This window comes from Chelonia mydas, chromosome 3 (assembly GCF_015237465.2).
Source record: "Chelonia mydas isolate rCheMyd1 chromosome 3, rCheMyd1.pri.v2, whole genome shotgun sequence".
In the NCBI taxonomy this organism is placed as follows: domain Eukaryota; kingdom Metazoa; phylum Chordata; order Testudines; family Cheloniidae; genus Chelonia; species Chelonia mydas.
In genome coordinates this window covers 47,877,698-48,454,413 of record NC_057851.1, presented here as the reverse complement: position 1 = coordinate 48,454,413, position 576,716 = coordinate 47,877,698, and the positions used below count along the sequence as shown (strand labels likewise).

The 576,716-nt window shown below is 41.3% G+C and overlaps 2 protein-coding genes and 1 long non-coding RNA gene across 6 annotated transcripts; 2 read left to right on the top strand and 1 right to left on the bottom strand.

Moving 5' to 3' along the window:
- The first annotated feature begins 106,205 nt into the window (after positions 1-106,205).
- Positions 106,206-132,612, top strand: LGSN (lengsin, lens protein with glutamine synthetase domain). The gene is made up of 5 exons (XM_043541921.1): positions 106,206-106,382; positions 106,979-107,053; positions 114,948-115,953; positions 128,275-128,519; positions 131,413-132,612. The coding sequence occupies exons 1-5, from the start codon at positions 106,206-106,208 to the stop codon at positions 132,610-132,612; spliced, it is 2,703 nt and encodes a 900-aa protein (XP_043397856.1).
- A 173,082-nt stretch (positions 132,613-305,694) lies between these two features.
- On the top strand, positions 305,695-323,870 carry LOC122464964. Its single transcript, XR_006289435.1, has 3 exons — positions 305,695-305,868; positions 310,234-310,236; positions 323,860-323,870. It is a non-coding gene; the product is annotated as an uncharacterized LOC122464964 (long non-coding RNA).
- Positions 323,871-325,394: 1,524 nt separating this feature from the next.
- On the bottom strand, positions 325,395-558,346 carry LOC102941036 (isoaspartyl peptidase/L-asparaginase). 4 transcript variants are annotated; one of them, XM_043542439.1, is made up of 9 exons: positions 558,178-558,346; positions 545,327-545,547; positions 494,350-494,492; positions 451,917-452,080; positions 367,680-367,798; positions 352,518-352,628; positions 349,607-349,666; positions 347,017-347,144; positions 328,125-328,328 (listed from the first exon to the last, which is right to left on the bottom strand). In XM_043542439.1, the coding sequence occupies exons 2-9, from the start codon at positions 545,517-545,519 to the stop codon at positions 328,251-328,253; spliced, it is 996 nt and encodes a 331-aa protein (XP_043398374.1). In that variant the 5' UTR covers positions 545,520-545,547; positions 558,178-558,346; the 3' UTR covers positions 328,125-328,250. The 4 variants fall into 4 exon arrangements, with proteins under 4 accessions (XP_043398372.1, XP_037750194.1, XP_043398374.1 ...); XM_043542437.1 differs by lacking the exons at positions 347,017-347,144; positions 349,607-349,666 and adding an exon at positions 557,413-557,511 and having other exon boundaries at positions 325,395-328,328; positions 558,178-558,342; XM_037894266.2 differs by lacking the exons at positions 347,017-347,144; positions 349,607-349,666 and having other exon boundaries at positions 325,894-328,328; positions 558,178-558,342.
- Positions 558,347-576,716: the final 18,370 nt, after the last annotated feature.

Here is a 576,716-nt window from a genome sequence, read left to right as displayed (position 1 = left end):
ACAAAAACAAATTTTGAAGGCTCAACAGTTGTCATTAAAGTACCTCTGGATAGCTCTAATAAATATGTTTGCTTTCAATGAAGTTACCTTGTATTGTAGCTACTACAAGCAAATTAGATTAATTTGTGCAGTGCAGAAGGGAACAAAGACAGAGAAAGCTGAAGTGAATGTCTGTGGAGAAGAAGAGCAGAGATATGGCTGCTCTGGGCCCGCATGTAGTTCCATTTCCCACCACTGCAAAACTATCTGCATGGCTGTTGGGGTTCAGGAAGAAAGTGGGCTGGGCCAGATGGGACAGGGAGGAGCTACTGTAAGTGGTCTTCTCCTTCAACTCCACAGAAATATGGAAAGCCTGCAGTTAAAACCTTGGAAATGTGCATAACACATTAATGACCCCTCCTCTGGCCTACTATTATGCTTAGAGCCCTACCAAATTCACGGTCCATTTTGGTCATTTCACAGTCATAGGATTTTAAAAATCACAAATTTCATGATTTCAGCTATTTAAATCTGAAATTTCACGGTGTTGTAATTGTAGGGGTCCTGTCCCAAAAAGGAGTTGTGGGGGGTCGCAAGGTTATTGTGGGGGATGGGGGTTGTTGTACTGCTATCCTTCTGTTCTGCTGCTGCTGGTGGTGTTGCCTTCAGAGCTGGGACGCTGGAGAGTGGTGGCTGCTGGCCAGGAGCCCAGCTCTGAAGGCAGAGCCACCGCTAACTGCAGCACAGGAGTAAGGATGGCCTGGTATTGTATTGCCACCCTTCTGCGCTGCTGCCTGGAGAGCTGGGCCCTCAGTCAGCAGCTGCCATTCTCTGGCCACCCAGCTCTCCAGGCAGCAGCGCAGAAGTAAGGATGACATGATATGGTATTGCCACCCTTACTTCTGCACTGCTGCTGGAGGGCACTGCCTTCAGAGCTGGCGCCTGGCCAACAGCTGTTGCTCTCAAGGCATGCAGCTCAGAAGGCAGCGCAGAAGTAAGGGTGGCAATACTGCAACCTCCCTAAAATAACCTTGTGGCCCCCTTGCAACTCTCTTTTGGGTCAGGATCCCCAATTTGAGAAACGCTGATCTCCCCTGTGAAATCAGTATAGTATAGGGTTAAAGCACACAAAACACCAGATTTCACAGGGGGAGATCCGATTTCATGGTCCGTGACACGTTTTTCATGGCCGCGAATTTGATCGCGCCCTACCTATGCTATTATTCACATTGGTCTCCGTGGGGCTAAAATAGAGACTCCTTCTGCCACATATCAGAGTTGCAGAGGCTCCTTTTTATGACTTCTCTGCTCACACTCCCTTCCATCCCACCCAACAGCCCCCCTCACAGGCATTAGACCTCTATTTATCCATAGAAGAGATATAACACAAGAAGTGACAGTGCAAGCTTCACCACACCTCCCAGTCAAAAAGCAACAACCCTGACCTGGAAGGATCATCACTTCTAGAGCATGAAGATGGGTTAGTTTATAAACCAATTCAATCCTTGGAATTTCTGCTGAGATGGCCAATGAGTCCTAATTCTGTGATGTGGACATTTGCCCACTTAGGACTGGACTGTGCCCACCATAAAAAAGCCAGGCACAGTAGGATTGCTCTGTCATAAGCTGTTTACTTTGTATTTGCAGATATAGATTTACAAATATGTATTTGTACATTTACCTGTGCTGGTTCGTGCTTATATCAAAGAGGAATATTGTGCCAGATCCTCAACTGTTGTAAATGACATATTCATAACCTCACTGGTTTCAGTGACCCTATGCCAATTTACACCAGCTGAGGATATGGCCCATAACATTCTATGCACATGCAGTACCCTACTTCCAGATGATTGTGTCTCTTCATTCTCAGCCAATTTTCCCCCAAATGTTCCTAAGCATACACCCCTCACTGAGGATTATGTATATGTCAGGTCTGAAATTTTAAAATGAAGCAATATTGACTTATTCAGGCCAAAAACTGTAGAAATTCTTTAAAGTGTGAAAAAGAGTTCACCCTCTGGTAAGTGAAACAGGCCATGGCAAATGTTCACTTCTCAGCTGAGAATGAACAGGCATACCAACAGCACAAAGGGTAATCTTTCTGTAAAATTACTAAGTGCCTAAAACTGGGGGCCTAGCTTGGCTAATGGAACTGTAGCACTGGCTTGAATTAACATGTAATTGCAATTAAATATATGTTAAAGGGGGCAGATATATTCTTTATCTAATCCACAGCAATTTAGTCCTCCCACCAACTACTTGGGTGATGTTTCTTGAATATTTTACTGCGCCATCATCTACACTTGAAACCGGGGGGCAGAGAGTAGTAATTGGAGGATAACGAATGCACAGAAGTTTCTCCAGCTGTGGCCAGTTTGCTCATCTTTGTACGTTAATAGCCAAATCCAATGCCCATTGAAATCAACAAGAGTCTTTCCATTGACTCCACTGGATGCTGAATTGGACCCTAAAAGTGTGGAAAGGATGAGTGACCCATTATTCCCTGTCTGCTGCTGCATCTTCCTTATTAGTGGTGGGGCTGGGTCACAGAACAAATCAGTTTCTTGCAGATAGGCCTTTTTTTTTCCTTCCAAATCTCAGGACTATGTTATCCTTCCAGCAAGAGCAGCATGTCCTTGTCTGTACCAACCTGCCATTTGTCTGAAGCTCTCCCTGGAGCTCAGACCCAGAAGAACCACAAAAGGGAAATTACTACTGCTCAGAATAGCTGTAAATGAACAGTGCTGTAGGCATCATAGCTTACACTGCCCTGAAAGGAGAACATGCCATGTAAAGTACCTGTTCCTCCAATTCGTTCCTCACCACCCTGCATCATGACTCACAAAGACATGCAGAACATGACTCTTCCACTGCAACCAGGAAGGAGATGAAGGGCTTGTCTACACTTACCAGGGGATAGACGAGTGGTGATCGATGCATCGGCGGTCGATTTAGCGGATCTAGTGAAGACCCACTAAATCGATCACAGCTCACTCTCCCATCGAGTCCTGTACGCCACCGGATCGAGCAGAGTAGGGGGAGTTGACAGGAGAGTGCCTCCCATTGACATCGCGTAGTGTGGACCCCACGGTAAGTAGATCTAGCTACGTCTAGCCATGTTGCATGTCTTGTATTGCAGTGTAGACGTACCCAAAAGCAGATAGGTGGGGAGGAGGGAATAACTCATATAGACTTGCCTTTCCCCTCCAGGCAATTCCTCCATGCCCTATGTGTGTGCCCTGGCTCGCCTCTGCCCTACACAGTGGAGGGGATCATATGCCTGAAGTAACTTTCTCATTGTAATTACAGCAAAGTACTGGCTAGGGCTTTAAAAGGGATGATTTAATGTTTAGAAAATGTAGTTATTACCACGCATTTATCTAATCCTCTGTTTCATGACAAGCTCTGGAATTTTATTTCAAGAGCTGCATCTTAATGAACCTTTTGCATTACAAAACAAAAGCTCTCTAAATATGCTGTGGCTAAAGGTGTGTCAAGGATTTAAATTGCAAGTTTGTAATTATGACTGGAGCATAGCCTGTATAACACAGTGTGACATAGGTAACATAGGGATTGCATCTGCAGTCCCTGTTCAGTCATAATTCCCATTCCTGTTAACAGGAGCGTTGCCTGAGTAAGATGGCCAGGTTTGGGCCCAAATTCAGTAAAAAAGTCCATAGTCTCAATTAGTGTTTTTTGAAATTCACTTTTTCTACCTCCTGTTTAAAAAAAAAATGAAGTGACTGGAACTCTGAGTTATGGACTGCACAGCAGTAAATAGCTTTAAACAGTCTCTTCTAGGGAGTACATACTGGTAAATCAAGCTTTTTATTTCTTTTTCAAATGCAGGTATTGATAATGATCAACTGCTTTTCCAAAGAGTAAACGATTAGTCATTTGGGCTAATTAAGATGCCCTGTAGATTGATTTTTACTCTGAATTTCACTGCTTGTTCCTGAAATGGTAATTAAAATACAAACATTTATACTGTATGTGTTTTTGAGTGTATGAGAGTGCTTTGTGAACTATCTCAGGAATTCCTAAGATTATGAAGTATTGTGTCATGCCATGCTACTAGATTTGAATTGTGCACTACTGTGTATTCAACTAAATAAAAACAAGGCTTGCTCTATAATAGTTTTATTCCTGATGTGTAAACAAAAAAGTGAAGACATAATAAAAGTTAAATAGATCTTTTGTTTACTTTGTGGTTTTTTGCTAATTTAGAATAAGGAGCAGCAAGTCTGTAGCTAAGAGACAACAGAGCCAGCATGGGAAGGAAATGTGACAGGAATAGAGATATGCCATGGGGCATGTAATTATTGCTCGGGCATGTAGGAATGAAATCAGGAGGGCCAAATTGCACCTGGAGCTGCAGCTAGCAAGAGATGTCAAGAGTAACAAGAAGGGTTTCTTCAGGTATGTTGGCAACAAGAAGAAAGCCAAGGAAAGTGTGGGCCCCTTACTGAATGAGGGAGGCAACCTAGTGACAGAGGATGTGGAAAAAGCTAATGTGCTCAATGCTTTTTTTGCCTCTGTCTTCACTAACAAGGACAGCTCCCAGACTGCTGCGCTGGGCATCACAACATGGGGAGTAGATGGCCAGCCCTCTGTGGAGAAAGAGGTGGTTAGGGACTATTTAGAAAAGCTAGACGTGCACAAGTCCATGGGGCCGGACGAGTTGCATCCGAGAGTGCTAAAGGAATTGGCGGATGTGATTGCAGAGCCATTGGCCATTATCTTTGAAAACTCGTGGCGAACGGGGGAAGTCCCAGATGACTGGAAAAAGGCTAATGTAGTGCCAATCTTTAAAAAAGGGAAGAAGGAGGATCCTGGGAACTACAGGCCAGTCAGCCTCACCTCAGTCCCCGGAAAAATCATGGAGCAGGTCCTCAAGGAATCAATCCTGAAGCACTTACACGAGAGGAAAGTGATCAGGAACAGTCAGCATGGATTCACCAAGGGTAGGTCATGCCTGACTAATCTAATAGCCTTCTATGATGAGATTACTGATTCTGTGGAGGAAGGGAAAGCAGTGGATGTATTGTTTCTTGACTTTAGCAAAGCTTTTGACACGGTCTCCCACAGTATTCTTGTCAGCAAGTTAAAGAAGTATGGGCTGGATGAATGCACTATAAGGTGGGTAGAAAGTTGGCTACATTGTCGGGCTCAACGAGTAGTGATCAATGGCTCCATGTCTAGTTGGCAGCCGGTGTCAAGTGGAGTGCCCCAGGGGTCGGTCCTGGGGACAGTTTTGTTTAATATCTTCATAAATGATCTGGAGGATGGTGTGGATTGCACTCTCAGCAAATTTGCGGATGATACTAAACTGGGAGGAGTGGTAGATATGCTGGAAGGCAGGGATAGGATACAGAGGGACCTAGAAAAATTGGAGGATTGGGCCAAAAGAAACCTGATGCGGTTCAATAAGGATAAGTGCAGAGTCCTGCACTTAGGACGGAAGAACCCAATGCACAGCTACAGACTAGGGACCGAATGGCTAGGCAGCAGTTCTGCGGAAAAGGACCTAGGGGTTACAGTGGACGAGAAGCTGGATATGAGTCAGCAGTGTGCCCTTGTTGCCAAGAAGGCCAATGGCATTTTGGGATGTATAAGTAGGGGCATAGCGAGCAGATCGAGGGACGTGATCGTTCCCCTCTATTCGACATTGGTGAGGCCTCATCTGGAGTACTATGTCCAGTTTTGGGCCCCACACTACAAGAAGGACGTGGATAAATTGGAGAGAGTCCAGCGAAGGGCAACAAAAATGATTAGGGGTCTGGAACACATGACTTATGAGGAGAGGCTGAGGGAACTAGGATTGTTTAGTCTGCGGAAGAGAAGGATGAGGGGGGATTTGATAGCTGCTTTCAACTACCTGAGAGGTGGTTCCAAAGAGGATGGTTCTAGACTATTCTCAGTGGTAGAAGATGACAGGACAAGGAGTAATGGTCTCAAGTTGCAGTGGGGGAGGTTTATGTTGGATATTAGGAAAAACTTTTTCACTAAGAGGGTGGTGAAACACTGGAATGCGTTACCTAGGGAGGTGGTAGAATCTCCTTCCTTGGAAGTTTTTAAGGTCAGGCTTGACAAAGCCTTGGCTGGGATGATTTGATTGGGGATTGGTCCTGCTTTGAGCAGGGGGTTGGACTAGATGACCTCCTGAGGTCCCTTCCAACCCTGATATTCTATGATTCTATGATTCTATGGGAAAAAAGATGGGAAATGTATCACATTGGGAGGGGAGAAAAAGAAACATTAGTTAAGTAGAAGGGAAACAGTATGGGTAGGAAGAAAAACAGAGGATACAGAGAAAGAGAAACTGAAATCCATCTTCCTCAAATCAGCACATCCTGTCAGTACAGACCGGAAATGCCCCTTCCAGAAAGCCAAGGGAGTTACACCAGCAATATTGTTAGCACAATGACTCTTGTCAATCAGTGGGAGAAATCACTCCACTGTCTCCGGATGCAGTGTACTACTTCCTCCACTGGAGGAGTTACTGCATAATAGTATGAATGAGATAGCGGAGTGTCAGTCGGAGTACAAGGAGCCATGCATAGAGGAGGGCTCTCTGGATAGTCACTTTTGTAAAATTAAATAAATATGAATACTTATAAGTACCTACGATGAAGGTGGAATAAGTAATAATCATGAAAAGCAACAATATTAGGAGTGTGGAGCAAATGAGTGAGTGAAAAGAAATGAGATAGGGAACAGAAAGATAAAATTGAATAGAGAGAAACTTAAAAAACATAAGAATGACTATACTGGGCCAGACCAAAGGTCCATCTAGCCCAATGTCCTGTTTTCCGACAATGGCCACTGCCAGGTGCTTCAGAGGGAATGAACTCCCACAGTATTCTTGTCAGCAAGTTAAGGAAGTATGGGCTGGATGAATGCACTATAAGGTGGGTAGAAAGCTGGCTAGATTGTCGGGCTCAACGGGTAGTGATCAATGGCTCCATGTCTAGTTGGCAGCCGGTGTCAAGTGGAGTGCCCCAGGGGTCGGTCCTGGGGCCGGTTTTGTTCAATATCTTCATAAATGATCTGGAGGATGGTGTGGATTGCACTCTCAGCAAATTTGCGGATGATACTAAACTGGGAGGAGTGGTAGATACGCTGGAGGGCAGGGATAGGATACAGAGGGACCTAGACAAATTGGAGGATTGGGCCAAAAGAAACCTGATGAGGTTCAATAAGGATAAGTGCAGGGTCCTGCACTTAGGACGGAAGAACCCAATGCACAGCTACAGACTAGGGACCGAATGGCTAGGCAGCAGTTCTGCAGAAAAGGACCTAGGGGTTACAGTGGACGAGAAGCTGGATATGAGTCAGCAGTGTGCCCTTGTTGCCAAGAAGGCCAATGGCATTTTGGGATGTATAAGTAGGGGCATAGCGAGCAGATCGAGGGACGTGATCGTTCCCCTCTATTCGACATTGGTGAGGCCTCATCTGGAGTACTGTGTCCAGTTTTGGGCCCCACACTACAAGAAGGATGTGGAAAAATTGGAGAGAGTCCAGCGAAGGGCAACAAAAATGATTAGGGGTCTGGAACACATGACTTATGATGAGAGGCTGAGGGAACTGGGGTTGTTTAGTCTGCAGAAGAGAAGAATGAGGGGGGATTTGATAGGTGCTTTCAACTACCTGAGAGGTCGTTCCAGAGAGGATGGTTCTAGACTATTCTCAGTGGTAGAAGAGGACAGGACAAGGAGTAATGGTCTCAAGTTGCAGTGGGGGAGGTTTAGGTTGGATATTAGGAAAAACTTTTTCACTAGGAGGGTGGTGAAACACTGGAATGCGTTACCTAGGGAGGTGGTAGAATCTCCTTCCTTGGAAGTTTTTAAGGTCAGGCTTGACAAAGCCCTGGCTGGGATGATTTGATTGGGGATTGGTCCTGCTTTGAGCAGGGGGTTGGACTAGATGACCTCCTGAGGTCCCTTCCAACCCTGATATTCTATGATTCTATGAACCAAACAGGTAATCATTAAGTGATCCACTCCTGTCGCTCATTCCCAGGTTCTGGCAAACAGAGGATAGGGACACCATCCCTGCTCATCCTGGCTAATAGCCATTGATGGACCTATCCTGCATGAACTTAGCTAGTTCTTTTTTGAACCCTGTTATAGTCTTGGCCTTCACAACATCCTCTGGCAAAGAGTTCCACAGGTCGACTGTGCGTTGTGTTAAGAAATACTTCCTTTTCTTTGTTTTAAACCTGCTGCCTATTAATTTCATTTAGTGACCCCTAGTTCTTGTGTTATGAGAAGGAGCAAATAACACTTAGTTGAATAACTCTTTCTTGAGTGGTAACAGCTAATTTAGACCCATTGTTTTATACGTATTTGTGGGATTATGTTTTCCATTGTGAATTACTTTGCATTTATCAATGTTGAATTTCATCTGCCATTTTGTCACCCAGTCACCCAGTTTTGTGAGATCCCTTTGTAACCTTTTGTAGTCTGCTCTGGACTTAACTATCTTGAATAGTTTTGTATCATCTGAAAATTTTGCCACCTCAATGTTTACCCCTTTTTCCAGATATATATGAATATGTTGAACAGCTCAGGTCCTAGTACAGACCCCTGTGGGACACCACTATTTACTTCTTTCCATTCTGAAAACTAACCATTTCTTCTTACCCTTTGTTTCCTATCTTTAACCAGTTACCAATCCATGAGAGGGCCTTCACGCTTATCCCACGACAGCTTAATTTGTTTAAGAGTCTTTGGTGAGGGACTTTGTCAAAGACTTTCTGAAAATCTAAGTAGACTATATTCACTGGATCACCCTTGTCCGTATGCTTGTTAACCATCTCTAGTAGATTGGTGAAGCATCATTTCCCTTTACAAAAAACATGTTGAGTCTTCCCGAACAAATCATGTTCATCTGTGTGTGTGTGTGTGTGTGTGTGTGTGCGTGTATTCCCTCCTTTTCTCCCTATTCACTGCATTGACAGCACTTGAAGAACAAAGGAAGCAGCACTGGACTGGGGGATGGATTTTGACTGAAGGAATTTTGCCAGTAGGCCTGCTAGAACATGTGGTGAGAGAGGCCTTTGCTTTGAATTCACTAGGTTTGTTAAGTTAGGTGTTTGTTATAGATTCATAGATTCATAGATATTTAGGTCAGAAGGGACCATTATGATCATCTAGTCTGACCTCCTGCACAACGCAGGCCACAGAATTTCACCCACCACTCCTACAAAAAAAACCTCACACCTATATCTGTGCTATTGAAGTCCTCAAATCGTAGTTTAAAGACTTCAAGGAGCAGAGAATCCTCCAGCAAGTGACCCGTGCCCCATGCTACAGAGGAAGGCGAAAAACCTCCAGGGCCTCTTCCAATCTGCCCTGGAGGAAAATTCCTTCCCGACCCCAAATATGGCGATCAGCTAAACCCTGAGCATATGGGCAAGATTCATCAGCCAGATACTACAGAAAATTCTTTCCTGGGTAACTCGGATCTTACCCCATCTAAAAGCCCATCACAGGCCATTGGGCCTATTTATGAATATTTAATTACCAAAACCATGTTATCCCATCATACCATCTCCTCCATAAACTTATCGAGTTTAATCTTAAAGCCAGATAGATCTTTTGCCCCCACTGCTTCCCTTGGAAGGTTATTCCAAAACTTCACTCCTCTGATGGTTAAAAACCTTCGTCTAATTTCTAGTCTAAATTTCCTAGTGGCCAGTTTATATCCATTTGTTCTTGTGTCCACATTGGTACTGAGCTTAAATAATTCCTCTCCCTCTCTGGTATTTATCCCTCTGATACATTTATACAGAGCAATCATATCTCCCCTCAACCTTCTTTTAGTTAGGCTAAACAAGCCAAGCTCCCTGAGTCTCCTTTCATAAGACAAGTTTTCCATTCCTCGGATCATCCTAGTAGCCCTTCTCTGTACCTGTTCCACTTTGAATTCATCCTTCTTAAACATGGGAGACCAGAACTGCACACAGTATTCCAGGTGAGGTCTCACCAGTGCCTTGTATAACGGTACTAAAACCTCCTTATCCCTACTGGAAACACCTCTCCTGATGCATCCCAAGACCGCATTAGCTTTTTTCACAGCCGTATCACATTGGCGGCTCATAGTCATCCTATGATCAACCAATACTCCAAGGTCCTTTTCCTCCTCCGTTACTTCTAATTGATGCGTCCCTAGCTTATAACTAAAATTCTTGTAATTAATCCCTAAATGCATGACCTTACACTTCTCACTATTAAATTTCATCCTATTACTATTACTCCAGTTTACAAGGTCATCCAGATCCTCCTGTAGGGTATCCCTGTCCTTCTCTAAATTGGCAATACCTCCCAGCTTTGTATCATCTGCAAACTTTATTAGCACACTCCCACTTTTTGTGCCAAGGTCAGTAATAAAAAGATTAAATAAGATTGGTCCCAAAACTGATCCCTGAGGAACTACACTGGTAACCTCCCTCCAGCCTGACAGTTCACCTTTCAGTAGGACCCGTTGTAGTCTCCCTGTTAACCAATTCCTTATCCACCTTTCAATTTTCATATTGATCCCACCTTTTCCAATTTAACTAATAATTCTCCATGTGGAACCATATCAAATGCCTTACTGAAATTGAGGTAAATTAGATCCACTGCGTTTCCTTTGTCTAAAAAATCTGTTACTTTCTCAAAGAAGGAGATCAGGTTGGTTTGGCACGATCTACCTTTTGTAAAACCATGTTGTATTTTGTCCCGTTTACCATTGATCTCAATGTCCTTAACTACCTTCTCCTTCAAAATTTTTTCCAAGACCTTGCATACTACAGATGTCAAACTAACAGGCCTATCATTACCCGGATCACTTTTTTTCCCTTTCTTAGAAATAGGAACTATGTTAGCAATTCTCCAATCATACGGTACAACCCCTCAGTTTACAGATTCATTAAAAATTCTTGCTAATGGGCTTGCAATTTCTTGTGCCAATTCCTTTAATACTCTTGGATGAAGATTATCTGGGCCTCCCGATTTAGTCCCATTAAGCTGTTTGAGTTTCGCTTCTACCTCAAATATGGTGATGTCTACCTCCATATCCTCATTCCCATTTGTCATGCTACCATTATCCCTAAGATCCTCTTTAGTCTTATTAAAGACTGAGGCAAAGTATTTGTTTAGATATTGGGCCATGCCTAGATTATCCTTGACCTCCACTCCATCCTCAGTCTTTAGCGGTCCCACTTCTTCTTTCTTTGTTTTCTTCTTATTTATATGACTATAGAACCTTTTACTATTGGTTTTAATTCCCTTTGCAAGGTCCAACTCTACTTGACTTTTAGCCTTTCTCACTTTATCCCTACATGTTCTGACCTCAATAAGGTAGCTTTCCTTGCTGATCCCTCCCTTCTTCCACTCCCTATATGCTTTCTGCTTTTTCTTAATCACCCTCTGAGATGCTTGCTCATCCAGCTTGGTCTACATCTCCTGCCTATGATTTTTTCCCCCTTACTTGGGATGCAGGCTTCCGATAGCTTCTGCAGCTTTGATTTAAAATAATCCCAGGCCTCCTCTATCTTTAGATCCATAAATTCTTCAGTCCAATCCACTTCCCTAACTAATTTCCTTAATTTTTGAAAGTCAGCCCTTTTGAAATCAAAAACCCTAGCTGCAGATTTATTTTTATTAATCCTTCCGTTCAGCTTGAACTGAATTAGCTCATGATCACTTGAGCCAAGATTATCCCCTACAACCATTTCTTCTATGAGGTCCTCACTACTCACCAAAACCAAATCTAAAATGGCATCCCCTCTAGTCGGTTCAGCAACTACTTGCTGAAGGAATCCATCAGCTATCGCATCTAGGAAAATCTGAGCCCTATTATTATTACTAGAACTCATCCTCCAGTCTATATCTGGGAAGTTAAAGTCTCCCATGATCACACAGTTTCCATTAGTATTTACTTTATTAAAAACATTAAACAGGGCTCTATCCATATCCAAATTTTACTGTTAGTTCCTTTTAACCAATTCTGATTTGTATGCCTCATTACTTGTAGTCACTTAAAATCTATCCTTTGTAGTTAATAAACTTGTTTTATGTTTTATCTAAACCAGTGTATTTGTATTGAAGTGTTTGGGAAATTTCATTTGGGATAACAGGATTTGGGCATATCATTTTCTATTAATAAAATGATGGACTTTATATGATCTTGTATTGTCCAGGAGAGAGCTGAGCAGTACACGACATACATTTCTGGGGGAAAGTCTGGGATTAGGAATTTGCTGGTGTTGCTCTGCAGTGTAATTCAAAAGTGGCTGGCAATAGCACTCAAACACAATAACTGGGAGTAACTTACATGCTGGAGCTTTGTGTGATAAGACCAGGAGTGGTAACTCTCACAGTGAAGCAGTATAAAAGGCATCCCAGGTTAGAGAACTGAGGGGACCCAGCTGTTCATTGGTCCAGATTGTACTCTGTGGGTAATGTCATAGAGGGAGATATATCTTTTCTTTTTCAGCCAAAACTGTTCCCAGTTTTGACCTGAATTTGTGAACAATTCCAGTGCCCTGAAAAATATATTTGGAAATTTACTATTTGTAGAAAAAAATCAACCAGCTCTTATTTGCCTTTGGTGTGGTGGGTTTTTTGTATTTCCTAGTTACTGCAAACACTGGTCACTTGAAGGAGTTGCCAGCTAGCCGAGCCCGTGAAACTCATAGCAGACATCTTGAGCATATGTGTGCTTGAAGGACCAAGTTATATGTGCCCTAGCATAAGTTGCCACCCTGCCCACCTCCTGTTAGGCCTATCAGTTATCTGTCCTGTTCCTCATAAGCCCACAAGACAACTTTCCTCTGAATGCACAGTCAGAACTACCTGGAGTGCTTGGGAAAGTTATATGGCTGGAGTTATACAGGAGGTCAAACTGGATGATCACAGTAGTCTCTTCTGGCCTTGGAATTTTTAAACTGAATGGTGAGCCTAAAGCAGCTGACCAGTAGCACCATCCCATAACGACAGCTACTGACCTAGTCTGGGCCTGTATTCCCGGTTGTTCTAACCCCCTTTGAAACAGAGATGAGCATCTGGTTGTCACAGTAATTCCCAGTCTCTATAATCAGTACCTGTAATGAAATGGAATGAAAGACACTATATATATAAATGCTAAGTATTGTATTATGTAGTTATTATTTTATTTATTTTTCTTTGGATCCAGAGTTCTATTTACTGGGTGTGAACAGGCTAAAAGAACTCAGAAAAGGGCATGTAACATTGTTTAAACAATATGTTCAATATCCAGAAACAGCTCTTTAACCTTTGGATATTCTCTCTCTGTAAGTAGACTTAGAAAATTCACTTTACTTTGTTCATTAAGAGGGCTTGGTTGTACTCATGAACTGAGATACTGTCAAGATTCCTTTCACTCTGCCTGGTTGTTCTGCCTGGGAAAAAACAAGTATTAGTTTTGAATTTGTTGTAAGTGGCTCTGCTATAGTCCAGAGGACAGTCTTCAACATCAATCATATTTCATGGATTTTAGCCTTGTAGAAAGTATTAGTCACAGCAATAATCAATTTAAATATATGCCTCTTTTGTTTCTCTTTTTAGATTAGCAACATTTATTTCTGTTGTTTTAAAGAAAGAATTTGTCAATTATGGAGCTTCATCTGAAGCATCTGGGACTGACCACTGACAGTGACAGGATATTGGACTAGTTAGACCACTCGTCTGATCTGTTGTCGCAATTACTAAGTTCCAGAAAAAGGAAATATTTTTCTTGCAAGTACGTGCATTTGCTTGAAATAATATGGCAAATTCTTTCTCAGTCTCACTCATGTGATGTGTTAAGAAAATTGTAAAACAACAAAACCTTCTAAATATTTTAATGAGCATACTGTGCTTTCCATTATCTATATTTCTCTGTAGATATTTCTAGTGCACACATACAAGTGTTAAATGAAAAAGGTCAAAACGCACACCTGTGCATGGTAATATATTTACTAAAACTCTGATTGTTATGACCTGGGACATTTTAACCTTGACATATCTGTAATTTCCCTCACTCCACCTCAAATTAACCATGACAAAAACTTTATGATTGCAGTGAAACTACTCACACACCTAAATTAGGCATGTGTGACAGTCTGTTTCCCAGTATTCACCCTTGCACATTATTATGATAATCCTTGTACAAGTATGCCTTGTGAGGTATCATTTAAAAACTCATAACTCTCTGGTCAATATTGTCCTGATAAAATGTGTGGCAACACTGGAAAGTTATAAGATTCCACTGTATGGTGCTACTAAGTCATATTCCAAGTCCGGGGAGCAGCCAAACCAGTTCCTCAGAGACAAAAGACAAGCTGATGCCTCAGCCAGGTGTGAACAGGCCAAAATGGGTCATCACCCACTTAAGTGGCTTTTCATTGGCAGGAAAAGGGACATAGGCAAAAAAATCTACACCTTAAAAAGAAACAGCTTGGGGTTCCCATCTTCAGGACTTTTTGTCTCCTGAATCTCAGCTGCGAATGCTTCTCGAAGAAGGGAAAGAACTATAAGAAGGGAGAGCAGATGCCACAGATAATTCCTCCCTGTCTCTCTGCCCACAGCATCCATGACACCTGAAGAACAAAGGAAGCAACATTGGGAAAGATCCTGACGGATAGAAGTTCACCCTGTAAGACTACTGAAACGTGGTGAGAGAGATTTTGCTTTGAATTCACTCCAGTTTGGAACTTCATTTGGAATAACAAGATTTGTGCATATCATTTCCAATTAATAAAACGATGGACTTTATATGAGCTTGTATCATCCAGGAGAGAGCGGGAGTATAAGACGTATATTTCTGGGGGAAGTCTGGGACTGGGAGTTTCCTGGTGTTGCTCTGCGGTGTAATTCAAGAGTGGCTGGCTGCTGCAGCACTCATACAATATAACTGGGAGGCTGTGTGTGGGCAGACCAGGAGTGGTAGTTCTCACAGCAAAGCAGTGTAAAAGGCACCCCATGTGAGAGAGCTGAGGGGACAAAGCTGTTCATCAGTCCAAATTGTACCCTGGGTATGTCACAGCTTCTGCTTAAATACTTTGCTGAATTGTGGCCTATTTGCCAAGCAAAATGTGACACTGTACTCTGGCTATATATTTTCTGAAGTTTTCAAAATACATCGCTATGTGACATAGAATTCAATACATTGAAAGCAAATATTTACTCTTCCTAGCTCACACAAACTTTCCATTATTTATAGATAACAACTAATGGAAAAAATTTCAGATACTTATATTGCAAGAGATTAGATTGCATATTTTTTTTTAGATGGGGACATATTTTTGTTCTTGAAAGTCCTGACAACAATGATATCTGAAATCTCCTGTTTAGTCACACTGAAGCATTTGTTTTGGAAGATATTAAGTAAATTTCCCCAGTCTGGGCTGCCAGTAGCCTCAACTCTGAACAGCAAAAATCACATTCTTCAGAAGCTGTGAGTAAATCTGCCCTTGTGATCACTTTTTTCTCATTGGTAAGCTAAAGGGAATGTTTAGTTGTTAGAGAAGGGAGGTAAGAATCTGGACTCCTTGGTTCCATGCCCAATCCCATTGTACACTTCTCTATACAACTGGGCAAGTCACTTAACCTATGTGCTTCTATTTATGCAAGTCAATGCAGAATTTGGCCCAGAATCTCATTTAATTCAGTACCTAAACAATTCTTAACCAAGGTTTTATAATCCATGATTTTGCTGTTTTAATCATCTTTTTCTGAATTCTTGATTATTCTTCCCACCATTACCGGTACCTTACGCTCTGTTCATTCTCCCTGTAGGTGTAGCTGCCTCCAGAGTTCGTCAGCACAACTCCATGATTACACTGCTTGGGGGAAACACAAAACAGTCCACCTTTACTGGGGGCTAAGGCCCAGATTCAGTGAGCTCTTAAACCTGAGTTCTATTGACTTCAGTGGGACTTAGGCATATGTTGAGGGATTTGCTGAATTGGGGCCTCAGTGTACTCTCTCTGCTGTGATTCTAGCCCTGCCCAGTGCAGAATTCAATTTAAATTGTTAGCTGAATTTCCAGTAATCTTCAGCTCGCTCTTTTAATCAATGGACAAATAGTGATAAAAGCTACACATTTTAGGAGCCACTGTGTCATGACCCACAGGCTTCTACAGGAGCAGCCATGCTCCAACTCTACACTTAGCAGCCTGCTGACAACAGCTTATCCAGGACCCATGAAGCCCAACTCCAGTTCGAGGCTCTGCCCCAAGGTCCTACTGGCAGAGTCCCAGAGCAGCCACTTGGCTTGCTGGCCCTACTTAAGCCAGCAACAGGAACAGGAAGCTCTCAGAACAACTGGGATCCCCCCTGCTATGGACTTTGTGCATGTGGCTCCTACTCCTGCTCCCCTGGCTTAACTTCCTGGCATCCCAACCCAGTTTGTCTCCTGGCATCTGACTTGTGGTTCTGATTTCCAGTTTGTCTCCTGACTCTGGTTCCTGACTCATGGTTCTAATCTCAAGTTTATCTCCTGCTTCTGATCTCCTGACCCAGCTGACTCTTGAGTCCTGTCTCATGACTGTGGACTCTGGCTCTGATCACTAGATCTAGCTGCCCATGACCTGGCTGTGACAGTCTGTTTCTTAGAGCAAAATAAAAAAAACATGGTCATTGCAAGAAATGACATCTCTGTTCACAAGTTCATTAGGAGCCAGTGTCTCTGAAGGTAAGTCAAGATGGGAAAGACTTTAAATAAACATATATAAACCTTATTAGTTGTTTCCCTCTCCCTAACCACTTCTCAGTCTTTAGACTGTGAACTTCTCAGGGCATAGACCATTCCTTCTTAAATGACTAGTAAGCACCTAGTAGATAACAGGCACTACAATAATAATACTACAATGGAGCAGTAGTCCATATTCTGTTTCTCAAAAAGTTTCAAGATACAAGTCACTTTTCCTTCTGAGGAGTAGCAGGTAATTTGTTCTAGAGTTAAGCAATCCTTGATTAAGTCAAGGGTAGTATTCAGGGTCATATCGTCTGGAATATAAACATTTTGGGTGTTTGTACCAATTTCCCCTGTGTGGGTTACTCCTGTATAGGCATTCTTCCACTGAGAGCAGAATTCCACCACCAAGGAAAGAGCCAAGGATTCCATCCCCTAAAACCCATGGACTGTGGATCAGCTGGAGGCTAGGGGATTCTGTAAGTAGGCCCCTTGTCTCTGTGCTGGTATGTGTCCCTGCCAACCTCCCTGTGTCCCTTGAAGTCTGACTGCCTCCACATCCTCCTTCCCATATTCACATACTTCTCCCTTCCAGTGATTAAAGTAAACTGAAACAGAAGAGAGAACTTTCACTGCACCAGCCTAATATATGGGGGAGGAGTGTATCTCAGCCAAACCAGGGAGCAGAGGGAAAGCTGTCCCCCCTATCACTCTCCTTTCAACCCCTGCTCTCTTCCATCACAACATAGAGCTGGATCTATGGAGCTCCCACAGAAAGAATTTTATATGGTTGGGAAAAGAGGAGCAATATGGGATGGAGGCAGCTTCCCCCTCCTTCCAAAGACCTTAGCTAGGATCCAGAGAAAGAAACAGATCTTAAGATGTTTAAAGAAAACTTTATTTGATAGCATTTGTCTGGCAAGAAATCAACTTATCAACAGTTGTGATTGTGAAATCTGTACTTCTATTGTTTTACCTTTATGGTCCCTATTTCTCTCGTTTACCTGTATGACCTCTGTCTGATTCTTTAATTGCTTCTGTCCATTGCATAACTAATTTTGCAATATTTAAATCAAGTAAGATGGTGGGATATGATTAAGGCTACAATTTTGTTACACAGGTCACGGAAGTCATGGAATCTGACACAAAATCGTAGCGGGCCAGGGAGACCCCAGCAGCCTTCCCAGCTTCCCCTGCAGGGCAGGGGAACCCCAGCAGCCTTCCCGACCATCGCCGCAGGGCAGGGGGACCCTGGAACTCTGAGTCCCCACGAGTGGTGGTGGCCCCAGAGCTCCCAGGCACCCTGAAGCTGCCCATTCCTTTCCCATTTTATCAAGGATAATTTTAGTTAAAGTCAGAGACAGGTCATGGGCTTCTGTGAATTTTTCCTTATTGCTCGTGACCTGTCCGTGACTTTTACTAAAAATATCCACAACAAAATCTTAGCCTTAGATATGATTGGGTAAAGAATTGTTTTGTAATGGGCTAGGATTGGTGAAAAATACTGTTTTGTAGTACTTTAGTTTAAAATGATTGGTTAAGGTATAGCCAAGTTTTAATTACAAATTGGGGTCCAAAGGGAAGTTCTTTAGAACCTAACTCCACAACACAGCCCAAGATCAGAGCTGCCAGATCTCAACACCCTGCTGACCATACCGTGCAGAAGCTGGAGCCCCAAACAATCTAATCTTGACTGGCCATCAAGAAAAGTTTGTCTGCCTTATTGGGAGTGGTGAGCATTGTATGCTTAGCATGTGCATTCTATTTTAGTAACTGTTAAGAAATAGATGTTAATGATATTACTGTACAGGGCTCTTTCACTGATAAAAAGCCCCACAGACCCATAAATCCCCGAGCCCACCAGGAATGGGTGTTAGCCCTGAGCCCATGGAGGGATAGAGCCCAGAGCCCACAGAAGGGTAAAGTTGGGTCTCTTATTTCCTGAATACCCAAAAGAGCCCTAAATTGTGCAGGTAACATCCCCTCTCTCAGACATTTCTTCCCTTCTTTTTAGAACAATGTCTTAGGCTGCTGTATTGTTGCTATCCAGCCCAGTAAGAAAAATGTTAGTACCCAAAGCATTCTTTGGGTTGAGGTGGTGCTACTTACAATGAATCTATTCATTTTTTAAATTAATTCATTAATTGTTGTTGTCGTTGTTGTTATATTAAACATAAACAGTGTGCTCAGTCCCTGCACCAAAGAATTGCCAGGCTAATTAGATGGACAATACAAAATACAATGGGGAAGACCAAAGTTAGCTTTTGTGGGCTTCACAGAAGAAGTGTTTTAAGGAGAAAGGCCAAAATTTTCAAACACAGATCCCTAAAGTCCCCTAAATAAAAGTGAGATGATAGTCAGAAGTGCTGAGCATGACTCAAGAACTCCTCCATGCCAAGTGGCAAGGGGGGTTACAAGATTATCCGGATTCTGGTATATACATTCTGGTCCACCAAAGAATGTCACGTGAGGTCTTAAGTGAAAGCAAGGGTCACAATGCTTATTGTTATTGTTGTGAAATGTATGTACAGATACTACGTAAGGAGTCACATATATACAGTATACTCACAATTTTCTGAAACCCTATTATCCAAACCTCTGCTGAGGAATTGTCATAAATATAAAGGGAAGGGTAACCACCTTTCTGTCTACAGTGCTATAAAATCCCTCCAGGCCAGAGGCAAAATCCTTTTACCTATAAAGGGTTAAGAAGCTAAGGTAACCTCGCTGGCACCTGACCCAAAATGACCAATGAGGGGACAAGATATTTTCAAATCTGGAGGCGGGGGAACAAAGGATTCTCTCTGTCTGTGTGAGGCTTTTGCCGTTAACAGATCAGGAATGCAGCCTTCCAACTCCTGTTAAGTTACTAAGTAATCTAGCTAGAACATGTGTTAGATTTCCTTTTGTTTAGTGGCTGGTAAAATAAGCTGTGGTGGATGGAATGTACATTCCTGTTGTTGTGTCTTTTTGTAACTTAAGGTTTTGCCGAGAGGGATTCTCTGTGTTTTGAATCTGATTACCCTCTAAGGTATTTACCATCCTGATTTTACAGAGGTGATTCTTTTACCTTTTCTTTAATTAAAATTCTTCTTTTAAGAACCTGATTGATTTTTCATTGTTCTTAAGATCCAAGGGTTTGGGTCTGTGTTCACCTGTACCAATTGGTGAGGATTCTTATCAAGCCTTCTCCAGGAAAGGAGGTGTAGGGCTTGGGGGGATATTTTGGGGGAAGACGTTTCCAAGTGGTCTCTTTCCCTGTTCTTTGTTTAAAATGCTTGGTGGTGGCAGCATACAGTTCAAGGACAAGGCAAAGTTTGTACCTTGGGGAAGCTTTTAACCTAAGCTAGTAAGAATAAGCTTAGGGGGGCTTTCATGCAGGTCCTCATATCTGTACCCTAGAGTTCAGAGTGGGGAAGCAACCTTGACAGGGATAAAGAAGGGATTTGGATCATGCAGAGGTTTGAATAATAGAGCAGAAACCCCTGGCTGCAGGGGAGGCCACAGTGCTGCTGATAATCGAGAGGACAGGAGCAGCAGTGCAGGGATCCCTCTGCAGCCCTGCTGTCATGGAGGTGGGTGACTGGAGCCATGACAGAGGAGCTGCAGAGGGATCCCTACACTGCTGCTCCTGCCCTTTCGATTATCTCAACTCCCGATTATTCAGATAATATCTGTGTCCCCCAAGCTATTTGGATAATTGGGAGTATACTGTGTATTGAAAATATGTTCTTAGATTCTGTATCACAGCTAAGGTGGACAAACAGGTTTCCTGTCAGACAAAAGATGTCTATTCACCTGTCTCTTTGAAATGTAAGTTAAGTATTATCACATTCACAATGGGTCTCCCATCACTTGTCTAAGCTGAATAAAGATGGAGGATTATAAGAAATTCAGAAAGGAACTAAGAGCTTGTCTACACTGGCAATTCACAGTGCTGCAACTTTCTTGGTCAGGGGGATGAAAAAACACCCAGCTGAGCGCAGCAAGTTTCAGTGCTGTAAAGCACCAGTATAGACAGTGCCTCAGCGCTGGGAACTACGCCCCTCGTGGAGGTGGTTTTTTTAGAGCCGTGGCAGTGCTTTAGCATTGCCAGTGTAGATTAGCCCTAATAGGTATAAAAATACAGCGGGGGTAGGGGGGGAAGATAACCTTATTTTGAGTTACACTTCAAAGGTTTGCTGGACTATATTTGGGGAACAAAGATGACATCCCGCCATCTTGTATCTAGGAAGTAAATAGGCAGTATATTTACATTAATGAAAACAAGATTACAACCGGCCTTGGTTGAGGATGATGCAAAAGGCTTTGGGTGAGATAAACTTCATTAGACAGGAGGTTAGCGTGTTAAACTGAGTCTCTAGAAATTGTGTTATGATTTTGTTTTATACGTAACCTTTTTTTTATTATCCTTACTCAATATCTCTTGAGTCTTGAATCGTTGAAATAAACGTTTTGTTGTTTTTACTATAAATTTTTCTCACTGCTGTGGTATTAAGCAAGAAGCTGATCCTGAGTTGACGCATACAAGCTGATGTATACTCTGTTACTTTTGGGACAGCATTCCTGGTATTTCTGTGACTGTTCAGTGGTTAAGGATCTGGACACTACGGGGGAATGCTTCAAAAGGACTTGGGGACAGGGTGCACCTATTGTTAATCTGCAAGGCCTAGCTATGGACTTAGGCACTCAACTTTGAGCATGCAAGTTTGACAATATTGACCTTAGTTCATTCAGATGATTCACAATGGTAAGGAGGTAGAGTGAGTAAGTCAGGTTATGAAATATTCACAGGCAGCTGTTGCACATACAGCCAGACTTCTAGCTACCACAAATAATTCTTCAATTTTTATTATCTAACAGGACATTACATCATCAACTGTTTGTAACAGAGCTACTGTGAGTCATGACTAAGCACTTTGCAGGCTAATGGCTTAAAGAATCAGTACTTTGTGCACATATTCATCTCAAGAAAAGGTGAGTATAAGTATCTGCATTTAAAAAAAAAAGGAAGATCATGTGTTCATTTTTTCTTAAAACTTATCTACCCTTTCCTAATGATTTTGTTGGGAATAAATCTATAGTATGCCCACATCTTTAATACTGCATGCAGATCTGGTCACCCCATCTCAAAAAAGATATTTTGGAATTGGAAAAGGTACAGAAAAGGGCAACAAAAATTATTAGGGTTATGGAACAGCTTCCATATGAGGAGAGATTAATAAGACTGACACTTTTCAGCTTGGAAAAGAGATGAGTAAGGGAGGATATTATATAGGTCTATACAATCATGACTGGTATAGAGAAAGTAAATAAGGAAGCTTACAATCTAATATTTATATTTTCAGTTATTAGCGTGCACATCTCACAAATTCTTGGCTATCAAGGATTCAATAAACTTTTGGAAGTTACTGTATAAATTAATACCTATATAGTAAAACTTCATTTAACGGTTGGGAACCATGTTCCAACTGGGGCCAGGTGAGAAAATGTTGGGATACCGTGAGAAGCTGTTCTCCTTTGCTATGGCCTTACCAGAAGCATGTAAAATACTAAAAGTTGTAAGGAAACATATTTTGATGAGAGTTTCAGATTACTGAGGTTAAGGTAATTTAGATAAATTTTGGGAAAAGCAGCCAAATGTCGGACACTTCTCTGAATTGAATTGCTGCGTTTTTTTAACACTGTTAGGCCATCACTACTTATATCTTTACTTTACAGACATTACAAATAGTGACTAATTATGCGTTTCCAGTTAGGTTGTATAACCCTTCCATAACCTTTATTCCCAGTTATAACAATGATTTCAATAGAAGCTTTCTTCCCTTGCCCAAAAACATGTCTGCAGGCTGTATCAATTTCTTTTTCATCTCAGTACTAATTACTAAGTAAAATTTGAGACAGAAATAAAATGTGCAAGGGGCTTGATTCTCTATTATAAATCAGGAACCATACCATTAAAATCAGAGGAGATATGCCACTGTAGAACTGGCGTAAATAGGAAGAGACTGTAGCTCTCTGAGAAGATTAATCTTGGTCAGAGAAAAACTATGGTCAAAGAAAATGGGAAAGTCTTGTTTAATCTTTATTTGGAGTAGCTTAGAGAGATTTTGGGAGATGCTGACCCCAAATATTGGATTTTATTTGAATCTGGATGGCAGAACATTTCTATAAGCCTCACACATGCATATTTTGATAAACCTCTCACTTGGTACAACCGTAGACTCAAAGATAGTGACTTTAAATCCTAACGGTTTACCAAAGCCACCTAGCACTCCTTTAGGGCCTGATCTCCTGTAGACAAATTGAAAAGGTTCCATTAACTTTCAAATGGGACAGGCTTGGGGCTTTATTGTGATGTAGGAACTGACTTGGATTTGTGATATAACAATTGGTCATCTCTCTGGAAACATCTGTCTTGTAGACACTTTTTGGAATCTCTGTGAAGAGAGGTTCTGTAGTTAAGGTGATAGGATGGGACTCAGGAAATCTGGGTTCAATTCTTGACTACCTGTGTGACCATTGGAAGGCTACCTAATCTCTCTGTGCTTTACTTTTTTTGTAAAATGGGATACTACTACTATTCTCCCACTCTTTGTCTTCTTTGTTTACTTTTTTTGTAAGCTCTTCAGGGCAGGGACTGTCTCTTTGTATTTGTACAGTGCCTAATACAATAAGGTCCCTGGTTTCAGATGGGCCCCTAAGATCTTGAAAGACAAATAAATAATAATGTCAGAGTGATCAACTATCATAACTGTCCATTGTTCAACAGTTACAGGAAGAAAAGGTGAAAGTGTCAAGTATGAGAAAAGTATTCTCAACACTGGCAAGCCAGCCAAAGAGAGAAATAATTTCCCACAGAGTTATGCAAATGAAAATTATTTTCCTTTTTAGCCTCAAGTTTTTTAAGAAAACGAAAGATCAATATTTTTGGCTGGTGAAAATTTATGTTATGTTAGGTGAAGGAATTCTTTTGTGATAGACTCAATATGGTTTGTCACTAAATTAGTTTTTAATAACCAAGGCCTGGTCTACTCTGCAAAGTTCAGTCAATGTAAGTCACCTTGCATCAACTAATTTGGGCACATCTCTGTGCTCTAGTTTGTCTCCCACTAATATAAGTGTTCCATTACAGTGATGAAGTAATATCAACTCCCCAAACAGTATTGAGCCATTGTCGATGTACTGTGGTCGATGCAGTGTGAGCATCAACAGAGCATGACCTATGCTGTTCTTAACAGTCCTCCAGCAGCTGTTCCACAATGCCCAACAGTGACTGCTCTGTTCACAATTGTGAACTCCACTGCCCAGGAATCAGAGAGAACAGAAGCCCCCACCTTTAAGACTCCTATGTGTTTTTGAAGTGCCTTTTCCTGACTGACCAGCTTGATGAGCACTCCTACCAGCTCTCCCTTGTTGTGTGTAACTGCTCTACTCACCATTCCAGCCAGCTACCCCCTGTAGATACGCTCTGGCCTGGGGCATACAGGAGGTATTGGATCTCCTGGGCCTGTGTGGAGAAGAGACTGTGCAGGGACAGCTATTGGCAAACTGTAGAAATGTGGACATCTAAGGAAAGATTGCACAGGGGATACAGAGGAAAGAGTCTGACAGGGATCAGCAGCAGTGCCATGTGAAAATCAAGGAACTGCTTCAGACATACCACAAGGCCATGGAGGCCAACAATCATTCTGGTGCTGAGCTGCAGACCTGATCCTTTTACTACCAGTTGCATGCCAGACTTGGTAGCGACCCCTCCAGTTCCCTGCAAACCACTGTGCATACCTCTGTGGACCCCAATATGGAGACCCTTGTAATGAACATGAGGAAGAGTAGAGAGGAGGAGGGTCGTGCAGCACAGGACTTCAGCTATGCCATGAGCCAGGGTCTGTTTGTGACTCCACTGCAGTCTAGCCAGTCCCACCAACCAAGCATGGATGAGCCTGAATCAGGGGAAGGAGACTCAGGGGTATGCATGCATTCTCCCTTAAAATGCTTAAATGTGAAGATGGTGCCTGGCCCATCCCCAGAGTAGCATGACACAGGCATCTAATTTTCATTGTTTTACTCTCTGAGAAGAGGTAGCGGTACAACAAGCAATGGTAGAGATGTTATCTGCTTTTCACTCCCCTGTAGAGTTAGGTGTGTGGGAGCACGCAGAGCAGTTTGTTTACGTACACAGGGAATTCCCTTGTATCCTCCGGAGAGATCTCAATGAAACTTTCATGGAGGTGCTCTGCAATCCTCTCACAAAGGTTTCTAGGGAGGGCTGCTTTATTTCTTCCTCTGTGGTAGGGCATTTTCCCACATGACTCTGCTATGACTTCAGAAGACACAGGCTAGCAGCTTACAGGAACAGATGAGTTCAGGAAGCCAACAGCAGCTGTGCTCTCTGTGCCTTTGTGACCTTCAGGAGTAAGATATCAGCTAAAATCATCACCGCCTTTGAAAAATAGTACTGGTGTTCATGGAAATAGGGGCTGAAATATTATCGTTTTTCACAACTGAACAATTATTTCATCATCTCCCCCCCCCCCCAACTCCTGGAGGACCAAACTCACCATGGCTTCAGCTGAAGAATTGTGCTGTGCAGAGGCACTCCAAAGCTGAAGGGTCAATAAGCATGTCCTATTTAAAACTTTTATGGGAATAAGGGAAGAGAGTTCTGAAACTTACCTTTTGCTTTCTGGTGAGACTGTAAATACAATGACACATCTGTCTGTTTTATCTGTAGCTGCTGCCATTGCAGCCTTGAGGCGTGCTCCCTCCACACCCATGGAGCATCTTACCCTGAGGAGGACGACGACTAGGAGGAGGAGGAGAAAGAATTGGAGTAGGGAGACATATTCACCAAGATTCAGCAAGCCACTGCTGCATGGGACCATGAACAGAGGGCCCAGAGGGTGAATGTAGAAGACAGTGTGGAGAAATAAAGAGTGGACAGGAGAAAGGCCCAGGAGTCCCAGCAGGAAAAGGAGAGGGAGAGGCACCAGGGCATAATGGGGCTTCGCAGGCAGCAAACATAAATGCTTCATACTCTTGTTGACGTACAGCTCCAACAGTCATGGGCTCATGTCCCTTTGGAGGACTCCATTTCAGCCCCCAACATTCCACCTGGCATCATGGGACACATCCTACCCGTACCACTCCATGCCAGGGAACAGTAAGGAAAACCACAGTTTCACATATACCAGCTGTGGCTCTCACAGGTCAGTGTATGGGAGAAACGCACTGAAATCAACACAAATGTTTTCTACTATTCTAATTTTAAAGTTCTGTTTGGGTAATTTATTTGATAAGTTTGCACTGTACTGGTTTTTAATTGCACACTAAGAGATTTCACTGCTTTTGATACACAATAAATTTTTATTTTTGGTAAATAAATTCATCTTTATTACTTGATAGCATATACTGCACAATGCCTAGTGCTACTCAAAGCACACATTACTTGTTATAGAACAGGGGCACAGAACTCATATGTTCAGTTAAAAACACAGTGTAATAATTATAAATATACAGTAAGCACCACATAATTCACAGGTTCATTAAAAAAGTGTGATATTTATAAATGTACACCATGCACTATGCCATTCCTAGTGATCCCCAAAACTTTAGGATGAAGACCAAGTAATGCACTTGTCCAGCACAGCACATTACTGTAACTGACTGTTAAAGTGCCCTTTCAAAGCCTCCCTCAGCCACATAGCTCTGCGCTGAGCTCTTCTAATGGCCCTTGTGTTTGTCTGTTCAAAGTCAGCAGACAGCTGCTCCATTTCCACTCTCCACTCCAGAAGCAACTTTTCCTCCTTTGGCTCATGGATATTATGCAGGACACAACAGGCAGCTATAGCCATTGGGATATTTTTCTCACTGAGTGAGAGATCTAGTGGATAAACATTGACAAGCATCCCTTCAATCTGCCGAAAGCACATTCAACTGTCATTCTGCACCTCCTGAGCTGGTAGTTGAATCTTTCTTTGAAGCTGTGAAGGTGGCCAGTGTATGGTTTCATGAACCAGGGGACAAGGGGTAGGATCACAATTGGCATTTCAGTATTGTCAATTGTAATCCATTGATTGGGAAAAAATGTCCTGTGTTCTTAAAGATGCAAGCATCATGCACCTTTCCTGACCAGCCCACACTGATCTCAGTGAAGCATCCATGCTGATCCATTAACACTTGCCCAACCATAGAAAAGTAGCCCTTTCTGTTGATGTACTCTGTGGGAAGGTGGGATGCGGCCAAAATAGGTATCTGAGTGCTGTCTATCACCCCACCACAGTTCAGAAATGCCACAGCTACAAATTCAGCCACACTGTCCTACACATTGCCTAAAGTCACAGTCCTGCATAGTAGGATATAATTAATGAGCCTACACACCTGCATGACAGCATACCCAACTCCATCATTTTCCAACTCCAAAATGATTTCCCATTGACCAGTAGCAATCTAGTGTTGCAAACTTCTACAGTCTGATCATGACACACTTCTCAACTGTCAATACGGCTCCCAGTCTGGTGACCACATACTAGAGGGCGGGCATGAGCTCAGCACAGATATTCAGGAATGTGGCCTTTCTTAGCTGAAAGTTCTGCAATTATTGCTTCTTATCCCAAACCTGCATTATGATGTGATCCCCACTAGATAATGCTCATTTCTCACTCCACTATCTGAAACTTCTCCATGAACACCACAAACAACCCTGAATTATTTTTTGCTGTATCCCTTAGAAATCAGTTCTAAAAGTATAATCATGTCCCCCATTGTTGCAGTACTTCATGTGGCTCTGAAAATATCAGAGGATCATTTTGTCCTGGGTTTGCAATGTTCATGACAATAGTGCAGAACCACGCAGGCTCCATGCTTCTGTCAGAGATGGCAGACAGCAACAAACGCCGTGTGTGTTTGTGGGATTTTAAAGAAAGGCACAAAAATTACAGATTGGGATGGCATTATAGAATGGAGAAAAGTTGCCTGATGGGTGTGACACTACACACTCTATTCTTCATAGAGATATTGTTATGGTATGAATGTGGCATAAGTAAGGCTATGTTTTAGTCATGGCAATTTTTAGTAAAAGTCACAGACAGGTCACAGGCAGTAAACAAAAATTCATGGCCTGTGTCCTGTCCGTGACTTTTACTAAAAATACCAGTGAATAAAACTTGAGGGGGGCGCTGCCCAGGGGCACCGCGGGAGCTGGGGGAGGGCGGCATGGCTGGTTAGGAGGGGAGTGGGTGGCGGTGCGTGGCCTGGGACCCTGGCTGGTGCTGGGTGGGGGTGTGGGCAGAGGCAAGTGGCCCGGGACCCACATTGGTGCTGGGGGTGGTGGTGTGGGGGGGTTGGCCGGCCCGCTGCAGAAATCACAGAGGTCATGGAAAGTCACAGAATCTGTGATTTCTGTAAAAAGAAAAGGAGTACTTGTGGCACCTTAGAGACTAACCAATTTATTTGAGCATAAGCTTTCGTGAGCTACAGCTCACTTCATCGGATGCATCCGATGAAGTGAGCTGTAGCTCATGAAAGCTTATGCTCAAATAAATTGGTTAGTCTCTAAGGTGCCATAAGTACTCCTTTTCTTTTTGCGAATACAGACTAACACGGCTGTTACTCTGAAACCTGTGATTTCTGTGACAAACTCGCAGCCTTAGACATAACTAAGATGTGTTTTATGCAAGATGGGTCTTGTGAGATATCAATTGAAACATTATGATTTGCTGAATATGATTATCCTATTTGTATGCATGTATCATTTCTGTATCTGAAGTTAGGAATATTGACCATGTAACAATTACAAGTGGGTTTACACCCGTGGAATGCCCACCAGACAGAATGCAATCAGTCAGGATGGGCCATTAAGGAGAATAATAGGACTTTGAAGATGCTAATCTCCCACCTTCCTGAGAAGCTTCCTGGGATGCTACAAACAACCTTTGACTCATGGCTGCTTTGACACTATAGGGTCATGAGATGAAGTCATCTGGTACTGGATTCCATGATAGAATGCCAGTATTTTTCCACTGGGGGATGGGGTGGGGAACCACACTGGAAAACAAAGGGTTCCCACCATATTTATTATACATTTTGGGATGTATAAGTAGGGGCATAGCCAGCAGATCAAGGGACGTGATTGTTCCCCTCTATTCAACATTGGTGAGGCTCATCTGGAGTACTGTGTCCAGTTTTGGGCCCCACACTACAAGAAGGATGTGGAAAAATTGGAGAGAGTCCACCGAAGGCCAACAAAAATGATTAGGGGTCTGGAACACATGACTTATGAGGAGAGGCTGAGGGAACTGGGATTGTTTAGTCTGCAGAGGAGAAGAATGAGGGGGGATTTGATAGCTGCTTTCAACTACCTGAGAGGTGGTTCCAAAGAGGATGATTCTAGACTATTCTCAGGGGTAGAAGATGACAGGACAAGGAGTAATGGTCTCAGTTTGCAGTGGGGGAGGTTTAGGTTGGATATTAGGAAAAACTTTTTCACTAGGAGGGTGGTGAAACACTGGAATGCGTTACCTAGGGAGGTGGTAGAATCTCCTTCCTTAGAAGTTTTTAAGGTCAGGCTTGACAAAGCCCTGGCTGGGATGATTTAATTGGGGATTGGTCCTGCTTTGAGCAGGGGGTTGGACTAGATGACCTCCTGAGGTCCCTTCCAACCCTGATATTCTATGATTCTATGATTCTATGATATGTAAAACCTATTTAAGGCAGGGGAGTGACTTAATCAGGGGTCATTCTTCACTGAATCCCCACCCAGGATGACTGCTGGAAACATCTAAGAAACAAAGACCAAAGTGGGGGTGAGGAAGAGAGAAGAGCTGAGCCCAGGCTGGAAAAGGTATCTGGTCTGTGAAAGAAATGCCTAAAACAACATTTAGGTTGAGAAATTACTACTTGTAACCAGTTTCTTTGATATATTAAGCTTAGTTTGTGTGTTTGTTTTATTTGCTCAGTAATCTGCTTTGATCTGTTTGCTATCCCTTATAATCACTTAAAATCTATCTTTTGTTTTTGTTTTCTCTAAATCAGTTTGTGCAGGGGAAAAAAGCTATGCATATCTTCCTCCACATTGAGGGAGGGGGTGGATTTCATGAGTTCACACTGTGCAGTTTTTTGTGCAGTGCAAGACAGTACAATTTTAGGTTTACACTCCAGAGGGGGTGTGCACTTGAGTGCTTGGCAATTCCCTAGCTGAGTCTTCCCCTGCAGTGCTGATTTCAGTGTCTGTGTCTTTCTGCAGCTGGATGTGTCCCTACCTGTGTGTGTGCTGTAGGAGGTTTGAGGGCCTGGCTCAGCAGCACAGTGTAAGGGAGCCCAAGCTGGTGGAACAGGGGTTGGGCTCAGTGGTACCCCAGTACATCAAGTGGCACCCTGGAAAGTGGGGGCAACCCGTCACAGTTGGGAACTTGACCTCTTGCTCCCAACTCCCCTCCCCCTGTGTGACTTGTGCCCCACAACACATTGGGAAAATTCCCCAAAAGGCATTGCATCAGTGGGTGGCGCGTGGCACACTAGAATACCTATCACTGGTGCACTGCACTTTGTGTCCACATGAATTCCTAGTGAGTATGTATGGCACGGACATGTGTATGAGCGATATACTAACTGCGGCAGCTTTATGCTGATGTAACTTGCATCGATCAAAATTTGTAGTGTAGACATAGCCTCAGAAATAGAGAAACTCCAATTAGTGTGGTGTGCTGATGATCCAGCTTGAGGAGTTAGATCTGGTTTTGGGGAGAAAGAGTTCATTACCATTTCAGGTGGGGATCTAACAGCAGTAGACTCGAAAGGACAGGTTGCATATTGGAGGGGCTCTTGGTCTCTCTTGCTACAGTGTGGGGCTGGATCTCAGCCAGGTTTACACTTGTATACTTTGATGGTATACTATATCAGCCAAATGCTCCTAGTGCATATCCAGCTATACCGGGAAAATGGTGCTTTTGAGTGTATAGCTTATTCCAGACCTCCCCTCCCTCCAAGTAAAGTAAGCTATACCAGCAAAAACACAGTTTGCCAGTGTAACTGCTTCTATATTAGGGGCCTTTGGCAGCACAGCTAAGTCACAGATCACAACCTCTTCACACTCCTGACTGATATAGCTATGCTGGCAACAATTTGCTGTGTAGACCCGGCCTCAGACAGAAGAGGTCAGAGCCAGGGCTTGCTCTTTGGACATGTAAAACTTGCATTCTCACCTTAGTCACAGAAAAGAAACTCCTCATCTAGTTTAGGAGATATGTAATTTAGAAGAGTTGTGCAAGCCCTTTCTTTTGTTTCATATCTATTTTTTCCTTTTAATAAGTCTTCTTTTAAGGAATTGTTGTGTGTGGGGGGGTATTTTAAGCAATCTGGCTCCAAGGAGAAAAGAACCCTGCGACTTTAAAGGAGAGAGATACTACATGATAAAGAACTCATGGGACTTAAACTACCGAGCCAACCTCAGACCAGGTGTACTACAAGCTTTCCCAGCACTGCTATGTGAGTCAAGCGTGTGAAGAGGTGTGCCAAGTTATACCAGCCCCCAGTTAAAGAATCATAGGACTGGAAGGGACCTTGAGAGGTCATTTAGTCCATCCCCTCCACTCATGGCTGAACTAAGTATTATCTAGCACAGTTTTGCTGGTGTATCTGCATCCACATGAGGAATATTATATATTGTACATGAGAAGTATATTGGTATAGCTATACCAGCAATGCCTTTTAAGCACAGACCTGGCCTCAGTCGAAGGACACAGGTAGAATTATTCTCTCCCATTGAGGTGTTTTGCCCTCAGTCTGTGGCAGGCAAACACCTGGACATGAACAAGACCAAAGAAGAGATGTGATTTGAAGGGTGGTTGGATCACACTTTTGCTTAGAGGTCAGGCACCAAACAGCCATTGCTGAGAAGGAGGATGAGCAAATTCATATTGTATGTAGGGAAAAATTTAAGCATAATAGAGAAACAAAGGGAAACATGTATTGTGTTAACACTGATATGTTATTTAAAAGCATTAAATAGTAAGCATGACATGTAAAGGTGTATGTCTCTGAAGCTGTGGAAGGCAAAATAGAAATACTGCAAGGGCAAAATGTGACAAAACGGACTCCTTTGCAGAGCAAAGGAAAATGTGCAGTGCCTGAGCATGGTAAAGTCAATATGCTGGTACTCATGGACCAGGAAATAGAAACAGGATGCAAACAAATGACACCCAATTTCACAGCTGTTAGCAAACAAACAAGTAGCACAGAGGGAGAGAGATCACCTCCGTTTACAAATAGATTTCAGTTGTGAGTTTCTAAGTTGCTGTTAGTAACCAAGAAAAATAAAAAGTATATTTGAATTAAACAACAGTGATTGGAAACTTCACAGCCAGATTAATTCTCAGATCACCAAGAGCATCAAGTCCCAGGCCCAGAGCTCCAACAGCAGACAGTCTACTTTGAGGGGTGGCTGCTTATGGTGTAAAAAGGCTGCAACTTTCCCTCCACTACGAGGCCAGCACAGCCTGAAGAGTCAGTGGTGCGGGCCACAGGGTGTTGTGGCCAGGACATAACTGATTCAGCGCTTTCCCACTGCAGCCTCCATAGGCAGGGCTTATATGGAGCCCAGCACTGGCTGAACCTGCAAGGAAGGTGGCAATGGAAACAGCCTCTCTCCTGCCTCAGGGGCGATTCCTCTCCTGGTATAGTGTCCAGCTCTGATGTTTCTCTAAAGGCTGGAATGCTTGAGTTAACATGACCTAGTGCAGAAGCAGCCAATTAAAACATCAGAGGAACTCTATTGTTTCTCAGTTATTTATGAGTTTGCTGTTGTAACGGGAAAGCTATAATTTAACAGATTTAATTTCAATTCTGTCTGATTGCTTAAATGGCATATTTAATTTAAATACCTTTGAATTTAAATAGGTTTGAATTTGTCCTTGTAAACTGGTAAATATAGTAATTTACTGATAATTAGTGGTATGCTGATAACTTGAGTATGCTGATCGCAGTAAAATGTGTCCCCAGCATCACAGCTGCAGGCAAGCAGTTTTCTGAACCCTAGACTTACTATGTAAGACCCTTCTCTGTAGTAAATGAATATTTAGTGGTATTGGTATATTTATAACCATGAGGTACCTGAATCCTACTGAAACTTTTTTGTAATCTGGCTACAGAATGACTGTGTCAGTAAATGCATGTGATCATGTTTCAACCAGATTTGGATTTTATCTGCAGCCACCATGAGGTAATTATCTATTCCTAATAAATTAGAAACTCAACTATGCTGAACTACTAGAAAACAGGTTTGGTTTTCATTGTTTTAGGGTTGGGTGGTAACTTATTTGTGACAGGTATAATCATTTAAATTTGATCTGCTTCTTTCCCTGGCTGACATTTAAAACCTGAAACAGAACAGGTGAAAAACATGGATAAAATAATGCTTCTGGTAGTTAAATTACCATAAGAAGACAAAGGGGAAAACACGGACAGAGAACAAAAAAACAAAACAAAACCAAAGCATGGCTGCAAAGTTTAAAAAAAAAAAATGGTAATACTTCATTGTTAATAAAATGCCCAAACAATTTAGAAATAATATTGCATCTTTCCCCTTTAGTTATTATAATTATTACACACATTTCTAAGTTCCCCACCACATCTAGCTGTCATCGTATCCCTTATTAAAGAGAAGAGATCTCTGGCCCTCTTCCCCTTCCCCATTACTTAATAGTAAAAATGTTTACTTAACTGTTATGAGAATGCTTTTCAGAATAAATTAATATCTCATATTGCCCCGCAAAGGCAAGGCCCCAATAAATTCCACCGCAGCTGGCTCCCAAAGTTCAAACCTGAACTCTGTCAGCTGAAGCATCCCTGGTGAATGGAGTTGCTGTGGTAGAGTGTGGTGGGAGATGTGGCCTCTGAGATTTTCATGGCCTAACTCAGTGTTTCCCAAACTTGGGACGCCGCTTGTTCAGGGAAAGCCCCTGGCAGGCCCGGCTGGTTCGTTTACCTGCTGCGTCCCCAGGTTCGGCCGATCGCGGCTTCCATTGGCCGCAGTTTGCTGTGCCTGGCCAATGGGGGCTGCGGGAAGTGGCGCGGGCCGAGGGACGTACTGGCCGCCGCTTCCCACAGCCCCCATTGGCTGGGCACAGCAAACCGCGGCCAGTGGGAGCAGCAATCAGCCGAACCTGTGGATGCGGCAGGTAAACAAACCAACCGAGCCTGCCCAGGGCTTTCCCTGCACAAGCGCCGTCCTAAGTTTGGGAAACACTGGCCTAACTCATGTAGAGTTTAAAAGCTGAGGACCAAGACCCCAATCCGAGGTCCCAAACTCTCTCTCCTAGGAGTAGTTCTTATTCAAATAAGTAGCCCCATTGATTTCAGTGGAATTACTCCATCAAGAAGGATGACTCACAAGAGTAAGGATTTGCAGAATTGGATCCCAGGACAATGAAGTGGTCCCAGGATTTAATGGGCAGTCAGTGCAGAGCACTGTTATGATGTGTCCTGCTTGGCCAGCCCTGTCTATGAGGCAAGCTGCTGTATGCTGAACCAGGATACTTTTTACCAGGCATGCAACTCTTGTGATGATGGTTTTATGATGTGGTTACCTCAGCTCCATGAGTGGAATGAGCCCACCAATTCCTATGATGTAATAGTTGTCAAATGGCAATGACTTTTGGTCATTGCCTGACTTGGACTGGAGTTGAACCAGTGACTTAAAGGTAATAGGCTCCATATCTCATTGCTTGGGAGGGTTGCTCCATAAAGGATGGTATATTATAGGAATCAACATATTACTTTTAAGCATCTGTTACTGGTATGTTCTTAACACTATTCCCAATTAAAATAAAAAATATGAAGAGTTATAGACAGGTAGGAACTCATTGTTACATATATCACAAAGTACATACCAATGTAAATATGCTGTAAAGCTATAGTCCATTTTAATCAACAATCTAGCATAAAACAAGCATAAAGAAGTCCTGGTATTTTAGTCTTCAATTTCATGAACTCTGTTGAACCCCTGGAGCCTCATTATAGTAATATTTTAAAATATATTTGCCTCTTGGGCTTTATTAGCTGAATTAGTTTTTCATCTAATTTTATGTGTACTTGAACATATGATTTAAAGTGTTGTTAAGTAAGATAGAAACTTACTATAAGAATAGTGAATAATCTATTCACTAAGAATAGTCAAAACCAAATACTGAGATCTAATAAAGTTCAAATTCATGAGCAATTCTCATGAGGCATATAAGTTTGATTTATCCAGTAAATTAAGAATTTTGAATAGCAGGATGCTAACTAGTGAAGTTATCTGACAAAATTAGTGTTTTTTCTGTTACCAAATTGATCCTAATTTCTACCAATGTATTTAGTTTTCACAAATATTTCCCAAATAGTGTAAGAAAACAGTTTGCCAGCAACCCAAAAGCTGAAATACTTCCTCTAACTATGTCTCTGGCATTTTTCTATTTGCGTGTTTGATTGGTTACCTAAGTTATATGATATTGTTTCTGCTCCCTCACTGGAAGTCAGGAGGCACCTTAGAGACTAACACATTTATCTGGGAATAAGCTTTCATGGGCTAAAACCCACTTCATCAGATGCATGGAGTGGAAAACACAGTAGGAAGATATATATATACACACACACAGAGAACATGAAAAGATGGGGGTTGCCTTACCAACTCTAACGAGACGAATCAATTAAACTGGGCTATTATCAGCAAGAGGAAAAAATCACTTTTGTAGTGGTAATCAGGGTGGCCCATTTCAAGCAGTTGACAAGAAGGTCTGAGTAACAGTAGGGGGAAATTAGCATGGGGAAATAGTTTTTAGTTTGTGTAATGACCCATCCACTCCCAGTCTTTATTCAAGCCTAATTTGATGGTGTCCAGTTTGCAAATTAATTCCAGTTCTGCAGTTTCTCGTTGGAGTCTGTTTTTGAAGTTTTTTTGTTGAAGAATTGCCACTTTTAGGTCTGTAATTGAGTGTCTAGAGGGGCTGAAGTGTTCTCCGACTGGCTTTTGAATGTTATAATTCTTGATGTCTGATTTGTGTCCATTTATTCTTTTGCATAGAGACTGTCCGGTTTGGCCAATGTACATGGTAGAGGGACATTGCTGGCACATGATGGCATATACTGTATCACATTGGTAGATGTGCAGGTGAACGAGCCCCTGATGGTGTGGCTGATGTGATTAGGTCCTATGATGGTGTCCCTTGAATAGATATGTGGACAGAGTTGGCAACGGGGTTTGTTGCAAAGATAGGTTCCTGGATTAGTGTTTTTGTTGTGTGGTGTGTAGTTGCTGGTGAGTATTTGCTTCAGGTCGGAGGGCCTGTCTCCCAAGGTCTGTGAGAGTGAGGGATCGTCCTTCAGGATAGGTTGTAGATCCTTGATGATGTGCTGGAGAGGTTTTAGTTGGGGGCTGAAGGTGACAGCTAGTGGAATTCAGAATGTTCAGACTCCACTCCAGGCATCTGATGAAGTGGGTTTTAGCCCACGAAAGCTTATGTCCAAATAAATTTGTTAGTCTCTAAGGTGCCACTGGACTCCTCATTCTCTTTGCTGATGCAGACTAACATGGCTACCACTCTGAAACCTGGCTGGAAGTCAAACTTTTTAAATAGGAGTATAATGAATGAGAAATAGCCAGTAACAAATAGCAAATCACACACTTCCAGTATGAGTTTAACATGAATTAATGAAAAAATTACTGAAACTTTCATGATTCACAAATGTTCCTATGATTCAATGAGCCATCATTTAAATATGCATACAGAACAATATGACCCCATGTAAAATGGAAGAAGGAACTCATGTTTATTAACAAAAAAATAATGAATCACTTATTGTATTATTTAATCAGTTCTAAATTTAGCTATTTATTTATAATCTGCACTATGAAACCATCAAAGGCCATGAGGTCAGGGCTACATTGTGCTAAGCACTGTACATACACATAGCAAAAGAAGTCTCTTCCCGAAAGAGTTTATAGTCTAATTTAACATGACAGACAGAGGGTGGGAGAAGAAACTAGAGCAGTGGTTCTCAGTCAGGGGCACATGTACCACTGGGGGTGCATAGCGGTCTTCTAGAGGTACATCAACTCATCTAGATATTTGCCTAGGTTCACAACAGGCTACATAAAAAGCACTAGCAAAGTCAGTACAAACTAAAATTTCATACAGAGAATGATTTGTTTATACTGCTTTATATACTATACATTGAAATGTAAGTACAATATTTATATTCAAATTGATTTATTGTATAATTATATGGTAAAAATTAGAAAGTAAGCAATTTGTCAGTAATAGTGTGGTATGACACTTTTGTATTTTCATTTCTGATTTTGTGAGTAAGTAGTTTTTAAGTGAGGTGAAACTTAGGGGCACACAAGACAAATCAGCCTCCTGAAAGGGGTACAGTAGTCTGGAAAGGTTGAGAACCACTGAATTAGAGGCACAGAGAGGTCAAATGACTTGCCCAAGTCACATAGTAGGCTTGTGGTACAACCAGGAATATAATCTAGGCCTCCTGATGTCTCCTCCAGTTCTCCATCAACCTGACCATATTGCTACTTCTGTAAGGAGCCATTTTAGCAGAACAGACCTAGGATTATAGACAGGGGAAACATCTTTACAAAATATGTTCCTCATTGTAGATAAAGCCACTTCAACTGTTGTCTCACAGGGATTTCTGAAAGCACTGACTGAATTAAAAGAGCTCAGCCCATCCTACATTCTACCCTATTGTGGTGAGGACACCCAGGTTTGCTAGGTGGATGACTGAGAGCCCTACTTGCCTCCCACTAGGTCCAACCCTTCTAGATCCCTTCCACGATTTTTGGGGAGGCAGTATTAATCCCAGAAAACAAATGTTACACTCAGCTAGAAAACAACACTTCTCTGGGCAGAACAAACCCATAATTAATCCAAGAGACCATACGGGAGCCCCAATGGGGAGTCATACATACCCCTCCCCACAAGAATAGCATAAGCGTAATGTACTGAATGTCCAATGCTAGATACACAGAAGAATGCTTTCTAACCCATTAGGAGTCCAAACAGATCCCCAGACCCAGTCTCTTAGCCCCAAACATGGTACCTTCTGAAACTATGATATTTGCCTTTTTCCCTCCCCTCCGCTTGCTGTATTCCAGGCCCCTATCAGGCTGGAAGGTGGCTCCTGGCCTTCACAAGTAGTAGGCAGGGAAGGCAGCCCCACAACGATGGTCACAACAAGGACACGGGCAATCTGACATAGTGGTCAGATGCAAGAAGGTCAGAGTCTGACAGGCCAGAGGGCAGACCAAGAGTCAGGCATCAGACAAGGTCAGGTTACCAGGAGATGAGAGTCAGGCACCCGGTGACAGACAGCAATCAACGAGTGAGGTCAAGGACAAATCAGGGTGAGAAGCCAGAGTCTAGGGTCTATGATTAGCAGCTCTGGAGCAGAAGTAGGCAGGCAGTCTGTGTTGCTCATCAGTAAGGCTACTGGGTATTTTTAGTAAAAGTCATGGACAGGTCATGGACAGTAAACAAAAATTCACAGCCCGTGACCTATCCATGACTTTTACTATATACCCCTAACTAAAACTTGGGCCGGGGGGCCACGGATGCTCTGAGCGGGGGGGTGGTTCACGGGCTCTGCGGGTGCTGAGGGGGGAGACCAGGCCTCAGCGCATGGCCCAGGACCGCTGCTGGTGCTGGCAGGGTGGGGGGGAGAAGGTTGGTGGGGCGCGCAGGCTCCCTACCTGGCTCCTAGGGGGAAGGGCAGGCAGGGGGGCTCTGTGCGCTGCTCCCCCCACAAGCACTGGCTCTGCAGCTCCGATTGGCCAGAAACCACAGCCAATGGGCACTTTGGGGATGGTGCCTTCAGGAGCGGGGAACGCATGGAGCCCCCTGGTCCCTCCGCCTAGCAGCTGCAGGGATATGGAAGTGGGAGTTGGGGAGCCCCACTGCAGGTAAGTGCTGCCTCTCATGCCAACCCCCTACCCCAGCTCTGAGCCCCCTCCCACACACCCAAAGTGCTGCTGCTGGCCCACGGGCTGCTCAGCCAGGAAGCCCCTGAGCCAGCACCGGCCACTGCAGAAGTCACGGAGGTCACAGGTGCCAACTTTTGTTGGTGCCAGTAGGTGCTTGCGCCCCCAGCCCCTGGTCCCCCCTGGCCCCTCCCCGACTCCACCTCCTCTCTGCCCCTATTGGACCCCTCCCCAAATCCACGCCCCGGCCCCACCTCTTTCCCCAGTGCGCCGCGTTCCTCCTTCTCCCCCGTCCATCCCAGTGCTTGTGCCGTGAAACAGCTGTTTTGAGGTGCAAGCGCTGCGAGGGATGGGGGAGAAGCAGGATGCGGTGGTGCACTCAGGGGAGGAGGCAGAGGTGAGCTGGGGGGGGAAGGGGCAGGGAGCTGCCGGTGGGTGCAGAGCATGCACCAATTTTTCCCCGTGGGTGCTCCAGCCCTGGAACACCCATGGAGTCGGCGCCTATGACGGAGGTCACAGAAAGTCATGGAATCCGTGACTTCTTACTCATCGGTCTTACTTACTTACTTCTTACTCATCAGTCAGCCCCTTACTATGGCTTCCTGATTCATATATTGGTATCAGCCAATCAGTGGGCTGTGAGGGACTGCCACTCAAGCCCTGTGGGGTGGTACTTTCTGTCGAGCTTAGCTTTGCCAGGTCCTCCCAGTCTAAGCCTCTAGTGGCACTGGGGATGCATCTGTAGCCCTGAACTTCCAAGGTTCTAGTTCTGCAATTTCTTACAACAAGCCCTTGTCCCAAGATAGTAGCTACAGAATCTGGCCCACTCCAGATCATGCCAGGAAGGAGGTGAATGCTGCTGAGTCCTCCCAGGGAGGAATGGCCTTTAAAGGGACAGGCCTTTAGGAAGTTGGGGCACGGGTCACTTGCTGGAGGATTCTCTGCTCCTTGAAGTCTTTAAACTACGATTTGAGGACTTCAATAGCACAGATATAGATGTGAGGTTTTTTTTGTAGGAGTGGTGGGTGAAATTCTGTGGCCTGCGTTGTGCAGGAGGTCAGACTAGATGATCATAATGGTCCCTTCTGACCTAAATATCTATGAAAGTTTCCTCCACAGTCAAGGTGAAGGAGAGGGCAAACAACCCTACCACATCAAATCATTTAACTGGGAAAGCAGTATAAAAAGTGTCCAGGCTGGTTAATAACCTACCAGGTGGCAAGTCATCTGTTATTTTTAATTTAGAATTTTAAACAAGTCACACACAAAATCATCTAGTTCTGGATATTGCCAGGCCATGTTAGTAAATGTTCTAACTGCATGTTTCCCTTGTCTTTCCTCCCCCATTTTCTCCTACTGTATGTTGTATTCAATGTTGTGGTTTTTGTTAAAACACACTGTGAGTTCTTTGGGGCAGAGACTCTCTACTTTGTCTTTGTACATCACTTGGCACAATGGGTTCTGATCCTGGCTTGTGCCCTAGATGCTACTGCAATATAAATACTACTACTGCTAATAATTTAATAAGTGGGAAGATAAGAGAGCATGTCCTATGGTGACCATATCCAATGTCTAGCCTGTAAGTTGAAAAGGTTTTTGGATGATACTCAGAGGATGTGTAAGGTTTTAGGGAACTTTATGCCAAATAGAGCTGGCCAAAATGACTTGCAGATGAGTATTTGAGCAGGGGACTGGACTAGATGACCTCCTGAGGCAGAGGTGAAAGTAAGCCGGTGTGTAAGCTGGAGCCCCCGGCCCTTTAAATTGCTGCCAGAGCCCTGCTGCCGGAGCCCTGGGGTAGCGGCGGTGGGGCTGGGGTGGCGATTTAAAGGGCCTGGTGCGGTAGCAACGGACGAGCCCTGGGCCCTTTAAATCATCCCTAGAGCCCTGCTGCCGCTTCCCCAGGGGTCTGGCGGGCTCCGGGGATGATTTAAAGGGCTGAAGGCAGTAGTGGCAGCCAGAGCCCTGGGGTAGAGGCGGCGGGGCTGGGGTGGTGATTTAAAGGGCCCGGAGCAGTAGTGGCGGCCGGAGCCCTGGGGAAGCGGCGGCGGGGCTCCGGGGATGATTTAAAGGGCCCAGGGCTCCGGCTGCCGCTACCACTCAGGGCCTTTTAAACCGCTGCCAGAGCCCCCAGCTGCTGCTGTTACCCCAGGAGGGGGAAGGAGGCACTTGTCGGTACAGGGTGGGCTGGGGCTGGCTCTGATCCCCAGCCCCACCCCTTCCTCCCAAATCCCAGCCCTGCCTCTTCTGGGGGCCAGAGCCGGCCCCAGCCCAGCCCCGTACCGGTAAGTTCCTAGACTTACTTTCAGCTCTGTCCTGAGGTCTCTTCCAACCCTAATATTCTATGATTCTATGATTTGTATACAAAACCACATATTTTGGTGCAGTCTTTGGGCCCCAAAACCATGACTGCAGGGATTACTTTCATGAGTAAGGCCCATTCATGTGGATAAGGGCTGTTGAACCCTTTGTCAATTTGATCTAGGGTGAAATGTTTCCATTTCTGCTATGATATGAGATTTTCTAAGTGAAAATGGTGAATTTTGTCCAAGAGGGAAATCTGCCATTTTTGCAATGGAAAGAGCACATTTCAAATGAAATGACAGCCTTCTGTCTGCAGAAATTGATTTTTGTTTCCATGAAAATTCGAGGAGAGAATGAAAAATGCACTGATTTTTGCATGCCTGCGAGTCCATAAGCTTTTGCTGGCTTTTCTGGCAGTGTACATTGGGTTTTTTGCCCAGTTTTAACTCTCATGTATAAAAAGTCATGTCTCCATTGCAAGGAGTTGTAATTTTTGCAGGATGAGCAGGAGGAGGGTAGAATTTGACCTAAAGCATTCAATATATTCCAAGTAAGTTAATGACTGAGAATGTGGTCAAAAGGAAGACCAGGAGCCTTCCAATCCCTAGTTCTGGCTGAACTGCGCTGGCTGCCTAAGCCAGTGTGTGTGTGATGGGAGGAAGGGAGGTGAAAGTGGCTTTAAGTCAACTTTCTGCTTCTCTGATCATGGACTTGACTGGGGTGGGGCAGAGCAAACCAGTCCCTGTTGTAAATTATGCTGGCTATAGTATTCCTTTAGGAACCACTCTGCTAGCCTGGGCTCACTGGAGTACACTCTGCTGTAGCGCCACCTAGTCTGCCACCATCTCCTCCCTCCATGTCCTACACCTGGGTTGGAGGCAGGGATGGGGTTGTTGAGCAGAGGGCCTGGAAAAGGCTATGGTGGCTTTATACTACCCATGGATTCATAGAATCATAGAATATCAGGGTTGGAAGGGACCTCAGGAGGTCATCTAGTCCAACCCCCTGCTCAAAGCAGGACCAATCCCCAATTAAATCACCCCAGCCAGGGCTTTGTCAAGCCTGACCTTAAAAACTTCTAAGGAAGGAGATTCTACCACCTCCCTAGGTAACGCATTCCAGTGTTTCACCACCCTCCTGGTGACAAAGTTTTTCCTAATATCCAACCTAAACCTCCCCCACTGCAACTTGAGACCATTACTCCTTGTCCTGTCCTCTTCTACCACTGAGAATAGTCTAGAACCATCCTCTCTGGAACCACCTCTCAGGTAGTTGAAAGCAGCTATCAAATCCCCCCTCATTCTTCTCTTCTGCAGACTAAACAATCCCAGTTCCCTCAGCCTCTCCTCATAAGTCATGTGTTCCAGACCCCTAATCATTTTTGTTGCCCTTCGCTGGACTCTCTCCAATTTATCCACATCCTTCTTGTAGTGTGGGGCCCAAAACTGGACATAGTACTCCAGATGAGGCCTCACCAGTGTCGAATAGAGGGGAATGATCACGTCCCTCGATCTGCTCGCTATGCCCCTACTTATACATCCCAAAATGCCATTGGCCTTCTTGGCAACAAGGGCACACTGCTGACTCATATCCAGCTTCTTGTCCACTGTCACCCCTAGGTCTTTTTCCGCAGAACTGCTGCCTAGCCATTCGGTCCCTAGTCTGTAGCTGTGCATTGGGTTCTTCCGTCCTAAGTGCAGGACTCTGCACTTATCCTTATTGAACCTCATCAGATTTCTTTTGGCCCAATCCTCCAATTTGTCTAGGTCCCTCTGTATCCTATCCCTGCCCTCCAGCGTATCTACCACTCCTCCCAGTTTAGTATCATCCGCAAATTTGCTGAGAGTGCAATCCACACCATCCTCCAGATCATTTATGAAGATATTGAACAAAACTGGCCCCAGGACCGACCCCTGGGGCACTCCACTTGACACCGTCTGCCAACTAGACATGGAGCCATTGATCACTACTCGTTGAGCCCGACAATGTAGCCAACTTTCTACCCACCTTATAGTGCATTCATCCAGCCCATACTTCTTTAACTTGCTGACAAGAATACTGTGGGAGACCGTGTCAAAAGCTTTGCTAAAGTCAAGAAACAATACATCCACTGCTTTCCCTTCATCCACAGAATCAGTAATCTCATCATAGAAGGCTATTAGATTAGTCAGGCATGACCTTCCCTTGGTGAATCCATGCTGACTGTTTCTGATCACTTTCCTCTCATGTAAGTGCTTCAGGATTGATTCTTTGAGGACCTGCTCCATGATTTTTCCGGGAACTGAGGTGAGGCTGACTGGCCTGTAGTTCCCAGGATCCTCCTTCTTCCCTTTTTTAAAGATTGGCACTACATTAGCCTTTTTCCAGTCATCTGGGACTTCCCCCGTTCGCCATGAGTTTTCAAAGATAATGGCCAATGGCTCTGCAATCACATCCGCCAATTCCTTTAGCACTCTCGGATGCAACTCGTCCGGCCCCATGGACTTGTGCACGTCCAGCTTTTCTAAATAGTCCCTAACCACCTCTTTCTCCACAGAGGGCTGGCCATCTACTCCCCATGTTGTGATGCCCAGCGCAGCCGTCTGGGAGCTGTCCTTGTTAGTGAAGACAGAGGCAAAAAAAGCGTTGAGCACATTAGCTTTTTCCACATCCTCTGTCACTAGGTTGCCTCTCTCATTCAGTAAGGGGCCCACACTTTCCTTGGCTTTCTTCTTGTTGCCAAGATACCTGAAGAAACCCTTCTTGTTACTCTTGACATCTCTTGCTAGCTGCAGCTCCAGGTGCGATTTGGCCCTCCTGATTTCATTCCTACATGCCCGAGCAATATTTTTATACTCTTCCCTGGTCATATGTCCAACCTTCCACTTCTTGTAAGCTTCTTTTTTATGTTTAAGATCCGCTAGGATTTCACCGTTAAGCCAAGTTGGTCGCCTGCCATATTTACTATTCTTTCGACTCATCGGGATGGTTTGTCCCTGTAACCTCAACAGGGATTCCTTGAAATACAGCCAGCTCTCCTGGACTCCTTTCCCCTTCATGTTAGTCCCCCAGGGGATCCTACCCATCCATTCCCTGAGGGAGTCGAAGTCTGCTTTCCTGAAGTCCAGGGTCCGTATCCTGCTGCTTACCTTTCTTCCCTGTGTCAGGATCCTGAACTCAACCAACTCATGGTCACTGCCTCCCAGATTCCCGTCCACTTTTGCTTCCCCCACTAATTCTTCCCTGTTTGTGAGCAGCAGGTCAAGAAAAGCTCCCCCCCCACAGTTGGCTCGTCTAGCACTTGCACCAGGAAATTGTCCCCTATGCTTTCCAAAAACTTCCTGGATTGTCTATGCACCACTGTATTGCTCTCCCAGCAGATATCAGGAAAATTAAAGTCACCCATGAGAACCAGGGCGTGCGATCTAGTAGCTTCTGTGAGTTGCTGGAAGAAAGCCTCATCCACCTCATCCCCCTGGTCTGGTGGTCTATAGCAGACTCCCACCACTACATCACTCTTGTTGCTCACACTTCTAAACTTAATCCAGAGACACTCAGGTTTTTCTGCAGTTTCGTACCGGAGCTCTGAGCAGTCATACTGCTCCCTTACATACAGTGCTACTCTCCCACCTTTTCTGCCCTGCCTGTCCTTCCTGAACAGTTTATAACCATCCATGACAGTACTCCAGTCATGTGAGTTATCCCACCAAGTCTCTGTTATTCCAATCACGTCATAATTCCTTGACATCACCAGGACCTCCAGTTCTCCCTGCTTGTTTCCAAGGCTTTGTGCATTCGTATATAAGCACTTGAGATAACCTGCTGATCGCCCCAGGAGCCCTCCCCTCACAGACGTTCCTGCCTGTGCTTCCTCCCGGTATCCCGCTTCCCACTTACCTCAGGGCTTTGGTCTCCTTCCCCCGGTGAACCTAGTTTAAAGCCCTCCTCACTAGGTTAGCCAGCCTGCTCGCAAAGATGCTCTTCCCTCTCTTCGTAAGATGGAGCCCGTCTCTGCCCAGCACTCCTCCTTCATGGAACACCATCCCATGGTCAAAGAATCCAAAGATTCCTCTGTGTCACGTGAATTCCTGGGTGCCCTGTTAGAGTAGCTCTTTCCCCTTTGTCCTACCATAGCAGTACAAAGGGACAGAGCTTAAGCCCAGGATCTGGTCCAAGGATGTGAAGATTTTCTTCACTCAGATTTCTGAGTCCTCTACAAGTGTTTTCTGGCTCTCCGCTCAAGAGAGCTAATCAAACTACACCAAAGTTAACTGAAAAGGGAGGTGATCATACTCATATGTTGTGTTTTAAAATATCTTCTTCATTAGCTCCTGAAAGCAACTCTAAATCCATTCTACTGCAAGGCATCTACTTATACCGAAAGCTCAGACTCATTTTAAATTTGGGCAAAGTATACCTTGAATGGCACCACTTGGAGAACTGTATTGGTCCTATAATGCAACATTTTCATTCCTCGTGCACATCTAAAAATGATCTGGGTGAAAGTAAGGTCAGGCTTGGTAAAAATGTAGAGAAACAAATGTGTACAGTTGTGGTCGTTAGAAAAAATTGGTGGAGGTGAGTAAGGCATGTCTCTGGAATTGTCACTGAGAACACACACAGTTATAAAAAGCTGCATTTTTCTAGGTGAATTAAACACAAAAATAAGCAACCATGTCACAGACTTCTAAACTGTGCAAATTGAGGACTGTTTAATATTTAAATCTGATGAGAATAAATTCCAATTACCAGTAGCTCCTCCTTCAAATTTCTCATCAAGATCCATCACTGAAATTACATCTATAGGATATCAGCCAATTTATGATAAGTAAAATGAATGTCTGATGAGGATAGACAGCATTTTATTACTCTTTCTTCTTATGTGTGTGCACATTAATATACACCCACATACTATGGCAAATTGCCAGTAAGATTATGATGGGTCCCACACTTCCTCTTCTTGGGGAGGGTTCAGGATGCAGTTTCCTGCCTCTGAACTAGGGTATCTACTGTCCCACTAGTAACCCAGAGAATGGTGGTGGAGAGGGAGGGACCCAGACCCACCCTCTACTCCAGGTCCCAGCCCAGGGTTCCCTAGGGATAGTGGTAAACCACTTAAACTAGTGCTTCCTGCCCCTGGGCTACTTCCCTCTCCTGATCTTCAGCTTGTGGGGCTTCATGCCCTCTCTCTCTACACAAGCCAGGTGTCTCTTTACCTAGGGTCTTGGTCTTCTAGCCAGCCACAGCACTTCTCCAAACTGCTCTCTGCTCCAACTCCTTCCCCTGGCTGACTGACAGGGGGGTTTTATCAGGGTGACTAGCTTCAGGTGCTCTAATTGGCTTCAGGTGCTTTTAATTAATCTATAGAAACCTTTCTTCCCGCTACAGGGAATAAGGCTTCTCTTCATCCTGGGACTTACATATCTCTCCTATATCACTCTCCTGCTGCCTTCTGGCCACGCTGTATCACAATACACACACACACACACACTCACACTCACACACACACACACACATACACAATTTGCATGTACAGGTGTACATTTGTTTTGCATCTGTGTATTCAAATTGTATACATTTGATTGTATCCCTCTCCTGTTTGTGCATCACTCCTCTGCTTAGATAATAAACTCTTAGGCACTGAGATCCTGGCTTCATACATGTTTGCATAGTACCTCACACAATGGAATCCCAGTCAGCACAAAAATATGAGTTAAACAACCGTTGTAAAAGATTCTTTTCTCCCCTTATTATATTCCTTTTATATTTTCTGTTTGTTGAAGATATCACTCAGCGATGCATTATGGGATACCACAGATTACAAGGATTGAATGGGTTGCAATGACATGTCTGGTATTTGTGATGCTACATTCTATGTTATTGTCATTGAATCTGGAAGCACCAAGAAGATTTCACAGAGAAAAAAGCCCAGTTAGTGAAAGCATTAAAAACAGAAATCTGTACTGAACCCATTTTTTTTTTTGCTTTGCACTTTACTTAGAAAGGAAAGATCAGTTCAGACTTGAGAAAGCTTCAAATTCCATAAAAATTCCTGCAAAGGAGAACAACTTAGACAAATTAAACCCTGGACACAGTCTACCAATTCAAGTCAAAGCCAAACATACAGAACAGAGTAGACAAGTCTTTCGCAAGATGTTTTTCAGTGATCTATTTCAGAGCTGACTTGTGTCATGGAATATTTTTCCTTTGAATAGGAAAAACACTAATGTCTGTTACCACATCATTCTGTCTTGAAATACCTTATGCAACTGACTGTCACTTTAAAAGTACAGGTTTCAGAGTAGTAGCTGTGTTAGTCTGTATCAGCAAAAAGAATGAGGAGTACTTGTGACACCTTAGAGACTAACAAATTTGTTTGAGCATAAGCTTTCGTGAGCTACAGCTCACTTCATCGGATGCATTCAGTGGAAAATACAGTGGGGAGATTTATATACACAGAGAACATGAAACAATGGGTGTTACACTGCACACTGTAAGGAGAGTGATCAATTAAGGTGACCTATTATCAGCAGGAGAGAAAAACCTTTTGTAGTGATAATCAGGATGGCCCATTTCCAACAGTTGACAAGAAGGTGTGAGTGAGGTGCCACAAGTACTCCTCTTCTTTTTTTAAAAAAAGTATAGTATCTGACACTGAGAAGTCAGCTGGTTTGAATTTTCCATTGTTTTAATGTGAGGCAAAGTTGTTTTTGAGCCATGAAGACAGGTTATGGGTTTCCAAAGATTCAGAAAGGTGTTCTCAGGAAAAGAGATATTTTTCTTAATATTTTAGACTGTAGCAAATATTTTCCCATCATCAAATCTTTACTCAAACAAGTTGATGGCAAAACCAAAACTCAGATTTGATCACTCCTAGATTTAACATGCCATTTCTTGTAGAACTGCTCATGTAAGATAAAATTTTCAAAAAAGCTCCTAGCTGATTTAAGAGCCTCAATCTCATTTCAAAAGTGGCTTTGGGCATTTAGGAGAGATTTAGGCTCCTAAATACCAATCTCTTTTGAAAATAGGACTTAGGCACTTTTGAAAACATTATCCTTATTGTAAAAAACATTATGTGAAATTAGTCTTTTTAATATTTCCAGCATCTGGATTACAGGAGTGCATCCTGCCTGACACTTAACCTTTACAATTGACCTAAAACCAATCAGCGTAACCATTTGCTTGCTCAGAAACAACTGTAAAGGTTTGAAATACCACCATCACATAAAATTTATAGGAGTCCATTCACTCCACATGGTAGATGTTGACATCAGTGGGAGTAGGACTGGGCCCTAAGTTTTGATTTGAAGTCTATTTAGCTTAAAAAACAGAAGGTTGAGAAGGGACCTGATTACAGTCTATTAGTCAGTGGTGGGCAACCTGCGGCCTGTCAGGATAAGCCGCTGGCCGGCCACCAGACAGTTTGTTTACATTTGCAAGGCCACCTGCAGCACCTTTGTTTACATTTGCACGGCCACCTGCAGCACCCAGGTATACATTTTTAATAGTGAGAGTAATTAACCATTGGAACAATTTATCAAGAGTCATGGTGGATTGTCCATCACTGGCAATTTTCAATCAAAATAGGCTATTTTTCTAAAAGTTCTGCTCTAGGAACTATTTTGGAGAAATTCTATCGCCAGTGTTCTTGGAATCTGTGAATCAGCACTGCATACCCGTGTTTTCTCTTTCATGGAAATCTCTAGCTAAGGACACAAATACCAAGCTGTGATCTTAGGCACCCCTGTATTCACACCCTACACACTGTTGCAATAATATTTGTACAAAATATGCTTTGTGAGGTATATGAAATATAATAATACAGTGGTTATTAATATCATTGTAAAATGTATTTGCTAACATATGTGAAGTTATGAATACTCTTGGTATGCTGTTTAAGACCAGATAGCCTAGCCTAGGTAAAGGTAATAAACAGGTCTGTCCTAGGCAAAGGAAAGTGGGTTTATCTCAATTTACATATTAGAAGTAAACAAAGCCATCAAGCTAAATCAGTGAGTGTTATCCTGATCCTGAACTCAAAAGACAGAGAATTAACATGGCACACAAGACAGAATCCCCAGCAGGTCTTCTTGACCTGTAAGACACAGACATCCCTTTGGGGATAGAAGGAACACAGAGAGACTCCATCTTCAGCCTTCACCTTAGGAGACAAAGGAACAAACAATTTGATTTCAGTGATGGGTCCTGGCCAGGGTGGCCAGTAAAAGCTGGACAAGAGATCATCTTAAACAAATATTGTATATTGCTAAAACTTATAAGTTTTAAACCTTTGGATGAGTATTTTTGCTTTTATTTGCTTGTAACTATTTCTTCCTTTAGTTCTTTTATTTAGTATCACTTAATTCATGTTCTTTTGTTAATAAAATTTATTTTACCTTCATTATAAATTATCAGTGCTGTGTAAGTTCAGTAAAGTGAGTGCTTCTAGACAGCTAACAGAATATAGTTTTACTGCCCACGTAAGGGAAGCAAACCTAACACTTTCTCTGTGAGGGTCAGCAAGAGGGACAGGTTCCTGCAGTAGGACTATTATGGGTTGAATTCAGGGCTGGAAGCTTACTAAGGTCAGCCTGCAAAGAGGAACCAGGTTGGGTATAGCCAGGGTAAGGCTTGTAGGCTGCTGGCAGGCTATGGTGGGTCAGAGCTCTGGACCAAAGCTACACAGTCACAAGGCACCCTGGGTAACACAGCATATGGTGACTGAACCCCTTACTGGTCACACTGGTATAGCTGAACCAGGATTTACACACCATTTCTTGGTTAACTGAGGTTCACATTTCCAGCACTTATAAACTGGTTTTAAGTGAGTCATAAGTGAGAAGGCTGGGAACAGGATAAAGGCTGGTTACAGGTTTATTATTTTCTGTTGGTTAGTTTTAGATAAGGGGATTAGAACAAAAGTAAAGCATAAACATGAGCATCAGAGAAGTAACCACAAAGTTAGAGCTCGCTAGGTTGACACAATAGAAAAAAAGTATGAACACCAAAAGTGTGAAGCTGACCTGACAGCCAAGGGGAGGGAAGGCAGAAAAGCAGCAGCAAGAAGACCACCACCAGCAGGTGCTAGAAACTGAGAGGGAGAAAGAGGAGAAGGAAGCAGCTGCACACGAACAAGCCATGGACAGGGATGCTGGAACAATTTTTATAGTGGGGATGCTGAGAGCCATTGGACCAAACTGTAAACCCTGAATATAATAGAAACCACTTCAAGCCAGGGGGTGCAGCAGCACCCCCTGCACCCCTAGTTCCAGCACCTATGGCCATGGAGATGAAAGAGAAGGAAACTCAAGAAAAAAGAGAGGAAAAGGATGCATACCCATACCATAATGAACAGGCAGGGGCTGATCCCACAGGCAAAGGCAGATTAGGGGTTTGTGGGGCTCTGGGCCACAGCAAGTGGGGGCCCCTCCCCACCCCTTCCACCTGCAGTCCCCCGGCCCCTCCCAGCGCTCCTGCCAGGGAAATGGGATCAGGGCAAGGAGCTTCCCCTTCCCCACCCACCCGCCACTCCGGGTCCCAAACGATGGACCCTATAGCTGACAGCCACATACTGCCCCTCCTCTAACCCTGCCGTCTCCTTCCCTGGGCTGCTTCCCCGCAGCCCTAGCACCTTCTCCACCCTTGTTTCAGGACCTCAGTCTGACAGCTGTCAGCCTGGAGCTTTCTCCTACTCTGCTGACCCTGCCCTGCCCTGCTCTGTCCATAGTGCTTCAGCCTTCTAAGCAGCCAGTCCTCCTCCCTTACCCTTCACAGAGTGACTGCCTGCTCCTCTGCTCAGCAGCCCCTTCTTTAACCCCTTACCTACCAATGAGGGGCAGCTGCCCCATCACAGGCACAATTGAAGGTTTAGTGAGTATCTTAAAAGTTGGGCTGCCAGGTTGTATTCCAACAGCAGTTCTGTTGTTGATGATACTGATATTGTGTAAAGTGGAAAATATATAGTAACTTGCAGCAAAAATGAATATTGTGCTGTAATCTAAGGGGAGATTTGTGCAGACAAAAAGACAACTGTGGGGGGAGGGGACAGCCTCAGCCCTGGCTAAACAAGAGAAAGCAATTTGCTTTCAGATGTTGAAAGGGCCATGGCCAGCTCCTGCATAGCAGAGGAGAGTAGTGAGCATACAGATCTGAAGGAGGAGGAGTTATCCTCTGTGACTGGAGAGGCTGTTCAGACTGTCTGCAGCCAGGGGTTTGCAAATGAACAGAGAGCAGAACCTATGCTAGAAAGCATCCGTGGTACATCTGGGAGGGAAAATGGGGAAAGATTTTTTGAAGAGAAAGAGAGATTGTACAAGGAACTCGCAAGGGAGAAAGATAAAAGCCCTGGAAAACCTTACAAGCAATTGATTGTGCCCAGGGCTGGCACTAGAGCAAATGGTGCCCCAGGCGAGGAGCATCTTTGGTGCTCCCTCTCCATTTGTTAAACTTTTGAATACCTTACAGCACCCTGAGCCTAGCGCCCCCAAGCCTGGCACCCAGGGCAGTCCCCTTGGTCCCCTGCCCCTAAATCCAGACCTGGTCGTGTCCGACCAGCATCATGGACACTTAAGGTTGCTAGCACATGATTATCATTTTGCTGGTCATTTGGGGGCATAGAGAACCTATGATAGGTTAAAGAAGAATTTTCACTGGCTAGGGATACAGAATAATGTAAAAGACTATTGCAGATCTTGAGACTTATGTCAAAAGAGAAAGAAACTTTCAGAACCCCCCAAAAGTTCCTCTAAACCCCTTATCTGTGACATGAGACATATTTCTTAGGTTAGCAATGGACATTGTAGGCCCTATGTTACATCCTACCTAAATATGAAATAGATAGATCATTGTAATGGATTTTGGCACTAGATATCCAGAGTTAATAACTCTAACGTAAAAAGAAAAGGAGTACTTGTGGCACCTTAGAGACTAACCAATTTATTTGAGCATGAGCTTTCGTGAGCTACAGCTCACTTCATCGGATGCATCCGATGAAGTGAGCTGTAGCTCACGAAAGCTCATGCTCAAATAAACTGGTTAGTCTCTAAGGTGCCACAAGTACTCCTTTTCTTTTTGCGAATACAGACTAACACGGCTGTTACTCTGAAACTCTAACGTAGAAGCTGACCCTGTAGCAAAAGCCTGTGACACTCTGTACCTCAGGAGAATACCTGCACACCCATGTTCACCCTTATAATATGATTGTGTGGTATCCAATGCAAAGTTTGTCATGTCGTGTGTCCTTGGAAGGCTCATGATGCACTGAGCATTGTTGTTATAGTAATATTATAGGTTGTAATTTCATGTATATAATTATGAGGCTGAAAATATGTTCTCATGGCTTAAAACAAGCCCAGGCAAAACTCTCCAGGAGCAGAGGGGCCGTTCACACCTCATTAGGGCATGTATGGGACAAACCCAGCCCAGCCTCACAGGAATAAAGGACCCTGGCCTAGGCAGCAACAAAGGATCTGTTGGACTCTAGAGTGAGTCACCCCCCTTCTCTTGGTCAGTTTGGGACTACGATGAGGTAATGCTCACCTGACTCTGAAGTAGGGGGAAGCAAAACCAAGAGGGAAGAAAGAACTTGATAAAAGGGAGAGACGCTTGCCATGGTCTCTCTCTTCCACCTCCATCTACAGACACCACCACCAACTGGCTGAAGTGCTGATGACTGGGAAGAGCCTGGCTGAAGGGCAACCAGCCAGCCTGTGGTGAGAAGCATCTAAGTTTGTAAGGGCACTGAAAGTGTTAAGATCAGCTTAGAATGCATTTTGCTTTTATTTCATTTGACCAACTCTGACTTCTTGTGCTTTGACTTATAATCACTTAAAATCTATCTTTTGTAGTTAATAAATTTGTTTATTCTACCTGAAGCAGTACGTTTGGTTTGAAGCATGGCAGAGACTCCCCTAGGGATAACAATCCTGGTACATATCAATTTCTTTGTTAAATTGAAGAACTCATATAAGCTTGCAGCATCCAGTGGGCAAAACTGGACACTGCAAAACGGAGGTTCCTAGGATTGTGCCGGGGACCAGAGATATTGGCTAGTGTCATTCAGTTGCACAATTAAAGCAGTGGCTGTCCAAAAGTGCTCACTCACATAGCTGGAAGCAGCTTACATGCTAGAGGTTGTGCATGAACAGCCCGGGAGTGGGGGTTCTCACAGCAGAGCAGGGTAAGACTGGCTCCCAGAGTCGAGGATTGGAGTGACCTAGCAGATCACCGGTCCAGATAACACCAGGAGAACGTCACAGTAAGCCCTTTTCAATATTTTCAGCAGAGTGGTTTTTTCCCTAAACAGATTTGATTAAATCTTGGGTCAAATTTCATGTCCCAGCTATTCAGTGAATGGTGTAAGTTGTGTGAAGTGAAATAACTAAAATAACCCATATCACCCAGAGACAAATATTCTGGTGGAGAGGTTCAATGGGCCATTTGATCTTCTGTATGGAAGGAAAGTGTGGGCACTCTTAAATCTCATCAGAGACTCCTGGGAAAGGGACACGGAGGGGGAGTCAGTGAGTGAGTATGTACAAGCGTTCATAAAAGAGTTAAGGCAGGAGTTCTCACAACAATTTTTTTGATGGCCTCAGAGACTCATAGACTTTAAGGTCAGAAGGGACCATTATGATCATCTAGTCTGACCTCCTGCAAAATGCAGGCCACAGAATCTCACCCACCCACTCCTGTAACAAACCCATAACCTATGTCTGAGCTATTAAAGTCCTCAAATCGTGGTTTAAAGTCTTCAAAGTGCAGAGAATCCTCCAGCAAGTGACCCATGTCCCACACTGCAAAGGAAGGCGAAAAACCCCCAGGGCCTCTGCCAATCTGCCCTGGAGGAAAATGCCTTCCCAACCCCAAATATGGCGATCAGCTAAACCCTGAGCATGTGGGCAAGACTCACCAGCCAGACACCCAGGAAAGAATTCTCTGTAGTAACTAGGATCCCACTCCATCTAACATCCCATCATAGGCCATTGGGCATAGCTACTGCTAATAGTCGAAGATCAATTAATTCCCAAAATTAGGCTATCCCATCATATCATCCCTTCCATAAACTAAGCCATATATGTCTTTTGCCCCACTGCTTCCCTTGTAAGGCTGTTCCAGAACTTCACTCCTCTGATGGTTAGAAACCTTCGTCTAATTTCAAGTCTAAACTTCCTGATGGCCAGTTAATATCCATTTGTTCTTGTGTCCACATAGGTACTGAGCTTAAATAATTCTTCTCCCTCCGTGGTATTTATCCCTCTGACATATTTATACAGAGCAATCATATCTCCTCTCAGCCTTCTTTTGGTTAGGCTAAACAAGCCAAGCTCTTTGAGTATCCTTTCATAAGACAGGTTTTCCATTCCTCGGATCATCCTAGTAGCCCTTCTCTGTACCTGTTCCATTTTGAATTAATCTTTCTTAAACATGGGAGACCAGAACTGCACACAGTATTACAGATGAGGTCTCACCAGTGACTTGTATAATGGTACTAACACCTCCTTATCTCTACTGGAAATACCTTGCCTGATGCATCCCAAGACTGCATTAGCTTTTTTCATGGCCATATCACATTGGCGGCTCATAGTCGTCCTGTGATCAACCAATACTCCGAGGTCCTTCTCTTCCTCTGTTACTTCCAAGTGATGCGTCCCCAGTTTATAACAAAAATTCTTGTTATTAATCCCTAAATGCATGTCCTTGCACTTTTCACTATTAAATTTCATCCTACTGCTATTACTCCAGTTTACAAGGTCATCCAGATCTTCCTGTATGATATTTCAGTCCTTCTCTGTATTGGCAATACCTCCCACCTTTGTGTCATCCTCAAACTTTATTAGCACATTTCTGCTTTTTGTGCCAATGTCAGCAATAAAAATGATTAAATAAGATTAGTCCCAAAACTGATCCCTGAGGAACTCCACTAGTAACCTCCTTCCAGCCTGACAGTTCATCTTTCACTGTGGCCTATTGTAGTCTCCCCTTTAACCAGTTCCTTATCCAACTTTCAGTTATCATATTGATCCCTATCTTTTCAATTTAGCTAATAATTCCCCATGTGGAACCATATCAAATGCCTTACTGAAATCAAGGTAAATTAGATCCACTGCTTTTCTTTTGTCTAAAAAATCTTTTACCTTCTCAAAGAAGGAGATCAGGTTGGTTTGACACAATCTACCTTTTGTAAAACCATGTTGTATTCTGTCCCAATTACTATTGACCTCAATGTCCTTAACTACTTTCTCCTTCAAAATTTTTTCCAAGACCTTGTGTACTACAGATGTCAAACTAACAGGCCTGTAGTTACCCGGATCGCTTTTTTCCGCTTTCTTAAAAATAGGAACTATGTTAGCAATTCTCCAATCATACGGTACAACCCCTGAGTTTACAGATTCATTAAAAATTTTTGCTAATGGGCTTGCAATTTCATGTGCCAGTTCCTTTAATAGTTTTGGTTGAAGATTATCTGGGCCCCCCGATTTAGTCCCATTAAGCTGTTCAAGTTTGACTTCTACCTCAGATGGGGTAATATCTACCTCCATATCCTCATTCCCATTGGTCATCCTACCATTCTCCCTAAGCTCCTCATTAGCCTAATTAACAACTGAGGCAAAGTATTTGTTTAGATATTAGGCCATGCCTAGATTATCCATAACCTCCACTCCATCCTCAGTGTTAAGCAGTCCCACTTCTTCTTTTTTTGTTTTCTTCTTATTTATATGGGTATAGAACCTTTTACTATTGGTTTTAATTCCCTTTGCAAGGTCCAACTCTACATGGCTTTTGGCCTTTCTCACTTTATCCCTACATATTCTGACCTCAACAAGGTAGCTTTCCTTGCTAATCCCTCCCATCTTCCACTCCTTGTATACTTTCTGCTTTTTCTTAATCTCCTCTCTGAGATGCTTGCTCATCCAGCTTAGTCAATAACTCCTACCTATGAATTTTTTCCCCTTTCTTGGGATGCAGGCTTCTGATAGTTTCTGGAACTTTGTCTTGAAGTAATTCCAGGCCTCCTCTGCCTTTAGATCCACAAGTTCTTTAGTCCAATCCACTTCCCTAACTAATTTCCTTAATTTTTTAAAGTTAGCCCTTTTGAAATCAAAAACCTTACTCACAGATCTATTTTTGTTCATCCTTCCATTTAGTTTAAACTGAATTAGCTCATGATCGCTCGAACAAAGGTTGTCCCCTACAACCATTTCCTCCATGAGGTCCTCACTACTCACCAAAACCAATCTTGTCGGTTCAGCAACTACAATCCATCAGCTATGGTATCCAGGAAAATCTAAGCCCTATTATTATTACTAGCACTTGTCCTCCAGTCTAAATCTGGGAAGTTAAAGTCTCCCCTGATCACACAATTCCCACATTAGTATTTACTTAATTAAAAACATTAAAGAGGTCTCTATCCATATCCAAATTGGATCCTGGCAGTCTATAGCACACCCCAAGCACACCCCTCCCTCCACCCAGGGGAGGATCTAGTAGCTTTCTTCCACAATGTGATTTTTGCCCAGACAGACTCTGTCTTATCCATTCCATCACTTCTTATTTCTTTACAGTCTACCTCATCATTGATATACAATGCTACTCCACCACCTTTGCCTTTATTTCTGTCCTTCCTCAACAGCACATACCCTTCAATACCTGTAGTCCAGTCATGACTACTATTCCACCATGTTTCTGTTATCACTATAATATCTGGTTTCAATTCCTGCACCAGTAGCTTTAATTCCTCCATTTTGTTACCTAGGCTCCTTGCATTAGTGTACATCTTAATTTTTGCTGTTTGGCCTCACTCACATTCTTTACCCAATTAGGCACAGACATTCTACAGCCAGTATCACTTATTAGACTGGTATGTACACTACCCTTCGTCCTTATGTCCATTCTCCTACCCATGGCTGTATCCTTTCTTACTTCATTTTCTTCCCTCTGAATGTTAAAATCCACATGGAGATTACCTGAACATCTCCCAACCATCTCCCCCAGATTCCTACTTTAAAGTTCTCATGATCAGTTGTGCCATCCTCCATCCTAGAAGTCTATTTCCCTCCTTATTCAGGTGAAGTCCATCCCGAGAGAACAGTCCTCTGTCCATGAATGCTTCCCAGAGGCCATACATCCCAAAGCCCTCCTTATAGCACCAGTGTCTGAGCCATCTGTTGAGCATCATAATCTTGTCACACCTTTGTTGCCCTTCTCTAGGCAGAATACCACTGAAGATCACCTAAACCTCAATTTCCTTAAGCACCTTCCCCAGCCTGGCATAGTCTCTCTTGATACATTCCAGTGAGAATCTAGCTGTATCATTTGTTCCCACATGAAGGACGATCAGTGGATTCTTTCCCGCCCCCACTAGGATCCTCTTCAGCCTCAGGTCCACATCCCATATCTTAGCACCCGGCAGACAGCACACCCTTCTGTTCTCTGGATCAGCTCTGGTTACAGGCCTGTCTATTCTTCCCAGTAAGGAGTCCCCAGTCATGTAGACCTGCCTTTTCCTGGTGATGGTGCAATTCTCCAGTCTATCCCCTGTTCCCTCTGGCTGCAAGTCCTCTCGATTCCTATTGTCCTTTGCAATCCTCTGCAACCCATCCCGTATCCTCTTGAGGCTCCTATTTGGTATTGTTATCTCCATTGACTCTTGCCCTCTTTCTGTAGGACTAACTGCTCTTCTCTTCTTCCTTGCCCCCTCACCTTCAGTGACCACCTGCTGTGCCCCTTCTTCATTTTCCAACTCCGCAAACCTGTTCCTGAGATCTGTTTCTCCTTCACTAGCCCATCTTTTCCTCTGCCTGCTTCTCTTAGTCAGATGCTTCCACTGCCCACTTTTGTCACCCAGCAGTATCCCCTCAGAGTTCTTTGGTCCTGCTTCCATCTGCAAGTCTGAGCTTTTCCCTTCAGCCTCCTCATGTCTTTGCTCCATCATCCACTTGAACCCCCTTCTAAACTCAACCAGATTTCCTGCATCTCCAATCATCAGATCTTCTCTTTCATCAGCTCTATCAGGCGGCACTTCATGCAGACGAAACTCTTTTCAGGTACCCCCTCCAGGATCATGTATATGCTGCAGCTTCTACATCCAGTCATCTTCACTGTGTCTTCCACTGCTTGGGTCACTACCACTGCTGCCTCTGTGTCTGTCATCGCCTTCTCACCTAAGTCCTGTTAGTCTGGGAAACACAAACCAAACCAAACCACCACCACCCACAACAAAATAAACCCCCAACGAGCATGAAAACACTATCAGAACACCACACACTCCCTTCACGAGCCTGTCTGTTCCTTTGCCTGGCTCTCTTAGTCTTCCCCCCAAACTCCCCTTACAAACTCCCACTCAAACTCCCCTGTTTACAGCTCTGTTTTCTGGCTCCTGGGCCGCTGCAGCTGTCTGATAAACTCTTGGTAGTGGCTGCTCTGATAAACCCATCTCTCTGTCCTTCAGTGAGAGCCTACCCTGAGGAAGGTGGGTCTGGAACTCACCAGCCACCTGTGGGGTCCCAGGCTCCCCATGCCTCAGCTGGGTGGGAGTGGGGGAGCTGCCCAAGGGAAAGCCCCAGTGACTGAACGCTGCAGCCACCTCCATTGACAAAAGCCACCTCTGGTGCTATGCACACTGGCCCCACATGTCTCCAGAGGCACTGCCCAGAACCCCCAGGAGGCTGCACAGTGCAGGGCGCTGATCCCTGGTGTTGGCACCAGTGAAAACACCAAGGTGGTGCATATTGCTGCCCTTGGGAACAGCTGTTCAGGACCAACAGCTGGGCGCTGCAGGGAGTGGCCACTGCTTTGTCCCCCTCTAGTCTCTGCCCAAGCTTTGGAGGCTGTCATGGCCACACAAAAAATCCACTGGTGGCCTCATTTGAGAAACACTGAGTTAAGGGAAATGATGAAGGTGATTCAAACTAACCTCCCTCATAGCCAAACTAACCAAAAGGTGTGGCATGATACACATGCTTGTAAATGCTCTTTTGAAGTAAGGGACTTGGAGTTGGTGGTTATCCTCAGTGGCCTGTGTGAACCCCAAAATATCACACAAGTATTAGAGCATTGGTGTGGGCCTAATGATTGGTGTCAAATTTAGGTATTATTCAGCAAATAATCGAATGTAATAGGTAGCAAGTGAGACTGATGCAGTACTTTGTTACCTGTCTTTTTGAGAATGAAATAGTCTCAAAGGGAGATTTCATGTTTGTCTTTGAAGGAACAATGCTGCCTTGGTGTAGCTTTCAAAGCTTCCTGCGAATATTTTTCTAATGAAAGCTTTATAAATGCGTGTCCCCTGAACTGTAGGGCTGTTTTTACTAACCATGTTGGTGCACAAAATGGTTGAAAGTGAATAAGCTACAGCTTGCTGGGTCTGAGGCTAAGCAAGCAGAACCTAGTGAGGTGAAATCCATTTAATTATAATGTGTTAATATCACAACAATCTTTGTGAAGTGGCAGTTTTGTACTGTGATATATTCATTTTAAATGTGTTTTCCAAATGAATAAATAATCACACAAGTCTGTAGCTCAGTTCTAAGATACAGGTAACCATAGTTACTTTTGTTGCTTAGCAACACCTTTTATAAAGCTGTGAGTGTTTGTACTAGTGTCACTTTCTACATGAGGGGCCAAATTCAGCTTTAAGTTACACCACTGTAAAGCCAGAATAACTCCATTGTCTTCAACAGGGGTCTTTTGAGGTATGCCTGGTTTCTCAGCAGAGAGGTAGAAGAGCTATTAACAAACCCTGGGCCAGATCTTCCTCAGCTTCATTGAAATCAAAATGAGTGATGCTAATTTACACTGTAGTAGGCTATAGCCATATATATATTTTAAACACATACTTACATAAAGGCTGAGATTGAGATCCATATCAATGTAAGTCTGGAGTAAGGTTATTGCACTAGGGTAATTGAGAATAGAACTTGGCCCTTAAGGTACTTTTTGAAGCACAAATATCATTCAAGTCAACACAAAAGGAAAAAAAATTCTACATCTCCATTGACTTCAAAGATCTACTCCTGATTTATTCTGCTGTACAATGAGATATAGTATAGGATCTATTGTTTAAAATTAGGGTGGGGGAAGGTCAGTTTTCAGGTTGGCATAATGAATATGTTGACTACAAAAGGACAATTCATGTGAATATGGGCTTTAGGATCAGGCCCATCCTTTAGTATCTACTGAGGAGTGGAAAATTGTGGAGTTGCATTAAATCAGAAGTTAAAGCAGAATAGGGTGTAAATCAGTAACTGGTTGCTGACAGAGGTCACAGAAAGAAGCCCAAAATGTAAAGGGAGAAAGCAAGTAAATTTACAGGGGGAAGGAGACAGGGAAAAGGGCATGTTGGAATTCTGCTATTTTATCTTTGCTTTGAATATTAACTAAAACATGTTACTTCTGTTTTCTTGATACATTGTATTTAGAGATGTCTTTTAAGATACCCAGAATCTTAACTTGGGTGCAAACTAATTTTAAAAAAATTTTTTTTGGACCAGTCCTGAAAGGGCTTCTGCTTCAGGCCCAAATACAGCGGCTTCACAACCAGCACAAATTCACCAAGACCAAGTCTTGCTTTGTAGGGAGTAGCAGGCCAAATAACACCAGGCAATAGGAACAAACAACAGGAGTCAGTTTCATTGCTCACAGTTCTAAGCCTGCCTTTCCAGGCAGCACTCTGCCAAAAAGAAGCTCTATTTTTTGGTTTCCTCTCAGGGTCACACTATCCACTGCTTTTCTGGCTTTCTCCTGGCTATTTCAACTGCTTTCTGCTTCTGACATGTAGAGACATACACAGCTGCAATCCAATCAGTGCCTGGCTCTGTGGTTGTAATCTGTTTTCCCTTATTTCTCCCTCTGTTAGAGCTTACTTGGGCTTTTCATAAGGCTAGTGCTTTGGGTCATGGCTTCTATTATTTCAACTAACTTAGTCCATAAAGGACCTTAATTGCTTTTTCCATTTAGCCAGAAGAATGGCAGCTAGCAGTCCCCTCAGCTTCAATAAGGTCTGCGATTGCCCATAGATCAAATCCTTGGCTACCAAGGATAACCTCCATAACAGTCCTTTTACTAGGGCTTTCTTTCTTTTTTCTGGAGTTTGGCTCTTATTGTTCAGTATTAACAATACAGGCCAGGATTCTGCCATGGGCGCGTTCAGTCACACATGGGAAAGAAGGTGTGGGCTGGGGGCATGTTGTGGGCAGAAATTCCAGGAGGAATTCTGGCACCAGCCAGAACTCCTTCTGGTGGCTTCTACAGAGCATGCGGTGGGGGTGGGGTTTGAAAGGTGCAGCATGCAATCAATTCTGCATGCAGGTGATGGTGATGTTGGTGAGGATATGGCCCTCATTCTTCTACCTTTTCCCAACTCCTTTTGGACAGGTATCAACCACAGAGGAATTAAACAAGTGCAGGGACCATTCTCCCCTATGAGATTCTGATGCTCCTATGCAGTGAAAGGCAGAAATATCAACTTGTGCCCTTCTACTTTGTGCTCCCATAGAGGGTCTTCCCAGAAGTTGCCCCAATAGTAAATGATCTTCTTCATTACTTCTCACTCATTTCTAGACACTATTTAGAGATCTATCGTCTTCTTTCCATACCTTCTCTCTTTCAGCCCTCTTTCCTCTCCTGTTTTTTTATTTTCCATATTCAATAATTGCACCTTACAACTACTTCCTAATATCCACCCCTATGCTGCTTGTCTGTCCTGTGTTTGTCTGTCTGTCCTCATCACTGACCAGCTGTATTTTTTGCCTCCCAGATTCTTCCTGGTAAAAGGCTTCATGGTTGAATATCATTTAATTTTTGTGTGTATATTTCAGATAAGACTTCCCCCTGCCCCATTTGCTGCCCACATAATGATGCAACTCCTCTCTGTTTAGTTCCCAGATAGGTATTGCTGCAATACCTTAATAAAATGATATTGGACTCTGCTTACAAAAGAGTGCTTCTACAGTATCTTAATGCTTTCACAGGAAACTTAACAGCTTGCAGAGCAATAAGTGGTAAATGTTTAGTACAACATTATGCCAGCTTGAGGACAAACTGTTCCTTTTAGGAATGTTTTCAGCGTTAAATTAGAGGAAAATCGCTTTGCAGAATGTGAATTCTTGGAGGCGGTGGGAGTGATTGCCACTTAGTTGCATTGCCAGCATCTCTAATTCTGAAGCATCTCCCAAGGTTTTTTTAGATCAAATGTTACATACATTCAGTGGCAGAAAATGATAATTTATGTAATTAACTGGCTCACGGAAGTGAGGATTCCATTTGTGTATATGAGGCAGTAAATCTCCTTCCATACCTGAAACTGCAGACATTATTCCACCTCCTCATCTAGATGCCAAGATGATACTGGGGAGGGAGACAGAGGGGTAAAGGCAGTTGACATGCATGAGCAAAGACTAACTGCAAAGCTGAAAACACCATAAAGCAGTGAGAGAGGAAGGGTAACTTAAACAGTGGCTATTCAGCTGTGAAATACATGCTATGACATACCATAGTGCATATCACCTGAGGATTGTGGACATTAGTGAATTAACAATCAATTTAACAAAACAAAAACAAAGGAATTGGATTTAGTGCACTTCTGTTCATTCCCTCAGGTTGCAAAAATGTGATTATTAGCAATTGAAAATGTCTTGATCAGTGATTTTCTAGATCATTGTTTCTTAATCCAAGAATCAAAAATTGGGCTGGTTTCCTGTCATGGCAAGAGACCATGGTTAGTTTTGGGTTCTGGGATAGTGGATGCTGGATGAATGCTGGTGGGGTTTACTTGGTAGAAGATCCTGGAACACTTGGTGAATGGTGCTGAATGATTATTTGAACTATAAGGTTTGCTGGGGTCAGGGGATTTTAGGGGATTTTCATCATTGTGATGGGTCATATCACAGAAACCCCTTTGGGACTGCTACCTGATGTTCTGAGACTACCTCTGAGCCTGTTTTCCCTGCCAGCGTGGGACTTCAGTGCCCTGCCTGGTTGTGCCAGACATGCTAGCCTGCTACAAACACAGACCTAGGTCTGAATCACATCCCCCAAAAGCTGCAGGCTTAACTGAAAACAGCTTAAGAAGTGCTCCTATCTCCAACACCCAGATGTCCAGTTCCCAATGGGGTCCAAACCCCAAATAAATCTGTTTTACCCTGTATAAAGCTTATACAGGGTAAACTCATAAATTGTTCATCCTCTATAACATTGATAGAGAGATATGCACAGCTGTTTGCCCCCCCCCCCCAGGTATTAATACATACTCTGGGTCAATTACTAAGTAAAAAGTGATTTTATTAAATACAAAAAGTAGGTTTTAAGTGGTTCCAAGTAATAACAGACAGAACAAAGTGAATTACCAAGCAAAATAAAATAAAACACGCAAGTCTAAGCCTAATACAGTAAAAACTAGATGCAGGTAAATCTCACCCTTCAGAGATGTTCCAATAAGCTTCTTTGACAGCCTAGCCTCATTCTAGTCTGGGCCCAATCCTTTCCCCTGGTACAGTCCTTGTTCCAGCTCAGGTGGTAGCTTGGGGATTTCTCATTACTGCAGCCCCCTTTGTTCTGTTCCACCCCTCCACCCCCTTATATAGCTTTTGTACAAGGAGGGAATCCTTTGTCCCTTTCTGGGTTCCCACCCCTCCTTCTAAATGGAAAAGCACCAGGTTAAAGATGGATTCCAGTTCAGATGTCATGATCACATGTCACTGTAAGACTTCATTAACCACTTGCCAGCACACAGGTAAACAGGAAGACTTACAAGTAGACAGATCCATCTACAACCAATTGTCCTGCTTAATGGCAGCCATCAAGATTCCAAGCCACCATTAATGGCCCATACTTTGCATAATTACAATAGGACCTCAGAGTTATATTTAATATTTCTAGTTTCAGATTCAAGAATGATACATTTATACAAATAAGATGAACATGATTATAAGCTTTGTAATGATACCTTAAAAGAGACTTTTTGCATGAATACTTTTTGTATTCCAGTTACATTATAGGCATGCTCATTAGCATATTTTCATAAAATCATATAGAGTGCAACGTCACAATCATCCAATAGGTGTGTTTTTAGTGTGGTCCTGCAAGGATTGGTTCTTGGCACTATACTATTTAACATTTTTATCAATGACCCGGAACAAAACATAAAATCATCACTGATGAAGTTTGCAGATGGTACAACAATTGGGGGAATGCTGAATAATGAAGAGGACAGGTTTCTGATACAGAGTGGTCTTGGTTGCTTGGTAAGCAGAGCACAAGCAAACAATATGAGTTTTACTATGACTAAATGTAAAGGTATACATCTAGGAAAAAAAGAATATAAGCCATCCTTACTGGGAAGCAGTGACTCTTGAAAAAAAATTGGGGATCATGATGGATAATCAGAAGATCATGAGATCCCAGTACAATGCTGTAGCCAAAAGGACAAATGTGGTTCTTGGGTGCATAAGCAGGGGACTCTCAAGCAGCAGTAGCCAGGTCATTTTACCTCTGCATTTGGCACTGATGCAACCACAGCTAGAATATTGTGTCCTATTCTGGTGTGTGATGTTCAAGAAGATGTTAATAAATTGGGCCTGGTCTACAGTACACAGTTAGATCAATGCAAGGCAGCTTACAGCGACCTAGTTATGCATGTGTCTACCCTTAAATTGGTCTCCTGCTGCTGTAAGCACCCGGTTATGCCGACATAGTAACACCACCCCACTGAGCGTCATAGAGCCATGATCAATGTAGTTTGGATGAAGCAGTGCAAGGGTAGACATTGAGTTACTTATGTTGATCTTAACTGACCTCCAGCAGCTGTCCCACAATGCTCCACACTGACCACTCTAGTCACCATTGTGAATTCCACTGCCCAGGGGTCACAGAGACCTTCCTCCCATTTAAAGTCCTACAATTTTTTGAAATATATTTTCCTGTTTTCCTGACTTGGTGAGCACCCCTAGCAGCTCTCCACTGTTGAATGCAACTGGCCAGCTGACAATGCCAGTTACATCCTCCAGACGTGCTCCTGCCTGGAATAGATAGGCGATATTGGATCTCCTCGGCCTGTGGGGAGAAGAGGGTGTGTAGACACAGCTCTGAACCAGCCGTAGAAACATTGAACTCTCTGAGCAGATTGCTCAGGGTTGCAGGAGAAGGGCTACAAGAGGGACAAGCTGCAGTGACATGTGAAAATGAAGGAAATGCAGCAGGCATACCAGAAGGCCAGGGAGGCCAACAATTCATCCGGTGCAGAGGTGCAGACCTGCTGCTTTTACAAGAAGCGGCATGCTATACTTGGTGGAGATCCCCAGCACTGTAGATATCTCCAAGGAGTCCAAGTCACAGGCCACTGCTGTGAACAGTGAGGAGGAGGAGGAGATGATGGAGGAGGAAGAGAGGAAGGAGGAGGATTATGGAGGACAGGTGACAGGGGATCTAGCTGCACAGTGAGCCAGGGCCTGTTTTTGTCTCTACTTCAGTCCAGCCAGTTGACCATCAGCGAGTCCAATGCAGAGGAAGGAACCTCAGATAAATTTGTAGATAAATTTTCAATTACAGGGATGACACCCCCCAAAGTAGCAGGACACATCTTTTGTTTTCAGCAATTTCCCTGTGCTAAAAGAGGTAGGTGTACAACCAAGAGAGGCAGAATTGCTATCTGCTTTTCATTCCTCTCTAGAGATAGGTGCCAGCAGAGGGGCATGAGGAGCAGTGTGTTTATATACACAGGGATGTCCTTTGAATCCTCCTGAGAGATGTCGATGAAACTTTCATGGAGGTTCTCTGCAATTCTCTGCCAAAGTTTCTAGGGAGGGCTTCTTTATTTCTTACTCCATGGTAGGACACTTTCCCAAGCCATTCAATTATAACTTCAGCAGGTACCATTGCAGTACACAGGTTAGCAGCGTACGAGCCTGGCTGGCTTCAACAACCAGCAACAGCTGAGTGCTCTCTCTCTCTGCCTTCGTTATGCTCAGGAGTGAGATATCAGCTAAAATCACCACCGCCTGTGAAAGATGCTGCCAGTATTTAGTGACATTGCCCTATACTATCAAAATTGAGCAATTCCCTCCTCATTTTCCCAACCCCCTCCCGCCCCCGCCGGGTCAGACTCACCATGGCTGGTGCTGTGGTTGGTGTTGTGCACAAGCAAGCCCACACAGAAATGAGAATGTAGTGCTTAAGGCCAGGTTTACACTAGAACTTATGTTGGCAAACCTTTTGGTGCTCAGGGGTGTGAAACGAACACCCTTCCCAAAGCGACGTAAGTTTTGCCAGAATAAGCGTTCCTGTGCACAGCGCTATGTCAGTGCTAGACGCTCGCCTGAAGACATAGCTACTGCCTTGTTGAGCTGGTTTTATTATGTCGACAGGAGAGCTCTCTATGTTGGCATAATGTGGCTACATGAGCGCTCTTACAGCGGCACAGTCTTATCGGTACAGCTGTGCCACTGCAAGCTTGTAAGGGTAGACATGGCCTAATACTTTAGGCGACCCAGGGAAGTGAGTTCTTAAGTTTTACTTTCTGTAGTGAACACACTCACAATGATGCCTTTGTGTGTTTTATCCTCAGCTGCTGCCATTACGGCCTTCAGGATCTCCCCCTCCACACCTGCAGAATGCATGAGGACTATAAAGAAGAGGATGACATATCAGTGAAATCCTGCAAGTCTGTGCTGCATCAGACCATAAACACTTGGCCTGGAGGATGAACATGGCGGACAGTCTGGAGAAGGAAAGAGTACAGAGGAGAAAGACTCAGGAGTCCCAGCAGGAAAAGGAGAGTGAGATGCACCAGGACATAATGGGGCTTCTCAGGGTGTGTCTATACAGCAATGTAAGCCTACGGTTAGTGGGACTTGAGTCAACAGACCCGTGTCAGGGAACCCTGGGTCTTGAGCATCTCCACATTGCATTTTAACCCTAGGTTAAAAATTTTTTAATTCATGCTCGAACCTAGGGCTCTGGCATCCACACTGCAGTGCACAAACCCGAGCCAAGTCCTCCCCCTCACAATGTTAACACTCTAACCCTATGAACATGGTGCATTGTGGTAAAACTCTACTGCCCTCCTGGTTCCTAACTGTGATGACTCTATTGATGGAACTCAGGTGCCCATAAGGACCATATGAGTACATAAACTGCATAATTGGCTCCTTTGGTGGCTGTCTCAGTAAAATGACTGTAGTTTGAGAAGGCTTTATACTGAACTATTATCTAATCTGAGAACTGGGCTCTCTACCTCTAGACTGAGTCTCGTTCATATTGTTACCCAGGGTCCTTTCAACCCAATGCTCTTGGTAACTTCACTCTATCGGAGGTGGTGTCAGGAAATAAATCAGTGGAGACACAGCTGTCCAACCGATAGATGTTTGGCACAAACAGTACAATACAAGAGTGCTCTCACTTAAAGCTATATTTTATTTAGTCTCAAGCACTTATACACGTTCACAACAGGTTAGTAAAACATCCCCAATCCCCAGTAATTACCAAAGTTTGGTGTGACTTTCGAGTAGTACAGAGGGATTGGCCCATCTTTCAGCAGCTGTTGGGGGCCCTAAACTGAGTCCGAAGACTCCACACCTCTCCCCTTTTATTTATGTTAGTAGACAATGACACATCAATCAAAAAACTTGTTAGGCAAGCAGTTTCAAAAGCTAAGCAAGAGGTTTCCTCAGATTACTAATTAGCTAGATTTGTTCCTGCAGGGTCTGCGTGTCTTGAGGCTCTCACAGATCCCAGAAGGCAAATATAGATAAGCTTCTTGCTTTCCTCTTAACACACAGACCCCAGCACGTCCAACAGAGATTTTATCAGGGAGCGGTACAGAGTCAGGCAAAGGCTGAGCAAAAGGTTTAGTCTTCCCGGGTTAGAGATACTAAGGCTGCACAGGCCTGCAAAAAGGCCTACTAGTTTTGGCTTGCTGTTAGCAACAAGTATGATAATCAATATTACCTATCGGTTGTGGTCCCTGGTCTTTTACTGGTCCATCAAAATCTCCCTGTACAACATCGGCAGGAAAATCCCCATGGGCACCTGTTATGAGGATAATCAGGACATCAGTCTCCAGGGCTGTCAAACTATTAAAATAAAACTTTGCAATTCTTCATTTTTAAAATGGGACGTTCAATGAAATTTTTAAAATGGGACGTTCAATTTTTGTTTGGTTGGTTTTTCATTTGTTTTTGTTTGTTTTGAAGTTTGACATAAAATGTAGATTTCAGAGGAAAAACACACACTCCCCAACCTGGCTGCTGCTGGCTGCACAGCGATGAAGTGCACCCCCAGGGTATGGGGTGCAGTGTGCTTCAGCACACCAATGGGGATCCCATATCCCTGCCCCCACTGCACCCTGGGAGGCTGTGGGGAAGTTTTGGGGCTGGGTTCCGCTCGCCACCTTGACAGTGCAGGGCCAGATTAACCTTTTGTGTGCCCAGTGCCAAACATATTTCCGGGCCCCCTGGGGGCAATGGAGCATGGTGCAGGGAGGTCGGTCCCTGGAATGAGGGGCCCGCCAGGGGCATTGGGGCATGGCATGGCGGGGGCGGCCTGCTCTGCCCAGCCCAGTGCAAGGGCACTGTACACAAACTGGCAGTTGCCAGACGCACACTGGCCCACCCAGCCCTGTGCTGCCAGCATGCCTCTTCCCTTCGGGGCTGGGCCCATGCTGTGCCACACAGCCCCTGACTTCTTATGCCCAGCACCCCCCGGAACTGCTATATCCAGCAGCCCCCCCCCCCACAGACCCTCCACCACAAATGCACAGTGCCCTGCACCCCCCTTCCCAGCATCCCCCCTCATAGCCTGACCACTACTGCCCAATGCACTTCCCCACAGCCCCACCACAACTACACAGCACCCCACTCAGACCCTCCCACTGCCCAGCATCCCAACACACAGCCCTCCCTCACCTTCCCCTAACAGACCCCCCACGGTTTAGCACCCAAAACTCACAAACCTCCCCCACTGCCCAGCAGCCCCCACCGCCTCACAGGCCAGCACTCCACAAACCCCCCAGAGACCCACTCCCTCACAACCTGCCCTGCAGCCACACTCACTGGCCCTGCTGGGAAGTGACTGCATTTGCCAAGCTGAACTGGCAGTGCGGCTGGTGCCGGTACAGTGCCAGGGTGGGGAATCACTCTGGCGTCTCGGGAGTGGCACGATCAGCCAGGCCAGGGTCTGCCTCGCCTCGGCCGGGCTCCCTCAAGACTCACTTGCCTGGAGGTATGGTGACCATACGTCCCATTTTGGCTGGGGCAGTTCCATTTTTAAGCTCTGTCCCAGCTGTCACGACTTTTTTTGACAAAAACGGGCATTTGTCCCGTTTGCTAATCAGTTGGCAAGAGCAAATGAACAAATGCTCAGTTTACCAAAAAGACCGGGTGCAGCCCCCATAATGGGACATGGAGGAATGTGTGTGTGGGGGGTGGCAACGTGAGGAGTCAGGCAGCGGGCTTGGGGCATCAGCCCCAGCCCCAGGAGGAATGGAGCTCAGTGGGGGGAGGTTGTGCCCAGCCCCAGCCCCTGGCATCAGTGCAGGGAGCTCAGGGGTGGTGGGGTGGGGATGTCAACCTATATAAGAAAAAGACCCCCAAATTGGAACTGTCCCTATAAAATCAGGACATCTGGTCACCCTAGCTTTGCTCCTTGTTGTGGGCAAGCTCTGCACAGTAATGAAGAGGAGCCAGAACCAGAGCTTCCATCAGAGGAGCAGGAACAGGGAGTGTGCTCAGCCAGGTAGTAATAGCTCTTCTGGTTGCTGTGGTGTGTAGCCAATGATTTTAGTTTATTTATCCATTTATTGTGTGATGTTATGATTAAACAATATGTTATATTACATCTATTCATTGTATGTTAATTAGAGTTAATGTGTAGGATTATAAAAGTATAAGATTGAGCAGTATTTAAAGGAACCAAGTGTTAGACATGAGTAAGACAATTTGAAAGGCAAGAACCTGTAGGTTGAGGCCTGAAGAGGGTAGGCTGGGTCCCTCAGGATCAGTACCAGCATTTCAACTTTCCAAATGGTAATCTGCCGGTCAGGAAAGAAAGTCCCTGCTTGTAGTTTTCTAAACATCCCTATATTTTTAAAGATGCGAGTGTCATGAACCTTCCCTGACCAGCCCACACTGATGACAGTGAACCATCCCCAGTGATCACCAGTGCTTGCATAACTATAGAAAAGTAACCCTTTCTGTTGATGTACTCTGTGGCAAGGTGTTCTGGGGCCAAAATAGGGATATGCATGCAGTCTATCGCTCCACTACAGTTTGGGAACGTCATTCCTGCAAACCCAACCACTCACTATTTCCTGCACATTGCTCAGAGTCACAGTCCTGTGTGGCAGGCAATGATTACTGGTCCAGCACAGTAGCCTCCATGGTGGATTTCCCAATTCCAGATTGATTTCTGACTGACTGGCAGCAATCTGGTGTTGCAGATTTCCACACTGCCACTTGCTTTTCCATTGTCAGTGTAGCTCTCATTTTGGTGTCCCCACGCTCGAGGACCGGGGCAAGCTCAGTGCACAAATCCAGGGATGTGGCCTTGTGCATCTGAAAGTTCTGCAGCTACTGCTACACTCAGTGCTTGTTTCTCAGACCCAGAACTGAGAAACTCCGCCGTCTGCAGCTGCTCTGTAAATGCCACCAGCAACTTTGAATTGGTTCTCGCTATGTCCCACAGCAATCTGTCCTCCAAGGAATCATGTTCCCCACTCATTTGGTTCTTCTTGCAGCTCTGCAAATACTCCAGGATCATGCGTCCTGTGCTTGCAATGCTCATGAGAATAACGAATAGCTGTGCAGGCTCCATGATTCTGTTAGAGATGGCAGACAGTGAGGAGGGCTGCATGGGTTTGTGGGATTTTGCCAAAAGGGTGCAAAAATTATGGGATACAGATAACATTATGGGATGGAGATAGTTGCAAACTGGGAAGTTGACCCCCATGCTTCCAGTCACCCTTGCATGACTCATTTTTGCCCCCTCATGCGAGCCAAGGTGCATATGCATAAGAACAGTTTATGGACTGCAAAGTCCACATACAGCATCTTGAGACCCAAGCTGGAAGAGCAGAGAAACATGGAATTATCTATAGGATTGCATATGAGATAATTGTAGAGTGGGACCACCTCAGAATCAGCTAGTCTTGTGATGAGAGGGTACTAAGAAGAAATAGAGTGAAATATTCCCTTGAATGAGACCCACCATTTAATAGAGATAAAGACGGTGATCATCACTCTTGTAACAAGAAGGTACAGATGGGAGGCTGTGTTGCATCCTGTGGAAAATTTTGATTTTGCAGAAACTGCATTTTTCATGAAAAAGTCATTTTGATGGAAAATTCCCAACCAGATTTTCTGACTACGTGGTGACTGACAGAACCATTCAGTGGCCAACCTAAAGTGGTGGATGAGTCATGGACTGATTTCTAGGAAGCAATAGGAGAGAGGTCTGGAAGTTTACTTTAGATTACTACGAAGAAGACGCTATGGTCATTTTCTAGTTCCATGTGCAGTCCTGCTAGTCAGGAGCAACTTCAGATTCTCAAAATACATGGAGGAGGATAGAGAAGGGTTTTTAATTTATTAATTGCTGGGGAACATTTTAGGAAAAGGAGAGCCCATACAGAAGAGCCACTTTCATGAAAATGGAATTAGACTACTGGCACAGAAATAAACATGGTTTTGAGGGATTATTTCAAACATGGCCCAACAGGTTATTCGAGTCAAATAGGAATCCTTCATAAAATAAAATCCAGCCCTGGTGAAGGAATAGGAAGGAGCATAAACAAGGGCTAGTAAAATGTACACATTGTATGTAAAATGATATATTTTTAGGGCACTGTGAAACACTGTATGGAAAAGGCAATAAGAGTAAAATTATAATGCTGAATTTATTGTGCCTGTCAGCACCAATAGATATCTGAAGTTAATTTCAGGTGAGGTCCAAATGACAGTAACAAGTATGACTGGGTTCTGTGATATGAAACATCATGACTATATCATGTGATATTGCCCACGAGCCTTCCTTACATCTTATGAGGTCTGTATTCAGAAAGAGAACAGATTTGAATTTGAAATTAAAAGGTAGTGTTCTATACCTTTAATATGAAGAAAAGCTCAGAATAAAATGACAATAGCTGTTGATTAGTGAACTTGTATCATATCTATGTAAATGAATATTAAGTCTCTGAAGCTTCATTTGGCACAAAATGTCAAAGACAGAGGCATTTTTGTAATGTTATTTTGCCAGTTGGGGCACCAACCCACTCAGTGAAATAAGAAAAAAGTCAAATAAAAAAAAATCTATTTTCATCTCAATATCTACCACAAGCAATACCTACTTGGGGCTCCCGCACACCAGGCTGCACTGTGCACATGGCAGTAGGGAGCGCTAAAGCAAGACTTCAGGAAGAACACCTGCAATTCAATCAACAGTCTGTCAGAGACATCAGAGGACTGAGAGCAGTTAGGGGAGTTACAGTGTCCCAGATGAACCTAGCGGCATTAGTCCCAATCTGCTATTGTGGAATAATAGTAGAATTGGTTAACTTCAGGTGGAAAGACAAAAACAAACTGCAGCATCAACTGTATGGCAATAAAGATGTACTTTTCTGGAGATGCGACCATAATCCAACTTTGTAAAACATTTTGGCTTGAATTCTGTGCTGCTCTACCCCACTGAAGTCAGTGGAATTGCACGGGTTGCACAAATTGTGAATTAGCATTAAATTATAGAACAAGGTTAAAAATACCTCACCTAGTTTGTAGCGGTGTTCTGAGGATTGGCAAAGTTCTTCATTTTACAGTGTTATTGGAAGATTAATTCATTGATGTTTTCACAGCTCTTTTGAAGATGAAAAGCACTAGAAGGGTATTATTTTTACTAATTTTAATTTAATAATTTTTACTAATACTTAAGGACTAAAGATACTAGTTTTATGCAAATATCCATTGTAATAAAGAAAAACCTCACAAAAAACCCCTTGGAATTATTTCACACAAGGAGAATGGTTTCTACATGGAATGTTTTTCAAAGTTTTCCATGAGACAGCAGTAGTTCTCTAAAAGGAAAGGAGCCATTTCCAACAGCAGTTCCAATGAAGTCTAGTAATAGATAATGCATTCAGAATCATTAATCTGAATACATGAAACCAACTATTTTTATTTATTTTCAATTATAAAACAAAGTATTTATAGGTGCCCATGCTATGCACTGGGCAGTCTAGCCCACAAATTAACACACAGCTACGAAGGGACTTCCCATGAATATAACCACCTCAACTAAAACTCACTCACATATTGGGGGCAATGCAGTTTGTTTTATGTTCCCACTTTAGGCTTAGTTATTAGACTAAGAGGGCTGCCTCTGCCAAAAGACTAACACACCCCCTTGGAAATGAAAAATGGGGGAAAATAGATTGAATCACATGAAGGGAATACAGAATGAGTATTGCTGACAAATGAGTCACTATCTACCCAGTCTAGTGAAGAAACAAGTCCATGCTTCAACTATATTAGGGACCTAAGCTCTGTTCCTAGGTTACGGAAACCTCATTAATGTCTAGGGTCTTGCATTCATATATAAAAAGAATAGACCCTCATGAGGATAATAAAACAAGCTTTAATATTTGGCTAGCTGCATGCTTTTAAACAAAGATATTTTTCAAAGTTAACTAAATAACTAAGAAAGAAAAGATAGCATTACAAATTGTGAATCCTAGGAGCAATTTGACTGATAGGGGAAAATACGCCGTGGACTTGCAGGGATACATTGTGTCACCACAACCGCATGGAATATAAACCCAGAGCCTTAACCCAGGTGAGGAAAGCAAAAATGTGAACAGTCTCTTCCTCAAAAATCCATGTTTCAAGTTCAAGCACATTGAGGAAAGTATCTTCTTGGATCCCAGTCTCTGCTGTCCTGCTGGTGTCCAGTAACATTCCAAAACCAATGGAATATCAGAAAGCAGCTACTATGTTCAATTGCAATGCTGGCTACTATTAGGAAGTAATCTACTGGAAATTAGAGCTGGTAGGAAAGTGGGCTTTTTTCCTCCCACAAACACATATGACTTTTTGGTGAAAAATTTAAAGCTGAAAATGTTCAACGAGAAACTTTCAGTTTAAAACCAAAAAAGTGGATTTGGAAACACTGCTGTGGTGCCTCGTGGGAGTTCAAGTTCAGTGCTTCATGCCTCTATTCTCCAATTTTTGTTCTTGGATGGTTGGTTTTTCAATGAAAAGTTGAAGTCTTCAGCAGAAAGCTAACACTTTTTGAAAGAAAATTGTTTGGTCAACCCCCCAATTCTCAACAGAAAACCAGTTCTGATGGGACATTTTCACCCAGCACTACTTGCAAAATTCATCAGCATCCAAGCTGTGATGCACAGAAAGCAGAAGGCATAGCTATGTTTTCCATTTGCAAAACTGTGCTAAGAGCACATTCAAAGTTCAGATTGTTATGGTGTTACCATTCTATGCAGAAATTATATACAGAAAACTAGGTGAAAAGAACATTGTTTAAATTGCAAGGTCAAACTCTTGAATGTAAGGAAATGCCAGATTTATGGTTGTCTGTGCAACCATATTTCTGTCTCTTGGTGCATCCATCCTCTGCATTGAATGAGGCAGGAGTCCTGAGGGGAAAATAGTTTGTAATCATGTAGTTAAACACTGTATCAGAATGCAAACACACAAGGGAGCAGAATTAAGGTTGCATGGAGAATCATAAATCTGGTGTTTCCTAACTTCCACATACTTTATTTTGCAAACCTAAATAATATTTTTAAGACGGGATTTTTTTAAAAGGAAAAAAAGGTCAAAATAAATTCTCTTATGTGCATCTGTAACAACCTCCAAATTATGCACCGTCATCATCAGTGGTTGAACCCAGAACCTCCAGCACCACCACATAGCTTGCTGCCACTTGAGGACTAACTATATTCTTCAGCAGTTGGGGAAGGCTGTTATTCAAGAGTGAGGGGAAGGCCTGCGGGGTCCACATTCTGCTTCCTGGGTTGGTTCTTGGAGGAAGAAGCCCACCCTTGCCCACCTGTTTCTCTCTCTTTCCCCATCCCCTGCAATCTCTCCACCTCAGGAACTGGGGAATTTCTGCCCCATGTGGTGCCTCCAGATGGTGCATGGACTGTGGAGGTCACATCCTGTATCAAAGGAGTGTCTGGGAAGTTCTTGGCCTGACCCTTTCTCTCTCTGTCTCACACATGGGAGCTGGGGGACCACCCCCCCATGTGGTGGCCCCAAGGAGGGTAGGGTCTGGGGGTGGCTATTTATTAGGATGGGAGAGCCTTGCCTGGTTCCTGCCCCATGTGGTGCCCCCCAGGTAGCATTGGTCATGTGCCAAACCTAAAGGAAGGGAGAGGCCCAGCCCAGCTCTCTACTCCCATAACGCTGCAGCACAATCCTGGTCTCAGAATATTTGTGCATTTAGTTATTTTAACAGGCTGCTAAAATTTTCCAGTGAGGGCCGCAGAATTGGTCAGCCTCAAGCAACCAAACCTTTACCCCCATCATGGGCCTGCATACCAGGAACAAGGGCCCCAAAACCCCAGACTTTCAAGGGACCACCACTTCCTTCGTGTGAAGGGCCAGTGGTATGTAATCGCTGTGGGCAACCCAGACACATCCAACAGGAATGCCCTATGATGGAATACAACTATTTAGGATGCCTCTTTGGCCAAGTGGGGGAGAATACAAACCGACCAAGAGAACTGACTCAGAGGCCCTTTGTGGTCCTGATATAAATAGGTCTAAATTCAGGGGAGGGACTGATAGATTTGGGTTATGGGCAAACTCTCTTCAGTGGGACTTAGTCTCTCCCAAAGCCCTGGATCCAGAGTGATCCATTCAGATTTCCTGCCTCCTTAGAGAAATCTGTATGTACCAATGACCTCTGCTGTTTTGCAGGTAACAGATCAGATAGGGTAGGAGTGGCAGATTGCCTACTCTGGCCAGTGGTCCTTGGATGTGGCTGGAAACATCTTTGGACCTTCCTGGGAGGGGAATTAATTCCCTTCAGCCCAGACCCCCCTTCAGATGCAAGAAACAAAGTCCCTTGAGGATGCCTGGGACCTTTTCCCCATCACTTAGTCTGATCTTTCTGAAGTCTCACAAATGCCCAGAGCTCACAGAAACTGCGAAAGACATCTCAGAAATGAAGATGAGCCTGGGCCTCTGCCAGAGGCAACTCCATGGATCCTGGAGAAGAATCTTCCCAAAGGATAGATCTTGGGGAGGGAACATCCCAATAGTCTGTTGGTTATCTCCCACTCACTGACACAGCTGTGCCCCCTTTCCATCCTACAGCATCCTGAGTAACACCTTTGACATTGCTGCAACTCAACATGATGATCAAACTCTGGGAATTTTCCAACCAGCTTGCCACAGTCAATGGGGTTGTTTCCTCTGAAGATGCATCTCACCAGTTTCCCTGCTTTAAATTACAGGATGAGATTTTGTACATCCCCAGACTGAAGAACCCAGTTATCAACTCCTAATCCCCCAGCCCACCTAGAGGGAGCTCTAACGATTAGTCCATACTCTTCCCATGGCTAGACAACTAGGTAAGGTGAAGACCAATGGAAGATTGTTGGCCCAATTCTTTTGACCAGGAATATATAAAGTAGCCACCAATTTTTGCTTATTGTGCCCTGATTGCCAAAAAGGCCTGGGTCCCTCTCATCCCGCCACCCTTCATTGCAATCCCCTTTGAGTGGGTAGGGATTGATATAACAGGCCCTCCGGAGAAGAGTACCCAAGGTCACAAATTGATTTTGGTACTTATGGACAATGCCATCCAATCACTGAAGGCAATTACCTTAGGAAGCACCTTTACCTACACCCTAGTGTGAAAGCTACTCCAAGAGTTTTCCCAGGTTGAACTTTCATCGGAAGTAGTTACTGATCAAGGGATGAATTTCATGTCCCAGGTGCTCCAGTAAGTGTGAAAGAATGACTGCTTTAGGCCTCAGTCTACCATCCCCAGATGGATGGTCTGATGGAGCAGCTAAATGAGACCCTCCAGAGAATGTTAAAAATGTTTGTGGGAACACTGGGACCAGCTCTTCCCCTATCTTTTGTTTGTAGTGCAGGTGGTACTGCAGGCTTCCATGGGCTTCTCCCCTTTTGAGCCTCTTTATGGCAGACAGCCTCAAGGAATGTTAGACTTGATTAGGATGTCTTGGGAAGCTCACCCTACCTGTGTCTGAAACTATCTCATTCAAATAAGGGAAAGGTTAGAACACTTGGGCCACTTTGCCCAAACTAACCTACCTCAGTTCCAAGAGACTCAGAAACAACAATATAATAAAGAGGCTAGAGCCTAGGAATTTCAGCCAAATGCTCCTATTCCTTCCCAGCTGAGATAGCAGGCTCCTGGCTAAATGGCAGGGACCACATGAAGTGCTCTGTCAAGTGGGGCTGGTATATTACAAAATGTATTGCCTGGACTGGAAAAAAACAAAAGCAGATTTATCATATAAAGCTGTTAAAATCATGGAAGGTACAGGAGCACCTCTTCATCCACATAAAGGAGGGAGAAGAGGACCTGAAGCTTCAGTTCTCTAAGCCGTCTGAAATTGCAATAGAGCAGGTGCCACTTGGGGAAGGGCTGTCTAATGGGCAAAGAAGACAAATAAACAACCTCCTGAGAGCCTATAAAATGTTCTCTCCACTACTGGGATGCACCTCCTTGGTGACTCTCCACATCTGTATTGGGCTGGAGGCCAAGCCCATTCAGTAATCAAATCAAATCCCAGAAGGTGTAAACTCTCTGTTAGTTCAAGAAGTACAGGAAATGTTAAGATTGGGAATAATCCAGGAGTCCCATAGCCCCTGGCGTAGTCCGTGGTTTTGGAACCAAAGCTGGATGGGGCCATCCGATTTTGTGTAGATTCCAGATAAATGCCATTTCTGATTTTGATGAATATCTGATACCCTGAGCCAATGATCTGCTGGATCACCTTGGTAAAGCCCACTTTATCACATTAGATCTAACTAAGGGCTATTGGCAAATTCCCCTTACTCCTGACTGCTGAGGGAAAAAATGCCTGACCATGCAGCACTAAGCTGGCTCCAAACCATGAAGGACTCTAATGCCCATGTGACACATTGGTATTTAGCCTTACAGCCTTTTTGATTTCGAATAGAGCATCAGCCCAGGAAGGACTACTGGAATGCAGATTTCTTTTCAAGAACCAAAGAAAACTAGGGACTCTGTGGTGAGTGTCCTAGCAGGCCCACTCAAGGATGGGGCAGGGGTGCGGGGGGGTGGAAGGGGTAGGTGAAGGTGAAAAAGGATACTATTTCTCTGGGGATGCACCTGGCTCACTGGCTGGTTAGCTGGCTGATTAGTCCCGCCCACTGCACCTGGGAGAGAGAGATGGCTGATCCTCACAAAAAAAGGCAGCAGGAAATGGAGGTGGAGTCAGCAATACCCTCCAGAAAGTTGAGGGACCAGTGTCTGTGCACCCAATGGATTGCTGCTGGAGCAACTGTATTACTAAGGCTCTGAGTTAAGAGCCAGGAAATCTGGGCTGATGAACTTACTGGTGAGGGGAAGACTTGGGAGCAGGACTATTCAGCCTGCACAGACTTGAGAGAAGAGTCTGAGGTTTTGATTGGTTTGTTAAGAAGGAGAGAAATAAAAACAACAATAATAAAAACACCCCTAACCCCACTGAAAACTGCGTCCTCAGATTCTGCCAGCAGAGCTTCAGACAGATTTACCCTAGCGAGTGAGGGGGGGCGCTATAGGATAGGCCCCAATCCCTCACACTCAATACCATTATTGTTGTTATTATTATTTGCATTACCATAGTGCCTATGAATCCTAGTCATAGTCCAGAATCCCACTGTGCTAGCTGATGTACAAACATAGAACAAAAAGATGGTCTCTGAAACACACTTCCACCCTGAGAACCAGTGAGCACAAAGTGCAAGACTCTGTATTCTGCTCTTCTGTGTTGTACTTGGGCCTTGATCCTGTAAGGACTTGCATCGTGTGCAGCAGGGGGGGCTAAGTTGTTGCACTCCACTGCAAATGGGAGTGGAGACATTTAGTTGGGACAATTATGGTTACACATTGGGTGGTGTCCTCTGTGCTGAGCAGAATCACTGTGTGCTTCTTTTCCCTTTCCCATGTCTGCAAGGTAAAGAGTGGACAGTATGCTAATATTCATTGTGCTAATGAGGTGTTTACATACCTGTTCCTCTCTTAGGCTTTAATTCTGTTACTAGGCAGGAGCAGCTTGGCAGCTGTGTAGCAACTTTCTTGTTATTACAGGGTAAAGGTTCCTTTGCACTCACTGTCCTTCTAATCACATTTTACCTTGTACTAATACACATAACACTCTGTACTTGAGCTATACAGGATCAATGTACTATACAGGGCATTGAAAATGGTAAGTGCCAGGCATCGTTACTGAAATAAATATATTTTAATGAGACTGAAGTACTTGAAGTGGACTGAAAAAACCTAGGGGGTCTATCATCACCCCACATCTGCCCATCCCCTTGCCCAGAAGTTAATTCTGACCCCAACTCTCCAATTAGTCATCTTCCCCACTTGCATCAATTCTGCTTTTTGCCCCCATCAGTTCTGCCACCTCCAGCACCTCCACCAATTCTGCTCTCCCAGCTTCACCTCTGCTTCTCCTGCAGCTCCCAGGGTTCTTTCTTCACCCCACTCCCGGGACTAGGGGAGGTGAAGCAGGGTTCCCCTCCGCTTCCCAGGCTGGGGGCTACAGGGAGGGAGAGGGGAAGAGGAAGGAGAAGAGGATACACGTTGTTGCTCACAGGAGGGGGAAGAGTAGGGAGTCCAACCTACAACAATGGACATAGGACCTACTTACTCAACATGATGCTTATCTGCAATACTAGACTCATATGGATGAATGTTGTGGCCAAGTTCACAGGATCGTGCCATGGGTGCCTACATCTGGCTGATGTCTTACACCTCCAGGTGCTTCATCAATGGGCAGTTCCAGGTGGGTGGGCTGCTAGGTAAAAAATCCTTTATCTCCCTTTTTCAATGTAAATCTGCATCAATCCCACCATCCCATTTTACTACCATTTTACTGTTCAGACCATTCCACTACACTTTCCCTCCAAGTGGCTGTAAGAAACCAAATAAATAATTACATGTGTTCTGACTGGACACTTCCCAATCGCAGGAGACAGAGAGTGCCCGTCTCCAAATGGTTATTGATGCCAATTTTCTGTCCTCACAATGTGTCATGCTCATAAACCCACTGGAATGGTGAGAGGGATCACCTTTGTCATCCTAAAGATGTGATGGAGGTGGCTCCATCTGTTAGGTGGCACACTTCAATATAACCTTAAAAGTGTTAATAGGATATTCCTGGCATATAGCATACCTCCTAATATAGCAGTGCCACATGGAATACCTCTCTCTGAGGGGATAGACATTAAAAAGGTGGTAGCTGATGAACTACCAAAGTGTCCACAAAGAGGATATAGTCCAAGGAACACTTGGAGCTTCCCAGGGCCACGCAGAGCTATGAGCCCCACTTGGAGCTGCCTAAGATTCAGGCTCCTGCAGGAAGCACTCTATGTGAGGGTACCTCTTGGGGGAAAATGTAAGTGAAACATATAAGTTAGAATTGCCTAAAGAAGTGAGATTTATGGATGATAGTGCAGGGTTTTAAAAAAAGTGTCCTTGCGTTTTAGTGGGGAAGTGCATTTTGCAGGGGGAGGGGAAAACATAGCTTTTTTCCTTTTGTGTTGTACAAGTGGGTAGGTCTGAGTCTACCTGGAGTGTAGGCACATGACTTGGATGTAATGAGAGGGGCACTATTCAGGCTGGGGTACCAGGGTGTTCATCTTCTAATTTGTATGCACGAGATGGAGGAAGTTCAGGTTGTGGGGCTAGGTTATTAGGAGGACATGAGAAGGGAGAGGATGCATAGGAAGAAGGAAAGGATTAGGGTAATGGAAATAGTACTGGCATCTCTATGTCTCTCAAACTCTATCTCTTCATAATGCTATGGACATTGCTATGGCAAGGAGTGTACTGTCTGGATTCTTCATAACAAAAGCTCTAGGAAGAATAGCAGAGGTAACTGTCCCGAGCATGATCATGCCCTCGGTACAGAGACCATGCACATATATGTGCATGTCTGGGGAAAATTGTGCATTGACTGGTGCAGGATGATCAGTAGTGTCAATGAATCTGCTACTTTATTCAGAGCTACAGGCTGACTGTCCTGTTTCTTGTGCAAAATAGAAGTGTCCTCTTTCATCCACACAGCTTGGCGCAGCTCACATATATGAATTATCAGTGTGCCCCAGCAAATTTGTGAGGTCTTGTGCATATTGCCTTCTCAGTTGTGCTATTTCCTGCACCAGGGACTTTTTTGGTTGACCAGAGCCTTACCGATTTGTCTGGGTCATGGTTGTATGAGGTTCTGATCACCCTCCGTGGTCCAAGTAAAGGAGGCAAAAGCTCATCCGGTTGTCTCGCTAGATGAGGTGCGACAGGTCTGGATTGTGTGGAGGCCTGTAGGGGTTGTGTGAAAAAAATGGGAATTCGGCACCTAGGCACTTTTGAAAATCCCACTAGGCATCTCTTTGCCTCTTTAGGCACACAAATAGGTTTAAAAATATGGCCCCAAGTCTCTGGTTCATCAAAGGGATGCTACCTGCTCTGGTCTTGTGAACTGGCAGGACATTAAATTGGGGATGGGCAAACCACATAAGAACCTATCTGCTGTAAGAACCTTCACCTTTTAGTTAGATCTAAATTCTCACCACATCTGTTTTGAGGTTCTGAAGTATTTAGAGAACCTTCCCTCCCCTATTTTACTTGCATTTGTACTTTTGAATTCTGGCCAACACTGAATGTGGACGTTCCAAAACACTGTTCTTCTGGCATTTCCAGCTGAGACCAAAAGCAGTGGTATCAGAAATCTGGCAAGAAAGTCTGTCTCGGGATAGTTTCCTCCTAGTTTTGCAGGCTGAAGAAATAAGAATAGTCAGGACTAGAGCGGATCAGACCATTTTCATTACAATATGCTGTTTCAAAGCTGAAACGTTGCTTGGAGACATGGTGGTTTCAATAAAGTTTTTGTTGGGAAGGTTACGAGAGAGAAGGGGTAGGGCACTGACTTGGGACGTGGGAGTGATCTGATCCACTGTGGAACAAAACCAAATATCAAAAACTCGAAAGTTGCCGCACTACAGAATTGTCATCATCTGGTCAGTTCTAATCTCGGGACAGTACAAGTCTGAAGTGCTCCCATTGTTAACTTAAATCTGCAAGAAGCTTGATAGGTTGTTATCAGAGTGTGCAACAAAATAATTTGAATTTTAACGGAGTTTTGGCTTTTAGTTTCAGGGAACAGAAAGATGTTCAGGGACCGGGGTATAATGCAGGTTTAACTAGACTGTAGGCCTCTGTTAGTTATTCCCAGCAGTATTCCTATATTAATGTAGATTTCTGTTAAACTGAAAGCAAATCCTTTTGTTTGTCTACAAAGTTTCTACTTGTGACTATTCATTACAAATAAGTAGGTTTGGGAGTGCTTATATTTCACACTGCATTTCAGGATGATCCCCTATATACTTCTTCTTGATCTGAAGCATTAGTCTGTGCGGATGGTGCCATCTACTGTAAGTAAGGAACATGACAGCATCTTCCATACAGTTGCTGTCATTTTGTTGCCAACTATCGAGTTTTGAAGTGGAAGCTGTCTGTGTTTGGGAGTCCTTTCAGACCTCCCATCTGCCTGATTATCTGAAAGGCCATCTTCCACAAGGGAATGCAGCAGGCTGATTGAAAGGGCCTCTTCCTTTCCGAATGCACCTATTCTATACAAGTCTCTTTTCATATTCAAATTCTGTGCTACTCTAGTAGAAAAAGGGATTTAAAATATAATGAACACTTTGAGCCAAAATTTCTGCTGGATTAATTATATGCAATCCCAGTGACGTCAATGGGATTCACCTGTGAACTTCAGTTAATACAGCTGTAGGAGAGGCAGAAGAATTTTGTAGGCACAGTGTCAACTCAGGCTTACAATGAACAAACTTGGGGAAAAACAACTCAGACAAAGACCTAAACAAGAGATGCTCTCTGACATGCTACTCACCTATTGTCTCAGGCTTTATCTACTTTGGGGATTTGCCCCTATCTCAGACATCATCCATGACTTCTGTGACCTCTGTGACATACTTGTAGCCTTAGTGATAAGTAAGAGTCAGCATGGAATTGTCAAGAACAAATTGTTTCAAACCAATGGAATAGCTTTCTTTGACAGGGTAACAAACCTTGTGGATAGGAGGGAAGCAGTAGATGTGGTCTATCTTGACTTTAATAAGACTTTTGACACTGTCGTGCATGAACTTCTCATTAACAAACTAGGGAAACAGAACCTAGATGGAGCTACTACAAGGTGGATGAATAACTGGTTGGAAAACCATTCCCAGAGAGTAGTTATCAGTGGTTCATGGTCAAGCTGGAAGGGCATATCGAGTGGGGTCCCACAGGTATCAGTCCTGGGTCTGGTTCTTTTCAATATCTTCATCAGTGATTTAGATAATGGAATAGAGAGTACACTTATAACATTTGTGGACAATACCAAGCTGGGAGTGGTTGCAAGTGCTTGGGAGGATAGGATTAAAATTCAAAATGATCTAGACAAACTGGAGAAATGTTCTGAAGTAAATAAGATGAAATTCATTCAGGACAAATGCAAAGTACTCCACTTAGGAAGGAACAATCAGTTGCACACATACATATGGGAAATGATTGCCTAGGAAGGAGTACTGTGGAAAGGGATCTGGGGGTCATATTTGATCACAAGCTAAATATGAGTCAACAGCATAACACTATTACAACCCCCACCCCCCCGCAAAACAATCCCATCATTCTGGGATGTATTAGCAGGAGTACTGTAAGCAAGGTACAAGAAATATTTCTTCTGCTCTACTCTGAGCTGAGCAGGGCTCAAATGGAGTATTGTGTTCAGTTCTGGGTGCCACATTTCAGGAAAGATGTGGACACATTGGAGAAAGTCCAGAGAAGAGCAACAAAAATGATTAAAGGTCTAGAAAACGTGACCTAGGAAGAAAGACTGAAAAAAATGGAGTACTTGTGGCACCTTAGAGACTAACCAATTTATTTGGTTAGTCTCTAAGGTGCCACAAGTACTCCTTTTCTTTTTGCGAATACAGACTAACATGGCTGTTACTCTGAAACCTGAAAAAAAATGGGTTTGTTTAGTCTGGAGAGGAGAAGACTGATGGGGAACATGATAACAGTTTTCAAGTACATAAAAGGTTGTTACAAGGAGGAAGGAGAAAAACTGTTCTCATTAACTTCTGATCCCAGATCCCATTTCAGAACCCAGATGGGTGGAGGGGGGAAATATGAAGGATGAAGGGATACAACTAATGACCACAGTTTAATATTTAAAGTGGACAGTGAACTGCATCATCCTTTCACAGAATCTATCTCACTCTTGCTTCCCCAAGACTCAGGAATGATGTTTCATAGAGTTGCTTGTGATTTTAGTCACACAACTTCCAATAAAGCCACTGGAAAGACTGAAGCTAATTTCTTGAACTCAGCCTTGAAAACTTAAAGGCTAAAGTTTATCCCCATATCTAAGAACAAGAGCTGTCATAAATATAAAGGGAAGGGTAAACCCCTTTAAAATCTCTCCTGGCCAGAGGAAAAATCCTCTCACCTGTAAAGGGTTAAGAAGCTAAAGGTAACCTCGCTGGCACCTGACCAAAATGACCAAGGAGGAGACAAGATACTTTCAAAAGCTGGGAGGAGGGAGAAAAACAAAGAGTCTCTGTCTGTCTGTGTGATGCTTTTGCCGGGGACAGAACAGGAATGGAGTCTTAGAACTTAGTAAGTAATCTAGCTAGGTATGTGTTAGATTATGATTTCTTTAAATGGCTGAGAAAATAGCTGTGCTGAATAGAATGAATATTCCTGTCTGTGTGTCTTTTTTGTAGCTTAAGGTTTTGCCTAGAGGGATTCTCTGTTTTGAATCTAATTACCCTGTAAGGTATTTACCATCCTGATTTTACAGAGGTGATTCTTTTTTACTTCTATTAAAAGTCTTCTTGTAAGGAAACTGAATGCTTTTTCATTGTTCTAAGATCCAAGGGTTTGGGTCTGTGGTCACCTATGCAAATTGGTGAGGATTTTTACCAAACCTTCCCCAGGAAGTGGGGTCAAGCGTTGGGAGGATTTTGGGGGGAAAGACATTTCCAAACTACGTTTTTTCAGGAACCCAGATAAAGTTTGGTGGTGGCAGTGGAAGTCCAAGGGCAAAGGGTAAAATAGTTTGTATCTTGGGGAAGTTTTACCTAAGCTGGTAAAAGTAAGCTTAGGAGGTTTTCATGCAGGTCCCCACATCTGTACCCTAAAGTTCAGAGTGGGGAAGGAACCTTGACAAGAGCGCTTTTAACAGTCCCAGGAATAAACACTGTCTCATATGATCAAAACGTACATTATATGAATGAAATTATATTAATTAATGTGCTGCATTAGTATAAGACTAAAAGATTTATATTCCTTGGGTCAAGAACCCCTTTATAGACATGTGAAGAGGGATATATAGGAATATTATTCAGACCACTTATTACAGAAGCCAAAAAATCCAGTCATTGTGCAGCTGGCAGATAAAAGGGGTGCAGTAGCAGCTATAGCTATAAGACATTAGATAAAAGAGGTTTTGAGACAGCCATGACCCTTTATATTTTATTATTCACTGAACCTGCTAATATTCATGGCAAGTAGACAGAAGCTATACTTTTAGATCACATAAAGGTATTAGCATTTTTATTGAAAGAAAAACAGCCAGCTTGACTAGAGGTTTATATATTGCTTAAAATACACAAATCACTCCCTAATTCAGCAGTCTTTGGTGGAAAAGAGACAGTTATGGGATCAGCCTATAGAACTGTGGAGAAGAATTTTACCACACACTTTGTTATGAGATATGCCCTATTACTGTTGACCTTCTAACCGATTCCTCAATTAGGGGGAGGTTGGGACAGAACACTGTACTGGCTGAGACCTTTCTGTTCATACAGCCTAACACCCAAGAGGTCCCCAATCCAGCAAGGTGCTGAGTGCCCTCATCTCTGTCTTATTAAAGCCAACAATTTGATGTCATAGAGAGTGAATGTGCGGAAAATACTCTTAAGAATGGCTACTCCACCTTCCATTTTAACCCACCACAAAGCCAATCCTGCTTTTATCAGAGTCAAGAACATAACATCATTAATAACAATAGGAGCAAAGCTCACTCTAAACAGTAAAAATAAATGGCAAAATAATTTCACATACAGTTTATCTTTGTTGTAGTTGTATACAATTTTTACTCACTAATGAACAGTGTGGAATACTGGCGTCTCTCACGACAGCTTTAAGAAACTACTTTAGATAGAAGAATCTGCAGTGTAAGCAGATTCTTTGTTGCACACTTAAGTAGTGCCAAACAAATGCATTTAAAAATCATGTGTCAGGTCCCAAAACACCATGAGGCTGAATTAAAAATCACATTTAAAAAATATAATCAATTTTGGGTTCTTTATATTTAACTTTTGGGTTATGAAGCCTTTAGGGTGTACTTGCTTCATGTTTTCAAACTTTTCTCACAACTATGTGGGCTAAAAACACAGTTTATTATTATTTTTACAATGGAAGTGGAGATTCTCGCTAGGGCTGTCAGAGGATTAAAAATGTTAATTGTGATTAATCGTGAGATTAAAAAAATTTCTGTTAAAACAACGCACGGCTAAACAATATTATATCATTTATTTAAATATTTTTGGAGGTTTTCTATATTTTCAAATATAAGGTCAGGGCTGGGGGCTCTGTGCGCCAGCTGCTCTCGGGGCTTCAGCCATCTTGGGGATCAGGGAATGGGGCTCCAGCACCCCCCACCACCCGGGAAGCTGCAGGCTGAGGCTTCTCCAGCACCCCCACCACATGAGAAGCTGTGGGCTGGGGCTGCTTCAGCCCCTCCACTACCTCTGGAGTTGTGGGCTGGGGCTTCAGCCTTCCCCCCCCGCACCTCCCAGTCATGTCTCAAGCCCCACCCACAGGTATGCAATTAATGCATTAAAAAATTAATGTGTTAATTTTGCTTTCAGCTAAGCATAGGCGTTAACTGTGATTAACTGACAGCCCCAATTCTCATATAATCACTTGCTTCGAGGAGACAGGCTTTTAAGAAAAAAATAGCTACCTAGAGACTCATAAGAATTTTGTGAGAATTGTCTACAATGTGTTACACTATATTGTTCCCCACAGGCAACTATGGCAAACCGCTCATTTACTTATTACTGAGTTTTTTGTAATATTCAAGATTTGGAGCATTTTACATTTTCAGATATGGAAAATACATTTCCACTATGTTAAGTGCCATATTCTGGTCTCAGTTACCTCAGTGAAAAGCTGAGAACAGACTTTGGCCCTAAGTCTTTAAGGTCAAGTTGCCTCTCTTGCTTCAAATTAGGAAAGTATTCCCAGTTCAAATGGCCAAGTTAAACAAAACACAGTTAGGATGACATTCTTCCTCCCCGTACTCTTTTCAGATGTAGGTTTATAGACACTAGAAGAGACGTCAGCTCGACCCTATTTTTGTCATTTTACTTGACTATTAAAACGTCCAGCCTGTTGGATTTGGGATATGGTTATGTACATGCTCCCAGTTACACAGGTGCAAGCCTACTGGTTTCATTGAGTTCCATGAGCATGACTGAGATCAGCATATGTTCCATAGGCACTTAAATAATAGTGTTAGTTATTAAATAGTTAAATAATAGTTAGCTCTTCACCTACTTATGTTAGTGGAAATCGAAACCTACTTGTGACTATTTGCAAAGTAGTTCAATTCAATAAGAAGTTGAAATACCAACTCCTCCTCCCTTCCAAACCACATTAAAATTACGCATGAACGATAGATAGTGTTAGACTATAGATATGCTGGCCTGCCTGTAAAGGCCTATATTTTAAGAACTTAGGTGTATTTTTATCACTTAGCTAGTTATAGAGGTATAAAACAAAGAATTAAAATCCCAGTCCTCCTGTGTACGGGCCTTTTCTCACTAGGATAGTCTGAGGCCTTGTTCTTAGGCTAAGGCCTTTGGCTAAGCAGCAGGGGCAGCCATAAGCTGGAAAGTGAACTGTCACATCCTCACATTCCAAACCAGTCACATTGAAAGAAGGTGCTATTGGGCTGTTAGGAAGACAATCCTGTCCTGATAGTGCCTATCACCACCAGAGAAAGATGGTTAAAGAAAACTTTGTTTGATAGCACCCTGTCTGGCAAGAAATCACTTATCATTGGTTGTGGCTGTGAAACCCTCATTTCTGAGTGTTTTATCTTTATGGCCCCCACTTTTCTATTGTTAATCTCTCTGGTTCTCTAATTGTTTCTGTCTGCTGTATAATTAATTTTGCTAGGTGTAAGTTAATTAGGGTAGTGGGATATGTTACAATATGTTAGGATCGGTTAGTTAAATTTCAGTAAAATGATTGGTTAAGGTATAGCTGAGAATATTACTATATAAACTGGGGTCAAACAGGAAGTTGGGGGACTGGAATCATGCTTGCTAAGCGGGGGCAGGGCGGGTGGGAATGGGAACAGGGAATAGGGAACAGGGACACCAGCAAGGCTCTGCGGCGTCAGAGCTGGGAAGGGGGACACGGGGTAAGTGCTGTGCGGCGTCAGAGCTGGGAATGGAACACTGGGGAACAGGCTCTATTGGAATATAGAGATAAGCCCGACTGGTGTTAAGGGCTTCCGAATATGCTTGCTTGGAAACTAACCCCAATAAACATTGCATTGTCTGCACTTTGGACTTCTGGTCTTCTGCTGCTTGCTGTCTGCGTGACAAGAACTAGGGAAGTGGAAGGGTTGAGGGAAAGCCCTCTAATAGATAGCTCATACACACATACAAACCACCCCCTTGGAGAAAAAAATTGGACCCAACAATAATATCCTGCAACAGTTCTAGAATCATTTCAGTTGGAACTTGGGACTTCTGCTGCTCTAATAATTTGGTCATTACAAACACCATCTTAATCTAGCATCCTAGGGTTTTATATACACAGAGATCACCTGATGGTGTTGTGACATTCCCCTCTGGTGTTATCTGGGCCAGTGATCTGCTAGGTCACCCCAGTCCTTGACTCTCGGAGCCAGCCTTACCCTCCTCTGCTGTGAGAACCCACACTCCTGGGCTGTTCACGCATAGTCTCTGGCAGTAAGCTGCTCCCAGATACTTGCAACTGAATGACACTAGCCAATATCTCCAGTCCCAGACACAACCCCAGGAACCTCCAGTTATACCCGCTGGACGCTGCAAGTTTATATGAGTTCGTCAATTTAACAAAGAAATTAATATGTACCAGGCTTGTTATCCCAATGGGAGCCTCTGACAAACTGCAAACCAAATGCACTGCTTCTGGTAGAATAAACAAACAAATTTATTAACTATAAAGATAGATTTTAAGTGATTATAAGTCAAAGCATAACAAGTCAGAGTGGTTACCAAAAGAAAATAAAACATAAGCACGCAGTCTAAACTCTCAAACCTATTAGACTGGGCAGCAACTAGATTAAGCACTTTTTCTCACCCCACTGGATACTGTAGTCCTTAATATACAGGATTCATTCCTTAAACCTGGGCCAATTGTCTGTGCTGGAGTCTTGTCTTCTTCTCAGTATCTTGGTTGCTTGCAGCAGAGATGGGGGCAGGAGAAGCGCATGTGTCCACTCTATCTGTTTTATACTCTCAGTCCACGTGCTTGAGGAGCACAAGTCCAGGCATGTCTGTGGGGCATTGCTGAGTCTCTACAAGCAAGGTTGAGCAATTCCCCTGGTGTGGCCTCATGCAGGTGAGTCATTGCATTGTAGCTCCCTTGCTGGACAATGGCTGTTGATGGGCTATTTCACACCCTGCCCGGGTGTTGGTTACTTTCCTTGCTGTTGCCTCTGAGGAGCTAATATCTGGCTGATTCCCCAACTTACAGCATGCTTTAGTGATCACCATACAATACAATTCTCATAACTTCATATGCATTAATGATACACATATATGGATAGAGAAATGACTTTCAGCAGATCATAACCATTCCCCTGATAACTTACAAAGCGTGCTTTATATGTGAGATCACAATTATATGAAAATGAAGAATATGGGGATTACAATACGCTCCCCCAAGGGATAGAATGTCACAGGTATGACAAAGAACCAAATCAATGATATGCTGGAGATTCTTTGTCCACTGGATGTTCACTTTCCAAAGCACAGGCTTTGGATCAGACCTGCTAGCCTCTAACATAAAATTAAAACTTAAATAGATAAGCCATTCGACAGGTCCACTGCATCTGGACTTGTCCATAATCAATGAGAATTACATAACTTCTGTCTAGAATAGGTTTGTGGCACTGTCAGAGGTGACAGAAGAGAACAACCTGAACTAATTTTGGAATAAGATGAAAACTATCATACTTGAAGTCACCAAAGCACACACTGTGAAAAGTCAGTAACAGACCACACCATGGTTAATGGAAAAGGTGCTTGAGCTGGCCAAAAATAAAATAAAATAAAAAGGCAGAGTGAAAGAATGTGGCTTGGACACTGAAGAACATAGGAGAAAATACAGGGAATTGAGCAGACATTTTCAAAGAAAGAATATATAAGACAAGAATGAATAAATCAGGGCACAATGCAAGGAATCTGAGAATTGTAAAGAGTAATATTGCAAAAGGTATATTCACAGTGGTCAGACTTCTTACTAAAAAGTTTTCCCTGTGACCACACATCATAAAAAATCATGATGGCAGAATTCTCACTAGAGGCGATATCAAACTCGGGTGGTAAAACTATTGTGCCAATCTGCAGTCTTCATCTGAGCCATTTACAGTATAGGAAGCCCGAAAGAAAAGTACAGAGCAGAGTCATCAATTCTGTAAGAAGATGTGGTGTGTGCTATTATGAAAATGAAGCCTGGGAAAGGATCAGGAGTAGATAACGTACCAGCAGATTTGCTAAAAGCAAGTGGTGGCCATGGTATTGATCTCATGTGGAAAATTTGCAATGATATATGGATGACTAGAAATTAGCTGGAATCTTTTGCCCTTAGCAAAGAAAGGGGATATCACAGAGTGCCGTAATTATTGTACCACCTCTATGGTATCACATGAAAGTAAAGTGCTGCATTATATAATTCAGAATTACATGAAGTGAATGCTGGAAGCAGAACTACTGCCACAACAAGCTGGCTTCAGAGAGGAATGAGGCACACATGATCAAATAGAGAATATTTGTCTGACCATTGAAAAATGCAGGGACTGTAATCACCCATTGATTATGTGTTTCATTGACTGCTCCAAAGCATTTGACACCATCCAACACTACCATCTTTTGAGGATTCTGGCAGACATGAGGATTCCAGAGCCTTTCATTGAACTCACCACAATTCTTTACTGTCAACAACAGACTACGGTGTAAAGAGCAGTGGGTGAGGGAGAGGTAGGGTGTGAGACAAGAATGCATTCTGTCCCCAAGTCTTGTCAACATGTTTGCAGAATTTATGATGGGACAAGTGCTAGAAGGTTTTGAAAAAAGTGAAAAGAGCTGGGATTTTCATTTTCACCTTATAACTGAGCTCAGATATGCTGATGATTTGATGCTCTTTGCTGCAACCATCAAATGCAATACAATGAATGTTGGAGTCCGTAAAAGTGGTTAAGAATATGGACTATTTTTGAATGTGGCAAAAACAAAATGCATGTACATGGACATGATCAATAACAACAGGATGCAAGTGGACATCCCAATCAATGGTTAAACTGTAGAGGCAGTAGATGAATTTAATTATCTGGGATCATACATATCCAGCCAAGGAGGCTGCTCAAAAGAAACTGGAAGACTAGGAATGGCTTGCCCAGACATGGACTTCCTTATGAAAGTGTGGAAGAAACATGGTTCAACTGGTGAAAAACTTAATTTTTTCCATAGCGACTTCTGTATGTGAATCCTGAAAAACTAATGCTGTTGACAAGAGAAAAAATGAAGCCTTTGAGATGTGGTGCTGGTAAAGACTCTTCTGTATCTCTGGGATGGAAAAGAAGACAAGTGTTTATGTTAGAAATATTATTGGAAAGAAGCAGACTCTGTTGTCAGAAATCAACAAGAGCAAATTTATGTACTTGAGTCACATTAGCAGTAGAGATGGAAATAACCTCAAGAAAGTTATAATGGAAGGAATGGTGGTGGGTCATTGAAGTAGGGGATGATTAGCAAGGAGATGGAGAGATGGTATGCAGCAGATCACTTGGAGGTCAACTACTGAGTGTGCAAAGTTAGTGATGGACTTAGAAGGTTTCTGAAAATTTTGCTATGATGTTACCAGTATTGAGACATGAATAATTGGACTTTACATTACATCGTGAATCTTTTGACTCAATCTAGATCCAACTGTAGGGGAAGAAAAACTTTGTACTCTTTACCAATAATTTTTAACTAGATGTGAATGAATAATTCTCAGCAATTAATTTATCTGATGAATCTAGCCTCTTTCTCCATCTATCAGTAGTTGGGAAGGAATGGAGGCTGGGGATGGCACAACCATACGATAGATTTTTCAGTCTTCATTTTTTCTGCTTACAGATCATAATATACTCAAATTTACTGGACAACTATGAGAGTTTTTTAATGGTATTTATTTATTTATTTATTCATTGTAAAGTAGGGTATGTTTTACAGGCTGCAGCTAGCACATCTACACAATATTAAAGCACCGGCAGCTACTGGTGCCTGATCTACTCAAGGACCGCTCTCAGAAGAGCTGCTGCACTGGTGTTAGTGGAACACCAATAGCCCCGGTCGTTGGGACTTCTGGAGGTAAATGTGTAATCCTTCTGCCCATCAGAGTTGGCAGCAACAAGGGCCGGGTTCAATATCTAGGGGATTCATTCCAATAACACAATGCAAACCGGCTCAAGCCCCCACCCAGTGACCTGGGACAAATATATACCGCCCCCGCTGGGCGCCTCCAAGAGGCAATACTTCCCCTCTCGCAAGCACATAGTCTGAGTGTAGCAAAAGCCTTTTAATAACAGAGAGAAACAATGTGGCATTATGTTGGGGAAACACCACCAACAGGATTCGTAACACAACCCATGAGCAAAAAAAACCACCCCAAGCAAATTGGGGCGTGTCCTTTCCCTTTGGTTCTTGAGTCCAGCAACCCCAAATCACCCAAAGTCCCAAAAGTCCAATGACCCAAAAGTCTCTGTCCCTGGTCAGGGCAGCCCCAGAGTTCGAAAGTTTATCTGCAGAGCTTTACCTCCCAACCTGGGTGGAGATGGGGGAGGGGGGGAAGAGAGGTAAGGGGCACCTCACATGATCTGAAGCTGACCACCCCACAGCTCCATAGGCCTTCGCTCCACCAGCCGCCCCACAAACTGCTTTGCTCAGCTCCGCTGCTCCACCAGCCGGTCCACAAACTACTCTGCTCCACGTCCCACAAGCAGCTCCCGCTGTCCTATGAACTGCTCCACCAGCCTGTCCACAAGGCACTCCAGCCATCCCACAAACTGCTCCACAATATATCTTCAGGCTCCCCCACTACTTAACACAATGCTCAGTGATTTCGGCTCTTAGTCAGTTCAGCTCTTTAGTGAATTCAGCTTGTAGTAGGGGAGCCTCAGTGCTGGTGCACCATTAGCCCAAAGTGAGCTCAGCAGCCTGTAACTAGACTCCTAATAGAATCAAAATTAGCTCTGATATTCTACAGCAGAGAGAGTAGGAAGTGCAATTAGCATGTAAGGACCTCACCCAGGGGCCCATGCCACCAAGTATTAATACTTGTCCCCAGCCTCTCTCAATTCACAGAGTTTTTGAACCCATGACCCTTGCCTAGCAAGTGCTACTTAGTTGATGGTGAGTCCCTCCATCATAACAAAAGGCCAAGTACAGTTCCAAGCACAGTTCCCATAATCAGGGTAATAACAATTTATTCTTCCTGCCCCAATAACAGAGACACTGGGGATCCCACAGCAGCCAAAGTGACCATTTGAGCAGCTATGGCCTCATTCTAGGCAGGGTGGGTGTGCCTGTGCAAATGAGATCAGCCCCTGAAGTTCTTTTCCAAAACTTGCCACACCTCACCACCAGAGGTCAGGGTGGAGCTCATCCTGACACTGCTTACAAATGCATGAGCCTCTACTGCATGAGCTAAAAGCCACATGGCCATTAGCTAAGGCTATAGAGTAAACTCATTAATATCTCTCTCTCTAAGCGGTCTCAGTGCCACTAGATGGGACAGAACACCACACCCAGGAAGTGTCTGGGTTACATTAGCAATACAGCCCTGAATCTCAAATGTTAATGTAATATGAATGAAGTGGTATAAAATGGCCTCCTTATTTAATTTAGGAAATCTTGGTTTTCATGTTGAGTGAACTGGATCAGATGGGAAGCTGGCTCAACCAGGACTCTCAGATGGATAGGGGGTCTGCAAATAGGGTTCAGAGAAGAGTCATGAGAATGATTAAAGGAGTAGAAAACATGCCTAAAGAGCTCAATCTATTTAATTTTAAAAAAGAAGTTAAGGGTGGTCTTGATTATAGTGTGTAAGTACCTACACAGGGAACAAATATGTAATAATGAGCTCTTCAGTCTAGCAGAGAAAGGTATAACAAGATCTAGTGGCTGGAAATTGAAGCTAGATGAATTCAGACTAGGAATAAGGTGTAAATTTTTAACTGTGAGAATAATTAACCTTTGGAACAATTTTCCAAGGGTCATGGTAGATTTTCCATCACTGAGAATTTTAAAATAAAAAAGATCTGCTCTAGGAATTATTTCAGGGAGGTACTATGGCCTGTGTTATAAAGGAGGTCAGACTAGACTCTATGAGATTTTCAGGAAAATGCCATATTATCCACTGTTCCTTCTGCACACCTGTGTGAGGATTTTTGTTTGTTTGTTTGTTTGTTTTCCTTTATTTACTGTCTTGTCTCTTGGTCTTTTGTTTGTTTAAATTGTTTTGCTTTACAGAATAGACAAGAGGAATTATATGGTATATCGCTTGCTACTTTAACTTGGCTCCCTGAGTAATTCTGTGCTGTGTAATCTCAATGGTTGTCTTTCTGTAATTTATGTAGACTCTGATAATATATAAAATGTAATAATAATAGTGTGATTAATAAGCAATTTTCTTCCTTGAAGAACTAAAAAAAGGTAAAATTAAGGTTCCAAATATGTATTTACAAGCAAATCCTGTCCCCACACGCCAAGGCTGAGTACATGACTTAAGCATGGGTACTCTGCAGAGACTGGATGGAAAGAATCCTCACCCCAGGACATGGAGTGACAGTGGGGTTATTCATTTGCCTTCTCCTATTGGTAGGAGGTGGTGGCTTTGCATAGTCAAATCCATTGCATTGCATTGCCATTGCCCTTCTTAGAGCCCCTGTAGAGCACAAGCATGTGTAAGAAGAGTCAGGATGAGCTCTACCCTGACATCTGGTGGCGAGTAGTGGTGGGTTGTGGAAAAGAACTTCAGGGGCTGATCTCATTTGCATAGGTACACCCACCCCGCCTAGATGGTCACTTTGGCTGCTGTAGGAGCCCCAGTTTCTCTGTTATTGGGGCAGGAATAAACTGTTATTATCCTGATTATGTGAATCAAGGACAGTGGAACTGTACTTGGCCTTTTGTTCTGATGGAGGGACTCACCATCAACTAAGCAGCACTTGCTAGGTAAGGGTCATGGGTTCCAAAATCCAGGGAGAGGAGAGAGGCTGGGGATAGGTATTAATATCTGGTGGTATGGGCCCCCTGGTAAGGGCCTTATATGCTAATTTCACTTCCTCCTCTTTCTGCTGTTGAATATCAGAGCTAATTTTGATTCTATTAGCAGTCTAGTTACAGGCTGCTGAGCTGAATTCACTTTGGGCCAATAGTGCACCAGCACTGAGGCTCCCCTACTACAAGCTGAAATCACTGAGTGTTGTGTTAAGTAGTGGGGGAGCCTGAAGATATACTGTGGAGCAGTTCGTGGGACAGCTGGAGTGGCTCATGGGACGGTGAGCAGAGCAGCTCTTGGAGCAGAGCAGTTTGCGTGGATGGCTAGCAGAGCAGAGTGGCTGGTGGAGCAGAGCAGTTCATGGGATGGCTGGAGCAGCTCATGGGGGCGGCTGGCAGAGCAGAGCGGAGCCCCATGGAGAGGTGGGGCAATCGGCTTTGGACCACGTAAGGTGCCCTTTAACCCCCCCCCATCTCCACCCAGGTTGGGAGGTAAACCTCTGCAGATAAACTTTCGAACTCTGGTGCTGCACTGACCAGCGACAGAGACTTTTGTGTTGTTGGACTTTTGGGACTTGTGACTTTGCTGGACTCAAGAACCAAAGGGAAAGGACATGCCCCAATTTGCTTGGGGTGGATTTTTTGCTCATGGGTTGTGTTATGAATCCTGTTGGTGGTGTTTCCCCAACATCATGCCACATTGTTTCTCTCTGTTATTAAAAGGCTTTTGCTACACTCAGACTATGTGCTTGCGAGAGGGGAAGTATTGCCTCTTGGAGGCGCCCAGCGGGGGTGGTATATATTTGTCCCAGGTCACTGGGTGGGGGCTCGAGCCAGTTTTGCATTGTGTTATTGGAATGGAACCCCTAGATACTAAACCCGGCCCTTGTTGCTGCCAACTCAACTTACACATGCAAGGGATGTGAATCCTCTTTTTGGCCTAAAAGCATCCTAATTTTCTTCCCAACTTCACACTTGTGCAATGGAACCATGCTGAGGGCCCTTTCTCTCCAGAAAGGGAATAGGTTTTGCTCCTTAAATCTAAATTAACAACAGGTATCATATGTGCCAGGCTAATAAAAATACGGTATGAACCTAGTTTTTCAAAGATCTTGGAGGACACGTGAAACCTTTGACTAAACCTATTTCAGATTAACTTGAGAACTCAGCCTTTTCAAAGTTTATTGACTGGCCCCACCACCTTTCAACAGTCAGCTTCAAGAACATTGTCCCAGAGTGCAAAGAAGATTCCTGATATTCACGCTACACACTCAGACTTGTCCTCTTTGGGGTGTACAACATGGTTGGCAGGGCTAATGGCTCCCCTCCCACTTGGATTCATGGAGCACAAGAAGCTGCATTATGACTGCATGCAAATTAAGCAAGGTCAAGACTAGTCAGTATTTGGATGAGAGACCTATGAAGAACATGCAAGGTGCTACAGGAAATGATGTTGGTGTTTCAGTAGTGTGGCTTGTAAATAAAAGCTAGAGCACAAGGAACTACATCATATATGCTTAATACCCATGCTAACGTCAAAACTTTGTAAAAAAAACCCAAACCCTTCAATGTTTGGCAAAGGGGAAAAAAGCAAAAGATTACAAAAAAACAAACAAACAAAAAAAAACACAACGATTTACCTCATAGAATATTGGAAATAATGGAAAGTATAAAACAAAAAAACAACAACAATCCCCCCCCCAAATTAAAATTACTTGATTTTCTCCTATAAAGAATGATAAAAACCCCACAAAGTTTTGAATATTTGCTTATGATATAACTTTAACACGGGAGTGGCAGATATTCCCTATCTCCTAATCAGTAGTTCTTTATCATTTAAAAAGTATTTAATAGGTTGAAGAACAGAAAATAAATCACAAATGATTCAATAAGTAACATTAATAAAGGGTTTATAAATTGTTTGCACACTGTGCAGATGAATGACTAAGAGGTGTGGCATTTTGTTCTGGCATTTTGTTTTAATGTTTAAATTATAGGGAACTCACATTAAGCAATTATTTCAAAGATAAATGATGTTAGAGATTTTAATAACATGCACGTGACAGCTTTGGTTCTTATGAACATAAAATAATTGCTTATAGTTTTTGTTGATGAGTATTGGAATATAAGGCATCAATTTCAAAACAATAGCTTTACATCATTAACTTTCTTTGAGGTCAGTTTTTCAGTGGCTCAGCCCTCTTATTCGTGGGTGCCGTTTGTGCCTGCAGTTCGTTCACTTGCAAAAAATAGAGTGCACTTACATATCTAACTACCTGATTGTGGTGCAAATCAAGGTATAGACACTAAGCAGCGGAAGCATGGAGACTGGATACCACCAGCAGCAGCAGTGAATGGAGTCTTGTCTAAACAGCAACAGCAAGAGTGGGGGAAGTATGTGGAGGAAGCACAGCAACTGCTGTTGAAAAGCTTTAGTAGGGGTAGAGTGGCAACAGCACTAGAGGGAAGATTAGCAGAAGGATGACTGCAGTAGCTGGATGTAGAAACCTGCAACTACCACGCCCTGCTCATGTTTCTGATTTTATAGTTTTTTAGGCAGCAACATACTTATGGAAGTCTTGAGACTTGCCTGGTTGGAGTCCTTTGAAATCTCTGGTGGAGAATAAATGTCTGTTATAAAATATATGGAGAAGAAAAAGACACTTCCTGCAAGAAAAAAAGAGGAATGGTATATAAAACAATAAGGCAGGGAGTTGTGAAAAAAGATGAAAATATATGCACTTAATGATGAATCTTTTGAGTGGGATTTTCCTATGGGAATTGGATGACCAAGTCTCTTAGGTGGTTTTGAAATCTCAGCCTTTAAGGATTAGCATGAATTTTTGTAGATTCAAGACTTAGGTTTCCTGAAGTAAGTCTTCATCTGACATGAACCTAAAAATAATGAAAAAAAAAAAAAGGAATAAACATTTTCACTTAGACTCCCAAGCAGAATGCAGGATCTAGATCTTGTTCATCCCCTAAATTGGGAAACCAAGGCATCACAGGAAGCCTTTCTCAAATATGATGTCAGCACTCTCATTTTTCTTCTTAGCAGAGCTTAGGAGTCTCTGGCGATCCATTTAAGTTAAGAAAAAACTGGCAGTAACCTGCCCAGTGGTGTCCTTCTCTGAAAAAAACTCCCAGATGGAGATGTGGACCTGATTTTCCTCTCATTTATACTGGTCTAAATTAAGAGTAACTCCACTGATGTTTATGCAGCATCCCCCATGTAAAACCAGTTCAAGTAATAATAAAAAATAATAATAAAACTTCTATCTTGTATAGTATTTTGCGTCCATAGATCTCAAAGCACTTAAGAGGAGATGGAGTGTTTTCACTGCTTTTGTAGCAACTAGATGTGTAGGACCAAAAATACTATCTCTGAGACTGAAATCAGCAGTCAGGGCCTGACTACTAATACTGTTTGTAGGTCAACTTGATGGTGCAATTTATAGAAAAAGGATACAGGCACCCACTAGGGAAATTTCCTAACAGGGACATTTTTTTGTGTAGCAGCTGCCACTGGAGAGGCTGTATCATTGCTGGAGTTGCTGAAGAGCCACTAAGGGGATAATGAACAGTCACAACACTACCACCACCACATTCTTCACCTATTTTTGATATAAATATTATAATAAAAGTAATATTTGATCATTTGCATGCCATCTGGTCATTTCTTTATCTATTCTGTGAAGTGTCTAGGGATTTAGATTAGTGCTTGATGAACTGGAATATATTGAGAAAAATTAAATATACTCCAGGAATTATATAAAATTCTCAGTATAAGAAGTACCTCCCAAAGAGAAAGCGGTTATTCTATATCAGTCATCTTTTGCTATCACAGAGAATCCCCTTTATGGCACATTGCATAGATTTGTTGTGGCTATCCTTCTAGAGACATCACAAAGGGCATGTCTTCACTCAAATATTAGGTCATGTTAGAACACATGTTAACCAATGCAATGTCAAATATGACTTTGTAGTCAGTGCAGACCAGGGCAAGTCAATTTTAAAATCATGTCAGCTGGTCATGGTTATCCAGATCCAGATCCTGTGATTCTTAGTGACTAGTTAGTGTAGGGGCTAGTGGGGATACTGCAGTAACTTTTGGCTTCCAAATCGAGCTCTGCAAATGCTGAGATGAAGAAAACGTTGGAATGGCTCCACAGCAAATTCCATGGGAAGGATCATTTTTCTTACACAGAAATCACGCAACTAGCGACTAAACAGTTAAACGAGCACAGTGTACGACAGAATAAAGGATTATGGCTTTACCGGTGAACTATAAAGTTTCTATGAATATCAATTCCACCTTATAAATTGCTAATGAATAAAGGCTAGATCATGAATCTTAGCATTTTAAAATTTTAATGAATTTTGTAGAGCAGAAAGTTGTAGAGGTAAAGATTGTTTTTATTTTAATATGTAGTTTTTGCAATACAGGCAATACAAATATTTAAATGCAATTTTAAACTTTAATAATAAAGCACATTCATTTTCCCCAAACTTAACAGGGATTCTATTAAAAACACAGTAACATTTCATGCTTCCTTCTGCATGAAGAGAAATCTCTGCAGGTCAGTAGGAGTCCAGAGGGCTCACACCCTCGGGTCCCAGACCATGGCAACTGTTCTTCCAGCTCAGGCAGACTGGCTAAGATTTCATTCAGAACTTGCCCAAGCTGCTCCTTGGCCATCTGGAGGACTCTGTATGAAACGTTTACCTCCCCCTTATGAAAAAGAGTGTGAAATTTACCCCTGTGCAGACAGCCCTGTATTAGGCCTACATTCACCACTTAGATCCTATGTAAGCCCCCAAGCCATGGACTCTGTCAAAAAGGCTTAAATGGTGCACAGGCCTTGTGAAGGGTCTCCAAGTCAACGGCACCTGCATTCTCCCTCTGTGGCCCCTCAAAGGCATCACCTCTCTTGGGCAGAGACCCTTATCTCTCTGCTTCTTGACCAAGATTTTTCTAGGTAGCACAGTTCCCTGACTACGCTGTAATATGCCCAGGAATACTCCTGGGAGAATTCTGCACCAAATTATTAAAAATTCTGCACACAATATTTTTAAATTCTGCAGATTTTATTTGACAAAATAACACAACATAATCACACCAGTTTTAATTATTTTGGCAATTTATTTCAAAATACCTGTCAGCAAGTAACAATACAGACACACACAAAATTTTCCCCAGGAGTAAAGAGTTAAAGAGAGTTATGAAAACCCAGTTCCTGAGTTATGACAACTCTGTCCCCTCCCCCCACCAGAGTGCAGCCGGGGTGGGGAGATGGGGCACACACTGGGGCAACCCCTCCCACCCAGAGCCCAGCCATGTCCCCCTCTCCAGCCCAGATACCTGCACCTTCCACAGAACCCAGCCGCAGGGCCCCCCTAGCCCAGACACTCTCCTTTTACCCCTCCCCCCCAGAGCCCAGCCATGCCACGCTCAGACTAGACATCTGCCCCCCTACCTCTCAGAGCCCAGGGATCCAGAGGGAGAAACAGCCTGATGCTCGGTCCCAGGCTTGTGTGGGTGTGTTGGTAACTACAGCTGCCGGGAACCATCTAGCTCCCTTCCCCACCTCCCAGCAGTGTCTTCTATGTGCAAGCTGGGCTCTGCTGGGTCCAGCAGTCCCTAGTGCTGGCCAGCAGCACTGCAGCCCATTTCTGTGGGGGAAAGGAAATTCTGCATGCACAACATTAATATCTGCAAAATTCTGCATTGTGCAACGATGCAGAATTCCCCCAGGAGTCCTGCAAGTCAGACTGCATCTGCACTTTCCTTTCTCCTGAAAGGCTGTAAACAGTGTAACTGCCAACAGTTATCAGTTACCATACAGTTCTTTCTAAGCATGAAGCATTACAGAGAAAACATAAAAAGAATAATAAAAATTCCTATAAGCATGCTAAAAGATTACCACAGGTCATCCGTCAGTTTTATGGGGACTCACTAAGCGAAAGTCCTTCCAACCCTTCCCAGGAAGCATTATGGCCCCCCTTGGACAGAAGGTCCTTTGCTGGATCAGAAAGAAGGCCCTTAGTCAATTTAAGTTCAGGCTATTTACCCAAGTCTTTTCTTTGTTGGTTCGAACTGGACCCTTCAGAGACCCGTATATGCAGGCCTCTCCAGGTGGTGGTTTCTCTCTGGAGGTGTCATAACCTGAGTGAATTTGCCTAATCATCCCCCACTGTTCTTAATTCCTGGAGGAACTGTGGTTCCCTCCCACACAGAATTACATATAATTCCTGGCCCATAATGATACATAAACTTAATACAGTAAGATTTCTCAAATACATTGTAGAAAAATGCCATATCTGACACAAGAGGTTCTCTTTTATATAATTGCACAGGCCTGAATTTCACCAGCAATTCCACTGCCTGATAACCCAAGGAATAAAATCAGTCCCTGCCAACAAAGAAAGAAAGAAAGTGGGATGTACACAGGGCATTGTTAAAAAAGTGAATACATGTGGAAATCCAGACCTCACCTTTGCAGCTGCAGAAGTTCCCCTGGCAGCAGAGCAGGGGTTGTAAACCTGCTCAAAAGGAGAGGGATTTGGGGGCAGGGGCAGGACAGGGCCAGTGTAGAACCTTGTTCTATGGGGCTCCCTGCAGGACAGTGCACTCAGGGGAAAGCTGAGCATAGTGCTAAACAGCCTGCCTCTGAACAGATCCTCTTGTCCTCCCACCCATGGTGAAACTCCACTGGGATACTTCATTTGCTTCAGTGAAGCTGCTTCATGACAAAAGGGAGTGAATTCCTTTTCCTTGGCACTTGTGCATATTTGCCTTGGGCAGGATTTGGCTGTCACTGCAGTACAATGTAACTGTCTTGCTGATCTATACATTCTTAATATAGGAAACACTGGGAAAACAAGAATGGCCAAACTGGGTCCATCTAGCCCAGTATCCCCCTGTCTTCCAACAGTGGGCAATGCCAGAGAGAATGGTCAGAACTGGCAATCACTAATTGATCCATCCCCTGTAATCCATGCCCAGCTTCTCGCAAACAGAGGCTAGGGACATTCAGAGCATGGTGTTGCATCTCTGTCCATTCTGGCTAATAGCCCTTGATGTACCTATCCTCCAGGAACTGATCTAGTTCTTTTTTGAATCAGTCATTTATTTTTAATAGTGCCCAATGTAATATGTGAGAACAGAAAGATCAGGTGAGCTTGATACTTCCCTATCTTTTCATTTCACTAATTTATATGGATGCCCTCGTAAAAGTGCTTTGTTGCAAGGCACATGCATGACTTTAAAGATGGGAAAGTTAAATAGCAAAAGCAGTATCTCTTCAGAGTGCCTATTCCCCTAAAATGATTATTCTTGAATAATAGCTATTTCATTGTATTTTATTTAAAGCTATTATTTTCTTGACAGCTGTCAGCTGGAGCACACAAACTAAAGCATTATATGATATTACAAAACGAAATTTAAGAACTGTGTTCAATGGAAAGTGTTATTTTAAAGGATTGGATAGTCTACTAGAAGGAAAGTCAGAACACTATAAGTCAAAGTCCATTTCTTCATTAATTCTCTCAGTTCACCCTTTCTGTGGGAAAAAAAACTTGTTTTGAAATGGAGTCCAGTTAAGGTCTTTTCCCCAGTACTGTTAGATATCAGCTTCAATTTTGTAATGATTACTTGGATTTAGTGTGTCCATTGCTCTAATACCCAAATTCCACAATTAATGCAGCTGACAGCTTTTCAGTATGCATCATTTGAGCTATTCAACTTCCATTTTGTTTAAAAGAATTCTCTACAGGTCTCAAATGAACAGCTGAATCTGATCTTTTTACCAGTGATTCTCTATATAAGACTAATTCCTTCAGTGCATTCAATATCGTAATTTTGTTTCAAGAAAAGCAATCCAAGGATCTGATTCCCAGAACCAGAAAGGAAATGGAAAAGACCATTAGGAGAGCTAATTTGTTCATTTAATAGAAGAACCACTGGCATTTCTGTTGAAACAGTAAAACATTTTAATAATTCCAACAAATGTTTAAAAAAAGTTGTAAAGGGGCACTAACCCTAAATTCATGTGAAAGCAGGTTTTGACAAAACCTAAGATCAACAGAAGTATTTCCATGAGTCAGTATATAAATTCCAGTGTTTATTTATAAGGAAACTTTCCAAATACTGTATTCCCCTGATTAGAAACTGTCAGACCTAGAAATGGACTACTTTCCTTTTTTTTTGTCAGAGCTGGGAGAGAGGGAATTTGAGGGGGGAGAGAAGAGAAGAACAAATGGTGACCAAACATAAAGAGGGAAAATATATTAGGAATTCTTCAGTTTTCATTATCCATAACGTTGTGCGTAACATAGGCAAGGAAATTAATGAATACCGTATGCTATATTTGTCATGGTCCACATCAGAGGCTTTTTCTTCAGTCTCTGAGCCAGATTCTCAGCTAGTGTGATCAGCATAGTTCCACTGAAATTAATTTACATCAGCTAAGAATCTTACCCTTCTCTTCTTTTTCCCTCCCCAGATACCTGAACAGGAAAACAAATAGTATTTGTGGGAGAGGCTGGAGGACGCTGACGTACATACGAGAATGGTTGACCCCTCACACCCCACTGAAATCGTGGCACTACTTGCAATAGAAAGCAGTGATTATGTTTCCAGGAATGGGCCTTTAGTAAACTCTATGGGGCAGACACAATCCCATCTGTTCCTTTACGGTTTTGAGCACAGTGTAAACACCTAAATAAACAACCAACCAACCACCAATAATTTCCTTTTCCTGTTAGGCAAGTATCAGTGCCATGTCATCCATGTATATCAAAAATATGGTAAAAATGCTCACTACCTCCAAAAGTGCTGTCATGAACTCAAATGCGTGGATCTGGAATGGAAGGAATTCCTATGCTATTCTACGGCAAGGCTGCTTCTCTCCTGCCTGCAGTCAGAAGACTGTTGGAATGCTGTCATGCAGTAAAATGTTACTTTACCGGTCAAGGGAAAGAATTCTGCAATTCTATAAACTAGAGAGGTATATCAGCTGGTAATAAAATAGATGCACTGCAGGAGACAACCTCTGAGAATCAGAATGTCTTCTGCATTTCTTCCACTCCACTCTGGGCACTTTCCATAAATCCAATCTGGAAAATAATACTTACACAGTAACAACAATTCTATGAGAAAATGAATGCTTCTCCTAAGGGAAGCATGGAAAAGAAGACTTGATGAATAATTATTTGGCTATAGAATTCATGCAGCAATAGGGATATGCAAAAAGAACAGATAAAGACTGTGGCTAAGTCTTCTGCCAAACCATTGTGGGGCAAATTTTGCTTTATGTTATACCAGAGCAGCTCTATCATTTGACTGCATATGGATTTCACCAGTTTACCTGAGAAAAGAATTAGGCCCTGAGCTGTGGATCCCACCACATCTCACAAGCTAAGCAGGGCCAGGTAAGCACTTTACTGTAGCACTTGAAATTAAGGTGTAAATGGATGCACACAGGGTGGAGCTCACGAGCCCCACAGACACGGGCTGTGGCACATTCAGAGGCTCACAGACCCATTTCCTGTACCCCAGCAGTCATCTTCCCCTGACCCCAGTACATAGTGGGATGCACACTGCACTGGGGACACATATAAGAAATGGTGGGGGGGTGGAATCTTACTGTGCAGTGCTACTTAAATAAGTTGTTTAAATTACATTGGACAGACACAGATGTATCAAAACATGTGCTAACTTTAAGCAAATAAATAATCCCATTGGAGTCAATGTGCTCAAAGTTAGGTAGGTGCTTAAATTCTTTGCTTGATCAGGACCTTAGTTACTATTTTTATGGGTTCAGTCAGAGATGATGCATTCAGGGGGGCATGCACCCTCCACCCCCTCCCTTCCCCAAAGTTGCTGCTTGGCTTGTACTGAGCATGCTCCCATGGACCTGAGCATGCTCAGTAAAATCTGCGGAAGCTGCTGCCCTTACTCTCCCCACCCCCCGTTTTCCACAGGTATGGGTTGTCTCTGTGTTCAGTTTTACAAATACACTTTTAGTTCCACTTATAAAAACAATATCTAAAATCAGTTAAATTGAATTGTAACTCTGAATTAAGCACGATGGTTACACACTATGAAACCAGGTTACTGAGTGGCTGTCAGCAGGCATGTAGTCAGCAAAGTTTTGTATTGTACTGTCCACTTACAATATTCTCCTCTTCTGATTTTGAGTCAGCTAGAGGACCTTGCATAAATTCCAATTAAACATTAGCCTTTGAATTCCTTTTCACCCTAATAAACAATACAGAAAAATCTATGTACAAGTGTGACAAGGGTGGGCGAGGCAATATCTGACATTGGACCAACTTCTGTAGGTGAGAGAGACAAGCTCAGAGCACTAGTAGCACCTTGGTCACGTAGGCAATTTAATAGCAGAGAAGATTACAAGCTTCATTGGAATCAATTAACCTGTCATGGTGGGGATTGTTGACACTTGGGAGCAATGGCTGGACCTAATGAGTTCATTCGCTCAGTCAGAGAAGGATATATGATTGGTTGGAACAGGAAGCAAGGGGGACACTTGGAGCATGAGCTGGGGGTAGTGGAGATAGTTAAGTGGAAGGTGCCTCCTGACAATGCCTGTGCTATGTTCTGCCATGCTGGAATCCAACGATTAAAGGTACACATGGGGAAAGAAAGAACTGTGTGTATGTTGTGAATAAGAGACCATGCAAACAGGTAGCTGAGCGATCACTGAATTCTGACAGATCTCTGAAGTCTTTTTATGGGGGGAAAGCAGAAATAATCAAATGCTTCAACATTAATGAGTGACACAAGCACTCAGAATTACAATCTGGTGCTACACTTTGTTCTTGCAATGTGCTTTTCCTTTCAAATTTCTGACTATGTGCCTCAACAACATATTGTTGTTATAATGCCCAATAAAGGTTTTACCTCTAAGGAGTCTAACAATAGATTCTATTCCAGAATAAAAATGGTTCATTGCATAACAAAAACCTTTTGTGGGAAAAAAAGTTGAGCAAAACAGTTTTATGCTCAGTTCTCTTTTGTTTTCAGGCAGTCAGCTAGAAATGTGCATTTGTCAGTTTACTACTTTAACACAATTCCAGAAAATTGCCATGACACATGAGGGTTTGCTTTTTATCTTTCATCATCTGCCCTGGATTTCTGGGAAAAGAACCTTATAGAAATTCTGTTCAAACTAACCTTTATTTTAGCTGCACCTATAAATACTGGGTGCAATTTTATTACAAGGCAGTTACCATTTCTCGTGGTGACTTAAACCAGAATGTGCTGGAGATGGACAAGGAGGAAGAGCTCACTCATCAGGTAAGACATTGATTGTGAATGGTTTTCACGCAGACCTGTCGATACAAAATATTTTCTTATTTCTGGTTTTCAGGAGCTGTGAGTGGAACAATATCTCATCCTACTTTTAGTGCAAAGCTTTTGATCTATACACAAGGGACATGTTGTGTTCTGAATTAACAGTGGGTCAGAGAGACACAGGGAGAGGGAACAGAGTCTCTAGTACCAGGCAATAACCCCCCCAAACTTGCTTTTTGAAATTCGGTCTGTTTATTCTAGCATCTGACATCTTCCATTCTTTATCAGAAGCCCCTGAATCAGAGGGCCAAATTCTTATCCCATTTACACTTGTAAATTCAGAGTGACACCACTGATGTCATGGAGTTACTACATGTCCTGGGCCAAGAACTGACCTGAGTTACATCCGTGATAATCTGGAGCACTTCTGTTGACATCAGTGGAGTCGCTTAGGATTTATACTGGTGTATTTGAAAGCAGAATCTGACCCAGGAACTGCAGTATGTGCTTTTAGGGGAGTAATATATATATTACATGTTATTTTGAATAGATTATAGGAAATCTTATTATGAAAATGTGAAAAAAGTTGCGTTTCAGTAAGATATTGAGAAACAGTTAAAGTGGCTCGGATGTCATGGTGGATCCAGCCTTCCCATGGCTGCTGGATTCTTATCAGATACTCAATATTGCCAGAGATGCACCTTGTCTGAGTCACTGACTTTCTCTGTGCCCATATATTAAATGAATCATAGAAGTTAGATAGAAAGAACTATTAGATCATTAAGTCCATCCCCCTGTCTTCCAAACAGAGGGTGAACCAGATATTGATGCTAGACTTGGAGCCTGGTTTGGCTCTCACTTACACCAGTGTAAGTTGGAAGTAACCAGTGTAAGTTGGACTAACTGTAGCACAACAACATTATACTGGTGTAAAAACCACTGGTAAGGCAGGATTGGGTCCTTCATTTGGAACTCATACCCCCACAGAGCACTTTCCTCATGGTGTAGGTGGCAATATGCAAATGGAAGTGCTTGCAAGAAATCGTGCACTGCTACCAGCTTTACAAGGACAAGCCTGCTGCATGGGAGCAGTTTCAGAATTAAAAGCCTTCAGAAGCTAATCTGATAATTGCATGTTTAATGCGAGGCCTTAGTATGGGAGTAAGACTACGGCAATGAGGTATGTGAAAATAAACAGACTGAAGATGTGAATTACATTAATTGCCAGGCCTTTCCACATGAAGTAAAGTAGCAGTCCTGGTGTCCAAGGTGGTACCGCTAGTGCATCCCCTTGGTATGAGGGTGGCCTCCCTCTCATCCCCAATGACCCTCTCTGGCTCTAGGTGTCACTGTGGCACTGAGTTGGAGTGCAATCTTTCAGCGGCAAGTCTTAGGGATGTGTTTCCCCCCTCATGGGTGTGACTGCAGTCTGAAATAAAAGAAAAGGCAAACAAAATAATCCTGCAGCCCAAAGTCTGGGTTCATCCCACTGTTCCTTGGAGATCACAAAGGTAAATCGTCTCTGTGAAGGGGGCTGGGTTCTAACCCCCCGAGTGTCTGAGAGGCTCAGGCTGGGCATCTTGGGCGCTAATTAAAAACAAAGCAAAGCAAAAGTGGTCTCTCCACCTCTCAAGAGGGTCCAGGTGGCAGCAGCTCTTCAGCAACTATATGGGTAATTAGCCCCTGCTCTGTGAGGCCAAGGAGTTCTAGCTCTGCTTCCCTCTGAATGCCACCCTCCACTGGGGTTGGATCCTCCCTTTTAAGGAGATGTTCCTCTCCACATTTGACAAGCCTTACAGCTGCACCAGGCTGGGGCTGATTATGCCCAGCAGAGCTATTTAACTCTTTCCTGATTGGGGTGGTCACGACAGAACTCTGGATCCCCCATCAGATCCCAATTTCATTATATGGAAGAAAAGAGGGACCAAGAGTGACTGAGACCAACTGGAGTTGGTCAAAAGTGCATTTGACCAAGTGTATGCTAGTGGTGGGTTTGCATCTTTTTTGTTGTTGTTGTGGATAGTCCAGTAGAAGGTGAATTAGATTACCCCTGTTAATTAGACATACGATAATTCCTGCTAGAGCTACACCATTGCCACTGTCCCCTTTCACCATGATACAGGACTGTCAGGGTTTCTTCCCCACTCTGAACTCTAGGGTACAGATGTGGGGACATGCATGAAAGACCCCCTAAGCTTATTTCTACCAGCTTAGGTTAAAACTTCCCCAAGGCACAAAGTCCTTGCCCTTGGATTATGTAAAATGCTGCCACCACCAAGTGTTTTAGGCAAAGAACAGGGAAAGGACCATTTGGAGTTCCTGTTTCCCCAAAATATCCCCCAAGCCCTTACACCCCTTTTCCTGGGGAGGCTTGAGATAAACAAGATGAGCACAAACCCCTTGGATTTTTAAGACCCAAAAAGCCCAATCAGATTTTTAAAGATCAGAACTTTATTAGAACAACAACAACAAAAAAGATAAGAGAACAACTCTGTAAGATCAGAATGGAAGATAATCTTACAGGCAGTCAGATTCAAAACATAGAGAATCCCTCTAGGCAAAACCTTAAGTTACAAAAAGACATAAAAACAGGAATACACATTCCCTCCAGCACAGTGAATTGACAAGCCAAAACAAAGAAAAACGTAACGCATTTTCTAGCTAGATTTCTTACTAACTTTACAGGAGTTGGAGGGCTTGCATCCTTGATCTGTTCCCGGCAAAGGTATCACACAGACAGACAGACAAAAGCCTTCCCCGCCGCCCTCCAAATTTGAAAGTATCTTGTCCCCTCCTTGGTCATTTTGGGTCAGGTGCCAGACAGGTTACCTGAACTTCTTAACCCTTTACAGGTAAAACGATTTTGCCTCTGGTCAGGAAGAATTTTATAGCACTGTATACAGAAAGGTGGTTACCTTCCCTTTATATTTATGACAAGGACCCTTTTACAATTGTTCATCCATAACTGCTGGGGAATCTTCTTAAACTACTTTATTTTCCCTCCCCACCTTCTTCCTCTCAAATGCCACAGTATAAGCTCATATATATATATTTGCCAATGCATTTTGATGGAATTTTGTATAAATCCTATGGTTGACTAAGAGACTTACATCAGGTCACAAAGTAAACGAAAAGCAGGAGAAAAATACAAGCTTCCTTCGTCCCAGCCATTAAATCTGTCTTGTATAAAATTTCAGACATATTATTAAACTGCTGTAGATGTTTCTTAGGGCAAAAGTTCAAGAATTTACTTGAATTTTCACCTGCCTAACACAATACAATTCTCAGCAGTTGGTGTCTCCCCCCATTCCCGCCCCAAAAGGCAATACTCTTCACTTTCAAATGTTTTCAGACTGATGGATGCAGTTTGTGGATTGCCTTTTTTTGCAGTGCTGTATATTATAGTACAGTTAATCCCTATTTCAGAGCTTTTATAATGTTTAAAGAATAACCTACATTGATTAAGAAAATTTTCTTCCGATTTAAGTGCCTTACCTTACTGCATAGCATAAAGTGTGTGTCAGTTGTTGGAGCTTGATGGTATGCTAGAACTGGCATGCAATTGGACTGCCCAGAGTAGAGGTGGCAATTTCACATGCTCTAATGTCAAAAATTGTATTTGATGACACTTTCTGCACTCATCACCACTTCCTATATGTTCCTGCAACAAGAGCAATGAAAGGCAGCACAGGAGAATGCTAGATATTCAGATGCTACCCTACAAGTATGCCGCAATGTACCTATTTGAGGGTAGCAATTGGGGATTTGCACTGAGGATTTAGCCTTGATTGCAGCCATTGATATCCAGACAATAGAATAACTGCACTGGAGGAAACCTATAGTGTAGATGGGCAAAGGTCCTGTTTACACTGATGAAGGTTATCCCTGCTTGAAACTGGAGTAAGCGCTACCAGTGTCAGTATCAACTATTCACTAGGGGTTGCAGAGGTGCAGCTATACCAAAAGCTGTAATTGGGGCCAATCTTTAGGGTAGACATGACCTGGTCTGGAATTTGGTCTCATGTAGATGGAGTATAGCTTTTCCCTGGGCAGCTAAACTCTCTCATAGCCCTAGAGTCATAAATACAAATGAACATTTCAATTTTTAATATGAGAGAATGCTGCATTAGGACATGGAAAGAAAAATAGGTCCATTTATTTCATTGCAGAAATCTAAAGTTTAAAAATCTTTCCAAATGAACTTCCATATTTTATGTATAGATAGATGGATATACATATATCTTTGAGTTTATTCATAGGGGGTGACATTCATCCCAGTGCAAAGGGACAAGAGAAGGTACCCCTGGAGCCTCATGTTAGAGACCTGAATAGTGCTAGGTCTTGTGTTCTCAGCATCATAGAAAATTTCACCCTGTGAGTGGGGTGTTTTTTTTTTTTAAAAGGTGTGCCGCTTTGAGGGAACTGGATACAGTTTCCCTTCAAAGACTGGTAAATATCTGTCCCAAGGTCCCAGTTTCTTTTATGGAATAAAAATCCTTGACACAGTCCCCAGACAATTTCCCTCATATCTATTAATTGGAGGGGGTTATTCCTTGCCGTACGGATTATAACTTGTGTTTATGAAAATGTTTAGAATGCATTACTGTGGATGGATGGTTTTCCCATATTGTATATTTGATCTGAAGTGATCCTATTATGTCTAGGAAACACAAATGTGGTTGTCATACAGAACTGAAAGTACATGGTCAGATCTCCTGATTGCTGTCAGCATCACTACCATAGTTACATTCAATTTATATACTTTTCAGAGATCAGTACTGTGGACATCATGCTAGAATTGAATTCTGCTTCAGCTGACATATCCAAGAGTAGATTAAAGTTTTTTGAAACGGACAGCCTTGAACAGTATAGGACTGCATTAGGAAGCACAGAAGAGAAATACAGATGTTGTTATGAATAAGTTAACAGTTTCAAATTATTCAGAAAACAAAGGAATTTTAAAGGCTGATTTAAAAAAAGAAATCACTTAGAAAAGATTATATTTTTATGATGTCAGGCTCTGCCAGGGAAAGAGGGTCTAACGTTTCAGTAAATTCTTTAAAAATACAGTCATGTCAAGAACATTTCTTAGCTTGATCTCTTTTCTCTTTTTTGTTTCAAAGAAAATTTTTCTATTCGTAGAATCCCCTTAGAAAGTTGGAAAACATCTTTTTATTTCCTGTTGATTTTGTGCCTTTTCCCATTTGGCAAACATTGTCCCTCATATTCCCCCGTCAGTTTCCTCTATTGCTAATGGGGAAGTTTAAATGTATGTGGCTTTTTAGTTTGCTTCCTTGTTCCCAGCAGCTGCAATGTTGGCACAGCTCAGAGAACTGGGCCTGTTTCTTATTGGGGGTCAAACGAGCAAAAAATAGAGTAACTTTTTGACAGACAGATGCATTACAGGAGAACAGTATATTTTAAATGAAAATTCAGGTAAGCAAAACTTCTGTGCTGAATGCTCCCACTAAAGACTTTTAATTGCACCTGGACATCATAAGGAAGCCAGTGTAGAGATCTGAGCACAGGTGTTATGTGCTTCTAGTGGCTTGTCCTACTTAGAAGGTTGACAGCCAGCTGTATACTATAGTAGCAGAAGCTTCAGGGTGGCATTTATAGGTCGTACTAAATAGAGCACACTACGGTAGTCTAAAGTGAGGAGGAGAGAGGTTTGAAAGACTATTAGGAGGTCTGTTTTAGGAGAGGACAAGTCACACCTCTTGGCCAGACAGTGCTGGACAAAGGTACAATGGGCCATCACTGCTAATCAAAGAGTAGTGAGGGATCCTAGATAAAAGCAAGCCATTAATCATGTTGGCAGAAGATGGGCAAATGTTACTGACAATGTGAGCTACAGACACCACTGTCTATTGTTCTAAATGTTTCCATCTGCCAATAAACAAGTTTGCCTTATCTAGACTAGTATCCAAACATTGTTTGTCTTATCTAGACTAGTATCCAATTTGCTTTTGTCCAGCCCCCTATTTCTTTCAGACACCACAGAAAACAATGAAAGTGCAGAATATAAATTTGGAGAGTTTGATGGCATAGATCTGAATGTCTTCAGTATATTGATAAAACTCAAACTCAGAACATTTAATGATTTCCCAGTAGCTTTTTATCTATACATTCAAGGCTGATTCAAGCAAACCAAGGGGACCTTGGCTAAGTCATTTAGTCCCATATATACATTTAAAGTAAAAGTTGCTATTGTGTCATATTTGTTGTTGTTTGTTATAATAGTGTAGTTTTATTTTGGGATGTTCCTAATTTCCAGCCGGCTTCCCCCCCACTGAATGCTATGTATTTCTGCAGACTTGAATGTCATGTGTGGTGCTGCATGTGTAAAATCCTCTATATATTGTTAATGCTATTTAAAAAAAGCAAGCTAGCTGTTCGAACTGTTGGCTTTAACTTTGTTATTACTGCTTGTTGCGGCTTTACCCTCATTTTCTGCTAGGACATCCCTAAAGTTTCTTGCTCCCCAGATGGCATCTTTAGAGAAGGGAAAATTATATGCCTGGTAATTCTGTTTCTTTGAAGTTATCATCTTGCAGGATTCTCACTCCTCCCGTTGATAAGGTTACTTTTCATGAGGCTTTTCTCTCACACCTTTTTTTGTCTTTCCCTGAGGCACATTTTTGATCATTTCAAATTTGTGTTTCATTCTGGGTGATTTGCCCGTGCTAAGTAGGAGAAACTGAACAAAACATAGATTTCATAGAATTTAAGGCCAGAAGGGACTATTATTTCATCTAGTCTGACCTCCTATATGTCACAGGTTATTAAATTGCACCTAATTACCTCTGTATTGAGCCCAGTATCATAACTTGTATTTGGCTAAGGCATATTCTCCAGAAGGGCACCCACTCCTGATTTGAAGACATCAAGAGATGGATCACTTCCCTTGGTAGTTTGTTCCAGTGGTTGGTCACCCTTAAAAATGTATGCCTTATTTCCAATTTGAATTTGTCCGGCTTTAGCTTCAAGCCACTGGTTCTTGTTATACTTTTCTCAGCTAGATCAAAGAGCCCTTTAAACGTGGTATTTTCTCCCTTTGCAGTTACTCACACACTAATCTAGTCACCTTTCAATCTTCTTTTCAATAAACTAAACAGGTTGAATTTTTTAAGTCTGTCACTGCAAGGTATTTTCTCCAGCCCTCAAATAATTTGGGGGGCTCTTTTCTGAATCCACTCCAGTTTTTCCACATCCTTTTTAAAATGAGGACACCAGAATTGTACAGTATTCCCAAATTGATCTCACCAATGCCATATACAGAGGTAAAATCACCTCTCTACTCCCCTGAATATACATATCCAGGGATCACATTTGCCCATTTGCCACAGCATCACACCAGGAGTTCATGTTCAGTTACTTGTCCGGTTTGACTCCTAAATCCTTTTCAAAGTCAATTCTTTCCCAGATACAGTTCCCATTCTGTAGTTATGGTCTGCATTCATTGTTCCTAGATGTATTAATTTAGCATTTGGCTGTATTAAAAACACATTTTGTTCACATTTAAAGGACATTTATGCTTGGCAAGGGGTGGCACATACTAGGCAGCAGGGAATCCAGCTTGCATTATACCCTGTTAAACCTGCCCTCAATGGTCAAAATACCTGAAGAATAGGGACCTGAACCAGTCTTGCTCTAAAGGAGCTAAAACCCCAAAATGAGAATCCTTCAAGAGGATATCTTCAGAGAAGCTGAATTATATGAAAATTATACGGAAATTATAAGTAATTTCCCCCATAGAACTCCTTTTCAGCAAGAAATAACAGAAGTCCCATGTGATAATAAAATGCATCTGTTGGTGTTACTTCCTGTTTTGTGTTACTCTACCTTGTTTCATTCATGCATATTATTTGGCTGTATATTTTGTTGATGATTACAGAACACAGTTGGAAATGACTATGATGAAGCTGATGGCGGCAGTATATGTGGTTTAAAAAGGACAAGAGGAGTCAAAGTCACTGCAAAATACATTCTCCCATTAGAATGTGAGAAAATGGAGATCTCCCGCCCTACAAACACCCCAGATCATTCTTATCTGCAAAGAGCAACTGGTCATGTAGAACTATCTGCAAGTCCATCCCTTCAAAAACCATCTAATTTCCCTAACACACAAGATGAAAAGGGGGGCGGAAATGGGAGCTTCCCTATAGAAGTCACTGTGAAAGACAACATATTGAGGAAAACAGAAGTCCATAAAGATGATGAAGGTGGGAGAAGAGTGGTAGAAAGAGAGGTGGAGACACCTGAGGGAATACAGACATCAAGCAAAGGGAATCAGCCTTTGGGAACGGAGCCTGAAAGCAAAGAAGAAAAATCTGGGGGTTCAGATATAGCAAGCACAGAAGATAAATCTAGGGTGACAGAGACAGCAAGTAATGAGGACAAATGTGGGGGAACAGAAGATGAAGAGGAGGATGCAACAGAGAAAGAGATTAAAGGTAATAATTTAGCAACCCAGGAAAAAAGCACTGAACCATCTTTCATGCTGGGGTCTCGAGTTTCCAAACAAACATTGCAAGAGCTGAAAAACCTACTCAGAAGCAGTCCTCTGCTTGGTAACAGGGCCAAATACACTGGCAAGCAGAGCAGAACTTCTTCCCATATACGTCTGCAAAAACCCAATGAAAAAGCAGTTGACAAACAGGGTAGATCCTTTGAGTCTCTTTCTCTTAATTTTGGAGGGGAGAATCGAAAGCTCCACTGTATAGACAATTATGTAGCAGGGCTGCCAAACAAGCCCCTCTTGGTTCACAGCTCTGCTGGGTCTGATCAGCAACAATCAGAAGGCAGCAACATGGAGCATCCCAGTAGGAGGCAACCACCAGCTTATAAAAACACAGGCAGCACGCCAGGAATTAAATTCGACCCTTCTCCTGACCAGACTGGTAAGACACTAAACTATCACCTACTGTACCACTCAAGAACTCAGTTAAATTGTTTAGAAAACCCCTAAATCTCTTGTCAGCATTCATGTTAGACAATTGGCAATAGCAGTTACTGTACATGTGACTGGACTTGATCAAAAGTTTTACAGTACTTCCAGCCTGCTTCTTCTATAGCAAGGTGCTTACAAAGCCTGACTGCCTGCCAGAAACTGCTATGCACAAGTGGTCATGTCTTATTCACTAAAAATTGAAATATTTTCTCATTTACACTGGACATAGGCAACATTTTCCATAGGTCTGCTAGTCACTGGAAAGCCTTGAAATCTTCTGAGTTTCTTGAAATTTCCTTTTTGTTAATATTTCCAGCAGTGAAAATTGCTTCCACGTAGGGATGATGTTTTCAATTATTAGTCCTAAGAGGACTGGAATGCCAAAACATCTAATAGGAAGAATAGTGTAAGAAAAGCAAATTAAACAGAGAGCGTACACATATCTTCATGCTGTTCAATAAGACAATTTGGAAAGTGTGTTTGTAAAGCCAATTAATTGCTACTAACAGACTGTGGTTTCTTCGAAGTAATAAAAATTAAACTACTGGGCTAGCAGGATCAGTAAACGGAAAGTTATTAGCTATAATGAGTTTGAGCAGGTTAGTTGTTATGCTGGGAAGTGGTCAACAGCACAAACAATATTGTTAGTGGGCAGTGTTAGGTCACAGGCTAATAAGAATGTAGGAGGATGATACTCAGATTGGTTTACTAGCTTATAAAACAGGGCAAATAATTTCCATCTATGATATACTTTTAACCATGTTAGAAAACATTATTACCCTTGCCAATAGTTGATATAACTAGATCCATGATTTAGTATCATGTGACTCATTGTAAAGCTACCTAACATCTTAAAAAATCTGCTTTCTGAGGTGTAGAGGATTTGCTAAAGATGCTCTGACAAACAGGCAAGTTTGCAGATGCCAAACAATTCAAGCCACAGGAAGAATTTTTGTAATCACCCAAGTTAAGTTTTGAGCAGGACACGTGGATGCATAAATACTTGTGTGCTGCTATTCTTAATTGAGTGAATTAAATCCTAAAAGGTAATCTTTTAAAGAGAGGATGCTTCAGAAGTATAGAACAATGAAAATACGTATTGCGACCAGCTTTCACTGTGATCATGTTTAATGTATGAGATCAGTAGACAGCCAAACGGATTTTTTCTGCATAGACTATTTCCTCTTTCCCTTCTAGATTATTTTACATATTTGCATTAATGAAAGGCCAGTGGAATTCATTACCAAATCCTTCAGATTGCCACTATTTCCCCCTTAGTTCATAAAGCCAATTCCTAAATTGCAAAATGAGAATAGGAATAATTTCTTCAGCATTCCATAGTCCTTTTTGCTTCATAAATATGTGCTGTTTTAAACTCCAACTGCATCATTGTATGCAATGTTGTTGTAGGTGCATTGGTCCCAGGATATTAGATAAACAAGGTGTGGGAGGTAATATCTTATCTTGGACCAACTTCTGTTGGTCAGAGAGAGACAAGCTTCTGAGCTTACGCAGATCAGGTCTGAAGAACAACTCTATGTAAGATTGAAAGCTTGTCCAATAAAACATTACTTCACCCACCTTGTCTCAGCTGCATTATGCGAATTATGCGAATTATAGTTCAAAACCTAGGTAAGGAAGCTATAAGGAAAGGGAGAGCTTGTTTTGCCAAATGTAGAACTCACCTGGATTTAAAAACACAATTCAGAACTCTTGTGAACCCAGGTTTCATTTGCCTTTGGTGAAGCAGAAGTTCGAAGTTCCTGCATATTTTTTGTACATTTGCACTGATACTGCTGTCCCAGAGATAGGGTAAGACTTACTTAAAACATAAGCATAACAATGGTTTTCATTTAGTTAGAAATATGTAGTTTGAAATTTGATTTTCACTGAAAAACTGCAGCTTAAATTAAGGGAGAAAAGTTTTACAATACCAGAAAAAGTTAAACGAAATCCAAAATATTGCAAAAAGAAAAGGAGTATGTGTGTATATGTATAGCCAATTAATTGCTACTAACAGACTGTGGTTTCTTCGAAGTAATAAAAATTAAACTACTGGGCTAGCAGGATCAGTAAACGGAAAAGGAGTATATGTGTATATAATGTCTTCTGCAGTTTCCACAGTATGCATCCGATGAAGTGAGCTGTAGCTCACGAAAGCTCACGCTCAAATAAATTGGTTAGTCTCTAAGGTGCCACAAGTACTCCTTTTCTTTTTGCGAATACAGACTAACACGGCTGTTACTCTGAAACCTGTCAAAATATTGCAGTTGACCTACTCTCACAACGTATTCATAACAGACTAAATCCTGCAGTCTTTACTCAGTTCCTAACCAATATTCTACTGGCACCAGCAGGAGCATTGTTAGTTTAAAGAGTATTAGATTTATCCCAAAATGTTTTATTTTATAATTAAATTATTATTCATTTTGATTTTATTTAGCTAACAGCCTGAGCCAAAACCTCAGAAATGAACACAAATTAGAGGGGGAGGAGGGTGCCAAAATCTAGATATGGAACCAAATTGTGTCTTCTATCCACCTCTAACTTTTTAATGTGGAGTCAAATACATTAGATAATTTAAATACTATAACATATCCCTTGCCTTCTAGGAATTGATTTGTTACTATGCTGGACACAACACACTTCAGAACTTCATGACAAGAGCAAGGATAGAACTCAGATCTTACTGTTCTAAAAGCAGAGGGTTCTATCACTTGAATAAAGGAGAACCTCCTTCGGCAATCAAAATTCTTATTCCATTCAGTAGAGAGGAATGAGATACATCCACACTAGTCACTTCACTAAGGGCTTGGCTACACTTGCACTTGTAGAGCGCTGGGAGTTAAACAAGCCTTCGGAGACCGCAGCAGCCATGTGTTTACACTGGCAGCTGCATGCGCACTGGCGTGGCCACATTAGCAGCTCTTGCAACACCACAAGGAGCAGTGCATTGTGGTGGCTACCCCAGTGTGCAAGTGGCTGCAACATGCTTTTCAAATGGCAGGGGGTGGAGTGTGACAGGGAGTGTGTTGTGTGTATGTAGGAGGAGAGACAGTGTGATTTGGGAGGCAGAGAGTGTGTCAGCATGCTGTCTTGTAAGTTCAGACAACAGCAGATCCCCTCTGCCCACACACACACTCACAACAGCAGCATTCTACACTAATGGTTTGCTTTGTCCTGGAGCAGGTAAGCATGCCATCTGTCAGAAACGGAGCTTTGAAAGGGGATATCCGCATGCCTGCAGACGATTTCAAAACAATGAGAAGAGTGGCCACTTGACTTCAGGGGATTATGGGATGTTTCTGGAGGCCAATCACAGTGCAGTAATGCAACACCTCGTCCACACTGACGCCAGGGCGTTTCAGCCGGGGTGCAGCAAGCTTTATGCTTCTCGTGGAGGTGGATTACCAGGAGCGCTCCAGCTACAGAGTCCAGGCGCTCTACGTGCCTTGCCAGTGTGGACACCTCAGGAGTTAGGGCGCCCGGGGCTGCTTTAATGTGCTCTAACTTGCAAGTGGTAGCCAAGCCCTAACAACCCTCTAAAAATAACTAGTCTACTCATCCTTCCCTTTAAGATTTTTGCAAATTGCATAATACAGCCAGCCACTGTATTTCTCCCCCTCACAGTTATTGTCCTGCACACATTCATCATCGACCCCCCTTCCCCCCACCGCACAGAAAAAAAATCAGAACTGAGACAACAGAAGAGTACTCAAATTCACAGTCAATTATATGGAAAAAATACTTTGACCTAGAAAATGAAGCAAGATGTTTCAGCCAGCTAGAGAAATTATTCCTTGGGTATTGTCAGTTAGACCAGATCTGAAACTACAGCTTCTTGAAAACAGTGCATCACTGTAGAAACATGGAAGGTGTCAAGTGCTGGTAATTATGCAAACATTTTCATTTACATAAGTTTATGCATTTGCATAAGCACTTATATATGATAATAGCATGCACTTATGCAAATAGAGTTCACTCCAAGCTAGACATTAGTAATCAAAAGCCTCCTAGGCTTTTCAGAGACGCTAGGGAGATAGGTAGAAAGAGAGGCCTCTGACACTGAAGAGATGAAATTTATTTAGTGTATACAATATAATATAAAACCAGTCAATAGGCAATAGCAGTCTGGAATGTAATATAACCACTTCCTTTCACTTGTCTCACTTTAAAATGTTTATTAATAATGACAACTTATGGAAGTCCTTACTCACTTTTTCAATCCTTATTTGAGCAACACTCCCATTGATCTCAGATACACACATATCAACATTTCAAGTGGCTAAAGCAGGACACAACTGGTCACTGACCTGCTGCAGCCGATGGCCTCAGCACCTCACCCATCAAATCTGTGCCACACTAAGGCCCCACTTTGCAGCCTGGCCTTCCCAGATGCTGTGTCACTCACTATCCCTGAGCTCCCCTGTAGTCAGTAAGCATACCCAGGAGCTGCTGAAGCCTCTGCCCTCCCTAGCTCTGCCCCTGCCAACGGTGCGCACAGTTTGTAATGTGTGTACAGCTGTTGGTGCCACTAAATGTTGGAAAAGTTCAACTTCAACCGGGACAGGTGGGCCAAAGCAGGCCAGTCCCCTGAAAATGGCGCTGTTGAGAGGTATGACAGCTTGAGAGAGAATCCCATCCTTCTGGTCACCATGGACCTCTCCACCATGCAGCCTGTTTTAGGTGGGTAGTGTGCTAGGAGCAGGCTTTAGCCCTATATACCAAACTTCCCACATAGTCCTCAGTCAGGCCAAAATCTCATTCAAGTCAGTGATATTTTGCATGATTGCAGACTGTGGGACTGGATCTGTAGAACTGGGCAGTTAGTGCATCAGGTCCCAATTAACAGGACCAGGTTTCTTGACCATACTGTGCCTTTACAGACACGCCAATGAGAATGTGGTACTGTGTGTGTGACCAATACCCAATTGTTAGCAGTTTGGGACATTCTTAAAGGAACAGAGTGCTATTCTTCAGATCAATTCCATGCATTCTTAAAAACCCACTTACTTCAGTGGGAATTTGGGGTGCACAAGGAAAGGAGGATTGAGCCCTTCAGACAATTATGTAAAATGCCTAAAAATAGTAGCCTAAGAAATTAAAAAATGCTTAAATTTACTAAAAGTTCCTCTGCTAAGTTCTCATTTCAATGAAAATTATGTAAAATGAATACTGAATGCATGAATTATTAAAGTATGGAGTCTGTCAGTTCTGCAAGTGTTTTTTCTCCCTTAGTAAATGACCTTATATTAAGTCATTTATTACTATGTATGAAACTAAGTAACAAATCGCTCACAAACCCTATCTAGTATTTAAATTAAGGATTGAAGTATGAAAAGTATTCAGCATCTAGGACTTACTCCCGTTGATGTTAAGGAGTTATGCCATTGACTTCAATTAAAGCTGGAGTTTGCTGTTGGTTACAAAAGTCCTGCCCAGCCCTGCATTCATATACAGCTTGAAAAGCACTGATAATAATGGTTCTGCCATGCATGCTTGGGCAGCCACAGAGAGGTTGTTCCGGAGACTTTATATGACCTAGCTCTCTTGCCATTACTTTAGCGTATCTCCTTCTTACTGTGGGGCTTCCTCAGGACTATGTTCTTGGTCTACTCTTCTTCTCTCTCCATCCTGTGTCATCTGATCTGTTCACATGGCTTCCCTGTGTTGATGATTTAGAAATCCTACTGTTGGATCGCTAACATGTCTCCCTTCAACCAATCTATATCTTAACCTGTTTCTCTGACATCTTTTCCTCAATATCTTGTTGTCATCTTTAACTTACATGGTCAAAACTCAGCTCCTCTTTGTTGAGAAAACCATTATACTCCTTGTTACTTAGGCTCTTCTCCTTGTCCCTCCTGTTCAGGTCGCATACAAATTCTGACATTTCTTCCTTCACACTATCTGTAAGGTTTGAGCCTGTTTTTCAGTTTAGACAGCAAAAACTCTGATCAAGACCTTATCTTCCTTCTTGTTCACTATATGGTACTATGCTATACTCTCTTGGTTCTCCATGATACTATCACTTTCCATGGGGGTGGGGGACTAGAGAGGGGGAGGGAATTTTTTGCTGATACACTCTAATAATGACTTAATATTTTCAATATGTTCGTTCTTTGTCGCCTAATATTTTGTTTTCATTTTTGACTGCTGCTGCACATGGAACAGAGATTTTCACTGCATTGTTCACAATGAGGTTCAGACTTTTTCCTGAATTTTGTTGTTAATTTAGAACCCATCAAGGTGTCAGAGCAGTGCAAATTATTTGTTGAAAAACTGAAAACCTCAGACCATTTTTGTTTTGCTTTCAACAATCAAAACCCTGAAAATTTTTGTACAAACTCCCATTTAATCAAAAAGCCATTCTCATAAAAAAAACAGAAATTTAAACTGGGTGCAGTCATTACACAAATCAATAACACTACTTCAGTTACAATCTGGGTCCTGTTTGGTAACCCTATTTTAAAGGACTATAGTAGAAAAGAGGGAGTTCAGAGAATGGAAATAAGAATAATTAATGGCAGGAAAAAAGTCTCATTTGAAGAGAGATTCAAAAGCCAGGGAAACTGTTTACTTCAGAGAGGGAACAAGGGGATAAAGGTGTACAAAATAATGACTGGTATAGAGAAGTTTGAATAGAAGCACCCAATCTACCCTACCTACAATGAGAAGGGACATTTAATGAAAGTGAGGCAACAAATTTAAAACTAAAAAGAAAATACTTTTTTTGCCCCCGCACAAAGCACAATTCGTTTGTGGAATCCATTGTCACTGGATATAATTGTGGCCAAGAGTTTAGCAGGATTTAATTTTCATATGGATAATAAGAACATCTAGATTTAGATTACTAAAGTTTAAAAAGTAAAAGTAAAACAAAACCCCCAAAAGTTTGGAAGGGATATTAACCATCATGCTTCAGACCATAAGACAACCTCTAAGTAACAGGTATTAGGAAGAAAATTTCCCTCCATGCAGATTTTTCACACCTTCCTTTGAAGCATCTGGTACTGGCCACTGTCAGAGACAGGATACTGAACTAGACGAATCACTAATCTGAAGTGGTATGACAATTCCTGTGTGGTCTATGGTTTATTTTTATTTCCCCTAAAGCTATATTTCTACTTAAGGTCATGTAAAGAAAAAAGGTCCTTAATTTTATATCAGATTTTCATGATACCATATGACCCAACAGAGTTTTCAGTATCAGTACATTTGTTAGGTCAGCTTTTCTTTATCCTTGCTATATTCCTATGCAACAGGTAGTAAAGTGGTCCTTCTGTTCTGTTCATTTGTCCAGCACTTAACTACTTAAGAGCTAATAAATTGTTCATGTAGATGTTATGTGGTTTAATTAGCAATCATGGGATAGAAATTCCTTTGAACAACCAGAGAATGACTCACTGACACTGGATGTGGGCATTGTCTTCTGGCAAGGTGCTTCCTGATCACTGAAAAAAACAAATCCAACACCAACTCTAGGCACATGAGCAACTGATATGTTCAAATCCTTTCATCCTACTTGATGCCCAATACTAACGATTTGGATAAGATAGGCAAGTCTTTGTTGATGTTAACAGATTAGGCAGTATAATTTTCTTAGAAATATTTTGTAGTGATTCAAAGCCAATAGCAGGGGGGGCTGGGGTTGCATATTTAATAGGCCAAATTACAAAGTCCCTACTCTGTTTTCTCTTCAGTAGGAGATGGAGTTTTGCCTGAGCAAGGACTAGGGAAAAACTAAGTAGTGAATACTTTTCTATATGCTACTGTTTTATTATAAACATGTGAAAAAATGTGGTTTTGCTTCATAAAAATTGCCCAATATGACTCATTTGCTTTTTTAAGGAATCAAATCTACAAGGGAAATCCAAAGTTCCTTTAATTTAATTATTATATTTCTTGATAATTTGCCAAGAACATGGTAGGCATGAATAATTTGCATATATATTTACATAAATAGATTTTACAAAATGGATTTGAATTGGAAACTGTATTGGGAACTGAAAAACTGAGTTCGACTCCAGATTTTATCACTCAGGTTCCTTTATTTGGCATACAGCAAAGCTATACTGAGTTGATCAGGCTCAAGCATCGTGGGTGAGTATAGGACATACCACACATCCAAACTTACACAGAAAACCTCTTCCTTTATATACGTTTACACATTATATTGCATTTAATATACATTGCATCACATGTTTCAGGATTGGCACTTTACATTCCAGGTTTATCTTGTCCATTATCCCTAGCATCAGTGTGTTCTCCCTAGCATCCGGGCGTTCCTGTTTATCTTAGCTAGTACAGACATCCTGACTCCAGCATACTGCTTAGTAAGCCCCTATTTACAACTTAACCTTCCATTCACCTTCCCAGTCATGCCCACTAAGAAATGAGGCAAGTTACTGATGTCAAACTAGGCCTACTGAAATGATGCCCATTATTTTTTACATATAGCGAATAGTGAAAATTGTACATGTTCCTTTACAAAATACACAGAAAGATAATATACTTTGGGAGAAGGAGGATTATTGTTATTCATTATTTATTAATTATTCAAAAACAAAAAAGTCCTTCAATTTAAAATCCAATTAAGATGGCTAAATAATAACAATGTTCTTACATATCATATAATTCACAATATCCAAGCAATTCAAAAAAAGAAAATGAATAGTTAAAGGACATAATAAAAGTTAAACTGATCATATGAGGTTTGATCCAAACTCACTTAAGTCAATGGGAAACTTCAGTTACATATAATTATCAGTAAACAATATATATTGGTGGTGAAGAACTTTTAGGTCTTGTTTTTGAGCTCCATTATGTTATATTCAATTGGAAAAGTGTCTAAGTGTTGATTTATGGTAAAATTACATATGTATGAGGCTTTGCATTTAAAGCTGTTTTATATGTCAGTGTACGTACAGTATATCTGTTTCTTTTTCAGACTGGTTTTGTGTTGTGTTTATATTTTGGGATTACAGAAGAAAGAATAATATTTATTTTGGATCAAAGTTAAGTGTATTGCATTGTTATGAACTACACACATAGTTATACTTGACAAGTGCTTATTATGTGTGACATACAAGATTTCAGACAGAAGCTATTTTAAAATCTGAATCTCAAAAAGTGTTTACAGAGTTTAAACCAAAAATTCAGAAAACATTCTAATTGTCAGTTAAAGTTTACCTGAAAAATATGAGAGAAAGAGGATTTTTTTTTTAGTTCATAAAAATGGGAAAAACAGCCTTTTAAGAGAACTATGATTTGAACCCTAACTAGTGAGAACCTACCATGTCTAAGGAATAAAAGCACAGCTATAGAGCCAGAGCTAGAGCCCTGTTCCTACAGCCACAAAAACAAAACAAAAAAACAACAAACTCCCACACCCCAAAAAACAAACAAACAAACAAATGGGTTTCTACCACTTGAGATAAAGGAGAATGTTTTAGCTGTCATATATAGAAGGACTCTTATGTTCTTTTTAAGTTACAACCACCCAATATGAAGTAACGATAATAAACACATGGTGCGTGCTGATGCTCACACAGAAGTCAAACCTAGTAATTTTCAGTAAAAATCTAGGTTCCAAGACAAAATTATAGGATAATAAAATAGGGTTTATAATGGAAACTGGTTATGACCTTAACTATGGAGAGAGTACTGCCTCTCCATAATGATTTTATTATTTATCAAGAATCCAAAAATGTTCTAGGTTCCTGTTTGTGGCTTTTGCTCTTTACACAACAAACATTGTACAAAGGAACCAGAAATGTGGTGTCAGGGTTCCTTCCCCACTCTGAACTCTAAGGTACAGATGTGGGGACCCGCATGGAAGACCCCCTAAGCTTATTCTTACCAGCTTAGGTTAAAAACTTTCCCAAGGCACAAATTTTGCCTTGTCCTTGAACAGTATGCTGCCACCACCAAGTGATTTAGACAGAGAACAGGAAAAGGACCACTTGGAGTTCCTATTTCCCCAAAATATCCCCCCAAGCCCTTACACCCCCTTTCCTGGGGAGGCTTGAGAATAAACAAGATGAGCACAAACCCCTTGGATTTTTAAGACCCAAAAAACCCAATCAGATTCTTAAAAATCAGAACTTTATTAGAAGAACAACAACAACAAAAAAAAGGTAAGAGAACAACTCTGTAAGATCAGAATGGAAGATAATCTTACAGGCAGTCAGATTCAAACATAGAGAATCCCTCTAGGTAAAACCTTAAGTTAGAAAAAGACACAAAAACAGGAATACACATTTTCTCCAGCACAGCGAATTTCACAAGCCAAAACAAAGAAAACGCAATGCATTTTCTAGCTAGATTACTTACTAACTTTACAGGAGTTGGAGGGCTTGCATCCTTGATCTGTTCCCGGCAAAGGTATCACACAAGACAGACAAAAGCCTTTCCTCCCCCTCCAGATTTGAAAGTATCTTGTCTCCTCCTTGGTCATTTTGGGTCAGGTGCCAGACAGGTTACCTGAGCTTCTTAACCCTTTACAGGTGAAAGGACTTTGCCTCTGGCCAGGAGGGATTTTATAGCACTGTATACAAAAAGGTGGTTACCCTTCCCTTTATATTTATGACATGTGGGGTCCGATTAATTCTTTACTGAAGATACACAACATGCAAGCCTTCCTACATATACACACTTCTGTTCAAGTGAGGTTCTGGCAGCTCCTAAATAGTCGAACATGCTGACTGACGTTAGAGAAGTCACAAATTAATTAAAGAGATACTACAGTATTCTTATTCCCTACAATTCCTGAAAGTCAGAGTAAAGATAAGTCACCTCCTTGAAGAGCTTACAGTTGAAATACACAAAAAACACGAAGACAGCATGAGGGGAAAAAGATGGAACATATTTATTACTATTTTTCCTTCCCTTCATTCTTATTATTTTATTTTTTTCTACCATTTTTATTTTGGTTTAACCACCTGCCTATGTTTTTGGTTGCCTTTCTCCCACAATACCCCAATAAAACATATCACCTCCCTCTTAATTCTACTCACCACATGCCCCCAGTACTTATGTCTGGTAATATAGCACCTAGCACAGTGGGGTCCTAGTCCCTCGTGAGGGCTCCTGGCCCTGTGGTAATACAAATAATAATGATACTTGCTGCTTTCCAATCAGAAACTGACCGAAGGTTGATCCACTGATATCCGAGGGCTCGGAGCAGCCTGTGGTCATGATGGCTGCTGCCATCTCTATCTCCCTGTGGTGATGTTGGACTTTCAAAAAATCTCTCCTATGGACAAGGAACACTATTTTCTAACACTACTGAAGTCTTAGCATCAAATTCTGTTCTCAGTTACACTTTAATTCCAAATGAAGTTCACAGTTTATAGAGTCTAATTAAATACAGAACAATAATAATAGTAATAAATAAAACTTAGAGAGTGGAATTGGAAGCCAGTTGGCAGGGATCAGGACATCTGTCAGAGTAAGCTGCTAGCCTTGATTCTCTGCTCCACCAGTTATTCATGAGTATAACACCATTAATTTCGATAGGGTTACAAAGGCACAGAGCAAGTGTAACAGAGGAGAATGAGGCCCAGTACTATCTCCAGGGAGAGGTGGCAAATCTAGAGAGCATGCCTTCACAGTCCTTCTCTCTGTGGAGGGGGAGATTACAGGCCACCTCAGAATCCTGCTGTATTTGGAAGGGGTTAGAAGACAACTGGGGTCTTCTCTCTACAATTCCAGACTTATGCATGATTGTTGGGGTGGGGAGGGCAACAGGTAGGTGATTTTCAAGGTCACAAGTGGAAGTAAAGCACCTAACTTCCATTGACTTTCATTGGGAGTTAGATATCTGGCTGTCCTTTGTGCCATTGAAAATCTCCCCCATTAGATTAATAGGCTCCTTACTCAGAAGTTCTCTACTGCAGCACATGCTCCCCCCATGACTATCGGACTATGCACAGAGACCGTGTAAGTGGATTTATAAAACACTTGCAGAAAATAACAGTCATTGTACTGGTTCTCCAGGACAAAAGTATACATCATTATCTAGACTGTCCTCTTCCAAAATGTTCGCAAGTGGCAAACCTTCTTCCCATTTGTTTTCCCAGTAGGTAATTCATAGTTGAAAGAAAAAAAGTCAAGTTTCTATCAAGAGTTGTCAGTTTTGGTTGGACATATTCCTGGATATTTAATCACATGACATAATCTTTAATTAATTCCTGGAGACTCCAGGCCAATCCTGGAGGGTTGACCACCCTATTATTATATCACATTTTGTCCTTCTAATGCTTTTTAGTGAAACAGCTTGTAATGACAACACTATTAAGTTTGTCTGACATGAACACTGCTTTTTATTTTAAAGATCACAGCAGAGAGCCTGACGTAAACAACCCTGGAAGTCAATCTTCCCTTCGCCTGGTCTCGCTTATTGAACACATTAAACAACAGATGGACAGAGACAATATTCAGTTTGTTAGATTTGAAGCAACTGACCTGCATGGAGTGTCAAGATCCAAGAGCATTCCTTCTCGTTTTTTTCATGTAAGTTTTTCTGCCTCTCATACTCTTATCAGGTCTCATGGCCCTGCCCTTATTGCTGTGATACATTTCCTCATAATTTGTGCACCAGTTTACACCGGCAACAAATCAAACATTCCTCCCCTCCCCCCATCCCGATTAGTACTTCCCAAGGATTTGGGCTTTTCTCATTACCCTGAAGCATCATTTCTCTGCCCTGCAGAAATACAAATCTAATTAAGATGGTAATTTCAGTACTTTCCACATCCAATAATCTCCCTCCATGGAATTATCTTTTCACATTTACCACAGTTATAAAGATTCTGTTTTACTTGACACGAATAGATTGCAAGACAAGACCCAAGAGAAAATATCAAAACAAACAAAAATGATTAGATGAAAATCTTTTCAGTTATGAAGTATTCTCTTTTCAACAATCACATCATATAAGAAAATATTATAGGGTTGCATGATTGCTTAGTAATATTTCCTATACTGATAGAGGAAATAAGAGTCAAATAAGAGTCAAATTATGAAGCTCTTGATAGCATGCATATATATCCTGATCTTTAAGCTTTTTTTCCTCTGATCCTTAACGTGGGTGATTAAGGCTGTATTTCCACTCTCATATTACTATGAATATTTCACATTCTACTGCACAATCACAAAAAAGATATCAACGTGACAGAAAATTTAATGCTTTTATTTCAAGCATCTTTTGATGCTAACACCATTTTCTCATTATTTTGCTTTTAGGTTTTGCTGCAACCTTTTAACTCTAGCACTTAGATGCAATTTACTCTTGATGTCATTTGATGTTATTAGAAATAAACTTTTTTCAGTTAGTTTAATGCTTTTGAGAGGCGGTGGGTAGTAGCACCATCTTTTTCAATCATTAACTCACAATACAGGTGCCCATCTCAGCTTATTCAAAGTTATCTGTTGCACTCACATTATTCACTGACCTCCATGTATATCCTCAAGCATTTTAAAAACAGAAAAAACTTTTAAATTTCAAGAGAAATCATGTAGCTTTTTATGAATGGGGCTGTAAAGTGGTCACCCTCAACAATTTTTCAGTGTTGCCTTTAAAACTAGATAACCTTACCATGGTGATCACCATATTTCTTCGTACAGGTGATGGGATAACATAGGATCATAGAATATCAGGGTTGGAAGGGACCTCAGAGGTCATCTAGTCCAACCCCCTGCTCAAAGCAGGACCAATCCCCAATTTTTGCCCCGATCCCTAAATGGCCCCCTCAAGGATTGAGCTCACAACCCTGGGTTTAGCAGGCCAATGCTCAAGCCACTGAGCTATCCCTCCCCCCACATAGTATAGGGACTATATAGGGAATTTTGTGACTACTGTGGTAACATTATCTAGTTTCCAAAAAGAAAGGAAAAATATGGTTCTCAATGTATATAGTTTGAAATAGAAGAGCTCTATGTAGTTTGAAGACATGTACCTTCCAGTAACAGAGTCCCCAGGTCCAATAAAAGATATTACCTTACCTACCTTGAATCAGTAATTTTAGTAAGAATTATTTGCTTACAATCAAAGCTAATTTTAATATTTGGTAAAGGGAAAAGTTAAGAAACTTCTATCCACTTCAGGGGAGAAAGTGTTGTATCATTCACTTTAGTCTTGAAATCTCAGCAGTTCCATTCCAGTCAGTCAATCCACCTAGATAGTGATCCTTTCTCAGGGCAGTGGGAGACGATTCACTAAAAATTTAGGGTTAGTTTCAGTCCAGAGTATCTGTGGCCTTGCCACAGGCAAACTTTATAAAAACTTTCTCTGGCTTCCACACTGCTAAAAAGGCTCACTTGTTCTTGTGCTTTCTCTCCCTCTCTAGACATATACATATATAAATAAAAGAACAGGTTCACAAAAATATATTTGTATTGGCCTTGCATGGGTTTCCACAACATAGAACTGTAGCACAGTATTAAGCTAGATTTTCAGAGGATGTAACTTGGTATAATTCCAGTGGAACTATACCAGTTTGCACCAGCTGAAGATCTGGCTCTAAGATACCTTCAGGGGGTTCTTCATCAAAGATACAGTTATTATAATTCCCATATCAGTCTTGTCTGCACTTGATTTATGCATTGTCCCCATGCATGTCAATAGGAGCGACCTATGCAAATGAAGGAGCAATTCGTTGATCCAGCTGTCTGCATGATGTTTAAAGAAGGCACTGAGGTGTTAGAATTATTTAACGTCTTGAGGCTGTTTCCTATTTTTTACCGAAACAAAGTCAGCCAAGTATAAATCTAAGCTTCAGGTGTGAAAAGTCCATATTCCCTGTAACAAGTTCACATCATGGCAGAGCTGGTGCAGTTGTTTGTCACCGAAGGCAGACAAAGTGAGTGTAATGGGGTTTCAAGGGAATCCAGCCCCAGATTCTCCACTGCCTTGTGTAGTCATTTACATCTGTGCAAAGTGGATGTAAAATGCCAGTATTATGTTTGGAAAATTCTCTTGCGCCAGCCTTTGACATCCAGTTTTGCACTTGCTTTGCCCAGGTGTAAATGACTAGATAAAGGGTAAAACAGTGGAGAATGGGGCCCGAAGTCCTGTCAGTTCTGCACAGACATTATTAATTATTATTATTATTATTATTATTTTTTAAACATAGCAGAGATTTGCATACAACCTTGCTCAACACTTTCCCTCCTTACACTTATGCACCAGCTGGTTGCCACTCTCCAGAGGTAGCTACATGATAATGGTGCTCAACACACAATCTATAGTTTCTGGAGCACTTTTTGATTCTTTGAGGAGAAAGGTCCTATGGGCCAAATGCTGAAATCTTTACTTAAGATTTGGGCATATTATATTATATATGTAAAATATTATTAAAGTTCAGCTGTCAAAGACTCAGTAATCCATTACTCTCCCCTTGTTTAGGAAAAGGCAATCTATGGTGTGTCCATGCCCAGAGGATACCTCGAACTGACCCTGAATCCTAAGGACAGTGAAGTGGACCACATAAGTGCAACCAATTTTAATTGTGACATACTCCTGAGCCCTGATTTATCAACATTTAGAGTTCTACCATGGACTGAACAAACTGCTAGAGTGATATGTGATTCCTTCACTATACTGGGAACCCCTCTATTGACCTCACCCAGGCACATTGCCAAACTACAGCTGAGACAACTTCAGGACAATGGCTTGTCATTGCGCTCTGCCTTCACCTATGAATTTTGCATTTATGGCATTGCTGAGATTGTAAATTCAAAGACAATATCTTTTCCTACAGCAAGCATACTCAATAGTTATGACCAGTCTTTCATTCAGGAACTCATTGAAGGAATGTATCACGCTGGTGCCAACACTGAGAGCTTCTCTTCTTCCACTTGGCCTGGACAGATGGAGATCTCTTTTCATCCAGAGTTTGGCATAGGTGCCGCTGACACTGCCTTCACCTTCAGAACAGGCACTAAAGAAGTGGCAAAAAAGTACAACTACATTGCAAGTTTTTTCACAGAGAACGGGTTCTACAATTCGGGGATTCTGTCACATAGTCTGTGGGATTTCAGTGGCCAAAAGAATTTGTTTTCTGTTGACTGGGGGGTTCAGGCACTTACCGATGTTGGAAAGAATTGGCTGGCAGGGCTCTTGGTACATTCCAAAGCTCTCAGCTGCCTGATGGCTCCTACGGTCAGCTGCCGTAAACGCTATTCCAAATATGGTAAGGAATCAAAAGAATTTGTGACTGCAAAGTGGGCATTTAATGATACTAGCTGTGCCTTTAACATTAAATGTCATGGTGCAAAAGGCACTCAGATAGACAACAAGCTAGGTTCAGCTACAGCAAACCCCTACCTGGTGCTTGCTGCTACTATTGCGGCAGGCCTGGACGGAGTAAAGAGAAAACTTAACTTCCAGGATGTGTCAGAAGAGAACCAGAACACTGCTCAGTTGAAATTTGCAGCAATCCCTCTGAAACTAGAAGATGCTCTTGCTGCACTTGAGGAAGATTTGTGCCTTAGGGAAGCACTGGGTGATACCTTTATTCGATACTTTGTTGCCATGAAACATTATGAGTTGGAAACTGAACAAACGGATGCAGAACGGAATAAATTTTTAGAATATTTTATTTAGAATCAATTAAAGAAAACCCATCTTAATTGTTAGAAAAAATTAAATCTGAAATAATGCTGTGTAAATGCTTCAAGATTAATAGAAAAACATAATTGGAAATTAGAACTATTTATAAATGTTTACTAATGTTTTTTCCCCCACCATCTCATTTTTTAATATAGTAGGTGGTGACTGCATGTTCCTGTGTGGGTGGACTCAACAGACTGGAGAACTGGTGTTCATGAACTAGAGCTAAGAGGCTTTTAATTTTTATTCTAATTTCTAAGAACACCTTAACCAAGAATGATCCTGCTGGCGAAAAGATGAGAAGAGGAGGTGAAAGGACAACGGTCAAAATAAGGAAAAGTAATAGGAAGATGGAAGAAAACAGGAATAGCAGGAAGGGAAGATCTTGTTCCTATTTTTCTATTTCCCTCCCCTTCTGCATGGTTATGGGATTTTCCTCAGAGGTATGCAGTGTAGCCTGAAAGCTGGAGCTAAGGACTCAGAGGCTGGGTGAATGCCAAAGTGGAGAACTAGAATCATAAACATTTTGGTGGAAAAGCAAAGCAAAGGCATTATGGGTGGAGGACAGTGTAGAGTAGAAGGAACCAACATCTGAATCAGAGAGGTGGAACGGTTGAGAGCAAGGAGAAGGGGGCTGAGAGTCATGTATAAATTAGGGGTATTGGTTGGTTGGAGATTACAGAAGGGGCAGGTGTATTGATGGGGAGTGGGCGGGGGTAAGCAGACTGAGTTAAAGGAGATGAAATGGTAGGTAGAAAGAACAAGAGCAGCAGGATCAAGAACAAGGCAGCAGGTTTAAAACAGTACTCAATAAGGATGAGGTTGGAGGAGTGTATGGGTGGTGGGTATCGCAGGCCAAGGGAGGCTGAGCTTCCCCAAACAGCACAGGGTGGTCTCACCCATACTTCACCCCCAGGCTACCTTCTGCCTGCTTCCCCACTGTTCTGTTGAGGCTCTGGGTGGGGCGGGCTGGCCTGCAGCTGGGACAAGGGGGGGCCCAGTGCTGGGGGTGGCTGGGGCCACACGACCCACCTGGCGCTCCGGTGCTGGGGGTGTCTGTGCCTGGGGGCCCTGGGGCAGCCTGGGACTGGTGGGGGGCACGATGGCTCCAGTGAGGGTACTCTAGGCTCCAGCAGGGTGGGGAGGGGTGAGGCCCTGGGTAGAAGGGGAGGGGCTGGGGGCTAGCCTCCCCCAACAGGCAATTCACACAGCACCCCTGAAGGAATGGCAATTTTCCTGAGAGAGGGAGCTAATCCAGGACTGAAGATCAAATGAGGAAATGATGGTAATGAGGCAAGAGGATAAAGAGTGGGACTGGACATCAGGGTGAAAGTTGAAGTCACCAAGGATGAAGAGAAGGAAATTGTGAGAAGAGAGAGGGAGAGGCATTGTCAAAACCAGAGAGGATAGTCGAAGGAGAGGAGACAGTGGGTAGTAGATAGTGATAACATAGAGGAATAGAGTCTGATTGAGGACAAAGAGTGGGAGATGATGTGAGGGAGAAGCAAAGTGCTGGAAATGGCAGTGGTTGGAGTTACTTTTGTTCTTTGTATTATCTCTCCTATGCATACCTCTCATGTGTCTCTCGATATCATGGCTGTCCTCTATTTTAAACCCCAAATTGAACTTAGCAAGCTCTTATACGGCACTAATCACCACTTTCTGATGTGCTCTAGTTCAACCACATTTTTCTGCCACAATTGTGGCAGAAATTCCCGAGTGAAATTTTATGGGGAAGAGCCAAGATTCTGTCAGTGTCTCTCCTGACAGTTTGATTTGAAGGTCGACACATGCATGCCTTTATTTACGACTGGTGGGTTACCCTCTCTCCCTTTCCTTCAGTAACATTGTACTAGAAGGTTGCAACTGTGTAGTGCTAATGACTTTATCAACAAATGTATTAATTATATTGGTTCAAATTTTAAATTACATGTATAATGTGATACAACATTTATATTAAAGTAAATGCATTAGGCCAATGGTGATCACTAGGAATGATTTTGCTTCATTTATTTAAGCTCTAAAATGAGAAGTGATCCTAAAAAGTTTAAATGGGAGATAGCTGTGAAGTGAAAACCACAAATTTTGGAAGTCTTCAAAATCTGAAGTCAGATCTGGATCTACATCTTGCAAATGATCCTTATCTTTGTAACAGGCTAAACTATTCAGATTAAAAGGCCCATAGATGAACACAACTTTCTGTTAGCCCATCTAATGAAACCCTTATAAAATTTGGACCTAGTTGCTCTCTCCATTCCTCTGGTACATAGGTAGCTGTCTGGCCACAACACTGGCCACATTTTTCACTTCAAAGCTGTGCAGAGACTCTTTTGGTTTCATTCTCTTTCTTGTCCCTAGCACAACAGTGCTACTCATCACTGGGCCAGCCTCCTAATGTGAGAACTTGGGAAAGTTCAGAACAGAAGTTTGGATTTTTCATTCTGGTGGTTCCACATTCAGTTTGATATCACGCCACTACACCACATTACCTTATTATTACCCTGTAATAACTACAAAAAGAAAATTAGTTATGGTGCACTTGGTGGGTTAAAATGGATTTTGCAATAACATAACATTGCATTGAGTATGCGGGCCAAAAACAGAATTCCCAAGAGACAGGCTATAATGAATTTAACTTTATATTGCTTCCTTGCCACAATGTTAAAGAGAGAACAGATTCCTGTGACCACAGACACATTGCTTTTATACTTAATTCTCACCATGTAGTAGAATTCAGTTAATAGAAAATATTATTTACATACCCAAAGGAGTTATTACAGTGTATCTTATCTAAAATCTGCATACTAAGGAGTTTCCAAGTTGTCCTCAATGGCATAGTCTATAAAAGAAAAGTCCCTACATATGAATTTACATCAAGCTTTTTAGCTGATGATCCTTTTTTTCCTTTTGAAACAGAAAGTCCAGAAATGCAGGCTGAAGCAAAAGGGTAACAGCAATATAAACCACTGAATACTTCATAAATTTTGTACATTATGTACAATGTATGAAAAATAATGTGATGGTTGCTTGTTCTAAACTATTTTAAAAATCTGATACGTTTCTCCCAAATGGAGTCTTATTTTGCATTTTAAATTCTTCACCTCTCATGACCAAGTTTTCATGCACATACTTCAGAAAGACAACAAAAATGGCCACACCTGCTTTACCTGAAACGAGTTCTTTATGCAGTGTAGTTGTAGCCACGTTGGTCCCAGGTTATGAGAGAGACAAGGTGAATGAGGTAATATCTTTTATTGGACCAACTTCTGTTGATGAGAGAGAGAAGCTTTTGAGCCACACAGAACTCTTCTTCAGGTCTGGGAAAGGTACTCAGAGTGTCACAGCTAAAAATACAAGGTGGAACAGATTGTTTAACATAAGTAGTTAGCACATATTGTAAGGGACCATTACTCTACCTTGAACCCAGAAAGAGATAGGAAAACCTGATGATGGCAGTTCCTCTAGGCAGATCTAACTTTCTTTAAACGAACCATACTTGAAAGTCTACCTTTTTTAAAGGACCTTTTAAAATACTTCTGACTGGAAGCATGAGTGCCCAAAGACATGTTGAAATGTTTAAAAGCATCTAAAATAAATACAAAGAATACAGACATTGACCTACTAGAATACATCAGTGAACTGGGGCTTGATTCTGCATCAATAGCAGCTTTACCATTCACTTTAATGGGGACAGATTCCTTTCTTTGACAGTGACAAATGCTGGATGAAACATAAGCTTTTGTAATCTGTCCGTAATTGTACAATACTGCAACAAAAGAGCAATAGTCCTGCCTCACCCTGTCATAGGATCATCTTATGCTCTTGCTGCAGCAAGGGTGATGGAGTAATTTGTATTCTTGGTTACATATCTATACATGCTAGGTCTCTGATATTTCTCCTGTTATGATCAGCAGCAAAGCTCCCACTGCCTTCAATGGCAGTAGAATTTATATCTATATAAACATCAAAACCATTTTTGAACCTTTTTTAGCTGTTTGTCTCACCATCCCATGGCAGTAGGTCTTTTTTAAAGTGTATTTGAACCCAGGAAGGCAGTGTATATTACTGGTTTTTATTACAGTTGGGGAAGGCAAACTTCGACCTGAAGCTGTATGTACAAGCCATCGACTTAGTGGGAGATCTGACTTAGTAGAGAGAGATTTCAGAGTAACAGCCATGTGAGTCTGTATTCGCAAAAAGAAAAGGAGTACTTGTGGCACCTTAGAGACTAACCAATTTATTTGAGCATAAGCTTTCGTGAGCTACAGCTCACTTCATCGGATGCATACTGACAGCTCACTTCATCGGATGCATACAGTATGCACCCGATGAAGTGAGCTGTAGCTCACGAAAGCTTATGCTCAAATAAATTGGTTAGTCTCTAAGGTGCCACAAGTAGAGAGAGAGTGACCCACTGGCAGATCTTTGGCAGTTAATGGGAACAGATCTCTCTGTTTGTTGGAGAACACAAAATACTATTTCACTGGCCAGGAATCATATCCATGCACTTTCCCTATGTCAGTTTTAAACTGGAGGCTACTTTTTCAAGTCAAAGGGGATGTTTTTCCTATTAGTCAACTCTCCCTCAAGCTGTATTTTACTGCTATTGCCCTCATAGCTAGTTCATATGTATATCCTATACACTTGCCGTGCATTATACAATGCAAAATATTATAACATTTGAGGGGGCAAATTCTACCTTCAGTTATACTGGAATCTGAGGAAACTCCAAATTTGTGTCAATGACTGGTTTTCACCAGCGTAATATAAAGCATATTTTGGCCCCTAGTTGTCCAACGATGGACAAAGATTTTGCACAGTAATTTTGATTGGTAACTCACATTGGTGCTAATGAGAATTCTGTGCAGTATATATCAGAAATTGCGAGCAACTGCTGTGACACACATACTCCATACTGAAATATATATACAGTATATATTGAAACTCATGTGCACCATAATTATCTGCAGTGTATGAAAAATGTGCACAAGTTATAATCTGAAATAATATACTGAAGTGCAAATACATAGTATATAGACGTTCGGACATTTTGTAGTGCTCTTTGATGAAGCCATTTTAAAGCTAAAATTAGAAATAGGCCCAAACCACACAGTTTGGATACACGTTCAAACTTCTCTTATATTTGAGCATGTTCAAGTCTTGGATTTCAGTTTTTCCCACTATACAGAGGGCTCAGTTCTTAGTTGCTGCTGTAATTTACAGTCATTTGTGACAAACCCCTCAGGGTCACCGCACTGGCAGGAATAGCTGCAGCACAAGATACCTTGGCCAATCTCCTTCCACCCCAGCAAGCAGTCTACGCCAGCTTCATGGCAATCGAGCACTGCCCCGGCTCTGGAAAAAAACTCAACTGCTGCTCACTTAGAGCAGCTTTAAGTCTTTGTGCCAACAGGTTGCTCTTGAAAGATGGCAAGCGGACAGCTACAGAGACTTCAGGTTTCTCTTTGTAAAAAAAGCTCAACACCCACCAACAGCACAAGCCGTGTGCAATCTTCCTCGCACTGCCATGCCTACCTAGTTCATCCTAATCAGAAAACCAGCAATAGGAATGATAGGTTAGAGTCTTTGGCCTTTCTTCTGGATCTGACAAGAATAGTATCTATCGTGACCTAGATGTCTCTGATAGTGGAATGAGACCACAAGCCCATTTCACAGAGGCCTTTGACGAGCCACTAGATGGGAACAACTTTTATGCAGTACCAGCCTTGACTGGATTTGAACTGGTAACCGACAGTAAAGGTGATAATGTACTAACAAAGTTTTTAATTGCTTAGGAAGATGCAGAGCTCTGACTCTGATTTCTTAGATTTTATAATTACCAAAGTAATAGTCCTTCATCTGTCTCTTTGAAGAGAAGAAAACTGGCATTCAGCCGGGGACAACAAGCAATCTGGGCTTCCCTCAGTACATCCCAGAGAATGGGGTTTGGTTTTGTTTACAAAATATTCCAGTAGGAAGCCAAAGTTTAATAGACAATTTATAGGCTGATGTTCACCACATATAAGCCTTCTGAAGTCAGTAGGATGAGAAGGGCTGACAGTCAGGGCAGACTTTGGCATTGTGTAGATTTTTTTATCATCAGATTTTTTATTTGACATCTGGAATATTGTCTTAAAAGATAAAAAAATCGCAGAATTTTTTAAATTTTTAAATGGTAAAAATATTAAAGAGAAGGGGAAGAAGACATGCTAATGGGAAAAAAATGCCAGCGAAACTGAACAACTGGCACACAGTTATGAATAGAGACATCCAGTAATGAAATACAAGGCTGCATTGAAATCATATTGTGTGACTGTGTTATGACTGCACAAGTAAGTTTGCTGATGTGCAGTGAACAATAATGGTATCTTATACCTGCTTATTACATCTATTTTGTGATATAAAATGGCAGGAAAAAAAGAAAATTTACAATGATCTGCACACAGTAACTCATTTTGAATTTGACAATACTATACGTCTAACCACAGTTTTTGATTTATGAGTAATGAAAATTGGATTTGATTTATAAATAATATTTCTCAAATATGTCAGTTACTGATACCATGTGCTATAGTAAACATAAAGTCTTGTTTTATACTCAAGCCAGGGGGCAGCAGTGTACTGTAAAACTGATCATTCCTGTGGTAACTCAACATTCATTGCAGGCTTTGATGATGTACTGGAAAATGACACTTTTTATAAAATAAAATCATTTTTGAAAATGAGTAACCTGAAATCCCAAAGCTAATATATATCTGTGTTTTATGACATTTGATTAGTTTGGCTTAGTTTACTGCTGAGATTGCATAACCTTTTCACTGTATGGTACAAAGTAGTACTTGAAGGCTTCTCAAAGTATTACTGTAATTATTATATTAAAATTCATACACCCCTGTATATTGAGGTAAGATGATAACCCTACATCCTATAAATGAAATATGTATACATGTTTATGTGTATGTATATATATATATCAATATATATATATATACATACATATATTACATACATTGATATACATATATTTATATAAAATTTATATCAACTGTGCCTTCATTTATTCTGTAATGGCTTGCAACAACACATGTCCTTGTGACTAAAAAGCTCAGTTTTTGTAATTTCCATATTATAGCACCCTCAGTAGATCTGCTCTATTGCTTGTAGCCTGTTAAAGATGCAGTGGTAGGCATTCTCACTTGTTTGAATTAGATCATATAAGGCAGGGGTTTTCAAACTGGGTCCGTGGATCCCTGGGGATCCGCAAGAGTACTCCAGGGGGTCTGCAAGTCATTTCTGGGGCTGCCGGCCCTGCTGATCAACTCTTCCCACTTCCTCCCAGTGCCTTCTGCACGCTGTGGAACAGTTGTTCAGCGGCATGCAGGAGGCGCTGGGAGGAAGGGGAAGAAGCAGGGATGGGCTGTGCTTTGGTGAGGGGGTTGAAAGAGGCAGGGGAAGAGGAGGAGTAAGGGTGGAGCGGAGGCAGGAAGAGGTGGGGCAGGAGTGGTGTCTTGGGCGTCCGTGAAAAATTGTAAATCAAAATAGGGGGCCTTGGGTTTCTAAAGTTTGAGAACCGCTGATATAAGGCCTGCCCTGCATGCTGTACATTGGCTACCTCAAAGATGGCACACTGACTTCAGATTAGCACTAGTATTTTTTAAAGCATTCAGTTGTGTTGGTCCTGGCTATGTTCCAAACCTGTTCCCTAACTTCTGTATACACACAGCCCTCTTGATCTTTAGGATTATTTCCATTATGTACTTGCTGATGTCATAATCACACTTTTGCTGTGAAGGATCCTAAGGTTTGGAACTTCTCTTCCCTGAAATCCCTCCACATGTTTTATATACACCTTAAACTCTTTCCCCCCTCATAATAGTGTTTTGTTTTTGTTTTAAACATGAACTACTGTTGAGCCTATATTTATTACATTCTGTTCTGACCCATACCCATTCAGGCTAATGAAAAAGTCATGAACAACTGTTGCCTCTCATAACCTGTGATTGAAGGTCCATCCCCACTACTGGTCAATTCAGTCCGTAGTTTACTAAATTCTCGCCATAGTGGCATCCACTACTAAAGCTTTCTGAAATATCTGGTTGGCTAGGGAGACTTCATCCTATCCTGGTACATGATGACTGACCTCAGCTATTCATGTCTTTGTCACCTCTCGGCCAGACTACATCAATGCAGTATGCTTGGGCACCAAGCCTTCACCTCTTAGGAAACTCCATCTACTATAAAACACTACATCTTGTCTCCTCAACAACTCTGGCTACGTCAAGCACATCAGACAGGTCCTCCGCTCTCTTCACACACTTCCCATAGAATAATGAGTCAAGCTCAAAGTCTTGGTCCTTATCTTCAAGGTACTCAATAGTCTGGGGCCCAGCAAATCTAAGAAATTGTATAAAGCTCTGGGATGAAGACCGGGGTCAACAAATCCACTCCTTGGGCACTGTAGAACTTTCCACCATAAGGGTAAAACTTGTTTGTGCAGGAGACAAAGATTCCTTGGGAGCTGAACCAAGACTGTGGAACAAACTCTTACAGGACCATCAGAAACCTCACCACCTTCCATTCTAAGGGCAAGGTGCATTTCTTTGACCTTGCTTCTCTAACACATAGCACCCTAAACATTTAAAACTACAAGCACCCCAAAACTCTGCCAAAACAAAACACTTCACAGAACACACAATTCTACCCCTGGGGAGACAGAGAGAGAATGAGCAACACAGGGCAGATGTTATTCACATTGCTTAATGCACTACTGGAAGGTGCACTACGGTGATAAGGGCGTATAAGAACCTGTATAGAATATAATTCCAATCCATCTCTTTCCTTTTATTAAAAAAATGACCTCTCCGTGAGCTTTAAAGTGTATTTTAAAAGGACAGAATGTTATATTTTTTATTATATTGTATTTTTAAAATTGTGTTGTACAGCACCACAAGCACTTCGTTGGGCAGGTTTTGTATGCAAGAGGGGAGGTTACATAAATAGATAATTCCATCTACACTGCGTGCTATTAATTACCCATTCTAAGTGTTGGAAATATTGCGGTAAAGGTAAATGTCAAGATTTTAATGGCACCTTCTGAATAGTTTCACATCTGCACAAGCTATAAATAAGTGTATATCCCCCCTGTTGCCACATGCTTATAATTATCTTGAAGAATAATATTTTTTGCAGTGAAACTTTTCCTGTGTGGTTTCAGTACAGAGGTACATTTTTTTCTCTGGAAACACTGAGGAAAATCTACTCAGCCAGTTTATAAACTTTTCCAGCATGTTAAGACTGCAGCTGAATATCCTCTAGTGGAATTTAGAGGCTCAATGAAGCCTCCTTATGATTTCACAATGCACTTTGCCCCAACCTCACTTCACTGGTGCAAGGCCTGCTACTGGGGCTATCTGCAAGAGGGATATAAAACTTGCATTGAAACATACAGAGACCACAATCTTTCAAACTCACCTGCAGGGTTAGAATTACCTCCTTCAGAAGTGAGGAGCTGAAGGAAAAAGAGGAGAATTGTTTGCCATATAACTATGTCTCCCGGTGTGACAGCTACTTTTTTACCTCTTTGCTTCCTGAACTTTTGATTTGATGTAGGATGGGCGCCAAACTTATTTATAAATCAGATAGCAAAATTTTGGATATGCACATCTTTCCTCAGCATGTCATCCATGCCCTGAGGTAACAAGACATCCCCAAAACAAGAGTCCATTCTGTTGAAATGATGTGGTATCTGTTTACGAGTCAGTTCAAACTGTAACATGCTTTTAAAATATTGGATGTGTCTAAGGCTTTAGAAAGCTTAGGGATTTTACAGGTCATGAACAATTGTGGGGCTATGATTTAGTAATATGGATCCTTTGAAGAAAGTGATCCTTTCCCGATGGTATCTAATTATTGAGAGAATTAGCGACTAATGTGGTTTAAGCTACATTAGTGGTCAAATTTTTTTTTCCATCACCCCCCTTACCTGTAATGGAACCTGTCCGTGCCCCTTGCCCCAGGAACTGCAGTCAGGAGTTGTGGCAGGAATGGGGCTGGAGCCGCAGCTGGGATCCAGGCCGGGGCTGGGGTCAGGAGCCAGGCCAGGGCTCGGAGCAGGGCTGGACTGCAACCAGAGCTGCAGCTGGGACTGGGGGCAAGGTTGGAGCAGAGCTGAGGGCAGAGTGGGGCTGAGTGGTGCTGTCTCCCCATCTCCTGTGGGGGCTGGCCAGGCCCCACTGACCCCCCAAACTTTTCTACACACCCCTGTAGGGGGGGACACACTACACAGTTTGGGGACCACTGAACTAGATGATATGCTCTGGAGGCTTCTTTTTGTATTTAGATATTTCATTGGCTGCAGACATTTCTTACCACTTGGCAGCCCTGATAATTTGTTAAAGTCCAACCTTAATCTACAGCAGGGCCTGTTAGGGGGCTTATTCCTTCACCCGCTTCCTTTCCTGGTCCTTCTCGCATGAACAGAGAGCAACAATACGCAAAGTCCAAAGGTGCAAACAATTCGATGTTTATTGGGGTGAACTTCCAGCAAGCATGATTCCAGTTTCCTTCCTTAGTGTCTTCCTTCCCAGCTCTGACACCACAGAGCCTTACACCTGTGTCCTTGTTCCCATTCCTGCCCTTAGCAAAACATGATTCCAATTTCCTCACCCCCATTCCCTGTTCCCATCCCCCCTTTAGCAAAACATGATTCCAGTTTCCTTACCCACGTTCCCTGTTCCCATCTCCCCCTTTAGCAAAACATGATTCCAATTTCCTCACCCCCATTCCCTGTTCCCATCTCCCCCACCCACACCCACCCACTCACTTCCTGATTGACTGCAGGCTATATAGTAAAACTTGAGTTCTGCTTTGCGATACCTTAACCAATCATTTCCCTGAAATTTAACTAACCAATCCTAACATATTGTAACATGATTATGTAACCAATTATATCCCACCACCTTAATTAGTTTACAGCCAGCAAAATTAATTATACAGCGGACAGGAACAATCACAGAACCAGACAGAGATTATACAGACAAACAATAGCAAAGTGGGAACTATAATGACAAAACAATACAGAAGTGAGGATTTCACATCCCAGTATTGATAAGTGAGTTCTTGCCAGACAGGATGCTATCAAACTAAGTTTCCTTTTACATCTTCTAGGCACTTCCCTTTCTCTGGAGGAGATAGGCACTAACAGCCCAATAGCACCTGATTTCAATGTGACTAGTTTGGAATGTGAGGATGACTGTTCGCTTCCTAGCTTATGGCTGCCTCTGCTGCTTAGCCAAAGGCCTTAGCCTAAGAACAGGGCCTCAGACTGTCACAGTAAGAGAAGGCCCTTATACCGGCAGACAGTGATTTTGATTCTTTCTTTTATACCTCTAGAACTAGCCAAGTGATAAGAATACACCTAAATTCTTAAAGTACAGGCCTTTGCAGACAGGCCTGAATATCTATATCCTAAAAGGGCCCACTGAGCGCACCACAGTAAATTAGAGTTTCACAACAGAGCCGCACAATGAAATCCACTATGCTCCCTAGTAAATCAGTGTTTCACTGCAAACTTACACAGTCAGCTTCATGGTATTGCAAGTGAATGAGAGTCTCACAATAAGGCTACACCGCAAGCTTCTGTATATTGTACAGTAAATCAATATAATTTTACAACAGAAAAATATGCTAAGCTTCTCTGTACTATATGTTAAATCAATGGATATTCACACTAAGATTCACCTTTAAGCTTTCGTGTATTACATGATAAATCACTGAGTTTCAGCAAGCTCCATCAAACGCATTATAGAAACAATAATAATAGTTCTAAATAAAGTACAGTAGAACCTCAGAGTTATGAACACATGGGGAATGGAGGTTGTTCAGAACTCTGAAATGTTCGTAAGCTCTCACAAAACGTTATGGTTGTTCTTTCAGAAGTTTACAACTGTACGTGGACTTCATACAGCTTTGAAACTTTACTGTGCAGAAGAAGAATGCTTCTTTCCCTTTATTTTTTTATTAGGTTAAGTTTAACACAGTACTGTACTGTATTTTGCCCCCTTCACCCCCCCATTTTTTTTTGTCTCTGCTGCTGCCTGATTGTGTACTTCCAGTTTCAAATTAGATCTGTGGCGACTGGTCAGTTCGTAACTGTGGTGTTTGTAACTCTGAGGTTCTACTGTAAGGATATGAGGGAATCCTTTAGCAGCAGCAGATAAAGTTAAGGAAAATGGCACATTATGGGCAAGTACAAGAATATGTCCACCCAGTGTCTGTCTAGACCAGTGGTGGGCAACCTGCGGCCAGTCAGGGTAATCCGCTGGCAGACCACCACACAATTTGTTTACATTTGCTAGTCGCCGCTTCCATCAGCTCCCATTGGCTGGAAACGGCGAACCCTGGGCACTCGGGAGCTGCAGGCGGCTGTGCAAATGTAAACACACTGTCTGGTGGCCCACCAACGGAGTACCCTTATGGGCTATGTGTGGTCCACGGGCCGCAGGTTGCCCTCCACTGGTCTAGACAAAATTGAACTTAAGTTTCATTGTCTAAAATGCTGCTCACAATTAATTTTCCAGCTCACAATAAACTTTTAATTAGGAAAACTTTTGAAAGCCATGATATATGTGAAGCTAAAGAGGGTTATGTGGCCTATCTGAAATGTATATCTTGCCCTGCTCATGTAACTTTTGGGTGGGCTAGGGTTTACTGCCTTGCCCTTCTCTAGTGGCTAAAAATAACCCAACTCACATCGAAAAGCACCTGGAGACCCAGAGTTCAGTCATTGAGTATTTTCAGCAAGGAATGCATGTGGTCAACCTCCCTGCAATCAAGTCCAAAAGAACAAAGAAATGAATGTAATTCTTACGTATCAACTTTATAAAAGCTTGTGATAATGAAACATAATAAATAATAACTTAATTTTTACAACATAACATGGCTACTTTATAATCCACCTGCCATTCTAAAAAGCCTCTGGGACTAAGCTCTGAAATGGAGACTGCATAAAACAGGGGCTGTGACACGTCCCTGCCAATACAATAGAGGGCCTTTAAAGGCAGACACAGCAATGGTATGCTGCAGATACCAGTCATCCATCTGCTCAGCCCTAGATTCAGCAGAATCCTCTTGAAGTTTGGGGCAATGCTAACAACTTCACAGTCGGTTACACTGTCTCACAGGCATCCCCTTGCCTCTGAAATGCTGCTTTCATCCTCTTGCCTCTGTGCATCGCTCCAAGAGTTACAATGCTACCTGATATTTGGATCAGGGCCCGGCCAAATGTACTCAGTCACAATAACAATTAGTCTTTGTTTCCAGTAGTTTATTTCTCTCTCTCATTCACAGGAGTAAGGATGTCATGGTATTTTGAATCGAGAGTTACACAGATAACCACAATATAATGCTTTTGTAGGGCCTTTCCCCTGAGGTGATGGTTACACAGCGGCATGCCCAGCAATTCTTGTGCCAATGGCAGATCTCTCTTGTCATTTTTTCTTGTACCACTCAACCATAATACTCACTGTTCTTCTAATAGGCCACTCAATGAATTCATCAAATACGAGGCCAGAAAGAACCACTTTGATAATCTAGTCTGACCTCCTGTATAACATAGGCCAGAGGGCAAATGCCAGTGAGATCTTCACTGATGAGCCTTGTAGCATCACTAAAGAGCCTTGGGATGTGAAAATGAGTCAGTTAGTGCTGGGCCAGAGTAGAACCATGCAGGGGACCATTTGTAGAGGTAGTCTAACGTATGGAATGTGCAATTCTGCATCACCACCACCTACTTCATACAGTGTCAAGGAAGTTGATCCTTCACCTGAATCTCTCAGAAAATACGGTGTGCAGCATAAGACCATAAGTGATCGCAGAACTTTCAGGCTGTGTTAGAAACACAGTCCACTTATATATCACCTTAAGGTGCTGTGAAAAGCAAATTGTAGGGGGGAAAGGACCATCACACACTATCTGCCTCACACTTTGCCTGTTGTTGGAATCCACATATCCTGGAAGAAGAGACGAAGTCTAACATTACTCTTTTATGACACAGAGTGTATCCTATACATCACTGGAAGCTTCTTGGTTCTCAAACTTGACATGCTAACATATAATCTTATTATGTCTATTGCTACAGCTGACAAAGTATGCACTCATAGACCTGTAATCAGTGGTTAGATGACCAGCCCATGATGGCTGCTCCCAAATATACCTTCCTGCCGTCACATCACTCAAAGAGATACTGTGCTGCTGGTTTCACTGATCAGCAAGGCTCTGGCATATTTGTTTTGGAAAAAAAATTGACCCACACTTTCAAACGGTGTAAGTCAATATACCTCTCTTGACTCCAGTGATCCATGTTGATTTATCCCAGTTGAGAATATGGCACTGAATATCTTGGCACTTAGCACATGGCTCTCAGCATCTGCCAGAAAGGAGAAAGGGGGAAGGTCAAACACCAGCATTCAGTAATAGGCTCTTGGGTTACATACAAAATATTTTTTTCTTCCTTCAATAGTCGCAGGAAGGGTCTGCTGTATCGTGACAACACTGGGCTCCTGCAGTTAATTGTGGGCATGTTTATATCATTGCTGACTAGGGCTGGTTGAAAAATTTCAAATGAAACATCTTCTGCTTGGAAAAGAGGAATTCATTGAAATGTTCTGCATGTTGGCAATGTCACTGGAATTTTGTGTGTCTCCCCTCATTAAACAGAACCTGGTGCCTCTGCAGCCTCACAGATATGCTTTTCACGTGGGCAGCTGGGACACTTCTGCCAAGATTGTCCCTATATAGAATGTAATTATGGCCAAATATGGACAGCCAAGGTTCTAGCTCAGAAGAAGGGGCCTGTCAAGCGAATGGGGCCCATATGAGTCAATGGGAAAAGTGTCAATGTCCTAATAGACTCCAGCTATGGGCAGATCCTGGTACAGGAACAATCAGTCAGACAATAAGGTGGAGCTGGGGAGATAGTCATGTTCCAGTGTATGCATGGAGATGTGAAATATACCCTACCCAAACATGAAATATACAACTAATGGTGGAGACCTTACAGCAAGTTTTCTCATCAGATTAGACCCTGTCTTGACATAACAGGTTATAATACAAAGAGACTGACAATATTTTCGAGAAACTCTAACCGAGACTGCCCGTGAGAATGTCAGTCCCTCTTGTTAGTTGGAGACAAAGACCAGTCATGGTGAACTGGTTGGGTTCAGTGAGAAATCTGACCCAGGAGAAGGTCCCTCAGGCCCCACTACCCATCTCCCCAGGTCTTGATGACCTTATAGGGACCGACAACCTGGGTGCTGACATTCTCACCTGGAACACTGACTTTGTATGGGAACAGCAGGCTGACCCCCCATTTATCTGTGCCTTTGATCAGCTCTCTGTGGATAATGGTGAAAGTCTGGAACAACAGCTACTGAATCAGTGGCCTCATTTCAAATTCCAGGGTGAGCAGATCTACCACATCAAGAGAGACAAACAGATGTGCAAAGTCAGGTCCCAACTGCTCGTCCCTGCCATATACAGGCAGGAGATGATGAGACTAGTCCATGAAATACTATGCTCTGGACACCTGGGAAGAGAGGAAACACTTGACTGAATTGAGGGCCATTTTTTTTTTTGGCCTGGCATCCATGAAGATATGAGCAACTACTGTGGATCCTGCTCAGTCTGTCAGTTGACAGGCCTCAGGGGCATCCCCAAGGCACCCTCAACCCTCTTCCTCTTTGAAAGGACAGGAATAGATTTGGTGGGCCTCTTGAAAAGAGTGTTCTTGGCTTTCAGCACATCTTGGTCATCCTAGGTTATGCCACTCAGTATCATGAGGCTATTTTGCTATGATGGACAAATGCAGCCACACAGCAATTGAGCTCATGAAACTGTTTCTAGCACAGGACTCCCTAAAGAAATTCTGATGGATCAAGGCTCTATCATGTCCCAGTAGATGAAAGAACTTTGCAACCTATTGAAAGTCAAGACATTGCAAACATCGGTCTACCATCTGCAAACAGACAACCTGGTAGAACATTCTAATACAACTTTAACAGACATGTTAAGAAAATTTGCAATCACAGATCCCGAACATTGGGACCAACTACTCCTGGTCCTATTATTTGCCATTTGTGAAGTCACTCAGTCTTCCATGGGCTTTTCACCTTTTGAGCTCTAATATGGGAGGCAACACCATAGCATCCTAAATCTGTTGCGAGAGTCCTTTAAAGAACAGGCCCCTCTAGGGTCCAATGTGATCCAATATGTCCTCCAGTTACAGAGGCAACTCAAGGAGCAGGAGTTATTTGCCTGAGGAAACCTTCTGCAGGCCCAACACAAACAAACATTCCAGAATCGTGGAGTTCACACACGTGACTTTAAGGCTGGTGACCAGACACTATTACTGCTACCAAACTGTTAGCCCACTGGCAAGGGCTCTTCGAAGTGGTTAGAAAGGCAAATCTTGTCAACTATGAAGTCTGGCTTCTAGAAAAAGGAAAAACCCAAATTTATCAGCTACAGCTTCTATAGGTCTGGAAGGCCAGGGAGGGTTTTTCCATCAATCCCTGCCCCGCCTCTGATCCCTCCCCTGAACCTGAATTAGTTCTGGCAGCCAAGAAGGGAAAAACCCTCAAAGCCTGTAAATGGGGGGGGGGGGGGAATCTTATGATTCGATCACAGAGTACAAATACAACAACATTCCCATCAGTGGTCTTGTCTGCTGAGGGAAGACCCACTTGATCTCTCATAATATTAAAATGGCTCCAGGACAGAGAGTAAGGGAGAAACCTCATCCCCTTCCCCAGAAAATGTGGGACATTGTTCATCAAAACTTCAAGCAATGTTAGACCTGAGGGCTAACTACCAAATTATGTGCACAAATAACTACAATCATAGTGACTGTACACACAAAAGAGTTGTGCAATTGCATGTGCACAACCATGCAGTCACCCCAGGCTTCAACTTTCTGTCCATCTTATGGCCTTATGAGTTACTAATCCATCAAAGAATTGATAGAAAAGCAAAAAGCCTATTTTGTAAAGGTTGCTGAGTTATGGAAAAATTAGTCCAAAGTTTAATGTGAAAAGCATCTTTTGCTGACTTGCAAAAGTATCTCTAATAACTATAGGCATATGAGTAGAAATGCAAAATTATTCATGTTAGTATGTTTAGGAGAGAACCATAATATATATATATATATTTAACTACAGCAACGATAAGAGTGGAGATGAGAACATGAAGAAATGTATGATTAAGCAATGGAGTGCCAAGCCTAAAACAATCATAAAACCTAATCGCCACCTACTAAGGAAGAAAATAATGTTGAGTTTGTTTTTATAGTCACTCATTTCCCTTCGGTTGGATGGTTCCTTTTCTTGGAAAGAATAACAACATTTTTCTACTGTAATCTTGGCTATAATTCATTGTGATTAAGAATAACCATGAGGCCAAAGTGCCACTGAAAGTGAGATTTTGTGGTCTACTTTTTCACATGACCACAATGCATGGTACCTTGGAGTTACCCTCAATTGCACCCTGAGCTATTGTCAGCACCTTGACAACACCAAAAAGAATATAAAGACAAGGGTTAGCATCATGCAGAAGTTTTCTGGGCCATCCTGGAGATGTGATGCATTTACACTTCGAACATCAGTACAAGTCCTGGTCTTCCCAACAGAAAATTATCACATGCCAATTTAGTGCAACAGCTCCCAGACCAATCTGTTGACAATGAAATTAATGCCATGCTCAGGATTGCTAGCAGCTCTCTCAAATATCTGGGGTTCATAGTGGACCACAAGCTAAATATGAGTTAACTGTATAACACTGTTGCAAAAAAAGCAAACATCATTCTGGAATGTATTAGAAGGAGTGTTGTAAGCAAGACACTAGAAGTAATTCTTCTGTTCTACTCCTCACTGAATAGGCCAACTGGAGTACTGTGTCCAGTTCTGGGTGCCACATTTCAGGAAAGATGTGGACAAATTGGAGAAAGTCCAGAGAAGAGCAACAAAAATGGTTAAATATCTAGAAAACATGACCTATGAGGGAAGTCTGTTTAGTCTGGAAAAGAGAAGACTGAAAGCGGACATGACAACAGTTTTCAAGTACATAAAAGGTTGTTACAAAGAGGAGGGAGAAAAAATGTTCTTCTTAACCTCTGAGGATAGAACAAGAAGCAATGGGCTTAAATTGCAGCATGGGAGGTTTAGGTTGGACATTAAGAAAAAATTCCTAACTGTCAGGGTGGTTAAGCATTGGAATAAATTGCTTAGGGAGGTTGTTGAATCTCCATCATTGGCGATTTTTAAGAGCAGGTTAGACAAACACTTGTCAGGGATGGTCTAGATAATACTTAATCCTGCCATAAGAGCAGGGGACTGGACTAGATGACCTCTTCAGGTCTCTTCCCGTCCTACCAGTCTATGATTCTATAAAATCAACACCAATAATGTGGCTTCCAGTTTTGGTGGGCACTGTGTCAGCCACGTCAGGCGAGATGCTGCTGTGGTCTAGGAGTACCTGGTCACTCTGAATCCTGCCAATACACCAAGATCCTGGTCACTCTGGATCTGACAATACACGAAGACCTCAATTCACTGCCACTCTCCCAGGTCAGATCTAGGATATACACATCAGTGCTACATGCCAACGGAAAGGATGGCAGTGCTTGCTGGCTCGAATTGTGGGCAGCTGGAGATGTCCCCAATAAAAACCTGATTGAAGATCTAATGAAAGAAGTCCCAGGATTCTGTCTACCCCATAGGCAGTGGATTGCATTAACTGTGTTCAGACAACACATGGAAAATTAAAGACTCACCAGATTGTGACTGTGGTGAAATATAAACCATACAACACGTAATGGACAACTGCCCCATTCACACTTACAGTGGTACAAGGGGGATTCATCTAGCTACCCCATCTAGAATGGCTTTCTAATCTCAAAATTCAATTATAATCCCAACCTGTTGCTTTTTTAACGCCATATGAAAGAAGAAGACCTTAAGAATGCAATCTTTCTTTCAGGAATGTGACTTTTGGTATTTTTAGTGTCTGCTATGATACTAATCAAAAACTGTAGCTCTTAATTAATATCATCATGATCATCAATTATGCCTGTTACAATTTATTAAGGTAAAAATAACTTTAAAATCCTCTTCAGATATCATGCTTTCTTGTCCTTCCTTTTTTTGAGTGTTGCTCTGCTAACTCTGCACATAACGAGTAAGTACACTTTTATCATGATTCAGGATTTTAGAAAAATTTATTTCTTGTCATTCCTCACTCTAGTATACAGCAGTATATGTATTATGGATGGTGACTGAGACGGATACTGCTTTATTTTTTTAAAATCCTTGCATTCACTTGTTATTGTACAGATTCAGATCTTATGAATCTTATGAATCTCAGATCTTCTCTATATTCAGTGTAAGAAACCCCCTGGTGAATTGACATTATGGTTGAGAATTAATTTATAGATTCCAAGGCAAGAAGGGACCATTGTGCTCATACAGTCTGAAATCTTGTATAAAACAGGCCAAAGAACTTCTCCATAATAACTCCTAGAATGTAGCTTTTAGAAGAACATCCAATCTTGATTAAAAAAATTGTCATTGATGGAAAAACCATTAAGAGTTCCTTGGTAAATTGTTCCAAAGGTTAATTACTCTCACCATTTAGAGTACTCCTTTTTTTCCAGTCTGAATTTGTTTAGCTTCAACTTCCAGCCATTGATCCTGTTACACCTTTCTCTGTTAGGCTGAAGAGCCCATTATTAAATATTTGTTCCCTATGTAGGTACTTGTAGACTGTAATCAAGTCATCCCTTAACCCTCTCTTTTGAAACGCTAATGCATAAATTAGGGCATCTACCTTTATTTGGCTGTGGGGTCGAGGTGTAACCCTCTGCAAGTTCACATGACCTTTTCTCAGTGAAAGAGCCCTTACACAGAAATATCCTTAATCTATATTTATTAGCAATTGATCAGCAGAATACACATGCCAAGCATCCAATGCTCACCATTCCCAGTAAAGCAGACGGACTTCTCCCAATGACCAATCAGGATCGTATCGTATGGGGCTCCGGCTGCTGCACGGTATGGTTGTGCAGGGCATAGGAGTTCTGGCAGCATTTATCTTGAGCTGTATCCTGGAGAAAGGTTCCAACTAGTTTCTCTTCTGACCTTCATGATATAGTTAAAATGAGAATTTCCCTTATCTATGCCTTAACCAATTATTTCACATAAAGCATAGCTATGCAAAAATAGTAAGCAATCAGTCTACTTAATATATCACTATACAGGGGTTCACAAGCCTAGGATCTGCCTACTCATATCTTTTGTTTTTCAAAGTTTGTAAAAACAGCTCAAGGTCTGCTTATCTTTGTGACTTGTTGGTGGAATATACTCTCAGTAGGAATGCTTAATCAGTAGTAGATTGTGACTCCCTGCTCCTCCAAAATACACTCTCTAACTAATTTCTTAAAATAACCCTAAAGGGGTTAAACAATTTCTCTAGCAACAGCAAAATCTTGTATTTTGTACTCAATGTTCGTTCTCCATACTTCCTTCCATTTCCATGAATCTAATTTTACTGTATCTACCCCTGTTAAAAATACTGCAGACGCAGCTGGATTTTCAAGCCAAGGCCAAATTTTCCTAACTCTATAGTTTTTGTTTCCAACTTAGGTTGGCCGAGCATACAAGATGGTTGTGGGTTATGCTAAGTCCATACACAAGATGGCCGTGGATCATGTTTGGTCCAAGCCTTTTGTTACACTAGAATTCAAGTTAGCTGGACCTGTTGATTTTAAAAATGTCTACCTGTAATAGCTGCTGTTTAACATCCTCCACAGACACTAGTGGAATGCAAAGAGTAGTTAACAGTATATGATGAGATATCTTCTTTTCCCCCAAATACAGAACAGAAATATTTTAATGATCACATCTGCCTTTTTTGTATTATTATTGTTATTTCTACCCTTTCCATTTAGTGGAAATACCAATACCACTGTCAGGCTTCTTTTTATTCCTACTATAGTTTAAAAACTCCTTATTGTCCTTAACTCTGTTGGTCATAGAGTTCTTCTTGTGTCCCGTTGTTTCCCTTATCAATTTCTACAATACCTAACTTCTAAAGTATATTCATTACTATCAATTTCCACTTTCTACCAATTGTGATATATATTTTTTATAGCTGCCTTTACCTCCCCTCTAAATCAGGTTGGTTTTTAGCCAGTATGGCCTTCTTTCTCAATTGCAGCTTTTTGACCATCCAGTAAGGTGTTCTTAAATGAAACTCAATTATCATTCACATTTTTTCTGATTAAATTCTTCCTCCCAGAGGATATAAATGTACATATAAGACTCAGAAAATGCAAAAGTAAGGTTCTCACAGCAACCGTAACTCAGCCCCTTTGTGTATACATTGTAATATGTGTGTGCAATGAGGCTGAGTTACCACAACTTTAATTTCGTTGATTTTGTGCATTAAAATTCTGAGCCACAGCATTGCACTGTCAGGTTTTTAATGATGTTTTTTAAAGATGCAAGTGCAAGAAAAAACAATGAATCCTGTTCCATTAGACTAAACACACTGCTTTTAATTTGCTATGTGAATAATAAAATTATAGGAATTAGAATAGGAAAGGCTTTAGATCATTTAATGGACTGATGACTAAAGAATAATTTCCAGTGCAGTGCACTCTTCTCTCAGCTTTCTGCCCTCTTTCATGCCACCTATTATGCCTGGAAAAACCTCTTTCATCTGTGCAAGGAGCACCGCCTATTTCAAACTCCCCCTACAATATCATAAGTGTTTGCAACACTTCCCCTCCATTGATTTCCTCAATAGCAGGACTTGACTATGGTCTCACTTGTGTCCAGTGCAAATCCACTTCAATTTAGTGGAGCTACACCACTGTGAATTGTATTGGGCCCAACATCACAGCACTTAACTGCATCTGTCGTGTTATTTAGTGCATTAGATTTGTCTAAGTTACGTGGTTAGCATTTAGGGTCAGGTACTCTGGATCAAATGCTGTTATTAATTACTCTCATGTAATCCCATTGCAGTGCATGAGTATAATTAGAGGGCAGATTTTAGTACACTTGTGTTTTATGGTATGGATTTTGGCTTTTAAGCCACTGCTGTGATGAGGGTCAGTGCAGAGCCACATCACCTCAGGATTAGCATTACAATTTTTTTTTTAAGTGCATTAGGCCAGGTCTTACACTACCGTTTCTGTCATAGATATGTCAGGGGTGAGGCATGACTTGTGACTGACATAGCTGTGCTAGCAAAAGCCTCTAGCGTAGACACAGTTATACCAGCCAAACTGCACTTTTGTCGCTATAGCTTATTTCATTCAGGGGGAGAAGAGGGCTTTAGAATAAGGTATGCTGGCAAAAATGAAGCTTTGGCAGGATAAGCTGCATCTGTAAGGAGATGGGGGTGAGAGTGGGGGTGGAGTTAGGGGTGGGGAAGGGCAGGGGATTCCCAAGCACTATTCTGTGTAACTATTACACGCCCCTTGCTGGTTGCACTTCAGCTTACCTCTTTGCTGAAGCACACACCAGACTTTTGTCTTTCCAGGACTTTTCGGAAAGCATTACACAAAATTAAAACCTTAGGCCTATTGTATGTTATACCCTGATAAATGGATGTTAATAGTTCTCAGTCAACTTCAAAAGAGAGAGTACCATATGTTTCTTATTAAAACAAACATTTAATGCATATATTTAACTAGTATAAAACATTGTAAATACTATGTAGCATTCTATGAATGACTTTTAAACAAGAACTATTCCACAGTAAGTCTACGGGTGTTCCTTATACAGATTCCCTCCCCTTTGTTTCTGTTATAAACATTCAAATGAAAGGTTTCAACATAACCTTTTCTATACTTTAGCACACACATCAAAACACTTTCTCCTCTGATCTTTCCTCAGAGATGATTTCTCAGACATTACAGTGCGAGCGTAGTATGCAGTGTGTGTCACCTGGACTGTTCAGAGCCAGAGAAATAGCAGCATCTCGGTCCTTTCAAACACTTTGGAACCCTATCAGCAAACAAACAGTCTGGGGATCTCCACAGCTAGCAGCTTTCCAGACCTTGAGTTACTAGCTAACTGGTCCTCTTATCTCCTGGTGAAAGAGAAATCTGCAGCCTGTATCCAAAGTAATACAGGGATTGGGATCAGCATATAAAATATCCATTTCCTGGATCTCCACAAGGCTCTCATTCAGTAGGGTGCCATCTTCTACCCATGAGTCCAGCTAGGTCAGGAGAGAATTTACAAACCGTCCCCTCACTAAGTCCTCTCCCACTCTCTCTTTAACAGAGGCAGAATCCCAGTTTAGAGCAGTTAGCTGATCTCTGAATGTAAATTCCACAGGCCCTGCAGCCTCTAGGGGGTCACCAGTGTTTTCCTCCAGCTCTCCCTCTAGGTTGATAAACTACACCAAGGTGGACTAAACATGATCTCAATGGAGGGGCTCCATTGAGTAAATAAAGATGGAAGAACACTGACCTGTATTCAACATCATACAGGGATTGGGACCCAGCCGTCATAGCAGACATCTCCTGGTTCTCATAAATTTACCACTGAGTCCAAACTTTGGACTCTAAAAGGCTGTTTTAACTCCCCTATCCATCCGCCTTGCTCTCTGATTCACTCAGCTGTCAGAATGTGACTAGGGATGACCTGCCAGATGGACTGCCCACAATGAAATTTTCCTATATAGCTTCAAAAACAGCTACTGACGATGCCATGGAACTACCACATCCTGTTCTGGAAGTGTCTGGGTCTTACTGAGTTACCCAGCCCTGATCTCTGCATGTGTGCAGAGAATCCAGTTAAGATCCAGGTCTCCCCTCCTGAAGAAAAATGTCAAATGCTACAGTATAAAGCTTGTGGGTTACACATCCACACTAGGAGCTATTTGCTGGTATAGCATACCAGTATAGCTACCCAGACAAAGAACTTATTATGTAGATCAGGGATTGGCAACCTTTGGCATGCGGCCTGCCAAGGTAAACCCCCGGCGGGCCGGGACAGTTTGTTTACCTGCACCGTCCACAGGTTTGGCCGATCGCAGCTCCCACTGGTCACAGTTCGCTGCTCCAGGCCAATGGGGGCTGCAGGAAGTGGTATGGGCTGAAGGATGTGCTGGCCGCTGCTTCCCGTAGCCCCCATTGGCCTGGAATGGTGAACCACAACCAGTGGGAGCTGCGATCTGCTGAACCTGTGGATGCTCCAGGTAAACAAACCATCCTGGCCCGCCAGCGGATTTCCCTAATGGGCCGTGTGCCAAAGGTTGCTGATCCCTGATGTAGATTTTGCCTTAGAGATAGATATTACAGTCCTTTTCCATTTAATGGCGAAGCGTATTCTACTTCACCCGTTAGGATTGCTTCCCACCGTGCATTGACCCTGCTGCATTAGCCAGTTTAGATAGATGAGGGGCCATAGTCCTGCCTCCTCTTTGCCCCCCTTTTTGACATTTTACTTCCCAGTGACTTGCAGGAGTGAACAGTCGCTTTGTTCCCCAAATTGCAAGTGCTGCTAATGTGAGCTGCACATTCCTTAGCTAAGGCCTGCTTAGTGTTTCCCTCCAATTTCCTTTGGGATGGCCCTCAGCATGGAGCCCATCTCCTGCACATTGCAAGAGGGCTACAGGAAAAAGCAATACTCTTGCAAATTTTAGGAGCACATACCTGTCAAAGATGCTTTGCAGCTTCCTCAGCTATTGAACTCTTAAGATACATCAGGTGTGGATCTCCCTTGGGCACATTATAAATACAGAGGAACCCTCAACTCCTTTGTATTTTTCAAAGTCGGCAGAAGCCCAGCCCTCTCCTTGCACCCACCTTAGCAAAGTGCACAAGGACCCCCATTTGGCACTTGATATTGCTTTTCATTATTATGCATTATTTGTATTACAGTGGGCCCTCATTATGGTTCACAGCCCCATTGTGCTTGGCCATTTACAAACACTTAACCGTAAGATGCTCCCTGCCCTGAAGCACTTATGATCTAGAAGTGCCACTGCAGTGTGTCTGGTGAAGACGCTCTATGCTGGTGGGAGAGAGCTCTGCTGTTGATATAATTGTCATAAATATAAAGGGAAGGGTAAACACCTTTAAAACCCCTCCTGGCCAGAGGAAAAACCCTTTCACCTGTAAAGGGTTAAGAAGCTAGATAACCTCACTGGCACCTGACCAAAATGACCAATGAGGAGACAAGATACTTTCAAAGCTGGAGGGGGGGAGAAACAAAGGCTCGCTCTGTCTGTGTGATGCTTTTTCCGGGAACAGAAAAAGGAATGGAGTCTTAGAACTTAGTGAGTAATCTAGCTAGATATGCATTAGATTCTGTTTTGTTTAAATGGCTGATAAAATAGCTGTGCTGAATGGAATGGATATTCCTTTTTTGTGTCTTTTTGTAACTTAAGGTTTTGCCTAGAGGGATTCTCTATGTTTTGAATCTGATTACCCTGTAAGGTATTTACCATCCTGATTTTACAGAGGTGATTCTTTTACTTTTTCTTCTATTAAAATTATTCTTTTAAGAACCCGGTTGCTTTTTCATTGTTCTTAAGATCCAAGGGTTTGGGTCTGTGTTCACCTATGCAAATTGGTGAGGATCTTTATCAAGCTTTCCCCAGGAAAGGGGGTGTACGGCTTGGGGGAATATTTTGGGGGGAAGACGTCTCCAAGCGGATTCTTTCCTGGATATATCTGTTAGACGCTTGGTGATGGCAGCAATAAAGTACAAAGGCAAAAGGTAAAATAGTTTCTACCTTGGGGAAGTTTTAACCTAAGCTGGTAAAAATAAGCTTAGGAGGTTTTCATGCAGGTCCCCACAACTGTACCCTAGAGTTCAGAGTGGAAAAGGAACCTTGACAATACCAACTCTGTGAGAGAAGATAGTTATGTTGGTGGGAGAAGCTCTTCCACTGACATAGTGCTGTCCATGCTGGCACCTAGGTTGCTGTAACTTATGTCGCTCAGTGGAGAAGGTGACTTATTCACATCCCTCAGTGACCTTAGTTATACTGACAAAACGTATAGTGTAGAAACGGCCTAAGTAAAATCTTTTTGTAAAGAAAAGTGGTGAAATTCAATCCCTTAGCCAAACTCATGAATATTCATAAATCTTCTCAAGGAATAACTTGCCACTTTCCTGGATAAATCTGTTTTGACTGCAATGTGTCTCCGCAGCAACACAGGTTAATGTGAACGCATCCTCTCCTCTGTTTGCTACACTGACTCCCCATAGAATATCAAAGCAAGTTCATGGTTTTGGTTGTTGTCTCAGAAGAACCCTTCTGCCAGGTGTAATCGGCAGCAAGAAGGGCCAGGTTCAATAGGGGTTCCTCTTAACAGTACAACACAGATGCAGTTCGAGGGCCCCAGTAATCTGGGAAAACTTAACACCATCCCTGGGCTCTACTAAGAAGCAATAAGCAAGCACTGATTCTGTGTATAACAAAAGAGAACTTTTATTAAAAGGGAAAAGGAACCTAGCATTCATTTGGGAAAACATCACAATCACATTCAAAATCATGTGACCATAAGCAACCTCGATCTCTCAGCGCATTCAGCTGTGTCCTTTGCGTCAGTTTCCCAGCTGGCTGTGGGAAAGTCTGACAAACAAATGGCACTTTAACATACTTTTCAGAGTCACGCCCCCCCTTTAGCCCTGTCCACCCACCCCCAGAAGCAGGGGCTGGAGCAGAGTTGGGGAGGGAATGGGGCTGGTAGCAATCCCTCCCTGCCCCCTGTGTGGGCTGGCCCAAGCCCTGCCATGCCCCCCAAATGTTCCTGTGTGCCCCCCTAGTAGACAGTGCACTGTTTGGGGACCACTGCTTTAACATATCACTCCCTTTTCCCTCTGTTGCGTCCTGCTCATAGTTGGCTGTCCTTAGTTAGCGAAAACCCAGAGTTCAGAGGTGTGTTCATGGGGTTTACCTCCCATACTGGTCAGGGGTGATGGTGGGGAGAAGAGCTTTGAGCAATGCTCCTGCAGCCACCCCTGCAACTGGCTCACAGCTGCCACTTCCTCTGACCCCACTGCTGCAACATCACATTCTGAGGCTCCACCACTTAACCTAGCTCTCCGTGATTTCAGACAGTGCAGTTTCTATGTTGTCTTTCAGTGTTCCCACACATGGTCTACGGCTTAGCTCCTAGACTTGCTCAGCAGTGAGGACAGTTCTAGGACTCACCGACTGGAAACAAGGACTCCGGAGAGGGGCAGGTCAAATAGTGTCTAGCACTCTTTAGGCACAGTCCATGCCACCAGGAAGGAACACCTGTCCCCACCCACTCTCATCTTCACTGGGATTTGGCATCCTTACCTCCTGCTTAGCAAGAGAGGTTCAGTTTAGGGTGACTCCCTCAATGAGCTTCTGCTAAGCACACTTCTGCATCACCTACTCCATCATGCTGCACACCTAGGCAGACCAGGCATGTCCAGGCAAACAATCTGCTCCTGAAGTCTTTTTCCCAGTAGATGTCAGGGGAGAGCTAATTCAGCCCCTGCTCACATAAGCACTCCATGGTATGGGCCTAGGATATATAAAAGACCATCTAAAGCTCCTGGAGCAAGACTGTGATTGCTGCACTCCTCTGGCACAATGGAATTCTCAACAATTAGGGCAAAGCTGGCCTGTGTGGGAGACGGAACTTTCCCTGGGGGCGGTACAAGCTGTAGAATGAACTCCCATAGGAACTAAGAGGTATCCCAAACCTCACCACTTTCTGTGCTAAGTGCGAGGCACTGTTCTTTGACCTTGCCTGCTCTAACAAACAAATATATAGCAATATAGCGTATATATATTAAAAAACAACCCCTGTCAAACCCTACCAAAACAAGACTCTCCACTGCATGTCCTTCTCCCCTTTGGGAGAGGATGAGAGAACAAATGTGACAGATGTGTAGTCACACTGCTTAATGCACTATTGGAAGGTGTTCAGACAGTAATGAGCGTGGTAGAAGAAGCTACATAGAACAGAACAGTGAAATTTATATTTCTTCTTCCTATGATTTATTTTGCAGTTTCATAAAAATATCTCAACTACAGACTGAAAGCATTTAACTTCTTTGTAAATTTGCAAACGTAATTTTTCATAATGAGGAAAATTTTTGTTTTCCATTAGACGTACATTGTAGCCCCTGCATGCCATTCAGGTAGCTGACACATTGCAAGGTGTTTAACTGCCATGTTTCAGCATATCTAATAAACTTCTAATCAGTGCCTATCCATTACACACAGATACTTGGTGCAGTCAGCAAAAGGATTCAGCATTTGAGAATTTGTAAAGAGCTCTCACCTTTTTCTTTCTAATCAAGAAGAAACAATCTGAAGCATTCTTTTCTCATTTCCAAAGGGTCCTGAGGGTGTAGTCGCAACAACTATGCTAGTTACAATTCAATTAAATGACAATCTATGCAGAATAAATTACTAACATGCACATGCATTTAAAGTTTTCAAATTATCCATAAAATCTCACCAAAGGACAAAAAGCCCCTTTGAATTTTGCAAGTGTTCATCAAAGAAAGTTTCAAATGGTTCTGGCTTGATAACCTTTCCCCATGTTGTACATTTCTTGCAAGAACTGTAAAATCATTGAATTGCAAATCTCCGATATAACCTTGTTTTTTCATTCCAATGTTAAATATTAATTAACTTTCTTATATAATCTCCTCAAGTCTGCATGCACATATATTTATTTTTTATTTTAGGGTTTTCCTACACAAACATTTAGTTTACAACAAGCTGGAGTGTAAATCTACCCCACACTTACCTGCTGTGCACTAACTGCCCATGGGACCCTGCTGGCATGCACTCTCAGTTCCTTAGTGTGCTTTAATCTAGTCCTATGTCAAAAAGGGTAGATCAAAGCTTACTAAGGAACTGTTAGCATGTATCAGCAGGGTCCACACAGACAGTTAGTATGCAGCAGGCTAGTGTGGGGTAGATTTACATTCCAACTTGCTGCAGACTAAATGTTCATGTGGACAAACCCTTAGAAAATGAGTTGAGTCAATAATCTCTAAGTGCATTTGCAAAATTTAAATCACGCAACTCTCTAACATTAACTAAATAGCCTCTCTCTCCAATATGGAGTCAGTATGGGGAACAGGTAGAGCTAATACTCACTTCCTTTGCCCCCAGACAGAAGCATAAATGAATAGATGAGATTTATATGGTATGCAGCTAGGGCACTGGACTGCGGAGTCTATTTCCCACTCTGCCACTGAGCTGCTGTGTGACCTTCAACAAGTTCTGGGTTTGATGTAAGAACCACTGGGTGAAATTCTATGTCTGCATTAAATAGGTCAGACTAGACGAAGATCTTTTCTAGCCTTAAAACTGATGAATGTGTGGCCAATTCTATACTGGAGCTTCTGCTTGCATGGTAATGTTGGTTAGGGGTGCAATTTCCCACAACATTTCTACACCAGAAAAAGGCCTAGTGTAGATACAGTTACACCAGCAAAAAAGTGATTCTGTCAGTCCAGCTTATTTTGTTTGGGGAACTGTATAAGCTACAGAGGCAAAAGCACTCTTTTGCTGGTATAAGCTGCGTCACAGATCTTAGCAAGTGCTGCTTTCTAGCCAGTCACTAGGACTGGTATGAGGGGGACCCAAGTTTAGGCTGTTCTGAATTCCTGGGGTGTTTTAAGGGTTACAGCCACTGCTCCAATAGACCTGCTGTCTAGCACCCATCCTGAGAGCTCGCACCAGCTGTCCAGCTGCCTAGTCCCTCTGCGTGACCCTTCAGACTCCTGTGTACTTAAACACAGCCTCTCCATGAACTCCACCCTAAAGGTGTGAAGCTTCTGGTTACAGTTTAACTCTCTCAGTTAGTTGTGAAGCAGTTAACACATAGTTTGCACAAAATCTTAGGTGTGGTCTACACCATAAAATTAGGTCAGCATAACTAAATCATGCAGGGGTGTGAAAAATCCACTCTGCAGGCAGTGTAGTTAAGATGACCTATGTCCCCATATAGACAGCTCTAGGAAGAAGAATTCTTCCACTAACCTAGCTACCGTCTCTCGGGGAGGTGGACTACTTATGCCGATGGGAGAAGGCCTCCCATCAATATAGGTAATGTCTACCCTGAAGCGCTACAGCTGCGCCACTGTAGTATGTTAAGTGTAGAGAAGCCCTAACACATTAATGCTCTTTTATACTTAGCCACATAAAGCACCACAACACTAAACACTAAATGTGTATCCCTGTCTCATTATCCTTACCACGCCAGCGTGTTCTTGGGGCTGGGATCAAAGTCCCTTGCGTTACCCCAAGTTCTTCTGCTTCATTGAATGACTCATGGGTTGCAACATGCTTTTCCCTCATGGACTGGAGGAAAATGGCCCCTGAGCAGATCAGCTTCTGTCCTTTTAAAACCTTCAGCCCTTGTGTCAGGTGACACTCCTGGCCAGTTTCCTCACATGAGCACAAACCCCTGCCAGGTGTTTTTGTTGCCAAGGTGATATTCTCACCTTCCTCCCCCAGCCAATTCTTCTGGGCCAGAAGCAGTCTTTTTTCTAGAGTGACTACATTTCCAACTTATGGGTACTAACCTCTATTGTCAGCCTCATATCTCTGTGTTTTGAGACTTCAGCCCATCATAGAGGCAAACAGACAACAGAGAAGGCAACAAACTACACACTCAACATGGAATTTGCAGCCTGACAGATACATAGAGTTTCAGTTCAAAACTTGTACAGGCAGATTCCAAATTGTCACAAGCTGCATCTACACTCAGAGGGTTTACTGATATCGCTATACCGGCAAATAATTTCTACTGTAAATGAGGCCTATGAAAGTCACTTCACCTCTGTGCCCCACTCTTTCCTCTCCCACATTGTCTGTCTTGTTGATTTAGATTGTAATCTAAATAGATTGATCTCTTTGGGACAGGATGTGTTACTCTGTTTATACAGGTTTCAGAGTAGTAGCCGTGTTAGTCTGTGTTCGCAAAAAGAAAAGGAGTACCTGTGGCACCTTAGAGACTAACCTTATTTGAGCATAAGCTTTCATGAGCTACAGCTCACTTCATCGGATGCAACTTATTGCTTATGCTCAAATAAATTGGTTAGTCTTTAAGGTGCCACAAGTACTCCTTTTCTTTTTGTGTTTATACAGTGCCTAAAACACAAAGGCACCCAAATCTCTAAGAGCAACCAACCATTACCAACCACAACAACAACAGGGAATTTGATGCACTGGCAGGGGAGTGACTTCCAGATTTGCAGGCTCACCTTTTGAATGTTAACTACTACAAGTCAGCTGATCAGGCAGTGCACAAGAAGAGAGGTATGTCTCAAACCACATAGTGATTTTCACAGGGCACTCCCTCAGCTACCTGGTGTGCTGCATTGCCTGGCCCATTTGGGTGGTCTCTTACTTACAGTATATACAGTTCATTTCTTTTTCCCATGTGTATCTTTAATCTTTAGATTCCCAGTATTGCAGAATATAGTACAGGCATGTGTTAGGAGACAGCTCCACCCAAACTTCTCTATACTACCCCCAGCTTATTCTCTAAGCTCTCTGCTTATTTCCTGGTCTTGGCAGCTATATATCTTGCCTTACTGAGTTAGTTACCTCATTAGCCCAATCATTGCCCTCCAGTGTCAACAATCTCCACCATAACAGGTTAATTGCCCTTAGTTAAATCTGTAATCCTCTCTGTTACACAGTTACTTCAGTGACCAGGGTGCTACAGCTAGCACTCTGTCACATGAATTTATAGATCAGAACGAACACCCAAAATATGCAGGAGAGAACAGGAGCCCTATGGAGAATGGGTTTTAAATTCCCTATGACTGACCTCACTAAGCAAGTTGCCTGCTACATCTAGCACTAGCTGAAGCTTCTGCATAGTCTTCAAATGTAGCCCATGTGGCAAGCATTGCATTAATTCATTTGAGAAGCCCCAAACCTGCAGATAACTGTAGCAAGATTAAATTAGGCAAAAGAACCGATGCAGTAAATCCAAAAATATTGAGAGCCTCTCATCCCCTATTCCCTTTTTTCAGTGTTGGATTAGGTAAAAGGAAATGTATTTGGCTATGTCTGTGTAAAGTGATCTCAAATGTACTCTTTCAACAGTTTTTTAAAATGTGACCCAGCTGTTATGTCTTCTTGCTAATTTTCTTGCCAGACAGCTCAGAGATAGATGATACATGCGTTTCTTCTGCAGGTTTGATTATATTTCCTGACAAAATTTTGCACACCCCCAGCTGATTGCTCAGCACATTAATGGTCATTGGCTACTTTTCTTCAAGAAACAACAAGAAGCTAAACACTCAGTGTGATTAAATAATGAGTCTATTCTGTTCACTCTCTGCTCTCTTCTGGCAATGTCATCCAATGCACACAAAAAATCTCAGTGCCTTGCTGGCTTACCAGAGAAATGAGCTCATCATATTTAACATGTCTATGCTTAGGTAAGTCTGGTAAAAATATATTCCTATGGCAATTGAAGGCAGGAAATATGCTAAAGTCACATGCAGAGAATGCTGTTGGGAGAGCTTTTACCTGATTTCCTGAGAGATAGTCCTGAGCTGCAAAGGGTTCAGATACAGATGTCAACACTCAATGTTCAGGGTGTTTGGGTTAGTGTTCAGCTTTATGCCCATCTCTAGTGATTACCCCCCCAAAACCCAAGAATTCTGTGTTAGTCGTGCAAGAGAAAGGAATATATTGCTCTCTACTAACAGTATGTACAAAAGGGGGGATGGAAGAGGAAAGACAGAAAACATGTTTTCACTATATATTGTTATAACCAATAGCTGTGCCTCATCATATACATTATTTTATATATATGGATACATTTGCTTCTTTATAGTGTCACATTAAAAAGAATCTCAAGGTTTTTTTTTTTTTTTTTGTGCAAGCTTGCTCCTCAAAAGGGGAATCAGGTTTGGTTATATTATCACAAATTTGCATTGGAGGGGCATGTGGAAAGAATGATGACCTAGACTTCACTGAGATATAATCTCTGCCAGAAAGACAGAGAGAAATATTTAGGCATCAACCCAACAAGCCCATCAGCTGCAAAGGACAAATACAAGCTCAGATAGGCAGTGATGTCAATGCTCATTATTATATCAGGAGTCTTATGATCCTGAGTGTTTTTCCTTAAAGCCTGAGCTCTTGGAGTCATGTGATTATGGGACAATCTCAGCTTTCATTTAAAAAAATGGATTTGGTCCTCATGGTTACAGAGAAAAAGGTTGAGAACATGAACCCTAAAGGCAAAAAAATCAAAAGGCAAACAATAAGAAACACAAATGTATTATTTTTATAATATAATATTTTTTTTAAAGCTGATCTCATTATTCTGGGGACCCTGACTCATGACTTTTGAATGTTTGGGGTTGGGCAATACTGTATTAATAACAGCATATAAGAATCGCAGTCTGTGACCTTTGCAACTTAAGTTATCCTGACCCACGACTGTGCAGTGCTGACCAACAGGTTGGTTTGTTTGTTTGACCTCTGTTTCTCAAACTATTGTTAAAACAGAACTGTCACTGGAATTTGTCTGATTTGGGCAGTGTAGCTGCTGCCTGGGAGTGAAGGCTCTTCTACCGTCCCAGCAGGAAGAGGAACCAATGGAGTGAACTGACATATAAGGTCAGTGGAAAAGGAAATTGGAGGGTCTGCTGTACCTACCCATAAAGGTGCCAGAACCAGTGGATGGTGGTCTGGGCTAATATTTACAGACTCATTTTCAGTGACCAGTGATTTTGAGTGCCTCAAGTTTGATTGTCCAGGTTAAGACACCTTGAGCCTGATTTTCACAGGCACTATGTACCTGCAGTTCTCATTGGCTTTAGCCAGAATTGTGGGTGCTCAGCACTTCTGGAAATCTCATCTACTGTGTGTTTCAGTCTGCCCATCCAAAACGGGAGGTACCCCAAAATCAGTGGCCACCTGTGAAAATGTTGGTTTTGGGGCACAGTAAGTAAGGGACAGTATATCAAAATCTAAAACCCTTCACCTACAAGTACTATTTGCTGAGACAGTTAATTGACTGATTATACCTTTAAAGTATGCAGCATTACTATCAGCATTTGTATATTTTAAAACATTTTTCCTCTACTGAATTATTTTATTTTTATATATGCTAACTCTGTGTACCAGTTAGGATTGCCAGCATTCAACCAGTACACCCAGTCAAAAAGAGAACCTGGCAACTCCGGTCAGCATTGCTGACTGGGCTGTTAAAAGTCCGGTTGGCAGGGCATAGCAGGGCTGGCAGGCTCCCTGCTCACATGCCTCCCAGGAAGCGGACAGCATGTCTCTCTGGCTTGGTGGTGGTCATGTGGGCTGCATGCGCTGTCCCCTCCCTGAGCACCAGCTCCACAGCTCCTATTGGTTGGTACCACCTAGGAGCTGGAGGGACATGACACTGCTTCCTGGAAGCTGCCTGAGGTCAGCACTGCCCCAAGACCCAAACCCCCTCCTGCACCCCAACCTCCTGCCTCAGCCCTGAGTCCCCTCCCACATCCAAACTCCCTCTCAGAGTCTGCACCCCCTCCCTCACCTCAACTCCCTGCTCCAGCCTGGAGCCACCTCCTGCACCCTAAATCCCTCATCCCCAGCCTCATCCTAGATCCTGCACCTGCCACCCACCCACTGCCCCAGCCCAGAGCCCCCTCCCAGACCATGAACTCCTCATTTCTGGCCCCACCCCAGATCCTGTACCCCCAGCCTAGAGCCCATACCCTCTCCCACCCCAACGTCCTATCCCAGCCCGGAGTCCCCTCCTGCATCCCAAATCCCTCATCCCCAGCCCCACCCCAGAGCCTGAAACTGCAGCTGGAGCCCTCACCCACTCCCGCACCCTAAGCCCTCTGCCCCAGCCCAATGAAAATGAACAAGTGAGCGAGGTGGGGGAGAGTGAGCGTCGGAGAGAGGGGGGATGGAGTGAGTGGGGGCGGGGCCTTGGAGAAGGGGTAGGGCAGGGGCAAGGAAGGGTGTTTGGTTTTCTGCAATTAGAAAGTTGGCAACCCTAGTACCAATATCTAATACAGAGGAATACATAATATGAGGCACTGACTGAGAAGACTGTTACATTTTTTTAGCACAAATCCATGCTTATGATCATATGGTATAAATATTAATTATGTATTGAGCAACTATAATTGCTGGCATTGTGCAACAGAATCAAAACCCAAGCATTACACTAAATGAAACAGTCAGTGTGGGTTCATTTGATTCCTTTACACATAGTCATAACTACATACACAATAGGAAGAGAGAAGAATTTAGCTCTGAATCATAATTATATCATAAACCAGCTATTCAGTGGAAAACAATATATTCCTTTTCAGCCACTAGATAGAGCTAGGGGACTTTATGCATCATGGTGCAGCTTCTAGCATGACCTGTTTGCTTCTTTTATCACAGTTATAGCAAGAGACCTGATGCTCTTTTTGTGCTAACACGGGAATTTGAGCATACAGGCTTTTATGGGGTCACATAGGTCCCCTGTGTTTAGAAATAACAGGTTGAAAATGTATGTACCTTATGTGTTTGATCTTATGTTAAAATGAAATAAAAGATATTACTTTGCCTTAAGTAATATGTTTTTTTCCTGCCCCTGCCTTTTTCCTCCCCACTAGTTAGAATATAGCCATAGACCTTTTCATTACAAATATTTTCCTAAGCAACTTTCTTCAGTGTTAATATTTGCATTCAAAATGTTCTGTAGTCATAACATGTTTTTTATGCTTTATGTTGCAGAATGACTAGGTAGAGAGACAAGAACCTAACATTATAAAAAAAAGTATCATTTTTGTAAATTTTGTCATTTGAAAGTTAGGCTCAATTACTTCTGCAGTCATCTATTATTTCACAAAAAATGTGAAATTGACTCATTTCCCACTAAAATTAAGATTTTCATAGTAAAACATGAAATTCAAACATGAAGTTGTATTGTTTGTTTTTGTTTTAGGGCCGGTGATGCAGTTTTGTTTGCTTTTGGATTCCTTTATAGAAAATACCTATACAAGTAAATTGAGATGACACTAATAGCATCCCATAGAAATTACTCAGAAAATTATAGCCTTTCCAACTGCTAGACAGGGCTAGGGAAACTGATTTTTTTAAGCCATGTCATTAAGTCTTGTGAAGGGCTATAATTATTGATTAAATTCTGTAGAATGGTTCAAAAATCCACGTATTAAAAAGTTATCTGTTACATTCTATAGGCCTGTCCCATAAAGTTATGCACATGCACTGAAAAAAGCCTGAGAGATGTAGATGTGATTAAGCAATTCATCTCTCTGAGGCAGGAGGCAGATGGACCTGGGACTTGGTCTGGAGCCAGCTGGCTTCTTCTTTGACTCGCTCAGACTGAGCCTATAGAGCAAGTAGGGGGCAGATGGCACAAAAAAAAGAGCAGGCGGCGGAAAAAAGAGACACCTTTTCCAAATAAAGAATGCTTGAGCAAGTGGGAGGGCTCCATTTCTCCTACATTTCCATGTGTGCTTCTCTTTTTTCTGATGCGTTCAGTGGTCTAGTCTGCAAAGTCAGCTATTTATTTCACATGCCTGTAGGGCTAAACCATTCAGAGGTGTGGGGGGGGGGGGAAGAGCCCCTACAGTCCCATCTCTCCGGTCCCCACTCCCCTCAAAGCACTGTTAATAAGTACAAGTACTGTTCACTCTGTGTATCCCCATCTAACATTTGAGATTTTTCCCTGCCCCGACTTCTGCATTGGTTAGCTCTAGCTACCCTGCTTTCCCTAGGGGAGATGGTTCTGTAAACAAGACTGACTGACTATAAAGCAAGAGTTACAGCTAATGGAATGTAAAGTGTTGAAGATGACAAAAGCAGATTCTAAATATTTCTACCTTGTTGCAATTTCTCTCCATGGAAGGGGAACATTCTGTGTTTCTGATGGTATGTTCTGCACTGTGTTTAATATTTTAGGTAATCATAAAAGAAAAGCTCTATGTGGTTGCCACCCAGAAGTCTAGTCACCGATTGACAAGAAGAGAAAGCAGGTGACTAACACTAGGTTCTGGCATATACTGTATGATAATCTGCACTCCTTGAATCTGACCAGCTAAGAGGCTGTAGTATAAAGATAGGACAAAATGTCTGTCTAACCATAAGTCATGATTAGTCAGGTCAATGTCACTTTGACTTAAATAACTGCAAGAATCAAGCTAATGATTTCTGCAGTAAAGTTATGTACCAGAATCCAATGCTCCCATTGAAATCAATGCCAATCTTGTCATTGACATCAAAGGACCAAGATCAAGACACATGTTTACATAATAAATAATAAACTGAATATATAACTATTGTTATTTTAAAACTATGAATTGTTTACTGTGTGCAACCTATATATCAATTTTAGGGCCCAGTCCTGCAGACCTCTAATCACATGAGTAATCATTATTCACAGGAGACATACCGACAGTGACTTCAGTGGACTACTTACCTGTAAAAATTCTGGGATCTGGTCCTTAGCGGTTTTAAAACTGAAATTGGCATTCAGATATCCCCACACTCCTTAAAGGTGTACCTTCTATCAATTAAACCTTCGTTAATTGATGAGATCATCGTGGGCTCTGAAAATGTATTGTAGAATGCTGTTATGTAGCTCCAGGCACACAACTTGTACCTGAAGAACTGTCTTGGAACATGACTTGCTGTGTGAGCAAAAATGCCCAGTGATTTGTATCTCAATTGCTAACCTTTGTAGTGTGCATATAGAACGGTGAATCAGTATTGCTTCCTAAAAGAGAGAGACTCTGAAATAACTATCAGGGTAATTCATTTATCTCAAATGGGAAAAGTACTGATTTTTTAAAAACTTGATTTACAGATGGACCATAACATCCTTCATGTTGCTAAGAGCCAATTTATATTTATCCAGATCAGTTGGCCTCCAATAATATCTCATGAATGTCTTCACTCCAGACCAAGCTGTTGCTGCCAAGACTGTTGACAGATTCACTCTCCTGTTCATTGCTTGAGACAAAGATGCTCCGCTGAGTAAATGAGTCCCCTATTTATTCAAATCACATCCAGCCAGCCTCATCATGGACTTAATCCAGGACCTGATGTTACCAGTCCTGGCAAGCTGACGTGGTCCTACTGACCATACAAATCTGTGCTGATCCTTTTGTCTCTTTACCTAGCCAGATATCTTTCCAGACATTTGGCAACACACAAAGAAATACTCAGATCAATTGTTGTTATTAAATATAATAAGAGTGGAGATGACTTTGGTCCAGTGAAGCTGTACAGACTTAGACCATCTGTAAATCTGGCCCTCATTTCTTCAGTGCAGTAAAAGCTTAAATTTTGAAGGATTGCCCTTCATACAAGGTTCAGATAGCAGATTAATATGAGCTTCAAGCCTGATTAGACATACTGTTTAGAAGCTAAATGATGCAGGGTATATTCTCATTATCGATCCAATTTTTTTAAAAATAGTAAAATATTAATTCAAAACTCAGCTTCAAAACTTGGCTTCAAAGGATTCACAAGGCTATTTGCAGAATTCAGGGCTGTTACTTTTAAGGGTATGTCTACACTATGAAATTAGGTCGATTTTATAGAAGTCGATTTTTAGAAATCGATTTTATACAGTCGATTGTGTATGTCCCCACTAAGCGCATTAAGTCGGCGGAGTGTGTCCTCAATACCATGGCTAGCATCGACTTAGGAGCGGTGCACTTCTGGGCCTGGAAAACAAGCACAGACTGGTGGGACTGCATAGTGTTGCAGGTATGGGAGGATTCACAGTGGCTGCGAAACTTTCGCACGTGTAAGGCCACTTTCCTTGAACTTTGTGAGTTGCTTTCCCCCACCATGAAGTGCCGGAATACCAAGATGAGAGCTGCCCTGACAGTTGAGAAGCGAGTGGCGATAGCCCTGTGGAAGCTTGCAATGCCTGACTGCTACCAGTCAGTCGGGAATCAATTTGGAGTGGGCAAGTCTACAGTGGGGATTACTGTGATCCAAGTAGCCAATGCAATCTCTGAAGTTCTGCTATCAAGGGTAGTGACTCTGGGAAATGTGCAGGTCATAGTGGATGGCTTTGCTGCAATGGGGTTCCCCAACTGTGGTGGGGCAACAGACGGAACACGTATCCCTATGTTGGCACCGGATCACCTTGCCAACCAGTACATAAACCACAATGGGTACTTCTCAGTGGTCCTGCAAACACTGGTGGATCACAAGGGATGTTTCACCAACATCAGCGTGGGATGGCTGGGAAAGGTGCATGACGCTCGCATCTTTAGGAACTCAGGGCTGTTCGAGCAGTTGCAAGAACGGACTTACCTCCCAGACCAGAAAATTACCGTTGGGGATGTTGAAATGCCCATAGTTATTCTTGGAGAGCCAGCCTACCCCTTGCTCCCATGGCTCATGAAGCCACACACATGCAGCCTGGACAGTAGTAAGGAGCAGTTCAACTATAGGCTGAACAAGTGCAGAATGGTGGTAGAATGTGCCTTTGGATGTTTAAAAGCTCACTTGCACTGTTTGCTGACAAGGTTAGACCTCAGCACAACCAACATTCCCATTGTTATTGTTGCTTGCTGTGTGCTCCATAATATTTGTGAGAGTAAGGGGGAGATGTTTATGGCGGGGTGGGAGGTTGAGGCAAATCACCTGGAAGCCGATTTTGAGCAGCCAGACACCAGGGCTATTAGAAGAGCACACCTAGGTGCACTGCACATCAGAGAGGCTTTGAAAACCAGTTTCATGACTGGCCATGATATGGTGTGACAGCTGTGTGTGTTTCTCCTTGCTCTAAACCTGCCCCCTTTGTTGATTTTAATTCCCCATAAGCCAACCACCCTTCCCCCCTTCGATCACAGCTGGCAAAGGAAATAAAGTAACTATTGTTTTGAAACCATACATTCTTTCTTTATTAATTAAAAAAAAAGTGAGATAACTGACAATGTAGCCTGGGTGGGGTGGGGTGCAGGAGGAGGGAAGGAGAAGGCCACATTGCTTATTGTAGCCACACTACAAATCAAAACTGTTTGAATGACAGCCTTCTGTTGCTTGGGCCATCCTCTGGAGTGGAATGGCTGGGTGCCTGGAGCCTCACCCCCACCGTGTTCTTGGGCGTCTGGGTGAGGAGGATATGGAACTTGGGGAGGAGGGCAGGTGGTTATACAATGGATGCAGCAGGGGTCTGTGCTCTTGTTGGCTTTTCTGCAGCTCTAACAGATGCTTCATCATGTCCATTTGCTCCCCCATTAGCCTCAGCAGCACCTCCTACGCCTGCTCTTCACGCTCACTTAATGTTTTTCTGGCCTCTGCCACTGAATGCCTCCATGCATTAAGCTGTGCCCTATCAGTGCGGGAGGACTGCATGAGCTCGGAAAACATGTCATCGCGAGTGCATTTTTTTTGCCTTCTAATCTGCGATAACCTCAGGGACGGAGATCATGGGGGAGCATAGAAACATTTGCACCTGGGGGTAGATAAAAAGGGGGAGTAAAATTTAAGATGATACATTTCTGAGAACAAAAGGGAGACTCTTTCACAGTGAATCAAGCAATTCACAGCAGACAGCACATGTGCTTTAGGTACAAGGTCGCATTTTGCCTTTTATATTGAGTGCCTGCCGGTAGGGTGACACATCACACACGGCTGGGCAACAGAATTCGGTTTCCAGGCAGCCATGGTAAGTCTTTCAGTATGCGGAGTTGGCTTCTTCCACCTTCATAACATGTGGAAATGATTTCAAACTGTAGCGCCATTCTTTCCCATAGCAAGCAATGCTGGTTGGGTTTCACATTTAAAAGGAGGGGCTGCGGTTTTCTGGTGAATGTGCAGCACACCCCCCCACCACTCCTCCGCATGGGTATTCTCTGGGATTATCCCTTCACCCCTCCCCCTGCCTCGTGGCTATTCTCTGGGATGATCCCTTTTAGCCAAGTGCAAATAACCCATTATGAATGGGGTCCTTTTACTGTTCCCTTACAAAAATTCCCCTATTTCAATCAGGTGACCATGAATGATATCACTCTCCTGAGGCAAACACAGAAAGATAAAAACTGTATGTTGCTTGAATGCGACCAAAACCCAGGATCATTGGCTGCCATGCTTTGTGTTGCAGTGATTCCAGACTACTTGCTACTGGCTTGGCGTGGTAAAGTGCCCTACTGTGGAGGATAAAATAAGGCAGCCCTCCCCAGAAACTTTCTGCAAAGGCTTTCAGCTTCATGGAGATGTCCCTGGAGGATTCCCGCTCCATCCCCAGACATATTAACAGACTTTTCCAGTAGCTGTATTGGCCGTGAATGCATCCCAATTCTTCAGGGCAAATCAAACATTAAAAACTAGTGCTTTTAAACCCTGTACTGTAGTTACAAATGTGCACTCACCAGAGCTGCCTTCTCCGGCTTCAGGGTCGGGGATCTCGCCTTGGGAGGGTATTGGTTTCAGGGTGATGAAAAGGTCCTGGCTGCCGGGATTCACTGCTTGCCTGTTGGGAAGTCTCCTCCTCCTCCTCTTCCTTTTCCTCATCCACACAATCCTCCTCCCTGTTGCGTGAGAGTCCCCCCTTGCAGGTGTCCATGGACAGTGGTGGGGTAGTGGTAGAATCCCCCCCTAGAATGGCATGCAGCTGATCATAGAAGTGGCATGTATGGGGCTGTGATCTGGAGAAACCATTTGCCTCCTTTGTCTTTTGGTAGGCTTGCCTGAGCTCCTTAACTTTCACGCAGCACTGCTGTGTGTCCCTGTTGTAGCCTCTTTCCACCATGCCCCATGCAATTTTGGCATATATATTAGCATTTTTTCTTTTTGATTGGAGTTCGGCCTGCACAGATTCTTCTCCCCATACAGCAATCAGATCCAGTGTCTCCCTTTTGGTCAATGCTGGGACTAGTTTGCAATTCTGGGGGGACTGCATGGTCACCTGTGCTGCGGAGCTCACCACGCTGACCAAACAGGAAATGAAATTCAAAATTTCCCAGGGCTTTTACTGTGTCTCTGGCTAGTGCATCGGAGTTCAAAGTGCTGTCCAGAGCGGTCACATTGGAGTACTCTGGGATAGCTCCCGGAGGCCAATACAATCGAATTGCATCTGCACTACCCCAAATTCAGCCCCACAAGGTTGATTTTAGCGCTCCTCCCCTCTCCGGGGAGGAGTACAGAAGTCGATTTTAAGAGTCCTTTAGGTCGACAGAATGGGGTTGGTTGTATAGATGCATTAATTTAAAAATCTACCTAACACGGCTAAATTCGACCTAACCCCGTAGTGTAGACCAGGGCTATGTCACCTGTTCCACCGCCTACTTGCTTCTTTTCCCCTAGTTTGCAACTTTCCATAGCGGTTCTTTTAGTCTTTGGATGTTGGCATCCTTTTGTCTATGAGAGATGGTGGGAATTGCAGCCTATGATGTAGGTTTGCAATGTCTCATGTGACTGAATAGTCCAATCTGAGATTTTCATGTTCATGGGCAGTTATTGCAAATGTATGTATCTTGGTTGGGAACTGCTTGCTTCCTATGGGCTCTTTCCTTTTCAAGCTGTAGGAGCCAGCTCCTGTCATGGACTTTGATACCCTGATGGAGAGGATGGCGCCCCTTGTTACAATCACTTGCCAAGATTTCCCATTGGTCAGGATCAATTCCAAATTCCTTCATATCTCGGGTTATCCTTGGATACTGACTGAGACACAGGAGATTCCCCATTCTAGTCCTAACCAATTTAGCTGATAGCCTTGGGCAAATCACCTCACCTCTCTGTGGGATTGAACTTGAAACATATTGAGTGCTTCTTGCAAAGTGCTGAGGGCCATCAGCTTCACTGAAGCTAGTGGAAACTGAGGACACCTGGCAGGATTGGGCGGTGTCTCTAATCATCTCCCCATTGTGAGGATAATACTTGTACAGTGAACTGGTGATGTAAAGCACTATGTAAAAATTCCACCATTATTATTTCAGTTCTAGCCAGCTCTCTCAAACACCTGTCCCCTCTGTTTCCAGGTCTGGAATCATAGAATCGTATGACTGGAAGGGACCTCAAGAAATCACCTAGTCCAGGCCCTTGCACTCATGGCCTACTACATGGCCTAAGTAGTATCTAGATCATCCCTAACAGGTGTTTTTCTAACCTGCTCTTAAAAATCTCCACAATCCCTCTGGCCAATTTTTCCTAATGTCCATATTTAGCTTATGATCCACCAATCTCTTTCTGCAATACTCCTTCCTTGGGAGTCATTTCCCATTTTGTGTGTGTACAATTGTTTGTTCCTTCCTAAGTGGAGTACTTTGCATTTGTCCTTATTGAATTTCATCCTATTTTCTTCAGACAGTTTCTCCAGTTTGTCCAGATTATTTTGAATTTTAATCTTAACCTCCAAAGCACTTGCAACCTCTCCCATCTTGGTATCATCTGCACACTTTATAAGTGAACTCTCTATGCCTCTTGAATTATCAAGGACATACATATTATGCTATAATTTTACTTAAAAATCCCAAAATATATTCAGACTGGACACCTGATTTTGGACCCAGAATAGTAATTCAAAGAAAATGCTTGTTTTTAAACTGTACTTGTCTCATTGTATTACTTTATTTAACCCAATGTCAAACTATCAAAGAAGGCATTAACCAGACATGATAGCTAGAGGAAAATCTACTTATTTTCAAACTGAATGCCCAAGTTTTAATCTGGGTAAGGAATATCCAATGCACTCTTTTTTTCATAATAGTCAGAAAGGTCTTGACTAAGAAATTATCCTCACAGCATAGCTCACAACATCACACAATTAATTGATCACCAATATCCAGTAGTTTGGTTTGCTTGGCAATCTGCATGTACATCTTTCTGACTCTACTTCATAAGAGTTAAATGAGTTTGGGATGTTATGAAAAGTCATACTAACAATGCTAACAAGTACTAGGAAATGTGCTAGGAAAAGAAGTGTTTTTAACCTCTCTTATCTCTTCTTTCAATGTTTGAATACCCCACACACTAGGGAACCCCCATATCTGTAGTTGGGTTCACTAGAACATGAAATAAATTGATAAAACCTAATGGAAAATCTAAATTCTTTTCTTTAAAGCAAAAGCTGACAAAGAGATCTAAAACTCATGTAACGTGCACGTTGTTGTTCCCTAATTAAAGTCAGAGTGCTCAGAACATCACTGGAATGTAGTTATTGAATTCTCTTTTAAAGTTATCACATAATTCATGCTTGGCATGTTTCATCTCTGTTTTCTCATGCACTTGGGAAAAAAATCCCGTTACCTCTGCCATTCCAGAATGCTTGAGTATGGCCTGTGTCATTATAAATGTATGATATTTCACCCATGAAGGGTGACTATAATGTTTTTTTCACAAGTACGAAAGATACATTTCAAGTTTTGAAGGTCTTTTTCTAAGGTGACTATAATGTATGCTTCGCACAGGTGATCTGTTCTATTTGTTCTGTCAGGATGCATTACAACTTGTTAATTCAAACAAGTAAACTTTCAGAGCTTGGCATTAGGTTATGCTAAGGGAAATGGAAAGGAGCTAGGTGGATTATGCAAAGAGTGTTCTGAGGACAGTCTTTATTATGATGTATGTTTTCCAAGTGTTTAACCGTCATTATCATTAGGTGGACAGTGAAATTATTATTCAAATTTAGCAAGAGAAAATGGTGGTAGAGCTGTTCTAATAATAAATTTAAAGTTACTTTCTTGACATAAGAAAAACATACATCTCCACTTATTTCAGGGAATCCGAGACAAGGATTGATCTAAAGACTTTTCAAAATGAAATCTTACTGTACATATACAATATTTTGCTTTCAAATATTCCCATAAAGTATACCATGACGTGGTAAAATTTTACATGGCAATGTTACTGCACTTCATTCTCCTTATATCTTTTCCCTCTCTGCAGTTGCAGAATGAGACATAAACCATATTGCTTTATGGGCAAACCATCTATGCTGGACATCCTTCTCCTGACCCCAGGACTCTCCCCTGATTCCCATTCAACATTTACACCTTTCACAATTGTCTAATTTTAGTACACCTTAACCAGCTATCTCAGGGACTAACTCTCTGGGATCAGGCTAACTCAGTGACCAACTCCATATTTGCTATGCTCTATACATCAGGGACATGGGAACCAGAATGGTGCAGGGTGTAGATACTATGATGTATAAACAATGGAATAGAAAATAAAACAGACAATTTTTTACATTATAATAAATCAATGGTAGGCGCTCACCTTGAATAATGGCTTCAGTTTTGGCCACCTCATCTCAAATGTTATGGAATAGCAAAACTGAAAAGGGTCCAGAAAAAGGTTATGAGAGATTTCCGTATGAGGAGAGATTGGAACATTTTAGTTAAGGCAGAAGATATATAGGAGGGGACAAGATAGAAATGCATACAATAATGAATAGTATAGAGAATGCCCATTTTACTCTTATATAATACAAGAACAAGGGGACAACCAATTAAAGTGAAAGGCAATATATTAAAAACAGATAAGACTTTTCCCCCTAAACTCACACCCACATAGCATGTGGAACTCACCACCAAAAAATATTGAATCCAGAAATCTAGCAGGATTCAAAATAAGTGTTAGACATTTATGGGGATAATGAGAATATCTATAGTTACATTAAATACATATAAAAATAAGGGGTGCAACCCCCTCATAAGTCAAATACTCTTGGTTTTAGGAAGAAACCTTCCCTATGGTCCTTAGAAGGGTGCCTTGCTCCTTTCTCCAAAAAATTGGATACTGAAGAAGCACACTAGACTAGATGTGGTCTGGCAAGTCTCAAATCCCTGTAATCACAATTGCAATTTATATACTACGCTGTAATTAAGTGAAACAGTTTGGGAATTTCATTTGACTTTGCTGTCAGAGGAGTTTCACTACACATAAGTTCCATTTGTTGGAAATTTGCACTTTTTAGTTATGGTGCAGGATACAATTTGGTATTTAGTATTCCACTCTCCTCTTTGCAGATCTGTTTCATGGGAACAAACTCCAAGCTACACAAAGCTATATGGGAAAATCCTTTTTTCTATATCTATGGGTTCTCAAAACAAAGACCAACCATTGAGGAATTCATTCTTTTTGCAGATTTGTTTCTCTCATCCCAGTCTAGAATTTTATTTGCACCTTCCTCTTGTTGTCTAGGTTCTAAGAAGTTCCCTGTCACTTTAGTATCCAAACACACCAAAGTATCAATCTCTACACTCCTTTTATGCTCCCCAGGGGATGGAGACCAACATGCTAATGAAGACATTAGTTATGCAGACCTTATTTAAAGCTATCTGTATACACACTTAAACATTTTTTTCACAGGCTATACTAAAAACATTGCAATGCAGCCTGGTAAAGAAAAGGTTGATTTCCTTGTTTTACTTATTTTTCCTCCTAAAATTGAAGCAAATACCCAAATGAGACTGGAGATGGAAACCTTATTACTATCTTATGCTGACAAACCAACAGCCCAATTCAGCAACTCTTATTTTTGTTGCCTAGCACTTATTCTTGCAAGTAGTCCCATCAAAATAAGGTGCCAAAATACCACTAAGAAAGCTGTTCTCATGGTATTTCTAGCTTAACTAGAAGCTGGAAGTATTGGAAGTCTCATGAAGTGCCTGTTTACAGAAGATTTCCAATCCAACTGTGCAGATCCCAGACATCTGGATATTTAACTTAAAGTTCAACAACTAAACTCCAAATCTTTTATGTGCTATCTGAACCTCACTGTTCTTTCAAACTATTTGATCTTCCTCCATCACTAATTAATTATAATATCCCTAGATTGTAAGGATGGATGGAGTAAATAACTGTGATGGTCAGGCTAAGTTTTTGGAATATATTAAGCAATGAACAGATCCTTTATCTATGGATGAACAGTGGTGTGCCTAAAATGCCAGAAAAGAAAAATTTGGATTACAGAATATATTTTTTCTCTGCGATTGACTGTAGGAAATTGTGTACTAAATAAAAGCAAGCATTTTTGTTAATTACTTGGTAGAAAGGGTTGACATTAATGTTTTTAAAAACCCTCACTTTTGAGCATTCTGTTGTATTTATTGAAGTCAAATTTTATGAAAGACACAAAGTGATTTCTAATATGCATTCTTTATGTCCCTGTCACAGGTCTCATAATATACTTTGTCACATGATTGGCAGCAGATAGCTTCACTCTTTATGACTATAAATCACGTCTGATTCTGCTGCAGTTAGATTAAAAATGTTATTTTGGATGCAGAGACAGTCTCGCTTCAAGTTACAGCAACATGTGTGTGATAAGGTAATCACACAACACATTTCTGTCTCATTATATGAACCTCTGAACATTTCCCACTTCCTCAAAGCATCCTCCTGATGAATGGTGGTTATATTATGGAAGAAAGTGTTTTGTTAAGGACAAATTTTGCAATCTTTACTCATATTGAGTATCTCCTTAATCACATGAATAGTCCTATGCTTCTCAATATGAGGGTTGCAGGATATGGGATATCATTGGCCCTGTGAAGTGGTGTTGGATCAATTGGAGATGTCACCTGTTTCCCTGAAATTTTGTTCTGTTTTCATTTGGAATGGCCATGGACAGAACTTTTTCCCATAACATCTAAGGTCTTCCATTTCTTCTCTGCCTTCTCCTCCTTGACTTTCAGCCTCACTCATCTTATAAAAACCAGTGAGCTTTACTCAGATTCTTGGTCCTTCTGCCTGACAATTCAGTAGTCCAGCCATTTATCTTGTAAATTCTCTTTCAGATTGAGAAGAGTCTGGGTTTTACTTCACATTAATATTTGTGCTGGGCTAGCTCCGTGGACTGCCATAGGAGTGGCTCTGCCTCAGAGCTAGCAGTAGATCTTCCTGCTGTAATAACTTATTTTCAAGTTAAACTGCTTGTTCCACTTGGCAGCTATCTTGGACTGGGTAATGAGGGCTCACAGTTACATGCTTGAAATCATACTCTGCAGCAAAACACGGAAATTCAAAACTAATACACCTAAGTCCATTATCTCTTCAGGGAAGCCACAATGGCTCAAATACCTTTTAGCTTCTCAGTAACCTGGTAACATATAAAAGATGGTATATGTATTTTCTCAGGAAAGCTAATAAGTAGGTAGATGGGTCCTTACTGTGTGCAAAGCTCCACTGCAATTTTCTGTGATTGGCCTTCCTAGGACTACAAGGAGTGGTGATATCTGCTGGAACCTTCATAAGCCTCTGTCTTTAGTTTTTACCCATGCCTGACCACTGCTGAATTGCTGATGGTGCTTTGCCGTTCCTTCTTTATTGTTTGTGTTCAAACACAAATGCTCCTATATGCCTCTCCTGGGAGTCTAGGCCTGTGAACCTGTGCAACAGTGAATCCATTGGACACTCCTCTGCTATTCTCCTCACTTTGTCCAACCCACTCCGTCCCCCTCTGCACATAGAGAGGAGTAAATCTCAGCAAGTTTTTCACATGGAGATTTATCCCAATCATTCCATCAGAGGCAAGGGGTTTCTCTATGCATGTGAACAGGCCATGGGACTCACCCACAACCCCCTGGAGCCTTCAGTGACCCTAGTTTTATTGGTGATTCAGGAAGCAAATGCTGCCTGGGACTGGATTAACTTTCCTGTGTTATCCTTGCAAGTCAAACCCCTGGCCTGTTCACTCCTCCCCACCATTCTCTTCTATGGATCACTGCCCCGCAACACACCCTTTCCAGAGTCCAGGGCAAGCAAAGGGAGGCTACTCTGAAGGTGGCCAATTCCCTGTTTCTCCTCTGAAAGGGAGAGGGGCCATCCACATGCCAAGAGTCTCTTTGGTATTGGTGTGGGGACAAGGGGGAATCAAGGGGATGCCACTGGATCCTGAGTAAATAAAGGCACTTGTTTAAAATTCAGTAGCAGCACTAGATGCATTTTACCCTCTCACTCTGTGCATCTCTTTTTGTAATACAAATTCTATTTAAATTAAAAAAAACGCAAGTGATTTTCAATCCCTGGCTTCTGTCTTTATCGTTGCAGCCTTCCTTTGAGCTCACAGAGCACAACCATCTGTGTGTGAGGTGGAATTTTGTTTCCCTCACCATGCTGTGGCATCTTTTCCCAACTTCTGGTAAAAGGCATATGGTATCCTCCCCTTCACATCAGGAAAGGCAAAAGCGATCCTAAAATCCTATCAATGAATATGTCATTGCTTTAGAAGTGGGATACCAACCACTATAAGCTCTTTTCTAGCCGTTGGAAAATAATGTTCCACAACTAAAATGGTCAGGGATATTTTGGCTCTGAGGGTGCAGGAGCAGGCAGGGATGATAAAACTGACTGTTTAATTACACCATCTGTATTGCTAGGACAGGCTAAAAGCAAACGTAAGACAAAATATTGTACAGCTCTACTGGTTAGTAAACAGACATGTCGTTTACCTGATTGGGTTGTCACTTAGCATTTTGCAGTGACAGTGGTGGGCCTGATTCTGCAGTCTTAATCCCAGGTTAACTCACACTGAAATCCTCTGACTTTGTATAATCCGGACTGTGTGATCAGGTCAGCACTGAAGCTTTTAGAATCAGAAGAGCTGAGAAGTGAACAGGCATGGTGCTCTGGCACCATGTCTATGGTCACTATCTGCTCATAACACTCGCTTTGGGGCAAACTGAACAAGCTCCTGGCGTGTATTGTAATGGTGGTTTTACAGCATTAAGAGCTGGTTTCATACACGTGCAATAATTTCAGGTACCCCTTTTTTGCCAAGTTGTGTCTGTTTCCTTAGCCACAAGTCCACAGGAGAGGCGTCTCTCTCCTATGTGCAGGGCCTGTGTGAGGGCCAGCAAGACTAATGCAAGGACTACTTCCTTCCTACTGTACTCGGGTGTCTGGTGCCTGACATTGCACTGGACTGGCCCATGAGGTGATGCAGTAGTAAATACTTTGCCTCTTTGTGCAGAAGTGGTTCCTGGTGCTCCTTCTGAGGTAGCACTGTTGGCTTTGGCGCTGCCTAATAGGGATGATCTAACCCCCAGGGCTAAGAACCTGTTTTTTAGTTATGAGTCCAAACAAAAACTCTGGCCCTGAACACCCCCGAGATTCTGGGAGATGTTCTAAATTTGAACATGGGTCCAGTTATGATAATCCCAAATGACCTCTCTCTTTATAGTGGCCAAAGCCAAAAAGTCGAGGTCTGATCATCTCCAAACTGGATCTGGACATCATGGGCCCAGTTCCAGTATTTATCAAAATCACATAGAGAACCCAAACAGTTGTATTAACAAGAGGATCATAAAACATCATCTGTTTGATCCACGAGACTATCCAGAAAGTTTAGCAGGGAAGGGAATAAAAAATATTCACTGAAGGAGCTTATAAAGTCCCATGACTATAACCAACATGAAGATAGTAGTACTATAAGTTAAAAAAACAAAGTATATTCCACACAGTATTTCCATATACAGACCAGGTTGTATATACTTGAAAAATTAATGAAAATCAAACAACAGGTCCAATCCTGCAGGCCTCCAATATTCAACCCCCCCCCCCCCCGCCAATAAAGTTAATGGGAATTTGGCCTGTGTAATGATTGCCAGCTCAGACTGAGAATTTACCTCTCTATTTCTCTACTTCAACTAAAATAGTAAAATTATGAGATTTTCCCCCTTGACTATGTAGTTCTCCATAACTATAATGTAATTAAAGCATAACAATTAAAACATAAAACATAAAAAGGATATATGTTAAGATTCTGACTCATCCCTGGTGTAACTCCACTGGTTTCAATGGAGGTGAATTTAGCCCTGGGTTTTCAGAATTGTCATCACACAGGGTTTTAATATATTGAAGAGAGAGAGAGAGAGAGAGAAGCCCATGGGTCTGCTGGGATACACAAGTTCAATTTACTATTGGAGCTGAACAGAATTTTGATGAAAGTGGCTGCGAAATGGAGTGCTCAGATGAAAAGAGGGACCGGCTTTTTTTTTTTTTTAAATGATAGCGTTGTGGTTTTGAAATTGAGCAAGGCAGGTAGGAAGTTCTTGCACAGATTTAGAAAGAGGCATGCTTCTAAATCTTGTGTCATTAGCAAATCCCCTGCACTGAACAATACGTTTGACAGTACTAATAAATATTAATACCTAGCAGTTGTATAGCACTTAAGATGCTCACGGGATTATACAAACATCAGTAATGATATTTCTGACTAAGAAAGTATCAGTACTAAGGGCTCTATCCTATTGGCATTGTAGTCAGTGGCAATATTCCAGATGACTTCAATAAGAGCAGGATCGGGTCCCAAGACTTTTAATGTAACAATCTCTTATCACTGACTTGAATTTAACAGAAAATGGAAAATAATCAATAACAAACATTTGAATTAACCTAATATTACGTTTCTAAGTTCAAAGTATGAAAATTCAGACTTTCCAGAATTCATCTAACAGGGCCTTAGCATTACAGCACATCTGGTGTCATATTTATCACACTGTTCTGAGCCCATTGCCACAGCTAGTAAAATAGGGTGATTGAAAGATGTCCATAACTTTGAATTTCCATATTACAGCCTTTTAAAATTGGCACAGAACCCATCTTTCTGCATTCCTAAATCCTTCCTTTTAATAATATGATCAATTGAATTCAATTTAGTTTTATATAGCACCTTTCGTACAAGCCACCACAAAGCACTTTACAGGAGGTAATAAAATAATGAGATAAAGCTTTTCTGAACTGAAGACAATGTCTCTCATACTGACAAGTAAGACAGAACAGTTAACTGAGATGGACAGGAATAAAAGAAAAGAAATTTGCTATAAATCACTCATATAAATCATCATTATTAGGAACCAAGAAGGACAGCTGGTGACCCTTGTAGAAAATCTACAGTTTCATAATAGGCTTTAGAAACACTATTTGAGGCTACGTTAGACCACTGTTTGATCCTTGCAGACACTTACTGTTTTATAGTAAAGGAATGTTTATGAAATTTTAAAAGTATGTGTATTAAATAGAATTACAGCTTAAACATTTATTTAATGAGTATTTTGGTTTTAACTATTTGTCATATGGCCAGAGGATGCAGCAACATGAGCTGACCTTCGGGTTTAATTTGAATAGTAATGAAGACAGCATGAGGATTCCAAGTGAAACCTGAATGGTGTTGTTTATAGTGCTTTTTGTAGAGTGAGAAAAACTAATATGGGGAGGAGAGAAATGATACCAGGAGCAGAGAAAGTGAGAAGAAAAACAGAAACATGAGCAGCAGAAATAAATGGAAGCGTGATATTATAATTAACCAAAGCCACAAAGCTCTTTACACCATGACTGACAGTACGGCGTCATAATTAGCTTCTCGCTCTATACACACAGTCTCAGGTCAATTTATGAGATTTCCCAGTAACCCTTTGAGGCTACCCATCCTGGTCTCTTCCATTGAAGGCTACCTCTCTCCAAAGATCCATCATACTGCAAAGGGAAAAGTTGAGGGAGGGGTCTTGTCATTTTTCTTTAAATAAACCAGACACTTCCTCTACCACCAAAATAAACATGCAATTACATTTTTACTCACCGCTGATTCAAACAGGAAACCCAAGTTTTGTTGTTAAAGGTGTTTCCAGAATCGGAGAGAGGCACATCTAGTCTCATTCTCTAGTCTTCCATAGAAACTGCAGTCTCACCACTTCAGCCTCACATAAGGGCTTCTGGGGAATGGTGAGCTTGAGTAGGCTGTTCAGCTCCTGTGTGTCATGAAACTGGTCACCACATCAGCTTGTGTTGATGTGAAAGGTCAGTTAGATTAGGGGCGAGCTATGGGAGGGGCTGCAGATGCAAAACTTGTTTTTGTCTACAAACCAGTTGACAGAGGTTAGCAGCTGGTGTGCTGAGACTACGGCCTATCATGCTGACCAGTATTGTCCACTGTTTCCTTGTGCTCCTCACTCTGCCTGTTTCTCTCCACCTGTTGCCTCTTATCTTATATTTTGACTTTAAGCTTCTTGAGGCAGGGACCATCTTTTTGTTATAAATTCGCATGGCACCTAACACAATGGTGGCCTGGTTCATGACTGGGGCTCCTCGTGCTTCAGCTTTACAAATAGTAATAAATTATAGTGCAACTTTGGTGCACTAACCCCAGCATGTTGTGCAGCTAGCACGGAGGGATCACAGATGCTGCTACAGTCATGTTCTACTGGATCAGATGCTGCGGGGTGGGAGGTGGAGTAGCTCTGCACCCTGACCCTGAGTTGTGGGGGGTTCAATTTCAATTTTCCATCCTCCTTGTACTCCCCATGAATAAATCTGAAATACTCAGACTGACAAAGTTATTTTCAACCAAAGACAGTGTGGATCAACACAGTAAAAGAAATGAAAAATAAAGACCATTACAGAAATATAAATACTAATCCCCTGCTCCAAGTAAGGGTTAAATAATAGAAGACAATTCACCAGTAAATCCTGGAGCATAACATAATATGCCTGAGTTCACTGGTCAACCGCCTGTTATTGTTCATTCCCTTCCCCATATCTCATCCACATGTCAGCTCTTTAGAAAGTCAGATCTTTGGTGCAGAGGGCTGTGTCTTCTTTCTTATTTATAAAAAGCACCAAACACACATTTGATGCTATAAAAAAAGTAATGGCTAATCTCATCACACACAGCAAGGCCTTGAATTTGGAGGTGGGAAAGATTTGAACTCTGTTTAAGTACAATACTTGACAATAACTTACATTAGCCAACTGTAGCGAAATTAGTTTTATTATTGTTATTCATTACGGCTAGTTGATTTTTTTAACAAAAAGATTTGTGTGGAAAAATGTGTTTCCATTGAAAGTGAAATTTTTTGCAAAAACATTCATGTTGGCAAAGTTTTTCCTTTTTCAAAAGATATTAGAAATGGAATATTTTCTAATTTTTTTTAAAAAAAATTGTTTTGAAATAGTGGGAAAATTCCACCTCTTCTGATTTGTTGTAGGCCTAACACAATGGGGCCCAATCTCAGCTGGCGCTTTAGGTGCCACTGTAACACAAATAACAAAGCTTTTACAATTTGTTTCGTGAACCCTGCTCCCACCACATGCGCACATTGACAAGTTTGTTATTTATTATTTGTGTTACAGTAGCACCTGAACATGCCAACTGAGATGGGGGCCCCATTGTGTTAGGCCCAGTACAATCACTTAGGCTACATCTATAATGACGACGATACATCCCTTCATGCATGTAGTTGTGCCATAACCCCCCCTGTTTTCCACATCTGAACCCCTGAAGCACATGAATGGAGGAGAGCACACAGTGAGAAAGCTAGCACACATGAGTGGGTGTGGGCATGTACATGACTTTGATGTGGCATGGTCTTGTACCCATCCGACAGCTTTGTGTGGATGGGGGCCAGGAGCGTGTAACAAGTCCTGAGTTTCAATAGTCCTCCAGGCCCATTCTCACACTGCTTTGAACCATTTTCTGCCTGACCCTAACCCAACATATAAATGTCTCTGCCGCCAACCCCCATTGTCAGTGGCAGAAAAGAGCTGTGCTGAACATTTCAGAACAGTTTTCTTCTACACCCTTGATCTGTATAGCAAGTTAATGTGGAACATGTTCTGAGAATAGCCATGTGGTCTGTGGAGTAATCATCTGGGTGTGGTTGGACTACACAGTCCAACATGAATTTGCCTGGAGCCAGAGGTGAAAGAAAGCTGGGCCGGTTCGGTATGGCTGGACCGGACCGGTTTCCCCAGGCTGGTGCTTTAAAGGGCCCCAGAGTTCCCGCAGGGGCCGGAGCCCCCAGGCCCTTTAAAGTGTCCCCCAAGGCCCGCTGCTGGAGTCCTGGGGTAGCAGCCGGCAGGGCTCCGGTGCTGATTTAAAGGGCCAGGGGCTCCGGCCACTGCAGGGAGCCCTGCGCCCTTTAAAGCACCCCCCTCCCCCCGGAAACCCTGGGGCTCCCTGCAGTGGCCAGAGCCCCCGGGCCCTTTAAAGCGCCACCCGAGCCCTGCTGCTGCAGCCAGGGCTAGTGGTGGCAGGGCTCCGGCGGTGATTTGAAGGGCCCAGAGCTCCGCTGCGGTAGCGGCAGCCAGAGCCCGGGGCCCTTTAAATCATCCCTGAGCCCTGGGGCTCCCAGCTGCCTCTGCAGCTGGGAGCTCTGGGAGTGATTTAAAGGCCCCAGGGCTCCCAGACGCAGCCAGAGCCCTGGGGCCTTTAAATCTTGATTTAAAGAGCCCGGGGATTTAAAGGCCCCACCTCTTATGGTTGAGGCCAGGCCTCTTCTGGTCGAGGCCACACCCCCTGCTCAGGACTCCGCAGTACCGGTAAATCCTTTAAGTTACTTTGACCCCTGCCCGGAGCAGCAGGAACATTCACCAGGTACTAGAGAATTTCGCAAGAAATAGCAGAATCATATCATCCTGGACTTGTTCCATGTCTTCCATCAAGTTGGGCAGAAGGGAGAGCTGACCAGTAGCTGCCATCACCAAACGTATGAAGGTGGTGGGCAGCGCTGGAAACCTGCAGCAAGCCAGTTCCTAGAGTGTCTCCTGTAATGCACAGAACTCTGGGATACCACCCCTGAAATGATAGTGATAATATCACATATCAACAAGAGGCAGTGTGGATCTAATTATATGCATGTACATAGCATATAGCTGTACCCAGCACAGCATATGTGGACAACTGGTGCAGTACAGGGTTCATGCACTACCAATGCATAGGCAACTACCTGAGAATTCATGCAAGTGTAGATGTTACCATAGAAAGAAACAGTCCCTAACCCAAAGAATTTACAGCCTAAACAGAAAAGAAGGACAAATGGAAGGAAGGGAAACAGAGCAGAGAGAGGTTGTCAGTTGTTAGGGCACTAACCTAGGAGTTGAGAAACCTAGGCTGAAGTCCCTGTGCCTTCACAGACTTTCATTGTGATCATGGGCAAGTGACTTAGCCTCTCTGTGCCTGGGTTTCTCATCTGTAAAATGGGGCTAAGAAACACTTCCATACCTCACAATGGTGTTGTGAGAATAAATATGTTACAGATTGTGAGGTACTCAAATACCATGCTAATGGCAGTCATATAAATAGCTAAGATGGAGAGTTTGATAGGTCAGGAATAACTAGATATGTTGACTTCCTAACTGCTGCCTTACCTTTTTTCTTTATTTATGGCTCGAATATCTTTATCAGAGTCACCTGCTCATCAGCGGTTTGGTTTAAAGGAGACCACATACTCTGTTTGGGGAAGATAGTGAACCATTTACTCTTATTTTGTTCAGTTTGAGAGTGCTCTAAAAATACATGTAAAAATAAAAGAGACCCTTCCATTTTAAGGTTAATTTCTATTGCCTTTTTATTCTTACAAAGGGATGAGAGTAACAAGTGTACCAACCATGTTCTGCAGTGTGTTCTGCACATCACCGTCCAGTTTTTCAAACAGTATTCAAATTAGTTTCAACCCTTGCAATTACATTTTCTTCTGAAGTAAGGTAATGGAATTTTTATCTTAATTTTATTTTCTCGTCTATAAATGTAATATTACTTTATGATATATCCTTCACATTAGACCTTGGGATGTGAGATCATTGTAAGTCCAGCTTTACCATTGAGGAAATGTACTTTGCCGCATCACACAGTTCAATTTAGATCAGGAGAGTGAAAACATAGACAAAAAGGCAAACTTGGCAAAAAGGCAGACTCTCATATTGAAAGTTATTAATCTAAATGAAAATACTGTGTAGATACAGATGGACAGTTTTAAAATATGTTCAGGTAGACCACAAACACAGGTTCCCATATGTTCTGCCTACCTGAGTACTGCTCCAATTTCAGTTCTGATTAGCAAAACTGGTACCTACAGTTAGGGTTGAAAGACCAGATTTAGATTTCTAAATAAGTGGCATGATTTTCAAAAAAGTGCTAAGCACCCAGACACTCCCATTGATTTCAGTGGGAACTGATAAGTGTGTCATCAGCACTTTTTGAAAAACAGGCCTTTGTTTCCCCAGTCTTCCATCATGAGCCACATGGGAAGACTATGGGAAATCTGCTTAGGCACCCATGTAGACCACAAAACAAGACTTGGCCTTTATTTAGGTTTCTATACATGTAGGAGCTGAACTTCAGTTACCCATTTTTAAAAATCTCAGCTTTTGATGAAATGAGGCAGATAAACTGCATTATACAATTCATATTGAGTTACATTCCATCATCTGATGTGACATCTGGGGATGCAATTTTATGACATCAGTATTTCCCTGGCTCCTCACTAGAGCTGGCCCGAGACCAAATAATGCCCCAAGCGAGGAGTGTCTTCAGTGTCCCAACTTCCATTTGTTAAACTTTTGAATACCTGCCCTAGCACCCCTAGCCTAGCGTCCCTCAAGCTTGGTACCCAGGCAGTCACCTGGATCTCCTGCCCCTAAATCCAGCCCTGCTCCTCACCCCCAAGATTTCTCATGGAAGTTATTTTTCAGTGCTATTTGTCTTCTGAAGTGAGCTGTTTTTCCTTTGTATTCCAGGATGGCATGTACAGTCTTCTTTCTGGGAAAAAAAAATCAGTATTTTGACCTTTTAAAAATGTATCAGCCAGGAAAAGCTTCTCTTCTCAGAATAAAATCTGAGCATCATGTGCAAAATGTCAGCTATTATCCTATTTCTTTAAAACAACAACAACAACAGCAGCGCTAAAAGTACTGGTATCGGGATACCTGCAGTATATCATTTGAATTTCTATTTTCACAACGACACAAAAGCACTACTATAGCTAAGGTTTTGCCAGTATTTCTATGCTATGTTCTTATTTTCAACTTTTAGGCCTGACCCTATAAGTCCACATTCACATAAACACTCTCATCACCTGAGTCAGGACTAATTGCTAGAATAAAAATTTGCAAGAGTAAAGCTAAGGGAAGGATAGGGCATTTATTTTGGGTAACCGCTTTCAGACAAACTGCCTTTGGAATCAATGGACACAACACTAAATAGTGCACGTCCAAATTTAAATTAAAAGACAATAGCAAAGGTAGAAGAAATTAATTGTAATAAATAAAGGAGAAGTGACAGGGCAGGTCTAGGATGTAAAAAGACTGGGAAAGGTTATAATTGGGAAGCTGAGGATTCCCCCAGCCAGGGGAAGTCCCTGGATGGTGTAGGATGGGCATAGCTTAGAACAGGCCATTAAAGGGTGGTGCAGCTGCACCCCCGTGCATTCTTGCAGAACCATTCAGGATGCTTGGCCACAATATAGTCCATTGTATATTACAGAATCCACAGTTGAGGAAGCTACCAGCATCCTATTTCAATTTAGAAAACAAGTCAGTGCTGCCTTCTGACCGCACAGAACCACCACCTGAAAACATAGGTCTCAATGACCAAGTGCAGCCAGAGCACTAAATGAGCAGGAAGGCACCCATCAGAGCCAGTGGCTGGATGGCAGATTCTCCAGAGGGGATCCTGAATTTGGATTCTTCTGATGATCTGGAAGCAGACAAGCTTAGCCACAAGTGAGGAGAGTGAATAGCAGCAATAGTGCACTGATGAGGAAAAGAGGTCCGTGGAAGTACTGGTTGAAGAGCCCATTCCATCTTGATATATTGGACATGGAGGTTAAGTTCATTAATGACTATTAGCCAGGATGGGTAAGGAATGGTGTCCCTTGCCTCTGTTTGTCAGAGGGTGGAGATGGAGGGCAGGAGAGAGATCACTTGATCATTACCTGTTCGGTTCACTTCCTTTGGGGCACCTGGCATTGGCCACGGTTGGTACACAGGATACTGGGCTGGATGGACCTTTGGTCTGACCCAGTATGGCCATTCTTATGTTCTTATGTTGCGGGGAGGAAAGTTGGAAGTGGAGCACAGCACTACCAGAATGCAGCATGACGCTGTGATGAATTGGGGTGATATCTGTACTGCTTATGATTTCTGATTGACATCACAGAGTTTTGAAAAACCGTGTATTATGAATGCCTATATGTATGTGGCTTCACCATGGCTGACAGGCCCTGTAGCATGTACACCCCAGACAGATACAGAGGAAAATACTTAAGGTTAATGGTGATACTTAGACCTCACAAAGATTATGCTAAATAACCCAGCTGCATCCTTAGAAAACCAATTTAGCTGATTCCTCTGGAGGGAGTGGAGAAGGTCGGAGCAGTGGAAAGTTACCAGGATGATAACAAAAGAGGCCAGGTGATCAGGATGGGCTGAAAACAAACACACAGGAATAGGGGCCAGACAGGAAGAAGAAAAATGGGGCAGGAGAGAGCAAGGCCACAGAAGCTGTTTAAGGGGCTCCACGAGGGAGAGGTCACCCACATGTAGCAACCTCATGGGGCAGGGTGTCCTGCCTGTTTTTCTGAGCCCAGAGGGCCCCAAAGAAATTAAAATGTACAAAGGAGCATAAAGGCACAACATGTATATGTGTTGATGGCTTCACAACTACGGCATACCCCTAAAAGTTAAACTGCAAACCAGAAGTTTCACGCCTTTGGGGTGGAGTTCTGGGAGATGGGTGTGTTTAAGCAACTGCAGTATCCTGAATGTCAGTGCTGGTTCTTAGGCCTAGGGCAGGTGGCTGGGGAGCTCCATAACTGAGAAGGGGTTACAGACTGAGAGTCACTGCCCAGGAAACGTGCTGGAAAGGCCCAGGGAGGAACCCGTGGCGCAGCCTGCTGAGTTCTGGTTACTTATATTTCCCTCAGAGCAGTTGTATTGGGAGGCCAAGAGGGGGTGCTCCCTAGGATCTGTGACACTACAAATTTCACTTCCATAAACACACACTACATGAAGTCATAGTTGCACAAGATGAAGGGAGTGATAGATGAGTGGGTGACCAGTTCCCCTCTACTCCCGGGATCATGGCCTCAGCCAATGGGGCATATCCTGCATGGCACCCAGTTTTACACAGAGATGACAAATTAGGAGGAATTTCATAAAAAGAAAGAAAAAGAAAATGTATCGCTTTCACTTCAGCTTAAGATTCCACAGCAGCATGTCATTTTGGGTGAAACTGAATTTTCACTTCCTTCAATGGCAAAAATAATCCATTTTCCCCAAATTCACAGTACAATAAAATTTCAGACAGGCAAAAAAGTCACCAAAAATGGGTTCACAAATTGTTCATGTAAAGCTGGGGTGTTTTGTATTTTTATTTTGCTACAGCTCTGGCTATTATTGATATATAAATACACATATATATTTGGGTATTATATATTATTATCTCTTTAAGTATAATAAAATTATCATTATTTATTTTGTGCATAAACTAAAGTGAAATGAGACCTTGCAGTTATACCGTCTCTGTTTTATGCAGGTCATTAAAATAGTTTATACAAAAAATTTGTTATATTAAAGAGTACTGAAATAACATATCAAGAAACTATTTAAACGCCTACATTCAACATTTGTGCTATTACTTTAGGGGAGTATAAATAAAAAGATAACATAAAAAGTCCAATACTTGAAGCATTCTCCTTAATGTCTTGTTGGCTAGAACATCTGTCTCCTTTCACAAATGGAGTTTGTTTGCACAGCACATCATTTAATTGTGAATCAGAACAAGAACACCACTCGAAAACTTAAAACATAATTTTGTCACACGCTGTCCGAATATAGCAACTTCTTTGTTGTTCTCAGCTCAGTAAACAAGAGTTTATTGGCAAATCACCACATCACTAGCATTTTCGTTTGTTTAGTGATTTTTATAATTTTAATTATTTACATGCACTATACTTCAACTGCCAGAGGTATTTAGACTTCTAAATGGGGCCCAGAAGGATCATTTTGATAACAGTCAGACAATTAGCTGAACAAAGGTCTTTTTTCTCTTAATTGGTTGCAGGCACAGGGTGTGATAAAGTCCCTTTACAAGCTTGTCACTCAATTAAATACAATGATGTAATAATATTATCCAAATTAGCTGAAAAAATACTGTACAAGAGTTTTCTTTTTCCTTTTCTTTTTGTTCTTATTACAGAGTGATAAATAGTGTATGATTAACATACTTTACCTAGGAATAAAATCAAAGGCAATGAAAAAATTACAACTGTTCTAGAAGCCACAGTTTATCTACTAAATGGACCCGGTTGGATGGAGCACATAATTCCAGTGCTTCAAATCCTGGGCTGTTTCCTTGTTTTGTTCCACTTCTTTTTAAAGATACAATCCCTCATCTTCTAAAATCCTCAATGAGATTGACTACGTGCCTCAGAGACGACCCCTCCTGCAGCAATTCACTGTGGCAAACAGAACACTACAGCTGACATATCCTATGGTGACACTTATAGATGTCCAAGACTTTCTTGACAGAAGGCTGTAGGGGGAGTAACTGTCACCAGAGATCAGCCTGAGTCTTAGTGTTGCCACATTCAGAACATTCTGCAAGACCCATCTCTTTATGCAGGGTTTCTTCTGTAAAGGACTGGGAATAAGGTCCCAACAACATCCTCTTGGATTGAAAAAAACAAGAAGACTAAAAACAAAGTAAGACCTGAACTCATGCTTTCCTCCCTTGTATAGATTTTGTGTGATTTCAGTTTTGCAATAGGATTTCTAGGTTTTAGAGTTGGTGTAATCACAATTATAGTTATGTGCCACTGCTAATTACCTACATCATAATTGTCTCATTGTTACTTGTGCTCATCCATCTGTTTATTGTATCCATTTGTTCTCTCATTTTATACTTATACAGATTGTAAGCAATTTCTGGGTGGGGACCATATTTTTGTTGTATGTTTGCACAATGGAGCTCTGATCCCCAGAGGGGGCTTTATGGCATTGCTGCAGTGCAAATAAATAATAATAATAAAATAATTACAGTGATGGGCACATTATATATGCTGCGTAGACAGACTAATTAGATAGATCCCTTTTGAGTTAGTAGGGAAGAACAGCCAACAGCCATTGTTTCTCTTTGGGAATACTTAAAGACTCAGATGAAAAGAAACATAAGGAGATGCATAGAAAAATCAACATAGTTTTCCCTTTATTCCAGAGTTCTCAGGATGGTGGTTAAGAGTATGTATCTGAGTATGTATTCATTCATGGGGGAAAATAATTATGGTATACTTAAAATTGGTTGGGTGCATCACTGGTCAGCAGAGATTGGCTGAGAGGAAGTAAATAATTTAATGCAAGTATGAGCCCAGATTCTTTTGTGCTAAATTAATGGTAGTTATTCATGGCTTATTCACACCCCTGACCAACATAACTCACACCAACGTAAGCTGTAGCGTGTACATAGCCTCAACACAAGATCTTCCAGCTGTAAGAGGGTCAAGGTACTATGGTAAAATCAGTGAGATGTTGCTGATAGATGCAAAGCCAGAGCTCTTGGGGAATTAAAGGGATTATTTAATTCTCTGTCACCACAGGACACAGTGATACTTATCTGATATGATCCATTTGATATGAACTATGAAAGGAGCATCAAATAATGTCTGGAGGTTTATACAGATACTTGGATCATCCCAGTATTCCTAACATTCTCATGCAATGAAAGGCGATTTGGTGCTATTTTTTCAGAATGTATCATCCAAATAACATTATTTTTCAGTTTTTTGTGCTGTCCTCTTTTCAACACTGATTGACTGTAGTCTTTTCAAATTCAATATCAAAATCCTCTGTTGGATTTCTTTCCTACTTGTTCTTGTACATTAAAAATTTGGTTGATCTTGTGAAAGAATGAAAGAAAAAAAAACACTTTCAGCCACAGACTCATGAATAATGCTCTGGGTTTGAACAACAGTAATTATTCTTCTCTTTGAAAAACTGAGTCTAATACTCCTGAGACCCTGGAGCATTTCCTGTATGTTAGTGGGCACTTTAACATAGCATAATAGTGTAGTATCAGTGAGCAGTAAGAAATCACAGCAGAGTTTAGGACAATAAGGAGGAGTTTTTAAAGTATATAAGGAACTAAAAGACTCCTAACAATGGTATTAGTCCATTAGTAGATGGAAGTAGTAGCATTGTCATTAATAATGCCAAAAAGGCATAAGTGTTCAATACAAATTTCTCTTCTTTATTTGGGAAATAGCAGATGATGAAGTCATATCATATGAAGATGATGAAACACTTTTCATTCCAGTAGTAACTTAGGAGGTTGGTAAACAGCAGCTACTAAAGTTAGACTTTTTAAAATCAACAGATCTGGATACGTGGCAACCAAGAGTTTTATAAGACTTGGCTAAGGAGTTTGCTGGAAAACTAATGTAAATTTTCAGTATCTCTTGGAACACTGGGGAAGTTCCAAAGAACTGAAAGAAAGCTAATATTGTGCCAACATTCCAAAAGGGTAAAGGGGATGACCTGGGTAATTATAGGTCTGTCAGCCTGACATCGATCCTTGGCAAAATAACTGAATGACTAATATGGGACTCAATAAATAAAAAAAATAAAGTAAGGTAATATAATTAATGCCAATCAACATTAATCCTGTTAATCCTGTCAAACTAACTTGATTTTTTAAAAGAAATCACAAGTTTGGTTGATTAAGGTAATAGCGTTGATGTAATGTGATTAGACTTCTGTAAGGCAGTTGAATTGGTACCACATGACATTTTCATTACAAAACTAGAATGATGCAAACTTAAAACAGCACAGATTAAATGGAATAAAAGCTGGGTGGTGGGTTTCAAAATATAAATGTGGAATAGTCATTGAATGGATCTGTTTCTAGGGGGGTCTTGTAGGGAGTGGTTCTCGACCCAAAGTCAACATTAACATTAAAGTCAAATTAACATTTGACCTAGAAGAAAACATAACATAATCACTAACAAAGTTCATGGACGGCACAAAGATTGGAGGAGTGTTAAATAATGACAAGGACAGATCACTGGTACAGAAATATCTGGATCACTTTGTAAGCTGTGCACAAGCAAACAATATGTGTTTCAATACAAACAAATGTAAAGCCATACATCTAGGAACAATGAATATGGGCCATACTTACAAGATGGGTGTATTCCATCTGAGGAAGCAGGGATTGTAAAAAAGGTAATGAGGGTAATGAGCTGAGCAGGAGCTTCCATTGCAAAGATATGGCCGAAAGGGCTAATAAAATCCTGGGATGTGTAAACAAAGGACTATTAAGTAGAAATAGAAAGGTTATATTAACCTGTGTGACCACTACTGGAATACTGTGTCCAGTTTTGGTACCCACAGTTGATAAATTGACATTGATAAATTGGAGAGGGTTCAGTGACAAGCCACAAGAACAATTAAGGGAATGGAAAACATGCCTTATGGTAATAGACTCAAATTGCTTAATTTATTCAGTTTAAGATTATGGGGGGACTTGATCACAGTTTTATAAATACATATGTGGGAAACAAAAAATTGATAAGCTCTTCAATCTACCAGATAAAGCTATAAAAATATCCAATGGCTGGAAGTTGAAGCTACACAAATTCAGACTGGAAATAAAGTGCAAATTTTTAATAGTGAGGGCAATAAACCACTGAAAGAACCTACCAAGGTTTGTGGTGGATTCTCCCATCAGTGACAATTTTTTAAATCAAGATTAGATTTTTTTCTCTCTAAAATATATAGTCTAGTTTATTAACTACCTGGGAAAGAGGAGGATCTGAAATCCTAGACCAGTTTAATCACTTTCCAACATGTTTCTTCTCACAAAAAAAAAAAAAAGACTTTCACATTGCCAGCTTCACTTTCAAGAGATGCACTGGTTGGGTGAGATGAAACATTGTCTAACAGGAGCAAAACTTTCCCTTCATTGTCTGTCTCAGTTTGGTGTTTCTTCACAGGTGGGATGAACACAGAAGAGAATTGCTGTTTGAAAACATCAGAAACTAATAATGTATTTCTTTGGTTTATGTAGGTAAAAGAAAAAGCATTCATGTTATGTATTAAAGCAATGTGGCCTTCACATGTCCCTAGGAGAAGATATGCTCCTTGCTAACTGTAGTGTGAGGATATAAACACAAAGAGCCATGGCTTAAAAAGCAACTAGAAAACTCCCAGACCAGGACATTCTGACATTTATTAAGCTCTCCATTACAACACATCCTATTCCTCTCTGGTAACTGTGGAGGACCAGAAACTCTATAACCACTTCACATCTCCCTGTCTTTATATTAAATGTTTAAAACTTAAATTATGAAGCAACATATCTACACACAACAATTCAAAATAAACTTAAAATTGCTTATGCTATTGTGTCGCCTTATCAATTCCATTTAAGTAGTCGTGAGCGGTATTTTAAAGATCAACTCTTTGAGTAGGTCTGATCAGTCTTCCAGACCGTGTTCTCTCTTCTGTTGAGTTTGCATGTGGTGATCCTGTGAAAGCAGCTCACTGCGTGACAGAGCACCCATGGGTCCCAGAGAGTCTCTTTGTTGTGTTGGGAAATACTGAATATGAACCTGAATCCTCCAGAGAAGTCCTTCTGGATTTACCACTAGGTGGGATCTGGGAGGATCTGCTGAGTTCCAGGTAAACACAGCCTTAGTCTTCTTCCCTTCAGAAGTTCTGCTGTAGATATCCATCCTGGGATTGAATATATATATATATATATATATTTGGAATTGCAGTGACTGCTGCCCCAGTATCAATTTTAAATTTAAGGTTTTGACTGTTAATATTCATGGTTGTGTACCAAAGTGTTTGTTATATTGAAAATATAATCCCTAGAAGTATGGACTCTGTCAAAGGATGATAACACTCCCTCTTGGATTGTTTCCACTGCTCCTGGTGACCTGCATGGTATTGCAGGATGTCCCATTTTGTGGCAACTCCTACATTCTGCATCTTTTGCTGGACGTTGTTGCCAGCTGTGCATTGGTGACTTGCCACAGCTTTTGCAATGTTCCTTCTTATTAGGGTTCTTTGGTCTCCCACTTTCGAGCTGTACACTGTTCTTATGCTGTAAGTTTGTTTAGAGTGCTTCTTTCACATTTGTGCCTTTTCTCTTTAGTGTGTCAGTATTGCCTGATGCAGTCTCCCCTATGCTGCTAACATGTAAGTCACATTGCTATTTCTTTATGATTTCTTGCATTCCCAGTTTTGCTATCACTTTTGCTAGTGTGAGCTCTGGATCAAACTGAAGCTGCGCTGAGAAATTTGTGTGTCTTATACCAACAACTGTCTGGTCTCTTATTAGTTCTTTTTAACATTCCATATTTGCAATGTTCAGCAAGACTGTGAACTGCAGTGATAAAAGCCTCAGCTGTTTCCCTATGTTCCTGGCACTGCCTATTGTATTTGCCTCTTTCATATATAATATTCTGACTGCCTACGTTATGGGCATCAAAAGCCTCTTTTGCTTTGGTGTAGTCTTTATTTTTCTTATCAGTCGGGGCAGGACAAATAGGATATCATCATCAGCATCACCAATAGCAAATATCAGAGCATTAACCTGGTATTCTTGTTCTCTCTCTTTTAAACTAGAAGCCACGAAGGATCACTCAAATCTCCAGATCCAGCAGGCCAGCTGCCTCAGCTGCCAAAATAAAATTCCTCTAACTGAGCCATTTGCTTGCTGGGCTCCATTTGTGCCCTGAGACAGAGCTGTGCCTCACTCCTGCTGCTGCTTTCTCAGGTCTCCTCCCTGGTTTTTCACTTTCCCCACTCACTCACCACTCTGGCAATGTGGAGTTCTCTTTTCATCCCCTTACTCCTTTAGAGAGAGGGATTCCCTCACTTCCCTCACACCACCTAGTGTGAGGATATAAGGACAAGATCCATGCCTTTAGCAGCTAATAGAGAACTCCCTGACCAGGAAGTTCCTATTTTTATTAAGTTCTGTATTACAACACATCTTGATCTTCTCTGGTAACTGTGGAGGATGAGGAACTCCATAACTACTTCACACTAAATTTCTTTGATGAGAAACAAGTGTTTTGCCTGGCAGGATTTTCCAGTTCAGACCAGTTTCATCTGTGTTGAAAATATTATCAGCATTGTAGCCTTCCTTTTGTATACAATCTGCAAATTTCTTCTTGATGGAGTAAGCTGCTGGTTGACTGGCAAACAGTCCCTTGAGTGTTGAGCTGGCATATTCTGTTTCAAAACTGGAATTGTCTAAGTCATTATGATCTACTCTTGAAATCACCATTCAATTTCTTGATCGTGTCCAAAGACTTTTCACACAGGAGCAGCCCCGAAATTGGTTTGTCAAGACTTCTCTTCTGAGAAAACCAACTAAAGACTGTGTTTTCTAGTGTGGCATTCTCCATTTTTTTCATTGTTTTATGTTTCTTGCTTCTACTTTCATGATCCATTTACGAAACAAAATTTAAGAGTTCGTCTTCATTTTTCTTTAGTTCTGAAATCATGGATTACACTACACCAAACTCTTGCACTAATATAGTTGCTGTTTCGCCTCTATCCAGTCTTTCAGCAATTTCTCCTTTTTTTTTTAACACTGATCACAGTTCATTTATGTTTTTGGCCAGAATCTGAAGTGCCATCCAAAATCTGAGAGGGATGAGGTGTGGAGCATGCTTTCAGAAGTCTTAAAAGAGCAACACTCCGATGAGGAAACTACAGAACCTGGACCACCAAAAAAGAAAATCAGCCATCTGCTGGTGGCATCTGACTGACTCAGATGATGAAAATGAACATGCATAGGTCTGCACTGCTTTGGATCATTATCGAGCGGAACCCGTTATCAGAATGGGCACATGTCCTCTTGAATGGTGGTTGAAGCATGAAGGGGCATATGAATCTTTAGTGCATCTGATACATAAATATCTTGCAATGCTGGCTATTACAGTGCCACGCGAATGCCTGTTCCCACTTTCAGGTGATATTGTAAACAAGAAGCGGGCAGTATTATCTCCTGTAAATGTAAACAAACTTGTTTGTCTGAGGTCTGGTCTACACTGGGGGAGGAGCGGGGGATCGATCTAAGTTATGCAACTTCAGCTACATGAATAACCTAGCTGAAGTCGACACACTTAGATCTGCTTACCATGGTATCTTCACTGCAATAAGTCGACTGCTGATGCTTCCCCATCAACTCCACCTGTGCCTCTCGCTCCGGTGGAGTACCAGAGTAGACAGGAGAGTGCTCAGCGGTCTATTTATCTCGTTTTCACTAGATGTGATAAATCAACCCCTGCTGGATCGATTGCTCCCTAGGTAAGTGCAGACATGCCGTAAGTGATTGGCTGAACAAAGAAATAGGACTGAGTGGACTTGTAGGCTCCAAAGTTTTACATTGTTTTGTTTTTGAATGCAAGTTTTTTTGTACATAATTCTACATTTGTAAGTTCAGTTTTCATGATAAAGAAATTGCACTACTGTACTTGTATTAGGTGAATTGAAAAAATACTATTTATTTTGTTTTTTGAAGTGCAAATATTTGTAATAAAAATAAATATAAAGTGAGCACTGTACACTTTGTATTCTGTGTTGTAATTGAAATAAATATATTTGAACATGTAGAAAACATCTGAAACTATTTAAATAAATGGTAATCTATTATTGTTTAACAGTGTGATTAATTGTGTGATTAATCACAATTAATTTTTTAATCGCTTGGCAGACTTAATATATATATTAATTCTACTTAGAGGATGGACACCCAGCTTCTGTTCCCTGTTGCTCAGAGTTGGGATAAAGGCTAAATAGGCTGCAGATCCAATCCAACCAAAGGCCTACTCCTGAAAAACAAACCAAGGCGCTCCTGGCTCTTTGCCCTACTAATGTTACCTTTTTGTTCCCAACCCCCTGTGATAAACTCCAGCTCTCTCTGGAGGTGGACTCCTCCTTAGATCCAAACTCTGGGTTAACAGGCCTCTTTCCAGCTAAGGAACTGGATTTGCAGATCCATAAATCCTGCCTTAATCCACAACTATTTACTCCACTTGAGGTGTAATTTGTTCTGTTTCCTTTTTCATCTTTCAGACATTGGCTTTACAAACAATTACCTTTCACCCTTTACTTTTCATCTTAGTGCCCAGGTAGTACAGAAATGAGCATTATAGATCAATATTCAATTTCTCTTCTTTACTGCAACACATACTGAAAGATGGCAGTGGGGAGAGGGGGACGACAGGGGGGAATCTGTTCGGTTTAGAAAAAGCTCACCTGATCTTCTGCATGTTTGTTTCAGAAAAGCTGTCCTACTAATTTTAGCCAAATGGCATAGAAAAAAAATCTATACTGCTCTAAAATTGTACAGTATTTTCCCCCAGGATTATTAGTCATCCTTGAACACTTAATTACCTATCTTTGGACAATAAAAGTAATCTATGGTCTCAGCTCAACAGCTCTCAATATTTTAACAAGAAGGAGCAATGCACGGTTCTGTTCACAGATGAGTGCTATATCTGTAAATTGTTTAAGTCTGAATTGCTACTAGCATTATGGAAACAAAATACAAAATCCTATTTGGATATTGCAGCAATTTAGATTAGAATTCTTCTGATAATATTTCACACTTCCCACAGCCATCTATATGCTAATGTTTCCAACAAATTATCAGATGTTACTTTTACACAACCTTTTTTCTGTAAATGACCTGTCATATTCATAATGGACTCTGTGTTTGGTGGCAGTTTTTTATTTTATCTAGCAAAAATTGCAGGTCCATAAAGAAACTAATTGTATAGTTTCACAGTTGATAGTACAGTTTCTAGTTTTATAACTAGTAATAAGTAAACTGTTTCAGTAGAAATACTGTCCCTAAACTCGGGGGACTTTTAAGTTTCTGGACCATTTTTAGAGACACGCTTTCACACTTTTGAGTTTAAGGCATCAGTTGCTTGTTTATGTTCTCTGGGCTATCTCTAGGATAAATTTTGATCTTGCATTACAGAATTTCATCCAAGTCAAATTTCTATTTCACACTACATTTGCTTGTTAAGCCTGCACTGCTGCAACAATAAAATATCAGGTCACAGGTCCCCAAACGCAACCAAGAATTACACTTTGAAAAATTCACAAGGGCTCTCCTACCATGCAAAGAGGCAATTGGAGGGCGATGAAAAAAAATTACAAACAACTCCAGGGTTACCAGAAATCAGGTTTCTGTGGCAGCCTTGATCATCAGCCCAAATCCTTGATCAAGGATTGAGTTTGCACAGCTATGGATTGTTTGCCCAGCCATGGATCCTCTGGCATCCTCCTAGACAGCTTGTCTCCCATAGACCCCATCCTGACTTTTGTGGTCTTTTAGCAAGAGGGGTGGTGGCCTCCCATCTCTCTTGTGCCTTTCTGTGGTACCAGGATATCAGACCATCTTTATTTATGTGCCTAAATATGAATTTAGGAACTTAACTTTAAGATCCCACATTTAAAAATATTGATATATATGTACATATCATCGAATGACATACTTGATCCCTTCAAATTAAAAACTCAGATTGTATATCGCTTAGGGCAGGGACTATCATCACATGTGTATCCAGCATCTAACACAATAGGACCTGATCCCTAACTAGGGCTTCTAGGCATTACTACAATACAAATGCACAATTTAAGGCTTGGTTTCAGAGTAGCAGCCATGTTAGTCTCTGTGATACAACCACATTTGCTCCAACCCCTCAGACAGAGACAAACACCTACAAGATCTCTATCAAGCATTCTTACAACTACAATACCCAACTGCTGAAGTGAAGAAACAGATTGACAGAGCCAGAAGAGTACCCAGAAGCTACCTACTAAAGGACAGGCCCAACAAAGAAAATAACAGAACACCACTAGCCATCACCTTCAGCCCCAACTGAAACTTCTCCAGCGCTTCATCAAGGATCTACAACCTATCCTGAAGGATGACCCATCACTCTCACAGATCTTGGGAGACAGGCCAGTCCTTGCTTACAGACAGCCCCCCAACCTGAAGCAAATACTCACCAGCAACCACACACCACACAACAAAAACACTAACCCAGGAACCTACCCTTACAACAAAGGCTGTTGCCAACTGTGTCCACATATCTATTCAGGGACACCATCATAGGGCCTAAGCACATCAGCCACACTATCAGAGGCTCGTTCACCTGCACATCTACCAATGTGATATATGCCATCATGTGCCAGCAATGCCCCTCTGCCATATACATTGGTCAAACCGGCCAGTCTCTACATAAAAGAATAAAGAGACACAAATCAGACGTCAGGAATTATAACATTCAAAAACCAGTTGGAGAACACTTGAATCTCTCTGGTCACTCGATTACAGACCTAGAAGTGGCAATTATTCAACAAAAAAACTTCAAAAACAGACTCCAACAAGAGACTGCTGAATTGGAATTAATTTGCAAACTGGACACCATTACATTAGGCTTGAATAGAGACTGGGAGTGGATGGGTCATTAAACAAAGTAAAACTATTTGCCCATGTTTATTCCCCCCACTACTGTTCCTCAGACGTTCTTGTCAACTGCTGGAAATGGCCCACCTTGATTACCACTACAAAAGGTTTTTTGTTTTGTTTTCCTCCCCTGCTGGTAATAGCTCACCTTACCTGATCACTCTTGTTACAGTCTGTATGGTAACACCCATTGTTTCATGTTCTCTGTGTATATAAAATCTCCCCACTGTATTTTCCATTGCATGCATCCGATGAAGTGAGCTGTAGCTCACGAAAGCTTATGCTCAAATAAATTTGTTAGACTCTAAGGTGCCACAAGTACTCCTTTTCTTTTTAATTTAAAGCTTGTCTATCCTATCAGTGTAGATACTCACCTTGTAAACACAATCAGGGGATCATTCTGTTCCCTGGTTGAGGAACACATTTTAACCAGGTTAGCTATTCCAAAGCACGTTTTCATGGGAACTTGGTAGCATTTTCCAGTCTGTGAACTCATCCCCTATTCTGGATTCTGTTCTGAGTAGAATTCTGATTTTCAGACGTATGCAGAAAGACTGTCACTACCTCCTTGGATAGTGAAATGTAGCCCACAGGTTAGCAAGACAATTTCTTTATTGCTACCAGCTGGTTCTGTTCTAGGAGAAACTGGAACTTCCATATATTTAAGGCATAGAAACAATTCATTGTCCATTCTCACTTTTTAGTCCTGGTGCATTGTTGTCCTGAGAACGCAATTCATTGTCAATATGTGCATTGCATATTCAAAAGCCACTCTGAACCAAGAACAGTAATAGACCTGACCTCTTGGCAATGGTTTTAAATTTCCATTCCTTTCCTGGAATGATTACACTCTCAACCTATCAATTATAGTGTGTTCATGAAGTTCATCATGAAGTTTTCATGCTGGATATTTTGTTTCTATTGTATTTAGCAGATCAGATTTGAGAAAAGTAGACCTGTTTTTGAATTGTTGCTTTCAACACCAGGTGAATGTTCAGCTACCTGTAATATAGTTCACCTGGTGACTGTTCAGCAATATTTAGCTAACTGTAATATAGTTCAAAACCCTTAGCAGTCTATTTGAGGACAACTGATTTACTGAATACATGGTTGGTTGCAAATTGTTTGCCTAGCTCTAATCTACAGATGCTATGGTAGGTAGCATCGATAAAATAGAATTTTAGCTGACTTTCTGTTTTGCTTTTGTCTGCAGTTTTTTTCCCCATAGAGACTGAATTTGTCTAACTCAGCTCCATCATTAAAATGTATTCCCTATTGCATCACTCTCATAGGAAAAGCCAGAAAGCTTTCCACAGGATTCCCAGAATCCAGGCTGGAACATTGGAGAAAGAATCACTGTGCCTCAGCTGATTCAGAGATTGTTTCCTTTTCTACACCTCCTTGAAAGGAAACTGTAACACCCAGCAATTATTTCTAAGACAATATCCACCCTGGCCCATATATACCTCCTCCATAAATGCTAAACACTAGGTCAAACCATCAAAAACATTTTGCAGAGAAGCAGTTGATTGGATAATTTACTTTTTTACTATGCTATGGACCTGGTTTCTGCAAATGGACCATGTAGGATCTAATTCTGTAGAACACATAACCTGAATATTGCAAAGTTCACCTGCTCCCAAGTAGCAGTAAGCAAATAGGGAGAAAGGGTGGTTTGGTGAGTGTGGCACTAGCCTGGTACTTGGGAGCACTGAATTCAAATCTCTGCTGCACCAAAGACTTGGTGTGACCTTAAGGAAGTCACTCTCTTTGTGTCTTAGTTCCGAGCATGTACAATTAGTACAATAGCACTTTCCTTCCTCACACGGGTACTGTGAGGATAAAAAAATATACTAAAGATTGTGAGATGCTCAGATATGGTAATGTGTTTGTGGGGGGGCTGGACGGGGGGGGGGGGGGGGCAAAGAAGTACCAAAGAGAGCTATCTACTGAAGATAGGATTTTCAAAAGCTCTCAGCATTGGCCTAACTCTATTCCCATTAAAATCAACAGGAATATTAAACTTGGTTTAATGGGAACAGAGTTAGGCCAATGCTTAGGGCTTTCGAGAATCCCACCCTTAGAGTGTTTAAACTTAAAATAGTTATTTGCAGTACAATCTGTATGGTAACCCCTTCTCTTGTCCACCTGACCCATGGATAGTTAGTAGTGAAAAGTGAATCAGCAGGACAGGAAGAACAGCAGACACTTCAGACCCGTGCCACTTCCTGCAGCCCCCTTTGGCCGGGCACAGCGAACCGCGGCCAGTGGGAGCCACAATCGGACGAACCTGCGGACGCAGCAGGTAAACAAACCAGCCTAGCCCACCAAGGGCTTTCCCTGCACAAGCGGTGTCCCAAGTTTGGGAAACACTGGACTAGACGAAGAAAGGATATTTAAATGAGGAAAGAAAAAGAAACCTCATGATGGGAAGATAAGACAAAGGGAGACTGAACATGAAGTGAAAGAACTGAAAGATAAAAGATATGATAGCACAAGAAAACCAGAGGGGGGAAAAATACAGATCATGATGCAACAAGAGATTAAAAAGGCTGAAGGGGAATGTACATGACACTTATTGGAAAGCCTTTGGGTATTTTCTATGCATAAAAGAAATATGGAGAGGCAAATTCTAATTCTTTACTCCACCCCCATTCCAAAGATGCTGGCAATTAATTCTCCTGTTTCAGAATCATTAACTCTCTCCCCCACTTTGCTTTTCTCCAGTTATTATTGTGAGTAAGGTTAATTTCTCTTTCAATTAAGATTACCTCAATTCATAATAACATCAAATGTTGCCTTCATTCCCTGGCCTGGGTTCATCATCTTTTCTATCCTTTGCTCCCTCTGGATCTTCCTGATCTTATCCAGTGCCTTAAAATATGTACCTCTTATTCTTACTGACTTCCCCTCTCCTGTTGATTGGTCTCATCTTTCACCCATAACTCCATTCGAATTCCACCTGGATTTCAACAATTTCCACCCCACCATCAACCTCAGCCTTGACCAGTCCACACAAGAGATCCACTTCCTGGACACTACAGTACAAATAAGCGATGGTCACATAAACACCACCCTATGCCGGAAACCTACTGACCACTATACTTAGCTACGTGCCTCCAGCTTTCATCCAGATCACATTGCATGATCCATTGTCTGCAGCCAAGCCCTAAGATACAACCGCATTTGCTCCAATCCCTCAGACAGAGACAAACACCTGCAGGATCTCTATCAGGCATTCTTAAAACTACAATACCTACCTGGGGAAGTGAAGAAACAGACTGACAGAGCCAGAAGGGTACCCAGAAATCATCTACTACAGGACAGGCTCAACAAAGAAAGTAACAGAGTGCCACTAGCCAGCACCTACAGCCCCCAACTAATACCTCTCCAGGACATCATCAAGGATCTACAACCTATCCTGAAGGATGATCACTCTCACAGACCTTTGGAGTCAGGCCAGTCCTCACTTACAGATAGCCCCCCAACCTGAAGCAAATACTCACCAGCAACTATACACCACACAACAGGAACACTAACCGAGGAACCAACCCCTGCAACAAACCCCAACACCAACTCTGTCCATATATCTATTCAAGGGACACCATCATAGGGCCTAATCACATCAGCCACACTATCAGAGGCTTGTTCACCTGCACATCTACCAATGTGATATATACCATCATGTGCCAGCAATGGCCCTCTGCCATGTACATTGGCCAAACCAGATAGTCTCTATACAAAAGAATAAATGGACTCGAATCAGATATCAAGAATTGTAACATTCAAAAACCAGTAGGAGAGCACTTCAGTCTCCCTGGACATTCAATAACAGACTTAAAAGTCGCCATTCTTCAACAAAAAAACTCCAAAAACAGACTTCAACGAGAAACTGCAGAACTGGAATTAATTTGCAAACTTGACACTATCAAATTAGGCCTGAATAAAGACTGGGAGTGGCTGGGTTACTACAAAAAATAATTTTCCCTCTGTTGATACTCACACCTTCTTGTCAACTGCTGGGAATGGGCCACATCCACCCTAATTGAATTGGCCTTGTTAGCACTGCCCCCACCACTTGGTAAGGCAACTCCCATCTTTTCATGTGCTGTATATTTGTGCTTGCTTACTGTATTTTCCACTCTACGCATCTGATGAAGTGGGTTATAGCCCACGAAAGTTTATGCCCAAACTCAGTCTCTAAGGTGCCACAAGGACTCCTCATTGTTTTTCCATTAGAACTGTCTTCCTTCTTGATTCAGACTTTGTCTTCACCTCCACCTTGACCTTGACAATGATCTCTTCTTCTCCCACCTCTTTTCTGCCTACTAGCTCTATCTGCCATATTGCTTATCTACACCACTATCTGACTTTACACTCCATCATCGCATTGCAACTCCTTCCTGAGCCTCTGCAAGTGCCAATTATAGGCACTCTGGCACATGTTGTTGCCTCCAGGAAATTCCATAACACTCAGAAATTGCTCACATGGCTACTCATTTATTTCAAGATCTAGTCAAAAATGCCTTTTCTTTTTCCAAAAGTCTCATGAACTTGTAGCAGCCTCCAGGATAGGACTCATCTAGTACCAACCTCTTCCCCTTCCCACAAACTCACAATTAAGTATCGGAGTGATAATCTTCCGCGATGTTCCTAACATCTAAAGCAGCCTTCTGTATCTCTTCCCCTCATCAACTTTCTCTGCTAAGCTGAATTTTGCCTGATCTATGCCTCTCCATTTTTCCTCCTCTGTTCATTATACAAATACTTGCTGTAGATTGTTCATCTTTTCATTCTATAAAGCACTTTAGGATATGCCAAATGAAGGTATATTGCATTTTCTAATTTTTTGGTGACTCAAAAAGTAAAAAAGAAAAAATGATTTGGGTGCACAGATGTTTCATTTTGGTTTTGACCATTTTAAAATGTTTTCGATTTCTTTAGAATATAAATAAAGGAATTTTTTGAAAAGAAGTCATTTCCAACCAAAACATTTTCAATTTTGTTGTTGTTGTTGTTCTGAAGCAATATGACAACATGGACATGAATTCATGACACTTTTTCGTGTTGACAAATATACCTCTCCCCACCCCCTCAAAAGAGGTTTTGTGAGTAAAATTTTTCCCAACTCTAGTTCAAGGATCCTCCATGTTGTAGTACCCCCCACTGTAGTACCTGTGTTCATGGAAGTGCACCATCAGCTCCCTTTATCTACCCCCAGGATCCCACATTGTCCTAGTAGGGGTGAGGAAGAGTGGCATACACCGCTGTTCGTTATAGCATGTGGAACATCACTTGAAGAATGGTGCAGACCCATGGGTAACAGACAGCTGAGAGATTTGACAATCTACGTCACATTTTCTGCGCTTGACTTCTATTAAGGTGAATGGAAGTTGGATTACTGCATAGATGGGTGTCATGAGGTTTACAAACTCCACACTGGGCAACACAGGTTACTGAGCTATTGTGGGTGTAGTCGGCTCCACCCTGCCACACCTCTGAGAGATGTTTATACTGCTCTATCTACTATGCACTGAAATGTAAGTACAATATTTATATTCCAAATGATTTATTTTATAATTATATTGTGAAAATGAGACAGTAAGCAATTTTTCAGTAATAATGTGCTGTGACATTTTTGTATGTTTATTCCTGATTTTGTAAGCAAATAGTTTTTAAATGAGGTAACACTTGGAGGTACACAAGACAAATCAGACTCCTGGAAAGGTTGAGAGCCACTGGTTTAGGAGACTGGCTGTCCAAAGCCACAGCCTGAGTGGTCAGTTTGGTCTGGGTTGAGCAGGAGTCTGGAAAATCTGAAGCTCAATTTCTATAAAAGGATAAGTTTAATAAGCACAGTAAAATAATCTCATATATGTTATGTGATAATAACTTATAATGTAGTTCACTAATGTCATGATAATACCACACTCATATCTAACCTACCAACGCAAGTATTATTGTGCGCTATTGTCCAGCAATGTGACTTAAATATTTAAGAAATTAAAACATACTCAAATTATCGTTATAGTTTCTCTTTACTCTCCTTCCTTGGAATTTACACCAAGACAATCTTAAAACTAATTTCACCCTATTGAAGTGAATGGAGTTACAACAAGGATGAATTTAGACCTCAGTGAATACCTGTTGGGATAGGCTTTCCCAGGGTTTCTTTGATGCCTAAAGCAATTGGGGATATCCAGATCATCCTGTTGGGTGACAAATGAGATCCACTCTACTTCAGGCTTAAATAGATTTTTGTAGCCTTTATTTTGTACATTTTTAAGAAAATGCTAATACCACCTCTGAATTACACAGAAATGCAAAAAAACATAAAAGGCAAGAAAAGTAATTGACAAGTTACATCTCCTGGGTATAGGGTGACCTTTTTTCAAAGTCCAGTCTCTATGTTCTTCTACTGTGTCTTCTCCACTTTCCTGCTGTTAGTCACCCATCTCTGATATCTTGTTCTGTAACTTTACACAGACTCAGTACTCAGTAACTTCATGTGTGTGCCTATCCATTCTAACCCCCGAGTAAATTGTTTTATGCATAAATAACAATAACCTAAACCGGTGTTTCCCAAACTTGGGATGCCGCTTGTTCAGGGAAAGCCCCTGGCGGGCCCGGCCGGTTTGTTTACCTGCCGCGTCCGCAGGTTCGGCCGATCGCGGCTCCCACTGGCCACGATTCACTGTGCCTGGCTAATGGGGGCTGCGGGAAGTGGCGGCCAGTATATCCCTCAGCCCGCGCCACTTCCCGCAGCCCCCATTGGCCGGGCACAGTGAACAGTGGCCAGTGGGAGCTGCGATTGGCCAAACCTGCGGACGTGGCAGGTAAACAAACCGGCCGGGCCTGCCAGGGGCTTTCCCTGAACAAGTGGCGTCCCAAGTTTGGGAAACACTGACCTAAACTAATATATTTTTGCTTACACTACTAAAAGTTAGTTTTATTTATCTGCTTTTATTATCTATACTCTGCTGTTAATCCCACTGGCTACATCCAGTTGGTTTCATTTTACAAGTCTGTTTTTGTGGCCTTGGATTTTTCTTGTTAGCTTGTCTTCAGGAGCACCTGAAGTTAACACTTCCCTCATGAAATTCTGTTTCACCTGGCTATATATGCAGACCAAGGTTTTACAGAGTAAGACACACAAGCAAATTTCATGGTTTATGCAGTCCTGAAGCTTTTTCAGCTAAATTCTGGATTGCTATGTCATCAAGGACACATACAAAAGCAAAACTCTTTTATAATTCCTATAATATTCATTTTCTAACATTGTTGAGTATATATAAAGTTTGACTAACACAATTCATTACACAGTTTGCCAACCATCACAAACTCATAAAAGCCTGAGTCTACAGTCCTGTGCAAGCAAAACTCCCATTAAAGTTGTGACCGGGGTCCCAGTGGGGGCCAGCTATGGTCACTCAACCAGGGTGAACTGCAAAGAATGGGGAAGAAAAACCCCCCAAAGCTGGTGGATATTCCAATACTTAGATTTACCAAGCCAGCATAAAACAGCTTCTTTATGACCTTACTAGTTACTCAGAAGTCCAAACAACACAGTTCCCTTAAAGTGATCCAGCCTCAGGCCTCCATCCGGGTACCCACGTCAAATATGATGATTTCTGAAAGTCTTATTTCATCATATAAAAGACAATGCTCTACCAATCCCAAAGGATAGGACACATTACTGCCCAGGTTAATGAATGTTTCAGATCTCACCCAAATACACACTACAGCCAATTCTTATTAACTAAACTAAACTTTATCAAAAAACAAAAGAGAGAGAGAGTATGGTTAAAGATCAATATACATAGAGACATGAGTTCACTTCATTGAGGTGCATATTCCTAGCAGAGATGGTGAGCTTTGTAGTTGCAAAGAGTTCTTTTAGAAATAGTTTATAGGTTATAGTCCAATGTCCACATAACATATTCAGGGCGTACCATCATAATTGCGATCTCAGATCTGCTTAGACTTCATCAGGGGAAGTTTGAGTTGCAAGGCTGAGATCCCAGTTATGCAGGTATGCTTTTGGGGGATTGTCTGCCCCATTCTTTGCAGTTCACCCTAACTGAGTGATCACAGCTGACCCCCACCAGGACCCCGGTCACAAAAGTCAACTGGCATTTTGCATGCGTATGGCTGGAAGATCAGACGCACAGCTGTGAAGGCTCTGCAGTCTCTGTCCATGCATATACCAAGACTATGATAGAGTAGCTGCTTTTGTTTAAATTCCATTCTGATTGTCACAGTTCAATTCCTGTATTAAATATCTAAAATAACTTAAATCTGGTCAATGTACATATTACACTCACAAAAGACGCAACTCAAAGCATTATCCTTAAATGTAAGCACATGCTTAAGTTCATCCCTATTTAAAACACCAAAGTCATTTTGTAAACCAAGCCCAAAGAATTCTTTGACATCCTCAGATGGTGTTACAGAAACGAAAAGTATATTCACATATGCACAGTCAACAATGAAATACATTGAACACTTATTTCCCCCCGCACCCTATGGTTTGGGAGGAAATTTTATAGTTTTTGAACATCAACCCTTTTTTTTTTTGGATGCAACTTTCATTATTTGTGTTTATTCATGGGAGACAGAGTGCAGTAAACGTGTATATCATAAAGTCAATCTAATTCACTTGGGAAAAGTAAAATATCAGATTGCATTTTTCTTTACATTTAATTTAGCAGACATGCAGTTTGTCCGCAGGTGTGTCTTGATTGTGCCTGACACATCCAGAGCAAAACAAACAAACAAAAAAACACCCCTAAGAACAACCATTTTAAAAGCTGCAGGATCATTATCATAACGAACTCTGTGAACAGTATAAATAAAATCAAATTGCCACAGAAATTTGGATTCTGTCTTTCTCTGCATTAGCCACAGACTCAGTGAACAACATCATAAACATAGAGTTTTGTTGAAAATTTCAAATAAATAAGAAGACCTTTGAAAAATCTGCCATCAGGCTTCGGAAGCCTTTCAAGCAGGAGATCAATATTTATTTTTATGATAAGGAAATAAAGAAAAGACATTTCTGTTAAGATGAATTCTTGCTGAAAAGCTTGACTGAAGTACTAGTTCCACTTGGGGAGAAATCACAGCTCAGAAATTATAACTAGCTAGGTTATAAAAGAAATCATAACATTCAAAGGAGACACAACTGTCTCCTATAGATGCCAGTAATTAAATTCCTTTTATCCAGTGGAAAAAGCCCTGCTAGCTTCCTATAATGAACTCAACATCACCTCAAGGCATTTTAATCTTAGTACTTCTACAGCCATGCATCAAAGCTGAAATTATAGATCTCATGTATTTTATGATAGAAGAGAACACTATGCATACATGATAGGACTGTAGTGATGTCCAATCCGTGGAGCATCCCAAAAAGAAAACATTCTTGAAAGAGAATTTATATTGCATATTAACTACTGTGAACTGAAATTGCAGCAAAAATAAGACATATAACAAATCCATAGCAACCACAAGCACAGTAGTGGAAACACATTTAATAAACCAAAATATTAAATATCAAGGTTTTGATACAATTTAAGTACCCTTTATACTGCTGGAACAGTGTAAAGTGAGTTTAGGCCTTGTCTAAATATGAAAATTAATTCAGAATATGATAGGATGTGATTTTAAAGCAGTTTAACTGTTCCTGATTAATTCTACATGTGGACACTCTCATTTCAGAATAGGAATGCCTTATTTTGAATTTGATGAATCCACCTCCATAATGGAATTAATCAGTCAGGAATAGGTATTCCAGAATAACTCCCTGTGTAGACAAGCCTTTGGGGTATTTAGAATCAGTTCTCCGGTGCCTCTCTTGTACTTAGGAAATACTGATCTGTAAGTGCCATGTATTGCCTATAGTTTGTTACAATCATATGGGTTTTGTCTTGTAGCAAAATATTTGGTTATCAGACACTTTTGTTTTGCATTAAATGTCACTACATTGGCTGAGTGTTCTGTCTCCTGTACAGAATATAAGTGAGCTGTAGCTCACGAAAGCTCATGCTCAAATAAATTGGTTAGTCTCTAAGGTGCCACAAGTCCTCCTTTTCTTTTTGATAGTAGACTGTTTATGTTGGTGATTGACTGCCAAAATATATGGGAAGAGTTTGCTGAAAGTAGTTGGAACACACCTGACCACAGCTGAATAGTTCAAGAAAGATGAGCCATTGAGCAGAATTTGAAAATAATTCCTTTATGAGTAGGATCCAAAGTTTCAGTTTCTTTCTTCATTGAGCACATTCAAATCACTCTAAAATAGGTAGTACAGAGAAGTTCAGAGGGCTCTGCAGTATGTCAGAAAGGGCACTTCATTGCTGTGAAAATCTAACCCCTGACAGCTTTTTAAACAATGCCTATGGCTTAAGTTTGTGCATGCAGTAGGCATTATACAGTGTATAGTTTTAATTGTAGGAATACAGTAAATGTTGAAAGCAGTTTGATTAAACAGGAAGAAGCTTTTTAGCATTTAGACTTATGATCAAGATTCCATCTAAAGAAAAAAAAAATCTGGCTCTGAAATTAAGAAAAATGACCAGGTGCAGATTAAAAAGACAAACTGTACTGATGTTATACACAACATGAGGATTAACCACCTGACCCAGGTAATATCCTGGCCACAGCCCACAAGTAATTAAATATAAGCTATTCTGACTTCCACATCATGTATGCTTGAGAGATGCGTTACATCCCCGTGAAAATGTTTGTCATGTGATTACAGTGGCTGTTCACATACATCAAGATGTACCTTGCGCAGATTTTCCTCCTGCACTATAACATGGCTATTTTAAATGTGGCAGTAGTAACACCTTGCAGTACATATTCATCTTCCTTTCCTCTGCTGACATTGCTTTACAAAAATAGAAGATTTTTCCTATCTTTTTAATTGAAGTAGATAAACGTTGCACCCAGAGAGAATCATTGCCTTTCAGGATATTTAGAAACTGCACATTGGTAGGAACTTTGGTCCTTTCCCATCTCTGTTGGGGGAGGAAAGATGGTCAACTCCTAGGAGTGGGAGGGGAGAGCTCATGCCCGGACATACTGGAGCAGAGCCCTTTTTCCTGCCTCAGAGTACCCATGGGAGCGCACCTGGTGGAAGGGACTTCTCCACCTCATATTTGCCAAATGAGGGGAGAAGAGGGAAATGAGAGGAACTGATTGGCTCTCTCAGCCCATTTTAAATTTAAAGCCTTCTCAGGTGTCCATCTTGCCATATTGCTTTCCCATCCTCCTTCCTTGTAGCTGAGGTATGTTGAGCTGTGTTTCCAGGATGTTGTAGGTCCGACCAATTTCCTGTTTTGGAAGTCTGAAAGAAATATTTCCCCTTAGGCCAAATTAGCAGAGGTCCAGAGGGTTTTTCACCTTCCTTGCAGTATCGTGCAGGCCCAGTTTAGGCTAAAAGAGTAAGAATAGGAATTTTAATGATAGGAAATAAGATAGGAAGGTTTGTTGCAACTTATGGCTGGTGTCTGGGATATGGCCGATATAGATTCCATTTATAAAGCGCTGGGGAGATCTGAAGTCTCCAAGACAGAGTGGAGTCTCCCCTTTGGTATCTTGTACCCCTCATATGAGGGCAAAAGGGAGGTGGAGATGATTCAGGAGCAAGCTGAGTCCTAGGGGTTTGGCTGACAAAGGTCGTCCCCAAATTATTGTTTGTATGGTGAGATCCCTTGTAATGCCATATTGGACTCAATTAAATGGCTGGTATGTTAGGAGGGTTGTGTATAGCACCCATACCCCATTGTTAAGTTAATAAAGTGGTGGCAGACTGCTTAAATCCATCCCTGTGTTTGTCTTTCATTCACCTGCATGTCCCAATCAAAGTTGTTTTTTGTGAGCTTTTCCTCCTGGGTTAGTCTCTGTTTCTAAAGTTACTGCCCAAGGATACAGTGTCATTATTTACCATTTTTCTAAGAGCATCAGCTTTTGGCAGAGGGCATTCAGATACCACAGTGATGGGCACAGTAAAAGAACCTAAATAGATGAAAAGCAATATTCTTATTTCTGGTTAGTCCCTCTGCATTCCTGCTTCTTTTATGTCTGCAATTCAAACTACTTGGCAACATGACCAGGAAAGTAAATTTGTTAAATTATTCTGTGTAACTACAGAACTGGGGTTACCTATGTAGCCTTCTTGTAATTCCCTTTCATAAATCCCATAACAATCTCTCTCTTGTCCCTTTTCTCAATTTCAGTTCAAATCAGTGATGACAAACTATACAAATTGCCAAACTAAGAAAAAAAATCATGACTCTTCACTTGTCAGTCAGATAGGTCTGACCTACCAGAATACATTACACAGTAAGTTTGGGATTTGATCCTGAGTCTATTTGCCATTACTGTCCACTCCTGACCTGGTGACAGATTACTATGTTGCACAATGCCTTCTTTCTTCTTTCTCCCAGGGTCAGACAGTTTCTCATCTCTTTTTGATGAGTTATCTTTCATAATTCCAAAATATCTGAGTTACTGTCTCACACTCTCATAATTCAGACACTGGAGTAGAAAGTTTCTCTGTCTCCATCTCTTTACTGTCACAGTGTCTACGCAGTCTGTCCTGTTTGCCTTTACACTTTGGATTGTATCTGACAGTTTTCACCTCTAGGCTGTGGTCAACAATTCTGTATTTAGCAAAAGTCTGTCTTAGTTTTGCACATTTCATTTTGGTAAGGTAGGATGCTGGTCTGACAGTTCTGGGCAGGGATCTGTAACTGCCTACTTTTTTGCTGTGTTGGATTTAGTCTTCCCAATAACTTGTATAATAATGATGTTTTAGGCACTGATCCAACATGTTGAACACCCTGTGGCTTTGGGCGGAATTGTTTGCTCGAGTGGTCAGGGAGTTAAAGTTGTTGAGACCAGGGAGCAATGACATATATAAGAGTAGGTTGTGTTTTTATCTACATTTAGTTTTTGATCCTCTGGTACCTTCTGGAGCTGAGAACGTTAGCACTGGAGAATGAGAATTCTTTTCTGTAGGTTGATTAGCAGGAGGAATCAGTCTAGCTCTGCTCTGCAGCCATGGTACAATCAGGCCTCTGATGTCTCCTGTTTTGCTTTCAGGGGCCTAGCACTTTATATTTTTAGTTTTCCTTCACCCATTGACTTTAACTAGAATTTGGCTCAGTTTACTAGTCTGAATTTATCAAGATGGATTTGTAGGACTATATAATAGCCTTGACACATATATTTGGTTCCCACTGACATCAACAGGGAATATCTCTTGAGGCCTGATGTCAAGTTTACATCCTCAAGCGTTCTCAGTTCTATAGTTACCACTACTATTTAGATGTAACGTATGACTCCTTCACAGGCCAAACACTTGTCCATCAGATGAATTGGTTCACCACTGTTTTCAAATTCTTATTCTCTTTGTACATCTCATTCTGTCATGTTACAGTACTTATACCTCTTGGATTCTTCATTTGCTTTTTTCTGCATGCCACTTAGCATTATAGCTACTAAAAGATGTTCACAAAATTGGTGTAATTACTGTTTGCAGTTTGAGCTAGTTACCCTAATGAGTCTTTAATTCTCATCCATGATTCTGGTTCATGAGACATTGCCTAGCAATCTGAAAACACAGAAATTAAAGAGGCCCTTTCTTTGTACCATAAATTACTCCAGATATATGGAATGTAATATATAGTTTGAACAGGAAAATACACTTTTTAAAAAACAATTTACAAAATTTGAATGATATACAAAAAATGCTTTGACTTCTCTCGGTTAATGAGGTTTTACTTCCTATATCCTCAAGGTGACTTAACTACTCAGATCTGCGTTGTGATTTTCGCAACCCAAGAGGCAACCTCCTGTGTGCTAGACTCTCACTGCTGAGGAGTTATGGTAGGGCATTCTGTGCCACAATCACAGAAGGTTTCTCACAGCTAGGTGCTCAGGGAAAGGATACATGCTGCTACATCCCATAAGGACATAAAATGTGTACTCTCTAACTTAGGGTTTTATACTACCTCCAATTACTGTAGTATCTGAGTTCAATATCTTACACAATAAGTCTGCAGAACCTGAAAGCAGTTATCTACCTTATGTACTTCTTATGTTGACCCCATTACTATAGCATCTGAGTGTGTCACAATCTTTAACATATTTGTCCTCACGACGTCTTTGTTAAGGAAGTGCTATTATCTTTATTTTATAAATGGGGAACTGAAGCACAAAGAGACTAAGTCAATTGCCCAAGGTCATACAACAATTCTGGGGAAGGGTAGGGAACTAAACCCCTGTATCACAAGGCCCGGGCTAGCAACCCTAACCACTAAACATCCTTCCACTCTCCATCTCTATGAGCCACAGTGGGAAGTAGAACTATAACTAAGTCTCCTTCCTGCCTCTTTTGAGGTTGCTGGCACTGCTAGAGGAACAAGTCCAGAGAAGTCCTTGTGCTATTCCTTGAAGGATGGAGCGCAAGAATCATAATTGTGCCATGCCCTCTGCGGAGCTGCTGCCCTCCTTCCTTGCATTGGTTGGTCAGTACCAGCTTTTGGATTATTCTGTTTGATATATTTAAGGCATTCCTCTCCCTAGTTTTTTCTCATCTTATGCTAACCCTGGCAAAATATATATTATGAAACATCATCAGGGATTACACCAAGGTCTAACTTTCAGGGCCGAAGACTTCATAATATGAATATATATCACTAGCAGCATGAAGCTGTTTTAAATTCCTCGGAAGTTCTCATAATACATGATTTAATTCTCAGCATTGGTTAAGTGATCCTGAATCTGGCCAACTATAGCTTCCTTCTCATTTTCCTTAAGTAAAAGTTCTGAAGCATCCTGAAAGCATCCTACTGACCAATTTTGCTGTTGGGCAATGAACATTGTATCCAGATTAGTGACAGCTAACTTGGGCTCAACCTGTCTTCAGAAAACAGATGTACAGAAGTGTTCTTTAAGTGAGACTACCACACTGTCTGATAAGTCTGGCAGCTTTATATAACACACAAAATCAAAATGAACTACTGACATCAATGAGAGTTATTGCCTGAGGAAGGATCACAGGATTTGGTCCATTCTTATTTGGAGAATGTTTTCTATTAACAGTAAACATAAAGAAAGTATAACATGGGCAATGTATAGGAGGGACATGAGGTGTCAAGTTCCCCAGATTTCTGCTTGTCCTGCCGGGGTGGGGGAAAGAGGGGCTTTGTCCTCTTCCCACTATGCCTGCCCCCCAACCCCCAGGCATGTTGAGCCCCTGTTCCCAGCAGCCATGCTTAGGCGGGGAGTGGAAGGGGTGGGACCAGCCACTTCTCACTCCAGCTGTTCAGGGTTGCTGCTCTGTGCAATGCAGCAGCTGCTTGAGAGATCCTGGCTGTGGAGGCGGTGGCGGGCCATCCCCCGCCCAGACTGGGCTGTTAGGGACAGTGGCTGAGCGAGCTGGAGTCCCCTTCTCCTGCACCTCCCAGCAAGTTTCCGGCTCGCTTGGCTCCTGTCCCCGGCAGCCGGGCTTGGGGCAGCCAACCGCTGCTGCCCCAGTCAGACTCTCTCAGGCAGCTGCTACACTGCACAGAGGCAGCAACCAGGAATGGCCAGCTTTAGCCACGAGAGAAGTGGCTCACTCCCGCTTCCCACCCAGGCTCAGCTGCCAGGGAGAGTGGCCGAATGTGCTGGGGCGGAGGTGCAGCAGGAGAAGAACAGAGCCCCCTCAACCTCTGCAGGTAACATGGGACAGCAGTCCTAGGCTGGCCACAGGGCAGGGGGGTTGCTGGGCAGAGGAGACATGTGGGGTAGTCACATGTCCTCCCCTTTATCTTGTGCACCCCTGTATGGGGAGGCATGAGTCCTCTATGAAGAAGAACTAAAAATAAAGGCGTATGTCATCCCTTCCCACCTTTCAGAGTAGCAGCTGTGTTAGTCTGTATCCGCAAAAAGAAAAGAGGTACTTGTGGCTCCTAAGAGACTAACAAATTTATTTGAGCATAAGCTTTCGTCCGATGAAGTGAGCTGTAGCTCATGAAAGCTTATGCTCAAATAAATTTGTAGTCTCTAAGGTGCCACAAGTCCTCCTTTTCTTCCCACCTTTGAGAACACAAGGGACAAAAATCCAACAAAGCATTTTTTGGGGGGTGGAAGGGGAGAGGAGGTAATGGAAGGGCGAAGTTCACATTGCACATCACTTTCCTACATTTCAAATATTTGACCAGTGTATTAATCATTTCTTGATCTCATGTGTTTTCCCTACTGTAGGTACAGCTGACCATTATATTTTGTCAAGTAAATGACCATATATGTATGTGAACCACATGCTTTTCATGTTCCATATATAAGGTGGCAGTTTTATAATAACTGTTATGTTGTCAAATTGGAAAAGTATTTTGAAAATATAACATCCTGACCCTGCAACTCTTTAAACATTTGTGTAGTCAGTAGTGAATCAAATGGTCTCATTCGTAGTAGTGGGGTGAAGTAATGGAACTAGTTTTGTGCGTAAGGTTTACTTGCAAGATTGAGGATTTCAGAATTGGGTCCACATGTTTTTACCGTATGATCTTTGGGAGAAGATAATCAGAACAGCTAATTAACAGTGGACTACATCACATTTGTAGTAGCTGCACAAATATGGTTAGATGTACACGCGTGAGTTGCTTATCGGGTACAGCCATGTGGCTCTGAAAGAAGTGATGTGCTACTGATCTACTGTAGCATGGCTATAATTTAACACTGGCACATTAAGTGTGCGTCATCCTCAGCATGCCTAAATAGCCTCGTCCAAAAATGTTGTGTATTCAGCCTTATTTTAAGCAGGCAAGTGGTTCACATTCTATTGCTAATTGGCCCTATACCTAGCTATAATCTATTAAGCAGTAGCAGTGTAGAATGAAAGCATCTTCAGTGTTCCACCAAACCCACTGTAGACTGATGGTACAATAACTTTCTGATTTCATTAGGCTACAGTTTATCTCACAAATATTCCAAAATGTGATAAACATTTTTTCCGAGGGAGTTGTGGGAGTCTAATGCATTCAGCAAGCTACAACTGTTTTCAGAGTGATTCCATAATCTCAAAATCAGATGTTATGACAAGCTTTACACAACTCCTGAATTAATATGACTCCTGAATTGAAACATTTCTAGTTAGCATTACCTCTCACCCAGTGGTGCTGGAACAATTTTTATAGTGGAAGTGTTGAAGGCGGAAACCTTGTATTTGGGTTATTACCACTTCAAGCCGGAGGTGCGGAAGCATCCCTAGTTCCAGCACCTATGCTCCCACCCTTATTTTTTAGACCATATTGTAAGTGCTAAAGGACTAACCCTGACCCCACCATTAGTACAAGCTTATAGATGTGTCCTAATGTAATAAACCACAGAAGTTTAAAACACTGTATGGTGTGTGCTACTATCTCCGAATACAGGCTCTGTGTTTATTATAGCAATGACAGCCAAAAATATACTGAAAGTGAATGGTGTATTTGTTGGAATATGTATATGGATGCATGCAATAAAGTCAATACATATTTTAAAATGATTTCAGTATTCATTTTTCAAGCCACATTGTGAGAACTGTAATAGCTGATGACAAATAGCTTTGAAAACATTTCAAACATTCATCATATCAGTGATGTTAGAGTAACACAGTCCTTTCATGTATTCATTTACTATCTTCCCTCTTTATTTTCAACACCTGCAGATGCCTTAGAATCATATACCATTTAATATTTTATCACTCGGATTCAGAAGCTCCTGTTGATGCAGGCACTCACTTGAAACACTTTCCTATTTAATCAAAGACAAGTTAGCAACATTTCAGGAAATGTGTTTCTTGTAAGCAGCAGGTTACATTCATTTCTTAATTCTTTTCATTTAGTGAAAGAGGTGTTTTAATATCTTGTTAAGTGTCATTAATATAAATAATCTCTCCAGACTACAAGGGCTTTTTAAAGATTCCTTTATAAATGTTTGAAGCTTTTCTGTTGCAGAATTGCCACCCTTAAATCTTCTGTAGCCGACGAAAGCTTATGCTCTAATAAATTTGTTAGTGTCTAAGGTGCCACAAGTACTCCTGTTCTTCTTGCAGATACAGACTAACACGGCTGCTACTCTGAAACCTTTTTAAAAGTGTGTTCCTATTTGTTCTTTTCCCTTTTATAGCAGGGAAAGTCTCACATAAACCTGTTCCTAGTTTTACTGAGCTATAAAAATCTTTGAAAGCTTATCACAGAAACACAAAACCATTAGTGGCTTTATCAGACTGGTTAATCTATAACCCTGTAATTTATTATACAATAAAGAGGAAAAAGGAAATGTTACACTCTTGACATTTACATCTGAAAAGTGGGCAGGTGCAATAATGTGCATAGGCCAAACTATAGGCACAATTTGGAAGGTAATACTTATAGTTTACACTGTTGCATTTAAAACTTAAGAAATATTAGAAGGAATTTCTAAGAGAAATTCTGACCCTACTGAAATCAGTGGGAGTTTTACCATTTACTTTATTAGGGCAGGATTTCCCTTGTATTAGAAGTTCTTGGATAGTGTGGCCATATATTAGTAATGACAGGTTCAAACACATTGATTATTAGTTGTCGGTTACTTTGGGTATGCTACTACATTCCTTGTGAACCTAAAGTGCCTACTTCAGGGAATATAAGATTAGGCCCTTAAGCAATAACTCATAAGGAAAATCTTACAGAATTTTAGAGAATTCTAACCTTCCTATAGATTTTTAAAACCAATTTAGAGATTGGCATCCATGCTGTAGACTTCAACATGTAGTTTTACAGGCTGGATAGAGCATCTATCAAAAGGATGTCATTCTTTTAACTTATATAGGTTTTTCAGAGTCATTTGATACAACCCTGATGGTTTTATCCCTAGTAAATTCTAGGGAACTTTTCCACAAAGGAGGACGAAGCAGATCTATGAAAAGGCAGGTAAGAGAACTTAATCACACAAATAAACTTGTAGAAAATTATTTTTGAAAACAGCATTAATTGTCATTATTTACTTAAAAATTTTAATGAACAATGCCACTGTCAGACGCTCACTCCAGTATTTACTGTCACAGTAATTATCTTTTTAATTTTCACTATTACATGCTCCAACATAAATAATACCGAGGGGAGTAAAATTGGCTCCAGCCTGTATTTACAAGTCAAACAATAATATTAAAATACAACAACATAGGCAGAGCAGACTGTCTTTTGCACAAACACATTTCCTTCCAGGCTAGTGTATACTGAAGTTCAGTTTGGAGAAGTAATGGACAGGGAAATAAAGGACTAGATAAAAAATTTTCTTCAGTTTTGACATACTATCCAACATATTGCTCATCTTGTATATCTTGTACACACACGACTCCCATTGATTTCTGCAAGGAACGCAGAATCAAGCTCCATGTATGTACGTGAAATATAAACATTCCTTAAATAATGTGCACTAGCTACAGTGACTGAAGATTGTCATGTACAACTAAATAGATCTGACTGATTTTATTCCTGAACAGTACAAAAATGTATATTTATAATATATGTGTAAATGAATAGCACTGTCAATCTATTAATGCACAAACACATCTGCCAATTATATTGATCTTGATAAACAATTTGTGTCTAGGCACTGTGTTAAAAAGAAAGAGAAAAATCTGTAGAAGAAGGGTTCTATGACCTCAGTGTTTACCTTGTACTTGGGGTTTCAAACCTGTAGATGAAGAATCACTGAACAGCTGATTTCCAGCTACTAGTATAATCCTTTTGCAGAGTATTGTGTATTTAAACATTCAATAGCAAGCCAATGTCATTTTGGGTAGCAGGGAAAACAAGTGAAAGCTCTTACCCTCTCTTTCTTGAAGCAGTAGGTGTGAGAGGGCTCCCTTCCAGCATATGCTTGTACGTTGTTTAATGCCTACAATATCTACTGTACTCCACTAAACAGTAGTTGCTGACAGTAAATATAATTGAACAGTTTCAAGAATCCTAGGGTATTTGTTTTGCTATGAAGTAAAGATCAACAATGACAGGTGCATATTGGCTTTGGCAGTCAGTTGTCAGCTTAGCAGCGTGATGGCATGTGCTGCACATGAGGTTGACCTGGGGTCCAAGGATGGTTACCATCATTTAAAGATGCATGCACAGGACAAATGCCCCTAAAGATGAGCATTTGGGGGTGCTAGAACCACAGGAAGGTTGGGGTACATTTTGGCGATTTTTAGACCATACTGCTAAATAGTACTTTACAAACACTGGCTAATTGTCACAACCTCACAGTGAGAGTTAAACATCATTATCACCATTGTACAGGATGGAATATTAAGACAGGATTAAGTGACTTGATAGAGGTCACGGGAGAGAGTGTCATGATGAAAACACAAGAGCTCCTTACTCTCATGAGGGCTTGTCTACACAGTGCTTTAGAAGGGTATAAGATTTAATATGTACTAATGTGACAGGCACTAACTAGCCCATGTGGACCCTGGTGGTGTGCACTAAAAGTTCTCTAGTGTGTGTTAATGCAGTACTGTTTGAAACAGGACTACATTAACACGAACTAGAGAACTTTTAGTGCACATCAGCAGGGTCCACACAGGTCAGTTATTGTGTGACTTGCTAGTCCAAACTAAAACACTGTAGACAAGCCCTCAGTTTAGTGGACTACACATTCTTCCTCCCATATTATTGAGATGCCCCTCTTTATTGTCAGAGCAAGCACTGCATATTCAGCAGTGGTGACTCAGCTGTGGGCAGCCAACTGTGAGTTTGTAACAGCCTAAGTGCCAAGCCAGGTGGTGTTATCCCTTCAGTTGCAGACAGATCTGGAGCCCTTCCAAAAATGGAGGGTCTTGCGAGCACGTTTTCTTGGACACATCCCGCCCCCCTCACCCAAGGCTAACCCAGCAAGAATGTAGGGTAACTGAATAATCTGTGATTTTACAAAAATAATCAATGACAGGGGTTTAATCGTAGCAATTGGTTTACATTTCCCAGGGCACTCCCAGCAAGGAAAAGGCTGAGAAGGACAACTGAATATTCTAGGTGCCCTAATTTGAGGATAGCCAGGTGTGGGGGGCGGGGGAGGGTCTAAGGACTTGGCAGACTGAGAAGGCCATCTCTCGTTGCCTAAAGGCATGAGGGTATAATTCATGTTGCCATCAAAGGAGCCAGTAAGCAGTAGTTCCAGCCAGAGGGGGAAAGGGTGAGCCATTGTTGCTGTGGCTTTTGCTAAGTGATGTACTAAAATTTCAGAGGCCTGCTCATCTGCTGCCAATTTACTCTCCTGAAAGTTCTCTCTACCCTGTCTCTGATTCAGGCGCTCCTCAGGCTGACAGAACTTAGGCATCCAGTCTCTATGACTGATCGTCTAAGTCACCTGTTCTTGTTTCCCATTCCCTGATTTGTTGATCCTAAGTTTATGCAGTCACTATGAGCCATTCACAGAAAATAGGCCTAAATATGTACATATAAAGCAATAAATCTAAAAAAGACGAATAATTAAAAATGAATTAACAGATAGTTTATGAACAGAAAACTGACACAAATCCAATAAACAGATTGTTTATGATGATTTTTTATCCATTCCACTTAGAAAGTTCCAACAGAATTTAATTATTTTTTTTTAAAAATAGTTGTTTTGATTCTCACATGTTATTTTGCTACTTCTGAAAAAGAAATGAGACTATATCTTGTAATTCTAAGAGTAATCACCAGATGGCAATACTATAAATGTGTTTATAAATCTTGTTTAACTGAATGAATAGGCAGTTAGATTTTGGAGATTTTAAAATTGTATTTCATTAAATAATATTGTAGCAGCAAAGTCTTTAATATATATTACAGTTGCAGCATTAGGGCAATTGTCATTACATAGTGCCAGAAACATTACATGTAATAGCAATAAGCTTCTAGTGGCAGAGTCTGAACAAATAGGTATCTCAGAACAGAATCTTTATGACAGGTACTAGTTTGCTCTTTTGTTTAGGGTCCAAAATATCAGTTTATTTTCTTTTTTTGCTTGTTATTAACTAACAATATTCTTTAAGGGAAGCACTGAGTGCTAGAAGGAAACGCTGGTCTTGCTATTGCATTCTCACCAGAAATGTAAGACTATGTCAAGTACAAAAATTCTATAGCATTGCCTCTTGGCTGGATGTGTTAATCAATGTATACTGAGCACAATTAAGAAAATTTATGACTGCCAGGGATAACAAGTCAATTCTAGTCTAAGAAGGTCAGATTTATGCAATTTATGCAATCTGTTTTTAGCAGGAAAATATTGACTTCAAATTAAACCTACATTTCAAACTAAAATTACATATCCTAACATAAAAGACAAGAACGGCCACACTGGGTCAGACCAAAGGACCATTTTGCCTAGTATCCTGTCTTCTGACAGTGGCCAATGCCAGGTGCTCCAGAGGGAATGAACACAACAGGCAATCATTGAGTGGTCCATCCCTGTTGCCCATTCCCAGCTTCTGAGAAACAGGGGGTAGGGACCCCATCCCTACCCATCCTGGCTAATGGCCATTGTTGGACCTATCCTCCAGGAACTTATCTAGTTCTTTTCTGAACCCTGTTATAGTCTTAAAAAGAAAAGGAGTACTTGTGGCACCTTAGAGACTAACAAATTTATTTGAGCATAAGCTGTCGTGAGCTACAGCTCACTTCATCGGATGCATTCAGTGGAAAATACAGTGGGGAGATTTATATACACAGAGAACATGAAACAATGGGTGTTACCATACACACTGTAAGGAGAGTGATCACTTAAGATGAGCTAATACCAGCAGGAGAGTGGGGGGGGAGGTGGGGAAGAACCTTTTGTAGTGATAATCAAGGTGGGCCATTTCCAGCAGTTGACAAGAACATCTGAGGAACAGTACGGGGGGGAATAAACATGGGCAAATAGTTTTACTTTGTGTAATGACCCATCCACTCCCAGTCTCTATTCAAGCCTAAGTTAACTGTATCCAGTTTGCAAATTAATTCCAATTCAGCAGTCTCTCATTGGGGTCTGTTTTTGAAGTTTTTTTGTTGAAGAATTGCAACTTTTAGGTCTGTAATCAAGTGACCAAAGAGATTGAAGTGTTCTCCAACTGGTTTTTGAATGTTATAATTCTTGACGTCTGATTTGTGTCCATTTATTCTTTTACGTAGAGACTGTCCAGTTTGACCAATGTACATGGCAGAGGGGCATTGCTGGCACATAATGGCATATATCACATTGATAGATGTGCAGGTGAACGAGCCTCTGATAGTGTGGCTGATGTGATTAGGCCCTATGATGTTGTCCCCTGAATAGATATGTGGACACATTTGGCAACAGGCTTTGTTGCAAGGATAGGTTCCTGGGTTAGTGGTTCTGTTGTGTGGTGTGTGGTTGCTGGTGAGTATTTGCTTCAGGCTGGGGGGCTGTCTGTAGGCAAGGACTGGCCTGTCTCCCAAGATCTGTGAGAGTGATGGGTCATCCTTCAGGATAGGTTGTAGATCCTTGATGATGCGTTGGAGAGGTTTTAGTTGGGGACTGAAGGTGAATGGCTAGTGGTGTTCTGTTATTTTCTTTGTTGGGCCTGTCCTGTAGTAGGAGACTTCTGGGTACTCTTCTGGCTCTGTCAATCTGTTTCTTCACTTCAGCAGGTGGGTATTGTAGTTGTAAGAATGCTTGATAGAGATCTTGTAGGTGTTTGTCTCTGTCTGAGGGGTTGGAGCAAATGCGGTTTAATCGTAGAGCTTGGCTGTAGACAATGGATCATGTGGTGTGGTCTGGATGAAAGCTGGAGGCATGTAGGTAGGAATAGCAGTCAGTAGGTTTCCAGTGTAGGGTGGTATTTATGTGACCATCGCTTATTAGCACCATAGTGTCCAGGAAGTGGATCTCTTGTGTGGACTGGTCCAGGCTGAGTTGATGGTGGGATGGAAATTGTTGAAATCATGGTGGAATTCCTCAAGGGCTTCTTTTCCATGGGTCCAGATGATGAAGATGTCATCAACGTAGCGCAAGTAGAGTAGGGGCATTAGGGGACGAGAGCTGAGGAAGCGTTGTTCTAAGTCAGCCATAAAAATGTTGGCATGCTGTGGGACCATGTGGGTACCCATACCAGTGCCTCTGATTTGAAGGTATACGTTGTCCCCAAATGTGAAATAATTGTGGGTGAGGACAAAGTCACAAAGTTCAGCCACCAGGTTTGCCGTGACTTTATCGGGGATACTGTTCCTGACAGCTTGTAATCCATCTTTGTGTGGAATGTTGGTGTAGAGGGCTTTTACATCCATAGTGGCTAGGATGGTGTTTTCAGGAAGATCACCCATGGATTGTAGTTTCCTCAAGGAGTCAGTGGTGTCTTGAAGATAGCTGGGAGTACTGATAGCTTAGGGCCTGAGAAGGGAGTCTACATAGCCAGACAATCCTGCAGTCAGGGTGCCAATGCCTGAGATGATGGGGCGTCCAGGATTTCCAGGTTTATGGATCTTGGGTAGCAGATAGAATACCCCTAGTCGGAGTTCTAGGGGTGTGTCTGTGCGGATTTGTTCTTGTGCTTTTTTCAGGGAATTTCTTGAGCAAATGCTGTAGTTTCTTTTGATAACCCTCAGTGGGATCAGAGGGTAATGGCTTGTAGAAAGTGGTGTTGGAGAGCTGCCTAGCAGCCTCTTGTTCATATTCCGATCTATTCATGATGACGACAGCACCTCCTTTGTCAGCCTTTTTTGATTATGATATGAGAGTTGTTTCTGAGGCTGTGGATGGCATTGTGTTCTGCACGGCTGAGGTTATGGGGCAAGTGATGCTGCTTTTCCACAATTTCAGCCCGTGCACATCGGCGGAAGCACTCTGTGTAAAAGTCCAGTCTGTTGTTTCGACCTTCAGGAGGAAATGGCCCACCTTGATTATCACTACAATAGGTTCCCTCCTCCCCCCCCCCCCCCCCCGTGCTCCTGCTGGTAATAGCTCACCTTAAGTGATCACTCTCTTGTTAGAGTGTGCATGGTAACACCCATTGTTTCATGTTCTCTATGTATATAAATCTCCCCACTGTATTTTCCACTGAATGCATCCGATGAAGTGAGCTATAGCTCACGAAAGCTTATGCTCAAATAATTTGTTAGTCTCTAAGGTGCCACAAGTACTCCTTTTCTTTTTGTGAATACAGACTAACATGGCTGCTACTCTGAAACCTGTAATTATGCAAGGCACTGAATGTAGCCGTATGGAGTGGAAATCTATCAACTTCATGAAAAAACTCGTACAGATACAGACAGACATCATCTTCCTTTCCAAATGCAAACAGATGGACATCATACCAAAAGGACTGAAGGTAAAAAATCCATTACAATCTACATACCACACAGACTGTGCTGAGAGCTTGTGCCACACGCTCTCAAAGAAACTGCGGAACCACCTGATCAACATCCTCTACAGCAAACAGGGAAAGATTAAGAATGAGCTCTCAAAGCTGGATACTCTCATAAAAAACCAACCTTCCACACAAACTTCCTCATGGCTGGACTTTACAAAAACTAGACAAGCCATTTACAACACACACTTGGCTTCTCTACAAAAGAAAAAGGACACTAAACTCTCTAAACTACTACATGCCACAGGGGGCCACAACAGTGGTTCCCTTAACCCACCCAGCAATATTGTTAATCTATCCAACTATACTCTTAGCCCAGCAGAAGAATCTCTCCTATCTCGGGGCCTCTCCTTCTGCCTCTCCACCCCCATGAACATGATACAGTTCTGTGGTGACCTAGAATCCTATTTTCGACGACTCCGACTCAAGGAATATTTCCAACACACAAACATACTAACCCACAGAGACTTTCCTACCAAGACTACAAAAAGATAGTCTTGGCCTTCACAACCTCCTCTGGCAAAGAGTTCCACAGATTGACTGTGCATTGTGTGAAGAAATACTTCCTTTGGTTTGTTTTAAACCTGCTGCCTATTAATTTCATGTGGTGACCCCTAGGTCTTGTGTTATGAGAAGGAGTAAATAACATTTCTTATTTACTTTCTCCATATTAGTCATGATTTTATAGACGTCTATCATATCCTCCTTTAGTAGTCTCTTTTCCAAGATAAAAAGTCCCAGTCTTATTAATCTCTCCTCATATGGAAGCTATTCCATACCCCAATCATGTTTGTTGCCCTTTTCTGAACCTTTCCCAGTTCCAATATATCTTTTTTGAGAGGGGGTGACCAGATCTGCATGCAGTATTCAAGATATGGGTATACCATAGATTTATATAGAAGTAATATGATATTTTCTGTTTTTTAATCTATCCCTTTCTTAATGATTTGCAACATTCTGTTTGCTTTTTTGACGGCTGCTGCACATTGAGTGGATGTTTTTAGAGGTCTATCCAAAATGACTCCAAGATCTCTTTCTTGAGTGGTGTTAAGGAAAAGTTAGCACATGTGACTCCATTTTGGTTTGGGGCCCACCATTGTCTAAAAGCAAGCACATCATGCACCAGGAGGAGTGTTCCTTAGACACTGCATCTCTGTGAAAATCCTCCTCCTTGTCTCCAGCCTGCCTTGACTCCCAGTATCTGTTTTTTGTCAGTCTCTAACTCCCTATCTCCTGGCCTTTGATGTGAGGCCTCCCATCCTGATAATAAAAGTTGCTGATGCATGGCTTTAGGACCATGCTGTATAATTAACATACTGGTTTAGCACGAGGAATGCACCAAGCAGGGACAGGTGGTAGATAAGAAAAGGGTTTGTTTATTGGCTAAGGTTTCCGATGCATGAGGGCAACATGCTTTGCTAAAAAGTATATAACCTTTGTATAATCTGTATTCGGGGTCCCCTCCTGGCTAGCAGGGGGCACCACGCTCGAGCGTAATAAACTTGGTATTTTTTGGGAACTCTGCAGTTGTGGACTTTGTTTATGTGCCTCAGCCTAGATTCGAACTGTGCGTGACCTATCAGGTATAATTCGCAGCATTTGTGTGCGTGTCCTACCAGGTGTAATTCGTAGCATTTGTGTTCGTGTCCTACCAGGTGTAATTCGCAGCATTTGTGTGCGTGTCCTTCCAGGTATAATTCGTAACAGTGGTAACAGCTAATTTAGACCCCATCATTTTATATGTATCATTGGGATGATGTTTTCCCATGTGCATTTCTTTGCATTTATCAGCACTGAATGTTATCTCCCATTTTGTTGCCCAGTCACCCAGTTTTGAGAGATCCTTTTGAGGCTCTTCGCAGTCTGCCTGGGATTTAACTATTTTGAGTAGTTTGTATCATCTTAAAATTTTGCCACCTCACTATTTACCTCTTTTTCCAGATCATTTATGAATATGTTCACTAGGACTGGTCCCAAAACAGACCCCTGGGGGACACCACTATTTACCTCTCTCCATTCTGAAAACTGACCATTTATTCCTACCCTTTGTTTCCTATTTTTTTACCAGTTACCAATCCATGAGAGCACTTTCCCTCTTATCCCATGGTAGCTTACTTTGCATAAGAGCCTTTGGTGAGGGACCTTGTCAAAGGCTTTCTGAAAATCTAAGTACACTATATCCACCGGATCCCATTGGTCCACATGCTTGTTGACCCCCTCAAAGAATTCTAGTAGATTGGTGAGGCATGATTTCCCTTTACTAAAACCATGTTGACTCTTCCCCAACAAATAATGTTCATCTATGTGTCTGACAATTTTGTTCTTTACTATAGTTTCAACCAGTTTGCCTGATCCTGAAGTCAGGTAATGTAATTGCCAGGATCACCTCTGGAGCCCTTTTTAAAAATTGGTGTCACATTAGTGATCTTCCAGTCATTTGGTACAGAAGCTGATTTAAATAATAGGTTACAGACTACTGTTAGTAGTTCTGCAATTTCACATTTGAGTTCCTTCAGAACTCTTGGGTGAATACCATCTGGCCCTGGTGACTTATTTCTGTTTAGTTTCTCCACAATGGCTTGATCATCTTTGAGTGCTTCTTTAGCATTCTCGATTGTCCAGTGGCCCAACTGTTGTTTAGCAGGCTTCCTGATTCTGATGTACTTAAATTTTTTTTTGCGATTACTCTTTGAGTCTTTGGCTAGCCGTTCTTCAAATTATTTTTTGTCTTTCCTAATTACATTTTTACACTTCATTTGCCAGAGTTTAGGCTCCTTTCTATTTTCCTCACTAGGATTTAACTTCCACATTTTACAGGATGCCTTTTTGCCTCTCACTGCTTCTTTTACTTTGTTGTTTAGCCACGGTGGCATTTTTTTGGTTCTCTTACTATGCTTTCTAATTTGGGGTATACATTTAAGTTGATCCTCTATTATGGTGAAACAAAAGCAAAAGCAAGGAATACACCATTTTCTGAATATAGGACACTGTTCATTTTATATAGGGACTTAAGCATAGAATTTGTGATTGCTCACAAGAAGCAGTCAGGCATTGAATTGTCAAGTAGTATAACACAACACCATTAATATCAAAACATAGGAATTCTATCCAAGCAGCAATGTAATTTATAATCCAGCAATCACAGAACTATGTGGGGAGGATGGAAAAAAAGTTCCTGTGGAGGGTTTCTCTCTGCATCATGGTATGCATAATTTAGTTATCTCTAAACAAACCTAATGGATGAGTGTCTTTTCTAAACTTGAATATCTGCAAGGATAGTAAAACCACAGATCCTCTGGCAGCCTTCTCCGTTGCCAAACCTGGTAGTCTTATTTAATCTATTTTTTTCCTAGTTGCAGACCAAGTGTATTACTATTTGTTCTTTTCTCTCTGCCTGTAAAGATAATTGATCTTCATTCACTTTATTACCTCACTTAATGTATTTCTAGACAGTTATTATGCCTCTCATCATTCATCTTTTTGCCAGTCCTATGAACATTGAACATGCCCAGTCCTATTAACCTTTCCTCATAGGTCTTAGTTTTCAAGTATTTAATGATTTTTATTGTTCTCTTCTGAACTTTCCCCAGTTAGTCAATGCCTGATTAACAGTGTGGTGGCCAAAGCTGAATGTGCTACTCCAAATGAGACCTAAATAATGGCAAGTACAGTGGAATTCTCTTATTGTTTTCCATATGACAGCTGGGCAAAGAATTCTTGACAACTAATGTATTCAGTGAATTTAACACCTTTTCTAGTCGTAAATTATCCACTATCAACCTTTTTTTATACCGTGTTCTCACTTTCAGTTCATTTCCCTTTTGGTGATGAGTCTAGGACAGCTTCTATTCTAGTTGGATGCATTGTCTTAGGAACTCCCTTCATAATTCACCTTTGGCTGTTTATAATCCATCAGGAATCTGGGCAGTTAAAATATCCTGAGCATAGGCTCCAACTTTTGTTTGCCAGTGGGGGCTTTTGAAGAGGTGTGTGTATCTGGGGTGGGGGAAGGGGCACTCTGCTAGTTTTGGGAGAGGCTATTTTCAGCATATTTACACACTTCTTTCATATTCTAGTTATTGAATGTGTCTATCATTGGTATCTTTACTGTTTCAATAATGGTTGCATTGTTATGAACGACATAATTACATTATCATTAATTACAGTACATTAAAATCATTGCAAACACCTACAAGCTGTCTTCACTAACGTCCCAGTTTAAGTGAGCTGTAGCTCTCGAAAGCTTATGCTCAAATAAATTTGTTAGTCTCTAAGGTGCCACAAGTACTCCTTTTCTTTTTTGTGAATACAGACTAACACGGCTGCTACTCTGAAATACGTCTCACAGTAGCTTTCAGGATGAAACTGTCAGCAGTCTAGTTCCCTGGTGTAGTCTTGATGTAAGTTAAGGACAGCTATATTATTGCATCTATCTCACTGATGACTGGAAATAGTTTTTAAGTCTTTTGAAGCTGGAGAATGAGTTCAGGATGATACAGGGACAGTGAGAAGGATTCTTATAAATGTGAAGTACTCTGGAAACATAGTGCTTCCGGAGTACTGCAGATGACTCCAAGGGCTAGTCTACACTGGCACCACTAGCACGCTGCTGTGGCGCTGCTTTAACGTGGCTTGTGTGGTCGCAGATCTAAAAAAACGCACCTCCACAAGGGGCATAGCTACCAGCACTGGTGCACTGTCTACACTGGCGCTTTACAGCGCTGAAACTCACTGCACTCAGGTGGGTGTTTTTTCACGTGCCTGAGCGAGAAAGTTGCAGTGCTGTAAAGTGCCAGTGTAGACAAGCCCCAAGATCTCTTTCTCGATGGATAACCGCTAATTTAGGGCATGGCTACACTTGCAGATGTAGAGTGTTTTGAGTTAAACCAGCCTTTGGAGAGCGCAGTAGGGAAAGCGCTGCAGTCTGTCCACACTGACAGCTTCAAGCGGACTGGGGTGGCCACATTTGCGGCACTTGCAGCGGCATTGGGAGTGATGCATTAGGGGCAGCTATCCCAGCATGCAGGTGACTGCAACATGCTTTTCAAATGCGGGGGGTGGAGTGTGACAGGGAGTGTGTTTTGTGTATGCGTGGGGAGAGAGAGTGGGTTGCGGGGGGGCTGAGAGCATGTCAGCATGCTGTCTTGTAAGTTCAGACAGCAGCAGACCCCCCTCGCCCCTGCCTCTCTCTCTCACACACAGCATTCCACACTAATGGTTGCTTTGTCTCGGAGCAGATAAGCAGCCGGCTGTCAGAAACGGAGCTTTCAAAGGGCATATCCGCATTCCTACAGCGAGTTCAAAACAATGAGAAGAGTGGCCACTTGACTTAAGGGGATTATGGGACATTTCAGAGCGCAGTAATGCAACACCTCATTCACACTGACGCCCAGGTCTTTCAGCCAAGATGCAGCAAGCGTTAATATTCTCGCCAAGGTAGAGTACCTGGAACACTCTAGCCGCAGAGTCAGAGCGCTCTACGTGCCTTGCCAGTGTGGATGGGTAGTGAGCTAGGGCTCCCAGGACTGCTTTAATGTGCTCTAACTCGCAAGTGTAGCCAAGCCCTTAGGCACCATCATTTTGTATGTATAGTTGCAGTTATATTTTGCCATTTGCCTTATTTGTATTTAACATTGACTTTCATCTGCCATTTTGTTGCCCAGTTTTATGAGATCCCTTTGTAACTCTTCCCAATCTGCTTTGGACTTAACTATTTTGAGTAAGTTTGTATCGTCTGCAAACTTTGCCACCTCACTGTTTTTCCTTTTTTCTGATCCCTTCTAAATATCTTGAACAGCACTGCAGTGCAAGCCCCTGGGGGACACCACTATTTACTTCTCTCCATTCTGAAAATGGACCATTTATTCCAACCCTTTGTTTTCTATCTTTTAACTGGAGTGACTGGCAATGCTTTCAGGATCATCTAATGATCCTTAATTTAATTTAATGACAAGCCTTTTGTTATCTTAATCACTCTGCCTCTGTTTATAAACAAAGTCCCTGCCCCAAGGGCAGAAGTGGTTAGCAGCGCAGAACTCATCACATTCCACACTCAAGCTCTGGCTCCAGGGTGCTGAGCCCCTGCTATTTTTTTTCATGGTTGCTTGAGCCCTGGAGCACCTACGGAGTCGGTGCCTATGATCCTGAGTACAATAAATCCCACCAGCATGGTGCCACTGGTTCAAAGTTAGGCATGCAGTTGCCCACAAACCTCAGGCCTCTGTTTTATTTATTACAGTTATGCATATGATATTTCCATCCTTCATTTATGCATTGTGTATCTGTCAGCTTTTAACAATTGATTTTTTTTCATTTCCCCAATTTATTGGGAGAGTTGTCTGCTTTAGGATGCCCACTCAACTTGACTCTAATAGGCAATTTTTCAGCCTGGTCTTATTCAGGCCTCCAGCTTTGTGGGTGCTGAATTCTAAGTGCAAGTTATTTTGGGTGCAAAACTAAGCCAACAACTGAGATCAATAATTGAAAATCTGGCTAGATTTCCTTGTGGTTCTTGGCTATACCCTGTTTATCTTACATTCTAATTAACCAGAGTTCTCCTTTTCTGAATTCCCACAAGACACTCAACTGTGTTTACCTCTCTTCTCTGTGGAGGAAGCTATTAAGAAAACTATAATCTTACTTCAAACAAATACATCAAACACAATAAAGAGCAGCAATAATTCTATTTACATAAATGACAGCTTGATTCCATTACCTCACTTTCCTCTTTGAATATCTAAACGCCCATATCTGTGAGTAGATCAGGCATTTGTGCACGCAGCAAAACAGTAAGTGTACATGCAAATGCGGACACCAGTCAGCAACCTTTTAAAAGTTTGGCTTTTAGCACACAATGATTCCAAAACAAGATTAATCAAATCTCTAGGTTCAAAGTTAACAATAGACTGTCATTTTGTAGTCAGATAGTCAATTTAAACATCAAGTCAACCTTTCAGTTGTCTGTTAAATGTACGTATTCTAGTAAAAGTGACAGTAAATAATATGGTTGTTTAAGAGGGTGGATCCTCTGAATTGTTGTATTTTTCCTATTCTTGAGGGTCAGTACCAAGTTTCTTTAAGTCTGTTTAAAAATCCACAACATTTTCTTGAAGTTTTGATCTTGCCCCTAGCTTTCATTCTCAGATCACTAGGAAATGACGTCTGTAATGCCTTCTAAACTCACATCAACCTATATCCATGGCAGACACAGCCTCTATGAAACTTGTGAGTTGCTGCATGCATTAATTTCACTTATTATAGCTGTATCCCATGTTATCAGATAGTATTTAAGTGTTTCCTCTGAAACTCTAAACCCCCACAATCAGGAGAGAAGCATTACCAAGTGTGAAATACTAGTTTTCCATAAGAGGTGTCACCTCGTACCCAAGAAAAAAAGGCCCGTAGATACCAGCCAAGCCATTGTGGAACATCAAAGGACAAAACACTTTGTTGATTGTTCCCCCACAAACCCATGAAGAGGAGACGTGCAAGTGGACTTGTTCCATCAGGTCAGGTTCTGAGGGAAGGGAATACAAATCCTTGACAAGACAGAAATGCGTCTCTATGTTGCTTGAACTCAGAAAGCCAAACATTTATAAACATAAGCAAAAATTCCCTAGTGGTTGGCTTGAGTTAGCCCTAAAGGACATATAGAAGCTTCTATTACCTTTTGGAACCGAAAACTATAACTCATTTGTGTGTGTGTATGTTTACCTACTTTCACCTTGTAAACAACTCACATTTCTTTTTTTTAGTTAATAAATCTTTAGTTAATTTATTATAGGATTGGCTACAAGCATTGACTTTGGTGTAGGATCTAAGGAGGAATTGATCTGGGGTAAGTGACTGGTCCTTTGGGACTGGGAATAAACTGAATATTGTTGTGATTTTTGGTGTAAGGAACCATCTATCACAAAGGCAAGCTTGCCTGGGTGGCAAGAGGCGTACCCAGGGGGACTGACTGTGTCTGTCTGTGACTCCATATTAAGGCTATTAATAGTGCTTAAGGAGTTCACACTTGATACTTTGTTGATGAAATCTAAGTATAGCACTTACAATCCAGGTTGGAGTTTGAGCCCTGCTTCCTAACAGTCTGCCCTGAGGTTGATAGTCATGTTTTTGAGACACTGCAGATGGCATGACACCGTTAAAATTAATATAGTAGAAATTCTCCCTTTGCCTAAGGATGGGATTAGAGAAGCTATCACCTCTGTAGTGCTGGGCTTAAAATTCTAACAGGCTGTTATTGCAAGTAGTTTTGATGGCTTGGAGTTATTAATAGCTAATTGATTATATAAGTTGTGTTACAATATACATAATATTATAGACACTACTAATGTGGTCAAGATATCTATGAGAAACATCTGAACCATTTAGTAAATTGCATTTGACCATCTCACCAGCTCTCTGCCCAATAATTCATCTCCTCCAGGACTTATTCTAACATTCCAACTTCTGAGCAGCTACAGACAGCACCATTCTCTTTTAATGATCAAATTGCCAAAATTGGGTGGGTTTTCCCCCCAAAAATGTAGTATTTACCCTGAAAATCAAATTAGTGATAAGCTTAAAGTTTGATAAGTTGTGACCATTGAGGGCTAGAAATAGCCTCATATCATTATAAAAGATACCTGTGTACATATCTGTGCACAAATAGATGATTTTATCTACAGATGTATCTCTTTGTATGATTCTATCCAAAGTGTCTTCATTAAAATAATGATAAGGTTGTAAAATCAAACACTTAAAAGATAGAAAAGCAAGAATTACAGTTGCCTGTGCAATCTTAATTCAGTTCCATTGTGTGTATGCATTATGATACAATCTTTAACTACATGATCACTATTTTTTCCACAGCACCCTTGCCTCATTCAGTAAATAGTTAATTGTTCAAAATTTCCTTTTTATTCTCCTCATTCACTGTGTAGCACACCACCCAAACCCTGCACTGCATACAGAATTAATAGTTTCCTCATGGGCACATCTATGATGTGCTTATCATAGTATCTATCTTCATAATCTCCCTGTGAGTTCAGGTGATATTTTTATCTCCATTTTACAGCTGGGGAACTGAGGCAGAGGGAGAGATTAAGGCCAAAATTACAAAAGTATCCACTAATTTTGGCTGACCATCTTGATACATCTAGGGCTAATTTTTCAGAGGACTTAGTATTTTTATAGCACAGTATGTGTTCAAAGCACAGCTCCAATCTACTTCAGTTGCAATCTCCAGCCTCTTTTACTACATACCTTCCAACTTCTCCAACAAATGAAGCAGAAGTTCTACAGCTAACAGACTTATTCTCAGCACAACCCTGGTTCATTCCTAGTGCACTGTCCATCCTGTGCACTGAATGAGGAAGGGGTCCTGTGGAAAAACAGTATGTGATCATGATCCGGTATTATAATGTATGTGCACAAGAGACATTTTCTAATCTCTAAGTGTTTAACTTTCCAACTTTAATGTTCTTATAACATCTTTTTTTCTTATTTCATAATTTCTTAACTAAAAAAATTGGAAAAAAGTAAAAATTTAATCATGTGAGACCATATGGTGTGACGGTTTTTAATATCACTCTGTACAATTTATTAATTCTAGTTAATATTATGGAGTTGCTCTTATGAAAACTCCTGTATCACGAATGTGCCTCTGTATGTGTATCCACCATATCCTACTAATGTGAAAACCCGGTCTTCCCCAGATCAGAGAAAATGGGTGTAGTAGGAAGGGAGCCTGAGACATAAGCCCTTTTATCAGAGAACTAATATGGGGCAGTATCTGCTCACAAAATTTGGCAAAAACAGGGCTGATATTGCAAAAATACACATTCCTAAGAAGTGCTACTCACAGAGTGTTCACACAAACACATCCCAATATCAAGTGGTACCAGAATATCCTGATATCATGGATGGTACAAAAATATTCCACAAGGATAACAGGAACACACTGACCCCCCCTAAAAGATAAGGTCAGGATGACAGTACATAATAAAAATGTTTTAATTGAACCAACATATACAAAATGATTGGTGATAACTAGTGACGTCAGGGGGTGGTAACTAACTATGTTAAAGGGGCATATTTACTTGTTTGTATTGGGGTATAAATGTATCTCAAAGGGAGTATCTTAGTCTGGCCTAGGGAGGAACAGAAAGTCCTGCCATTCACTGAGTTAGTCCATTGTTACCGGCATACATGTATAAGGGGTCCGGTAGAGTCTGCAGGATACTAGTACCGTGCTTTGTCAACAATAAACCAGGCTGGGTGCCTTCATCCCTTAATGGATCTTGTGGTCATTGGGAAGTTCGCATGAGGTCTGCCATGCCAGCTGTCTGCACAGGGCTGGGGTGGCACACAGAGGGAACACACACATGCAGCCAAACATTTATCAACATCTAACCACAATGGGAACTATCTTAATATTAATGATGGTGCTTTGAATGGACAATAAAGATGTCAAGGGGGTTTGCTCAAACTGGGAAAATATACTTCCTCCTCTGTTCAGAAAGGGGGGGGGGCAAGTTGAGAGAATGGAAAGTTACCAAAATATAGAACAAAGAAAGCCAGGTATTAGAAGGAGACATATAAACTCAGGAAGAAGAAATATTGGGAGCAGAGAGGAAGTTCAAAGCAGTGGGGGAAGAAGTCTCCCTGAGGGAGAAGCAGCCTGGCATGTAGCAGTCTCATGAGGCAAGACACCCTATCTGCCTTCCTGGACACAGATGATCTCCCAAGAACTTCCCAGGGAAGGGTGGACTAGTGACAGACATTGCATTATGTGATATCTGAGCTGTACTCTCTTGTGCTTTATCTGTTAAATATAAAAGAGCAATAGCTGTGGTGTATTGACACTGCAGATCAGACCATCAATTGTTAGCCTCAAATATAAAATTAATATTAAATTAAAACTTAAAATAGATAAGACCTTCAGCAGGTCCACTGCCTCTGAACTTGTTCAGAATCAACAAAAACTGTCAAGTATCAGAGGGGTAGCCATGTTAGTCTTTACTCACAAAAACAATGAGGAGTCTGGTGGCACCTTAAGGACAAACAGATTTATTTGGGCATAAACTTTCGTGGGTAAAAAACCCACTTCTTCAGATGCATGGAGTGAAAATTACAGGCATAGATATACTGGCACATGAAGAGAAGGAAGTTACCTTACAAGCACTGTTCCCTCTAAGCTATGCACGTGTGCGTGCTCACACACAGATCCTAAACCCCACACAAACAGCGAAACACCATGTGCACAAAAAATGAAATACTACATTGGAACCAGGCCAAAATATCATTTAAGGGGGACTTTTGACATTGTTCACCCACCATCTATCAACACAGCCAGATTCTATTAGCTGGCAAGGAGGGAAGGGAAAGGAGGGCAATGAATCGTACCCCTCCCCGCCAGCATTTCAAACGTGGAACGTTGATCATGTCGGGATGGTCGGGACCCACACATCTCCATTTTCCTGCTTTTTTTGCCACAGATGCATGGACATGATCGGAGCTATGCACAAACTTCCGGTATCCTGATCTGAATGATCTCCCGTTTGCCCTTTTGTCGAGTCATGCTGTTAAGCATATTGAAATAGTAGCCATATAATAGAAGTATTAATTTTAAATAAACCAATCTGGTAAAAAATCAATCCCAAAATGTTACTATCTAGAGGTCTAAAGCATAAAAGAACAGCGACTTCATTTAAATCTGGATGGCTGGATGAGACTATAGAGACGGTTACACTGAAGTCACATAGTGTAATGCTTGTTAAACTGTGTGAAATATTCACATATGATGAGGACAATGGAGTGGTTTGTGTATATAGTCGAGATGCCAGAGCTTCGGGAGAATTTTCAACAGGAAGAATGTGGAACGATGTATGGAAGTTGGATTTCTTAAAGCGTCATCTGTCAAATCCCTATGTTCAAAATACAAAGACTTTCTTGCTGAAGAGATTGTTATAGTCGGTCAGTACAATGACTTCAAGTTTGCAGTAGCCGAAAGAATCAAAAGCCAATTGTTTTAAGTTTCCCGGATATGGTGACATTTGCTCACCAGAATGAACAGTTTCAGGATCTTGCAAAGTTGATGGATATTGGAGGAAACATTCCTAGCATCAAGTGCAGACTGTGAGCATGGCTTTAGCTTAATGAATACTCTAAAAAACAAACTACGGAATCATTTACAAGTAGATCATTTGGTCATGCTGATGTGTATTAAGAGTTACCAGCTGGATGGAGGACTGATAGATCTGGACAGAGTTTATATTGAATGGGCAAATGAAAAAGATTGCAGGGAAAAACAGTAAGGTTAGTTTAGCAGTCTTTGACATTTCAACCAATAAGGAAATTAAAATGCATTTGTAATTACATATCATTCTTGGCTGATAATCATTTATTGATATTTTTTAGGAAAATTTTAAATTTAAAACACAAACTCTTGTTTTTCTTTTTTTACTTATGATGTCTCTATCTGAAAACCCATATAAATTGACATAATGGCATACTTATTAAATTGTCTTTATTATATGTTTATCAAAATCTTTTCGGACATGTGTATAGAATGAAAGGTGAAAGTGGACACGCATGGTCAGAAGCCTATGGACTGATAATGATCATGGTTAATATGTGCTTGATATACGCTTGTGATTGTCTATAAAAAAGATCATAAAGCGTAATGCTTAAAACTAACTTCTGCTTCATGAAGAATGGTTCAATTTCCTTTTTCTAAGTATTTAAAAATTATATTTATAAAATAACATGGTGTAAAACTATCATTATCACAAATTGCAAATTAAAACTTTTTAAATGTATAAGCTTTTTACTTGCTTGGGTGCATTTGCCTCATGGCGCACAAATTTGAACTCTGCTTCAAAAAATTACACAGAAGAAATTTTTGGCGCACACGGCCTGTCAAAAATTAGAGGGAACATTGCTTATAAGTGAAGAACCAGTGTTGACAAGGCCAATTCGGTCAGGGTGGATGAGGTCCACTCCCAATAATTGATGAGGAGGTGTCAATACCAAAAGAGGGAAAATTGCTTTTGTACTGAGCCAGCCACTTCCAGTCCTATTCAAGCCCAAATTAATGGTGTTAAGTTTGCAAATGAGTTTTGCAGTTTTGCAAAAACTCTATGATTTCTGTCCAGAATGGGTTTGAGGTACTGTCACAGGTAAAAGAGGTGAACAACCTGTATGAACTTTGGAATAAAATGAAAACTATTATGCTCAAAGCTGCCAAACACATTCTGAAAAGTCAGTGTCAGACTGCACCATGGTTAATGGAGATAGTGTTTGAGCTAGTGAAAAAATGACAATGACAAAGACTGGCTTGGAGACAGAAGAAAGTAGGCGAGAGTACAAGGATCTAAGCAGACAGGTCCAAAGGCAGACTAGACAAGATAAGAATGAATATATAAGGGCAAAATGAATGGACTTTGAGAATTACAAAGAATAAAGAATTTGGTTCACAGTGGTCAGACTTCTTACCAATTTTTTTCTCTGTGATTGAACATAATAAAAGATCATGATGGCAGAATCCTCACTGAAGGTGATGATATCAAGTGCCAGTGGAGAGATTACTGTGTCAATCTGTATGCCTCATCAGAGCCACTTACAATAGCGAGAGACAGGAAGGAGAGTACAGAGCAGGAGCTGTCAATCCTGTGCAAGAAAGTGGTGTTTGCTATTATGAAAATGAAGCCTGGGAAAGAATTGGGGTAGATAATGTACTAGAAGAACTGTTAAGTGATTGGAAACAGTGGTATTGATCACATGTAGAAAATGTGCAGCAACGTATAGATATCTAGAAATTGGCCAGATGACTGGAGGAAGGCAATATTTCTGCCCTTATCAAAGAAAGAAGACTGAGTATAGTAACAATTGTATCAGCTCCCTAATATTCTACACAAGTAAAGTTTGGTTCTACATAATTCAGGATTGCGTGAAGCGAATGGCATAAGTAAAACTGCCATCACAAAAAGTTGGTTTCAGAGGGGGATGAGGCACACAAGGTCAAATTATGAACATCTGTCACATCATTGCAAAATGCAGGAAGTATAATCATCCATTGATCATGTGTTTCATTGACTACTCCAGAGCATTCAATCCACACAACATGACAGTCTTTGAAGGATACTGGCAGACATGGGGATACCAAAACATCTCTTAGAACTCACTGCAAGTATCTACTGTCAACAACAGACTATAGTGCGAATAGCAGCAAGCAACACTGACTGATTTTTCCACTGGGCAGGGTATGAGAAGAGTGTGTTCTGACCCCAGTTGTTTTTCAACATGTACACCAAATTAATTATGACACAAGCCCCGGAAGGTTTTGACAAAATGGAAAGCACTGGGATTTCCATTGGTGGACAACTCTTAACTGACATCAGATATACTGATGACATGATGCTCATTGCTGCAACCGCTGATGCAATGCAATGAATGTTGGAGTCTGTTAAAACAGTTAGCAAGGAATATGGACTACCTATGAATGAAGCAAAAACAAAATGCCAGCATGTTGACATCATTAACAAAAACCAAGCTGCAAGCGGACATCATGATTAACGGTCACATTGCAGAGGCAGCAGATGAATTTGATTATCTGGGGTCAAATATATTTATCCATGGAGGTTGTTCCAAAGAAATCAGAGGAAGACTAGGAATGGCTTGCTTAATGATGGCATCTTTTATTAAAGTTGAGAAACACAATGGCATCTCAAAATGTTTGTTTGGTGAAAAGCTTAATTTTTTCCATATCAATTTACGGATGTGAATTGTGGGAAATTAGTGCTGCTGAAAAGGAGAAAATTAAAGCCTTTTTGATATGGTGCTTGAGTTGACTTTTGCCTATCTTCTGTATGGAAAGGATGACAATTACTTATGTTAGAAATATTTTTGGAGAGAAGCAGACCATGCTGTCAGAAATAAACTGGTGCCAACTTATTTACTTTGGTCACATCAAGCATAGAGATAGAAATCTTGAGAAATTTATCCTTTAGGGAATGGTGGCAGGTTATCATGGCAGCGTATGACCAGAAAGAAGATGGATAGATGATGTGTGGCAGGTCATTCAGAGCTTAGCTGCTGAGTCCCCAAAGATAGCACTGAATCAAACATGCTTCTGAAAATGTTGCTGTGATATCATCAATATTCAGACATGAATAAATGGATTTTACTGCCTTACTTACATATAGGACTGTGTTGGAATTGTAACCTATCACTTTAATGTTGGGGGAAAGGTGGGGGTTCCTGGTCTTGCTTGCAGGATAGTGGTCTCTGTAGAGAAGCCTCTGGGAGCAGCAACCTTCTGCAGACTGCCAGACTAAAGTAAGGTGGAGTGAACTGTGCCTGTCTCTTTTTGAGAACAGTTTGTTTTCTCTCTTTGTTTTGGGTTCTTGTGTGTTATTCTGAAATCATAAGCAAAAGTAGTGTTACGTAGCAACCATCCTGCAAGAGTTTTATGTTTTGAATCTAACTTCTTTGTCTGTATGTTGCAAACATAAAAACATGTTAGACTTCAGTGCAAAGTGTCTTTATGTTATGTGCTTCACAACAACCACATGCCTCCCGAGAAAATCAAACTGTAAATCAGAAGGCTCACACCTCCGGGTGGAGTTTTGGGAGAGGGTGTGTTGGGAGGGTGAGCACTGAGCCCAAAGGGGCTCGGCAGCTGGCTAGAAGGACTAAGTTCAGAGGAGAAGGTGCTAGACAGCAGGTTTGTGCCTCAATAGTGTGCCTAGGACCCCATGAGAGAGGCATTGCCTGGTCTTCATTCAGGCTCCAGGAGGCTTGAAACTCTCCAGGATCCAGCAGCTGGGCTCTTCACAGCAGTCTGGTGGGTTGGATTTGTGACATGTGGGTCATCAGCAGGGTTTGCCTCTTTAGATCTGCAGCTTAGGACTCTACTACCTGACTAAAGGAGTAAGTGGTAATACTAGTTGGCTATTACCCTATGTGGACTAGTGAGAAGCGGGGGATGAGACACTTTATCGGTAGGTTTTATAGCTATTTACAGACAGCAGAGGAATGTAGAGATTGAGGACTCCTGGGTTCGATTCCATACTCTGGAGCGTGATCAAGCTTTGGTGTTTATAGACGCTTTTCCTCTCTGACCTCATCCTGCCCCCTCTTCTCTGCTTCTGTCCAGTTCCCCACCCTTAGCTCCTGTGGTCTCTTCCTCTCTGCTGTTATCTAATCCCCTAACTCCTGCCCCTCTGCAGTCATATATCCCCTTTCTTCCCCCACTCCTATCCACAGTCATAGCTGGCTGGGCTGGTGAAAAATATTCTATGGGATACTGAGCCTGCCCTGCAGCTGTGGCTCCTATCACACTGGGCTGGGACCATTGGCTCTCACCACTCACAGGTTTAAAGGAGCCTGCCACTGCATTATTTGATGTATGTGGCCATGCACAGGCAGGGCTCTCCCTCCATGACACCTCACCCTGTGCTCTTCTGGCCCCTGGCACTGCCAGATGTGGCCATTCACCTGCTGATTTGGGCATGCATGTGGGTGGCACAGTGGCTCAGAAAATGACAAGACAGAGATAGATCTGGAGGAAGGATTGAGCCCTCTCTACCCGTAGCCACCTACCACCTATGCCCACACCACCTCCTGTCCTCCACCTCCCCTGGCTTCTACAATCTTTTCTCCACATCTGTTCATATTACCCACGGCATTTGACTCAGGCTGCATCCTCCACATCCTCCATGCTGCCTAGACATCAGCAAAGAAGGCATTGAGAGCTCAGGAGAAAGTCTCCTTGCTCTCAGTTTTGATGCCCAGTGCCATAGCAGCATGGAGGACCAATTGTAGGAAAAGTCCTCTTCAGCCCATGAATCCCTGGGCTGGAGAATGCCCAGTACAGATTAAATCTTCAGAGAATTTAGCTGCCAAACTTTAGCAAGCCTCTATTGTGCGTGTGAAAATTGGGATTTTTCAGAGGCTTATAATTTGGCCAAATTTGGGTCAATTTTCACAGGTATGGCAAAAAGCATCTCCCTGACATCAGGGTAACCCACCTGCCAAATTTCAAGTCCCTGCTCCAAAGCATGAACGTGCCAGAGCTTCCCAACAAGCTGGCTTTTTAAAAACAAACAAACAAACAAACAAACAAACAAACAAAGGGCAACATATTTTCCCCTAATCTTGTTCTCAGAAACAGCTGAACCATTTAAAAGTTTTCAGAGGAAGAGCTTAAGGAAGACATGCAGCATGGAAAATTTCAGCCTGAATAGTCTGTTTGGCAAAGGTATAAGCAACTGAAAATAGGGCCCTATAATTTGGAGGTGATGGGCAACCTAAACTATAGGCAGAACTACCAGCTCCACCTATAATATACAGAACACGTGATAGGATGGTGGGGTATACAGGTTTCATCATTTTTAAACTTAGAAATTATTCAGTACAGAAACAAACTTCCCTACAACAACGAAGGGTATGTCTACACTATGAAATTAGGTCGAATTATAGAAGTCGATTTTTTAGAAAGCGATTTGGTACAGACGATTGTGTGTGTCCCCACTTAAGACTATTAAGTCAGCTGACTGCGTCCACAGTACCGAGGCTAGCGTCGACTTCCAGGGCGTTGCACTGTGGGTAGCTATCCCACAGTTCCTGCAGTCTCCGCTACCCATTGGAATTCTGGGTTGAGATCCCAATGCCTGATGGGGCAAAAAACATTGTCACAGGTGGTTCTGGGTACATGTCATCAGGCCCCCCCTTCCTCCCTCCCTCCTTCCGTGAAAGCAATGGCAGACAATTGTTTCACACCTTTTTTCCTGGGTTACCTGTGCAGACGCCATACCACAGCAAGCATGGAGCCTGCTCAGCTCACCGTCACCGTACGTCTCCAGGGTGCTGGCAGACGCAGGACTGCATTGCTACACAGCAGCAGCTCATTGCCTTGTGGCGGCAAATGGTGCATTATGACTGGTAGCTGTCCTCGTCGTCTCCTGGGTGCTCTTGGCTGGCCTCGGTGAGGTCGGTCAGGGTGCCTGGGCAGACATGGATGCTCCTGGCAGATCTCAGTGAGGTCTGTCAGGGGCATCTGGACATAAATGGGAGTGACTCAGGTCATTCTCTTCTTTAAGTTTTGTCTAATGGAGATTCAGTCCTGCCTGGAATATTGGCAGAGGGATAGTTCAGTGGGTTGAGCATTGGCCTGCTAAACCCAGGTTTTTGAGCTCAATCCCTGAGGGGGCCATTCTGCCTCAGGCTGCTCTCCCAGCCAGCAGCACTGCGAGCACCCAGGAGATGATGAAAGCTAGCACTCATACTGCACTGTCTGCTGGTGAGCACCCAGGAGACGATGACGGCTAGCAGTTGTACTGCACCATCTGCTGCCAGCCTACCCCTTGCTCCCTCCCTCTGTGAAAGCAACGGCTGACAATTGTTTTGCACCTTTTTCCGTGCGGGCGCCATATTGCTGTCAGCATTGTCATCCACCCTCAGCTTCCGCTGCCACTCTGCTCTCCTGCAGACCCCATACCACAACAAGCATGGAGCCCGCTCAGATCACCACGGCAGTTATTACCATTCTAAACACCACACACATTATCCAGCAGTATATGCAGAACCAGAACCTGCAAAAGCAGACGAGTAGGCGATGACAGCGCGGTGAGGAGAGTGATGAGGACATGGACACAGGATTCTCTCAAAGTACGGGCCCCAGCAATTTGGCCATCCTGGTGGCAATGGGGCAGGCTCATGCCGTGGAACACCGATTTTGGGCCAGGGAAACAAGCACAGACCAGTGGGACTGCATAGTGTTGCAGGTCTGGGATGATTCCCAATGGCTGCGAAAATTTCGAATGCGTAAGAGCAGTTTCATGGAACTTTTTGACTTGCTTTCCCCTGCCCTGAAGCGCAAGAATACCAAGATGAGAGTAGCCCTCACAGTTCACAAGTGAGCGGCGATAGCCCTTGGAAGCTTGCAACGCCAGACAGCTACTGGTCAGTTGGGAATCAATTTGGAGCTGGCAAGTCTACTGTGGGGGCTGCTGTGATCCAAGTAGCCAATGCGATCACTGACCGGCTGCTATCAAGGGTAGTGACTCTGGGAAATATGCAGGTCATAGTGGATGGCTTTGCTGCAATGGGATTCCCTAACTGTGGTGTGGTGATAGACGGAACGCATATCCCTATCTTGGGACCGGACCACCAAAGCAGCCAGGCAACCGAAAGGAGTACTTTTCAATGGTGCTGCAAGCACTGGTGGATCACAAGGGATATTTCAGCAACATCAGCGTGGGATGGCTGGGAAAGGTACATGATGCTTGCATCTTTAGGAACTCTGGTCTGTGGGAATGGCTGCAGCAAGAGACTTAATTTCCAGACCAGAAAATAACCGTTGTGGATGTTGAAATGCCTATAGTTATCCTTGGGGACCCAGCCTACCCCTTAATGCCATGGCTCATGAAGCCATACACAGGCAGCCTGGACAGTAGTAAGGAGCTGTTCAACTACAGGCTGAGCAAGTGCAGAATGGTGGTAGAATGTGCATTTGGACGTTTAAAAGCGCGCTGACGCAGTTTACTGACTCGGTTAGACCTCAGCGAAACCAATATTTCCGTTGTTATTACTGCTTGCTGTGTGCTCCACAATATCTGTGAGAGTAAGGGGCAGACGTTTATGGTGGGGTGAGCGGTTGATGCAAATCACTTGGCTGCTGATTACTCGGAGCCAGACACCAGGGCGGTTAGAAGAGCACAGCAGGGCGTGCTGCGCATCGGAGAAGCTTTGAAAACCAGTTTCATGACTGTTCAGGCTACAGTGTGAAAGTTCTGTTTATTTCTCCTTGATGAAAACCCTCCCGCTTGGTTCACTCTACTTCCCTGTAAGCCAACCGCCCTCCCCTCCCCATTTTGATCCCCGCTTGCAGAGGCAATAAAGTGGTTGTTGTTTCAAATTCATGCATTCTTCATTAATTCATCACACAAATGGGGAGATAATTGCTAAGGTAGCCCGGGGGTGGGGGAGGAGGGAAGCACCAGGTTGGGTGATGGAGGAGGGGAGGACGGAAGGACAAGGCCACACTGCACTTCAAAACTTATTGAATGCCAGCTTTCTGTTGCTTGGGCAGTCCTCTGGGGTGGAGTGGTTGGGTGCCCGGAAGCCCCCGCACCGCATTCTTGAGCTTCGGGGTGAGGAAGCTATGGAACTTGGGGAGAAGGGCGGTTGATTACACAGGGGCTGCAGTGGTGGTCTCAGTTCCTGCGGCCTTTCCTGCACCTCAGCCATATGCCGGAGCATATCAGTTTGATCCTCCAGTAGCCTCAGCATTGCATCCTGCCTCCTCTCATCACGCTGATGCCACCTCTCCTCTCGCTCATTCCTCCTGTCCTCTCGCTCATCCCTCCTGTCCTCGCGTTCATTTTGTGTTTTCCTGGACTCTGACATTGTCTCCCTCAATGCATTGTGCTGGGCTCTTCCAGTGTGGGAAGCCTGCATGAGCTCAGAGAACATTTCATCGTGAGTGAGTTTTTTTGGCTTCTAATCTTTGATAGCCTCTGGGATGGAGATGATACCTGGAGCTATGAAACATTTGCAGCTGCAGGAGGGAAAAAAGGGAGATTAGTCTTTAAAAAGAAACATTTTAGAGAACAATGGGTATACTCTTTCACAGTGAACCAAGCTGTTAACTTACATAGCACGTGTTCTTTCTTTACAAGGTAGCATTTTGCCTCTTATATTGAGGGGCTGCCGGTATGGTGTGAGAGATCACACACACAGGCGCAGCGGGCAACAGAATTCGGCTTGCAGGCAGACATGGTAAGCCAGTCTTTTGGCTTCTTTAACCTTCCTAACATGTGGGAATGGTTTCAAACAGCAGCACCCTCATTTCACATACCAAACACCCATTTGGTTGGCCCTTTAAAATGGGTTGGCCATTTAAAAGGAGGGGCTGCGGTTTTCGGGTTAATGTGCAGCACAAACCCAACTAACCACCCCTCCCACACACACATGTACCCAATTCTCTGGGATGATTGCTTCACCCCTCCCCACACTGCGTGGATAACAGTGGGGAAGATTTCTGTTCAGCCACAGACAAACAGCCCAGCAGGAACGGCCATCTCTGAATGTCCCCTTAATAAAATTCCCCTATTTCAACCGGGGGACCATGAATGATATCACTCTCCTCAGGATAACACAGAGAGGTAAAGAACGGATGTTGCTTGAATGCCGGCAAACACCGGGACCATACGCTGCCATGCTTTGTTATGCAATGATTCCAGACTATGTGCTACTGGCCTGCCATGGTAAAGTGTCCTACCATGGAGGATGGAATAAGGCTGCCCTCCACAGAAACCTTTTGCAAAGGCTTTAGGAGTACATCCAGGAGAGCTTCATTGAGATGTCCCTAGAGGATTTCCGCTCCATCCCCATACATGTTAACAGACTTTTCCAGGAGCTGTACTGGCCTTGAATGCATCCCAAGTCTTCAGGGCAAATTAATCATTAAACACGCTTGCTTTTAAACTGTGTATTATATTTACAAAAGTACACTCACCAGAGGTCCCTTCTCCACCTTCTAGGTCTGGGAGCCCACCTTTGGTGGGTTTGGAGGGTACTAGATCCAGGGTAAGAAACAGTTCCTGGCTGTTGGGGAAAACAGTTTGTCCACTTGCTTGCTGTGCTTCAACCTCCTCCTCCTCCTCCTCCTCATCTTCCTCATTCCCAAAATCCGCATCCCTGTTGTGTGAGAGTCCATTGACGGAGTCCACGCACAGGGCTGGGGTAGTTGTAGGGGCGCCCCCTAGAATGGCATGCAGCTCATCATAGAAGCAGCATGTCTGGGGCTCTGACCCGGAGCAGCTGTTTGCCTCTCTTGTTCTTTGGTAGGCTTTCCTGAGCTCCTCAAGTTTCACACGGCACTGCTGCAGGTCCCTGTTATAGCCTCTGTCCTTCATGCCTTTGGAGATTTTTTCAAATATTTTGGCATTTTGTCTTTTCGAACGGAGTTCTGATCAGATCCAGTACCTCTCGTTTGGTCCATGCTGGAGCTCTTTTGCAATTCTGGGACTGCATAGTCACCTCTGCTGATGAGCTCTGCATGATCACCTGTACTGATCAGCTCGCCACGCTGGCCAAACAGGAAATGAAATTCAAAAGTTCACAGGGCTTTTCCTGTCTACCTGGCTAGTGCATCTGAGTTGAGAGTGCTGTCCAGAGTGGTCACAATGGAGCACTCTGGGAGCACTCCGGAGGCCAATACCGTCAAATTGCATCCACACTACCCCAAATTGGACCCAGCAAGGTTGATTTCAGCACTAATCCACTCATTGGGGAGGAATACAGAAACAGGTTTTAAGAGCCCTTAAAGTCGAAAAAAATGGCTTCATAGTGTGGATGGGTGGAGGGCTAAACCGATCTAACGCTGCTAAATCAGACCTAAACTCGTAGTGTAGACCAGGGCTAAGTTGGTTCCAATAAGAACCAATGTTTTTTACCAGGAATCCAGAAAGACTGTGATAGAAATCAAACAGTGACAAAACTCCTTAAAAATCATTATTTACATATTTCTGATGGTTCTGGGGATTATGGAAATTGTGCCAGCTGATGAACAACACAGTCTGGGGGATATCAAACCCTGGGGCCATGTGTCCTGTTGCTGTCTGAAAGGGAGCAGATCAGAGACATGTTGTGTTGTTGAAGATGTGTGTCAAAGCCTGAGGGACTAAAATATTCTTTTAACAAAGATTTTAGAAAAAAATATTTGAAACTCTAAGAGGGGTTTTAATATTCATGTTAATAAAAATGCACCAAATTAAAGAGTTAAATTTAGCTACCAGCTTTGTAGGTATAATTAGAACAGAAAAGGTCATGTTTTGCAGTGACCAGAAATGTCTGCACAGAGAGAGATGGTTCTACTAGATGGTTAGGTTAAAATGATTAATTAAAAATTCTCTTTTATGGGTCTTATTCAATTCTTTTTGTTATAGTTTCTTTCAAGTAAAATCACAAAACTAATTTCAGGGAGAAGCTAGTATAAATGAATAAAAGGGCTTTTATTAAATTTTCTATTTGCAGATGCATATTTTTCAAGAAATCTTTAATAAACTACCATACTTTCTGTAGGACATTGAGATCTAGAGCCTGTATTGCTGGCAAATTCTTCATCTGCTGAAGTATTGTGCTCTTGAGGATTCCTAGCTTGTGCAAGAAATACAAGTTAATTTCAAGAAATAATGTGGTAAAGTCTTAAAAGAAGGGCATGGATCAATCACCTTAATGTTGAAACATTGTCTCCAGCTGACTAAAGGATGTTGGCCACTGTATTGTTTTATACAGAGAGAAAGTGATTTGTTAATTATTAATAAATGATAGATTCATCTATTATTTACAAACATCCTTAAAATTTTAATAGTTTATTATTAAAACTCCTGAACTTTTTGTGACTATTTTCTTTCAACCTTGTGTCTAATCCAAGAAATTATTTCATCAACTTTAAATGTTTTTTCTCACTTTGAACAGTTTGTTTGGAATTTGAAGATCACAATAAGACACTGCAAGGGATTCACACCTTGGAGGTTAATTGCACATCAGTTTGTCAATGTTTATATTGACTATTCCAGGCAATTATAAGGTACATTTCAGAGAAGAGTAAAACTTAAAAAGGTAGGAAATATCCTTTAAAGGTTTTCTTTGTATCCAACAAACAGTTTTCAGAAATGAAAATTCTTTGCTTTAACTTAAATTATGAAGCTTAAATTATTAAAAGCCCTGATCCTGCAAAAAACACATGCTTAACTTTAGGCATGTGAGTTGTCCCATTGTGGAATAACTCATTGGCTTTGGATAAGGCCACTAGAACTTAAAGTTAAGCATGTGCATAAGTCTTTGTGTGATGAAGGCCTCAGATAACATGGGTGAGTTTCTTGTTGGTTTCAATGGGTGTAACTGTATTGAAGTCAATAGAGCTATCCCAATTTACACCCATTGAGGGTCTGCTCCCAGTCCTGCAAGCTGATCCACGTAGATGGACTCTTAAGCCTGAATGGAGCCCAACTGAAGTAAATAGGGATCCCTACAAGGCCAGGAGTCCATATGGATAGCTCAGTGTGTAATGCTGTAGCCTTCTGACTTGATCCAAAAGCTATTGGTCTAATAGCTGGAAAGTTGTCACATGATTTTGATTGGTCTGTTGCTGTTGTGGAAAAGTGTTCTTGAAATCCAAAGTGTGCCTACATTCAAAATGTAGAACTTCAGAACACCTGCTCAGTTGCTGCCTAACCCACCTAAATCCCCTCTCAGTAGTCACTAGTCTAGAGAAAGAGCGAGAATGACTCTGTAGGCCAGCGGTTAGGGTACTCAAGTGGGAGGTGGGGGGGGGCTAGTATCCATGTTATAATGAACATTTAAGTATTGGTATGAAGTGGAATTGTTTCAACAGGAGAGAGTGAGAGGGCCCTACTCCAATCTATCCCTTAGCTCAGTTCTTAGGGAAGTCTTCTGTGTGGTAGGAGACATGGATTCAAACCCCTTCTCAACATCACCCAGAATGGGGATTCATAGCCAGGTGTCCCATACCCTGGGTGAGTGCTCTAAACACTGAGCTAAAAGTTATAAGAAGGAGGGTACCTTCGCCTTAGTTTTTATGAGAAAGGGCACAGGCACCTAACTCCAGAAGAGGATTAATGGTTGTGAATCTCAAGCAGAGATAGGCACCTCCCTCTGACCTGGATTTAGGGGCCTAAATTCCTTTGAGGGGTGGGGTTTAGGCCACATCCTCAGCATTTCCTATTGGCTAGTTTAGACAGTTCCCTGCTCGGCTTGCTGGCTTTTGTGTATCCCATTCTTGGGCACCTAACTCTCGCCACGCATTATATAGGAACCTGGGCACCTAACTCAGGACTGTGGAATCCATTACATTGGAGTGCACGTAAACATTAGGTGCTGCAGTGCTGAGTCTATGTCTCATCTGTGGATCTAGCCATTTTCTAATGACCATACTGATCAGTGTAAAACAGAAACTGATTGAATCTTATATTAGGGAGCACAATAAAGAAAACTAAACTAAGAAAAATCAAATCACTGAGCACCGCTAGCAATGAGAACTTCTCCAACACAACTCATAAGAAAATTCAATTAGAGATAAGGCAAACTTTTTTCTGAAACCCAAAGAGCAGCTCCCACAGAGACTGTAGACTATGTCACTAGGGATGTGCTTTGTAGAAGTTGCTTTGTTTGCATGGATGTCAGCACACCACTGTGTTGATGCTGATTGTGATAGATGTCAACATGTGAAACACTATGTCTACAAGATACAAGGTGATGGGTGCCTCATAAATGCCTAGATAGAAATATTTGAAGGATGTAAACACCAATGATGGAGAAGAGTGACATGGAGTAAGACTAATTAGCAATCTTATTACACTGAGCAAATGAAAATACAGGTTGAATATCAGTAAGGAACAGATGAGATCTCAGAGTCTGAAACAGTCTCTCAAGAGAAATGGTAGAAGCCACATCAATGGAGTTATTAAAACAAAACTGGACAAAGCCCTCAATGATATATGGAAGTATACTGCTTTTGTAACACGTAGGACAAGACCTGCTAAGTCTTTTCCCTTTAAAAGTTTTAAAATTACTTTTCCAAAGATCAATACAATAGTTTATACAAAAGGCACATTATGTAAATCAAAGCATTAGCCACCATGCAAGGAATTCCATTAGCAAATTGCTATGCTTTGAAACCTGCAAATTCCATGTAGAGCTTATTACATAGTGGGAACAACGAGGCCTCAAAATCATATGGATTACGCCAATACCAAAGCATGAATAAATCATACTCATTAAGGATTATGGAAGGAAACAAAAAAAAGGTGTGTGGGGGGAACAAAAATCAAAGAGTGTGAATTTAAATCTTAACTCCCAACCAGGGGCTTGGAAAGATTAAACCAATAAAAGCAGGACTTAGTTTTGGTCCATATCTGGTCTGGTGACATGCTCAACAATCTTGTCCCAAAAAAGTTTGGAGAACATTCAGCAAATGATATTTTGGACTGCTAAGACATCCAGAAATGTCTTTTCCCAGGTCATTAATGCACAAAGAGCTGCATGTATCCTTCCATTTAAGTTTTTGTGCACCAACAATGTAGTAACAGTAGACTTAGAATAAGTGACTTGTTTGTAGCCCTAATGGATTTTCTGGTGATTAAACTTGGTTAAGGTTTAGAAAAATATATTAATATACTATTCCCCACACCCCTAGTGCCCAGAAAACTCCAAAATACATTACTATTCCTGGGGGGTTAGTGTCTTCATCTCTGACACTCGTCTGAATTTAAGATTCAGATAATGGGAAAATGCTTATATCAAGAATAATCTCCAGATACCATTTTTGTCCTGTACACAACCCCTTTACATTGGCATTAAGAGGTCCATAAGGGAACTGAAAATAGAGCCCGTAAGATTGTTTAACTTGTATTGCTGTCAAATCTTATGTTTTTACCATACTACTTGTTTTATGGCAACTAATTTTAAAGTACCAATTTATCCAAAGGATGTCTTAAATAAAGAGTTGAACATAAGTGACATTCCAGAAATACCTTAAACATGCCACTAGTTATTGGTCTATCATGATTATTTGGGTACATTCAAGATAGCAAAGGTGCAAGTGAAGTTTTGTATCCAAAGTTTTATTATTCTTTTATGCATTTTACAAGACATTCCAATTCTCAGATTATTGGAAGTCAGTTTGTAACTATTATGTATCTAAATGAGAATTTGTTCTCCAAACTTGTTTGTATTCCTAGAGTGGCCATTCAGGGAAAAGAATTTTTCCCCTTTCTGATCTGTTGAGGTCAAAGGAGGGTCTGGTATTGACAGAAGAGAGTTCCTCCCTATCCAGAAGAAGTGGGAGTAATTCTGCTAGCATGAGTGTTTTAGAGCAGGCTAAGGACCCAGTGATTGCATGTGTCAAATGCAAGCTTGGGTGGATCTGATCAGAAAAAATCAGAGTCTGTACAAGGGCATAGTTCTGAATCTTTCTTGCAGTCAGCTTCCCAGAGTTCTGAGGGAGGGGAAGGCTTTCATATGTTTGAAATGAAGTGTGTTTGAGGAAATAAGACATCTTTATCATATCAAGATGTTCTTAACTGAGCAGAACAGATAAAGGAGGTGAACTAACTCCTCTTGGTACCACACATAACAGTCTTGCTAAACTGGTCTTATAAAAAGGTGATATTCCCTCCCTGTAGCAAAAAAAGAGCACACTAAAGAGAAGCAACTCACTGCTTTTCTAGTGGTTGCTTCTATGCAGCCTTTTTAAAGACTTAACTCAAAAGAACAAAGTCTTGAAAGACAGCAGTTCAAAATACCACAACCTGGATTAGCCCATGCCTGGGATGTCTATTTCTTTATAGGGCTTCCTATCCCAAGTTCTAACTTTCCCCTTAAAATGCACTTACAGCATTATATCTCTGCTGATGGACAGCTAACACATTCCAGCTGGTCTGTCCGACTGGGTGACTTCCTTCACACAGTTCATGTTTCTTCCGCTTTTAGACGTGGGGCTAGGAGGTTGCAGGCTTGAGGCTCTCTCCAGCACTTAAATGTAATGGTCATTTTCTACAGTTATAGACATGCATGGAATTTGTTCTGAAAATGTTGCTAGATCCACCTCTCAAAAGTTTTTGTGCCCAATGTGCATATGTGTGGGAGTGGCTCTGAGGCAACTTGCATCCAAGAAAATTTAAAAAGTGGGCTGGGAAGCTTTCTGGACTGTTAATGTTGATGCCAATATTTTACATGGGTAATTGGGATAACCTGGGTAATTATAGGTTTGCCTGCCTGACATCATTCCTGGAACAAATAATGGAGCAGCTAATGTGGGACTTGATTAATAAAAAATTGAAGAAGGGTACTATAATTAAGGCCAATTAACATGAGTTTATGGAAAATAGATATTGTCAAAATAACTTGATATCTTTTTTTTTTTAAGATTACAAGCTTGGTTGATAAAGGTAATAATGTTGCTATAATATATTTGGACTTCAGTAAGGCATTTGACGGTACATCATGATATTTTGATTAGAAACTAGAGCAATACAAATTCATCATGGCGCACATTAAATGGATTAAAAACTGACTAGCTACTAGGTTTTGAAATGTAATTGTAAATGGGGAATCATCATCATCATCTTCACACAATGGGTGTGTTTCTGGTCGGGTGCTGCACAGATTTGTTCTTGGCCCTAAGCTGTCTGACATATTTATAAATGACCAGGAAGAAAACATAAACTCATCACTGAAAGCCTGCAAATGACACAAAGATTGGTAAACAATGAACAGGAAGGGTCACTGATAGACAGAGATCTGGATCACTTTTGTAAGCTGGGCACAAACAAACAATATGTGGTTCAGTATAAACAAATGTAAAGCTTTACCTCAAGGAACAATGAATACAGACCATACTTATGGGATGTAGGACTCCATTCTGGGAAACAGTGACTGTGAAAAAAACTTTGGTTCATGGTGGATAATCAGCTAAACTTGAGCGCCTAATGCAATTCTGTGGCCAAAAGGACTAATATAGTCCTTGGATGTATAAAGAGGGGAATATCAAATATGAGTAGAGAAGTTATTTTACCTCTATATATGTCACTAGTGTGGTCACTATCGGAATACTGTGTGCATTTCTGTTGTCAACAATTCAAGAAGGATGTTGAGAAACTGGAGTGAATTCAGAGAAGAGCCATGAGAATGATTAAATTATTGGAAAACATGTCTAATAGTGATAGATTAAAGGAGCTCAAGCTATTTATCTTACCAACGAGAAAGTTAAGGGGTGACTTGACTATAGTCTTTTAGTACCTAAATGGCCCAATAAGCCATCTAACCCTAAGGGTAATTTGATAATAGAACCTTCTTCCATGTAGCAGACAAAGGCAAAACTAGATCCAAAGGCTAGAGATTGAAGTTAGACAAATGTAGACTAGAAATAAGAAACAACGTTTAACCATGATGGTACCTAACCACTGAAACAGCCTATCATGATGGATTCTCTATAACTGGAAATATCCTATGATGGATTCTCTATAACTGGAAATTTTAAAATCAGTATTAGATGTTTTTCTAAAAGATTTGTCTAGTTCAAACAGGAATTAATTCAGGTAAATCCTACAGCCTGTATTATACAGGAGATCAAACCAGATGATCACAATAGTCCCTTCTTGCCTTATAAGTTATGAATCTAAGTGTTATTGTTGACAGTGTGGAGTCACAAAGAAGTCAATAGGTCTCAATATGGACTCAAGGACCTGCCCTCTTATTGTATGGTTGTTGCCAAAATATTATTTGCCTTGAGAATATTTTCTCAAGCTGAAATGCTTGTTAAAGAGTATTTTGTCTCTCCCATATTGTAGTGGTTAGTGCTAGAGAAGCCTGACTAACTATTCTCTTTCAATTCATCTGGCTACTGGTTTGCTGAATTAATATGGAGACTTTGCTGTCACCAGTAAAAACAGTAAATCAGACAAAGGCCAAAATACAACACAATTTTATAAAGAGTGAGCACTATATGTTTCATGTGACAGAGATTATGACCGGCTCTACTTTTTCTCTAATAGGTGGCAATGTAAATTTCGACCTTTGTTACAATATGAACGAATTAGACCTCAGAGAGTAGCTCTTGCAATAATAAAAACCTCTGAATGGAACTGTTGATAGAATAATAAAGAAAATGATAATTTCTGAACCATTACAATTACCTAACCTTAGTGAGCAACAAGATATATCTAATAAACGCTAGACAAAGGGCTTGTCTACATAGGGGCACTCAGGAAAATTAATCCAAATTAACCAAAGGTGTGAATTAAAAGTGGATTACTTAAACTGCATTAAATCCCTGTATTGATACTCTCATTCAGAATTAAAGTGGCCTTAATTTGGTTTAATTTAATTCACTTAATTTAAGGTCATTTTAGTTTTTAATGAGAGTGTCAGCACAGGGATTAAATGAAGTTTAACTAATCCACTTTTAATTCACACTGTAGTTAATTCATATTACCTTTCCTGAGTGTCCCCATGTAGACAAGTTGAAAGTTGTCCCAATATCATTGAAGATGATACACTGACAAGGACTTAACAAAAGCCATGTTAATGTAAACTCCATTTGGAGCATGTGAGAAAATATGCTAAATAGAAGACAGATGAAATAAATTTTTATTTTCAAGCACTTACCATGAAAATAAGAAAAATATTTAAAAAGTTACACTGTCCTTTCAAATTAAAAATATTTTAGCATTTTCTTACACATCTTCGAACAGTATCATGAAGGTTTGCAAACTTCACTTTGACATGTATAACTACTAATGCTATTATTGGTCATAAAATTAAACAGCTTCAATCCACATCCAGTTGTGTTTGATCCCATGGCCATCCCTGACAGTGAATTCCTCTTAGGGAATACATGGATATGAAGAATTTAAGTCTGGATGACAAACTTTTTAAAAAAGTATTTAACAGGGAAATCCAGTTTCTGAACTCTGGTCTGTGTCTTTACCATGATTACGGTCTAGCTAAGACCTCAATCCTGGCTCAGGAACTGGCTACTTGGGTAGACACTTTTATACTTTTGGAGGGCTCACTGACATGAAAGGAGGTACACACAAGTGGGACAGGCTATTCACGTGGATGGCAGAATCAGGACCTTCATTTGATTGAAATTCTGGATATACATGGTGTAAACAAAAAGTGACATATATAGTCTGGAGGTACTTGTTTACCTTATGTACTTTTTGCTCTAAATGTCCAACATGGTCTTGAAAATTAGCTGTGTTTACCTTACTTGGTAAAAGACAATATTTTTTGTGTCATTTAAATGAATTCCTTTTAGGCACCAAAGAATTATGTACTGGAAGTCAGCATAAAGAGGTCATCATTGATTCTGGATCATGTTCTTACAGGGAATCAATAGTCCCCAACATAAAGATGTTAATTGCCTTTCAAATTGCGGGATTTGCTCCATAATAGGATCTTTTTCATTTCTACAATAAATAATTCTGTATGGAAGATGGCTTTAAAAACACATTTTTCAACATCATATGCAAAAACAGTTCCCTCTTTTCTTATTATTTATAAAGATTGTTACCTGGTGGACAGATTTATAATTTCATTTCTCTTTTTAAGGAAATTCAATGGAAATTAGGTGTCTCTCTTGTATATTTAAATTGCTTTGTTGTGGGAGAGATGATGGTGCTTAATCCACACATATGTTTTGTTTCAACACAATCCCTGCCCCATTTGCTAAAAGAAATCTTCACCCTATGTGCAGTTCAAACAATGCTAGGAGAATTTTGCCTGTCCTTGTTAGACCTGAGGCACTCAGCCTCAGAGAGCTAGATGTGCACCACATGAACAAACAAAACTGACAATAGAATCAGCTACAAATTATCGCTGTGCACTGCCTTAAAATTGCAGTGAGATGTTTGCTTCATGTTGCAGTAATAGGTCATGATGCTGCATCACAGTGACTAAGGGCTAGATTCACAAAAGGATTTAGGCACCTAAAGTGGCAATGTAGACACCTAAATCCAAAATTCAGATCCTCAGAACTACTGCTCAGCTGCTATCTAACCCTGTAGGCACCTAAATTCTCTATGCACCTAAATATTAGCCAGTAAAATCCCATATGCACTTAAATTTCTGCCAGTGGGAATGCACAAAGGTTCCTAAATCTGACTGCCACTGAGCAGCTTGGTGCCTAAGCCCTTGAAGAATCCTCCAACTAGGCATACCCCAACCAACTCCCCCAAGGACCCCAATCCTGTAGGTGGGATCAGAGGCAAGGTACTGGATCAGGGCCTGAACAAAAGACAGAGGAGGGAGTAGTGGTGTTACAACCATCCATGGGCAAGTGGTTAGTGCACTACCACAAGATGCAGGAGGCACAGATTAAAATCCATGCTTTGCCTGCTGTGGAGGAGGGATTTGAACGCAAGTCTCCTACCACCCATATAAGTGCCCAAGCCACTGTTCTGGGTAGATGTCTTGTAATCTCTCCTGTTGGAACTGTTCAACTTTTGTGAAATATTTAAATATAAATATTAAAAAAAATGAATCAATATTGGAACTAGAGTCTCCCAGGTGAGTGCCCTGACCATCAGGCTGTAGAGTCATTCTCACTGTCTCTGGCCCAATGATTTTTTAAAGAACTTTATGCAAAGTTTAACAGCTTTAACAGGAGAGATGGAGATCCCTGCCCCATTCCAGAATACTCTCTAGCTCAGTGGCTAGGGCACTCACATGGGTGATGGGAAACCTGACTTCAACTCCCTGCTCTGAATCAGGCAGAGCGGTGATTTGAACCCATGTCTCCCAGATAATGCGTGAGTGCTCCCACAGTGGGCTATAGAATATCTGAGGAGGGAACCCCACCATATTCCTGTTTTTGGTGAGAAAGGGATGGCCTGGCTTATGCCCTTAGTTCCAGCAGAGTGCTCATGGCTGAGAATCCTGAGTGGAGGGAGGCGCTTCCCTCCAGCTCAGAAGTAAGTGCCTAACTCCCTTTGAGGGGCCAGGCTTAGGCCCCACACCCTTCCCCTTTGTATTTTCTGTTGGCAAACTTAGATGGCTTCCTCCTCTGGGTGCTGGCTTCTGTGAATCCCATTTTTAGGTGCTTAACTCTTCCCATGCATTGTACATGAAGCCTGGGCATCTAACTTGGGGCTGTGGATTGCACTAGATGGCAGGCTGCCTAAGTGTTAGGCTTAGCCCCACTGAGTCTAAGGCCTGGTCTTACAGTAGAAAATTAAGGCAATTTAAATATTTAACTCAGAGGTGTGAAAAATCCATGGCATAGTAAAACTGACCTAATCCCCAATGTAGACAGTGCTAGGTTAATGGAAGAATTTGTCCATTGATCTCAAGGAGGCGGATTACCTACCTCTCTGGGTGAACCCCACCCGTCCGTGAAGGTAGCATCTATACTGAAGTGCTGTAGCATTTCCAGTACAGACAAGCCGTAAATCCCCCTGTGATTCTAGCCCACAGTGTCATCACCTGCTGTCCGAGCACAAAGATGTATCGAGTACCCCCTGGACTGCTTTACTGACAATTAGTTAGGCTGACGGGAGGCTACCCCCCCAGCCAAGACTTCTGTTTCAGGTAGGGTACATTTTCTGGGGAAACAGAAAGTACTTTGCACTGCTCGGTCGAATGAATGGAGCCTGGAAAATGTGCTGCTGCATTCACGCTGCAAAGCATTAACTCACAGACACAGATACAAATCAAAGAGCTCATTTGTCTCCCCAGAGTTGTTCTGTAGTAGTCTATACCCGTGGGTCTTAACTTTTCCAGACTGCTGTACCCCTTTCAGGAGTCTGATTTGTCTTGCGTCCTCCCAAGTTACACATCACTTAAAAACTACTTGCTTACACAATCAGACATAAAAATACAGAAGTGTCATGGAATGCTATTACTGACAGATTGCTTGCTTTCTAATTTTTACCATATAATTATAAAATAACTCATCTGGAATATAAATAGTGTACTTACATTTCAGTGTATAGTATATAGAGCAGTATAAAAAAGTCATTGTCTGTATGAAATTTTAGTTAGTGTTGACTTTGCTAGTGCTTTTTATGTTGCCTGTTGTAAAACTTGGCAAATATCTAGATGAGTTGATGTACCCCTGGAAGATCTCTGCGTACCCCCAGGGGTACTCATACCCCTGGTTGAGAACGACTGGTCTAGACTTTGGAAGTCCTTTTGCATTAGATCAATGTTTACTAACCTAGAGGCACACAACCAGTTCAGGCAGGTATGCAGGGCAGAGGAGAGGATTTGTGTAGGTGGAAAAAGCCACATCATCCAAACTACTCCTTGCTACTCACTGCAAATCTACTGCTCAGTTTGAAGATACCAGTGCTGTTGGTCCTTGGAAGAAGCCTTCTCCCTGGGCTCCTGTTGTGGCCACAAATGTAGCTGTCTGCAGAAGCAGCTTTCATGCCCAGGGTTGCAGACTCTAGGAACAGCCTGCCAGTCCAAATTTCCCTCCTAAGCACTCAGCTCAGTCTTGAGTGGCATGCAGCCTTCTGAGGCCAGGGCCTGGAGCTACAAGAGCTGAGGAGTCAAAAAACACATCAGAGAAAAAATACAATCAGAAAAGAAAAAAAGACAAAAAGTAAAGAGAGACAAAAACGATAAAATTGACGGAAAAATCAGATGCCAAGTCATGGTGCAAGGGGAAAATGGAGAGCCAGCTGCCAATACATCCCATGGGGACTTTTCACTAATCTAAATTTGTGGGCTACTGCATTTGGGAATCTGCAATCAATTTCTGTTGATTCTTCCATGCTCAAGCCAGGGTGCTAGATGACACCAGATCAGTGTGTTCATCACAGACTGTAAATGACTGAAAACCTCCCCAAAACAAACAAACAAACAAAAACCCAATGTGCTTTTACCCAGAGTAGGTGAATTTATCTGGGTAGCTGGCTTTTCGTATCTTTGTATCTGAAACAGATCGATCTTGCTCCAGTAGAACGAATAGAACAGGAGTGGCCAACCTGTGGCTCCAGAGCCACATGCGGCCCTTCAGAAGTTAATATGCGGCTCATTGTATAGGCACCAACTCCAGGGCTGGAGCTACAGGTGCCAACTTCCCAATGTGCCGGGGGGTGCTCACTGCTCAACCCCTGGCTCTTCTACAGGCCCTGTCCCCACTCCACCCCTTCCCTCCCCCTCCCCTGAGCCTACCATGTCCTCGCTCCTCCCCCTCAGAGCCTCCTGCATGCCACAAAACAGCTCATCGGGCGGTCCAGGGAGGGAGGGAGAGTGACTGACTGGCAGGGCTGTCGGTGGGTGCGAGGCACTGGGAGCAGGGTGGGGAGCTGATGGGGTCTGCTGACGTATTACTGTGGCTCTTTGGCAATGTACATTGGTAAATTCTGGCTCCTTCTCAGGCTCAGGTTGGCCACCCCTGGAATAGAAGATACCACTGATCTAATGTGGAATAATTTGTGCACAAGACTACACAGACCTGCAGCCTTATTACAAACCATGTGGATATAATTCAGAAAGTCTTTTGCCCTTCGCTGTCCACCAATGCGAAGTGTTTGTATAGGTGATGACTGAAATTCATAATTGGCTTTCATCGTTTTTCTGTGACATTGCTGGAAGGTGCATCAGATCATGGCTCATTTCCATTGCAAAATCCTCAGCTGTTGAAATTTTTCCCTAGCTATCAATATTCTACATGCTATCCCAGCTACATGCTGTAAGATGATGTTTAAATCACTGATACAGTACAACAGAACATGGCTCACATCTAAACCCAATCAGTGTAGAGATAGATTGTACTTTCTAAATGACAAATATCGGTGAGCTTCTGATACTGCAATTCCCTACTCATATACTCTTTTATGTTATGCCCAATGAAAAATTACTGAGTGTCCTGGTGGAAGCCTAGAAGTAAGTTACAGTACACTGCTGGTTTCAAGAAAAACTTTTTGTGTAGATCCGTATACAGTAAATGTGCCTTCAGTTATTAAAACCCAAATTAAAGTCTAAAGAGAAGTATGGATCTAACAACAGCCCGAGTCAGATAAAGATTATGAAAATCATGAAACAAAATCCATGTACTTTTTGAGTTTGTGTAGGAAGTCTTCAAAATTGCAGAAAGCAGACTTTTGAATCATTATCACTAAACATATGGCTTGGTCTTATTTTTCCAGTGTAATGGTAAGACAGATACATAAATGTGGAAATGGCAGAGAGAAGCAAAAAAATATAAAGCACCTAAAATCTGAAGAGGCATAAGATGGGGGCGGGGAAAGCATGATTACAATTTAAATAATTGATATCACAGACCCTATGGAAATCTTTATTGTTCAATAACACATTTATACATTAGTGACATTTCATGTGCTGAAGCAAGCACTTGAAAGTGATATTTAATCTATGTGCAGTTAACATTCTGTCACCCAACAGACGAGAGTGTTAGAGAAACATTTTAAAGTCAGTGCTATTATGTAGTCAGCTATACTGCCTTCTGGTGATTAGGTTTACAAACAGCTCTACCAGTCTCCTATCCTTGTATTGTGACAGCGTTAGTCTTTGCACCTCTGGTGCAAGTGTAGAAAATGAAGAAACAAGGTACAGTCTCCCAGTAATGCATTTTGACAGCTCCACTAAATTATACATGTACCTGGATACACTGAAACAAGGTGGATCACTGACCCTTTTTTCCCCTTTAACAAAGGAAGTTCTGTGAAAAGTGACTGACAATCTCTATTAGTAAAAAGAGTTCATCTGGTTACTCGTGGTAGATTACAATGCAACAGATATAGGGTTTACAGACATATCAAGCAATAATACCCACTAGTATAAAATGTATGTGATCCATTAATTCACCTAGTTTCTTTGCTTAGCACTTCAGTGCAGTTAAGAGTATCTAAGGCCTGGGCTACACTTAGGGGAGGAGGGGTTCAAACTAAGATACGCAACTTCAGCTACGCTATTTGCGTAGCTGAAGTCGAAGTATCTTAGTTCGACTTACCTGGCTGTCCTCATGGCGGCGAGTTGACCGCGGCAGCTCCCCCATCGACTCCGCTTACTCCTCCTGCCGAGGTGGAGTACAGGCGTCGATTCGGGGATCGATTTATCACATCTAGATGAGACGCGATAAATCGACCCCTGATAGATTGATCACTACCCGCCGATCCGTACGATCCCTTAGGGTACATCTTCACTATCCACCTAGTTTTTTTGCTTAGATCTATCAGGGATCGATTTATAACGTCTTGTCTAGACGCGATAAATCGATCCCTGAATTTACTCCTGTACTCCACCTCGGCAGGAGGAGTAAGCAGAGTCGATGGGGGAGCCACCGCGGTCGACCCTCCGCCTTGAGGATGGCCAGGTAAGTTGAACTAAGATACTTCGACTCAGCTACGCGAATACCGTAGCTGAAGTTGCGTATCTTAGTTCGAACCCCCCCCACCCCCAGTGTAGCCCAGGCTTTAGATTATGAAATATATCAATTTGAGGAAGCATGGCAGCTGTATTTGCAATAATGACATTCAAAATCTGCCTTCAAAAATGCAACCAGAAGGTGCTGCATGAATATAAATAAATGCAGAATTCTGCCCAATATCTTTAAATAAAGAGTCAAAATTATGGGCCAAATTCTGCCTCAGTTATGTCAAGGCAACCAGTAAGATTATAGCAGTATAAATGAAAGCATGGGGGGATTACAGATATTACTGAGGGAATAATTTGACTCTTTGATTTCAGTGGGAGTTGTGTATGTGTATCAAAGTGCATAATGTGGCCTTCATAACTGTAGTCAAGGAAACAGGTGGAGTGCAGTTATTTAATCCTCTTTGCATTCCAATTAACTCTTGACGCTCCAAATCATGCTCCAGGTGTTAGAGTGAACTCCTATTCTGCTAGAGTTGTTGAAGCGTTGCCAGCATAATTAAACATTTTCAGCAATAATTACTCAAATTAAATAAAGGAATGGCCTTTCCATTTTTGCTGGCTTGGAGAGAGAGTAATATAACTATGGATCTTACTATGTTTTTTACTGTACACTTATGTTCAAAGTGCAAGAGGAAAGGGTAAGACAAGTAGCTTTTAAAATGATCAGCTTTTGCTTTCTGGATGAGCTGGAAATATATAGGTGTTAACATCATTTCTCATATGTTAGCTTATATGGTTCAGTAGTCACTGCCAAGGTCACAAGGTTCCACCTAATTTACTAAGCATTACTTCACTTTGGATGCTCTTAGCGGAGCCTACACACTTATTAATGTTTTCATACGTATACAGTTCTACCCATTTGTTTTCCAATACATGTCTGAAGTAACAGAGAAATTAAAAACATCACTCATGCAGTATACAAAGTGGTCATTTTGGCCACTGAGGGAAAGGTTTTCATTTAGAAAGCCAGGGAAAAATGCAAGGATCAGCAGAAGGCAGAATAGATTTGTTGCAAGTATGAGAGAATCATGTTGGTACAAAAAGTAACCCTGAATTATTGTTTATACATCCCCATAGTTTGTAAGATCAATACAGAAAATGTAACAGTCCTCTTCGCAAGGTGCTTAGAAGCCCTTTCAACATGAACCTAGAGCCTTTTCTGTATCACAGAAAGAAAATGCAGCCATTTTCTCTAGACACTGATTGTAACAATATGCTTCTGATAGGAATTTTTTGTGAAATTTTCCTTATTCTCAGTGTACAGATGCCCTTTTGGATGGTAAAAAAATATAAAGTGCAAAGCTGTTAGGAAACCAAAAATAGAAAAAAGCATTTCTGTTCTACTGCATTTTAATATGGTTAGTCATCAGAAAGTGTATTCATTACTAGCTCAGGTTTTTAGATCATTTCAATCTACATATGAACGGCCATACTGGGTCACACCAAAGGTCCAATTAGCCCAGTATCCTGTCTTCCGACAGCGTCCAATCCCAGGTGCTTTAGAGGGAATGAACAGAACAGGTAATCATCAAGTGATCCATCCCTTGTTGCCCATCCCCAGCTTCCAGCAAACAGAGGCTAGGGACACCGTCTCTGCCCATCCTGGCTAATAGCCACTAATGGACCTATCCTCCATGAATTTATCTAGTTCTTTTTTGAACCCTGTTATAATCTTGGCCTTCACAACATCCTCTGGCAAGAGTTCCACAGGTTGACTATGGTGTGTGAAAAAATACTTCCTTTTATTTGTTTTAAACCTGCTGCCTATTCATTTCATTTCATTTGGTGACTATTGACTTCCTGTATATAAATATAGGGTTTTTTTGTGTGATACACATGTGAAAAGAACATTATTAAGATTGCAAATTCAAGCACTCAAAATTTAAAAAATGCCAGAATTCAGGTTGCATGTGCAACCTTAGTTCAGCCCATTTGTGTGTTTGCATCATGATACAAGCTTTAATGACATGATCACATCCTATTTTCTCCACTGCTTGCACCAGTTCTGCTCTCCTTGTCTCCAGTCCCAGTTTCTACTCTTCAGGTTTCTAATCCCAGTCTCCACCTTCAGGCTTGCAATCTGAGCCCTAACCTCCCTCCCAACTTTCAGTCTCTTCCCCTGCCCAATATCAGTTCCCTTGTCCAGCCAGTCTCAGCTCCCATGTCCTGCCCCAGTACCTCATCCCCAGGCTCCTTGCCCAGCCAGTCCCAGATCCCCCACTTCTGGCTCCTTGTCTGATCAGTCTCTCCCCTCCCTTCCCATCTCTGATCCTCATCAATCTCAGTCTCCCCTCGCCACCTACCTAGCTTCTTTTCCCACTCTCTTTGTCCAGCCAGTTTACATCCTACCCCCCACCACACACCCTCACCCCCACCCCAGCTCTTTGTCAGACTAGTCTCTCCTCCCACCCTATCTCCCTCTCCCTTCTCTGCTAGTTCCTAGTCCCAGTCTCTTTGTCTAAAAGGCTCTCAGTCCCAGCCTCCCCTGTCCCATGGTTCCTAGTTTCAGGCTCCTGGCTCAGCTAGTTCCTGTCTCACCAGACTCTAGTTCTAATCTACTCACTTCCCTCCTCCTGTCTGGCTTTTGTGCTCTCTGCATTTGAATCAGACACTTTCCTCCTCTATGTTGCATGGGTGCCAGCAGAGAGTGGGGTGTGTCAGTGAAAGGAAAGGAGAGCCAGGCACCCTGCTCCTAGGCGCTGACTCTGTGGATGCCCCGGGGCTGAAGCACGCACGGGGAAAAAATGGTGGATGCTGAGCACCCACCGGCATCCCCCCATCATAACCTCCCACCTCCCCCCAATTCCTCCTGCGCCTTCTCCTCCTTCCCAGCGCCTCCTACATGCCACAGATCAGCTGTTCTGCTGTGTCAGGAAGTGCTGGTATGGAGGAGGGGGTGGGAAGAGGGTGGAGTAGGAACGGGGTGGGGAGGTGGGGCATTGGGGGAAGAGGTGAAGGGGAGGCGGGGCTGGGCAGAACTTGGGGGAGCACCCCCTGGCAGATTAGTAACTCAGTGCCTATGATCCTGCTCTCAGTTCCAGGGTCCTGTCTCAGCCCAGCTTGGAAGAGATGGGAATAGCCATTAAAGGGAAAGTCTTTCTGAGCCCCTGTAGAGCTGGGCTAGAGCAAGCTTAGTCACTCCATGGGAATGGCACATGTGTGCTATGGTCAGCAGTAGGAGCTGTGAGAGGCTTGAGCATGCTCAGTGATGATAGAATCTTCAGGTATTTTAGCTGCTAAAATTAAAGAAGTCTTTACTGATCATGTGCAAACTGATTTTTGAAAGTCTTATAACTTGACCAAATTTGGACAGATTTTTACAAGAACAGCAAAAGGCACATCCCTAACACAAAGACCAACCTTCTGCCAAATTTCAAGTTCCCACTCTAACACACGGGAGAAGCTAGAGCATTCCAAAGAAAAGATCTTAAGACACTTTTAACATGGGCAAAATGATGTATTTTTCCCCTTGTCTCATTCTTGGAAATGGCTGAATTTTTCCAATAAAATTGAGCCTGAGGTAGACACCTAACATAGGGAAAAAATCAGCCCAGAAAATCAATGTTTTTTCCAAGGTTATAAAAAAAATGAAAATAGGGGCTTATAATGGGAAGTGTCATGCAACCTTAATAGCCAGTCCCTATAACATATATCAGATTTGTCTGAGCCTATCTTTAATCTGATGCTTGAAACATGACGTGCTGCAATGAGTTGAAGGCCAGCAAAAGGCCTATACATCCCGAATGTCCTGCTTGTGCCCTCAAAACAGGAGTCAACAAAACTTAGTGGTGCATGAGACTTGGCTTAGCCTTCAGCACAGGGGTGAACTATACACACAGTCAGACAAATATTTCACCCTAAACTCACTGTCATGTTGTGGGATGAGCCAATTTAGCTTCTACCAGCTCCTGGTCTTGGCTTTTCTCTCCAAGCTAGCTGCCTGAAAAACAAGTTGCAAGACAAAGGATGCAACATAAGTTTCAGACCTTCAAGTATTCCCCACACTGCCATGCTGTTACATCTGCCCTTTCAGGAAGATCTATGAGAGACTCCAAGATGAAAAACAGTCAGTCCATGGGGGACAATAAAAAAAGTCTCATTTCTTTTCAGCTCTGCTGAATAAGTAGCTCAGGCTGAACTATGGTACCTGAGAGCTGTTCTGACACTCCATTGCAACGCTTCATTTGGACATCTGAAAATGACAGTAAGTCAGTAAGTAATGACACTTTTAAACAAAGTGACAATTTTTTTTTATTGTAAGCAGCTAGACTTTGTAATGCATGTAATTGGAAATGCATGTGACCCCTCCTCCTGTGGAATTTTGCTATAGTAAAATATGGCTTTTCCTTGTGATGGAAAAAGCTTTCACACCACATATGTACACAAAATAAGTGCCAAAAAGAGGACAGGTATTAGAAAGTTGGTGACCCTTTTAGCATACTCAGAGGAGGATGGCGCCCCAGACAGAATCGTTAGCCAGGTCCCTTGACTACAGTAACTCCTCGCTCAACGTTGTAGTTATGTTCTTGAAAAATGTGACTTTAAGCAAAATGATGTTAAACAAATCCAATTTCTCCATAAGAATTAATGTAAACAGGGGGGATTAGTTTCCAGGGAATTTTTTTTGCCAGACAAAAGACATTATATACACATACAGCATACGTTTGAAACAAGTTCTAATCAGAGGATTGTCTGGGGACCTGCTCATGGGCTCCCGGAGCTTCTCCTAAAGCAACCGTGTTGATATCAGGTGGGATATTTCCCAGGGAACGCCTTGCTGCTAAATTATGAACTAGCACTCGGCTGAGTCCTCAAAGATTAACACGTTGTTGTTAATGTAGCCTCACACTCTACAAGGCACCACCAAGGGAGGCAAGAGGGAAAAGACACAATAGACACATGGGAGTGAACATGATGATGAACCCACGGTATCCCCCTGAAGTGCACCACTCCCTTCTCTGGATGGCACATGCATGGCTGCACTGGCGCCGACTTGCCAAAGTGCTGGGGTGTGCTCAACCGCAGCTCTGCCCCCGGCCCACCCCCACTCCAACCCCTCTCCCTGAATGTACCGCTTCCTCGCTTCTCCCTGCTCCCCCCCTTGAGCCTCCTGAATGCTGTAAAACAGCTGATTGTTGTGGGCAGGAGGCATGGGGAGAGACGGGGGGGGGGGGCTGCGCGCCTCCAACCTGCAGCAATCAACTGTTTCACGGCATTCAGGAGGCTCAGGGGGAGGGGGCGCTGTGTGCCACGTCCTCTCTCCTCCCCGCTCCTGCCCCAGAGTCTTCTGAATGCTCCAAAACAGCTGATTGCTGCGTGCGGGAGGCACAGGGCCTGCCGGTGTGTGGGAAGTGCTGGGTGTGGGGTAGAGAGGAGCTGATACGGGGGCTGCTGGGCCACACTGATTCCAAGCCCCCACCCGCTAGCAGGCCGTGTCCAAACAATGTTATAAGCAAACATTGCGCAACTTTAAATGAGTATGTTCTCTAACAGATCAGCAACATAACAATGAAATAACGTTAAGTGAGAAGTTACTGTATTAACTTGATCCTGAATAAGTAATATATGATATAGTAGGTTAATGTTTTATTGTAACGTTCCCTTAATAAAAAGTTTCAAAATAAAGTAATAGTAACAAAATGTGTATCAATAATATTTCTTGTTGATTAATATGTGTTTCAATAAAAGATAATAAATTGATAGTAAGGAACAAGAACAAAAATGACAGTACACTCCCAAGTTATATTTGGGTTTTATTGGTGCATCCAAACTGCTGCCATTATCTCAAGGTGCCCTCCATCCATCCTGCCTTAGTTTCAGGCTCAGGATGAGAACCGGAGAGAAAAAAAAAACACCAAAAAACTCAGTCAGCCATGAAAATCTCCTAATTATCAGTGGGTGACCTAGAAGTAGTGACAGGGACTATCATGGCCTCAGGTGCCTCTCTACTGACTTCTGACCATTTATAAACTGTTTATGATATACTGCAGGGGACAACAACCCTTAAATGAGGTTCCCTTGCCAATCTATAAACTTTTAAAGTTATCCATGACACCCTGAAATCTGACTTGGGGAATAGTATACTTTGGTCTTCATTTACTGAAGAGTGTCCTCAACGGGGTGAACCCATTCTTTAAACTGCAATCTCTGTTGAAAGCTTTCCTCAAAGTGGACATACTGAAGAAATTGTAAATGAAGTAAGTTTACTGCTTTCTTGTTTTTCCTTTTCCCTTAAATAAATATTCATAATTAATAATTGTGAGTATTTTGCTCATCTTTAATCATGGTGTGCCCCCAACACATAGGAAGAACCTCATGTGACTAAAATAGTGGTTTCACATCCAAGAACTGGCATTAAAGGAGACAATTAAGATTTGGCCCTTATTATTTCTTGAAGGTTTGAGAGATAAAGTTACTGGGAGTTTACAGCTAACGACACTCCTTTCTCCCCTGCCTGGGCCTTGGTATTTTTGATTGAACTGATGTAAAATATAAACTGGGGTTCTTAAACTTAATTGAACCACAACCCTCTTCTGACAACAAAAATTACTAAACGACCCCAAGAAGGGGGACCAAAGCCTCAGCCCTCCTGAACCCCATTGCCCCAGGCTGGGGGGGGAGGGACAAAGCCCAAGCCCAAGCCCCACCATTCCAAGCAGGGGGGCCAAAGCCCAAGGGCTTCAACCCCAGTTGTGAGGACCTATAACCTGAGCCACCCTTCAGCCCCACGCCCCAGCTAGTCTAACACCAGCCTTGGTGACCCCATTACCATGGGGTTGCGACCCACTTTTGGAGTCCCAACCCACAGTTTGAGAACTGCTGATGTAGACTGAGATAAAGCATGGATCATTTACATCACAGAATCAGATAAATTAGCCTGAATCTAAATTGGGAATTCAGCACTTCCCACAAGATTGGTTTAGCCCTGTGCAACTCCTCTGGTGGTAGCTAGGGCAGATCAACCTGTGGTGTTTTTATCATCATGTCATCTAGACCTATACAGAGCAGGCTCAACAAGATGGTAACCGCACCTGTACACAGTCTATGCTAGCATTTTCATCTTTGCTACCATAGATGGATCTGTACAGTAGACTAACAAAGAGGAAAGTTCTAATGTGCAGCACAAAACCTCACACAATATATTTATAAGTATGATAACTAGCTAATTTTTTAGTTTTCTTCTCAATTTTTAATCAACATTATTGAAATGTGATTGAAATGATGATTAGTATGTTGCATTGTTTTTAGTAAATACAATTGATAACTTTTTCAATAATTTTATGATGTTTTTAATAAAGAATTAGCAATGTCACAATTTTTCAAAAAAGTAAACAAAAACCCACATGTTGTGGCACTGATGATTTTTTGTGAAAGATTTTTCATTTTTCAAATTGAAGACTTTTCATTTAAATATTTTTATCAGTACTAATAAATGGCACTTATGAGAAGCTAAAATAGCTCTGTTTACTTCTCTTTGCCTTTGTAAGGCCCAGTGGGTTTCAAATCCAGGCTGAGAGTTGCCAGGCAGCAAACACCTCCACTCCGCCACCCTGCAGTAACAAGCTTGCAGTCCCCTTCCCACCACCCACTGTAGGCACAAACCACAGGAAGTCCCGCCTCAAGGGTTTGACAGACAGCAGCTTCAGGGCCCCTGATTGGCTCTCTGACCTATATAAACCCAAGGGGCATTTCAGGAAGCATTCAGGTAACTATGTGAATCACTTGCTAGCTGCCATGACCACCCTGGATTCTCTGTTGCTGAGCTCTGTGTATTGACTTCTGTTCTGGCTTGACCCTTGACTCCCAACCAAACCGTGGAACACCCACACAGACTCTTATACTCAGTATTGACCCTCAGCTTGATCCCTGACCTGTCTCCAGTTCTAACCGTTGGCCTGATTATTGACCCGGATACTGACTCTGAATGCTGGTGGTTGTTCCCACCTACTGAGCTCCTACCACTAGTCCCACCTACCTTTGCTCAGGATCCTGAAAGCCTCATTCTGTTAGTTCATCTGTACTACAGCTATAATGTAAAATTGAGCAATAAACATCACTTTTTATATGTGGTATTTATCTTTCACTTATTTTAAGACTCCAAATTTTATATGATTCAAAATTATGGGCCCAAATCTCCTGTCATAAATGATTAAAAAATAGTGAGAAAAGAAATCTATATAATCTCTCTATACTTACAACCATGTCAGATGCATTAGCCACTATCATGTCCCTATGCCAATAAAATAGCAATCTATTTTTACTTAGTTACTAAAGACTATAACCACTATTACTACATTTAGGGCTCTTCAACCCCTAAAGCCAGTGGAAGTTTTGACTTTTAATTTGTCTAAAGTAGCTCTCAGGAGCTGCTTACAGCTGTAGTGCCTCAATAGGGAACCAGGTCATCTAAACCAAACAGTCTTTTAAACAACTAAAGGTTTTTATTCATGAGGACATAGAAATAACGAGACAGACATCACAGTATGGATACATCTGGAGGTTGAGTCTTTATTTTACAATCTTACTTAACTGGGGCAACCACCCCAAGCCACCCAGTAGGGTTGTTCCAGTGCAGACTTCAACTGGGTACCAGTGGCCCCAAAAATTAGATATTAGAAAAAAATGCTGTTTAAAGATCTGGTGTCCTGTCTACACTAAGCAGAACATAGAAAGATTTGAAACAACTTTCCTTCCCCCACCCCCCCCATAGACAAGGTTTATTGGGTGAAGCACTGGAAGTGGGGGGAGGGGAATTCATTTTTCCTGACTGCAGCACAATTCCTCCTTTCCTGTATCCACTCCTCAAACCTATGGGCAACACTAGTATTAGCAACAGCCTCTCCATGGCACTTCTGCAATGTGCTAGTGTGACTGGAGCCACGGTCTCAGCGACTAGGAAATGGGCAGTCATATCTAGTAGTTAGAGCAGGGGTCAGTCAGGAGTCAGAGCCTGGGCTCAGAGGCTGAAGCAGGATGCTAGAGCTGAAGTCAGGAACTGGAACCAAGTGTCAGGTCCGGGTTGCTTGGAGTTAAACAAGGCACAGCAAAGAAAGGCAAGGGTGGGTCCAAGGAGACAGAAATGATTACAACTGTGGGTAAATGCTTTCAGCAGCCACTGATCTGCTGCTGGGCTTAAGAGCCAGTCTGCTGACCCTTCCAGCCAAGTAGAACAGCATAGCCAAGCAAACAGCTGACTACAGGCCAGCTGCTCTTATTAGGTTTCCCAGAGACTGCTATAGGTTTCCCAGAGTCTGCTAGAGCTGCTGCTTCCTGACACACAGAAGCACCAATCTGATGGCCTATCAACTGGCCTGCTTAGTACCTGTGAAGGCTGGTCTGCCTTTCAGTGCCAGCCTACAGAGGTATATTAAAGATCCCGCCAGGGTGTACAGGCAGAAGCTGACCCCCACATATTCACTCTGCTAGCGGACATCCCACATAGCTCCACATTGGGACTTCAGTGGTACAGAGACCATGACATGTTCCTCATTATAACTCTTCACTCAACAACACTTTTATATTGTATAGCTTTTCTCATAAAGGAAAAGAAAAACAAAAAGAGACCAAAAAAGCACAGATCATCCTCCCAGTGCATGTAATCTATCCTCAGTGGGGAAGATACTGCAATTTACCAATGAAAAAGTGTTTTTCAATGAGGAATCAAAACAACATGACAAATCTACTGTCTGAATTGCAATGGGGTAATCAGAATGTTCTTCCCTTGATCCTTGTAACTAGCTTGTGTGTGTATTTTACTCTAGGCAAGTCCTTAAAGCTGCATTATTTACTGTCAAGCATTTTAGAGGATGCTTGATTTTTGACTTACAATTCAGTATAATTCTCCTGAGCATTAGTCTACCTGAATACACCATTGCCATGTTTCCTTCATGCTGACACTACCTTCAGGTGCTTCAGAAATTGGATCTGTGTTCAGCAGGATGCCTCAGAGCAGGCTACAATAGTAACAACTGAAAATAACTAGAACAATGCACAGAATGTCAAGATAATGTTCATCTGTTGTAACAGGGTGAGTTGACAAAAAAAGATTGGCAATAGACAATTTTGCTCTCAGGAGGGCTGTTAGGACTCATATGCAATAAAACCGGGACCAGTAAAAAGCCTCTGCCTTGCCATTTGTAAAGTCTTTCACAGCAACACCTGAAATTAAATACAATCAGGCCTGATTCTACTCTCACTTACACTGGTGAGACTCTAGTGGAGTTACTCATGATTTTCACTAGTGAGAGGGCAGAGAATCGCGTCCATTTTCCTCCAGTGATGTATTATGGATACAGACAAGTACATATTTTGAGAGCTTGGGCAAATCTTCTTGTGAGCAAGGAAGAAGTAACTAAAGTCAATGGAAAAATTAAAATTAAGAAAAAGTTCACAGCAGGTATAAAAATATATGGCCCTCAATTGTCCACTCCTGCACTAAGTACAAGAATAGAAAGGAAAGGTGGTTCTGCTTCTTGGTAGTTTTGCCTGTGCCATGGGCCTGCCTGTTGTGAGCTAGTGACACTTTCAAGGCTGCTCGACCTTACACTCAGGCTGCTCTTATTTCCTATGAGTCATCCATCAGCCAAGAAGAGCTGGAGTATAATTCACTTGAGTCTTATCCCTTTCTTTCTCCAATATGCCCCCAGCATGCCTCCTCCACCAGGGACTATGGGGCAGGGGCTGGTGTAGGGCTGTTTTGGCAACTCGGTCTGCTCAGGGAACTACCTGATGCTGGGAGATCTATGGGCCACTTTCACACATTTTATGGGTCTTTAGACTGTGATGATGTTGGTAACTGAAAGTCAGGCCCTATATCTCCCAGATGAGGACACTTCTGTAGGCGGACAAAGCCAATTACATTGATGTTATATCTATTTTTGGACATATCCCTCTATGATGTCAAAATATTTTGTTGTTTCTTAGCAGTGAACTTGGTGATTCTCTGTTCTTTTTGTCTCTTGGAAATCCGGAGATGTTCCAAAAGACCTATCATATAACAGCTACCTTATTCTAATTCTGTACTATTCTGTTGAGGTGAATTGTAATGCAACTGTAAACTATGAGACTTTAGTACAAGTCATTATAAATTTACCAAGCAAGCTTCGTACCAAAAGGTATCCAAGGTTCTGGAACTGTTAGAAGGAGTTTAACCAAAACTAATTTTGAAATTGGAATTTAGACGTTTCAGACCTGACTGGTTCTTCCAGTCAAGCTATAGTTGATGCAGGGGTAACTAGGGTTCTAAGCTTTTATTTATATAGCTTAATTGCTTATTAAGAGATTTTATTTCCTCAGTCTTTACTGCTGTGATAACAATGTAACTAGTAACCATTATTCCATATTTCAATATAAACAGCATCACACAACGGAAGAGTGAAATTCACCAGCAGTTTGTGCTCAGTAGGCAAGTTATTTCTCAAAATGAAAACTCATCTTCTGTGAAGCACTGGAAGTGGCCCCTATTTACTATATGAGGAGTTGTCTGGCCTATAACTCATTGGAGTGCAGAATGTCATTAGTCACACTGTAAGTAACAATTTATACATGATGAAAAACAAGAGTGCTTGCTGAAGTGGTTGAGAAAGCAGCAGAAGCAAGAGCCGCTTCAGTTTGTGCAGTAGCAACCCCATCAAGCACAACAGAAATTAATATTGCAGGTCAGGGAACAAATAGGACAGGGGTGAACGGTGGGGCCACAGGTCCTCCTACCATTGAATGGGAAGGAGTAAATGGGACTAAAATGGAACCTGACAACAACCCAGAGACACTGCTGGAGATTTCTGAATGTCTCACAACAGCAGAGCAGTGACCCAGTAACTGGTGGATACTTAGGGTGGGCTCATGTCTGATGTGATGACTTCAAGCAACTCAGTGGGCAAGGACAGTATGTCTGCAAAAGATTACAAGTTACTCAAACCAGCAATTTCGGATCAACTCAAAATAAGCCATATCTCCAGCAATTTAGAACAGAAGAATTCATTCAGGATCTTGGCTTTAAGCTATATAACTCAGTGGTCCCAGGATCTTTCCAAGTGGTGGCTGAAGTCAAAATCTTTGGTGGTAGAATTAATCAAGCTGGAACAATTTTGCATGGTCATACCAGCAGGACCAGAGTAGTGAGGTTGTCATGAGGGATAGACAGTCTAGATTAGTTAATATGCTCAATGGAGAGTTGGAAGGCTGAGCTAGACTGTGGGAGTAACAGCCCGCCTGAGAATTTAGGTACCAAGCCATATTGATTAAAGCTGAGCCCAACTCCATGTATCAGATACTGCTGTGCAAGAACAAAAGACGGACAGTAACAGATTGGGGGTGGAACACATTGGTAGGTTGCCACAACTCATTCACGTTATTTCTCAATTTCAGTATTTCAGGACTGCATGCCTACACTCCCTATCCCCCTCCATATATTAAAACTTACATTAAGAACATTACAAAATGTCACCGAGAGCTTCCACTGATACAGGTTGGCATAGAGCTCCATTGTGTAGCTACACCCTACACTAGTTGAGATTTTGGCCCCAGATCTTTTCTAAAGCAATTAGACAAATTTTTCTTCTGCATATCTTCACATTCTGTGGCTATATAGTCCCTTCTTCACTTCATTATAAACCCCGCCTTACACATTTGAATGTTTTATCGTTGCCTTCTGACATCTTAATGCTTTTTATTTCAAGTTTTAGTCTTTATTGATGTTCTTGTTTTATTTATTCAGTTCAATATTCTCAGTATGGTGATGGATCTTCAAAAGAAATCTTCAGTCACACTAGAGTTCAATCAACTCACAGTACTATAAGCTGTGTGGCCAGGTTAAACATAAACCATATTTAGCATCTGGAGATGTGTTGTTCAAACTGTTTCCAGAGGATGTACAGAAAAATAATGATTTTCTTCTTTATGTGCTTTTTCCCCTACTAAAATGCACAAGTAAAAAGAATATCCAAAATAGTCTTATACTTTTCAGTTTTGTATTCCAAATGTTTATTGGCTTACTCATTTACAACAAGGGCCCACTTTGACCTATTCTACAATAAAATTGCAGGGGGAGGCTTAAACCTTTTATGCAGAATCCCCACAAATATTTTCTTGCAAAGATTCTTCCTGAGTGTCCCATGGGGTGGGGGGCAGAGGGGTTACCCTTCCCCTCATGGAAAGGCAACTCCCATACCTGGAGGATAAGAGCCAGGGTCTTCCACACAGAAACATTTTCTCTCTCATAGGGCCCTATGTCTCCAATAATGCATTCCTATATACAAATCAGGGGTACAAGGCAGGCTCTTACCTTAGATTATAAAATGTTTTTGAGAAAATTCCTGTTGAAAAACGGAATTTCATTGGAAACATTTTTAATAGGAAGATGTCTGACTTTGTTTTTTAAGATGCCAGAAAAAAGAAAAGAAAAGAAAAGAAAAGAAAAAAAGAACTCTCTTCCATTTGGGAATAGCGGGGGTGAGGGGGGAGGGAATCCCACACTCAGGTTTTTTACTTTCCTGTTCTTTATTCACCATCGGATAAAGGAGGGGAAGTAGTGAAAAGTAGGGGGGGGGGGGGGGAAGATTCTCTTTTTAACTTTTTCTTATTTGAAAAGAGTTTAAAAGTGTTCTCCCATTACTGTAGTAACTGGGGCATGTGAGGGGGCACATCACCCTTGGAGTACCCCTTTGCCTCTGTGAGTATTATTACCAACATCCTCAGCTCAGATATCTCCCACAGGCCATCTGCCCCTCATCAGGTCTTCTGTGGATCAGCCCTTCAGCCAAAACATATAAAGTTTAAACACCTTCCAGGGTAACAAAAAGGTGTGAATAAAAATCCAAACAATCTGAATAATCCATATGCTTTCATCTGCTTCTCCCTCTACTTACAAACCCTGTCTCTCTCTTTCCTGTGACTTTCCTTCCTGCCTCCTCTAGAGTCTCTTGCTGGATCTTGCCTCCTTTTCAGGGCTTGCCACAATCAATTCTGTCCCTACAGCCTGCCTACCCCCCAAGTCCTACCACAGAGACCAAACACATACTCCCTACCTCCTCTCTCCTAAGTATTCTCTCCTCAGCTGAGCTCCCTCAGCACCATATAAAGCCTAGCTCCACCTCCACTAGCAGGAGGCAATTAGTTAGTCGCCCCACAGCTGCAGAACATGACTAACTGGGATTATTTCCCTTGCTTTGAAGGTGACAGGGGTTAAGCCCCATCACAGGGTCTGTAATATTTATGTCTTAAGCCAGCCTTCTAAGGAGTTTATTACTCCAGTGTTCTAGAGATTTCCTTGGCTGTGGATTTAGTTCTGGGGGAAATTCAATGTTGAGCTGATCTTTAAAATCCTCTATAGCTTTGGTCCTAGGTATTTGAGAGACACATCTCTCACTGTGCACCTGCACACTGTTAAGAGACTAACTGAGGAGGCTAAAATGATAGGGCTAGGTCTAAATTGTTGGTGGGATTTGGTGCCAAGGTATTTGCAGTGGAGGGCTTCAACTCTGTGATCTCCTTTCTCCATTGGTCCAAGTTAGCCCACATTTATTAGCCTTCAGGACAGGGTGTGTGTTTCCTCAGGCATTTAGCTGAGCTGGGTTAGTGAGTGAGGGGTATGCCCTTAAGATACCTTTGATTATTGATTCGGGATTTTGCTTCCAGTTGTAAATTTGGGGAGTATGCATCCGATGAAGTGAGCAGTAGCTCACGAAAGCTCATGCTCAAATAAATTGGTTAGTCTCTAAGGTGCCACAAGTACACCTTTTCTTTTTGCGAATACAGACTAACACGGCTGTTACTCTGAAACCTGCTTTAAAGCAGTTAACTTTTAATAATAATGTTCAGAGTAGGACCAACTGTGTTTTAATTGCAGATATAACCAGGGCTAGATTCACAAAGGTACTTAGGTGCCTAACTGCCTCTTTAGGCACCTAATCCAACATTTAGATGCCATTGACATTGTGAGTGGGGGTGTCCTGGTGATCAGAGCACTCAGCTGGTATGTGGGCACCTGAAGCTCAGCGCTCTGCTCTAATGAGTTATTTATTTATACAAAGTGGAACAGCTCCAAAAGAAGAAATTGGGAGTAACCCACATCAAATACTCAATAACCGGATAGTTAGGCACTAGTCACCTGACGTGTGGGAGACTTGCCTCCCAGTCCCTGCTCTAATGCCACTCCCCACGTGAGAGCAATGGGGTAGATTGGCACATTTTGGGCACATTTTGTTTTTAAAAAACAAACAAAACCCCCACATTAATTCTAGAAAAAACCTAAAATAGGGGCAAGTTTCACTTCACTATTACATTGGCATTTGCCAAGAACATAAAGCTCTGATCCTGTAATCAGTTCCACATGGGCACAGATTTGCACCCAGGCAGGGTCCTATTGAAAACAGTGGAGCACTGCATGAGCACAGAAGTCCAGCTGCATAAATTCAGCTGCTAGGTTTCCAACTGCTTTACATGAAGAGAAAGATCATAAAAGAAGAAAAATCTACATCAGTTTATTAATTCTACAGAACATTTTCTCATGTCAAACAATCACACCAGTGTAAAGGTAGCTGTGGGTCTTTGGAAGATTGTTGCCACAGTTTTACACACTGCAGCAAACATATAGCAAGCTTCAAAGCTAAAGAAAAGTCTATTTTCAGATTCATTTTTTGGCCTGGGTATCAAGAGATCAGTGTGAGTGGAATTTATTGTTCTCTGATGGGCAATCTCCAGACAATAAACTGAATAGCTTCTCTTCTGAAATCAATGTTTGTGATTTTCTGCTTCTCTTTCAAATACAAAGAACACATTTCTTTTAATTCTCACAACCGACTGCTAGATACTCCTTCAATTTCTCTCAGACATGGCTACTTGCAAATAGCACTTTCATTTTAAAATTAATCCAACAAACAACCTGTTTCATTTGAAAAGATCTAAATTGCAGGTAACCTCATTCAGAATCAAATAAAGTCTCAATAAATTCTCAGCACTAAATCTTGCCCATAAGTAGTTCTATTGAAGTCAGGCTATTTGTCTGTGCTAAACTAGATTTGGGAGATATATATATATATATATATATATATATATACTAGGCCAGATTCTCAGGTGGTGTAAATTGATTTCAATAGAGCTACACTGATTTATGGGAGTTGAGAATCTGGCCCACCGTGTGTTTTATTGTTCATAATACCTGATGGTAGAGCTGGTTTAATCTTTTCTCCATTTCCCTCCCCATGAAAATGCCTTTGATAAAGTGGAATTTTTCATGAATAAGCTTCAGTTTTTGTCAAAAATCATCAATGAAAATAAAATTTCTCATTATTTTTGCCTACATTTTAATACAACATAAAATATGAAATATGTTTCCCAGCCAGCTATACCCACATCTTCCTTTTATGGTAAGTGCTCTTTGAAGAGTTCCATACATAGGTTTGAAAAGCTGAGGCATATTATGACTTTAAGTAATAAGGGTAATCAAAAATGTCAATAGCTTTGGAGTTCCAAACTCCTTTGAAGTACCCAGAGTTTCAAAGTGAAAAACCAGGGCATTTCTCTCTCTCTCTCTCTCTCTCTCTCTCTCTCTCTGTCTTTCAGTCAGCTCCTCGTTTTCGTTCTCCTTCCCAAACTCTTCTACCCTCATCTACTTCTCACTTCATTTGCCACTCTCTTTCCATCATTTATTCTGAATCCTTCGCTTGCTACCCCCACCTTCAGAAATAACTCATTCTCGCTACCTTGCCGCAATTTGGTGCTCATCTGTAGTGCTGGGAGGTGAGCAAAAAAACTAGTTAGCCTTAGATGGATCAGTAGTATATGGTGGCAGCGCAAGAGAGCACATTTAGGTTAGCCACTCACAGCATGGTCAGAGTGAGTCTCTGATATCATGCTGACTGGTAAAGGCTAGCTCAATCACTTCATACACAGGGCTGGAAGATCACTGGAAGGCCTAGTGTAGGAGAAAATGTTAACATTTGATAGGACTGGGGTGAAAGTGGCTTTGAGGAACAGGTACTTACCTAATTTTTTGTCCCAGGGTGAAATTCTGGCCCTACTGAACTTAACGGCAAAACTCCCACTGATTTCAACCACTTTCTCCAGTCCAGCTGGCTTTCAGCTCCTGCTAGTGCCAGCCTTCAGGAATTCCTGTGTGTAGGAAGAAATGCAGATCCACTGTATTTCCCTTTGGCAAGCCCAGATCTCCATGAAGCCTGTGCAGGCCATCACAAAGGCTGTTTCCTTATCACACAGGGTGAGTGCAGACACCCAGTGTGGCTGTTTGGAAAGAAGACCACCTCCTGTGTAGCCACTTTGTGTGGCTGAAAGCAGTGCACAGAGCCTGACAAGTGTGAATATAGCCCCTTCATGAGTGTGAAGCAGCAATTAATCAAGCCTTTCTATTGTGATGTCCCGCTATGGTCCACTTAGCTTTGATAGGGCTTCTTGTTGGTTAGAAGATATCTTCCCTGACTGGGTTCACAGTTTCAGACCAAACATTTTTTACAGTCATAAAGTGAAAACTTAAATATTACCTTATTGCACGTGATAAAGCTAATGTAAGTGAGATTAATGCGTGTAGCAACTTACAAGCATTTCATAAAGTCTAAACACTGAACAAATTGTTATAATACCCATATTAACCATACTAGCACACAGGTGAAACAGACTGTTTTCCAGCAATGAATTTGTCAGTGTTCAGCTGATGCCTAAAGCTTGGCAAGAGCTGGTACCTAGTCTGCCAGAGTCACAGGCTTATTCTCCTCTCAGTGCATGTAACTTCCATTAACATTAGTGGGTGATGCCACCTGTTTACTTGCACAGAAATGATGACTATATCCCTTTCAATTCTAAAATGGCACGAGGTCATCTAACTGGGAATTTATATGGGGATTTTGTTTCTTTTCATAGGACTATATGGACAGCATCAAGCAATACAGCATGTAATAATACTGAAATCAATGGGTTAAATGTAGCCCTGTTGTGGAAATACTTGATTCCATTAAGGTCAGTGGAGTTACACCAGGGCTGAATTTGGCCCCAAGAGTGTAAAATTTGTCCAGCATAATACTTGTGACTTTTGATGCCATGACTTTCAGAATACTAACTAACCTTTTAAAAAAAGAAAAGGAGTACTTGTGGCACCTTAGAGACTAACAAATTTATTTGAGCATAAGCTTTCGTGAGCTACAGCTCACTTCATCGGACACATTCAGTTATCACTGTTATTTCTTAGAAGAGGCATACTACCTGAGAATGAGCAAAAGCAGAATTTCTGCAGCTTGTACTGCATATGAAAGCAAACTGCTTGCACTCTAGCTGTAAAACCGCACCCGGTGAAAGAGACTTTACTCTTTAGCTTTTCTTGCAATACAGTATTTGTAAAGCTCTAGTCTAGATTTTGATTTCATAAGACAAGACCCTTTGTAAATCATATTTTCTACAAAATTATTATTCATCTGCCAACCCCTTCCCTTACACACACACAAAATAGGATATAAATATAGACATGCACTTTTCTTGACCTCTGGTGATGGCTGGTGTTTCCCTTTACTCCTTATGACTTTGACTTACAGAAGAGACACCTTGGATGTAGTTATGTCAAGAGCTTGACAAAATGACTTGATGGATGTCAAGAGAGGGGTTGTTTCATTTCCTAGTTGTCATGGACAAATGATTTTTTTAATGGTCTCTTCACCTCATGCTTTCTGAGATACTACTTCACTGCATAAAGGAAATACAACTGAGGGCAAGACCTTGGCGCACTTTAATATAGCTTCTGATCTGAAGGTTTGAAAAGGTGGGTTTATGCCAAAATCATTCTCTTGAAATGTATAAAGCATATACCACCTACCTTGGTCCAGCAGAAAGGTTTATATCTTTATATATCTATGTTGAAAATCTTGTTGAAGGGCTTGTATCACAAGTAATTTAATGGAATAAAATTTTAGATACTTTAAAAGTCTAACTATCCTGCATCTTATGTCAACTCTGTTCTCCTGATGAAAGTTCTTATAACATTTATGACCATTCCATAACTTTTATAGTGATGGATTAACTATTTTCTGTTTTTCCGAAACAATTAACCCCTACAATAGTCAATAACAGCAAAATACCCTAATGCTTCACTTTCAAAAAGCAAAATGAATTCAGCGATGAACATTTGTCACCATTACTCTAATGGTTTAATAATACAGGAAAAGATTCATACTTTAACTCTCCCCCTGAGTAATGGGTGGTACGTAGATGAGGGAAGGAATTGGAACTGAGAGTCATATTGTAGTTCCTTCTCTGGTTCCCTTCTCTGGTTCAAAAAAGAACTAGATAAATTCATGGAGGATAGGTCCACCAATGGCTATTAGCCAGGATGGGCAGGGATGGTGTCCCTAGCCTCTGTATGCCAGAAGCTAGGAATGAGCGACAGGGAATGGATCTCTTGATGATTACCTGTTCATTCCCTCTGAGCCACCTGGCATTGGACGGAAGACAGGATACTGGGGTAGCTGGACCTATGTTCTGACCCAGTATGATTGTTCTTATGTTCTTATACTCTTAAGTTTTCTATCTTGATCCAGGAGGGAAGCAACCTGTGTCAACCCTTCATTAGATGCTTATTATTTCTTCCATTGTATTGGCTCACCTGTACTGCTTAAGCTCTATTCTTTCCCATCCCTCATTTGGAGATGTGTAGAAGCCCTATGGAATTTGTTCTCCCTCATCCTCCCTGCAGAGCAGTGATCCAGCTTGGCCACAAAGGGGAGAGTGTGCACATGTAAGTGTAGGACTCACCCCCCCTATTCCCTTGCGTGGCTTTGTAAGCTCGAGTAGTAATCACGTACATAAGCACTAGGGACCAAATTCTGCTGTCAGTTACACTGGTGTAAATCCAAATGAACTCTTCTGCAGTCAGTTACACTCATGTAACTGGAAACGGAATCTGAGCCCTGGTGACATTCTGAGTTGTGCCTCTAAAAGGTGCATCACAGACTTCACTACCAGGGGAGGGGGTGGGAGCTGTGGCACCTTTAAGACTAGAGTTTAAAGAGATTTTGCACACTTTTCACATTCTATACTGAGACAAAACTGAGACCCTTCAAAGACTTTTGATTAAAGGTGGTGCATGGGAAGGTGGGGGGTGAGAGAAGAAGAAACACCCCACAAAACCACAGCGAGTGCCCCCATCCCCTGGCTATAGATGCTCTCCTCTTGAAGCAGTTCCACTTTGTATAAATAATTAAATATTCATTGGACCAGAGATAGTGACTGTAATTCAGTGGTTCATCTGGCATGTGGAAGACTCAAATTCAAATCCTTGCTTGAACCATACAGAACAGGGACTTGAACCTCGGTCTGTCGATATTGCTAGGGGGTGCCCTAACTCACCAGACTGTTGGCCTCTCTCTCGTTTTCACAAGACATTCCATTCTGGACCTTTCTTGACAGAATTTCATGAAACCTGGGCTCTTCTCACAAAAAGTTTTGTTTTGGCAAATTGCCATTTTCCAACCTAAAATCAAAAACGAACAAAAAACTGATTCATCAGAAAATTCTCAGTGAGTTCTGTTTAAGACATCATTGTGCCCTCTCAATTCGGAGATGCTCCATGGCTCGAACCTAATTTAGACAACCCTGATGGTGTGTCTAAATTACAACAGCCCCAAGCACTGCCTGGAATCTCTGTAGCATTACATGCTGCTGCCCTCCCTCGACCAGAAGTACAGCAATTATGAGGAGGTCCTCAGAAGGCAGCCAATGATGGGGGAAGCGCTCCTTAGCCAGACCCAGACCTGTTAGAGCTTCTTCATACCATTCCAGCATACAGGCACCGGAGTGGGAATAAGAGCAGATCCTGTACATTCCGTGGGATGCACTGTAAACAAACATACATTTATAGGGTTCAAATAAGTGTAGGTTTTCGAAATGAAATCATCTTAATTAAAAAAAGTATTAATCTGTAATGAAGTTTGAGAACATCACCAATCTTATATGTCTGTTACAATAAAAACAATTATCAGCAAATATGCGAGGTGCCAAACAGATTATTTATGGTCAAAATATATACAGGAAAGAGAGGAGAGTAGAAGGGTTCCAGGGCCAAGAACCTTCTAAAATCTATTTTCTAGTTTCACATATAGAGAGGTTTGCTTTACTTACAGTGTCAGCTTGCTGATGAAGTAGAATGTCTTCAAAAACCCACTAAGATACATATGGCCAGCTCCTCATCTGGTGTATGTGGGTACTCTGCCATTGTCTTCACTGGATGGACTCTCTTTAGTCCCACTGAGGATCTGGCCCATATACAGCAATATATCCACCTTCCTGCAGAGGATGTTTGGCAGTAGCTGGAAGAAACTGATCAACTAAATCTGCCCAGAGTCACAGGAAAGCCATGGAACGAGCAGCTGTGTATTTTGTGTATCTCATTGTGTCCCTCAGAAAAATGAATTGATTGTGTGAGAGTCTCTCCAACCCCAAGGGAGCCAAGTAAGATTTGGAAATAGGCTACCAAACCCACTACCATTAGAGGACAGTTTTGCCACACTTATGACATTATCCAACACCCATCACTTTACATAGGGCTACTCCCAAAAAAGAGAGCTGGAAAACTACAGCCGAGGACCTCTTGAAAGTCAGGCACCTAAAGTTGAATTTGGCAAGGCAAGGGGGAGGTGTGGATGTGTCCTTTTGGAACAAAGTTGATGCAATTCCCTTTTCCATTTATGGCCACTGCAATAGCAGGCAATGTCAGAAATCCATTGACTGGGAGAGAGGGTCTGCATGCATAGCTTTGTGTATTTGTCCCTTTATTTGCATCTCTGACTTTGTCCACTCAATATGAACTCGACTCTCATAAGTCACTTGTCTCAGTTATTTGAGGTAAGTTTCGCTTGCTTCACCAGCAGCCTCCATCTTTAGAAGTGTTTTGCCTGCTCTGATGTATACATATCCTTTGAGTTAAATAAATAGAGGGCATAAGAACATAAGAACAGCCATACTGGGCCAGACCAATGGTCCATCTAGCCCAGTTTCCTGACTTCCAGCAATGGCCAGTGCAGATGCTTCAGTGGGAGTGAACAGAACAGGATAATTTCTAGTGATTCATCCCCTGTTGTCCAGTCCCCACTTCTGGCACCATCATTATTCCTATGAATGTGTCTTTGCTATTGGTTTAAAATCTCCTTCTTTCCCCCCACCTCTTCCACTGTATAGTTTTTCCAACATGAAAACTCTGAAAAATAGTCACAGAGTTTTTCTCTTTCAATAAACCTTACCCTTCCTGCACATCAGAATTTCACAGCCCATTTCACAGAAAGGGCATCACTCATCTATTAGGCACCGTAATTCTTTTCAAAATAAAAGTAAATAAAAAGACTTTTTTCATGTTATAATTTTAATTTTTCCCTATCCAAAATAATTAAAATTAAACCTCAGAGCCTCTGCTAATGATAGGCATTGCTTTCCCAGGTCCCTTGCTGTTTGCAAAATATGCATATTGGGTGTTTTGTTTGTTGCTAAAAATGAAGTCTTCTTTTTGCTCATATTAGAAGAAATAGCTAACAAAGTGAACTTTAAACATGTTTAAGAAAAGATGCAAATACTTAGCTTCAACGAAGAGAAATGCTTTTAGTTCTTCTCTAAATCTCAAGTTTGCGCCTTCAGATTCCTGCTAACTTCTCTTTTTTCTCTAGGGCCCTTCTAATTTTTGGCATCAAAAGATGTACGCTTCACAGAGTCAAGGGGCCAGATTTTGTGTGTGTGTGTGTGTGTGTGTGTGTGTAGCAGTCCTCAAGGTTCGTTACATCTTTTAGATTTTTAGTTTGGAATTTTGGAGTGCATGGCTAGCCAAAATCGTGGTCTAATCTCCATTTTACATAATGCATCAGTGATAACTGCCCTAAAAATGAGTTGTTTATGTTTTATGCTCATGATCTTTCTTGATCACAGACAGGCAAGGTGCTTGAGATAAAATTCTTGAAACACTAGCCAACATCTGCTCAAGGAAACAGTGGAAGCAGTTTGCAGAGAAAAGAGAGGTGATGCATGCATTGGATATAATCTCTTCAATAACTCAGATGAAGGGAGAATCCTATTATTGCTGAAGTTCCTTAGTTAATTCATTGACTGGCACTACAATTAGGACTATGTATTTAACTTGCGAAACATTCAGAGCCTCTTCAGCCCAGGAGGAAGGATATGATGTTCTGTTAGAAATTAAAAGAATAAACAAAGATCCATTCAAAAAAGAGGAATTGCTATATGGTATGTTTAACACTGGATATGGCAACAGAAGAACATTTATTGGTAACTAGTGAGGGTCAACAAATAAAACCTTATTTTATTGAAAAATTTTGCAGCAGTTTTATTTCTGAACTGTTAGAAACACATGCATTTTATGAGTTTTTAATTTTTTAAAAAAAATTCTGATTTAAAAAAAAATTAAGAATTTTATTGTAATCATTATCAGAATTAGAGCAAAGGGATATTCTGCTCTGTGAAAAAATTGGAGACTTTGAAAAACAAATTCATTCCATAGCAGAACAAATAAAACCTGGGAATTTTTCATTGGATGGCAGGAAGGAGCTGGGCAGGAGGGGAACTGACTGCCTGATTACCCAGGGATTAGTGTGTCCCTGGGAACTATGGATCCTGGGGTCCCCAACCGTGGCTACCTGCTGGGGAGCCTGGAAACCCCCAGAACCCACCAGGTGACAAACCAAGGAGTCATCGGTTTGCGGCTTGCCCAGTGGGTTGCTCCAGAATCAGGGACTTTTGGAAATCATGCTGTCAAGGAGTTGTGAGTCTGGAAAGTTGAGCTCAGGGACTCCCAGGCTCCCCAACAGCCCACCAGGCAGGTTTGCTGAGGAACCACATGGACAAATTGTCAGAAAAACAGGCAGGTTTCTATCAGAATTTTGTCAGAATTGCCATGTTCCCACAGAAAGTTTTGGTTTTGACAAATCAGCATTTACTGGCAGAAAAATGTTTTGTTGGGAAATTTCAAATTAGCTCTAATGAAAATGTTTAGTTTCCCCCAAAACCTAATTTTTGGTAAACAAAAAAAGTCATTTTTTTTTTCATGGAAATTCTATGGCCTGTGTTATGCAGGAGGTCAGACTAGATGATTACAGTGGGTCCCTTCTGGCCTGAGGGTAAGATAAAATTGCCCTGTGATCTGAAAAAACTGCATGGGAACAATGATAAACATTGCTGACCTTCTGTTATAGAAATTTATGTAGAGAAATATGCTTAGTAACAAGGATACAACATGAAAGACAGGTGAAAAAACATTTTACCTCCGTATTTCTATTTTAGTTTTATTTATTGAGCTCTCGGATGGTGGCATCAAAGAACAAGATGCACTTCCAGAACTAAATCTAAATTATTAATTATATGTCTAACCATAGCACCCAGGAGGCCCAGTCGTGGACCAAGATCCCATTATGTTCGGTGCTATACAAACACAGAACATTGCTTCTTTCAGTCTTTAGGGTAGTCACCTGTCTGCAAGACTCTGAGGTTGTGGATTCCTGGGAGAGTTGGTCAGGAATTTTTGGATAGAATTTATTCATTAGAAAATTCTGATTTTTTTTTATTTCTGATTTTTCTGATTCTTATGTTCCTATGTTATGTTTTGGGGTAGTTTTTCAGGTTCAGGAAGGAGCTATTCCAGAGAGAAAACCAGAGAGAGCAAGACCGTTTCCCCAATATAGCTAAAATCCTAGTGATTAGAGTGAGGATGCAGGAGACTTCAGGTTTTAGTCCCTGCTCTCCCTGTTTTGGAGCATGAATTTGAACCTGGGTCTCCTACTTCCCAGGGGAGTTCCCTAACCACCAGGCTATAAATTCAGTATTACTGTGGCTGGCCCAATTCATATTTAATTATTTATACTATAAGGTAGTACATTTCAGCTCTCTTGTATACTCTTTCTATTCAAACAATTCCTCCTAAATGCCACTCCTGGGTTAACGCAGAACACTCTTTGTACACTGTAGAGTAAGCCAACATTCACATTTGGAATTTCCCCAAATTCCAGGGTCATTTAACCACAAATGCCCTAAAATAAAACAGTTGGGATTTCTAGCAACAGATAAATAAATATTTGATCAATAAGAATATGGGAGTTGATTCACCGCTCACTTTCACGGGACTGACTCCATTGGCTTCTGTGGAGTTACTCTTGATTTACACCTGTATAAGGAAGAGGTCCATAGGATGCAATCCTGAGTCCTTACTCCTTATCAGGCAAAATTCCCATTGACTTAAGTAGGCATTGTATCTGAGTAAGTAGTTGCAGTGGGGGAGGTTTAGGTTGGATATTAGGAAAAAACTTTTTCAGTAGGAGGGTGGTGAAGCACTGGAATGGGTTACCTAGGGAGGTGGTGGAATCTCCTTCCTTAGAAGTTTTTAAGGTCAGGCTTGACAAAGCCCTGGCTGGGATGGTTTAGTTGGGGATTGGTGCTGCTTTGAGCAGGGGGATGGACTAGATGACCTCCTGAGGTCCCTTCCAACCCTGCAATTCTATGATTCTATGAGTAAGTAGTGAATAAAGGCAGATGGATATTAAAAGAAAATGAATTTTGAAAATGTATTTTATCAATGCCCGTCAGTGAATCAGCATTTCAGTTCAAGGAATGGCAATGTTGTCTCTTTCTAAGTGGAGCTATCATCTTATTCTTATTGATACTGAATTGTATTTCCTGCAGGCAGACTAGGAGTGAGGGAAAATCAGGTTCTGTTAGAAACTACTGAAAGTCAGACATGCCCAAAGCCGTTTTAAGGTAAAATCTATAGTTCTTCATCATCATCATCAATCATCACCATCATCAAAAAGTCAAACAATTGTTTTTAAGTTTAACATAATAGGGATGCCATTTATTCATCAACAGTTGAAATTCCCCAACCAAAAGTCACTAGATGATGAATTTGGACTACAGTCTCTTATTAAAAAAAAAAGATGCTGAATGGAAAATAATTTAGATCTTGCCTCTCTTTTTTAATAGTTAAAACCTTAAATCTTTGACATTCAGAAACATTCCCATATAACTAGAAGAGTTCACATCAATATCACATATATGGTAATATGAATGAAAATAAGTGGAGAATTTCAAAGTTAAACCTGATTGATTTTTATGCTTCTCATTTCTACTCCTCTTTGAGGGTTCACTGTGCAAAAGTCATATTCTTTGTTATTTTATTATACTTGTATAAATAGTCATGAAAATACATACTTAATAAATGGTGTGAACTTGCATCTGGTTTGATGTACAATTGTTACCAAGGATACATTGACGATGACATACAGAGATATTTTTTAAAGGTAACGAAGCAGGTTTTTGGTTCTAAAGAAATGAAAAGAAAAAAATGATAAAAGTGGTAGTATTGATTTGCTCAAGATTTTTTCTCTTTTATGCTGATATTATAGGTATCCATTTTGTACTCAACAGAACCCAATAAACCCTATTAAAGATGTGGAATACAAGAAAGACATTCATTCTTTCTCAAGGCTTTTTTGCTAATAGGAAAGGTCAATACAGACAAATTAAAATTTCTGCTACAGTAGAAACTTCAATCAAAATGTGACTTCAATACAAAAAAAATAATGAAACTGTCAACATAAACAAAATTGAAATAGTTGCCCCCCTGCCCCCAGACCCTAAGGCTATAAAAGCACTGCTATTTCTTTCTACATCCCAGTAACCTGCAGGCAGTAATTATCAGAAGCTTTTGCTGATAATTTTCTCAATATGTATTATTTGTAGAGTATGAATAGCCTCTTTTTACCATTATTCCTTCAAAGTGCTTAGCTGCCCAAAATTAAAAGACATTTAGGTTAATACAAATGTGATGGCTTCCCCTCCCCCTTCTTGGGGTGCCACTTGGAACTGGGGTAACACTGAGCCCACCTGACCCTCCAGCCTGGGTTCCCTTTATACTGTTATGCAGCCTGTCAAACCCTTCCCTAGGCTTCAGTCTGCACTTTACCAGCACACATACAGGGAGGGACACACCCAGCTGCAGCTATACACACAGATGCTGAGATTAGCTCTGCATAGGCTCAGCTAAGAAATTGCCCAGTACTCCTCTAGAGAGTAAATCCAAAATTGTACCATCTTGCACTGCACAGAGAACTGTACAGTGTAAGCTCATGCAATTCGCACCCTCCATGTCAATGTGGAGAGAGATATACACAGCTTTCTGCCCCCAGGTTATGATTTACACACACATGCTTTTAGACAACACAAAAGCAAGTTTATTAACTACAAAAGATAGCTTTTAAGTGATTATAAGGGATAACAAACAGATCAAAGCAGATTACCTAGCAAATAAAACAAACACACAATCTAAGCTTAATACACTAAAGAAGCTGGCTATAAGTAGCAAACTCTCACCCTCAATGTTGTTTTAGACATATTGCAGAGATTTCTGAAGGCAAGCTGCACTTGCTTGCAGTTTAAAACTCCAGATATTCCTTTCACAGGCCAGATAACCCTTTAGCCTGGGCTCAGCTCTTCTCCACTATTTCAGTCTTTTTGTTCTCAGGTATTTCCAGCAGTCTTCTTTCTTGGGAGGGGAGTCAATGAAGAATGAACCACGATGATGTCACTCCCCTTCCTTAAATAGTTTTTGCATATGGTGGGAATCCTTTGTCTCCCCATTTGATTCCCACCCCGTCAGTGGAAAGATACTAGTATTATCATGGAGTCCAGTACCAGGTGACTTGGTCTCAATGTCCTGCAGCCATAACTCCGAGACTGTTTGCAGAATCCCCAGGAAGCCTTCCTAATGGGAGATTAGCATCTTCAAAGATCTATTGTTCTCCCTAATGGCCCTTTCCAGCCAGCTGTCCAGACTGATTGCATTCTGTCTAGTGGGCATTTCCCAGGTGCAAACACATTTGTAATAGATGCATAGACAATATTCCTAACTCCAGACCAAAAATGATACATGCATAAAAATAGGATAATCATATTCAGTAAATCATAACCTTTCCAATAATACCTCACGTGACCTAACTGATATAAAATACATGATAGTTATGCCACAATCATATCATAACAATATCTCTATGAAGAATATGGGGTGTAATGCCAAAACAAGCACAGAAATTATAGATGAAAAAGGCCTATTAGGTCATCAAGTCCATCACCTTTCTAATACAATATTGTTTCCTAATGTACAATATATCACTCAGGTCTCTGTTCAGTTCAATTTTTCAATGTCTTGAGTGATGGGGCTCTTATCACTTCCCAAGGGAGACTATTTTAAGAGTTGATAAGATGGATGCAGATACATTTTTTGATTACATTGAAAAGAAATAGTTTAGATTGGGAGGAAAAGACTCTGGGTGAAATAAGGCTCCACTGAAATCAATGGGAATTTTGCTATTGACTTCAAGGAGGCCAACAAATTTTCCTACATCTGTAATGCTACAGCTCCAGAATACCTCCATTTTATCTCATCCAGAGTATAAGGTATAGTGTGTGTTTTAGCAAATGGGGCGTGGATGAGGGGAAGCTTCCTGAGGCTTAATCCAGAGAAGACTGAGATCATGATATTTTAAGTGAAGCAATTTCAGTTTGTGGCAAAGGTTATAATTACTCTCCTCTCTGATTTAGGGTTTGTGTGCTATTTGCCAGTCATGTTTGCAATCTGGGAGTCACTAGCTTCTCAGGTGCTGTTAGACAATCTTATAGCTGTTAGATCAGGGATCGGCAACCTTTGGCTCGCAGACCTTCAGAGAAATCCGCTGATGGGCTGGGACAGTTTGTTTACCTGCAGTGTCCGCAGGTTTGGCCAATCGCAGCTCCCACTGGCCATGGTTCACCGTTCCAGGCCAATGGGGGCTGTGGGAAGTGGCGGCCAGCACATTCTTCAGCCTGCACCGCTTCCTGCAGCCCCCATTGGCCAGGAACAGCGAACCACGGCCAGTGGGAGCTGCGACCGGCCGAACCTGCGGATGCTGCAGGTAAACAAACTGTCACAGCCCGCCAGGGATTTCCCTGATGGCCCGAATGCCAAAGGTTGCTGATCCCTGTGTTAGACAACATTATAGGGAACAGAATGGTTTTTTTTTAATCCAAGAGGGAAGTTGGGACATTTCTTCATGATGAAGACCTTGCTACCATCATCCATGCTCTTTTCACTCCAAAATAAAACAGCTATAATGTGCTACCATTTAAACTGTCTTAGAAAAAGCCAACATAGAAATTAGGGGTCATGTTTCTCTCCATGAACAACTATTTGTGTGAATCTGCATTGCTTGTCTGAAGGTTTCTGGGTGGAGCTTAAAATGTTGGTTCTGTCTTACAAAGGTCTACCTGGCCTGGGACTTGCCACTCACCCCATGTCATACTGCCACATATGAGATCAGCAAAGACACAAAAGCTGGAGCTCCCATGATATACAAGAAAGAGTGAACTGCCATCAGGGTGTTCTCCAATGAAGGCCCTTCAACTTTTGGAATTAATTCCCTACATTGGTCCAAAATATCCCAGATATCTTTAGGGTGTTCTATAAACATCATCTATATGGACAGATGTTTGGGGAGAGCTGAAGTCTGGGGGAGGTTCAATTTAGGGTTATGTGGATGTTTATTAGGGAGAGTCAGATTTTCTGTTTTTGGAGGTAGACAAGTTTTGGTTCTGTGGACTGCTTTTTGTGTGGAGGAATATCGGTGGTTGGCGACTGCTGTTTTTTGTTTAAACTGGAGTTTATTTTTTTTGTGTGTATGTCAAGGGTGCCCGAGTCTGGGATCAACAGTGTTTAAATAGCTAACTAAACAAAATGAAGGATATGCCTAAATCCCATGAAGGGTAAACTCTCAACTCTCAGAAACATCTGTAAAATCTGGGATGTTTGAAATCTATGGTACTTACTACAGTGATGAGGGGTATGTGTCTTAGTCTCCCACAAATATTTAAAAATAGAAATGCCAATGGCAATCTTATCTAGATCAGAATTTTGAAGCCATCTCTAGCTTGTTCAAGGTCCATTCATCTTTAACTTTTGTGTCTGTGATTACATTACTATCAATGTCCAAAAGTCCTACTCCTGCAGTAAGAGCCACATGGGCAGACCCTGGCACCAGTACAGAGCCCTACTAAACTTCTGTCCTAACATAGATCCAGATGCAGATTTGTGGTCTTAAACGCATATTCATCTCCTCTGGTGACTTTCAAAGCTTTCCCTCTGCTTTTGTACATGGTGCATGTGCACAAGAAGAAATAAGACCTGGATAGGAGGCTGCAAATCCTATACTCACCATGAATGACTGGGATCTGAGGACTACAATACATGAGTGTTCTCTTTAGTGGGGAGTACAATCATTCATTTTTGGAAAAAAGTTTGTGTTTGTATTTTCCATTTGTTTGTTTACCTCAAGGCTTCTATCATTCTCCAGTTATACCTACCAATTTTATATAATCATATTTTTATAAGACTACAACACACAGAGTTCTCTTCCCACCCCCATCCCTCAATATGCATGCTATCTACTTAAATGACTATGCCATCGTTTTGTGATTCACCAGCTTATCGCTTCGCTGGAAATCAAAGGCAGCATTACAATGGGAAACAACTAACAACTGCTAGATAGTGACAGCACTGAAAAGGAGTAATTTTGTACGTCAGGCAAATCAATACAGAATAATTATATTTTGAAAGTTGAAATAACTAAAAAAAAGAAGATTGTCAAGCATGACTGGAAAAGTCTTTAGGAAATGCAAAAGTTGTTTCTTTTAACGATTCAGAGGGAGATTTCATTAACAAAATGTTCCTTTAATTATGGATATTTTGAATGGTATGATACGCAAAATGCAAAACTATTAAAACTCATTAGTAGGGTACAGATGTTTTATGTACTTTTAAACTGTAGCCTAAATTGATTGTGCCTCTTTGTCTATAAACCAGCTGGCCATTCTTTATTAAAGCATCTGTCAGTTCTTCCTGGAAAAAGATAGTGAAATCAGTGCAGAACAGATAAACTCTAAAGCAAGCAAAGACATTACTTTAAAGGAACATGAAAAAAAGAAAACGTATGCCTGGTAATTATAAACAGCACAAACACATGCAGTCTGTACTTGATGAAACTTGTAATATAACAACTAATTGTATGTGCCTTTGTTTGAATTACAGACCTCAGAATACAAATGCTGTTACAAATAAAAAATACCTTCCTGCAAATATATTTGATAATAATAATAATGTTAAAGTATTAGAAGAAGAAGCAATTATCAGCATAAACTTACAGGACAGTGTGGTACCTACATCTGTACAAAGCCTTCCAAGTTTGGACAGAAAGAAGTGATTTTTTGTCTGAATGTTGGTTCAGATAGATTCACAGGTCCTGTGTAAGAACAGGTTCTTAGCATCTTTTTTTTCTCGAGGTCTAATCTTGCAAGTGAAGAACTGGCTATGTTACACAATATTAGAGGCAGAGATGGCCATGTTACCTGTAGCAAAGATTGCTTGACACTTTCCATTACATTGTTTTGAGTTGTGAATAGCTTTGCCAAACTTTAACCATTTGGGCTGACATTGTCCAAGTTGGATGTCCATGTTCAGGTTTTTGTTTGTTTGTAAAGTTTCAGTAAAAATGGTTCTGAAGACAGATGAGTGGAAAATTTGCTGTTTTATTCATGTTAAAAAAACGAATACAACTATTTTGTTGGGAAACTGTAGTACCTCCTTGCTTTGGAGCAGGGATTTGAAATTTGGCAAAGGGGTCAGGGACGTGCATTTTGCTGTTCCTGTGAAAGAATACTCACATTTGGCCAAATCATACACCTTGAAAAATTTCACTTCACACATGCTCAGTAGAGACTTGGTGCAGTTTAGAAATTAAACTCTCCAAAGATTCTGTTTATATGATCATGCTCCAGCCCAGGGATGTCGAGGCTGAATAGGGATTTAGCAATTACTGGTGCCAGGTTCTGTATGATGCTGTGGTGCTTGGTACCAGAACTGAGAGCACAGAGACTGTAACTCCTCTGTTACCAATGCTCCCCCTGCTGGCTCCCAGGCAGCATGGGAGAGTAGGAGAAATGTAGAGGCAACAAAAACTAGACTGGGCTGGAAGGCAGAGGGAGCAGATTGGAACAAGGCATCTGGGAAGGGAGCCTGAGAGTGGGAGCTTGGAGGCAGGGAGCATGTGGGACTAGCTGGGCAAGGAAAATGTAACTGGGATGGAGCCAGGGTGAAGGGAAGAATCTGGGGTGGAAACTAGGATAAGCTGGATAAGGAAACAGGGACTGGGATCCAGGGGGCTTGGAGCCCTGGGGTAGGGAGGCTGGGAGGGGGTAGATGGAGACTGAGATCAGCTGATCCTGAGCTATAGATTACATATTAGTTCCCAGTTGGCATTCTGTGGTTTGGCAGTGTTCAGCCTCATGACCAGCCCCAGAAATATTAAAGTTATTATGAGGACCTTGGGATGCATGAAGGAGACAATTACATTTAGAAAAGGAGTTCTCTCCCAGTGGCATTTTATTGGCACAGTTAGCAAAATTACAAACATTCCAACCGAGTAAAGTAGATAAATGATATATGATGGTCTAAACGTCCTGCCTCTGAGTATCCATATGCTCACACCCTCCCTTTCAGAAAAACCCAAAGGATTAGTCATCATCCTCACCATCACCTGTGACCAGCATCCTGGCATCTCCCAAGGCACGCTGCCTGGGATACAGCTTTTATAATGTGTTATGCAGGTGTCCACTATGCCTAATCCAAATTCAGTATGGGCTTCATCCTTTTTGCCTTATCCTATTAATATTGGGGTGCTCTTTTCCCATAGGCTACTAGGGCTTTACCTCAAGTTCATTAGCATATATGTCAGAGTTACCATGGCATTCTTGTGGTCAGACATCTGCTAATGTTCCTAACTTAAAATATCTAAAGCTGATATAAACTGGCATCTTGTGGTTGCCTGTGTTTATTATAACATTCCATCTTGTGATATCTTGTGATCTAGGGTTACTCCTGGGTAGCTGCTTATGCTAAGGGTTTTTTGGACCCTTAGGCCTTGATTATTTTAGCTAAGCTATTGTCTTACAGGAGTTCCGGCTTTTAGGCTCATTGCATTACTGCCTTAACTTATATGCCTTACCTAGCAAATATCTATACCTATAGGTTACATTGAGGAGCCTGGGGAGGGGAGGCTGGCCAAGGGTGAGCAAGACGACTGTGAGGAAGACTGGAATGAGGAGCACAGGGAGGGAGAGTGGGGCTGGGAGGAAGGCTGCATTTGGGACGGGTTGCCTGGAGGAGGAGACTGGGGCTGGCTGGGCAAGGAGACTGAGATGAGGAGGCGGATTTGGGATAGTGAAAGGCCAGAGAGGACAGGGAGTAGAAGAGTCTACAATCACAAGAGCACACCCCTCTGGAACCTGGAAGGGAACCCAAGATTCCTGAGTCTGAACACTCTTCTGCTTTCAGCAAATAGCTGTGTAACCCACTGGAAAACTCTCTCTCTCATCCCCAGGTAGTGTCTGGTCCTCATAGAGGATGATAACCATGTACTACTATTAGTTACTCCTACAGTTCAAGTGACAGAGGTCTGTGCTGTGGATCTAAAGGTTCCAACGCTGCTGACTATCCATATGGTGTAAATATGATAGAAAAAGTAACCACCAAGCTCCAAAAATATGGAACATCTGTTATGCTATACAAAGCACACGGGATCTTTTATAGGAGTGAAGGCAAATACGCCATATTTATTGAAAATACAACAGTTAGCATATGCTTTTCAGTCACACACACATATACATCATGCACACAGTCCTGCCAGTTGATGTTTTTATAGTTACCAGTCTGTTGTAGCTCGAGTCAATCTAATGGCCAGTTAGATTAAACACGAGTGAGGAGCTGGGTTCTGTTGGTCGCGATCCGATGCTCCAAGGTTTTGCAGGACTGAACCCAGAGTTTCATGGCAAAACCCCCCATCTTTATAGTTGTAAATTCCGATTTGAGTCCATGCATTTTGCAATGTCATCCTGTAATCATTAGTCCTTAAGTGGTGTTAATCTTGGGTTTTCTGCTGTTATCATTTGATGATAGGCTTCCCATCATTACCTCCTATTTGTTGTCTCGCCTTCGGGGGTGCCTGCCTCACCTCTGAGGTCGTCAGTGCTGCTAACATGTTTAGCCTCGGATACAATGGATATTTTCTGATTGTCTCCTGGTGTTTCCAAGTCTCTCACTTTTTCTTGACCATCTGGACATTTGGGATGGCTTTCACCTTATCTTTTCCTGATGCACACATTCCTCATTCACACAAACAGTCTCTCACAGAAACCTTCAAAGGTATACAGAATACATTGTAAATTAAGTCTTGCTAAATCTTATAACTAAAACAATTCACATTGGGGCTTCAGGCCCTCAACATTTCTCTAATCTATTTATCATAAACACAATACAAAATCCTGTCTTTTACTTACTAAACCTTAAAACAAAGAAATGTATATTTAACTAGAGTGCCTAATTTGTAATACATATAGGAAACAATGGTAGACATTATAACTTATCCTAAAACAAAAGGGTGACCATAATCAGTCATAAGGATTGTTCTGGTCTGTCCCTGCCTTAACATCAGTACAGACACTGGCAGTCTGTCAGATGCATTCCTACCAATATCCCAGAGGTCATTCCTTTCTGCTATTCAAAAAGGGTAGCTGATAAAATGAAATCAAGACATACATTAGTACTTCTATTCTTATAGTACAATTATAAAATCCTGCTTCTACACATCAGCCAACATCCTAGATGCCTCATAGTCCATAGATTGTTCTACTAACACTAATAGATGATCCCATAAATGGCCATGGACACAGGTAAGATCTCCATGCTCTGGAGATCCTCTGGACCTTTCCACTAACACACCAATAATAGGAGATGTTGTCCCAGCACTACAGTGCTCCATCAGCCTTCTCCAGCAGAACTCAGATAGTGGTGATGGGTAACTGCTTGTCCTCTGAAGACCCTCACCTCTGGGATCCCATAGGGATGCATACTATTCCTTCATCAATATCTACTTGAGACCACTGAGAGAGAGAGAGAGAGAGAGAGAGAGAGTGAGATGCCATAGCACTGAACTATTTATTTCATTCTCAAGTGACGCCCACCACCTGCTGAAGTGTCAGAATGCCTACAGGAAATTCCCAATCCTCACACTCATCCCAAAAAATCGCTACCTCAACCAGAGTTCTGACCCCCTAATGGGAGAAGTGTCAGAGAGTTCATGAAGTCCACTAAAAAGATAGATTAGATAGACTGAAAAAAAAAACGATTAGTTAGATGATAGAATTTCTATTTGCTGTTTTAAAAACCTAGGAAATTACACACAACTCTCCCCTTCCCCCGTATTATAAGAAAGTCAAACACTCAAAAAAATAGAAAATACCAGAAGTAAGTCTGCCTGTGAAACCTTAATTTAGCCCGTTGTACATATGCATTGACAGTCATCAATTACATCATATTATTCCACACAACACTTGCACAGTCAGTGCGCATAAAAATAACCAGAAATTTGAAATAGAAATATTTTTGGATTGCTTTATTTATAAATATTTCACATTTATTAGTAAAATACCCTATCCAATTTTGACACACTCATATTTATAGACATATGACCTATTCTGTGCTGTGACTTGAGGGTGCTGGCAAAAGTAGCTGTACACCTTTATAGTCCCCAAATCCAAACCCAACTAAACTCTCAGTGTAAGTTAAGTCAGAGCACTTCTGAGGCTCTTCTAACAGGGCCATTGCCACAGCCAGGAATTACACACTGCACTCCAGCCATGCTTGCTTCCCCTGACATACAGTTATATATGGGACAGTGTAGAGCCAATTAAATTACCTCTATGTTGCTCAAGGATTCCTTTCACTACCAGTTATGCCAGCTGTAAGTTTGCTTTGCACCATCAGAAAAGCATAAAGCAGACTTGGTGTGGGCCAGGATCTAGCCCAGAGACTCCACTTCAGACACATATATAGTTGAAGGACATCAAAATTGATACCAAGAGACCAGTGGAATAAGTTTTAGAGTAATTAAAGCTGAAGTATAGGATTGCAATGTTAATTAAAATGAAGTTTAATTTGACAGCAATACAGGAGTACTGTATTCATTATACTGACAGCCTCTGGGGTTGACCCTGATATATCTGACTCGAAAGCCAACAGTTGATTTTCAGACTGCTTTCTAATGATTATATTTCACAGCCATAAAGTAAAAATGTAATGGCAACAGAAGTTCCAAAAAATATATTACATTTCAGCTTGTCTCAATATGCTACTGAAATAATAAGAATATGTAGGTCTCAATGGTTTTTTATTTGAATGATAGCAATGGGCTCCATGTCAGGCATAAACAGTCGGAAAAATAGCTGTCCAATGAAAGACAGAATAAAGTCTTACCTCCCTTAAAACATTTTCTCCTGCCATAAGTGTCACTATTTTCTTACATTGCTGAAGTGAATGAACAACAGTGTGCCTGAATGCAAATGTGGAAAAAAACCCCAAAATCTCCAAAGCAGAACCGATACTACCTAAGCTGTAATATACCAAATAAGATGTAGCCTTTGAATCCAGCTTTAAAAGCATATTAACAAAGAATCTGTAACATTAAAGGTAAACTTTAACAACATAAGGGACACCTCAATACATTTTAGAAACTATAAGCAAAATTCCTGTATCTATTTCCCAAGTAGAATTTTAAAATGTAGTTTTCATTTGGCTGTAGTACTAACTCTGATAGAAGATAGAACCTTCAACAGCATGTCAATAACAAGTGGCCAAGCACTATAGCTGGGGGGAGAGCTTAAATTATATTTCCTCCGAAACATTCCAGAGAATTTATCTACTGTAAATTCCTAAATATCAGCCTTCTGTGTGCCTGCAAAAGAATATGTTACTGTATTTGAGAGTCTTCAAAGGCAGGGAGGAAACAATCTGCTGTTTCTATTTCTGCAAAGAAATAATAACATCTAAACTTTCAGGTAATCCTATCTTTTTAAAAATAAAATAGCAACAGTTTACAATCACTCCAGTTATAATGTATATTGTCTCTGGTTCTGGGATGCAGAGTTGGTTTTGTAATTTGATACAGATAGTTGGGGGATTTTTTGTGTGCAGTCTTAGGACCTGCTAATAATTTGTGGTAAATAATGCACCTGTGGATGAATACAGGATGACAGAATTACAAGATGTGCAAAAGAATTACTGAATGTCAGCTTATTGGTTTAAATAAGATGAAAATGGAGTACAAACCTACAAAGTCTAAACTATTCTCCCTCCACCTTAGCCTCCTCACTCTGGGAGTTCCTTGAGTAACAACAGGGAGATATGGCAGCAAGACAAGAGGAAGCGCAGCTGAGGCCTCAGACTTGGCTTGTAGCAGGGACCTTACCTCTGGGACACCACACCCTTGCACTTTGTGATAGGACATGCAGGGTGACTAAAAGCCAACTATGGACATGGTCCTGGTTCATCACAGAACAAGGAATTCTGAGAGATGTAGTTTGCAGAGGGATACTGGGAAATCTAGGCATGGGGAAGATGTGCCAGGGAACAATAGGAGCACCCTTCCCTGAAAAGAAAAGAGACCAGAGACAAGGTAAGAACAACAAAGTTAGGGAGGCAACCCAAGGTGGGCTGTAGTGAAGGGAACTTGTGAAGAGTCCTAAAGACAGACAAGGGAAGAAGAAAACAAATAAACAATAACTGGGGAGGTTTAAATCAAGTGAAGGAAAAAGCATGAGGTAACACAGTAATGGTGTGGGCTTTGGTGTTTGTAGCCTTTTATTTTATTTAAAGCGAATTTTGTAATGTGATATATTTGGGTTTGGCTGTGGTGGCTACAGTTTCAAACTCAGAGTGAAAGTCACCTCTGCTCCTTGCTTCAGATTTAGAGTCTCTAGGAGCACATAAACACCAAGGGTAGTGACCATACATACATTCACGAGTACAAGGTCTGGTCAATTTTACAAGTTTTATTAAAGTTACAGTTAAAGTTATGATTACCCATGCATATAGAAATTCTATAAAGACCTATGAACAAGTTACAAATGTAGTTATACTTACATCATCCTAGATAGTGTTAGGGCCTGATGGTCTCTCATGGATTGATCATCAGGAGAGGAATGGGTCCTGCTGGAGTTTCCTATAGGGAGTTCAATTTTTCCAATCTGGACACCCTCTTTTTAGAATGTGTTTCTGACTATACCATGGTAGAATTTATGCACATAGTGCACCCTACGGTTAGGGCATATGTTATAAAAATGTGACTACTGGGTATCTTGTAAGCAAGGCATTACTCTTACTGTTATTTTTTCATAATATCGCCTACTGGTACATCATAGAATCATGGAAGATTAGGATTGGAAGAGACCCTAGGAGGTCATCTAGTTCAACTCCCTGCTCAAAGCAGGACCAACCCTGACTAAATCATCCCAGACAGGGACTGAGGTGAAGCTGACCAGTCTGTAGTTCCTCAGATTGTCCTTCTTCCCTTTTTTAAAGATGGGCACTATATTTGACTTTTTCTAATAGTCCAGGATCTCCCCCGATCGCCAAGAGTTTTAAAAGATAATGGCCAATGGCTCTGAAATCACATCAGCCAACTCTGTCAGCACCCTTGGATGCATTAGATACAGACCCATGGACTTGTGCATGTCAAGCTTTTCTAAATAGTCCTTAACCTGTTCTTTCACTACTGAGGGCTGATCACCTCCTCCCTATACTGTGCTGCCCAGTGCAGCAGTCTGGGAGCTGACCTTGTCTGTGAAGACCAAGGCAAAAAAAGCATTGAGCACTTCAGCTTTTTCCACATTTCCACATCATCTGTCACTAGGCTGCCTCCCCCATTCAGTAAGGGTCCCACCCTTTCCCTGACCTTCTTCTTGTTGCTAACATACCTGTAGAAACCCTTCTTGCTACCCTTCACATCCCTTGCTAGCTGCAACTCCAGTTGTGCTTTGGCCTTCCTGATTACACCCCTGCATGCTTGAGAAATATGCTTATACTCCTCCCTAGTCATCTGTCCAAGTTTCCATTTCTTGTAAGCTTCCTTTTTGTGTTTAAGCTCACCAAAGATTTTTCTGTTAAGCCAAGCTGGTCGCCTGCCATATTTGTTATTCTTTCTGTACATCAGAATGGTTTGTTCCTGTGCCCTCATTAAGGCTTCTTTAAAATACAGCCAGCTCTCCTGGACTCCTTTCCCCCTCATATTAGTCTCCCAGGGGATCCTGCCCATCAGTTCCCTGAGGGGGTCAAAGTCTGTTTTTCTGAAGTCCAGGATCTGTATTCTGCTGCTCTCCTTTCCCCCTTTTGTCAGGATCCTGAACTTGATCATTTCATGGTCACTGCTGCCCAGGTTGCCATCCACTTCTACTTCCCCTACCAATTATTCCCTGTTTGTGAGCAGCAGGTCAAGTGGAGCATCTTTTCTCATAATCTTGCGGCATAGGGTCATTCGTTGATCACTTATGTCAAGCATTTCTTAAACCTATGGCTTAGTGTGGCTAAGCTAAACTCTTACAGGCCTCAGTCTGCAGGCCTTGCATTTCAGCCCTACTTACTTAGATGCCTAATACATAATTATCCCTTCTAACTATTGATCAGTTTTATACTTCTATAATCCTACAATTTAACTCTATTTAGCATACAATGATTATATATGACATAACGTGTTAGTTAATCATAACAGAAAACAATATGTGAACAATAAACTAAAACCATTGGCTACATGTTGGCACCAGTATTGTTCAGGGTTCCAAGGTGCAATAAGTCTCCTTTGACTCCCCTGCAGCAAGTGGGGTCAAAGCTGTGACCTAGAAAGGGCAAGGAAAGAACTATTTAGTCCAGTGGGAGCCAAGAAACCAGTTAGCACTGTATCAACGGGGTAAGAGACTATTTAACCCAGGGGGAATGAAGGAATTGTTTAGCCTTGCATCAGCTGGGTAAAAGATTGAGCTTGGGAGGGCCAAAGGACTATGGAGCCCAGCAACAATGGGTTAGAATATGGTTGAGCCCAGGAATGGCTGGAATTGAGCCTAGGAATTGTTTTGAACTGTTTTGAATTGTTTTGGACACTTGGTTGCCCTGGCAGGGGAAGACATCTACTTTGGCCAGAGGACCAAGGCCCTAAAACATCACAACCTGGCCCAGCCTGAAGGTGGAGACTGCAGACGAGAGGATAAACAGGCACCTGAGGTGGAGAATTGGGTCACTGCCACACCCAATGCCAAAAAGATAAAGGAATCCATTCCACAGGCATCCTCTGTTGTATTAATTTAGATGGAATAAATGGGCCCAAAGAGTTACAGGTGTTAAAACATGAACCTGAAACTATCCAACATTAAACAGTTTTAAATAAAGTTCATAAGTTGGTATACAGAGACCTTGGTCTGTTAGTTTCATGGCAATCTCTCTAAGAAATTCATGCCAAAGTTTAGGAATTTATTAAGATATGTAAAAGAAGCTAAATTAAAACAAGTTATAACACAGGTTAAAGTTGAAATTAAATGAAATTAAATTAAACAAATTAAACAAATGAAATTAAATTAAACAAACTTAACCAAAACCTAACAAAGCCTCTTTTAAAGACAGGATATCAATTAGAGTCCCTTATTTAGTTGGACAACCCTTCTTAGCGGGGAGGAAAAGTTCTGTTGCTCGGTTCTCAGATGTGAGTGGTGATGTCACAGGGTCCGTTTGCTGCACGTATGCCTCCTCCTGGTGTCTCTGGGGATTAGATCTTGCCAGTGCTGCCCTCCTCTGGCGGTGTTTCTACCAGTCATCTCTTTCACACTGTGACCCCTCTAACTCCCATAGCTGCAGCTTTCTGTTCGTGGCTTGGCCTTCCAGTCAGGTCACTAAGGTCCTCCCCTTCCAGGAAATTCAAAGTCCTTCTGGACCAGCTGTCCAACTGGCATCTCCAACACCCCGTGCCACTTCCCAGTGGCTGATAGGGTACACTGTGGTTCCAGCCCAGGAACCTTATAACAAGCAGCCAAGGTCTGTACGGTCATACCCCTTGCTGCTGTTTCCCTGGGCTTCTTCCTACCTATCTGGCTTTCCCCTCTTTCTGGGTTTGCCAGCTCAGGATCCATCCTCCCAGGGGGTGACTGTAGACTACTTCTTTACAGCCTGCTCCTTGGGAGTCTATTTTCTCCCCACCCCTACCGCCCAATTTCACCTCACCTTTCTTTACCTGCATCTTGCAGTTCTTCGCCATTCTTATGGGATCCTGGCTCTTCTTTTCTCTGTTTCCTCAGACCCTGGCCCTTCTCCTGACTGCCTTTCTTTTCCTTGTGGGGGTAATGCCTCTTCTTCGGTGAAGCTCTCGGGGCCCTGACCTCAGTCCTTGCCTCCTGGTAAGGCTTTTTGCTTCCCTCCAAACAGGAGCACTCCCTTATCAGGCGCTCCCTGTTAGGATATAGATATTCAGGCCTGTCTGTAAAGGCCTATACTCTAAGAATTTAGGTGTATTCTTATCACTTGGCTAGTTATAGAGGTATAAAAGAAAGAATCAAAATCACTGTCTGCCAGTGTAAGGGCCTTCTCTTACTGTGACAGTCTGAGGCCCTGTTCTTAGGCTAAGGCCTTTGGCTAAGCAACAGAGGCAGCCATAAGCTGGGAAGCGACCGGTCACATCCTCACATTCCAAACTAGTCACATTGAAATAAGGTGCTATTGGGCTGTTAGGAATACAATCCTGTCCTTATCACAATGCCTATCACCTCCAGAGAAAGGGAAGTGCCTAGAAAATGTAAAAGAAAACTTAGTTTGATAGCATCCTGTCTGGCAAGAACTCACTTATCAATAGCTGGGATGTGAAATCCTCACTTCTGTATTGTTTTGTCATTATAGTTCCCACTTTGCCATTGTTTGTCTGTATAATCTCTGACTGGTTCTGTGATTGTTTCTGTCTGCTGTATAATTAATTTTGCTGGGTGTAAAGTTTGCTGGGTGTAATCATGTTACAATATGTTAGGATTGGTTAGTTAAATTTCAGGAAAATGATTGGTTAACATATAGCAAAGCAGAACTCAAGTTTTACTATATAGTCTGCAGTCAGTCAGGAAGTGAGTGGGTGTATGTGGGGGAAATGGGAACAGGGAATGGGGGTGGGGAAATTGGAATCATGTTTTGCTAAAGGGGGAAATGGGAACAGGGAATGGGAGTAAGGAAATTGGAATAATGTTTGGCTAAGGGCAGGAATGGGAACAGGGACACAGGTGTAAGGCTCTGTGGTGTCAGAGCTGGGAAGGGGGACACTAAGGAAGGAAACTGGAATCATGCTTGCTGGAAGTTCACTCCAATAAACATTGAATTATTTGCACCTTTGGACTTTGGGTATTGTTGCTCTCTGTTCATGCGAGAAGGACCAGGGAAGTAAGTGGGTGAAGGAATAAGCCCCCTACCACTCCCTGCTCCTACAACTGTAGCACCTTTAGGGTTGAGCCTCTGGCTTCCTGGTCCTGGAGTGCCCTTGCCATTCCTGGATTTTATGACTCCTCCTGATTCTTTCCTACAGGATTCTGTACAGCTGCTGGTGTTGACCAGCTACCTGCACCATGTAAATACTCTTGAGCTTCCCACGGTCTCTGCTGGTTCTCTAATATCTGCCCCCACGTAGCAGGGACCCACCCGTGTCGCTTCTCAGCTCTCCTTTATGGGAGCGGCAACTCCAGAATCCCACTAGGGGACAATTTCCCTCAGCAAAAAAAGTCTGTACTGTAAGCATTTCCATTTTCACCTTTACTTAGGGGTTCTTTTTCCATTATGGGCCTTTTGGTGGGGTTCAACTACCTTTCAGTCTCTCTCTCTGCCCCTCACCTCAGGGTTGTTGTCAGCACAGTCCATTACTGACTTCTTGTATTACGGCTGGATGGCGCCATCTCCTGGTAGTTCTGGGGATTGGATTGGTCAGTTTCTGCTCTACAGCTCCTCCCTTGCTTTCAGGAGCCACAGCTGTCCTCTCCACGACTCAGCCCTCCAGCCAGGTCACTCTACACCAGTGATACTCAGACTCAGGCTCAAGAGCCACAAGTGACTCTTTAATGTGTCTCCTGTGGCTCTTTGCAGCACATGATATTAAAACACTGTCTGATTTAACTATTTACCCATCTAAGTTATTAACCAGTCAGGATGCTTTTACTGTCATTAACAAATTGTAGTTGATGAAATAATAATAATTGGTCAGTCAAAACCAGACTCCAGCAAGAGACTGTTGAATTGGAATTCATTTGCAAATTGGATACAATTAACTTAGGCTTGAATAGAGACTGGGAGTGGCTAAGTCATTATGCAAGGTAGCCTATTTCCCCTTGTTTTTTCCTACCCCCTCCTCCTCCTCAGACGTTCTTGTTAAACCCTGGATTTGTGCTGGAAATGGCCCACCTTGATTATCATACACATTGTAAGGAGAGTGATCACTTTAGATAAGCTATTACCAACAGGAGAGTGGGTTTGTGTGTGTGTGGGGGGGAAACCTGGATTTGTGCTGGAAATGGCCCAACTTGATTATCATACAGATTGTAAGGAGAGTGATCTCTTTAGATAAACTAATCCCAGCAGAAGAGTGGGGTTGGGGGAGAGAAAACCTTTTGTAGTGGTAAACACCCATTTTTTCATGCTTTGTGTGTATAAAAAGATCTTCTGTACTTTCCACAGTATGCATCCGATGAAGTGAGCTGTAGCTCACAAAAGCTTATGCTCAGATAAATCGGTTAGTCTATAAGGTGCCACAAGTACTCCTTTTCTTTTTGCGAATACAGACTAACACGGCTGTTACTCTGAAACCTGAGAGTATGGGAAGGAGGTGACCAGCCCTCTGTGGAGAAAGAAGTGGTTCAGGACTATTTAGAAAAGCTTGACGAGCACAAGTCCATGGGGCCGGATGCACTGAATCCAAGGGTGCTAAAGGAGTTGGTGGATGTGATTTCAGAGCCATTGGACATTATTTCTGAAAATTCGTGGCGACTGGGGGAGGTCCAAGATGACTGGAAAAAGGCTAATGTAGTGCCCATCTTTAAAAAAGGGAAGAAGGAGGATCCGGGGAACTACAGGCCAGTCAGCCTCACCTCAGTCCCTGGAAAAATCATGGAGCAGGTCCTTAAGGAATCTATTTTGAAGCACTTAGAGGAAAGGAAAGTGATCAGGAACAGTCAGCATTTATTCACGAAGGGCAAGTCATGCCTGACTAACCTAATTGCCTTCTATGACGAGACAACTGCCTCTGTGGATGAGGTGAAAGCAGTAGACATGTTATTTCTTGACTTTATCAAAGCTTTTGATATGGTCTCCCACAGTATTCTTGCCTGCAAGTTAAAGAAGTATGGGCTGGATGAATGGACTATAAAGTGGATAGGATGATGGGATTAATTGCACCCTCAGCAAGTTCGCAGATGACACTAAGCTGGGGGGAGAGGTAGATACTCTGGAGTGTAGGGATAGGATCCAGATTGGAGGATTGGGCCAAAATAAATCTGATGAGGTTCAACAAGGACAAGTGCAGAGTCCTGCACTTAGGACGGAAGAATCCCATGCACTGCTACAGGCTGGGGACCGAGTGGCTGGGCAGCAGTTCTGCAGAAAAAGACCTAGGGGTTACAGTGGATGAGAAGCTGGACATGAGTCAACAGTGTGCCCTTGTTGCCAAGAAGGCTAATGGCATTTTGGGCTGTATAAGTAATAGCATTGCCAGCAGATCGAGGGATGTGATCATTACCCTCTATTCGGCATTGGTGAGGCCTCATCTGGAGTACTGTGTCCAGTTTTGGGCCCCACACTACAAGAAGGATGTGAAAAAATTGGAAAGCGTCCAGCAGAGGGCAACAAAAATGATTAGGGGACTGGAGCACATGACTTATGAGGAGAGGCTGAGGGAACTGGGATTATTTAGTCTGCAGCAAAGAAGAATGAAGGGGGATTTGATAGCTGCTTTCAAGTACCTGAAAGGGGGTTCCAAAGAGGATGGCTCTAGACCGTTCTCAGTGGTAGCAGATGACAGAACAATGAGTAATGGTCTCAAGCTGCAGTGGGGGAGGTTTAGGTTGAATACTTTTTCACTAGGAGGGTGGTGAAACACTGGAATGCGTTACCTGGGGAGGTGGTGGAATCTCCTTCCTTAGAGGTTTTTAAGGTCAGGCTTGGCAAAGCCCTGGCTGGGATGATTTAGTTGGGGATTGGCCCTGCTTTGAGCAGGGGGTAGGACTAGGTGACCTCCTGAGGTCCCTTCCAACCCTGATATTCTGTGATTCTATGAACTTAGGACCAGATCAGATGGAAAGCTGGGAGAGAGAGCAGAACAGAAGGGAAAATAGTGGGGCAGAAAGGAGCACACAAGGGAAGGGGAGACCAAGCAAGATCTCACGTGTCCCTGGTTGGAGTCGTCACTGGTGTAGTGGTGATGGGCAGATGTCCCCATTGGTGTGTTGTGACCTGGATCTCATGATGATGCAGTGAACTTCAGGATCCCTAGGTGAAGGATTAAATCCCTGGAGAGGGATGGAGGCCTAACAGCCTTCCACTTCCTCCAGGAATTCCCCCAATCAATTTGCAAATTCCCATTCCCCCACAGTTTCTTTTTAAGGGCCCTGAAAGAGGAGTGATTGATGGAATAGTGCATCTTTTCATTATTTTGTTTACCAATCTGGCCTTACATCCAACATGCCAAGTTTAGTCCATTAACTTCTGGTTCCACACTGGTCTGTAGTCCTTGAGTTATATTGGTAATGTAATTTTGTTTAGACTAATTCAGTCTTTGTTATTTTCAATTTTGCTAATTTTTACAAACAACTAATTTTACAAATAGTCTGAGTTGGACTTCTGTTACCTTTTCCCATCAACATTTTCTAAAATTTGTTATTATGTGTAACTAAACCATTTTACAAATTTCCATCCACTTTCCCACAGTCAGGCTCACAACTGAGGTAGGCCTCAGGTACAGCTATCACAGTTCGGGGCGAATGCAACTGTACTCCTACTCCATGGTCCAGTAAGGGCACTTAGTCTCAGGCTTCCAGATCACCTCTCTTGGGCGGAGACACGTGTCTCACTCCATCCTGACAGGGGTATTTCCAGGCTGCACAGTTTCCTGCCTACACTGTAAGTTTCCCAGCAAAGTCAGATTAGCAAAGTAGGCCTACTTTGCTTTCTCCTCAGATCCTATAGACAACATAATTGCCCATAGTTAGAAGTTACCAAACAGCTCTTTCTGAACACACACATTTATTCTTAAAGAGGGAAAACACATTAAATACAATAAACGAACCTACATGCATGCTAATAAACTTATTAGGGTTCACCTCTCTCCCCAACTCTATCAGGGGTTCTGGTAGGATTCAGTCTTTCAAACCCACCCAGGGATTTTTCCGTGATTACAATTTTGTAACACCTATTGCTCAGAGCAGGAACCCCCCATGAATCTGTGATTTACTCCTTTTTGACACTTGGGCCTTAGATCCTGGGACCAAATATCAGCAGACAATGGGATTCTCCTCATGGCTTAGCTTCAAAAGGTTGGGAGTGGAGGTAGGAATTTGCATTCCCCTCCTCCCAAGTATTTCCCAGGAAATCCGTGCAACTGAAAGTTCATTCTTGTCTGGCACAATGAAATCTTTGAAGCTCATAACACTTTACAGGATTTACATTAGTCACGTCTCCTACCTAGAGACATTATGCATTATTGTGGGATTGTATGTAAACGTTTGCATCTTTAACACCATGAGTCCTAAGGTATTTAAATTTAATTTAACAAGGCTTGTCCAGGATATTGCAGGAAATTGCCATACCTGTCACAACACCACCTCCCATTTTGGGCTGAGGAAGCAGAGTAGCATGTTCCAGCAGTGGAACTAAGCTCCCGGAACAAAATGGCCCCCAGCAACAAGAACCAGCACTGAAGCAATTGGGGATTGGCATGGGTTTACGTGTGAGGCCTATCCCAAACTTTCACAGGTGCTAGACATTAGACAATTCAAACGCTGGACATTATTTTCCATCTGCCAATTGGTTGTTTGCCTCAGCCTCCCTCCTACCCCTCTTGCTCTCAGGTCTTCAGCTGTCTGCTTCACTGCTCCCTCCATTCTTCTCTTTAATACAGCTAAATGCTTACTGTATTTTATTTTTACCCCAGATATTACTATATTTCAGTGGTGGGTGCAACAAACTGCATATATTTACAATAAAATTCTCTTCTCTGAATTATGCTACAAACAGGACGGGAGAGCTTTCCATATTTTTTAAGCTATGGGATTCTTCTGAATGAAAGACACTAGGGGTTTGATCTTGCACCTTTTGAAGACAATGAGTACATGCAGGATCATACCTATGTCAATATAAATCATTATTACTGACATCAGTAAGAGTTATTTGTGGAAAGGTTAATTGAAACACAACAAGTACTTGGCATAATTTGTGTAATTGCATCATAGGTGCATACGTGCAATACATGTCTTCTTTATAACGCTGTTTCAATATACAATCATTTATTGGCATAGCTAATAAGACCTTTTTATCTCTATTTATTAGATTTTGATTACTTATTTCTAATTATAGACATATATTGATTTCACTTGAAGATAATACCAAAATGTATTTCAAATGTTATTAATATTGAATGAAGTAGTGCCAAGGTCAATAACATAGCTCTGATTATTAATACAATTCACTACTAACTGCTCAAGAACATTCTGTGTTAGTGTGTTATGGGCTTATTGGCACTATTTTACAAGAGTATAAGGGAACTGCTCTACTCTTTAGTGATGTGTGATTGAGTCTTATACTAACACAACATAGGAGGACTCAACAGACACTACAGGCTAACATCTGTGTATGAGATCAGACCAATGCAAGAACCTCAAACACAGTTACAGGTGGGACAGACAAGATTATCCAGAGCCATTGCAGGCTGTTGTATCCGTGCTTTGTGCCATTCACATCTTTCATTTAAAGTGTTAGTGTGCCTTGATTCAAAGTGGTTAACATGACAAATCTGCCACCACCTTGCTCTCTCATGGGCTGTTGCTTTTCAATTGCTGGGTTCAACCTGATATGCTGTTAAGTTTGACTTCAATATATCTTTACATCATTTGTACTAGCCACATAAAAACAGATGCCTTGCTTTAGCTGACCATAAAATATGTGTTTCAGTATTCTTGAACTGGTCATATGAATGAGATGCTCAGACCAATGTGGCTGATCTTTTATGAACATGCTTTGAATGCCAGACATCCAACAATGATGAAGGATTTTGATATTGGGAATTTTAGCCCATCACTTGACCCTGATAACAGACCAAAGACAACACATATGGAAATGATCAAGTTCCTAATGAGGCAGCAATATCTTGTCCATGTGTCACAACCATATGAAAGCATTGTGAGTACAACTGCATGATAGACATTTAGCTTAATGCTTATTTTGATGCCCCTATCATTCCATAGGTGGTGTGACAGCATTCCAAATACAGAGCTGGCCTTGGCTATGCAATGGGTAATCTCATAATGAATTGAGGCATTCTGTGACAGCATACTCCCTAGTAGCAAAACATCTCCACGGACTTGAGAAAAGCATTGCTGATCTTAATAATTGGGTAGAGATGCACATCTCGCAGGATGGGTTGATACAGTACTTCAGTCTTCTTTAGGCTGATTGTAAAACCAAAGTGATTATCTGCCCGAATGAAGTCATCAGTTATAAATTGACTGTCATCAATCGAGTGACCAACCAGTGCACAGTCAGCAGCAAATAAAAGTTCCTTAATGAGTAAATCTGCCACCTTCATGCAATGATAGATATTGCAGATTGAACAACTGCCCCTCAGTGTGGAACTGGATAAATATTCCTCTGGCCAATATCACGAAACACATCCATACCCATATCTGGAAAAAAAGTGTGTGGGAGCCAGCATGCAACCTTGTTTGTGTCATCAGTGATTGGAAATATATCCAATAGCTTGCTATTTTCCACCACTCTGGCCATCATCCCATCATGGAAGGATCGAATGACAGAAATAAACTTAGAGAGACAAGATGGGTGAGGTAATATCTTTCATTGGACCAGTTTTGGTTGGTAGGTGAGAGAGACAAGCTTTTGAGTTACACAGTTCTTCAGGTCTGGGAAAGGTACTAGGAGTGTAACAACTAAATAAAAGATCGAACCGATAGTTTAGCAACTAAACTAAATTAAAAGTTTAGCAACTGCTGAACTATCAGTTAAATTTTGTATATAGCTGTGACAACCTTAGTACCTTTTACAGACCTGAAGAGGAATTCCGTGTATCTTGTAAGCTTGTCTCTTTCATTAACAGAAGTTGGTCCAATGAAAGATATTACCTCACTGAGCTTGTGTCTCTAATATTCTGGCACTGACACAGCTACAACACTGCATACAAAAATAAACTTTTCAGGGCACCCAAAGAGACCCTCATGATTTTGTGCCTGAAAATGTTTCCAGGCTGTCTCAGCGTCCACTAAGGATTCTGTAACCAAGGAAAATGCTTCCATGAGTTTCTTTTGGAATTCAGACTGTTTGTCACAGTTTTCCAGGCTTGAAATATTGATTTTCTTCACTGGCTTATGCCTCTGTCTACGTTGCTTGAGAGCACTATGAAGGGACATTTGATTTCTCATGAGTCTATGGTCAGATTAGCAGAAAGCGCTTCTCATGACACGAGTGAGTCTGACATTGCAGAGATCTCTTTCCTGTACAATAACATAATCAATCATGTGCCAGTGTTTTGAACAAGCATGCATCCAAGTCATCTTATACTTGTTGCCCTGTTGAAAGACTGTGTTGGTGATGCCTAGGTTGTACTCAGCACATTTGGAAAGCCATTCAAGTTTGCATTACCAACTAGGTGATGATCTATCATGTTAGCCCATGATGCATAGTCATGACCAACCCTGGCATTAAAATCACCTAAAATGATCAGCTTATCATTACATGGGAGTGCCCTGATGACACTATGAAAGGTTTGATGGAAGTCCTCCTTATCCTCATCTGGATGGATCACTGTCAGTGCATATGCACTGATGGCAGAAGCATAACGACCTTTAGAAAGACTGATATGGAGAAGCACAAGTCTGTTGCTAACACCTTTTGACAGTGATTCAAATTTGCAGACCATTGAAGAATGGATAGTATCACACCACATCAAATCAGGGCATCTGCCTTTATCCTCAGATTTGCCAATCTAGTTAAAGGTGTAACCAGCACACACTTCTTCTAGCTGCGACTTGCCAACAAGTCTTGTCTCACCGAGTGCTGCAGTATCTATATTGTACCAAGACAATACTCTATATAGTGGTTCCATACTCAGATCTGGAGCATCTGTTGGGTGTCCAAACATTCCAAATTGCAACATTTATTTGAGTCTTCTTTTTATTTAGATTGCAGAAAAGCTAGATGACCAGTCAGGTGTGGCACTCTGACAGACGTGGTGATATGTACTGTATATGCATCTATATAAATGCATGAAATCTTAGCCCTACTGCAGCTAATTGGAGTTTTGCCATTGACTGAATTGAGGCCAGGATTTTACCCACTGCGTTTAACATTATATACAGCTTTGCTAGGTATAAGACAACCATATTGGTAGTAATACGAGAGCAATATGGTTTTAATATAAATGTTCTACATCAAGCCTGGTTAACTCTAGTTAAGACCGATAAAAGAGCATTTTACCGGAATACTATAACTCTTCTTTTTTACAGTATCTCAGATATCTTAAAACCTTCTTGAACAGTGGTTCTGGTGTAATAGGAGTGTGCACAAATATTTTTTTAAATATATCTGAAACAACTGCCAATTTGGAACCAGAATCAGCATTAACCCTTGAGAAAGAATTAAAAACCCTCAGTCCTGAGGGAGGATCAAATGTAAAAAAATAATATCCTTAAATAAATATCCTCGATCTACACTTTCAACTAACTCCACTACTCCTAAATTAGAGCTATTTTCCAGTGTTTTGATTTTCCTATATAGGAAAATTATCTTTTATTATATCTTTACTTCAATTCTTATTACTTTCTGGTTCATTCTGAATTTTTGTGAGTAGTGTTAGTTAATAATTTTAATATAATTTGTTTTCTCAATTTTGCCCATCAATTATGTTCAGTAAAAAACACAAACAAGAAAAACAGTATTAGTTTTCTCTTCCAATTGTTAAGAACATGTAAAAATGCTTGAGCCATTCCTAGAAGAAGCTCTTTTGGAAGACTCTAAATCTATATTATTTGACAACTTCCCCATAGAGTTACACTGTCAAAGAGCGGATAAAGGCATAGTCACAGCTCATGCACGTTCCATTATCCCTTTAAAGTGCCACTAACATTAGAAGCAGAAATAATTTTACCAAGCGTTTGTCAACCTGCATTCTGCTGCCTCTTACATCGTCTCTTAAGAGGTATTTTTACGTTCAGCAAATGATCCCAAATGAGCCTAAAACACAAGTACACTCTCACTACCAATTCTTCCAGACTGTTTTAAATGTCATAAGAGATGAGAATTTTCTTCCTTAGGAGACTGATCCACAGCTTAAAACATTGCACTGTTAGGACATTTCCTCAGATATTTAGCCTCTATTTTCCCCTTACTTAATTTAAGCCAACTGCCTTTAGTTATACCCTTTTGTACAATCCTAAAAAATCCCTCACATTAACACCCTTTAAGTGTTTGTAGGCTCTTACCACACCCATCCCTTATTAATATCATAGATAATCTAAAAAGAGCTAGCTCATTTTGGCCCTGATCCAGCAAAGCACATACTTATTTTTAAGCATGTAAGTAGTCCGATGTACACTTTAAAATGTGCTTTGCTGGATAGGTGCCACATTCTTCACCCTTAAGTAACCCAACCATCCACCTGCTTATTTTTTTTGCTCCTCCTGAATTGCCTTCAGTTTGTCAGTATCTTTTTTGGTATCATGGTGTCCAGAACTGAATACAGTATTCCAGGTGTGATCACAGCAATGTTGTATACACTGGGACAGTTATTTCCCTGCTCTGTGATAAGAAGTCTGTAAACGCAAGCCAAATTTGCACTGACCTTTTTTTGCTGCCTGTAACAGTTCTTAGGCTATTGAGAGTCACTTGTTGTTACCCTCTGCCTCCAGCAAGGGGGACTTGCTTGTGCTTAGTTGGTTGTCGGCTCCCTGATACTACCAGCCAATTAGCCACCCATGCACTCACCTCTGGGCTATGCCAACCTTTATTTTGCCTTGCAGGTTAACAATAGTTGTGCCTCCCTGTCACATTCTGGGATGCAGTCAAGACCAGTGAGGGGTTGTGTCACTGCCTTCCCTGTAGTCCTGGGTGCCTGAAATGCTCTGCTGCTGTGGCTTACAGCCTGGACACCAGCAGCCAGCAGACAAGCATGCACTGAGTGGTCTGTGTGTTAAGCCACTTTGGCTTAGCACTCTGATTCCAACAGCCTGCTTGTTACATCCCAGCCAGACTCTGGTATCTAACAGCTTTGTATACTACCAGCCATGTGACTTCAATGCACTTCCAGTCCTGAACTTTCTCAAAACTATGTGCTCTGCAATATCCAGCCCTTTTCTGGACCATTCAGAGGAAGAATAAAGTTTGTTTGCACCTTTAAAGAGTCAATGCCTAGCGGCTTGCCACATTAACTGGAGTAAACAATCATTTCAATTAAAATATAGCACTGGATTTGTTTAGATTAAAATAAAACACATTTACTAACAACAGGACATAGGTTAAGGAAATACAGGAAATAAAGGTAGATATGGGTAAAAAGAACTAAAAGTCAAAAACATGCATCTAAAAGTCTAAAACTTAAACAGCTTTTTTTAAAGGTGGTTTCTCTCACCAGTCACTCCTTGTCCAGCATTTCTGACTATCTCTCAGTCAGGACCTTCCACAGAAGAACAGGATGCTGGTTCTTCTTAGGTGAAAGATAACTTGGGGTTCTTTGCCCCGCTTTTTATAGTCCAGTGAACCTTTGAAATGGATTCTTCTGAAAGTTACTGCCCAAAAATAAAGCTAATTCAACATGTGAGGAAGGCAATATGAAGTCTGGTGATGAAGGAAGTTCCTTGCTGGTTTCTTCCACCACTGGTGTTTGTTAAAATGCAAACTGATTTGTTCCTGCCCTCTCTGATGCAAATGGATGGCCACATGACATGTGACTGCTAATCGGTTCTGATTACACCTGGCTGGAGATGCTGGCTTGTCTTTTTCTGGGAGAAACTTGTTTACTCATGCTGCAGACTGGCCTGGTAAATGTATTTTAGTTCCACCTTTCCTTCATATTTGTGTGCTCCCTTGGGTGTTAACCATACATACATCATTCAAGAATATTAATGATCACTGTGTTAGTTTTCCAGTGATACCTTACATAACACATATCAGATACAGTTTATGACATTAGTGAAGTGGGGTATGCTGATCTGGTTATGCCAGCTGAAACTCACTACCCAATAGCAGGGAGCCCCTTGCCCTCTTCCGTTCACATGCTATTAGCAGGGGTGGACAAACTACGGCCTGCGAGCCCGTCCTGCCCGGCCCCTGAGCTCCCAGCTGGGGAGGCTAGCCCCCAGCCCCTCCCTTGAGGTCTCCCCTCCCCCGCAGCTACGCTGCTGCGCCGGCAGTGTGGCTTGTGCCCGCCCACTTCCCAGGCTTTCAAATAAGCCTGTCCTGCCGCTCTGAGTGGCATGGTAAGGGCATGGGGGGAGGGCAGGAGGTCCCGGGGGCAGTCAGGGAACAGGGGGCGGTTGGATGGGGCAGAGGTTCGGGGTGGGGGGCGGTCAGGAGACAGGGAGCAGCGGGGGTTGGATAGGGGGTGAGGTCCCAGGGTTCGGTGGGGACAGGGAGTGGGGGAGGGTTGGATAGGGTGTGGTGTCCTGGGGGGGCAGTTAGGGATGGGGATCCTGAAAGGGGGCGGTCAGGGGACAAGGAGTGTGTGTGTGGGGGTGGGTTGGATGGATCTGGGGTCCCGGGGGGCCTGTCAGAGGGCGGGGATGTGGATACGTGTTGGGGCAGTCGGGGACAGGGAGAAAGGGGGGTTGGATAGGGTGTGGGATCCCGGGGGAGCAGTTAGGGGCAGGGCATCCCAGGAGGGGGCGGTAAGGGGACAAGGAGTGTGTGGGGGGTTGGATGGGTCTGGGGTCCCAGGGGGTCTGTCAGGGGGCAGAGGGTGTGGTCAGGGGACTAGAAGCAGGGGTGATAGAATGGTTCAGGAGTTCTGAGGGGGGCAGTCAGGAGGCGGGAAGTGGGAGGGGGTGGATAGGGGGCGGGGGCCAGGCTGTTTGAGGAGGCACAGCCTTCCCTACCCGGCCCTCCATACTGTTTCACAATCCTGATGTGTCCCCTGGGCCAAAAAGTTTGCCCACCCCTGCTATTAAGGTCACATCTCACTCCTCAAGTCCCTTTGAAGCGTTCCCTTATAGTGTCCCAGCCCCTTATCTGCTGAACACTCACAGAAATACGAGGTAAACTGTCTCCATGGGAACAGTGTATATGCCAATTTGTATGATTCAACTCAGAATCAGCGCCTTGCTTAATATTACAACACTTAGATATATTTATCATGAAAACAAGGATAAGTTTAATAAAAAAGATTCAAGAGATGATGAGCAATGATAATACAACCAATGATTACATATAAAACAAAATCATAACACATTTTATAGAGACAACAGGCTAACCTCCTGCTTAAAGAAATCGTATCTCACCCAGTATTCTTTTCTAGCCAAGGCTGGTTATGATCTGGTTTTCATGACTGTAAACGCACTGTCAGTTTAGCTCCTAGGTGCAGGATGATGGAGTGTTACCCAAACATAGTCCAGGAAACCTCTGAAGTGTATCTCCAGATAAGGTTCTCTTCCACCACAGTGTTTCTATGCCTGTTAGCTCCTTTCTGAAATTCTTACAATCCATCATCTGTATTGATCTTAGATGTGTGGTCCATTATGAATGAAACAATACTTAATTTACATTTCAACAGAGTGACCAGTGAATAAACATTGGGTGTCTGACAAAAAATCTGTTTGTCAACTCTGCCTTGATACAGATTTTAGAGTAGAGTTTCAGTATATATGCCTAACTCCTTAATAATATCTGTACATACATTTCACAACAATATTAACGACATTCTTTGGTGAACCAGAATGTACATACCAGAAACAGGATATTCCTGTAACCCCCTTGCCAGTTGTCGTTAAGGGGTTCTTGAGTCACTTTGCCATGTTGCATTACAATCTTCTCATGTCTATTTCAATATCCTCTGTTGACCAACTGTCTTGCATCATTAGTGCTTTAGTGGTTTTTACCTCCCATTGGATATCTGTGTTTTGGCTGATTTTTCCCTCAGAATTATTTGTTGGCATATTTTCAGGCTAAACTGCATTTTCTTGATAACGTGACAGGATTCAGAAGGGAGATCTTCTGTATTCACAGTGCTCTGGAAAGTTTATCAAGGAAAGAAAGCCCACTGTCCATGAATCTACTGCAGGGGTTTATCCAGGAGAAGCAGTTATCCAGCCACCTAAAATTACAGAAACCATATGACTTGCTGATCTTTCCTAATGCCCACTTATCGAATACCAAACACAGTGCATCAATATTAACATTAAACATGGTTGACTAAGCAGAGATCATCTCAGTAAGAAATGTTTTGACCGCTTTTCCAACTTGCAACCCTGCCAACATCTAACTCTAAAAAGTAATTTTAAATATATGAATTAGTGAGGTTCCAAGCTTGTAGCCTTTGAAAGACTTTGGATCAGATTTACTCAGTTTCCAAATAAAAGGATAGTTGTAACTGCCAGCCTTTAAAACTCCAACTGAGAATTGCAAATGAAGGTGTGTTCTTCCTGGCTCTTGCGTTATCTCCTATAATTAAGTCTAGATAGGCCAAAACCTGCTCTCAGTTACACCTGTGCTCCTGATTTGTCATTAATGAAAAAACACAAGACAAAATGATGACAGAAACCAATCCCATAACTGGAACGTAAACATTCATCCTGCTAGTGATGCATGGACCACAGAGGAATCCATCTCCGTTCTCAGTAGCTGAATGGATTCTACAGGGCTAACCAGTAAGTGTAATTGGATGCTGTTTACAATTCTAACAGATAAGTGGGAATGTACAATAATGCATGTAACTAACATGTCTTAGGCTGCAGCCTTAGATAAGTAGAAAAATGACAATAGAGAAAGCAGGGTTTTACCTATAAAATAGGTTTCTTTTTTTCTTTAAGGACTACAAATGATCCTAAGCTGCAAAATTTGCATCTGCATTTCAAATTCCAGCAAGTTGTGGAAGTTCAGATGAGGATTTTTGATTCTTACCCAACTCTAGTTGGGACAGATTTCATTTTATTTCTGGGAAAAATAAATTCGGTTTTAATTTGTTTAAATAGATACTGTACTATACTGAAATAGTTATAGAAGAAAAGAAGTAAAATAAAACCACAAAAGCTAAACAGCCAAATACCCAAATATGAAATACAAAGTAGTATACCTTCAAAATACTAAAGATGATAGAAAATGTTGCAAAGTCTATGTAAGGCCTTACTTATATGGTACAATTATTTATTTTTAGATCTGTTTATAGTAACTGACAAATAATAAATATAAGACCATGCAGCCATATACAATGTATACTGTCCAAGCAATGCTGTCTCTGCACTGTCTGCCACCTTAGCTCCACTCACTGCCTTAAAGACCTCGGTTGGCTTGAAGCTGCCTTTGTGCTGAATCTTTGGAGAAGCTATCAGAGACCTATAGAAGTGGGGGAGGAGGGGAGAGAATTAGCTACAACACATCAAGCTACTCACAACTACCAGAGGCAGTCTGAAGTGGGGACTGTTACTAAGACATCCTGGGGAGAGTCTTACTAATATTGTTAATTTATAAATTGTCTTTCTCAAGTTTATTCTGTTGTCCCCCATATCTCTTCTCTTACCCCTACACCCCAAATAAAGTTCTTTGTTTCAACCCCCTTGACTCAATACTTGAGAATGGGTGGTATTGCCTATCGGGGTGCTCAGGGTGGTACATATAGTTTCCCAGGTGTCTTTAATACCATCTAAAAGATGGTCAAACAAGTGGAGATTTCCTTGTAAAAGTTATCTTCTGCTAGGGAACCGGGAACAAAAAATTATTAAAATAAAAACCTTACTTAATACTTTACATTTCAAATATTTTAGTTGTTTTTTCTTCTTTTCTTTATCTTTAATTAAAGGTTAAAAGAATTGTCAATGGTGTGGTTGCCATGGTACTAAGCAGACTGAAGTCTCTCCACGAACCTTGTTTAATGCTGTTTAATGTTGGACAGTGACTGGGTTATAGTAACATGCTTGGCACATTTATTCCATCTAAATTAGTACAACAGCTCCCCCCTTTCTAGGGCTTCAGCCAGAGGGTTTACATGACAAGGTTTTTCAAGCAATGTTAAGAAGATACCATAGGATTTTTGCCAGGGGACTAATCTTCTATTACTCAAGGAGCCAGGTTTGATCATGAAATATACTCTAATTATATCAATGCATTTCACAGATATAAAGATAGAAGGGGAAAATCAGCCCTGCTATAGCTCTGTTTTCCCCAGAAATTGCTTGATTTCCACTGTCTTCTCATTGGCTGTCAAGTAGGTGTCTGAGTCTCCTAGGTAAATAGGGAAACTTAACAAAAACAAGAGTGTGGTGCTGTATCGTTACACACTCCTGGTCTCTGCTGGGATGTTCCAGTCCATCGCTGGAGACCAGAGAGAGCAGGGTGAGTGTGTGAGTAGAGGGTCTCACACCACTTCTAGTTTGATGACCTTTAGAAGCGTGTGTAAAGTGTACACAGGGTGGCCACTCACACATCTTTAAAATACCGGACATCCAGGTACTTCCAGGAACAGCACTGGCCCACCCCCATCTGTGTCCCCCTGCTGGCATGACCTTGCATTCATGGTGTGTGATGTCACACCGATGGGTTGGAGTGGTAAACTCTTCAAAATGGCATTCTCTGTGCCTAACACCAGACAAAACCACATCTGGTTTTATATCAATACTGGACAGGAGACAAACCTTAAAAAAAAAAAAACACAGGACCGTCAAGTTTAAAATTGGACTGATGGCCTGGCTAAACGTACAGCACCTCACATTTCCTGAGTTCAGCTTACAAGGAGAGGAACAGGGGGGACATGGCTGGCAGCAACAGCAGAGCTGGACCTGAATCAGGACTTTATGACCCCAGCTGTTGGGGAGCCCCAATAGTGTGTCTGAAACAGCTTCCCTGCAGAGAGAGAATTTATCCTGTGTGACAGGGTCGGACCAGATGGCTATAGGAGAGTAATAGAAGGCAGATATATTAGCCCCAGGCTAAGTAGGTCCCTTTTCCCTGGGTAAGGTAACAAGGTAATTGTCCTCTGGAGACAATTAAGACAGGCTGATTAGAACACCTGCAGCCAATCAAGAAGCTGCTAGAATCAATTAAGGCAGGCTAATCAGGGCACCTGGGTTTTAAAAAAGAGCTCACTTCAGTTTGTGGTGTGCATGTGAGGAGCTGGGAGCAAGAGGCACTAGGAGCTGAGAGTGAGAACGCAGACTGTTGGAGGACTGAGGTGTACAAGCATTATCAGACACCAGGCGGAAGGTCCTGTGGTGAGGATAAAGAAGGTGTTGGGAGGAGGCCATGGGGAAGTAGCCCAGGGAGTTGTAGCTGTCGCACAGCTGTTCCAGGAGGCACTCTAGACAGCTGCATTCCACAGGGCCCTGGGCTGGAACCCGGAGTAGAGGGCGGGCCTGGGTTCCCCCCAAATCCTTCCAACTCCTGGTCAGACCCAGGAGGAATCGACCTTGTCAAGGTTCCTCCCCCACTCTGAACTCTAGGGTACAGATGTGGGGACCTGCATGAAAAACCTCCTAAGCTTATCTTTACCAGCTTAGGTCAAAACTTCCCCAAGGTACAAAATATTCCACCCTTTGTCCTTGGATTGGCCGCTACCACCACCAAACAAATACTGGTTACTGGGGAAGAGCTGTTTGGACATGTCTTTCCCCCCAAAATACTTCCCAAAACCCTGCACCCCCACTTCCTGGACAAGGTTTGGTAAAAAAGCCTCACCAATTTGCCTAGGTGACTACAGACCCAGACCCTTGGATCCTAAGAACAATGAACAATCCTCCCAACACTTGCACCCTCCCTTTCCTGGGAAATGTTGGATAAAAAGCCTCACCAATTTGCATAGGTGACCACAGACCCAAACCCTTGGATCTGAGAACAATGAAAAAGCATTCAGTTTTCTTACAAGAAGACTTTTAATAAAAATAGAAGTAATTAGAAATAAGAAATCCCCCCTGTAAAATCAGGATGGTAGATACCTTACAGGGTAATTAGATTCAAAACATAGAGAACCCCTGTAGGCAAAACCTTAAGTTACAAAAAGATACACAGACAGAAATAGTTATTCTATTCAGCACAATTCTTTTCTCAGCCATTTAAAGGAATCATAATCTAACACGTACCTAGCTAGATTACTTACTAAAAGTTCTAAGACTCCATCCCTGGTCTATCCCCAGCAAAGACAGAATATAGACAGACACACATACCCCCTTTGTTTCTCTCCCTCCTCCCAGCTTTTGAAAGTATCTTGTCTCCCCATTGGTCATTTTGGTCAGGTGCCAGCGAGGTTACCTTTAGCTTCTTAACCCTTTACAGGTGAGAGGAGATTTCCTCTGGCCAGGAGGGATTTTAAAGGGGTTTACCCTTCCCTTTATATTTATGACAGACCTGGACTGTGAATTCAGAAAAACGGCCAAGCTGAGGGCTGCCGTAAAGCTCCGAGGTGAGCAAATCCGTCAGTAAGCGCAAGACCCACCAAGGTAGAGCAGGAACTTTGTCACACCTGAAAAACATAAGGCACCTCCTCCAGCCTGGGGGAACGTGTAACATTAACATAGTTAATATGTCTTTTTTCAGTACATTTCCTGTCTCCCTATCCCACCTCTAGCCACTGATGTCTGGACTCTTTGCTACACACTTTATAGTGGATGCTGGAGTCCCTGATAGGAGACTGTTAGACTAGCAGTGAGCTCCTGACAGGATATTTTTGAGCAAACCACTGACAGTCAAACACAACCCAGTGCAAATTCTGAGAAACTTGTTGGTTCATTTCAAGCAGTTCACACAGTCCTGATGCTACCTCATAAACTTTGCCTTTTTCTGTTCCCCTCCCAGCTTGTTGAGTATTGACCTTCCCTTTGTTCTCCCATCCAATCTTGATATGCTTAGTGGAAAAGCTCTCTGCAGCTCTTTCTTTTAGGTGCAGTCTTCACTATCTCTCGAGTTCACTTACTTTCTCTTTTCACTTCTTGACTGAAAACATCTCTTTCTCCATTACCTATACCTCTTAATTTATTTCACTCTGCCGATACCTATTTTTTTAAAATTGTATTACCATGTTTAATTCTGAAAAATGTTTTAGGAAAGAGTTTGTATGAAAGTGAGCACAAAATGAAGTTATGTGTCTTTGTTGTGCACAGCCAGTGTGCGCACCTCACAATTGTTTACCTCCTCAATATCTTTGAAGTTGGTGTGGCAAAAATAAAATATCACAAGCTAAATTTGCTACTGTCCAAGATTATTTGAATAAGTCACCTCTATATTGCTGCAGCTGACATCAAAGCTATTCAATTTAGGAAAAAACCTAAAGTACAAACGACAGCATCTGATTGCTAATTTATTTTTAGGTGATCCAAGACTCGCAGCAAAATGTATCTTTTTTATCTTATCTGTCAGTGTTTATGGAAAACATCCATGGAGCGGCAAGCCATAACCAGTAAGATATGGAAACATTTCAAACTCTACTGTATGGAGGATCATAGAAGAAACTTGAATGCCTCATAATATTTCTGTAGTCCAAAGTATTGGACATTTCTGTAAAAGGGTGACTGCTTTTAGGAAAAAAAGATTACAAAACCAATGAAATACTGTTACAAAAATCTATACAATATACTTGTGAAAGTGCACCTCATTACTGAGTAAGACAGATAATTCTTCAGTGAAAAAAAAAACTGCAGTGCAGGCTGTGAAGATATATAGATTGCACAGACCAAAAGGAAATTTTATGTGAGATGAATCCTTTGCACAAATAGAGTCTGTGCTTTGCTCTTTTTCTCATGAAGGTTTCTGTTATAAGGAGGTATTGATGCAATTATATGTGTGAAGCTGATTTTTAAACGCTGAATTTTGTACATTATGTGGAACATTAATCCCACCTTGTTTTGATTGCTTGAAGAGAGCAATGCTGTTTTTACCAGAAAGTGGTTTATTTGGGACAGTCTACTTGAAAGAACGTGTTTCACTGGGTTTGGGAGGAATTAATGAAAGGACCATAAAGGTGGTTTAACAAATAGGGTATTTCAATCTTTCAAATGTAGAAGAAAATAAAGTCTATAGCTTATTTTGGAAGACATAAAAGTAGTTCCACTGCTTTCTGTATTCTTGGGGTAAATATTCAGCACAAAACATTAAAATATACTTGTGGGATTGCTATTAAGACTTAGTTGGATAAACTTGATGGAAAGCTCAACTTTTCCATTACATTAAAATTTTCTAAAAATGCACAACAATGAATACATGATACATTTAGAGAGCAAAGGAAAAAAACTTGCACACATTACTGAAATTACCCGAGTTGGATGTGGATGTTGCAGCTGAAACATAGAATATCCTACACATTTTGTTTGTTTGTTCACTACAGTTGAGATATTGAATTTTGCATGAAACACCACTCCTATGGAACACTGACTCAATGTAGCATTTAGCATTTTCTCAAAGTTCTGCAATAACCAAATACAATGCCTTTGGAAAACTATCTTTATTAAAGGTAATAAAGTCATTTTTTTAGGAATCTTCTTGAATAAGAAGTAAGTTAGTCCAAAAATGCATACATACACCCTTCATTAAGAATCATGTAGCACAAACTAATAACATCCAGTGTAAAAATTCCCTCCCCAAAAAAGTTTATTTGGGGGGGTTAATTATTTCTTGAATTGTTTCTCCTGGATTTAGGCCATACATTAACACTCCTTCCTTTATGCCTGCCCATGCCATCCGCTTGGTGGTGAATCGTGCTGTCCATTCTCCAGTTTTGCTGACAATTATAACTCCTCCCCGACCATGGACTCTCTTCTCCATATAGTGAAGAGAAGAATCTGCAGCTTCCTCTGGAGTTTTACCTAGTGTTAGGAGCACATCTGATTAGCTATTTATACACACAGTACAAAAATATAAAGACCGTTAGTAGTATACTTTAAACGTTGACATTATTTATTAGCTTTCCTTTTACCTTCAAGAATAAAAGTAACACATTGAATAAGCTAAATGAAAATACAGTGCACAAAAAAGAATAATTTCATCAATTTGCTAGAAATGGATTTTGATGGTGTTCATTTTTCAGTTGGTCTGCAATAACTCAGAAGGGTAAAATGCTTATCAATCAGATTTCTGCAAAGTTCATCTTATGTACATGAAAGTCATAACTATAAAGGGAAGGGTAACCACCTTTCTGTATACAGTGTTATAAAATCCCTCCTGGCCAGAGGCAAAGTCCTTTTACCTGTAAAGGGTTAAGAAGCTCAGGTAACCTGTCTGGCACCTGACCAAAATGACCAATGAGGGGACAAGATACTTTCAAATCTGGAGGTGGGGGGAAAAGGCTTTTGTCTGTCTGTGTGATACCTTTGCCGGGAACAGATCAAGGATGCAAGCCCTCCAACTCCTGTAAACTTAGTAAGTAATCTAGATAGAAACTGCGTTAGGTTTTCTTTGTTTTGGCTTGTCAATTCGCTGTGCTGGAGGGAATGTGTGTTCCTGTTTTTGTGTCTTTTTGTAACTTAAGGTTTTGCCTAGAGGGAAAACCTCTCTATGTTTTGAATTTGACTGCCTGTAAGATTATCTTCCATTCTGATATTACAGAGTTGTTCTCTTATCTTTTTTTGTTCTTCTAATAAAGTTCTGTTTTTTAAGAATCTGATTGGGTTTTTTGGGTCTTAAAAATCCAAGGCTGGTCTGTGCTCATCTTGTTTATTCCCAAGCCTCCCCAGGAAAGGGGGTGTAAGGGCCTGGGGGGATATTTTGGGGAAATAGGAACTCCAAGTGGTCCTTTCCCTGTTCTTTGTCTAAATCACTTGGTGGTGGCAGCATACTGTTCAAAGACAAAGCGAAATTTGTGCCTTGAGAAAGTTTTTAGCCTAAGCTGGTAGATATAAGCTTAGGGATTTTTTCAAGCGGGTCCCCACATCTGTACCCTAGAGTTCAGAGTGGGGAGGGAACCCTGACAATGATGTATAAAAAGTATTTTGCTCAAACCTCCATTTTACTTCCAGTTTGTTTTTCGTTTCCAACCCACGGTATGGGACCACCATTCTGCAATTGTTTCACACTCCCACTGAACTCAGTGAGAGCTCAGCATGAGTGAATGCATGCTCAAATACATAAGATTGTACATTATTTGGGGCAAGGACTGTCTTTTATCTAAGCTTGCAAAGGGCTCAGCATGTTGTAGCTAGAACTGCAAACATAATAATTAGTAATCAAATTCTTGATGTGTAACATAATTAGGCAGCTTCAGGGCAAATCTATAGAACCACCATATACAAAGCATGGGGAATTTTAGTGGGCACCCAATTTTGTCTCACTTCCCTTGCTTTTGATCAATGCTAAGCTGCTCAGAAAAGTACAAACTCTTCAGAAAGCCTCAATTCTCCTTCTGCTTTATTGAAACAAGGGGCAAAATTGTTAGGAACAGGCCCCTCTCGTACATGCATCACACTCATAGTACAACTTAGAGGTAGCAAACAGTGTCTAGGGCAAATCAAGGAGATATGAACTGCATAAAATATCCCAAACAGGCTAAATATCAGCTTCATTTGAGGAGTGAAAATTGTTCTAATTGCTGTCCAAACATATTTGGCTCTGAATCCTGCCAGCAATACTGGAATCCCTGAGCCTATCAACTACTTTTCCCTAACAGGCCCTGGATCCCTTATCTGAACAGATTTTCTGGAAGAGGATAGGAAGTGCTTACTAGATTGCAGTGCCCCTGCTATCATTTGGAGTCAGGTGCTACCCCACCCCATTTTCCTGGATCTTTGCATGTTGAAATTTTGGGTAGCGATGTCAATAGTAAAGCTACTTCTTTAACCCCAAGGTATCAGAGATCTCTTCTGGGGAGCAGGAGGCTGCACATCCTTTATTTAGACAATCAGAATGACTTGCAAAGCTGCCAAGAAGATTTTAGCTCCCAGCTAAGAAAAGCAGAGGAGGATTTCAGGGCACTTTGAGCCCCACAGAGTCAGTGGGGTTTCAGCAGCAGCATGACGATAATGTGCTCTGGATAGGCAGCCACCTCCCACCAGCCAGAAGAGACATGTTGAAGGCTGGGAGGTAGTGACCTTACCATGCAGCCCACTCAAAGATTCAAGATAGGGTGAGCAAACATTGGGACTTCTGATCCTGAGAGATGGGGTTAGTAGAGAACCAGCCAGTCCAAGCATAGCACAGCTGAGAAGAAGTTGGGGGATATTTAATATACTGGGTAGTATACCCCTCCCCAGAAGACTTCAAAAGGAAGAGACACCATTGAGGACTTTATGGGGTGGGGTGTTGGAGTCTCGGAGTCTCCACAGCTGATAGGAAAAATATATCTAGGACAGTATGTGTTTCTCACCAGTTGGAAAGCTGAAACATTGAATGATGCAATTGAAGAGGGGAATCAGACCTCTAATTTTGTTCCCTTATTATAGCATCCATCTGCTTTATACAAGTTTTAATTCAGATCTGTCTTAGGGTCTTTTTTAAAAAAACTGCATTACAGTATGTCAATGGTGAGAGAATAATTACCGTAACTCCCACTCCTACCCAACCATGCTGAAGACATTCACAGAGGCATCTCTCATAATGTTCACTAGAGGCTTAGTGGCTAGACGCTTAGTGTTCTCTGACTGGTTTTTGAATGTTATAATTCTTGACGTCTGATTTGTGTCCATTTATTCTTTTACGTAGCGACTGTCCAGTTTGGCCAATGTACATGGCAGGGGGCATGCTGGCACGTAATGGCATATATCACATTGATAGATGTGCAGGTGAACGAGCCTCTGATAGTGTGGCTGATGTGATTAGGCCCTATGATGGTGTCGCATGAATAAATATGTGGACAAAAACCAGTCAGAGAACACTTCAGTCCCTCTGGTCACTCGATTACAGACCTAAAAGTCACAATATTACAACAAAAAAACTTCAAAAACAGACTCCAACAAGAGACTGCTGAATTGGAATTAATTTGCAAACTGAACACCATTAAATTAGGCTTGAATAAAGACTGGGAGTGGATGTGTCATTACACAAAGTAAAACTATTTCCCCACATTTATTTTTCCCCCCTACTGTTCCTCATATGTTCTTGTCAACTGCTGGAAATGGCCCATCTTGATTATCACTACAAAAGGTTTTTTTTCTCTCCTGCTGGTAATAGCTCACCTTAGCTGATCACTCTCGTTATAGTCTGTATGGTAACACCCACTGTTTCATGTTCTCTGTGTCTATAAAATCTTCCTACTGCATTTTCCACTGCATGCATCAGATGAAGTGGGCTGTAGCCCATGAAAGCTTATGCTCAAATAAAGTTGTTAGCCTCTAAGGTGCCACAAGTACTCCTGTTCCTTTTGCGGATACAGACTAACACGGCTGCTGCTCTGAAACTTTATTTAGAGCATGCTTTATAAATGTTCCCCACAGCATAAGGCTTTCCCCAAGTCTTTGCCAACTACCAAGGCACTGGACAGAAAAGGGTAGGCCTGACAGTTCTCTGTAATCTTGAACTCATCTCTTCACTCCCCTCTCCCCACCTACTCCTGCCTCTCTTTTAACTGTTTCCAGCTAACAAGCTGAACCACCCAGCTAATTAATCATTGAGTACTTGAACTATTACCTCATCAATTTGCCCCACGTGGGGACACTTCCACAGTGCACAGAGTGGTGCACTGAGGGTCTCTCACTCTGCCACAGTGACCCTTTCCCTCAATTCAGCATTTCTGTGTCTGGTATGTAGAGCTCTGATGTAAATAAACCATTTCACTGGGGTATTAAAAGATTTCACTCACTCCATCCGGAATGTTTAAAAGAAGATTAAAAACTGCAGATACCCAGGTTCCTTTCACTCTCCTGCCTCCTAACAAAATACAGTGTCTGGAGTCTGGTACAGAATTACTTATTGTAATGTTAATCATATTTACTCAGATCATTATTTACCTCCTAACAAACTGTTGAAAAAGAACCAAGGTCAAAAGGTGGAAAGCCCCAGCAGAGTGACAATTTTATTAAATTAGCTATTTATATACAAGAGGTCCAGGAAATTCCACAAGGACCAGCTCATGGAGTTTCTGACCAATCTCCCTCTCCAGAAACTAAGGGGCAGGGAGTACAATCTACTTATCCCATGGATCTTTGGTATCATCAAGGAAAGGAACTGCCACTCTCCTGGATTTCCCTCTGAGCGGATACTGTGTCTCTCAGTTTCTTGACATAGTAACCCCACATATGGCTGAGTCTATGATTCCATGAAATCCACTAGAGCAATGGATTGTTTAGTTAAAACAAATGGAACTTTCTAAAAAAAAAAATTAGTACACTGTAGCAGTCACTTTTTTTCAATCCAGAAATTTAAATGCCATAGTAGAGTAAAGATGTATTTGCCCCAGCTGCTACTACATGGCTAGGTTACCACAAAACCCAAAATTGCTGGATTTTATTGTAAGGAATAAATCGGTGAATCATGTGTGTAAATCCCTTGCACAGCTCTAAAGATGCACCCACAAGTAGTCTTGAATTTGTAGCAAGGAATATTTTATTTTCCATTCTCAATCTCTTGCATGATTTATGATATTCTTCAGAGCTGAAGCACAGATTACCAGTCTCCTGGCATACTCATCTCTTAGAAGGCAGCATCCTGCACATATAAATGCTGGTAAGCCAGCTGTCAGTTTTTACAATGTGCAGGTCTGATGCAATTTGAAATTCACAGAATCATTAATTGAAAATCTGGGTTATGGAGATTAGTTGTACCCTAGATGGCACAATACTATATTGGTATGTTCTTTACTGCTCTGTGTTCATGGTACTGTATTTCAAGGCACCCAAGTCAACTGTTCAGCTTAATCACATTCCACCTGAATAGATGGTATACAAAGATGTGGAAAATATGAAATGAAAAATACAAATATTTCACTTTTAATCTGACACATTATAGGTGAAAAACCAATCTCTACAAACAAATGGAACTTTTTTTTGTCTTCAATAAGGAATTGATTTGCCTTTGCCATAGGGTCAATGACCAACTTCTCTTGCTGATCAGTTTAAAGAGTTATCTTTATAACAGAATTCAAACATTTATGTGGGTATTTATGTATTGACACTTTTAACAGTTAATTTCCATGTTCCTGTTGAACTTTGCATGGGGACTGGTGTCTGTCTCCTTGTCTGGTTGGCTATGAGAGGCCCCAAGGTTGGAGATGAGACGGTCATCTGAGGTTACCACTTCTGCTTATCAGAATGTAGCCAACAACATTTCCACAACGGTGTTTATCAGATTTACACCAGTATAGAAGAGGACAGAATTTGGCCCAGAGCTCTTGGTCTGCATGGCTTCATTGGAGTCAAGCTATCAGGACTTCCCTGGCCAGCATCACCCAAAAGACCCCTCTTAAAAGAGGGATATGTGCCATAAAGGAGAAGGGTGCAATAAGTAATGCATCCTTAGGCTATATAACATGTATATACTTATGGAAAACTGACTTATATTTAACTTGTTTTCCTGTTATGCTTCATGAACTATCTTCTGCCTCTACAATAATGAATGCCAGCACCTTAGTCTCTGTTTGTCCATGTGTCTTGTTCAGGTATGTAGGTGAAAAGAATAAAGCTTTAAGAACAAAAGATTGTTCTGTCCTGCTTCTGTTGTCTATGGATAAGAATTCCTTCCCTGGGCTTATCCTTGGGCCCCCAAACATTATGGGCTAGATTGAATCAAAGCCTTGGTCTACACTATAAATTTATGTCAGTATAACTATGTCCCTTGGGAGTGTGGAAAATCCACACCCTGAGCAACACAGTTATACTGATCTAACCCCGGTGTAGACAGCACTATGTTGACGGGATGGCTTCATCCATCAATATAGCTCCTGTCTCTCAGGGAAGTGGAGTACCTACGCCAATGGGAGAAGCTCTCCCGTCGGCGTAGGCAGAGTCTTCATTAAGCACTACAGGGGCACAGCTGCACTGGTGCAACTGCGCCACTGCAGCGCTATAAGCGTAGACCAGCCCTTAACAGGGATGAACCTAAAGGTCCAATTTAGCTGGTAATGCTTTGGGACCCAGATTCTTCCACTATTACTCAGATTGAGTAACACCTTACTCTGCAAGGAGCCCTACATAAATCAATGGCAGAATCGGGCCTTTATTTATAGGGCATCCTATGCTCAGCAGGCCTTTTGGTATCTTACAAAACATTTTAAACAAAGAAAACATTTACCACTGATACTGTCTACTGCTTTTTTTTTTTTGCTACAACACTTAGGCTTTTTTATTTTATTTTATTTTATTTTACATTTAGATTCTATTTTAAAATTCGGCAGATTGTATCAGCTGTTTTTAAAGGCCTTCTATGTCTCCCCAATAAACGTCATATGCAACAGTTGATGCTATTTTTAAATAGTTTTACTTTTACTTAAATGAGACCCTTAATTTAAAGACATTGCTTTAGGCAGAAGGAATTTAAATTGTCACTTTTAGTTCCTTTAAGATACACCTGCAAGGAAAAACATCAATTTTACAAGGCTGAAAGGCTTGCTAATTGTCAGGTTGTATTAACTCTACTTTTTAAATTCACAACAGTCTTTGTTAAAAAAAAAATTCCTCAGAGGGGGTATAACAAAAACCACAGGATTGTAATTGTCTGGAAATTGCAGAACTCACATACCCTTAGCTTGTCTCTTAATAAAGCAATTGAAGAGAAAACCTTGCCAAGGTTTATTTTTATAGATATTTCTCTGGGAGTATCAAGCAGAACTAGTCTTCAGAATTGGACTAATTTTGGAAGCAATTCATCTGTGGCAACTCTGCAGCACAAGTAGTGCTCAGTCCTGTTTTCTCCCCACTGAAAGCATGTTGCACTAAAAAAAGAGAATAATAATTTCAATTAAACTGAGAATCATAAAGCTGTGTAACAAATCTCTGGCCCTCCTATCTCCACACCACACAGTAATAGGTAAGAGAGACAATTATTGTTTTAACCTGTAATTTTATCTCTTATAGGTTGGGACCCACTTATCTGGTCAAGCACTGTTAGGAAGTAGCCAGCAGTGAATAACATCCTCCAACATTTGGAGCACCCGGCAGGAAAACATATTAAAAATATAAACAACTACTTTGGGGTAAGTGTTCTCGAAGAGAAACACAAAGATCCTGATCTTGCAATGAACTCCGGTGGGCACAGAGTTCTGTCTGCTTAGTGCTCGTTGTAGGATTGGGACATAATATTAAAGAACAGTGGTACGGACTTTCTTTGAAAATGAACTTAGGAGCTGGATTTTCAGCTGCTTTGCATTGCTGGAGCAGCATAAAGCAGATGGAGTGTACTGGTAAGTCTGGCCCCAAATGCTTAAGTGTCTTCTCTACAAAAATGGAATAAGAATCTTTTGAATTATGAGTGGCCCTGAATCAGGTGAAGAAAAGTGCATTCGGTTAGTAGGACCAGGGGAAAATATAGCACTTTGGCCTATTAGACTCAGATAGACTCAAATTCGGATGCTCTGATAGGCTCCTTTAAGCAGCATCGTTTGGATACACACATGTGCTCTTCTGGGTTCCTTGCGTTTGGCTCCTGTTTGGTGCAGTACACATACTTAAGTTTGGCTCCTGCTCAGTACGGGATGGACTCCCCACTGGGCTCTGAAGAATTAGTATTCCTTTAGTGATGTCTGTTGCTTTCTTGGGCTCTCCTCCTTCCCTCAGGCCTGTTGACTCATTGGGCAGACATGGGGAAGGATTGTTGGACGAGGTAGTTCAGACCTCTCAGCTATTATTCTAGGCTTTCTGCAAAGTCAGAAAAAAAAACCAACGCACTCAGTTAGGATTCTGATTTTCTTTTCACAGCCATATCTGCTGGAGACTTACTATTTTTTAAATAGAAAAGGAGTACTTGTGGCACCTTAGAGACTAACAAATTTATTTGAGCATAAGCTTTCGTGAGCTACAGCTCACTTCATCGGATGCAATTGATGTAGCTCACGAAAGCTTATGCTCAAATAAATTTGTTAGTCTCTAAGGTGCCACAAGTACTCCTTTTCTTTTTGCATATACAGACTAACACGGCTGCTACTCTGAAACCTATTTTTTAAATGAAAACATAGATTCCAGAGCACACGATGGCAGGCTTCAAAAAAGCACCAGCTTGCCACGCCACTGCAGGCTGGGCCAGTTCAAACGCTGGTTGGATTAAGTATAATTATAGAGTTTCTCTTAATGTGTTTCTCCTCTAGCTTTAGCCACTCCAAGTCCACAGTCTGAAATGGGAAACTCTGCCTTCTCCTTTTTCCTTTTCCTTTTGAAAGCATCCAAGAGCATCCCTGAGAAGGACGTTGTGAAAATCCTGTCATGTTTAATATGCAGCGAATCAGGTCTACTATATTGTCCAGGTAGTTTTAATTGGAAAAGATAGCTTAAAACATCCAAGTAAGAGCTTTCAAAGAGGGAAAAGTAGGTTTCTCAATTTCTTTTTGAGGTTTCGCTCTGTTATCTGAGGAGAAATCTAATCTGCAGTATGTTTTGATTTCAAGTTTATGTTTAGTCTTTCATTTCTGAAATGATGAAGAGGAGTTGGGTTTCACAAAGTGAGGAACACAAGTTCTAAGAGGAGAAGGAGAACTTCCCAATGAGAATGTTGAAAGAATTCTGATCCAGCCATAGCAAGTAGGCCTTGTTTAGAAATTCCAGGAGAAAGGGGATTTAGGTCACCTGGAGTAGAAAATTTTGGTCTGCCACTAGAAGATGGGACTGGCTCAATCTATATACCATAATGCATTTATTTGTTTTGCAAATCCCATCTATGGCACTTGAAAGGTTGAAATTTGATAAGTGATGGATGACATTCTGGTAACTCTGATGGATAGGCAAAGTTTCAGATGTGGCATTCTGAGAATACCAAAAGGTCAGGTTTCTGTGTCAATAGAAACATGAAATTGCATCTGTCAGTCTGACACTGCTTTATAGCTATTTGGAGAAGGCTAAATTATGCTGCTTGTTTCCTTTTTGTGGAGCTACTTGAGAGGTCAGAGAAACTCATGTAAATAACTTCCCAAAAGGTTTTACACATGTTCCAAACCCTTTCCCCTCTACTGGCAACTCAAAGGCACTGGGAGTTCCATACAATGTTCCTTTCTGATCCCCAGCTCCCCTTTGCCTACATTTTTGGATGTTTGATCCCTTTCAGAAAATTGGAGTTGTAGGCTTGGATTGTCAAAAGAGCACAGCACCCAACGGCTGCCACTGAGGGCAAAAGGGAGCTGCAGGATGCAGAACACTTCTAAAAGCCCAGCTTCTTCATTTAGATGCCTAAATGGCAGCTGAGATCTTTTGAGACTCTGGCCCCAGTGGGGGCTACTGAGCATTTTCCAACTCTGGCTTGTAGTGTATTCATTTTCATGGCTTACTTTGACTTGGCTCTATCATAATATTTTGCATTATATGCAATGAAGCCAACACGAAAAAACACTTCCAGTGACCAACTCCAGTAAAAAGAGAGCCTCCCCAGTTGTGTATTTATGTATGAAACTCACAGATTATTATAGACAAACTGGTATTGGACACATATATTTAAGGTTACCTACAATTTTCCATTATAAGCCCTAGTAGATGGCATACCTTGCGCCCAATAGTATGCTGGGCAGTGCAGAGTGGTGGGGGAACATGAGCTCTCCTCCTTCTCCAGAGGATTATTCTTCAAAGGAAACAAGGCCTGAATAGTCCATCCCAGAGGGACAGCCATTGCAGAGGCTGCACAACACGGGGTGGTTGGTCATGTGCGCCTCCGTGTGAACCCACAAAAAGGCAGGTGACAGTTCAGCCCTTACTGAATAACAGAGATAGAAATAGAACCTGGGAATACTGACCCCCTAATTTCCAGTTCCCATCACTACATCACAGGGTAGGTCTACATTGCAGCTGGATTAGCTGCCAGAGTACAAACCCGTGCAGACCCCCACTTGGTACGTACTCGAGCGGCTAGCACAAGCCACCCCTCACACTATTACTTTTAACCTGATAGATTGAGCAGAGCTAGCATATTTCTGTCTACTTGACCTGGGAAGCATGTGCCCAGCTGCAGCGTATACATACCCATAGATTCTGGTTTAGATCTGATGCTAATGTAAATCTGAATTAACTCCATGGAAGTCAATAAGATTACACCTGTGTAAAACTGGTGTAAATAAGATCAGAGTTTGGCACCTTGGTTTTGTATTATTTCATTTTGCAATAACCCTTCCTTCTAGCCTTCAAGCAGTGAAAATCAGATTCTCTCTTTAAAATGAAGGCAAAGATTTCATTGAGCACTTAGTAATATTAATATAAACACCTGTCACCAACTTCCCTCTTGTGCCCCTAATTGCTTGAAGCACCAGACTTGTAGATGATTTGCTTCCTATATATTTAAAATATGTCTTCCTGGTTCCTTTGTTGTCTTTGATGTTTTATTTACAGTCCTAGACTTGCTGATCAATGTAGTCTTTTCATTTGTGTTTAGTTTTCATTATCCTCCTCTTTTAATATGCTGTTTCACATTTCCAATAAGCTGCTTTCTTTTCCTTAATTGCTGTGTTCATCAATATGCTTTTTTGTTCTGCCTACTCCACTTCTACCAGGAAAATATAATGTGTGATTCATTTTTCTTAGAACGTTCTCTCTTGGTGCTGGTCCCACACCTCTGTTATTCGTAAAGTGTGTGCATATGACACTAATTGTGCTTATGCAATTCTCTCTTTCCATGTCTAAGGGCCAGATGGTGGCCCAATCCATGGAAGGGCAATATCGGGGAGTAGGAGCTCCCAAGGACCATGTGTGGCTGCGTTAGCACTCCCTGCATCATGTGTGGAAGGGAGAGCAGGGACTGTATGGCTGTTACTTATCCTCCACTCCAAGAGAAAGGATGTAGTGGGATGGAGAGCAGGAGGAGCATTGGCTTTGTCCCTCATAACTAATAAGCCAACAGAGATAAGCCAATAAAATTTTGGGAACGTAAACTGTACCCTAAAGAGGGATGCAGGAAATTACATCCCCACAGGAGCTGTGGGTGAACAGGGCTCCTGTGGGGGCAGTGCAGCTATGTACTTGGGGAGAGACTTAAGGCTCAGTATAAAATTTTCAAAAGTGCCTAAGTAACTGTGGAGCCTAGATCCTATTTTCAAAAGTGACTTAGGCACTGAGGGCCAGATTTTCTAAGTTATTTAGATACTTGTGATGCTGTATGATTGAATATGATCATTTATATCATTGATATTACCACCGTTATATAATTGCAACAAATCTTGTACAAAGTATGTCATATAAGCTGTCTATGGAAAAGTAATGATTTTCTAAGCACAACTATGCTGGTTAAATCCATGCATAATCTTTTTATCTGAAATTATGATTATTGGCTATGTACATGCATTGTACACATATGCTGTGTTCCTGGGTAATGCCCTTCAGATAGAATGTATATAAGGGCCAGACAGCTAGGTGTTGATGGCCCATTAAGAACACTCAGCTCACACTGGGCCACTGAAGAAATTCATCCAGCCTGGTAAGCCTTTCCTGTGGATGCCTGAGAAAGAATATGGGCAATGACTGCCCCTGTAAGTCATCAAAGCAAATAAGGGCATATGATATGCTCATGTGACACTGGACTCCATCTTGGGCCAGTAATTTTCCATGCACCTGGACTGTGGGCTTTCTTTGAGACAGTAAAATTCCATGCACATGGCAGAGGATTTAAAAAAGCACCTGATACATCTCCATCTCCATTTCCTGCTTCATTTCTCTGGACTGGATTTCTAACAAGGAAGTTCTACACAAGGACTGATGACCCACAGACCATTTGGGTGATTCCAGAGAGACTTTTGCAAGCTAGCAGTTTATTCCATCACTGCTGTAAACCTGATATATAGACTTTGCAATCACATGTATGTATATGATCTATTAACCATTTTAACTCTTTTTTTCTCTTCTTTTATTATTAAACCTTTAGTTTTACTAAAGGATTGGCATCAGTGTTATTATTGGGTAAGATCTGATTTATATATTGGCCTGGCTAGGTGGCTGGTCCCTTCGGATAGGAAGGACCCTATAACTAATGAAATTGCTTTTCAGTAACCACTCATCATGAAGTCTAGTGTCTGGGCAGAGAGCCCAGGGCTGGAATGCCTAAGGAGACTGCATTTTGACTTCTTGTAACCAGTGAGGTGACATGAAAGTTCACTTTTGTTACTAACTTGGTATAATTTAATGATAGAAAAAACACCAGTTTGGGGTGAGCCTGCCCTGTTTCTCAGTGGTCTGTCCTGAATTTGGCATCCTTAGCTGGGACCCACTGAGGCACAGTGACAGTGCCTAAAGATTCAGATAGATGCCTAGTGGAATTTTCAAAAGCTCCTAAGGAGGAGTCAGCCAATTGTAATTAGGCAGCTGTCCTGTTCAGGCAGTTTGCAAATCCCACTAGGCCCCTATCTGCCTCTTTAGGTGCCTAAATACCTTTGAACATCTGGCCCTTAGAAGTCTAAATCTCATTAAAAGTCAATAGGACTTAGGCATCTTTTCAGTATTTTACCTTAGATCTAACTCTCAATGTTAAAAATATTTTTTTCAATTTGATCAAAAATAACAATTACAAAGACTTGTATCGAGTGGCCAAAGAAAATAAAAGGGCACTATGCTGATTTCTTACAAACAGAAATCAATGCATAGTCTTTCTCTTATGCAATTGTATGTATCACAAGGCAAAAGAAATCAGAAAAAGTCCCAACAGGACATGAATAGATTTTCACAGTGTGTGTGTCACCAATAAAAATCAGATTTGAAGACTGAGAAATAATAACAAACATTTTCAAAAGTTATCTAGATTTTTTCCTAAGGAGAGTGATATAAAATAGCATCTTCTTTTAATTGGACTTCCTTCCAGTGCTGCAAGGTTTGCATTGCTGCCACTCAGGTGTAAGGGTCTGCCCATGAAGATCCTGTTGCAGGATCATGGCTGCAACTATAAAATCAAAGTCCGGCTACATGTAGCAGGTACCTCTATGGCAGTCCTTGTATACTCGCGTCAACAAAGTAATGCCCCAAACTCCTCATTAGCAACAGAAATATACAGAGGGCTACAAAAGGGATTTATGTGCCTAATTGCAACTTGAGGTTAACAAAATCCAAAATTTAGATCCTCAAAACCCCCACTCAGCTGCTGCCTAACCTGGTAAGAGCCTAACTTCTCACTGGTAAAGTTCCTTGCACTACTCTTCTGCTGGGGGGCCATGTGCATTGCCATGTATGTTTTGATGCCCAGGATACTAGCACACATCTAAACCCTGGTGGGATCCTCAATTTATCTTACCTGTGGGGCTCGCTTTTCAGAGCAGGTCCATCAGCTCAGGCTCTATGCAAAATGGGGAGGTGGTGGTGGCCCTCTTATATGCAATTGCCCAGTGAGTAGAGCACTGACATAGAATGCAGGAGAGCTGGGTTCAACTCCTGACTCCATCTGATGTGGAGCAGGGGCTCAAACCCAGATCTCCCACATGAGTTCTCCTAAACACCAGGCAATGTGATATTCTGGCATGTGTCTTTCTCAGTCTCTTCTGTTGAAGCTGTTCCACTATGTATAGAATATTTAACTAGTCATTGAGCTAGAGAGAGTGAAAGTGACTCTTGAAATTAGGTCTCCAACTTCCTGGATGAGTGCTTTTACCACTGGACTAAATATCATAGTGGGAGCAGTGGAACCCTTACCAATATTGTTTTATGCAGGACCCAATCTGGTAGGCAGCTTCTAAAAAGTGGCTGTGGGCATGCCTACAAATCTGCCAGCAAGCACCTTGCGGACTTTACCAGGAGAAATATAAGCACCTTGGGACTTTAGATGCCTACAGGGTGAGGCAGAAACTAAGCAGGAGTTTTGAGGATCTAACTTTTTTATTTCAGCGCCTAAAGTAGCAGGTAGGTGCCTAACTCCCTTCTGAAAAAATTACCTGTTATATCTGGTTCAGACTACATTTAGCAGCACGCCTACATATTGTATATGTGACTAGCATATATTAAATACACACACAGAGAGACCTCATATAACATGTACAGAATAATCTTCCCAACATCAGTGTGAAATTATATTAATGCAAGACGCTTACAAGCATCTGTGTTAGTGATTATTTATATGATTTTTCATAAGAATATAAAATTCCTTCAATTTTAAAAATTAAAAATCTTTGCAACTGTTAACAACTACTAACCTGCTGTAGAAGCCATTTGTTCTGTATCTTTTAAAAATCCCAGGAAATTTGACAGGTAAAGTTAGATGAGGGTGAAAAGGGCTACAATATTAAGAATTGGCAGGCTGACAACAGGCATGAGTAGCCTTTCCTTTTCACTACAGATTTTAAAAAAAGATTTTATTTTTGATCCAAAGATAAGGTTATTTTGTATCTCCTGTTTTTTATGCCATGACCCTTTATGCTGTGCCTGAAGTATGATATGTCTTTTGTCGTTAGACAAAATGTTGTTTTCCTTTGCCTGCTGCAAAGCCATTACATGCCACGTTTACCAGAATTTCTTCAACAAGAGCCTCTCAGATTTCTAAAGTGTTAAATTGAGGTTATTCAGTCAGACCTTTGGAATAGATTGCTAGAGTACTTGCTGACATTGCTGATGTTATTGTACATAAATTACTAGTAAAAGTAATTGTTCCATTTGAAAAAAATCTGAACAGGATTGTGATTGTGATGTATACTTTCTTCATTAAGGGTGTAATCCAGAACTCACTGAAGTCAATTGGAGTTTTCCGCTGACTAAAATGAGCTTTGGCTTGGGCCTTAATGAGACAATCTGAATGAAAACAGTTCTCTTTAAGGGCAAAAATTTACTGCTTGGATTTAGATATTGAATCTGATATTTAATAATTAGAGCTAACTAGAGAATAACAATTCTTTTCACAGAAACATTGAGGTTTTGAAATTTTCATTCCTCAGTGGAACAAAACCAAAATCTTTTGAACATTTTGAACAACAAAATTGTATCAAAATGTTTGTTTTTGAAATGTGCATGTGTAGCCTAGTTAGGGATGTGGGAGATTCAGGTTCAAGTCCTGCCTCTGGTTAATTCAAAGCAGAAATCATCATTCCACATCAGTAGAATTCAGGCAGAACAAAGACTTGAACCGGGGTCTCCTAAATTCCAGGCCAGTACCATTACTAACAGGCTGTAAGAGCAGGAGCATGTGTCTCTTTCTCCCTGCCTGGAGGCAACAAACAGTTCCAATGACGACTTAGACATTACTGAAACATCTCCAAAAAATGGTTTGGTTTTGAAGATCCAACCAGCTCTATTAACAATGCCAGCAGAATAGTGGAATCAGGAATCTTTCCTGTGGAATAGAGAGAAGAATATCGCCTTTACTTGTAAATAGAAATGCAGTCTGTATAGTGTTTGGTGTACATGTGGATTGAGACTACAGCATGGACTTCTTCCCATCAGTTTCAAATGGTCCACAGATTCACAGATTTTAAGGACAAAAGGACCATTATCATAGTCTACTCTGATCTCCTGTATAATACAGGCCGTATGGAATTCCTGCACCAATCCCATAACTTCCTCTTGAACTACAGCATATCTTTAAAACAGACATCCACTTTGATTTAAAGCCTGCAAGTGATGGAGAATCCACCACATCCGTAGGTTCTAATGGTTAATGACCCTCACTTTTAAAAAAGAGGGGCCTTAGCAAGCTTCATCTTCCAGCTATGGGATCTCAGTGCCTTTGTCTCATAGATTAAGGAACTCTCTACTACCTTCTTCCCATTAAGGTATTTATAGACCATGATCAAGTCACCTCTTTAACTGCTGTGGGATAAACTAAACAGACTGAGCTTCTTTAGTCTTCCACTATAAAAGGCATGTTTTCCAGACCTCAGTCATTCTAGTATCTCTTCTCTCAACCCTGGCTAATTTGTCAACATCCTTTATTATTATTTTGTTAGTTTGTAGTGCAATAGCACCTAGAAACTCCAATTATAGACCATGCCCCTATTGTGCTAAGCACTATACAAACACATAAACAAAAATTCCCTTCCCCAAGGGGGAAGTATCCTAGTAACTGTCTCATTAATGCCATATACGGTGGTAATCACACCTCTCTACTGTTATTCAATATTCTCTTGTTTATACCTCCAAGGGCTACCTTTTTTTTTTTTTAGCCACCACATCGTTACGGGGGGTCAAGCACAGCTGGTTTTCCACCATGATCTTTAAGTCCTTTTTTGAGTCCCTGCTTTTCAAAATATAGCCCCCCATTCCATAATTGTGACCTACATTCTTGGTTCCTAGATCTACGATTCAGCATTTAGCTATATTAAAACACATTGTTCACGTAAGCCCATTTACTATGTGATCCACATCTGTAGAACTGACCTGGCCTTATTATTTACCAAACCAGCAAATGTTTGTGTCAGCTGCTAACTTTGCCAACAATGATCTTATGATTTCTTCTAGCTATAAGATTATCATTAGGCCAAGAACGCAGTCCTGTGGACCCTATCAGAACTGCCTGAATTGGATGACTCCTCCACATTTACACCTAGTTTTTGATATCTATCAGTTTTTAATCCATATAAGATGTGGATTGATTTTGTACATTGATTTTGTATAGGTTTTTCATAATCAGAATTTTATGCAGTACTGAATACCTTATAGAAGTCTAGATATATTATGTCAACAGTTATCTTTGTCAGCCAAATTTGTAACCTGATCATAAAACAATAATGTGTTTGCTTGACAAGACCTATTTTACACAAAACCATATTTATTGGCTTTAATTATTCTACCATGCATTAATTCTTTAATGATTGCATCCCATATCTGGCTTTCTATGATTTTGCTGGGGATCAATGTCAGGCTAACTGACCTACAGTTATACAGGTCATCTCCTTTGCTGTTTTTAAATATCGGTACAACATGTGCTTTCTTCTAGTCCTCTGCAACTTCCCCAAGTTATCCAGTCCTGCAGATTTAAAATATGATTTACATTAACAGTTACTCTTTAACATCCTTCCCAGTTATTGTTGTAGAAGAATTTCATTATCATTGTAAATTGTGAATATCCAGCTTCTTGATTATGATGCTTTCCTTGTTTGCATCAATTTTAGCATGCACCAATTTCAGTCCATCTCTCCCCGCCCCACACTCTCTCTATACTTATTTATGGTCCAGATTGTCCCCTCCCCTCATAAAACCTATAGCAAGGGGCTCTGAGAGACAAAATATTACTTTGTAGAGCTCTCCTCACATCATACTATCAGGGGGAGAGAGGTTTGCCAGAAGGCATGCCCCTAAACACGAAAGATTCTTGCGCATCTGCAGGAGAACATGTGCCTCTTCACTAATTGTAGCCCCAGCCCCTCTTGCCTGGTTCCTTGACTGCTGCAGACCACAAGTCTTCTGGTAAGGGGTAGGCTCCACAGAAGTGATAATACAGAGAGCTATACTATCTTCTCCTGCGACTCTCTGCAGATGAGGATGCACTACTCATGGCCACCTAATTTCCACTCCTCCTCCCCCGGCTCCAGAGTGGGCCATGTTAATTAATCATTTGACCAGTTGCTTGCTATGTGTAACTACAACACAAGCGTTAGACAATCAGTCTGTTGTAACATTGTTTCAACAGTAACAAAACCAGGAATAGAGTTAAGTTGCAGAATTATAGAAGTATAAGATTGATCAGTATTTAAAAGGAATAATTATGTAGTAGATATCTAAATAAGGAAGGCTAAAACACAAGACCTGTAGGCTGAGGCCTGCAAGATTTTAACCTTCGCTATTTTAGGCCTTGGAAATAAGAAATGCTGACATAAGTGACTGAAGAATAACCTGATGCCATAAGATTATGGGAAAAGAAGTACCACAGGGTAATGCTGCAAAAAATTAGCTGGAAGATTATTTTTAAATCACAAAAAATGCGACAGAGTTACATCTGTCTCTAACATGTGTCTTCATTGCAGGATACTGGTTGTACATCAGTCTTAATGAGACTAACAGGAACTATACACAATCTATAGGAAATGGAGTCCCTCAGGTTTCTAGGAGACACCAATAAGGAAAAAGAGAGTTGACACTTTCATGCACACGTGCAGAATGTACATATACACAGAATCACATTATAAAAAGGGGGTGCTCAGAGTGGGAAAATTAAGCTTCCTATGGGAAAACTCCCGCAGGAATCATCCCTCTACTGATGATCAATCAACGAGAGACCCATCAGACCCTAACACTATCTAGGAGGATGTGAATATCTCTATAGTTAATACTGGTTCATGGGTATATTTAGGAGTTTTATATGCTGTGACATTCACAACTTTGTTGGTAACTTTAATAAAATTGATAACAGACAGTGGACCTTGTTCTTTTGATCGTATGTGTTACTTGCCTATGGTTTCATGTGTTCCTATGAGCTCTACATCTGAAATAAGCAGAGGTAACTCTGCTCAACTTGAAACTGTAGCTGCCAGAGACAAACCCTCGGTGGTGTAACATAACATCATTAAAACTAACTTTAAATAAAAATAAAGGCTACACCAAGAGCCTGTAGAAAGGCCTCCACAGGTTCTGGAGGAGATTTGAGGAGTCGGTGCCTCAGTGGTGGCTGTTCTCCCACTTCTGCACAGTAGTGGAGAGTCCCATACATGGAGGATCTTGTAGTGTGCAGATCGGATAGGGCTAAGTTATGCCATTAAATAAAAATTACAGCTATTCATTTTTGTTGAGTTTAAATATAGTAGGAAATATTTGCTAAAACCATTTAGAAACTTTTATACTGTATTAGCAAATCATGTCTCATTCAGTCTGTCAGGTTTGACATAACACAGTCAGTTATGTTGTGTAATGTGACAGGCTGACATAATTGGAGCTGTCGTGTCACTTAATGATAGACCATATGTGAAAAATGGGGAAAAAAAGACATGGCTCAAAATATCATAGCTAAGATGATGATGGCTTTCAGTAAAAAATATGCTCTTGCTAATTAAATTAATTTCAGAACTATAATATATGTACATATGTGTAAGTTTGTATGTGTTACACATGCACACATTATATCTATATATAGAATTATAATAATTTACATTTTTATGGAAAATCCCTATAGAATTTAATACTGGTGAAACCAATAGGAGTCCATAGAAATGTAATAGCATTATATAAAAATTGCTCTAACATTCTATAGAATTAAATAGCTAATAACATTCTTTTTATAGGACTTTTTAAAACCATCTTACAAGAAAATTCTATCATATGGTTAAAATATATATAAATATTATCATGTAATTAAATTCTAGAGGATAGCTCCATAAGACTGGTGTCATTTGGCTTGAAAGACTCCAAAAGAATGTACAGTGTTATATTTATTACCTGTAGATTTACCCACATACAGCAAAGTTGTAGTACTATTCCCCATTGAGAACATGCATACAGTCACAGTAAATGCTTGGGAATTTTTAGAGAACATCTGTTACTGTTACTTTGTGATGGCTATTACTATTATACTGCAGTAATGCAGTGTTGTTGTAGCCATGCTGGTGCGAGGATATTAGAGAGACAATTAGAAGAAAAAGAGGAGCTCTGTGTAGCTCGTAAGCTTGTCTCTCTCACCAACAGAAGCTGGTCCAATAAACAATATTACCTCACCTACCTTGTGTCTCTAATGCCATTAAAATGAACACAAATTATGCAAAAGTATTTTGTCCACATTTTTGTATTTTACGAAAAGCATCTAAAATCTTGTACTCCAGAACTCTGACCTTGCAGAACGCTATCATTCTAGAATGCTATGAAAAGTAAAAGGTGCACATTTTCCTTGTCACAACAGCTGAGCACTGTCAACTCCCATTACCTTCAATGGGAGTTGAGGGCTCTCAGCACCTTGTAGGTCTGGGCACCAAATGAAGATCTCTGTAATTTCCAACTGTTAACCATGGACCCAGCTGTGCAGGCCATGCCCAGGAGAAACTCCTTACTCGGTAAGGGCTGGATGATTGCGTCCCCTGGGATCAATTTTCCTGACTACTTCTATATGATCACATGATTTGCCAGAGGTAATTTGACACATATCTAGACTTTGTCACACATCCATTTATAACAGATACTTTTCCTTTGTGAGTTCCCTTCCTTTTTAATTAAAAAAAAGGACTCCTGGTTGTTTTAACCCAGCTGTGTATTTTTTTAGTAAATAAGGAGTCTTCACTAATTTAATTTATTAAACATTTTACAACGTAATGGAGGAATATACCCACTTTTTCCTTCTCAAACTGATATTGTAAAGAAGCAAACACGATTATACAAAGCCGTTAAAAACAAGAACTCATGACATTTAAAATGTATGCACAGATTCCCCAAGAGAAAATAAAAACACATTCAGGAGGAACTCACTTCATAAAGATGAAGTGACACAGAGTTTTATCTAAATGAAGTAAAATCCATGTAGGGGAAATAATACAGCTGCCAGTTACTTACCAACAGAAATTCAAGGTTGGAGAATACAGCATGAGAAGGAGAGCTACCAAAATACCAGTTATTGACCTAGGTCATCCCCTCCTGTAGTAAATCCTGAGAGGGGTGGGGGTTGTAGATAGGAAATCTCTCTTGGCAAAGATCTGTTCACAACATTCTGTCAGGGGTAGGTCATGTGGCTATTCCATAACATATTTTATTTTTTCAAGGGCCTTTCTTTTAAATTATTTTAGATTTATTAGAGCCATCTAATATGCTAGTCTATAATGTTATAGAGAAACAAGAAAAGTATATATATTGATTGATGGTTATTTTTTAATACGTACAATATGTTTTTTTAACAAATAAATGCAGTACCATGAGGTCAGCTAGAAATGTGTGAACAAATAATTTTTGGTCCACCAGCAGTTCTGAAACATCAGCAACAAATCAGGTCAAACTGAATCCCAAATAGTTTGGAATTCTCAGTTAATTGAAAAATGCTAGAAAAGTTTCATTTCAGCTCAAATGAAATGTTTTGTTTTACACAAAATATTTTGTGTCAGGTTTTTTTTAATAAAAACAAAGGAAATAAAGGGCTAGATTCATAAAACAAGAGGAGGTGGTAATGCCCCCACATTCCCCCCAACCTTTGTACCAAATAGCCCAATGGTTAGGACACTCACCTAGGATGCAAGACACCCAGGCACAAGTCCCTGCTCCAGGGCAGGAATTTGAACCTGGATCACCTGCAGCCAAAGGAAATGAAGGATTAGATTCACAAAACTGGTCTGGAGTTAGGGACTTGTACCCAAGTCTCCCCTCCATCTGAGTGCCTTAACCACCAGGAGATTGGCTATTCTGAAGTGGGCTGCTCTCAGTCTCTCTGGCCAAAGCAGTTCCACTTCGTATAAAATACTTCAATCATCATTGAATAGCCACAAGAATAACTCTATTGGCTGGTGGTTAAGGCATGTGCCTGGGAGTGGGGAGACCTATGTTGAAGTCCCAGAGCAGTGATTCAAAGCATCTCAAGTGAGCACCTTAACCACTTGCCTATTGGGTGTGAGGCTGGCATCATCACCAGTGGTTTTGTGAATGTTTTCTTAATCTCCTCATAAATCTATCCCAAATAATCAAAATGGTTCATTTTAATACTGTAAAAATGGTTCATTTTGATACTGGCAGAAAAACAAGATGTTCAGGCCAAAAGCATTCACCAGAATCAACCCAAATTTGCTGACTGTTTTGGTCAACCCAAATCTGCCTTCTTTGGTAACAAAAAAGATTAATCCAAAAAAATTCACCCAGCTCTAATACCAGCTTTCCTGCAATGCAAATTCCCAGCTTGAATTCACCTGAAATTGGATCCTCTTTCCTATTTACTTTTAAATATGGTAAACAATGCAATAGTCTTTAAGGAATATGCTATTGATAGGAGAGAATAAAATTCATCATTTGGAAAAACAGAGTCTATTAATGCTGTTTTCTTTTTCAGAAGAACTTCATTTCACAGTTTCTCAGCAGCTCTCAGAGTGCTTGATCAGTTCAAAAACAGCCAAAGTTAATTAATGATTTCAATTTCAAAGCACCTTTGATTAACTGAAGCCAGTACATAGGGAGGCAAACTACTTTTCATTAATGATTCTTTTTATCGTTTCTATTATAAAATGCCTCTAATTGACAGCACATATTTTCAAAACAGCCTGTAATATTAGATTAGAAAACTAACGCTGTTCACATCTGGGTACATGAGCAAAAATAATTAAATTTAATAATAATGAATAAAAAAAACTTACAGTAATTCATCATGCTGCTACTGTCGCATGAGCAGTGAAGTCTGAGTGGGTGCCAAATTAAAAAATGAATCCATAAAAATATGCCAATTACTATAACTGTAATAAAATTCCAATCCCTGTTCAAGTGAATGTGAACCATAATAATCATTCTGAATCTCAGTGGGGCCTTTGGAATTTGCATTTCAAAATTGCCCCCCAAACATACAATAGACAAGAATAGTGATGTATATTAACTTTAGAGATCATATACAGCACAACAAGCCAAGTAAAATAGTGGCTGTCAAGGTTCCTTCCCTACCCTGAGCTCTAGGGTACAGATGTGGTGACCTGCATGAAAGACCCCCTAAGCTTATTCTTACCAGTTTAGGTTAAAAACTTCCCCAAGGTGCAAACTTTGCCTTGTCCTTGAACCCTATTCTGCCACCACCAAGCGTGTTAAACAAAGAACAGGGAAAGAGCCCACTTGGAGACATCTTCCCCAAAAATATCCCCTCAAGCCCTACGCTCCCTTTCCTGGGGAAGGCTTGAAAAAAATCCTCACCCAGTTTGTACAGGTGAACACAGACCCAAATCCTTGGATCTTAAGAACAATGAAAAAGCAATTAGGTTCTTAAAAGAAGAATTTTAAATTAAAGAAAAGGTAAAATAATCACCTCTGTAAATCAGGATAGTAAATACCTTACAGGGTAATCAGATTCAAAACATAGAGAATCCCTCTAGGCAAAACCTTAAGTTACAAAAAGACACAAAAACAGGAATATACATTCCATTCAGCACAGCGTATTTTACCAGCCATTTAACAATAGGAAATCTAACGCATTTCTAGCTAGATTACTTACTAACTTTACAGAAGTTCTGAGTCTGCATTCCTGATCTGTTCCAGGCAAAAGCATCACCCAGACAGACAAACCCTCTGTTTCCCCCCACTCCAGATTTAAAAGTATCTGGTCTCCTCATTGGTCATTTTGGTCAGGTGCCAGCGAGGTTATCTTAGCTTCTTAACCCTTTACAGGTGAAAGGGTTTTTTACCTCTGGCCAGGAGGGATTTTATAACACTGTATACAGAAAGGTGATTACCCTTCCCTTTATTTTTATGACAGGCCCAGACTGATTCAATTTTTTTTTTACAAGATACTGCAACTTAGGCTTGTCTACAGTAAGGGGGGAGATCAATCTAAGTTATGCAACATCAGCTACATGAATAACATAGCTGAAGTCAACGTACTTAGATCTACTAACCGTGGGGTCTACACTACGCGATCTCGACTGGGGACGCTCTCCCTTCAACTCCCCTTGCGCTTCTCATTCAGGTGGAGTTTAGGAATTGACGGGAGAGTGATCGGTGGTTGACCCGCTAAATTGACCGCTGATGCATCGATCGCTGCATGTCGAACCCCCGGGAACTGTAGACAAGCCCTTAGTGTTCCTACACTTATTATGCTGTTTCCTAAATTTAATCAATGGTCTCAAAATACTTTGCATATTTTTCCCCAAATCATTATTTGTATACTGAAAGCTTCTGAAGGCACATACGTATGATTCTGATTATTTAAGCATCCAGCATTCTTCTCAGTTTTCTATACAGTGTCATTTGTCAAGCTTAGGAAATAGGGTTAAGAGTAAATAGAGAACTCTGTATGTTCAGAAGTTTTTAAAGTGTCCTCTTACACATATTTGACTGCAAACAAACTTCCCTTTCAGCAGTTAAGAATCGACTGTTACTTGTTACAGCCAGGAAGAGTATTGTATAAATGTCATTTAAGCAATGCAGATGCATTCATCAATGTGAGGGTCATCTTACCTTGTTCCATATGAAAGAGGATAAGCCTTGCAAGAGTGACTTTCATGATGGACTCTCCATGACCAGTTGCAGAGACAGCACCAACAAGGTTGTCAGCATAGCCACCTGAACCTGTTTACAAACAGCATGTAAATAATATGGACCAGTATAATCTGCTTGGCAATTTTGGCACAAATGTTTGTAAACAAAGCAAATTTACTCTCAGTCATTGTCACAAGAAAAGCTTTGAAATACTTTACATTTATTATTTTGCACTGCACAGCCCCTAAAATAAAATAGGAACTTACCATTTAAGGCCTACAAACCCTGAAGCAAGTAGATACTTTTGATGGCTCGGTTTCCCACAGTCACTGTACTTCAATGGGACTCCTTACTTTGGTAAGGACTACTCAAATGAGTCGGGGTTTCAAGGAGTGGGTCCTAAGAGCTGCTAACATTTCAGAAGCATCCAAAACAAAATATAAGTCTCCTTCACGGCAACTAGTTCTTTAATGTAAGTGAATTATTCAAATGTGAATTTCACAGGACCCTTCTGATCTCCATTTATCTCTCCAAAACCCCACCACCACCATTTTGGCTGATACTTGACTCTGTTCCTCGGGCACTGGTAAGTGATATAATTTCCCTCACTAATTCCCCATCAGAGTGCACAGTTTGAAAAAGGATAGCAATTACATTTAATGCACATGTCATTCTCAGAACCTATTTGCAGAAGAACATTACAGAAGTAATTAATGTGCTTTGTCGTGGGAGGAGTCAAAGAAAATGTTCCCCCAGCACCCAAATGTAGTCACAGCTCATTCCATTATTTGGGAGCTCATTGATAAACCTTTCCTACATGTCTGTAGCCAACCGTGGACTGCACTGTCAGTGAATTTCATGAGTGAATTTCACCCTTTATGAATAGTGCTTCTCTTTTTCATAGCAGAAGCCTTGACATCTTTCCTGAATCTGTTGCTTTTCCTCCCCCTCCCCTTGCAAAAACCATATCTTAGTATTCTCCTGGCACACCAGTGAGGCAGTCTAGAAATAATTTGTCTTTTTCCCTAAAACAAAAGTTTTCTGCAAACATTTTGCTTTCCTCAGCAGTATGAAAATAGATAGCATGAATGTGTTTTCTGAAAATATCATGTAAAGAGAAAAAAGACTTGCATAGGCAACACTGCCACAAGACCCATAAAGTAAATGACTTTTATTGTATGAATGGAAGTCTAATCAATTGGCCAAATTTATCAGCAGGCCTCATATATACACTCACAAAATTTGCAAGTGCATCCTTTTGCATTCACTAAGACCTGCATTTGTGTGCTTAACTTATGCATATGCAAATGGAATTCAATCTGAGCAGAAATATGCAAACAGCTGCATCTGAAAATCTATGGGCACATATAGGGAGGCTGGTTAAAAATATGGCCTTAAATATTCATTTAATAATTAAAACTATTAAAGAATGTTCATTTAAGATAAAGATAATATTGAACTGAAGAGATTTTCCAACTTGCAAGATATATATTTTTAAAAAGCTAAGTTTGTTTCCCTTTGCTTTAAGAAAATCATTATTATCTAGAAGGGAATATAAAACAATATTGTCAATAGGGTGACCAGATGTCCTGATTTTATAGGGACAGTCCCGATTTTTGGGTCTTTTTCTTATATTGGCTCCTATTACCTCCCCACTCCCTGTCCTGATTTTTTACACTTGCTGTCTGGTCACACTAATTGTCCATGTGTTAATTACAGTGTCAGAATAGCCCCTGGATATCAGACAGTTGCTGCTGATGGCCATAAGATTTCTGGAATATAAATACAAGGCATATCAGCTCATTTCATTACTCCGTTATATGAGCTATCTAGTGCTGCTAGCCACTGGAAGTGTTAATGATTTTTCATAATTTATGTAAATCCCCAACTGTGATTTTTCCATGTATTATAGATGCAAAATATTTCTTTTCTTTCAAGTAGTCAAAAGTTCTTATTTTCCAAGAAAATGTTATTTTAGCTACTTGATGGCTTATATGGAATGACATGGTGATATCAGTCCAGTTCCTTGCAGACAGCTATTCACATCAAAATGTCACCGTAATACACCGTGTTTTTGCAAATGCTTTTGCACATGCTTAGTATTAGATATGTAACTACTGCTATTGAAGTCAATAGAACACATGTGAGTAAAGTCAGGCCATATGTAAGTGTTTGATGGACTGGAGCTGTAGTTAGTAACCTTGTTGCCAGTATCAATAGCAAGTCCAAAACCAGAATGAGCATGAAGACTGAGGTCTCATCTCTTACTGGGTGGCCCCTGAGTCAGGGTGGAGAGACTTTGACAAGGAAGTCTGGAGAAATTTGCAGTGAGATTGCCTGTGCTATACTTCATCTGCAGTTAAATAGAGCGCACGGCAGTCAAACTGGTACCTTTCTTAAGCAATATATTCACTCCATTCACTCGAAAATATTACAAAGACTCAGAAGAACATGAATTCTGCACTCTTGGAAAGGATGGATTTCTGTGATAAGCAGCTTTTTGTAGTGCTAGTCAAGGGATCTGACAAGAAGATGATTGTGTGCGTGACTGTAAACTGCAAGATGATGATAAAGACAAGAAAGACAAGAAAAAAGTGAGCAGTAATACATGTGAGAGAAAGCTCTCGAAGCCTATGACCAAAAGCTGCAGAGTCTCAGGCATCATAGAATCATAGAATCAGGGTTGGAAGGGACCTCAGGAGGTCATCTTGTCCAACCCCCTGCTCAAAGCAGGACCAATCCCCAATTAAATCATCCCAGCCAGGGCTTTGTCAAGCCTGACCTTAAAAACTTCTAAGGAAGGAGATTCTACCACCTTCCTAGGTAACGCATTCCAGTGTTTCACCACCCTCCTAGTGAAAAAGTTTTTCCTAATATCCAACCTAAACCTCCCCCCCACTGCAACTTGAGACCATTACTCCTTGTCCTGTCATCTTCTATCACTGAGAATAGTCTAGAACCATCCTCTTTGGAACCACCTCTCTGGTAGTCGAAAGCAGCTATCAAATCCCCCCTCATTCTTCTCTTCTGCAGACTAAACAATCCCAGTTCCCTCAGCCTCTCCTCATAAGTCATGTGTTCCAGACCCCTAATCATTTTTGTTGGCCTTCGGTGGACTCTCTCCAATTTTTCCACATCCTTCTTGTAGTGTGGGGCCCAAAACTGGACACAGTACTCCAGATGAGGCCTCACCAATGTCGAATAGAGGGGAACGATCACGTCCCTCGATCTGCTGGCTATGCCCCTACTTATACATCCCAAAATGCAATTGGCCTTCTTAGCAACAAGGGCACGCTGTTGACTCATATCCAGCTTCTTATCCACTGTCACCCCTAGGTCCTTTTCCGCAGAACTGCTGCCTAGCCATTCGGTCCCTAGTCTGTAGCGATGCAGTGGATTCTTGTAAGAGTACAAGAATGTAAGAGTACAAGAACATTACATTGACAAAATAGTTATTTTCATGTAACAGTTAATTCCCAACAAAAACCATCCAGTGTACCACTGTGTGATGGTGATATTAATTTGTATTAAAGCAGTGCTTCGGAATCCCAGTCATGGACCAGAACTCCTTTGTGCTAGCCGCTTTACAAACACAAAACAAAAGATGGTCCCTGACTCAAAGTGCTTATAATATAAGAGGGAAGATTCTGAATTCCAAGATTGCTGTATCCTAGAAGATGTAAATTGATAACAAAGTGATTCATTGTGCCAGAGTGGAACATAGAAAGAACATTATTGTGAACTGTCATAGGGCCAGATTGCGTATACTTACAATCACAGTCCTATAATAGAAATCACAAAGGAAGTGAAGAGGAGAAGGAAGGGCCCTGAGTCCTCTCCACTTCTCTGCAGCTAAAGAACACAGCCTGAAGACTTCTGATGAGAGCAGCACTTTCCTGGCACTCCTGGAACCCCTGGACCAGATCCTCAGGTGGTATAAATCAGCATCCTTCCATTGGCTTCAGATGAGCCGCAGTGATTTACCCCAGCTGGGGATCTGGTCCATTAAGCCTGCCCCAGTCACAAAGGCTTCAGGTACTCCTACTGAGGCAATTCATCTTTCTGCTGCCCCCTACTCTGCCAGAGGAGTCATAAAGACACAGTTTTGTCCATAAGGGGAATAAATGGGTGATATCTGAACCTCCATGTAAACCAGCAGAAGTTGGCCAATTGGCAGCCCCTATGCCCTGATCTTAGGTCCTTGCATTAACATGGAAAAGTCACCAAGGCTGTGAAATAATAGGAGGGATTTCTGTACTGTAGTTGCACAAACAATTAAATACACTGTCCATCTGCTACAGTGGTTTAATACAAATAGTGTGCAGGCTTTCTTAGTGACTTCAGATCATGGAAATACTAAGAACAATTAATTGTGTACTTTGCATATTATTGTTACCCTTAATAGCTCTCAGACTTTGAACTGGAATTTTGCTAGTTTAATTCCTCCCCAAATTATATTAATATGTATGTGTGTTTGAAATGCTGAAAACCTATTGAACATAGTGTTCATCAGAGCAAAATGTTTAAGAGCTTTTCTTTAAATAAAAGACCAAAAAACACAAACATTGTTAAATAAGTCTTTAAGAGGAATGGGAACTGATGTAGAAAATCTCAGCAATTAAAATACGACTAAATTTAGTATGATGTAGACTAAACTGTCTCACAATAAGACTGGGCTTAACTAAGGTTACTTGAATGAAAAATATGTTATTTGTCCAACCAAGTAAACTTCCCCCTCTGTAGTTCACCTGCCTCCAACCCCAACTTTACATTTGAGATCAGTGTTAATACTGCTGCCATTGATTCATCTGACTTTTATTAAGGATATGTCTACACAGCAAAGAAAAACCCGCAGCTGGCTCTAGGACCCTGTGGGATGGAAGGATCCCAGAGCTCAAGCTCCAGCCCGAGCCCTGAAGTCTACACAATAAAACAGACCTGCAGCCCGAGCACCATGAGCCCGAGACAGCTGTCACAGGCCAGCCATGTTTTTTTTTTTTGATGTGTAGACACACCCTAAGAGGATATGTTCTTGGGTTCCCATGGGTCTGTTGCCAATGCTTCTCTATCATTATTCCCATCTGTCAGCTCAGTAGTGATGATGAGCCCAAATGTAGTCTTTCTACCGGCTTCAAGGCTCTGTTCATCTTTAAACCTTTTTGTTCTATGTCATTCTTGACTGTGTCTATTCAATTCATCCTCTGTCTTCCTCTGTGTCTAATTCCTGCCATGTCGGTATGTAGCGTCAGGTATGGTATCCTTTCCAGGTCCATTCTTGATATCTGTCCAAATCATTGCAGTCATCTTTATTGAATCTTCTGTAAGTATTATTTCTTGCCTTAGCCATTGCTTTTCTATATACTTGTGTATAGTTTGTTAATGCAGGATTCAAGCTGGGCAACTATTCTCTTCAAACTAAGCACAAAACCTCAGTCAAGGTAAAAATCACCAGGGCTATATTCACCAGGCAATGCAGGTCCATGCATAGGGCCCTGTCTCATTGAGTCACCTGATCTCATTTGAATCTCAGCTTTCATTTAAAAAAAAAACCTAAACAAAAATATTTAAAAACAAGAACTAAGTGAAACCATTGCATTGATGTGTGCCTAAGTCTTCAGGCAGCCTGAAATAATAACTCTGAGATGTGAAATGCCCCATCCATCTTCATGGGTTGTTAATTCTAAACTTCACTGCAATGGCTGTGATGAACACAGCCTCGTGCAAGAGTCCCAGTTCAGGCAGTCTGGGTCTCACCTTGACCCGCACAACAATGGGTTCAAATCAAATCAGCAAGAAAAAGGCAGATTCTATAAACATAACATAAAAGGCCCTTGATCCTCAGAGCTTTCATTTCCATTTACCTCCCACAGGCACTTGAAGGTGGTTACTCGTTTCTCAGAGGGAAGGAGACTGGCTGGCTGGCTTGCTGGCTGAGAGTTGTTACTCCTTAGCCATTCCAACCTCTTCTGCACCTTCTTTTCCTTCTGGGGTTTTGTGGTGCAATAAACTCACTTCTTGAATCTATGACTGGCATTCACTGGATTTCATAGATAGCTTTTTTAATTGGGCTCCATTTTCCTTCTATTCTGGCCAGGTGTTGCAAAGAAAATGTTGTTACTCTAAGGCTTCTGAGTTTTCCATATAAATATCTCCTTTCATGGATATCAATATCTCTTAGTCCTGACAATTCCATAGGAGACGATTTATCATTTCCTGGTCTTTACATGTTTCACATAATCCAACCTTATGTTTCTTTACTATAAATAGATTCCTACAGTTCTCGCCATTCCTTCCTTAGCTCATTTTTTATTAAAGGTTTAAATTCCAGTTTGCTTAAGAGGAACTCTAGGTCAACTTGTTCAGTCTAAATAGCATTTTTTGCCTCCTTGTTTGCCAATTCATTGTCAGCTATTCCTACATGTGCTGGGATCCATGCTATTATTACAGTAACATCCAGTTGTGCCAATTAGGTTGTTAGCAATAATATTACATTAAGTATTTTGTTTCTGCTGTCAGACTTGCCATTGTATAGTGCCTGAAGCCCTGATGAGGCATCAGACAGGATGGCCATGGCAGCTGGCTGCACATCTAAGGCCCAAGTTGTCCCAGCAATATCCCTGTTAGCTCAGCTGTAAAGATAGACATAAAGTTACTTAGCCTTATGACTTACTTTGAGTCTGAATGCGAGCACACAGAAAGCTGTTCCTACTCCACTCATTCCTTCCTCTTCTGAGCCATCAGTATACATTTAAAAATCATGTCCCCACTTATTTCTGTCCCTTCTCTTCCTGTTCCTCTCTTTTTATAGTTGGGCTTGCCCTCATTAGTTACTGCAGGTGCTGGTGTTTCTCTCCATAATTGGCATTTCTCACAGCTGAACTGGGGTTTGGCTAGTTTGACTGTCTGCAGGCAGGGAAGGACCTTAACCTTTGCATGCTTGGGTTTTTTATGGTGTTTGTAGACACTACTGACATCATTCCCCTAATAGATTCTATGGGAGGGGATCCTTGCTCTGCCATCATAGCTCTGTTTGGGTGGTGTGGATAGGGCCACCTCATACACTGATAACTTTGATTGGGTGGGTGAGTATTCAATCTTTCTTCCTCCAAGATGGACTCCAGCCCACCTGAAGACAGAGAGTGATGGTCCAGGCACAGGGGAAGCTCCACCCTACCCAGAGATGACCCAGCCAGTCCAGCAGATGTCTCTTGTGTGGGTAGCTCTTGACTCCAAGGAGACGTGGGGCCATAGCACAGAGGAGAGAGTCATGTAGGAGACAGGTTTATGCAGGTATAGCTAGGGTCCTGGATTGCTTTAATCTAGCTCTGAAAATCACCCATTTACAGAGGGTCAGTCCTAGGCCTATGGGAGTTAATTGGACATAGAGGCCTTTTGTTGACCCTTTGCACAGAGGTAAATTTCACCCTCCATGTAGAATACAATTCCCTGTTCACAGATGTCATTTTAGGAATAATTAGTTAATTAGAAAGCTGAAACTTTCTCCTGAATTCTTACTTGATGATCAAAAGTCTGATTCTATGAGGTTAAGGGAAGATAATGAATATTAACTAATTCAAATAAACTACAAGAAAATTTAGGAAGCCTTGAATTTAAATTTGACCAGAATACAAATGGGAAACATTTCTTCTCCTGTGAAACTGCCATTTAAAGTTTGCAGTCTTGTTGTAGCCATGTTGGTGCCAGGATATGAGCGAGACAAGGTGGGTGAGGTAATACCTTTTATTGCACCAACTTCTGTTCATCAGGCAAGCTTTCACGCTCCACAGAGCTCTTCTTCAGAACTCGAAAATTTGTCTCTTTCATCAACAGAAGTAGGTCCAATAAAAAATATTACCTCACCCATCTGGTCACTCTCATGATCATTAGTACCTGAAAGTGGTCAGAGCCTTGGTTTTACATCACATTCAAAAGAGTATCATGCCCCCTAACACCACACATAGATATTGTTCTATACCTCACTGAATCAGACGTAAGGGAATCACCCAAACCACTTCTTAAAGCATCTTGATGGTCCAAGTCTCCTTTGCAAATATCAGACCTAATCCTGTTTAGTTTATGAGATCTGACAAAATTACCAAGTTTCATTTGTCATATGTGGCACTGTCAGCAGAGACATCTGTGATCACTGAGGGAGATACCTGTTTTATGTTTATAAATATTATATGATCATTATTCTTTTATTGTTATTGTATTGCTGGCTATTAAGTACCAAAGGGTTAAGTCCTGCAAGGACTAGCTGTACTTACATTTAGAAAATAGTCTATGATTTCAGAAAAGTGCTATTGTCAATACTAGACCTGAGCAAATAATTGAATTTTCTGTGGCTGAGCAGAAGAATTTGAAAAAATATTGTTTTGTTTCTAAACCTGATTTTCTTTTTTGGGGTGTGTGTCTCAGAATGAAGTATTAACAGTTCATTCTGAAAATGCTGAAATGAACCTTTCTAACTTTTCCTAAAAAATTTTACATCGTTTTTTATTCAGACAAAAGTATTTACTGAATTTGACTCAAATTTTGGAATAGTTTTGGTCATGCCAAAATTGCATCTTTTCTCAAATAAACTACTAAACTGAAAAAAATTCACCTAGCTCTAGTCAGTACTCAGTCAGACTATCCAGACTACCTCTGAAGTTTCACCTCCACTCAGCTCTGGCTGGTCATGCCAGGGGAGCGGGAAGATACTGATGGGACACTAAAACAGAGTCTGGCTCTGATAAAAGCAGCCTGAAAAACAAAGAGAAGAGACTCTGGGAGAAACAGAGAGTGGTTGTGGAGAAACAAAAGCTGATTCTCTGGTTCTGAAGTGGTGTCTGAGCTAAGTTAAACACTGATTAACCTAGCAAGGAAAGCTTAAGTTTAGGTATAACAGAATGTGTTTGGGTTTCTATTGTTTTAACAGTTTTTCTCTGCTTGTTAAATGTCTATGAACCAATAAGCCATTCTTGTTTTTGAAGAAGTGTTGATCTGATAAAATACATGGGCCAGGCAAGATTTTCAGAGGACCTCAGCTCCCATCTAGACACCTTAATGAAGAGGTTAGATTTTCAAATATGCTCAGCAGCCAGCAGCTCCCCTTTTAAACAATGGGAGGTGCCGTACACTGAGCAGTTTTGTAAATCTGACCATTTCATTTGGGTGTCTGGAGGACAGCTGAGCTTTTCTGAAGATGTGGCAATACAGGAACAAGTTTCATGATCATATGGTTTGGGAGTGATCAGGGCCTATTAATGCTATGTTTAGAATTATAGAAACAAAAGTATATTTATTGTTTCCACATTAAATACATCATACGTTAATCAATGGAGTAAACTATTAATATCCATTTTGTCTTCATTACGCTCTGCCAAATATATTTATATTCTTTCTCTCTTTCACACACACACACACACACACACGTTTTTTCATTACTGTTTTATTGTTACTGTGGCACTTGTTTATATTTTTGCACAGCATCCTTTTAACATGAGTTCTTCTTATGATGAATTTCACCGTAATGCAGGGGGCCTAAACTGTGACCCAGACACAAGTTAAAGGCCATGTTAAGAAAGGGCTCAAGAGATTCAGAGGGCCTTGTGTGGGATCTCTGCAATAGGTGAATTTCACCCCTTTGGAACATATCCTGCCCCTAGCAACCTGCTCAAGTAGCTGGACTTGGCACTTGGCAGATGTATGGGGTTCTGAGAAGAAATCCTACCTCAGGCTGTAGAGCCATGCAAGGCTCAACACCAAATAGGGGTACATGTTTGGCATTATCTGCTCAATCTAGTCACCCCTCCCATCTCCAGTGTAACTCCATGGCCACAAAAGAGTAGACTAGATTTGCCCAATATTTCAAAGAGTATTTACTACATAACTGTAGAACAGGGGAACATACTCCAAGTTTTCATTTATGAAAATTACTTAATGTTTTCCTGGGCCTGTCAGTGATTATCCTAGGTATATATTTTGTTCTCTTATCATAAAATGTGAACACTGCATAGTTGTAAAATGTAGTAAACAACACAATAGGCATATCTGAAGATCTTGCACTGTTTTAAGTCTTTTCCTCCCAATAACTATCTTCCATTACTATCTCTGACTGTTTTACTTTCTAAGTTAAATTTAGGGACAGGAGCTCATCATTTTTACTGGTGTGTTAAGTTGACACACTTACTGATAGTGTTATAAAATAAGAAGAATAGCAAAATAATAGGTAAGTGGAACACACTCAAATCCTTTGCTAAATAACAATGCTATTTCTATAGGGCTCCTCTGATGGAGATTTACTTCTGCCTTACAGGCCAGATCCAAACCTCATTCTAGCCTGTGGGAAGGCTCTCAGTGTCTTTCAATTGGGGCTTTTGTGCAGAAGTTACAGCAATACTTCACTGCTGCTGGAAGACAGAGTTTTGAATGTCTGGTGCCCTATTTCTTCATAGTGACTCTTCTGCCATTACAAACCAGCAGGAGCCCTGTATTATGATTTCTACAGTTCTCTAGCTGAGTTTTGTGCTTTAAAAATAACATTTTTTTCTCCCTAACATTTCTCAGAATTATTTGCAGTTTCCTTTGGGGTGGAACTTTTGGTTTTGGCAGTATGCTTTTTCTTAAATTATGAGGCCCTTTCAGGCAGTTCTGCTTCATCTGACTTTTTTCCCCATTGCTGTACCTCTGGCCTTTCCCGCCTTTGGCCCAGCAAGCATCTTTTTTATTCTTTATCCCTTTGTGTGCCTTTTAAAGCTATTTCTGTACTTGTCTTGCCGTGGTATATTTTCGACCAGTAAATGCTCTTTCAAGATATACCTTTGTGACTGGCAAAACAATTCCTTCCAAAGCAGTCCCCTGGAAATCAAATGTCAGCCTGATAATTTCTATAGTGGACATAAATATGTTGACTGACATATGCCCAGGAAAGAAAAAACCTAGAAATCTAGAAATCAATCTTTTGAGACTATCAACTTTGAAATTTCATTCCAATTAGCCCAATTTGTCAAGAAATTCTGATCGATATTTGAATGCCTTAGAGTGGATGGATTTTTCTAGTCTGTTTTTCACACAGTACAGGCCATTATTATTTGTCTTTTCAAAAATTTAATGAAAGAGAATCCAAGCTTTCCCAATCCTAAGTATGCATAAACATTTATCACAGCTACACTTATAGCTCAGAGAATTGTGCATCACAGTTACTTTAGAACCCTTTTTGTCCTCTTTGAGTTCACCCTCAGCTGACAAGCCTGGCTCCCTGCACCTCCCTCTGGGTGAAATCAAGGGGTACAATCACTCTCAGACTGGACCCCTGGGTTGCAGCCCCCTGTTTCCCAATCATGTTTAGCCAAGAGGTCCAACTGATTTTGGCACTGGTAAGCCTTTTGCTCTGGGAGCCTGTGACAATGACTGATGAGTGACTTAAAAAACAGCTTCTTTAAAACAAAGGTAGGTAGCACACAGCTCAGAAGGCTAACACAAAGAATCCTACACACAGTCCCTTACCTAGCTATTAATCTTTCCTCACAAGGATTTGCAAGTTCCTGTCTGCTGAGCTAAGCCCTGTCTGGGAGAAGCAGACTGTCTGGCTTGCAGCATGCGCTCTCTGTTGTGTGTCTCAGTCAATCTGTGTGTAAGCCTCAGTCTGCTGACAAGCACCGGCTGCATTTTGACAGCTAGTTTGCTGTGGTTTTATACAAATATTATGATGATTTCATTGAACTAAAAATGTAACATTAAAAATACACGTCTGAATTTGCATTGCCGTTTTTTTTCCTTTTAGTAGTTTCAGAAGTGAGATAACTAAAAGGTATTGCCCTACTCTCAGTTTTTGAAAACACTTATTCTTTCTTCTTACACAGTGACAATTGCAATAGACTTTCTATGATCTTAGTCAGTATATAGTTTTAGTTAACTATGCATTACAGTTCGCTTCCTCTAAGCCAGTGGTTCTCAAAGCCGGTCTGCCGCTTGTTCAGGGAAAGCCCAGGGCAGGCCAGACCGCTTTGTTTACCTGCCGCGTCCGCAGGTTCTGCCGGTCGCGGCTCCCACTGGCCAAGGTTCGCTGCTCCAGGCCAATGGGGGAACAGCGAACTGTGGCCAGTGGGAGCTGCGATCGGCCGAACCTGCAGATGCGGCAAGTAAACAAACTGATCCGGCCCACCAGGGGCTTTCCCTGAACAAGCAGCAGACCAGCTTTGAGAACCACAGCTCTAAGCCCCCATGCCAAACATTAAAATACACTGAAACAACAGAGAACATAAGAATGGCCATAATGGGTTAAACCAAAGGTCCAGCTATCCCAGTATCCTGTCTTCTGACAGTGACCAATACCAGGTGCTTTAGAGGGAATGAACAGTACAGGCAATCATTGAGTGATCCATCCCCTGTTGCATGTTCCCAGCTTTTGGAAAACAGAGGCTAAGGACACCATCCCTGCTTGCCCTGGCTAATAGCCATTGATGGACCCATCCTCCATGAATTTATCTATTTCTTTTTTGAACCTTGTTATAGCCTTGTCCTTCACAACGTAGAATCATAGAGTCATAGAAGATTAGGGTTGGAAGAGACCTCAGGAGGTCATCTAGTCCAACCCCCTGCTCAAAGCAGGACCAATCCCCAACTAAATCATCCCAGCCAGGGCTTTGTCAAGCCTGACTTTAAAAATATCTAAGGAAGGAGATTCCACCACCTCCCTAGGTAATGCATTCCAGTGTTTCACCACCCTCATAGTGAAAAAGTTTTTCCTAATATCCAACCTAAACCTCCCCCACTGCAACTTGAGACCATTACTCCTTGTTCTGTCATCAGCTAACACTGAGAACAGTCTAGAGCCATCCTCTTTGGAACCCCCTTTCAGGTAGTTGAAAGCAGCTATCAAATGCCCCCTCATTCTTCTCTTCCGCAGACTAAACAATCCCAGTTCCCTCAGCCTCTCCTCATAAGTCATGTGTTCCAGTCCCCTAATCATTTTTGTTGCCCTCTGCTGGACTCTTTCCAATTTTTCCACATCCTTCTTGTAGTATGGGGCCCAAAACTGGACACAGTACTCCAGATGAGGCTTCACCAATGTTGAATAGAGGGGAACGATCACGTCCCTCGATCTGCTGGCAATGCCCCTACGTATACATCCCAAAATGCCATTGGCCTTCTTGGCAACAAGGGCACACTGTTGACTCATATCCAGCTTCTCGTCCACTGTAACCCCTAGGTCCTTTTCTGCAGAACTGCTGCCGAGCCCTTCGGTCCCTAGTCTGTAGCGGTGCATGGGGTTCTTCTGTCCTAAGTGCAGGACTCTGCACTTGTCCTTGTTGAACCTCATCAAATTTCTTTTGGCCCAATCCTCTAATTTGTCTAGGTCCCTCTGTATCCTATCCCTACCCTCCAGCGTATCTACCTCTCCTCCCAGTTTAGTGTCATCTGCAAACTTGCTGAGGGTGCAATCCACACCATCCTCCAGATCATTTATGAAGATACTGAACAAAACCGGCCCCAGGACCGACCCTTGGGGCACTCCACTTGATACCGGCTGCCAACTAGACATGGAGCCATTGATCACTACCCGTTGAACCAGACAATCTAGCCAACTTTCTATCCACCTTATAGTCCATTCATCCAGCCCATACTTTTTTAACTTGCTGGCAAGAATACTGTGGGAGACCGTGTCAAAAGCTTTGCTAAAGTCAAGAAAAACTTCTGTAGTGATAATCAGGATGGCCCATTTCAAACAGCTGACAAGAAGGTGTGAGTAACAGTAGGGGAAAAATTAGCATAGTTTTTACTTTGTCTAATGACCCATCCACTCCCAGTCTTTATTTAAGCCTAATTTAATGGTGTCCAGTTTGCAAATTAATTCCAATTCTGCAGTTTCTCATTGGAGTCTGTTTTTTGTTGGAGAATTGAGACTTTTAGGTCTGAAATTGAGTGACCAGGGAGGTTGAAGTGTTCTCTGACTCGTTTTTGAATGTTATAATTCTTGACGTCTGATTTGTGTCCATTTATTCTTTTGCGTAGAGATTGTCTGGTTTGGCCAATGTACATGGCAGAGGGGCATTTCTGGCACATGATGGCATATATCATATTGGTAGATGTGCAGGTGAACGAGCCTCTGATGGTGTGGCTGATGCAATTAGGTCCTATGATGGTGTCCCTTGAATCAATATGGGGACAGAATTGGCAACGGGCTTTTTTGCAAGGATAGGTTCCTGGGTTAGTGTTTTTGTGGTGTGGTGTGTGGTTGCTGGTTAGTATTTGCTTCAGATTGGGGACTGTCTGTAAGTGAGGACTGGCCTGTCTCCCAAGATCTGTGAGAGTGAGGGATCGTCCTTCAGGATAGGTTGTAGATCCTTGATGATGCACTGGAGAGGTTTTAGTTGGGGGCTGAAGGTGATGGTTAGTGGCATTCTGTTGCTTTCTTTGTTGGGCCGGTTCTGGAGTAGGTGACTTCTGGGTACTCTTTTGGCTCTGTCAATCTGTTTCTTCACTTCAGCAGGTGGGTTTTGTAGTTGTATTAGTTGTAAGAAAGCTTGATAGAGATCTTGTAAGTGTTTGTCTCAGTCTGAGGGATTGGAGCAAATGCAGTTGTATCTTAGAGCTTGGCTGTACACAATGGATCATGTGATGTGGTCTGGATGAAATTAGGTTTAAATAAAGACTGGGAGTGGATGGATCATTACACAACGTAAAAACTATTTCCCCATGCTAATTTTCCCCATATCGTTACTCACACCTTCTTGTCAACTGTTTGAAATGGGCCATCCTGATTATCACTACAAAAGTTTTTTTTCTCCTGCTGATAATAACCCACCTTAACTGATTACAGTTGGTATGGCAACACCCATTTTTTCATGTTCTCTGTGCATATATATCTTCCTACTGTATTTTCCACTGCATGCATCTGATGAAGTGGGTTTTAGCCCACAAAAGCTTATGCTCAAATAAATTTGTTAGTCTCTAAGGTTCCACAAGTACTCCTCGTTTTTTTTTGTTGATCAGACTAACACGGCTACCCCTCTGAAACCTGTCACCACAATTTTAATCATCATGTCTATACTTTCCCTTAACCAGTTTGCTTTCCCATCAGCATTTATGCTCATGTGTTCCAAAAGTGTTTGAATATTTTTGATTGTTTGCTAATTGTTCTAAATCTTTTCATACCTATGATTGGGGTGTCACCAACACGTCCAACCATTTTGTTTGTGATGCCTCCAGTTGACGTTGCACAAGCCATGTTACCTTCACAGTCTATAGCAACTGCACCCACTGTGTCATGAACCCTAAAACACAGAGAAAAAAATACTGTAACTCCAAGTTGAACAGCTGCATTGCCAGAAGCATCACCGTACAATAACCATTTAGCACATAAAAATAACAGTTAGTACCTAAACAGAGCTTTTCATCTTCAAAGAGCTATACAAACATTAACTAATTAATCCTCGTGATGTGCTTAGGAGGCAGGTAAGTAATATTAGCTCCTTTTTGTTCCCAAATGCAAAGACTATACTTGATTTGCGCAAGCCAAAGACAGAGTCAGTGTCAGAGTGTAGATTATAATTTTAGGAATACCTGGAAAGTTGTCTCATACACAGTTTACTAGACCACTAGGTACAACAGAGATAGAAGCATATCTCCCTATTTTGCTATATGCACAATTTCAGGGGCTTTTGACTCAAAGCTACATTAACCAAATATTTATACTAAATATTTATGTAAAAATTAGGTATAAAACATATTTATAAAATGTATTTAATAAAGTTAAATTTAATAAAATGTAAAATGTTAATTAAAATTAATAAAAAATAAAATATTATAAGGGAGGGGGTCTCCAATAATATCAGGACAAGTTATTGCTCTTACGTACAAACATATTCATGCTTTTCTATTAACAAGTGTTCCACGATTATTTTCTTGCCCAACTGTCAGTAGTAACTATGCTTCAGTGAGATGGATATACTACTTCCTGAATTAGCACAATATCCCTCCTAACAAAATTGTTACTCACAACTACTTTCCTCTTCTATGGTGTCTTTCATAAAACAATCTCAAAGCACTTCACAAACATTAAGCCTCACAACTATACTATATGTGACATACATCAACAGGGTGTCAAGACAGGATACCTCACATGGAGTATTGACAAGGCAGTCCTCCTTTGAGCTTTTCTGCCTATAGGTAAGGCAAAAATGCCATTATTAACAAAGGTGAGAGCTGAATTAACTTGCAAAAATTAAATAACTGTCCCTCAATGTTGTCCTTTTACACTATGGCAACGGACTTTCCTGGGTTTTGTTCTACTTTCTATGTTAGTTGTACACAAAATGTTGGCAATCTCTATGCATACTCAATCCAAATTGAAATTGTTCTGTATGATACAACACTAGTAAATGAGGATTACCCAACACTTACTGATATCCATGACAGCTGAGTGCACTCAGCATCTTCCAGACTCTAGCCCTATAGACAGAAGAAGGTTGCAGCTGTTTTTCTTTGCTGTGACCTTTTTAGATGATTACACTAAATTTTAGATGTGAAATACTGTCCCTATTGAAGTAAACAGGTTTCTAGCTGACTGACCAGCTCCATATTCATTCTCTTTCTAAAACATGTGGGCAGCAAGGGATCATGGTGTTTTGTTCTTCTTATGTAGGATATTTAATACTCATTTTAAGCCAGTACAGTGTGTCCAGATATTCTGATGATGGGTAACTTATAAATGTTTTTAATAACAGTAAAATATAATATATTTTTGAATCCATTATTATTCAATTAATAACACTTTTCAATTACATGTACATTTTCAAAGTAAACCATACTCTTCTAATCTCCAATTGTATCTTGCTACACTGATACATTAAGTTTATAATTAAAAATGAAAATGATCATTACAGAAAAGAAATTGTTTGCAGAGAGGTGTTAAAATTGATTTTTGTGAGGGAAGCACACCAAACACATTCTAATAAAGCAGTCAGACTGGGATTGGATGCAAGTTCTGCAACTGGCACATTTAAAGATTAGCTCCCCTCCTCCACAAATAACCCCCTTGAGTTAATTTTAATTGCAAATTGACATCATTAAAAAGATGTGACCTTACCAGGCTCGTGATTCAGATCACGCATACTTTATATGAACTTTCATATTACTGCTAATGCATTACAAATGATTACCTTGTTCAATTTCTCAGAGGTTAAACAGACTTTTTCTTATACTCCACAAAGAAAAATAAACACCATGTAGACCTGACTTTGAGAAGGAAATGTGTTTTGGCATTCTCTTCCCAATTCTCTCTACAAGCATGAGGCTTTTTAACAGAAATTACTTCCTTGCAAACATATATGAAATAGAAATTAATATATGCAATACACAGGTTCTCACCACCCTTGCTATTGTATCTGGCTTTTGAGCACATATTAATATAGACAATGGTCCTGGTCACAGGCTGCAGCTAAAGAGCATACAGGTCAACTCAAAGAGTCAGAGGCAAATTTGGCTTTAATCCACCTTTGAACTCTTCTGACCCTGGGCCATATGTATGCCAGACTGGTTCCAAGTTGTCCCTGCAGTCTGCTCTAAGCAATGTTGGTTACTAATTGCAATGACTACTGTTAGAACAGCTAGACATTGCTGGAGTCAGGCCCCCCTTTTCCACAGCAACAGCTTCTATGTTAATCACAGGAAGTGGAGGTGGTGTAGTCACCATTAGATCAATTCTATGTCCTCAGAGGATCTCTCTACACAGGAGTGATCCTTCCCTTCCCAGCGTTGCCAGTTGTAGGGCTACTTTGCATCAGCAGAGAGAAGCAAAGTTGCCCTGACACAGGGAAGAATCTATGCTACTAATTTGATTCTAAGGAACATGCTCATTTATGAAATGTTTATTTATATTTGTATATACTATATACCCAGTATTATATAAACATTAATATAAAAATGTTGTATAATAAATATTAATGTATACTGCAAATTATTTATAATATTTTATGATGTTCCTGGCTTAATAGGGCAATCTCTATTAGTGCTTACAAGAGTTGTGCATTTGTAGCCTGGTACATCAAATTAGGATATATACTTAAGCATGAAAACGATTTCTATAGAGAAGGCTGAGAATGAACTGTGAAAGCAGAGAGGACTGGGAGCTTTTAAAATATACAGATTCGGAGGCAACAAAGAAACTCATGTAGTTTACATTGACAGAAGCTAAAAATATAATTTTTATGACACTTTTCAATAAAGCTTTCAAAAATACACACCTTGTACAACCAAATGATCACTTAGAGTGGAATGATTTGTATCCCTTTTGAATTAAAATGAGCACCCAATTGATTTGTGCTTGTTATTTGCACTCTGCCTTTCTCTGCGGTCATTCCATATCAGCTCAGCTAAAAGCCCAGACTAGAAGATAACTATGTGCTCCTTGATTCTGTACCAAGTATAAATTTCATTTTTTAAAAAACACATTCCTGGCTATTAAAACTAGTGTTTTGTGAAAATTACATTATTACTTCCTTAGCCTTAACAGAGAAACAGCTTTTTACCACCTGACTAAACATTTGACATTTTGAAAGGTAAGTGCTATGCTATGTCATAAATAACATCTTTAGGTCCGGACAATACTATTCAAATCAAAGCAAAAGGGTTGAACAAAAAAAATCACCTCAATTCAAGGACAAAATAAAAGACAGTTGACTAGAAAAGTCTTTCCACAGCTTGTGTTAGCGATAGGGTCTTCAGGGGAAGATTTGTCTGCACCAAGGAGGATCAAATCACCTGTCAGGTTTCTGAAGGGACACATCAATCAGATCTGACATGTTGCTGATTGCTCCATTAAATCACCACTGTGGTCTTGATTTGTCTCATCAGGTCAGATGATTTTTTTTTAAAGGCTTGAGATGGTAAGCTGCTTTTCAAATTTTCTGATTGAAGCCTCTTCAAATAAATCTGTGTTTTGCATTGAACTAACCTAATGGACCATAAAGCTCCATCCTAATAACAAGATATTTTAAAGTAGACACTGCACTCCTGTTAGGCATGCCAAGTTAGGGAGTGTGGGATTGGGGGGAGGGAGGGAAGGTTTATTAAAAGCTACCTTGCATGTTTGAGAAAAAAGTTATTTTCCACAGGTTTACTGTTACCAGGTAAGGTCAGAGGAAACAAAAACAAAACAAAACAAAACCAATCTCTGGAGAGTCCTGGGGCTTACAATATGCAGTAATTCCCCTCTTACAAAGTAGCTTTCTGTGGCTTTGAGCTGTATATCACATTATTTCATTACATTCATGGAACATCTATTAATATTTTGTACATGCACTCAGAGTTTTGGGTTTATGAATTTTTAATAAATTTAAATAAATGAATATATTAAATGACCAATACTTTAAATATTTTGTGCCTCACTTTATGTACAGGCATGGCATATGCTTTACATTACATAGTTACTGAGCCAATGTTGGCGCTCAGGGCAGAAATTAGTCTTTTACATTCCTCTCTGTCATTTGCTGTTGCTTTCTTCTGCTCAGTGATGCTGAGATCAACTGTTCTGCGCTCCCTACTAAGGGTTCTTCTTAAGGATTCTCTTGAATGCTCTTGTTTCCTCACACCAGTTGGTTTCCACTCGACAGCATCATGTGGGAATCTGTGTATTGCACATGCCCCAAATATGTCCAGTACTTCTTTCTGTTTCTGGTGGAAAGAACTTTTTTTATTGGTAATGAAGTCTTTTGAACCAATGATCATAATTTTTCATAAGCACTGGTTTTTGAAGGCATCTATTTCTTTGACTAACATCTTAGTAGATCTTCAGATCTCACAGCCATATGTTAGCACTGAGATTACATTTGAACTGAAAATTCTCAGTTTTGTTCCGATTCTGATTGTTCCATGTATCTTTGATTTCTACATTATTAAGTTTAGTAAATGCTGTGGATGCCCTTCCTATCCTTGACGTCACTTCCTTCTTAAGGTTTCCATTGGCCAACCTGGTGCTGCTCAGGTAGATGAGCTGTTCTATTTCTTGATATTTTTGCCTTCTAATGTGATTATTCCTGCTTGATGGTTTCAAGAATGTTGGTTTTAGCATAACTAATTCTGAACTCTGCGAGGCCTGCTTTTTTTTCTTGGTTGTCTTTGTTGGTAATTTTTCATGGTATTGTCACATACCAAATTTAAAGGGCCAATTTCATACCTGGTATAACCCCATGAAGATTATTGGGGTTATTATAGGGTTGCTTTTAGCCTCTTGTGTCTGTAAAATTGAGAACAAAATTGTGAACCTATACCTCTTGACCCTAAGTGAGCTAGAAGCTCTGTGAGTATAGTCTTATTATGCTATTTCACCACTCCTGCTTTCATGCTCACCTAGAATAAGGAAACACAAAATTATGGAAGATTTTCAAAACTGGGTGCCTAAAGTTAGGCTCCTAAAATGATATTTAGACACTTAAAAGAAATGCCCAAATTTTCTATATAATTCCAGGTCCTCCATTTCAATCTTATCCACATCATTTTGGGGCAGGGGCTAAGCCTGAGTCCCATATCCCCTAACTATTGATTATGGGAGTGTTTCAGAAGGTGAATGAGTACTGGCATTTGGGAGTTGCTTCCCTTTAGTAATGTTAGTGAGTTAACATTTTCATGCCTGTTGAATGAAATTTTTCTTTCTAAATGAAAATCAACAAAGAATTTTCTAGTTTCTCCAGGCTGAATGGCTTGGCATGAGTTTAGCTATAATCCATGGAGAATTTTAAGTTTAAGAAAAAGATTAAGGATGCTATACATTCGTTTGACATTTTGTCAAGGTTCCTTCCCCACTCTGAACTCTAGGGTACAGATGTGGGCACCTGCATGAAAACCTCCTAAGCTTACATTTACCAGCTTAGGTTAAAACTTCCCCAAGGTACAAAATTATTTTACCCTTGGATTTCCACTGCCACCAAACTTTATCTGGGTTTACTGGGAAACGTAGTTTGGACACGTCTTTCCCCCCTAAATCCTCCCAACCCTTGCACCCCACTTCCTGGGGAAGGTTTGGTAAAAATCCTCACCAATTTGCATAGGTGACCACAGACCCAAACCCTTGGATCTTAGAACAATGAAAAAGCATTCAGTTTCCTTACAAGAAGACTTTTAATAGAAGTAAAGAAATCCCCTCTGTAAAATCAGGATGGTAGATACCTTACAGGGTAATTAGATTCAAAACATAGAGAATCCCTCTAGGCAAAACCTTAAGTTACAAAAAAGACACACAGACAGGAATAGTCATTCTATTCAGCACAGTTATTTTCTCAGCCATTTAAAGAAATCATAATCTAACACATACCTAGCTAGATTACTTACTAAGTTCTAAAACTCCATTCCTGTTCTGTCCCCGGCCAAAGCAACACACAGACAGACACAGACCCTTTGTTTTTCTCCCTCCTCCCAGCTTTTGAAAGTATCTTGTCTCCTCATTGGTCATTTTGGTCAGGTGCCACCAAGGTTACCTTTAGCTTCTTAACCCTTTACAGGTGAGAGGATTTTTCCTCTGGCCAGGAGGGATTTTAAAGGGGTTTACCCTTCTCTTTATATTTATGACACATGAATGTTCTTAATTGTGCAGTGAACTTTCCATGGGACTATTCTTCCACCCACCATGTGTAAACTTTTATAAAGGAACATAGTCTGCAACTGACCAGTAAGTGGCACACATACAGCTGTGGCTATCAGGCACCCAGACATTTGATTTTAAATTTGCTACCTAATCTGCTCGAGGTGAGGTTGGGAAGTCACAGATCTATTGCTATTACATATGAAGTGTTACCCAAGGTTCTTTCAACCCAAAGCTCTTCGTAACTTTTACTCTGTGCAAGGTGGTGTCAGGAAATAAATCAAGGGAGACACGGCCGTCTGACCAATAGACGGCTGGCACAAACAGGACAACACAAGAGTGCTTTCACTTAAAGCTAAACTTTACTTAGTTTCAAGCACTAACGCATGTCTGCAACAGTTTAGTAAAACTCCTCCAACCCTCAATAATTACTGAAGCTGAGTGTGGCCTTCGAGTGGCACCATAATAGGCTTCCGCTGGCCAAGCTTCTGTCTGCCAGTGGGGACCACAAGATGCGTCCAGAGGGAGCATCCCTGAAGAACCCCTTTCTGAGAAGACCGGTTACCTCAAACTTTTCCCCTTATTTATACATTAGTAATGTAATGACATATCGCTTAAAATAAACTTGCTAAGCAAGCAGTTTTTAAAGATCAAACAAGAGATTTCCGTATGGTCATCAATTTACCAGATATGTTGTTTTTTTTCCACAGTGTCCATACCTTGGGGCCCTGTCAAGGTTCCTTCCCCACTCTGAACTCTAGGGTACAGATGTGGGGACCTGCATGAAAGACCCCCTAAGATTATTCTTACCAGCTTAGGTTAAAAACTTCCCCAAGGTACAAACTTTGCCTTGTCCTTGAGCCCTATGCTGCCACCACCAAGCGTTTTAAACAAAGAGCAGGGAAAGAGACCACTTGGAGACATCTTCCCCCCAAATATCCCCCCAAACCCTACACCCCCTTTCCTGGGGGAGGCTTGATAATAATATCCTCACCAATTGGTACAGGTGAACCCAGACCCAAACCCTTGGATCTTAAGAACAGTGAAAAATCAATCAGGTTCTTAAAAGAAGAATTTTATTTCAAGAAAAGGTAAAAGAATCACCTCTGCAAAATCAGGATGGTAAATACTTTACAGGGTAATCAGATTCAAAACATAGAGAATCCCTCTAGGCAAAACCTTAAGTTACAAAAAGACACAAAAACAGGAATACACATTCCCTCCAGCACAGCTTATTTTACAAGCCATTAAACAAAAGAAAATCTAACACATTTTCTAGCTAGATTACTTACTAACTTTACAGGAGTTGGAAGGCTTGCATTCCTGATCTGTTCCTGGCAAAAGCATTGCACAGACAGACAAAAACCCTTTGTCCCCCCTCGCTCCAGATTTGAAAGTATCTTGTCTCCTCATTGGTCATTTTGGGTCAGGTGCCAGCAAGGTTACCTTAGCTTCTTAACCCTTTACAGGTGAAAGGGTTTTGCCTCTGGCCAGGAGGGATTTTATAGCACTGTATACAGAAAGATGGTTACCCTTCCCTTTATATTTATGACAGGCCCTGACAAACATTCCCGGGGGCACATATAGACAGACTTCCTGTTTTTCTAAAATACATAGATCAGCAATTTCAACATTCTTAGCAGGAAAGATGTGGGGTCAAGCTGCTTTGTCTGTGGCACCCAACCCCCCCCCCCCCCCCCGTGGCGTGGTTAAGCTGAGGCCGCTGCATGACCAATTTACAATCTGCTGAATTGGCTACTTTTAGCAATAAGCCAGAGTGGTTCAGTACAGCCTGCTAACTTGACTACTATTACCAATGCTTTTAGGCACTTTACTGGTTTGCCAAAATCTCCCCATACTCCACAAACTCCACCTGTGCTATTGCAACCCACACGCTTTATAATGCAGCATTTGATTCATTTTAGTCCAAAGAAAGGGGGAGAAGATATGGATTTTTGTTTGGAGTACCCTTTACCTCTACACATGCAGAGGGCAGGGCAGGTGTGATGGAATATGCCCCTGTACTCACACCCTAATCTTTGTAAAAGGTATGACTTGTAAGGTATCATCTGAAAACTCATAATTTGCAGGCCAGTATTGTCCTGATAAAATATGTGTGGCAACATTATATGTGACTTCATAAGAGTCTCCTGTATGATGTTATTAACATATGTTCCAAACCCCACAGCCCTGTCCAAGCGGAAGTTGGCAAACAGGTCTGTCCTAAACAAAGGAATGTGTGCTTACCTTAATCTGTATTTAAGCAGTAAACAAAGTCATCCAGCAGGGAAGGAAATCAAAGAAAGTTCAAACAGGTGAAAAAAACCCAGCAGTGAACATCCTTCCATCCTTCCATACAGACTCATTGTCTTTTCTCAGCTGGAAATGTTTTTCAAGAGGGTAAAACACACCCTATGGGACCCCCCCCCCCCCCCCTTTCTCCCTTCCTACCTCATTCTCTGTACTTGAGAAGATAAAAGGAAACAGCCATTGGACACTTGTACAAAGATTGACCTGAAAGTCTGGTCAATATTCTGATGGAGCATGTGGTGAGAATTTGCTTTGCAGCTAAGATAATTTCTTAAGTAGACACTAGTAAGTTTTTTATCTTTATTTTTCTAGTTACCATTTCTGACTTTTATGACTCATTACTTATACTCACTTAAAATCTCTCTCTTTGTAGTTAATAAACTTGTTTTACTGTTTTATCTCATTCAGTGTGTTTAAGTTGAAGGGTCTGGTAACTATTTAAGGTAATAAACTGGCATATTATTCCCTTCAAGGAATAACTGACTTAATTTATTTGTACTGTCCAGGAGAGGGCTAGGCAGTTCAGGAAATACATTTCTGGGTCAGCCGGCAGCATAACCAAGGCTGGTGAGAGCCATGGTGTAGCTGGTAGGCTGCAGTTACACACAGACACTCAAGGTGTGACTTACATGTTGGAAGGTTGTTTGTGAGAGGCCCAGGTGGGAGCTACTACAGCAAGGCATTGTAAGGCACTCAGTCTTGCAGGGCTGGGGTGACACAGCCCCCCATCTGAATTGTGCCCCAGTATGTCACAGTGGGGCAACTCAGCTAGAAGGGCCCAGAAACATCCAGAAGTAGGGTGGGGCAGTTATTAGACATGCTCAATAGCTGTTTGGTGAAGCTGTATAGGAAAGTTTCATTGTGAACAAAGAGTGTTGCAACTCCCACACATTCACTATATGAGAGTTGAGCCAATCAGAGTTCAGGGATGGAGGAATGTAAATATAGAATTTAAAGACAACCCTGTGGACTCAGTGTCTGATTGATGCAGGACTAAGAATAGTGTCTGCTGAGAGGGCTGCATCCCAGTCAGTGTACTACTTTGGTCACAGGTGAGTGCCATTCCACCTTTATTTACTAGGGATGCTCCCCAATGGAATAATGTTTGGTCCACCACTGTGTGTTTTATGGATTTACAGGAGAGCGGGAGGGAAGCATTTGTTACATCTAAAGACTACTGAGTCTCTAAATCTTACATTTAGTTATCTGCTATCTGCTCTAAACTTGGATTCTGCCTCATTTAAAAAGAGAACTAGGGAGAGCTAATTGAGGTGAGGGTATGTAAATCATCTTACTTAGCTGGGCTTATGGGAAAAAGATAGTGCTATGTAGAATGAGATCTTATTGAGATCTAGAGAATAGATATTCAAATGCTGATCCCAGAATCTGTACTACTTTGGGATACTGACTACAGATAACTGTTCCACCAGTAACTGAGGACTAGTCAATAATTAACCAAAGGCTGGAATGCTGGTAGCTGTGGAGACCCCAGAAGATCTGTTTGATGACAAGGTTCTGAAGAGTTTGGAAAAGAAATGAGAGGTTGCCACTCTTCTTGAGCTCTAAAGTGTCCAGGTGACACATGTTACATATTATGGTTACTCTACAGAGACTTAGATATCATTTCTAAAAGAAAGTCAAAGGGGAATGTGTTTATATGTGTGTGCTAAAGTACAGAAATATAAATGTTATGTCCAAACCTTATATTTAAATGTATATAATAGCAACAAAGTGGGGAAGTCTGTATAAGAAACACCAGTAGATTTACTGCCTAACAAATTTTGTTTAAAAGTTATTCATGGTTTTCAAAGAACTTTTTACATTTTTTGTGTGTGCATTAAATGTAGTGTGTTTACTAAGAAAATGTATAGAACTGTTTCTCTGAAGTTTCCTGGGAACTATTAACACCTTCATGCAGGGTTCTACCTATAATAGCCCCAGGGTTTTAACTCTGCGTAATACTTTCTGAAAAATCCTGAAAAGACAGAACTCTGGGCTGTGCCTCAGCAAAGAGTTAACCTGAGGTGCAGGAAGAAGGGGAGTGTGTGACACCCAAGTACCCCTGTATTCACACCCTACCACATGTTGTCATAATATTTGTACAAAATATTCCATGTGAGGTATCATTAGAAACTAAAAACTCATTGTGTGTGATGTGTATTGAGTTATGAATATATGCTGGAATTTTGACTGAAGTATGTGTAAACCAAGTATGTCGGTGGGAGCTGTTAAACAGGACTATCTTAATGTGTATTTGATTCTTTGACCCTATCCTGATATTCAGGCAAAGACAACAAAGATCCATATTTACATATAAACAGAAACAGGACCATCAAGGCAGCAGGGGAAAGAGGTGGTAAGAAGCAGACAATTTGTAAAAACAATGAGGAGTCCTTGTGGCACCGCAGAGACTAACAAATTTATTTGAGCATAAGCTTTTGTGGGCTAAAACTCACTTCATCAGATGCAAGGAATGAAAAATACAGTAAGCAGTATATATATATGAAAAGATGGGAGTTCCCTTACCAAGTGGGGGGGTCAGTGCTAACGAGGACAATTCAGTTAAGGTGGAAGTGGCCTATTCTCAACAGTTGATTACTTTTGTAGTGCTAATGAGGCCAATGCAATCAAGGTGGACAATGCCAATTTCCCACAGTTGACAAGAAGGTGTGAGTATCAGCAGAGGGAAAATTACTTTTTGTAGTGACCCATCCACTCCCAGTTTTTATTCAGGCCTAATTTGATGGTGTCCAGTTTGCAAATTAATTCCAGTTCTGCAGTTTCTTGTTGAAGTCTGTTTTTATAGGGGTTTTTTTTGTTGAAGAATTGCTAGGTGTTTCAGAGGGAATGAACAGAACAGGCAATCATTGAGTGATCCATCCCCTGTCGCCCATGTTCAGCTTCTGGCAAACAGAGGCTAGGGACACCATTCCTGCCCATCCTGCCTAATAACCATTGATGGATCTATCCTTCATGAATTTATCTAGTTCTTTTTTGAACTCTGTTATAGTCTTAACCTTCAAAATATCCTCTGGCCTTAGTTGACTCTTTTCCAAGATGAAAAGTCCCAGCCTTATTAATCTCTCCTCATAAGGAAGCCGTTCCATATCCTTAATAATTTTTGTTGCCCTTTTCTGAACCTTTTCCAATTACAATATATTTTTTGAGATGGAGCGACCACATCTGCACACAGTATTCAAGATGCGGGTGTACCATGGATTCATATACAGGCAATATCATATGGAGCGTCCGTCCACACTAGATTCCATGTCACCTTCCTCACAGCTTGAATAAATGTTACTCTGAGGTAAACCTCCAGATGAATCCATTTCAAAAGGTTACTTGTTTATAAAGATGGGGTTCTGAACCTCAAGTGATAAGCAATTGAATCAACTGACTGTATACAATATTACTATATTATAAGAGTTTATAGAGGGAGATCTTTTCTGAAAGCTAATAGTGATTAACATAATTGTGAAATGTATGTATTGACAGTATGTAAGGAATTATGGATACTCATTGATATTAGACTGTGCGGTCTGGCCAGACCAGAGGGAATGGCATAGCTATCTACTGTCCCCTATGTAAATTAAACATGGGGGAAACAGAAACAACGGGAAGCCGCATTTACATAGAAATCATACAGGTGGATGGGATGCCCACAGAGAGGGAATAACAGCATGAGGTCATCCTGCCACTTGAAACAAGTTCATTGAACTTTGGGAAATATAAACAAAGACTGAAGCCATCTTTGGTATCCATCACTAGACAGAAACCAGGTGAGAAAGATGGGTCTTTCAATGAAGAGGTGGAGGGCTGAAGTCTCTGGAACTGAATATAGGTGAGCAACCTGCTTAGGTAAAGATTTTTCATTAAAGATGACAAGGGAAACCAGCACCTTGTACTTTTGTGGAAGGTACCAACTGAAGGAAAATGAGTCATGGGCTGGGAAGAGGAATAGCTGATGAAAGAAACCATCTTGAACAAAGCCTGTACCTTGCTAGATTAAGTTTTAGACTTTTACATGTGTGTTTTCACTTTTATTTGATGTAACCCCATGGCCTCTTATTAACCAAATATGTTTTATTTTACCATAAACCTAGTTAGTGCTGTGTTTAAAGGGAAGAGTATATTTACCCCAGTTAAGCTAATAAGTTGTGATGTGGTTTTATGGCTTTAGAGGAACAAATTAACAATATTATTTCTCTGAACTGTCCAGAAGATGGCTAGACATGGCAGAACACACTGTTTTTGGAAAATCTGGGACTGGGAGTTTGTTGGGGTCACTCTGCAAGCAGTAACCATGGCTGGTGGAAACCGCTGTGGGGCTGTAAACAGGCTGCTGGGGTCAGAGCTGCTGACACAAGGCTGTCTAGCACACAGACACTCAGAGAGCAACCTGAATGATGGTGGCTTGTTGTGAATTGCCCATGTTGGGAGCGACAGCAGCACAGAATTGTGAGACACCCAGGTTACAGGGTAGGCAGTGACAACCCCTCACCGGTCTGAATTATACCCCAGACCATGACCAAGTGTAACAGAGGTATATGTAATACTATCTCAGCATCTGTTATACTAATAATATTGGTCTTCTTCCACAACACTTGGTGTTGGTATTATTTGCAATTAAGATCTTGAATCCCAAGAGCGGCTAATCATCTACGTCGCCCATTGTGTAGAATGGAAATTGTTAGTGATCAGCATTTTTCAGGGGTCTGGGGTTATCCCACTTATCCCACTTCCCCATCATGCAAAAACCCACAGGAGGGGCTTGTAAGGGAGAAAACCTCCACATTATCCTGCCTGCCTTGTGAACTTTTCCTGTATAAGATTGAAGCACATATAGGAAACTGATTTGAATAAACAAACTACTGAACAACAAAAAGGACGTGGCTTAAGAATTATTACAATCTAACCAAAAAGGTAGTTTACTCCAGGGATGAATTGGGCTATGCTATTTGCAGAAAGATTGGTTGCTATAAATATGTAAGTTCGCTCTCGCTTCTGATATGCATCACTGAAAAATGGACGTGTTTTTGTGACATTATCCCTGAAATGCTGAGATTGTTAGAACTTTACTATAAATCCGGGTAAGTTTGTGCACTTGTAGTGCTTTTATCTTGAGCTTTCATGGTTTTAAGATGTCTTTCAAATTTTAAATTATTTGATTTTCACTTGAGGTTTGTTTGGAATTCACTTTTGATGTCAACACTTTTATTATACCATTTGAGTTAAACTCACTCTAAGGAATTAAGCCATCACTTTGGTATTTTAATCCTTATGAATCATTGCTTGATGGATGTTTAAATGGAATAGGAAAAAATATTTGAAAAGACAGTAGCTGTGCTTCACTTTGACTTTTGAGTTGCTGGTGTTGTATTGCACAGAAGGTGGCAATATAAAAAAAAAACTATTTTCAAATCCAAACTGCACAAATAATATCCATCTCAGAGCTTTACCCAGTGGACAAAAAGGAAAATAAATCTGTATTTTAAAAGTACAGCATTATTTAAAAAAAACTCTGGGAAACATTTTGAGCATCCTAAATGGGAAGTTAGAGACACTATTTCATTATTATTTATGGGGATTTTACATGTCCTCTTCTGAAAGATAGTAGTTTGTTTATTTTCAAGCACCATCATTGATACACACAATGGGACACTATATACTACTTTCTTTTAAGAAGATACAATAAAATGAAAGCTTCAATAGGGCTTGTCAAGCTGCCTGCACTAACTCATGAGTGTGAGTACCAACCTCAGGGCAGACTGTTATGAACAAGGGCACAAACCCCAAACTGGCTGTGAGTTCTATACTTAGATTTCACTAACCAATTATCAGGTGTAAACTCCTCAGCTGCTATAACAGCCTCAACATGGAGTCACAGAGAGTTCCCTTGAGTACTCTGATCTGTCTAGCCACTCAGGTGAGCCTACCTTTGTGATACATGGTCCCATACACCAGTGGTTCTCAATTTTTCCGGACTACTGTACCCCTTTCAGGAGACTTATTTGTCTTGCTTATCCCAAGTTTCACCTCACTTAAAAACTACTCGCTTACAAAATCAGACATAAAAATACACGTTCACAGCAGAATATTGCTGAAAAATTGCTTACTTTCTCATTTTTACCATACAATTATAAAATAAATTAATTGGAATATAAATATTGTACTTACATTTCAGAGTATAGTATATAGAGCAGCATAAACAAATTGTATGAAATTTTAGTTTGTACTGATTTTGCTAGTGCTTTTTATGTAGCCTATTGTAAAACTAGGCAAATATATAGATGAATTGATGTACTCCCTGAAAGACCTCTGTGTACTCCCAGGGGTACACGTATCCCTGGTTAAGAACCACTGATCTGATGAGTTGAGAACTCCCTGGAAGACCTCTGCATACTCCCAGGGATACACGTCCCCTGGTTGAGCACCACTGCCATACACCAAGAATCACACCAATCAAGTGATACGTGTATACACATTTGCACTTGTAATCATAAATCTATTGCATACTATTGTTCCTGTATCTAGCAATTTTCCATTATTTTTAGCAAGCAATTTTCTGTATAGAAATAAAACACACAGAGAAAGAACACTGGAAGAGAAAAAATTCATAGAAATGTAGAGATCAGATCCATAGGAATTGCAAGTCAGATCCTTGGTCCGTCCACACCTTGATGCTTCAGAGAAATCTTTCATCTATCTTCCTCTTTATGGTTTTATACAACCACCAATCACCACAGTGTCTGAGCACCATGCATGTAGTATTGCTTATTAATAGTAAAGTGCCAAGTGAATTTCATGGAATCTGGCTCTTTTGCCTTTATGGGATATAGTAGCTTTGTTTATGGTAGGGCAGTTTTTTCTTTGTTTGTTTCTTCCATTCCTTGTTGTTGTTGTTGTTGGTTTGGTTCATTTATTTGTATGGTTGGGTTTTTTTTTTTCATTTTTGTGTGTTTGGTTTTTTTTGAATGGGGGATAATGTTGTGTCATTTTTGTTATGGAAAGGCTTTTTTTCACAGAGGAAGACTTTACAGTGTTTACTACTCATGGCCTGATTCTGGAGTCGTCTAATTACTGTAAATTTCTTTTATCGCTGGATCCCCTTGACCAAGAAATTTGGTCCTCAGCTCTCATGTCTTTCATCCACAGCTTTGAAATCTGCCTTTTCTCAGAAGAACACAATTGTGTCAGCAACTCATCAACTGAAATTAAATCTTTAAAGTAGCTGGGCTTGGTCCGTAATTGCTTTGAAGATTAGGACAAAGGCTTTAAACTGAAAGCTGACTGGGAGCCAGTGGGAAGACTGGAGCACAGGCTTGATGTGTTCACAGCAATCAAACCATACAGAGTTGGCAGCTGCATTTTGAACCAACTGGAGCCTATGCATTTGTAGAAACGCTGTAGGTTTCACATTTTCTCATCCAGTTTCACATACAATGAATTACAGTAATTCAGTCTGGAGGTGACAAATGCATGGATCACAGTGGCTAGGGCCCTGATCCTCAAATCAATGGAAGTTAGGAGTCTAAATACCTTTGTAGCTCTGGCCTAGGCCCGCATCAAGCAGGCCAATTAGGGATACCTACAGATATTTTCGCTATGTAGTCTTTGTTAGCTTAGAATTCAGATTTTCACTCAGTGGCCTCATTAGCCCCTGAAACTTGCAGAAATAGGAAAAGAAACAATAATAGACTTGACTACATGGCATGAGATTCCTCTTCATTATCCTTGAATTTACAATTCCATTTTTCATACAGTATTATAGAATCATAGAATATCAGGGTCTGAAGGGACCTCAGGAGGTCATCTAGTTCAACCCCCTGCTCAAAGCAGGACCAATCCCCAATTTTTGCCCCAGATCCCTAAATGGCCCCCTCAAGGATTGAACTCACAATGCTGGGTTTGGCCAGGCCAAAGCTCAAACCACTGAGCTATCGCTCCACCGCCCCCAATTCTCAAGGTCAGTTCAAACCATAATTCCAGTGTGGGAGGACAATGGAATATCTATTGTGTTATAATATATTTTTATTACACCATTTTATCCATATCTTATATAATGTTAGATTGTTTAAAAGGTGATTATAACCATTTTAGAGCCAATTTTCAGGAGTAATGTTACTTAACTGATATTGAAAGGGTGATCTTCCATAAACTGAAGTATCTTTTTCTAAAAGTTCATTCATTGACATTTCAGAAGAAAGTGAATTAGACTAGTTTAAGTTTTCCATTTAAGATGTCTAGCATTCACTTTGAGGTTGATTTTAGAAAAGACATATGGAGATATATACAGTCATAAACTATGCTGAAGCATTAAGAGGACTTCTGTCTGCTTATGTAAAACAAGTTTGTATCTCTTTGAAAGATTCCTGTCTTGTGAGGTATAAATCTGAATTTTTAGTTGCCCATTCTCTGAGATTAATCACACATTTCTTATGTAGCCCCACCCTTAAGTCATAGCTTAAGCTTCCTCCCTTTTCTCTCCCTGGTGCTTGCTATCACCAATGTCTTGAGCAGCTTCTCAACTTTCTTTGCATGGGTTGGGTCCTAGGTTCTTTTTTCTTCGTGCCTTCATTCAAAGTGACTCCTCACTGTGCCATATACACAGGGTGCTGTCCCTTGAGAAAAAGCAACAATATGACTAGGTAACAGGGCATGTAAACCTGGTATACAGGGGGCTATAAAAGAAATAAAACAAACTCCAACAAAGGAATGCCACACCCAAAATTACAGAGGGAGTGACTTTACTGGGAACAGGAAAATAGGATCTGGAGAAGGAAAGGATTAAGGTTAACCAATAAATAATAAACATTGCTTAATAAGCCAATTCTGTACTTCCTAACACTCACAAACTCCTTTAATACCACCCATCTCCCTGACACCATCCTGAGGCACATGGAGGTTGAGGGTGAGTGTCCAGAGAGGGAATGTTGCAGTGTTGTGGTGTTGGCCAGCTTCAACAAAAGACACCTTTCTTTTCATTTGACCCTTGGGTGCTGGGTCCCCTCCTTATTCCAACCAGGCTCAATGATTCTACTAGTCTGGAATCTTCCTGAAGTCTCAGCTGGCTCTTGGTAGTTGGTGCTGAGTCAGAGCTCTCTCTTTGCTGGGTGCTGGTCACTACAGTGCTGGAGCTGTCTGATCTGAATAGCTAGAATCTCAGAGCAGTGCAGGAACTCCCTTTGGGAAAGAATGGGCATTTAGCAGGGACTCCCTGAGTGGCACTGTTTCTCTCCCAGCTTCCAAACCAAAACTGAAACTAAACTCTCTCTCTGTAAAAGCCAGGCTGTGGCCTCGGGGCCGTGTAGTCTTACCTTGCCATTGGTCCAGTGCACTGTTTGTCCGGATCATGCAGAAACCTCCCTATTGGCTCCAGCAGGGCTGTATAGTTTCTTCTGTCCCCGACTCCTGGTTCTAAGAATGCTAGTAAAAATGGGGCAAAGGGGCTTGGCAACAATCTGGCTTTTGCTAGAGCTCCTTATAGCCCCAGTTCAGAGCTCCAGAAGTTGGCAAACTCAAGTGGGGTGGGGGATTACACTTACATAGACTTTTTTAGTATACATAAGCACACTTGTTTTCTACTGATTTATGTTGCGTGCTCATCTGGAGTTAGGTCATTTGGCCAAATCCTATTCCTGTGCAAAGCCTGTGTAAATGTTGGAGCGGAGAGAAAGTTAAGGGCCAGTGTAGTCCAAAGACCCCAAAGTCCAAAATGTCCATGGGTTGGTGTCAGGATGGAATTCCCCTCTTATAAGGAAAGGGTTTGGGGATCTTGGCAGCTAGGGTCAGATCCCAGGTGCGAGACAAGGGGACCACCACTTCTCCTTCTTTCCCCCCAGTTTACCATGCTGGTCTGAGCAGAAAGCAGCTAACGAAGATTTATGCTCAGTTTATCATGTGACACCATTTTGTCCACCAGGGAAACTGAACTGTTTGATGGGTAGATTTGTAGGAGGTGATTAGCCCCTTTCTGTTTAGCTTGTTATGAGACAATAAATTTGTGGCCTCTATTATAACTATCATTTGGTATCTGTGTCTTATTCACCTCCTGTGTCAACACAAGTGTTTTTTGCCACCACAGATTTAACTGCACCCAATTAGAAAGTGACATGGGCATCTACTTTTGCTTGTGAATCTCTAAATAAATTAATCAATCAGTCATACATAACTCTCATATGCCATTTTCATCTGTAGATCTCAAATTTTATAAAGTAGGCAAGTATCCTCCAAGGCTACACAAGTGAAATTTCAGACAGAATATTTGAGTTTTGGCAAAATTAGGAGCTGTGTAAAAACTAGGATTATAATTTAAGGCTACTTCCAACCTGAAATATGAGGAGAATAGCATGTCTTCAGAATACACCAAATATTTACTTTATTTTCCTTCATTTTTTTCAGAAATGGCTTTATTTGGTCTCCTGTGGTTTTTAGCTCAGCAGATTGAAAAACTGAACTGCTCTTTTTATACGTAAATCTGCTTTCTTGATATTTTTTAAAAAATGTTTATGTCAGTTTTAAGGGTCATTATTTTTTGTAATTTCCTCAGTTTTAAAAAAATAAGTGGAGCTGTTTTCCTATTCATCTCAACAGTAACTAGATTTAGACTTTTTCCTTATTTTGTTTATGCAAACCATCAACTTTTCTACTAGTGCTGTCTGTGATGGATTATTTTTGTTTCCCCTTCATTTTTTCCTAGAAGTAAGCAGTTTTTTTCATTTGGGCTCTGTTTTGGTTTTTTTCCAAATATTACGTTTTGATGTGAGGTTTCCTCATTTTACTTTCATAAGCTTCCATCCATCCCTGCAGTTTCATTTTCCTGTATTTGTACCTCTTATGTTTCTGTTTTACAGTACAGTTATCTCCATTAATTGGATATTGTTTTTCTCCTTCGAGTTCTACAACTATGGTTAAATACTTTTTGCTGGTCTAAGCTAAGAGCAGCTAACAAGATTTATGCACAGACCAGGCTTCTGTTAATATCCAGCACAGACTTATCACACTATCATTTTAGTTCATTTTTTAAAATATAATTTAAATCTTCCCTACTCACCTTTAAAAGAGCAATGAATTGACCTTTAAAAAAATCTGTTTTCAAAAGAAATGTAGAAAACGAAATAATAGCAAATAAAATATTGGAAATATACTGCTGTAAGAAGTTGCAGCTCTTAGACTAATCTGAAAGTGTCTGACTGTGGCTGATTTAGGCCCTAAAGCAGCAAAGCGGGTAAGCAATTTTAAACTCATGTGTAGTCTCATTCATTTCAGCTTCAGGTTAACTGATTTCAGTGGGACTATTCATCTACTTAAAGTTAGGCATGTTTTTAAGTGCATTGTCATACTGGGGCCTTAATCATTTGGGGCCTGATTCAATGCTTACTCAAGTCAATGGAAGGACTGTCATTGACTTAAATAGACGTTGAACAAAGCCCTTGGCTAATACTGATCAGAGTGAAGGTACAAGTAAAAGACAGTGATCGGCATTAAAACATCAACATTAACCAACCACTACCATGCAGTTACCTGCCAACCACTACATGCAGTCTATGTAAAAGGAAGGAGTGTGGTATTTCAGTTACTGTGTGGTAAAGACAGTTAGATGAGCCGTTCTTTTTATAGACAGATAGGTAGATTCTATAAGTTTAGCCTACTTTTATGTTTGAGAGCAATTTGTCATACTTTGTTATTTAAGCAGAGTTTGGCCAAACATATATAAAATCATTAAATAGAAAACAGGATAAGAAGCAAAAAGAGATTAACTATTTAATTAGTGGAACACATTTTAAAGTAATAGTTTAATTACAAATGGCACATATTTTAATTTCTCAGACACATCTATCTTTTAAAGCACTGAAGTCAGTGGGAACCACAGGCTTTCAGGAAAGGGGTGCAAGTTAAAATGCAGCATGTAAAGTAGCAGAGGGAAGTGAAAACCTGCAGTGAAGCAAATGTAAATTGCATGAAATGTGCCTCAGGTGTGTTCAGACTATATGGATACAAGCCACAGAAATAGGCATCAGCCAGAAAATCTCTGTAGATTGTTTATGCCACTATCCTTCTGTTTTTCTGTCATCCCAGGAGACTGGCTGGGTTAGTGGATACTTAGTCATGCACCATACTCCACCAGCTCCTCACTGGAGTTGACTATCTCCTTACCCATACAGTTGGCACATCATCCAGGCTCATGTGGGCATGGCCTATGACAGATGCCCTTCGGCAGTGGGCATGGTTGTGGGTGTGCTAACTGGGGTATTTGGACTGCACTGGTCCTTGATATTTTTCCCCCTAGCATCCTGGTTGGTTTTGTCTGATGACCATTGGGTTCAGCTTACATCCTGCTTTGTGTCTGGGGGCTTATCTTCCTTTTGACCTCAATACACTGTAGGTTTTTAACTTATGGTCCTACATTCCACTATAAATGAAGGCTATTTATGCTCCTTTTACATCAACACGGAATGCTCGGGCATCTGAAGCTGCATGCTTCATCCAGTTACACTATTCAGGTTCCTAAACTGTACCTACCACAACTCGTTAAGGTGTATCTTATACCACTGCAAGGTTTGATCCCTAGTGTAAACTTTAGAGATAAGAAGGAAAATGTCTTGGATATATACAAGCTATTATTTAGGAGCAAAGCTAAACACCAATTATGTTTTATTGTAATTTGAAGTAAAAGTATAACTTACATCAATGTATCAGCGATTTCAAGAGAACTACTGAATCATCTAAGAATCTGAAATAGAATGTGAAAGCCAACAGATATTATCTATGAGAGCCCTACCTAAATGACTGACAGCTGGAGAACATCAACAGTCTTATGGCTCATAAATAAATAATAAACTAGGCATCATATCAGTTATTATTAATGTATGAATTACTTTATCAAAGAAAGTACAATCACTATCATCTACTCCAAATAGTTATTAGAACAACGCAGAGGGAAATTCAGCTACATGTCATGTTTTCTGTGACTACCAGAGCAGAAAAAAAGAATGGAAAATAAGAGTGTGCAATCTATGTATGATAAGGAATGTATAGGAGACATCCACTTTATCATTACATATAAACTGCCAAATTGATGTGGATACAGCAGCAAAACGAGGACAGACATAAGCATGGAGTCAAGTGGCAGGCAGCAACTTTTATTAAACATTAACACAGGGAGGAATGCTACCAGCCCATCACCCATACTGTCCTATATCAGGCATTTAATGGGTTCCAGTGCGAGGTTACAGGGCTCCTTATCATATAACCCATAGCATAGGGTAGGATCGCCTCAGCCTACCTCCCAGGACTCAGTTCTCTCTGAGTCTTATCAGCCTTCCCCTGTTCCTTGGTGAGTGTTTCCCTCCCTTGCTACTGGGATTGTCCCCCTTTCGTGGCCGGCCCTATCAATTTCCCCCACCCATTGATGTGGATGGGTGGCATTTAGTGCTAGAATCCTACTGCTCTTTCAAGTTGTGAAACATGAAAATTGTCAGCGAAAATTCAAGTCATCACATTTAATCTAAGCTATACTGCCACTGACAGTGTAGGCAAGGTCTAATATCATCTACACATTAGACTGAAAATCTCAGGAATAGAGCATGTACAAAACTATGGTGGATGTAGGCGTCCTCCTTCTCAGGATCTAGATGCTCCCTTCCAGTGGACCTGGGGGAGTCGTTACATCAGCTGGAGGTTCATCAGGGTGGCCTGACCTGTGACCATGCAACTGCCCCATTAGTGCTTCCCGTCTCCACCAGGCCTGTGGTTGGGGTGCACAGCAACAGCCTATGACTCTGGTCCTCAAGTGTGGGCATTGAGTAACGGAACAGTCTATAGCCTCAATCTCCAGGTTGGGACAGGCAAGAACCAGACAGTGTCTAAGGCTCCAGCCTTCTGGGTGGGGTGGAATGAGCAAACAGTTCCTGACTCAGGCCCCTTTGGGATGTGGGCTGAGCAACAAACAGTCAATGACTCAGGCCTACAATATCATGCTCATCCAGACCTCAAGTGTTGGGTGGGACAGGAGGACCCAGGCCCACCCTTGTCCACCAAGTCCCAGCCCAGGGCCCTAGAAGTGGCAGGCAATCCTGCCATGGGGTCAGTGGGGAAACAGGCGATTTCTCTCTCACACCACAGCAGCACAACTGGGCTACTTCCTACCAGTTTCTGCTAAAGCCACTCTGTCGCCATTGGGCTCTGGCTCACGGGCTTGCTCAGTCTCTCCCCGAGGTTCTCCATCTTCTGGGGCAGTGGGTTGCCAGACTTCTCTTTGGCTGGTCCTGGATCTCGCCAAGGGCTCGTCTCTCTGGGAAAGATGTCTGCCTCCTTCCAGGGTTCAGCCACAACTGAGCTGCGAGGCCCTACTCCACAGTCAACCTGTGGAACTCCTTGCCAGAGGATGTTGTGAAGGCCAAGACCATAACAGGGTTCAAAAAAGAACTAGATAAATTCATAGAGGATAGGTCCATCAATGGCTATTAGCCAGGATGGGCAGGAATGGTGTCCCTAGCCTCTGTTTGCCAGAAGCTGGGAATGAGCGACAGGGGATGGATCACTTGATGATTACCTGTTCTGTTCATTCCCTCTGGGGCACCTAGCACTGGCCACTGTTGGAAGACAGGATACTGGGCTAGATGGACCTTTGGTCTGACCCAGTAGGGTCATTCTTATGTTCTTATATACTCTTATACTTCCTGGCCTGACACTGCACTTCCCAAGGGAAGTTAACCCCCTCTGCACTGGAGAGAGGCCACTCTGCTTCACTACAGTGGAATTTCTGTAAGGCATACTTGCCGGCATTCCTCAAAACTATTCAATATGGATCCCCTCTTTGAAAATTATCATCAGTGAAATCCCCAATGTTACTGTACTGGAGCAGTGGGAGCCTTCCTCTTTAGAAAGTAGCCAAGGGAGATTGGGAAGACCATCAGAGCCTTTCTGAATGAATCAGAAAAGAGATTTTTTCTGGAGAAGTGGCTGAGGAGAGGGAACCCTAAAGTTAGGCAGATTGCCAGTGGAGTCTCAGCAGACCAAAGGACTCAGATAAAGCTTCTAAATCAGCACCAAGCAGAGTAATACTGTCAGGTAGATTTGGAGGCTGACACAGAGGATCCAAGACCTCTTTAGACTGCTGAGGAAGAACTCATGGAAAACTGTAGGCCAAGGATAAGACAGACACCCTTATTAGGATACAGGGATTGTCTTATCCTGTTCTTTCAAAAAATGCCAGGAGGAAGGAAATCATGGGTGAACTGGGCATCATTTGCCAGCATTTTAATTAGAGCCTGTTGTTGCTTTGTGTACCTTCTCTCCAACACCATCACTGCAGCCTCTTATCTCTAGTAATTCCCCGCACCATCCAGAAACTAGCAAACATATGCGTACTTAAGAGTGAAGATTTTGCCACTGAGTATTCAGCACTCTTAGCTATCCCATAAAGTATGATGTGAGTTAGTCCTTGAATAAAGAAAATCCATTCATTGGGGGTCCTTGGGGAAAGTTGTTAGTCTATCAGCACTGTGTTTGTTTATCCAGCCTTTTACTACAACCTTCTATTTCAGTTTTCCTATCTCCTTGTTAGTTCAAATAAGAGCAGGCAGGGTGAATGGCCCATCCCCTGTGTTTTGACTATCCAGTTTTCTGTGTTCATTGTTTCCTTTAGATTATAAACATTGCTCTGATTAATGCTTAAGTGGTAGTACATTAGTGTGCTCTGGTTTCCCTGTCACGTTTCCTGGGGGAAGGGTGTAAAACCTAGTTTCACGGTAAGGAGACAGCTCCCCCTTGTGGAGGCACTGAACATTCTATAACCCGGTATCCTCCAGGGGAGGCCATACAAGGGCTAGTAAAACATGTCTCCTGCTTAAAGCCTGAAGACTGGTTCCCAGAAGACACAGCCTCAGCCAGGAGGAAAGTAAAATGGAGTCTCTGTGATTGGGCTCCACAATAGAGGCGCAGACTGTGTGCATACCCCAAATCAATCAATCAATAAATAAATAGCAATAAAATGCCACCATGGCTAAACAGCAGAGTAAAAGAGGTGTTAGAAGCAAAAAGGCACATTTTCAAAGTTGGAAGTCAAATCCTAGTGACGAAAATAGAAAGGAGCATAAAGTCTGGCAAGTCATGTGCAAAAGTATAATAATACAGGCCAAGAAAGAATCTGAAGAGCATCTAGCTAAAGAAACAAAAACTAACAGCAAACATTTCTGTAAGTACATCTGCGTTGGGGGATTGAAGTCTGAACCGGGCAACACCACCCAGATGCGAGAGTCAGTGGCCGGGGGTAGGGGAATCTGGGCCCACCTTGCTCCTCCAGGTGACAACCTAGGATCCTGTGAATAATAGCTCAAACATATGGCCTAGGGGGAGGTGCCTTTATGCCTGCTCCCTGGGCCATTTCCTACCATAGTTTCACTTCCTCCATTGTTGCCACTAATCTGTTTCCGGATTCTCCCTGGAGTTCTCTCTGATCATGCCCCGGAGGGTCTTCCTCTATCAGCAGTGGTGTGTTGTTCCCAGCCTCCAGGAGGTAAAGGGCTCAAGGCGGTTGACAGTGGGGCCTGGCGTCAGCCACCCAGCAGCTTCTCTGAAGGAGCTGGCAGCACACAACTGCTCCCCTGCTCTGTCTGCCCAAACTGAGCTGAGTTGCTCCCTTTTGAGCCCTGCTTCCAATGTGAGCATAGCCAGCAGGTGCAGCTGGGTGGGGCCTTCTGGGCCCAGATAGGTTCTCTCGTACAATCCATCACAATCAGAAGCAGGAAGACTACCAATCAGTGTGGCCACCAGACGATCAATCTTCTAAAGGAGCACTCACAGAAGACAAGTCCACTGTAGAGAAACTAAATGAATTATTTGCATCCGTCTTCACTGCAGAGGTTGTGGGGGAGTTTCTCATACCTGAGCCATTCTTTTTAGGTCTGAGAAACTGTCCAAGACTGAGGTGTCAATAGTGGAAGTTTTGGAACAAATTGATACATTAAAAAGTAATTAGTCACCAGGACCAGATAGTATTGACCCAAGAGTTCTGAAGTTCAAATGGGAACTTGCAGAACTACTAACTGTGGTATATAACGTATCACTTAAATCAGCTTCTGTACCAGATGACTGGAGGGTAGCTATATAACGCTGATTTTTAAAAAAGATTTCAGAGGCGATCCTGGAAGTTACAGGCCAGTAAGCCTAACTTCAGTACCAGGCAAATTGGTTGAAACTGTAGTAAACAACAGAATTATAAGGCACATAGATAAACACGATACGTTGGGGAAGAGTCAACACAGCTTTTGTAAAGGGAAATCATGCTTCAACAAGCTATTAGAATTCTCTGAGGGTGTCAACAAGCATGTGGACAAGAGTGATCCAGTGGATATAGTGTACTTGGACTTTCAGAAAGCCTTTGCCAAGGTCCCTCACCAAAAGGATCAGTAACTGCTTAAAAGATAGGAAACAAAGGGTAGGAATAAATGGTCAGTTTTCACAATGGAGAGAGATATATAGAGCAGTGGTTCTCAAACTGTGCGTCGGGACCCCAAAGTGGGTCGCAACCCCATTTTCATGAGGTCGCCAGGGCTGGTGTTAGACTTGCTGGGGCCCGGGGCTAAAGTCGAATTCCAAGCCCAAGGGCTTCAGCTGCCGGTGGAGGGGCTCAGGTTACAGGTCCGGCATCTGGGGCTGATGGCTTTGGGCTTCGGCTTTGGTCCCCTCGCTTGGAACGGTGGGGATTGGGCTCTGGCTTAGGTCCCCCTGCCCAGGGCTGAGGGGCTCGGGTGGGCTGAGGCTTGGTCGCCTCTCTTGGGGTCGTTTAATAATTTTTTTCTCCAAAGAGGGTCGTGGTACAATGAACTTTGAGAACCCCTGATATAGAGGATCTCTACTAAGGCCCGTGCTGTTCAACATATTCATAAATGATCTGGAAAAGAGGGTTAACAGTAAAGCGGCAAAATTTGCAGATGATACAAAATTACTCATAATAGTTAAGTCCAAAGAAGACTGAGAAGAGTCACAAAAGGTTTTCACGAAACTGGGTGAATGGGCAACAAAATGGCAGATGAAATTCAGTGTTGATAAATGCAAAGTAATGCACATTGGAAAACATAATCTCAACTGTATAGACAAAATGATGGGGTCTAAATTAACTGTTCACAAAGTTTGATAAATTGTCTGCTTCCTGTTACTACTGCTAACAGTTAGTGTATCGAGGCCTCAGTAAGAATTCCTAGTATGTAAGCAAATCATATTGGCATGAAAGTCCCAATTTCTTTATAAAATCCAGAAGAATGTTCCTTTCTCTGATTGTTACTTGTGTATGCTTATTCATAAGGATCGAGCTATTTACATTTGTAAAGAACATTTCAGACTCTTGACATTTTCCTGGTGTGTTTTCTTTGGAGGTAACATTTACTCCCAACCAATCTTGATTCTCTGCTTAAAAGAGGAAGGAATACCATGGCATTGGAAGGCCTTCAGAATGTGCAGTAGTGCCTGAAGACAGAGAATCTTGCATAAAAAATAAAATAAAGAGGCCAGGGGAAGGAGAACAAATGTAAATAGGAGTAAAACTCCCTGAAAATGGAAGACATGCAAGTAACCACTTTACTGCACTCTGTGGAGCCTCTGTTTCATTGGAGAAATAACTTATGCCAGTGAAATCTTCCACGGGCCCATTGAACTGGATTTAAATTTGCTTTGAATCCTTAATCAAAAATTAAAGCCAAAAATTAAACCAGGCAGATGGGAAGGAACAGCTAGAATGGGTAGGGTTATGTCTATATCTACAACTTTGGGATCATATTCACACCACATTCAAACTGGGCACCAGAGGTCAGGCAAGCATAACACCAGTATATCTACTCAAAAGGCCACTGAGGTTCAGAGGCTATGTCTACTCTCCAGCTTATGCTATCTTAACTTACGTCGCTCAGAGGGTGAATAAACCACCCCCTGAGTGACGTAAGTGACACTGACATAAGCGCCAGTGTAGACAGCTCTATGTTGGTAGGAGAGCTTCTTCTGCCAACATAGCTATCGTCACTCACGGGGACTGGAGTAACTAAGCTGACAGGAGAGTTCACTCCTGTCGGCTCAGCATCTGCACTAGCTGTGTATTGTAGCCATAGTCAGAGTTAGAAGAAACCAAAGTGGGAAAACCCATTGAAATACATTTTCTGTTGGTGTAAACAAGCACAGCTCCACTGGCTTTCACTGGCTTTCACCCATTTATACCTGCAAATAATTTATTCCATTAAGTCAAAAGGGGTGATGAATCTGAATGTGACAATAAAGAAAGCAAAAATAAGTTATCATTTTTCATAACTATTGTGACATCTATAACACGCTGAAGCAAAGTGAGACACTGAATTACAAATTAAGGTACCAAAGATGATTTCACATTTTATTTTGCTCTGTTTGTAGGAAGAGGACAGTCTCAGAGTGAACAAAATATTTACACTGAAAGATATTTTGTACCAGTTGTATGTGGTTGTTGAAAAATATCTTTTAATATTCTTAATGAAACAATTGTTAAATTAGGTCCAAATTCTTTCACTCTTACACATACTGAATAATACTTTGCTCCATGAGTAGTTCTACTAAAATCAACAGTGAAGTCAATGGGATTAATCATGGAGTAACGTTTTACCCAATGTGAGTAAGGGTGGCAGAATCTGGTCCTTCGCCAAAAAAAAAAAAGTATACGTTGCAAGAGAATGGGTCAGCACTTTGGCTGTAACAGAGAAGAAAAATGGACACTGAGTGTTTTTGCATCCCAGAAAGCCATTCTATACTGACACCAGGCGATGTACAAAACCAGTTAGAAGGAAAGCAGCTTGTTATAATACTAGATGAGAAAGATAGGTATTGGCACATGAAATTGGATGAGCATTCCTCTCTGTTATATACATGTAACATGCCATGAAGACGTGATTGATTTTTCAGATTATCATTTGAGATTAAATATGACAGTGAAATATTTTAGAAAAAGAATAATGAGACAAGTGGTGATATTCTGGGAGAAAATATAATTGGTGATATATTCTGGGCGAAGATATAATTGATTATACGATATTGCTTCAGTTGATGAGGATGAGCATGATAGTATTTTGAGAAAGGTAATGAGGAGAACAAGTGATGAAAATGTTAAATTTAACAAATACAAAATACAGTAGAAAAAAGGGGAGATAAATATATGAGCCCTGTATTGACTTCAGTGTGATTACACCTGATATAGCAAAAGCCACCGTGATATATTGTAGGAGAGCATTATGAGATGTAAGAGAGGTTCTTACAAAGAAATATTTAGTGTACAACACAATAATCTTTATGGATTAAACAGGAAATATTGCACTATATCTTTCAGAAATAGGGAATACAATGTTTGCCATCTGGAGAACCTCTCAAGGGTTCGCTGGTGCAGATAATTTAATGTTCTCTACTGCTCAGAGGTGCAGTTAGTTTACCTTGAGTTCCATGTAATCTGCCTGGAGTCTGAAAAATCCTGATTCTTTACTTACACGAGTAAAAAACAACATTACTATTTGTGCCGTCTGCATGTCTCAGTTAATACTTTACTCTTACCCCAGAGACAGAAGATTTTGAGTTCAATTCCCTGAAGACTTCAACTCACTTGATGAATGCCCTTCATTTCAATACTATTGGTGCTATACTGCTTGAGATTCTGATGTTCAGTAAAGACATTACAATGAGTCTCTTAGTGCAGTTTACACTACCACTGTCTATGCGGTGCTTTGTAGAAAGACTTTGTGATATCTGAGTATGAAAAAAATCATGGGTTAGGTCACCACTACCCCTACACAAAGGATATGGGGACAGAAGGTCTTCCCTTACTCTCATGCATGAGCTACCTAATACCACAGGTTACAGGATGGGATGGAAGACAGACTTCACAGAGCTGCTACTTCTGCCTAGCATGCAGGTGAGGGTGGAGGTGGGGAGGGGACCCAATATAATACTAAATTCTATTTGAACAAAAAGAACTCCTATAAGACTTAAAATTGTATTGCTAAACTATGCTATCTCATAGATCTTTTCCATTTCCATGTAAAGTATTGTTTTATTTTTCTTTATTCATAAGCATGCATTCTGAAATTCTGTTTAAGTTATATACATTGTCTGCATAGTTTTAATATGTTTTTCCTATTAATCTGTGACAAAGCATGAAATTTAATATTTTCACCATGACAAACCCATGAAATTTATCAGCCTCGCCTGTGCTCTTCATGGAGAACAATTTATAATCTATGGCTGTTAAAAGCAAAGGAAGCTAAAACAAATGAACAAACATGCAGAATTTTCCTCTGCAGGGTGTTTTATTAATCACATTTGTGGAATGTAAGCTTTACACTATTGACAAAGCCATCATAGGCTGTAACTACAGTCTTTGTCATGATAGTGTATAGTATTATTATTCAACTTAATAGTAAGTGAGCAACTAATTTTGACAATTTAGGAATTAAAGGGAAATAATTCTTTGATCATTTTATGTTACACAGATTCAGCACAGAAGTCATCGCTACCCAGATCACTGTGATTGTGAAGTTACCATAGGAAGCCTAACGCTACCTTTGACTAGCAATATTCTATTATGACCCACCCCTTTCACTCATTTCACTCACATCACCAGTTTTGCCAACCTTAAGCATTCAAAAATAATGAATCAAGCTGAAAAATCATGAGGTCAACTTAAAAATCATGAGATTTTTTTAATTAGTATTATTCAGTTTATTTGCCTTTTGGGTTTTAAGCTTCTACGGTACAGTCAGGTCAGATATGCATGCTTTTCTTTGCAACCATGAGGACTAGAAATTTACTTGTTTTACCTGAGAGTTGTGATTCTCACTTCAAGATTTGGGGCTTTAAGAGAAGGAGAAGTTACTTATCTTGTAGTATCTAGATTTCCTTGAGATGTGTGAACTTCTGGTTAGGTAAGTGGTGTAGGGTTTTTGTTTTGTGGAACATTGGTCCACCTTCTATAAGGAGAGAGGGCTGTATAGTTTGGATGGACTTCACCTCAGTAGAAGTGGAACAAATCTCTTCAGTAACAGGCTGCCTAGTTTAGTCAGGAGTGTGTTAAACTAATAACAAAAGGGAAGGGTAAAAAGATGGAAGATATGAGCACTCCGCACATGATGTTGAGAACAAAATTAATTAAGGAACCAATGGACAAGAAGAGAAGAAATTCTGTAACTGCCTATACACCAATGGTAGGATCCTCATTAACAACAAGAGGAATTAGAATTGCCCTTTTATGAGCATAAATTTGATCTAGTTGGTGTTACTGAAACCTGGTAGACAATTCGCATGACTGGAATGTTAACATTAATAGTTATAACCTATTTAGGAATAATCAGGTGGTCAAAAGGGGAAAAGCAATGGTATTCTATGTCAAAAATGGCATTGTCCATTTGAAGTCACTGATAGATCAGAAGACAATTATCCTGAATGCTTATGGATCAATGTCCTAACAGATAAAGTACAAGATGGGATATTAATTGGTGTGTGCTATAGACCACCAAAGCAAGCTTAGGAAAAGGATGACTGGCTCCTTACATACCTATCTGCTTACACACCTATTGTGTAGGAGAAAAAAGCTGTGTAATCCTGGGGGACTACAATTTGAGTGACATGTTGGCGGTCTCATTTTGCCAGTACTAAAGCTTCCTTGACATTTCTAAATATTATAGCTCACAATTTCCTAACTCAAAATGTGTTGAATCCAGCAAAGGGGAATTCTATATTAGACCCAATTTTGACAAATAAAAAGGAACTGGTCACAGTACTAAAACTTAATGATAATTTTGGTACAGGTAATTGTGACTTGATCACATTTATAATGTGCAAACAGAATAAGGTCCAGAGCAATAATATAGGTGTATATATACACCAGGGAGCCCAGGCAGCTGTGAGGAACCACGGACCATCCACCTGGTGGGGGCCTGAGAGCAGCCCCTGGCCCATGTCCCAATCCCCCAGGCCTCCTGCCCAGGGCAGATTGAGGGTCTGCGACTCCTCACAACTGCCTGGTCATCTCTCACCATGGCCTTGCTGTGGCTCTTCGGCCCCCACAGGCCCTACCACCAAGCCAGACCAGGCCAGGCCGGAAGCTGGAGCCGGTTCGAGGTAAGAGCCATGTGGGCAGCTCTGGGGAACCACGGACCTCCACCTGCCCTGGGTGGGAGACACGGGGGCAGGCATGTGGGCTGTGGGCTGCTTTTGGGCCCCCCCATTCCGGGCAGGTGGAGGGGCCCAGGCTTCCCCACTCTGGCTTCCAGATTGACTGGGGTGGGGGGAGAAGGGGGTGGCTCAGGGAGAAGAGGAGGGGCAGGGCCAGGGCTATGAGGGGGGCTCATTACCTCCCACTTTTAGGAAGAATTTCTCACCTCTGCTTGGTGCTTTAAAAGGCCCAATTTAATAAAGCTGGAAACAATTGTGAGCCAAATCAGCTCGGAGGAAAAAAAAATAAAAAAAATATGGATTATAATTGGGAATTGTTTATGAACACTTTACTAGATGCTCCAAAAGCCACAATCCCACAGCTGAGGAAGAAGGCTGAATTAGTCTAAAAAAGACCTGATTTATAGGAGAAGTGAAGGCAGCTATAAAAAATAAAAATTAATATATAGCAAATGGAAGAAAGGGAAAGTTGGTAGTAATGAAAATAAATTAAAAGTTAGGAACTGTAGGAAATTCATAAGGGAAGCAAAGGGTCACAAGGATAAATTTATGGTCAACGGAATATATACATATCATGATGATAACACTCTTTCCATTCCACTAGTAACTCAGGAGAATGTTAAACAGCAGCTACTAAAGTTAGATATTTTTAAATCAGCATGTCTTTGCATTCAAGAGTTTTAAATGAGATGGCTGAAGAGCTCACATAGATAATAGACCAAGATAATGAAGTAGTTGATATAGGACTCAATAAAAGAATTAAAAGATGGTAATGTAATTAATGCAAATCAAAATGATTTATGGATAATAGCTCCTTTCGTATTAACTTGATATCTTATTTCATGATTTTTTATTATGAAGTTGGTAGATAAAGGTAATAGCGTTGACTTAAAATATTTACTCTTCTGTAAGGCTTAGCACTGCACAACACTTTTATTAACAAACTAGAATTATATAAAATGAACATGACACACATTAAATGGATTAAAAGCTGGCTAACTGATAGGTCTCAAAATGTAATTTTAAATAGGAAATCATCATTACAGTGGTGTGCTTCTAGTGGGATCCTGCAGGGATCTGTTCTTGGCCCTACACTATTTAACATTTTTATCAATGGCCTGAAAGAAAGCATCAAATCAACACTGATAAAGTTTGCAGATGGCACATAAATGGGGGCAGTGGTAAATAATGAAGAGGAAAATGATCCAGGGTGATCTGGATTGCTTGGCAAGCTGGGTGCAACCAAACAATATGTATTTTAATATAGGGTAAATGTAAAATATATATCAGGAACAAAGAATGTACGCCATACTTACAGAATGGGGGACTCTATCTTGGGAGACAGTAACTCGGAAAAAGATTTTGGGGTTGTGATGGATAATCAACTGAACATGACCTCCCAGTATGACGCTGTGGCCAAAAGGACTAACGCAATCCTTAGATGCATAGATAGGAATCTCAAGTAGGAGTAGAGGGTTATTTTACTTCTGTATTTGGTACTAGTATGACCACTTCTGGAATAGTGTGTCCAGTTCTAGGGTCCACAATTCAAGAAGGGTGTTGATAAATTGGGTAGGGTTCAGAGAAGAGCCACAGAATGATTAAAGGATTAGAAAACATGCCATATAATGATAAATTCAAGGAGCTTGATCTATTTAGCTTAGCAAAGAGAAGATTAATAGGTGACTTGATTATAGTCTGTAAGTACCTACATGGGGGACAAATATTTAGAAATGAGCTCTTCAGTCTAGCAGAGAAAGGTATAACATGATCCAATGCCTGTAAGTTGAAGCTAGACAAATTCAGACTGGAAATAAGGTGACAATTTTTAATAGTAAGAGTAATTAACCATTGGAACAATTTACCAAGGTTCATGGTGGATTCTTCAATTCTGACAAATTTAAAATCAAGATTGGCTGTTTTTGTAAAAGATCTGCTGTAGGAATTATTTTGGGGAAGTTTGGTGACCTGTGTTATACAGGAGGTCAGACTAGATGATCACTCTGGTCCCTGCTGGCCTTGGAAGCTATGAATATATGCTATGAATATATCCACTTCAGGTTGCAAATGTTCTCCATGCTCCTGAGACCAGAGAATTTTTATAGCAGTATCTGCTTGGTCTGCACATGTGCCTGTGGCCTCCTCATGCACCACACTGAGTTTGTAAGAGGAAGCACCAGACAGCCACCATCTCATTTCCTTCTCCACTGCAGACCTCAAGTATGGGATCTGAGACAGAGAATAAAGACGGTGGGTAGTGGACTACACTTAGCAAAAACAAATCTCAAAGAACTTCAGTTACTACAAGGTGAGTAACCTTTCCTTCTTCTTTGAGTGCCTGTCCTTGTGTGTAGTGCACTTCAGGTGATTCACTAGCAGTGTTCCCCTGGAAGATGTGGGTGCCTGGACCTTTGTCCCACTGCTCTTTCCAAGGAGGCATCCAAGGCAGCAGCCTGCACCAGCGTGTAGTGCTTTGTGAAGGCATATGTCGAGCCCTACGCCACCACCTTGCACAGGTCAGTGATAGGGTCATCCCTGAGGAAGGCTATTGAGGTTGCCCAGACTCTCATGGGTGTGCTTTCACACTGTCATCAAGAGTTACCTTGGTCAGATCACAGCAGAGTATTATGCAGCCTGAAATCCACTTTGACAGCCTCTGTCTCATTTCTGGAAAGCATAAAGGGTAAAGCCATCCCCAGTCAAACAGCCTTGGTGACATGTGGAATGTCCTAGTACTCTGCAAGGAGGAGGCCAGAGCCCTAAGCCCATCCAAGGCATGTTGACAAGTAGCTTGGGATAGAACATGGGTAAGTAGATGCTGTGGGAGATGTGAAAGTCCATTACCACCTGAGGGATGAACTCTTAGTTGCAGCCTCACTGACACTTTGTCATTGTAGAAGGTCATGCAAGGGGAGTCTGCCATAAGTGCCCCTAGCTCTTTGACCCTACTGCTGAGATGATTCTAAGAAAGCCATCTTCATAGAATGATGTAGCAGAGAGAACAGTGTCAATGGTTTGAATGGTGCCCCCATCAGAGATGCTATGACAAAGTTCAGGTCCCACACCAGTGAAGGCTTCATCACTGTTGGGAAAACACTATCTATACCCTTCAAAAACTGGGACAGGTACAGTATGGATGGGTCAAGATGGCAAGTCTTCCCCTCATCCTGGGTGTGGAAGTCCTGCAGAAGAGGTAGGCAGCGAGGAGGTTGGGCCAGCAGCTGAAGTAGCATGGGGTGCCAGAATGCTGACGCCATCCTGGCACTATGAGAATAACCTGCACCCCATCCTACCTGATCTTTCTCAGGACCTTGGAAACTCAGGGATTGGCAGAACACATTGTGACGGGTTGGATCACAGAAACCCCCTGGGAGCTGCCATCTGATGTGCCAAGACTACTTCTGCCCCTGCTTTCCTGCCCAGTCAGCTTAGGACTTCAGTGCGCTGCCTGGTTTGAGCCAGACCCGCTAGCCTGCTGCAAACCCAGACCCAGGTCTGAACCACGTCCCCTAACACCTGTACACTTAACTGAAAGCAGCTTACAGAAGTGTGCCTGTTTTTAACACTCAGCTGCCCAACTCCCAATGGGGTCCAAACCCCAAATAAATCCATTAATAATAAACTCATAAATTGTTCACCCTCTATAACACTGATAGAGAGATATGCACAGCTGTTTCCCCCACCGAAAGTATTAATACATACTCTGGGTTAATTAATAAGTAAAAAGTGATTTTATTAAATACAGAAAATAGGATTTAAGTGGTTCCAAGTAGAAGACAGAACAAAGTGAATTACTAAGCAAAACAAAATAAAACACGCAAGTCTAAGTCTAGTACAGTAATAAAAACTGAATACAGATTTAATCTCACCCTTAGAGATGTTTCAGTAAGTTTCTTTCACAGACTGGACACCTTCCTAGTCTGGGCACAATCCTTTCCCCAGTACAGCCCTTGTTCCAGCTCAGCTGGTAGCTAGGGATGGCTCTTCTTTGTTCTGTTCCACCCACTTGTATATCTTTTGCATAAGGCGGGAATCCTTTGTCCCTCTGGGTTCCCACCCCTCCTTCTCAATGGAAAAACACCAGGTTAAAGATGGATTCCAGTTCGGGTGACATGATCACATGTCCTTTGAGACCCCAAGCCTTCATTCCTCCCAGCCTGACTCACAGGAAGGCCTGCCTGCAAACAGAGCCATCCAAAGTCAGTTGTCCTGGTTGATGGGAGCCATCAGGATTCCAAACCACCATTAATGGCCCACACTTTGCATAACTACAATAGGCCCTCAGAGTTATATTTCATATTTCTAGTTTCAGATACAAGAATGATACATTTATACAAATAGGGTGACCACACTCAGTAGATTATAAGCTTTGTAATGATACCTTACAAGTGACCTTTTGCATGAAGCATATTTTAGTTACATTATATTCATACTCATCAGCATACTTTCATAAAATCATATAGAGTGAGTCACACACATATCTCAAGGCTCCTGACCCCCATATTAGGAAAACATGCTCCAGTAAACCTGGGGTCCTACCTTTCCTAGCAGCAGAATTCCTGGCAATTGAGGCAAACAGGTCTGTGGTTGGGTGACCCGAATTCCAAAACACCACTTGCAGAGTTAGGCCATGAAGTTCCCACTCATGTTCCCTGGAGAAGTGCCTTCTGAAGTAATTGGCCAGGGTATTCTGAACCCTGGGTTGGTGTATGGCAGTCACAGCAACCTGCTGGTGGAGGGGATGTGCACCAATTTCAGAAGGTGATGGCGTCCATGCAGAGCTGCAAGGACCTCACTCCCCCCTGCCTATTGATAGATACCTGCTTACTTGGGGGAGGGGGAATATATCAGCTGGCAGCTGCCAGATTGTGCAAGTTGGTTTGAGGATAGCCTCATTAATCATCAGCACAACTTTATTCATGACCAACCTGTGTAGGATGGCCAGCAGTTTATTCAGGGCTTCCTGGACCTCTTCCAAGGGCAAGAGGTCAGCACCACTCTTCATCTTCCTCAGATGAGCTAGTGATTCCAGATTATCCATCATACTCTGATGATCTTCTAGGACATGATGAAAAGGGAGGCAAAGGCCCTCCAAATTCCCCTGCTAGAAATCCAGGTGACAATACCGGGTGTTGACTTGGTGTTGGGTGCAGATCTCCAGATAGCAATGGATTGTTCAGTTCCAGAAACCAGCACCAAATAGCAGGCTGGCACCTGAGAGGGAAGGCTAGAAAGTGCTTCTTTCCCCACAGTCTGGGCAGCCAGTACTGCCTGGGTGATTATTGACCATGATGACCTCAACAGGACTTCAGGAGGTGCTGAAATGCTGCCTCCAATACCAGAGGTCATCAAGCTCTTGTCCTTAGCTAATATCCCAAAGCCTTTTTCTTAGTGTAAGCAGCCAGTGCTGAGCCAGGACATGGGGTCTCACTTGATTCAGGATGGGACATGGATCTTTGCTTTTTCTTTGAGGACTTAGATAGGGAATCTTTCCTTTTGTCTTTCTGGGACTGCCTGTGGGTATGTCTTTACAGCCTGTGGCAGCCCACAGGTGACAGACTTGGGTAAGTGGGGCTTCCAGTAGCAATCCAAAAATAACTGTGTAGACAGCACTTTGATGTTGCAGCTCGGGCTGGAGCTCAGGCTCTGAAAGTTAGAGAGGCTGTTTAGATGGACTCTAAGTTTCCTTTTCATGCCCTTCCCATGAGTCTGCTCATCCTCCTGGAGCCAATGGGAGGGAGGGGGCCATGTAACTGGCCAAAGCCTCAGCTCTCTTGCTGTCCTTAGGCTGATGTACAGAGGTGTCTCCCTGGTCAGAATCTGCTCATAGATTTGTCCAAAAGGAAAACCTCGACATGGATCTCCTATGACTTCTTTGTCCTTTCAGGAAACAACTCACAAATACTGGATGTGGGTGGAATATGGGTTTTTCCCAGGCAGTAAAAACAGGAGTCATGATTGTCTTACTCCACATTTACCAGGAAGGGGTGCAGGCAACCCACACAATTCCTAAAGTCAGTGGTCTTTGGCATCATTTTTTTTGCCTCTGTTTTCACTAACAAGGTCAGCTCCCAGACTGCTGCGCTGGCCATCACAGAATGGGGAAGAGATGGCCAGCCCTCTGTGGAGATAGAGGTGGTTAGGGACTATTTAGAAAAGCTGGACGTGCACAAGTCCATGGGGCCGGACGAGTTGCATCCGAGAGTGCTGAAGGAGTTGGCGGCTGTGATTGCAGAGCCCTTGGCCATTATCTTTGAAAACTCGTGGCGAACGGGGGAAGTCCCGGATGACTGGAAAAAGGCTAATGTAGTGCCAATCTTTAAAAAAGGGAAGAAGGAGGATCCTGGGAACTACAGGCCAGTCAGCCTCACCTCAGTCCCTGGAAAAATCATGGAGCAGGTCCTCAAAGAATCAATCCTGAAGCACTTACATGAGAGGAAAGTGATCAGGAACAGTCAGCATGGATTCACCAAGGGAAGGTCATGCCTGACTAATCTAATCGCCTTTTATGATGAGATTACTGGTTCTGTGGATGAAGGGAAAGCAGTGGATGTATTGTTTCTTGACTTTAGCAAAGCTTTTGACACGGTCTCCCACAGTATTCTTGTCAGCAAGTTAAGGAAGTATGGGCTGGATGAATGCACTATACGGTGGGTAGAAAGCTGGCTAGATTGTCGGGCTCAATGGGTAGTGATCAATGGCTCCATGTCTAGTTGGCAGCCGGTGTCAAGTGGAGTGCCCCAGGGGTCGGTCCTGGGGCCGGTTTTGTTCAATATCTTTATAAATGATCTGGAGGATGGTGTGGATTGCACTCTCAGCAAATTTGCGGATGATACTAAACTGGGAGGAGTGGTAGATACGCTGGAGGGGAGGGATAGGATACAGAAGGACCTAGACAAATTGGAGGATTGGGCCAAAAGAAATCTGATGAGGTTTAATAAGGATAAGTGCAGGGTCCTGCACTTAGGATGGAAGAATCCAATGCACCGCTACAGACTAGGGACCGAATGGCTAGGCAGCAGTTCTGCGGAAAAGGACCTAGGGGTGACAGTGGACGAGAAGCGGGATATGAGTCAGCAGTGTGCCCTTGTTGCCAAGAAGGCCAATGGCATTTTGGGATGTATAAGTAGGGGCATTGCCAGCAGATCGAGGGACGTGATCGTTCCCCTCTATTCGACACTGGTGAGGCCTCATCTGGAGTACTGTGTCCAGTTTTGGGCCCCACACTACAAGAAGGATGTGGATAAATTGGAGAGAGTCCAGCGAAGGGCAACAAAAATGATTAGGGGTCTAGAGCACATGACTTATGAGGAGAGGCTGAGGGAGCTGGGATTGTTTAGTCTGCAGAAGAGAAGAATGAGGGGGGATTTGATAGCTGCTTTCAACTACCTGAAAGGGGGTTCCAAAGAGGATGGCTCTAGACTGTTCTCAATGGTAGCAGATGACAGAACGAGGAGTAATGGTCTCAAGTTGCAATGGGGGAGGTTTAGATTGGATATTAGGAAAAACTTTTTCACTAAGAGGGTGGTGAAACACTGGAATGCGTTACCTAGGGAGGTGGTAGAATCTCCTTCCTTAGAGGTTTTTAAGGTCAGGCTTGACACAGCCCTGGCTGGGATGATTTAACTGGGACTTGGTCCTGCTTCGAGCAGGGGGTTGGACTAGATGACCTTCTGGGGTCCCTTCCAACCCTGATATTCTATGATTCTATGATCATCTCCCCACCAGGCATGAACAGAGAGGTTAGGGTAGTAAATAAAAACACTAACTAACCAGAAATATCTATCTCTAAACTATTTACAGGTAGGAGCCAGAAGAGGCAAAGTTAACACCAGTGTTCTGTCTCAGCCTGCGGATGGTGAGAAGCATCTGAAATGGTGGTGATCCAACACTATCCCTTATACCTTCAGAGCAGAGCATGAGGAGGCATGGGGAACTTTCATGGACTGGGCAGACACTGCTAAGAAGAAATTCTGTGATCTCAGGTGCATGGAGTGCATTCACAACGTGAAATAGACTAAATACACATAGGGACAAGCACTCAAAGGATGCAGGAACAAAATATCTCAAAAGAAATTTGCACAACTATATCTGTTGACATAAAGATGTCTGTTCCTAGAGGAAATACTTATATTCCTTTATTTCAATATATTATTTTACAGTGTTGCAATCTCTTATGTGTTTATTAATTGGAATTTGAACAGATTTAAATAGAAAACACAGAAAAAATATTTGAAAGTGATAGATAGACAGATGGATTAAAGGGATATGGTTACTGTAGTCTCGAAGTGTCTGATAAAGCAAACCACTTACTGATATGTTTAACTTTAAGGCCACTGGGACTTTAATATGTGCTTAAATGTTTTGCTGAGCAGGGGTAGGATAATTCAAATGCCTAAATACAAGCATTTGCTTAAGTGCTTTATTGAACTGAGGTCCAAAAAGGATGTAGAAAAGGAGAATGATGATGAGCTACAGTGATTCAGAGTTACAGAACACTGGTATGATTTCTTTATGTATTTATCCATTTAGTCCTGTAAAAGCAATCTTGTGCATTTAACCTGGCAACATTGCTATTACTCTGTCAAGTGCTGTAAAAATTATGCCTACAACATTGATCTGAATCAAATTTTTCAAGGCACAGCTAAATGTAATCCAACTGAAGAACAATTCTACCTAGTAAAAGACTAAAACTGTATAAAAAGAGGTTTCAGAGTAACAGCCATGTTAGTCTGTATTCGCAAAAAGAAAAGGAGTACGTCTCTAAGGTGCCACAAGTACTCCTTTTCTTTTTGTATAAAAAGACATGACCTTAACTTGTCTTGTTAGCAGCCACCCCTAGAGTATATCTGTATTTTACGAGTTTAAAATATTTGTGGTTGATGTGAGTCAGGAAGAATGATATGTTAAATAATCAGAATTTTAGTCAAGGGTATCGTTTAAACTTATTTTACCTTAAGAAGGAGGGAAATTCCCATACATATGTACATTATTTCAGCTACTTAGTAGCAAAATTGAACCCTGAAATCCTTCACTGGTATATTTTAGTTTTTAACATACATTGACCATTTGTAAATGAAAATATTAGACCAGTATTATTGTTAGGTACTTAGGATATATGAAAAACAGGTGTCATGGATTTTTAAAAATGACTTAAATGATGGATAACAATTGTGAGCATTCATTACTATCACAAATGTCCTAAAGGAACAATATTATTGCTCATACTTTGTATAGAGTGACCACAAAAATAAATGGCATAAATGGTAAAGCTAAAATATAAACAGTGAAATCTATAGAAAAATAACATCAAAATAAACTGCAACAGGAAGGGACGCAATGTTGACTAATAATAAAATAATAATAATAATAATACAAGCTCTTATATAGTACTTTTCATTTAGACCATATGAAAGGGAGTTAGGTGAGATCAGTCAGAGCTGTGATTGCTCAGCATCTCTAAAAAGCCAACTATTTATTTTAGGGCTGTCAAGCGATTAAAAAAAATAATCATGATTAATCATGCGATTAAAAAAATTAATCACAATTGCACAATTAATCGTTATGTTAAACAATAATAGAATACTTAAATGTTTATTTAAATATATTTAAATATTTGGGGTGTTTTCTACATTTTCAAATATATTGATTTCAATTACAACGCAGAATACAAAGTGTACAGTGCTCACTTTATATTGTTTTTTTATTACAAATATTTGCACTGTAAAAAAGAAACAGAAGAAATATTATTTTTCAATTCACCTAATACAAGTACTGTAGTGCAATCTCTTTATCATGAAAATTGAACTTACACATGTAGAATTATGTACAAAAAATAACTGCACTCAAAAATAAAACAATGTAAAACTTTAGAGCCTACAAGTTCACTCAATCCTACTTCTTGTTCAGCCAATTGCTCAGACAAACAAGTTTGTTCACATTTGCAGGAGATAATGCTGTCCGCTTTTTGTTTACAATGTCACCTGAAAGTGAGAACGGGTGTTTGCACGGCACTTTTGTGGCCAGCCTTGCAAGATATTTACGTGCCAGATACGCCAAAGATTCATATGTCCTTTCATGCTTTGGCCACCATTCCAGAGGACATACTTCCATGCTGATGATGGGTTCTGCTCAATAATGATCCAAAGCAGTGCAGACTGACCCACGTTCATTTTCATCATCTGAGTCAGATGCCACCAAGAAGACAGAGAACCTAACCATGGATGCCTCCACCCAGATCCTGGTGTGGATTTGCAGAGACTCTGGCCTGTATTTCCCACTCACAGAAAGCCAGGCTGGGGGGACGATCCAGTGTGAAAGGGGCCTGCTGGTAGAATCTCTCAGGAAGCAGATGGGAGAGCTATAGAAGCAGGTGGTCAGGCTCAGGAGCATCCGTGCACATGAGGAATTCATTGAGGTTATTCATATGGAGACTTCCAAGGCTGAGGATGCTATCCAGCTAGAGGGGACTGCTGTCATGCCACCGGGGGAGGAGGATAAGGCTCTGGTACAGGGAGGACACTGGCTGCTGGTTACTTCTGGCGGCAGGCAGTGCTCCACCCCTACTGCCAAGTGTTAGGATATAGATATTCAGGCCTGTCTGTAAAGGCCTATACTCTAAGAATTTAGGTGTATTCTTATCTCTTGGCTAGTTATAGAGGTATAAAAGAAAGAATCAAAATCACTGTCTGCCTGTGTAAGAGCCTTCTCTTACTGAGACAGTCTGAGGCCCTGTTCTATGCTTTCTAAGAAGATTGATTTTCTTTTTTGTGCGTCGGGTTCTGTAGTTTCCACATCGGACTGTTGCTCTTTTAAGACTTCTGAAAACATGCTCTATACCTCGTCCCTCTCAGATTTTGGAAGGCACTTCAGCTTCTTAAAGCTTGGGTCAAGTGCTGTAGCTACTTTTAGAAATCTCACATTGGTACCTTCTTTGCATTTTGTCAAATCTGCAGCGAAAGTGTTCTTAAAATGAACATGTGTTGGGTCATCATCCGAGATTGCCATAATATGAAATATATGGGAGAATGCAGGTAAAACACAGCAGGAGACATACAATTCTCCCCCAAGGAATTCAGTCATAAATTCAGTTAATTCATAATTTTTTTAATGAGCATCATCGGCATGGAAGTGCGTCCTCTGGAATGGTGGCCAAATCATGAAGGGGCATACAAATGTTTAGCATACCTGGCACATAAATACCTAGCAATGCCGTGGTGCCATGCAGACACCTGTTCTCATTTTCAGGTGACATTGTAAATAAGAAGCAGGCAGCATTATCTCCCATAAATGTAAGCAAACTTGTTTGTCTTAGTGATTGGCTGAACAAGAAGTAGGACTGAGTGGACTTGTAGGCTCTGAAGTTTTACATTTTGTTTGAGTGCAGTTATGTAACAAAAAAAACTACATGTGTAAGTTGCACTTTCATGATAATGAGATTGCACTACAGTACTTGTAGGAGGTGAATTGAAAACTATTATTTCTTTTGTTTATCATTTTTATAGTGCAAATATTTGTAATAAAAATAATATAAATTGAGCACTATCCACTCCATATTCTGTGTTGTAAATTGAAATCAAATATTTGAAAATGTAGAAAAATCTTCAAAATATTTAATAATTTTCAAATGGTATTCTATTGTTTAACAATGAGATTAAAACTGCAATTAATCGTGATTAATTTTTTGGAGTTAATGGCGTGAGTTAACTGCGATGAATTGACAGCCTTAATTTATTTAGCTGTCTGTTGGAGAATTCAAGTCCCAGAGTGGCTGTTTTGCCTAGCAATAAGTGTCAGTGGTCATGGGCCCTCCATGCACCACTAGGTTCCAGTGCAGGGCACTTGTGAACAATAGTGCAAACATGTGACCTAGGGGTGAGCAGCCTTATGCCCATTCTGTGGGCCACTTACTACTCCAGCTTTGGTGCCTCTGTCATTGCCACTTGTCCATTTTTGGAATTGCCCTGGAGTTCTCTCTGATCATGCTCCGGGGAGAGGGTGTCTTCCTCTATCAGACGTAGTCCATCATTCCTAAACTCATTGGGGTGAAGGGCCTGTGGCGGCTTGGCAGCGGGGCTTGGCTTTGGCTGCCTGGTGTCTTGGCAGCTTCTCTGCAGGTAGCTTGCAGGACACAATTGTTCCTCTGCTCTGTCTGCCCAGTCTGAGTTGAGCTTCTCCCATTTGAGCCCTGCCTTCAGGGTGAGCATGCCTGTAGTGAGGTGGTGTGGTTCCCGCCACCCCAGAGAGAGACGAGTCCCTCCGGATACCAGAGTGGGCAGAGCCAGGGAGTTCTGAGCCCACCCCACAGAGGGTCAGGCATCGCCCCGGAAGTATAAAGGCCCAACCTCAGGTCTCACTGGGAGAGCAGCCACCGGGGAGGCCAGAAGCCTCTGGCCTAGCTCGTGATTGGTAAACCCCAATGGCCTGTGGTAAACTGAGGACTGGCCCGACCTGCCCCACACCAGCTACCTGGAGGAGTTGCTGAGCATGCCCCATGCCAACTACCCAGAGGAGTTGCCGAGCCTGTCCTGTGCCAGGTATCAGAAGGAGTTGCTGAGTCTACCCCTTGTCAGCTATCCCAAGGAACCCATGGTGCTGGACCCCCCTGAGGACACCATCCTGCCCCAGTACCTCAAGAGGGGGAGTCTGGAAGTAGCGAGGGGGCAGCCAACCCTAGTCTGGCTGCAGCACTGCCAGAACCCATGTCAGTGTTTTGTGGCCAGGATCCTCACTGATGCAGCAGTGGGTCTTCTGCTGCTGCTAGGGCCCTGGGCTGGGACGCAGTGGAGTGGAAGGGCCTGCGTACCCCCACCACCCAACTCATGGATGGCAGTCTCCACGTCTTCCAGGACCTTTGGAACCTAGGGTCTGGGCTTACTGCTATTATATATGTTATTGCTCCGCCCCTGCCTGAGCACCTGACTCACCATTGCCCCGCCCTGACCTAGGGCCTGGGCTTACTGTGTTATTTCTACCTTCACAAAGGCCACAGAGGATGACTCTTGTGGCTGGACTAATTCCCCGTAAGACCTATTCCCCAATTTAGTGAGGCGGGGTGGTTCCCCGCCGCCCCAGAGAGAGAAAATCCCCGGCTAACCTCTCTACAATGCCCAGCAAAGGGTGGCTGGGCAGGGCCTTCTGGGCCCAGAGTTGTTCTTTAATTCTTAGTTAAGCAGCGTGGGGCTCATACACCCCATCACAGTGCCTAAATACTGTTTGAGGTAAAACCGGTTGGAAAATTTCTGACAAAACACAGTTTTGTTGGAAAATGCCAATTGGTTGTAGTTAAATGTTTTGCTGAATCTATTACAGATTGAACAAAAGTCTCATCCAAACACAGTGTTTCAGGATGCACAGCTCTGGAGGTAACTGCCAGCCTCTGGCCCCCAAGCTGCAGCAGGAAGCTTAGCCTAAATCCCTGCCATTAAGCAACTAAAAAAAAATTGACATTTTTATCAATTCACTGAACAGCAGCTACAGAACATATGTCAGTATTCCTGAAATGAGATTTTTGGGGATCTCTGATTACTGAGAAATTGCAGTAAATTTACTTTCATTCCAAATCAGAACAAAAGCAAATTCATAAATATCCCCTGAAACATCCACAGCAAACCAAGATTGCTAAATTTCAGCCAGCTTTAGCGTTAGGTTCCTAAATTTGGTTTTATGTACTTAACTTTTTATCAAGACTTCAACATTTACCCTAAGTGACCTTACAATAACAATAACAAATCCATGAACCACTATCAGGACACGGAAACAAGACCTCCACCACTAAAACCAAACTCCCTCCACCAAATACCCACACTTAGCAGCCCCAGAGCAGGCATAAATGCAACATTCCCTGAAGATCATCAAACTTGGGATCTATACTACCAAAGTGGAAAGATTTTTTCAGAATGAGGTCCCTCCACTGAGAAGACACAGCCACCACTAGGATACTAACTGAAACTTATGAACTCCTTTACTTTCAATTTTTTAAAATACCAGCAATGGGAGGAAAGATGATGACAGAAAATATGGAAATGGCAGAAGTGCTAAATGATTTTTTGTTTCAGTTTTCACTGAAAAGGTTAGCAGCAATTGGACATCTCCCATAGTGAATGCCAGTGAAAATGAGGTAGGATCAGAGACTAAAATAGGGAAAGAACAAGTTAAAAATTACTTAGACAAGTTAGATGTCTTCAAGTCACCAGGGCCTGATTAAATACAACCTGGAATACTCAAAGAACTGACTGAGGAGATATCTGAGCCATTAGTGATTATCTTTGAAAACTCATGCATGACAGGAGAAATTTCAGAGGACTGCAAAAGGGCAATTATATTGCCAATCTATAAAAAGGAAAATAAGGACCACTTGGGGAATTTACAGACCAGTCATCTTAACTTCTGTACCTGGAAAGATAAAGAAGCAAATTTGCAAACACCTAGAAGCTAACAAGATGATCAGTAACAACCAACATGGATTTGTCAAGAACAAATCATGTCAAACCAAACAGATAGCTTTCTTTGACCAGCTAACAAACCTTGTGGATAGGTGGGAAGTGGTGGATGTGGTCTATCTTGACCTTAGTGAAAATTTTGATACTATCTTGCATGATCTTCTCATAAACAACCTAGGGAGATATAGTCTTGATGGAGCTACTATAAGTTGGGTGCATAACTGGTTGAAAAACTGTTCCCAGAGAGTAGTTATCAGTGGTTCACAGTTAAGATAGAAGGGCATACCGAGGGGGGTCCTAAAGGGATCAGTCCTGGTTATGGTTCTGCTCAGTATCTTTATAAATGATGTAGATAATGGCATAGAGAGTACACTTATAAAGTTTGCAGATAATAAGCTGGGCAGGGTTGAAAGTGTTTTGGAGACTAGGATTAAAATTCAAAATGATCTAGACAAACTAGAGAAATGATCTGAAGTAAATAGGATGAAATTCAATAAGGACAAATGCAAAGTACTCCACTTAGGAAGGAACAATCAATTGCACACATACAAAAGAGGAAATGCCTGCCTAGGAACGAGTATTGCGGTAAAGGATCTGGAGGTTATAGTGAATCACAAGCTAAATATGAGTCAACAGTGTAACACTGCTGCAAAAAAAGCAAACATCATTCTGGGATGTATTAGCAGGAGTGTTGTAAGCAAGACACCAGAAGTAATTCTTCCACTCCACTCTACACTGATAAAGCCTCAACTGGAATATTGTGTCCAGTTCTGGGTACCATATTTCAGGAAAGATGTGAACAAATTGGAGAAAGTCCAGAGGTGAGTAACAAAAATGATTAAAGTTTTAGAGAACATAACTTATGAGGAAAAATAGAAAAAGACTGGGTTTGTTTAATCTGGAGAAGAGAAAAAGGAGGGGGGACATGATAACAGGTTTCAAGTACCTAAAGGGTTGTTACAAGGAGGAAGTAAAATTGTTCTCTTTCACATCTGAGGATAGGACAAGAAGAAATGGGCTTAAATTGCAGCAAGGGAGGTTTAGATTGGATATCAGGAAAATCTTCCTGTCAGGATAATTAAGCACTGGAACAAATTGCCTAGGGTTGTGAAATATCTATCATTGGAGGTTTTTAAGAACAGGTTAGACAAACACCTGTCAAGAATGGTCTAGTTATTACTTGTGATGGCTTGGATCACAGAAAACCCCTTGGGAACTGCCAACTGATGTGCTGAGACTATTTTAACATGTTTTCCCTGCCAGCTTGGGATTCCAGAACCTTGCCAGTTTGAGCCAGACATGCTACCCTGCTACAAACCCAGACCCGGGTCTGAACCACGTCCCCCAACAGCTGCAGGCTTAACTGAAAACAGCTTAAGAAGTGTTCCTGTCTCTAACACTCAGATGCCCAGCTCCCAATGGGGTCCAAACCCCAAATAAATCCATTTTACCCTGTATAAAGCTTATATAGGATAAACTCATAAATTGTTCGCACTCTATAACACTGACAGAGAGATATGCACAGCTTCCACTCCCCACCCCCCAGGTATTAATACATACTCTGGGTTAATTAATAAGTAAAAAGTGATTTTATTAAATACAGAAAGTTGGATTTAAGTGGTTCCAAGTAATGACAGACAGAACAAAGTAAATTACCAAACAAAATAAAATAAAACACACAAGTGTATGCCTAATACAGTAAGAAAGCTGAATACAGATAAAATCTCACCCTCAGAGATATTTCAATACGCTTCTATCACAGAGTGGATGCCTTCCTAGTCTGGGCACAATTATTTTCCCCGGTACAGCCCTTGTTCCAGCTCAGGTGGTAGCTAGGGGATTTCTCATTACTGCTGTCCCCTTTGTTCTGCACCCCCCTTATATATCTTTTGCACAAGCCAGGAATCCTTTGTCCCTCTCTGGGTTCCCACCCCTCCTTGTGAATGGAAAAGCACCAAGTTAAAGATGGATTCCCCAGTTCAAGTGACATGTTCACATGTCACTGTAAGACTTCAAGCCCTCATTTCTCCCAGCCTGACTCACAGGAAGGCCTGCAAGCAAACAGAGCCATCCACAGTCAATTGTCCTGGTTGATGGGAGCCATCAAGATTCCAAACCACTATTAATGGCCCACACTTTGCATAACTACAAAAGGCCCAAAAGAGTTATATTTCATATTTCTCGTTTCAGATACAAGTGATACATTTATACAAATAGGATGACCACACTCAGTAGATTATAAGCTTTGTAATGATACCTTACAAGAGACCTTTTGCATGAAGCATATTCCAGTTACATTATATTCACACTCATTAACATATTTTCATAAAATCATATAGAGTGCAAAGTCACAACTTAGTCCTGCCTTGAATTCAGGGGACTGGACTAGATGACCTACTGAGGTCCCTTCTACTCCTACACTTCTATGATTCTATGAATGTGGTTTTAAATTAGAGTACTTATGGCCTTACCTTTTATAGTACAATTTTCTGTTTGGAAATTTATATTGAGAAAAGATGTTTTGATATCTAAGGTATACGTGTCTCTGTGCGTTTGAAATTAAATAAAGTTTGCTGTTGAATAATTTATGTCATTCACATTAAGATTTAAATCAGAAGATGAAAATATGGACCAGATCATCATCAGGTATAAATTGGCAAAGCTGCTAAGAATCTATGTTGACCTGACTCAGCTAAGAATCTGGACTTATGTGTTTGATCCTTCAGTCCTCACTGACGTAACACTACCAAAGAATTCAGAGGGAAATTTTCCTGAGCAAGAACCAGGCTCTTAAATGTCTTCAAAGGGACATACCACAGTTGATAAAAGCCACAACATTCAGAAAGAAGGTCACATTCAACAAAATCTTATGAATATGCTTAACGTGAGCACGAGTAGCCCTATTGGCTTCAGTGGGAGTATTCACATACTTAAAGTTAAGCATGTACATAAATCTTCACAGGATTAGGGATAAAAGTGAGATTTAGACCCAGATCTATAAAGGCTTTTAGTTGTTGCTCTGCTCAGTGTCGCAAGACCTAAGACACATATCCTTAAATCCCACGGGAACATCTTAGAGGATCTGGGCCAGAGTGACTTAGAGGGCTAAATCCCATTTTCAAAAGTGATTTCGGAAATTAGGAGCCTAAGGGTACGTCTTCACTACCCGAAGGTACTACTTCACTACTCGGTGGGTAGTGATCGAGCTATTGGGGATCGATTTATCATGTCTCATCTAGACGCGGTAAATCGATCCCTGAATCGATGCCTGTACTCCACCTCAGCAGGAGGAGTAAGCGGAGTCGAAGAGGGAGCCATTGCGGTCGACTCGCCGTTGTGAGAATGGCCAGGTAAGTTGAACTAAGATACTTCAACTTCAGCTACACAAATATTGTAGCTGAATTTGCATATCTTAGTTCGAACCCCCACCCCGCCCCAGTGTAGCCCAGGTCTAAGTCACTTAGGCTTGGCAGTGTTGAATGGAGCAACACTTAAATACCTTTAAAAATCTGAGCTTTAGTCCTTATTCTATATAGTGCAAAGGTTTTCTAACAGCACAACAGTTTGCATACATACATCATTTGCATGGGTAATATTCAGTTCAGATGAGGCACCTGGTTATCAGTGAAGTTCTGCTTGAACCTAATTTTCCATCTGGGCTGAGGCATAAAAAGTCAAATGATTTACCCAAGGTCACACACACATTGTATTGGTTGGTCAGCAGCAATTGGAATAGGAACCTCTCTGGATTTTTCAGGTCTTTTCTGTTACCATTAGAGAGCACAGCCTTGATAGGCAATAAACACAGGAGAACAAACTGAAAATTTAATAAAAACATTCCTTTAGACCTTAAATGTCAGTTTTAAGAGAAATTTAATATGTATTTTTCTTAATTGTAAAAGGACTATATAAACAAATCTCTTTCAAATTATAATAAAATATTAATAATACATACCAACTACTATTATGCATCTTTCATCTTGAAAAATCCTGAAATTCCTTACTCATGCAGAACTGAAATACAAATTGTATAGGGATGATCCAGGTGCCTCTGGGGTTGAATCCAGTGGCTGATTATAAACACAAAGGCAAACTACATAACATATTAAGATAGGAACTGAAGGACACCTAATTTTTATTATTTTTTTGAGAACCATCAGTACGCTTAGTATTGGGTAAAACAAAGACAGACTTGGGACCGTATCTTCAGCTAGTGTAAAAACTGGCATAGCTTCATTATTCCAAAGGCACTACACTGGTTTACATGAGCTGAGGCTCAACCCCATGTTCTGTGCCCCAAGATACTAATAATCGAAGGGACTGTTCTTCTGTAGTGCCAAATTCCCTCAATTCCCCAAAGAAATGACCTTTTTTTTAATATTTCTTCAGCACCGTCAGTACACTTGGTCTATTTTTGTAAGCAATGTGCTTTAAGAAAATATTCTGGATGCAGATCTTTTGAATAACAAGTCTCATTAAGAAGAAGCAGCTTTGTTGCTAGGAGACCATAACCACAGGGTAGCAGGATATTAGGTTTTTATTTTAAATAAGCAATGTGGATTAATTAACATTCTTTTGAACATTGTGTTTTAATATCAAAGTACTTAGGTCAATAACCAGGTGAAACTGTATATTGCTATGTTGAGATTTCAGTGCTGTACGTAACAATTTTTAAGACAAAACCAACCAAACTATGTCACAAAAACTGAAGGCCCACAAAGCTTGTTGAATGGGTTTTAGAAGTACACAAACTCATAGATCAGATGTACACAAGTTATTCCAACTTCATGGCTAAAGAAGAAAAAAACAGATACTGATACACAGGTTAAAGCTTTAAATAACATTTTTGTGGTGCTGAGTCAAGGCTACTGGAGAGCAGATGATTCCAGTGACTTTTATATTGCTACATAATGACCTGATTAAATCAGTTTATAAAGCATCAAACCCTGTGGAGAGACTTTATATAAAGACCAGGAAACTTCAACATTGGCATTTCTGCAAAAGAATGACAGGCAGAAATTTCAGCCTGAGAAGGAACACAGAGCTCTGCAAATTACTCAAGGAGGCTACAACTCTGCAAACAGAGGGGCCTTACTGAAGTTTTGCAAACACCACATAGCTTTGCATTTTAAAACAGGGGATCCCATAAAGGGATGTTTCAAACACGTGCCTATTGGTTGCTGAAACCACAGCAAATCTGAAAGTGGAACCAGGATGTCCCAAGATATTTGCACGTGAATATGTATGAACTTGAGGTTCTTGGAACAAACCTCACAGTAACGGTGTGCAGATACAATAATGAAACCATAAAAGCATAAAAATGAGACCACACGGTCTTTTATTGGACTATAAAAATGTGATGCATTATATACAACTCATAGTTTGATTGGCCAACATCAGCTTTTCAAAAAGGAATCAGCCAACATACTGGTATTTAAAAATGAATAGTGCCCCCAAATAGTCACTTCCCCAAAGCAAAAATAAACACAAACCACTTCAAAAACCATATCTGAAGAGGATGAGAGAAGGAAAGTTGGATCTAGCATTTGGCCGCCGATAACACCAAATGAACATTTTACCAATTCTCTGTCTTTTAAGACCCCAAGGAAAAGATCACAGCATTATGGTAACAAGACTGCAGCTTAAATAACACCTCAATCTGATCTCAAGTTCCTATCTATCTTAAGAAACCAGTCCACGTAAAACTGTGCTGAAGAGTTTCTATATGCATAAATAATCAACAAAAACAGACTTATATACATGTACTTCCTTACTCAAGAAAAACTCGGTTATTCTAAAGTTAATTACTTCTCAGGCATGGTATACTTGAGTGAAAAGGCCAGTCAATGGTTCAGTTATATATTATTTAAATTTGTGTTTTCACTAAAAAGTTTCACCTCAACTGCCGAGAAATAATGCTGAGTTACTAAGTGACTAACAATGTGGAGACTGGAAATTTTATTACTCTAGTTGGGCATATCTAGGCACTATATGAAACACAGACTGTCATTGCCTCAAAGAGCTGAGTCGAAGTAGCACAAAGAACATGAAGCTGTGTTTATATGCAATGAAAAGATAACTGACAGCATGCATGGATACTTAGTGAAATTACTGACTACAGATGTTTTATATAACACATGATTTATGATGTCACTTTAAACTGACAGATTCTTAAAAAGAGAGAGAAAGAAGCCTGACAGTTAATTTTTAGTAATAAGATAGAAAGTCTGCTTTTGTTTTAACATTTGATTAGGCTAACTTAAGAACAACAGTACAGTAAGAGTAAAGTTATAATTAACCTATCATTACAATTACAGGTGAATGTCATGAAAAATGAGAAATAATTTTAAATTATTAAGTGCATATTTGTAGAGATGGTAAAAAATTGGAATTTCCATCCTGTGGAAATTCTGATATTTTGATATATGTTTTTATCCAAAATTGGGGTGAAAACTGAAAAAAATCAAAACTTTTCAAGGAACAGAAAGTTCAGAAAAAAATCATTTTGAACTGTTGCATTTCAGCTCGGTTTAACATTGAATTGCATCTGCCTGAGCCAACACAATGCCTTGTGGGAGTTGTAGTTTGGGTGTCTCATGCCTACATTCTCCTCTGTGGACTGGGCTCCCTAGCAAGATTACAATTTCCATGATGCACCACTGTCAAGAGACTCCCATGATGTATCACAGTTGTTCAGCCAGAGAAGAGAACATGATGCATCATGGAAGCTGTAGTTCAGACAGGGAGTAAAGCTTATAGAGGAAAACAGAAGCATGGAGCACCTAAACTACAACTCCCATTGGGAAGTGTGGCAGATCAGGTGGACATAGGTCCATACCAGACTGAAATGACATGTTTTGATTAGGTTCAACAAACCAAAATGTTTTGATTTGGGTTGATCTCTCCTGAAATATTTCATTTTGATTTTCCCATCAGACTATCAATTTTTTTTGACTAAATCAAAATTTTTCATAGGAAAAAATGATTTTGTGGAAATGCCATTTTCTGTAAAAAAACAAAAACAAAAATACAAAACTCCCACACACTTCAAGTGATAATTCATGATGAGCTCTACATATATGGTGTTAGTATGTGATGTTTGTGTGTCTGTGAAAAGTCTGATTATGCATTATCTTTACCTGGAAAACCATTTTGAATTGAATTGACATTGACTAATGCAGTATGGCTTAGTGGAAACAGAACTATAGTGGGACTCAGATGATCTGGGGTCTCGTCTCAGTTTGGCCACTGGCCTACTATGTGACCTTGGGCAAGTCACTTGACTGCCCTTTGCCTCAGTTTCCCCTTCAGTAAAATGGGTATAATCGCCTGGATCTGTAAAGAGACTTACATAGAGGTGCCTAGAAAACCACTTGAATCCACAAACCCTGGGTTAGGTGCCTAGGGTCTCTATATACAGTTACTGGATGAGAGAAAGTGAGAATGACTCTATAGCCTGGTGGTTAGGGCACTCATCTGGGAGGTGGGAGACTGAGGGTCCCAGCCTTGTTCCAATGACTATTTAATTCAAAAGGGAATAGCTTCAAGAGAAGAGATTGAAGAAGACATATCAGAATAGTCTTAGTTGATGGCGTTCACTTGGAGTTTGAGGATGATTGTCTTCAGTAATGTGATAGCCAGTTAGTGCTGGTGGATCCACAGGTGACTAATGAGCCCACTCTGGGATCCACAGATTTTGTCATAGTTGAGGTAGTCATTTCTTGGTAGAAGGGGTGGATCTGGATTGTTGAGTTGGGCTCTGATTTGTTCTTTCGTCCATTCCCATTTCTCCATTTCCTGTTGTCCTCATTGGATCTCAAAATACTGGGATCTTTGTCACAGGTCCTTTTCCATTTTGGTTGATCGAGGGCTTGGGTTTCCCATAAGTTTATGTCAGTCTTGTACTTCTTCATGTTGGTTCTGAGGGCATCTTTGAAGCATTAATCTCAACTGTTATCATGACTCAGTTGTTAGGACATGACCTGCTCTGGGAGTTGACTGTCTGGCATTCGAAGAACTTGAGGGAGTTGGTGGCAGATGATCATAGCTTCAATTCTGGAGGTGTTGGCTTGGGACAGAACACTGATGTTGGTGCACTGGTCATCCACTTGATTTGGAAGATCTTGTGGCGGCACCATTGATGGTCATTCAACCTTGAGGTGTCTTCAGGTGTGACCCAGGTTTCGGCACCATACAAAAGAGCAGGGATAACAACCGCCTGGTACACAAGTAGCTTGGTTTGCTTTTTGATTTTCGATGTCACGATCTTCGATGACAACACACAGTGTTTTAATATGTGCTGCAAAGAGCCATAGGAGACACAATGAAGAGCCACTGGTGGCTCACAAGCCTCAATCTCAGTAGCATTGGTATAGACAGTGGATAGTAAGAGGCAGTTGCTTCCCCGAAGAGCTTATAGACAAAATAGAGAAGACAGAAAAAGAATTGGAGGGAAAACAGAGGTGAAGGCCCAGATCCTCAAAGGTATTTAGGCACAAAAGGTCTTGTCTACATGGTTAATTCTTAAAGATCACAGTCATCTGAGGCCCTGAGATTTTACAAACATTAATTAAAACTCATAACTTCCCTGAAAAGTAGATAACCAATCACTTACCACACATAAATAATAGTTAATAATCAAAGTGAATACATACAATTTATTGCATGAAATACAAATACACTCATGTTATATATAGTCTTCAATAAACAGATTAAAATAACAAACACATCTGCAGAAATCAAAATATATTCACAGAACATATGTGAACCCTCTACCCACCAAAAAAAATCATGCACAATTTTTTTTTTACTGTACATAATTCATCCATCTCTAGGGTGAGATTTTGGTCTTTGGAGAACATTCTGGTGGGTGAGATTTTCATGTTTGGCTATTTCAATGACACTGTGCAAATTCTGAAAGGACATTTGCATCATGTTGTTTGCCAGAGCTAAGCCATATACCACTCAGTTTTCTACTTTGATCAAAGAGCCAAATCCTGACTAGGAGTGTAACTGGATAAATTGCTTTATCATATACTAATCTTTTTTAATTAAATTGACAATGCTATAAATAAACCAAAACACTGGAATATATGATCTTCCTGCAATATATTTATTCATTTGTTTCTAATTTTTTTTTCATTTTGGGAGCTTTTATATTTTCAATTTCTTATCTCCTTGTGCATCTCTTGTTAGATGTTGTCTTAAAGCAGTCCCTTCAGGAGAGGATTATTTAAATGTTATGTTTAAGCAAAGTGCATCCTTACTATCAAAAACAGCATTGTTTACACAGATGACTAGTAATGAGAATAAGCAATTTGAAAACACGGAAATAAACAGAAAGGTGAATAAACTTTCAAATGAAAAAGAGCTAAAGCTGAAGATGTCTTTCAGGCCCTTAGGAATGAAACACCCTCCCCTCCATCCGTGAAGGAACTCTGTGTGCTAGGACAGGAAGCATAAATAAGAAATAGAAGAGCAGGAATATGGAAAAAGAAAATAATGATAGATGGAGGAACAGGGAGAGAGAGAGACAAATAAATTGGCACAAGAGCAGAGAGAGAAAAAATGACTAATAAAAACAGACACTGGAATAAATTAAAATAAAAGTGACAGAAACAAATGGACACCAATGGCCCATTGACAAGATAACCACATTGATTTCAATGGAGATTCAACTCTGTAAAACTGGAGAAATGAAGTGGTGAATTAGGTCCTAAAAATCAGAGAAAGAGCACTAGAGATGACAAAATATATCAAGGATAAGATGCGAAAAAGAAACAGAATAAGGAAGAGGATGAGAGAGCAGAAACAAAGGGGGAGAAGTGTGAAATTCTATTCTCTTTAGGTTCATATACCACACCAATCCCCAGAGTATCTGAACATGCTCCAGAGGTGCATTGAAGAATGTGACTAGAAACTGTTGCATCTGGTTCTCTTTCTTCAGTCCTCTCTCCTGGGGGAAACTGTATGTGGATTTTTAAAAATTAATTTTAGTAAAATATACTGTAGTACCTATTTATGTTAGTGAATTAATGGTGCAGAAGTGTGCCTTGCACCTGGAACAGAAGTAGGGGATTTTTGTTTTTTCTTAAGGTATGTCTACACTATGAAATTAGGTCGAATTTATAGAAGTCGGTTTTGTAGAAAGCGTTTTATACAGTCGATTGTGTGTGTCCCCACACAAATGCTCTAAGTGCATTTAGTCGGCAGAGTGCATCCACAGTACCAAGGCAACCGTCGATTTCCAAAGCATTGCACTATGGGTAGCTATCCCACAGTTCCCATAGTCTCTGCTGCCCATTTGAATTCTGGGTAGAAATCCCAATGCCGGATGGGGAAAAAACATTGTCGCGGGTGGTTCTGGGTACATAATGTCAGGCCCCACCCTTCCCTTCGTTCCTCTGGGAAAACAATGGCAGACAATCATTTTCCGCCTTTTTTCCTGGGTTACCCGTGCAGACGCCATACCACGGCAAGCATGGAGCCCGCTCAGCTCACCGTCACCGTATGTCTCCTGGGTGCTGGCAGACGCGGTACTGCATTGCTACACAACAGCAGCTCATTGACTTTTGGCAGCAGACAGTGCAGTATGACTGGTAGCCATCATCGCCATACTCCAGGGTGCTCTTTTAGCCGACCTCGGTGAGGTTGGTCCAGGGGCAACTGGGCAAACATGGGAGTGACTCAGCCAGGTCATTTCCCTTTTAAGTTTCATCTCATGGCGATTCAGTCCTGGCGGCAGTCGTACTGCACCGTCTTCTAATGAGCAGCCTGGAGACGATGACGGCCAGCAGTCATACTGCACCGTCTTCTGCCCAGCACCCAGGAGATGATGATGGCTAGCAGTCGTACTGCAACGTCTGCTGCCAGCAAGATGTATAAAGATAGATGAAGTGGATCAAAACAAGAAATAGACCAGATTTGTTTTGTATTCATTTTCTCCCACCTCCCTCCCTCCCTCCCTCCATGAAATCAACAGCCTGCTAAACCCAGGGTTTTGAGTTCTATCCTTGAGGGGGCTATTCTGTTTCACCTTGATGCAAAGCCACCCCCTTTGTTGATTTTAATTCCCTGTAAGCCAACCCTGTAAGCCATGTTGTCAGTAGCCCCTCCCTCCGTCAGAGCAATGGCAGACAATCGTTTTATGCCTTTTTTCAGCGCAGACGCCATAGCACTGGGAACATGGAGCCCGCTCAGATCACCGCGGCAATTATGAGCACTATAAACCATGCACGCATTATCCAGCAGGATATGCAGAACCATAACCTGCAAGAAAAGCTAAACCAGGCTAGGAGGAGGCGCCTGCAGCACAGTGACGAGAGTGATGAGCACATGGACACAGACTTCCCACAAAGTACGGGCCCCTGCAATGTGCACATCTTGGTGTCAATTGGGCAGGTTCATGGCGTGGAACGCCGATTCTGGGCCGGGAAACAAGCACAGACTGGTGGGATCGCATAGTCTTGCAGGTCTGGGACGACTCCCAGTGACTGCAAAACTTTTGCATGTGTAAGGGCACTTTCATGGAACTTTGTGACTTGCTTTCCCCTGCCCTGAAGTGCAAGAATGCCAAGATGAGAGCAGCCCTCACAGTTCACAAGCGAGTGGTGATAGCCCTGTGGAAGCTTGCAACGCCAGACAGCTACTGGTCAGTCAGGAATCAATTTGGAGTGGGCAAATCTACTGTGGGGGCTGCTGTGATGCAAGTAGCCAATGCAATCACTGAGCTGCTGATATCAAGGGTAGTGATTCTGGGAAATGTGCAGGTCATAGTGGATGGCTTTGCTGCAATGGGATTCCCTAACTGTGGTGGGGCAATAGACAGAACCCATATCCCTATCTTGGCACCAAAGCAGCGAGTACATAAACCGCAAGGGGTACTTTTCAATAGTGCTGCAAGCTCTGGTGGATCACAAGGAACGCTCACATCTTTAGGAACTCTGGTCTGTGGGAACGGCTGCAGCAAGGGACTTACTTTCCAGACCAGAAAATAACCGTTGGGGATGTTGAAATACCTATTGTTATCCTTGGGGACCCAGCCTACCCCTTAACGCCATGGCTTATGAAGCCATACACAGGCAGCCTGGACAGTAGTCAGGAGCAGTTCAACTTTCGGCTGAGCAAGTGCAGAATGGTGGTAGAATGTGCATTTGGGTGTTTAAAAGGGTGCTGGTGCAGTTTACTGAGTTGTTTAGACCTCAGCGAAACCAATATTCCCATTGTTATTACTGTTTACTGTGCGCTCCACAATATCTGTGAGAGTAAGGGGGAGACGTTTATGGCGGGGTGGGAGGTTGAGGCAAATCGCAGGGACGCTGATTACGCACAGCCAGACACCAGGGCAGTTAGAAGAGTACGGGAGGGCGTGGTGCACATCAGAGAAGCTTTGAAATCCAGTTTCATGACTGGCCAGGCTATGGTGTGAAAGTTCTGTTTGTTTCTCCTTGATGGAACCCCCCCGCCCTGGGTTCACTCTACTTTCCTGTAAGCTAAGCACCCTCCCCTCCCCCGTTCGATCACTGCTTGCAGAGGCAATAAAGTCATTGTTGCTTTACATTCATGCATTCTTTATTTATTCATCACACAAATAGGGGGATAACTGCCAAGGTAGCCCTGGAGTGGTGGTGGAGGAGGGAAGGACAAGGCCACACAGCACTTTAAACTTATTGAATGCTAGCCTTCTGTTGCTTGGGCAATCCTCTAGGGTGGAGTGGCTGGGTGTCCGGAGGCCCCCCACTGCATTCTTGGGTATCTGGGTGAGAAGGCTATGGAACTTGGGGAGGAGGGTGGTTGGTTACACAGGGTCTGTAGCTGCGATCTGTGCTCCTGCTGCCTTGCCTGCAGCTCAACCATATGCTGGAGCATATGAGTTTGATCCTCCAGCAGCCTGAGCACAACACCTAACATTTAGGCTCCTAGAAAAATCACTGCAATCCTCCAAGTCTGAGTTAGATGCCTAATCGCCTATATAGTGAATGGGGAGTGATAGGTGTCAGACTGAGATCTATAAAATTTATCATGCTAGAATGGAAGCTGCCTAAACTAGCCAAAGCTGACCAGAGGGGTATGTGCTAAGCACCAAACCTTTCACAGAGATAGGCAACTGTCAAGGTTCCTCTCCCACTCTGAACTCTAGGGTACAGATGTGGGGACCTGCATGAAAACCTCCTAAGCTTACTTTTACCAGCTTAGGTTAAAACTTCCCCAAGGTACAAATTAATTTTATCCTTTGACCCTGGATCTCCACTGCCACCACCAAACTCTAACTGGGTTTACTGGGAAACGTAGTTTGGACACGTCTTTCCCCCCAGAATCCTCCCAAACCTTGCACCCCACTTCCTGGGGAAGGTTTGGTAAAAATCCTCACCAATTTGCATAGGTGACCACAGACCCAAATCCTTGGTTCTGAGAACAATGAAAAAGCATTCAGTTTTCTTACAAGAAGACTTTTAATAGAAGTAAAGAAATCCCCTCTGTAAAATCAGGATGGTAGATACCTTACAGGGTAATTAGATTCAAAACATAGAGAATCCCTCTAGGCAAAACCTTAAGTTACAAAAAAGACACACAGACAGGAATAGTCATTCTATTCAGCACAGTTATTTTCTCAGCCATTTAAAGAAATCATAATCTAACACAAACCTAGCTAGATTACTTACTAAAAGTTCTAAGACTCCATTCCTGTTCTATCCCCGGCAAAAGCAGCATACAGACAGACAGAGACCCTTTGTTTCTCTCCCTCCTCCCAGCTTTTGAAAGTATCTTGTCTTCTCATTGGTAATTTTGGTCAGGTGCCAGCAAGGTTACCTGTAGCTTCTTAACCCTTTACAGGTGAGAAGATTTTTCCTCTGACCAGGAGGGATTTTAAAGGGGTTTACCCTTCCCTTTTTATTTATGACCAACTAAGCCTGGAGTCTTGGAGGTGCCTAGGTTTGCTCCCAATTCTGAAGCCAGGAACCCTTTTTAGCATCTTATACATTTTATGTCATTTTAGGAGGAAGAGGAAATGATGCTGCTGGTCTTATATTTTTTTGGCCTAGTGGCTAGAGCACTTGTCTGGGATGTGGAAGACCTAGTTTCAATTCCCCCTTCTCTACCTGAGAGGGAGAAACCATTTGAAGAGGGGTCACCCACCTCTCAAAGAGTGCTCTAACCACTGAACCATGGGACACACTGATTGGGGATCTCTGCATTTCTCCTGTTGAAGCTATGCTACTGTGGCTAAATAACAAGAGTGTTTGGAACCAGGGGACTAGACCCTGAGCATCCCACCTCTCAGTTGGGTTCTCTAACCACTTGGCTGTGGAGCCACTCTCTCTCTCTGGCCCAACAACTATGTAATTACTTATCCATAGTGGAATAGTTATTGGGCCAGAGAGAGAAGAGAGAGAGAATCAGAATTGCTCTGTCCCTGTGGTTATGCACCCTTTAAAGCATGCAGCCCTTTGCCCCCTAACTCCCTTCAGGATCCAGCCCTAAGTGCCTTGAAATTAAGGACTGATTTACAATCATTGCTTTCTAGAATGCAGTGCCCAAATATTTAGATATGGCCTGCATTTTATCCCATAGCTGTATGGCCTTGCATTTAGCTGTATTAAAACACATTATGTTTGAATGGGCTCTATGATGCTACACCACATATTTTTCATGAAAAGGTTATTATAATATGATTGTAACATAATGAAGATGTATTTTATGCAAAATGGGTCATGTGAGTTATCATTGGAAAGGTTATGATTTACTGAATATGATTATCCTATTTGTATGCATTTATCATTTTTGTAGCTAAAGGTAGGATTATTGACTATACAACCATACTACAGAAGTGTTTGCACCTGGGGAACGCCCACCAGACAGAATGCAATCAGTCTGGATGGGCCATTAGAGTGAACAATAGGTCTTAGAATATGTTTATCATCTTCCTGGAAAGTTTGGCTGCAGGGTCATGTGATCATGTCACCTGGTACCGGCCTCCATGAGAGAATACCAGTATTTTTCTACTGAGGGGGCAGCGGACCACACTGGAAAACAAAGGGTTCCTGCCATATGTAAAACCTATTTAAGACTGGGGAATGACTTAATCAGCATTCATTCTTCACTGAATCCCCATCCAGGATGACTACTGGAAACACCTAAGAAACAAAAACAAAAGGGAGGTGGCAGGGAGAAGAACTGAGCACAGGCTGGGAAGGTATCTGGCCTGTGAAAGAAATACCTGGAGTTTTAAAATGCAAGCAGGAGCAGCTTGCCTTCAAGAAACTCTGCAATCTGCCTAAAATAACATTTAGGGTGAGAAATTACTACTTGTAACCATTTCTTTAGTATTACGTTTAGCTTGTGTGTTTGTTTCATTTGCTGGGTAATCTGCTTTGATCTGTTTGCTAACCCTTATAATTACTTTAAAACTATATTCTGTAGTTAATAAACCTGCTATCTATTTTCCCTTTTTTCTTTTGTTATATTTGTAATTGCTTCTTTCACTTAAACCAGGATGGGCTTTTAGCCAAAGTTATCCTCTTCCTTGATTGGGGAATCATGGCTTCTTGAACATCTAATAAAGTCTTCTAAAGAACTCCCCATTTTCATTAAAATTTTCCTCTAAGACAATTTTGTTCATAATTTTCCTCAGCTTTGGGAAATTAGCTGTTGTGAAGCACCAAGTATATATATGGGCATGCATATACACCGAACATGCAGGGGTGTAATCAGGAAGGCCAAAACACAACTGGAGTTGCAGCTAGCGAGGGATGTGAAGGGTAGCAAGAAGAGATTCTACAGGTATGTTAGTAACAAAAAAAGGGCAAGGAAAGTGTGGGACCCTTAATGAATGGGGGAGGCAACACAGTGATAGATGATGTGGAAATTCTCCAATCATACAGTACAACCCCTGAGTTTACAGATTTATTAAAAATTCTTGCTAATGGGCTTGCAATTTCATGTGCCAATTCTTTTAATATTCTTGGATGAAGATTATCTGGGCCCCCGATTTAGTCCCATTAAGCTGTCTGAGTTTCGCTTCTACCTCAAATATGGTAATGTCTACCTCCATATCCTCATTCCCATTTGTCATGCTACCATTATCCCTAAGATCCTCTTCAGTCTTACTAAAGACTGAGGCAAAGTATTTGTTTAGATATTGGGCCATGCCTAGATTATCCTTAACCTCCACTCCATCCTCAGTGTTTAGCAGTCCCACTTCTTCTTTCTTTGTTTTCTTCTTAGTTATATGACTATAGAACCTTTTACTATTGGTTTTAATTCCCTTTGCAAGGTCCAACTCTACTTGACTTTTAGCCTGTCTCACTTTATCCCTACATGTTCTGACTTCAATAAGGTAGCTTTCCTTGCTGATCCCTCCCTTCTTCCACTCCCTGTATGCTTTCTGCTTTTTCTTAATCACCTCTCTGAGATGCTTGCTCTTCCAGCTTAGTCTACAACTCCTGCCTATGAATTTTTTCCCCTTTCTTCGGATGCAGGCTTCCGATAGCTTCTGCATCTTTGATTTAAAATAATCCCAGGCCTCCTCTACCTTTAGATCTATAAATTCTTCAGTCCAATCCACTTCCCTAACTAATTTCCTTAATTTTTGAAAGTCAGCCCTTTTGAAATCAAAAACCCTAGTTGCAGATTTATTTTTGTTAATCCTTCCGTTCAGTTTGAACTGAATTAGCTCATGATCACTTGAGCCAAGACTATCCCCTACAACCATTTCTTCTATGAGGTCCTCACTACTCACCAAACCCAAATCTAAAATGGCATCCCCTCTAGTCGGTTCAGCAACTACTTGCTGAAGGAATCCATCAGCAATCTCATCTAGGAAAATCTGAGCCCTATTATTATTACTAGCACTCGTCCTCCAGTCTATATCTGGGAAGTTAAAGTCTCCCATGATCACACAGTTTCCATTAGTATTTACTTTATTAAAAACATTAAAAAGGGCTCTATCCATATCCAAATTAGATCCCGGCGGTCTATAGCACACCCCAGGCACTATCCCAGGGGAGGCTCTAATAGTTTTCTTCCCCAATGTAATTTTTGCCCAGACGGACTCAGTCATATCCATTTCATTGCTTCTTATTTCTTTACATTCTACCTCATCATTGATATACAATGCTACTCCACCACCTTTACCTTTATTTCGGTCTTTCCTAAACAGTACATACCCCTCAATACCTGTAGTCCAGTCATGACTACTATTCCACCATGTTTCTGTTATCCCTATAATATCTGGTTTCACTTCCTGCACCAGTAGCTCTAGTTCCTCCATTTTGTTACCTAGGTTCCTCGCATTAGTGTACAAACATCTTAATTTTTGCTGTTTGGCCTCACTCACATTCTGTACCCTATTAGGCACGGTCATTCTACAACCAGTATAACCTATTAAACTGGTATCTACACTGCCCTTCCTCCTACCCACGGCTGTATCCTTTCTTATTTCATTTTCTTTCCTCTCAATGCTAAAATCCGGGGTGGAGATTACCTGGACATCTCCCAACCATCTCCCCCAAATTCCTAGTTTAAAGCTCTCTTAATCAGTTGTGCCAGCCTCCATCCTAGAAGTCTGTTTCCCTCCCTACTCAGGTGAAGTCCATCCCGAGAGAAAAGTCCTCTGACCATGAATGCCTCCCAGTGGCCATACATCCCAAAGCCCTCCTTATAGCACCACTGCCTAAGCCATCTGTTGATAGTCATAATCTTGTCACACCTTTGTTGCCCTTCTCTAGGAACAGGCAGAATCCCACTAAAGATCGCCCGAGCCACGATTTCCTTAAGCGTCTTCCCCAGCCTAGCATAGTCTCCCTTAATACTTTCCAGCGAAAATCTAGCCGTATCATTTGTTCCCACATGAAGGATAATTAGGGGATTCTTTCCTGCTCCCTTTAGAATCCTTTTCAACCTTAGGTCTACATCCCGTATCTTAGCACCTGGAAGACAGCACACCCTCCTATTCTCCGGATCAGCTCTGGTTACAGGCCTATCTATTCTTTTCAGTAAAGAGTCCCCAATCACATAGACCTGCCTTTTCCTAGTGACGGTGCTATTCTCCAGTCTATCCCCTGTTCCCGCTGGCCGCAAGTTCTTTTCATTCCTATTCTCCCTTGTAATCCTCTTTAACCCATCCTGTATCCTCCTGGGGCTCATATTTGGTGTAATCTCCATTAACTTTTCCACTTTTCCTATAGAACTAGCCGCTCTTCTCTTCTTCCTTGCCCTTCCACCTTCAGTGACTACCTGCTGAGCCCCTTCTTCATTTTCCAACTCCACAAACCTATTCTTGAGCTCTATTTCTCCTTCACTAGCCCGTCTTTTCCTCTGCCTGGTTCTTTTAGTCACATGCTTCCACTGACCACTTTCCTCACCCAGTCTCCCCTCAGAATTCCCCAGCCCTGATTCCACCTGCAAGTCTGAGCTTTTCCCTTCAGATACCTCCATAATCTGCTCAAACCCCTTCCTAAACTCTACCAGACTTTCCACCTGCATCTCCAAACCTCGGATCTTTTCCTCCATCAGCTCTATCAGACAGCATTTCATACAGACAAAACTCTTACCAGGTGCCCCCTCCAGAATCATGTACATACCACAGCTTCCACATCCAGTCATCCTCATTGTGTCTTCCACAACATGGGTCACTCCCACTGCTGCCTCTGTATCTGTCATAGCCTTGCCACCTAAATCCTGTTAATATTCTCCTCCGACAGAACTCCCACTCAAACTCCCCTGTTTACAGCTCTGTTTGCTAGCTCCTGTGCCTCTGCAGCTGTCTGATATATTGCACCCTCAGCAAGTGCGCGGATGATACTAAACTGTGGGGAGAGGTAGATATGCTGGAAGGTAGGGATAGGATCCAGAGTGACCTAGACAAATTGGAGGACTGGGCCAAAATAAATCTGATGAGGTTCAACAAGGACAAGTGCAGAGTCCTGAACTTAGGACAGAAGAATCCCATGCACTGCTATAGATTATGGACCGAATGGCTAGGCAGCAGTTCTACAGAAAAGGACCTAGGGGTTACAGTGGATGAGAAGCTGGATATGAGTCAACAGTGTGCCCTTGTTGCAAGAAGGCTGTCATAAATATAAAGGGAAGGGTAACCACCTTTCTGTATACAGTGCTATAAAATCCCTCCTGGCCAGAGACAAAATCCTTTCACCTGTAAAGGGTTAAGATGCTAAGGTAACCTTGCTGGCACATGACCCAAAATAACCAATGAGGGGACAAGATTCTTTCAAATCTGGAGTCGGGGGGGGGGGAGGGAGACAAAGGGTTTTTGTCTGTCTGTGCAATGCTTTTGCCAGGAACAGATCAGGAATGCAAGCCTTCCAACTCCTGTAAAGTTAGTAAGTAATCTAGCTAGAAAATGCATTAGATTTCCTTTTGTTTTTTGGCTTGTAAAATTCACTGTGCTGGAGGTAATGTGTATTCCTGTTTTTGAGTCTTTTTGTAACTTAAGGTTTTGCCTAGAGGGATTCTCTATGTTTTGAATCTGATTACCCTGTAAAGTATTTACCATCCTGATTTTAGAGAGGTGATTCTTTTACCATTTTTTTAAATAAAATTCTTCTTTTAAGAACCTGATTGCTTTTTCATTGTTCTTAAGATCCAAGGGTTTGGGTCTGTGTTCACCTATACCAATTGGTGAGGATATTATTATCAAGCCTTCCCCAGGAAAGGGGGTGTAGGGCTTGGGGGGATATTTTGGGGGAAGACATCTCCAAGTGGGCTCTTTCCCTGTTCTTTGTTTAAAAGGCTTGGTGGTGGCAGCATACTGTTCAAGGACAAGGAAAAGTTTGTACCTTGGGGAAGTTTTTAACCTAAGTTGGTAAGAATAATCTTAGGGGGTCTTTCATGCAGGTCCCCACATCTGTACCCTAGAGTTCAGAGTGGGGAAGGAACCTTGACAAAGGCTTATGGCATTTTGGGCTGTATAAATAGGGGCATTGCCAGCAGATTGAGGGACGTGATCGTTCCCCTCTATTCGACATCGGCGAGGCCTCATCTGGAGTACTGTGTCCGGTTTTGGGCCCCACACTACAAGAAGGGTCTGGAAAAATTGGAAAACATCCAGCGGAGGGCAACAAAAATCATTAGGCGGCTGGAGCACATGACTAATGAGGAGAGGCTGAGGGAACTGGGATTGTTTAGTCTGCGGAAGAGAAGAATGAGGTGGGATTTGATAGCTGCTCTCAACTACCTGAAAGGGGGTTCCAAAGAGGATGGAGCTAGACTGTTTTCAGTGCTACCAGATGACAGAACAAGGAGCAATGGTATCAAGTTGCAGTGGGGGAGGTCTAGGTTGGATATTAGGAAAAACTTTTTCACCAGGAGGGTGGTGAAGCACTGGAATGGGTTACCTAGGGAGGTGGTAGAATCTTCTTCCTTAGAGGTTATTAAGGTCAGGCTTGGCAAAGCCCTGGCTGGGATGATTTAGTTGGGGATTGGTCCTGCTTTGAGCAGGGGGTTAGACTAGATGACCTCCTGAGGTCCCTTCCAACCCTGATATTCTATGATTCCGTGTGTGTGGTGTGTGTGTGTGTGTGTGTAGAATTTCTCCAAATTATATTTCACCTGCTATTGTTATATACACATGGTATATACATTATATACACAGACTGGTTTCCTAGGTTATGTCTACACTGCTATTAAAAACCTGTGGCTGGCCCGTGCCAGATGACTCGGGTTTGCAGTCCTTGGGAAAGGGGCTGTTTAACTGCAGTGTGGGCATTCAGGCTCAGGCTGGAGTCCAGGCTCTAGGACCCTGTGAGGTGGGAAGATCTAAGAGCTTGGGATCTATCCCAGGTATGAGTGCCTAAACCACAATTAAGCAGCCTCTTAGCCTGAACCCCACAAGCTTGGCCATGGGTGTCTAACTGCAGTGTAGACATACCTTTAGAAAATATTATCCAAAAAGCTGATCAGTATAGTCCTATTTAGATTAAACCTTCTGTAATGGGAAGGTTTGCAGCCTGCCTATTTTACTGTCCTTTCCCAATGCCGAAGATGAAGCGCTCTCAGTATACATGCGCATTCTCATTTGATGGGGGATGACTTAACCTAATGATATTAACATTCAACATGACTCAAGTATTTAGAGTTTGGGAATATAGATGGTCTGCATTAATTTTCTCTTTGAAATCAAGCAAAAATGCTAATGTGGTTCTTTATTTCTATATCTGTCTACATCTGTCTCTTTAAATATCTATCTATCTGTTTTGATAATCTGAATGCTGATTCACTAAGTGCCTTTAGCCATTTAGTCATAGTCATGGACAGGAGAAATATGAGCCCTCAGAATCATCACACAGCTAGTCTGTTTACTCCATACAATTAGATATAATAACAGAAAATTGGTTACGCTTGAAATCTGGGAGCAAGAAAATAAATAACTAATTAGCATAGCAATATTTTTTCTTCGATACCTAACACATATTCTAAAATCTTTCATTTGAAAACAGAACATTTTTGTACAGTGCACCACCGAAACTTGTCATATCTGAATTATTAACTTTTTTAAAAAGAAAACTGCTGAGCATACTTTTTTCAGCATGTGTACATCCACACACACTACATGCTATCATCCTCAAGGGATGTTAAAAATGACCAGGGCTATTGCATCCCCGTTGAAGGCCACTAGCTAATCAACCCATATTAACACAGAAGGTAATTGAGTTCCCAGTGTTCAGAGAGAGCTTCTTGCATAAACACATCACCCACAGAGGTGTCATCGATAATGAAATTTAGACAGAGGATGAAAGACTTCAAATTATCAGTGTCACTTAGGACCTCCAGCCTACTATTTTTATAGCCTCCCTCCACGAGCTCATCTTACTTTCTGTAATCGGCACCAGAACTATTCACTTGTTCCTTCTCAAGCTTTTATCTCTGTGAAGTGAAGGTGACAGTGAAACACTCTTCTGTGAGATCCTCTTGGCAGCATTCCCACAATACCTGCTGGACTGTTTTGATCCCATTCCATATGTCCACAATTTAAGCAGCACTACAACGCTCTCTCTCTGAATTGTATCATACTGCACTGCAGGGCACAATCCTATGTTACCTGAGTTTGGAAGTAATCTTTTCAGGCTATTTCAATTTTCACATTAAAGAGCCTGCTGCCTGAAACTTGATGATTACAGGTTTGTAAGGACAGGATCAAACAGAAGAAGATGCTAGCAGGGAGTCAAAATGAGAACATTATTCTGCAGAGATGGCTGGTTTCCTTTAAATAAATTCAGAGTTGTCTGCAGCAACATTGATCTAAGTATGGCATTGCAGTTAAATATTACTGCAGATCTATTCCAGCACATTTCTTGTGTGTAACTACAGACAGGAAAATAATTTATGAGACTGCTGGTTTTATCATTATCTCATTGTACCTCTGGATTATTAAGTACAGAGGTTGAAGAGTTAAGAAAAGCTTTGCAATATATAAATGGTTACATATATAATAACTTAAGCAATAAAACTATCAATTATTTTGTCTGCTGATTAAATACTATAAACATTGATTTAATACTTCCAATAATCAATTTCTTTTTCAATGCAATTAGTTTTTATAAACAGACAATAACTGTTTTTTTGCCTGAAATCTGTCAAGTGTTCTTAGCTCACATTACATCTTCGCTCACATTACTGGTTGTTAATACAGTAATTCTTTAGCCATGAAACACTCTGTCATGTCAGCATACTTACAAACTAGATAGTAAAGACCTGCACTGTTTTGCGCATTGATTTGCTGTTCATTGAAAAAACAATTTACCTAAAAACACCACTGCTCAGCCCTCAAACATATAAATAAAAAAAAGGGTTTTGGACATACAGATATGAAATCCATTAAAATGTGATATTTGCTCTATCAAGAGGTGTCAGGCACATATTCCTTAATTCTTGAAAATATTTAAGGACACCAGTACTAAATTAAAATATACAACTGTTTTAGAACCAGTTTGTAGCCCTGGCTGTATGGCTGTGCATGGCGGTTAGGGAAGCAAGACACTACACACCTCATTTCCCTTTGCAGTCTCCCTGGTCCTTCTGTCCTGGTGCTTAGAGATAAATGGGCAATGTACACTGGCTACTCCCCTCCTTAAAGCAGCTGGTTGGGAAGAGGCATGGAGTGGGTAGAACCTTGGCTCCAGCTCTCTAACATGTCAGCTAAGGCAGCTGTGCTGGTACATGGGGGGAAGTAGTCTGCCACTAGTAAGGGCCAAAAGTAGATTACTATCCTCTCCCTGGCCCACAGGAGCAAAGGGGTGTTGGAGCACAGAAGAAATCATTAATATTATCACAGCCTTTGAATCCTCCCTGTTGGAGAATGGAAAAGCAATACATAACAATACTGCTCAATTCAGATATTTTAGCTTTTTGTGCCTTCCATAAACAGTTGGAACCAGGATACTTTTATGTTTATTTCATCTTCATCACCTCTCATACAGTGATCTTACCTTTCTGCTAGTTTTCACTTCCAATGGAATCTATTCATCTATTACTTTGATTCTCTTCTATTCCATTGCTTATCTGCACAATAAATTACCTGCAGAGGAAGTGTTTTGAAAGTGAGAAAGGAGAAATATAAATCACTTCTTAACTAATTTGCAATTATCTGTAGCTCTAGGATTGTCATGCCCAGATGTCTGGAAAGTTTAAAAATTGTGTGCTTGACAATGCTGAACCTGGGAGATTTTCCACATTGTGTGTCATGACTGGGGCTTGGGTGGTCTAGATGGTTGGAGCAGTGGCAATCAGACCTACGAGTTGAAGCAGTTATGGTCAGAGGCCAAGAACATTGCCATGGGTCCAAGCCGGATTCAGGAATCAGGAGTCAGTGCCAGGAGTCAAAGCTGGGTCAGGAGTCCAAAAGCAAGCCAAGATGCAAGTCCAAGAAGATCACTACAACTGGCAGAGGAGTCCATATTGTTGCATGGACACTTCCTGAAACTTCTCCTGGGCTTCAGTAGGGTACCTTGACCAATCAGGGGCCATGAGGGAAGCTGTGAGTTTGGCTTTACAAGGTCGTACTTCCTGTTGTACTTATCTCCACAGGGTTTATATGATAATGCACACAGCACTATCATGGCTGCCAGGTGGTAGTGCAGCAGTGTCTATGGTCCCACAGCCCTGGGTTCTCGTCCCCATAGAATCTCACAATATCAGCCATTTCATTTACTAGAACTTGAAAGCTTGCCTCCCTTGTTTTATTTGAAAGAAGCAGCTGATCATTATGTCTGATTGAAAGATACCCTTTAGGGACGGGTATAGGCTCTCTCCAAAGTAATGGCATTCATTATTTAAGGAAGACATTAATTGCAATTTTGGATGAAGCTATGTATTATAGATTCTGACAGTAAATCTTTGGGAGCTTTCCTCACCCAGAGGGATTCAAAATTTAGAGATGAAAGCCACAGTATTGTAAAATCCTTGAGGCAGGCACTATCTTTAGTTGTGTCTTGTACATCAACCACATCATTAGATAAAATAACAAACACAATAAATAAAACAATGATAATTCGTGGATCCACTCCTGTAAAGGATCCAGGAGAGGGGTTTTAGAAAGTTCTCATTCAAACATAGGGTGAATAGGAATAAATTTTCCATTTTACTTCTTCAGGGAAAAGGAAATAAATTTGTGATTCTCACGTAATTCTCAGGGAGGGGAATTGGAGAAACAAAATATATTTTATAAAGATATTTGGGATACTAAAATTATAATTTTACAATACAAAAAAACTTTCAAAGACCCTGTCTTCTCTGTCAAAAGAATTGGAAGAGAAGATCTCTCTCTCTCATCAGGTTAGCTAAAAGTCAAGGCAACTCAGACTGAGTCATGCATCCTATATAAAGGATTGAACTAAGGAGAAAATCAGAGCTGTTTGTTCCAGAACTAGATATTGAGCTTTACCAGGCCAAGGATACCCTATATTTCCTCTACATTTTTTCAGAAAATGGTTAAGTGAAGCAATGGATAAGTAAAGCAAAACCCATTCATTTTTCTCCAGGAAGGTTGATTAAAAATCAGTTAAATGTTAAGTTAAATAGGGTTGATAACAAAATAGAATGTATTGCTATACTTGCAATGTATAGGCATTGTGTTTTGACATTTGACTATTTCTGGATGGTTAACAGAAATACCAAAATAACTGTACATCTGGCTTGTGTCTGTTCACTAATCCAAAACCAGTGAGGATTATGGTGATATTCATAGAGAGGTGTAATTCTCTATTGTCATTGAAATAGAATCTCTTTATTTAGCTATATCAGCACCTCCCACAATTTTTAGGTCTGCAAATGTATGTGCAGATGCAGGATTGAAACTATGAAAGTGAAAGTTTCATAGTTCACCATGGGTCTGCTTGAGGTCAAAGATGTGTACGTCCTGCAGGAACAAGCCTTACCGAGAAAACAAATCATTGGACCAATTCCCTGGGAGTATTTGGATAAGATGTTCATCATGATATTGCTGTGTAAAAAGCTGTGGTCTCTAAATATTAAATTTGGCCACAGAGGATTCAATGCTCTCCAGATGTTCAGATTAAACTGTACAAGGATGCCTCACAGTGGGAAATTCTTTCTTCAGTCTCAGCGAATCTAACAGCAGGAAGTTATCTCAAACTAGATAGATGCAAGAAGGCAGTGATCACACCTACTTCAACATCTGATGAGACTGTACAGTATGCAGACTTAATCTGCAACGCTGTTTGATATGGATTTGGCCTTCTCCTCCTGGTTTCCTTTCCTTCTTTTTTGTCTTGTTTTTGGTATCTTATTTCTTATTCAGTCATTTCTGGAGTACTTTTATGCGTTCAATTTTGCTTTGTAGCTTTCCTCTTTAAAATGACGTAAATTAGAATTATGATGAATTAGCTATAATAGCATAGACTGTGGGGTTTATATGCCTACCATCAGCTGTCATTACATGCCCTTTTCTTACCAGATTTTCTAAGGGATCACATCTGCTCAGTATGGAGGTTATGAAGATCAAACAAATATCAACGTGTCCTGATTCCAACTGTTTATGGAAGGAACAAAAAGCTGAAATATCTGAATTGAGCAGTATTGCCATGTCTTGCTTTTCCATTCTCCAACAGGGATGATTCAAAGGCTGTGATAATATTAACAAGATCATAAGATTGGCACAATAGCAATAAGAAAAGGCAGAATCTAACTGCGGCTGGGTGACAGTGGTGGAGGTGGCTTATGAGGACCCTAGGGAGGAAGTAGAATTTGATCCAGAATATTTGTTTCCTATTGGTTCAATGTGAATGCCATTCCATCATGCAGGAGGTAAAGAAAGCTCAATGTCACAGGCAGACATGCTGTTTGATGTGTTGATCTGCAAGTAACGTACCTTGGTGTTGGGGACACTGGGGCATGGCCACTAGGTAACTCGAGGGGATGGAAGACCACGAGTGTCGATGAAGCCCCCTTGCAATAGGCCCAGGTGTCCTTGGCCCCCCTGCCCTCCCGGAGGCACTCGCAGCAGCTCTGCGTACTAGGCCCAAGTGTCCTTGGCCCCACCGCCTGGAGGCACACACAGCAGTTATGCTGAGAATCTGCAACAATATGCTGCGGAGTCAGACTGCCTGAAACTAAGCAAGGCCACACAGGGGAGATATGGAAGAACAATGCTGAATAAAGCAGCTTTATGTATAGTTTAACAAATGATACAGAGAACCAGGGAACTAGCTGGGAACTGGATTGGCTGGCTATATGGATACTTAGGGCAGCTTGCTATTGGATAAGTATGCTGGGAAAAAGGATGTATAAAAGCCTGTGTAACTTCCTGCTCTGTGTACAGGATTTGAGATTCAAATCTCCCTGTACCTTTTTGAAGCTTCAAATAAACTTTTCTGCTTCTCCAGCCCATTGTGATTATTGGGTGTAGCACACCGGGTAGCAAACCAACTCAAGCTGTTGTTCAGCCTCTCGGCACTGGGTGCCTGCAACATTGGTAACAATCTTTGAAATATTTCATAGTACATTTTTATTGTGGTCCAGCACTACAGCTATCCCAGCAGGCCCCGTTGATCACATGTCACTCAGGACAGAGATGCTACTTTGTAAATGTTGAAAAAATGAAAATCTGCTTGTACTACCGTTATTTTAGGATTTTTTTCCCCGTTATATATGACTTATTGCAAGATCTATAATTGCTCAAAGACTGAAGTCTTCAGATCTCTTTTCAGTGACCGAGTGAATTTCCATCTTTTATGGTTTAAGACCAGAATGACTGCAAAGCCACTTGCATTCCTCTTCATCTGCATACAATAACACTGATTTCTAAATCTAATGATCTATCAAGTAGACCCTTTTAATGTGTGTTTGTTATGATTACATTTATATTATGTGCAAAATTACCTTGCAGTGCAAAACAAATGCTCTCCTAGGATTATATGCATCTACACAAATGGATCAAGTTTATAAAGGATACAAGTGATATTGTAAACGTTAAATATTGCCACTGATGAACCCAATTTGTCTAAATAAGTAAATATGTGGATGAACTAGTTTCCATAATTTTATAAATGCAACTAGGTATTTAAATTTAATAAATTCTTTAATTTCTTATGGGAAAACTTTTCTATATCTAGCGTAGGGTTGCAACTTTCTAATTGCACAAAACTGAACATCCATACCCTGCCCCTACCCGACCCCTTCCCTGAGGGCCCCCCCTTCTCCAGGGCCCCACCTGTGCTCGCACCATCCCCCCTCCCTCTGTCACTTGCTCTCCCCCACCTTCACTCACTTTCACCAGGCTGGGGCAGAGGGTTGGGTGCAGGGGGGGAGAGTGAGGGCTCTGGCTGGGGGTGTGGGCTCTGTGGCGGGCGAGGATGAGGGGTTTGGGGTGCAGAAGGGGGCTCTGGGCTGGGGAAGGGGTTGGGCTGGGCGGGGGACAGGTTGTGGGCTCCACGAGGAAGTTTGGGTGCAGGAGGTGACTCCAGGCTGGGGCAGGGGGTTGGGGTGTGGGTTCCTGACATCACTTACTGCGGCTCCTAGGAAGCGTCTGCCAGGTCCCTGCAGCCCCTAGGAGTATGGGCGGCCAGGGAGGCTCTGTGCACTGCCCTTGCACCTGCAGGTGCTTCCCCCGCATTTCCCATTGGTCGTGGTTCCCAGTCAATGCAGAGCCAGCATTGGTGTGGGGGCAGAATGTGGAGTTTCCCTGGCTGCCCATGCCCCTAGGAGCCACGGGGACCTGGTGGCTGCTTCCAGGAGCTGTGCAGAGCCAGGATAGGCAGGGAGCCTACCTTAGCCCTGGGCCCCCGCTGCGCCACAGAACGGACTTTTAACGTCCTGGTCGGCGGTGCTGACCAGAGCTGCCAAGGTCCCTTTCCAACCAGGTGTTCTGGTCAAAAACCAGATTCCTGACAACCCTAATCTTGAAGTGAAGAGTAATGTAATACAAGGGAGGATTTTTTAATGTAAACTAAATATCATTATAACAAAACACACCCTTTTCACAATTCAGACCCTAACAATTCCAGAAACTGTGGGGACTTAGTAAAGAAAATGTTGTAAACAATTATACAATGAAAATATTACACACAAGGGGTGAATGCCAACTTAATGGAACATACTTTATCCATCCCACTTCTCTGGAACTGGATGAAATATTTTGGACAAAATGTCTTGTTTTTAGTTTCTCTGAAAAATGCAGATTTGGGTTGACCAAAACATTTTGCTAATTTGTATCAATTTCATTGAATTGTTTTGGTCAAAAACCAAATAAACAAAACAAACAACTCTGAAGAAGTCAAAATGTTTATGATTGAAATACTCATTGCAGGAGCTCAAGCAGAGAAGCATTCATCAAGGAGGAAGAGGAGGTAAGTTTGAAGAGAAAGAGGCTACATGGGAAAAGGCCCAAGAAACAGCAGCAGCAAACTGAAGGAAGCAGTACATGGCTGATGTGTGTTGGGTTGCTGGGCTGGGACCTGGAGTAGTGGGTGGGGCTGGGTCCCCCCATCGGTTTATTAGTGAAGTGGAACTAAGCCCTGAGAAAGACAAGGCTCTGGTAGGAAGCCCAAGTGAAGGACAGGACTTAAAGGGGCTGAGAGACATGGCTGAAGACTCTGTTGAGAGCAAACAGTGTATTTGCTACCCCGGAAGGGGTTCATACAGTTGACTGTGACATTTGGCTGGAGGGCTGAGTTGTTAAAGACCCACCTAGTGATGTAGGCAATGTGCCTGAGGCGTGTGTGTGTGTGTGGTGGAGGACTGCAGCTCCACACCCAGCTGATGGGAGACTCTCAGGAGATGAGTGGCCCTGTCAGACACCCCTCTCTGGTGATGGAATGAAATGAAAGCAGTAGTGGGGCGGGGAGGGAGAGAAAATGTACATTCTTGAGCCATTTTTGAATTGCAAATATTTCTTATACACAATCTGTGTCTGAAAAGTTTTTTTTTCCTAGCCCTGCAACTATACCACTCATTCAGACTCTCATCTCCCATCTTGATAACTGCAGTGTTTTCTCTAGGCTCACAAAAAACACTTTTGCCTGCTCTCCAGTCCAAAATACTCTCTCTAAAATACTCAATACAAAATACTCTCTCTAAAATGATATTCCTGGCTCACCAATTTTACCATGTCACCCCCACTTGGAATAGTTACATCAGCTCCAACTTATCCACAGAACCAAATCACAACTTTCACAAGTTTGCATAACTCTTCCCTGCCTTTGTCTCACTTCACATTACCTGCCTGTCTCAGCAATTCCTCTGCCTTTTCCACTCATTTGCCAGCTTCTCACACAAACATATCCATGCCTTTTTCATGCTCCTCCTTATCCATGCAATGACCTTTCTGAGCTTATTTATACAGCTCTACCCTCTATTCTGAAGCCTCTCCTGAAGATACACTTCTGCACTAAGGTCTACAGAAAAACTAGCTGACTTACACTGACAAGTTTGAGAAATAATTGATAGAACTCTGTGGAAGGGAGTAGAAGACCACAAACTTATGCTGACCGCTATATGTGGCCAAGATATCTACAAAAGTTGTAAATTCTACTTTGAGGAGACAGACCCATTCTGACTGAGCTAGCAGCTAAAAATAGTCATGAAGCTGTGGCAGTGCGAATAGCAGGAGAGCTAACCACCACATCTGAGACCATAAGTATGGCTCTCCCCTCCCATCCCTTGTGCTGCCACAAACGCATATATATTTTTAGAGGTGCAGTAGCTAGCTCAATCACAGCTAAGGTATGTCTCTTTGAACTAGAATGTACACCTCCCAGCTCCAGCGTAGATGTACCCATAGTCAAGTACTACCTTTGTCAGCCTAGGAGTATCTGCTTCTCCCTCCCATTTGTCTGTCTTTAGCCTGTGAGCTCTTCAGAACAGAGAACATGCCTACGTTTCTGTAGGGAAGAGAACCTAGTCCTTTGTAGACATTACTGGAAAATATTCTTACCAACTAATATTTTGCCCTTATTGCCAATCCTGTCACGGTGACTCCTGAACCTTTGTATTACACCTATTGTATCTGATAAGACAAAGTCTGGGCCCGATGCTGAAAGGTGTTGCATGCCTCAATCCCTTTTGAAGTCAGCAGGTCAGATTCATTACTGTTGTGACCCAGTACAATCCCACTGATTTTAATCTGTTCACTCTTTTTCTGTAAGTCTGAATTTGACTTACTAGGAGCTATAAATTCTTATCTGGGCCCACAGCAGGCTATCTCTGGGGACATTACTTTGGGAAAAGGGAATTTGTCTGAAATGTATGCTTTAATAAAAAAAAATCTTCCAGATCTTATCTAGTTTTTATACCTATATTAGAGACAAGAAATTCAGTGAGCCATTTGCAACATATACATGCATAGATTCGCGGGGGGTTTTTTTGGCAGACACCTTATATTATACCTTTTAATATCCTTGACTCCTGGAACAGTCATATTCTACATTTAAAAGCATCACATTTGTTATTTTGTTTGAACCTCAAGTCCTTTTAAAGCTGTACACTTTCACAATTGAGTTAGAAGTAATTTCAATATGAGAAATATTTGAAACTATTACAAACTTGTTAGTTTTAATACTTAGGGAACTAGAAGTTACTCCTATAAGTTGTGGTGGTGGTGTTTGTTTGTTTCTTAATGTGACTTATAGCAGTAACCCAAGAAAAAGGGCTAGAGAAAAACTTTGTTTTAAATGAGGCTTAGTGCAGCCTGTAGGCAGGAATTAATTCTGAGCTGTGAAGTGGTTTTTTGTTACCAGTACTGTTACTTTCAATCTTGCTAAAAAGCAAAGTGACATCTTTAGTGACTCCAGCAGGATTGGAGTCCAACATGACTGTACAAATATATCTTTGTCCTGCTGTGTGTATTAGTTAACATCAGAAAAACTTTACTGTGTAAATATGAATGTTTAATGAAAAACTTTCAATGTTCTTCATTAAACAGCCTATTCCTTACTTCAGATTACAGGTCTCTGATCTCAGTGGAGCTTCTGATAATCTCAAACCATGCTTAGAACACCTCAAGCAAATGCTGCACATTCCAAGAAACAGTATCACTATAAACCCAATTCTCTGACATCTTTTGGGGAACACCTTAGCCCTAGTTTATGCTAGAAAATTAGGTTGGTTTAACTACATTGTCAGAGTATAAAAAATCCACACCCTTGAGTGGCATAGTTAAGCCAATTTAAGACCCTGTGTAGACAGCTCTATCTCAACGGAAAAATTCTCTGCCTCTCAGGGAGGTGCATTACCTACACCGATGGAAGAACTTCTCCTGTCAGCATAGGTAGTGTCTACACTGAAGCGCTACAGCAGTGCAGCTGTGCTGCTGTCATGCTTTAAGTGTAGACAAGCCCTTAGTCCCTCCTTATGACATGGTACGGAAAAGAGAAAAATCTCAAAAATGGTAGGGAGCTGGGCAGAAGGAAAGACACATATTCCCTCTTGTTACTGCTATGCAGCTTGAGGCAGCAGTAACTCCATACAACCAAAAAGGGGTCATGGGCAAAAGAATAGTCTCTGTTGTTTATATTAAAGTAGTTCCTAGAGGTGCCCAATTGAGATCAGGGCCCCATTGTGCTAGGTGCTGTATACACACATAGTAGGAGACAGACACTGCCCTAAAGATCTAAATAGACAAGACAGACAAATGGTGGGAGAGAAGAGAGGCAAAATGACTTGGCTAAGGTCACAAAATAGATAAATGGCAGGGCTAAGAACAGACCTACTGTCTCCCGACTGATAGTCCAGTACCCTAGTCATGAGACCACTTTGCGTCTCTAGTCTACTGTGATGGAGAACGTGCTTTTTAAAGACCACATGAAAATATCTGGCCCATTTAATACTTCTTGAATCAGCATTAACTCTGCTTCTGCACTCTTAATGGTCAGGTGAGTGCAGGAACTGGCTGTCAGCCAATGACAATGTTGCTGAGAGCTGGCTATCTTACCACTGATGTGGGAAGGAGGTGTGAGGAGCTCAGCAATAAAGTAGGTGGGCTACCTGTGGATTCTAGAGCTCCACTACTTTTGTCAAGCCTGCATGTGGTTTTGAGTGCTTTATTCACTCTGGCATGTTTTTACATGGGAATGGAGTGATATGTTCCCTTGTGCTAACCCACTGGCCTGGAACACCATTCTGTTCTCCTTTGCTCTGAGCAAGAGAATCCATTCCCTCAATATCACTTTCTTTTCTTTTTACCTTATACCTCTCTCTGTAAAGTGTGTGTGTGTGTTTGTTTTTTGTTTTGGGAGTTTTTTTTGGACAATCAGCATGAAGGACGTGATAGCTCGAGGGAATGGCTTTGCAGTGATAAGCATTAGGTTTGAAATATCTAGATTCCTAGAACAACAGCTTCACAAAATTCTTTATCCTTTCGAGCTAGATATCTTTGGAGGGAGCTAAATGAGTAAGTTTCAGAGGAGGCCTGACAAAATGAAATTGTCTGTGCTGTGCTTGGACATTAGGAATCCCATAGCATTCTGCATAAAATAGTGGTTTATCATAGTGTCCCTGACTCAAGTCCCTCCATTGTTGTACAGCATGCTGTGTTGTGCGCCAGCTGATCTCTTCACCCGAGGTGCAACACTTCAGAGGTGTTGTAGGTGGTTATTTCTATATTGCCTGTAAAATACCATGCACACCTGTGACAAAGAAAATAGGTCACTGTATTGAGGAGCTTACACTCTAAGATGGACACAGAATAGGTTTTCTTTTTACACCTCTTTTTTTTTGCAGGAGAAGCCTTGGCAAGATAGAGGAACTGGATCATGATGTTGCATGAACCTATAAAATGAGTTTTAGCGCTCTCTCCCCCCACAAACTGAGGGGAAAGGGAATGTTGAACTGAATGTCTCTCTAAGACCCAGCATCCCTCCAAATATATAATTTTGCAAGCTAAATAAAGGGTGGAAGGCTTGAATCACTCCTCTGCACCAGTGGGGAAAGCTACTGTGGAGGAGAGAAAGTTATGTTTAAAGTCCTCCACTTCCCAGGGGAGCCCTAACTTGTGACTTATGTTCCTAGACACTCTGATCATGCCACTTCCCTGGCCAGAGCACCCAGCTTTTGGGGAAGCGCTGGCTGCAGGCCCACTGGAAAAGTGGAGGTTGTGAGCACCCATCACTGTTTGAACACCAGCCCCTCCATCCAGTGCTTGTATAGAAGGCAGTGGAATCTGTGTTTGAACCTGGTCCTAAAATACCAAATTCATCAACAATCTATGATAAAAATCCAGATTCCGCCAGCTCCCCCCCCCCGCCCCCCAGTAATGTAGAAACGAGCAACAACTTCCTATTTTACTGTGTTTGTTAATCCTGTTAGTGGAAGGCTGTGAGTTCAGGTATGGCAGCTTGAAACATGGCATTTCTTTTAACAGATGGAAAGATAAAACCAGATGGGGGAAAGGAGAGGAGAGGAATTAAAAAAAAATCAGCTGTCTCCGCTCCAATCAGGTTTCCATCAGCGGAGATACAGCTGAGAGGTACATGGTACTGTTGTGAGAGTGGTTACTTACTAATGGCCTAAAAAGTCTATCACCATGGTAAACAATTTTCTGTTGACCCTTACACTCTGTTTGACTGCACCTATGCTTTGAGATCCTGCAGGAGGGAAGGTGCTATCCATATGTACAACAGTGGGCTAAATTTTCTGCTGGTGTATATGGGTGCAGCTCAGTTGAACTCAAGGGAATTGCACTAGCAGAGAATTTGGCCCAGTGTTACTGTATAATAATAAAATAAATGTTTAGTTTATTGTATTACAAGTTATGTAAATAGAGTTGGGCAATCAGAATTGGAAGGGGAAAGAACTGGGAAGTTGATGGGGAGGGAGATGAGCAGAAAGCGCAGGAGATAAAAAAAGGATTGAGAACAGGAGAAGGGAGATAAGAAGAGCAAGTGTTTTGCAAAGGAGAGAGAAAATTAGAGGAAATTGGAGTGAAGAAAGGAGGTCTGAAGAAAAAGATACTTTTTCTGCATTCCACTTTGTAAGATAGATAGGAAGATATAAAAAAAGAGGACTGAAGGGAATAGGGGATGAATTTATTTTGAAACACACTGCCACTTGGCAAAACAACTCATTGTCATTACTAACTCAAGAGGCTGGCCAGCACTGTCAATTTACAAAGAACCCCATCTAATGTTATGTGATTAGTTCAGGTGAGCCCCTGTTCTACACTATACAGAGAGTTTACTTTGCTCTATGTAATAACCTCTTACTATATTGTAGCATGTATGCATTGGTTGTTCCTGTCTCTTCAGACTCCTATGCTCATCTGCCTCTGATTTCAGATACATGAAAGAAATCGAGAAGCTGATGAGAAGGGAGCAAAGCTGAAAATTTTATGCTTCTGAGGTAATGAAAATAAAAATAACATAGAACATCCCAGTGAATCCTACATGATAGCAGAATAATGATGACATTTGCCAAGAGATTGCCCACATTTTCTCCAGTTTTAGTAAAGAAATGGGAAATAATTGCCCTCACCACTTTCTTGAGACCCTGTCTATGACAAACAAATGGTGACTATCTAAAAATGGGTGACAGTGATCTCTGTAAAGCAGAAACAAAGACTGGCTCCGGGGGAACAGCAACTAGATATATGGTAGGTAAAACACTTTGCTGCCCATTGCAAAACCAAACCAAAGAAAAGCAATTCTCCATCAACCTTAACATGTTACACTATTCTAGATGAGAGGATAGTTTTAACTGAACTTTAATGCCTTTAATACAAGTGAGTCTAAAATTATAGATTACATTTTACGGGCCTACTTCTTATTTACTTCTGCCCTTGTACATTGCTTTGGAAGTGTAAAGGGGCCTTAAAGTAGGAATAAACTAAACCCAGTTTAAGGCCCATTTGCACTACCAGAGTAGGGTAAAGGGGCTTTAATGCAAATGAGAATAAGGCCCTATATCCCAAATGCCGTACGGGGCAATTGACCAATAGCTGAATGTCAGCACATCATTGTTAGTATGTTTGCTGACAAGTGTCTTTAAGCAACATTGTAGTGTTATGAAAACTTTGATTCAGTTTTTGCTCTTTTCTACTGTATCCTCTATAACTCACCACCATCCATCCTTGCTTTATTCTGTCTTACACTTCAGAGGACTTTATCTTCCATGCAGTGGTTGTCAATCCTAAAATTCACTAGAGGCATTTTTTGGAGACCCTATTATGCCTAGAAGTGTCATTGCTAAGGTCCTATTCCTGCAATTTGAGTCATACATGCTTTTGACAAGAAATAAAGGCAAATCATTCCCCCTCCCTCTGCCTCCCGATGGTAGAAGGGCATGAAAATCTTGCAGATACATGATCAGGGATACAGAAGGAGAAAATATACCTCCTTCCTCCCGATTCAATGGTCCTCCTCTGTCAAACTGAGGATTTCTGTATAGAGAATGCTGGATCAGGGCAGAGCTAAGGGGTAAGCATATTTATCCTCTAAGCCATATGAAGATACAAATTACTGAAATAGACTAAATTAGCAAAAAGAAAAGGAGGACTTGTGGCACCTTAGAGACTAACCAATTTATTTGAGCATGAGCTTTCGTGAGCTACAGCTCACTTCATCGGATGCATACTGTGGAAATCGCAGAAGACATTATATATATACAGACACCATGAAACAATACCTCCTCCCACCCCACTCTCCTGCTGGTAATAGCTTATCTAAAGTGATCATCAAGTTGGGCCATTTCCAGCACAAATCCAGGTTTTCTCACCCTCCGCCCCCCCACAAACAAACTCACTCTCTTGCTGGTGAGTTTTGCTTCAGCTTCCACTCACTGGATCTTATGTTTGTCTGAGAGATTAAAGATCCTTTTATTATCAGAAATCTTCACCTCATGTAAGTATTTCTAGACCATGAACAAGTCACCTCTTAATCTTTTTTTAAGATCAATAGAGTGAGCTTCTTTATCTCATTGTAAACTTGGTTTTCCAGACCTTGAGTAGTTCTAGTCACACTTTTCTGAGTGCTTTCCAATTTGTTAACATCTTGTGTCCACAGAGGAAAGGGACACCATATTCCAGTAATGGTCTCACTATTGTCATATACAGTGGTAACAACACCCTCATACTTCTACTTATTATTCCCCTTCTTATAAATCTAAGGACCACATTTACTGTCTTACCCTCTGTATTACACTGTGAGCTCACAGAAATCTAGTGCCCTATACTGACTTTTTTCCTGAAAAGCGGATGATTTGAGCCAAAATTCACATTGATTATAACTACATATCTCCATTGGATATTTTAAAATATATAGTAGTCAATCAAAGAACATACCAGTTTTAAACTATAATATATATTAGATTTTTGTCCAGATGCAAATCCTAGCAACAATGATTACCATGCAACCACACTAGGGTTTTTTTAATGTAAAATGTTTGCTTAGACTGATAAATAGATTTAACACATGAAAGGCTAGTGCAGATAATTACGTAGATGCTTTTTAAAAAAAAAAAAAAAAGATGAGAGAGAATAATTCTGCCTTTCTCATTATAATAACGTTAATCTGTGGCTTCATTGTATCATATTAAGCTGTATTAGTTACATAATGATGTTGAACTCTCAGTTAACTGATCTGTGGGTGGCTTAATGAGTCAGATTTCTGTCAGGGAAACATTGAATTAAAACATGATTGATGACCATTGCAATATTATCAAAAAGATACTGAGACAGTCCTATAATTTTGTCTGTGACTGCTGAAATTTAGCAACTTCCTTTTACTGTACAATATATGAATCCCCTTAACTAGTTAATACTAGAAGACAAGATTTCCTACAAAGACAAATACTGCCAACATCATCGGGTTGGATGCTACTTTCAATAAAAAATTATTTCTACTTTCCCTATTTTGTCTCATTTTGTTCCTGCAGAAGATGAGTATCTTTAGTCCCATAAAGATGAAGTGCTTGTCCATGGGCCTACCGTCTCAAGATGGCTGCATTTGTGGTTACTACATTTGGACTTGAGGGCTTTTGGAAGTTCAATCTTAGATGAAGATTATCTCTAAGCCAGCAAACTCCTAAATTCAACCATCACCCAGATCTGATCTCATAATCCCTCTCTTTGCTTCCACTTGTACTTCAAGATTCAAGGTTCACCTCACATGTACACATGCTATGTGAATTATGAAAAACAGTTCAGCCATCAAACCCAATATGCACAGTGTGGTCCAAGATCTAGCCCTAAGTAGATCCAATACAAAATCACTTTTTAAGAAATCACTAGGTAGCAAAGACTTTCTTCAGTTTCCATTTGTTTTTCTAAAACAAGAAATATACAAAATCAAATATGATGTAACAATCTATGCTACATTTTCCTTTCCTTTGTCCAGACATACTAGTATTTGCAGCTTCATTCAAAAGGCATAAATCCAAGTTAGTATTTGTGTCAACCAAATCAGTAACATATCCATAATTGCTACTTACAATTCTGTGTTAAAAAGTGATTTAACAGTCTGCTTGTATTTGCGGTATTGCTCCCATTCAGCTTTGGCATGATCTGTTACTAACTCTTCTACAGGCACTTGAGGTATGCCTAGCTTCTCAGCAAACTGGTTAGCACCCGTTCCAGTGAGCATCACATAAGGTGTCTAAAAAAAAAAAATCAGAGAGAGAAACAGAATAGTAAAAATAATCTTCAATGCTATCAACCGCATGATACATTAAAAAATATTATATTTAAAGTCTCTATTCCTTTAGCACCCAGAGGCCCTAATTAGAATCACAGTCCCATTCTCATAGGCATTCTGTAAACACATTTGAAGAAACAGACCATTGTGCAAAGAGTTTTTGGTCTAATCAATATACTGTAGGTTTAAAAGATTCTTAGGCTGATGTTTTGCAAGCTGCCTCAGGAATTTGGACTTTCAAGTTACACTGGAATTAATGGGAACGGTGCACGTAAATTTCTCAGTCAGTATTGAAAATCTCAGCCTTAAGGTTTGAAGTACAGTCTAATTTGTATTGGGGCCTACAAGAAGGCAAATTTTAGTCACCCACTTAATTTCCTCTGTGACAATTATGCATGATACCAAAAAAAAAAAGAAACAATGATTTTGGTCCACTTCTCTTTATTTCTCCCCTTTCTCATTTAAATCTCACTGTCTAATTTTTCCCATTTCTTTCCTTTAAATTTTTTTATTTGCCTTCATTTTTTTATTTTTCTTTCTTCTCTCACTATTTTCTTTCTTCTCTTCCTTAAATTCAGGGTCAGCAGATGAGTATCATGGTATTAATTATTACTCTCGTTATTAAATTGTGCTTTACTTGCAGCACTTCTGAGAACAAAAGATACCGCATTCCTATTCTGTAGTTGTATACACTGTTTCTCCATAGAGTACAATAGAAAGCAGTTAAAAAACCCTTTTTAAAATATGGAAGGAAATCCTGTTCCCTACTCAATGGCCTTCTGCAGAACTGGCGTTATTCTACTCATCTGCACAGGGGTAATGGAGCAGGATGTGGGGACCCTGCACAGAGGGTCCACATACCAAGTCCACTATAAATCCAATCTCTGTGGTGACTCTCTGCATGTCCTATAGATCAGGGACATGAGCAAGAGGATCGGAAAGATACATTCTTACTAATTAGACTGTAGTAATGCCCAGAATACACTAAGCATTTTCCAAACACAAAGGAAAGATAGGTTTTGACATGGTCCCTGTGGGGCAAGCAGCAGCCACTACAGTCACTGGGCTACAGCAGTAGCCACAGAGTGACTCTTCTTTTACTCTCTACCCTGAGGGAAAAGGGAGGATTTGAGCCTGAGGCAGGAGCAGGAAAGATCTGGACCATTATTTGAGTGAGTTAGGTCAGAAGAAAGAACGAGGAGTACTTGTGGCACCTTAGAGACTAACACATTTATTTGGGCATAAACTTTTGTGGGCTAAAGCCCACTTCATCAGATGCTGCAGTGATGACAGTGCAATTGTGATAGCAGTACCTTGGGATTTCCTATGTAGTCCTTCACATCTGTGCTAATTTGTTTGAGTTGGAGTCAGTATCATTACTCTACGGTGAAAAAAAAATATAGAGATATTTGTGCCTTTCCATCATTGACATCCTTTCCTTGGATTTGAACACAATTCGTTAAGGTTCTGTATTTGTGCAGATAGTTCCTGTACCAGCAAAAAAAAAATGTTTTTCATTTCAATTCATGCTTTATTATGTCATTTAATTTGTCTTTTATTTTCATATTTATTTCATAAGGGATAAGTTACAAGAATCTCCTTCCTATTTTGTGATAGACAGATGGATTAATTTTTGTTGGAGAAGTAAAAGCATAAAAGTAGTTTGCATTTTTTGGATAAAGAATCAGTGCTGCTAACAAGTCCAATACTCTGACAGGTTTTTTTAAGTCCTTTATATTATTGCAATATAAAAGAACAGTACTTTCAATCCACTACACAAGACAGCAGTAATTTCTTCCACAGTACTTTGGTTCAATAGTATTAACATTATATTTATATAACCTAATGGAATTCTGAATATTTAGATTACATCACAACTTGTCTAGATGATATCAACACACACAAGTGCCGCTTCCCATAACAAAGCAACACCCCAATATGTTGTCACTACATCCACTACAGAACTGGGACCTCTGGTCATAAGAACATAAAAACCGCCATACTGGGTCAGACCAAAGGTTCATCTAGCCCAGTATTCTGTCTTCCAGCAGTGGCCAATGCCAGGTAGGGTGACCAAACAGCAAGTATGAAAACTGGGACAGAGTGTGGGGGGTAATAGGTGCCCATATAAGAAAAAGCTCAGAATATTGGGACTGTCCCTATACAATCGGGACATCTGGTCACCCTAATGCCAGGTGCCCCAGAGGGAATGAACAGAACAGGTAATCATCAAATGATCCATCCCAACGCCCATTCCCAGTTTCTGGCAAACAGAGTTGAGGGACACTGTCCCTGCCCATCCTGGCTGATAGCAATTGATGACCCTATCCTCCATGAATTTATCTAGTTGTTTGTTGTTGGTGTTGTTGTTCTATATGAATGTGGGTGGAATCTGCTAGGCACAGATTAACTCTACAATATTATGTAAAAATCACTACCTTAGAACTAAAAAAAGCATCACAATGTGAAGCTGATCTAGGCACTCACTATTTTCAATGAAAATACTATATACATGAAGGAAAATCTGGCTACATGTTTGCATTGGTGTACCTGCACTGAAATCAACAGCTGTACTAAAATAGTAGGGAATAGAATGTGGCCCATGGAGAATGCTGATGAATACTGTATTTTTATTGTGGTGAAATGTATTATTACTGATGTAAGCCTCAGTTTTTTCCTAAGACGGAAGATCTTCTGCATTTCCAGCGGATCGAGGGACGTGATCATTCCCCTCTATTTGGCATTGGTGAAGCCCCATCTGGAGTACTGTGTCCAGTTTTGGGCCCCACACTACGAGAAGGATCTGGAAAAATTGGAAAGAGTCCAGCGGAGGGCAACAAAAATGATTAGAGGACTGGAACACATGACTTATGAGGAGAGGCTGAGGGAACTGGGATTGTTTAGTCTGCAGAAGAGAAGAATGAGGGGGGATTTAATAGCTGCTTTCAACTACCTGAAAGGGGGTTCCAAAGAGGATGGCTCTAGACTGTTCTCAGTGGTAGCAGATGACAAAACAAGGAGTAATGCTCTCAAGTTGCAGTGGGGGAGGTTTAGGTTGGATATTAGGAAAAACTTTTTCACTAGGAAGGTGGTGAAGCACTGGAATGCGTTACCTAGGGAGGTGGTGGAATCTCCTTCCTTAGAGGTTTTTAAGGCCTGGCTTGACAAAACGCTGGCTGGGATGATTTAGTTGGGGATTGGTCCCACTTTGAGCAGGGGGTTGGACTAGATGACCTCCTTAGGTCCCTTCCAACCCTGATATTCTATGATTCTATGAAAATGGAAAGGATGGAATTGTAATACTAGGGATAGGGAATTGTGTGAAGGAGAGAGGGATTTGTGGTGGGTTATTCCCAATTACTGAACATAAATGTATTTTGATGTCAAGAGTATTTAGATCATATAGATAGGTACCCTTTTTTAGCACTGATATAACTCTGAATAAATGAATTGCATTACTAGATTTCATATTCTCTTTAGGTTCACTGGCCACTTATACATGAGCGGCAGATATGAGAGGCAAGGGGAGGGTAAGCCTCCGCAAACAGCCAGTCTGCCACCTTTAGAGTGTGCCACCGCCCAAAGGGTTCCTGGGCCACGGCCATGCCTACACTCCACCCTGAGGACCCACTCATTCTCTTCCCACTGAGGCCCTGACCTTGTTCTACCTCTTCCCATCCCTGGTCCACCCGCTTGGGGGCTTCGGGGGAGGGGGCAAAGAGGCATGAGCAGCGGGCGAGCAGGGGCCTCGGAAGAAGGGTCGGGGGTAGCCTCAGGGGAAGGGGCCAAGCGGGGCCGGCAATGGAGCATGGGCAGGGCTTTAGTGGGAGAAGGCCAAACGGGAGTGGGCCTTGTGATGGGGCCATGGGCCAGGCGCGCCCTGTCTCCCCAAGAGGAGTCACATGCTGCCCACGTACTTATATAAAGGGTGGTGATGCTTGTCCTAGCCACAAGTGTTCAAGAATTAGAATTAGTGTAATTAAAATTCCTTTTGGTTGGAAATATGAAAGAAGAACATTTTTCTACAGTATCAGTTTTACTTGTTTCTCAAATCATCCCATGAAAAAAATATTTCAACTGAAGAAATACTTTGCAGGCAATGTGCTGGCTTAGATAGGAAAATGAAGTCTGCAAATATAAAAATAAGTAAACAAAAACTATCAATGTATTGTGTGGATGTAAAACTAAATTTTGGTGAATATAGATGTTCACTTTACTCCAGCACTAGAGGACAAGTCTTATTTAACTTCAAAAGAGTCAAGGTAAAAAGAACCCTGCACTTTGAAAATGCTGTATTATTTATCAGTCTAAAGATACTTTTTCTGACTGGCTTCTGCCCCATATAATAATCCTGTAACAACCTAGTCACATTTTGTAAAACTGTATTGGAGGAACACTAACATATCATTATGATAAAGCCCCAAATGTCATTCTTAACACAAATGGATTAGGGATTTGATATGTAGCACCACAGCCCCAGTGTGCTAACCAATGAGCATGACAGAGAAGTGATAAATGACCTCAGCCTACCTATTATGCAACACAATCCATAACCTCTGAGTCAAATCTGTGGTTAAACTTGTAACTGCACGACTATACATGAATTTTCTCAGTCAAACAACTTCCCATGAGAGTATGCATCAGATTTAATACAAGTTGCTGAACTTATTTATCAAGTTCCTCAGTCTAATATTTATCTATAATACTTTTGTTGATATAGGTTCGAAGGTACTATGGATTTTTTTATAGTCTGCTTTAAATAATACAAGCTCATATTTCTTGGAACTACCCTTGAACATTCCTTGTACTAAAATAATATGTAAAAATAAAATGCAGTTCATATTATCAAATACCCCTAAGATTCACGTGCAGTACAATGGAAACATTTTGTTATTTGGAATTAACTGGAACATTTTACAATATATTTATGCTCACAGAAAAAGCAGTGCAAAGTCTGAAATGCTTATATGATCTGATTCAAATCCCATTCAAATAAATTGGAGTCTTTCAACTGACCAATGATTTTTGGATTAGGTTTATACTGAATCATAGATGATAGAGATGGAAAAGACCTCCTAGATCATCCAGTCCATCTCCCTGGCAATACAGAATAATACTTATTGTATATTTTCCAGTGTTTTATTCGAAGTGCTAAGGCTTCTGTTGGCTCAGAGAATACTCTACAGCCTGCATCTCGCTGGCAGAAAGATTTTCCATTATTATTATTAATTTGCCTGACTGTAGCACATAGGAAGGAGAATCACTCACAGAATAAAAAGACAGTCCCTGCCCCAAAGAGTTTACAACTGAAGTACAGGAATAAAAAAACCACTACGGTGGGTTATAGGCCCACTCTTTCTTTTTCTGTGCACCCTAACAGTCTCACTGAATTAAACATGACATTTAGGTGCACAAGGAATTCAGGCTCAGGCCCTACAACAATATTACAATACGTCTAGGAAGCAAAACTGTATACATATGTAATATGAAAATTGTACTTGTTATGCATTTTTAAAGCTTACATTTTATCAGTATTACAAATAAACTAATATGCTAAAATCACTAGCATAATTACTTTCATACACTATTATCATTAATAAAAATAATATACTTTGATACTAACACAATTAGAACAAAGTTCATGAATAAAAAATTTGGTAATGCAATAAATAGAGCTTCTGGGAAATGCTGATATTGCTTCACATGGTTTATAGCTTTGCTATATGTTTCAGGAACTATTTTAATTTCTCTCCTGGGACAGAAGTAGAATGGCAATGAGAAGAGTAACACAACAGTCTTGTTATTCTGGATGCTCATGCTGCATCACCAAGTTGAATCCATTTCAAAGAGATGCTCTATTACTGTTTGAGGAATTTGTATTGCTCTAAAACACAGTGGATTGTGTTAATCCTTCAAACACAAATTATAACATTTCAGGCAAATTTTATATACTCACATTTCGTAGTACTGGAATGTTTATTTGATGTTACAGGGTTTGTTTTAGCCATGGTTTGATTTTTCAAATATATGCTGATACTATATTCCAGTACAATGCAGCCAATCCCATCTGACATTAATTATTAGGCAGTGAGTTTGTGCCTAGAAAACGCAAGGCCTATTGGTTTTGGAGGTAAGTGTTTGCAGATGTCCTATATCATGTGCTGCCCAGGCAGTGTGTGATAGGGTGTCTTCTCTTTGCACACTCCTTTCACTTCCTATCACAGAATAACTAGGGCATATGAAGGGCAGTGAGTGAAGATAATTGGGGTAAAATCTGCATAATTCATAGCCTTGTCATGTTAAATACTCTACAGCAGCTATTTTCCACTAACACCTGCTTCAGCGTAGGAGCATCAGCAATATGTATCACATGAACAATTAGGGAAGGGACACTCTGATTGTACAGTGCCAATGAGGACACAGATGGAGGATGGTAGAACAATACCTCAGTTAGCTATGGAAAGGTACATGGGCACAACCAATCAGGACATATATCCAACAGCAGTCCTAAGAAAGGAACTATTCTGCCAATGAAAAGCTAACTCATTGATCATTTGATGAGCACTCTGGCAACATGAGAGAGTTTCAGAAACAGCCTGATACATTACAAGCAATAGATCTCTATAAAAGCCACAAAATTAAGGGATGATACACCCCCACCCCCCAGACTGAGGTTTAATGGCAGCAGAGCAAAGTGAGATGTGTCCCTATAAAGCTCACAGAAAAGCACAAGAATGGGACTAACTATGACAAGACTCTCTGCTATACAACATAGCTATCAGCTACAAGAGGTTAGTCATTTGTAGGCTCTTTTAATAACCTATGGCTATGGACAGTGATTGTCCAAAGCCTTGATCTGTATGGGCTTTTGCTGGTTTTACCACAACTGTGCATTGGCTCTCAGTGGTGCATAGCTAGGATCTGATCCTCAGTAAATCAGAGAAATCCCTTGTGCAAATAAAAAAAAAGAGGAATGTGTATGTGAGAGGAAGATTTTCACTATCTTTCCCCCCACTGCTCTTTTCCTTTAGCACAGTGGCTATAGGGATTTCTCCTTTTTTTAATATGAGTTTGTCTTTGCATCTGAAGCCTGAAATCCTTCCCCGACCTACCTCCCCGGACAACAAGTTCAATCACTTCCCCACATTTCCTTTTCTCACTTCCTACTTTGAAATACTGCCACAAGCTAAACTACTGTTACAGAATAGAAGGAAGAAATGGGTTGTGGAGAGAAAGGGAAAGAGATAGTAGAAACAGCAGGCAGAAGAAACAGGCCTGATGAGATTACAATCTTTGGATGCCATTGCAGCTGCAGCCTATAAATAGTTTAAAAAGAGGAGAATCCATATAGCCAGGAAGTTAGTTTATGCAAGAGTCCCACAGACACGAACAATGCTTTGTCTTGATAGTGGGACTCAAACATCATTCATGGTGGTGAAAGGCTAACCTAAGCAATTTACTGTTTGGTTCTTTCTATGGTACATGCACTCCTGCCACCAGGCAGATTCAAAATTGCAGAGGAGACACTACGAACACTTTGAGCCAGCTGCTATAACATGTTGGGAGCTCAATACACAGAGCGGCTTATTAGTTCTTTATCCAGTTAATCCACATGAGAACACACATGTTACATCCAGGACAAGTCACAATAAATTAGGCAGTCAGCCTGAGACAACCAGAAGTGATGCATCATGTATAGAATACCTGGACAAGGAATGCTGGGATGAACAGGGATCCACACACGCTAGTAGCCAGTAAATAGATCAGGTCTGGCTCACATTAACAACAATCATTGAGCAATCAGCCAAATCAAATATGGACTAAGTCTGAAAGAACATAACACTTTCAAGTTAGATTCACACTTAATTTGTGACATACCATTTATGTGCTGCAGCCAGCTGTCTTTGGTGTACCAGCTCATTATTCTGATGTCACAACAAGGTAGTGTTGTACAACAAAGTCCAATTATCATTAGAACTCTGTTCTCTGAGACTCCTGGTCACCATAGCAGCATAGGGCTGCAGGCAGCTCAGTCCACACATAAACACACTGACTCACTGTCTTTCCCTTTGTGAAGAACTGCAAATCACCTCATGTACATCACAGATTGACAAGGCAACCTCTGTGACCATGGGAAATCCTCCTCCCTCTGGGGCTCGTAGATTGTATTTATAGAGTTCAAGACCAACAGGGACCACTGAATCCTCAAGTATGACCTCCTGTATATCACCAGTCATTAAATAACATGAGTTTGGCAAAATTATATCTTCCAGAAAGACATTCAGTCTTGATCTGAAAACATCAAAAGATGGAAAATCCACCACGTCCCTTGGAGGTTGGCTCCAGTGATTATCCACCCTCTGTTAAAAACATGTCCCTAATTTCCAATTTTTATTTGTCTGGCTTCAGCTTCCAAACACTGGTGTTTATCCCTTTTTTATACAGGGTTAAAGAGTCCTTTAGTACCGGATATATTCTCCCTGTGAAGGTGCTTATAAACTGTAATCAAGTCATCTCTCAATCTTTTCTTTGATAAACTAAACAGATTAATTTCTTTAAGTCTTTCACTGTAAGGCAATTTCTCCAGCCCTCAATTCATTTTTATTGCTCTTTTCTGCACCTGCTCCAATTTTTCCACATGCTTCTCAAAACGTGGATACCAGAACTGCATGCAGCATTCCAACCACACCTAGCACTGATCCATGAGGAACACCACAAGAAACATCCCCACTCAATGATTCCCCACTGATAACCAGTTCTTATTCCATTTAATATGTGCATTATTGATACTGTATAGTGCTAATTTTTCAATCCGAACGCCATACAGTACTAAGTCTAACTCCTTACAAAAGTCTTAACTGTGATGCGTCTAAGTAGCCCAACCACACAGATGACCCGAGCAAGGTAAATGAAAACTTCTGCAAATGAACAAAATGGCTATGGGTATATTAGGAATACAAAGAAAGATTTGAACCTGACGCTCAATGGAGATAATTATTACTGCTTGGGCTTAAACATAACTATCATGTTCCATTTAAGTGTGCAAGATAGGTTCTCACTCTCTGGCTATCATGAAAATAAAGTGCTACACAGGGGGAAAATGGTAAGTGTGCAGCTGGTAATAGATACTTGCAAGGCTCTGTAATGTCTTGCAATTACAATGCATGTACTATATTAACACAACGTCCATATGTCTTTGTAAACATTATTTTGGTATTCCAAGGGAATTACTCAAAATGAAGAAAAGCAGAAATGTAAAGCAGCAATATTTGTGTCTGGGTTATTAATACTGTAAAGCAGCCAAGATGTAGTGTGTTAGCAGCTTTCGTGTAATTGATGTAACAGAAAACAAACACCGTATGTTCGTGACACCAGAGTCTATGCTTCTTTTATATAATGGATAGATTCAATGAGGCACCCAACAGTTAATTCCAAAGTAGGTAATGACCTAGCAATGTCACTAATGCTTCTAGATGAGGTTGCCACACACCAAACTAAGCACTCAGGGGGCATTTATGTATTTATTCATCCATTTCAATTTCAAGATATTTGTACAGCACTCATCATCATTGTATCACATGGCCTTAGGATATCACTCTTGATTAACAGGGAATAATCCATGCAAATGCCATGTAAAAAAGAATGCAGCCTTCAAATCATGTGAGGAATCTTTACCAATACAGATCAAAATCCAATACATACAGCAATCTAGTTTTGAATACAGCTCAGAAGACAGCTTTAGCATACTGAACAAATGTTACAGAATGTACTGTGAATAGAAGGGGTGCTGTTGAACTCCAGACAGCTGTTCAACCCAGAGATCAGGTGGCATAAATACCATCTGGCTGTCAGCAGAATATGCGTAAGGACATGCAGAGGAGATACAGAAGAGTTGGTAACATAATGACTGCATCAGTACTACTATTTCAATCCAAAAACCACTGTTTCTCACACAAAAATAGGTAAGCAAAGTATCTGGGCCTTATAATTATGTCCCTTTATTGCAATATACATGAGGATACAGTGATGTGATGGTACAAATACATGGCACATGCAGATGAATACTTGCATTACTTTGCTGCCCTGATGGGCATATGGTGGACCAAGGAATTATGGATGCTAAAGAGTTCCACATGTATTCATACAACTACCACTATAATCATGGCATTCTTCACACTTCACACTCTAATCAACAATTTTCATCATTGTGAAACCGTGCAAATTGAACATGCAATAAACTATACCCTTAAGGGAAAATTCTTGGAAATGGATACTGGATCCAGAACCCTGCAGACAGTGGAAGGAGTTCACTTTCATTCTGTGACCACAAAGGAGGCCCAAGCAACATTCTTCTTCTCTGTTATAAAATCTGCAAAATCTTGATTTACTATCTTGAAAAATGAACTGGCTAATCAACCCAGAATAACTTAATCCAGGTCAGAGCCAAGCACCTATTCCTGAGAGAATGTCTCATCCCATTTCATTGGAAAGATCAACCAAATGTCACTGTCAAGAAAATTGGGACATGACAGCCAGTGATGATCATATCACCTTCTATGACAGCATTTCACCAGTAACAAAACCTGTGGTTTTCAGGAGCACTGAGCTACAACTACTCCACCTCATGTAAAATGGATATTTGCTTCTCCTAACTGAAGAAAGCTTGTAAGGAGTACTTGAGGAACACTATTATTATTTAGTATTATATAGAGCTGTCAAACGATTAAAAAAATTAATTGTGATTAATCACACTATTAAAATAATTAATCATGATTAATTGTTCTGTTAAACAATAATACAATACCATTTATTTAAATATTTTTGGATATTTTCTACATTTTCAAATATTTTGATTTCAGTTACAACACAGAATACAGTGTACGGTGCTCACTTTCCATTTATTTTTTATTACAAATATTTGCACTGTAAAGACAAAATAAATAGTATTTTTCAATTCACCTAATACAAGTACTAGTACAAGTAGTACAATCTCTTTATCATGAAAGTTGAACTTACAAATGTAGAATTATGTACCAAAAAACCCTGCATTCAAAAATAAAACAATGTAAAACTTTAGAGCCTACAAGTCTACTCAGTCCTACTTCTTGTTCAGCCAATCACTAAGACAAACAAGTTTGTTTACATTTACAGGAGATAATGCTGCTCTCTTCTTATTTACAATGTCACCAGAAAGTGAGAACAGGCATTTGCATAGCACTTTTGTAGCAGGCATTGTAAAGTCTATCCATGCCAGATATGCTCAACATTTGTATGCCCTTTCATGGTTTGGCCACCATTCCAGAGGACATGCTTCCATGCTGATGATGCTCATTAAAAAAATAATGTGTTAATTAAATTTGTGACTGAATTCCTTGTGGGGAGAATTGTATGTCCCCTGCTCTGTTTTACCCACCTTCTGCCATATATTTCATGTTATAGCACTCTTGTATGATGACTCAGCACATGTTTTTAAGAACATTTTCACTGCAGATTTCACAAAACGCAAAGAAGGTACCAATATGAGATTTCTAAAGATAGCTACAGCACTCAACCCAAGGTTTAAGAATCTGAAGTGTCTTCCAAAATCTGAGAGGTAGGTGTAGAGAATGCTTTCAGAAGTCTTGAAAGAGCAACACTCTGATGTGGAAACGACCTGAACCTGAACCACCAAAAAAGAAAATCAACCTTCTGCTGGTGGCATCTGACTCAGATAATGAAAATGAACATGTGTCAGTCCACACTGCTTTGGATTGTTATCGAGCAGAACCCATCATCAGCATGGACACATGTCCTCTCGAATGGTGGATGAAGCATGAAGAGACGTATGAATCTTTAGCACATCTAGCACGTAAATATCTTGGGATGCCGGCTATAACAGTGCCATGAGAATGCCTGTTCTCACTTTCAGGTGACATTGTAAATAAGAATAGGGCAGCATTATCTCCTGCAAATGTAAACAACCTTGTTTGTCTGAGCAATTGGCTGAACAAGAAGTAGGACTGAGTGGACTTGCAGGCTCTAAAATTGTACATTGTTTTATTTTTGAATGTAGGTTTTTGTACATAATTCTACATTTGTGAGTTCAACTTCCATGATAAATAGATTGCACTACAGTACTTGTGTTAGGTGAATTGAAAAATACTATTTATTTTATTTTCTTAAAGTGCAAATACTTGTAATCAAAAATAAATATAAAATGATCACTGTACACTTTTTATTCCATGTTGTAATTGAAATCAATATATGAAAATGTAGAAAGCATCAAAAATATTTAAATAAATGGTATTCTATTATTGTTTAACAGTGCGATTAATCACACGATTAATCATGATTAATTTTTTAATTGCTTGACAGCCCTAATAATTACTAAACTTTATATACAGAAATAAAAATATTTAAGGATGAATCCACCTGCTACATCCACTGAAATTGCTAAGCAAAAACCATGTGATACACTCATTTTGGATGCCATATGCAGGTGGATGAAAATCTGTCTTAAATGACACATTGAAAAATACATTGCCAGATGTAGCAATGTTAACTGAAAGAGCATTTCTACATATTTTAATTTTTGAACTTTACATTTTGACTGAGTTAATATGCAAATATAGTTTATTTACTTCACAGGGCTATTTCCATTTCTGTGTCAAACTAAATTAGATTTATTTTTTACATATTTTTAGGACACATATCCTAAGTGACTTTTAATAAAGAGTATCATTATGCATCAATCTTTTTCATACCTAGGAATCTGTAATAGTAGTGGAACTACAAGCAACTATGGTGCCTGTCCTATTTGAAATATTATGGATTGTCCTAATATTGTCAGAAGTACAGTACTTCAAATTAAAGCTTTGTTTTGTTGTGATTGAGACAACAGACTGAGGTGGATTGCTTTCAAGAGTTCTGGCAAACATTTGATACGTGAAGTTGCACTTCTTAATAAAATACATTATAGTCAACTATTTAATATGTTCTTTGATTACATTTAATTTTAACAATAAAAGCTGGAGACCAAAGACACTGAAATTGGTCTTTTAGAAAATATACTGTGATATGCAAAGTCCTTCATTTAGTAATGTGATTGAGTCACCAATCCAGCAAGCTACTTAAGCACATGCCTGACTTTAAGTCTGGGTAATAGCTGATCACTATTCCTATTTCAGGGTCCTCAACCCCCGCACCCCCCCCCCCCAGCTGTAGAGCCCATCTCCGACACCCTTCTACGGCAGTGCAACCCTGGAATCCAGCTGTCTAGTTTTTGAACCAGAGCATCTGCCCCCCTGAGCCTTTGAGTTGCCTAGACATGTTCTCCTGAAGAAGTTCTGGTTTCCTAGTTATACCCTTCAAAGTTATACCCTTCGTAACAAATGGCGCCATTGTCTCCATCAGGGTATCAAAGTCCATGACAGAAGCTAGCTCCTACAGCTTGAAGAGAAAAGAGCCTACAGGAAGCAAGCAGCTCCCAACCAAGATACATACATTTGCAATAACTGCCAAAGATCATGCAAATTTCAGATTGGACTATTCAGTCACATGAGACACTGCAAACCATCTACATCATAGGCTGCAATTCCCGCCGTCTCTCGCAGACAAAAGGATGCCAACACATACCCTTCAGAGACAATGTGGTAGTAAATCGGAGAAACACAGGCTTAGCAAAGGAATTTCTTAAATTCACACACATTTTACACTTAAAAACACACACAAAAATACAGATTCAAGGAAAGTGAACTTTTGAAAGCAATCCACCTCAGTCTGATGTCACCCCCCAACTTTGTGAGACCCTGGGTTTGGTTCAAGTCCTTTATGGAAATTCCCTCCCATCTCCACTCTCTCCAGAGGGGTCTTCTGTTTCAAGCAATGAGGTGGGTCACTTTGTTTTGAGAACCACAACCTTTTCAGAAAAAACAGTCACCTCTGGGTGAGGTGGTTATCTCAGCCATGTGCTTAGAACACATGATTACAGACCCACTTCAGATAGATTTCTGTGAAGAGTCCATTCAGACTCAGGGGCCCCTCCAATGTGGAGTAAAGGAGAGTCTTTTATAGTTGACGACTCTCACATTTAGCTCTTCAGGAGGTATCCCTCTCTTGGCATGAACACACAGTGTCCACAATAGACTGTGCTTGTCAGGTTTTGATTGTTTTTTCAACATCCCTAGGACATCTTAACCCAAGATGGAGGTTTCAATGCAAAGTGAAGGTGGTTGGGAAGGTTACAATCCAAAAGGAAGTCACAAAACAAATGCTGTTTACAATTTGACGTAGACTTCTAACGTCCTGCATAACAGAAGCCATATAGTTTTAGCCAGTAATTTATCAATCAAACCCCAAATCTTATTGTAATTGCCCCAGAAGTTAATAAAGCTCACTAAAAAATTAGGATGTTATTTTTAGTCTTCATCTTATGGCTATTGGATCTCATTATGTCCTTGTCTGCTACATTAAAGAGCCTTCTGCTGCAATCTTCTCCTTGTGTAGGTACTTATAGACTATGCCAACTAACATCTTAACCTTCTCTTTAATAAGATATATAAGAGCTTCTTAAGGCTTTCACTGTAAGACAGGTATTGTCATTAATAGCATTATTGTGACTCTCTTTTAAAAGGATGTAAAAAATTGGAACGAGGACACCAGATCTGAACACAGTATAACAGGAATGATATCAACAGTGTGATATGTGGAGATAATACTAACTTCCTACTCCTGCTTGATATTCTCCTTTTTATACATCCAAGGATCGCATTATCTTTCTTAAAGGCAGATTCACACTCGAGCTTGGGTGTATTTGATTATCCATGATGACATCTATGGCATTTCCAGAGTCACTTCTTTCCAGAATACAGTCCTCCTTCGTATGTGACCTAATTCCTTGTTCCCAGATATGAAAGTTTACATTTGGCTGTATTAAAACAATGCTTATTTGAGTAAGCTCAGCTTACTGAGATATCCTTTTTGCTCTTTAGAAATTATCTGTCCTTATGATTATTTACTATTCCACCAATCTGTGTCAACTGCAAACTTTATCAGCAATGACTATATTTCAAGACCATAATGGCTCCATATGTTGGGTGTTGAGACAAAGATTTAAAAAAACAACAACTGATGTCCAAAGTTAGGTTCCTAACTCCATTTTTAGGCATTCAAATAAACTGGATGATTTTCAAAAATGCTGAGCTCCCCACAGGTCATTGACTCCGAACAATTGACTTCAATGGAGCTGCTGAGTGCTTTCGAAAATCAGGTGCTATTTAGGTACTTAAATGTGGACTTAGGAACCTAACTGAGGGCACCTATTTGTGTGCCCCCAAGATATATATATCTTGACAATTACTGGGGACCTGAGTTCAGGAGCCCCCTCACCAAATGCCTGTAACTGGAATGAAATGGGAGGGGATGGGGCCCCAGAAAACATGAGGTACTGGGGCCCCAAATTTTCTCTACAGGCCTCCTTGAGAGTCCTCACTCAGGCCATACTTCTTTCAAATACATAAAGAGCAGATTTTTACATTGCAAAGTCTTCAGGGAAGAGACTGTCTAGTACTATTTGTAGAGGGACTAGAACAAAGTGGCTTAATCTTGGTTGGATTTCTAGCTGGTTCATTAATAAAAATATAAATAATAATAATAATGCTGAAATCAATTTGTTAAAGGAAAGTTTAAAGCTGTTCTTCCAGTGTTCCACCAATTTAAAAAATACTGGAACTGATTCTTCCACTTACAACAGTTTTACTCCAGTATAAAGTCAAAGACTTCCAAAAAAGTTAGGTTTGATTAATACAGGACTAAGTGAGAATAGAATAAAGCCCACTGTGAGAATAATGGCAATCAATGTTTTAAGAAATCTGTCAGTATTATCACATAACATCATTGTCTTTAATATTCATGCAGAAGAGTGCCTCACCAGATGGCACACCCCCTTGTGGCTGGGCGTGGCGCACAAGGTCTTCTCCTCTGGTGCCCCTTGCTGACAGCTGCTTTGACCTTGAACTGGTTTGTTTCTTCTTGTGACTTGGCCCTCCAGCCAGGGCACTTCTAGTCCCCCACATCTCCCCTGCCCCACTTCTGGGATAACAGAGATCAACCAAGCAATAATCTAACAACCTTATGACAGGTCTTTGGCCTCACTCTGGATTCAATTGTCCTTACACACCTTTATGAGGAGACTTTCATGCTATCTTTCTTAGGGGCTTGAAGGGGATCCAATCATTCTCTCGACTCTGGGTTCCAAGGACAATGCAGCAAACAGCTAAGGACTGCTTCTTCAGAATACTTGCTGCCTCCCTAGTCCCTGTGTGGATAGAAAATTTATATCCTCAGATGTGGATATCCATGGATATAAAGCAGATGTCTGCGGAGCTACCAGGATCTGCAGCAGCAAAAGCAGCACCATGTCAGACTGCCGCTCACAGGAGTCAACACCCAACCCGGGCAGCTCCTATGGCATAGCTGTACCACCCCCAGCCCTGTCCTCTAGGTCAGGCACCAGGCTCACTGGCAGCTGTCCTTGTTCATGGTAGGGTGTGCAAACAGTTTGCATGCTCCCGGACAGCACAGGAGATGCACCTTCTCTTTTTTCTGGCCCCCAGTTAATTCATTCTCTGTTGAGAATTAGGCTCTACTCTAGACAGATCACTTTTGTTAATTATTTTAATAATGGCCTGCAAATATTGGTAATTATGTTGAAATTCTGGCAATATATGATTGAATTTCCTAGCAGAGAAAACATAATTCCAGCAACGAACAGGTCTGAGATGAGGTGTAATAAATATGTATTTAATGCTTAAGCTATATTTGGGTACTAATGTTAATAGCATTAGAGAAGGTTATAATAATGGTAAACACTAGTGGTGTATGTAGGCAATCATTTCAATAGGGAATTCACAGCATCTATTGTCTTAGAGACAGAAAATTTATGACCTGATGATTTCCACAGGCACTACTCTGGTTTATAAAGTTTGGGTTATCCGGTCAGGTAACTGAAACCATAAGGAGTGGCCTAACGTAGGTGACAAATCAAAAAGACCAACTACCAAATTCTGAATACTCACCACAAATAATTCACAAAAATTCATATGAAAAAACACAACTGTAAAAGTTATAAATCTAAGAACTGCACACAACAAAAACATTCTTGAAAATCATGTTTGGTTCACAGACAACTCATGAATGTCAAAGGGCCAAATCTGACAGACTCCTCACAACGAATAATCTGATCAGTTCTATTAGTAACTGTTAACAGTACCATATCTCAGGAAACAGGTATTGTCCCCCTTCCTAACATTTTACACAATTTACTGTATAAAAACTTATGTTAATTCACCATTTAATTCAAAGTTCTGTAGGCTATCATCAAAAACAAAAACAAACAAACCAAAAAACCCAACCAACCAACCAAACACCTAACAATGTCCAGGTTTCTGCCATAACCTGTAGGGACGTATGTCAGGAGGACACACTATACTGTAATAAAAACCTATTATTGGTTCCTTTCAGGATCTCAGCAATGGAGTGAGTCCTACACTGCGGGTCCTGCAGGAAATTGTGCTTTCCACTGAAAGGTTGGTTTATCCATCCATCCATCTAGTATTCTACACTGGAAGTACAGCATCTGAGACTCAGATATGAAAATAGAAAAGATTTAAATACCAGTTCCCATAAATGTTTCATATTAAAAAGGTTCTGATATCTTATGATCATACACTATAGCAAGGTGCAAGTTGCAATAGATCAGTAATTTAACAAAGCACTAAAAATTCAATGACAGAGCAGTTACTTTCTGACCATTACTCTCAATTATGTCTCTAACTATCAATTTAAATGACAGCTACTAATGTGTCATTTAAAACTAACACTTTAGCCAGTGTTTCTCAGTTATTCTGGAGATTAATGTTTCCCATGGGTACTACCAATAAGGAAAAAAATATATTCTCAGATACATTATTAGTAGAGTTGAACGAATAATCAGACTGAAGAATTCTGAAGACAAAAGCTTGGTTTTTCTTTATTATGTCAATAAAATATTCAATGTCTCTAGTCTTTCAGTACTTGTACGTTTAAAATAACTACAGGAAAAACAATTGCAACTAAGATATCAATATAGGTGTCCCACACTAGTGTTAGGATATAGATATTCAGGCCTGTCTGTAAAGGCCTATATTCTAAGAATTTAGGTGTATTCTTATCACTTAGCTAGTTATAGAGGTATAAAAGAAAGAATTAAAATCACTGTCTGCCGGTGTAAGGTCCTTCTCTTACTGTGACAGTTTGAGGCCCCATGCTTAGGCTAAGGCCCTTGGCTAAGCAGCACAGGCAGCCATAAGCTGGGAAGCGAATGGTTACATCCTCACATTTCAAACTAGTCACATTGAAATAAGGTGCTATTGGGCTGTTAGGAATACAATCCTGTCCTGATAATGCCTATCTCCTCCAGAGAAAGGGAAGTGCCTAGAAAATGTAAAAGGAAACTTAGTTTGATAACATCTTGTCTGGCAAGAACTCACTTATCAATAGCTGGGATGTGAAATCCTCATTTCTTTGTTGTTCTATCACTGTAGTCCCCATTTCCCTATTGTTTGTCTGTATAATCTCTGTCTGGTTCTGTGATTGTTTCTGTCTGCTGTATAATTAATTTTGCTGGGTGTAAACTAATTAAGGTGGTGGGATATAATTGGTTACATAATCATGTTACAATATGTTAGGATTGGTTAGTTAAATTTCAGTAAAATGATTGGTTAAGGTATAGCTAAACAGAACTCAAGTTTTACTATATAGTCTGCAGTCAATCAGGAAGTGAGTGGGTGTATGGGGGGGAAATGGGAACAGGGAATGGGGGTGGGGAAATTGGAATCATGTTTTGCTAAAGGGGGAAATGGGAACAGGGAATGGGGGTGGGGAAATTGGAATCATGTTTTGCTAAGGGCAGGAATGGGAACAGGGACACAGTTGTAAGGCTCTGTGGTGTCAGAGTTGGGAAGGGGGACACTAAGGAAGGAAACTGGAATCATGCTTGCTGGAAGTTCACCCCAATAAACATTGAATTGTTTGCACCTTTGGACTTCGGGTATTGTTGCTCTCTGTTCATGTGAGAAGGACCAGGGAAGTAAGTGGGTGAAGGAATAAGCCCCCTAACATCTAGAACTGATCTTGTCTTTGAAATAAAGCAATAAAGTTACAGTCTCACTATATACAGTCTCAGTGTTACTTAACATCTCATTAATGACCTGGATGTAGGAATAGAGAGCATACTGATCAAATATGACACAAAGCTGGAGGAGGGCTGGGGTTGAAAACACTTTGGAGGATAGAACTAAAATTCAAAGGGATCTTGATAAATTGGAGAACTGAGCTATAGACAATAAACTGAAATTCAACAAAGACAAAAGAAAAAACAAATGCACAAATACAGAATGGCTAACAGGATAACTGGCTTAGCAGCAGTATTGCTGAGAAAGATCTGGGAGTGGTGGTGGATTGCAACCTCAACATGTGTCAGCAATGTGATGCTGTTGCAAAATAAGCAAATGCAATGTTGGGTTGCATTAACAGAGGTGTCATAAATATAAAGGGAAGGGTAAACCCCTTTAAAATCCCTCCTGGCCAGAGGAAAACTCCTCTCACCTGTAAAGGGTTAAGAAGCTAAAGGTAACCTCGCTGGCACCTGACCAAAATGACCAATGAGGAGACAAGATACTTTCAAAAGCTGGGAGGAGGGAGAGAAACAAAGGGTCTCTGTCTGTCTGTATGCTGCTTTTGTCGGGGATAGACCAGGAATGGAGTCTTAGAACTTTTAGTAAGTAATCTAGCTAGGTATGTGTTAATTATGATTTCTTTAAATGGCTGAGAAAAGAATTGTGCTGAATAGAATAACTATTTCTGTCTGTGTATCTTTTTTGTAACTTAAGGTTTTGCCTAGAGGGATTCTCTATGTTTTGAATCTAATTACCCTGTAAGGTATCTACCATCCTGATTTTACAGAGGGGATTTCTTTAATTCTATTTACTCCTATTTCTATTAAAAGTCTTCTTGTAAGAAAACTGAATGCTTTTTCATTGTTCTCAGATCCAAGGGCTTGGGTCTGTGGTCACCTATGCAAATTGGTGAGGTTTTTTATCCAACATTTCCCAGGAAAGGGGGGGGTGCAAGTGTTGGGAGGATTGTTCATTGTTCTTAAGATCCAAGGGTCTGGGTCTGTAGTCACCTAGGCAAATTGGTGAGGCTTTTTACCAAACCTTGTCCAGGAAGTGGGGTGCAAGGTTTTGGGAAGTATTTGGGGGGAAAGACGTTTCCAAACAGCTCTTCCCCAGTAACCAGTATTTGCTTGGTGGTGGTAGCGGCAATCCAAGAACAAAGGGTGGAATATTTTGTACCTTGGGGAAGTTTTGACCTAAGCTGGTAAAGATAAGCTTAGGAGGTTTTCATGCAGGTCCCCACATCTGTACCCTAGCGTTCAGGTTGGGGAAGGAACCTTGACAAGAGGCATAACGTGAGAGTCATGAGTGGTGACCGTATTGCTCTATTCAGCTCTAGTTAAGCCTCAGCTGGAGTACTTTGCTCATTGTTGTATAGAAAAGATGTAGAGAAACCAGAAAGGATCCAGATGCAAGTGACAAAGATTATCAAAGGGATGGAATGCCAGCCCTATGAGCAAAGGCTGAAGGAACTAGGTATGTTTAGTTTGGAAAAGAGGAGATTAAAGGGGTGGGGACACTATAGTGGTCTTCAAATACTTGAAAGACTGTCATAAAAAAAGATGGAGAAAAAATGTTCTCTTTTGCCACAGAGGGCAGGACAAGAGGCAATGGGTTCAAACTACAGCATAGCAGATTTAAGAAGCTTTTCCTGTGATTTAATCTATCTGTTAAGAACAGTAGGACAATGGAACAAGCTGCCTAGGGAAGTCATGGAAGCTCCTTCACTTGAAGTTTTCAAAAAGAGGCTGGATAGCCATCTGCCTGCATCTTTGCAGTGGGTTAGACTAGATAACCCTTGCAGTCCCTTCTAACCCTATGTTTTATGATAATAAAAGAACAGTTACATCGATAATTTTCATTAACTCCAGTGGCAAGTAGGTATGTAAAAAGCCCATATATGGCACATCAAGACAAGAATATACTGACAATAGCCAAAAACTGTCCCATATTTATCTTCTTCAATGGTTATATGAAATCACAAACATAAGAGTTTGTCATTCATCTCATTCTAAATTGCAACCTAAATCTGAAAATGGGCTTTTTACTTGTTGAAAACAGATTGATGAGCTTGACTTTGTCACTGATTGTGTCAAAAATATTGCTTTAGTCTATCTATATACAATGAAATCTGTAACATATTTATTCGAGCTTTGATCTATAGTAAAACAAAATATTATCTTTAGTCCTCTCACTTTAAAACTGATAAAGGATAAATAAATTATATGGTTTCTATACAGCAAATAGAAGGTGATGTCAGATTGTCATGGTTTTGTGAATAATTAAATGAAATGATCTATTAAGTTTATTTCTGTATTTAACAAAAGTAAAACACAGAACTTATAGTAGATTTTTATGTTTTGTCAGAAAAAAGAACTCTTTTCATTCTGGGGGTAGTTTATTACATGACAAATGTACAAGATAGTGCACTTTTTATGTTCTGGATATATACAACGCCAGAAAGTCTAAAAAATAGTTTGTGTTTTCTTCATCATCCTAATAGACTTTTTGTAGGTTTGTCATTTACTAAACTATAATAAAAATTATGTTTTAAGGCCCTGATCCAGCAATTGACTGTGCCACAGGGCCGGGTGCTGGGGGTTGTGGTGATGCTACACAGTTGCTGGAGTTTGCCTGCTAGTTACTTGCAGTACTGCCACCTACATTTGTGCCTGTATTAAATGGATAGATATAATCTTCTTTAAATGGTATAATTCAGTGTAATAAAAATATAACAGAAGCTGAAACCTAAACATATGCAAATATTATTCATGGGGGGGACATGGATGTGGCATATTAAAATACATTATATCAGAACCTTAGTTGCAGCAGACTTGTGTTACAACTAAAACGTATATAGCCCCCAAAACAGCTAAACAAAATATTGCATGAGAAAGCCTCAAGTAATTAAAAGCCCCACAGTGTTAAATGATTAAGAGCATGATGTAATCTCTAAAGGTCTGGTCCAGCAGAAAATACCCATGGCCTTCCAGGTCAAGTAAACCAAAAAAAGTAGATGCTGTCTATGCAGGAAGTCAACATGCTAGGGATGGCCATTTGGAAGGCACAAAAAATTATTAAAAACCCAGAAGGCATGCCAGGGAGTTATAAAGCAGCTGGAAGAAGGAATATAAGAAAAGAGGTCATAAAGAGAGATGCTGATCTCACTGACACTCATGGCAGTTTTGCCAGCAATATCAGGCCCTCAATCAGAGTTCATTCTGATCAATAGCCACAAATTTGACAGCATGTTAAATTTATGTCCCGATTTTGGAATGCTTATTCATGCTAAGAGCCCCATTGACTTTACTTGGCCATCATGGCAGGGCTGTAGGACCAAGATCTTCGATTGTAAAGCAGGACAAACACAATGACATTTATGGAAAATTGTATCAAAATATTTTTGGTGTTAGACTTCTGATTTTTCAAACCTGAAAATGAAGATTTTACCCACACCCTCATGACAAAAAGCACATTTTTGCTGAAATTATTTTTTGATAAAAATATTCTGACCAGCTCTACTACTTCATTAATTTCAAGTGTTCAAAGTGTTCTAGGAACCTGATAGAAACAAATAAGGATAGCGTCTTTGCTCTGTGAACCTACTTTTACTTTTTTCACTAATATTTATTTAATTTAAGTCAGGATGCTGGACCAAACACATAAAAGAGGTCCAGAAAACTTGCACAAAAAACTGTACAAGGACTAATTTAATAAAGACTCTGAAAACATCCACTTGTGTATGTTTCCTGAAGGCAAAATAGCATATTTCTCTGGAGATACTCTATTTGCTATCATAATTCCCATTTATATCAGATGATCAGGAGCTGGTCACATCCATAACATGCACAGAAATGGCTAGCAATGCACATTACTAACTATGGTCTTTGTTACACTCCTAAACTGATCAAGAACTGAATTAATATGAAACATTTCTGCCACAGTAACACCATTTAACTTATTATTGCATTTCTAACTAGCTCCTGTTTCCCGGAATGTTTAATCCAAATAAGAGGATTGTGCCAACAAAAAGGAGGAAAAAAATGAAAGCTGCCCTTAAACTACAAATATAACATATACATGAAAACCTTAATCTTTCACTCCAGTAGATTATGTAGAGAGACCTTGTTTCCTCTGGGAACGGATGATTTCCTAGGCAAGGCTACTACAACTGAATCAGTTTTCGGAACAAAGCCCCAATACCTCAGTTTTCTCCTTTTGTATATGATTTTTCCATAATTGTTTTTCCAGGCCAGGAAGAACTGTGAAAACGTGGTTTGTTCATACTGTGTCACAACCTTTGGCACGCGGCCCATCTGGGAAATTTGCTGGCAGGCCGGGACAGTTTGTTTACCTGCCACGTCCAGGTAAACAACTTTTCTAGATTTTTTATGGTGTCAGAAGTAGAACCTGAACACCCAATTTAATTAGAGAGTTATGCCATCTAGATGGAATGTTTTTAGGGATGACTCTTCAAATGAGAAACATAAATACTTTCTCTCTTCATTCTAGGAGAAGGAAACAGTAGCATTTGTATGGTTTCCTTTTCTTTGCTTCCATCTAATTGGGCTGGAATTAGACCAATGCTTGCTATCTTCATGTACATCAGAAGGTATATCAATGAATCAAATATGAGGGAAAGGAAGGGCTCTGGGGCTTTACTTTGGCCTATTCCAGGGATCAGCAACCTTTGGCATGCGGCCCATCAGGGAAATCTGCTGGCGCGTTGGGACGGTTTGTTTACCTGCCGCGTCCACAGGTTTGGCCGATCGCAGCTCCCACTGGCTGTGGTTCACTGTTCCAAGCCAATGGGGGCTGAGGGAAGCAGCGGCCAGCACATCCCTCGGCCTGTGCCACTTCCTGCAGCTCCCATTGGCCTGGAACGGCAAACCGCGGCCAGTGGGAGCTGTGATCGGCTGAACCTGTGGACGTGGCAGGTAAACAAACTGTCCCGGCCTGCCAGCAGATTTCCCAGATGGGCTGCGTGCCAAAGGTTGTCAATCCCTGGCCTAGTCTATACCTAAAACTTAGGTCAACCTTTGCTCAGGGGTTTGAAAACTTCACATCCCTGAGACTCATAGTTAAGCCAACCTAAGCTCCAGTGTCGACCCTGCTAGGTTGATGGAAGAATTCTTCCACTGACCTAGCTACCGCTCTTGGAGAGGTGGATTAGCTACAGGAATGGAAAAACCTTTCCATTGCTGCAGCAAGTGTCTACACTATAATGCTGCAATGACACAGCTGCAGCTGTGCCTCTGTAGCACAGACATAGTCTTTGCACCCATGTATCAGCCACGACCTTTTAAAACAAAGTTTTAAGTCCTGTGAGTTGCCCTAGGGCAGGGTAGGACCAGGATCCGAAGGTGGAGCGACCCTTTCCTATAGTTTCCTACATTTTCCGATTTGTGTCTTGCTTCAGCCCAACTACTTTTCACCTGCTCTTTCAGTCACACAGAGGAGAATCTGCTAAAACATTTTATGTCGGTGAGTGATGTTCTTTGTCTGTTCTGCCAATCAGGACAAAAACACTGCTGATAGAAAAGAGCCCTGACAAGCAGGTTAGACACTTCTTTCTGTTTTTCTTTCTTTCGAGTTTTCCATTACGTTTTCCTTTCAATGAGTGAAAACTCACACAGGACGGAGAGGTCATCTGGACTTTGCCTAAGCAGAATGCAATCTGGAGTATTTAGTGTGAAGGACAAACTGAGCCTTTGATTGGCAGGAATCTATAGCTTTTGTAATTGGTCCATTTACCATTTGTCACTCACGTGGCAGGATGAAAATCCTCTTAGTCTGGAATACTGCAGCTACATAAGGATAGAAAGGTACTGTAACTTCAAGCATTGGGTAAAGGGTTATCATGGATTTGGATTTTTTTTTATTGCTAGAATCTTAGGGGGGGAAATGTAGGGCCAAATTGTAGCAGGTGCTACTGATGGATGCCTGAAAATACAAGAGCGGAGGCAGGAGCACAATGAAAAGTTGGCTGTCCCTATTATGGCTCCTGAAAATAATGTCAAGAGCCTGCAGAAGTTTGGGGTACGGACTAGAAGCACGGAGGCATGGTACACATCTTTATTGATTTATGTTCCCTGATATGGCAATAGTCTTTACATACATACCCCAGCACTGATTATTCTTACTTTTTGTAATGGGCTGCTTATATATGCTTTCAGTGAGGGTTGGGAGGAATCATTAACACTTTTTCCCGACTGCCAACTAGAACATAGCCATAGTGTTAAAATAGCTGTTTGACCCATGCAATAAAACTGTAGTTGCCTTCTATTGACCAGAATGGCAAGAAAAAGTACAGTACCATTTTTAAATCTTTCATTGAGCGGAAAAGCATACAAACACATCAGAGGCTCTGTAGGAAAACATTGCTGAATGTTGATGGACAGCTGGGAAGCTAGCTGTGATTGAATTTTTCACTGTAAATACTTCCTTTTTATTCACACATTTATACAGCAAGCATTTGAATGGTGAATGTATTTATTTAGGAAGTTTTTTGCAGAGAGCTCTGAACTACTGTTGTAAGAGCATTTATCAATATCTTGTTTAATTTGTTGAATGATATTTTGTGTAATACTTATAGCTAATCAGTAAATGGCTTTGCTTTGGGAAAAGTAAAACTTGAAGGCCAGATTTTAAAATTTGCAATGTGAATAGTAGGTATCAAATTGCACATTCAAAAAAATAGGAGGAACTTTGAAATTTTGGCCTTAATACTATCACTTGTACTCTAAGTTTAAATGTACATAGGACACTATTTAAACAAAATGCAGAGCCTCTTGACAATAAGGTAGAGTGGACAAAACCCAGTGTCCAACATCAAATACATTGTTCAAATGGCGGGTAGTATTGTCTAAACAGGACCAAAACCCATTCATTCTAGAAAATGATCCCAAATTCTGTCTTCTCTCTTTGTTGGAAGATTCCAACAGATCCTACTATCTGCCATCCCTAACACTGTCTGATCAAGAGGTTTAGAATGGACATCTGCTTTGACAGACTGAACTCTGCTTCTATACAGCTTGTAATAAATGCACAAGAACCTACACTACTTTAGAAAATATAAGAAAATATTTCTTGTATTAAAGGTTGCTACAGTTGTCTTACAAAGTAAGGAATATATTTTTATTGAATTCAGTGGGGCTTAAGTGAAGACTATAAAAGGGAACAGAAAGTTATTCAGGTTTCATATTCAACATTATTAGGAAGTTTGTTAGCTATGGCTCATAAATGTCCAGTACCTGAGGAGAATTACAGGGACATTGTCAAGGTTGGCCCTCCTCCCTTTCCAAATGATATTTTATGTTTTAAAATGCATTCTACTAAAACAGAACATTTATTTTTAGGATTGGGCTGTCAAAATTGAGGTTGGTTGAGCCATTGATAGTTGCTTCTATTCATTTTTGAAGCCTATAGCTAGTGCATAGATGTGACTTACTGAATGCCTATTGAATAATGCTTGGACATTGCTTATTAAACAATACTGTACATTATTAGAACCCAAGCTAGGATGGACTTTTAAGAGACAGTATTGAGATAGTATTGAAGGACTAATATGTTTGAACTAAGATTAAGTTGTGCTTTCTAATAGTAAGAACTTTTGACAATTGCAGTAGGTTGTATTTATACTTTTTCTTCTCAAAGTTTTTGAAATCAAAAGCAGAGATCCTTTATTGATCTTAACAACCGAAAGAACAGAATCCAAATATGTATTTGTGAAACATCCCACATAGATGACTTAGTGAATAATATTACACCTTTTTACCAAGCGGTTAGTCAAGTTCAGGGCCCTGTGGGTTGTTCCATTAGGAGGAGAAATTGCTGATGGAGTCTGGTATCTTTGATGAAATCCTATTTATTTCTAAGAACTTACACAGTCTTGTTTCTCTGAAACAGGAGGAATCAAATAACAGGAGACAGATTCTTTGCTCACAGACCTAAGCTTGTTTCAGCCAACACTCTGCCCAAAAGCACTCTAATTAGCTTTTTCTGAGGACCACACTAACCAATGTTTCTTTGGTTGAGGGTGGTGCTTCCTTTCTGTCTTCTCTGTTGGCTTCCCTCACAGACAAACACAGTTCTATAGTTTGCTCCATCGGTCCCTAGGGAAACCCTTTGGGTCACACCATTCAGCTTCTACCCAAGCCTTGCTATGTCCCTGCATTTTGGGTAGTACTCCTATTGTTTCAGCTACATGGTTACATAAAGGAACATAATGGCTTTTTTACATTTACCCTTAATGAAAGAGATTGTTACACCCACCAACTTCAATGAGGTTTGGTCCAATAACTCTCTAAAGTTTTCATGTTTACTGGACAGATTGTTTCAATGTAATATTAACTAATCTCAGTGGTCAAATCAGGCACCCAAGTAATATAAATAACTACTTTATTGGGTGGGTAAAATTTTAAGTGCAAAATGTCACCTCTTTGGGCATGTCTGCACAGCATTTTGGAACCCCCAGGATCTTTGCCAGAAAGAGATGGATCACTTCATAATTACCTGTTCTGTTCATTCTCTCTGGCCACTGTCAGAAGACACGATACTGGGCTAGATGGACCTTTGGTCTGACCCAGTCTGGCTGTTATGTTCTTATGAGCCTCTCGGCCTGGATTGACAGTCTCAGGCTAGTGGAGCTCACACAAGCACTCTAAAAATAGCTGTATAGAGCTCAGATCCTGAAACCTGGGGGGGGGGGGGGGGAGCATCAGAGCCTCAGTTCCAGCATAAGCTTCAACATCAAAGGGCTGTCTATACAGCTATTTTTAGGGCACTAGTGGGAGCCCCACTAACCTGAGTCTGTGGATCTGGGCTGGGAAGCTCACTCCTGCGACTCCAAAATGCTGTGCAGGCAGATCCTTTGGAGGAAAGATGTGCATTGCAAAGAAATTGCGTTAGATCTCTGTGCATTAAAAAGTTTGTGGAGTTTACAGCATTGATTTTTCTCTGTGTGTATGAATCTAGCTACAAAGGGGTTTTTCCATATTTATGTTCTACGTCAAACATTATAGGTAACTTCCACCTATGAACATAAAAGTGCCTACTGTGTTTTTGTGACTGATGTACTTCAGTCTCACTGTCCAACTGTAAACTGTCTATCATTATTACAACAATGAGTAAGGACTGCTGGATCTGCCATATCTGGATGAGTATGCTCCCCCATTCATTGATTAATGGACCTAGAGTCCTCCATGGAATGCCACATTCAATATTATGTCCCTAAGTGCTGTATTTTGCATTTGGATCTCTGATTTAACTGATAGATATAGTATGTAAAACCTCATGCAGACAGACTTTTCTCAATTGGCTACACATCAGAAAAGACTCCAGGTATTTATTCCCAAGTGTCTATAATAAATTATAGCTAATAAATTGGCTCCTCATATGCTTCAGATATCAGAAAAAAGAGCATGTGCAGTTTGTAAATACAATATGTTGAGCCAAACAAAGGCAGGGACCCTATAATTTCAATATTCTGTAATGGATTGTGCATATTAACAGCACGATAGAAATATTTAATTAAAAGGAAATTGTGTCGCATTTTATTGGATAGACCTGTAACAGAGGTTCCATACCCACCCTTCCTATTCCCATGACAAACTCTACAACTCAGCTCCATCTTTTCGTGGACCTACGGCTCTGGAGAGGAGAGAGACAAATCTAGAGACCTGTGCTACCTGGACAATAGCAGATGAGCGATTCTGCCTGCGAGGTCTGGCATGTCCCTCCAACAAATAACTTCTTCAAAATTTGGATATCCATAGCGTAGATCTGAAATCAGAATTGAGTTTTAAGACCAGCTGCTAAAGTACAATGTTTGTGCTACACGTGCTCACAGGTCTTGTCTACAGAATCAGTTGAACAATTATTTCACCAGAAAGTAGTTTTTTCTATTTTTTTCTGTCCCTAATTTGCTACTTTTAGCACCACAAGCAAGGAGACTTGAAGATGGAGAGGTCATGCTGATACAGAGTCTTCAGCTAAATGTTTAATTCTCACTGCAGCTATTACAAGATTGTTTTCCAAAGTGAATTTATCTGGAAGATTACAGGCTTTCCACTAGATACTTCTGGAGCAACTCAGGAGTGGGGACAGCAATTTTTTTTCCCCACCAGGCCCATGTACCCTCTGCAAATTGAGCTCTGTGTCATGTCCGGAGTGTGTACCATTTGTATAGCTGGAAACCTGCACTACCCCCTTAGACAGTGGAACTGCACAGGGACGTCTCCACAGTAAGGGAGGCAGGGGCAAAATTTGTCCTTTAATACACATTAATCTTTTATGCAAGGATTCCTTCTTAAAGTTCAACTCAGGAAAATGATAGGTCATGTCTGTGTAGTCAGCTGGTATAGACACGATCACTCATGCTTTGAATATTAAGTTGCTCAGAGAAGTTATCTTAGATCTTAAAAAGCTACATTTGAGTAAATAAACTTCTTTTTCATTCTTATGTCAGACTTATACATTAGAACACAGATTTTATCAAAACAATCTTTTATGTTGGCTACTGTCTTTGAATTCTCAGCACTGTAGACTTCCACGTTACGTTACCCATTTACTTCTGGTCGGGTTTCTCATGGAGTCATGATCAGTACTTCAGTGAGAACTTGATATGATCACCACATATGATCATCACTTGATATGGCCTGTCATGTAGCCAGAGAAAGCCAGCACTATGAAAAGGCATTGTGGGTATTGTAAATGAGAGGCTCTTCCTAACAACCAGATCAGCGCAGAAGCCAGAGGGAGGGATGAGTGGGAGGGCCACAATATGCCAAAGCCTGTGTTCCACAGATGTGCTGATTTTTTATTTTTAGCTATTTGAATTAGAGTGAAGCTTCATGGCTGCAGATGCACAAAGGCTGGGGAGATTTCACAGCTCAGCAGTAGGAGGAGAGCTGCATTTTTAATAAATGAAAGCTTTATTTTCTTTTTTTCTCCTCCATTTGTTCAGTTGTAGTACTTAAAGAAAGGGAGAGAAGGCAGAATTAAACAATAAAGTGACTAAATGGGTACAAGAGAGCTGGAGTCTGATTGTATAATGTGGCAATTAAATCTGTCTCTGCTGTTTTGAGAGGAAGCAGCATACCTATGTAGATTGCGAGTACCCTCTTGAGTAATACCCCATGCAAAATCCAAATGCTTATCTTCAGATCGGCTCTTGTACATATAAAGAAAATTTCCCAGTGTCCATATATAACTTGCAAGTTAAAAATCATATTTCGACATCTCACCATGTAAAAACATGTTATTTTTTTTAACTGCATTTGGGAACAGAAACCAGAGTGTGTGTCATATTTAAACAGAAAAGATCTAAAATAAAAGAAGTCAACTACTGCATGAAAAGCACTTGAAGGCAATTCACACCCATTTCTCTCTGATCTTCCTGGTTCTCTTTTCAGGAAGTTAAGCTGGAGCAATCAGTATTATTTATAGTGGGCAATCTGTGAAATTTATTTGGGAAATTATTCTTTTGCTCTTGATGCAAATTAAATAAACCTGCTATATTTTTGTTCAAAAGCTAAATAAAAATTCCCATGAGAGTTTTTTTTAATTATAAAGTTGAAATAAGCAAACAAAAATATATCTCTATAATGCAGTACTCTACTTTTTAATTATGTTTCAGAAAATGTATAGTGAGGCTCTTAGTCTTTGATGGCAGTATTGTGCAATAAAACCAATTCTTTCAAAATAATGTTTTCTAAGACTTGATGACATTTTTAGAAAATAATATTTTAATGGTGATTTGCCATTTTGTCAAGGGAAAAATGCTTTCTAAATCTGGACTATTACTAAGACAATGAAACTTTAAATATTAAAGTGCTTATTAATACTATTTTTCTTTGTCAGGACAGGCTAGCTTCATATTACTATTACAGAGCATAGGGGAATGAAGTCTGATAGGGTAATTGATCAGAAGCTGATGAATTTTTAATCTAAATCAGTCAAGCTTATCTGTCAGGCCACTGATAGGCCAAGGTCTTTCACTGTAGGTTTCATAGTTGCCTCTAGAATACATCCTTATTTCAGTTTTCAGGTTTAAAGTGTCCAGGCTGAATACAGCACTACATGTTTTGAAGTATTCTAGCTTTTCCTTTAGTTCCCTACACAACAGATAAGCTGCAAAATTATCTACATTGATTTCTTTGTAATTGCTTGGCAATTAGATTTTTAAGCTTCAGCACTACATGAACAACCAAACAGTACATTCTGTATTAAAGCTGAATGCCACATTGTCAAATAAAGGAAAGAAAAGCCTCTTAAGATTTATGAAATATTACTCTGTGTTAATGTGTTTGGGAGAGAAGGTGCACACATTTCTTTAAATAAAAACAGAAACAACTGGTAAAAGACCATACACCAAAATTATATTAAAAAAAAAATGTTAGATCCTCACTTGGTATAAATTCGCATATTCCACACATTGACTTCAAGAAAATACCAGTTTACACAATCATGGATCTCACCCCCTATATGTCTATTTGAAGGTTTAAATTAATATCTTCCTCAGAGTAAATGCCTTATTGCTGATATTTTATGCAATACAGATTGGCTCTGTACTGCTCTTCAGCATGTTAAAGCTTAGATCAACTTTGCTACGTTAAAAAAATCTATTTTTTTCTATATTTAAACAATAACTAAATTTAAATAAATTTCAGCTATGAGTAATACATCTCACTTTCCCTTTACATGGCTTGCAAATAACTACTCTTATTGCTAGAATTCTTTTAGGAGAATACAGAGTTCCATAATATTATGGCAAATAACAGGCTTTTAATATCTTTCCATTTTCTAATTATTCGCACAATGTTTACTAGCTGAATTTCTTTCCCTACTTCCTGAATGGCCCAATAGAGGACCACCTACATTAAAAGAGAGGGACATATATTGACCCAAAGTTTCCAGAAGCTATCTTCTACCTCACCCACCCTCCACTGTCTTTTTTCTCATTCTTTGGGACTGTATCCCTCTTGACAAAGAAATCAAACTTGAACCCAGAGATTTTAAAATGTTCTCCTTGTGACAGGTTTCCCCCACTTCGAGGTGCTGCTTGGAACTGGGGTACCACTGAGGCCACCTGACCCACCAGCCTGGGATCCCTTTCATCCTATAATGCTGTGACAAGCTGCAGACATGCTCCTGGGCTCACACTTTCACCAGCACAGAGGTAGGGACACATCCACCTACACACCCACCTGCAGAAACACACAGACACTGAAATCAGCTCTGCATGGGAAGGCTCAGCTAAGGAATTGTCCAGTTCTCAAGTGCACACCTCACTCTAGAGGGTAAACCCAAAATTGTACTATCTTGCACGGCACAGAGAACTGTGCAGCATAAGCTCATTAAATTCACCCCCTCTCTCAATGTGGAGGGAGAGAGAGATACACAGCTTTCTGTCCCAAATTATGATTTCCACACACACTGGTTTTAGACAAAACAAAAACAAGTTTATTAATTACAAAAGACAGATTTTAAGTGATAATAAGGGAAAGCAAACAGATCAAAGCAGACTACCTAGCAACTAAAACAAACACACATCCTAAGCTTAATATACTAAAGAAACTGGTTATAAGTAGCAAATTCTCACCCTAAATATTTCAGGCAGATTGCAGAGGTTTTTGAAGGCAAGCTGCACTTGCTTGCAGCTTAAAACTCCAGTTATTCCTTTCACAGGCGAGACAACCCTCTAGCCTGGGTTCAGCCCTTCCCCCTAGTTCAGTCTTTCTGTTTCTCATGTGTTTCGATCAGTCTTCTTTCTTGGGCAGGGAGTCAGTGAAGAACAAACCTTGATGATGTCATTCTGCTGCCTTAAATAGTTTTTGCATATGGCAGGAATCCTTTGTCTCCCAGTTTGATTCCCACACCCAGTCAGTGGAAAAACACTAGTATTATCATGGAGTCCAGTACCAGGTGACTTGGTCACTTGTCCCTGTAGGGTCAGAGCAGCCATAACTCGGAGGCTGTTTGCAGCATCCCCAGGAAGGTTCCCAGGTGGGAGATTAGCATCTTCAAAGACCTGTTGTTCTTCCTAATAGCCCTTACCAACCAGCCATCCATACTGATTGCATTCTGTCTAGTGGGTGTTCCCCAGGTGTAAAGACATTTGTAATAGATGCATAGAAAATATTCTTAACTTCAAATACCAAAATGATACAGGCATACAAATAGGATAAGCATATTCAGTAAATCATGACCTTTCCAATTATATGTTACATGCCGTATCTGGTATAAATACATCATAGTTATGCCATAATCATATCATAATAATATCCCTATGAAGAATATGGAGTAGTGTCACGCTCCTGTAGCCATCAAACCTGTAGGTTTTCATTAAACCCTGAACCCTGTATGTTTTAATAAAAAAAACATATAGGTTTCAATTGTGGCTTTGCAACCCAATCAAAGATAAGGATACTAAAACACCCAGGAACTCCAACTTACAATCTGTCTTTGTTTCCTTCTGCTGCTCCCAGCTGTCAGTAAACTGTACCTGGTCAACACCTAGCACAATGTACTTTCCCCAGCATGGTAATGCAGCTATGGTGGTTGGTGTTCTGTCAAGGGGGATCCAAAGCTCCACGAAGTCCCCATCATCTTCTGCCCACCTGCACAAAGAGTACATAGAGGCTCCCAGAGCCTGCTTCCCCTTACACGCTGATAAGTGTCATGTAGGTAGCCATTTCCAGCTGGACCACAATTTGGCCTATAACTAGGATTTCTATACTGGGCATAGTTAAAGACTGCATTTGAGCTAATACTCTAATTTATGACCTAAACCTTTGACACTTCTTTAAAACTTCCTAAAATTGTTGGTACATAAAGGATGGCTGCCAGGGGACATGAAGAATTAATTTAGGTTTGCCAGTCCCAATGCTGGCCAAGCTTCTGCTGAGATGGATGTTCAAGAGGTAAGACTGTCAGACAAACGAAATTCAATTAAATGTTCTCCCTTTCTCTCACTCTCTTTCCCGTCTTATATTTATCTCCTTCATTAGCTTAACCCCAGAATGAATTGCTGTAATGGTTGATGATAAATAGTTTGAATAATCCAGGGCTGTTCTAGCAAAATTGTGATAGGGATTCATATATATTAGGGTTTTAAATCTCCCTTAGTGAGTGAAAAGCCTGATGTTTTAACATAAAAATAATAGATTCACAGATTCCAAGGCCCAGAAGGCTCCACTGTGATCATTGCCTGACCTCCCGTATAACACAGGCCATAGAAATTCCCCAAAATAATTCCTAGATCTTAGAAGAAGCAGCAGATTAGTTTACAGAAAGTTTCTATGGCTTTTATCCTGCAAGCTTTCCTGCACAGGTGCAGGAGTCTGCCTAAGCAGAACCCTACCGACATCAATAGGGCTTCCTATTGTATGTGGGTCCACCCACGTTGGACAGCTTATAGGATCAAGGCCCTTATATAATTTATTTAGTAACCCATGTCCAATTAACATGGTAGAGGAGATAAATATGTTCTTATGGGGGATAGCAGCAATTCCTGTTCAAAAGCTATGGGTCATGGCTCAACAATAGCCTGATGTCGAGCATTTGAGGAGGAGGGATAAGGGACCACCACATTTATTCAGAGAAGAACAGATGCCAGCTATGGCAATGGCTCTATTCTGCTTTTTATTTATTTGTTTTGGTCTCCCCAAAAGGCACTGGACTATGCAGCACAGAGCTTGGCAGAGACAGAGACGGACCTGCACCCAAATTTCTATTACCTGGTGTCCTAAAATTAGGCCTGGAATGACCTCTGTACTGAAAAGTTTGGGACATTCATTAGGGCATATCCTCAAGGAAGCTCATAAATCTTTGCGTGTAAAGGCCTGAAGCAGATTACTCCTTTGACATTTTTGGGGAAGTTGGGCCACAACAGGGAAGGAAACACAGGCGAGAAGGAAGCTTCACCAACAAACTACCACTTGGATAGGCAGAAAGTTATTCTGCACTTCTCCTAGTTACCACACAGTTTGACAAAATTATGTTTGTTCTGCCAGAAAGGAGATTCAGCCATGGGATGTGCAGGAAAGGATACTATGGCTATAAAGCCCTGAAGATTGCATCCCATAGGAAGGAAAAGTGAATGTTTCCACAAATTCAGGATGCAAAACAGCCAGAAGGCAAGATGCTTAATCACCTGAGCTTTCTTCACATGGGCAGCATCTCACATCCTCACCACAGAGAAGGATGGTCCAAGTAATTTTGGTCAGCAGCCTAACATGTTCTTGAACCCACAGAATTATGGGATTTAAAAATAAATGTATGGGGGCACTCTTTTAAAAATATATTTACACTTATAAATAGTGTAATGATACACTGAAATGGGTTTCATTTGCCATTTATGAATGTAAAGATATTCTTAAAAGCTGATTTTGATCTACTTGACTATAATAGCTCCAAACTAAAGTTTTATACCATGCCCATCACCACTGTATCAGCACCTATAATACTGTAGCCCATATATGATAAGCTAATAATGTACACTTTAGAAAAAAGAATGGTTTATGGTTATTCTTCTCATTTTTAAGCCAATGAGAAACTTCCCTGCATAAGGAGTAATAGCTGCAAGATTTGGTTATCTGTCGTAAAGAGGCTTGCTCTTGTTAGCCAAATATGTATCTCACAGGTATTACTAAAATGTATGATTTTAAGGTCAGATTTGAGTTATAGCAAGGAAAAAAACTGCAAGCCCCTGGTAGGAGTTACATACAGGTAGAAAGATAACAATAACTCATATAATTTGATCCTGTTTCTAATCATATACCCATAAAATATCAGTGCATGATCCATCTTTTTATATTTTTTTCCTTTCATCTCTCATTTCCTTTTTTATTGATAAATACAATATTCAGCTACCAACAGTATAGCACAAACAATTTATTATATATTAATATGTATAACAAACCAAAACCAGTTCTCAGTTCTGCCAGTTGCCCCAATATGGTTGGATTCCCCTGCTCCCACAAAGTCCCCGGGTGAAATTTTGTCAAAACTGTCATTGACTTCCAGGGGCCAAGACAAACATCCTCAGTGTTTTCTGTGCAGAGCAACTTGGGTGCTTCCATAGTGGGTGCATCTTACTTATAAATCAGACTGCTTGGCCAGAAAAAATATTTCTATATTTTGAAAACTAATAAAAACTGTAAAAAATGAAAAAAAGGAGGGGTGGGAATGGGAAGCATTTCTATTCTTTTGATAATCTATAACTAAAGAGTCTGACGTGTTTTCTTCAAACTTTAATTTACAAAAATAAGCATTTTTCTTCTGATCTGTTCTATGGCAGATTATGACCACAATGTATTTTTTGTAGACTATGAAAACAGAAGTATTTAATGAAAATGCTGGAAGCCCTTTAACTACAGAGATGCAAATTTTGCTGGTATAATTATCATTATGTTTTTTCTGTGAGCCACTTTTATGGCAAGCTGAATTAAAAATAAAAATAAAATCTTTAAGGATCATATTTTACTTGCACTTGAGCTATAACAATATACTTTCAAAACTCAGAAACAGAACAGCCACCAGAACACTCATTTTATTTGAGCAGTGAAACTAGTTCCATTTGGTTCTCGTAACAATCTTTCTCTGTTTACTTTACAATTGTTTTTGTCTGTTAAGTGTATGAACGATATTTTTTCTTAAATACCATCTCTAACTATCTCATTTAAGAAGAAAGTTAAAGAAGATTGTCTAGCAATTCATTCCATGCTAATGCTTATATCTGATGTGTGAACTATGACCCTAGCTTATGGAGTCATCAAAGCAGCAAATTGTTATCCGAAGTGCTTTCTTTGTGCAGTGTTACCAGTAATACTGAGTAATTAGTACAGTAATGAGCAACTTTAATTATAATTATAAAAATTGTCTAGGGAACTATATTTCTTGGGGTGAGGCTGGGGTGAGGCTGCAGCACATGATGTTTCGAAGCAAGTCTTTGTTTAGGTGGATCCCTTTTACATCAGCCACCGGATTGTTCTGTATTTTTGTATAAATAAATTATTATAAAACACATTATATGAATTATTTCTTTGCCATTTTGCCATTTCAGTTTTTCTAGTCCCATCATAGAGTAATAAATATAATCTTCACATTATCACATTCTTTGGATTTCTCAAAATCTACATGTATATATTTTCCAAGAACCAATACAGTAATTCACATAAAAGATACAATATGCAATGTGAAATAAGAAAAGTATTAATTCCAACAACTCAATATACTATGGAATGAAACCTCTGAGAACATACAGGATTATTATCTTATGGTAGTAATGGGAGCTTAAGATCGTTTGGAACACCCTGATACAAAACCTGGATTTTTTGAAAAAAACAAATTGGAGAAGGAAACATAAGAATCAAATTCCAATTTAAAACTCAGACCATAGCAGGTAGGAAAGACAGACCAATAGCAGGTGATGTACAAACACACACAAAAACATGACTCTTTCCCCAAAGCACTTTCAGTCTAAATTGAGAGAACTTGTTAAAAAAAAAGTGTGATCAAAAAAGAGGAGAGAAGGCAAGAAGTTAGGCTGAGGATAATGAAAAAAGGATCATGTGACTGAATTGGTTAGCTATTAAATATTTGATCATCATCGTGGCTTCAGTTTTGGAGCAACAAGCTAAAATACAGTGTTGTCATTTATTGTGAATAGTTCCTCAGGTGTACAGTATGTTGTTGGGGGCAGTGTTCAAGCATTTGCCTAGAATCTCCACATTCACATTTGGGTCATTCCTTAGCTTCCACTTGGGTCACATTGTCAGCAGTCTTTGCCATCCCAGCTCTCACTCGAGAGTACAAAAGTATTTTCATTTGAGGTCAGTGCCTGGAGGGACTTGTTCTGAAGGTGTCATAAATATAAAGGGAAGGGTAACCACCTTTCTGTATACAGTGCTATAAAATCCCTCCTGGCCAGAGGCAAAATCCTTTCACCTGTAAAGGGTTAAGAAGCTAATGTAACCTCGCTGGCACCTGACCCAAAATGGCCAATGCGGGGACAAGATACTTTCAAATCTAGAGGGGGGGGACAAAGGGTTTTGTCTGTCTGGGTATACCTTTGCTGGGAACAGATCAAGGATGCAAGCCTTCCAACTCCTGTAAAGTTAGTAAGTAATCTAGCTAGAAAATGTGTTAGATTTTTTTTTTTTTTTTTTTTTGTTTGTTTGTAAAATAAGCTGTGCTGGAGGGAATGTGTATTCCTGTTTTTGTGTCTTTTGTAACTTAAGGTTTTGCCTAGAGGGATTCTCTATGTTTTGAATCTGATTACCCTGTAAAGTATTTATGATCCTGATTTTACAGAGGTGATTCTTTTACATTTTCTTTAAATAAAATTATTCTTTTAAGAACCTGATTGATTTTTCATTGTTCTTAAGATCCAAGGGTTTGGGTCTGTGTTCACCTGTACCAATTGGTAAGGATATTATTATCAAGCCTTCCCTGGGAAAGGGGGTGTAGGGCTTGGGGGGATGTTTTGGGGGAAGATGTCTCCAAGTAGGCTTTTTCCCTGTTCTTTGTATAAATCGCTTGGTGGTGGCAGCTTACCAGGTTTTTAACCTAAACTGGTTCTCAAGGCAGGAAAGAAATCTGTGCCTTGGGGAAGTTTTAACCTAAGCTGGTAAGAATAAGCTTAGGGGGTCTTTCATGCAGGTCCCCACATCTGTATCCTAGAGTTCAGAGTGGGGAAGGAACCGTGACAGAAGGAACCAGGTTCTCAATGATCATCAGCGTTTCCCACCATTTTGCTACTATGTAGCCTTCCACAGTGGTATTTTGGGGTAAAGGATTTTCAGAGACAGAGCTATTTCTGGACTTCAGCCTCTTGAGTGGTGGCATGTGTCCATGCAGTGGATGTCTTGGATCATGCACCTGTTTTTGTCTCTCCTTCGTACTGAAGGCACCCTACCTCACTAATGGTGGTGCAACCACTCAAAGACAGTACAGCGACAGTGTGGGAGTCAGTTTCGATGTCCCTGGAAAGATCCTACAGGATTTATTGAGTTCAGTATCAATTATATGTGAATGGCTTAAGTATACTAGGGCATGTTACTATGAAGCTGAGTAACATAGGCGAGACTGGTTGCTCGAAGTTTTCAAGGGGTCAGCTCTTCATTTTGTGTTGGCCAGCTTCTGGAGTACACAATTCCTGGAGTTCACTTTCTTCAGCTTCTTTATGTGCTCTTTGAATGTCAGCATTCAGTCTAATGTGAACCCACGGTACACCTGATGTTCATAGCGATCAAGGATTGTACCGTGCCATGATATCTGAAGTTTTCACATGGCCTGATGGTGTTTCAGGTGAATGGAACACTCTTGTGTCTTTTGAGGTATAGCATTCAAGAACCATGTGTGATAATATTTTCCAAGTACACTCAGAGAACCACTTAGAGTGTACTTAATGTCCTCAAATCTTTCTGACTAGGTGGTGATGCAAAGGTGATCTGCATAAATGAATCTTTACATATCAGGGAATTCTGGTCGGTCATTTTTGTAGACATCAAACAGCAAGTGTGATGATACTGAATCTTGAGCCAATCCATTCTGTTGAGTATGCCATTGACTTTTCTGAACATCCATCTCAGCAAAAATACATTGATTCTCAAGCAGGGAGTAGATGACCTGGACCATTTTGCTTCCTCTCAGAATTCTTGCCAATTTCAGTAGAAGTGCACAATGGTTCATGGTGTCGTAAGCAGCTGGCAGATGAACAAACACAGACCCTGTAATTTTGCAGATTGAGAAACTATCTTTGATGTTCTGAGATGGGTTGCAACTTAGCCTTAGCATGAATGAGATGGGCTGAAATAGGCTTGGTCATCAGTCAGCTGCTCTTTCTATTGGCTCTATTCTACACATGATCATCTGTGCATATAGCTTCTAGGTTGAGAAAAGGATATTGGGTGATAACTCTTTCCAGAGCAAGGGTCTTTATGTGGTCTGAGTAGTGCAATCACTTTGGCCTGTCTCCACAGCCTGGGGGTCTGTGTTGTCTCCATGCAAGAATTAAAGACGTCAAACATCCAATTCTGCACTTTTGTGACAAAATGCAGTAATCATTCATTAGATACACCATGGAGTCCAGTTGCTTTTCCACATTTCAGAGTTTTCATGTCTATTATAAGTGTCTCAGTGTTGAGTTGCTCATTGTGCACTTTGCTGTCTGAGGAGTGGACAATATTCCTGCTTAACTTGTTTCTTTTCCTGTTTTGCTTTGTGGCTGGCTGACCATTTAGGGTGCGTTCGTGTGCAACTTGTCTGTGAGAGACTGTGGCAATGAATTTGGGGTTTTGTCCATCAGGGTTCAGCTTGCAAATGTTAGCCCAGGCTTTAGTTCCGATTACAGCACAGGTTTGTTGTTTCAACCATCTCCCTCCAATGGTCACACTGATCCTTTCTATTCTCTCATATAAGCATGTTCTTGAGTCCAATGGTTTCTTCACCAAACAGATCCAACTCAAACAGTTCTGAATATTTTTTAGATTGTTGGCTGGTCTGTTCTGAAAGCCCAGGTACAAATAATTTCCAGTGTGCCATAGGGGTGTACTTTGATGAAGTCTTCCACACCAGGGAGACAAATTCTCCATAACACTCATGTGCCAGAGTAATATCACAGATGGATAAATCCAATTCAGAGGTAAAGCCTTCCCAGTCAGCCTTTCTAAAGTTGAATCGCAGCAGATACTTTGTTTTTCTGGGCTGTACTATAGCCTCTAATGGCACTTATTGGTCTATGCTTTGACCTTGGAATTGCTGCCATGACCTCCTTTTTGAAGTTGCCTGTATTTTGATGAACAATAAAGGGTACATTGGGATTGTACTCTTTGTTCCATCATGTGCTTTGGAAGATATATTTGTCATTGAAGTCATAGAGCAAAATCAAGTTGTTTGGTGCTGCCCACTTCTCAAATCCTTCCTTATTGTTGTCATTGTTGGGGTACCCCAGATGGTGTTGACACTATTGAAGTCCCCTATGACGAGGCATGGTTTTTCTGACAGGGGAAAGTTGGCTGGCCAGGCCAACTGTTCAGCTGGTGGCTTGTAAGCAGAAACTACTGCTATTTTATCAAGTTCAACCATGATGAGTTCCATTGTAGCACAGTGTTTCACAGCAGTGTTTTTCACCCGTCTTTTGTCCAGTACAAGTATTGTGCTGCCACAGATGTTGCTTTTTATGTTCACAGAAATACACATGCTAGGGATTTTTGGGGCTGCTGTCTCTCTCTTTCTTGCAAGCATGATATATGCTTTTATACCAGACAGAACATCAGCCTTCTCTGCAAATAATCCTTCCACATTGAAACGGAAGACTTTAGGTGCCCTGTATATGACATTTATGTCTATTTCTCCTGTGTTCTCAGTGCATATTGTCAGATTTGGTGTCTGCCATGGTTAATTGCAATGGGAGATTAACAGGGATCATGACGCAGATAGATAGATCGATCAATCACTAGATAGATAGATATTTCCTTAACTGTTGCACAACCTAGTCATCATCATCTGGCGGATTTTTGTAGGTTTCACAGCAGGAGTGAGTCTGCAGGAGGAATTTGAAGGAAGACAAGTAATGTCTTTAATGGATTAGTTCCATGCATAAGGGGCAGTATGGAAGAAAGCATTAGCTTACATAGGAAATATTAACAAACCAAAAAATAAAAATTGTCTACACTTAAGGCCAAGTCTGATCCCATTGAGGTCAACAGAAAAACTTCCATTGACCTCAGTGGGACAAAGATTTGGCCTTTAATCAGCAAAAAATTCATTAAAATTTTAAATTATTAATGCTAAAATAAAAATATAATTTTCAGTTGAAACACCTTACATATTTCACTAATTTGTCATGGTGACAAATGACTGACAACAGATGTGATTAGTTAGATTGTTGTTTGTTTCACTTAACATTTCTCTCCCTGACCCCTGTACGTTTTCTGGAGCATTTTTAACAATTACACAATCTTATTTGTCCCCCTGTCAAGAAACATTAGAATTAAAACTGCACAGATGAAGAAAATAAAAGTTCTCTACCTTTTCCAAGACTGAACAAGCAAACGTCACCGGATTAGAAATGTTCCTGATACAGGAGACTGCACCAGCAGCAAGAGTTTTTCCATTCATGATGATTGCATCAAGTTCCACATAACCATCAGCATTCAGTACAGCACCATGACCTGCAGGAAACCATTCCATTTGTAAAAGGTCAAACATTCTTAGCCTTAAGCTTTTGAAATGAAGCAGAGAAAACAATTTCAGAGCTATTTACTACCCTGTTCTCTGACAGCTTTTGTCCTGGCTTCCTGTAAGAGATATTTGCTTTTATAGTCACAATCCTTTAAGTAAATATGATGCTTGTGGCTACAAAAAAAGCATTTGATTGTTTTCTTTGAGTCATAAAGCTTTTATCTTGTTTCTAAAATCATAAACCCTGTTAGGCATTGCATTTTTCCAGTGGTATTGACTGTTGTCCCTTCTCAATATTTTAGGTAATCACATAAGAGTATCGATGATCATAGAGCAACTCTAGTAATGTAGGAAGATATTTATAATACATGAAATATGTTTACTACTGAGGTAAACATGACTATTTTAGAGACAAGGCAAAACTGATTACTATTGTCAAGTTTCAACACTTTGCATTTCTAATATGCTTCTAAGCTATCTGCTTTTGGGGCATTTAAAAGAGTAGATTCAGAGCCCCTTCAGCATTGTTTAAACATAAAACCACACACATAATCATTATCAAACAGGCTATTATGGCTGAGAAGAATTCTATCCAAATAGGAAAAATAAAGATGCAAAATCAGTGTAAAGCAAAATGAACAGTAAAATGGGGCCTTACTAAAATTCCCACAAAGATATTATTAGTAAGTGAAAAAAAGAACTGTATAGTGAGGGAGGGGCTATATTATTATTAATAATTATTATTTTCAATTGGGCCATAACCTTTAACATGTGTAGTGATTTTGGTCAATCTAGGCAGCAGTGGGCATTTTTCCCATGTTGGAAAACCATGGCACAATTGTTAGTCTTTGCTTATTGCAAGCCTAGATTGGAATGTCAAGATTTTTTTTTTATTAGAGAGAAAAGATGAGTGAGTTAATATCTTTTACTGGACCAACTTCTGTTGGTGAGAGAGACAAGCTTTCAAGCTTACACAGAGCTCTTCTCTGGATCTGGGAAACATACTCACTTTCCCATTATGTTCGTGTCTCTCGCCAACAGATGTTGGTCTAACAAAAGATATTACTTCACACACCTTATCTCTCTAGTATCATGGGGCTGACGTGGCTACAACACCACTGCATACACAATTTTTCTTTTTGTCAGAACTGAGGAGTACTGGCAGGATATGCTGGCAAAGCTTGTGTGGAAGATATACACAATATGCCATGCGCCTACACTATCAGTCACTTGCATAAGCACTCAGATTCACCCCCAAAATTATTACAAACCTGAAACAACTTCTAGACTATCCAGCAACACTTTTCTTTCAAACATTCCCATTAATGTTTCTCATTGCTCTCCTTTGAAAGCATCCCTAAAGCACCATCAGGTTTATGACTCAATAAATCTGTGAAAAGGCTTACAGTGAAATAACGGTCATCTGCTTCTAAATTAAAATAGTATCATAACACTAGGGGCTGGTATCTATAAACGTGTAACTCCTATAAGTAAAACATTAAATGGAGAAACAAATCCTTCCCAGACTTGATGTATATGACATAGCTGGGCAGTTAAGCAAAGGACTTCAATGTAACAACAAGGGGAAAATAAAATATAAAAGTTAAGGAAGAAGTACAAATGAAGCTGTTTATTTGGGTTGTTGATATTCTATTTATGTTCATGATAGCCGAGCACTTTACAAACATTAAAATCAACATCTGTCTAGCAATTAGCACAAACCAGCCACCTATCTTATTGATGGGACACCCTCAGGCTAAGGGCACAAATTAAGAAAAAGCCATTAAGAAAAAGTATCTTGACTTGTACCCTTAAAAATAATAATCACCAAACTTGGACTTGGGCACAATACATGAGGGAGGAAATTCCAGGACTCAAGTTGTTCTAGTGAGAATGCCTTAATCCCTGAACCAGGAGGTCCAACTCTATGGACAAGAGAGCATGAACTTCAGGATGGAATGCAACTCCCACAGTAGGAAGAAGTAAACTCTGAAGCCCTCATTCAGAAAACCACACTCATGCTAAGAAGTGCTTCAAGAAACCAAATGGCACCACTCTTTGTGGGTGAAAATTGGGAAAGGAGCTTAAAATAGCCAGGTCCCCAGTGCTCTATAAACTTCTGAATGCTAACCCACCTTGAATAGAGCTAGTCAAGAATTTTTCAGCAGAACAGTTTTGTGCTGATAAATGCTGATTTGCTGAATCAAAACTTTCTGTCAATTAGATTCTGTATAAACTTTTGATGGAAACCCAGCAAGCAGGCTAGCCTGTTTCCTGCCAGTCCTCCCAGCTGCTCAGCTCCTCGCCTGGCAGGCCTCTGGACTATTAGGCTCTCCAGACTACCTGGGAAGCTGGCTCCCAGGCTGGACAGCTCCCCAGCTGTCTGCCTGCAGGTGGGTGGGTTGCCCACCCCAGTCAGTGGTGGCTACTTACCTGGCCAGTTGCCTAAATGGCCAGAATCCCTGGGTTGCAGGCTTCCTAGCTGTCCTGCTTCCTGGGTAGTACTTACTCAGCTAGCCAACTCCTTGGGCTTCCTGGCTTCCCAGGCAGCAGGCTCCCAGGGCTGTACACTTGACAGGCGGGCAAGTTGGCAGATGGTGAGCTGACCAGGAAGCCAAGGAGCTGGCTGCTGAAACTGACTTTTTAAAACATGACATTCCAAATGCAAAATTTTTCACAGGATGAAAACTCTGGTTCCCCCACACTTCTCACGATGTGCTGCATCTGGATACAGGTTGTTGTCTTATGTCCCAAACTACGGTCTACACACAGTGGCCAGGATTCACAACCGTCTCCAAAAGCCATGTCAGAGTTTTGACTGTTCCAGGTATTCTGACCTCCTCCACATTTTTTTTACCATCTTCACTTTGGTAAATTTATTTTTATTGGTGAACTTTGTATTGAATAATGATCACATGGATTGGAAGAAACTGGAAACAGGATGGTGGTCATGATTAAAAAATACAGGGCCAGCTCTCCAGTCAACTCAGGCCACTTTGGAAATGTTTACACTGCACTGTAAACCCACATCTGTGGGACCAGGGCTTGTGGACTCAATGTATCCAAGCCCACACCTGAGTATCCATGCTGCATTGAAAATCTGGACTTACAGTTGCTGGATCCAGGTCTCACAGCTGTGCCAAAGCATTCATATTGCACTACACTCACTTTCTGACTCAGGTCTGCAGCTATATCTGTGTCCACACTGCAAAATTATAAGACTTGCATTCAAGCCACAGAGGGACTTGGGGCTCTGACCTATCCCCCAAGCAGGGTCCTAAGACCCAGGTCCTGCATGATGACTGAAATCATAGTCATCTGTGTGTGGCTGGAAGGGGGATTTGAGATCAAACCTAAGTAAGAGCCTGGGCTTACTGCACAGTTTAGATTTACCCTTTGAGCCACAGAGCCAGTGCAAAGTGGACATACTCTGCCTGAAGGTTACCAGCAATTAATTCCCCCTGCATAGATGAACTCTCCACTGGTATAAAGCTTGAGGAGGTGGAACAGCTGCCTCCTGTATCAGCCCTTCAGCTGCTGTAAATATTGCCAAGGCTATGGGGTGCAGGTTTGTGGAGATACACTCTTCCCGCTCCCAAGATCTGAGCAGAGCTCTGCACTTAGGATGAATTCAGTCTCATGGAAAGCTAGGGAAAAGAGTTGGTGGAGAACCATAAAGAGAAGGAGATGAACCAGAGTTGAAAGGTTGCTAGAAAAAGGAACTCAGTAACTTCATTGTGTTTTCATTTGTGGGATTTTTTTAACCTTTTCCTTGTCCCTCCAATGGTGACTGGGAATGAACTTTTCTTCTGATTACCCAGAATATCTAGACATTGTTATGGTTGCAAATGGAAACCTTTACAGTGGGGACCAAATTATTGCATCAAAAGGTGCAAGAGGTTTGGAAGAAGTGTATTAATAGGTTCTGCAGTTTACTGATAGAAAGGGAATTTAGCAAATTTATTGTACAGAGACTGATGTTGCACAGCATGTGCTTTAGATGTGTGTGTATTTTTATCACGTTTGCAGATGTCTTAAGAGTAGTAAGATTCTCCACTAGTTTTGCTTATCTCCAGAGTTTCCTCTTTGTATGGTCTTGGAAAAAAATGATGTTCTTGTATATCTAAAAACCTCTTCTAAACCAACTTATTTGATTGCTTCCTCCCTTTCCAACATACTGAAATTGCTCTTCTATGCATAGTTAATTACCTTTTCGGCTTTTCTAACTAGGACTCCTTCTTATCATCCATCCTGACCTTTGTGTGACCTTACTTTTACAAATATTAAGCATGACATTCCCAATGTGGCATTGTTTGCTGAACTTCTCAGGCATTTAGCTGTTCTGCTTTCATTTCTACCTCTCCAACTACTGTTGGTTGTTGTTGTAGTTGTTGTTGTTTGTGATTGTGATTAAATACTCCGCTTTCACGTGACATTTCCACAGTAGTGCCTTCAAGTGCTTATTCTTTGACCAATTCTTCTTCTCTACCTCTATGATTGTCTGTAATTGTGAATAATTTGAAGAACTGTATTGTCAAGCTTAAACTGAACAAAAGTACTGTCAATGTTAGGCCTCAAACTTCCGGAAACTCTAAAAAGCAAGCTTTGCAAAAGGAAGTTAAGACTTGTGGTCAGGATGCGCTACAACCAGGCAACTTTTTGCTGACTCCTATGAAATAAGCAAACCCACATTAACCACACTTAAAACTCAATTGACTACAAAAGATAAATAGGCCTGAATTGTATGATTAACTGAAAATTGGCTATAAGGAGATAAGTATGCATCAATTATACAATTGGGGCAACCACACTGACCACATTAGCAATGTGGTCCACCCTGATTGGATGATCTGTTTTGAAACACGACCAACAGATCAGATAAATCGAAGGCACAAAGCCAGTGTGTGTCTTGGGCATACTACATACCTGGCCCACACCCCCTGAACCAAAGGGACGTGCACTTCTCGACTGTCTGTACCTGGCCAGTGCGGAAAATGGCCGACTGAAGGGTAATGTATTTTCAGACGAATGCAGGGTAAGTCTATGGAGTAAAGAAGTCTGAGTGCTCGAACGGAATTGATCTCAAGTTGTATCGATACTATAGGATAAAACTAGCAATAGATAAAGGGGTGGATGATAGCGTTACATATGCTGGTCTTCAGGGTCTTCTGTATAACCTATCAGGACGAGTGTATGTGAGGTTGCTGTTCACTAGCTTCTTGGTGTATAATAGCTCTACATGTACTTGTGCTTGTCTTTAGTATAAATTGTCAACACAAATGCATGTACGGTTGTCATTCATTAGCTCTTTGATGAATAGTAATTTTATGTGTACTTGTACTTGTCTCCAATATAACTTGCCATTTGTATGAATTCTTATCCAATATTGGTCTTTGCTTTTTCTTTTTCTGTTTTGTTTATGCTGTTATTATAGTAGAAAATCATTAAAAACCTTACTTGAGGAATAATTAGTAGTTCTTATTTATCTTATACGGACACCACTTGACCTCATTACATCTGTGTTGGGTGGTGGGACGTAGCGAACACCCGGGGTGAATTAGGTCCCTGAGGCATGTCTCCTTCTTCCTTTATCTCCGCAGTAATCACATTAACTTTAAATTCAGCCTTAAGTATAAATTCAATGCTGACGATGCCCAAATCTCCATTTCCTTCAAAGTTTTGGTCTTTTCCTTACTTTCTGACTGCCTTGTTTTCTTTCTGTACAGCTCTTCACCATCTGATGTAGTCCTCCAAACAAGATGCTTGGGGACAAGATTAGGCGTAAGGAAACAGAAAGTCAGACCAAAATGCAGTCTCATGCTTTCTCCATCTCTTTAAGACTGTTTGACCATACCTCAGCTTGTGAGACAGAACTCGGGTCCTGATTTCTCAGAATGGGGGGTTGTAAATGATATTAATTTTCTTTCTAACAAGCTTTCCAAAACCAGAAAAATCTTAATATTTTAGTAATGGAGCTTTTATTTCATATTTTCTATGGAGTATTATTTGTTAAGTGCTATTCGCGCTGACTGCCTGAAATCTAAGGATGTAGCCTTTCATACTTTCTCCTTTAGATATAACTCGCTGCACATCAGAGGCGGGGCAATGCTGATAATGTCAGAAGAACCCAAATCATTAACTATCAAGATGTATGTGCATAATGGAGCAATCATGTCATTTTATTGTCTACTTTTTGTGTTTCTCCTCTTCCCCCCAATCTTATCTGCTAAGACACTGTAGTATTACCTCAGTCAAACATGGTATGCTCTTTTGGCCTGTGGTCATGTTTTTACTTGTCTGGCAGGCATCTAAAAGATTTCTGGCCACTTGAAAAGACAAAAAGCCTTTAACAAGGTCCCTCACCAAAGGCTCTGACGCAAAGTAAGCTGCCACGGGATAAGAGGGAAGGTGCTCTAATGGATCGGTAACTGGTTAAAAAATAGGAAACAAAGGGTAGATACAAATGGTCAGTTTTCAGAATGGAGAGAAGTAAATAGTGGTGTCCCCCAGGAGTCTGTTCTGACCAGTACTATTCAACAAATTCATAAATGATCTGGAAAAAGGGATAAACAATGAGGTAGCAAAAATTGCAGATAATACAAAATTACTAAAGATAGTTAAGACCCAAACAGACTGGGAAGAGCTACAAAAGGATCTCTCAAAACTGGGTGACTGGGCAACAAAATGGTAGATGAAACTTAATGTTGATAAATGCAAAGTAATGCACATTGGAGAGCATAATCCCAAGTATACATATAAAATTATGGGGTCTAAATTAGCTGTTACCACTCAAGAAAAAGATCTTGGAGTCATTGTGGATAGTTCTCTGAAAACATCCATTCAGTATGCAGTGGCAGTCAAAAAAGTGAACAGAATGGTGGGAATAATTAAGAAAGGGATAGATAATAGGACAAACTATCATGTTGCCGCTATATAAATCCATGGTACGCCCACATCTTAATACTGTGTGCAGATGTGGTCAGCCCATCTCAAAAAAGATATATTGGAATTGGAAAAGGTTCAGAAAAGGGCAACAAAAATGATTAGGGGTATGGAACGGCTTCCGTATGAGGAGAGATTTATAAGACTGGGACTTTTCAGCTTGGAAAAGAGACGGCTAAGGGGAGGTATGATTGAGGTCTATAAAATCATGACTGGTTTAGAGAAAGTAGATAAGGAAGTGCTGTTTACTACTTCTCATAACACAAGAACTAGGGGTCACCAAATGAAATTAATAGGCAGCAGGTTTAAAACAAATAAAAGGAAGTATTTCTTCACACAGCACACAGTTAACCTGTGGAACTCCTTGCTAGAGGATGTGGTGAAGGCCAAGACCTTAACAGGGTTAAAAAAAGAACTAGATAAATTCATGGAGGATAGGACCATCAGTGGCTATTAGCCAGGATGGGCAGGAATGGTGTCCCTAGCCTCTGTTTGCCAGAAGCTGGGAATGAGTGACGGGGATGGATCACTTGATGATCACCTGTTCTGTTCATTCCCTCTGGGGCACCTGGCACTGTCCATTGTCAGAAGACAGGATACTGGGCTAGACGGACCTTTGGTCTGACCCAGTAGGGCCATTTTTATGGTCTTATGTAAATAATAATAGTCATCTGGGATGACAGTAGATCATTTGAACCCCAGTTCCCAGAACATAAAAAATCTATTTCATTTCAAGACAAGCCAGTGAGGCTGGACCATAGAAGTACAATTTTCAGTGCCTGCAATCAGATGGCAAGTGCTATAGACACTATATTTAGATTAGTTCGCCAGCTATCTGTGGTTGTCTCTGTGTCTCCACTCCTGAATTTCAATTAATTCAGAAACAAAATGTCATGTCTTTTCTCTGCTGTATTTAAAAATGGAAATGTAAAATTCCATTTCCCAATATCTTCTTTAACTTTCTGTCTTTTTCAGAACAAGAAACAAAATCTTCCTCCAAAGGCCAAATTCAGAAATGGTATGAGCAGTACAGCTAAACTCAGGTCAACAGGCTTGCACCCACTTATACAAGGTCTGAATATGGTCCCCAGACATTAAGATTTTCCTTTGATTCACACTCTAGTTTTCTGACCTCACCTGTTTTTATATTCAAGATTGCTGTATATACTCCTAAAATATCACAGTTCTTTTTGTTTTCCCTTCTCGTCTCTTCACAGTTGGTGGTATGTTCTTCTTTCATGCTGCTCTATCATCTGGAACAGCCTCTCTGTGCTTAATTAACTCCCTGACTTTTTGAAAATCCTATTTCAAGACTTGTCTCTTCTCTCTGCCCTATGACACCTGACCTTTGTAATAAAAATCAAACTTACTTCCTGAGCCTCTGTGTTCAATCATTCTCCTTGAAACTTATCCACAGTGTTCCTGTTTATTCTTACCTTCTACATCTGGAGATTTTGCTCTGTTATATATTGTGACCATGTGTAATATACATTATTTTTCTTGCATTGGTAGACTGCATTCAGATATGAAACTAATATTTTGTGTGGATATTGCTATGCAAAGATAAAGTTCATGTTATGACATATCATGTTTCAAATTCGCAACTGTTATTCTATTCTGAAAATGCGAAACTCATTCCATATTTCCATTTAAAAATGTTTTCTTCTATATTATTTGATAATGCAAATGAACAGCACCAAATTCTGAATGAAAATATTACATTTGTCAAGATGATCCATCAAATGGAAATATTCTGCAGGATTTTCAAATAGAACTTTTGTTTTCAATTACAAGACCCAGCTAAACGACTTAATTGTCTATATAGTGTGGTACTTGTTCAGAGAAATTGAATTGAGTTGGTCTTTTTGCCATAGTATTTTGAAGCTTCATGCGTGCTCTGTGAAATCCCTCTTTGTGAAGAAATATGTATTCGCAATAAATAAATCCCAGATATTCTTGTTGGATCTCATATATATATATCCTCTGTAAAGATAACTTTTCAGCTATCACCATTTCAATACTGCCTCACACACTCATGCAACAACAAAATAGAAAGATTAAAAATATATTTTATCACAAACACTTAATAACTATTACTGCGTGACTGCCCCCATGATCCCTATGTCCATATTACTTGTTACGATGGATTTACCTTGTATATTTTTCAATTAATGTAGTACTCAAATCTAAAAGTCACTGGAAACTGACACAAATCTCTCAGTGTCATCTAAACCCCATTATGTAGACAGAACAGAAATAATCCAAACTTTTATCCAGACTCATTCACAGCAAAACACATTGATGGATTAAAATTGGAAAGAAAAGCTATGGAATCGGAAAGTTACAAAATTCAAATCCAGATTTCAGTGATGTTTTGATGTGAGTTTTTAGTTCATGTTCACGTCAGGATTAAGTTCCTTTAATATTACAGGGTAAAATTTAAAGATGGAGTTCATAAAATTGAAAAAGTGGGTTAGATTGCTAAATCTAATTAATTTGTATTATCAGTGATGAATGATCAATTAGTAGCCATATACAGTAATTATTAACATATTTTGACTACCAATTTTATAATAGTATATGGTGAGTCTGGATTACTCATTTTTTTTCAATTTTCTATACATTCTTTAGTATTTTTAAAGTGATAGGCTTCATAGTTTAAACTGAATAATGGAACTACAATAGGCACTGCATTAAAGGACTCATTACAAAACAATTTCCATCATTTACATGTAATATTTTACAAAATCACTGGAAACTACCAAAAAATACTTTATGTCAAGAAGCATGATCAAACTCCTTTTCCTTCCTGTCAGATTGTTCTTAAAGTTCCTACAAATCAAGCTTACTACTCTGCTTCACTGCTCAGTGTGGCTTCAGATTAATCTGCAGAGTGTCAATAAATCATAAACTCTTTTATTCATGCTCAAAGTGCATTCAATCAATTTTACCCACTGCTGAGCTTCTGGTATTATCAAACGTTTGATCTATCTTTGTGCATTTACTAAATAATTTAGGAAGATGATATTGACTGATTAGACATTGGTTTGAAGTTCACAGAATCTATAGTGACATTAAAATATTTCTGGTTGACAAAAAAACTCTCCAATTGTTGTTAGAATTATAGGATTCACACTTCATTTGCTTTTCTACAGTATAAAAGTTTCCTTTTTAACCAAAACATTTCCTTCCATGGAAAACCACTTTGTTAACATCATGTCTTGTGTTAAAGCTAGCCTCTAGTCCACATCCTGTTCTCCTACGGAAATTTATTATCTGAAACTGTCCTTGATCCTCTGGTTAAAAAGAGGCAGACATTGCTTCTCTGGGGTTTATTATTCTCTTACAGACAGGATGCTTGTTACAGTCACCAGGTTACCCATGACTAGCTGGTACAGGAAGTCAGAGATACACATTCAGAGAGATACAAAAGACAGTGGGCAAGCTCAAAGGCAGCTGATGAGCTAGACATATCTATCCCTACTGAAGATTCTATTATATTCTAGATAGGTTCTTCTACAACCCTTATCACTGTGGTATCTGAGCGCCTTCCAGTAATCCATTAAGCATCGGTCACATGGTCTGTTCTCTCTCTCTCTCTCTCTCTCTCATCCTCTTGTCAGGGGGGATAATTGTTTTCAGTGTAGTGTTTGGTTTAGGCAGAAGGAGAGGTTTGTGATGGTCCTTAGTTCTTGTGGGAGTTCATTAAATAGTCTCAGACTGGCCCCTGAGAAAACTCTGTTTACTACACAGATAAGCTTAAACCTTGTGAGTCCCATTGTGCCCAAAAAGCAGAACTGTCAACCATGCTTCCTGATCCTGGAGTTTTTGGTAATTTTTTAGATAGCCTGGATCAAGCCATTGAACACTTTAAAGATAAGGACTAGGACATTGAACTTGAGTCCATATTCTATGGAAGCCAGTGTAGAGAACAGAGGACAGGCCAGATGTGCTTGCAGTAGCTTGTGTTGGTTAGGAGACTACAGTGTGAATTTCCTAAAGGCTGATGGCTCCATGCCAGGGTATATAGCATTGCTGTATTCCAGACAGGAGATGACAAAGGCGTACATAACTGAGGTCTGGTCATCATCTGTTAAGACAGAACAGAAGTTTCCAGCAAGCCAAAGATAGTAGGCATTACTCATGGATGCTGCTGTGTGATAGCTTAGTGTCACTGAAGAATCCAGGAGCACTCCTTTACTATGGACTGAGCTGACCAATTGCAGGTGTTTACATGTAGATGTCTATCTGGTTCAATATCTGAGGACACATAGAGCATCCAGGTTGCCAAATCTCTGAGCACTCAAACAATCCCTGGGAATTCCTTAATTTTTTTTCATGATTTGTGAAGAGCTCCCACATTGCTGTATGTGAGTCACCCAGCCCCAGATTCCCTTATTAATGCAGCCTTCCCCATTAATAGAAAACTCTTGAAGTTAATATGAAGGAAACTCATTGGCTATCTGGCCATCAAGACAGTCCGGACGTTCCACTGAGACCAAGTGTGACAGGGTGGCCTCCTCATAAGGGTACTAGTGCCGAGTGCTCAGCCCACCCCACCGCCTCACATGGCCCTTTAAGGATTTTGAAAGACCCAATAAAGATTATATGAGGACCTGTGGAGGATACGGCTAGAGAAAAAGCGGTCCCAGGAATAATCAGAGATTGGGAGAAAGATAGGTACTATTTCTTTAAAGGCCTGGGACTAGGAGCCTGGCAGAGTGGGCAGGACAAGGCTCCCTTCATCCCCAACCATTCAGGGTTGAAAATTTTGGAGAAAAGGGTCAGCATAAAGGCTGCCTCCCTCCCTTGTAGGGAGGGCAGACACTGACAAGAGAAGGATGAGCCACTGAACTCTCCAGATTGAAAGGCTAATAAGAAAGGGTGTTCAGCTGAAGGAAGCTGACTATTCCAGTGCAAGATGTCTGAGACACAAACACTGGCTCCAGGAAGAGGGCTGTGTGGGAACTCCTGCTTGAGGAAAGGAAGGTCTGGCTATCCAAAAGACAAGAGGCCTGAGAGACAAACCCAGACCCAAAGGGAGGGCTGAATGGGAACTCCTGTTTGCTGAAGGGAGATATTGATGGTTTTAAAAGGTAAGAGACAGCGGGACTGCTCAGAATACAGTCTCAGCTGCTACAGAAAAGGGGTGGGAATTGTCTTCGAGAAAGTACCCTCGTAGCTGGCCAAGGAAAAGCTGTGAGGATCCATAAATGCAGGCAGGGCTAGCAGACTCCAGAGACCTGGTGAAGATGTTGACAAGAAGGGTGAAGTTAGGAGCAGCTCAGGGAAGTGTAGGAGTCCTTATCCACCGAAAACAGGGTCCTTGGGCTGGAACCCAGAGGAGACTGTGGGCCTGGGTTCCTCTGCCTCTCCCCCAGACCAAGGGTGTTTGTGCAGCAAGGTTAAAAATGTAAAAGAGGCCAAGAATTACAAGTTCCAGATAAATGTTAGGAGACAGACTTGAAGGCCATTAGATATTGAGTGTCCTATTTTTGGACTTTTTTTTTATTTACCCTGGAAGGGGAAACGGACTGAGTAGTGATCTGACAGAAGGGTTATAACATGGAAAACAACAGATCACTGTGGAACCGGAATGGCTAAAAGAGGTGTGTGACATACCAGGGTACAATCCAGATTAATGAGTAGCTGTGTCATTCCTGCCCTGCAACCTTGGGTGCCTTACAATGCCTTGCGGAAATAGCTCCCACCTGGGCCACTCAAACACAGCTTTCCAGCATGTAAGCCACATCCTGAGTGTCTGCGTGTAACTGCAACCTGCCAGCCACACTTGGGTTACATTCTGGCTCATACCAGCCTTGCGTATACTGCAGAGTGAGCCCAACACTCCCCTCTCTCAGATTTCCCCCGAAAAACCTATGTCTTGTACTGCGCTGCCCGCTTCTGGATAGTACAGATCTCTTGAATCCATTATTCCTTTAAGGGAATAATATTCACATAATTTGTCACCCCAAATGGAGAGACTTCAACTTGAACACACTGAATTAGAAAAAAAAACAAAATAAGTTTATTAACTACAAAGAGATAGATTTTAAGTGAGTACAAATAATGTCACATAAAAGTCAAAAATAGTTACAAGAACAATAAAATATTTACTAATACCTAACTTGTTATAGACGAGCCTCTCACCTCCAGAAATTCAAGCAAAGTTTCTCACCACATGCTTACAGCAGTCTTACTGACCAAACTCTGTAGATTAGGACCTCTTCTCCCAGAGTCCAATAAATGCTTCCTTTGTCACTTCAGGTGCCGTGAATGAAATGGATAGGAAGAGAGAGGGGGTCCCTTAGGATGTTTGTCCTTAATTTTTTTATAGTTTCAGTCTCTCTCTTGAAAAATATTTCCAGATGGGCATCAGGAGACAGAGCCTATGTGGAAGGATGTTCCCTGCTGCTTTTTCTCATCTATTTGAGCTTTCTCTGTTTCCCTTCCTGCTTGACGACCCTGTTTACTGCTTAAATGCAAATTAAACAGAGCACACATTCCTCTGTTTAGGATAGACCTGTTTTCCAACCTCAGTTTGAGTAGGGCTGTGGGGTTTGGAACATGTGTTAATAATATCATACAGAGAAATTGTATAACTTTATATACAATGTTGCCACACACATTTTACCAGAATGATACTGACCATCGAATTATGACTTTTCAAATGCTATCTGACAAAATATGGCTTGTACAAAATTATTACAATAGTGTGTAGGGTGTGAACACAGGAGTAAATTCTGTCACAGCGTGCTAAAGTGAAAAAACCTTGCAACACTTCATCTGAACATATGGAGGCGCTCTGGAGGTGAGAGGCTCGTCTATAACAAGCAGTAGGTATTTTTGATCTTGGACAAGTGTCTTTGTGTATATAGTCACAGTTTCAATCCTTTGCTAGGTCTGCTGCGTCATAAGGAAAATGTTATTTGGAATAGTTGATTCTCTCTTGAAGATTACTCAGGTCTTGTCTACACTACAAGCTTAGGAGTCATGTTAAGAAGCCACATTAAGTTGATGTAATAATGTATGTGTCTACACTACCGAGTCCCATCCACAGACTTAAGTTGCCTGTAAAGCGCTTGATTCAACATCCACAGATTGACATGGAGATAGTGTAGACACCTTATTGTATAATTAGAATGAACCGGCCTCCAGGAGGTGTCTCTCAGTGCTCCGCTGTGACTGCTCTGAAGAGCACTTTCTACTCCACTGTATGTCAGCCAGGTACACAGGAATCAGCCCCTCCCCTGTTAAAGCCCAGGGAATTTTCATTTCCTGTTTCATCAGCATGGAGAGCTCGCCCGCATAGCTGAACATAGAGACTCAAGGCCGCAAACGCACGCCAGCATGGAGATCACAGGAGGTGGTGGATCTTATTGCTGCGTTGGGAGAAGAGTCTGTGCAGGCAGAGCTCTGATCCAGCAGAAGAAATGCTGACATCTATGCCAAGATCACGCAGGCCATGGGAGAGAAGGGCTACACCAGGGACATGCAGCAGTGCCATGTGAAAATAAAGGAACTTCAGCAAGTGTATCAGAAGACAAGTGAGATGAACAGTCTTTCTGGTACTGCCCCACAGACTTGCTGCTTTTAGGAGGAGCTGCATGCGATTCTCGGTGGTAACCCCACCACTACCCCAAAAGGCAAGTGGATTCCTCCCAGGAGTCCCAGGCCACCTAGGTCAACAACAAGGAGGACTTGTTGACAAGGAAGAGGAGGAGGAGGGGAATGGGAGGCAGGCAAGTGGAGGATCCAGTACCTCTGACAGCCAAGAACTGTTTTTAACCCTGGAGCCCATCCCTTCACAGGACCAACTGGCATCTAAGTGTGATGCCGGGGAAGGCATCTCTCATGCATGCACATTTCCAATAAAACGGTAGGGGTTACATGCTATTATTTTTATGTTTAATCTGAACAAAAAAGGAAGTGTAATGGGTATCAGTGGCCACTGCAGCTACGCAGGGGGTGCTCTCCAAAAAAGACTGTTTATGTGGACAGGGATGACTCAGGAGGATATGTTCAATGAGTTAATGCACACCTCCAAGACTGAAAAGATGGAGCTCAGAGCATGGAGGATTTCACTGTCCGAGAACCTGGACATGGACAGAGGACAGGAGAGCATGCAGGGAACAAAAGCGCGCCACTCAGGATGAGATGCTGAGGATTATGAAGGAGCAATCAGACATGTTGAGGCATCTGGTTGAGCTGGTTGTTAGATTCCCTCTGCAGCATTGCTGAACTTCCTGCCATCATCGCCCAATTCTCAGTCCTCTACCCCAAATGTCCTATGAGGCAGGGTGGGGGAGAGAGAGTTTGATATCCCTTGCACTCAATGCCAGGGGAATGTTCAGGGAACCGAAGGCGCCCATTCCCAGACCTTTGATTGTTATTGCAGTGAATCTGTAAGCAAGCTGTCCTTGTTTCTCCCCTCATAGTGTTATCAGCCCTTCTGCCCCAGGTTATCTTTCTTTTCTTTGCTGCCTGTGTGCATCATAATACTAAATGGATTGTGGAGAAAAGGCTCTTTATTCATTCCACACACGGTGTTTGGTTGGGGGTGGAGTTTACAGGGGGAGAAAATGCAATGGAATGTTTGGTAAGGAACAACACAGATTACTGTCACATTACTCTGGCTCATTGCTGAAACTGGTCTTCACAGCCTAACAGAGACACAGAGCCCCTCAATGTGCTCTTCCTATTGCCTAGCATCTGGCTGCTCAAAATTGGCTGCCAGGCGATCTGCCTCATTCCCCCACCCCGGTGGAAACTTTCCTCCCTTTGTTTCACAGATATTATGGAGCACACAGCAGGCAGCAACAACAATGGGGATATTGCTTTCACTGAGATCTAGCAAGCAAACAGCATCAGTGGTCTTTTAAACACCCCAAGGCACATTCCACTACCATTCTGCACTTGCTCAGCCTATGGTTGAACTGGTCCTTATTGCTGTCCAGGCTGCCGGTGTATGGCTTCCTGAGCCATGGAAGCAAGGGGTAGGCTGCGTCTCCCAGGATCATGATTGGCATTTCATGATCATCAATGGTTATTTTGCGGTCTGGAAAGAAAGTCCTTGCTTGCAGCTTTCTGAACAGACTTGTGTTCCTAAAGACGCACGCATCACGCACCTTTCCTGACCATTCCACTGTGGTGTTGGTGAAATGGCCCATGTGATCCACCAGCACTTGCAACACCATTGAGAAGTATCCCTTTTGGCTTACGTACTCTTTTGCAAGGTGATCTGGTGCCAAGATAGGTATATGTGTTCAGCCTATAGCCCCACCGCAGTTAGGGAACTCCATCGGGACAAAACCATCCATTATGTCTGCACGTTGCCCAGAGTCACTATCTTTCTTAGCAAAAGTCTGTTGAGTGCCCTGCAAACTTGGATCACAACAGATCCCACGGTACATTTACCCACTCCAAATTGATGCCCCATGGACCGGTAGCAGGCTGGCATTGCAAGCTTCCACTGAGTGATTGTGACTCGCTTCTCCACTGCTAGAGCAGTTCTCATTTTAGTATTGCTACACTTCAGGGCTGGGGAAAACTCTGCACAGAGTTCCTGGAAAGTGGCCTTACTCATTAGAAAGTTCTGCAGCCACTGCTTGTCATCCCATAGCTGCATTACAATCCGGTCCCATCAGTCAGTGCTTGTTTCCGAAGGACCAGAAATGGTGCTCAACTGTGTTCAGCTGAGGCGTCACTGTTCCTAGCAACCACTAATTGTTTTGCTCTATGGCTTGCAGTGGGACTGCTTGCGTGGCATCACATTGTTCTGCGCGACAGCTCCTGTCTCAGCTGTGGAAATACTGCAGGATAAGGCGTGAGGTATTTGTAATGCTCACAACAAGAGTGTACGGCTGAGCAGGGTCCACGCTTATCATGCTATGGTGTCCATGGCTAACCCAAGCTTTTGAAAAAAGGAATGAAAAAGCCTTGGTTTGTTTGCCATTGATTTCAGGGACAGAGGGAGGTAAGTGCATCATGGGATGCTAACACCATGTTCCCATAACCACCTGCACCAACTGTTTTAGTCACATAAGGCATTGCATTTCAGAATTCCAGAATTCCATTTGGCTATATGCACTGTGGGATAGCTACTCATAGTGCAGTGGTCCGTGCATTCATGCAAGCGCTGCTAGTGAGGATGCACGCTGCCAACATAATGAGCGTGGTGTGGACACACAAGATTGATTTGCTTAAATCAGAGGTTTGATGTCGACTTACATAAAGTCGACTTAACTTCCTAGTACAGATGTGGCCTAAGTCACTGTTGGACTAACTGCTGTATACTATGATTTGCTGTCTCCTCAAAGAGACTGTATCTGTATTGTTTTGTATGAGGGAATGAATGGCAACTTCTAAAAATGGCCGTTTCGCTGACAGTCATGGGAAATAGCATCTTGGATGGCATTCTGTAATAGGATAGACCAATGGATTATTAAAGCATCAGCAAAGGTTTAGGGCTTTCCTTGAACTTATGTGCACCCTATAGCACGTTTGCTTTTCTCCCTCTGCTGCAGTTCTCTCTTCCATTAAGTATCATGAACATTTCTAACCTAACATCAGTGTATGATTGCTTCCTCTTGACCTTTCTAATCCTGGTTTGCTGCTGCTGGACATACTTTGGTTTTGGACATCATCATAGTTTTTCTAGTGTCATGTCACTGTCCAACACCATTTGCTCTGGCCAGAGTTCTACTATGAGTGTACTGCAGATTAGCTTCTTCATCATTACACCATAGAAGCATATTTCTGCTAGCTGATATCATTCCTTCATTCCTGGGATTGATAATGAATTTGGTGGTAAGGTAACAGAGCCAGGCCATGCCTTCTTCGACTACACTGACAACTTGGCATCATTAGCATATCCCCCCTCTGGGATAATGGTTTTTTTCTGATGACAGATTACAAAGGTAGTCCTCTAGCTCAAGTGGTAGAAGTCTGTGCTGAATGAAGATTCAGGGTTGAAACCCCAACGATGATGCATCATAGAATGTTACAGTTGTGCATATTAGAATTTGTTTTTACGTTTTTCCTTTTTTAAAAAAGGAAATTATATCCCATAAGCTACATTTAGGTTGCAAAGACAAGCACTCAAAAGAAAGGAAATGCCAAATTGCCTGTGCAATTTTAATTCTGCCCCCTTGGGCTTACGCATTATGACACAATCTTTAATTACATGTCCACATACTACTTTTCAACAGGACCCCTGCCTCATTCAGTGCACAGTCTGTTGTGAGCAGAAGCCAATCTGGGTAGTATCAAGGAGATAGGTGAAGGAGGGCAAGTCACAGCATAAGAAAGACATTGTATCGACTCACTCATTTATCACTTAGAGATAATGACCTTATCACATGTTAAGTGGTGGGGGCCGTTGTCTGGCTTGTTGGAAAAGGTTTGCGCCCCTTTAAGGGCTAGAGAGCCTGGGATTGATTTTCTTCTGCTTCAGCTGCAGAACAGGTTAGCAAGAGGACGCTGATATATCCCACCCCCACAGGTAACTGGAAGAGAGGGGGGACTATATAGGTCAATGCCAGTGTAGGAAAAGCCCTCTTTTACCTGGACCAGGCAGAGAAGCACCCACTCTGCCACCCATGGAAGTGGTGAAATACTGGATTTTGTCAGGATCTGCTGTGGGCACTGTGCACTAGTCGCTTCTTACTTCAGGGGCTGGAAAGGAATTGTTCCATCACAGCCAGATTTGCCAAGGCAAAGTGATTTTTTTTTATTTTCACTATAGCAGATTTGGGGATGCTAAATTGGGCAAACATGAAATAGAAGTTAGGCTATGATGTCACAATTCATTATGTAAATGTGGGGTGGATATCCAGTGCAGGTACTCTGTAGGGTGGGGATAGAGTGATCAGATAATATGGATTGGTAAAGAACTTAAAGGAGGTATTCTTTAAAGGAGCAGAAATAGTGGAGGGCAGGTTTCAGGGCTCCTGTGACTGATATGGCAGGGAGCCACTCCCCCTTAACTCTCATTTGGGGGGGGGGGTTAGGACCCAGCAGTAGGGTGGCTGGGGACCAAGATGGGTAAGGGGGAGGGATGATGGAAGACCCCCGGGTATAAAAAGTGAAATGATTATGGTATTAACTGTACAGGCCTCAACTTTCCAAAGTACCAGGGGGTGCTCGAACCCTGGCTCTGCTCCAGGCCTTGCCCCCTACTCCACCCCTGCCCCCGAGACCCCACCCCTACTGTGCCTCTTCCCACCACTGCTCCACCCCCACCCGGCCTCTTCCCGCTCAGTTACGCCCCCTTCCCCAAGCACACTGCATCCTCGCTCCTCTCCTCTCCCCACCAACTTTCTGCATGCCACAAAACAGCTGATCACGGCAAGCAGGAGGCATGGGGCCCGCTGGCAGGCGGGACGTGCTGAGAGGGTGGGGGGAAGCTGATGGGGGGCTGTCGCTCAGCACCCACCACTTTTTCCCTGTGGGTGCTCCAGCCCTGGAGCACCCATGGAGTCGGTGGCTATGATTACCTGCACTGCATGCTTTTATCTGTGGGGTACTCCCAGACATTTAAGAATAAAGTTGTGACCCAATTAAAGCACATCCAGTGTCTCCTGTCCTCCTTCCAGCACAGCCAGACAAAGAGGAGTTAGTAGACAGGATAAAAGAGAAAAGAGGAGTGAAATGATTTATTCAAAATAGGAAAACATTAATGCACTGGAATACAGAGGGGAAAAGTCAAAGGAGAGAGATTCTCTGATAACAGACAGAGAAAGGATGAGGAGAGAGAAAAGGCAGTTAGGAGGCAAGAGGAGGAAGTTGTTCACACAAAAATGGTGGTATCTCCCTCCTCTCAACACAAATTTAATAGCAGGGTACTGTAATGAGGTTTTATATTTCTTAGACTTCATTACTATTTCAAGATAAACTACAGAACATTTATTAGTGTAATATGAAGTATCATAAATAATGTAAACTAAACTAGTTTTTGAGGAGATTAAAAGTTTGGTTGATAACAGTAATAGTGTAATATACTTATACTTCTTCAAGGCATTTGACATGGTACTGCATAAAATTTTGATTAAGAAACTAGAAAGATATAAAATTAAAATGGCTTGTATTCAGTGGATTAAAAATTGACTAACTGATAGGTCTCAAATATAATTATAAATGGAGAATCATTATTGTATGGGTGTGTTGCTAGTCAGGTCCCACAGGGATCAGTTCTTAACCCTATGTTGTTTATTTTTTTTATTAATGACCTGGAAGAAAACGTAAAATCATCACTGAAAGTTTGCATATAATACAAAAATTGGGGAAGTGGTAAATAATGAAGAGGACAGGTCAAGGATATAGAGAACATAAGAATGGCCCAACTGGGTCAGATCAAAGATCCATCTAGCCCAGTATCCTGTCTTCCAACAGTGGCCAGTGCCAGGTGTCCCAGAGAGAATGAGCAGAACAGGTAATCATTAAACGATCCATCCCCTATCATTCATTCCCAGCTTCTGGCAAACAGAGGCTAGGGACACCATTCCTGTCCATCCTGGCTAATAGCCATTGATGGACCTATCCTCCATGAATTTATCTAGGTTTTTTTTGAACCATGTTATGGTCTTGGCCTTCACAACATCCTCTAGCAAGGAGTTCCACAGGTTGACTGTGTGCTGTGTGAAGAAATACTTCCTTTTATTTGTTTTAAACCTGCTGCCTATTAATTTCATTTGGTGACCCCTAGTTCTTGTGTTATGAGAAGTAGTAAACAGCACTTCCTTATCTACTTTCTCTAATCCAGTCATGATTTTATAGGCCTCAATTATATCTCCCCCTAACCGTATATTTTCCAAGCCGAAAAGTCCCAGTCTTATAAATCTCTCCTCATACGGAAGCCATTCCATATCCCTAATCATTTTTGTTGCCCTTTTCTGAACCTTTTCCAATTCCAATATATCTTTTTTGAGATGGGGCGACCACATCTGCACACAGTATTCAAGATGTGGGCGTACCATGGATTTATATAGCGGCAACATGATAGTTTGTCCTATTATCTATCCCTTTCTTAATTATTCCCACCATTCTGTTCACTTTTTTGACTGCCGCTGCATATTGAATGGATGTTTTCAGAGAACTATCCATAATGACTCCAAGATCTTTTTCTTGAGTGGTAACAGCTAATTTAGACCCCATCACTTTATATGTATAGTTGAGATTATGCTTTCCAATGTGCATTACTTTGCATTTATCAACATTAAGTTTCATCTACCATTTTGTTGCCCAGTCACCCAGTTTTGAAAGATCCTTTTGTAGCTCTTCGCAGTCTGCCTGGGTCTTAACTATCTTTAGTAATTTTGTATTATCTGCAATTTTTGCCACCTCACTGTTTATCCCTTTTTCCAGATCATTTATGAATATGTTGAATAGTACTGGTCAGAACAGACTCCTGGGGGACACCACTATTTACTTCTCTCCATTCTGAAAACTGACCATTTGTATCTACCCTTTTGTTTCCTATTTTTTAACCAGTTACCGATCCATGAGAGCACCTTCCCTCTTATCCCATGGCAGCTTACTTTGTGTAAGAGCCTTTGGTGAGGGACCTTGTCAAAGGCTTTCTGAAAATCTAAGTACCACTATATCCACTGGATCCCCTTGGTCCACATGCTTGTTGATCGCCTCAAAGAATTGTAGTAGATTGGTGAGACATGATTTCCCTTTACAAAAACCACGTTGACTCTTCCTCAACAAATTATGTTCATCTATATGTCTGAAAATATTGTACTTTACTATAGTTTCAACCAGTTTCCCCAGTACTGAAGTCAGGTGTAGAGGCTTGTAATTGCCGGGATCACCTCTGGAGTTCTTTTTAACAATTGGCGTCACATTAGCTATCATCCAGTCATCTGGTACAGAAGTTGATTTAAATGATAGGTTACAGACTACAGTTAGTAGTTCTGCAATTTCACATTTGAGTTCCTGCAGAACTCTTGGGTGAATACTATCTGGTTCTAGTGACTTAACTGCTGTTTAATTTATCAAATTGTTCCAAAACCTCCTTTAATGATACCTCAGTCTGGGACAGTTCCTCAGATCTGCCACCTAAAAAGAATGGCTCAGGTTTGGGAATCTCCCTCACATCCTCAGCCATGAAGACCGATGCAAAGAATTCATTTAATTTCTCCACAATGGCCTTATCGTCCTTGACTGGTCCTTTAGCACCTCTATCATCCAGGGGCCCCACTGGTTGTTTAGCAGGCTTCCTGCTTCTGATGTACTTAAAAAAATTGCTATTACTTTTTGAGTCTTTCACTAACTGTTCCACAAATTCTTTTGGGCCTTCCTAATTGTATTTTTACATTTCATTTGCCAGCATTTATGCTCCTTTCTATTTTCTTCACTAGGATTTATCTTCCACTTTTTAAAGGATGCCTTTTTGCCTCTCACTGCTTCTTTTACTTTGTTGTTTAGCCACAGTGGCTCTTTTTTGGTTCTCTTACTGTGTTTTTTAATTTGGGGCATACATTTAAGTTGAGCCTCTATTATGGTGTCTTTAAAAAGTTCCCCCACAGCTTGCAGAGATTTCACTTCTGGCACTGTACCTTTTAATTTCTGTTTAACTACCTTTTTGTGTTCCCCTTTCTGAAATTAAATGCTACAGTGTTGGGCCACTGTGGTGTTTTTCCTGCCACAAGGATACTAAATTTAATTATATTATTGTCACTATTACCAAGTGGTCCCGCTATATTCACCTCTTGGACCAGATCCTGTGCTATCTGGATTGCTTGATAAACTAGGCACGAGCATACAATATGCATTTTAATATGGCTAAATGTAAATGAATGCCCCTAGGAACAAGCTACTTCCAGGATGGGAAGCAGTGACTCTGGAAAAGATTTTGGGTCATGGTGGATAGGCAGCTGAACATGATCTCCCAGGGGATGCTGTAGCCCAAAGAGCTAATACAATCCTTGAATACATTCTCAAGTAGGAGTAAAGAGGTTATTTTACTTCTGTATTTGAGACTGCTGAGACCGCAGCTGGAATACTATGTCTGGATCTGGGGTCCACAATTCAACAAGGATGTTGAAAAATTGGAGAAGTTCCAGAGAAGAGCCATGAGAATGACTAAAGGATTAGAAAATCTTCTTTATAGTGAGACTCAAAAAGCTCAATCTATTTAGCTTAACTAAAAGAAGGTTAAGGGGTGACTTGATTACAGTATATAAGTATCTACATGGAAAACAAATAATGGACTCTTCAACCTAGTAGAGAAATGTATAACATGGTCCAATGGGTGGAAGTTGAAGCTAGACAAATCCAGACTGGAAGTAAGGCATAAATTGTTAAACAGTGAGTATTTAATCACTGGGATCATTAGAACAACTTACCAAGAGTCATGGTTGATTCTCCATCACTGGCAATTTTTAAATCAATATTGGATGTTTTTCAAAAAAGGTTATGCTCTAGGAATCATTTTGGGGAAGTTTTATGGCCTCTGTTATACAGGAGGTCAGGTTCTTTGATCACAATGGTCCCTTCAGACCTTGGGATATATGAATACACTTCAAACAAATGAACAAAGTACCTTCTGTGATTCATTATCCCTGTTATTTCTTGCACTTGTTTAGTTACTCAGAAGTTCATAAATTTCAGTATTTGCCATGTATATTCTAGTCATTACTGGGAATCCAAAGAGGACATGTTCAAAGGTTGTTAAAAGCAGGAAGGAGAAAAATTATTCTCCTTAACCTCTGAGGATAGGACAAGAAGCAATGGGCTTGAACTGCAGCAAGGGTTGTTTAGGTTAGACATGAGGAAAAACTTCCTATCACGGTGGTTAAGCATGGGAAAAAATTTCCCAGAGAGGTTGTGGAATCTTCATCATTGGAGATTTTTAAGAGCAGGTTAGACAAACCCCAGGCAGGGATGGTCTAGATAATACTTAGTCCTGCCATGTGTGCAGGGGACTTGACTAGATGACCTACTGAGGTCCATTCCAGTCTTATGATTCTATAATGGCTAATCCTCCCTCAGCACTATGATGGGGCATTTGTACTGTGCCAACTCAAAAAAAGAGAGTCACCCACTGATTCACCAAAAGTATGTCCTTTATAGCCTTGTATTTTTCTTGGAGGTATCTGTGACACTATCTCGATGAAGATTGTGGGGAGTATTGTTATGATACGATTATGGCATAACTATGATGTATTTAATGCAAGATGAGGCATGTGAGATATCATTGCAAAGGTTATGATTTACTGAATTCAATTATCCTATTTGTATGCATGTATCATTTTTGTATCTGAAGTTAGAAATATTGTCTATGCATCTCTTACAAATGTGTTTACACCTGGGGAATGCCCACTAGTCAAAATGCAATCAGTCTGGATGGCTGGTTGGGAAGGGACATTAGGCAAAACAATAGGTCTTTGAAGATGCTAATCTCTCACCCGGACGTCTTCCTGGGGATGCTACAAACAGCCTCTGAGTTATGGCTGCAGGGACATGTGATCAAGTCACCTGGTACTGGACTCTGTGATAATACTAGTTGTCATAAATATAAAGGAAAGGGTAATCACTTTTCTATATACAGTGCTATACAATCCCTCCTGGCCAGAGGCAAAATCCTTTCACCTGTAAAGGGTTAAGAAGCTAAGGTAATCCCGCTGGCACCTGACCCAAAATGACCAACGAGGGGACAAGATACTTTCAAATCTGGAGGGGGGGGGAGACAAAGGAATTGTGCTGTCTGTGAGATGCTTTTGCCGGGAACAGATCAGGAATGCAAGCCTTCCAACTCCTGTAAAGTTAGTAAGTAATCTAGCTAGAAAATGTGTTTAGATTTTCTTTTGTTTAATGGCTTGCAAAATAAGCTGTGCTGGAGGGAATGTGTATTCCTGTTTTTGTGTCTTTTTGTAACTTAAGGTTTTGCCTAGAGGGAATCTCTATATTTTGAATCTGATTACCCTGTAAAGTATTTATGATCCTGATTTTATAGAGGTGATTCTTTTACCTTTTCTTCAAATAAAATTCTTCTTTTAAGAACCTGATTGATTTTTCATTGTTCTTAATATCCAGGAGTTTGGGTCTGTGTTCACCTATACCAATTGGTGAGGATTCTTATTAAGCCTTCCCCAGGAAAGGGGGTGTAGGGCTTGGGGGGATATTTTGGGGGAAGACATCTCCAAGTGGTCTCTTTCCCTGTTCTTTGTTTAAAACGCTTGGTGGTGGCAGCATACTGTTCAAGGATAAGGCAAAGTTTGTACCTTGGGGAAGTTTTTAACCTAAGCTGCTAAGAAGAAGCTTAGGGAGTCTTTCATGCAGGTCCCCACTTCTGTACCCTAGAGGTCAGAGTGGGGAAGGAACCTTGACACTAGTGTTTTTCCACTGACCGGGATTGGAAATCAAACTGGGAGACAAAGGACTCCCGCCATATGCAAAGACTATTTAAGGCAAGGGAGGGACATCATCAGAGGTTCTTCATTGATTCCCCACCCAAGAAAGAGGACTTCTGGAAACACCTGAGAAAAAAAAAGACTGGACTAGGGGAGTAGGGCTGAACCCAGGCTAGAGGGTGGTCTAACCTATGAATGGAATATATGGAGTTTTAAGCAGCAAGCAAGTGCAGCTTGCCTTCAAAAACCTCTGCAATCTGCCTGAAACATTTAGGGTGAGAATTTGCTACTTATAACCAGTTTCTTTAGTATATTAAGCTTAGAATGTGTGTTTGTTTTAGTTGCTAGGTAGTCTGCTTTGAGTTGTTTGTTATCCCTTATAATCACTCAAAATCTATCTTTTGTATTTCATAAACTTGCTGTAGTTTTATCTAAAACAAGTGTGTGGGGAAATCAACTTGGGGCAGAAAGCTGTGTATATCTCTCTCTCCTCATTGAGGGAGGGAGAGAATTTCACGAGCTTACGCTCTACAGTTCTCTGGGCAGCACAAGATAGCACAATTTTGGGTTTACCCTCTAGAGTGGGGTGTGGACTTGAGTACTGGGCAATTCCTTAGCTGAGCCTTCCCATGCAGAGCTGATCTCAGCATGTGTGTGTACAGCGGCAGCTGGGTGTGCCCTTAGCTGTATTTGTGCTGGTAAAGTGCAGTCTGAAGCCTGAGGGAGGGCTTGGCTGGCTTGCCTCAGCAATACAATGTAAAGGGAGCCCAGAATGGTGGGTCAGGCGTGCTCAGTGGTACCCCAATCCTAGGTGGCACCCTGAAGAGTGGGAAGGAACCCATCACAGTCTTTCCTCCAGCTATTACCCCAGCCTGACAAGTGGAAGCCATATGGCTGAGTTTAATATTAAATTATAAATAATTCTGATCAGGTGACTATCACATGAAAAACAATAAATGGGGCAAAATTAAGAATGAGCTACAAAGTAACATAGTCAGGATGAATGGATTGGCTTATCTTCATAAAAGTGAGAATCATTACAAAAGACATAAAAATGGTTTGAGGAGCATGCAAAAGCAAAGAAAAACTCCCTTCTCCTCTGATTCACATTCCCATTTCAACTGTATTTTATTGGCATTAGGCTTAGAAAGCCATTTGAACTAAATGACCTGCCTTCAGCAGGAAGATGGTTTGTGAGCAGTGGTTAGTAAGTGTGTATAATGTGCCCATGCACCCCATTCTGATACCCAAACTGGTTCAGCCAATCTCTAATTTAGTTCACGTCAATCAATATTTTACAAAATACAATTTGTTGCTTTCTGGTTTTTCTTAACAAAGAGCTACCCACTGAAAGACTTTTCATTCACTGAATATAAATGTGAGATACCTCACGAAGGCCTATGCTCAAATAAATTTGTTAGTCTCTAAGGTGCCACAAGTACTCCTTTTCTTTTTGCGAATACAGACTAACACGGCTGCTACTCTGAAACCTGTCCCAAATCCAACACTAAACTCAGGCATTTACAGTATCTAATATACTTTATATAATATTAAAAAAGAAAAATTCCTGTGTACCTATTCCAGTACTTAAATTATCATTGTTACTATTATTATATTCAATTAAAATTTATTCTAGATTACATTTAATAAGGAGTTAAAATTAATGTTTTAATCATTTAGCTTAACATAATTATAATTTTCTTTGACAAAGGAGTAAAATTTACTTTTGTATGGTTTATAAACTAGACTACTCATGCTCATGGACAACTTTGAATAATAATAAATGTACATACATTTTTGTGGTGGGGAACGGTTCATATAATTGCCTTATAATATTTTTAATTAGAGATGTATGTAGATAAACAGGATTTCTAATTCTTAAGAGTTAAACTGCATCTGCTGTTTATTTTCTGACTGAAGTCATAATCTCCTGTTTGTGGCATCAAAATTGGTTTCTGTGCAAATGATTATCATATCACAAACAGGATTATGACTTCTGGTGGGGAATAATCAGCAGGGAAGATAAACTCTAAAGGCTACATGATACCATCAGGCAGACACTGCAGAGCTCTGAAATTTGGCTTTATGTATGTGTTTAGGGGGACAAGGGCAGCTTCCAGACTTAATTGAAGATCCACTGATATATTTCTATCCTCCAAAAAGGATGGTTATCTGCACACGTTCCACAAATGTGTTGTAAAAGTACCGAGAAGAAGAGTACTTTGAACAAAAGCAGTTAAAATCAGGGAGAAAAAAGATCTTATCAACAGAAAAACATGATATTGGAGAATATTTATAGTATAAATAAAATATCAAACTTTGTAGGATTAGCATGTGTTCTTAAGTATCTGCAGCTGCATAGTCATTAAGGTGTTGTCCACTCTGATGTGTTTGTACACATCTGTCAGCTAAATCAGAGATCTGAAAGAGCAATGTAATGCTCAAGGACATCATGTGGATTTCTGACATTCTTTGAAGAAGTTTGGATCTACAAACCACTGAATGGATTATGAAGAGATACAAAAAGATTTTCTTCAATGGTAAATATATTTTAATCCAATATTGCTTGTTATGTGAAGGAAAATTGTATTCATTTTACCCAGACCAGAATCCACATTTACGATGGAAAGAAACTTCTTTATGCATGAAAAAAAATGAACTTCCTGGCAATTAACTTTGCATGCTCTGTAGAAACTTCCGGGATAAGTAAACAGGATGCCATTTAAAAATATTTTGTAAAAGTTCATGTGACCAATGGAACTGAAATTGTTCATCCAAATTTCTAAAAAGGGTTGCATCATTTTGCAGCATGAACCAGTCCTGAAAGATACAATGAAAGGCAGCTCACACATGTGCTTTTTGGTTGTAGTTTACTGTATGATTCCTAAAATCTGCATCTTTCAATAAATCACCACATCTAATTGACTTAAGCCACACCTAATTGACTTATGACTGGGGATCCTACTTTTCCACGATAAAAAAACAAAAACTCTCTGATTTTGCGATTAAAATGAAATCTGACAATGGGACCCCGCCCCCTTGGGGCTGACAGCCGGAACCCCACCACTTGGGGCTAAAGCATCAATATCCCATATTCTTGTGTGCATACTGGTGGCATGGGGTTCTACCTTATATGATTTTATTTTTTCACAAAATTTAAAAACTAAAGATTCTCTAGAAAAATGCAAATTCCAAGTTTTTCTGTGCCATAAGGTTTTCTAGGATCCCTGCTTCTGACAACATGTACAAAACATACACTAAGTGTGACATGACCCACAATCAATTTTGGCAACCCTAAGCGTTCAAAACTCATGAGTCAGGCCCCCAAAAATCATGATATTGACTTAAAATTCACAAGATTTTTAAAGAGAATATTATGGTTCTTTTTTATTTGCCTTCAGGTTTTTGGAATATTTCAGGGACCCCAGCGTCACATTTTCAAGCTTTTCCCCCACAACAACTATGAGAGTTAAAACCTATTTTTGTTTTAAAATGAAAAATTAGATTCTCACATATTCAACTTACTCCAGAAATAAATATCCTGAGACCTGTGATAAAATCACAAGAATTGGCAACAGATGGGAATAATACACCTATGCACCTGAGAAAAAAACGAAGTGATTATGCTATAAAGTGGGTGCACATTTGGTTGAAAAAACAACCTGATAGATTAGTTTTCAATGGTTTGCTGTCAAACTGGGAGGATTTATCAAGTGGAGTCAGGTTACAAAGGGAGGCTGTGGGAACAGGTTATGTATGGAGGTTCTGGAATCCATGTCACTAGAGGGTTTATTGAACAGGTTACATATACAACAGGGAAGGTCTAGGTTTACTTAATCCTGTCTCAGTATGGGAGGGTGGACTAGATTTCCTCTTGTGATCCCTTTCAGACCTACATTTCTATAATTATAGCAGGGACTAGGAAGCAAAATATACCCCCCAACAAATCTGATTACATGTGCCTATAAATGCTAGTCCCTCAGAAGGGAAAAATGTGGCTTAGGGAAGCATGTGCTCACAGGGTGAAAAATGTGACTTCAGTAGCTCTTGAGGACCTCTGAGATGTTTAGAGCCCTTTCTGATACCTAGGTAAAGAAATGAGGGCTTGGTTGAAGCGAAGCTGGCCATGTCATTTTACAACATTTAAGTTTGGGCAGCATTAAACTGTTATAAATCTCCTCTTGCTTAGTCTTAATCTGGAAGGACACTGATTTAAGATGTCAAAGGTTTGATACCAAGGCTGGAAGGGCACCACCTCAGGTGCAACTTCCAGAGCATGCCACAATATTTAGCAATTTGCTTTGCTTAATATTTCATTACAATGCAGAAAAAACGGGTGTACTATATATTGGATTGCTACAGCGATATCATTCAGGGATTGGGAAGATCTTACAATGCTAAAGCTTGGTACCATTTAGGCAATGACAAAACTCCCATTGACTTCAAATAAATATAACTCTGTCACAAAGATTCTCAGTTTACTTTAAAAAAAATATCTAAAAGCTACATACTTTTATCTTTTCAAGGCTGAATAAGGTACCTGGAGTTAATATAAACACTTAGGTTTAACTTTAGATCTGATTCTAATTATTGATTGAAGAATGACCAGATGTTTCTAAATGTAGCTCCGTGAAGCTCACGCAGACAGATGCACATAGCCAAACTGCATATGAGGAAAGTCATGATACGGTGGATATTCTGCCACCATTGCAACATGCAAATTTCTGGAAATACACCACAAATTTCACAACACACAAATAGATCACTATTTTTCCCCAAAAGGATAGGATTTAGACAGAATGTGTTCCTAAGTAACAAGCAATGAAAGTAGGACAGTAGAATTGTTTACAAATTGAAGGATTTTCAAAAGTTTTCCAGGAGGCTCAAGCAGTTTTTTAACCAATTCTTGCCTAAATTTACATCTCATTTCCACCTATTTCTATTTTTCCCCAAATGAATGAACATTTATTCTTTTACACACCTTCATCAAATATTTCATCATGAGAAATACTCGAATGAGGGCTATTTCCCAGGAAATTAACTATAAATCTTTGAAATCCCAATGGAGAAAAATGCAAAGTTTTACAATGTAATTAAAATCCTAGAACAGGATTTCATTTAAAAGTACCAAACTACTCTGAAATGAGCCTGAAGAATATTACATGTTGTTATGAATCAGATCTTCTGCCTGCATGTATCCAGAGTTGATCCTGCTTACTTTAGAGAAAAAATATGCTTTTACTCCTTTTTATTGGGATTACCTACCGTTTAAAAAGGACTGAGCTGGATTCTATTCCTTCTTTCACATCATCAATAGAATTGTTTCTAAATTCTAAACACAGAGCCAACCAGTTATACCTGTTTGCACCCACTAAAGGCAATAGGAAAGCACAGGTTACATGGAGGGCATAATCACAAGAAAATGGTGTAAGAGAAGGCATAATCTGGCTTCAGACACTTTATTACCGGGGATGAAGTATTAGAAAGAAAGAACCAAGCAGATTTTTCAGGTTCCTGGTTGATTCTGCAAGGCTAGCAGTTCGGAAAAATATATTTTTACTTACTTTTTCACATAACCCACAGTTAACCTGTGGAACTCTTTGCCAGAGGATGTTGTGAAGGCCAAGACTATATCAGGGTTCAAAAAAGAATTAGATAAATTCATGGAGGATAGGTCCATCAATGGCTATTCTCCAGGATGGACAGGGATGGTTCCCTAGCCTCTGTTTGCCAGAAGCTGGGAATGGGCGACAGGGGATGGATCACTTGATGATTACCTGTTCTGTTCATTCCCTCTGGGGCACCTGGTATTGGCCACTGTCAGAAGACAGGATACTGGGTTAGATGGACCTTTGGTCTGACCCAGTATGGCTATTCTTATGTTATTACAAACTAAGCAAATTTAAACTCAGTCAATAGAAAAATAAACATGGAATCCCAGAATGCCACTTCTGTGGTCACTTTTCTGAACGGACCTGCACTTTAATTCTTCATGTAATTTACTGGTGATCTTAATCCAACAAATATTGAATTGGAGAGGTAGTAAACAAAATTAAAAAAAAGATCTCTCTCTCACACTCCAGGGCAACTGCACCTGTATTGCCCCTATGGTCCAGGAAGGCCCCACTCTTTTAGGATTCTATCTTTGGAGTTTCTTTTGAGCAGAGACAACCAACTCCATCCCTCCTGACTAGGTTATTTTCAGGCTGCACAATTCCCTGCCTACCCAGCAAAATCAGACTGCAGGCCAGTTAAGCAGGCCTGCTTTACTTTTCTCCTCAGCGATGGTAATGGCGTATTGCCCACAATTAAGTTACCACACAGCACTTTATAAGCAAGCACATTTATTCTTAATGTAAGAGTATAATGGAGAAAACATTAAAACTGTAAAAGAACCTACACGCATACTGATAAACTTATCAGAGATCACCCCCTAACTCCAACAAGGACACTGGCCAGTGAACTATCCTTCAAATCCTTCCTCTCCTCCCTTCTCCCCCGCTCAGGGTTTTCCTGCGATCACAAGTTCATAACTCCTTTTGCTCACAACAAGAAGCCCCATGAATCTGAGTTACTTCTTTATGCCATTTGGTCCTTTTGATATTGGGCATAGGTGATTCGTAAATGTAGATTTCCTCCCCAGGGCGAAGCTTCAAAAGATCAGGTCCAGAAATGGGCATTTGTATTCACCTCCTCCCAAGTATTTTCTAGGAAACCCTCCCAACTAACGTTCATTCTTGTCTTAGCCCACTGTGTAAAAGAGTCCTTTGAAGCTCATTAGCCATGTCTCCTAGACAAGTTACATACAATCCCACAGTAACACAAACATTTGTGTTTTGAATACAATGAGCTCCTGAAATAATTAAACTTAATTCAATAACATTTGTCCAGGATATTGCCATACTTGTCACAATCCCCTTCATGTCCTGCCAATAAACCTATATGAGATTTAGCCCTATTTGTGATCTCTTCAGTTTCTCAGAGTGACAGATGTGACATCCATCAGTTTTTCACCTTCACCATGGCTTTCGCCCCCAGTTATTAAACTCACCTGAAGATGACTAGTCCCATTTCCACAATAGGTACCAAATGTTCGCATAGTTCTTAAATTTCACGGATATGCTATTAAGCAATGTAGAACTGTGACTGTCATTTATTTTGTGTTTGTACAATGCCTAGCACAATGGATCCCCATATGCAAAATGAGTTTTGAATAATTAAATTAGACATCTAAAAGTCTCTTATAGCAGCACTATGGTTACAGTTGTGCTGGCACTCATTTCTAAACCCGTTTTCCATTTATTGAAGTTTCTCAAAAATAATGTCCAAGAGAGTGTTAGGCACGAAAAGAAAGAAAGATAATATGCACTTATTGGTATTGTTGAAATGGCTCTTCAAGACTAACATCTTTATCTTCAGTAGCATATTTGATTTCTCTTGGTTCAGAAGTGAATGTATTTCAGAGCACTAATATAATGAGCATCCGGAACATTTATTCAGCTATTTTGGAGGGCAAGATACTCAATTAAGTTAACAAAAGATTTTTGATTATTCTTCTCTTTCAATTTGCTTCTGTCTTTAAAAACATGAAATAAAAGTTCTATGTTAATATTATGTTTGAGACATTAAACATAAATAAGTCAGAAAATTCTAAATTTAAGGGGCCAGATTCATCCCTAGTTTAAACCCACTGATTTTGGTACTTTTACTCAAGGGATGAATTTGACCCAAGTTCCTTCAACAATGTTTTCTTGCTCACAAGTATGTGTAGTTATTTCATATGCTGTTAGATGTATATCTTAATATGGGGTGACTTAGATAAGTTCAGGGAGGTTTGGTCCACCAGTGGCTATTAGCCAAGATGGTTAGGGATGTAACCCCATGCTCTGGGTGGTCCTAAACCTCTGACCACCAGAACCTGGTATTGGAAGACTGGGGATGGATCACTTGATAACAGCCCTGTTCTGTTCATTCTCTCTGCAGCACCTGGCACCGGCCACTGTTGGAAGATAAGATACTGGGCTAGATGGACCACTGGTCTAACCCAATATGGCCTCTCTCGTATACTTATTGTGGCAAGGTTAAAAATGTTTTGGGGATTTTAAAAACTGAATCAGAAGGTTCAAAAGTTAAATTCTTATAATTACATCAACATACTTTCCCCTGTTTAATAATCTTGAGGTCCTAGAACTAGATCCAAAGTCCATTGAAGGCAATACAAGGAACCCACTGACTCTCAGAGGGTTTAGATCTAGCATTAGTGATGAAAAAGAGGGAGGAAATGGGAAAAGAAATCCTAAATAATGAACTCCTTAGAAGAATGTACTTGTCCGCCTCCCCTACAAACTTTGCTATTTGCAAATTAGCTTTTTTTTTTTTATACAAAGAGACACATTCTGCTCTTGAATGATGGCAAATTATTCCCACTGAAGACAGCAGGAGTTGTGCATGCAAGTCCAAGGATAAAATTTGGCCCTAAGTATCAATTTTAGTTCCCTAATTTTAGTCTTGACTTTGTGCATTATCTTAGGAGCCATAGCACTAAATTTAATACTTGAGTAAAATGTATGCCAATATATTCCTTTTCCTCTTATAACCATTTGAGCTGTTACTCTCAATGTTTTATATTCCATTAAGTCTGTTATTAAATGTGACCTCTCAGCTTTATTTAGGGGCTCTTTTCCATTTTTTAATACCTGTATCCCATTTTTTATTCCACTAAGAAACTGAATGTTTTTATTACTATCCTTTTGTAAGCAGATGACTTTGAATATTTTAATAGCTGCTCCTATAACTACATTCAGCATCTTTATATAAATGAGTCAATATCATCAAATAAATCTTTGTGACTGTCTCAGCATTTAAAGTCCTATAAAGAGAACCAGTTAGTTTTCCTAAATTTCATCTTAAACTATAGCCTTCATTTAACATTTCACACTTAAGTTTGAATCATTGGTTTAAAGCAATGTATTATTTAGAGCCCAAATAGGACCTACTTTAAAACCGATACTCTGCTCTGATGGGAAATATCATCTGGAGTTTAAATTTCCATTTAAAATAAATCCATCACGGTATTACAAACAGATTAAAATAATCAAAGCCAATAGTTACCATGGTGATGTGACACAACACACAATTTGGGTTTTCCTTTAACTGCTCTACAGCATCATGTCGCTAACTCCCAGACTGCACACAGGCCCTGAGACCAGGAGACTTTTAGGGATGGTGGAGCAAGATTCCCCTCTCTCCCAGTCAGCCGAGACAGAAAATTTGGGTCATTAGACCCACCTGGGAAGGCTAGAGGGAATGGTTAGATGACTGGCCAAGTGAATAAAAAAGCAGGCTCCAAGCCTAGTCAAGAATAGCCCACTGAGAGGAAGAATTCATCAAGGACACAATCCCCAAAAGAAGGGCTGTGAAATCCTGAATTTAAGGGGAGAGTTTGCACACCAGGGAGGGCAGGCCAAGAAACTCACAGTCCAGAGGAGGACCTTGGAGGCTTTAACCAAGGGAGGACCAAAACGGGGGTGGGTCTTTTTGGGAACTAGATAATGCTCAATAAATTAGAACTCCCCAGGAGGGTGGGGTATATCATTTTTAAAGACAGTATAATTAGATTATTCCTGAACGTCAAAGGGAAATGGAGGCAGGGGAGACTGCCACACCACAAGGGGGCTCCTACAGAGTCATATAATTTATACTTGGAGATCTTTTTAAATTTCAGTGTGTCCACCTGACAGAATTATATGACTATCACTATTTTCTCCCTGTGTTTCTCAGTAGTAATTTTACTTTAAACTTACAGAACATTTTAATTGTTGTAAATGTCTGGATGAGGACACCAAATCGAGGAACTACTAAAATGAGGAAGAAAAGACAGACATTAGGGTTAAAGCAGTCCCACTCTATCTCTGCCGATATCAGGCAACTGAGTGTAACAAAATTTGCTAGCTGACACCTTTTAAACCACAATGTTTGTAAACTCTAGTGTACACAGGGACATTAACATCTTTAATCCATGATAGATGGTCATGGCCAAGTGCAGGGCAGAAAGCCTAATGATCAGTTATTGTGTTTTTATTAAACACAATCTATTTTGCTGGCCTTAATATGTCCTCTGTTGTACTTCACAGAGAATAATGGTACAGACAAACTTGTTACCTTCAGCTCAACCATCTCAGGCAATGCATTGTAGTAGAGTGGTTGACATAAACAGTAAATTCTTACCAAGAGTTATCACAAAGCAATATCTGAGAAACTGCAGCATGCCCTTCTCATAAAAGAAAAACATCAATATTTCAGGTATTGTGATGTGTTAACTATTGGTAAATATTGATTTTTGAATGGCACCCACAGAGACACATACCGTTTTCTACTTTCACAGTGCAATATTGTACATACAGACCAATCTTCAAGCTGTAGATAAAGACAGTCACTGTGCACTTTTTTTTCCTCTATAATCTGTCTTGCTGTTTGTCAGAACCTACCTATAATAGACATTCTTTAGAGAGCTGCCACAGGTATTATGGAGAATAATAAGGCATACACTATGTAGGGCTGAGAGAAGCAAAAGGAGAGAAGTGAGTCAGGTTACCAAATGGAAGGAAAAACCACACCCAACCCATGCTATAGTCATTTCTACCTTTCACAGGATGTTTTGTTAAAGCTCAGCTTATCTCTGAGATAGTTCTGTGTAAGCCAGCAGAAGTGGCATGGAGTTCTAGACATCACCACCCTCAGTAGCATGCTCCACTTTCACAGAGTAACCCACGCTTACTCAGTGTGGTCCTCAGACCCCCATTGGTGGCTGAACACTCAGATGCTGACGAGCATGCAGCTTTTCAGCTAGCAGAGCTGTCTCTCTCAGCTCAGGTAGCAGAAGCTCATGCTTTAAGATCCAGAGTTCTCAGGTTTAAACCCTGCTGCCAATGGTGTACCAGGCATGTCAGGTTACAAGTGGTGGCACATATGGGAATTTGAACTGGGTGAACCGCTGAAGCTGGGGCCAAGCTTCTCCAGTCTTGGAGAGTGCATAGCCCATACATACACAGAGAGGCTCTCTGTCCCCATCTCTGCTTTTCTAGTTCAGGTATCAGAAGCCATACTTTTAGATTCAGAGATCCTAGTTTCTGTCTCTGCTGCCAATGACCAACTCAGGGGTATCATATTTCAAATATATTGCAATTTATGAAGCAATTTCCATTATAAAGCACTGCTGATCTGAGTTAAACTAGACTGTAAATAAATACAAAATCATTCCAAATTCAGGAATTTTCACTCCCACCTTCCTCCATCAGAACAAATGCAGACAAGTTTTTTGAGTGAAACTGTCCAAGCCACAATGACTTTTAAATCAAACGTACAGAAAAAATTATGTATTCACCATAAATATATTGATTTCATTAAAACAGTTACTAATTAAAATCAGTGGAGGTGAGGAGTGGTAATGAAAAAAATCACATAGAAAAACAAACTTTTGTATGTAACTCTGCTAAACAAAAATGGTAAAGTCTGCATAGCTTTAGCTCAATCACAGTAATGACTTATGCATACTGACTGAGCAAGTGTTTGTTCATTTGACCCTAATAAGGAGATCCAGAATCCAATATCCTATCATACAAAAGTTCATAGATGCATGGTTTATCTCAGATGTTTGGGGCCTTAGGTTTGTGATAGCTGATAAAGAAGGCAATGATGCTGTCATAAAAATAAAGGGAAGGGTAAACCCCTTAAAAATCCCTCCTGGCCAAAGGAAAAATCCTCTCACCTGTAAAGGGTTAAGAAGGTAAAGGTAACCTCGCTGGCACCTCACCAAAATGACCAATGAGGAGACAAGATACTTTCAAAAGCTGGGAGGAGGGAGAAAAACAAAGGGTCTGTGTATGTCTGTATGATGCTTTTGCCAGGGACAGAACAGGAATGGAGTCTTAGAACTTAGTAAATAATCTAGCTAGGTATGTGTTAGATTATGATTTCTTTAAATGACTGAGAAAATAGCTGTGCTGAATAGAATGAATATTCCTGTCTGTGTGTCTTTTTTGTAACTTAAGGTTTTGCCTAGAGGGATTCTCTATGTTTTGACTCTAATTACCCTGTAAGGTATTTACCATCCTGATTTTACAGAGATGATTTTTTTTTTTACTTCTATTAAAAGTCTTCTTGTAAGGAAACTGAATGCTTTTTCATTGTTCTAAGATCCAAGGGTTTGGGTCTGTGGTCACCTATGCAAATTGGTAAGAATTTTTACCAAACCTTCCCCAGGAAGTGGGGTGCAAGGGTTGGGAGGATTTTGGGTGGGAAAGACGTGTCCAAACTCCATTTTTTCAGGAACCCAGATAAAGTTTGGTGGTGGCAGTGGAAATCCAAGGGCAAAGAGTAAAATAGTTTTGTACCTTGGGGAACTTTTAACCTAAGCTGGTAAAAGTAAGCTTCGGAGGTTTTCATGCAGGTCCCCACATCTGTACCCTAGAGTTCAGAGTGGGGAAGGAAACTTGACAGATGCCTAGACACAAATTAATTGAAATAGTGATTTAGGAAGTGGTTAGTCTAATACAGTACAATATCTGCATGTTAAAAGAAGAAAAGATCAGGCCCTTCTTTGCAAACTGTCTGCACACAGTACATTCCCAACCTAAACAAAAATGGGATCCTTTATTCTATTGAGCTGTATAACATCTATTGTCAGAACAGCTAGGGGCTTATCTCCACTATCAACTCTGCTGTAGTGCTACTTTTTTATTAGGCTATTATAGACCATCGTGGAGAGGTTTACAATTGGTTTCACTTATGGTTTATAGGCTGTCTGCCTATTTGTGTGTAAATTGAACATTTCAGAGGTATCTGACCTGCTTCTGTTCATTGCAGCTTTTAAAAACTTTTCAATGTGTCATATGAGCATGAGGCAGTAATGTAGGTCTTATTAGGGGGGTTGAAATGCTATATTGGGGACCAACTTTTCCAGTTGGTGTGTATGTAAGGGGACTGTTGCCCCCTTACTAACATTCAGTGGGGGTGTTTTAGTTGCTAGCTCCCAGTACTAAAAAGGGGAAAGGGTCGATGGGGAATCAGGACCCTGAGACTGATCATCCCCAGGAACAATGGGCAGAGGCCAATGCTCCAAGTCAGCCTGAATTACAGGGCAGGCAGGCTAATCAGGGAGTCAGGAGGCCAGGGAGATGTCGTCCTTCGTGTGAGCTGGAATTGCCTAGGTCAGACAGAGTGGGGCCGAGCTAAGGAGAAAGCAGGGGCCCAAGCTAAGCTGGGGAGCAGAGCTGGGCCAGATCCAGAGGGCCCAGAAAAGCAGCCCTGAGAGAGCAGACCCTGTCCTGGGAGCAGAGCTGCAGCCCCAAAGCCAGAGGCACAGCCCAGAGAGAGCAGACTTGCCCTGGGAGGAGAGCTGCAGCAAGCAGAGCCAGAGGGGCCAGAAAAGCAGCCCAGGAAGCAGGTCAGTGCTGGGAGCAGTCACAGAAGCAGCCTGCAGAACAGACCTGTCCTGGGAGCAGAGCTGTAGCAACCAGAGGCAGAGGGGCTAAAGAAGCAGCCCAAGGAGCTGGAGGCAGAGCAGCAGCAGCAGCAGCGCAGAGACAGAGTGGTGGAGCTGGGGCTGGAGCAGTCCGGAGCTGGGTGTCGTGAGCAGCTGCGGAGAGCGAGGGGGACCCTGGGCAGCAGCCCAGCACAGGGAGACGCCTCAGCCAAGAGGCTCTGCAGGCCAGGCTTGGATCATAAACCTGACAGGGCGGGGGCGACACTGGGAAGAAGGGTCCTACCACTTAGAGCCTGAGAGCACGTGGCCACCACCAGAGCAAGTGTCCAACCCACAGCATCCCTACAGCACGGCCAGGACCTGAGAAGAAGCCCTGGGACTTACAAGGAACAGACTGTGAACTGCCCTGACATTCCAGAGACGCTGTTTGTGATGTTGCCTGCCACAGAGCGGGTTGATGTGATTCCTTTAACCTTTCCCATTTTTCCTTATTCTTTTTAAAATTAATTGTTGATTAAATAACTTGCATTTGCTTTAACTTGTATGTAATGGTCAGTGGGTCAGAGAAGTGCCCAGTGGAGAGAGAGTACACCGGAGTAGGGACACCCTACCCCCTGTCCTAGGTGACCACAGCAGGGCTGGGGGTTGAGCCCCCAGGAATCCTGGGCCCAGCCTTGTTGGGGTTACAAGAACTCTGCCAGGCAAGAGAGTGGAAGGGGAGTCCTCAAGGGCAGGGAGGCAACTGGGTAAAGGAAGTGGGAGCAAGGACTCAGATCCTTTTGCTAGCCCACTTCACCAGGGTAGTACAGAAGCCAGGAAAGTTCCCCACGATAGCACGACTATTCCCCCGCTTACATGTATATAAATATATTTTACGTCTCTAGATTCTACCATTTGCAAAGGAGAGTAGAGAAAAAGTTGGGCACACGAGTGATTTACATGTACAAATGGAGATCAGCCGAAAAAATTGTTCCTGGACCTGAATCAGTTACTAATTATCTTAATATTTCTAGTCCAACTTTTACTTTGAATCTCTGCTGCTTCCTGCAGCACAGAGCTATGCAAGGAAAGAAATGTGAACTACATAATTTACTTTTGAATAGAATAACTAAGGGTATGTCTACACTTCACGCCAAGGGTGCAATTCCCATCTTTAGGAGACACACCTGCATCAGCTCTGGTCTACACTAAAAATAGAGTGTAACTACAGCACTGTGACCAGCAAGAGGGTTAGCTGATCCGACTACGTGCCTGGTCTGTTGGATGCCTACGTACTCGGGATGGCTAGCCCCTCCGACCATGTGCATTGCCACAGTTACCCTCTAGTGTTAGCGCCTTAACACAATTAGAACTAGCACGGGTATGTCTCACCAAACTGGGAGTCACACCTCCCAGCTGGAAGTAGACTTACTCTCAGACTCTCTTCGTACCACAAACTGTTGCTTCATATCTGTTTTCTTCTTGGTTCGTTTTACTAGGCATCTCCTACAAACCGCTAGATTTAAAGCTATAAAACAATTTGTTAGAATCCCTTCTTTTTATTCAAACTTGCTGAAATTTTTAATTTTCAAGCCAAAATTTAATTTCTCTGCAGAAAGGGAATTTGATCTGGAAAGACTCAGCAAGTAAAATTCAGCCATTTTTGAATGATCTCAGAATGGAGGGAAGGGAAATCCTGTGACCTCTTCTGATCAGTCCTTGTCCCAGCTTTCATTGAAGTAAATGACAGTTTGCTATTCAACAGAGCTGGCCTGAGATTAAAGTGTATCTCTAAGGGTGGCTGAGATGTACATAGGTGCACAGCTAAATATTTGTACACTAAACTCCTTAAGTGCATTAGAATTTAACCTAGTATGCAAAGAACCTGAGAGCCACCTACAGTTTTGCATGAGGTCCAGTAGGAGCCCTGAACTATCTAACTGTATATTTGCCTGCTCTTTTCCCTCCCATTCCCAATAACATCTACTTAACTTGTTTACACTATTATGGCTCTATGCAGTCTTCCCCACAGCCTCCTAGAAAGCTACAGCTGTGAAAATGGCTGCTGGGCTCAGAAAGTCATCTGGAAAGCTTTCTATTCTGGCAAACCTTCCTAACACTCCCTGTAGGATTTCTGGCTGCTGTACCCTCTCTCCACATAGCAGTCCTTTTTTAATACCTTCAAAACCCCAGTGATATATTTGGGCAATGAGTTTCACAGGTTAATTAGGTGGTATGAAAAGGGTTATTTCTTTTTATCAATTTTGTTATCACCTTCTATAATTCTGTGACTTAGCACTTCAAATACTCTGTAGGCTGATGTGGCCTCCTGCAAATAAATCCGCATCCTCTAGGACTGGGTGAATACTGCAAACAATTTTAAATGAATTCAAACAAACTCACTCCAGCTGTGTCCAAACCTCTTTTGTGATCCATTTTACAGCTATTCCAGCAAATTATTTTATTGTCAGGCATGTTCACTAAAATAGCTAGTTTTCAGTGACTACTGAGGAGTCTTTATGGAAAGTGACTTTTTAATTCAAAATTGTGAGTATATATACAGGAAAGTTGGTTCCATACTCATTCACTTACAGAACAGACTCATTTTATGTAATGTTGTATTATTGGTTGGTACAGATTACTAAGCAAACTAAACTAAATAAACTGCATTTGAACAAGCTATAAAGAATTACTGCAGGAATAATTAAAAGCCACTATAGAAAGACACACTCGGTCTGCTTTTGTAAGTAATTTTGTGGCTAAAATGAATGATTTCCCTTGAAATGTGATTCAGTTGACTTCATAGGTTTTGAATTAGGCACTTAAATGGCCTAATAACTATGGACACTTGTGACAGGAATTAGGAAAGATCACCTTGAGAAACCTGCATTTTCTGTATATTCTAAGGCATTGGCACATGCACAAATAGCCTCTATTTTGGTGTCATTTTGTTCAATGCCTTATTTGAGTTAACATTTCTCAAACAGTTGAGCTCTAATGTGCTACCTGGCATACTGGTTTTTAAATTTCAAAGCATCTTCACTTAAGTCATCATGCCTCTCTCTGGTTTCTCCAGACGAGGACATCATCAACATAAGTGGTCATCCAGTTCCTCTAATGTGTCTGCTTCCTTCTTGTGGAATACTTTTTCTGGGACCATAGGTACCATAAGGAACAGTATCCAGTGCCTGATATAGAGGCATATATTGTGTCTAAAAGGTTGAAGTTTCAGTTCCAACATTTTCTATTTGTTTCTTCCAGAGTTAGGAGTTGAAAGTACGCTGATTATCAAATTCCTTTTATAACTAAGTATATTCTCAGAGAATCCTTTATTTTTCTACGGCCACCTTTGACTGCACCCAGCCAGGTGGTTCACTAGCTGACTTCACTTCCTTTTTAGTTTTTGAGCATTTAGGGTTTACATTTCCAAGCTTTTCTCCACCACCATGGTGTCTAGAAACATTCTTTTAAAAAGAATTAAAGCTGAGGTTTTCACACACTAACATGACTCCAGGATCAGGGTCTTTAAGAAGAAAAATTAAATATTATTAACTATTGTTATTTTGTCACAAGTCTCACAATATACAGGAAGATATGTGGAGAAACAGAAATACAGGGAGGATAATGGCAAGAAAGGAAAGAAACATGGAATGAATAATAGGGAAAGATGTTATCCCAGAAATTAAAATGCTAGGTGATAGACCAAGAGCTCTCCTCAAAAAAGAATTTTTGTGTCACATTTTTTCCATTCCTGAATTTCATTTGATGAATCGTCACTGGCTCTGATGTTAATCTGCCTTTCGTCCCTGAAACTGAACTAACTTTAAAAGACCTCAAAATTTGGGCACTCTCTCTAATGAAGTCCCTAATCAGCTCCAAAAAAGGCCTGTCTTAATATTTGTTTCAAAGAGAGAACACAAGGAGGAAGATAAAGAAGATAAAGAAGGAGTACAAGCGGAACTGAGGTGTGGAGATGGAAGACTGGAGAGTGGAAGGAAAAATGTAGCTACAAGTTACACACAAGCAATCTGGATCTTTATGATTATGGCCTTGGCTACACTTGCAAGTTAGAGCACATTAAATCAGCCCCGGGAACCCTAACTCCTGAGGTGTCCACACTGCAAGGCAGGTAGAGCGCCTGGACTCTGCAGCTGGAGCATTCCTGGTAATCCACCTCTACGAGAAGCATAAAGCTTGCTGCGCCCTGGCTGAAACTCCCAGGTGTCAGTATGGACAACACGTTGCTTTACTGTGCTGTGAATGGCCTCTAGAAACATTCCATAATTGGGAGGAGGGATAGCTTAGTGGTTTGAGCATTAGCCTGCTAAACCCAGGGTTGTGAGTTCAATCCTTGAGGGGGCCATTTAGGGATTAGGGATCTGGGGCAAAAATTGGGGACTGGTCCTGCTTTGAGCAGGGGGTTGGACTAGATGACCCTGATATTTTATGAATCCCTTGAAGTCAAGTGGCCACTCTTGTCATTGTTTTGACCTCAGCTGCAGTCATGCGGATATCCCTTTTCAGATCTCCATTTCTGACAGCCGACATGCTTATCTGCTCCAGGACAAAGCAAACCATTACTGTGGAATGCTTCTGCTGCAGAGGCAGGCGTCTGTGCATATGTGTGTGTGTGTGTGTGTGAGAGAGAGACATGGGGGTGGGGGCTGATGTTCCCCCTTCCCTCTGCCACAACTGAACTTACAAGACTGCATGCTGACACACTCTCTGTGCCCCAAAACACAGTCTCTCCCCCCAAATACACACAACGCACTCCCTTTCACACTCCATCCACCCCATCCCTCCCCGGCCCCAATTTGAAAAGCACGCTGTAGCCACTTGCACACTGGGATACCTACCACAATGCACTGCGTTGCAAGAGCTGCTAATGTGGCCACGTCATTGCTCTTGCAGCTGACAGTGTGAACACACTGCAGCATTTTCCCTGCTGCGATCTCCGAAGGCTGGTTTAACTCCTGGCACTCTACATCTGAATTTATAGGAGTGAGAGGAAGGGGGAAAACAAAGAATGGAGGGAAAGCAAAATGGGTGGCAGTTGGAAATGATAAATGTGACCTTGGGGGAACACCCTACACCCCCATGTTCATCCTTATAATATGATTGTGTGGTATCTAATGCAAAGTTTGTCATGTTGGGTGACTTCGGAAGGCTCATGATGTACTGAGCATTGCTGTTACAGTAATGTTATAGGTTGTAATTTCATGTATATAGTTATGAGGCTGAAAATGTGTCCTCATTGCTTAAAGCAAGCCCAGGCAAGAACTCTCCAAGAGCAGAGGGGCAGTTCACACCTCATCAGGGCTTGTAGAGGACAAACCCAGCCCAGCCTCACAAGAACAAAGGACACTGGCCTAGGCAGCAACAAAGGATCTGTTGGACTCTCGAGTGAGTCACCCCACTTCCTTTGGTCAGTTTGGGACTGTGGTGAGGTAATGCTCACCTGACTCTGAAGGGGGGGGGGTGGGGGGGAGCAAAGCCAAGAAGGAAGAAAGAACATGATAAAAGGGAGAGATGTTTGCCATGCTCTTCCTCTCTCTACCACCTCCATCTACAAACATCACCACCAAGCGACTAAAGCGCTGATCAAAAGGGAGTGCCTGGCTGAAGAGCAACCAGCCAGCCTGTGGTGAGAAGCATCTAAGTTTGTACGGGCACTGAAAGTGTTAAGATCAGCTTAGAATGTGTTTTGCTTTTATTTCATTTGACCAAATCTGACTTATGCTTTGATTTATAATCATTTAAAATCTATCTTTGTAGTTAATAAATTTGTTTCTTTATTCTACCTGAAGCCCTGAGTTTGTTTTGAAGCATGTCAGAGACTCCCCTTGGGATAACAAGCCTGGTACATATCAATTTCTTTGTTAAATTGATAAACTCATATAAGCTTGCAGCGTCCAGCGGGCATAACTGGACACTGCAAGATGGAGGTTCCTAGGGTTGTGTCTGCGACTGGAGATATTGGCTAGTGTCATTCGGTTGCACAATCCAAGGAGCAGCTTACATGCCAGAGGCTGTGCATGAGCAGCCCAGGCGTGGGGGTTCTCACAGCAGAGCAGGGTAAGGCTGGCTCCCAGAGTCAAGGATTGGAATGAGGTAGCAGATCACCAGTCCAGATAACACCAGGGGAACGTCACACAAAAAAAAAGCACATAAGGATTAGGAAAAGAAAGAGAGGTGAACAGTGGAATGGGGTTTCATTATTATTATTACTACTAATGGTTGTGCATTTCATTTTGTTAGCATCTTGTTGCTTATCTCCTAGTGGAACTTAATTGGTTCAACTTTGGAAAGTGATGGTGGGTCAAATTTTACCCTCAGTTGCATCTATGCCCATCTACTTCTCGGAAAGAAATATTTCTTCAGTGTTTCTTTCCTACTGCCACTCGGAAGTAAAAATAAAAAAAACTCTAGCTAAGCAATTGGGTTGAAAAATGAGAGATGAAAAATAGGGTACAGAGTGTCTGATGGGGAATCGCCTGCCAGAGGGCAACTTTAAACTTCCTTGCGTTAAGTCAAATTCTATCTTCTCCTTACTATACTTTCCGGCAAGTAGAAAAGAAGGGGAATATTTTTATCCCTGTTATTTGTAGTACAGCAGAATTCAGCTATTAGAGACACCACAGTGACAACTGAATAATTTCACTTTAACTATGTCACAAAACAGAACAGGCATTTTCACATTACAGAACAGTAAAGGAAAAAAATAAAATGAAAATAAATATCAAACTTCATAAACTCTTTGTTCCAACTTACATTATATTAAACGCAAAGAGAAACAGTTGGCATTTTACATGAGCTAGTCAGGAAAGAATGTTCTTTAGTGCTCTTGTAAGTGTGTAAGATTTTGGATGCTGATCTTAAAAAAATCAAGCTAAAAAACGGAGGCACTCAAAATTAGTTCCTGATCCTGCAAACACTTACATATGTGCTTATATTTACTACTGTGAGTAACTCAATTGCTGTCAATGCAACAATTCACAATAGTAAAGTTAAGCATGTTCATTTGAGTTTACAGGACTGGGACCTGGTGGATACTTATGAACATTTAGAATAAAGCCTTGGCTTTATTGCAAAGTTAACTCAAGATATAACTTGAGTGTTACCCCAACCTGACTCCCATCCACATAGAAAAATCTCTACCTCAAGCGGTGGTGCTTTAAACTTGAGCTAGGGCCACTGAAGATCAAGTGCTGCTGACACTTGAGCTATGATGTGCTGTATGGACACATCCCCCCACAACTTTCCAAAATTCCCCCTGGGGCCTCTGTTGTGTCTCCCTACCTATCCCTAGTTCTATAAAGTCAACTCCAGGCAGTATAAATAACCTGCTTTGGTATTTGGACCCTACCTTAGTACACAACTTTCTGTAACTGTAACATCTGTATAGTGCTCCTGTTGCTCTTATTCAAATCATATGACATCCAGAAAAGCAAATCAGCATGCTTCTACTTGGACTGAGGCAGACATCAAAGTTATTGAGAACATGTAGTATGAGGCCAGAAAGACACATGTATTTGAGTGCAAGACTAGTAATTGAATCTCCAGTAAGTCAGATGAAGAGATCCACCAAAATGGACCTTAGTGCCAGCAGAAGTTAAAATTCCTGAAGAATCTGTACTGCCAGGCAAAGAACCACAACACCCAGCCCAGAACTCCCCTTTTCTATCAGGAGCTGCACTGGGTGCTCAGCAGTGCCCAAAGCAGGGAGACCATGTACCCTGGGCACGTGTCCAGGATGCAAGGGGTGGAAGCAACCAAGTACTGAGGATTCAGAGGAGGAGCTGAAACTAAGGCTGTCAACAGCAATCTTGACTGAGGCAGAGCAGACACTCACCATTTCGTGATACAGCCAGTCCAATCCGTTTGGGGATTTGACAGACCAGAAGGACAACCATTGCCTCAGATGGGTAAGAGAATAACTCAACATTGTTGATATGGTCAGGGAGATAGACAACAAAAAAGGCCACCACCACCTGTTACAGTCGTGCAGGGTACTGTATGCGGGAGGGTAGAATTTTATGCAATACAAGACAAGCAAGGCCAGCAAACACAGGGACAAGCATAGTTACACCGGGCATACATAGCAGCGTGCTTTTTCTCAAACTGGCATTAGCATTTTTAAGGGCAGCCCAAACTTCAGAAAATAACACTGGCTTAGGGAAAAGGTCTGTTTCCTGGCTTGTGGAATATCAAGTTCCAGAGCACTTGCAAAGTCTGTCAGAAATACGGGTCCAACATCCAGCTGCCCCTGCTGGACCACTAAGGGGAAATACAGGTGCAGTTGCCCTGAACTGTGACACCATGCAAGAGGTATGTCGAGCAGCGGTAGCAAGGCTGAAACTGAAAAGGCAACAATCAAACATGAGCATGTGTACTGAGAGGAAAGAGAGGGGAGGGAAAAGAATGAGCACTCTCAGCCTTCCGGCCTCCTAGCTGTTGCCTTTCTTGGGTGGAGATCTGAATCTCTCTTCCTGGTGACCAGTGTATTTCGAGGCTGAAGAGTTCCCTGCCTTCACGGTATTATTCCCAGAAAAAGATAGTCTGCCTAAGCAGGCCTATTTTGCTTCTCCCCTCAGAGATGGTACACAATGTAATGTTATGTTACCACTTGGTTCCTTCTGAGCAAGTATATTTTACTCCAAAGACATTAAAAATAATAAAAGAACCTACTTGCATCCTAATAAGTTTACCAGAGATCACTCACCTTGCACCCTCCATCTCCACAAGGGCTCTGATCCGTGTCAGTTCTTCCAATGGAATCTGTGGTGGCTTTAAGCTACTGGATAATGAACTAGGTCTAAATTGGTCTAAATGTTAGTCCACCCTTCATAGTGATGCAGAAGTACTTCTCATGTAGCAGGAACTCCAAACGGTCTATCAGGTTTCTTAGCAGAGAATATTTTTCATCCTTCCACTTTTTGTAGCTCACTCGTCCGCTTGTCACAGGTTGAGTGGTCATTTAAGGGTAGCTGGGCTCAGACACATTTGTGTTGGATTAACTACTCCCTCCTACCCCAGTTGGTCCTGATCAGCTGGGTGATTTCTTTGAAAGGACTATGAAAACTCAGTTTGAGGTAGCAAGCTAGGTTCCTCTGGGAGACACCTGAAGTAGGGGCTGGAAGATTCTAGGGAAGCAGCCTGAGACTCAGGGAAACTGAACCAGAGAGACTGAAAGGCAGCACAGAATGGCTGGGACTATGAGGGGTCTCCAGGGAAAGAGCATGGGAGGCAGTGTTCTGCCCCAGAGTGCAGGCACTTACAGCGAGTCCAGAGGTGGGCTGAAGAGGAGAATACTTTTGGGTTGTTTGGACTTTTGTTACCCTGAAAAGGGACTGAATTTTGAGAGTGACTCAGCTGGAGAGATGAGCTATATGAAGCTCTCGGGGAGAGAGAAAGAAAAATTGGGGGAGGAAGAAACTGAGGCAGGAAGCACATGCAACGCCACACTTGACCAGCTGGCAATACTATGCCTTGAGAAATCCCTCCAGTCATTAATCTGCCCATCAGTCGCCCCAGACAACAGAATAGCTCGATGACACAGGGGGATGGTTTTCTCCCAGAGGCTTGGGGAAAAAAGTGTTCTCTCTTCCACTCAGGGATCTCAAGCAAGTTCACATCTTCCAGTGCCACCACAGGCTAACCCTATCACCAGTACCATTCTGCTGTTGCTTGACACACCCAAGCCCTCAAACTGCTTTTTTAAATTAAAAGTTTAAATATAGATTTTCTCATTGCGAAGTTGGGGAGGATCCTTAGGACCAAGCAGCTTCAGGGCAGAGAAACGCAGAGATGGAGGAGAATGAATGCCCAGGAGAAAACCCTTGTCACTTTTCCCAGCCTGTGATGCAGAAAGTTAAAGAGGAAAAACTTTTATCCCCTCCAGACAGAAAAATATACTATTCTCAATGCAAGTGAGGCATTCACCTGGGAGGACAACACCAGGATCCAGAACCTTGGATGTAGAAGGAATAAATGTTGATGAAGATGCATGGGGATTTCATCAAGAGATCTGACCACCTCTTCAATCTGCAGAGAGGTGTTGGAATGGGATTGGAAGAATCAGGCTGTAGATGACAGCATGTTGGAGAGGATGGTTGTGCATTGCATCTCCCACTGCCATGCCGTAAGTGGCAGGACCACCAGCAACAGCAAGAAGAGCACCAGCAGTAGAGGGACCTGTTTGAGCACGTGCTGGGACTTATGGCCAGCAGGTTCCAGAACAACCAAAGTCTGACTGCAGCACCAGCAATTGTCCAAATCCTGTTCCCAGTTCAGGTCCAGTTCCAGCCTCCCCTCCATGCCACGATGTCCTGAAGTTGATGATCTCTAGGTGGGAGGTTACCCAGTCCATGAATGGAACTGCACATCATCATCTATACCCTAGCAAAAAAACCATCCTTCCCATCAAGCTGAAGCAGTCCCTGGTACCTTGTGTTTTTAAGTGGCTGTCATTATTCACACAGAGATTAATTAACTGGGACCCAGGCACAGGCACCGACTCCATGGGTGCTCTGGGGCTGGAGCACCCACAGGAAAAAATGGTGGGTGCTGAGCATCCACTGGCAGCCCCCCATCAGCACCTTCCCCTCCTCCCAGCACCTCCTGCCCACCGGTGGGCCCCACAGATCAGCACCTCCACCTCCCTCCCACCGCGGAGTGCATGCTGTGGATCAGCTGTTTTGCAGCATCAGGAGGCACTGGGGGGAGGAAAGAGGGCACAGTGTGCTCGGGGAAGGGAAGGGGCAAGGCAGGGGTGAAAAGAAGCAGGGTAGGGGTGGGGCCTTGGGGCAAAGGGGTGGCGTGGGATGGGACCAAGGCAAAATGGGTCAGGGGGAGTAGCACACCCCGGCAGATTAGAAACACGGCACCTATGGACCCAGGGACCTCTGAGTGCAAGCTTGCAGAGAGGTGCATAAGTGCACAAACTCTGGATCTTTCCACTGAGGAGGCAAGAAGACAGTTCGACTTGTCTCATGAACAGAAGATCCCAGTCAAGCCTGGCTGGCCGGATTTGGGGTGAGGTTTTGCTCTATAATACATGGCAGTGAATTGGTGGTTAACTTTAGGCTCTAGTATGCATGTTAAGTTTTTATTTTATATTTAGCCCTTTGTTTTCAATATTTCTGCTTGCTATAGTTTGAATCTCTGTTGTGCATTAAATAAACTTATACTTGCTTTCTCTATAAACAAAGTGACTCACACACTCCCAAACAGCAATCCCTTCCGCACAACAGTCCACATCTCCTGTCTGGGAGCATATGAGCCACTTGCACACACTAGTATGACCAGGGACAGCTGCCTGTGAGCTTGGTGCCAGCCCCAAGGGGCAGGGCTGGGGACAGTACAACCATGTCAGAGGAGCCTGGGCTGGGTGCTGGCTCCTGTGAGCAGTAGCCTGACATGCTGCTGCTTTTGCCCCATGGTTCAGCCCTGCAGATATCCATTTTGTATCCACAGATATAAATTTTGTATCCACGCAAGGCTCTACAGACAAGGCTCCCTCATGCTAAGGACAGGTGGTAGCAAGGTGCCTCACAATCCTGCATACCCCTGGGAAGCATCACAGTAATGGCAGTTGTTTAAACATTTATTAACCTATAGGATTTTTTCTTGTTTTGTGGACTGATATTATTAAGAACTCTGATTTAACAGATTAAACCTTGAAATTGAATTGTAAAATATTCAGAGAAAACATCAAAAAGCCTCAAAGTTTTGTTCACTACCCTTGCTAAAAAGCAAGAGGATATCTGCTAAAATCCAACCTTAGCTATAAATCTCTCAACCACCCATACAACAGTAAATGCTATTTTTCCAAAAAGTATTTACTGAACAGCACGAAGAAGAAACATATCATCCAGCACTGAATCAGCTCCATAGGAAATGTGTAAATAAAGATCTTTGGTGGGCAGATGTAACAACACTTAAGAAGCAGCATAAAAGATAAACACAAAAGGAGAGAACTCTTGAGGCAACATTGTGGATATATCAAAACTAAGATGATTTAAAGTATTTAAGAGTTTGTTTGTTTTTAAAGTCACAATACCTGCATCAAACACAATATCATCTTCTAAGGCCTGCACAGCAATTTCAACAGCCTTCATTGAACTTCCTCCCATTTCCAACACTGCAAAGCCACTCTTAACTGCATTTTTCACTCCCAGGATGCTTCTTTCAGCAAACTCATCTGGTATTGCCCAAGCTCCACCATGGACTACAAGAACAGGATTTGTGCCCATCTTAACCAGATCGCCAAAGATGATGTATCTGTTGAAACAAGCAGGTCCTTTTCAATTTAATGTTAATATTGCACATCAGAACAATATTCAGGAACGTTAAGAAATTAATCTTTTAGGCCTCAAATCCTACTTTCTCTGTATGTGTTGGCACATGCGTAGAGTTCCAACCTGGTGGGTCTAGTTACAGGATCAGGCCCATAGTTTCTGAATAGTTCCTTGCATTATAAGTATCAAAGATTAATGTTTATTTCCCCATCCCCCCGCTTCTTCTGTTTTCACACAATTAAATAGATTTTACAGGAAGCTCTGAGTAAGCAAACCCTTTTATTTGTGTGTATCTCCTTAGAGGATTGAGGCTGACACAATTACAGAATTATTAACATATTAAACTATCTTTCAGAGATCAAACCTCAATTGACAGGCAAATTTGGAGCAAGAGTGCCTTTGAAATTCAAATAAAAAGTTTCACATCATTTTAATGTAAAAAAAGGGTTTTTTTTTCAAATTACATAGAAAAACAAAATCTGAGACACAAAATTTCATGTGAAATATGTCACCAGGTTTCAACAAATATAATTCTAATACATTTTTTTTAAAATGCTATATTATTGGAAGCAATACCTCTAGGTAAGAATACCTAACACTTTCCATTTTAAGCTCCTATTCTCAGTGGAACTTTTCCATAATTTAACCTTTCAGACCTATAGTTTCCATCTTTGCTCTCTGCTTCATGTTGAATTCTTTTGGAAGCTTCAGTGAAGACAGTTCAGGTATTTCTAGTAAGAAGGTTAAAGGGAAATAAGTAGTTTTCCCAACATTAAGTAGTTTCCTAAACATTTATTTGAAGAGCTCTATTACCTCCAGGCTTTGGAACAGAAACATGAAATTTGGATGGGGGTATACCTGGGATCAAAGTGGTGCCATATGTTGTCCCCATGGAAATCCACACAGATTTGGCTGAGTTGTAAACCTCTAAAAATTGCTATTTCACATACACAGTCAAACTTAACTCTAGCATTTCCTAACTTTTGAGGACTGGTCCTTGCAAGCCTAACATTCTTGTAACATAATTGTCTAGCAGCCAGGTGAGGAAGGAGTGGAGACTAGCTAGCACAGCTGCTGTCTGTTAAAACTACTAGGCAACTGAAGCATTCCCAACCACATAGCAACATTAAGTAAACTAGAGAGACAGTTTGTTTTAGGAGCCTATATACCTTCATGGGATCACATGGTTGGGCCTTCACATGTGAATTGGCTGAACCCTGGTTGAATGGTCTATCACAAGAACCGGAGGTAATTGGCTCTGATGATTTATTACACTTGCTGGCACAGGGATGAGTCATCAGGCTTAGGCAGGCTCAGGGGTAATTCCATGATGACACATCAGAGTGTTTTAGAGCACTTAGAAGAGTCCAGTTTTAAATAGAAAGCTGGTCTTAACTCTAAACTGTAACAGAGCTGGCACTCCACTATAATTTAAGCCAGGGGTCTCAAACACGTGGCACACAGGCCGTATGCAGCCCAGGGAGTTATTTCCTGCAGCCCGCCATAGGTACCAACTGCACCAGCAGCCAAGCTCCCCTCCCCTCCCAAGCGCACCACGTCCCTGCTCCTTCGCCTACCTCCCAGCACTTCCCGCTGCCAAACAGCTGTTTGGCAGTGCTTTGGACTATCCAGGAGGGAGCGGGGAGGAGCGGGATGCGGCGTGCTCAGGGGAGGAGGCAGAGAAGAGGCGGGGCTGGTGCGGGGATTTCGGGAAGGGGTTGGAATAGGGGCAGGGAGGGGGTGAAGTTGGGGTGGAACTTTGGGGAAGGGGTTGGAATGGGGGCAGGGAAGGGGTGGGAAGAGGCGGGGCAGAGGCAGGGCCTCAGGGAAGGGGTGGAGTTGGGGGCAGGGCCTGCGGCAGAGGACGGGGGCTTTAACCAAACTAATTCTAAAAGTAAATGCATTTTTATCATTTGAGTGAGGTGCATTACTGAGTGTTTATATTTTATTAAAACCCCTCTTCACATTACAGATTTTAAAAAGTTAATACATTGACTTTTAATCGCATACTATATTACTCTTCACTTTTTTCATTTTTGACTATACTTTTGTATCATTGTATGAAAAGGTTTCAGTGATGTGGCCCTCGGGCCATTGTACTAGTCCTCATGTGGCCCTCATGGTGAGTTGAGTTTGAGATCCCTGATTTAAGCATTTATACTGATTTCATCATCATAACATTGGCATGTTTTCATAGACTATAATGAAGCTCAGTGATAATGGCAAATACTGCTGCTTAATTAGATGTGTTACCTAGCAGCTCTGTGTTCTTGGGGAACCAGGACACAGTACCCAGCCTGTCTGACTACTGAAAGACCTTTCCCACTCCCCAGCCTCTGCTTGAACCAAATCTGCATCAGAAAAAAGACTGACAAAAAGCAACGAAAAGGCAGTGGGAGACACACATAAAGCCCTGGGATAAGGATGACAGGATTAAGGAAACTCCCCTAGCCTCATTTGCATTGAAGATGGGACAAGGAGGCATCTCCATTAGCATATAGAATGGAGAACAGAGATTCCAAGGAAAGAACCGCATGGAATTCTGGGATCAGAAAAGCAGGGAAGCACTGCATGATGGGGATCTCTGGTCCACATGTTAATGAACCCATGCCTGCACACACCCAGCTCAGTCGTTATCAGACCAATTCTAGTAATAAATCCTTTATTGGTATCCAAAATAGTGAAGCTCCCTAATTGCATTGTGAGCTCCTTCCAAGGAACATGGCCCAAAGCAAGGAATGATCAGATCCCATGGACTAGCCTGAACAAAACAACTTTGGTATACTCCCTTGTTTACACATAAACAGATCTAGTGTTCACCCTTGCACCATTGTTGTTTCTCTACAAAAACTCCTATCCATACGCAAGTAAGTGTTCTGATGCCTGGATCCAAAATCTGCATCAGTTTCATTGGGACTTCATCTTCTCCTGACTGATCGTGCTGGGGGCTCTGCCTGACTCCAGCACTCCGGACCCTCAGCTCCATCACCACCTGGGACCCCTGATCAATTCAAGCTTCATGGAGCGGTGAGAACCCAGCTCTCTCTCTCTCTCTAGGTATAGCTTTCCTACCCTGACTTGTGTGATCAGTTATAGTTTTGTAAACCTGACTTTTATAATCAAATTTAGGTTAGATTTAATATTATAACTGTTTTGTTTGTTTGGCTCCCCTATGGTTATTACCTGGCTATAAATAACTTTCATGATTAAGCTGGTTGCTTCTCTCTCCTTAGTGGGTGGGTTTTTTTGGTTTCCCCATTCACTCTGCAGCAATGCTCCTCATACCTAAGCTAAAAGATCCCTGCAGCGCCCAAAAATCCAGTGGAGTTTACTCATAAAGTGGGCTACCACCAGAACAATTGTAACATGAAAGTGGGGATAGATGGTACTTCCATTTAAAAGGGATGGATGCTGGTAATTAAGTAGTATATTTGGTTTTGAGGATGATCAAAACTAGTAGTGCTTTGTCTTCCCTCAGAAATCCCTGGCCAATACCAGTTCACCAAAGCAAAACTGTTTTAGTGGCTCCCTTCCTGCCTTTACTGATGCTTCAGCTGTCTCCTGTCTTACAGTATGGAAGGACTCATAGCAACTTGGAGAACCTGTATTTCTTAATTGTATTTCAGCTCAATGGGGGAAAGTAAGTTTGAATTTTTTTGTCAGTGAAACACTTTTGTTTTCATTAACTCTTATACACTATTTACTTGTTGATTTTAATGGGAATTTTGCTCGAAAAACCAAGTGCCTTTCAGTGAACCAGCAAGTTTAATGTAAATTAAGTAAAAGAAATAGTTCTCATCTTAAGTACAAAATGGCATCTTTTAATGATAGTGAATTATGCTAAATCAGTTTGAAAAAAAGTGTTCTATTTCAGTGTATCCTACATTAGTTTTAAAATATGTTTACAGCTCTTTAAAACAGAGTTGCCAATAGCAAAACCTAGCTAAATTATAGTTATCACAATGTTCCATAATAATAAGAACACTTGGAGAGAAGAGGAATTTTAAAAGCACAACTAATGTTTGTGGTGGAAGTAGGACACAAGCATCACAGTACAATATTTATTTGTGGCATGAAAAATGGAATAGAGAAAGCAGTGATTACAGAGTGGCCACTGCTATTTACATAGAAGTATATGGTTACAATCACTTAATTATATTTATTTCCAAACAATTTATGGCAAATGCTTTACAACAGTGAACCTCTTTTTTCTATGCAGTACCTTTGATATGAGAGCCAGACAAAGTGAGTCAAAACTTGCTCCAAGAAAAATTTAGTTTTAATGTATTTTTAAAAGGATCTTAAATGCAGTTGATAACTATTATTACATTTGTAATTTTGTTACTAATCTGCAATCCAACTACTTGAGTGCCAACTCAAGTAGTTGAATATTTTCTTTGGTCTTTACAAGTGTTACATAATAATTTTAGTGTATGAACAAAATTAGACATCCTTCCTGGAGCCCTAATTCAGCACAGCATATAAGTGTAACCCACATAGCTCCTAGGTGTGGTGCTTTGTCCCCTCTAGTGGCACCAAGACCACTTAGAGATTAATGAGTCTGCTTTACAGCCTTAGCTAAGGGTCACGTGGCTTTTAGCTCAGGCAGTAGAGCAGGGATCGGCAACCTTTGGTCCGCGACCCGCCAGGATAAGCCCCCTGGCGGGCCGGGCCAGTTTGTTTACCTGCTGCATCCGCAGGTTCGGTTGATCGCAGCTACCACTGGCCGCGGTTCACCATTCCAGGCCAATGGGGGCTGCAGGAAGCGCTGGCCAGCACATCCCTCGGCCCCAGCGCTTCCCACATCCCCCATTGGCCTGGAGTGGCAAACCGCGGACAGTGGGAGCCGTGATCGGCTGAATCTGCGGATGCAGCAGGTAAACAAACTGGCCTGGCCCGCCAGGTGGCTTACCCTGGCAGGCTGTGTGCCAAAGGTTGCCAATCCCTGCAGTAGAGGCTCATGCATTTAGCTCCAGAGGTCCCAGGTTGGATCCCAGCTGACGACGACCAGGGTCTGTCAGTGTTACATAAGCACATGCTTAACATCAAGCATGTGAGTAGTTCAACTCATGATGAAAATTCATCATGTAATTAAATGCTTTGCTGAATCAGGGCCTTTGTTAGGATACTATGAAAAGTTTTCCTTATTTTCATTACTTCCAAGTCAAAGCATACTGAAGAAAATTATCATTCCTCTACAGAAATGCTACTTCTTATAACTAAAGCAGTTTCAATATAGCAATCTGAGTGAACAAAACCAAAGTCAGGACTTGTTTTTCCTCTTACAAAAGTTTTGCATTTAAATTGTGGAGTTTTATATTTTTAAGGCGTATGCGGGCTATATACTGCACAATAATTTAGTATCTTTATAAAATTCACAACATATGGTTAAAATGCTTTACAGAAAGAATCAAGCAACTCTGCTTCTCAGGAGCTTGCAATCTATTATGTACATAACACTAAACAGTATGTGCTATTCGCAGTATGGAAAACTAAATATGACATGGCACAGAGACATGATATTAGGCACAGAGAAGTAAGGCTTCAGGAAGTGCTAAGAGATTGCTTGTTTTTCCCATTGTACACATTATGCGTGAAATGCTGGCCCCATTGAAGTAAACTGCAAAAATCCCATTCACTTTAATGGGAAAGGATTTCATCTCTATGTTGCTGTTTGTAATTATGATGCTGTATGTTTTGGACAGGAATGTGGGTTATTGTGGGAGAGGCTGAGGAAATAAGAAAAAAAATAAGCTTGTGTAGCATACAGGATTAGGGACATTATTCCACGAAGGGTATAGCTACACTGCAATTAAAAATGCGCTGCTGGCCCATGCCAGCCGACTCGGGCGCCCAGGGATCCTGATAAGGGGTTTAATTGCAGTGTAGGCATTCAGGTTTTGAACTGCAGCCCAAGCTCTGGGACCCTCGCACTTCACAGAGGCAAGCCTGAACGTATAAACCACAATTAATCAGTCTCTTAGCCCAAACCCTGGGAGCCTGAATCAACTGGCAGAGGCCAGTTCAGCATTTTAATTGCAGTATAGACATACCCTTGGAAGCGTGGAAGGAAGAGCAGGATGGGCAAGAAGGGAATGTAGTTAGCAGGGGTGCATGGCTCAAGCAGGAAAGTGCTAGAAGACTCATGACAGTATGTAGGTAGGGGCACAGATGTGTAATCGCAGAGCTATGTGCTTCTCCATTAGTTTAATACTGACTCCTGCTTTGAAAAATTGTAACCGTTTCCCTTTTGTTGTCTCCTATGGGTTACCAACTCTTGAAGGCTGGCACTGCAATTTAAGTGATCCAATCTAGGTCTACTAGAAGCATTCTTATTAGGGCTTCCGCTCACAACCCAACTTTGGAGGCAAACCCCCATTTCCTTAAAGAGAAAAGTGAAAATTCCTAAACAATGCAAATTTCAGAATCCTACTTTCTTGGGTCTAATCCCAGGTCATAAATTCCAGAGGGCAGGTTGCATTCTGAGTTGTACTCCTGGAGAGAACACAATTTTGATTTGATAGTCTGAATGAAGGATTGTACATTCAATGGTGAATACCTGAATATGTAATTATTAGAATGTACATTTATACAGAATTTTGTGCACTATATAATTCAAAGCATGTGACAACTGACAAAGCAGTGGTCATAACAGTATGTTTACTAGAATGCTGGTCCTTTTCTGATGTGTTTTATCCCTTATCATACTTTTATGATGGATCAGAAGGGGCCCATTAGGTGTCGTGATTTTCCTACTGGGTCCCAGCCAAATGTTTCAAAGTTTGCATAATCTGTGAGGTTAAATGCACCAGAAAATCCAAAACACCAGACCAAATGAAATTTATATTACATAAACAGTCTTCCTATATATTCAAATTACATACAAAAACTATGTTAAAAGAACATTAAGGTTACAAAGTCAAGCATTCAAAAGTTAGGAAATGCTAGGGTTAAGGCAATCTTAATTTTCCCCTCCTTTCTGTAAATGTATCATGATAAAGCCTTTATTACATGATCACATACTATTTTTTCCATAGGACTTCATTCAACATACAGGACACATAATGGTCTGGGAATAAATTAAAGTGGTGTTGTTTCAACCTGAACCGTTGAAGTTTGGCAGAAATATAAGAGATTGAAAACAGACGTTTATAATGTGAAGTACTGGAAAATCTTAAATGTAGGTAGCACTACCAGTTCTACCTAGAATAAACTCTCAGGAGTTGCATAGGCAGAAATTGGAAAGGCAGACAAATCAGTTTGTAAAGTGTCTTTTTCATTTTGCAGACCTTTCCCCATCTCCATCTCTTTCCCCTTCCCTTGCACCACCTTGCTGTCCCTCTCCATGTCACTCTCCCCATTTATCTGCATATCACTAACCCTGCACTTGGTTTGTTTAACATCCCATTCACCCGCTCTGTAATTTTCAAGCACAAAACTTATTCCTTAACCATTTCTCCTCAGATATGGGAAAGCAATTATTTAACTGAACACTAGATAGGTTTCACTAGGAAGACATAAGTTCAGACCTTTATGTATAAAATGCTTCAAAGCAACCAAAAGTTCTGAACAGTTTAAAATAAAGTGAATTTGCTATGCTGTCCTAGAAGTCCATGGATTCTAGCTGAATGTTAAAAGGACAGCATAGAATGAGATATAATCTGTTCAAAAATATAAGTTAAAAGTTTCTGCACGTTGTAATACTGGGGTCTACCCCCTTTAAGGAGCACCCAACCCTGTTTTGGAGAGGAGCCCAGCAGGCAGGTGCTGGGAATCATCTAACCTAGCTAGGCAAAATCAGGTGATGATATCAATTAGGGGTTAGAGGAGAACATTCCCCTTGAAATACAACAGAGCACTATGAAGTGGATCCACCTAGGGTGAGTAGAGATTCTGACTGGGAAGCTACAGAAGGCTGAGGGGCACAATCTAGTTTGAGAATGAGATTGTTATTTTATATTGTCTCTCTACCGTTTCTTTCTGGGATAATAAACAGAGCCCTGGAACCGGGGCTATGAACAGATTTGGGTATGGCTAATTATGTAGAGTCCACCCTTCTACCCAGGTGTTACACTTGTTATCAATCACCTGCCAATACTTGTGAGTTTACAATTACAATTTCCTGGTTTTAAAATGTTTGGTCTCACATTGCTGTTTGAAAACCACAAACCAATGGGGAAAGTGGACTAAACCCCAATCCTGCAGCTTATAACAGTAATAATTACTTCAACTACAGTAAGTGAAGGTGCCTGCCCATGTAGATCAGCTGCAAACTGAATGTGTGGAGGAAGGAGTACAAGCTAAGTGGACACAAAGCACAGTCAAATTCCCAAAGAAATGGAGGAGGAAAACAGAAGAAAGTGGGTTTTTTTTCCTGACCTTGCTTTTCGTTATAGTAATAGTTGGTGTTATTTATACTGACAGTAGATAAACTATTTCTGATTTTTTTTAAAGTTAAATATGTTCTCAACTGATGATGGCAGCAGGTGCACAGCTAGTAGTGAAGGGATTCTTATAACTGCAGTTGGTATGTTAAAGCTTTAAATTGCCCCTAAATATTTGGCTCATAGTTTCAAAGAGTTTACAGCACTCTACATGTTACTTGCCTTTTGAAAATACTTCTCAGCTTAAATTACTTTTCTTTATTTTGCAGTTGAGCAAGGTTTCCATCTATAGGCCTTTGAACTGATGGAAAATTAACAAGGCATAATAGAATTTGTGTGTGGCTGGCTATTACAGTTCTTCCACTGTCTTCCCACTAACTTGCAAAAATGCATTATTCTAATCTATCCTATTCTTCTGTATACTCCTATAGGGGAGAGAAGGGGAGAGAGAGCCTGGAGCACTGGGCCTGGTATAAGATCTGAGGCCTGAACCATATTAAAGCCATGCATTAAAGCAGATGTTTACAAGTTTTACTGACTGATACATGAACTTGGCAAGGGTACTGCTAGTGTTGCTAGAACATAGGCACTCCTAAGAAGTAACAGATACTGGGTATGCGTGTGAACACACTTGAAAAGATTAACAAAGGTACATCCTGACCTAACACCAGATAAGACGGTTTGACTGAAGTGATGAATAGGGATGTTTTGCCTGAGACACCTGGAGCAAGATACAAGGGGAGGTAACAAGCAGATGTCATGAAATACAAAAGGTGGTATGTAAGTTGTTTGTCTCAGTCTATAAATATTGGGGTACCTCATGACTGAGCCACTCCTTGCCATTAGATACTTGTGTATTAGCCTACTTGTAACCACAGATCCAAGGAATTGGGACTGTGCCTTGAGGGCAATAAACCTGGCCAAGAGCATTTGTCACTGAACAGTGCCGTGGTCTTTCTTTCTGGGTAGTACTTATGACACTCTGTCCCAAAGAGACATTCTGCACCCTATATTCACCATGGTGATATTGATATGTTTTGTACAACATATGCCTTGTGAGGTATCATTCTAAAAGTTTTTGTATGTTGAACATTAATATCCTGTTAAATTGTATGTGCTCTCATTGTATAGGAAGTTATAAATTTTTGCTATGTATGTGCTACTGAAACGTGTGAGGACGGGAACACGCACAAGCAGCCTTTCAGGTACAACAATAAAATGGCCAAACAATGTTGATGGCCTGTTGAGGAGATACACACCCTCACAAGGATTACCCCAGGAACTGGGGACAACAGAAACCTCTCAGAGATAGCACTACACAATGGGAACTGTTTGACTTGGGTCACAGCAAAAGATCTTTCCAGCATGTTGGAACAAGATATAAAAGGGGGAAGTGACATCATGACAGGGCCTCACTCCCCTACAACACAACATCTTAGGAACAAAGGCTGAACTGGGGAGGGTCCCAGGCAGGAAAGAAGGAAGCCCTGCCCATGTATGGATGCTTGATGGACTGTTTGTTCTATCTAACAGGGTGAAACACTGCTTGATTCAAATCCTATCTAGTTTATAAGACTTAGATTGGAATTTTGTTTATTTCTTAGGTAGCCATCTTTGATTGCTATCACTTATAATCACTATTACTTGTAATAACTTAAAATCTATCTTTCCATATTTAATAAACTTGTTTTATATTTATACCTAAAATAGTATGGTTTGCTTGAAGTGTGTGAGGAATCTGCTCAGGCACAGGGGTTGGGGCATTGTCCTCTCCACATAGAGGGAAGGGTGGACTGGGTAATACATTTATACTGCTCAGGATTTTGACCAGGGCAAGATGGTACAGCTCTGGGGTCCTAGGCTGTGGAACTGGGGAGAAGCCTTCATGTAACCGCAGCTGAGTGTGCACTTTGTCTTGTTTTGGTAGATTGTTTTTTTTTAAATATCTGTTGTGTGTGTGTGTGTGTGTGTGAAGGTAAGGTCAAAGAACTGTGCCTCGAACTTGAGTTGGAACGAGTAGCACTCGGGTTTGTGATGACCATTAGTTCCACAGTCTGGGACCACCCCTGGATAAAGTTTTATCTCCTGCACAGCAGAGCTTTACTCTTATTGTCCAGAGTTCCCTTGAGCCAGTGGAGGGGGGGAAGAGCAGAGGAGCCATCCAGGTCCCTCGCCCTGGAGGAGAGGGGAAGTAGAAAGAGCCCAGGAGATCAGGGAAGCTCTGTTTTTCTCCTCCTTTCCTGTGAACAACAGAACAATTCCTCTACTTTCTCAGAGTGTAGAGATGGATGGCAGGAGAGAGATCACTTGATCATTACCTGTTAGGTTCACTCCCTCTGGGGCACCTGGCATTGGTCACTGTTGGCAGACAGGATACTGGGCTGGATGGACCTTTGATCTGACCCAGTATGACCATTCTTAGGCTTCTCCTAGCCTTCCCCGCAATACCAGGTCCAAGAAAGGGGAGAGTGAAACCTGTTGCAATACCCTCCCCCTAGGCCTGGGAGAGGTAGACGTAGAATGTTAGGAGCTGTAAAAGGAACAGAGGTTAAGGGAAAGGGCAGGGAGGGGGACAGAGTTGACAAGGGGGGCTGGCAGAGCAGAAGTGACCTTGGGGCAGGGGGCGGGTGATAGACCCTCCACTCTTTTCACACGCCTTTAAGTATGGTTTCTTACACTCACTTTTCATGCCTGGTCTTAAACTGCACTGTAAGGTTTTCAGGAAAAACTACATTTATGTCTGTACAGCATGCAGTATAAGAGGGCACCGTCCTAATTATGACATCAATAATTTCGGCTCAATACACTTATGAACCGTAGGTGCTGACTCTGTGGGTGCTCCAGGCCTGGAGCACCCATGGGCTGGAGCTCCGGAGCTGGAGCACCTGAGGGGAAAAATTGGTGGGTGCTCTGCACCCACTGGCAAATCCCCGCCCCAGCTCACCTGCGCCTCTGTTCCACCTCTGCCTCCTCCCCGAGTGTGCCACGTGCCTGCTTTTTCCCCCTCCCTCCCAGCGTTTGCCAGCGCGAAACAAGCGCTGGGAGGGAATGGGGAAAAGGGGGAACGCGGCGCACTCAGGGGAGGAGGTGGGGCTGGGGCGGGGATTTGGGGAGGGGTCCAATAGGGACAGGGAGAAGGCGGAGTTGGGGCTGGGACTCTGGGGGAAGAGGTTGGAATGGGGGCGGGGCGCGAGCACCCACGGGCGCCATGAGAAGTTGGCGCCTGTGTTATGAACAATCTGTTACCTACAACATCATGTGGTAATGAACACTTACTTTGCAGAGATTGACCTGACTTGAATTACCTGAAGTCCTATACAGCATAGTGGGAGGGGAGGAGGAAATACAAGGGAAAGGCCCAGGTTAGTTAACTCAGTTAATACTGCAGATGAGGGCTACCTCATAACACCCTTCCAAAAGCTGATCCCAGGTAGGTCTGAGGAGAGCTGCCCTCTGTGACTTACCTGGGGGTAGGAACCAGAGCCCTCAAGCAGCAGGTGGGGCAGTTGTTGCGTAGCACTGCTTCAGCAGAGGCCCAAGAAAAGTCCGACTGCTTGCTGGCTCTGCTCAAGGGCACAGAATTAAGGGTGACTGAGTGGAGAAGCTCAGTTATAAGCAGTTCCGCAGCTGCAGCAAAGAAGCAGTGGGCAGTGAGCCAACCAAAGCCGGGAAAGGCTGCTATGGATCTGGGAAAGAGGCTCAGAAAAGGAGTGGTGTATGTGAAAGGGAGGGGTGAGCAGCACTGCACAATAGGCAGCTACAGCCCTCAGCCACAGCTCAGAACAGCTTCCTCCTGCCAATTTCCAGGCCAAGACAGTCCTGTGTGAGCCACTCCTCCAGACCAGCCTTAAAGAGACAGAAGCACACACAAGACTGCTACCACCAGGGATACTAGAAATCCACCTCACGTGAGGCTGGCATGGCAGAACACATATTGTATAGCTCACAAAAAGAATACAGGCCCTGAACTATTCTCTCAGGAGAGTGCTCTACATAGAATAGCACTGCTAAAAGGGCACAGGACCCCGCTCAGGCAAGAAGGAGTCCCTAGTAGAAGAGAAAGCTAACATTATTTCCTCCATGTCTATTTGTTTTCTTTTTCTTTAAATATAATCACCAAATAACTTTGATATACAAGCTAGAGGAACAGGAGTGAGCTAACGTTATGGAAGAGACACATTCCCGATTATATAATACAAAATAGCAATACTCTTAAAAAGCACACTTACCTTCAAGTCACACAAACAGCTCTGCCTCATACAGTCCTTAGAAGACTCCTGAACACAATAAATGTGAGTAAAACGCAGCACAGATAAGTATTAATCCTAGACTTCCAAATCCAAAACTGAATGCCAGCCTTTGTCTGTGTATTTCCTAACTATTATCAAAGCCTGGTAAATGTATAACTAAAACTCAGACAGTTAAAATGAAGTTTTCTGAGCTGTTCACCTCCCAAGTCAAGAGTCCTCAAAGAACTATTATGACATTAATTATTAACATTGCTTATTTACAAAATGCTGCAAACTGCCTACTTGCAGGAATAGCAAATCTCTGCAGACCTTTAGAATGCCAGAATTCCTATAAATAAATGAAAATAGCCGTGCTATTTACTCTTAGTATTTTCAGGATAAGTTTAATTGCCCAGAGTTCTAAATTGGAGGAGAAAAGCAGGAGCCTCATCTACCTCCCCTAACTTGCTCCTGCCCGTTCCTTTACACTTTCATTGCTACATCCACCATAAGGTTGCCAGTTTTGGTTGGGTATATTCCTGAATGTTTGGTCACATGACATAATCTTTCATTAAAGATTAATCTTTAATTCTTGGAGGTTCCAAGAAAATCTTGGTGGGTTGGGAACCCTAATCCCCCAACAACCTCAAAATCCTCATGTGCTTCTTACGGCAGGCTCTACTCCTCTGCACTGCTGGTTCTTCACAGCTGATGTAGCGTGGATTGATTTAAATCAAAATTGCAATGATCTTGGGGTACATTAAATAACAAACCAGTGAATGGGAAAGGAATAAAATTTTAATAAAACAAGCTGGAGAGCATCTCTGGTGAACTGCTGCACAAAGCCCTGCGATGTTCCCAACCCTCCCCTCCAGGGCACATCTACAAATTCCCATGTTGATAATACTGTCCCTTATAAGGGAGTATCTATAAATTATAATCTTCTACAAACATATTTCTACATCTTCCGTCTTAAAGAAAAACAAATTAACTCTTGTGTGTACGTGTGTGTATAATATATATATATATAACAGCTAACAACTATCTAATGACACATGCATTAAATTTTCAGCCCATGTTGTACAATGTGCCAATTACCTAGAGAAGAGATGAAAAGGAGTACTTGTGGCACCTTAGAGACATGCCACAAGTACTCCTTTTCCTTTTGCGGATACAGACTAACACGGCTGCTGCTCTGAAACTAGAGAAGAGAGGTTACCAGCACATCACTCTTAAGTGAGTCTTTGCCACTCACTTTTCTCAAACACCCTTTCTTCAGGCAGGTTAGCAAGTCTCTATGAGTCTTTCAGGAGGTTCAGTCTGATACTGTTCTTCTCAGTATCAGCCTTTCATTAGAGTCTGAGTTGTTCTCTTGTTCCTTGACAGTTTCTCCTTTGTGGGTTGATGATAAAGGATCAGTCAAATGGGAAATACCAAAGTCCACATTTACTGTCAACGTATTAGAACTTTCTGCGATTACTCTTAGATCCAGACAGATTCTGCCATAATCAAAGGGACTATATAACACCTTGGATGCAGCTGTTCTTTAATGGTACCCCTTTGGCCCCCAGTATTAGAGGTGTGATTCCTCAGGCACACTCTATCACAGGGGTCGGCAACCTTTGGCACACGTTCCAAAGGCGGCACGCAAGCCGATTTTTACTGGCATACTGTTGCCTGCCGGGGTACCGGCCACTACCCCTGCTCAGCCCACTGCTGGCCTGGGTGGACAGAACCCCAGGCCAGCAGTGGGCTGAGCGGGGCCAGCGGCCAGGACCCTGGCTGTCAGGAGCCAGCAGACGGAACCCCAGACTGGTGGCAGGCTGAGCTGCTCGGGCCTCTGCCAGTCTGGGGTTCTGCCCGCCAGTGTAGTGTATTAAATTTCTCCCCATAGGAAAGTGCTATTTGCGTAGCACCAGGATCGGCAGCTGTAAGTAGTACACCATAAGTAGCACATTCCTACAGGGAGAAATTTAATACACTACACTGGTGTAGGGAAGGCTGTGGCTCCCCAAACAGCCGGCCCACTTCCCGCCCCCTTACTGCCCCCCTCATAACCCCTGACCCATCCAACCCCCCACTCCTTGTCCCCTGACCACCCCCTCCCAGGACCCCCTGCCCCCTGATTGCCCCCTCAGAACCCTCCACCCATCCAACCTCTCCCCTCCCCGGCTCCTTGTCTCCTGACCACCCCCTCCCGGCAGGGGTGGCTCTACCAATTTTGCCACCCCAAGCAGTCGCTGCCGAATTGCTGCCGCCGCGGCAGAGCTACCACTGAATTGCCACCACCCCCAGAAGAGCAGCGGAGCTGCCGCCAAATTGCCGCCACAGAACATGGATTGCCTCCCCATTCTCATTGCCGCCCCAAGCACCTGCTTGGAAAGCTGGTGCCTGGAGCCGGCCCTGCCTCCCGGGATCCCACCGCCCCATCCAAGCCTCCCTGCTCCCTGTCCCCTAACTGCCCCGAGCCCTATCCATGCCCCCGACCCCTGACAGGCCCCCCCCAGGACTTCCATGCCTATCCAAACACCCCTGTTCCCCGTCCCCTTACCATGCCACTCAGAGCATCAGGACTGGCAGATGTAAATAGTACATGGTAAGTAGCACTTTCCTATGGGGAGCAAGTTAATACACTACATCCAGCCCCGCTCAGCTCGCTGATGGTCTGGAGTTCTCAAAATATGTTCTTTCACTCCTTATCAAAAATTATACTACAATTAGCTTAAAAACTTGAAAACTTAAAAACTTTAAAATGTTGTATATTACAATAATCGTTAAAAATGTATAATGCTAATAAATACATAGGTTTGATTAAACAAAGTAGTTGTACTTATGTGCCTGTGCTTAATTTGTGTTTTCGATGATTTACTTTCTAAAATAATCTTGCATGTCTCGCACCACCAGAAAGGGCATCTCACACCCCCATGGGGTGCATGCACCCCAGTTTAAGAACCACTGCACTAAACTGATAAGATCTGCATTTTAATTTAATTTTAAATGAAGCTTCTTAAACATTTTAAAACCTTGTTTACTTTACATACAACAATAGTTTAGTTACATAATATAGATTTATAGAGAGAGACCGTCTAAAAAGGTTAAAATGTATTACTGGCACACAAAACCTTAAATTAGAGTGAATAAATGAAGACTCGGCACACCACTTCTGAAAGGTTGCCGACCCCTGGTCTATCACCTGGGTTAAGAGATGGAAGATCATGGGGACTTTTGTCAAAATAATATTTCTGCTTCCACTTCTGATTTTCTTTCATCGTCCATATGGTTTCATTGTTAGGAGATTTCAGCAGGTTATCAGTAATTAGTAAATTAGATTGGGTCCTTCTTCCCATTACCAGCTGAGCTGCAGAAAAGCCATTCTTCAGAGATATACTTTGGTAAACCAATAAAGGTTTATACAAATCACCCCCATTGACAAAAATCTTTTTCATAAGGTTCTTTCCTGCCCATATAGACCTTTCCACAAATCCATTTGATTGGACTTGATGTTTTGTGACGAAAATCCCAATCTATGGCAAATTGCCAAAAATCTGCACTGAAAAATCGCAGTCCATTATCGCTAAAGACTTCATCTGGAATTCCATGATTGGAGAAGATTTCCTTCATGCCAGCTATCACTGACTTCCTATTAGTACTGTTCAGTGTGCAAATTTCTGGATACAGAGAATAGCAGTCTGTGACTATTAAATAATCCTTTGATTGCCAGATAAATGTCAGTGCCTACCTTCTCATAAGGCCTTTGTGGAACTGGATGAGGTCTCAGTGGCTCTGCCTGTTGGCATGGCTTGTATTTCAAGCATAAAAACCAGTTTTTATCCACAGCCAATGAGCACCTCTCGTGCTCATTGTTTGCACTTGTCAATTCCTAAATGACCCTCATGGATCTTATGTAGCATTTCTTTTTGGAGGCTCATTGGAATTACAACCTTACTCGAAAATCACCTCATCTATCACAGTAAGTTCATGTCTGCAGTTCCAATAGCTCTTATACTTGGATAGCAACTGCTTATTTCTTCAGGCCACCCTTTAATTACCACTTCTTTAAGGATTTCCAATGATTCATCTTTCTCCATTTCCTCTCTTATTTGTTGCAGTTTCCTGTTAGCTATGGGAATTGACTTTGCAATCAGATCTACATAGGCTTGCATCCCTGTCTCTGGAGTCTTCTCTGGTTTCATGGAAGCCACTGCTCTGGAAAGCGCATCAGCAGTGAACATGAATTTACCGGGTATGTAGGTCACAAACAATCATACTTTTGCAGCTTTATCATCATTTTGTGAATCCTTAAGTTACAGTCATTTAGCGGTTTGCTAAATAACGCTATCAGGGGCTTGTGGTCCATTTCAACTTCCACTATCTGTCCACAAATATACTGATTGAATCTCTCACAAGCAAGTAATATTCCTAAAAGCATCTTCTGAGGCTGTGCGTATCTGGTTTCTGCCTCAGTCATTGATTTGGATTCATATGCCAGTGGTTGCCAACAATCCTCTGTAAAATCACTGCACCTAGCCCAGATTGTGAAACATCTGCTGAAACTTTAACAGGCCTTTTTGGTACATAGAACTTTAACACTAGTTCTTGCATCAGTTGTTGTTTTAAACCTTCTCATGATTCCTCCTGTTCTCTACCCCAATACCATTCATTTTTATTCTCTAGGAGTTCTGAAAAATGCTGTTTTGGTAGATAGATAGAATAGTATGAATTTTCCAAGATAATTAACCATTCCCAGGAACTATTGAACATCCTTCTTTGATGGTGATGTGGCATCATTTCAGATCTTCCTCTTATCAGGTTTTACACTTTCACTGGAAATAATGTCCCCAACAAAAGTCAGTTTTATAACCCCCAAAACACAGTTCTCCCTATTTACTTTGAAGTTTGCTGCTCTAGTTGCACCCAGGACTCCCTGAAGTCTACAGTCATTCTCCTCTTTCACTGAGCCCCAGATGATGGGGTGATCCACTGAGTGTCAAAACCATTAATATGTTCATAGATAATAGGTATAGTTTTGTGATACACTTCTTGTGATGAGCCTATGATAAAGGGTAAACGTAAGAAAGTGTATCTTCCAGATAGGGTATTAAATTTGCACAGCTATCTTCATTTAATTTTAGTTGTCAAAACCTCAAGGATGCATCCAATTTACTGAAATCTTAAGCAGTTGCAAACTGAGCCATAATCCCTTCTCTGGTTGATAGTTTGAAATGTCCTTTTTTTTACAGCCTTGTTGAGGTCTCTGGGATCTAAATATATGCATATCTGGCCATTACTTTTCTCCACAATGATGGGGGAGCTCACCCATTCTGTTGGCTCCTGATTTTTTTGTATTTGCATTGCTTCCATCCTTGCAAGCTCACTCTTGAGTTTATCACTGAGTGCAAATGGCACCTTTCTACATGGATGGATAACTGGAGGGACCTGCTTGTTTATCCAGATTGTATATTCACCTTGCAAGCAACCCAACACTTGAAATAGGTCATGATGTTCCAGAAAGAGTGCCTCATAGTCAGGTTCAGTATGATCTTGTAGTGAGAGAGCGCATTTTATCAGATTGAGTTTCTCACATGCAGCCAGGCCCAAAATTGGTGTCACCTCCTTTGGCACTACAGTGAACAGGAGCCTGTACATGGTGTTTTTATGGTTGATGCTAGCAATGCACCTCCCCTTCACTGGTATATTTATCCCAGAATAACCAGTTACTTTCATTTTTGATGGTCCCATTTTTGGTCATATTTTCAATCTCTCATAATCTTGTTCAGACAGAATATTAACCTGATATCCTGTGTCCACTTTCAGTGAAATAATTGTTCCATTCATTGTCATAGGCAGGATACAGTCCTTGTCACCAAGCTTGCTGGATTCCAGTACATCTATGAAAACTCCTCAACCACATTGTCTTTAAGTGAATACACTTGACTTCTCTGCACTTGGGAACTGAAGCATTTTACAAAATGTTTATTTTTCCCACATTGATAACAGAGTTTCGCAAAGTCATCACACTGTTTGAGGCCAGGCTGTAATCCACACCTTCCATATGACTGTCTGTACCCAGTCTTTCTTCAAATAGAGGTTTTCATAGTGAGTGGTTCCACTCTTCAATTTGACTTATTCTGGCTATATTCTTTTGCATTTAGTAAATGGATAACACCATCTGGTGGATTCAGCTCTTTGGCTTGTGCTTTCACAGTTTCTGCTGCCCTGCATATTTGGAGAGCTTTTTCTAAATTTAAGTCTCCTTCATAGAATATTAGGGTTGGAAGAGACCTCAGGATGTCATCTAGTCCAATCCCCTGCTCAAAGCAGGACCAACACTAGCTAAATCATCCCAGCCAGGGCTTTGTCAAGCCGGACTTTAAAAACCTCTTAAGGATGGAGATTTCACCACCTCCCTAAGTAACTCATTCCAGTGCTTCACCACCCTCCTAATGAAATAGTGTTTCCTAATATCCAACCCAGATCTCCCACACTGCAACTTGAGACCATTGCTTCTTGTTCTGTCATCTGCCACCACTGAGAACAGCCTAGCTCCATCCTCTTTGGAACCCCCCTTCAGGTTGTTGAAGGCTGCTATCAAATCCCCCCTCACTCTTCTCTTCTGCAGACTAAATAACCCCAGTTCACTCAGCCTTTCCTCATAAACCATGTGCCCAGCCCCTAATCATTTCTGTTGTCCTCCGCTGGACTCTCTCAAATTTGTCCACATCCCTTCTGTAGCGGGGGGTGGGGGGGGAAGAGGGAGACACCCAAAACTGGACACAATACTCCAGGCATGGTCTCTCTAGTGACAAATAGAGGTGAATAATCACTTCCCTTTATCTGCTGGCAATGCTCCTACTAATACAGCCCAATATGCCATTGGCCTTCTAGGCAACAAGGGCACACTGCTGACTCAAATCCAGCTTCTCCTCCACTGTAATCCCCAGGTCCTTTTATGCAGAACTGCTGCTTAGCCAGTAGGTCCCCAGCCTGTAGCGGTGCATGGGATTCTTCCTTCCTAAGTGCAGGACTCTGCACTTGTCCTTGTTGAACCACATCCGATTTTTTTGGCCCAATCCTCCAATTTGTCTAGGTCACTCTGGACCCTATCTCTACCCTCCTGCATATCTACCTCTCCCCCCAGTTTAGTGTCATCTGTGAACTTGCTGAGGGTGCAATTCATCCCATCATCCAGATCATTAATGAAGATATTGAACAAAACAGGCCCCAGAACAGACCCCTGGAGCACTCCACTTGATACTGGCTGCCAACTAGACATGGAGCCATTGATCACTACCCGTTGAGCCCAACAATCTAGCCAGCTTTCTATCCACCTTATAGTCCATTCATCCAGCCCATACGTCTTTAACTTGCTGGCAAGAATACTATGGGAGTCCGTATCAAAAGCTTTCCAAAAGTCAAGATATATCACATCCACTGCTGTCCCCATATCCACAGAGCCAGTTATCTCATCATAGAAGCAATCAGGTTGGTCAGGCATGACTTGCCCTTGGTGAATCCATGTTGACTGTTCCTGATCACCTTCCTCTACTCCAAGTGCTTTAAATTGGATTCCTTGAGGACCTGCTCCACGATTTTGCCGGGGACTGAAGTGAGGCTGACTGGTCTGTAGTTCCCCAGGTTCTCTTTCTTCCCTTTTTTAAATATGGGCACTATATTAGCCTTTTTCTAATCGTCCGGGACCTTTCCCGGTCACCACGAATTTTCAAAGATAATGGGCAATGGCTACGCAATCACATCAGCCAACTCCCTCAGCATCCTTTGATGCATTAGATCTGAACGCATGGACTTGGGCATGTCAAGCTTTTCTAAATAGTTCTTAACCTGTTCTTTCACCACTGAGGGCTTCTCACTTCTTCCCCATACTGTGTTGCCCAGTGCAGCAGTCTGGGAGCTGACCTTTTGTGAAGATCAAGACAAAAAAAGCATTGAGTACTTCAGCTTTTTCCACATCATCTGTCACTAGGTTGCCTCTCCCATTCAGTAGGGGTCCCACACTTTCCCTGACCTTCTTCTTGTTGCTAACATACCTGTAGAAACCCTTCTTGTTACCCTTCATCTCCCTTGCTAGCTGCAACTCTAATCATTCCTTGGCCTTCCTGAATACAGCCCTGCATGCTCTAGCAATATTTTCATACTCCTCCCTAGTCATCTATCCAAATTTCCACTTCTTATAAGCTTCCTTTTTGAGTTTAAGCTCACGCAAGATTTCACTGTTAAGCCAAGCTGGTCGCCTTCATGGAGCAATCTCTCTCTTAACACATTGTCTTTAATATCACAAACCAGATACTGTCAGCTCACCAAAGTCACAGGTTTTATTGAGTTCCCTTAATTCTGTGACATATTGCTTTACGGTGTCATCAGTTTTTTTCATGCATGTAAAAATTTGTCTTTCAAACATTTCATTCCTTTTTCGCATGCAATGTACCTCAAATTTAGTCCGTATTTTACTTAACTTCATGCTTTCACCTTCTTCAAACTTAAAGGTACTATAAATATCCAGTGCTTCCTCCCCAACAAGATGCAAAAAGACTGATGATTTCATTTTTCTCCTCTGCATTTGGCTGCCAAATTCAATTCAAATCTCTATCAAATTTTTTTCGAGTTGTCTGCAACATTGTCTGACAAATGCGGACTGAATGGAGGTTGCAACATATCCATTTTGGGCTTATTTTCTCCCTTCTTAAGCTAATCAAGCTAATATGTGCTCACCAAATACATGCAAAAGCCTCTGTGCCTGATGCTCCACATGCTTGCCCAGTGCCTCCCTCTATCTCTGCTTTCAGTTGCAAACATAGGAGTTAACTTCAAAATGTACTGCATCAAGTGTTAAGATGTGGAGTAAGTTTCTGAAACTTTCCTAATGAAAGAAAGAGGTGTGTGGGTGTGTGAGCACAAGTTAGAAGATTTGCTTCTCAAATATATCACACTTGTATAACAAAAGCTTGTGCATGGTATTTTACAAAAGGTCCTCCCCACCTTTGCCTCCAAGGCACAGAATCTGGCCCCTTCTGTACACATCCAGCCTAAGCATCCAGGGTATAGCCACTCTAGAGTTTCGCTGGCTATTTATTTGGGTTATCACCTAAGAGAAAACTAAGGTAGAGAGTTCAGATAGAAAATTTGGGGCTATTTTATAAGAGAAATCATCTCTGATGTTGAAATCTCAGAAGTCGACAAATCTTGTGAATTTCATCACATTGTAGGACTGTATGTCTCAGCTCATTTGTGAAGCTGTTGGTGTCTGGAAGTTTTATAGATTAGTAGGATACCAAGGTTAGATTTGTCTCTACATTTACGGATTAAAGGGATGCCCTCTAGGTATTTTGTTCTGAATTACCTTTTCTCGCATTTGAGTTTAAAAGTGAGTCTACTCTGCCTCCAGATTTGTCCATTCTGAGTCTGTGGTATATAAAATATCATGAATTTATCCACAAAAAATTGTATAATTGTCAGCAAAGAAAATATGTGCTCTTACAGTGGAACTTGCTGTGCAGCTCTATAGGTGAATTATGCTAATAAAACCCTCATGTTCAAATACTTGCATTGTAAAAGGATTAGAAAATAATTTATTGTAGAATTCTTGATTGTTCATTTATTATAAAATATAGCTCAGCACATGTTGGGGTAATTGGTAAATCTCTATACTGACTGATTATAAAGCAGAGCAAAAAATAAACCTGTCTTTTAAAAAATATGGTTTCATTCAAATGTATACGTTTCCCTTAAAGTCTGAATAATCTACATTTTTGCTGTTCAGTATAATAAACCACTTCATGTAACCTCTTCAGATGGATGAGCTGTTTTTATTAAAGACTGGACTGATTAACAAAACCATCATAGTCATAAATATTATCACAGGCATCCTAGGGAACCATCACTTTCATGAAATCATAGTAACATCCCAACACTCACTCCTACAGACCACAAAAGAGCAGAGATCCAAATATTTGCCCCATTAATATTTTCTCTACGTAGACCAACCAAGAATACATCCTAGCAGAACATTAGTAATGATTACCGAAGACTATAAATTACTCAGATGTCATGGGTATATAAAAAATGTAAAGTATAAAACAAACCTGCATTTCTGCTAAATATTATCTTCCTGAAACTCTAAGGCACACCATTAGAGTTAGAGTTCATGTTCTTTTATTTGCACTGCTCCTACACTGTATTCTACATCCTAATACCTACTGCACCAGACTGGGCTGGGATCAGATTACAATACAGTGAATTTAAAGGTATCACTACACCCCTCTCCCAATGCTTTAAAAATACATAGTGTATTTCCTTCAAGAGGATTGATACATAAAATTTCAGTACATGCTGTACTTTTGTCAAGACAAGAGTTGATTAAAGTGAATCATTTACTGATATATCTCCATTTGACTCGGTAGAATATTGAAGCTGAGATGATAGAATAGTTGTATAAGTTCTGTTTATCAGCATGAAAATATTCAGGGGCATATGCAGATATTAATGGCTGGTTATGCAGTGCAGCTCATCCTCAGAAATTACCATTAGTTATGCTTCTAACAGATAACAGTAGCAACTACATATACATTAGGATCCACTGATTGTGCATCTCTAGATTCATGGGTCATATTCTTAGCTGGTGTAAATTGGTGTATTTTCACTGAAGTCTGATATATACATTTGGACTGAAATTGATTGCAGTACAAATGGCTACCACATAGGCCCTTAACATTAGTCTTAAGAGAGGAATATGTGATCCATATTGTCTTGTGCAGACACTCTGCAATGGTGTAAATTTCAGTTTCACTGGAAGAATTCCACATGGGATGTGATTGATCAAAAGTAGGTGGATATACTGTTTTTCATGATGTTATACTATCTCAAATATACAGACATGGAGGAAAAAATTTGACCTTAACTGTTTCTTTGCTGTACGGATGTTTGTCATACATAGACTGGATTCCAATGAGATGTAAATATAACACTTGCATCTGTACCAGATGCTCCATAATCTTGTTCCAATATTGTTCATATTATTTGATGGCCAACTTCACCCATTTTCACTGGAAAATTTCAGAAGATTATTAACTCAGAAATAAGCATCAATGCTTTATATGTTAAAATTAATTGTTCTTCCTTTGAAACTGCAGAAATTCTGGGGTGAATAAAATGATAAATTTACATTTATTGATTTTGAACATCACAAATGAGCAAACAAAAAAATGAAAATTGTTTATAGAATCATAGACTCGTAGGACTGGAAGGGACCTTGAGAGGTCATCTAGTCCAGTCCCCTGCACTCCTAGCAGGACTAAGTATTATCTAGACCACCCCTGACAGGTGTTTGTCTAACCTGCTCTTAAAAATCTCCAATGATGGAGATTCCACAACCTCCCTAGGTAATTTATTCCAGTGCTTAACCACCATTACAGGAAGTTTTTCCTAAAACCTAGTCCAACCTAAATCACCAGTCTTTTTAATCTCTCCTCATATGGAATCTGTTACATATCCCTAATTATTTTTTTGTTGTTGCCCTTCTCTGTACCCTTTCCAATTCAAATATATCTTTTTGGAGATGAACTGCATGCAGTGTTCAAGGTCTGGGCATACATCTGATTTATTTAACAGCATTATGATATTTTCTGTTTTTATTATCTATCCCTTTCCTAGTAGTTCCTAAAATTCTGCTACCTTTTTGGACTGCTGCTGTACATTGAGCAGATGTTTTCAGAGAACTCCACAATGACTCCAAGATTGTGATTATTTTTTCCAATGTGCATTACTTTGCATTTATCAACACTGAATTTTATCTGCCATTTAGTTACCCAGTCACCTAGGTTTCTGAAATCCATCTGCTCAAGAAACTCCCTGAAAAAACACAAGAACAAATCTGCACAGACACACCCCTAGAACCCCGACCAGGGGTATTCTATCTGCTACCCAAGATCCATAAACCTGGAAATCCTGGATGCCCCATCATCTCAGGCATTGGCACCCTGATAGCAGGATTGTCTGGCTATGTAGACTCCCTCCTCAGGCCCTACGCTACCAGCGCTCCCAGCTATCTTCAAGACACCGACTTCCTGAGGAAACTACAATCCATCGGTGATCTTCCTGAAAACACCATCCTGGCCACTATGGATGTAGAAGCCCTCTACACCAACATTCCACACAAAGATGACAACAAGCCATCAGGAACAGTATCCCTGATAATGTCACGGCAAACCTGGTGGCTGAACTTTGTGACTTTGTCCTCACCCATAACTATTTCACATTTGGGGACAATGTATACCTCCAAATCAGCGGCACTGTTATGGGTACCCGCATGGCCCCACAGTATGCCAACATTTTTATGGCTGACTGAGAACAACGCTTCCTCAGCTCTCGTCCCCTAATGCCCCTACTCTACTTGCGCTACATTGATGACATCTTCATCATCTGGACCCATGGAAAAGAAGCCCTTGAGAAATTCCACCACAATTTCAACAATTTCCATTCCACTGTCAACCTCAGTCTGGACCAGTCCACACAAGAGATCCACTTCCTGGACACTACGGTGCTAATAAGCGATGGTCACATAAACACCACCCGTACCAGAAACCTACTGCCCGCTATACTTACCTACATGCCTTCAGCTTTCATCCAGACCACACCACACGATCCATTGTCTACAGCCAAACTCTACGATACAAACACATTTGCTTCAACCCCTCAGACAGAGACAAACACCTACAAGATCTCTATCAAGCATTCTTACAACTACAGTACCCACCTGCTGAAGTGAAGAAACAGATTGACAGAGCCAGAAGAGTACCCAGAAGTTACCTACTGCAGGACAGGTCCAACAAAGAAAATAACAGAACGTCACTAGCCATCACCTTCAGCCCCCAACTAAAACCTCTCCAACACATCCTCAAGGATCTACAACCTATCCTGAAGGACGACCCATCACTCTCACAGATCTTGGGAGACAGGCCAGTCCTTGCTTACAGACAGCCCCCTAACCTGAAGCAAATACTCACCAGCAACCACACACCACACAACAAAAACACTAACCCAGGAACCTACCCTTGCAACAAAGCACGTTGCCAACTGTGTCCACATATCTATTCAGGGGACACCATCATAGGGCCTAATCACATCAGCCACACTATCAAAGGCTCGTTCACCTGCACATCTACCAATGTGATATATGCCATCATGTGCCAGCAATGCCCCTCTGCCATGTACATTGGCCAAACTGGACAGTCTCCACATAAAAGAATAAATGGACACAAATCAGAGGTCAAGAATTATAACATTCAAAAACCAGTCGGAGAACACTTCAATCTCTTTGGTCATTCGATTACAGACCTAAAAGTGGCAATTCTTCAACAAAAAAACTTCAAAAACAGACTCCAATGAGAGACTGCTGAATTGGAATTAATTTGCAAACTGGATACAATTAACTTAGGCTTGAAAAAAGACTGGGAGTGGATGTGTCATTACACAAAGTAAAACTATTTCCCCATGTTTATTTTCTCCCTCTCCCACACACACACTGTTCCTCACACGTTCTTGTCAACTGCTGGAAATAACCCACCCTGATTATCACTACAAAAGTTTTTTTCCCCGCCCCTTCCCCCCACCCCCGCTCTCCTGCTGGTAATAGCTCACCTTACCTGATCACTCTAGTTACCGTGTGTATGTAACACCCATTGTTTCATATTCTCTGTGTATATAAATCTCCCCACTGTATTTCACACTGCATGCATCCGATGAAGTGAGCTGTAGCTCACGAAAGCTTATGCTCAAATAAATTTGTTAGTCTCTAAGGTGCCACAAGTACTCCTTTTCTTTTTGCGAATACAGACTAATACTACTCTGAAACCTGAAATCCTTTTGTAACTCTTCACAGTCATCTTTGCACTTAACTATCTTGAATACAGAGGTACTGTGCAAAAAATAATATATGATCACGTAATTAAGTTTGTATCATAATACATAACTCATTAGGAGATGGCACAGAGCAGTAATTTCAGCTTACTGGGAAGCTGCTGTATGACCACCTGCTTCCAATCCCAACAGAAAAAAATGAATAAGAAATACTTCCCTAGATAGGAATCGTTATCTAGTACCCATTCCTATGATGTGTTGAATGAAGTCAGTGATTGCCGAAGATAATTAGCATATTGCAGGATGAGGCCTCTATTGAGGATGCTGTTGGTCAAAATATGTTACTGTCCATATGTAGGTTCTCACCACTCTGCTTCCATATACACCTTTCCCATTACGCATTGTTGGCCCAGCTTTATGATGTGACATTTCTGTCAAATATTGTCTGAGATAATTCCTGGTAAAATTATCTTTTGGGTTACAGTTTGTGACTTTGGTTTTTTGTTTTGTTTTGTTATGGGGGGAGGTTTAGCATCAAACAAAACTGTGCTTCAGATAATACAGATATTCCTCCTAGTTAGAACATAAATAAATGTGTTTTTCATATAATAGAATTACTAGGGAGACAGGACTATGTTTTGAAGCCAGAATGAGGCACTATGAATTAGCACCAAAAAAGTAAACAAACTGAAATCTAGCACCTATATGGGACTAGCTATTGTCTGAACACTGGCAACGTCTTTCTCAAGTGCAGATGTGTAAACCTCAACTGAAGCTATATTCACATACAAAGTCTAGCCAAAATAAAGGGTATAATCTGGTAGAACGTCTGCTGACCTTACAGCATGCTGAGATCTGCCAGCTTTGGGGTTTAAGTATTTTCTTTTTTGAAAGGGCAGCATCTGGATGACCCAAACTATAGATTTAAAAATGGGAAGATTTTCAGAAGACCAGCCTCCAAAGGGGGTAAGTGTTCCCCCTTTACTAGATATACTATAAAGGTAACTATTAATAGTATTCTGGGAGTTCTCCTACCCAAATAATAAATAAACAAATTTGTATATTTGTATAAAAAAAACCAGAAAAGAACAATGGAAACATTTATTCTGTTGTGACCTAGAGGCTAAAATGAAAGTCTTTCTAAGTCAGTGAATTGATCATTGATATTTTTCAGTAAAATGCACATGTAGTAAATAATGTTGCTGTTTCTTTAAATACATGTTGATCTAATAACTGCTTGATTTGGAAAAAGGGCAGCGTATAAGGAGCATGAAAGGCAGGAAAAAATGTGTTAATGCTCAGAAATTAAAAAGGCATAATATGAGATACTAACTAATCCTCCTGGGATATTTTCTGTCCAGAAACAATGAGGTTACACCTGTGAGGATGCTACATTTGGTCTATGCTTTTTACTTTTTGATGATAGATCATTACAGTACATCAAGTTTCAAATAAGGATCTTTTGGACACAGGCAGCTTAAACAAATTCTTTGTTAGCATGCAAGGAGCTAAGCAAATCACATGCTCTGTTTAATAGTAATTGCATAGTGTTCAAAATAAACATCAACACTTTTAATGAAGGTAGATTAGAAAAGTAAAATGGAAGACCAGATAATCTCTTACTAGAAGCATCCACTATAGTATTTGAAAGGAGTCTCAAGCAAAGTTGTGCACTTGGATACAGAATCACCCAACGGTTAACTGTCAGAAATGCCACTATTATCTTACAATTGTATTACTTGAAGACGAGAGCGAAATCTGACACAAGGAAAGTAGCCAGGGACTGCTGCAGTCATTTCATAAAACCTTGTCACAGGATGTGGTCCAGTGATAAACAAGGTCAGGCTAACATACCATCTGCTCATAGAACATCATATTGATGCTTTATTCTTTGTGTTCTACAATTACATTGTTTCAAGTTGTTTAAAACAGAAGCAAAATGCCACTGGAAAACGTTTGTTTGTTTAACTGTTAAATGGTACATAAAATAACAAAAACAGAAAAGTGCAAGTATATTATGCTCTGTGCACAACAATTCAACTTTAAATTAGTTTTCACAACTATGTTACACCACACATCAGTTATGTGCTCTTTAGAGGCCAATGAATCATGGTTTAGCTGCACTTGTTTGGAAGTAGCCCCTCTGGAAGCGATTACCTTGTTGACATTAGGTTGAGGATTATGGAATTGCCTTGGGGAAATGGACTATTATGGTTTTCTGTAAAACCTGTAAAACTCTGTCCACACTATAACTGAACTAGCTGAAGCTAAAGAGAGTTTAGTAAAACTATGTTTGAGATCATCCTCATCACAGGGTTCTGTGAAAAGGGCATTGTCTGGTTAAAAAACATGGGTTTTTGTTTCATTACACTAAAGCACTTTTCACAGCTCAGGCAGTATTAAGGGGCCTTAAAGTGGATGTAAATAGGCTTTCGTGTAAAGGAGAATCAAGTGCTCTTTTAAATTCCTGTCTTCTGTTACATCTTAGCTTATTAAATCAAAGAATTAAAAAAAAAAATCCAATTTACACTTCCCAAGTTGGGCCTAATTCTGCCCTCACTGAAAAGAATGCTACTCTTATTGATTTGACTGGGAGTCACCCTGGATCAATGAAAGCAGAATTGCACTTTGCTTTCTTTTTTGCATTTCCCTCAGGTTGATCTAGGAAGACGAGTCAGTTCTTCATTCTGGGGCTCATGCACTAGCATTGGTCTCCACTGTCCAGCCTGCAAACGCTGCAGGGGGATTTTTAATTCAAAATAAAATATATGAATGAAAACTGAAATTTAAGAAAAAAATCATGAAGCCATCCTTATAAGTATGTTTATATATCTCAGGTATTATATGGCCCTTATTAGCAAGGCCTGACCACCTCACAATCTTTAATCTTGATGTTACAGTACAGTGGAGCCTCCTCCCAGTTAATGGCCAGATTAAGTGAATACATAGTGGGAGCAAGAAAGGGGAGTTCCTTCCCTCCTGCATGGTCATTTGTAAGATTCAAGCAGAAATGCACCCCATGAATATTGTGGTGAGCAGAAACTGCTCCCTCTCTATTGCCCAAGAGGAACATGAGCTCCAAAGGGGCTAAGAAAGATTGGGGAGGTGAGTTGGGTACATCAGTTGTGTACATCAATCAGCAGACCTGACTGATCATTTTGAGGGAGAGGGACTAAGCAGCTCCCCGTAAAGAGAGTAACAGCAGACACTCAGCTTCTGTGCACTTAGAAGCTCCAGTGAGCATCCAGCTTCCCAGAGCAGTTCCCCTTTCTATGGTCTGTATATAAATGGTGCAGTCAAGCCCTATACTTGTAGTAAAACGGTATGTTATGTGAAGTGTTTCACCAAATCATACATACAAAAGAGTCTGCCTTTTTTCTGACTGTATTTTCTATTGGGTTTTTTGTTTGTTTGGATGGGGAGGAAGAAGGAGTTTTGGTGTCATTTTGTATGTGTAGATTTGGAGTGCTGGTAAAGCCCCCAAACCCATTGTGATATGTACTTTACAGAATCTGATATGTTCACTATTTGTGGTTGTGATCCCTTTTTTTCCACTCTCCATTTCTAAGCTGCTTTGGTACCCAGTTTCTCTTCCTGTGGCCTATATTTTTAAAGCACTTAAATGAGCTATCTTGTTGTGTAATGGACATTCCATCCTCTCACTCTGTCCATTTACTACTTTATACAAAATCCCCACCAGACGTACTTTGTGTTCATTTTAGCATCTTTCTACCTGTTAATTTTTTTCAAAAGATTTGTAAGGATTATCAAGTGCCAACATCATTTTCTCTCCAGTGGCAATTTGTCTGATCTGTTTTTCTGAGCATTTACTGGCTTTTTCTTTTCTTAATGCATTATTTCCCTCTCCTCTCTTACATAGTCATTATTGTTCAAGCTGGTTTAACACACACATGCACCAGACAACTCAAAATGAAAATAATTTTAGTGAAGTCAATGCAAATTTTGCTTGAGAAAAGAGAGCAGAATTCAGCCCTAAATATTATCTTATGTTTCAGCACCTCTTTATTCAATTCCACTGCTAGTTTATTTTCCATCCTACACTGAGTTGTATGTTTCTAACACTTTCACTGAACTGACTGATAATGTAAGATGTTCTCATTCACTCCCCTTTTCACAGAGCTGTGGTCATTAGGCCTGAATTATTCTACATATGTTAAACTCTTACATCAAAATGGCCTCTTTGTCTTCAGTTAGAATTGCAGACAGAATGTTTAGGAGGGTTTGAAAATGTTCTCCAGGTTACTTCACTTGGGGGATTTAAACATAATATGATCCTACCCTGAACAGTAACTTTCTAAAATTGACATTGAAGGGTCCTATATACAATATGGTGTTGCTTTAGATATCAAATTTATTCTGCTTTAAAAATGAAAAGTTTTCTTTTTATGGAGCCACTGGGAATTTTGGCAGTAGCTTCAACTGAGAGAAAATTTCACCCAGTGCCTTTATATAATGTCAGGGGTATTTGTACAAGAGTCATATTCTGAAGACAATGGTTCTCATTCTCCATTCAGTTTGGGTTTGATCTTTCAAGGTGCTGAGCACTCCGGCCCCAATTCAGTTAATCACTTAAGTACACACTCAACTTTGTAAATTGACTTCAATGTTTTTTTATTAAATTTATGCATCTGATAAGGTACCTTGATGAA

Coding starts and splice junctions, on each gene's coding strand:
- LGSN (XM_043541921.1), top strand. CDS start 106,206: ATGGCTGGACCTAATGAGTTCATTCGCTCAGTCAGAGAAGGATATATG. Junction 107,054..114,947: donor AGGAAGAGCTCACTCATCAG/GTAAGACATTGA, acceptor TGATGATTACAG/AACACAGTTGGAAATGACTA. Junction 128,520..131,412: donor TTCCTTCTCGTTTTTTTCAT/GTAAGTTTTTCT, acceptor CCCCTTGTTTAG/GAAAAGGCAATCTATGGTGT.
- LOC102941036 (XM_043542439.1), bottom strand. CDS start 545,519: ATGGGCACAAATCCTGTTCTTGTAGTCCATGGTGGAGCTTGGGCAATA. Junction 367,799..451,916: donor TCACTTTTTAACACAGAATT/GTAAGTAGCAAT, acceptor TCTGTGTTTTAG/GGTTCATGACACAGTGGGTG. Junction 352,629..367,679: donor TGGTGACACCCCAATCATAG/GTATGAAAAGAT, acceptor GTTTGTAAACAG/GTTCAGGTGGCTATGCTGAC.